The sequence below is a fragment of the Talpa europaea genome (assembly GCF_964194135.1).
Source record: "Talpa europaea genome assembly, chromosome: 14".
NCBI classification, from domain to species: Eukaryota; Metazoa; Chordata; class Mammalia; order Eulipotyphla; family Talpidae; genus Talpa; species Talpa europaea.
This window is the reverse complement of record NC_140082.1, coordinates 38,388,118-38,964,833: the sequence shown is the minus strand read 5'-3', so window position 1 is coordinate 38,964,833 and position 576,716 is coordinate 38,388,118. Positions and strand designations below refer to the sequence as shown.

General features: G+C 42.0%; 3 protein-coding genes across 4 annotated transcripts; 1 reads left to right on the top strand and 2 right to left on the bottom strand.

Moving 5' to 3' along the window:
* Nucleotides 1–5,661: 5,661 nt before the first annotated feature.
* IDI1 (isopentenyl-diphosphate delta isomerase 1) lies at nt 5,662–8,593 on the bottom strand (the record flags this gene model as incomplete). Its single annotated transcript, XM_084254473.1, has 4 exons — nt 8,431–8,593; nt 7,740–7,832; nt 7,136–7,266; nt 5,662–5,979 (listed from the first exon to the last, which is right to left on the bottom strand). Exons 1-4 carry the CDS (start codon nt 8,570–8,572, stop codon nt 5,662–5,664), a joined length of 684 nt encoding a protein of 227 aa, XP_084110599.1. The 5' UTR covers nt 8,573–8,593.
* An 8,961-nt stretch (nt 8,594–17,554) lies between these two features.
* Nucleotides 17,555–65,354, top strand: WDR37 (WD repeat domain 37; the record flags this gene model as incomplete). The annotated part of the gene is made up of 14 exons (XM_084253979.1): nt 17,555–17,660; nt 27,058–27,235; nt 32,187–32,283; nt 34,575–34,670; nt 35,015–35,079; nt 38,407–38,542; nt 40,131–40,202; nt 40,764–40,808; nt 41,754–41,830; nt 44,877–45,117; nt 46,416–46,557; nt 60,618–60,752; nt 61,460–61,574; nt 65,223–65,354. The coding sequence occupies exons 2-14, from the start codon at nt 27,098–27,100 to the stop codon at nt 65,352–65,354; spliced, it is 1,491 nt and encodes a 496-aa protein (XP_084110105.1). The 5' UTR covers nt 17,555–17,660; nt 27,058–27,097.
* Nucleotides 65,355–105,348: 39,994 nt separating this feature from the next.
* Nucleotides 105,349–553,495, bottom strand: ADARB2 (adenosine deaminase RNA specific B2 (inactive); the record flags this gene model as incomplete). Of its 2 annotated transcripts, none has more annotated exons than XM_084254372.1 (10): nt 105,349–105,525; nt 106,724–106,902; nt 118,594–118,775; nt 132,530–132,698; nt 139,531–139,682; nt 142,898–143,066; nt 165,906–166,020; nt 256,773–257,677; nt 265,174–265,260; nt 553,396–553,495. In XM_084254372.1, the coding sequence occupies 10 exons, from the start codon at nt 553,493–553,495 to the stop codon at nt 105,349–105,351; spliced, it is 2,235 nt and encodes a 744-aa protein (XP_084110498.1). The 2 variants fall into 2 exon arrangements, with proteins under 2 accessions (XP_084110498.1, XP_084110499.1); XM_084254373.1 differs by having other exon boundaries at nt 105,476–105,520.
* Nucleotides 553,496–576,716: the final 23,221 nt, after the last annotated feature.

The window sequence follows — 576,716 nt, the reverse complement described above, 5'->3', positions numbered from 1 at the left end:
CAGGCTGGCGGGGATCGAACCGGCACTGCAGAGGCTGCAGACAGCTTCACAGCACTGCGCTCAACCGCCTGTGTCACCTACAACAACACCTTTTAAGGGATTTTGTCATACAAGGATGAAGGTTCACTATTCAATAATAGTTTCTAATACTTTATTCAGGAATTTTCTTTTACTCAATGTTATGAGAATGAGTATGTCTTGGGAATTCTGATTTACTGCAAGAATTAAAAAATAAAGGCTACAATCGTATCTATCTTGTGCCTGTTTGCTGTGTGCTATTATTATTTACATGTTCCCGATTCCAGCAGCACCTACCATTGATCATTCAGGTTTTACATTTCAATGTTCTATTGCAAACCCTCCTATTCCTTTTACTTACAAAATATTTAGAACTATTATTTCAAATTAGTATGTTTGTGTTTATTTGTTTGCTTGTGTGTGTGAAAAATTAAATTTTATTTATATCTTGTTCATTGTTTATTTCATAATCATAAACTTAACTCTGCAATCCAGCTAGACTTAGAAGGGGATAAGGGAAATATGCAATCCTAAGATCTGTATGGAGAGCATAACAGTTATAGGATATTTTGAGCAGATGGGGAATGAAAGAGTGCTCTCCTGAGCTACAGAAGGAATGGTCTGCTGTTTAAGATAAAACAGAAATCAAATTTCTTAGATTTGTCCACTGTCAGCAATGGTGATCTTCTTGCTGGTGCTGGACCTGAAACCCTCCATGGCTTTCACAGTATTCAAGTCCCCTTTCACCTTAACAGAGACCACTTGCTTGCCATCCAATCAGTCTGGCTGTGCAAATGAAAAACTGGGAGCTGTTTGTGTTGGATCTAGCATTTGCCATAGACAAGATTCTGGGACTTGTATGCTTCAGGGTAAAATTCTCTTCACCATTAATCTCCCCATAGATGGACTTGCCACCACTGCCATTATCTGAGGAGCTATGAATCTATTTCCCTAAAGCATATAAAGTATCGTGAACCAATGTTACCTCAATAAAGGAAAAATATTACATAGAAAATATTTGAGTTTTGGTTTGTGGAAAGTGATTGAAACCAAAGTGTTCTGTCTCCGCTTATTGCCCTAAACCCACATTCACAGCCTCCTCTCAGGGGACAGAAAGAGAAGGGCTGAAGGTTGGGACTGACCCCAGGTTTCAGTATGGTGTCCTCTTTGCTTCTGCTATGATTCATAACAAAATTCTAGGTTAGATTTTTCTGTAAGCCTTAAAAGCACAAAAACTCTTTGCACTAAATTATCTCCCTGATGCATAACATTTCCCTCCCAGAGTCTTCTCTCAGTGACTCAGTTTACTACTTTTTGAGATCTCGAAAGTTCATCTCCCTAGAAATCAAGAAGAGGACTTCCTAGAGAAGGTGAAAGGGTGCTGAGGTGGGCATAGGGGACGAAAGGCTCCATTGGTGAAGCTGAAGTATAGCACATCAAGTGCAAAGGGGATTGAACGGGTACCAGAATAAGTGCTTTGGTAAGATTAACAGAAGGGGAAGGAATGTGGACATGTGGAAATAGATGAAGTATGCTCAGCAAAGGATTAACCAGGATCAAATGAAGACTTTAAGACATGAGATACTTGCTGAGTAACAGAGATGTTGAAAGACAGGTGCTGACTGGGACAAGGTACATATCATGTCTCTCTGGAGTTGGCTTCTCCTGGCATCAATATGTCCCAATGTCACTGCCAAAAGCCAGCTCCGGCAAAATGTTGTGTCAGGAGTCCCTGAAAGGATGAGGTGGCGTCAGCAAAACTGAGGGATGAGGGGAGGGGTGAGATGAGGTAGATGAGGTAGTGAGGAGACATTGACACTTGATGAGGTGCAAGTATCTCCTGCTGAGGGTCTCAGCGGGTCGGGTCGTGAGATTACATCATCATAAGCATTGAACCAAAACAAAGACAATCATTACATATTTTCTCATGAACATATAGAGACCCTCTTGTTCTCATACCAAAAGGGCACTTCTTTGATCACCTTAAGAAAAACATCAGGGACAATTAGTTTTCTTGGTGCAACTCATTTCCCATCATGATCAATTATCTAAGACAGCACAATATTCAGTAACAATTAATCATCCTATTAAACTTTCCTAATTTCGGAGTGGGCGTGAAAGTCCTATCCTATATTCTATTACTAAAATCAACCTATCTCCCTAGCACTCAATTAACTTAGCTAATTTATCAATTACTTCAAAGTGGCCTAAAGTAACTCATCAAATCTATTTTAATTCCACCGAAGCCTAACTCTTAACTAGAAATACCTAATCTCCACACAACCGCGAACTATTGACCTTTTGCAGACACCAGGAAATGTACTGCTTCTGCAAACACATACCCCCTGGGTGGGCTATGGTTGCCAAGCACAGCTGGTTCCGGACATCTTGTTCTCCATAGTTCTCAGGGCCAAAACATTTCTTTCCTAACTATACCTTAGCAATTTTACTTTCTTTTGTAATAGTTCAAGCGTAACAACAACAGGCCAATTAATGCCTTGGTCCGAATTAGGTTTTCACAAGCCAATTTATAACTAACATACTTTTGCATTAACCAAGAACAAACAGAAGAGTATTAGTAGGTATTGCTGTGGAAATTCCCTTATTCAGATCTTCTGGGAAGTGCAGAACTCCCCTCTTCTCGGGAGTCTCCCCCAATGCCTGGACCTTGTCAAGACAGCATGGGTAGCGCCACCTACAGCATGTCATCATCATGAGGCTTGATGGGTTGTTGAGTATGGAAACTCAGAGAATTTGACTGGTGTCCAGCTCCAGGGTCAGAGCCTCTCATAGCAGCAAATGGTATCATTCCCATCAGCTCCAAATGGGTAGAACATTTTCCCAGCAGGCAGTGTAATGCTGAGGCCATTTCAGCAAGTGAAATGCTGACAATTTCACCAAAGGGAACAAAAATAATTTTCTGCTGAGGCTGAGTGTTGGGTCAGTCTTTTTCAGGTTTTTCATAATCCTAAAGGATAGCTCTCACCCGTGGGCATGACATACCTAAGGTATGTCTGAGTTCCCTGCCTTTGACTGGTTGGATGTGATAAATTTCAGATTAGTGGGGGTGAAGACCTCAAACATGTCTATTCACTTTCAAACTCCAGGAACTGCTCTTTCTAAGCTAGTTGCTTGCAGATTTTAGCTCTCGTCTGGGACTCATTCCTACCCAGTACTCTATGTAAATCCCTACAACCTTAACAACTATCAGCTCTAACCTGTCAAGTGCTTGTACTCTTACCAGGCATTGGTTTCAGCCACTGTCAAGAGTGTGGATAGCATTCAGCTCAACCTTAGTGTGGGATAACTATTTTTTTAGTAAGATTTATTTATTTATACAAGCACTGAGTACAGTCAGAAGTGCGGGAGGGTGAGAGAAATCACCAGAGCCAGAGCGGGGAACATAACAGGCAGGGTAACGAAATACATTGCTGAGGGGAGCAGCGGGCCCAGGGATCGAACCGGTGCTACAGAGGCTGCGGGCAGCTTCGCAGCCCAGCGCTCAACTGCTGCGCCACCAGGGGAGGCCCGGGTAACTATTTCATATACAAGGAGAGTTGTCATATGGGCAGCCGGCTATAGCAATATGGAATAGAATTCCATGGAGATTTAAATTTTGGAGTCTGTAGCGTTTGGATGATACGTAAATAGAATGTATAAAGTTATACAGTAGAAAGCTATTTGTTAGCACATTTAAATATGCACAAATTTATACCAAGCTCACTCTGTAAAATTGGTTGAGTTAGAAATACAGTTTTAGGGTTGAAAAGACAGGAATTAGGAAGGCATTTTGAAATATTAAGGAAACACCCCATTTGTCAAAAGAAGGGACTCAGGGAATTAAAACAGAGGTTTCCCAACCCTGAGACCAACTCACTGCGGGAATGAAACATCAAGCAAGCATCTCCAGGGAGCTGACAGGACAGCTTCCACCTGAGAATTATCTGGGGCACAACCCAGTCATCTACTAACTTGCTTCTGAGCTTCAGCATTACTGGACTTGTCCTTTCATGTGTACCTGGCCCTGCCTGCTTGGGCCACTAAGAAAAATGTGTTCCTTCTTCCTACAATACCTTCTTTTTCGCCCTTGTTTTCTGGGATATATACAGGTGTGGGTACAGATGAAGCAATTTTATAGAAGATAACCTCTGCTCTGTATCTAGTCCTCAAGAGCTGTCAGTGGCCTGTACTGCATCAAAGAGTTATATATTTTGCAAAATGAATTTTAAGCAATTTAGAAAAAAAAATTTAGCCTTAATTGGCTTTAAAAAGATGGAATGCTAAGGAGTTGATCAGGTCAAAGAATAGTCATACCTACCTGTTTTAGCCATATCTAACATTTGCTGAGTATTGTAAGCTGCTATTACCACTACTACTACTAGCTACTACTGTCAAGTTAATCTATTATTTTTGTATAAAATTTTAACAAACTAGACAACGGCATTAAAGTGGGTAATTTTCTTTATTGTTTTTCTTTAAAATAAATACTTGTTATACAAATTTGCCTGAAATAAACTATTCAGCAATAACAAGAAATGGATTTTTCTATTGAATTTATAAAACATTTAACTTTGTATGAAACAAATTTTTATCTTTAGTATTTATTATAATGTAGCATTCAGGGATAATAAAGCTATTTTATGGTTTCAAGAATTTTAAAAAGTGCATTTCCAAGGTACAATTCAAAAGTCAATAAATACATTTCATTACACAAATCTATTTAACACGAACACTAGCTTTTCTCCTAATTTTCTCCCATTACAATATGGCATTGCTTCATAGAACAGTAGATCCCAAATGGGGATGACTACCCTCAGCAGACATTTGGCCTCTGGTCTGTGATGGGGAAGGGGTGATACTGACATTTAGTGGGTAGAACCCCAGGGATACTGCTAAACGTCCTACAATGCACAGGATGAACCTCAACAACAAAAAATACCAGTCCCAAATGTCAACAGTGCCCAGGTTGAGAAAACTTGTCGATTATGACCCAATTTCCATATACCAACAGGCTGTCAGTTGTAATTCTGAAAATACAGACTTTGCTCATTGTTAAGACTATCTAAAAGATTTAAATGCCTGACTTTAATCATCAAAATGATTCTTCCAGAATGATTAAGTCATACAATCAGATCAGAATGATAGAAACTAGCATATATACCATTTAATTCCCCTTGAACTTGCTCTACTAAGTCAAATCTGTTAATAGGAAAGTTAATGTTGACTTTTTTAGAGTAGCTAGGCAAACAGTTCCCATTGCATTTTTCTTGACTATGATAAAAATGTCATAGTGATATATATATGTCAAATAGCCACGTGCTCTGAAAATGCTTATTTCAACACATCACAAATGAAGAATTTCATTTATTCAAATTTATCATGACCATGTATTCACACAAGTTTATTTGTTCCCCTCTTTTTTACAATAACCTCTCATAAATGTTTCTTAGAAAGAGCAGTGTATGTATGCGGGGAGTGTAATACAAAATTAGGAAACTGGTTGTCTTTTCCACACAATTTCTGGTTGTAATGTTTCAAATGAGAGTTCTCCTAAAGTGGAGCCAAATTTTTACAAAATCATTTTAAGTTTACTAAGTAGAGTTAACTTTTCAGTACTTGTCTACACATTCGCTCTTGGTGTATTCACATTCTATGTATTTTCTTATGATCCACAAACTGATTCAAATGATTTAAGTTATCCCACCATTTAAAGAGAAAAGATTCTGCAATAATCTGAAACCATGGAGTTATCTTAATTTCACCATTGGCTGCCTTTTTCAGAAGTTCTTTAAGTTCTTCCTTGGATACATAACAATAGCTTTTAATCTCATTTGGATCTGGATTCAAAGTTACATTTTTCTTCACAAACAAAATGTAATCAATCTCATGCTCTCCCCAGATACCATCAGATTGTGCCTTGTAGTGAATTCGAGTGAGATAATTAATTTCCTCTGGAGGAACCTAGAATTAAAATAAAACAATAAAACCATTAATAACAAAATAGTCATCTAAATTGATTTACTATACTTCATTACTACCTTGAACAACAGAATTACAGTGTTAGAATTGGAATTCTAAAATATTAATCTCCTAGGTGATCATATTTGGAAATAATATTACATAGTTCCAGGTGTCTAATTTTTTTCCCAGAAGACCAAACATGTAAGCTGATTTTATTGAATTATTTTTAAAAAGTCCCTAAAAACTGGAATTGTGAGCTATTGCTTTCATATCTTAATATTCCTTAATGAATATCTTTCATTCCTTAATATTCCTTTTTGGGAGGAAAAAAATTTATCATTTTAACTAATAACTCAAGAGGCTACAAATCAGCAACTTACCTACATCTGAACTTAAAATTATGTTGAAAATGTACACTTAAGATTTAAGCTTGTTGATTATAATACTTGGCTCTCTGGAACCATGGAAGTGAGTTATTTTGGATAGCTGAGTTTTATAGATGACTTAAAGTCTACCTTGTAGGTTAGTAAAGTTTTTACTGTTTTGGATAAAATATAAAAGTATGTTTTACTCATTTTTGTTTTTATGAAAACCGAATATACTAAACATTATTTAGCTTTTTCTTGATGAAGCCTGATTAGAATGGATAATAGCTTTTTCTAATGTTCTCAGAACTTCAATATTGAAGTGTATGTCCTATCTGATACTGTAGTAAATTATTGTTTCTGTGTTAATTGTAATAGTTTTTTCCGAGAAGTTTCCTTCTTGTTACCTGTAATTTCTTACTTTGTCATTGGTACTTAAAAAATCTTTTAAAATGCTTAATGAAAAGATTTCAGCTTGGGGTCTCCCTGGTGGCGTAAGGGGTTAAGATGCAACCTATAAAGCTGTCCGCAGCCTCTGCAGCACAAGTTCGATCCCCCGGCCAGCCAGCGAGCAATCCACATGGTGCAGCAGACCTCTCCTGACTTGCCCACTGCTCCCCTCAGTAATGTATTTCAGTCAGTCTGCCTATTCTGTTCCCCACTCTGTCTCTGGTGAATCCTCCACCCCCACACCTCTGGCCTGTACCCCAGTTCTTTTATGCATAAATAAGTAAATCTTTAAAAAAAAAAAAGATTTCAGTTTGTATGGTTAGTTGTACAAAACTGGCTACCTCTTCCATAGGAATTCCTAATTCAGCCTTCAAGCGCCTCTGAGCTGCTCTTCGTACTCCAATTGCATCGTTTTCTTCAAGTTCTCCTGGATTACTCAATGGATGACTACAACAAGTATTGGTAAAACAACCTGAAATGTTTGAACATATGTAAATTCACTTTTCTTCAAGATAGGTTTGAAAGACAATAAAAATTAATGAAACAAAAAATAAGAAAAAAGAAAAACAAATTTTTTTATAACAGCAAAAAAAAAGAATGATTGCCTAGGATTTTTAAAATCAATTATAATGGACTATCAGTAATCATTTCTGTGAAACAGACATGTGTAGTATGTTCTTTATTAATGCCTTTATAACCAAAGAGATCAAAATGTATAGATTTTTTAAATGTCTAAATCTATATATACATAACACGTATCTAAGAGTTCTTATTTTTTATTGCTATTTATTTGGTTGCACTCATCGTATAAGCTTCTTTTATGTTGAAAATGAAATTAAGTCAGTCACAGGATTTCCCTTTGGACCTTGGCTACCAGGAAGTTCAAATGACAAATTTAAACTAAACATAGTTTCCAACAAGATATCATACATTAAGTGTACTAACCAGGAAAGGTAATTTTAGCATCTGATCTCTGTTGTAGCAAGAGTTTATTTTCCGTGTTGAATAAGAAGACACTAAAAGCTCGATGTAATAATCCTAAAAGCAAAAGAGATAACATTTAGTTTAAAAATACCAGTAATTTGGTTGATTCTCCATTTGGGGTTCAGAGTATTAGTAACTTGACGCCATTTTAGCTTTTTTTCAGGCTTCTATTTGGAGAGTCTCCGCATAGCTATGATGGTGATCTCAGGCAGATGCAAAAAGATGGTCACCAAGTGAAAGATATGGTAAACTGCTAGCTATGCTACCAGCCAAATTCCTTTCCAGACACCTTTAGGTTGGCCTCAGTCTACTTATGAGAAAGTTAGGAAGGTGTGTGCTTCCCTTGATGACACCTCTCTCCATTTATGAGAAAAGCCTGAGAAATGATATTCTGTCAAGATTACACTATTCCCCTTAACAACAACAACAAAACCCCAAAAAACCCTGAATAAACTGTGTAAAAGACATGAACTGGAAAGAAACAGCTGTTATACAGGGAAAGTAGCAAGGTTGGTTCTACTATTACACATCTTAACTAATCAGAACTAAATCATATGTTTAAAAAATCACATCTCCTTTACTGAGTACTTTTCTCAGTTGACCTGTAATGCTCAGGCAAAACACTTTTAAATAGAATATTTTAAAACAGTACCTTTATCAATGTTTTCATTCAGGTGACAGTTCTTTTTGGTTTCAGCCCCAATTTTATTGTCATTTTCATCAATAAGAATACACATCTCCGCCAGGAGTTGAACCTGTTGTTTATCGAGTTTGTCGGTATTTATTTCAGGCATTGTCACAGTATGTCTAATCTGTCCTAGAATCCTAATATTAAAAAAGAAGAGAAGGAGAGGCTATTATACCATGTTTCTCTGCATGTTGTATAAAGACTTTGAAGAAACAATTCTAAATCTATGAGCCCAGAAAGCAATCTAGTCATTGCCAAAGGTAGGAATGATTCTTGTTCTTATTTGCAAGAATCTTCATCCCTATCAGGTCCCCAGGAATACTTCTGGTGCAGGGCCTCCCCGGTGGCACAGCGGGTTGAGCACCATGCTGTGAAGCTGTCTGCAGCCTCTGCAGCGCAGGTTCGATTTCTGGCCTGCCAGGGAGAAACCCACATGGCTTGGCAGTCTTCTCCTTCCTCGCCCTCTGCTCCCCTCAGCAGCGTCTTTGGTCTGTCTGCCTGTTTTGCTCCCGGCTCTGTCTCTGGTGAATTCTCTCACCCTCCCTCTCGTGCCTCTGACCTGTACCCAGTTCGTGGATAAATAAATAAATCTTAAAAAAAAAAAAAATACTTCTGGTCCATCATTCACTTCATCTCAGTCATCATGTCTCCTACAGGCCACCAAAGTGGGCCATTTATGTTGTCAATCTCTTAACTGCTAAACTCAATGTTCACTTAAATTCTTATCATGAAACCTCTGCAGCACGTGGCAGTGAATGTTTTCCCCTTTATATACTTTTCTTCCTTAGGTGTATGTCCATTAAGATCTAGTCTCAACCTAACTTTTCATCCTATCTTTCAACAAGTTTCTACATTCTCTCTTATCTATTTTCATAACCATCCCAAATACTTCCCTGCCTCTGTCGTTGCTCAAGAAAACCACACACCTGAAATTCATTCTCCAACGTTCAATATCCCAATATTTACCCCTTTTACCAATATCCCAGTAAGAGTTAATCTAGTTTTCTCCAAGGTTTCTTAATCAAATTGTGTGGCAATTCTCCCAACAGCAGTACAGAACTAAAACCATCCAGATGCACAAAAGAGAATTTAATTCATCATAGTCAATGGATATTTAGGGTCGTGTTCACAAATTTTTCCTATAAAGGGCCAGAAAGTGTATCCTACTTCCTTTGCAGCCTAAGCAACGCTTCAATTGACATGTCTGTGTTTCAATAAAACCTCATTTATGGATACTGAAATTTGAATTTCACATACAATGAAATATTTTGATTTCTCCCCTCAGCACCCCCTCCCCCCCAAAAGAAAAAAACCAAAAACAACAATAACAACAACTAAAAATGAAAAAAATATTCTTAGGTCACAGGAAATAACAAAATAGGGCAATAGAGCCAGATTTGGTCCACAGGATCTAGCTGATGGAGTACATCCCATTGAAGCTTAAAGTTCTGAACCTTGATTTCTCTCTTCCCAGTGATTTAAAGCACTCACGTAAGCATTTCTATAGCCCAACTCAATCTTTTTTACACATCCATATCCAGGATTTCTAAGCTCTCGGTACTTGTCATTTTTCAAAGCATCTAATGCATAGTTTATCCTCAGTTTCCTGAGTTGATGTGTATATAAAATACATACTATATATTTTGAAGTTTCTATGTGTTCTACTTAGCGACTTTCTTTCAACTATGTGTAAGTACAAAAGCAGCCACTTGATACAAGGCTCTCACCCTAAATACAGCCTGGGGTGAACTGTGTGTTTGCCAGAGAGGAGGTGTCAGGAATCAGTGAAGATATGACAAAATGAGCGCAAAAAATGGAAAACCACCTTAATAACTAAAAGCAGAGAGCAAGATGAATATTGTGCAAGATATATTTTAAGTCAACTTTAAAGTTAGCCTCATTTAAAAAATACATATTTACAACTTTTATAGGCTAGTTTAATACAGATTGAGTGCATCACCAAGGTAAATTCTATTACTACAGAATATAACAATGTTCCAAGTCATGTTCTCTTTCCCCCAGTTTCAGATTTTAAGACTGAACTTTATAATCACAAGATAGTTCATTTTAAGATAATATACAGAAGATCCTGGAACACTTCACCCAACCGAAAAAAAACAAGAGTAGTTACAGAATGTGATGCTGTCCATCCCTTCTGCCTCACTTCCAAAAGTTAGTGACTTTTGTCTCTATTATTTCCTTGTAGATAATGTATATCTATATCATGCATACATGTGCATAGATATACATATACGGAAATAGGATTTTACAATGGGCTAGAAAGTGTAGCCTACTTTTATAGGCTAGTGTAATATAAATTAAGTCATCATAGCCTATAGTTTGTTTTTGAACACTTTGTAAATAGGGGAATTATACTTTTGAGACTTCTGGGACTTAATTTCATATTCAACATTCCACTAAAGTTCTGCTATGCTTTCATGTGTAGATGAAGGTCTTTCCTTTTTACTGCTCACTAGTAGCTGACAAAAAGATTCATTTCAGAATCTAAAATGCCTTAAACTTAAAAAGATTTGATTTCACAAGTCTATGGACTCATGCATATACAAACACCTTTTAAAAGGCATGTGAACATTTACCCACCACGAAACTTAAAAGTCACCTCTTAAACCAGCAGACAGGTTGATAAGGGGACCTGTTCACTGTCAGAGCTACCTCAACTGCCTCCCACACTGACCTGGAAACCAGACTTCCCAGTCATTTCCCTCCCTAAAAGTCACACTCCCCAAAGACTGAGGTATCTTCACTTAGCGACTCTAGGGACAAGTGAAGTAACAATGCATCCCCTGCACCAGGTGCCACGGTGTGCACACCTGCCTTCCAGCTCGGCCTGCACCACCAACCCGCTTCTCCCACTCTGCTGGGCTACCAGCCTCCAGCCGGCTCCTCTCTGGCCTTGCACGCACGTATCTACCCCTGTACCTGTCAAGCATCACCTAAATGCCCCATTGTACCAGTCGGTCCCCGCCGCTCCATCCGCCGCTGCGCACTTGCAGCACTGCAGCTCCACCACTGTGCACATCCACCACCACGACCCCCAAGCACGCTACGACGTGTTACTATGCACCCCGCGCCCCGGGGATGCTCCCGCTGGGGGCCAGGAGGGAGCACCTGCAGGCGCGAGTCACCTGGACATCGATTCAACACGGAGGCGGTCAGATGCTACGAAAAGATGGGTGGGGTCTGTGCAATCCCGCTGGAGTCCCGAGGCGCCCCTAACACGGGGTAGGGCTCCGCACAGCACCGCCGGAGCCGGGCGCCTCCCAGGTCTCTCCCTCGCGGGCTCCTGCGGGGCCCACCTCCCCGCTGCGTTCTCCCGCAGGGACCCCCAACTGCCGTCCAAGCCCTGCAGAACCCACACCTGCACCCCATCTCTTACCCCTCCTCACCGGGAAAGCCCACCCTGCCATCTGTGCCCGCGGAACGCCACTGCACCCCGTTTCTCTGGCCGCCCCGCGATGCCCTGACATCAGACACCCGGTACCTCAGTCGCCGGCGTCCCGAGGCCTCAGGGTCCGCGGCGCCCGCAGCTCGCAGGATACGCTCTTGAGCCCGCCCCCAGCCCCAGGCCACGCCCCCCGGCGCCGGGCGCCCAACCGCGCGCGCCCAGGCCAGAGCGCGCCACATGCCCGCGGGCCAATCGCGCGCCGACCCGCGTCTGATGTCACGGCCGCGCGGTGGCACCACACTCGGCGCGTGGGATCGCTTGCCGACCTGACCTGGAGTCCTCCTCGCCCAGGTCCTCCAGGCGGCTCCCGGCCGCCGACCTGAAAGCCCCGCCGCGGGTGGGCTGCCTGTGGCACCGCGGGGAGCTGAGGGCGGGCGAGCCGAGGTCCGGCCGAAGTCCTCCGGGCGCGCGTGCGCACTAGGGGCTCTCGGCCGCCCAGCGTTGGGAGCGGCGCCCCACCCCTTCACCCCTTTAAGTGTGGCGGAAATGTGGCGCCCTCTCCCGAGGCCCGAGTGCGGGCGAAGCCGACTTCCGGGAGTGAAGGCCGGAGGATTTGTCTGGGAGTTGTGCAAGAGGCCCCATGAGTGTGCACGACGCCGAGGCAGGCGGTCAGGAACCTTGTAAGGGTTGATTTGTAGTAGAGAAACTTTGTATCAGAGAAGCCCCCAGCGGCCATATTTTATTCTAGTAGATTGAATAAAGGAAGAATGTTAGACTTGTAAAATTCAGATTACATATAACATTATTTTTCATATTAAAAATATTTGTTATCAGTGTACTGGTGAGAAAATATATTATTGAGCAAATGAATATAATAAAGATTGCAGCATAACTTCCAGCCCAGTTGCAATGAACATTCCATTGCAGGCATAATCAACAAGTTTACTTACTTAGAGCTCCTGCCCTTTTAAGATTCATGGCCAGGGCCTTATCTATAAGGTAGGGCAGCCGGCCATGTTGGTCTCTCTCTCTCTCTCTCTCTCTCTCCCTCCAAGGTCATCTTCTCCTGCATCTTCTCCCCTTGTCTGGGAACTTTGCTGCAAATGGCTGTGCCTGCTGAAAAACGATGCTATCAATGTAACAGATATGGACACAGTTGTGTATAAAAGGAACCCTTGGTCTTTAAATGGGTGCTCAGACCTTACCAGGCTACCCAGGTCTGGGACCTCATGCATGAGTAATAAAGCTTCTCCTGACCTCACCATTCCTGAAGTACTGCTTGTTCTTCCTCTGCCTGGGTGAAAGGCTAGAATTTATTTCTACAATAGTGTATGAATTGAAGTTAAGCTGTTTCTTTCATTATGCCAGTGACACTTTAAATATAGTCTGGGACATGATGGTTCCATTAATGACTTTTCAGCTTTACAGGAGATACGTATTTTGTAGAAGCAATACTTCAAATGTTGAAATTCGATTTTTTCCCCCACCCTTCGTAGGTTTAGCTGATACAGTTAACAAGTTTGTCTTTCCCCCATTTTTTGCAATTCCCCTTATCTAGCATTAACAGGATTGATGACTTGTCTTTCCCATTTGTTGCAGCTTCCCCTCCCCTTGGGAAGAAAAAAAAAGCTGGCGCCACCAGTTTCCCTGTAGACCCTTCCCCCTCGCCCTAAGGAAAACAAGTTGGCCATCACCCCTCTCTGTGCCTTGACACCTTCCCCTTCCCTTAAGATGAATGAGCTGACACCCATCCATCTCCCTGTTGAGCTGGCGCCCACTTGTCTCTGTGCGGACCCCTTCTCCCTCCCCTTCGCGGATGCCTACCCATCTCCCCCTGTATAAATACCCCTGCCCACTGCCAAAGGGGAGGACGGTGGTTTTTCGGACATGAGTCTGCCTCCCTCCTCATTTGTCGACAAATAAAACCGCTTTCCTTTTCCTCAAACTTAGTTTCCTTTTATTGGCTGAGGGAAACTGAGGCCGGCGTTCGGTAACATAGCTATAGGATCCCCTAGCAATATGGCAGTCACTATTGTCTGTTGTGCTCTTGCAGCAAATTTGCCCATCTGTGTGTGAGATCGTCAACACTGTTAGAAAAATAACTTTGTGTTGGATGCTATTGCTAAATGTAGGCTACTGTGACCACATTTAAGGTAGGCTAAGTAGGCTACAATGTTCTGGTAGGCAAACAATTCAGTAGGTGTGTGTAGGGACAAGAAGGACACAGTGCAGGTTTTCTGATGCAGCAGACCGGGTAAAGAAGGAGTCCTAGAGTGTCCTCGGTCGGTTTTGCAGGCTTTTTATTTGGATCTACCAGGCATATGGCAGGCAGGGGTGCTGGAGGGCCCAGAGGCTGGCAGCCCTCAGCAAATCCTCACTCTATCTGGGCTCTCTGGCATTCTCTCTGCTTCTCTTCTTCTTCTCTTGGCTTCTCTGCTCCTGCTGGCTTCCCCGTGATGCCATCCTTAAAAGCCCAGTCTTAGGACAGGTGAATCCCATCTACATACACCCACACCCTATTCCAGGTGCCCACCATCAGGCATGCATTCAGGACCGCAAGGTTCCGTCATCTATCCTAATGGCAGGAGGGCAGAAAAGCCTGATAATTTTGACCTTACCCTACAGCGTGTTAAATATATTTTGACTTATGATGTTTTCATTTTATTATGTTTTTATTGGAACATAAACCTACTATAATTTGAGGAAACTCTGTACTGAGTGAGCTTAGGGAAGTAGTGCAGTGGATTTTAAACTTTTTAGTCTCAGGTCATCTTTACACCGAAAATTTATTAAGGACATTAGTGAGCTTTTTCTTACAATTTGTATCCATCCCTATTTAGCTTATTAGAAATAATAAAATTGATATATTAAAATATTTTATCAATTTAAAGATGATCAATACATTGCATGTTAACATTTCAATGAAAAATGATTATTTTTTTCCAAACAAAAATTAGTAGAGGCTTGTGGGTATTTTGGTTACATTTTTGGCAAATCTCCTTAATGGCTAACTACAGAATACAGGTGTTATATGTTATGTTGGGCTGAAGTATATGAAGAAAATCTGGCCTTTCACCAGATGTGTAGGTAGAAAAATTGGGAAGTATTTTATTTGTTTTTTCTAATCAAAACTGCTAAAACAGGGTCAAAGGGCAGTGCCAAGGTGGGACAGGTCACTGTCTGAGTTCTCACCTGTGTGCTAACAATTGCAAGACAAGTCAGCTTACAGAGCTATAACAATGGGGTTTATTTAACAAATGAGAGTGGGGAAATATTGTTTCTAAGGCCACAAGCAGCTGTCTCAATTCAGATAGTGTCTGTAGCATCCTGTAGCGTCAAAGGCTTCTTATGCAAGATGGCATATGTAATCTGAATTTTAAAATTCTAACATAGTCTTCCTTTATTCATTCCACTTGAATAAATAAGTGATTGCCACCTGGATGCCACCAGATGGCCTAGAGCTGACATTGGCAAGTGGTGAGTCAGTATCTAACTCACGGTGACAGCTGGAGGTGCTAACAGGTGGGGCCCTTGAAGTGATACTGTAGCAGCTCATATCAACAGCCTGAAGGCTGGGGTAGACAGCACCCGGCACTGGACCAGACAGCAATGGAGGTTAGTAGCACCAGGAGGCAGTGACAGAGAAGTAGAAGCAGTGGACAGCTCTCAAAGGTGACTGGGCACAGAGTACCAATCACCTGTCAACAGTGCTGGATAACACTGCCCCGTAGTGCCAGTCACCAGTTACCATGAGGCAGTGTCAAATACACCAGTGTTAATAGATCTTTGTGAGCTATTGGTATGAACCAATAGCCAACAGCTCTTTGAGGCTCTAGGTCAACTAGGCCTTCTTGCTGGCAAGGAGGAAGGAAGGACTTGGCAAGTACAGCAGCCAGGTCTCTGCAAAGGGCTACAGTTCTGGCAGACCTCTCCTGTCACTCTCGCTGCTCCCCTCAGCAGTGCGTTTTGTCAGTCTGCCTGTTCTGTTCCCCGCTCCGTCTCTGGTGGATCCTCTCACCCTTCCGCGAATCTGGCCTGTACCCCGGTCTTGTATAAATAAATAAATCTTAAAAAAAAAAACAACAAAAAAAAAAACAAAGTACCCCACCCTACAAGCCATTTTCAATCTTTAGCATCTGAATGGAATATTTATTTTTATTTTTTTTAAAAAGACTTATTTATGCATACAAGAATTGGGGTACAGGCCAGAGGTGTGGGGGGTAAGAGGATTCACCAGAGACAGAGTAGGAAACAGAACAGGCAGATTGACTGAAATACACTGCTGAGGAGAGCAGGAGGCACGCCATGTGGGTGGCTCCCAGGCCGGGGGTCAAACTTGTGCTGTAGTGGCCGCAAATTTCTTCACAGGCTGTGTCTTAACCCTTTATGCCACCAGGGAGGCCCTCATATAGCAGCTTTTTGACTCATGAAAAATATTTTAACATTTTCATGCTTAATGAGAATTCAATTTAGAATTCCTACTTTACTGTTAAAGAAATTGCCAAATATGCTAAATGCCTGGCACACAAGTTCTCAAAATGTTTATTCCTTTCCCTTTTTAGTTTTGTGACACCTCATTTTTAATGAACTCATTTTAGTGACTTTTGTGGAATCCTAAATACACCAAGGGAATAACTTAAACTAAAAATGTCGTAACTTCATCTAAACTGAATGCTTTGTTGCAAATAAAACCACATATTAGTGTGTGAACTAGTTGAAAAATGACATTGTGGTTCATACAGCTTTTTATCAACTATCACGACAAGCAGACTATATTATGTGCGAAATAAAACTGTTGCTTTGACACAACTTCCAAAAGTCTGAAATCCTTAAAAGTTGATCTTATTGAACTGTTCTTACTGATAAACTGTTATAACACAATGCAGACATATTTTCAGTCTTTCAACTACATACTTTTTTTGTTAGTTGGATCCTCAAGTATGTTACATTTGTTTCTTGTGCAAGAATCATAGAAGAGCTTCTCGAATCCGAAGCTTTATTTTTTAAGGGAAGGAGCAAAAACGTTGACCCAAACAGAAGTAAAATGTTCTTGACTGACTCAAAATGAGAAACTTCAAAAGCTCAGTGTGAGCTAAGCCGCGGATTCCTGTTATGCAGCCTTCCAATCTTGGAACAGGGCCTGGACGCTGTTCAAGTTTCACCTTTTTCAATGAGTGATTCTGTTGCCTTTTTAGCCACGGGGAGCAAATGACGAAGAGCGGAACCTGGACGAGTCATCAGCAGGCATCTGCAAACCACTGGTCCTGCCTCTGTGAGCTCCACCAGGACAGTATCTCTCGCACAGTCAGGTCGCAGTGGGGACTCCGGTTTGGTGTCCAGTTTCAATTCGCCAAGTCGCGGCTCCGGGCCCAGAGACGGGCCTGCACATGACCACCGCCGCGGGATGGGCGCCAGGGCGGCTGGACGAGCGACACCGCACCATGACCTCCGGCTCTCCTCTCGGCTAGACGTGACTTCCCGGGTGGAGACTGACCGCGGAGGGACTTCCGGTGTCGGCAGGAGTGGAACGAAGGTGGGCGGGACTTCCGGCGGCGAGGGGCGTGGAGTGGTGGATGGGGATTGGACTTCCGGCCGCCGGGCCGTGTGGCCTGCTCGGGACTTCCGGCAGAGGCGGAAGTGCGGGGAGCAGGGCTGCCGGTGGTGGGGCAGCTTTAGGTGGAGACACGGTGTCCTGCACCCCCGCTGCGCGTCCCGGGCGCCACGTTGCTGGCAACCGACAGGCGGCAGCTCACGGCCTGGCGGGCACTGGGCGGAGGAGGCGTGACAGGTGAGTGCCGGGCCGCCATCTTCCACCCGGACGCTCAGCTCGGGGATAGGCGACTGCGGCCTCGCCGAGGTGGAGGAGTGCGGGAGGGACAGGTTGCCCCACACCCTCGCGTACTACGCGCCCCCGGCCTCTGACGTCGGTCCGCAGACCCCGCCCCTCCCGATCCAGCTTCTGAATCCGCACCCTTCTACCTGGTAACCTACCTGGCCATTGACCCCGCTTCTGACCCCGCGATCCTGTGCCATTTTCCGCTGCACCTGAGACCCAGGCCCTGGACCTCGCGCCCTGCGGCAGCCCCTCCCCACCTCCACCGTGGCTCGATCGAGGCACCACTTTGACCGCTGGCCTGTGTGGGCATCACGGTGCTCTGTCCACCTGCTCGCTCGTCGGTCCCAGTGCCACGGTGCCTGCCGTCCAGCGTGTGCCTTTAGAGTGCTGACCTGAGCCCGCTGACCCGGGAACTCCTGGCCGAGGTCTTCCTTTGCCCCACCTCCCTTCCGTGCTCGCCTCGTCCGTCCTGGCGTGCCTGCAGTGCTGGTTTTCCCATCTCCCTGTGAGACCTCACAGGAGACCGCACTTCTTATGCGCGATGCCTGTAGGGACCTGAGGGTAGGGGACTCCGGTCCCGCGACCTTGGGCAGGAGCCTAATATCTCCACTGCCCTGCCTTCTCCTGTTGAGGTTGTCACACAGGGGCCGCGCATTCTTGCAGTGGGGGTCTTTAGGTATGCTTTCTTACTCTTCCTCTAGACCTCTTGCAGCACTGTTTTTGGCTAGGTATTTTAGATTTTTCACTTATTTTGCTTGCCCTGAACTAACACTGTTAAGTTCATTTCCCTGACGTTACACTAAGAGCTCTCTAAATTGTCTTGTCTTGGTTTTTCTAAAGACAAAATTTTCCATTTATTGAATTTCATTCTTTATTGGTGGAGCTCGCTCTGTTAATTATTGAGATCTTTAAAAGATCTTGTTTTACTGGTGTCCCCCAGCTCAATGTTACGCACAGAGTTGATAAACATGCATTCTGTGATTATATCTAGAACAGTGACATCATTTTAAGCAGGTTAAGGCTGGTGACAGAATTCTGAGGTAGTCTCTTCATTGATGTTGCTCAGCAATTGAGTCTGACGTTTCAGCTCACTAGGAATTTACTTAACAGGGCTTTCACAGTAAAATGTTTATGAAAAAAAAAATTTTGAAGTTCTTTGGAAATTCCGTCACACCTTATGTTTTTAAATACTACATGCAAGTATATCCTTTAGCCATTCTTTTGCATTTTAGTAACATTCATGAAATTAAGTTCATAAGCAACTGTCCTCCTAAAAATTGTTTTAAAATTGCTCTGGATATATGAAATTATAATGTTTTGTATGTAGGGGTAATAAGCATGTGGCAGCATATGAGGGCAAATGAGTTGAATAGTTGAACAAATAATTCTTATTTATTTGAATGATAGGATAGGGAGGTGGGATTTTTGGAGGGTGCTAATTATACTTTCCTGACAATAGTATTTAAAAAAATAGGACAATTGGTGCATGGGTGCCTTGGGGAAGGAAATTCTATGGGGACTCAATCTGAGGGGGAGGGGGGAAGCAAATATTGTCTAAAAAAATTTAAAAAATGATAAATGTTAAAATAAAAAAAGTAGGACATTTTATTCACATAAATCTTCTGTTTAAACTACTGATCTGTCCTTTGATACTAAATTGGTGTGACTATCTGAAGGAAAAAAAATAGTTTTTGGAATTTCAGACATCTGTAGTAGTTTATGTTTAGGTGAAACAGCTTGCTGTGGTTAAAGTAGTTTATTTTCAGAGTGAATTTTTTTTTTAATAATTTTATAACCAGTTTGCTAAAGTGTTTTGTCTGCCAATGTTTGGGGCCTGTTGTATCTCAAATGGATGTTGTGAGAATTAGTGACTATTTTTACTGATCATTTGAGGTCACAGCAAATGACCATTTGGGGCAGTTCTTTATCTCAGACCTGTTCATCCATTAGTGTCCCTCCATTAATTTTGTCTACCCTTCCTCTTGTTCAGTTTAGATTCCATGCTACGTCATGTCAATCTTTCTTTTACAAACACCTGCAACTCTCTTGCCTCTCTTTCCATGATACCAACCTGAAAAAACCCTAAACTTGTTTTTTAACAAGTTTGACCCATGGCCTGAGGTGAAGACAGATGGTAGTTTAGCCCCTGAGCCCAGGGCTTGCTCCCCACCAAGGAAGGAAGGAAGTGTGGTGGTAAGTCTGAAGAATGTTGGGGAAAGCTGGAGCATGTGAATGAAAAGACAAGAGTAAAATTTGAAAGAGTTTCAAGAAAAAAAATTGTGATTTATTTTGGGAAAGATTTTGTGAAAGATTAACAACAGAAAAAGACATTTAAAAGAAGATCTAGAGGAACTTACAGATCTAATTTTGGAACAGTTGTGAATGATTGGAGAAATGATTGGAAAGGGCAGAACTTGAACTAGCCAGATAATCTTAGTGTTGATAACTCGGCATATGACACATGCATTATGAGCCTGTGTTGAGCTACGACTTCTTAGAGTTTAGTTAGAATTTATAATTGTTCAGAATGTTTATATTTGGTTGGAATTTGATCAAAAGGAAAGATAAGAATGTATCCACTATTACATGAAAGTGAAAAACAAAAGCAGTCAAAGCCAGAGACGACTCTGTGGTTTGGTGGGGGGGGTGGGGTGGGGGGTTGTGAAGGCTCAGTGAAAGGCAGAACTTGAGTATGTAAAGAATTATGTAGTTGTAAAGAAGAATGCTTATTTTCTTGTGAAGATACTGTGGCTGGAAAAGCCAGTGGTGTGATACTTAAGTCATGATTCAAAGCCTACAATTTTGAGGTGAAAGGGAGGTTGTTATTACAGTTTTTTGCATTTTGTATAATCAGCTAGTAGAATCTTGTTTATACTTACCTTATGTACATCTTCTGATAACATTCTTCAGTTAGGAAATAGAAGTACTTGCTTGTTTTGTTTTATTTACATGATTTCAATATCTAAAGTTAAAATCTCCCTCTGAGGCCATATCAGGACAGCTTTTATATTTGGATATTTTCTTTCCTTTATAAAACGTTCCTGATAAGCTGCAACATAACTAAGTATGGTAAATTATTTTATGAATGGTTTTTATAATGATATGCTTTATGAATTTATTAAGATGTGTCATCACTGGAAAAGAATCATTCATCTACCTATATTTGTATGAAAAATATAATTTCTGGATGAGTCCATTAAATCAGATTTCTTGGCCAGTTTTTGTATATAGCACAGTAAAATAGTTTCTAAATGTTCCCATTTAAAAAATTACTAAAATGCTCTTCAGCTAGATCATATCAATTGTTTCCCAATTCATAGATATGTTAAACTTAAATTTGTCAGTGTTAATAATATTACCTTTTTTCACTATATGAAATTCTACCATTATAGATTTTATCATTACGCATTTTTCTTTATGCCCTAATTTCAACCATATCCTAATTCTGTAGCTTATAATTTTTAGTTCTAAATATCACTAAGATTTGTTTTGTCATTTTTCAATCAATTTTTTTCCATATATCATTTGAGGTACTGTATATTTATTTTGTCTTCCCAGTTTCAACCAGTAAAATTTTTACTCTCTTTCTTACAAAGTAGAGTGATGAGGTAAGAAATCGAATCTAGAGGCATGACTGGGTCAAAATGCCCATCTTTAAATGTGGACCACCCCTAGATTAATGAAAATAGCCTAGTTCTCTACTCTGTTCATCTCCAGACCTTTATACCTCTTACCTCTTTGGATTTTATTCAAATGCATTGCAAACCGAATGTGTTCAATATTAGCCCTGATATCTCAAAATCTTCTGTCTCATCTCAATAATGACTACTATATCACTTACTTCTCCGGAAATGAGGACCATCCTGATACTGCTCTCTCCACCCCCATCACCTTCCCTCTAATCTTAACTGCCATCATTTATTACCTAGACTATTTCTGTATCTTTCTAACTGATTTCCCCCTTCCTACTCAATTAGTCTCTGTATTTTCACACATCAGTCAGGGTGGCTTTTTTTTTTTTTTAAAGATTTATTTATTTGTGCATACAAGAACCGGGGTACAGGCCAGATGCGGGAGGGTGAGAGGATTCACCAGAGACAAAGCGGGGAGCAGAACAGGCAGACTGACTGAAATACACTGCTGAGGGGAACAGTGGGCGAGATAGGAAGGTCTGCTGAGCCATGTGGGAATCTCCCTGGCCGGCCGTGAATCCAACCAGGGCTACAGACAGCTTCACAGCACTGCACTCAACCGCCTGCGCCAGCAGGGGAAGTCCCCAGGGTGACTTTTAATAAAATCTAGTGTCATGTATTTGCTTAAAAATCTGTAAGTGGTTTCCTTTTTTTTTTTGAGGATAAAATCTAAACAAAAGAACAATGCAATCCGTTCTCTCCTATCTTATCATGCACCATTTTGTTCCATTGTTCACTCTGGACCACAACATACATTTTTTTTTAACATTGCTAGCAAACCATTCCCAGCTCAGGATATTTGCATGTATGGTTCCTTTAAGTTAAAATACTTAATCCTCTCCATGGTGACCTCTGTTTCTTCAGTTAGTTATATCAGTTTTTCAAAATGACCTTCTTCACTCTTTAACTGATCATCTGATCATCTCATAAGATTTGCATTTCTTTTTTATAGCATTCATCACACTTTGTAATTTCTGTAATAAGCTATGAGATTTTGTGTACAGTGCCTTACAACTCAACTATAAGAGTCTTGATGTAGGGACCAAGTCTGTTTTGTCCACTTCTAGTCCTAGTACCTAGCATATTTATGAACCTGAAAAACATTTATGGAAAGATGGGGACTAGATGAACTTTCCCTCTTCCTTTCCTTGAGTACAGCTACAAACAGTGGACATTATATCTGTAAGACAAATAGAAGACTGAAAGGTGGAGAAAAAGAATGACGGAGATACTTTGGGACCTGAGAGATGACTCAGAGATAATTTGATGGATTTTTTTTCTGTCTCATATCCTAGATTTGGTACTGGATAAGCCAGTAACCCAAGAGCACCAAAGGGCTAGACAGAAAGCTCCAAGAAAGATCTGCTCTTTAATCAAAAGACCAGGAAAAGGACAGCTTACCAGATAAAGCACTATTTAATTAATTAATTTTTAAAGATGTATTTATGCATACAAGAGCTGGGGTGTAGGCCATAGGTGTGGGGGGTAAGAGGTTTCACCAGAGACAGAGTGGGGACCAGAACAGAACAGGCAGATCAGCTGAAATACACTGCTGAGGGGAACAGCGGGCAAGGAGGAGAGGTCTGCTGCACCATGTGGGTTAGGTCCCTGGCTGGGGATCGAACTCATGCTGCAGATAGCTTCATAGTGCTGTGTCTTAACCTCTTGCACCACCAGGGAGCACTATTTAAACAATAAGCCTTTACCCTCCCTCCCACTGTTGAAGCCTGGATGGGGAATTTAGACTTTAATTCTTAAGAAGTATAATGAAGTGACCTTTTGCAAGGGTAGTATCAGAGAAGGCTGGGTGAAGAGCTATGATTTTCATCTCTGCAGGTGATAACATATCCATTCCTCTTCCTGCTGGGGTGGTGTTTGAAGAAAACAAGTAGAGATTCAGTTATTTTTCTACCACCAGTGGTAATGAGGCCATGTAGGGACCAGTATAGAGGCTCATCCATGGTTTAGCCAGGGTGGAATGAGTGGAGGCCAAGGTAGAGACTGGACTCTTACTCCACCTGCAGTAACTAGGAATACCTCTTGCCAGGATCAACAGAGTAGAAACCTTAACCTCTGTCTCCGCCTTGACCTTCTGTACCTACTGAGAGGAGCAAGATAGCACCTTTTTGTCTGTTGTAACAAGATAAATCAGCTCCCAAGAATGACAATACACAAAATGTTGAGGCTTCATGTGAAAGTCACATGTCACATGAAAATCAGGAAATCTCAACAATAAGAGAACTGATAGCACTACAGAGATGACACAGATGTCAGAATTTTTTGACAAGGACTTTAAAGCAGTTATCATAAAAGTGTTGCAATGAGCAGTTAGGCTTGAAACAAGTGAAAAAATGGAAAAATCTCAGGAAGAAAAACACAGTTTAAAGAAGAAACATGTAAGTTTTATTTAATTTTTTTTTATTGAAGTCACATTTGTAGCAATATATAAGTTTCAAATGGAAAGTTTAGAACTGAAAAATATAACAAATGAAATAAGAAGCCTAGTAGAAAGCTTAGCAGCATGGAAGGGACAGAGGAAAGACTCAATGAACATGAAGATGGAACAATAGAAATTACCCAGTCTGAACAACAGAGACTGGTAAAAAAAACAAAAACACCTCAGAGACCTGTGGGACTTTAACAAAAGAATCCTAGAAAGAAGAAGAAGACAGTAGAACTGAAAATGTGTGTTTCAGAAATACTAAGTATTTCCTAAATTTGGCAAGTAAAATTTGTAATTTTAGGAAGCATAGTGAAGCCCATGATAAATGGTAAATTCAAAGAAATCCACGCTAAGACACCTTATAGTGAAACTTCTAAAATTAAAGACAAAAAAGCAGTGAGAGAAATGGCACTTAACTACCTACAGTGGAGAAACAATTTGAATGGCAGTAGATTTCTCATAAGAATCTAGAGAACAGAAAGAAATGGCACCTTTTTAAGTGCTGAAGGAAAAGAACTATCAACTCAGAATTTTGTATCAAGTAGAAACATCCTTCACATAATTGCCACAAGCAAATCTACCCTGAAATAAAAGAGGAAGTTCTTTAAGCAGAAAGGAAATGACTAAAGGAAACTGAGAACATCAGGAAGGAAGAACAAACAATAGGAGAGCAAAAATATTGGTAAATTTGGTAGACGTTCTTTTTTCTTTAAATGACATTTGAAGGTTGAAGCATAACTCTGATGTGGTTCTCTGGATATATTTCAGATAATTAGGTAATGGGGGAAGGTAAAGAGATACAATGGAAGATTGGTCTCTATACTCTGCCATGAGCTGGTAAAATGTTGGTGACAGTAAACTGATAAATTATAAAAATGCAGTGTAATATCTACAGCAGTTACTAAAAGAAGTTATATAAAAGAGATGAGCTTAGAAACTAAATCAAAATGAAATTCTAAAAAATGTTCAGGTAGGGCCTCCCTGGTGGCGCATGGGGTTAAGCACTACACTATGAAGCGATCCAGAACCTCTGCAGCATGAGTTTGATTCCCCGGCCAGCCAGGGAGCTACCCACATGGTGCAGCAGACCTCTCCTGACTCACCACTGCTCCCCTCAGCAGTGTACTTCAGTCAGTCTGCCTGTTCTGCTCCCCACTCTGTCTCTGGTGAATCCTCTCACCCCCTGCATCTTTGGCCTGTACCCCAGCTCTTGTATGCATAAATAAATCGCTAAAAAAAGAAGTCTTATTAAAAAAAAAAAATGTTCAGGTAACCTGTGAAGAACTGAAAAAGAAAACAAACAAAATGAGAGAACAGAGAGAGGATGAATTATCCACTAAGGCCAAGTGGAATTTATTTTATGGAGAACAGTTGGGCTGTCATTTGGAAACCATCCCTGTAGCAGGCTATAAGAGAAAATCCAGAGGGAACTTTAACTTGATAAACAAAACCTACAAATAACTTGTGGCTAGCATCTTATTTAAAAGTGAAAGATAGGGCCTCCCCGGTGGCGCAGGGGTTGAGCGCTGGGTTGCGAAGCTGCCCGCAGCCTCTGTGGCACCGGTTCGATCCCCGGCTGCTCCCCGGCCACCAGAGGAGGGTCCCACATGGCGCGCAGACCTCTTCTGCCACCTGCTGCTCCCCTCAGCAGTGTACTTCGGTCCTTCTGCCTGCTCTGCTCCCTGCTCTGGCTCTGGTGAATTCTCTCACCCTCCTGCGCTTCTGACTGTACCCAGTGCTTGTATAAATAAATAAATAAATCTTTAAAAAAAAAAAAAAGTGAAAGATGGAATATTTTTTTTTTTTTGTGGTATGGGAGGTTTATTTCACCGTGTGTATATTTGGATAGAGGATGGCAGGTGGGGCAGAAAGGGTTGGTGTGCAAGGGCTGCCCCACATCTGCTGGGAAGGAGAAAATGAGCCTGGTCGTTGTAGAGGCCTGCCCTGGAGGTGGGTGTGGGAATTTGATCTGGAGGAGTGAGGTTCCCCTTCCCTCAGGATTAGGGTCCTGAGCCCTGCTTATTCTATAGGGCCTCAGTTCTTCCTGTTTGCTAGGCTATATCACCCCCAAACCTTACTGCCCCTACCACAGAGGGGTCTAGATCAGAGGGCAGATGATAGGGAGGCTGGGATCACTAGGGTGTGCTGGGTGGTTCTGAATGGAAGCCCAGCAATATTTTTACCTTGAGATCAGAACAAAGCAATCACCAATCTAATTCAATATAGTCCGGGAATTTCTAGTGAAATCACTAAGAGGCATTACAGATCAGAAAGGAATAAAACTGTCCTTTTTAAAGAAAATGCCAGTGAATCTGGAAAAATCAAGAATTAATGAATTCAGTAAGAATTTGGACACAAGCGCATAACACAAATTCAGTTTCAGTTTTATTTTTTTATTTTTTTTAAAGATTTATTTTTATTTATTTACTTATTTATACAAGCACTGGGTACAGTCAGAAGCGCGGGAGGGCGAGAGAATTCACCAGAGCCAGAGCAGAGAGCAGAGCAGGCAGAAGGACCGAAGTACACTGCTGAGGGGAGCAGCGGGCGGCAGGAGAGGTCTGCGCGCCATGTGGGACCCTCCTCCCGTGGCCGGGGAGCAGCCGGGGATCGAACTGGCGCTGCAGAGGCCGCGGGCAGCTTCGCAACCCAGCGCTCAACCGCTGCGCCACCGGGGAGGCCCCAGTTTTAGTTTTATATACCAGCTACTAACATTTAAAAAGGAATTGGGGCCCTCCCCAATGGTGTAGCGGGTTCAGCACAGCATTGTGAAGCTGTCCGCAGCCACTGCAACACGAATTCGATTCCAGGCCGGTCAGGGAGATACCCACATGGCACGGCAGACCTCTCCTGCCTTACCTGCTGCTCCCCTCAGCAGTGTTTTCGGTCCATCTGCCTGTTCTGCTTCCCACTCTGTCTCTGGTGAATTCTCTCACCCTCCCATGCCTCTGGCCTATACCCCAGTTCTTGTATAAATAAATAAATCTTTAAAAACAAAATAAAATGTGTTAATGAGATTTTATAAAAAAATCTCTAACAAATGTGGTGGTCTCTACCTTAAAACATCTTAATTTTTCTTATTCTAAATTGCATAGTAAATGTTAACCAGAGTAAAGAGGTTTGGAATTAAAAGTAATAATTGTCTTGTTCACTGTTTTTCTTGACTTTTTGCCATGTCAGAAATAAAGTAGTTGTTTTTCCTGCTTTTGTTTAGCTTATTGCAGGAGTGACCAGGACATCACCTTCTAGAAGTAATGCCCACAGAAAGCGGGAGTTGTTCAACTGCTCGCCAAGCAAAACAGAAACGCAAATCTCATAGCCTTTCCATACGAAGAACAAACAGCTCAGAGCAGGAGAGGGCGGGTCTGCCGAGAGAAATGTTAGAAGGACAAGTAAGTCTTACTGTGAACATGCAGCTGGTGTTCTTAAAAAAAAAAAAAAAAAAGCTAAATGTATACAGAATTCCAAAGGACAAATGTGGGTTACCAAGAAGCAAAGCACCCTCCTCACTCCAATAAACCAACTAAAACTGCAGCCAGGTATAACAGCTTAACAGAGACAGATTAATGTTTTTAAAATACCTAGTAATAAAAAAGTGGTGTAAGTTTGGATCAGCTTTTATTCTTTGTACAGTTTAATTGACAGTACAATTTTAGGTTTCTTGTTTCTGATAGTCCCAAGAAAAGAACAGAATTAGGTATAATTTTAACGATCTCTTTCTGTTTTCTGAAGTTTTGGAATGCATCCTTTCAGTAACTTGCTTTGTCCTATGTCTGCTGTAGTGAGTGTGTTGTCAGCTGTTTATTACATTGCATATCTTTCCCATAATTTGATGTTCCCTTTGATTAAATGAACTAATAATTTATTGACAGATTTCACTTATACTTTTTCTAGTTCCTCTATGATGATGAAAGTTATTAGGATTTTTAAAGAATACCATGGAGACAAAATAAAAGTATATGTTTTGATGAAATAAATAATAATATATGTTTGTGTAAGTTTATACATATTTATAGGCAGAACTATAAATACATAAAATTTGTAATCATTCTTTTACAATTGGAACTAATTCATGGATTATAACGTTACAAGAAAATAAGGCTTAAAGCTGAGAAATTAGTTCATTGGAATGATGGATCCCAGAACTTTGATCTCTTTGGTCCTCTGGGATGTAGTTTCTAGGAGGGCAGCAGTGTACACTCAGAGCGCAGCACAGTTGCTGGCACATCATGGCTATTCAATTAGAATCCTGTTGTTCTGTGTTGAATGGATGCATATGTGAACAAACATCTGAATCTGTGAGAAATGATTACATTTCAATTTAATAAAACTATAGACTTTAAGAGTCTTCAAAATGGTGTTGAGGGCCTCCCCGGTGGCGCAGCGGTTGAGCGCTGGGTTGCGAAGCTGCCCGCGGCCTCTGTGGCGCCGGTTCGATCCCCGGCTGCTCCCCGGCCACCGGAGGAGGGTCCCACATGGCGCGCAGACCTCTCTTGCCGCCCGCTGCTCCCCTCAGCAGTGTACTTCGGTCCTTCTGCCTGCTCTGCTCCCTGCTCTGGCTCTGGTGAATTCTCTCACCCTCCCGTGCTTCTGACTGTACCCAGTGCTTGTATAAAAACAAAAAACAAACAAACAAATAAATAAATAAAATTAAAAAAAAAACATGCCTCTATAAAAATAAATAAATAAATAAAATAGATTTTCAAAATGGTGTTGATATTCTTTGTGTGTCAGTAAACTTAGGTGGCTGTGAAAAAGCAGCTCAGAATGAGGGTTTATACAGCATTCATTCATTGGCATCCTGGAGCATGGAAGTCTGAGAACCAGGTGTTGGAGTGACTGGTTTCTTCTGCGCTCCTTCTCAGTGGCATTAGATGGCCGTGTTCTCCCTGTGTCTTCACTTGGTCTTCCCTTTGTGTGTGTCTCTGTCCTACTCTCTTAACATAAGGACTCTGGTCATTTGGGATTAGGGCCTAATTGCCTCATTTTAACTTAATCACCTTTAAAGTTGCTATCTCCAAATCTAGTCACATTCTAAAGTTTTGGGGGTTAGAACTTTAACATATGAGTTTGGGAGGAAAAGGGGCACAGTTCAGTCCATAACTCTCAGTAAAGTGAATGTTTGAATCTGAACTATGCAGTGAAACTTGTATAATGATGGAATGTTCTCGACCTAAATCACATGTGAATTTATAAAATTTTGCTTAATTTACTTTTAAATTTAAATAGTAAATGTGGTTATTAGCTACCATTTTGGATGTTACAGGGGAGTAGTCTAAGATGTTTTTCGAATTGTTAGATTTACTTGTATTTCTAGCTCTGACAATTCTGTCACCTGTGCTAGCAATTTTTAGAGTTAGCTCCCATATGAAATAAATGTGTTCTTCTCTTGGTGTCCTGTCCTCCATTGTGATGTAGAAAAGTAGGTAATTGAATCTCAGGTGACCTTTTATGAATGTACTTCAGAATTCTCCAACCTGAGCAGCTTAGTCACTATCCCAGAACCCTCATCTTGGTGTCCAGCATTTTCTGGAAGATAGTGTTGGTGTTTGGTGTGAGCATTTGGCATGTTAAGTGTAAGTGCCAGTGTCTAAGAGCACAGATGGCTCATTGCCAGTGGACTTGAACAATAGACTGTTACTTCTAGACCAGGTTATAGTAATGTTTCTTCAGGTGTTGGGGAACAGCATTAAAAAGAGATAAAGGTTAGTGTGAATGAGCTAATGGTAATTTTATGTGCCTTAGTTTCATGAATTTGAAATATTTTAGGAAGCAATGATGAGCATGGGCAGGGCTGGTCTTTTTTTACAGAGAAGTGCTAAATTGGTATATCACCAAACCCCCTGCATATGGGCATTGCAGTCTGCCTGGTCTATGTGTGTGCTAATGTGATAAAAGTCTGACTCATTTGAAAGTGACTGGATCACAGTAGCTCCTTTGTCTTGCATTTTCTCAAGTGCTAGCAGCAGAAGTTCAGCATCTCTCAATTCAGGGTCTCTGAAATTGAACATCATTAGAAAGGAGAACTATTGCAAAAGATAACAGGATCTTTGTAAGGAGCTCTTTGACTTGGCTCTCTTGCCCTCTAGTGGAAAAGTTCTCACCACACATTCCATTGTGTGATTGTTTTATGAAATGAAATTAATACTGACATCTCAGTTTTGTCTCCTGTTACAATTATATTTTATATTAAGGTGCGTGCAGTATTTTAGTTGGTGAGTAATAAGATGACTAGGAATTGAGACACATAGAGGAGGGACCTGTACAAGAATCAGAAAGGATTCTCAAGCTAGTGACACTTGAGGGCTGTTGGAAGAATGTGGCTCACAGAGCAGGGACTATGCAGAGACCATGGGGGAGGGGGGAGAGGCAGTGTGTTAAATCATAATTTTGATGGTTTAATTTTTATTGTTATTTTAAGTTTTTGGGCTTTTTCATTTTTTTTCTTTGTTATTTTTTTTCTTTTATTTTTATTTATTTTTAAAAAGATTTATTTATTTATACAAGCACTGGGTACAGTCAGAAGCACGGGGGGGGGGGGGTGAGAGAATCCACCAGAGCCAGAGCGGGGAGCAGAACAGGCAGAAGGACCGAAGCGCACTGCTGAGGGGAGCAGCGGGCTGCAGGAGAGGTCTGTGCGCCATGTGGGACCCTCCTCCCGTGGCCGGGGAGCAGCCGGGGATGGAACCAGCGCTGCAGAGGCTGCGGGCAGCTTCGCAACCCAGCGTTCAACCGCTGCGCCACCAGGAGGCCCTTCTTTGTTATTTTAGACAGCTGCTGAGAGAGACTATTACTAATTCTACCAGAGTACTTTTAAATAAATAGCTCCATATATATTTTTAAGTAGCTTATAAAGTTTACTTGAGCATTCTGTGGTGATTTCAAAACAGATTACTAACATGCCTATATCATTAGAAATCATTTCCCTAAAATTTGTTTTCCTAAGACATTAATCTGAAAACATTTAATAAACATTGTATTTTTTATTTGCAACTCATTAAACATCAAAAAGTTTGTGTTACGTATAAATTTGAAAAGTCACTTAGAAAATTACACTGACAGCAGTTAGGATTTGAAGCATTTTAGAAATATTTGTTAAGAATTTTGTTGAAAACACTCTACTTGCTGGGAGGAGGTTGTTCCCACACAAAATAGTAATTATAGACAATGCTCTTAGGAGATAAGTGTGGAGTATAGACAGTATTAGTTTCCTATCATTGCCAGTGTCCAGGAGAGTATTTTTTTTTTATTGAACTGTCTTGTTTTATATTTATACATGACTGTTTTGAGTTTATTATTTTTAAAGATTTATTTATTTGTGCATAGAAGAACTGGGGTGTAGGCCAGAGATGCGGGGGGTGAGACTATTCACCAGAGACAGAGTGGGAAGCAGAACAGGCAAGTTTACTGAAATACACCGCTAAGGGGAGCAGTGGGCGAAACAGGAGAGGTCTGGTATGCCATATGTGGGTTAACTCCCTAGCTAGGGATTGAACTCAGGCCACTTGGTTGATAACTCAAGCCACAGCAGTAATAGCACTGAGACTTAATCCGTACGCCATGAGGGAGGCCCAGGAAAGTAAATCTTGTGAACACAGTTGGTGCCTAGGATACCGTTTACTTTGAGTATACTTTAAAAAGCCAGGCTGTTGCTTTTGCCTGTTGTCCCCTGGAAGTTTATACAGGTGTACAGAGCAGGTGCTTAGACATTCAAGCCTGCAGAGCATGCAGATGAGAACCTGATGTTTTCATTGAATTCATACATATGGTGCTCTTACAGGTGAGATTTTTCATTTTTCTCTTTTTACAACATTCTCGTAGGTATTGAATAGTTTTACAGGAAATACTCAGTTTATTTTGGTGGAAGCACACTGACCATGAGAACTCTATAAGACATGTCTGTTAATATATAGCATATTAAAAGTAATTTATAGTACCAAATAATAGCACTTAAGACTATTTGTAACAGTTGCATTTATGGAGGTTGTTTTTCTTCTTCACAAGTTGGGAAGTTTTTGAATCAGGTAGGCTTATTTTCTCTCTTTAAAAGAAAAAAATAGGTATTTTAAAAAGTGCTTATATTTGTATTTTATGTTATCTTGGCCAACCATTTGTACAATTTGGTTTTAGTTTCATCTATAGAAATTTGAAACTAAGTTCTTTTACCATTTTCTTACATCTTACCATGTAAGAAATAAAATATCTAAAGATATAATAAGAGTTTTAAGAAATGATAATTATAATTCCCTTTGGAAAGTATCTTGGTACTTGGTATCAGTTTCTCACATTCATTCACTCTAGTATTCATATATTTATTCGAAATAAAATCTTTCTTTTCTGCAGGATTCTAAGCTGCCTTCCTCAGTTCGCAGTACACTTTTGGAACTGTTTGGTCAAATAGAAAGAGAATTTGAAAACCTTTATATTGAAAACTTAGAATGTGAGTATTTCCTGTGTTAATATGCTTTTATTACTTTTCATTTATCCATAGAAATCTTTGACAGACAAATTTACGAGCGAACATTCACCACTGTGTCTATTTTCTTTTTCTTACTGTATTTTAAAATTTTCTCTCTGTCCATTTGTAATTTTGTTGTAGTGAATTTAGTGCTTTAGAATAACACAAACTGATTACAACTCTGAAATCAGAAGTCTGGCATGACTGTTGTGCATGACTGGCATCCATATTACAATCATGGTGTAGGAGAGCCCTGTTCTTTCTGGAGGTATGAAGGTAGATATGTTCTGCTTGTTTGGATTGTGACAGGTATCACTCCCTTGCACTGTTAGGACAGTGGTTCTCATCTTATTGGCATGTTCCTTGGCTGTAAGCTCCTGCTTCTTCAAAGCTGTCAGCAGTGGCAGAGTCCTTCTTGTGCCTCAGTGACCCCTCCTGAGACACTGGAAGGATGGGCTATCTAAGCCAATCAGGATGGTCTCCCCACTGGGAGTTTCTTTACCTTAGTTACAACTGCAGTGTTTCTTTGCCACGAAGGTCACATGTTCATAAGTTCCAGGAATTATGTCATAGGCATCTCTGGGGGGTTTCAAGGGGGAGGCAGTAATTAGCTCACCATACCTGTTGATCTAAGTTATGATTCTGTAGTATACTTTGTGTACTGTAAATTGGGAAAACTTTGATTCCTGTTTTTCTTGAAAATATGCCGTATTATAAAAATTTCCTAAAATGTGTATATTATCTATTTGACTTATTAAAGGTAAATAAAAAGAATTTTTATTTAGTTTGGCTATAGTTTTAAATTTTATTTTAGAAGCATGTCTTCCTATGCTTAAAAAATCAAATAGAATAAAGAGAAAAGATACTTACCTACCATTACCCCTGCCTGCTTATTACTTCCTGCAGAGGAGAGCATTTTTTTCATTTTTTGCTTTTAGCTCTTTTTTGATTATTTTTGCAAATGAAAATAATCACTTCCATTTTTAGTTCTGTCACTAGACTTTATGATCCACTGCTTCACAGTGGAGCAAGACAACCTTGTCCTTCATCTTGCTCTGCTCTGTTCATTTCCAATTTCTGTTGTTTATATAGGGTTTGTGTTTATGAAATCTGTATTATGCAAATGTAAACATAATTAGGTCTTTCATGCTTTATAACTCAGTTCCCAAAATTGAATCCTTAATAAACATTGCATTATTAAAATATTATTCACTCAAGAAATAAGTGTTGTAGTTGAATCTTAATGAAGAGTATGTATTACTATTTCATTTAAATTTTGCTATTGGAAAATTTAGTGTTTTAATGTTGGATTCTCCTTATAGGTCTGCCTTGAAAATTTTTGGAGGGAGAGGTTTTCCAAATTTTTATAAAGTAAAAATTAAGTATCAAAGTATTATGTACTGCATATAGTTTTAAGTTTTTTTTTTTAAGACTACTGGGATTTTAACAACAGAAATATTGATTTTTCATTGTCATAAATTCTTATTTTTATGAATTCATGAGGTTTGTTCAAGAAAAATTACAGGATTTTAAATTATTAATTGTAAAGGTACTTGAGTTAACTTTGTCACATGCTTAATGATTTTGTTGGCTTGCTGCTGCTAGTAAAACATAATAGCATTTACTTAGACTGGATCTGTTCAGAGCTGTTTCCCTCAGCCTTCTTATATCCTGATCTTATCCCACACTCTAGCCCAGGCTCTGCTCCCTGACCCATCACTTTGTAGCTTGCATAGATCTTGTACAGTGACTTTGCTCATTCTCTTCTTTAAAACTGATGTCCATCCTTGTTTTCTCTTTGTCCCTATAATTCTGTTTTATTCATTTGTCATAATTTTCCTTGAATTTCTTGCTCTCTTGGTACTCTATCGTGCCATGCAATAATTGCTTTTTATTATGTGTCCCCCCATTTTATTGTTCTCAGCTAGACTGTATTTCATTGTATTGCAGGCAGTACTAGAATATTTGTTAATGTACAGAATAAAGTACCAAGGAAACCATATTAAAATCCAAAAGCCCTGCTTCAGAACCCTGATAGCATAATGTCTTCCCTAGTATAGGAAGAGCATTTGTGCTTTATTTTTGGAACACTGTCTTGAACGATGGTCTCGACTTTTTTGGATAACACTATAAAACTGTGATCTTGTATATTAAGATATTCTTTATGGTTTTGTTTTGGTAATATAAGTATGTGACATTTTTCTGTGCTCAGATTTTGAAAGTGTTGAGTTTAAACATACATATTTTTCCTTAAAATGTTTTTTAACTCTCAGTGCGTAGAGAAATCGACACTCTTAATGACCGTTTAGCTGCTGAAGGACAAGCGATCGATGGGGCAGAACTGAGTAAGGGCCAGCTCAAAACAAAAGGTAAGGCTGGATACTCCTGAAAGGATTGCCCTACAAATTATATGTGGAGGACACTTGAAATTTAATGAAGGACACGGATTTATTTGCTTTTTACAGTCCGGAATATTTGAAATACATGATTCAAGTATGGGTATTGAAGGAAAAAATACAGAGCTTGGAGACTTGGATTCTTGTAGTTCTGCCATCGTCTTCATGACACCGTAGATAAACAAGTCCTCTGGGGTCCATTGTCTTCCTGTGTGACATGATCGTGGATTGGATATCCCCAGTCTATTTTAGTTCTGAGATTCTGTGATTTTTTTGGTTGTGTAAATGTATTGATTTTTGGTTGTCTGTCTCTGCAGCCAGTCATAGTACCAGCCAGCTTTCTCAGAAACTGAAGACCACATACAAAGCCTCCACCAGCAAGGTACGCGAGACGCTGGCTCTTGGGCCAATCATGTGGTATTTAAGGTGTGCAGATGTGTATTTTAAGCTGCATATTTTCCAGATAGAAATGTGTAACAGAAAAAGGTAAACCTCTGGTGTTTAGGAAAATGTAATTTTTAAAAGGACTATCATAAATATATTAAATGACCACAGTATGTAGACATGTAAACCCTAATGTATCTTATTACTTACTGAACTTAATATGTTATGCGTTAATAAAGGATTGTTCTTTTCAAGGAGAAATACATTTTTTCTTTATTTGGCTAAATATAGAGACTGAGTTTGGAGAAAGCTAGTAAGTGGGCATAAAGCTAGTAAGTGGGCATAAAGCTAGTAAGTGGGCATAGTTCTGAGCTCGAATGAACACTTTAGTTCACCATCTTCTCTTCTCTAATTTTCTAGTATGATTAAGAAGTGAGGTTCTGTCTACCACGGCAAACAGGGACATTTGTGGCATTTTGCTTTTTTTCAAAGCTGTCTTTTTCTGGTTTTCTGAGAGTGGTAAAGAATTAATTGGGAATTAGTTTATGAGGGATATTATTATGAAGTAATATTTTGGGATAATTTTGAGTCCATCTCTATTTTGAATATATAAAAGATGAATCAATTACCTAATCTCAATGAATGTACACTTCTTTTGAGGGAAAGGTTGAAATTTATGGTGATTCTGCTATAACAGCGTCGTTTTTAGCATTCTTTTTTTTTTAACTTGTTCCCTTGGGCTTAAAGTTATTTACCATGACATCCACAGAGAGATTAGCTGCAGTGAAGATAGATCTCATTCAGACTTCCTGCTATTTATGCTATTTGAAAGTTTTTGGTAGTTCTTTATTACTAAAAGCACCTGAATATTGCTGACCATTTTCTTGTGTTTGAGAGTATAAGTTACTGATTTAAAATTTTTTGTTATAATTCTTACATGTTTGAGTTTTAAAGTTTTTAATAAATTAATATTAAACTTTTTTTCCCAAAATGTAGCGTGAGATTATGTTCTTCCTTATTTATCTTCTTGTTATCTTAAATTGTGTTATGCATTCCAGTGGTTACAGTTCATGTTTGCAGTGTGTGGTTTTGGAATTCTAAAATTTTCTGATCATTTCTGTAGTAGAGGAAGACAACATTATATAAGATTGTCTCTTATGACAGTAAAAAAATATTTGGGCAGAGGTAAAGATATGCACAATAATACTTTTAAAAAATGTATTAGAGATATTTAAAGCCCCAGTTGTTTTAGAAACTAGTAATACATTTGAATTTATAAGAAACATACTGCTAATGATCTTTGTAGCATTGTGTACACTGTGTGTACCTACATTAAAGAGTAATAATGAAAATATGAGGCATCTGAAAATTAGAGACATTTGATAACAGAATATGTTCTGATCTGTGCTACATTGTATATTCTTAATATAAAAAGTAAGTATGAATGCAAAAAGTAAAGTACTACATTCTAGGTTCTTTATTCTCGCTCTGATGTGGGAGCTGTGAAAAGCAAGTATTGTGTTTGGTGAGATACTGGGACAACCAAAGGTTATTAAAAATAAAACCTAGAAGAGGTCTTTCTCCTTTTTGGATGACTGATGATGTATTTCTAATGTTTCATTGGAAGGGAGGAGTTGACAGTCTAAGCTCTGGTCTAAGTTTAAAGAAACTGGTGAAAATTTTCACCAAATATTTTTATAAAGATAAATATCTTTCATTGTGGAAAAAACCATTTATGATTTTGTTAAACTATTTTAGTTTATATCACTTAAAATGGTCAGTGTAAAGGGCATTTGGAAGCAACACATGAAACAATTTGTTATAACATTCATAAACTGCCTGTTATCTTTGATGATTCCACCAGAAATGTTATTGGTATGAGTCTCTGGGCAGTGTATTCTTATCATTTGAATGGGGTTTTTGAGTAATGTGACTCTAGGGGTTCATTTCTTACCATAATGTTGTCTTAGAAGTGGTGGAAGACTTGGAAAATGAAATTTACTACAACATATGTGGGGGAGTTTGCATGTTCTTTAACATCATTCTTTCTTAATGTTCTGTTCCTTCACATTTAAATGGTACCTTCTGCCAGCAAAAGCACTTTTCATGTGGTGGAGGGACAGCTTTGCTAGGATGAGTAGGATATTAACTTTCAAGAAGAAAAAAATGATGCTGATGATGCTGATGATGCTGATGATGGGTTTGAGATTGAGCAAGTCCTTTCACAATTCCTTTAAAATTTAAAACAAGTTAAACCTGTTACATTACTGGTAAAAGTCTGTCTCCTCATCAAGCATTTTGTTTTAGTCTTTCACTGTATCAGGGGAATAATTTGAATGCTTATACCAAATTAATGTAATAGTGGATTATGTTTTACTGTGTTTATAAGGGATGAATTTAGATACATTTCAGAGCTTTGCTAAATCAATGTTTAAAACAGCTATAAGAACATCAGCTTTTCTTTTTCACTTGATTTTATGGTTTCAATATTCTGGTTCATCTACATTATTCTGATTTATTTAAAAACTGAAAAGCCATTCTTGTATCTGAGAACAACTTAAAAACCGAACTGAAGTATTTTTTGTGTTTACTGTCTTTACGCACTTTATATTTTTACTTATGAGAGACAGTGAGAACTATTTGTTGCATGTATCATATGAGATAATACCTTCCCATCGTGTGTGCCTCTGTGTGGTTGTTGGCTCTGTCCCCATTAGACTGTGCGCTTCTGAGGCCAGGGTCCACTGTCTCTGTGTTTTGCATTCACACCTCAAGGCGCAGTGCTGGCACTGAACATGAGCTCAATAAAAACTGTTGGACAAAACTGCTTGTCTGTTAGAAGTGTCGTGTTTTGATTCCTCCCTTCCATGGAGGGTTTTCCTACTGATAGTGTCTGGTTGGTGTAAATTACCAAAAACAGAAAAAAATCAAAGTCCTCCAATAATAAAAGTAATTAGTGTTAAAAGGGTTTGGGGTACCTTCCTCATTTTTTCATGTCCAGTTAACTTTTTTTTTCTTTAATTTTTGAAATTTTGTCTGGTGGTTTGGATTTGGGGGAGAGTGACTTGTCATGCATAATAAGCTCCCTTCTTTGGATGTGTGTGCTATGTGGGGTGGGAGAACTGTGAGACCCTATGAGGTCTTAGCAAGACCTTCATTCCTGCTTGTGATATCCAATTGGATGAGTGTTGCTGTTTTAATGTTTCAAATATTCTGAACAATGATTTATGCGTTTTACAAAACATCTTTTTCTGTTTTACCTTTATAAACTTAGAAACAGTTGCTCAATAAATTGTCTACATGCTCCTTCCCATCATAATTGTAGATTGTCTCCAGCTTCAAGACCACCACATCGAGGGCTGTGTGCCAGCTTGTGAAGGAGTACATTGGCCACAGGGATGGCATCTGGGATGTCAGTGTGGCCAGGACACAGCCTGTGGTGTTGGGCACGGCATCTGCAGGTGAGTGCACAGCCAGCCCTGCTTGTGTGCATGACTGTGTGGCAGCTGGTGCAAACCACTGACCTATAGGTGTAGGTAGCAGAGTGATCCCTGAAAGCAGATGTGACTGAGCAGTCATAAAATCAAAAGTTCTCAACCTTCATGGGCCTGGTTCTCCTGTCTTGCTGCAGGCTGTGAGGGGTGAATACTGCTCTGTGGGATGTAGCTGTGGTAAGGAATTGCTGTTTGAATAGCGGAGTCAACATAAAGTGGGGATGCATTTTAAATATATTAACTTTATTTTTTAAGATTTATTTTATTTAGGCATACAAGAGCTGGGGTGTAGGCCAGAGGTGCGGGGGTGGTGGTGTGTGTGAGAGGATTCACCAGAGACAGAGTAGGGAGCAGAACAAGCAGATTGACTGAAATACACTACTGAGGGGAGCAGTAGGCAAGACAGGAGAGGTCTGCTGTGCCATGTGGATTAGCTCCCTGGCCGGGGATTGAACTCTTGGTGCAATGTCTGGCAATAGCTTCATAGTGCTGAGACTTAACCCTTTCTGTCACCAGGAGGCCCATAGTAAGTATTTTTTGATTAGTTTTCTTCTTTTTATTCATAACCAAGTATACATCTGCTTTGAAAGTGCTCTTGAAGTATAGTGGAGGGAAATGGTCTTTGATCCCTGAAGGTTCACTCTATCTCAGGATTGGGTGGAAGTGGAGCTGCTGATAGTGGGAATTTTGCCTGCAGGGTCACTGACTGCAGGGCCTAAAGCGGGGAGGGTGGGTTAATCAGAGACCCCTGCTTATTAAAGAAAAGATGTTTTATGAGAGTTATCTAAGGTGCATCACTTAATACCCCTTCAGATAAGAATTGCTAAAATTATACAAGGTGCTCACTTGTTGAAAATGACTTTTCCCAGCTTGTGAGAAGTTAATTGCTCACTAGATTCTGTCTTTTAAAGTGGAAATAGAAAATGTTCACCTAGTTAGAATAATGAAGAAAGCTCTTCTTCTTGTTGAAATGATGCTTACACATGAGCTCCTCAGGAGATTATAATGGGAAAAAAAAAGAATAAAGGGTCCTTTTATAGTTCTGAAATCTCTTTGGACTAAGTGGCATATATTTTTCAGATTTTCTGTTGTCTGCTTTTTTATTGTTATGCCAATTTTCTTTTTACTATTTTCCCATAAGAGGAAAGGTCCAAAAGTGTATTTATTATCTCAAATAACATATAACTGGATTTGCACCATTTGCATCTGAATGTTTTACTGATAAACATAAAATAGAAAGTTTTAATATTTCCACAAAATAAACCCATGATATAAACATCCTTTGTATTTAAGTTTTAAGCATGGTACAATCAGTGCAGCAGTGAACTTGGAACTCAGGTTTCCATATTTCCATAACCTCAGTCAAGTCATCAACTTCTCTCACTTTGGAAATCCTTTCTTTGATCAATTAAACTACAGAGTAGTATAATTAGAGTTGTGCAAGGTATTACTGGTAATGTAACTTCTCATTTTTAAACATACATCTTACTCTTTTATTTAAAAAACTATAACATTGGTGATGATGCAGTCACTTTTCTTGGTTTTTGTCTTCCAGATCACACTGCTTTGCTGTGGAGCATTGAGACAGGGCGGTGCCTAGTCAAGTACACAGGCCATGTGGGCTCAGGTGAGCATATGCTGAATGGTGCTGTTTCCAGCTTGGGCTTGGTAAAATCTTGTGTTATAAACTTGACTGTAGTTCCTGCTGGGAAGGTGTGCTTATGTGGCTGTCAGGAAGGACATTTGTGTATTCCCACAGCCGAAGAAGCAAATGTGTGCTTCTAGCTATATGAGCTTCTTAATGGGAAAAGCTCAGTTTTCCAATCGCATGCAAATAGGAGTTGTCTACATGTTATTTGACACTGTCTAGAAGACTACACGTGACACTGTTGGACATGAAATATGAATGTGCATTACTTATCAAAAGTTATGTGCCATTTTGGAGATATAGCAGTACTTTGGCTGTATTCATGGCTAGTGAAGGTGCCGTATGTTTCTGGGGTGCACACCTGAAGGGAATGTAGCAGCTCTCTCCACCCTTTCAGTTATACCCCTGTGTGGGCAGTGTTGTGACCAAAAAATCACTGACTTACAGTTTTAAAATTTACAGTACATGCTGTATCTATAATAATGTTGATATAATTTCTTGTTTTTATAAACCTGTTTTTGTAATATTTTTATTTTGCAGTAAATTCTATAAAATTTCATCCATCAGAGCAGTTGGCTCTCACTGGTATGTTGACTTTTCCATTATTGAGCAAAATTATTGATAATCTTAAAACAACTAATGTTTCCTTATCAGTAGCATCAGTAGCCTTTTACAAAAGTTGGACAGTCATGGTAAACATTTTATGGCTTAAGTGAGAAATGAATAAAGAAAAATATATTACTAATCAACAGTGAATTGCCACTTAGATGAACTTGACTTTATTGTGAGATTAAAATGGATTCTTGTTCTTCTTGAAGTCTTTTTGTGAAACTCTTCATTATTGCCTCTTTCCCTGCTTGCACTGTGACAGTTCTCCATATACTGTAACTTGGTTCTCTGAAGCCCTTTTGATTCTGCCAAGTTCCCAACCCTGTTTGTGCCCAAAATATAGACATGAGAAGGATAGCAGTCCTGGATCGTGGCCATCTGCAGAGCCAGCATGTTTGCTCCTGTCTAGACTGTTTGCCTAACCTGTATTTACTTGACTTATCTTAATTTTATACAGTGGCTTTGAGAACATCTTTGTTAAACTGTACTGAATATTTTCCTATTAAATTGCCTAACACCTGGTCATTGAGGTTTGTGTGGATGAAAACGTACATTTTTGTGTTACTCAAGTGATATACCTCAGAACCTACTGTAGTCATAAGTTATTATATAATTGGGTTTCACTCAGATTATGGAGGGAAATTTTATTTGTAAATTTTTTTTGAATTATCACTACTTAATATTCTAAAATGAAAGGGGCTGTTTTTATAAGTGGTCATTCTCTTACTTTTGTACATCTACTCTATTCTCAGTAGTGTTATATAGTTTCAGAAATAGTTCTTTAAGGAAAATAGATTCATCTCACTAAATGAACACTAAATTACAAAAGTCTGATTGACGTTGCTTAGCCAGAGCCTAGCAAGAAGCATTTTTACACATGGTGTGCTCTTTGGATAATTTCCCCCCTATTTCTCTATTCAGCTTCGGGAGACCAGACTGCTCACATTTGGAGATATGTGGTTCAACTGCCGACACCTCAGCCCATTGCTGACACTAGTGTAAGCAGCACATTTACTTACCCTGAAAACGCGACATGGGGTATGTTGGTAGGGTTCTGGATGTTTGCAAATTTTAGGATAAATTTATAATATCTGTTATGGACTGAATGTTTGTGTCCACCCCAAATTCATATATTGAAGCCCTCACCCCCTAGTGTGACTCTACTTGGAGATGGGGCCTCTAAAGGGTCCAGGTCAAGAAGAGACACCAGAGAGCTCTCTTGTGTGTGTCTCCCCGCAGGCACTAGGAAAGGCCATGTAAGGACATAAGGAGAAGGTAGCTGTGTGCAAGCCAGGAAGAGAGTCCTCACCAGAATCCAAATCTGCCTGCACCTTGACCATGGCCACCCAGTCTTAGTGTTTTCTTCTGGTAGCCCAAAGAGACTGTGACAGTGTCTAAGAAGTACCTTTATTTATATATGCATATATTTGCTTTTTCCTTTGTTTCCACGAGTATTGAAAATTTACCATTTTTTTCCTCTTTTATGATTAGATTATACTTCTTAATATTTTATGTATTTGATGTTAGACACCTTGTTTATCTTTCATGTAAGATATGCCATGTAATTCAGCGGCATGCATGGCATTTTTATGTGGGAAAAGCTTTAACATAGGTAACAAAAGAGGTTTTATGTTAAGAACACTGAATCAATGTATTTAGACCAAAAACCCTTCAATTACTGTTGTCTTGTCTTATTGAATACAGTTGCATCATTTTGGCCCAACACCCTGTGTTCAGAACCAGGAATATTATCCATTTGAGAGAAAGGATCTTCCTAGTTTTTGTCCAGGGCAGCTCTCTGCTGTATAGTAGTCACAAATGATTAACCCTTTCCTGCGCTGCTCAAGCAGGGAGAAATGACAACCCAGAGAGCGTTCCTTGCTTTTATGTAGCTAAGCAAAAGTTAGGTTTATGTTTGTGATTTTTCTGTAATAGTTGGAGGGATAAAGGTAATCTTCTAGTTTTGATATTTCTGACTTTGAATATTCTTTTACTTTTCTCTCTTAAAAACATTTTAAACATTGTGCTATTTGGAGATGGGTTAAACATTTAATAAATTCCAGTGATGGGTAAGAATGAATTTTCTTTAGCTAAGAGGGCTTTAGTTCCTTTTTAATTGATATACTGCTGTATATGAATTTGTGCCATATTTAGCATACATTTATTGAAGAAGCAGTGAATGCTGGTGGGGGACAGGGCAGAGAGATGAGGGTGAGGATTATGTTCAGAAAGTTCAGAAAATGAGATAACCTCGATATTTTTTTCAAATAAAATAACAGTTTGTCACAGGGAAAAATCATGCATAGTTCTTACATGAAAAATACTTAATAATTTACTTAGAGTTTTAAATTGATTTTATTTTCTTTTTGTAATTTTGCTTGCATTGGACACAAGGACTTTTCATACTTGGTAGTAACTGCCTCATAACCTAGGCTCAAAGGGGAACGCCTCTGGGCTCAAGGTGCACTGAATCACATGATTACTGGGCCCTGCAGGAACACTGCCATGGGGTGGGGGGGTGAGTGTTTCTGTTTCGTTCCTAGTAGAGCATGAACACATCCTTTGTGATTGCATTCCCAGTGTAAATGATACTCTCCAAGTGAAAACAACTTAATTTCTTCAGCCCTGCTGCCAGTCTTAACTCAGCTTTTCTTAGCAGTTCTAATCCTAAGTTTTAACTCACACTTTTACATACTGTTTCTGAATATTCAGCATACAAATTTTGGGGGGATATTCGTCCGCTCATTTACATACACTTCGGTTTTTTCCCTTTTTGTTATGTTCATACAGCACTGTGATCCTTAGGTAATTTACATATTCGCTTCCATGCTCAAAACTGTTCTCCATTACACAGAGAATGAAATTCAATGTCCATGGTTTGTCATGTTTTACATGAACTACTCACATGAAATTACCTCTACCACTTCTACTCCTGCAGCCTTGCTCTTTGTGTAGATCTTGGGGCCTTTGCACATGCTGTTCCTTCTGCTGGGAATGCTGTTCCCTAAATAGTTGTATACCTGTTCTCTTGTTTGCTTCATGTAGCAGCTCAAATTTACTTTAGCACAGACTGTTCACCTGATAATTTTGTAAAAAAGAGTGGCCCACATAACTATCCAACCCCTCATCCTGCTTACTACGGCCTAACATGTCTCCCTTTAATATATGTGTACATGTGACACACACCCCTATATTATGTGTATACATATAATACATATCCTTCTCTTATGTCATCTATAGTTTTATACTATGTATACATGACACATATTCCTATACCGTGTTTTATATACAAATGCCAAATTCCCTATTTTGCCATTTGTGTCTGTGTCTCCATGTAGCATAGTATGTGTGTGACCTGTCTTGCTAGTCTGTAAGATCTGTGAGGCAGGACTTTGCTGGTCTCTGATTCCAGTGCTCTCATCACATGGCCTCTACACAGTTTAATTGTGTATGTTAGAGATAGGTCATCTTCTCCCTTCTCTGCTGTATGTCTAGGGCCTGGCTCTGGGTAAGGCCCTGATAAGTATTTGTTGAATGATAAAACATTTTCTTAAAGAGCTAAAGCCTAGGTTGACTATTATGTTCTTGTTTTATCCTTGGTGTTTGATAAAAATTGAAGCAATATTATAGCAAAATAAAGCAAACTTATAGCTATAGAATTCTAAGTATATTTTAAAAGGCTCCTGAGAATTCTGTTTTTTAGTGTGATAAATTACTGACTTTCCACTATATTGGTTTAATTTAATTACATTTCTACTGATAAATGGCAAAAACTCAAAAAAAAAAACTCATTTGCCATTTTGGCTGGTAGAAATAGACTACTATACCTTGGTTGATATCAGTGGCCTTCATCTTTTACTTCTTATATTTGGTCCTGGATTTTAGTGGATACTCATGAAAATGATAAACATGTATCCAGCATCAGATACAATGCTGGTATTGGTTATAACGATGACTAAGTCCTAGAATAACAAAGGTCTGATCATGTAGCTGTGTTAGAAAAGACATAAGATTCCCAGAGAATTTCTCTGCTTTTACCTTCAGCAGCAGATCTGTGGCGAGGATGAAGTAGAGTGTTCTGATAAAGATGAGCCTGACGTAGATGGCGATGTGTCCAGTGACTGTCCTACCATTCGGGTGCCGCTGACATCTCTTAAGAGCCACCAGGGAGTGGTCATAGCAGCTGACTGGCTGGTTGGGGGGAAGCAGGCCGTGACAGCCTCATGGGACAGAACAGCGAATCTGTATGATGTGGAGACATCAGAGCTTGTTCACTCTCTGACAGGTACTGTCAAGTTTGTTTCCAGTTGGGTACTTTGCATTTATAATCATGTATTTGTATCTTATCTTGCAAATTATTTCTTGTCCAGATTTGTTTTTAGTTATCTTGGCTTTCAGGTTATAATTTTCAGAAATCCTTTCTAATTGTTGGTAATTAAATTATCTTATTTAATTGTAGCACGTAGTATCTAGATATTTGAAATATGGTTGGTGTATTTCTGTTACTTTGTAACAAAATTTCACAAACTTAATATCTTAAAATAATATGAATTTATAACTTCCTGGTTTCCCTGGATTAGGAATTCCTTGGGAATGCTTGGTGGCTCTCTGCTCTGGGTCATCAGGTCAAGTGAAAGTGTTGTCTGGACCTGTGAGCTCATCTGAAGTTTTGGAGCCTTTTACTTACTGTTGTTGGAAGGAGTCATTTCCTCATGGCTTTCTTGTTAGCTATTAGCAGGGATATCTGTTAGCATCCAGAGGCTGTCCTAGTGGCTCCCTGTAAAGGCCTTCACCACCTGGCTGTTTGCTTTCTTCCAGGCCAGCAGAAGTGTGTCTGCTGGATTCTTTTAAAGGGTCCGCCTAATTATCAGGTGCACCCAGAACAGTCTTCCTTTTATTAACCCAGTGTTACCTGATTTACGAACCTTAAATACATTGCAAAATCCATTTTACCTTAAAATGTATCATGATTTACCACAGTGATAGGTTATCACATTGGCAGGTTCTGCCCAAACTCAAAGGAAAGCATCATAGAGGTTGTATACAAGAGATAGGGGTCTCTGAGCCATCTTAGCAATTTACCCACCATAGGTGTTTTTGCAAATTTGTCAGTAAATACATTTCCTCATTGAGTATTAAAGATTGTATTTTACATGTTATGTAATCAGAAGCTATTCTGAAAGTGAAGAGATGAAAATTAATTTGTTAAAGGGATTTGTGTGACTTCCAAACTGTTAGGTCTTAAAGTGGTTGCGCTCACATTTTCCTGTTCCCTTTAAATGCATGAAGGAAAGGACTTCTTTCTTCTGAGTAAAAATGAGCCCCACTGTGACCCCCATATGCTATTATTAAGTGATTCTGTAGGTTTATTTTTACAGTGGATATTAGCAGTGGAGCCCATAAAGACTGTTTTTTGACTCTTCTGTTTATTGAGAAGTTTTACTGTTGAAGTGGTACCTCTGTGTCTGTATAGTGTTGTATACCATTGTTACCTCGATAAAAAGACAATACAGTTTAAAAAATTGTATGTGACCGTATATCTGCAGCTGGGTGATCTTGCATTTTTGTTCTCTTGCATTGTAGGCCATGACCAGGAGCTGACACACTGTTGCACACACCCCACTCAGAGGCTGGTGGTGACCTCCTCCCGAGACACAACTTTCCGTCTTTGGGATTTCAGGGACCCCTCCATCCACTCCGTGAATGTTTTCCAGGGCCACACAGAGTGAGTTGCAGTTGTTTAGAGATTTTTTTTTTCACTGTTCATGAAAAAAAGTTCTGTGGGTTGGTATTAAAAATTCTTATCTTAATTTTCAGTATTAATTTCTAATTCCACTATCTTTCATCATGGCCATTCTTTTTCTGAACATTTACCTCTATCTTGGAGAATTCAAAGAATTTAGGAAATTAAGAGGAAGTCCTTGATGATTTCTCAAGAAATTGGATTGGGTTAGTGTAGGGCAGTGGGATAGAGAGGGTCAGAGAACAATTAAGAAATAGTCCAGGGTTGGTGGCATGAGCCTCATCTTTACAGAGGATTAGAATGGAGCTATTCACAGCCACTCACAAATAATCTCACTGGGATTGTTTTCGTCTAGTTTTGATGTTGTTTGCAGAGTCTGTTCCAGGAGAAGAGACAGACACACCCCGATCCTCTAAATGTAATGTCCCCTTCTGCCTGCCTGGCTGTTGGAGAGCTCAGGCGTAACTTTGTCTAACAAAAATCTGTTTCTTGGGCCTCCCCTGGTGGCTCAGCGGTTGAGCGCTGGGCTGCGAGGTTGCCGGCAGCCTCTGCAGCACCGGTTCGTTCCCCGGCCGCCAGCGAGGGTCCCACAAAAAAAAAAAAAAAAAAAAAAAAAAAAAAAATCTGTTTCTTTCCATGAACGTGTTCTCCCAGCCTGATCCTTCTTAATAAGTGCTATGACTCTCGTACCACCTGCTCATGCCACAGACCTCCCCCTCTCCCACTGTGCCCCTCTAGCCTGTGAGCAGGGCTTCTGTCCAGTTGTACTTTCTTCATGTTCTGACCTCTGCTACTGTGACATACAGTCCCCACACACTGCTTTCTCTTGAATGCCCAGAAAGGCACTTGCATGTGGTAGTGCTCACACACACTTTAATGAGTGAATACTTTTGCCTCCTAGCATGCAGTAGAACTGGTTCAGGTGAGTTTTAGATGATGGAGAAGTCTTCCATCAATACTCCACAGAGGAAGAGGCACCACGCAGTTTTATGTGTTTGACATTTATCCTACATTTTAGATTTAATGTTCAAAATTAGTAAAACGTTCTGTTCTTTATTTTTTTGAAAACTAGGACAATTTTTTTAAAAATAGAAAACCTAGATTTATTAAGCTATTACAAAGACAAAACAATTATCATCTGAAGTACTTGAAGGGAGGACTTCATCCCAATTTCATTGTCCTATTAAAGAAACTGACCTAAGAGGTTGGAAATTAAAGGATATAACTTAAGATGTTAGAATAGACTGAGGACGCATGGTGAAAGCAGCAAAAGCTAGTAAGAAGCACTTGTATTAATGCTAGTATATGTGGCTGGGATGTTTCTGAAGAGGCTGCCTGGAGATACCTGAATGGATTAATCTGGATCCTAAGCTAGTAAAAAGATCCTTGCCCCTGTGGAAAATGAAGAGAGGCTAAGATTTCTCTTGAGGTCTCTAAAGGTATCATTAGGCCCTAAATAGGTATAACTTAGATTCAGCCTCTCTCCAATTTCCCTATACCCCTGAACTATTATGCATTTTCACCATCTAGGCCTGCTGGTTACAGAAGATGCAGGTAATGAAGGCACGAGTTATAAGCTCATTTAGAGAATACCTAGACAGAAAATTTTAGGATAAACAAGTGTGCTCTTGGTTAATTCACCTTTGTTAATAAAGGTCATAATTTCTTCTGCTGGTGACAACTTGTCTCAATATAGTCTGTCTCAAGAAAGAACTGGTTCAGGTGAGTTTTGGATGATGGAGCAGTCTTCCATCAATACTCACTCCAAGAGGAAGAGGCACCAAGTTCTTTCCTATAGTTAAGAGCAGAGCCTGAAAGCAGCGTAAGTCATTTTCTCTAGTCAACATCTGCATCCTCAAACTGGCCAGTAACTTTGGTGCAGTATCTAAAACTAGGGCACAGTTTTCTAAGACATTGAGTTGGGGAAAAAAGTTGGTGTCGTTTGAGGCTTGCTGAGCTGTTTGCAGTGAGCAGTAAATAGCAGCACACAGTGGGATCTTAGTGTATGACTGGCTCTGAGAGCTTCAGTATGTGGAATGATTTTATCTTGACTCAAGGGAGGCATTTTCTTTCCATAACAAGGCCCCATTACAGAAAATCCTGAAGTCAGTAATTTGTGCAGTGCAGTGTTATTTAAGCACAGGGCAGCGGGAACTGAGTGGAGCCCAAACAAACACTGCAAACCCGGGAGCCCCACACCTTTCTTCCTGTTTGTTTCCCTACCCTCTGCTAACTCCGGTACCATTATCGCCTAAGCACTTGAATGAAGGATTCTGTAATGTCTAATACCCAACCTATATTCATTGTTATCCCTGTTGTCCCTCAAAGTGTCTTTGGGTCTTTTGTTTAGGATTTAATCAGAATTCATTCACTGCATTTAGATTCTGTGTTCTTCCTGTCTTTTAATCTAGGATAGTCCTCCACCCATTTTTTTGTTATTTTTCGCGATGTTCAGTTTTTTTGTGAAGAATCCAAGACAGTTTTTTTCCGAATACCCCATACTCTGCGTTTTTTCTTGTAGTTTCCTTTTTGCCAGAAGTCCTTCACAGCCCCTGTGGTATACATTGCATCCCACCATTGGGGGTGCTGAACTGGCCCCCAGTTGTTGTCTCCAGGCTTCCCTGTTGCAAGATATAAGCTGCACTTTGAAACAAGTGAAGGAACACTTTGAGACAGGTGAAAATCTTGTTCCCTAGATACCTTTCATTCAGTAGGTCTGACGTGGTCAGCGACTTGCTAGAATCAGTTCATTGGTTGGGATTTTCTTCATTAATATAGTTCAGAATTAGTACAGACTTAAGGACTTTTTCACTTTGTTGTCATTAACTTTCACGGATGCTGTTGTTTATAGATTTGACTGCTGAGTGCTTCCTGTGGGCTTCCCCTATTTGACTTTACCCTCCAGTACTAAAGGACTCACTGCCTCTGGCACAATAGTCTTCCCAACTTACACTGGACTGGAGCAGCCTAGTCTGCTCACTAAACTGGCTCTGCTCCATAATTACTGGATGAGCAAAATCTCATCAGAGATGTGAGGATTAGGTTCAGAAGGGAGTTTTGTGCCTAGAGAGCAGGGCATCTGTACTTGTGATGTGCCTCTAGGAGAAAGAATGTAACTGGGACTTAAACTTTGTATGCAGCTTGGATGGAAGGTAAAAGGCCTGCGGACATCCAGGGAGGACTGGCTCTTGGCCAGTGTCTGGAAGGGGCAGACTTGAATTGTAGCAGCTGCTTGTATTAAGTCTGTGGTGTGAGACAAGCACAGTGAGGAGTGAAGATATACTCAACTAGTTCCATCCTCACAGTCCATCCAGGTTCTGAAAGGTAAACTGAGGTACAAGAGATGAGTTTGTTTCCTGAAGTTTACCTGGTTTGAGGTGAATTTAAGTGTTCTTCTGGAGTAGTGTCTAAATTTTATTTAAGGAACGTTTAGTCACATACTATATTTTGCCTTATTTGATTTATCTGAAATATTATATTTTTGTTTTGTGCAAAAATAGCCAGGAATATATTTACATTACTGGGAATTGATGGAAGTTCATGTTTAGCTTTGAAAGGTGTTTTAACAACAATTTGTGGTCATCTATCTCCCTATGATTGTGAAATATAGGGAATATTGATGTCGTTTAAAATATTTATGGTATCTTTTTAAAACTGGTGAATGCATGAAATGTTTGTTTATTGGAGACATACTTTTGAGAACTATAGTTATAAAGGGATTCTTATTTGGTAATGTGGGTCTGTGATACAGTTTCTTAGGTTTTTTTCTGGTGGGATCAGAAGTGGCTTAAAGTGGACTTGGAGTCGTGTCTCCTTTTTGGATCTCCTAAGATAGGTTATATGCTTGCTTTTGAAATAGACAGGGCCTCAGAACAGAGACAAGATAGGAATCAAGGACAACATTTTGCAAGAATTTTACTATTCCCACAGGCTGGTAAATAAGAAGTTAAAAAAAAAGAAAAAAAAACCTGATGACTTTGGACGAGACACCTGCTGCCATAAATTTTCTTGACTCATTGCTTTTTTTGGGGGAACAGACTGAGGACCCCCAGGTTGCCTTGTCCAGTGACACTTTCTCTGTAACTGTGAGAAAAAGTGAACTTTTGAAAGAAAGCAGAATATAAATCAAATTATTTTCATTTTCTCTTTTCTCAATTGTATAAGTATGAGCCAGCATATTTTGTTGATTTGTATATAGAGAAATATGTTTCAGAAAGTTATCTTTTTGGCACTAATTTCCTTAGGTATGCATTAGATAAAGGGTTAACTTTTCTTAATCCTTTGGGAATTGGTGGGTCTGACTCCAGATTCCTTCACTGTGTCTGTTGCTCCCCTGCTTGGTGAGACCCACACTCCATGGTCAGCAGGTGGGGCTGCAGGCTGCTTCATCCCATATAACACATTCTTTTTTGTGTTACCTCAGGTATTTCTTTAAAAATACCTCGTTAGGAAAATCGGGAAGTGAGAGGCTTCAGAGGGTGGCACTAGATTGACTTTTCTTAATCAGAGCTGTTGCTTTTTGTCTCTGGTATGAGCTTTGTAAGTTCAAGTCCAAATGACAAAACCAACAGAATATATCACCTTTGCAAATGGGTATAAATGTGGACCCACTCAAAGGCAAGGATGCTTTTATTAAAACCAAACCTGAGCACCTGCTTTGCTATTAAGAGCAAAGGAGTAGCTGATCGTATGATATGTTCTAATTCCTCACAGAGGATTACTTTTCTTCTCCCCTCAAACCCGTTTCTGTGAACCTGGTGCAGAGGTTCTCCTTCAAGTGTTCATGCCCTGCAGCTGTGCTCCTGTCTGTTTCTACTCCTGACCCAGGGCTGCTCAGTGACCTGAGACTGGTGGGCCAGCTCCATTCCCAGCTAGCTGGCATGGTGCCTGCACTTATGGGGGGGAGTTGAAATGTTCTCTTAGGAACTGGCTTCTGTGCCTGCAGCACTGCTTCCTAAGCTGGCAGGTACCCCCTGGAGTTCCAGGGTGATTCCCTGGAGTCCTTGTACCCATTTCTTTTCTGACCATTAAAAGCAGAGCAAATTCAGACATGTAGTTCTGAAGAACTTCGCTGTGCTTTACATCTTGGTGTTGTTGCCCTGAAGAATTGTATGTAAACTTATTTTAGTGGATCATTGCTTAAACAGAGGCAATATTTCTTAAATGTATGTAATCATATACTTCATATTTATGTGATATGGAATATCCTAGAAAACTTTTATCTTAGGGCAAGGTTTCATTAATCAAACCCAGCACAAATTCTTTAGTAAAGCATGCTAGAATTCAGTGTCTTTTATAATGTGAGTAGTTTATTTCACTGTCCAATTAATTTGGATCCTGTAATTGGGTTTTCTTGAGGCAAGATGTAGCTGTACAGGCTTCAATATTATTGCCTACTTTTATAATTCAGTTTCTCTAGGAAGTGGGAGATGTGGTATTCCCTCCCCTCACCCCCCTTTTTTTTCCTCACTGTCATCATTATACTTTCACATGGATTCTATACCTTTTTGAAAAAGTAGAGTTTGCATTGTAATGCTTTCGTGTAAGGTAAAAATCTGTAGCCCTATGGGTCCCTTTGCAACCTGGGCTGCATTGCTATTGTTAGATAGCCAGAGAACTGCTCGACATAAGCTCTGTGTAAGGCTTTCATTGCAAATTTTTAGAAAGGACAAATAAGCCTTTTTTAATTTGATGTGTTATGTTTATTTTCACTCTGTATAATGAGATCTCCAATTAAATAGGAATTTTGCCGTAGTGGGCTTTGCCTGGTATAATTCTGTGATTGTTATTATTTGACTGGTTGTTAGTGATTTCAAGGTGTATCAACGTATATGAAAAGTAATTTTAGATTATATAATAAATTGTTTTTGTAATAACTAAAATACAAATTGTACTGTGTACTCTTAAAAACAATAGATGCGTTTAATTGGAAAATTTTGGAATGTCACAGGCATTTCGAACATTGGCACTTTATTTCTCATGTATTTCTATTAATATATATATATTTCCTCATCAAGAGTTGGAACTGAAATCTAGTGCTTTTCATCTGAAATGACCTATACTTTTATATATACATGTGTTTTTCACCTGATGGTTTAATTTGGTAGACTGAGCTGACTATTTCAGAAGTCTGGTCAGATCAGACATTCTGCTGCCTCTCACTGTGGTCCCTGTACTCATTGTGCATAGCTTGCAGCTCATTTTAGCTAGACCCACAACAATGAGCTGTGGACCCAGGCACATTTCTGCACGTTAAATTCACTAACTGCCTTTGAAAGGAAGTGAGAGATTCCCTTTTAGATTGTTCACTAGCAGAAGGACCTAGATTTTGCTTCCCATCTGTCTTCCCTGTGGAACTTGGTAGAGCCCCCCTCACCCCATTTTCCTTTTGTTTCAGTTGCTATAAAAAGGGACTAACAGTCTAGGCAGTCACTGGTCATTAAGCTTCCCTGTGGGTGGCCAATGACTCGGGTCTACACCCGGCTGACTGTATTTATAAGTGTGAATAAACTCTGGCACTGAAAAAAAAGTGAAATGAGCTCAGCACAGATAAAATATCAGAGAATGCAAAGTTTTTTCTTTCTGTTTTCACTTTATTCTTTCCATATGAATGTAAATTCACCCCCATATTTGAACTTTAGCACTTTCTTCTAAAGAAAATAGGTCAGCACATCCAACAAAACAAAATTTAAGAAAATCAGTTTAAAAATTATGATTGCTGTATAGTTGTGACACTTTTATATGCTTTTATTACCAAATACCCAGGAAGGATATACTAAAGATATACTAAATATTACATTCTGCATCATAAACTTACAAGGGCGAATATAGCTTTGCATTTCATTATGGATTTAAGGGTTCTCTTTATGCTTTTAGAAGGAAAAAATGTTTTTACAGAATGATATTTCTAACTGGGTGGTGGTTGAGTTTGACTGTCTTGTATTATGTGCCTGGTCAGTGGCTTGGCTTATGTGTAGGTCATGTGGGATGGGCAGCAGTCTGTCAGCAAACTGCCTTGGAGGCTGAGATTTTGGTAGACTGCACTTGGTTTGTAAGTATGTTATTCTCGGTGATCTGAGGAGGAGAGACAGATACTCTATTGTGTGGTGTCTTTTAGGGACTGGCATGACAATTCCAGAAGTGCCTCAGCCTGGAAATTACGGCTGGAACTATAAAGGATTTGTAAGATTACAGTGGCTTTGAGACTGTATGCTTATGCTTTTGAGCCTAAAACTCCCTCTCAAGTTTATATTCCAGATGCTTGGAAATCTGATTCTACCTCTTTTTAGTTAGATGGATAGTAATTAGAAGAGACCTATTTCTTGGCAATTGTTGGTTGATATCAATGGTTATAATAAAGCCAAGACTAAGGGTCACTAAGGCCTCCTGGATTAACAGTGAAAACTCCCAATGTAGTACCCCATTTCACAACTTCATTGTGAAATGAATCTGTGGCAGATTAATTTTGTGTTAATTAGTGGATGTTTGTCTTACCATGGAAATGAGCAATTGCATTTGATAAACAGTGTGCAGTTTAAGCTGCTAGAAGTATGCATTTGCACGCTTGCATTCTTAAACTAGTTGTGTTTTTCTGTAAATGAGGTCATCTTGCAAGAATCATTGTCTTTGGTTGAGAGGTCTAGATCTTAATGCGTCAGCACCTACTGAGCCATCTCTCTCTGCTTCTAACCTGTAGATTGGGTGCACATAATTCACTTAACCAATCTCCTGTTGATATATTTTAGATTGGTTTCCAATTCAGAGTATAGTTTTTTTTTTAAGAAGAGATTTAACATTTCCCCACTCTGGGCTTTAAAATTTTTCATTTGAGATGGCTGTTCAACAACTAATTAAGAAAAAGACTTGCAGAAAATGAGTGCCTTTAAGTCATACTAGTCAGCTTTGTTGCTATCTATCAGAGTACTTGACATTGAGATGATCTACCCAAGAATTGTGAGAGTATTAACCAAGACTAAGAATTTCCTAATTCAAGATGTTAAATGCACAGTTACTCATTTGTTAAGACAGATAAGTGATGTGTCTGGACCAGGTTCCAGTTGTTGGCAGAGACCATGGAGTGATGCTATCCAAGGAGCAGAGTGGGTACGAGAGCGGCTGCCAGAAGTTGGGCTGTTTGGAAAGATGGTGTTGATCATGTTGGTGTGTCTGGTCCCTGCACATACTGAGCGCAGGTGGGCCTGGCTCACCTGATTGGCACCTGCACCTGCTCCCACTCAGCTGTGGCCCCACTCATCTTGGTGCTGGAGTTGCAGGGTTCAGAGCTGCTGACAATGCAGAAGAACAGCTCATTTCCTGCCAGCCTCGGGGGCAAGATGTTCCACACAGTGTTTTCTCCAGAATTCTCCAAGAGCAAAACTTTGTAAATTAAGACGTTAGCTACCAAGAGAGGGAGGGAGGGGGAGAGAGAGATGGAGAGAGAAATGAGAGGGAACGGTGATGCTTGCAGCAACATTCAGCATGTTGTTGCTCACACACTCAGCCCTTCACACTGTGTGCACTGATTTCTGTGTCTCTGTGCCAGGTACCATTTGCTTGGTTTTGTGCTGATGTCTCTCTTTCTATCATCATATCCTCTTCTCATGTACTCCTAACATTTCTAACTGCAGTAATATAACATTAACCCTAAATGAAAACCCTAAGAGCAATTCCTATAAAGAAAAGATATGCGTGCATGGATTGCAGGAATTTTCTTCTGTTGACATATTCTGAGAAGACATGTTCCACAGTTAGTCAAGAACATACATTTGAGGAGTATATGTGACTAGGACACTTGAAAGCAGACGATTGTAAGAGGGTCTGTGTGCTTAAGTAGAATTGATCTTCTTGGAAAGATAAGTAAGACATCCCAGAACTAAGTCTTAGTACTTCATTCAGGAAATACAGCACTGGGCACTAGTACTTCATCCGGAGAACATAGCAATGAGAGCTAGTACTTCATCTAGAGAACACAGAGCTAAGAGCTGGTATTCGACCAGGCAGCATCATAGGTGTATCTGTTGCTGTTCTGCTTCCTTTATGTATTAGATGATACTCTTGTTCTGCTAAGTAAATCACTTGACAGAGTCTCACTGTCCTTTTGTGCTGCATTATTATTATTATTATTATTATTATTATTTAAATTTTGAGAAATGATGTCTTTTTTTTTTTAAGATTGATTTATTTATACAAGCACTGGGTACAGTCAGAAGCGTGGGAGGGCGAGAGAATTCACCAGAGTCAGAGAGGCGCAGAGCAGGCAGACTGATGAAATACACTGCTGAGGGGAGCAGCGGGCGGCAGGAGAGGTCTGCGTGCCATGTGGGATCCTCGCCCGGTGGCCGGGGATTGAACCGGCCCTGCAGAGGCTGTGGGCAGCTTTGCAACCCAGCGCTCAACTGCTGCCCTACTGGGGAGGCCCTGTGCCCCATTATTATTGAACTTAACTTAGAACCTTATTTTTAGGCATTAAATAATAAGCATAAATTATTTAATAAAGTGAGCTTAATTTGGATTAACAATGTATACAAATTTATATTTATATAAAAGAGTGCCTTTTACAAGAAGGAGTTATTTCAACATCTATAATACCTACTACACGGTTGGAAAGTTTCCTGAGGGAGAGGCATTACTTCTTGATGACCTGAGTTGCCATTTAAGAACAACATGAGTCAGATAGTTGCTTTTTCCCAGGGATGATGGGACAGAACAGCTGTTGAGTAGGAAGAGCAAGTGTGGACTGCGAGGCTGAGTGAAGAAGTGGATGCAGAAGGAGGGGAGGTGGGCTCCCCGCTGTGCAGGTGTCCTGTGGGTGGCCATGAGCCATGACTCTCAAGGCAGCCTGGACGCAGCGTTTCTGTGGAATGGTGAGACCTGCAGGGTGGCTGCTGCCCAGGGAGTGGAGAGGTGGGTCAGGAGGATTTGTTGTTTAGGATGGGGATGTGTGGGTCAGCTACAGTAGGGAGTGGGGGTTTGTAGTGGTGGGAAGGGGAGCAAGCAATGCAGGGTGTATCCCTCAGAGGGGTGGGGTTTAGTGTAGGGAACTGCTATGGCTCATTCAGGTGACAGGATGCTGTGTGCTTGCAGACCTTGGCCCCTAGGACCACGTGGGAATCTTGTGCTAGAGAAGCAGGAGGTGCTCACCTGCCTGGCTCTTCTTAACGAATAAGGAAGTACAGGATGTTGAAGGACTGAGATAATAATGAATTCTGAACTTTTAAAAGTGAAATTTGGGGCCTCCCTGGTGGTGCAGCGGTTGAGTGCTGGGTTGCAAAGCTGCCTGCAGCCTCTGCAGCGCCGGTTCGATCCCTGGCCTCCAAGCGAGGGTCCCACATGGCGCGCAGACCTCTCCTGCCGCCCGCTGCTCCCCTCAGCAGTGTACTTTGGTCCTTCCGCCTGTTCTGCTCCCCGCTCTGACTCTGGTGAATTCTCTCACCCTCCTGTGCTTCTGACTATACCCAGTGCTTGTATAAATAAATAAATAAATAAATAAATCTTTTTAAAAAAAAGTGAAATTTGACTTTCAGTCACCTTCCCTGCTTAAGTGTGGAACGTCTGTATGCTTCCTGGTGCCAACTGATCTCTCTCTTTCAGTGTCCTTCTGTGAATAAATCAAATTTTTCATTTTAAAATAGTTGTTCTTCAGCATAGTTACTTAAGCAGCAACCACTTCTGCATCAGTTGGAGGTCACTTGTTGCTTATTTTATATATACACATCAGTACATGTTTTGTGTGACGTGGGTCACTTCCACTGGACATATACATTGAAGCAATACTGGGGGCCTCTTCTCTGCTGCATGTTGTCATACAAGCAGGACCTGGTGCACAGTAGGTGTTCAGGAAATAGTTGTCAGTGAACAGTTCTGTGGCTCAGTCCTCTCAGCAGTTTAGGCTGGAAATCTCTCAGTTATTCCTGGAGAGGGAAGGTCCTGTTTGGCTGCATGTAAGGTGAAGTAATGTCTTTTTTTCCCCAGGGACTAGTTGAAATTAAATCCTGAAAAAAAAATCACGTGTGATCCAAGTTTGACTTTTACTTGTTTTTTATGTCTATCTACTATTTTGGGGAGTTAGCCCTCCAGGAATATTCAGAATATGTTTTATTTGGAGATTGGTTCTCTTTCTCTTTAATGTGTCTGAGATCTTAAAATATGACTGATGTGAGTTCTTTAAATTCTGAAAAGCAAATGTGATTGTAAAAGACAAAAGAAGCACCTGCTTTTCAAGATTGGCAAATGTCAGTTATTTAAGCTGTTGAGAGTGAAGACTTGTTTCATGTGCCAAAAGTTCAGCTTTTAAAAAACTGTGTGGAAAATGATAGTTGGGAAAGAATGTGGCATTGGACCACTTTGTACATGGGGTGTAGTCACAGTCGCCTGTTTACATGAGGGAGTTCTGTTTTGGTGGTCCCTCTGCCATGTCCATACAGGTGTTATTTGCACTTTTATGTGAACACATAGTATGCCTGGGTGATAGCTGGCGCAAGGAAGAAGTCACACTGACACCCACGCAGATGCTTCAAGTATGGGCTTCTGTGAGCAGAGCTGACAGCCACTACGCTGAGGAAGAGCCCTCCTGTCCTGCATCCTCTTCTGGAGTGCTGATTGTTCTGCTCTAGTCTTCAGAGGTAAATGCAGTGCTTTTTTTTGTAGGAAGCTACTTCTTCAAAATAAGAAATGGGAGTTTTGCAGCATTTTCTGAGGTGGAGCCAAAAAGAGCACCCTGCTGCAGCATTTTCCACATCGTATATTTTTTTCTTAGCCGTGAAATTCCAGCATATTGTTATGCAAAACAGTTTTGTGTCTCTGTGTGATGGGGAGACAGCTGTTAGTCCTAATGAGGAGTGCTAGCGCTACAGTCTTTCATTGATTGAGACCCACGGAGGGATCGGAATGTTCCAGATCAGGCAGTGGTGTGCGGCGAGGAGGTACCACACTGTCAGCTGGAAGCACATGCTCGACTGCTCTTTGCGACAAGATAAATGAGTTGGCTGGAGTTTGCAGTGTCTGAGCTTTTCCAGTGAGTGGTTGTGGCACTTGGCTTCCCGCGGGACCTAGGTCTGAGGGTGCCTTTAAAACAACCGCCTCCTTGCCAGTCTCCCTTTGATGCCCCACAATACCTGTCAGGATTGTGATTTATTAAAAACCAAATGTCTTTCAGCATTTCATTAACATAGGGTTAGCGGTCTTTTGTGGAGGCCTTTTTTTCATTAATTTAGCAGAATGTTAACTGAAAATTTAACTTGGCAAAAACCTTCTGAAGAATGCAGTGCAGAGACAAATCACAAGCTCTGTGCACTTGCTCTAAATCTCTGCCAGTAGTGACGCTTTTCCAGAGCCACGTGACCTGTGCCTTTCAGCAGCACCCCATTTCTAGTGTAACATTTGCCTTGTTCTCAGTTTTCCATAGGGAATTCAGGTGGGCCATTGGGTCATTGTCTGGATTGCTTTGTCTTTGCCTGCTCCCTGTGTCCTTCACAGCCTCCTGCAGGAGGTTTTTTCTCTGTGCCCCTTTGGGTATAGCATGGTGCCTGCCATTGGACCATTTCTGAGGGGGGTGGATGGGCAGAGACTGGGAGTATGCTCACCCCCACGTGCACAGAGTGGTCCTTCATTGCCAGTAGTGATGAAGTTGACAGCATTACTCTGGTTTGTACTCTGCAGTTTTGACTTTTGTGTATTTTCTGGTAGAGCAGTTGTACATCTGAGGTTTGGTTGGATTTGGGTTTTCTGAACCTGTGGAGTTTATTTCCTGTGTTAGACTCTAAGTGAAATAAAAATAGTTTGAAATTATTGTGAGAAATAATGAGGTCGTATATGTTAAATATGTGCTGTTAGTTTTCAGGGCTCTAAAAAATATGGCTCTTAACTATCCTGGGAGGTTGTTATTTAGGGCCAAAATTGTCTAAGGAATATATGAGACCATTTTCTTTTTTCTTTCTTGTTATTCAACAAATTATTTTTCCTGCTTTATTGAGGTGTAATTGACATGAAAAATGAATATATTTTAGATGTATAATGTGATGACTTGATGTATATGTTATGAAACGATCACTGCAATCAAACTAATTTTAACATATCTGCCACCTTACATAATTAGAGTGTGTGTGTGTGTGTGTGTGTGTGTGTGTGTGTGGTGAGAAAACTTAATATCTCTACTCTCAGCAGATTTCCAGTATGAAGTGAAGTATTGTTAATTATAGTTACTGTGTTGTACTTTAGATCCCAGAGCTTTCTAATCTTTTAACTGGAAGTTTGTACCTTTGATTAGTATCTCTTCATTACCCTCACACCCCCAAGACTCTGGTGCCCCCACTCTACTGTATTTCTGTGAGTAGTTTTATTTTGTAGATTTACATCAGTGAGATCATATAGCATCATCATTTTCTGACTTACGTCACTTAGCATGATGGTAAGTGAAGGTTCATCCATGTTGTCACAAGTGGCAGGATTTCCTTCGTTTTCATGGCTGAGTAATATCCGGTGTGTGTATATACCACATTTTATATATCCATTTATCCATCCACAGACACTTTACTTGTTCCCATAACTTGGCTGTTGTGATAGTGCAGGAATTGTTTAAGCAAAGAGGAACAATTATAGGATAGAAGAAATTTCATCTCTGATCCCCTACCCACTCCCTGCCAGAATCTCTGTCACTGCAACCATGCCTTTACTATGCAATATATGGACAGAACTCATGTCTATCCTGAGCTTTTTTTTTTTTTTTTTTTTAAGATTTATTTATTTTATTTATATAAGAACCAGGGTACAGACCAGATGTGCGGGAGGATGAGAGGATTCACCAGAGACAGAGCGGGGAACAGAACAGGCAGACTATGAAATACACTGCTGAGGGGAGCAGCGGGCGAGACAGGAGAGGTCTGGTGTGCCATGTGTGACCCTTGCCTGCCGGCCGGGATCAAACCAACACTGCAGAGGCTACGGACAGCTTCACAGTGCGGCGCTCAACCACCTGTGCCACCAGGGGAGACCCCTGTGTCCTGAGCTTATTGATGAGATTCTTATCCTATGTCCTTTATTTGTAGTACTGTGACCTCTGCTGTCTTCACCGTTGGAGATAATGTTGTTTCAGGCAGTGATGACCGCACTGTGAAGGTCTGGGATTTAAAAAATATGAGGTCCCCCATTGCAACTATTCGTACAGACTCTGCCATCAACAGGTAAGGAAACTCAACTGCCCATCACATGATTGTTTAGCTTGACCTGAAAGGGCTGATTGTAATATAATGTCTTGTTCTTATAAACTTAGGGTTAAACCTATCATACCTTGGGAAAAGTGGCTTAGACTTTTAGGAAAATACTTTCTTTTTTTTTTTAAAGATTTATTTTTATTTATATGAGAGCTGGGGTACAGTCCAGAGTCGTGGGAGAGTGAGAGGATTCACCAGAGACAGTGCGGGGAGCAGAACAGGCAGACTGACGAAGTACATTACTGAGGGGAGCAGTGGGCGTGGCAGGAGAGGTCTGCATGCCATGTGGGATTCTCCCTGGCCGGCTGGGAATCGAACTGGTACTGCGGAGGCTGTAGACACCTTCACAGCACTGTGCTCAACCTGTGCGCCACCGGGGAGGCCCAGGAAAATACTTTTTATTGATCCTTTAATGCAAGTTCAGGATTCCCCAAATACTAAAACGTGAGTATAAAATCAGGTTGGTGTCACAAGTCTTGTAAGATTAAGAGTGAGCCACTCATGGTCAAACTTGATAGGGCTTTTATCTCTATTCTGTGGATAGATGCTACCTGTAGTTTGCTGTAGTTTTGCCTTAAAATGTGAATAGTAAGAAATATCCTACTGCATCATAATCTTTAAGCTCAAAAACTTAGGCTGTCATTGTTTTATAACCCATTTTTATCTCCGCTTTGCAGGATCAATGTATGCGTAGGCCAGAAAATCATTGCCCTTCCACATGACAACCGACAAGTGAGATTGTTTGATATGTCAGGTGTGAGGCTAGCGCGGCTTCCCCGCAGCAGTCGACAGGTAACCATGCTGTTGATGTATGTACTCACTAAGAACCTTGGGAAGAACTTGGATTGTACATCCTAGATCATCACTGTCTAATAGAAATACAGCTTGAACCCTCTATATATTTTATGTTTTCTAATATCCACGTTAAAAAATTAATTTTTACAATGTATTTTATTTAACCAAATATATCTGTAATAATGTAATTTCAACATGTAATCAATATAAAATGTTAGAGAATATACATTCTTATTTTCTTAATAGATCTTTGAATGCTAGATTTTTATTGGACATACTTGATCTGTGTTTGGAGTTCATAAAGTCTAAAGTCAAAAATGTTTCCCAGTAGCTGAACTGAGCATGAGTTTTAAGTTTAAACTTAAGTAAAATTAAATGTTTAGCTCCTCAGTTTCACACGTTTTTAGAGCTCCTTTGTGAATGTGTTAGTGGCTACCCTCTTGGAAAGCAGTCTTTGATATTTGCAATTGGATTTATACAATCTGGAAACATATTAAATGATAAGAATTTAATGTAGTCAAGCAGAAGCAGTGGTGGTGCTTTAGAAAGAACCCCAATCTGTATCCTCAGTCAGAAAACCACTTTCCATGGCTGATCACCAGAACAAGAAGACACTCATTTTAAATGCAGCTTTTTTTGTGAGCTGGTCACTGCTCCTTGTTCAGCCCAGATGATGTGCTGGGTCAGGGACTAGGAGTTGGGTCAGGGCTTAGTTGAGTGTGGTGTTTGGACTGCCCATCAGTTATCTTGGAATTTGTGATAAGAATTGAGCTCAGACTTACTAGATCAGAATCTCTGGGGGCACCAGGAACCCCTTGTTAGATCTGTCCCTTGGGTGACTTGAAGCCTGAGGGCTTGAGTGTCTGAGCAGGTGACTACTCAGCCCCCCTCCACAGGGTATGGAGGTAGCTGCGATCTCTGCAGTGCCACCCCTTGTCAAGGCAGCCCTTTCTGCGCACTTGTACTCACTTGAGCCCCACCACATGGTTGCCATAGTCTTTGCTTGCTTTGCTTCTTCTGCATGTGCCCTGACTGCTGTGTGGTGGATAAGCCAAGGTTCCCTGTGCTGCCGCCAGTGTGTCTGCATGCGCCAGTGTTCTCCACCCCTGCTGCCCGAGTGCCTTTTGGTGTAGACCCTTCAGGGTGCAAGGCCTCGTTGTGCAGCTCCTGACTGAGCTGCAGCTGGCTCTTTGGTAGGTGTGGCTTCAGAAGCTATAGACCTGAAGCCGGATAGTTTTGGAAATGAATTGTACCAGAGGATCTGCTGCCAACATAGTTGTACCTTTTCCTTAAAGTGACCACTTTTCCAAGAATTCTCTGTCCCGGAGGTGGGGCTGCATCTGCCACTCTGGCCCTTCATGGCTAGCTGTTCTTGTGTTGTTTCACTTTATGTACTGAGCTTTTAATTCTTTTAGCACACGTAGTGGAAAAACTACTCTTCAAATTAGAGTAACTGAAAAGAGCATCACCTAATAAATTGCTTGTCCAGGGGAAATTTATAGCTTGGCAACTGCTGAATATCATTGATAAAACACTTAAGCTGCATCTTTAACATAGTTCCTTTGAATGTGTTTATGTGAGTTAAATAAAATTGCTATACAACATGAAATTCTGCATTTTGAAACACAAATGTTGTATGTGTGTGTAAGATTTCTTTACTTTGAGAATATTTTCCCTTAAAATAGTTCTAAGCCATTCTAGGTACTAATTCCCTGGAAGCCATTGCACTTCTTAATTATCTGTAAACTTTCCCCTTGTTGAAATTCTAGAACTCTACTATGCTTGAATTTATTCCCTCCTAAAGTGAGTGGTATTAATGAGTAACATTTGACTTCAATCCTTCAATCTGAACGTTTAGCAGATAAATAAATAAGGTTTTCAGGCACTGAAGCTCAGATAGAAATCCCTGGGCTATATTATCCCAGCTTCTTTCAACTCACATTTTAAAAAGAGAAAACAGTATCATCATTTACTTGAACTTACTAGCTAGAATGAAATGAGCTAATGATGTAAAAGTTTAAAAGTGTTTTACTTTGGGAAAGTATAAGTGACGTGTTAACAGGAATTACAGGAAGGAAGGTTCTGTGGTACAGTGCCTTTGTAAGATGTAGACTTATAGAAAGCAAGCAGGGCTTTTATTTTAAGAGGGCTTTTAATCTTCTTGACTCATGAGAGGGTGTGGAGCCTTCAAGTAGGTGATCCCTTGTCCCTGGGTGAGGTGAGGGCCTTGAGCTTATCATCTTTGATTAATTCTTGTCCAGAGACTTGATTTTATTGCAGTTAATAGATGTGGTGTTCATTTTTAAAGTTATTAAAGAGAAAAACAATAGGAGAACTTTTGTGACCCTTCCTTGTGTGGCTTCCTTTCTTATGACCTGTTTGTTTTTCTCTCAAATATGTAGATAGCGCTGTTGATGGGAATGTTTTGCAGAGGGGAATTTTGTGTCATTCTTTGAGTGTTTCTTTTACTTAGTTTGTCAGCTTTCCTTAAATGTGTTTATTGTGTGTAAACACAGTGATGACAGTGTATTAGAGCTTTCATATTAATTTAGAACATATGAATATATCTTAAGACATTGCTTGCTCTCTACATATTCATCAAGTGTGTCTTATTAAAAACTTCACAAATATTTTATAGTAAGTTTTCCTCACATTCTGATATTTAACTGGAATTCCTGAAGATGACAGGAATTTACTTGATAGGTCATTTATTTTATCCTCGTTTTATTTGTCACCAAATGTATTTTTCTAGTTCCTTTGTTACCTGAACCAATTATTTGTTAAAATGGCATTTGACATCTCTGAGTGAATTTCATTTAATTTATTCTCAAATATCATCTAGCTTCATTTATTCATTTAAAAATTTCTATTGATCATTATTTTTTCTGTCTGTATGATCTTCCTCATTTTTGAAAAAAATTGTATTTCAAAGAGGCATTAAGGATAGATTTCCCAAGCTTATTTACAACCATAAGTAAACTCAGAATGCGGAGTTCAAGAGTGGTATTTCAAAGAAATTGTACTTCTTAAAATGCTGCTCTTTAAGCATCTCTTGGATAAACTAAATCATCCTTATTTCTTGAGCTGTTGTTATCTTATTATGAAGAAAAGGTCCAACAAATCCAGAACCAAAGCACACAGTTATCATAATTAATAACCTTCATTTGTTTTCCACTGAAAATGACAAATCCTTCTCTGGGCCCTCCTGTAAGGCTTCTGCAGGCCACAGAGGTGGTGCCCCTCAATATGCTCTGTCCCCAGATAGTGCAGATGGAAGCTCTGCAAAAGATGCAGAGACTGAAGGTGGAAGAAATGGCAGCTCTTCAGCAAGTCCTCCTCTTTTCCTGACTTGGCACCTTTTGTGCTTGCTCATTTTGTTAAAAGAATTATAAAGTGCATTGGTGTGTCTTACTAAATTCATCACGTGTTCTCTCTCACTCATTTTATTGAGGCTTTTCTGCCAGCACATCATCAAAGCCTGATTCCATGCTTAGTATTTATGACTCACTTTGACTCATTTCTTGTGTTAATTTTTTTCTTTCAATTCAGTGGCTTTGAGTGGTATAGTTGTTAATTTGGCTGAAGTTTTGTAGCACTCATGCTTCAGGGATAACACACTAATTCTGTTTGTGTGATTGGTACTAGGGCCACAGAAGAATGGTGTGCTGCTCAGCCTGGAGTGAAGACCACCCCATGTGCAATCTGTTCACCTGCGGCTTTGACAGGCAAGCCATTGGCTGGAACATCAACATCCCTGCATTGTTACAAGAAAAATGAGGTCGCCAGCGTTCCTTAGTTTTGTAGTTTGCCATGGACCTTGTGACTGGTGCCGGCTTTTCTCATACTGATCAGCCATTTTTGTGAGCTTTTGACCCTGAAAAGGGTGATTTGTGTATGTTCTTTTCACATTGTACCAAGCTTGCATGAATGTACAGGGAAATGTGTGGTCATGTTTTTTATTTTTGTCTTATATGTGTTGGCATCCTCTGGCCAGTAGAAATGAAGCCCCTCTCCCCATAGCACCTTGTGTATTTTAAGTTACTGGCATTTGACAGATGACAGGAGGGCATTACATTTGTGTGAGTTAAATGTGAACCTGTGTACTTAGTCTGTTGCATTTCTGGAATAATACATACCTACCTTGTACCAGGCAGGTTGCAGAGCTGTATAGGCTTGATGAATGGCAGGACTGAGCAAAAACTCCATGTTTATTTCTGTGTGAGGTTTCAGCATGTGCTATCATGTAATCCAGCTTCAGCTCTATATTCTATTACAGTTCTGTAAAATTAGCTGGGTTTTAGAAGTTTAAAAAAATAGCATAGAATATTGAACTATAACATTCAGAGAATTTCTTGTGAAAAGAAAAGATTCTGTTCTTTTTTATGGAAAATCATTTCAATTTCCTGAAATTTCATGAGCAAATTCTAAAATTTAATGATTCTAATCACTGATTTCAGATAATGAGCAAAATTTAAAGCACTTTAGTCTATAGTCATGGTATAAACAGTTTTTAGAAGTTTCAAATGACTTATCCATTGAATGTGACTTGACCTTTTTAAGAAGGCCCTGCTACCTGAAAACAAAACCTTATTTATTTTCTACACCCTTTGGTTTGCATATTTTCTAAATGGGTTCACTTCCTTGGTGGTATTTGAGAGCCAACAATGCAAATAAATGAGTACTACCTCAAAAATAAATGCATTTGGAAAACTTGGGAGTCTCACTGTTGCCTAGCTAAAGCACTTTTGACTGATAGCTGGAATATTGAAATCAATTCAGGAGGCAAGAAGGACAATCATAGCAAATGTATCCTGAAAATAAAAGGTTCTTTGATTAGGTTGACCAGGGGATAGTGAAAGCAGTGGTTTGCAGGTAACAAGATGCTTTTGTCTCAGCAGCTGGGACACCTCTCAGTGCCAATCCTCCCACTGCCAGAGTGAGCCTGTCACTCTTGCCTTCTTAGGAGTTACTGTCATCTGGTGTTTGTAAGTTCATGTTTCTTCGTAAGTTACAGTTTTGATAAAGAGACATCTCAGTATACTTCCCCCCAGATTTTTAATCTTTTGAATATGTTCACTCGGAGATTGGCCATGTGGAAAAAATGGTCCTGGGTGGCCCCTATTCCCTGTTTCCTGGGAAGGAAGGACTGGGCTGGCACCTGCTGGAGTGCCTTTGGTGTGGTGGTGTGTGAGCAATGTGTGCAGGTTGTCCTTGGCTGCAGCTACCCAAGAGTGGACACATCTCACAGTGGCCCTGTGTGCAGGTTCCGCAGTAGCTGATCTTAGGAACTTAAGCTCTATGTCATTGGAATGATTTTGAAATGATTCACACAGGTCTTTTTGGGAGGTGGGACTAGGAAAAGCCATTGATGTAATAAGAATTGCGGTTGCTGCTAAAGGACAAATAGCAAGTGTCTTAGAGCAACTTTAATTTTAACTTTAAATCTCAAGAGTTTGTTGTGTTTAAAAGCCTGATATTTCTCCTGGTCACACTGACAGCGAAGTCAGACACAGTGTCTGATTGCCATATCTCTTTGCATGGCACCATACCCCAAAGATATAGGCACCATGGCTTCTGAAGGATAAGTTGCACAGCCACACTTTGGCTTCTTTTTTTTTGTTTCAATTTGAATGTCTGGGTGTCTTAGAATCATTGTTAGGAGCATTGAAAATTGTATGCACACAACTAAGTCAAACTTACACACCAGATAAAAATTTGAAGTTTTTAAAAATGTGTATTTGTGATGGCCATTTAGTTCTGTACAGATGAGCACGCTTCATGGCCAGCAGCTACCCACCTTCCCTCACTGATGGGGGCGGGGAGGAAGCGACATTCTCACTGTCTCTATTAGGCGGTAGACCTCATGGTGCTCGAACGAGTTCTCAGGAGCAGGATAAGATACTGCCGACACCACATGATCCTCTGACGTGATTCCATCCAGCTGCTCTGTGCCTTGTGCTGGTGTTCTCAGGAGTCATGAAGGAGATTGGGGCTAGTGAGTGCATGTGTGCGTGAGTCTGTGCGTGTATGTTTTAATGTGTAGCTGAAATTGAGTCATGTGATCAGTCACATGTGATTTCATCTGAAATAGTGTTTGAAAATGGGAAGTTTTGTCCTAAATGCTGATGTGTCCAGAATTTCATTTATAATGGAAGGAAAATACGTGGTCACTAAAAAGTGTGTTGATAGAGAATGCATAAGAGATGTGTTGCTGGACAAAGCAGCACTCTCTCAACCACTGCACATTCATTTCTGTAGAGTCCAAAATTCTTGTACATAGTTTGGAATTTTGAAGAATCCTGTGTAAATCATTTGTTACTTAAATCTGTGAAAAAATGTTTTTCTTTGGGGGGGGAAAGTATGCATTTGTAAGTGTTATGTGGAAGCAAGTGTTTTTATTGTATTGATGTAATTGTTTTTAAGTGTTCAGTGTCTTTATTGCAATATGAAATTCATTAAAAACCATGTTCTGTAATTACTATTGTAATTATGTTTTATGTTATTAGGAGTCTTTATTATTTAGCTTTTTTCATGTTTTGCTTTTATGAAACATTGTTATTGGCTATTAAACATAAAAAAGATGTAGAAGTTGAACAAATTTATTACAGTATTGTCACTTGAAAAATTTTAATGTTAGACTTAAAAGATCAGATGTATCTCCTATCTGTCTACTAGGCTAAAGTTAAACGATACATGATTTTGCTTCTTCATTCCTCTATCACCACCCCAAAAATTTCTGAAGGATGTTAATAATTTGACATAAAACAGGCATTTGTCAAAGTTTCTCCATTTCATGTGATGCTATTTCTATTATTATAGTTAAGCTTTTTTGAAAGTTAAAAAAATTCTTGTAACAGAAAGTAGGCCCCATTTTCTGTGGGAGAATGCAAATCAGGATTGGCAGTTGGCTGTTTACTCACTGATCTTTTCTCTCCCAAGTAAATGAAACTCTGTGATTGTTGCAGGACTTGCATCCGGAGGTGTTCACACACTACCTGGGCTTTGCTGCCTGTCAATGGTACCTTTTTAAACTAGTCATGCTTACTGCTTACTTTGTACAGGTACAGGGTACAGTCAGTCCCCAAGAGGCAGAAATTTTCCACTGATTTAACTTTTACTTTACTCTTCAAAAACATGATTGTTGTCTAAATTTCATAATTAAATCTATAGTCACATTCAAAACTTCGCAGTATAAAAAATTTAAGGATTCAAGAGTTTCATATGATTTCCTCAAAATGCTACTAAGATATCGCTCCCTATTCTTAGATTTTTCTGTTTTCTTTTAATTTAGAAGTTAAAAACATTCCAAAATTGGGAACACTTGTATTGTTATATGCAGTCATAATATGTTAATATTATGGTGGGAAGAAAGTACAGATGAAACCAAAGTATTGTGTAATCCAAAATTAATTTTATTAAAATATCTAAGCAACTTTTGGTAGAAATGAATATAGATGAAACCGATTCTTGGGAACTCTAAGAGCTCTGTGTAGTGGACAAATGCTGCCCGTTTTTGACTTGTGAGATATAATAGAGAATGGCAAGGAAACTACTTTAGACAAGTTGGTCAAGGAGGTTTCTCTAAAGAGATGAGATTTACTCACGTCTGAGGATTGATAAATGTATCAGGGCATAAAGAACAAAGATTAGGTGACAAATGCCCAGAAGAGAAGAGGAGGAAAAGAGAAAGAGATTTTGCTTTGAGTCTAGTAAGCCTGTAGTAAATGAAAAAGTGTGTTATTGACAAAGGGATGGAAAAATTGATGTATCAAAATACATTCATGCATATGTGAAATATTTCAGTTCATATACTCTCACAACAGATTATATGTGGAAAGGAAGTAGCCTATTAATGATTTTAGTGCTACTGGTTATTCATATTAAAAAAATAAATGAATTTGGGTCCCTTCCCCATACCAAGCAAAATCAATCCCAGTATTGCATATTAAAGGAAAAACATTGACATTAAACATTTTTGTGACTGTTTATTAAACTACCCAAAAATACATTAACTGTACTAGAAAAGATTGACATATTCAACCATGTTAAATTATCTGTGCATTATAGGACACCTTAGAAGGGTGAAATAATAAACCACAAATTGTAGTTGCAACATGTGTAATCCACAAAGGACCATTATCCAGGGCAATAAAAAAATTCGACATGTCTATAGAATAATTGAAAAATGGTCAGCAGACATGAATAGGTGTATCACAAACGAGGAACCTTGAATAGTCAATAAATAAACCAGGAAATGAAAATTAAGGCCAAAATGGAATATCATTTCACAAACATTGGACTGGGAAAAACTGCCAAGTCTATAGACTGTTGGAACTTTTCTTTAGGACTGTTGGTTTAGATACAAAATAATATAACAAATTGGAAAGCACAATCTTCCAAGTCTGGTTGAATGCTTGTCTCCCTGCTCCAGCACTTTCAGGTGTGTATTTGAACATAGTTTATTTAAAATGTGATGTCTGGAGACTCGCGTGTCTTAAAATTACAGATTCCTGGGTCCAAGAACCGCTGACTTAGAATTTCTATCTTGGGATAGGATCCAAGAATCTGCATGTGATTCTGTTGTTCGGTTTGAGATCCATGGTCCTGAAGAACTGTTGTGTGTGCTTACATGGAAGGATATAATACCAAACTAGAAACAACCCAACCACACATCGACAAGGATGGGTCAGCAAACTGTTATGTCTACACAATGAAATATGCACAGCAGTAAACTAGTGAATCACACACAGCTACATGCAGTTATTAGGAACATAGTGCTGAATGAAAAAAGCCACTAAAACTACACACAGTATGAAACTTTTTTTGTGCAGCACAAGCGAGCCCAATCAGATAGATAGAATTACGATCAATTATTTGGGGAAACAGGAATGAAGAAGCCAGAATTCAGCATGGCATTCCTGGGGAGGGACTGAAGGGTGTAATGGGAGCAGAGAGAGTGGGTCAGTGAAAGCCCAGAATTGGCAATGTCCAGTTCTTTCTTTGAATGGTGGGTATACTAACCGGTTCCAGTTTTCATACATTATAACATAAATATCATTATAAATGTTCCTCTGATGTATCTAATATTACATAGTTGAGTAATAAAAAAATTCTAAAGTTATCCCAAAGAGAGAGAAAGTGAATGCTAATGAAATGGGGGAGTTTATATTATTTTTGACAGCATCAATTTCAAGCTTATTGCATAAGAACATTTTACTTCAGTTATTACTTCTTTTTTCCCTTATAAACATGTACTTTTATGATTCTGAAATGTCTTATTTTCAGTCAGTGTGTACATCCATTGGAGGCAATGAAAAGTCAATTTTGTTCCAAGATAATGTTCTTGAAAAAATAGTCACCGAGGAAATTGTGAAAAGGCAGTGTTTTACCCTGTGTCAAAATTGGGTTGTTTTCAAATACATTTTGGAAATCCAAGCTTTAAAGTGGGAAATGTAATAAGGATTTCATTTACCAGGTGTGATCATAAAACAATAAATGTAGTTTCCTTATGTTGTTCATAAACTGGGACTGAAAATAATTTCAAATCCAGGAGATGGTCCAAAAATTGTGTTGCACAGTTGTAACATATCAGAATATGAATTTTTATCCTTATTCTGTGTTTGGGGGAAAACAGCATTTATTTGACTAGATAGGTAAGTTCTTGTATATTTGCTAAAAATATAATTTTCTATAATCCTATAATGCTTTACATATGTCTTCTGGGTCTGAATTAATTCTCAATAAATAGTATAAAGATGGTCTACTGGTAAACTTTATTTTTTCTTTTTCAGTGATAAAATTGTGTTTATTCTGTAACCAATCCCTATCTAGTGTTAGATGAAGCTAAGACAACTTTTTTTTTCTTTTTAAAAAAGCTTTATTGTTGTATAATTGATATAAAATAAACCAAATATGTAAAGTATACAGTTTGGCAAAGTTTTCACATAATCACCCATGAAATCACCAGCACAATGAAAGTAAAGTAGTTATCAATCAAACGTGCCTCATTGATTTCCTACCTGCTGCCTCTTTCTTCCACCCCATCTTCAGGAAAGCCACTGATCTCTTTATGTCACTAGGAATAGTTTGCATTTCTTATAATCTTTACATAAAAGCAGTCATACAATATGTGCTTAATTTTGTCTTCCAGTTAAAAAAAATTGTTCCAAGACTAATTCCTGTTGTTATATGTATCAAATCATTCCTTTTAATGCTATGTGGTATTTCATGGTACGGATATGTCACATATGTTTATCCATTTACACGCACTAGAGATTAAGGTTGCTCCAGTTTTTCCTATTACAAATGAACCTGCTATGGACATCTGTATGTAAGTCTTTGTATTCACATGTACTTTCACTTCTTTTGGGTAAATAACTAGGAGTGAAATGGCTGGATTATATGGTTGATATGCTTTTAACATTTTAAGTAACTTTTCCAAGTGATTGGAGACTTCTGGTTCTGCTTGGACATGTAAAGAGCTTAGAAGTTGTCTCCCCTTCATGACAAGAAAAAAGGTGAACAAATTGAAATCAGTGACTTTTCTTAGGTCTTTTAGAGAATTGAGGTCACAAGGCAAGCTATTGTTAGAACTTGGAGAGACAGGTGGGTGGAATCAGAGAATCACAACTTAGGAGAATATTAACTAGTAGGATATTAGATAGTAGCTCTGAATACTTCCTGCAGGTTACTTGTATGTTGGATTGAGTTAAAAGTTAGAGGCCCAGACTAAGAGGCCAGTGCACTTACATGGCTTTCCTTCCAGATGAACCACCATGTTCCCATTATGAAGATCAGAGTGAAGTTCCCTCATATTTGGTTGCAGCTGGGAAGAACCACCACCTTGAATTAAGGCTAGAGCTTTCTCTACCACAAATGCCTCCTGACCAAAAGAAAAGCTTTACCAGAGTGTCATGTCTGACTTGGGAAAGGGGCTTACTGAGATCCAGCACCCTGTAGCTTTCTTATTTTACCTAAGGGGCAAGTATATGCTGAGAATTACTCACATCCCAGGGGCACAGCTCACTGAAAGATTGAAGATCTTTTCAGGACTATGAACACTTCCTGTCCCTGCACCTGACCACCATATTGACTGGGCTTCTGTAAAATAACAGCTGAAAGAATTGCAAGATTCACATCTGTTTAAGGAGTTTTTGGGGAAAACCAAGAGAACAGAGGACAGAACCCATGACACTAAAGGGAGCAGAAGCTTTTGCACTATAGCTAGAGTAGCACTGGGTACAGCCTCATCCTAGCCAGAGAAAAATAAAACCAGTCTGAGGCCAATCAGACTTAGTCTTCTAACCTCATACATCATGCCCTGCAGTCAAATTTTGAAAGAACTTAGAATATTATTTTAAGAGTTGTAAAGGGAAATGTAGACAACATGCAAGAACTGAATGGTAAACAGAGAGATGGAGACTTGTTTTGAAAAGCTTCCAATGTAGAATATTTTGTCTAAGAAAATTATCCTGTAGAAGTGAAGAAGATTTGGGCCTCCCCTGGTGGTGCAGCAGTTGAGCACTGGGCTTCAAAGCTGCCCGCAGGCTCTGCAGTGCTGATTTGATCCCCGGCCACCGGCAAGGGTCCCACGTGGCATGCAGACCTCTCCTGCTGCGCCCGCTGCTCTGCTTAGCAGTGTATTTCATCAGTCTGCCTGTTCTGTTTCCCGCTCTGGCTCTGGTGAATTTTCTCACCCTCCTGCGCTTCTGACTGTACCCAGTGCTTATATAAATAAATTAAAAAAAAAAAAAGTGAAGAAGACTTTCTCAGACAAAAATTGGAGGATTTTGTAGATTTGTCTCATATTTTGAAGGTTTTCTAAGTTCACTTATTGTCTACAGCTTTAAAATAGATTCTGTCAGATTCTCTACATAACTGATAATGCCACTTGTTTCTTATTTCCTTATTGCACTGGCTAGAATCTAGTAAAACATTGAATGGAATTGGTGACATGAACTCCATGTTTCTGGTGAGAAGGAGAATGCTGTTAGTGTTTCACTATTACGATATTAGCTGTTTTTTCTATAATGCTTTTTTTTTTTATCAAGTTGAGGAAGTTCCCTTCTAGTCATAGATTGTGGAAGAATTTTTATCAAGAAGGTGTGTTGGATTTTTTAAAGAGCTTTTTTGATGTGTTTACTGAAACAATCATATGGTTTCTCATTTGTGGTTCTTAATACAATGGTTAACATAAAACCCATTTTCTCATCATGTACTATTCCTTTAATGTTGTTAGATTTGACTTGCTATCAATTTGTTAAAGATTTTTGCATGTTTATGAGAGATGCTGGATTGTAGTTCCTTGTACTTTCTTTGGTTTTAGTATTAGTGTAATAGAGGCCTTACTCAAATTTCTAAAAAAATTTGCGTAGAATTGCTATTATTTTCCCCTTAAATGTCTGCTAGGATTCACTAGTGAGATCATGTGGTCCTGGAGGGTCTTGTTTGTTTGTTTTGTGTTTTGTGGGAAGGGTTTTAATTATAAATTAAAATTATTTAATAGATATTAGGTTATTCAGTTTATTTGTTACCACTTGAATTCAAATAAGTTAAATTTAACATATATACATATTCAGGTTATATGTTTTTACTTGAGTAATGAAGTTTATGTTTTCAAGATTATGTTCATTTCATTTGAGCAGTTGAATCATTGGCATAAAGTTATTCATATTATTCACTTGTAATTCTATAATATCTGTGGAATCTATAGTAATGTCCTCTCTTTCACTCTTGATACTGATCATTATGTCTTTTAAAGTATTTTCCCCGTCATTTGTGAATTTGCCTATTTCTTGTTGCAATTCTACCAGTTTTTTGCTTTTTCATATTTTCAAACTTTTTTTTATTAGGTACCTAAAAATATTGCTATTGCTTTCTCTTTTGCAATAAGAAGTCAACTGTGTTTCCCTCTGTGTGTAATGTGTCTTTTTTTCTCTGTTTTTAAGATATTTTCTTTAAACATGATTTGAACATTTTGTGGCAGGTGTTGGTCTAGTTTTCTTTCTCTTTCTTGTGGATTAGCATTTATTGAGCTTCTTGATCTGTGTATTTTTATGGTCACAAAATTTGAAACATCTTTAGTCATTATTTCTTCAAATATTATTTCCTTCTCTTCATTTTTTTTTTCTCCTTTGGGGATTCCAATTGTTTGTTTATTTAGCTGCTTGAAGTTTTCCCACAGTGAGTTGTTTATACTTCTAAAGTTGTTTTTCTCATTGTGTTCAATTTTCATTTATCTTCAAGTTCACTAGTATTTTCTTCTGTAATGTTAATATGTAATTAATGCCTTCTAATTTGCTTTTCTTTTTTTTTTTATAATTTCCATCTCTACAAATTCAAGCTGAGTCTTTTTTAAATTTTCCATCTCTGTATATTACATTCAATCTTTCTAAGCTTTTTGCACACATGGAGAACAGTTAGTGTAGCTCTATATTCTTTTTAGCTGCTAGTTTTAACAACCATATCAATTTTGGGTCACTTGTGATTGATTTTTCTCATTATTTTTGGTAATGTGTTTCTTCTTCTTGCACACTATGTAACGTTTGATTAGATGCCAGATGTGAATTTTATTCTTATTTGTGCTAGGTATATGATCCTATAAATATTCTTGCTTTTTGTTCTAAAGTGTGCTTAAGTTACTTTGAAATCATTTGATCCTTATCAGTCTTGCTTTTAAGATCTGTTGTGTGAACAATAGTTAGTTTACAGTTAATTATCTCTTAGTATTATGGAAAGATCCATCTAAGTGCTTTACTTAGTGCTATAATCAAATACAAAGACAGTATTTATTTATTAAACTAGGGTAAAGATCTGGGTAGAGTCTGGCTGGTGGGAGCAGTCTTTACTCTGTGGATATAGGTCCGCTTATCCCTTCTGGTCATTGTTTCTTGAACCTAGACAGTTTTTCTCACATGCATTGATCAATATTTGTTGCATACTTAGGGCTATGCTCCTTAGATGTTGCTGCATAATTAATCCTACACAGCAAAACAAAAACAAAAAAAATAGAAAAAGTTTTTATGTGTAAAAGTATCTTCTCTGATGCCAAATCATTCTTTTTGCAATATAACTGGAAATTATAATATTTTCATATTTTTAACAAATGAATTTTAATTCACCAAAACTCGTCACTTGGAAGATTTTTTGAAAATTATGTTCCTATGATATCCAATTATGTGGATTATAAGAACTTCTAAAATAGGTGACACACTGCAGTTTTTTTGTTGTTCTTCAAGTAAAAACATTTTATTAAGTTACACAAAGATCTTTACCAAACCAATATCACATTTAATTAGCCCTTTATCTCATGAAACATTGCACAGTCACTTTATATTGTTATTTTAAACTTTCCTCGGTATGAAATATATATTTTTCAAATGTAAAATTGAATTTAAAACAAATTACTGGATTCTGGAGCATTGAGATCTGCACCTTTGTGACTCTTGTCAATGGATTATTAATTGTCTCTGATCAATTCATCCTATATCATAGTTATCTTTACTGGCCTGTTTGAAGAAAGAGAACAGGGCAGTGTGGTACAAGACCCTTATACCTTCCAGTAGGGTCAGGGTTTCTGATTGTCATCTCTAATCCAGCTCCTGCCTGCTATGGTGAGATTTCTCCCCAGAACTTTTGCTCCTGTGCTGAAATCTATTACATGACATGCACTGTTTTCAACAATGGGATTATTTAATGGTACTCCCAACATCTGGTCTACTCTTCTCTATTTATAAAAGCTGTTATTTTCTTACCCATTGTTAGACTGTCGTACAGGGACTGAGCATGAAAATGGCACAAATGTGAAGAAATGGAGATGTGTCCGAGCTACCATTGCCCCTCCGGTCTTATGCTTGTGTTGTTAGCTTCCATCCATTATTCTCTGTAGAATCCATGTACTGTTAGCTTCCATCCATTGTCCTCTGCAGAATCTCTTAGAGGCAATTTTCCAGACCTATGTGGATTTCACTATAATTTAAATGAGTGAGGGCAGCACTGTCACCCCTCTGGATTGTGGACCTCCCAGCATTCACTTAATATTTCTAATTCTTTCGTGGCTATTCAGGAAAGGGATGCACTGCTGTGGCTGAGGGCAACACACCAGACTTCACAATAGAGATTGCCTAGGAATTCATAGTATCTGCTTGTCTTGAACTTATTTAACTTATATAATATTTGATGTATCTGTGAAGCAGTATGTAAATTCTGTTAATTTTCTGGTTAGTGGATATGTTCTGTATTGCAAAGATTTCCAAATGTGCTAGGAAAGAGGAATGCAGTAATATTCCCTCCAATGAATTACCTACCATGGGTGGAAGGGAGACCGTGTATGACTATATGGCTCTCATAGCAACTAGATAAATGAGTTGGATCACTTGTCAGTAAATGGTACATGACCCATCTGGAATCATTCCAGATTTTATAAGGAAAGAGGTTTCCAGAATCCCGAAGACCACTTTCATTGAGGCCTTCAGACATGTTGTATTATCTTCAAAATTAACATTTAGATGTTACCAGTATTTAGCACATTTAAAATTCAGGTTTTTGCCTTTTCTTGAAAATGTTAGGTTACCAGGCAATTCAGGACAGTATTTACATATTGCAGTCAGCAGGAGCTGCCCTGTCTGCATAGCTCAGCTGTGATTCCAGGCAGCCCATCTCTTCCAGTTCACTTTGCTTAGTTACATTAATCTGGCACCTGTAGGAATTGGAATTTGCACCCTCAAAACAATGTTGATCACTGTCTAAATTTATTTCCAGTCAATCTGAGCTCCAGACACTGCCATGTGGGTGTCCTAGATGTCTTGAATGACAAAAGCACAGTGCATCAACATTTATTTTCTATAGCATTTTATTATGAAAATCCTCAAGACCGCAGAAAAACAGAATCTACAATGAAAACATTTTCACCATTTAACTTTTATAATTAAAATTTTATATTGTTTTATCACATTTGGTTCCTCCCTCTCCTTTACTATCTCTCTTATTTTTAGAGCAGTTTCAGGTTCATAGCAAAATTGAGTGGAAAACACAGAAATTTCCCATACACTCCCTGCCCCTATACATATGTGTATGTGTGTATATATATTAAATATACATATTAAATTTAACTTATTTGTATTCAATTAGAAATAAAATACCTGAATGACCTAATATATACATGTATTGCTTCCCCCACATCGACATCCCATATCACATGTACTCCTGCATTGTGATGGGGCTGAGAGGCTAGAGTACTGGACTGGGCAAATGGAGGTGATAGGCTGGTGGGGGAGTTGGGGTGCTGGGCTGGGCAGATGTTAGGGGTGCCATGCTGGGGGGCCGGAGGTGCTGTGATGGGGCTGGAGAAGCCAGGCTGGGTGGGGGTTAAGAGTGCTGGAGTGTCCTTAGGCTTCCTGACTGGCTATATTCTCTTGACCTGATTGGCTCCCCTCTTAGCTGTATTATTTCTGAGGTGTTGAGTTGCCCTTAGTGTAGGGGTGGGAGTTGGGGGAAGTGCAGGGAGAGGAGGGTTTGTGTCATCATCAGTCTGGAAGGTGTTGCAGCTTAACAATATCTTTTGAAGAAAAGTTTTAAAGGTTGATAAAACCCAAACGGTCAATTTTCTTTAAAGCCTTCTGTAGCTCTCTTTGATCTAGGCAGGAATTGGTGAACCTTTTCTGAAAGGGTCAGAGTGTAAATTCTTTGACTTTGCAGGCCAGTCTGTGGCAACTGCTCAACTGAGCCTATGTGGCAGGAAATAAGAACATGGTTTGGCTGTGTGCCCAGAAAGCACTATGAGACCAATGGGCACGGGGTACATTGGGCCATGGACACAGCTTGCTGACCCCTGGTCTGCGGCATGAAGTTGAACACGGCACTCGGTGCCTTCACGATCTGATGCCCTCCGATTTTATGGCTCTGCCCTTTGAACTGCTCATCCTCTGAGATCCTTTGTTGTCTTGCTATATTGCACCTGTGCCTTTGCCCCTGGAGGGCTTAGACACATTTGAACAACCTTTCCTTTAACTTCTGGAAATACTACAACTTTCGCTTGAAGATTGAGCCTAAAGAACATCCCTCTCTTGAGCTTGCGTGAGTGTCTTTTCCACCTCCATGATATTGATACTCCTTTCCAACTTGTAATATCTGTAACTTCTCACTGTCATTATTTACATTTTTTATACTCACATAGACTGTAAGATCCTCCAGGAAATATAGCATTAGATTTAACCCATGGCAGCCCTCAGAAAGGCTTGCTAGTGAATGATAATGAGCTCTTAAGAAAGTGAAACTGGATTTGACACTCTTCTTACCTGCTGTGTTTCCTGACCTCATGTATCCAACAAGCTCATTTAAAGATTCTGTACATCCCTCCCACGCTCACCCCCATCCCAGGGGACCCCACTGCTCATGCATGATCTTAACTAAAAGAGAAGACAATTTTCCAGAATTAGGTGCTGCTTTCTGCTGGTCCTGTTCAGGGCCATTCTATCGCCTCAGCAAATTTCTCCAAATCTCGAAAAACAAATTTCAATATACAAAAATAGTAACTAACATTTTTCATCTTCTAAATAGTCCAGAGCATCCCTTAAGCCACTTAACTGTAAATATGGAGGCACTGGCTTCCCGTGAGGTGTGTGAATCACATTCTGTCTAGCTCCAGAGGGCAGGTGCATCTTCATCTCTTGGCCACAATAAACAGCCGTGAGACATTGCCCGGCAAGCAGCAATGCAGCGGTGTTACTATGGCAGCTATCGCATTTTCAAATGTCCTAGGTGGAGATTGCTTCCCTCAGCAGTGTCCACTTTTAATCTGCGCATTAGTCCCTTCTGCAAATCAGTGCCTGGTGGGAAAGCTGATCTATTGTTAGATTGAGTGGCTCGGCAGTCTCTTTGTGGAAGGGGGAGAGATAAGGAGAGAGGGCCATCTCTCACAATCTCTGCATTTTGAAACCATTGCTCTTGCCTGACAGGAGAGACAATTAACTGGTCTCGGTGCCTGTGTGCTGCCCATGCTCTGGTAAAGAGCTGAGCCAGAGCCTGCAGCTGACCTGGGACACTCGTGGTTGTTGTTGTCTTCCTTGTCCTCAAACCCCTTCATGTGGCTTTTTCCGTCCTAATCCATCTGTAAGTGCCCAGTGCCCTCCTGAGCTCCCTGCTATCACGTATGCCTGTGCCTAGGTGTGCACACATGCACACGATAGAGGACCCCGTGGCTCCTCTGCTGCAGTTATGAGGGCTGCTCTGCCCTCAGTCCCTGTCTTTTTTTCCCTCCAATTTTCCCCAGATATACTTGACAAAAGCTGTATGTTTTTAAGGTGTACAGCTTGATGATTTGGTATATAGATCACTGAATGGGCCACAATGAGGGTGGCTGACACCTTGCTGTAAGAGGACACTTAGAGCCAAGCTCCCGGATATTAGGTCTATAAATTAGCAACCTTAATTTAACCTTAACATCATCTTCAGCATCAATTCTTAAGTGATGCAGCATATTCACAGGATATGGGGTAAGATGTAGACATTTGGGGGCCATTATTCTATCTTTCTTAGCTGTTATAAATTTTAGGTTGCTCTTTAAATAATTTTCTTTCCATGACTGCAATATGATCTTAATTTATCACATAATGTTTTAAAACTATGTGTAATTCTATTTTTTAATTTATTTTTTAAATTTATATAGATATATTTTACATCATTGTTCATTTTTTTAAAAGATTGATTTTATTTTTATGCATAAAAGAGCTGGGGTGCAGACCAGAGGTGGTGGGGTGGGGGTTGAGAGGATTCACCAGAGACAGAGTGGGGAACAGAACAGGGCAGACCAGCTGAAATACACTGCCAAGGGGAGCAGCGGGTGAGTCAGGAGAGGTCTGCTGAGCCATGTGAGTTGCTCCTAGGCCAGAGACTGAACTCGTGCTGCAGTGGCTGCGGTTAGTTTCATAGGTTGCGTCTTAACCCCTTGCGCCACCAGGGAGGTCCATCATTGTTCATTTTGTACAGTGTTTGATTTCTCCTCTCAGGTGTAATCCCCATAAAATTCCCACCACCAAGTTACCTGTGAACTGTTACCATAGTCTTTTGTGCTCTTCCCTCCCCGTTTTGATTCCTCTCCCTCTGCCTTTCCTGCTGAATATCTCCGATAGTTTGTCTGATACTTTTTTTCCCCCCTGATCCCTTGTTTGGTTCCCCTACAAGTGGAATATTTTTATTTTTCCTTCTGATTTATTTCACTGGGCATAATCCCTTCCAGCTCCATCCATGTTGCTGCAAATGGCAGGAATTTATCTTTTTAATGGCTGAATAGTATTCCATTGTACATATATATCACAACTTTTTTATCCAGTCATCTAAAACTATGTATAATTCTAAATTCTTCTTGTGTTGTAGCATTGATAGACTTTGTAATATGATTCTTGTTATACTCTTCAGTCTCTAACCATTCTCTGAAAGTGTATTTACCTGTCTCTACTATCACTCCTTTTCTGTCCAAATCAGACAAAAGTTGTTCAACGAGAGCAAGTCCTCTTTGCGCCTCATTTTCCATACCTGCAAATGAGATTTTTGGACTATCTATCAATTTTTTATGATCATTAGAGTCATTAAAAATATGCAGATATCGCTGCAAATGTTGAAAAATTTTGCTATATTGCTTGTAGTGTTTATTTTCTCCTTACTGAAATAGCAGTTTTCAAGGCAGTACAGTTCAAGGATAGTCTGAGTCAGGGACCCAAGCTTTCTCAAAAATGCCTGAATAATATGGGAGTGAATGAGTTGCAAGAGGGGTGAAATGGATGGAAGTTAAATACAAGCCTCAAAGATAAATTAATGTTTTTTTTCTTTTTCTTTTGTACTTTTGGGTCTGAGAGCAATTTAACCATTTAACTTTAGTTTCATTGACTGATGCAAACACCTGGGAGCCATACCCCATGAAAGGACATTTCCTAGAAGTTGCCTCACCTGCACTGAGCTCACTGATGGCACCTTGGAACCTGGTGGTCTCTGGCAATGAGGGAGCAACTGGGTTTCACCCGCAATCCTATCCATTTGGCTCTTTTCCTTCTCTTCATCCAAAGCCTGGTCATTTTCTTTGGGACACAGGTCCTTAACAAATCATTTGCTTTTAGGTCCTTGGGTCAGATCTGCTTCCAGGAGGGCCAGCACTATACCCACGTTAATGTGTGCTGGGGAGAAGGGCTGCTCTCCAGCAATGGCCTTGATGGACTTGGGGACCAGCGGGAGGCTCCCCATGCACTTTGTTTTTCAATATCTGAGGTCACCTTTCCAGAAAGCTTTGTCTGTTTGGGTCACTTACTTTCAGAACATTTAAATCCTGTTAGATAGCTGATGAGTGATAGGCCTCCCAACCTGAAACCTTCAAAGATGTAATCTGTTGTTCCAAAAACAGGGGATTATTACAGTCTAGCCAGCATGCTAGGGGAGCTGTCGAATGAAATCAATTTTAGTTGGTTGGCTTGTCATAAATAAAAAGTGAGAAATAAGAAACAGTCAGTGGCTTGAAACAGAACAGAAAATTCAGAGAGCGTCCTCCATGTTTGCAGCATAGGAAACTGTGAAAATTTTCATCTATAAAATGTTTCCTCAACTTTGGATGCACTGTGACCATCTGATTTCTTAAATCAGGAACTGCCAGGGTCTTTACTTGATGGTGACTATTTCAGAGACAATCACACCAACAATCACGGGTGGGTGTGAGACCTGATGGTGTGTCACAGTGTGAGGTCCAGGGGTGGAGGGAAGGAGCTGGGAACCTCATTTTGTTTTGTTCTCCCCCTCTCCATGTCTGCCCTCTCACCCTCCCAGGAGTTTCTGGTCACGGGGGTGTGAGTACCTGGCTGTACAGCAGGGGAGTCCCTCAGGTGGTCAGAGCACACAGGAGTATGTGAAGAAAATACCCGGTAGGCAGGTATGCCCTGCTCTCTGCACTCAGGATTTAGACACGCTGCTGGCGATGGTGGACGAGCATCAGAAATACAGTGCCAGCCAGCAAACCTCACTCTAAAACACCCGCAGCCACTGCAGCTTGATCTCCGTCATAGTTAACCACTTGGAAAGAGGATTTTTTTCTCGTCATTTTTTTTTTTAAAGATTCACTTATGCATACAGGAACTGGGGTGAAGACCAGAGATGCGATGGGGTGAGAGGATTCACCAGAGACAGAGTGGGGAGCAGAGCAGGTGGATCTACTGATATTCACTGCTGAGGGGAGCGGTGGGTGAGACAGGAGCGGTCTGCTGCGCCATGTGGGTTAGCTCCCTGGCTGGGTATGAACTCAGGCCACGGTGGTTGGTGATAGCTTGATAGTGGTGAGACTTTAACTCCTGCCCCACCAGGGAGGCCCCTATTCTAGTCATTTTGAAAGTATAGAGATGAAAAATTGTTACCGAATGCCGGCCTCAGTTTCCCTCAGCCAATAAAAGGAAACAGAGTTCGAGGAAAAGGAAAGTGGTTTAATTTGTCCACAAGTGAGGAGGGCAGCAGACTCATGTCTGAAAGACAACCGTCCTGCTCTTTGGCAGAGTGCAGGTGTATTTATACAAGGGGGAGATGGGCAGGGGTCTGTGAAGGGGAGGCGGAAGGGGCTGCACAGAGCCAGGTGGGTGTCAGCTCCTTTTTCTTCTTCTTCTTTTTTTAAAGATTTATTTATTTATTTATTTTTTTCTTAGTTGTACAACATGTGTCATTATTGACTGCAGAAAAGTCAAAGTATTTATTCAAATATTTATTTATTTATACAAGCACTGGGTACAGTCAGAAGCACGGGAGGGTGAGAGAATTCACCAGAGCCAGAGCGGGGAGCAGAGCAGGCAGAAGGACCGAAGTACACTGCTGAGGGGAGCAGCTGGCGGCAGGAGAGGTCTGTGCGCCATGTGGGACCCTCCTCTGGTGGCCGGGGAGCAGCCAGGGATCGAACCGGAGCAGCCGGGGATCGAACCGGTGTTGCAGAGGCTGTGGGCAGCATCGCAACCCAGCGCTCAACCGCTGTGCCACCGGGGAGGCCATCCTTTTCTTCTTAAGAGAAGGGGAAGCTGCAACAAATGGGGACAGGCAAACTATTTATCTTGTTAATACTAAATAAGGGGAAATTGCAAGAACTGGGGAGAAGACAAACTTGTTAACTGTAGTAAGAGGGAATGTAGCATCAAGGAAGCCTGGACTTGCTTCCACTGGTGAGCAATCTCTCGGTGTAGTAAGGTACTGGTGACGTCTTGTTCCAGAGTGCTTTTCCCTCCTGATTTAGCTAAAAGGAAAACACCTTTTAATTTTGCTGACTGCTGTTCTTCTTTTTTTAAAGATCTTGGTTTCTATACCTGGGTCAATGGCTGTGCTAATCTCTTCTACCCCCACCTCCTTGTGTGAGCCAGGTTTCTGGTCTTGTAGTGCACCTCCTTTTCAGTTTTTTTTCTATTCATGTCCTCCATGATTGGTCAGTAGCTTCCCAGGCCTACACCTACCTCTGCAATGGGGGGAGGTTGGCCACTTTGGAAGTGGATAAGAACCTGATCAGGTTTTGCAGGTCACTTTCCTCTGACTTTCCTTCTGTAACTCTCCCCTTACCCTTGTTCATCCATCTGTATGCATGTGAGCCTTGTGATTGGGGTTCTGGTAATGACTTGGAGACCAGCTTATGGTGCCTTGGTACTTGTGGGTTCCAGGTCTACAAACACTGCCCTGAGCACATGCTTGCCAGCACCCATCTCACTGAAGAGGGTGTTGAAGGAGCCATCTCTTCCCCTGAAGGTCTTGTCACTGGGCATCTGGCCATTGAGCTGGATGCCAGTTTGCAGGCAGTGGAGCTATTAGGTTGAAAGGATGTCCTGAGCTAATTCCATACAGCCTTTGCGTACTCCACCCCCACTCCAGACCAAAGCCATCAAGACATTGGGAAAGACAAATCCTATCATCACCAAAGGGAGGGTTGCTGGGACCTGAGGGTGGACTTAAGCAGCCAGGTTTGAAATAAAACCAGATATGTGGGTCTTGAGGCTCTCTCTTGGCTCACTGCCAGCTCTCAGAGTGCCATTGGGATTCCAGGTCGGCAGAACGGGTAGGACGCATTTAAGACTTTATCTCCCTCTTTTCTCCCTGAGTTGTACATTTCCCTTGTAAACAAACCTTTTATTAACCTTTTGTGTGTGCCTGCAGTTGAGTATTAATAAGTCCCTTCTAAGCGCCCGGGTGAGGACCCACAGTCAGGCAACACGTTTTATATTGGGGTGCCCTGTAACAGAGCTGCCACCAGGTGTTGCTGATCTGGATGCCAGCCTGGCCGCTGTGGATGGAGACACACTCACTCATGACTGGACTTGCAGGGTTCCTGGGGCTGGGAGAGGCCAGGAGGCAGTGACAGACTACCAAGGAGTCTGGGGGAGATGTAGTTGAGATTTGGCTTCTAAATCCTGCCTTCTCACTATCCCCACACACTACTCTCCTTGTACCTTTTCACATCTTTGCCAGGACCCCAGGGTGCGAGGTCTAGGCTGAGGCATTGTGATTATTCAAACTTCAAGAAGGAACCTTACCTGCACCTTGGCAGGGGGCTGCCTGACCACAGGATCCCTCCTTCAGCCGTGGATGGACACTTGGCCTTTGAGGTGCTGAGCAGGCTGTGCTCTGCAATGCTGTGGAATCTACTGGAAGTGTGGGTCATGCAGGAATAATGCTGGCGCTTAAGTTGGGAAAAAATGCAATCTGGACCGGCCTGTCAGGTGGACCCATGGGATGAGAAGGAGGCAGCAACAGCTCTGCTGTGACAGACTTGAAGAGGCAGGTTGTTTCCAGGGACGTCTTTAGGTATTTCCTCCTCTTTAATTAACTTTTCAAATGAAAGGGGCTTAAAGAGATCCCTGCATAGGAAAGAAAAAAAATTCAAAGAAAATTACCTTCATTGTAGAAAGTGAAGAGTTCTTTATCATTGCATCATGTTAAAATATTAAGCACAATCACCCTTTGGCTTCATTACATGGGCACTGATGTTTTGAAAATGACTTTTCCTAGTTATGAATGTAAAATGTGTTAATTGTAGAAATGTTTCAAAGCCCCACCCCTGAGAGAAACATTAATGACACTTGTCTTTTAATTAAATATCTTCAGATAAAGTTGCAAGTCTGATTACACATGTCTTGAACTGCTTCTTCACTTAACAGTAAAGCATGAACGTGTTCTTCAATCTTGAAACATTCTGATAAAACATGAAATGGTACCCTGTCCTAGTCATGCATGCTGACTTATCTATACAATTTATTTAGTTTTGTATGTATTTGAGCACTCTCTATATATTCTGTAATCTCTGGGAGAGATTTTTTTCTCCAGATTGGCTGGTTTTCCTAGAATAGAAATTTCTCCAGTAGTCAGTAGAATTTTGAAAATACAAATAGGTCTTACTTTGTGCCCTCAATGATTTCATAAACAAGACTTTTAGTTCCACTGTGGAAGTGGTGTCTTAAATGTAGTCCTATATCCTAAGAACAAATGGTGTGAAAACTTTCTTGAAGTTTTTCTGGGTAATGAAAACATCCCATCATAAATGAATGACAAGCTGGGATCAGAATGGAGTTTAGTTCTAAAAGTGTGCTTTTACAGTTAGTCAGTTGGCATTTTCTTTGTTGCATCATCTTGGGGATAGACTATTTGTGTGGTTCCCTTGATCTTGGGGTTCAGGTTTCCTGAAAGAGGTGGCATCTGTGTCTTTATTATTTGTGAGCGCAGTGGCTATGCTGGAGCACTAACCTAACAGCCAAAAATGCGAATCTTTTCATGATGGACTAGGCAATCCAGTGCTTCTTCTTTATCTTTGTTTATTTCCCAAAGAGAAATAAAAGATAATTAAACAAACCAACCCCCTTTAACACACGAAGCCCTTGATAAAATCTGATCACTTAGACAAAGGGGACATCCCCTGACTGGAAAGTTAGGTATTAAGTCCCTGTGATAAATGTCTCTGTACCTGCAGGGAAATCACCGTCAGTTGGTGAGACAAGTGTGTATAAAGTTATAGCTAATCGTGTTTGGGTGTGTTTTGATATTCCTGGAATGAGAGCTTCTCTTTAATCTGCATCACTATTGATAAAGTGTTATTGAGCCCTTATAATGAAAACAATAACTATAATAACTATCAATAACTGTAATAGCTGCCAATTACAGATAATAATATTCATTTATTGGCTGTTACATAACAGATATTTTACACATTCTTTCTAGTGCTCTAAAGACCCTACAAGTTAGCTGCTATTGTTACAGGGCAGGGAGAGGGGCAGCCCAGACCCTGCAAACCTGCCTGCTCTAAATAGGTTCTGCCATCCGCCACATCAATACAAAACATATGAGACTTTACACTTTAATGGGAAGGAATTTTAATACAACTAGGAAACAATACAGGAAAGGCAAAGAATCTAGTTTCTAAATCAAGCACCCTGAGTTACCCGTCCCCTTGTGGGTTAAACTGCATCCAAATGGGATTGGTCCAGAGCAAGGCCCCAAAGCCTGCTACAAGTCTAAGGCATCTTCCAGTGGGGACCCACAGAAAAGGGTCAGAAACAACCAGACAAGTCTGGAGGGAAAAGAGCAAAACCAAAATCAAGATAAAAACCGCCATTGTCACCTCCCCACGGGTCTCACCCACATCTGTGTCACCCTGTCCATGACCAAAAGGCAAGCGCAGTTTCTTCACGTGTCTCTAGGCTCCATGTGCCTCCTCCAGGTCTCCTTTGGGCTCTGCATCCTGCTCCTTCCTTCCTCAGTCTCCTCTGCAGCTTCTTCTCTCCCTGCTCATCTCCACCCTCCCTTGGGTGGGGCAGGAAACCTGGAACCTTCTCCTTTCCTGGGGACCACCTTGTTACACTATTATCCTATTTGATAAATGAAGAAATCACACCGGAAACTTTAGGCAGCTCCAGGGGAGACAGAACCGGCTGTGAATCTGGGCCCGTTTTTCTCTCATGTCCACATATGCATTTTACCCATGCTGGGTAAAACCTGATGTGTGCTCTTTCCTCAAGACCAAGTCGAATATTCAGTTTTAAGTAAACACAGAAGCGTTGTCATTGGGTGTGGCCAGAAAATGTGTAGAGTGTTTGAGCACAAACAGGGCTTCACAGGCTTCCATTTGCAGCACAGCGCATGTGTCCTTTGGCCCTGAGCTGTCGGTGAAGGTCTGTTTTCAGAGGCTGCGCCCCTGCCCTGTGTGGGCACCTCTCAGCACCCACTGCAGGGCAAGGGCTGGGCAGGCCCCTTGTGCTGGGGATAGTGCGAGTCCTTTGTTCCTTTGTGCCTGGAGCTGCCCCCTGGGCAGGTGCTTCTGAAGCCGGTGGGGGGAACTGACCTTTCCTTCTTTCTCTTTGCTGTGGGACTCTGCACGGATGCCTGCACTTTCCTATTCAAAAATGGAGTTTGGCTTATTCCTGATGCTATCATTAGTGGGATTGTTTTCTCGATTTCCTTTCGAATACATGGTTGTTGAGGTAAAGAAATGTGACTGATTTCTGTATGTTGATTTTGTATTCTGAAACCTTACTGAACTTGTTTATTAGTTCTAACAGGGGTGCGTGTGTGTGTGTGTGTGTGTGTGTGTAGTCTTCAGGGTCTTCTATACACAGGATGAAGTCATTGGCAAACAGGTACTTTCACTCTTTCCTTTCCACTTTGGGTGTTTATATCTTTTTCTTGCTCTGGTCAGTACTTCCAGCACTATGTTGAGTAGAAGTGGTAATGTTAGGGGAAAAGGGTGTCCTAAAGCTAATTCCATACAGGCTTTGTGGACTCCACCCCACCCCAGGCCAAAGCCAAAGACACTGGGAACTCCAAATCCCATCACCACCAAAGGGAAGGTGGCTGGGACCTGAGGGTGGGGTTAAGCAGCCAGGTGGGTATAAAGCCAGACACGTGGGCTTTGGAGGGGCCCCCCATTTTGGCTCTCTGCCAGCTCGCAGCTTCAGGCCAGCTCTGAGAGTGACTTTGGGTTTCCAGGTCGGCGGATCGGGTAGGACGCATTAAAGACTTTAGTTCCCTATTTTCTCCCTGAGTTGTACATTTTCCTTATTTCCTTTTCCCTTGTAAATCAACCTTTTTTTTTTAATAGAGGCATGTTATTTATTTATTTATTTATTTATTTGTTTGTTTATTTGTTTTGTTTATACAAGCACTGGGTACAGACAGAAGTGTGGGAGGGTGAGAGAATTCACCAGAGCCAGAGCAGGGAGCAGAGCAGGCAGAAGGACCGAAGTACACTGCTGAGGGGAGCAGTGGGCGGCAGGAGAGGTCAGCGCGCCATGTGGGACCCTCCTCTGGTGGCCGGGGAGCAGCCGGGGATCGAACCGGCGCCGCAGAGGCCGCGGGCAGCTTCGCAACCCAGCGCTCAACCTCTGCACCACCGGGGAGGCCCAAAATCAACCTTTTATTAACCTTTTGTGTGTGCCTGTAGTGGAGTATTAATAAGACCCTTTTAAGCGCGCGGGCGAGGACTCACAGCCAGGAACCCTTTCAATATCGGGGCTGCTCTATAACAGTAAGAGTGGGCTTCCTTGTCTTGTTTCTGATTCTAGAGGAAAAGATTTAGATTTCCCCCACTGATTATATGCTAAGTGAAATTAACCACAGAAGACAACAGTGCATGGTCTCCCTTACATGTGGGATCTCAAAGGTCCACTTCACAGAAGCAGAGAGCAGAATGCTGGTCACCTGGGGTGAGAGGTGGGGAAGCGGGGAGGTGCTCTGCAAGGGATCAGAGTAGATCTGCCTAGAGAGAAGGAGTCTAGAGCCTGGACGCATGGCCTGAGGGCCACAGATAAAACTGCATTGAATGCTGGAAATTCCCTAAATGGGTAGATTCCAGCACCTTGCCCTAAAAATATGAGGGAAAAACAAATAAATGGTTACTGTATGAGGAGATATGTTAATTAGCTTGATTGTGGTGATTATTTTACTGTCTGTGTGTAAATCAGGTCACCATGCTATACACATAAATACAATTTTTATCAAATGATATGGAATTGGATGGGTAAAGTACAGAAAATGCCCCTCTGGTATTGTAACAGGGTGGTCCCCGGAAAGGGGAGGTTCCAGGTTCCCTGCCCCACCCAAAAGGAGGGTGGAGCTGAGCAGAGAGAGAAGAAGCTGCAGAAGAGACTGAGGAAGGAAGGAAGCAGGATGGAGCCAGAAGGAGACCTGGAGGAGGCACATGGAGCTGAGAGACACGTGAAGAAACTGCGTTTGCCTTTTGGTCGTGGACTGGGTGACACAGATGTGGGTGAGAGACCCGTGGGGAGGTGACATTGGCGGTTTTTGCCTTGATTTTGATTTTGCTCTTTTCCTCTGAGACTTGTCTGTTTTTTTCTGACCTTTTCTGTGGGTCCCCACTGGAAGATGCTTTAGGCTTGTGGCAGGGTTTGGGGCCTTGTTCTGGGCCAATCCTGCTTGGGTGGACTTTCACCCACGAGGGGATGGGTAACTTTGGGTGCTTCCAAGTCACTTCAAAAGCCTTTTTGTGGTTGTGTTTGTATCATGACATTGCAAGAGAAATCTTAAAAGAAGATGATACTTGTGAAAAATTCACTTGTGTTGGTTGAATGAGGAGAATGACCTCCAGGGCAAGCCATCTGCGGATTAATTTCAACCTTCAGAGAGTTCTGGCTCTGCTTGTCCACACCTCTGTCCTCGGCCCCCTTTAGCACCTGTGGAAGTCCCCTCCCCACAATTCACCATCATTTTTGGCCAGATTCTATTGGGGCATTTCTGACACTTGGCTTTATTTTGAAAAATGATTCCCTGTGGCATTAGCTGTGGGGCAGTGGGTATTTTGTGTGTGGTGCCCTGAATTTCCAAGGTCGGGCTGGGATTCCCAGCATCCCCAGCTCCCAAGGGCTCTAGGCCAGTTCTGGGGATGAAGTTATAACCTGCTCCATACATACCCTTTCTTGATATTAACATCTAGGCAGGTGCTGTGCTGAGCCCTCTTGCTCAGGATGCAGAAGTCTGAACCCAAGGGCAAAATCACCTTGCTGACAGGACTCGCTGGTGTTGGAGTAGAGCAGAGGAATCCATGCCACCTGCCCCCAGGGATGGTTAATACTGTGGAGTGCTGACCTTGTGGTTGGCACAGAGTGCAGCCTGTCCCGTACACTGTGAGTAGGTACCTTGTCGCATCCATTGAATTAAGAAGGAACTAAGGCACAGGCTGGTGAAGTGACCACCAGTGGGTAGCTCCCGGATGAGCAGGTAGAGGGCACGTAGTCTGTAGCCACCATTGTTTTTTGAGATATTAATAAAACAGTATTAGGGATATCATTCTTTCTCTAAAAAATACATTTAAACCACTTTAAAATTGAAATGCGCCATACCTGCAAAACAGTACCTTAGTATTTATACATGATTTAAGAACAAATTACAAAGCACCATTTCCATCTTCATAAAAGAAAAAGATACTTACACTGAGTTGGGAAAGAGATTGTTGCCAATAAGGGTCCTACATTTCCATGTTGCACTGGGGAATTTAGGGAACTGGTCCTGCTAATTATGCCAAACTATGTTCAAAGTGGTTGACCAATTTACAGTGAAAAGGAGCCAAATGTTCCTGGACTCTAATAATTACTATTATCACCATTTATTGAGTGCTTACTTTTTCTTTAATATCATCTCATTGAATCCTCAGAATAATCTTAGAAATTAGGTTTTATTATTAAACGATGAAGAATTGGGGTTCAAGGCAGCCAGGTAACTTGCTCAGAGTGAATGTAGGTCTGTCTGATGCTATGGTCTATGTGAAAATATTTTCCATCGACTAAAAGGAAATCAGCTCAGCTGCGACGCTGGGGTGGCCAGGACTGGTGGAAAGGAGTCAGGATGGTGTGACTCCGCTGGGAACCCAGTGCAGCATGAAGTAGACAAAGCTTGGTCTCAATGTAAGGCATATTCTTCCTTTCTTGAAGGGGGTAGGTAGCTAAGACTTTCTAGTAGGCATGACATCCATAAAATAGCCCTTGTTTTCATAGTGAGCTTTCAGTGTGTTTGGTACTATTTTCTTTGAAATGCAAAATAGTCCTTTACAAGGGAGAGAAAATTTCAAGGCTTCAGTCCATGGTGATTATGTGAAGAAACTTAATGACCGGCAGGGCAAGGGCTGTATAAATTCGTGCAGCAAGGAGGTAGACTGCTTACTTTCAAAGAGACTCATCCAGAAGAATGTGCAGTTTGTATTTTTGTGAGGAAAAGGAGATTAAAAAAATCAGCTGTCACAGTGAAGGTGGATGGAGGTCGCATCATCCTGCAGTTGAAATGGTATCTCATTAACAGCTATAAGCTTTATTCTTTGGCTCTCACTCCTACACACTAATTTGGGATATGCAGCTACTTCAAAGTCTTCGTGTATGACACGGCGAGGGTCTCCTTGGTGTGTAGGTAAAAGTTCACACACATCTCTTAGTTTTTTCCTCCTGTAAATGGTGAGAAGGTTCACCAGATCACCTACCCCAAAGGACACTCTGCCCACCAGAAGTGACCTACAGTGTTCTCCTGCCCAGTTCCAGGAGGCTCCACACCCCACTGGCTCTGTGGGAAAGTGAGGTTGTTTCTTTTTTCTTCTGTTCTCCATCAAATCAGGATCAAAGCTTCTTTGCCTCTTAGCCTGATGAGTTTTGTGAAAAACAGCAATTACAGGTCATTTACTCATCTGTCACCTACATGAGTATATGGGGCAAGGACAAAGGGGAAATGCGAGGACAGCTATCATGTTGGATGGTTAATTGACATACCATTCCAGGGACTGAAGCTCAGTGTGGGGGCAAATGCTGACTGAGTAGACTCTGTGGTCTCTCCCTGCCTGAGTGCCTATCTAGACTTGACTAGAGATGTCTGCCTCCTCCTTCTAGAAAATATCTCTAATTCGCCGAGTCAAATTCTGCTAACTTCTAGAATTTCTTTTTTTTTTTTTTTAAAGATTTATTTATTTGTGCCTGGGGTACAGGCCAGAAGTGTGGGGGGAGAGAGGATTCACCAGAGACAGAGTGGAGAACAGAACAGGCAGATTGATTGAAATATACTGCTAAGGGGAGCAGCGGGCGAACCAGGAGAGGTCTACTGCGCCATGTGGATAGCTCCCTGGCTGGGGATCGAACTCGCGCTGCAGTGGCTGCAGTCAGCTTCATAGGTTACATCTTAACCCCTTGTGCCACCAGGAAGGCCCAACTTCTAGAATTTCTAAGACTGTTGATTATACATTTGGGATTAGGCAATGGTGGTTATACATTTGGGAACCAAGGAAAAGCCACCACTCATAGTATCTGTGGCTCTAGTGGGCCTACCGTGTGAGCTGGACCTGAGACAAGACACCCATTGTTCCTTACTAATGTGAGGGCCATTGTGGTGCTTTTATTCCTGGAGTATTGAAGTCAACATGGGCACTGTACACAACAGGCGTGAGAAGACTAGAAGTTTTCCTTCTCCCAGGTATTTAGTTATCCCATCTTAAGACCATAGGTTACTTGGGAGGGGCTGGATGGCTTATTATACTATCACTTGTAACATGTCACAAGGTCTTTACTTCAGTTAATGGGTTATGGTTCCAAGAACTAACTCAGTTCTAGAAAGTAAGGGAGAAATTATGGCTCTCCTTACGGTGGCTGACCTCAGTCTTCTACTCACCCAGTACTCCTTTTTTTATTTGGATTTACTGTATATTGAGCAGTATCCTAATTGATTGATTATCTCTTGATTGTCTTTCCCTATGAGCAGCTAGTCATCCCCACAGATTGCTGCACACAGTAGTGCCTCTAGGGAAGTAGTCCGAGGTTTGTTGCACAAGGGAATAACCTCAATGGCTGAAAAAAAATCCAGCTGGTTAAGCTGTACCCTATCTGCATGGTCCTGCACCAGGGATAATTCTGCTTCCAGTGATATTTGACAATATATGGGGCCATCTTTGGTTTTCTGGGGGTGGGGGGAGAAGGGATGCAACAGGCATCTAGGGAATCAAGGTCAAAGTTGTTGCCAAATATCCACTGTGCAGGGAAGCCCCGCAGTCAAGGATAAGGTACTCCAAAGTGTCAGAAACCCTGCCCTATGCCAGAACATTTAGAATGTTGAGGGTGGGAGCCAGGTGATTCCAATGTGCAACAAAGTTTGGGAAAACTGTTCTAGGAGCCAGATGTGACAATAACCCTCAGGCCATCTCTGTCCTCCAAGGTGCAGGCACTATAGGGGCACCTTATTGACTTGGTGAGAAGAGTGTCCTTTTTTAAATGTGGCCAGTGTAGTGTGGAATAGGGAACTCATTCTAGCATGATGTTTTGATTACTTCCACATAGTGGTCTCTGTCAGGTTGGCACTGGTGTCTTTATCTCATTTAGTGGAAGCTGGTGATTTCCTAAACCTCCAAGTCAATCCCACAGCTTATTAGAGTCTTCTCTCAGAGGGCCCTGTCAGGGTGTGTGATAGTTAATTTTGTGTGTCAACTTGACTGGGCTTGATGCCCAGATGTTTGGTCAAAACCCAATCTAGACGTTGCTGAGAAGTTATTTTTTAGATGTGATTAATATTTACAATCAGTAGACTTTGAGTAAAGCAGATTACTTTCCATAATGGATAGACTTTACCCAATTAATCAAAGGCCTTATGAGAAGGAAGACAGAGCTCCCTTGAGGGAGATTTCTGTCTCCAGATAACCTTTGAACTTGAGCTGTGCCTGGAGGGTGGGAATGGGTGGCACATAAAGGTCTAAGTGAGGCAGCTCCTGCACAGCTGAGGGAAATCTTCTAGAGGAAAAGTAGACATGATCCACTAGCCAAGACCCAACATTTACAACAGTGGGAGAATTGGTGTCCCATTCATCAAATTGACCTAGGCTTGGCTTAATGGTGCCTACAATGTACTCTATAAATCATAGTTAAGGAACAAGTTCCTTTCCCAGTAGAAGATGAAAATGCCATGCACTTATTTTTCCCTGCAGCTAAAGCACAGTGTTCAGTGTGGACTTAACCAGTAGATCGCATCTACATTGAGCTTGGGAGACAGAGGCACCTTACTTGCTACCTCCATCAAGATCACACACGTCAGTTATAACTCACCTATCATCCAATGCAGATGTATATCAGTCAGCATTCTCCAAGAAACAGAACCAATATATAGTTATAAGAGATTTATTATAGGAATTGGCTCATGTGATTATGGAGGCCAAGAAGTCCAATTATCTGCCATTTGCAAGTTGGAGACTGGGAAGAGTCAGTGGTCTAATTCAGTCAGTCTGAGTGCTTGAGAACTGGGAGCTAAGGGTGTCTCTCCCAGTTAGGGTCCAAAGGTTTGAGAGCCAGGAGCTCTGATATCCCCAACAGGTGGGGCTGAATGTGTCCTTCAGGAGGAGAGAGTGAATTCTTCTTTCTTCTGCTTTTTTTTGTTCTAGTCAGGCCTTCCCAGCCCATAACTCATCCACTGATTCAAATGCTAATCTCTTTGGAAATACCTCCCAGACACTGTTTTTTCAGTCATCTGGGTGTCCCTCACCCCAGTCAGGTTGACACATCTCATTGGGTGTCCATGCTCCCCATTTCCTTAGGAGAGCTGAGAATGATTTCAGATGTTTTTCTCAGCTCCAGAGCCTTCTGTTTGTTCTACTCGTCAGTCCTCCCAGTAATGTTTTGGTCAACTTGCCTAATCTAATGACTTTTATTTAACTATGCTTCTGCTTCACTGAGCAATGTTAACCTCTGTAGCTGGCCAAAAAGACTTTTGAGAGATATAGAAAGAGGTGAGAATGTGTTAGCATGCCACACAAAATAGCCCATGCAGGGAAGACCCAGTGGGCTAAACTGGTGATGTTTTTGTTCCAGATGTGACATTAAGGGGAGAAGACAAATGTGACTTTAGCATTGGAGTAGAACTACTGCTGAAGGAGAGGTTGGAGACTAAATATTTATTGCATTGAGTTGAATATTTGGGTAAAAGCTTGACTCTGGAATATCTGGGTAAAAGCTTCTCTCCTGGACACAAAATGGTCTCATACAGAGGGAGTGTTCTTAGGCTTTTGGGACTCAAAAGTAGTTTACTTCAAGAAATACTTATATTTGGGAGACAGAGGCTTCCAATACTTCAGACTTCAGTATGTGCAATGCACTGAACTAGCTGCCGTTCCAGAATGGATGAGGAACAATTCTGTTGCTTGTGGCATGTCTGGGGTGCACATGGCCATGAGGGGGTCTGTATGCACAGGGCTCCAGGTTCAGAGAGGTGACACTCACCACCTGGCAGGAGAGAGTCAGCAAAGTCTCCTGGAGGACATAGCTGAGACTGGGAGGGGAGGGAGCGTGTCATGTGTGGAGGTTAATTTATGCATCAACTTGGCTTGGCTGTGGTGACCCAACATGTGGCCAAACATGTGGATATGTTTGTGGGTGGGACTAACACTTAGGCTGTGAAGACAGCAGATTGCCCTCTCTAATGTGGGCAGAACTCAATCAATCAGCCATAGGCCATAATAGAACAGAGACTAACCTCCCCTGAGGAAGAGGGCATTCTCCACCAGGTGCCTGCTGCACTGCGACTACTGCTCTCCCCTGGGTTCCCAGTCTGCTGGCCCATCCTACAGATTTGAACCTGCCAGCCCCCATATTCTGATGAACCAATTACTTAAAGCAAATCCCTCTATATACACATTCCATTGATTTTTCTTTTTGGAGCACCCCAGGGCACATGGTGAGGGCCAAGAGCATGAGCTCACTTCATGGTGTGTCACATGCATAAAGCAGTTGGGTGCGATCAGAGCATAAAACATGAACTGTGTGAAATTACTGGGGGCCTGGTCTCACCTTGGTGGTTGCAAGCTAAAAGATGCGATGTATCCCTAAGTGTTTAGCACATCTGGGAAGTGGGAAGGGCCCAAGCTGTGAACAGATTGTCATCCACACCCTCACAAGTGCTAAAGTGACAATCCAGGGCTGCCCCTCCTGGCCTGATACCTGTCTGCATCCAAATCTTCTGGTCTCCACCGTCTGACCCACTATGCTTGCCACCAGTTGGTGCTGAGAGTACATTATCATTTGTTTTTAAATGAGCCATTTAAGGGGACCAGAATTGAAAGTAATGAAGCCTGATTGTCAAAGACAATGTGTGGAGCAAGGAGTGGTAACATGTCCAGTCTCAAACAAAGCTGCTCAGAAAGGCGTTGGTTGCCCCACACTGACTGTCACCCCCACCCTGCCCCACTCCCACCCCATCCTATGGGTCCTGCAGTGCCTCTAGTCTGCCCCATGGCTGGTGTCTCAGGCCTGTGGTGACATCTGAGACTCATGGTCTGGCCTCTGGCTGAGCCTGAGCAGCCCTCCTGGACCAGCCATTAGCCCCGTGTCTGGAGTGAGACGTTGCAGGCCCTTTACACAAACCAGAGCTGATGGTGATGATCTGAGAGGCCTAAGACCTGGTGACCCCGAGGACGGGTCACTTGAGTGCCTGGGCAACCAGGGTAGCCACCTTGTGAGGGCTCTGGCCAGCGGGGTACATTTATACACTTGGTAGAAGTGGTGTCAGCTGAGCAGCTTTGCTGGTTTGTGGAGTGGAACCAGCAGCACTTTTCTAAGGAGGAGGTTTCTAGAGCAGTGGCTTTGATGTGTGACTGGGAGCTGCATGAGGCTGGATGTGTCAGAGGAAGAGAGAAAACGCGGCTCACTGGTGTGAGGAACTTCTGCAGGCAGGGACTCTGATGCCCCTCTCTCGTGCGGCTGGAATTAAAGACAACTGGTGCTTTTGCCTTCTCTTGAGAAATTCTTCTCTTTTTTCTTCCCTCCTTACTGGTCCACATGCCAGTGCGTTTGATATTAAGAAATATTTGTGAATGCCGAATCTATGTCAGGCACTGGGGCTGCACTAATTTGAAAAAAGCAATAGTCTCAAGTTGCTGCTTTGGTGGCGATCACTTTCTGGGAGCCTCTCCACAAGGTTTGGGACTATCATGGCCTCTACCACCATTGCCGTGCCTTAGACAAGAGTCCTAACAGGAGCACCCCAAGTCAGAGGCCAGCTGCAGGAGGTTCCTCTCGACTGGTGGATCCCCGTGAATTGTCCTGGTCATCTCAATGCTGAGACACTTGATCCCCTAATCAATGAACTGCTTGTTAAGGCTGTTTCCCAAGTAAGTGCGAGAGAACATTCAAAATGCCTGGTAGCCAACCTGTGTTCTGAGCAGTCAGGGAAACCTACTGTAAGTACTTACATTCTTAGTGAGCTCAAATCCAAGTTTAATGCAGTAATTTATAATTCTGAAAGGCTAGGGGACTGAATGTGATGCTATGGGGGAGGCCATCCTTATGTCCATCCTTGTACTCGTGGGTCCCATTCACTCTTCAGTCTTGCTGGTAAAGACTTTTCCAGAGCCTGGATCTGTAAGGGCACTGACTTTCTGAAACTCACTTGGAAGAGGGCATTTCTGTCATCAAGTCAAACTAAAGGCACCCAATTTAACAGCTCCAAAGAGGACAAATGTGCAATGAATCCCTGCTTGCAAATGGCTGGCTGGCAAGCTGCCTTGTCTCTGACCTTCACTCCCAGTGAAGGCCAAATGTAAGAATCAGAGTGGACACCACTTGCTCTTCTTGGGAAACATGCATTTAACCGAAATCTTTTACTGAGACATTAGATCATAAATGTCTTGTTTGTGGGAAACCCCCCCACCCCCAGGCCCCCACCCACAATATCAACCAGGAAGAAAAGTGTCACATGAAATGAGTCTAGCTCCAGGCAGGGCAGGCAGGGATGTGGCAAGCTTGAGAAACAATTGAGTAGACATCAGGACCATTACGTTTAAAGAGGTGAGCGTCAATCATTTCCAACAATGATAGCTTTCCTATCATCGAGGGGATTCTCTGGATGAGGCTTAGCATAGGGTACTCAAAGGTCACTTCTGGGAGACCTTAAAGACATCAATCAGGGCATTTTCTCTCCTTTGGTTGGGAAATAATCCTCCAGCAAATACTCAGATTCTCATTTTGGCGAATCCAACCAATGATTTCTGAGGCACGTCAAAACTGATGCATTTGAGATTTGATTTGAACCTTCTTTATGCTTTCAGGTCTCCTTTATTCCCTACTAGTTACTGCGGTCATGGTATCCTCTATATGAGGGGAAACTAATTGTAAGACTTGAATATAAGAATCGGTCCAGTCCTCCCTAGCCCCGATCTGAGGAGCCACAGAACATGTCAGAACCCTGGGAAATTTTCAGGCCCTCAGCCTGCGATCCCACACTATCCCTTGAGTTAAGTGTCACTGTGCTTATGTGAAATAGGTGCAAACTGGAAAAATACGTAAGAAATCTCTACCCTGGATGAGAAGGACTGTGTGCTGTGTTTCCAGACAGCATGATAGATGAGAGGAATACCTTAGCAAGAAGTTTCAGCCATGGGCACTCACACCATATTATTCAAACCTTGCGTTCAGGGTATTTGTAATTTTGCTCTGTTGCTAGGGTAGCACATGGAACATCAAAGTCCCATCAGCTAGCCCAAGGAAGGGGACAGGATATATTCTTGGAAAAATGCTGAATTGAACTCTGGAATGTTCAGCCCAGGCAGAGTGAGAGCTGAGTAATGTTTTAGTTTTTTTTTTTTTTTTTTTTTTTTTGCCCAGAAGCCCATGCGGCTTGGTATTCCATAGGAAAATTATTAGCCATGCCGGTGTTTTGTCAAATTTAAGAAAGTCAGACCCTCTTCAATAGTTGCAGTGCTCTAACTTCTAAAAGCACCATGACGTCTGAGTCCATAGATTCCCTGTAGCACTTGATGAAGCAGAGGGAAAAGTGTGGCCTTTCACACCTGGCTCTGAGAAAACTGAGGACAAAGTCCTGCACTGGTTGGCTTCACCTGACACAGTTATTAAGAAGGTGAGTCTTCCCTTCCCTGTTATCCCTTACATATTTTTAACGAGTTCATTTACCTTAACTCTCTATAAGGATAAGATCTGGGCTCGTGACTGTCAATAGGCAGAAACCACTAATGGTCGTTATCACATAGAAAGAGGTTTTAGAGGCACATGTGCATCTCTTTGGAGAGGGGAAGAGATCCCTGCACTCCAATATGCACGTCCTGTGCTCTGGATCCCGGATCCCTGCGTGAGGGAGAAGGCCCCACACCCAGGCAAGCACACGTTCACTTCATATTTTTATTCACTTTACAGAAACATTCACTTATCAGATATCACTGAAGTGCAATTTACAGAACTTAGAGGCAAATTAACATATGTAAATTCATATTTTAAGGTCTTGGCTTTTTTTTTTTTTTTACAAATATTACAAATGTACATCCATTGGTACAATATTGCCATTCAATCATGCTTTTTATGTACATACCTTCACTTAACAATTACTATTATTAAGTTCATTTTGCTTAAAAAATGCTGAAAATTAACTGGGCACTGTTGGGAAAGTTGTTTTTCTTTTTTTACTGATGCATATACTGTAGGCGCTAGACAGCTAGAAATCTAGCACCTACATGAAGAGGCCCTAGAATCCAGATCATCTTATCTTTAGCTTTAGAGGATATTCCATCCTTCCAACTTTGATTCTGAGATGAGGGAGGGAAAGTAAGATACTTCTTTCACCAGGTTTCATACTGTCTGCCTTTCCCTGCACAGTGATATTGTTTGGCCTACGTTTCTGGAGATGTGGTCACCAGTGTTGCTTTTGGTGGGAGCTCAGACTGAATGGACATGTCCCCAGAGTTCAAAAAAGGCCTCTAGTAAAGCCCTCTGCACTGGAGTCGCAAGAACACAGCAGAGGTCCTGTGCACCCTGCGTTCTGACCTGGTTCCAGGGTTGTGGGGCTCAGGGGAGACACATGCCTGAAACTCTGTTCTCATAGTTTCAGGGAATCAGAGAACAAGATCCGGAAGTTTAGGACAGGGCAGGATAGACAATAAAACAGAGAAAAGGAGGGGAGCGAGAGAAAACTATGAGGAAGAAATGCAAAGGAGCCGCACTGGTGGGAGACTAAGCAGACTAATGGCAACAGGTCACAGATCTGGTTTTCCAGAACTGACTGGCGGAGGACAGTGGGAAGAGAGATACACTTGTTCTCTATAGTCTCCTTCCCAGTATCCTTCATCCTTTGCCTCTTTTGTTTCTGCTTCCTCATTTCCCCGACAATCCTTTCTTTGATTTAGAATTCCTGGGAGAAGTTTGACAGGAACCAACAAAATCCCAGAGTTACAGGAACAGCTGAGTCCTGCCTATGATCAGTGAAAACCACAGACGGCAGTGATCCCCGTTCTGCCGAGGCAGTCCTATCTCTCCCCTCCATGGCACCCCCCCATGCTCATGTCACTGTGCCTGTGAGGAGTAGGAAATACCAGTGAGACCTCAGAGGGGCAGGTTGTCCCATTAAATGCTACCTAATGGTGTCACAGCCTTTCCTGAAACACAAAACTTTTAATTTTTCACTCAGACCATGAACTCCACAAGAACTCAAAGCTGGTACAGCCTTTCACAATGGGCAGGACAATGGATATTTCTGATCCTTGGCTGGATGAGGGGCTCTGCAAACTCTATAAGGGAAGAGGAGTGGAGAAATCGGTAGAGGGACATCAGCTTTGGTTGAGCACTAAATGAGAATTCTGTCAAATTCTGTCAAAAGAGCTGGTCATAAAAACCAACGGTAGTACACAAAAATACTTTCCCTAACTTCCCTTTGATTTCCATGGGACAGTTATATTGATTGTATTTTGGGACAATTTAGCCAGATGATTTCATTAGAATTCTACCAAAAATGGACATGTAAGTTTCACTAAATTAAAAATGTCTAGGTTTTATTTTATTCAAATGTCTTTTTAATTTTTTAAATAAGGGATACTATAGACATGTCTTGAAATTTATAATCTAAAAGCAGGATTTCATCAAAATACTCTATTCTATTCTGGGCAATGATTTTTATTGTTTATGGCTCTCCAGATGTGGTAAGTACTATGCTAAAAAAGTAAATAAAAAGAAGGCATTAAACTTTATTGATAAGAACAGCCAGCTTCTTGTGAAAAGGAAATGATGTGGGAAAAATAGGAGCTGTGTTTGCTTGAAAAATAACTCAACTTGACATTGCTGAGGAATGACAAGACTCATCACAAATTAGTAGTGGCAGGATAGATATGTATAGACTTAAAGAGAACCACTGGAATACAAGGAAACAGTAGTCACAGACTCATAGATCCTTTCCTTGGCAAAACCAAAAATCAAACAAACAAATCCTAAATCGAATAATTTGATATCATAGGTCGTTGTGAAATCTGCGCCGGAGATGGACAAGCTGGAGCAGCCTTGATATCTTCATTCACCCTCAGACTTACTTCTGTAAAAAGGCTGGCAAAGGTCAGACACAGACTTTCTGTCTAAGAACCAGGTGGGAAATCTTAAATCACTCATCTCCCCAACAAGAAAGCAATGCATGCTTCAGAGGCACATAAAAGTGAGGGTGGCTTTATTTAGGTGTTAGTAGTAGGGCTAAAGAGTGTAGATATAGGACACAGAAAGTTTGAAAACAAAGGCTGGACCATTAGCTGGTGTGAAGCACAGAGAGATACAGGACCATAATTGTGGAGTGAATTGAGATGGGCATTGGGGCAGTGAGGTCCTGGAGATCCCTGGCTCTATTCTACTGCCTGCTTTCTGTTTCACTCAGTCATCTTTTCAGGTTACTAAAGTGACACGTGGGCCTCCCCAGTGGCGCAGCGGTTGAGCGCTGGGTTGCGAAGCTGCCCGCAGCCTCTGCGGCGCCGGTTCGATCCCTGGCTGCTCCCCGGCCACCGGAGGAGGGTCCCACATGGCGCGCAGACCTCTCCTGCCGCCCGCTGCTCCCCTCAGCAGTGTACTTCGGTCCTTCTGCCTGCTCTGCTCCCCGCTTTAGCTCTGGTGAATTCTCTCACCCTCCCGTGCTTCTGACTGTACCCAGTGCATGTATAAACAAAACAAACAAACAAATAAATAAATATAAATAAACATGCCTCTATAAAATTAAAAAAAATAATAAAAAAAAAGTGACACGTGATTTACTCAGGTTTTGCTCCCCTTAAGGAAACCTTGGATGGAGAGGCGTATGTGTATTCCTCTCAGGATTATTTGCTCAGTCAACAATGTGGGCAGGGCAACCTAAAGCAGTGTTGGGACACTCTTTTGGACTTGAAGCAGAGAGTGAAATCCTTGGGTGTCCCCCAGCCCTTTGTCTCTGGTTGAAATGACCTGTCCCCCCAGCCACATGGGTACCACATCAAAACCTCAAGACCTAGTCTCTTGGCCTTTTGGTGGTCTGGTCATCCCAGATGTCCTCTCTTTACTGCTTCTTTGACCAGAGCCTGGGACTGTCTTCTCCTCCCCCACCATCTCTCCAAGTCCTGCCTACTTGGCCAGGCATGTCCACAGCAGAGTTGCAGGCTCTTAGATGGAATTTCTGCTGTATCTGAAAATTCTCTCATGATACATCTCTGCAAAGCTTTCTCCTTCCAAGAAGTCCCCTGCTGACCTTGTAGACTAACCTTTATACTGAGGCTAATGGGTAGAGTGGTGTCAGTGCATGACTTTCTCCAGAAATAGACATTTATCTTTTAGTAAGATTTAGGTTGTTTCTGGAGAAGCAGTGCCTTAGATGAAATGAATAGTGAATAGGTACCTGCAATTCAGGTATTATGGAAGTATTCATTATGATAGGTGAATTGTTCCAAGTCCCTTCAATTGCATCGTATGGGTGATATCCACTCTGCCCATTTGTAGATGGATCCAGCCTGCATCTTTCCTGTGATGATTAAGACTGCTGCTGTCCTCGTTGTAGAAGGAATGTTATTTGGAGCACATAGCTTGAAGCATATATAACTTATCCAAGAAACAGCTCAGGATGTTAGTAAACTAAGGGTCAACTAATGAACTTCAACCAGGAATTGACTGTGCCTCCAGGCCTTCAGAGAATGGGCTTCAAATATCTGGCAGTTGAGAAAAGTGTTAAGTTGTAAATTAGCTCTCAAGGTGTTTAGTTCTCTAAGCCTATTCCTATTGACATGTCAAATTATCAGAATCTAGTATAAACCGGCCATTTGGCCATAACTTTTGCACTGAATTAAGATTTCATTTTACTTTCTAAATTTTATGAGATTGATATGAGTCATCTTTTTGCAAAAAATATTTCATTTGAAATTTTTATCATAAAGTTGCCTACTACAGTACCCATTTTCTTTCTAAAAGAACTTGAGTGATAAATTTGACCTTATATTAAATCCCACAAAAAGCTTCCATTTCCATGCTAATATCTCTACTTATTGTCTTGTAACAAATACCTACACCTCACTTTGTTTTATTTCATTTTTGCCTCCTTGTTATATCTGTAACTTAAGCTTTAATATATACAGCATGATGGTATGCTTGTTTTTCTTGGGCTAAGTGGCAAGACTGTGTTCTCATCAGGAGGTGCACCCAGGGGTGGTCAGTGGGCTTCTAACCAGGAAGGCTTTACCCTAGAGGTGGCAACTACTAAGCTTTGCAATTTAGTGTATGAATTACAGATATGGATCTTTTTATTAGAGAAATTAGAGGCCTGTCAACTAGCATGATGGATGTTAGAAGGGAACTCTAGAGGTAAAAATAAAACTCTTTAAGATATATGGATTGACTAAAGCTACATTAGAGATGTGTTGCAATCTTGCCTGACCAGGAAGCATGAATCCTGCATGCACACTCTTAGGAATGATGCTGTTGGCGAAATACTAAAATAGCCCTACATCCAGCTACCTACTGGGAGATTCTAGCCATCTGATGCCTGCTCTAAAGTTGCCAGACTATACCGTTTGCACTTTTGCAGCTGCTTTAAGTGGACTTATTTTTGTTGTTGTGCAAGATGGTGACTGCACAACAGAAAACCAGCAGTGCCTCAGGCCCAAAGTAAAGATTATTTTAGGTATTTCTTTGTGCTTACTTTATAATAAAATTTTAGTTAAAAACTCAGAATAAGGCCCAGGACTTGGTTTCTTTACTGTCTAGTGGGGAAGTCCTAAACTTCTTCAATCGCTCATGATTTGCCAAAGACACTGAGTTGCGGCAAAAATCATGGTGCCACCTTGCACCGCTCAGTCACAGTCTTCCAGACAATTTCTTCACAGCCTAAATCTGAGCTCATTGGCGCTTGGGGAACTGTGCCTTTGCTCTGCAAGAATGCTGTCCACTTCTCTATTCATATTTTCTTTAATATCTTGCATCTCAAATCCTTTTTGAAAGATGGTGAAGTACAAAACTTAAATGGATAATGAAAATGATTGAGCATTCTGATTGGCTTCTTTGGGGAGGAGCCCATGGCTTTTCTCTTTATTGTGGCTTATCTTAGAGTATTGTATGAGCTGTGCTCCTGAGAACCAAATGCATCGCTTGAGAAGTGACGGCAGGGAGGGCAACATAGGGGATGGTGCCTGAGGTTTGGTTCTAACTGGCAAGGCTCAGGTGCCACTTTTCTATGCTGCAACTAAGACTTTCTAGCCTGAATAGAAACTTTCCCTTTGACACCACTGGGAAGTGGAGAAAACCAGTTGCACTTGTGCCTTTAGGCATGGTGGGCGACCTTGCTACTAGCAACCTGGGAGCAGCCATCTGAGAAGCAGCACGTTCCTGATTCAACTCTAGTTGCTCATCTGAACATTGAACACTTGTGCATTTCTGGAACACCAAAGGAAAATGAATGGAAGAACCAATCAGCACCCTCATGTCACTCCATACACACGCACACACACGCACGGCTTCACTTCTGGTGCGCTGCTCTGGTAGACAGCACGGGAGGCTGGGGCTCATAGAGTTAGTAGAAATTGGTCCTGCTCAGGTGGCTTCCTCACCCAGGTGCCCAGACCAGCCTTCTGAAATGCTCTGAAGAGCTGCTGTTTCACAGACTGGTAGGTGCAGGCCCCCAGCTTGGCCTCACAGTACATGGATGGTGTGTCTCCAGGGTTTGGTATCCGTGTGCTCAGCTGTGGGCAGAATGAGAAAGAAGTGAGCCACCGAGGCAGTGGAGCCTCCCTGACAGATAGAACTGCCAGAGGAGTGGTAAGTAGACAGACACTTGCCCCAGACCCCGCATTTGCTTGTGTTTGTTGCTTACTTTCAAACAGCAAAGCAACATGATAAAGAGTATTGATACACTAGAAATTTGCTGAGAGGGTAGATCCTAAATTAAGTCATCAACCCCACACACATATACACAAAGAAAGAGTGACTGTGTGCAGTGATAGGGATGTTAGTTGGCTGGATTGTGTCGATCATTTCATGATGTATATGTATCCGAATGTCCAGTTAAGTACCTTAAATAATACAATGCTTGTACATCAATTATGCCAGATAAAGCTGATAAAAGAAAAATATCTATTTGCCATAAATAGACTATTGATAAAATCAAATCTCATATAGCATCCCCCCCTCCCCAAACCCCTAGAAAAAGAGTGACATGCTGAACAGACATACTATTTGATAAGTCAGCCCAACACCCTCATTCCTATTTGGGTCTGTCAGGATAAAAAAACATATGGGAAGATCAACCCAGCAGCCTTCATTTATTTCTTTGTTTTTCTGTTGTTGTTTTTGCTTTTTTTGTTGTTGTTGTTCCTATTGGCTATGCTTTGCAAATGTGGAAATATATATTTCAATTTAAAGCTTGAAGAGATAGATGTCAGCTCAGTCTATAGAGGAGAACATGCTCAGAATCACTGATGTTGTGGAAATGCTGTGGGGTTGAGGAGAAATGAGTTCAAATTCTCTCTTTGACATTCACTGCTGTGTAATTTCAGGGGAACTCATGCAACTATTCTGATGTGTTGTTTCCTGATGTCTGAACTGGAAAAAGTACTAGCTTCAAGATGTCTCTATGGACTTTCCTTAAGGTGCCCGGGGAGAGCAGTGCCTCCTCAGATATTCACAGGTGAAGTAAATACCTTCTCCCCTTGACTCTTGGAGCAGCCTCTCAGCTCACCAAGCTGCTGGACAGCCCTGCTTGGAGCAGCCAGACTGCAGGCCAGGGGAAGTTGGGAAAATGGGAACCAGTTACTGTGTCATGTGTTACCCTCCCTCCGCCCAAAGCATGAGTTTAGGCAGGTCCCTTGCGTGTGTCCAGGATCAGGCACCAGCGTGGTTGCCCAGCCTCCGGGAAAGGAGCTAGCCGCAGGCACCACAGACCTTCCCGTAGAGCCGTGCCCAGCGCGCAGAGAAGACGTGCTTGCAGAGTCTGGACGAGCTCCCGCAGCGCCTCTTGCCCGTGGTGGCGTCCAGAATCTCCACATCGGCGGTGCCCACCACCCAGTTCACGCTGAAGTGGGGAGATTTTCCTGGCTGGCGTGCCTCAGCATTGCTCACTCCTGTCAAAAGAGAAATCGGAAGCAGCCAGGCATCAATATTCTTGGTCCAAACAGGGCTCCCGCGAGGCTGGCTAATGGGAAACGGTCTGTGTTTGCGCTGGCAGGAGACGGTCACAGCTCATCGTTTTCACATTTAAACCTTGACTGGGTCACTGCTTCACTTTAGGGATGGATGTGGGAAATAAAGCCTGACCTTAACGCAAGTCTTGCACTGAGTCATTGCAGGAACTTGTTTTTCACTTTTTAGTTTAAAGGATTTTAATTTAAGGTAAAATCATAATAATAAAAACTCTGCCCAAATTCTCCTTCTCTGCATGCTTGCTGAGTGGGCTAATGAACAAATGGAGCCACGTAACCGCCGTCTGAGGAGTGTGCTCACTGGGTACCTGCTGCACGCCTAGCATTGCTTGAGGCAAAAATTTCGGGGGGCTGACGGGAGGGCAAAATGTTACCAGACAGACTCTTAGTACTACCAGATAGACTCTTGTTTGGTTGATGAGCTAAAAAAGCTAGTGAAACAAGATATCTAAGAGTGTAGGATGATGAACAAGTGATGTGATTCAGCTACAGCTCCAGTTACAGAATTTGCAGGACCAGTGCAAGATGCATGGACTCGACCATTATTAAGCATTTCAGGATGATAAAAAAGTATTAGACTAAGTGCCTGTTCCTCTACGTGTGGTCCTTATGTGACAGCGTAGGTCATGTGACGATGAGGCGGGTCCTGTCCAGAAAGCCTCCAGAATTTCCAGGGAAGTCCTTTCAAAGTTTCTCTCCATGTCAGATTGTAGGTTGGTTTTTCATTGGGATGCCATGTTCCTTACAGTCATATTTCATATAGCAGATCAGAAAAGGAAGCAGTCAGCACACTCCAACCGGGGGAGCACGTTTATAGCCAGGGCATTGGTCATGCTTTCTAGCTTTTACTGTGAATCCTGCTTCCAGTCCTGTCCCCCCTCCTACCATGGTCCTCATTCCCACGAAAGATGCTGGACATGCTGGTGCTGAGATGTTGGGCAGGACTGAGCCCATGGTGAGACCTCATCAGCCTTCCCCTGTGACCGTGCTGAGGATTCTGAGGCCCTCCACCTTCCCAGCTCAGCCTCTGTCTTCTGGAGCTGACCTTTTGTGAGTTTATCTCCATGTGGGGGAGGAATTGAAGTAGTGCACACTGTGATAGTTGCGAGGAGGGCGGATCATGGCCAGATGCGTTTCATAAACCAACCTTCCTCCAAAACTCCGCACAAGAGAGACGTGGCCTGGTCTGCTCAGAGTTATGTTGGGGGTGCAACACCACACAAAAGTGAGCAATGGGAGCCTACCTTGTGTGTTCATTTTGATGGTATTGTGGGATGCTTAGTTTATAGCCCAGAAATTCTTGTCTCTGGATCGCTCCCACTCCAGGTGGGATCCTCCTCCTCCAGGTCACAGTCCCCAAATTCAGCCCAACAGAAGCATCATTTTCTCTGGTTACTCACTTCTCTTGCTCCTTCCTGCTCTCCTGCAAGTACGTGGTGGGGGGTGGGATGGGGTGCCAAGGTCTTCCCCAATGATGGGTCAGTGGTCACATGGGGGAGTCTGTGTGACAAAACTTGCGGCTTTAGCGCATTGCCCAGGTCACAGCAGGGTCACGGCAGGTGCTGGAGACACCCCTGTGTGGGGAAGTTGTGCCTAAAAGGTGGGGTGTTCGGGGAAGAGCAGATCTGATGCTAGCTTTCCCTTTGGTAATTCCTTCAATGGTGGTTTTCAAGCAGTCTTGGAGAGGTCTCAGATGGCAGCGGACCCATGCTAGTGACAACCCTGAGTCTGAGGCACAGAGAGGACCTGCACTGCTCACCAACTCAGGAGCCCATGCCTCAGCCTAGCTATTCACCTCATGGAAGTGTGTTTCATTTCAGAGTGTGAGAACAATAAGGTCCTCACTGGTCTTTGACACAATTACCCTGGCAGGCTAAACAGAGAGAGCAGCTCATGGGGATGCCTGACGGTTCATAAGTGCAGCCGGTATGTGGGAAGGGCAGGCTCAGAAATAGGTCAGTAATACTTCTGTGACCTACTAACAAGTCACAGAAAAAGCTTAATGAACCTGCTAACTACTGTTACTACCACCACTGCAATTCCTACTGCTGTCACCAACTAGTACTACTACTAGTACTAGCAACTAGTACTACTAGTTACAACTCCTCATCCTACTATTCCTCCTCCTCCTACTAGTACGATGACCTCTGCCTCTACTACACTGTTAGTACTACTGCCATCACCACTTCTGTCACTACTACTGCTGCTGCAAATATTAGTATTAGTACTAGCACCACTACTTGAATTACTACTACCAGTTATGATATCAGTACTATGCTACTGCCACCACTACTCCAGTCATTACTACTAATACTGTGAATACTTCTACTACCATCACCACCACCCAGCCAGTTACCCCTCTGACTACTGCTGCTACTAATCCCAGTAGTTCAGAGCAATGAGAGTAAATGCACAGCTCACCCATGAAGATGAGTTTTATTATGGCTCATATAGCTATTAAAAGATATTTTACTACAAGGAAATCCTTATACACTTAAAAAAAGCAGTTTATAAGAGAAACATTATAGCATTTCTTTAGTTAGTGGGCCTACTATATTTAAAAGGTAATTCATTTTCCCCAAATTAAATTTGCACAAGACATTCAGGGATGTAATTTTTACGTGAAGCAAGGCAAGTCTGCACCACAGAGTTGCTTTATGTTGGATTTTGGGCAATGAGTGAAGCACATGTCTCCAGGCACAGAATCATAAACTTGCAGGACTAGAAGGGATTGCTGGAGTTGTGTGTGGGATTTCTCACACACACATGCACACTCACACCCACACTCGTTGCACATGGCCCTACATCACACACGCACACACAGATACAGATCATACATGCACCCTAGATACACACACTCACCCACCCTCCCCACCCCCACTCCACACACACACACACACACACACACACACGAAGTGGAATTAGTAATATTTTAATATAGACTTACGGAATTGGAATAACTAAGGATTAAGGCCGTATTAGTGTCATTTTACTCATTTTCATTAGCCTGAACATCATTATAATTGAGTTATTTTATAATTGCTGTCTTGTCTTAACAGAGCATATTCCAGGGAAAGTGTGTGGAATGTATTAGAGACTGGAGATAAATGGGTCAGGATAGTAGGCTAACAATTTGTCTTTAGTACTATGAGCTACATGGAACAAGTTCTATGGTTTTCTGAAGCCTCAGGTGAACACAACTCTAAGCAAGAACCTGGAATTACTGTGTTCGCCTCACTTTCCCCCATCTGACTGGGCTGATGAGTTGCTGGCTAAGACATGAGAGGCAGTGCGTGAGGTGGGTATACCTGCAGGGTGGTGGTCATGCTGCTGGTGGTGCTCTGTGAGAGGGTGGTGGGAGGCTGGCTGGCAGGGACTGGGGTCTCTTCTCTAATGAGAGCTTCCCACTTCTCAGGGACATCCTTCCTGAAGTCCTGCCTCGTCTGTGCTCTTAAGTGGCTTGGCTTGTACACCTCATAGTTAAAATCACTGCTTACAGGTCACTGGGAAAGATGTGTGATTTCCTCATGGCAGGAGGAAAAATTTGAATATGTTATTTTATAATCTGATAATGACATGACTCTTGGTTCCTGTGAGGACTGTCATTTCAAAAGATTAGGGACAAAAGGACTTTGACTTTGGCAGAATATGATCATTTTTGCTTCAAATTATATGTTTTTCATTGCTATAGTATCCAAAATGTAGCAATAAGTCAAGTTTCATACTGAATAAACATGGGGATGTTTTTCTTTCTTCTTCATCCCATGTTATCTTTTGGGGATCATTTTTCTCATGTCCAAATAATACATTTGGTGTTTCCATCAGCGGAGATTTCCAGAGTTGAATTAACTCAATTTTTGTCTGAAACGTTCTCTCTTCCTCATTTTTGAAGCATAATTTTACGGGGTCTAGGATTTTAAGTTGAGATTAATTTTCTATCAGCATTTTAAAGATAAATTTCTTTGTTCTTTGTCCTCCAAGAACCAACTATTAGTCTGATGTAGCTCTATTAAAGTTCATCTTTTATTTTCTGACTACTTTTAAGATTTTCTTTTTGTTCTTATGTTTTAGCGATTTAACTGTTGCGGGAGGTTTTTAAAAAATCCTTCTTAAGGTGTAGCATGCTTCTTAGCTCTAGAGCTTTTCATCAGTCCTGCAATGTTTTTAATTATTATCCCTTTAAATATCACCCCTGCTCCATTTCTTTCTCTTTTTTGGAACTTGTATTTGCAGGTAAGTTAGACTTTCCTATCTTTTGTGTATCTCTGCTGCATTAATTTTATGTGTCAACGTTGGCTAGGCCACGGTGCCCAACTGTGTGGTCAACCAGACAAATACTACTATGAGGGTATTTTTTAGATGTGATGAACATTAAAAGCTGTAGACTTTGAGCAAAGCTGATAGGCCTCATCCAATCAGTTGTTGGTCCTAAGAGAAAAGACTGAGGCCCCTCAAAGAGGAAGGGATTCTGCCTCTAGACTCAACTGAAACATCAACCCCTGCCGAAAATTTCCCTGCACTGAGGAGGTAGGTTATCATGTGAACCATTTTCTAAAAATAAAGTCTTTGTAATAGGAAAGTGAATACATTCTATTCATTTTGTTTTTGGGGGAGAACCCTGACTAATAACCCCTTTCAGTCTTTGTACTGCATTCTGGACCTTTTCATCAGGGTGATGGTCCAATTTACTAATTCTCTCCTCAGCTGTGTTTCATTTGCTACGAAGTCCATCTCTGTTACATAATTGGTTTTGTTTTCGTCATTTATAAAATTCCCACTTGGTTCCTTTATTTTTGTTTTGGCTTCCATCTCTCTCCCCTTGCATTTTCCACCTTCTTTTTAAAGTCTCTCTTATGCTGTGGCTCATTAAGGTCTGTGTCTGAGGAAGCCAATCTCTGGGGCCTGGGTCATTGTCTGTAAGTTTTGTTTCCATTGTCTGCAAGTTTTGTTAAAGCGGACTTGTCTCTTCCTATATCTGCTTATATTTTGTTGTGTGCCAGTATTGTATTTGCAAATTTCCTGTAGGATTATTTTATCTAACTCTCAGTAGGACCATCTTAATTTAAATTTAGGAATGGAAATAATTTAATGATGCTTGGTGACACCCACAAGGACCCATTCATGAGGGCTCAAACATATACCAGTTTTAGCAAATAGTCCTTTGGTGTTTCTACCACTAGGATCTGAAGGGAGACCCTGGAACTTAGTCCTGTTCTATTATGTCCCAGTGACTGCAGAAGTCCCCCTCTAACCCTCTATGAGGCGGGGAGGGGGGTCTACTGTGGGGACCTCATATCCTGGTCCTTTTGTACTTCCTCAAACCCATTTCTAGTGATTCTTCACTGTCTTGTTAGCTCTCTGATGCCTCCTGTCACACTTTGGTGTGATTGATTGCAAGATCTTACTGCTGTCCTGGAATTGGGACTCCCCAGCAGCAGAGGATCTTCAAAGAAACATCATTTAGAATCTGTCAACATTGTATGACTTTTTTTAAGGTTAGGGTTTCTTATTAAATTTTATGATTTCTCTCAGAATAGTTGTAAGGGTTGCTAATGACTATGTATGTAAACATTTCTAGACAGAGAGGATATATGAGAGGATTTCTGGGGAGGAATGATTACCTTGGGAAATGGTCAGTTTTCCATTACCAGGAGCCAGCAAATAATTGGGTAGAGAGTCAGGTATTTCAAGAAAGCAAGGTGGAGAGGCCTCCCTGGCATCGGAAGGGTTAAAGTCTCAGCACTATCAAGCTATGGCCAGCCACTGCGGCATGAGTTCGATCCCCAGCCATGGAGCTAACCTACATGGTGCAGCAGACCTTTCCTGTCTTGCCCGCTGATCCCATCAGCAGTGTATTTCAGTAGATCTATCTGTTCTCCCCACTGCTGTCTCTGGTGAAACCTCTCATCCCCACCCCTGGACCTCTGGCCTGCACTCCAGCTCTTTTTTTTTTTTTTTAATATTTATTTATTTATTTATTTATTTATTTATTTTTTTGTGGGACCCTCGCTGGCAGCCGGGGAACGAATCGGTGCTGCAGAGGCTGCGGGCAGCTTCGCAGCCCAGTGCTCAACTGCTGCGCCACCAGGGGAGGCCCCCCAGCTCTTGTATATATAAATAAAATAAAAATAAATTTTACAAAAAGAAAGCAAGGTGGAGCTGGATAATTTTAAGGTACTTTTTAATTTGCCTTTTACCTAGTCTAAGCTGCCTTTGTAAACCCATTAAAGCTGTAGACCACATGACCTCATCGTAGATCTGAAACTGAAGGGCAATTAAAAATAAATTACAATTCTTTACTTGGTGTACCCTAAACACTTGGAAAATGGTGCACATTCATGGCAATATTTCTCAAAGAGCCCATTCTTTTCTACTTAGTTCCCACATTGCAGCTGAACCCTAAATTCCCTGAATATTACCTGAGTTCTGTCTCCAACCTTTGTCTACCCTCCCACATGCTCATTCTCTTCCTTCAGGGCTCTGCATGAGTGTTGAGGGTCACATTTTAATCCCACCTTTGCTTTATTTTTATACTAAGCTCTTATATTTTGTTTGTCTGACTTCCCCACTGGAATGTAATCATTTTTGAGGTGAATTTTTGACCATTTTGGAGGTGAATTTTTGACCATTTTGCTCATTACTCAATTTCAGAATTCCACAGAATTATCCCTGATCACTGTATAAGTAAATCAATACATATCTCTTGGATCATGAAACTAGTACCTGGATTATGTTGACCAATTTCTTGATGTTTGAAAAATGTTAAGTATTGACAATGGAAGTATCTTCCTTAAATGATAAAATTCTCAAGAGCAAGTTTGGTGTTCAAATTCTTTGTGAAACAATTTCTTAAAACTATGGTGGGAATGAAATGAAATGTAATTAATGTACAAATATTTTGAGGAAGTCTACAGAAAACTAAAATTAGACATTTTATAATTTTAAATTTATGCTAAGTTATGTGATGTCTAACTTGCTTCTTAGTAATCTTATTAAATGGCTCTTTGTTGAATTTGGCTTTTTTTCCTATTCATACAAAGATATTAGGATTTTTAAAAAGATTATTTTAGCAAGATTTATTGACATTTTCTTTCTACCAAAAACTTCCCCCAAGGCCCAGGAGGCCAAATTGCTTCTCTAATGACTTTAGGACAAAGGAGACTGCTCAGATATTTTTTTGCAAGCTCATGTGCCATAACTTAGACAGTTATGAAAACTTTGTGGGTTACTCCATAATACACATGTGTTTGTTGTAAGATTAAATAATATTTCAAATTACTATCCATGTAAAAGAAAATGTTTGCTACTACCCTACTGAGTAATTTTACAAGATATTTTTAATGGTCATTAATTTCAGAAATTTCTCCTGAATTAAAGAGGTTTGATACTCGATATAAGATTCTCCAGCTTAGTGTGCCAATATTTACACAAAAAAGTGAATGTAAGTAGCAATAGATCTCCTTGCCTCATCCTACTCATTCTCTTCCCTAAAAGAGGTAGGTGGTGTGGGGCACAATTTTAGGCCGCTGTGGGTGCATATTTCAGTAAGTATCAAGCTTCTTTCTGATAATTCAGTTGCTTATGAAACAGGGAAGTCTGAAAAGGTGTCTGATACACCAGTTAGTGATTCTTACTATTTCATGAAAATATACCCCACCAAGAAAGACAAATAATGCTCTTTTCTATTTATCACTGATACTGTAACATCGTTCTAATATTCAATTCTCTTGACCATTTCTCAAATTTCATTTTCATTGCCAAGACCTTGCCATGGGCTATCAAACTAATCATAATTTTTATATTCAGTGTGGACTAAGAATGTTCAATATTAAAAAAAAATCTGTTAAACACACCATTAACAACAACAAAGAATTTCTCTTTCCTATCCAGATTTTCCTCCTTTGTTGTGATTCTTTTCTTGATGAAGAAAAATAGAAATGTAGCCTTGAGGTTGAAAGCTCAGGCAAACTGTTTCTTACCTGGCTAGAACAAGCTTTCAATTTGCTTCACTTTACATTTACAAAATGTTGAGAATTCAATGTTCATATTTTTGTTAATCATTATTTTCACTACTTTACATCTTCTTGAATACACTGAGAAAGACCAAAAGCCAGTTCTTTTAGGGTGGTTGTTCTTAAATCACTGTGCAAGCTTTGCTCAAGGAATTGAGAGGTGTGACAGCTGTGACGTGGACTTTGTTCAAGCCGTAGTTTTAGACTGGTCTGTTGCGATCTGTTACAAATAGTTCATATATCTTTTGTTGTCATTAATATGCATGTATACTGGTGTCCATAGGGTATGTCTTTTTTTTTTTTAAGATTTTTTTTTAAAGATTTATTCATTTATTTATACAAGCACTGGGTACAGTCAGAAGCGCGGGAGGGTGAGAGAATTCACCAGAGCCAGAGCGGGGAGCAGAGCAGGCAGAAGGACCGAAGTACACTGCTGAGGGGAGCAGCGGGCGGCAGGAGAGGTCTGCGCGCCATGTGGGACCCTCCTCCGGGATCGAACCGGCCCTGCAGAGGCTGGGGGCAGCTTCGCAACCCAGCGCTCAACTGCTGTGCCACCAGGGAGGCCCCAGGGTATCTCTTTTTTTCAATTGTTTGTCTTTTTAAATTTTTATTTTATTTTTTAATGTATTTTTTTACATCATTGTTCATTTTTAAATCTCTTCATGCTTAACTGCTTGTAACCAGAACTGACTAAGCCCTCTCTGAAATGCAGGACTCTTGCTAACACATGTGCTTCATCTTCCAAGGCAATTCTGTTGACTTTGGGGAACTCTGCAAGCATGTTTGTGTGCTTGTTTGATTGTGCTTTCTGTTATCATCTTTATTACCATTGCTTTTATTACCTTTTTTTGTCACACAAAGTCCTGCTTATTTCCTTATAGAATTTGAATGACGTTTTTAAATGTCTGACAATAACAATGAAGTTACCCCAGCAGGTGAGGCACTAAGGTTTAGACTTAATGAAGCTCTACAATAACAGGAATCATATTTTAAATAAGCATGTAGGAATGTTTGGTCAGATTTTTCTACCTGTGGTGGGGGTGGGTGTCACCTCGGCTGGGGAGCTCACCAAGGAATCTCAGACGCTTTGCCATTGTTATGACACCTGATGATTTTAGGTGGTTCTGAAGTTATGTTTTTTTTTTTTTTAATTCACAGCTTTTACACTTATTTAAAATTCTTGTTTTTATTTGAGGAGGAAATGGACGCAATGAGCTAAAGTCTAAAGCACAGGGAAACATCAGTCCCTTTGTATTTTTTGCTTCCTTGTGCTTATGAAATTTAAATAAATTCCTCACCAGTAGATGAACATGGAATAAAGAAGACAGTCCACGGAGCTAGAGGCTTGGAAAAAGATATCACTTGCCACTCATCAAATAGATGGAATTCTCTTAAATTTAACTTAGAAACCTAGGAATTTCACTGAAGTTTTTTGGGTAATGAGTGTAGGAACATTTGCTTTTAGCTCCAAATCAGTAATTTGAGGTCTCTTGGGGGTTCATCTAGAGCTAATTTTGCTGTTCAACCATAGGAAGTAAAAAATTTTTGCCACTTTAAAAAAAACATGAGAAAAGAAATAAAAGGAAAAAAGAAAGAGGTTGAAACTGGGCCCAAAATATAATTTATCGTAATTGCTGAAATTATTGACCATTGAGAAAATAAATGCAATTTTACAGGCTTTGAATTTGAGGCAAATATTTCATTTCCTCACTTGACAACAGTTGAGTTAGCAGTTCAAATCCTTGCTCCATATCGATAAATAGGGCATTTTACCAAGTTATTGACTTTCTGAGCCTATGTTCACATCTGTAGAATGGCGATCACAGCCATTGTTTGGGTTGGTGTGATGGATGATTCGTGACATGCACTGGCCACAGAGAGGGATTGGGGGGCCAGTGTCTCAGAAGGACATTCACGTATTTTCTCTAGATGCTCCACATTGACCATCCTTCAGGGCAGCCCCCACCCAGGAAAACCACCCATAGCTGATCACTGCCAATTATCTGTATGGTTTTGGCCTGGAACCTTGCATCCCTGAGCACAACCCAGGTCAGATCTGAAAACAGCTTCTCGTGGTAGGAAGTGTGGTGAAGGGGTCCTGTCTATGAGCTCATTAACCTAACCCAGGACAGTGGTGAAGGGATCATCCTCTACAACACTTGGCTCTGAGTAACAGTAAAAAAACTGAAGTATAAACAAAATAACAGATATTAGTGTCTCTGGATGGACTGTGCCCCTCTTCAAATAGCCTCACTGTCCCCCTCACTGGACAGAAGGAGCTTCTGGAATCTAACATGTTCCCATGGATTAGAGAAGAGTCTGAAACGCAAGTTGGTTTGGAATCCACTATTCAAATACCACAAACCTCTTCCTCCCTCCCCAACAAAACAGGAATTCTTGGCATAGGGCCTCAGGAACTTAGCAATAGGGTCTCCTGTATAACAGGCAGCCTGGCATTTGGTGATGGCCTGTCCCAGTGCTGGGTAGACGCCTCTTCAACCTCTGAGATGAAATCTAAACTTTTATCTCTGTGACCTTATTTTTCATAACAATTCATAGAAACTATCTTTATTTCATTGGCGAATATTGTAGAACAAATGAATAGATGGCTCACTTTTGTTAAAGAACTTTTTTTCCTTGAATACTTGCTGAGCATAATTAAGCACTTTTCATGAATTATTCCTTTTCAGTTCTCACTACAACCCGCATGGAGTATATTATTACCTCTGATTTTATAATTTAGAACACTTCTAGAATTCTGGTGATAAAGCTTAGGCCCAACTCCTTAGCCACAACACTAAAAATAGTTATTTTATCTTCCTATTTTCTCTTTCAGATGACGTGGTCCAAGACTTGACCAGCCCGTCAGTGTCACCCCACACAGGCTCCATCCCTCCAGAGAGCCTCCTGCTCAAGCTTGGAAGCTTAGGGGATGGACTCAAAACCCACAGTCTCCTTTCCTTCGATCCTGGTGTTTCCCAAGAACTTGGAAATGTTCTGATGAGAAAGACTAGTAGCTGCCGGGGACTTAGGATCTGTCTAGGTGTCCAGTGGCCTCAAGGGGCCATCCTGTTTCCTGGTGAGGATGGGGTGCCAAGGCTCCCAAGAGCACGGGTAAGAGGCTAGGAGTGGACTCTGGGACTGTGCTCCCGCTCAGCCTTGCTGGATCATGTTTGCCCTCTAGGCCCTGAGCAGAGAGCACAGGAACCCCTCCGGGACCTGGGAACTCAGTATCATCCCTTCCTATTGCTTGTCCCCCACTTTCAGCTCTGTCAGAAATACATCTTGTGAAGCAGCAACCTAAGTTGTCCTTTCAGACCCACTCATGATTCCTTGTCTTTATTTCTACAGGGCCCTTTGGACTTTGCAGTTAAAATTGTACATGATATATAGCTGTCCTAGTCTAAATTATCACCTGTAACAGAGATGCAATGTAACTTTTGTTTTAATTTTTTAAGTCTTTTGTTGTTATAATCTTTCTCCCTACATCTTAAGTAACCATTGGTCAAAAAGGGTAAAATCTGCCCCTAACTGTTCAGTTGGGGCCCGCTGCCAGCCTGCTGATGAAAGGGAATGTTCTCTGGGGTGGGAGGTGTCTTACCACTGAGGAGAGGCCGGTTGTGCCGGTACGAGGTTGGCAGCTGGCCGATGTCCTCTGTCCTGTGGCTCATGACCCGGGAGAGGTGGCCGGTATGGTGCAGACTCCCCACAATGATGCTGTGCAGGTACACAGGCTCAATGAAGTGGCAGAGGAGAGCGCCTTGCAGCCCCAGTACGTTCCACCTGGGGGTACAGAGGGAGGGAATGGGATTAGCTCACCTGCACTGGGGCAGGCTGACCCTGGCTGGTTGTGCAATTATCTGCATCTTCCCTCATACAGCTCCAGATGCTCTGCTCCCCACTGTGTATTCTGATGGGAAGGGCCCGCTTGGGAGCCCCGGACACAGTGGATACGGCAGTGTGATCACTGCCTTGGCCTCGTGGCCCTGGTGACTCTGAGCTAAGTGCTGTCGGAGGGGCTCTGACGGTGGCACTGCATGTCAATGTACTTAGCTTCCCTTTCCGGAAAATGAGTTGTTAGATGGAGTGGAAGCTGCATATTCTCTCAGGGACTTAAAATTAGATTAAAAAAAAAAAAAAAGACTGTCCCTGTAATGAATCTGAATTTTGCTTTATATTAGCTGGGAAATATCAGAAATTGAATTTGTTTATTTCAAAGTAGGGAAAAATACCTCTTCTACCCCTTTGTCCTTGGCAGTCAGAATGACCTATTGTGTTGAAATTAGATGACACTAATAAATGACCTTGCTTTGCTCTGGGGATGATTTTGATTTTAGAAGCCTAGATCAGAGATGAAGGACAAGGCCATTTTCTTTGGAATAAATATAGCTCTGGGTAAGTGTTCACTTCTATATATATGCAAAGATGACAGGAACATTTTAAGATTTTTTGCTCCTAAATTTAGGTGGTAAAAGGTTGTATGTATCTGTTTCTTAAAGCAACATTTTATGGTTCTACTCTAAATAACATTTTTAAAATCCAACCTCCATCAGTAGCAAGCAAGCATTATGCTGCTAATTTCTTACATCATTGTTCTTTTCATTAATTAACATTTCTCCACTGCTAGAGCAATTATTGTGGTGCCTCCATGCTGTACATTTCTTTTCATGATTAATAAGGAATCATTATATTTCTCTTTCCTGAAGCAGTCAATTAACATAGAATTCTTTCCATTAATTACTGAATGTTTAAACCAGTATACCCTACCTGCAGAGCAATCTGCTCCCAGAACCTATGACACCTATTGCTTTAAAAAGTTCTCTTTAAATTTTATTCCGAAAACACAAGCAATTTAGCTGGAGATATTAATTTGCCTCGGAAGCATCGCGGCGAATGAGAAACATCTTTTAATCTCATGCAAGAAGAGGCAGCCATCTGGCTGGTGAGGACTGAGAGTCACTCTCCCAGTCTCCCTCTGTAAACGTAGGTCATTAAAGTAATGTGTTCATCTACATAAAACTCAAATGGAATATAAAAGGTAATATTTATATACAAACAATTTAGTCCTACAATTTAAACAGTCATTGGTTTTATGAAACATTTACTTTAGTCTATCAGATTTGCATAACTTCACTTAAAAAATAATTGTGGTCATTTCTGCAAGGGACACCACTCCTCTCAGAAAGGAGTGAAAGGGCTTTCCTTTGGATATATATTAGTTTTCCAGAGAGTAAATGTCAAAGTTTTGAAGGAGAGAACATTTCTGCAAGCAACAAAAGCATTTATTCCTGATTTTCTGGGGCCCTCCACTTGGCAACAACACTTGTGCCCGACTTTTTCTCCTCAAAAGAGAAACTGGTAAGTTAGCTCAGGGGGGCCCCCAAGAGGCTGTCTTACCTCGCTGTTCACTGAGGCATTCACATAATTGCCACAGAATCCAGGAGAGGGACACTTTGGTTCTGAGCTGTTCCTGGAAGGAACGCTGCTGGTGTTTTTGAATGCACCTCTTTTCCTTAAATCTGAGCTCAAAATTACCGTCATCCTTATTTAGCATTTTGGAGACCGTCTTTACAGATTGGTAGGACTTGGGAAGGTGTGCCAGGAATTTAAAAAAAAAGGCAAGTTTAACTATAAAACTATTACACTATAAAAGTTCAATATTCCTTTTTAAGTGTCTAGTTTTGACCCACTTGTTGGTTTTCTTATATTGATGCTCTGGAGAACGCAGATTTTCTTGCAATGTAGGCTTGCCATTACATTGATGAGTTGCCACTGATGACAAAGGATTCTGGATGTAGACAACCTTTGTGGTGTCTTATGATTTCTCAGACAGTTAATGAGTTTTATTTTTTTTATCAATTAAAAGCAGGGAAATGGACATTTCCCTCGTTGGTAACAAAGCAGTTTCTTGGAATAAGCCACAGTTTGAACAAAAAAATAATTAGTATTCCTAGAAGAGACATCACTGTACTTTGTGCCTTCCAAATACCGGCTTTGAACAAAACTTCTAGAACATAGTTGAATGGTTTTGACTCACAAGGATTGTCTAAAGACAAATAATTTCTATATCTGGTTTCCTCCTAATAACCTTTACAATAAAGAGAAAATCAACCTTCTCCTTGCCTGGCTATAGGAGTTTAAACTTATTCAGCTAACACGATCAATAAAATCAAATGTCTTCCTGAATATAAACTGGAGAATTTTCAGCATTCAGGATTGAATGGAAAAATACCTCTTCTTTTGTTCAAACAGCTGATATTACTGCAATGTTGACAGAGAAAAAGATCCCTTGTCTAGTTTTCAATATAGATAATCCCTAAATAAATATATTTTTGTCTGTTTGTCAATCACTGAAATACCAAAGATAAGTGAGGAAAGATCTTGGGAAAAGACTTTAACCAAGAGATTCGATTTCCTTGCTTAGTTCCAAGCTTGGTCTCCACATATCAACGGGAACCATTACAGATATGGGCCCTACCTGATGATTCTGGTGATTACTGCTGCTGTGCACCTGGGACAAAAGAGTACAAAATTCTCTAGCAGCAATTACTGATGCATGTTGTGGACAGGTGACATTCTTGCCTGTTTTTAACACCCTGAGGTGGCCCCATAGCACCATCAAAATACGTATTTGGCATAAAAAATGGACAGATAGATCAAAAACCAGAACAGAGATTCTGGAAATAAACCACAATTAATTTATGACAAAAAGCCAAGAGCATACAATGGGTAAAGGACCATTTCTACAATAAGTAGTGCTGGACAGTCACATGCAAAAGAATGAAACCAGACCACTGTCTCATACCATATGCAAAAATCAACTTGAAATGGACTAAGACTTGAATGTAGATCTGAAAACTTAAAATTTATACAAGAAAATGGTTAACTCCTAGATACTGGTTCTGGTGATGATTGCTTTTGGATTTGTCAACAAAAGCAAAAGCAAAAAGAGCAAAAATAAACAAGTGGACTGCATCATATTAAAAAGTTTCTGCACAACAGAGGAACAATCAAAACAATGAAAAGGTAACCTACTGAATGGGAGAAAATATTTTCAAATCAAGTATCTGGTAAGGGGTTAATATTTAAAATATAGGAACTCTTATATAACTTGGTAGCAAAAAAGCAATCTGATGAAAGAATGAACAGCGGAACAGAACAGAAAGTTCTGAAGTGATCTGCTAACAACTGCTCAGGAAGTAAGCTCATATTTTGCCATGGCAATAAAGGTAATCTGAACAAAATAACCTTTGGGGGGGATGTTGACACTGATTGCAAAAGCTAGGGGTATGAGGTACCCAGAAAATGTGGGCTATTCTGTTGGGGTCAGGTAAGGATCAGGGCAATGTTGTATCTCTGGGTTATTTTTAGCTGAAAGAAATCACTTCCACATCACACATATTCTCATTTCTCTTCTCTGAAATCTATCTGAAGAATTGTCGTCTCTCTTGACATGATCTTAGGCTAGTTGAACCCCAATAAATGGCTGAAGTGTCAACATTTTTTGGAAGGCCACCAGCAGCTCCAGTGGTTGGATTCTTCCCAACCTGGCCCTCCCTTCAGAGATCCTGACAGTTCCACCTTGCGCACCAAAGGCTGGCCCAGGTGACTTCTCCTACTCTGGAGTGACCCAGTTTCTGGGATCTACAGAACCTTTCCTCCGCTGAATGCATATGTCTGTGGGAGATCCCCGTGTTCCCCTCATCACCCCAGCTGCTTCTCAGAGCTCCCCTCAGAGATGTGACATGAGGTTTTTGGTTCCTGGGGAAAAAATGGCAAATATTACTTACTCTAAGGAAAAATTTTCCCTCTTTTTGTGAAGATACTAGCTGTAGAATGAAATTTTGACCCCTATGTGTGCAATGCAAACTTATGTTGAGGAGTGTGTCTTCATGAGTCCTCAGAACTGTCTCCTTCCCACAACCTCAGCCATGCTCAGCCACCATCCACCCTGCTCCTGAAATATCTGTCTTCCTTTGTCAGGCAGCCCATTCTTGCTATCCTTTGTCCTTCATGTTACCTCTCCGCCTCAAATCTGTGTCTGCCTGTCCTTGCAGGAGTAGATGGCTGTAAAGGGAGAAGTGCATTTTTATAACTGTTATTACTTTCATATTGGATAAATACTGAATTTACCACTCACTACTTTCATCACCAGAGAAGATGTAAATTTTCACATGAAAGTGCAGTCTCTTAAAGGATGAGTGAAAACTAGGGCTGGATCTTTAGAAGAGCAGTCGTTTAAAAGGCCCTTGATTTTGAGCTTGGAAAAGGGAACCACACTCTCCCTTGAGAGCTGGCACCAGGAGAGCCGGTAGTGTAGCTGCTGGTCATTGGAGGCCAGAAAGTGGGGTGCTGGGGAGGTGTGGGAGGAGCAAGAAGAGACTTGCTTTGGGAGGGTGTGGAGTAGCTGCTGGAGGAGACACTCACTCTCACAGCTCAAGCTCCAAGATTAGAAGCCAGACAGTGCCTTATTCCCCAGAGAGCAACTGTAATCTTTTACAGTTCATTTTTATGGAGAAAAGTTTTAATCTGTTCACTTAAAGATACATTGCGATCAATAATCAAGCTCAGGTACTTAAAATTAGAAACCATATCTAAAGGGACATTAGTTCCAGAAGATTTAGATTTTTATATGCCATTCAACTCTCGGTTCTTCGAGACAAAAGCAAAACCCCTCTTTCTGGCTCCCATTTCTTCAGGAGACTAGTGTTTGCTTGTTAATGAGAGACAGCCTTGCGGGCAGTGAGATGGGGCTACGCCCATGGGAGGGTGGCTGGTTCTGGGGTGTTTGCTGCCATCCATCTCCTCATTGCACGGAAGGCAGGTCACGACTTGTGTTATCCTTTTGTGCTGAAGAAAAATCATGGCACCCTTTGGAGTGCCAACCAACTGAGTTTGCAGTTTTGAGGTCTCTTTTCATTGGCACAATGGAACACCCCACTTTCTGCAGTTTCGTTGTCTCTTCACTAGGGTGAGAGTGACGAGGGCCTGTGAGGAGCAGACTTTGTTATGACTTTACCTTGTTCAAAAATTTCCCAGAGCAAATGAGTTGGGATAAGTGAGAAATATCTCTTACCCGTTGTATTAGTTTCCTGGGACTGTGTGAGCAAAAACACCACAAATGGGGCGGGGGGGGGGGTCTTTAAACAACAGAAATGATTTCTCTCAGGGTTCTGAAGGTTGAAGTCTCACACCAAAGTGTCAACAAGGGAGTGCTTCCTCCAGGGGCTTTGGAGGCAGGGAGTATCTCATGTTTTGGAGCTGGGGCAGCCTCTTCCATAATGTTCCTGGCTTGTAGATGTCTCACTCCCGTCTCTGCCTCTGTCCTCTGTGTGTCTGTCCCCTGGCCCTCCCTGCTGCCTTCTTATAAGGACATATGAGTTTGCATTTGGAGCCCTGAATAATGTAGGACAATCCTGTCCTGTCAAGCTTCTCATCCTGCTGTGTAAGGTCACATTCGCTCTTTGCCAGGCAAGGGTGTATTTGCAGGTTTTGGGCTACTGTTCAGCTACTACAGAGGCTGTGGAGGCCCCATCGGGTTTCTGGTTTATGGGAACCCACTGTTTCCCCTCTGCCTTGGGCGGTCTCCATAACTCTGCTTTGGGGAGTACCTCCTAAGTATGTATTTGGAGATTTGGATAAAAGCTTTTGTGCAAAGATATTATGGGAAACATTATTCACAGTAGCAATCAGCAGGAAACATCCCAGATATCCAGCCACGGGGACTGTGCTGCTGGCATAACTAGGAGACATAGTGTGATGAGTACATTAAAGTGCTCGTGATTTTAAAAAGGAGCCATGATTATCGTGTTCAGTAATGGCTTGTAAGCAAACCTCCACACAGCAAATCCCTACCATAGGGACAGACGTGAGTTTAGGAAAAAAGATAAATGGAAATGGAGCAAAAGGTGGCCGCCGTTTTCTATGACTTTGGGATATTAGCCAGTTATTTCTTTTCCATTTTGCATCTTTTTCTAATTTTTCCTTATTGTGTTTTATTTAATGGCAGTGGGGTGGGGGGAGCTTGACTGTGAGATACGACTCGCTGTGAGCTGCTAGTCAGCGGCGGGGGTTGCCTGTACTCATCTTGAACATCTTCTCAGCCACCAGCATCGGGGGCAGCAGGACTGACCGTGGCCACGAGACTTCTGCCGTTCTGTTTAGTTTTCTTGGCAAAGCTGGCTCACCCATGCGGGATCCATTCTCCCCACCTGTAGCTTTTGAACTAGCTTTTATCTTCATGATGGTATTTTGTTCCAACGTTTTACCTAAAATGTCTTTTTTTTTTTTTTAAAGCTTTTTTTTTTTTTTTTTAGAGGCATGTTTATTTATTTATTTATTATATTTGTTTGTTTGTTTTGTTTATACATGCACTGGGTACAGTCAGAAGCGCGGGAGGGTGAGAGAATTCACCAGAGCCAGAGTGGGGAGCAGAGCAGGCAGAAGGACCGAAGTACACTGCTGAGGGGAGCAGCGGGTGGCAGGAGAGGTCTGCGCACCATGTGGGATCCTCCTCCGGTGGCCGGGGAGCAGCCGGGGATCGAACCGGCGCAGCAGAGGCCGCGGGCAGCTTCGCAACCCAGCGCTCAACCGCTGCGCCACCGGGGAGGCCCCTAAAATGTCTTTTTGACTAAACATCCAGGACAGAGATGTTACTTCACTTTCAAAAGACTTTCTTGGCCCAAGAATATTCCTGGTGTAATCCCAATAATTCTGTTTCAAACAAAAGAAATGAAATTTTGTTTCCTGCTATGTTCAGCATCAACGTTATTTTTAAGGAAAAAAATGTAGCTGGCTTGTCCTTCAAGTCTTTGGGGTTGTATTTTCATGTCAAAGGGGAACAAAATGTGATCCTGCGACCCATGAAGTTCTGGGGCAGCTGATGTGCTCCAGGTTGGGCCTCTGGCTTTGGATGCTCTCCGCTTGCCACTGCAAAGTGAAATCCCAGGCTTTGCTTCCCAGAGCCGCTGAGCGTGAGAGCAGGCAGGCAGCCTGGGGGCTGCCCGAGCGTGTCTTGGAAATGGGACCGAGCTCTTAATGAAGACGCCAGCAAGCAGACTTGTTGGCTGTGCAGACGAGGGGGGCATACCTGAGCATCGGACCCCAGGTCTTCACAATGAATTTAACATTGATGACATCCACATGACTGCGGCTGCCTCATTAACTGTAGAGTCACTTAGAGGGTGGATTGTTTTAGAGAAGGCGAGAGCACTGTATAGCAGTGCCTCTGTCGATGAGCATGGTTTCCTGCATTGGGTGTAATTTCTGTTCCTTCTCTCTCTCTCTCTCTCTTTTTTTTTTTTAAAAATTCATTCATTTATTTATACAAGCACTGGGTACAGTCAGAAGTGCGGCAGGGTGAGAGGATTCACCAGAGCCAGCGTGGGTAACAGAACAGGCAGACAGATGAAGTACACTGCTGAGGGGAGAAGCTGGCATAGCAGGAGAGGTCTGCGCTACATGTGGGACCCTCGCCAATGGCCAGGGATTGAACTGGTGCTGCAGAGGCTGCGGGCAGCTTCGCAGCCCAGCACTCAACCGCTGTGCCACTGAGGAGGCCCTATTCCTTCTCTTTAGTGACAGGTGTCACCCCTCCCTGTCCCAAGTCTCCCAGGCTTGCGGGCACTCACTGTGCAGGAATACAGGTATTTTCAGAAGTGGAAACTTCAAAGTTCCTTCTGTCTGTGGCTACAGGGTGTGACCACATTGGGTATAGCTGCCTCTCCCAGCTTGGGCTCCAGCCATCCACCACGGTATTTCCTCTGCAGGACCCCTCCCTTTGCTGACTGGCCCTTTCTTATGGGTACCTGGTGATCCACAAGTGCAACTTCTCTTCTAGAGAAAGAGACTAACTGCACACAGATCATGAAGCCTTTCTTCAGTTTTCTGAACCACCAGTTGAGTCACTTCTGCTTCCAGGTTGACTTCAGCCTGTACTGTGCTCACTGTTAAGTGTCCCTTTATTTCAGAAAGGCCCCGGAAGAAAGAGCCTGCCAGGCCCCGCAATATGCGGTGCTGTTCCCGAAGTTGGGGGTGCAGACAGTATACAGAAGCTGGGGGGTGCAGGAAGTGCACACTCTCCAAGGGAGTTCCTGCTCTCCAGATATCATCTTATCTGTTAGGGGGCAAGATGTGAAATAGGAGAACAACCAAAGAAGATGAGATTCTTATCAGGGGAAAATGGCCCTTTGGGGCCACTGAGCACTGATGAGTAAGATGAGTAGTCAGGGCTGTTCTGGCTGTCCAGAGGCAGGTAGGGTCTGCCAGGCTGTGCAGGATGGGTCCTGGCCTGACTAGCAGGCTGGTGTTAGCAAGATGACATTTCCAGTAAAGCAAGGGGAACAGGTTTCATGACAGTCCAGAATTTTCCTGAACGGGGAGGAAAGTAGTGTGTAGGTAGAGGGCTGAGCTTCTTACCTGTTGGAGAGAACTTATTTCATTAAATGATTCCCAGAGAAAAGTTGAGTGTGAAGTTTGACAGTAATCGTCAGTGGTTCTGGCCCTTGATAAGGAGCCGGGGCAGTCCTAGAGGGGCTCATAGCCCCTCCCTACCACCCCCCAACCTGAGGACTAAACACTGTGATCACAGGATTGTGGGAAGTCTGAAGTGGATGAGACGGAATCTAGAGAAGAATCATCAGAAACATTAGATCCTATGTAAAGAAATATGAAAACATTTCCAATTGATGGAATGTGAGAAGTTTCTTCATAATGCTTTGGCTCTTTTTAAGCCACTGTAAAAATTTCAAGCTTTCTGTATTTTGCTGTAAACCTGTCTTAACACTGATATTGTAAAATGATATCACTTATTATTCATGGGATTTTGTTCTCAGAAGAATGCTGGTTTGTGGTCTAATTGATATTATTACTTCGCTATTATTGATCCCAAAGTGATCCCATGCTTTGCTTTTGATCTGTAGGTGGGAAAAAATGTTGCTGTGGTGGTTGTTTGGATATAACCAATTCCAGCTCATTTTTTTTTTCATTGATTTCAAAGGGAATTTGCAAAGAGAAGAACAAATATGTCTAGTGGATGTACTTTCTCTACCTTAATGAAAGATACAATTTTATTCATTAATTTTCATTTCATGAATAAAAGTCACATGAAATAGGTGATGAAAGAAATCTAACATTCCTGTTCCATGGCTGCTCAGACAAAACCACATCTACTAATAAAGAACCTTCTGTCTTACTAAATATACATGGCTGTGGGCTTCAAACAACATTTCAGATAAGAACTTTGGGCAATCCCTTGGAAATAAAATTAGTAGATATAGTTGCTTAGAGACACATCTCTAAAATTTATGGGCAGTACAGTTAGTATTTTAGCTTTGGCAACTAGAAAGGTAAAAATTGGAGGGGGTGGGCTAAGGCTATTGTTTTCATCTTTCCAAAGTCGTGTGCATAGGGTGTTGGGAAGAGAGCAGGCCTTTGAAATAACCCTTAACAGCTAACTACAGAACTGAGGCATCAAGGGGAAAGGGCTTAAGGGAGGGGTAAAAACAAAGAGGGAAGGAAGCACAATGGTCTATGCTGGTGGATTATGGGTGAGTGGGTGGTGGGTGCACTATGGTGTTAAAACCTGATGGCGGTATCCCAATATTACCTCAATTAAAAATAAATAAATAAAATAAAAATATTCCAAAGCAGAAAAACAAAAACAAAAAACAAAACAAGAAATGCCATTTCCAGGTGGGGGTCTGTGGTGTCTGTCCTGATGGACACCATGCCTCATGCCCATTCTCACAAAAGAGTAGGCTTGGTTCCTTTTTTGGCAGCTGACCATGTGTGTCTCGTGAGGGCGTGGAGAAGTGCAGCCTGGGACACCGCATCCAGACAGCACAATTGCAAAGTCAGAAACAGCCTGTCTTCCTGTGTTTCCCTGCAGAGACTAGCATGAACTTCTGGGTGTGGTCTCGGTGAGTTTGGAGTATTTGTTGCTTTTATTTTAATAAAACTTATTGAGTTGCAAGTGTATGCAATTTCATTTTTAATTATGACTGTGTTTAACAATAAGCTTTCAAAATTGCCTGAACATAGAAGAATCAGCTCCAGAAGGGCGTGTGGCTCCAGCATGGCCTGTAGGGACTGTGTGTCCCGTGTTAGTGGGTGATAGCCACTGCTTTACAGACACCTACATCTTTGTGTCCCCAGACCCCCTCTGTCCACACCAGCCTCGAGACTGTCAGGGTCATCAATCAATCACTGAGTTAGAACATTTCACTGGCGTCTATGTACGAAGAGTCCCTTACTCTAGACACTACATAAGCGCTAGCTTTAATTTTGTCTCGGTGCAGCACAGAAAGCAGATGAACACATACATTATGAGACAGTCTCTTTGGAGGCCTTTGCACAAACAATGCACGTTACAGATGCTTAAGGTCAGAGTCATTTGCATAACATATGCTCCGTTGCAGAACAGAGAGGCTCCTTATAAAATAGCGGGTGCTGTTAACGTCCCCTCAGTGTTTGGGCTTGAGTGTGGGGGTTCAAAAACATGTCCACACTAGAGGACGCTGCAGGACGCCAGCTTCTCCTGACCCAGACTGGTGGCACAGCCGGTTTCATTGCTCCCTTCCATCCTTGTCATCACTACCACAGATGTCACCTCCTAAGAGCTCCATGTGTCCCATGTGTCTGGGGAGGGATACCTGCACCCAGTGACAGGGGGATGCGCTGAAGGTCAGACTTAGCAGAAGCAAACAGAGCTGGGCAAGTGGAGTTCCTGAGATTTCAGTCAGGGAAGGAGCTGGGGGTCAGGGGGTGACCTGGGGAATTTCCTGGCGAGTGGAGGACATTCAGAAGCCCGTAGGCACCAGCTTGGAGAGTGAGAGGAGGCAGAGTGAGTGGGAGGCATGTGTGGGGGAAAGATGGCATGGGAGCACAGAGACAGAGAAAGAGAGATCAAGGGAGACAGGGAGACAGAGACAGAGATACAGAGAGGGGGGAGACAGAATCAGAGAGACACAGAGATAGAGACAAAGAGAGGTAAAGACAGGTAAAGGGAGAGACAGAGAAACAGAGGCAGAGAGACAGAGAGAGGAAGTGTGGGGAAGAGGAAACAATGGGGAAGAGCAAACAACAGCAAAGAAAGACATGGCAAAGGCCTCCCCAGTGGCACAAGGGGTTAAGCACCACACTATGAAGCAATCTGTAGCCTCTGCAGCACGAGTTTGATCCCTGACCAGGGAGCAACCCACATGGCGCAGCAGACCTCCCCTGTCTCGCCTGCTGCTCCCCTCAGCAGTGTTTCAGTCTGTCTGCCTGTTCTTCTCCCCACTCTGTCTGTGGTGAGTCCTTTTACCTCACACACTCTGGCCTGTACCCCAGCTCTTGTATGCATAAATAAATAAATATTAAAAAAAAAGAAAGACGTGGCAAGGTGGAATGGCCCAGGGGGATGGGGTTAGTTGGCTGAGGAAGCTCAGGGCCCCTCCACACCCTGCTGTGCCCTGGTCTCATCCCAACTTGGGGAGCAGAACTAAGTGAAGGGAGGGACCTCCATTTCCAGCTTGAGCCCCCTGCTCATGGCCCTGGAGTGGGTGCAATGTAGACTTTTGTTTTTCAAGTAAATTTTATTAAAAAACACAAGACTGACTTTTTTGAGCAGCTGCACTGCCCTCGACAGACCTGATAGCAGCAAACGTAATAAGGGTTTTGTAGTCTGTGTTCCATTTTCTGTCTATCGACATTTAAGATCCCAAAGACAATGGACTTTCCATGCTGTAGCATTAATTCACTTCATTTTTCTAGCAAGCCAGAGAGTTAATTTAGAAACCCAATACTATCTTAAGGCACCAAGAGAATTTCAGCTAAAGTGAAAATTGCTGCTTTTCCCCCTCCCTGCTTCATGAATAGATGAAAATATTACAAAGGAGGAATACATTTTCTCCTGAAAGAGGAGCTATTTGACGACTCCAGGCTGTTCCCTTTGATGCAGAAATCAGCGCTTTGATTTATCGTCATTAGCCCTTCCCTGCCTCTGCTGGGCCTGAGCAATCATGACCGGGGAGAAGAGGGCCCTGTCTCTCCCGTGGCCATGCAGTAATTTCCCAGGAGGATTCAGAATCTTCCTCTCAGGAGCTGAGGTTTGATGTGGCCTCTAAACTGGGAAGCCTGGAGCCCTGAGAACAGGGAGGGAGGGTCCCTCAGGGTCTGCCATGCTGCTGACTGGTTTCCAGTCCCTCCCTAGAGCCTGCCATGCAGCCTGGGGCTCCCAGCAGCCCTGCCTTCCTCTGCCCCTCTGCCTCCCGCCCCGCCCCTACCCTCCCCATTCCAGAGGCATCCCCCTCCTCAGCTTGCTCATCCTTTCCCGCCCCTCCAAGCATCCTGCTTGGGTGCTGTTTGAGTGACAGATGGGGCTGGGGTTCCTGCTGGGGGTCCTCCTGCTGGGAGCCACACTGGTATAGTGCACTTGGGGCACTGTGGGGGCATTATAGGGACACTGTGGAGACCACTCTGGTCACCCCTTCTCCAAAGCTCCCCCCAAGTGGGTGACACACTTCACACTGCTCTGGCTTCTCTCTCTCCCCTACCCCTCGTTGTTTCAGCCACCTTCTGCCATGTGGAGGGTCTCAGGGTGGCAGTAAGATCACACCCAGGGGGGTGGGGACCCTGAGAGCACATTTGTATAGGACCCACTGTTCTCACTTTGTTCAGAGATTACAGATGAACACATTCACCCAGGCGTCCAGAAGTCATTCTGATTGGCTCTTAGCACTGACTTTCCACAACCACTTGAGCATCAGGGTGACATTAGGACTGTGGTGGGCTGTGCAGATGCAGGTGACACTCCTCAGGCAAAGACACACCCCCCTATATTCAGAAGTGTGCCCCTGCCCTTGCCAAAATCAAGTCACAAAGTATCCCTGTATGTGAGGATGCACATTTTGGGGGCACAGGCACGTGTTCTGGGGAGTGTTACAGCTGTCACACTCAGCAGTTTCTACCCGTCGAGAGCAAAGGGCCCCTCTCCGAAGTATGTCCCTCCCTGATAGAAGTCAACTTTGCAGGCCACCTGGCTGCCCCTCCAGCAGCTCCCCTTTCACCCTGCCCCTGGGCTGAGGGCCCCATGTAGAGAATTTTCAGATGGGGGCCTTTGAAAACTCCTTTTAAAAGAAGAATGTCTTATGGTGTCTGGGGAAGACCTCCACCTAGAGACATCAAAGGTGGATTCATTTCCTCCAAAGTGATAGAAGCCTGATAGGGGCATGGGTGCATGGTGAGGGCAAAGAGGCCTGAGATATATAGGGACCCTGGAGAGAGATGACAGTGGTATCTGCCAGGGGAAGCTGGTGGGGGCCTCAGAGTGGGGTGCTTGGGGACAGGGTAGCGTATCCTGTGAGCTGGTCTGACATACCTTGGGCTCAACTGGAGCCCACACCCAAGAGCCTGGGTGTTTGCAGTGGCTGCTTGAAACTTTGGCTGACTCAGGGTACTCAAGCACGTCAGGTTAAACATGTACTGGCCCACCTGCCTGGATGACGCATACCCGGTCCCTCTATAACTGACCGAGTGAGGAAAAGCAGGGAGGTTACCTGGCTATCTTGTCCGTGCAGGACATGGTGACGAGCTGCTCGCCCAGCAGGACACCATCCCAGGTCTGGACCGCGCTGGGGCCCCGCACGGGCACTGTCCCCTCCCCAGACTCAATCTTCGTGCGCAGGTGCCCACGGAACTTCCTGACGATATGTTTGCTGCTGTTCACTAGGAAAGAAAAGGTGGTGTGAGAGGTGGCTGGATCCTCTACCTAGAGATGGAGATTCCCAGCCTCTAGTCGGGGGATTAGTGCACCCAAAAAACATCTCACAGAGTGTCTCGGTGTCATGATTAGTGGATCAAGGAAAGCAGGTTCCAGAAACAGTGCTGGGTGGGGAGGAATGTGTTCAACGATGATTGGGGAGCTGGTGTAATCCACCCAGGACGCCACTTCCAGACCTGGGCTTAGCCACTTTGCTGCGCGGGGCCAGATAGGACAAGTCTGAGGCTCTGGCAGTTTTTGGTTTTTGTCACAACCTCTGGATTCTGCTGCCAAAGCACAAAGTAGCGTAGACAAAAGGTCTGAGGATGAGCATGACTGTGCCCCAGAATCCTTTATTTATGGACAGTTCGTCTTACAGAACAAAAAGTAATTTCCAGTGTATTTTCTCCTGGTTACTAAGAACTGAATTTCTAGTATCTAGATGTCATCTCTTGGGAAAAAAGACTGCTATCCTCCTTGAAAAAAGTAAACTTGTGAGATGTGTCAGATGATGGTGATGATACTCATGGTGGTGATAGTGATGATGATGGTAGTGATGATGGTGAAGTTGGTGATAGAGATGATGGTGATGATGGTGATTGTGATGAGGATGATAGTGGATGATGGTGACGAGGAAGACACTGATGATGATAGCGGTGGTAGTGATGACGGTAGTGGTGGTGATAATGATCAAGGTGACAAGAAGATATTGATAATGAAGACTGTATTAGAGGTGATGGTGATGACAATGAAGAGGTGATAATGTTAATGATAAAGATGATGAAGATGATGCAGTGATGATGGTGATGATGATAGTGGATAACAAAATAGTTCATATAGCTCAAAGTTACTTGAGCGAACTTTTGGTTGACCTGCCTTTTGACACTGTCTAGGTGGGGATTTCATCACATCAGCATCAGTGGCAGGCAAGAAGAGAAGAGGGGCCCACATACTTATGGGTTTATGGCTTACCACAAGGTTAGGAACCTGACTCTTCTATTTGGGGGAAACTTTCTCAGGGGATATGGTATTTGCTATCCCTTTCTTTCTGGTAATTGTAGTAGCCTTATCATTCTCTGAACTATCCCACTGTTATGTTACATTATAGACTGAAAGTGGCCTATTATGTGGCAAGGCTTGTTCAATTCTTACCATTGCTTGTGGACAACTAATTTTCCATGAAGTAGTCTTTAAAGCTTGTTAATGCCATGACAACAGGGAGTCCTGTCTTGAATTAAGAACAGTTTATTTTTTTTAGGAGTTAACCCAAAGTTTTCAAGCTATATTAATTTTTCCTGAAGAGCCAGGTGCATGAGCTGCTCTTGAGAAGTGTTTATCTTTGGAAGTGTTAAGTGTCAGACTGCCTTCTCTAGCACACCCCCTGAGGAGCTTTATCAGTCCTGGGGGTCTGAGTGTCCATGATCTTGTAGAACCTGTTCCCTCCAGTTCTTTTTTTGCCTAATTGTAGGAGGCAGGAGGGAGTTGAAGATGCCACTTCAAGCAGAACAAAATGTCAATCCAACCAGAAACTGCAGGGGAGTAAACATAAATAGTCTGTAGTGGATTTACTGTGTGCCCGAGACAGTGGGGGTGTGAGATGTTAGAGTCCTGCCTGCCATGTGTACATACATACTCCTAATTCATAAGAATACCTAATCTAATTCTGATATTCTAAGTCATCAGACCCTTCATTATAATGTTTATTTGTCTAAAACCTTTACCTTTGGAGATTGATGTTAGAATAAAGTGAGAGTGGTGATATGCTTTAGAAAATTGTTGAAGTGAATATTTTACTTTTAGAAGAAACTCCAAAGGAGATGAAGTAAAGTGGCAATTGAAGACATCCACCCAAGGAACAAAGATCTAAGAAGGGACACTAAGTTGCTGCAATGGTATAGGGGACAGAAAGAAAGCCAGAAATAGAAAAAAAGTATAGGAAAGGAAGACAATTTTCAACACTAAATAAACTTGTAATTCTCACACCAGAAGAAGGTGTGCCAATGAAGTGATCTAATATTGATTGTGATAATAACTTAGACAACATTTGCCATGTGATCTTGGGGTGTCCTTTGTCTATTGATGGAGACAGTGATAGTGATGGTGACAAATTGTGAAGCCATTGTATTCACTGATCCTACAATGCACAAATGTCATCATCTATTGCCTGCTTCTGAAACTAACCAGGGGAATCTGAAAACAGGGATTTCTGGAAGTGAAGTATATTTTAGATTCTCTAACTTCTTACAGTATTTTAGCCCAATCTCTTGAATTGCCCTAATATACAATGCATGGAATTGGCTTAGAACATATGAGGGATTTAGCATGCCCTTGTAAAATATGATAGATTGGGGTATTTAAGTTGTTGAATTCTCAGAAAATGGTAGTAAGAACCAAATTTACCAGGTTATTTAAATAACATGCCGAGGAGAAAACTGCTTTATGGTTGTTGGTGTGTTAGAAAGAGGACAGAGGCTGCTCAGTAGCTGAAAGTGCCTGGGTCTGATTATTTTCTCCTCCCTTTCAGTTCTTATCAGAACAGCCTTGGGTCTCCCAGAGCACCAGGAAATGGAGTCAAACCTTGGGTCTGGCCTCCTCCAACAGAGTAGACCTGAGTCCATAAGAGCAAAGACTTGCACCTGCAGAGCTTGTGGTTGGAGTGACCTTTCTCTCAAAGTGAAAACTCAGTCCCATGTTAGGTAAGAACCTTGCCTGTCTGCCTGCCTACCGTGTCTGCCTGACCCACTTCCTGAGAGCCTACCAAAACCTCCTTGGCCTGTAGACCTTTCCCCTGGGTGGGAAAGGAGATAACTGTCCAATCTGGGTGGGAGACAACTTAGGAGACTTTGATTCAGTGGCTCAAATGCAGCTCCTCAGAATCACAGGGAAGTTTACAAAGTGGACATCCTTGCTCCCGCCCTACAAATGCACTGAAATCTTACAGAAACTCTCTGGTGGTCCTGATAGACTAGCCTGGTTTGTAAGTAACCAAATCAAACACAAACCTACTCACAGGCGATGACTCTTCCAAATGCATCACAACAATTGGTATCGATTCCATTTTCAGACTATTTGGGGAAGAATTACGATCTATCCAGGTGAATGATTTTAAGGGAATAACAAACCTGGGGAATTTGGAGTTTCTCGAGCCACATTCATCTGGGGAGGTGGTGCTGGTTTCCAACACAGATGTTGTGTTGTTGCTTAGGTTCAGAGTCCTGGAGCCTGGCCTGGGGAACTTGGGCTCAGGGATCTAACTCATGGGTGGTTAGAGCAGTGATAACAGCGGAGGCAGAGTCCCTGTGAGGTAAGCCAAGAGCTTCCACTCAGAAATCCCAAGCCAGTGCTCTGGGCTTGACCTTATGAGTGACACTTTGACGGTGGTTTAAAACTGTCAACAGAGCTTTCTTACTGTGCTCTGCCTCCAAGCCTTCATTATTTAAAGGAAGGGGGCATAGTTGGCACATCTGTGTTCAGATTTTCTTAGACTCAGTCATGTCATAGGTGTGTGATGCGTGTGCACACATCATTCCGCACACACGTGTATTTGTGCATGCATGTACCTATGCTCTTACGCATTTATATGTGTGTCTGTGGTGATGTATGGGAGAGAGGGAGAGAAAGGGGAAGGGGAGAGAGGAGGCTCTAGGCTCAGCTGCAGGAGACTGGAGAAGCACCCAAGGGCTCCTTGCAGACCAATTGAGGATGATAATGAAGGTGATGGTACCAATTGAAGATGATAATGAAGGTGATGATAATGAAGGTGATGACAATGAAGGTGATGGCAGAGGTGGTTTGGGGTGGGGGATAGCAGGAGATGAACCCCATAAGCTGCGTGTCCCTGGCTGGACCTTCCTTGGGTCTCCACCAGCTCCTCAGAACTTGCCATGTCTATGCTCTGCAGTCTGCACTGTGGCTATACGGAGGATGTTCCCCTGCCCCTTAGGCTGGCATGCCCTTGGGGGTGGGTGTTATGTCCCCCAGGGATTGTGTGCTAGGCTCCATATAGAAGCACCACCATCAGCAGTAAGGCAGTGAGGCAGTGAGGCAGTGAGGCAGTGAGACAGTGAGACAGTGAGGCTGGGTTTTCACAGGACTAGCTTGTCACCGTTGACCATGCTGACCTTTGGAATAGCCCCCCACTTCCTGCAGGGCTTGTCACCATCAACTTTCTTCGGTCCTAGCCCTCTTTCAAGATGAAGAGGGAGGTGAGAAATGACTGGGCCATGCGGGGCTGCCCTTCCTCTTTTAAAGAGGGTGCTTGGCCAATTCTCTCTAAGATGAACTGACTCCTGGGCTTCCTTGGAGAACAGGGGGTTCTTAGAAGTCTCTCTGAGAGGTCCTTCTGAGCAGAAGAGGGTGGGGTTTGGGTTGTCCTGCCCTTTCTAAGTGAGTAAGGGTGAGGGATATTGGCCACAGGGCAAAAGACCAAGAAGCCCCCTCTTTGGTCCTGGGAGTGAAGCGCAGTGAGAGGCGCCTCAAACAACTCTGGACCAGTGGCTCATTTTTGCCTGGTGCATCTCCAACAAAAATGTGAGGGAAATGCTTTATTTTTTTCTCCTTCCAGCACCTGCTCCATCTTAAAAACACCAGGAAATAAAACACATCTGTGTCTGAAAGTGAACCCCAGAGTGCGGCTTAGAAGTATTGGTTTGTATTTCTAACCACTGGCTTTGCCAAGTTGGAATCAAGGACAGGGAGGCTGCAGTAGGTGCCGGGGTATAGAGGCGGGAGCCCAAGGAGCTAGAATGGCCTCGTAGAGGGATCTTGGATCTCCAGTGAGATGGGTTTTGCAGTCCCTGCTCAGCCGTCCCTACTCCCTTGGGAGCAAGTTGGTTATATTAGGGCAGTTCCCAAATATTCTGCAAACTTTCCATTTTCCTTCCAGAGTCTGAGGTTCCTGAGCTGGGTCTTCATAAAAAGGTCAAACCTTTTATTTTTATTTTTATTTATTTATTTATTTTTTAAATTTTATGCATTTTTTTACATCATTTTTCATTTTTCCTTTTGAGAGAGAGTGAAACAGAGACTCCAAATAGTGGTCTAGTGGGCTGAACTTCACTGTTGTGTAGGGATCTGCTATCGTGGAGGTCATCTTGATGAATAGCTCCAAGAAAAATGAATCCACTTCATCTTGTTTTTTTTCCTTGCTTGCTTTTTCTGAGCTGACATGACTATAAAGGAATGCTTGCAGTGCCCATAGTTGGTGTCCTAGGGGGTGGGGTCATGTCTAGGATTCACTCAATCACCCCACCTCCTGAGTAGCTCCTTTCATACTCAGTGGGCCCCTTTTCTTAGTTCTCAATTCAACCTGATGTTCTCATCTACTTTCCATGTGGTGTCGTCATGGACTGAATGTCTGTGTCCCCCAAATATGTATGTTGAAATCTGACCGTCAAGGTGATGGTTCTAGGAGGTGGGGCCTTTGGATGGGCGAGGTCCTGAGGGTGGAGCCCCTGTCATGGGATTCAGGCCCTTAGAAAGGACACCCAGAGGGCTGCCTTGCTCCTTGTCGGGGTGGGAGGACACAGCGAGATGACCCATCTATGAACCGGGAAGCAGGTCTCCACTAGACACCCGCCGGTGCCTTGATCTTGCACACGAGCTTCTAGAACTATGAGAGGAACATGTCTCTTGTTTAAGTGCCAATTTGTGTTGTTCTGTTATTGAAGTCTGGGCTGACTGAGACAGTAATGAAAACGTTGCTTAAACTCTCATTATGGAGGATTCCAGCTAACCATTCTCCAAAGGGGAAAGGAATGGCAACAAGAAAGTTGGCAGAAAGGAGAATTTATTTTTCGGAACCAGCCTCCAATCTAATTATTAGAAAAATAGGTTAAATACATGGAAGATTAAAGCAAAGCTATTTTCCCTGAACCTTCGTTATCTTGGGTGGAGGGACTCACCACAGCCTGGAACCCTGCAGGCATTCAGAAAATGCTTATTGCTCCTTCCTTTGGCAATTAGAACACAAATGTAGCCTTCCGTAGCTGGGAACATCAGGAGGCCAAAAATAAATCTTTAATAACTTGTCTCATCTGTTATGTTTCTACTGTAGCTTTCTTCTGAGCACAAGAATCAGTCCTGGATGCTTCAACATCTCTGCCAGGACCAGATGCCTCATCAAATCCACATATTTAATTTCTTTCCTATGTCAGAACACATGCCTCCTGCTGCTTCTATTAAGGGTGCTTGTGGTGTAGACACAAGTGTATGTATGGACTGGCTTTATGGCTATGGAGTAGCCTCAATACTATCCTTCTAGCAGGGAGAACACCTCAGATCTGCACAGAGGAGAGACCACCATGCCTCCAGAGTGTACCCTGACTCCTGGAATCGGCAGGGCCGTCTCTCTCGGGACAGGAGAACACAGAGGTAAAGGGCCCACAAGCTTTCTGCTAGTGCCTACCAAGGGGTACATCATGGCACTTTGCAAGTTGACAGGGGGAGCCGGATAACACCTGCCGCTATTTTATTTGCCCCACAGTTGGCAAGCAAAGGCCAGCAAGTCCAGCCTGGACTTTTCCCATGCCACTAATTCTCGTCTCCTGTCCTTCACGCTAACCTTTTTTGGGCTGAAGGGGTTGTGACTTATGAAATGAAGTAGAGAGTGTGGCTCTTAATAGCTAATTTTAGGCTCAAGCCATTGTGCTTCCAAGGATCTGGGCATTGCAGACTAAGCTATTAGAGGTAGGATCATGCACGTAATTGCAGACACAACCCACATGCAGCGTCTGAGCCCCGGGGTAGAGGCGCACAGAGAGCGTGCTGTTTACAAAAGGCAGAAATGCGGTCTCTTACGGTCTGTTGTGATCTCGTAGGGTGAGTTGAGCCTGGCGTCTCCGCAGGGGGACGTGCTCACGTAGAGGTGGAACAGGACGTTCTCTCTCAGCCTGTAGCCTCCCTCTTTTAGCCGCACAAATATGGAGCGCTCTGAGTCTTCTCTTCGCTTGCTAGGGTCAGAAAGAGGGCCCAGGTTATTTATTACTAACCAAACCAGAAACATTCCAATTTGTATTGTTTTGTGTCATTGAGCCTCAATTTTTTCCCTCTTCATCCACTCCATTATATTTTCTTCTTGCAAGAAAACTTCCAGAACCAGCACATCAAAGCAAAGATGAGCAGCAGGAACTCTACCCTCTCATTCCTTCCTAACTTGACATTTTAGGGAGTCATTTTACCAAACTAGTTGTGCAGTTGCTACTCACCTGTGCTCAGGTATTTATAAACTGTAGCCCTGTGGTTCACAGCACACTTCAGGGTTTTACATGGCCCCAGCGGGCGACCCATTTCTGTATTAAAAGGAGAAATGGGCCTTGAAACGGGGCAGTGCTTGGCTGCCAGCCAGCAAGGAATCTATGTGCATGGGCCTGCTGTTCTGCACCCAGCCATGACCAAAGGGAGTGCCTGGACTAAACATGTCCCTCCACCCCCACCACCAGATGTTTTAAAGGGTACAGGTCCCTGACCTTGGAAACCTCCCCAGTCTTTAAACTCCAATTGGGAGACCCATCTGTGTCCCCCTGGCATAGAACCGACATGGCTGCCAGGCACCCAGGCCCATTCTTACTACTCCTGGCTGCCTACTTCCTGCCTCTGCTGTTTCCACACGTTCTGCCCCAGTGCTGATGGATTCTGTTTTGCTGGGTCCCAAGAGCACACAGGCAGCTGAACAGACATTTTCTCTCCAGGAAGCCCTGAGGCGTCCTGCCAGCCTTTCTGCTTCTGCACCATTGCTCCTTCTGCTGCCAGTCCTCCTCTCTGCTCCCCCCTCCTCCCCTCACCCACTGGGGGCACATCCTCGGGGCCCCCTCTCCACAAAACACCCCCAGTTCTGGATGTCCCATAGAGTCTGGTGCTCCTGGCCGCTTTCTGCAGGCCAGTGTCCTTGTCTTTGGCACCTCGAGTGAGCAGCATGGTGTCCAGACACAGCCAACTCAGCGCCTTTGGGTCACAAACAAGAGTCCAGGGCATTTGGAATGCTTGGGATTGAGCAGTTGGATATTTAGGAAAGACCCTCCCCCATATTTTGAGAGCTCTTGTTCCCGGTATTCAGCTCTGGTTGCATTCTTGGCAGCCCTGGAGCTGGTGGGGGTGGGGGGCAGCTGCTGTGAGCAGCTCAGGGGCTCAGATGAAAATTAACTGAGTATATTAAGGCATCATTTTTATGAGAGTTTTCTAGGTGTCCTCTGGTCTCCCTCCTTCTGTGTGGCCATTGTACCTGCCAATGGCACAAACCAGTCACCCAACGAAGCCCCCAAGATCCCATTACAGTGGATTTGGGGAGCACTGCTTCCGGGAACAAAAGGACAATGGGAAGATGAACCCAAGAGTGAGCAGCTGGGTGCAGGTGTGTCTGGGCGTGTGGCGCTCACACTTCCACCTGTCAGTCTGCTGCCGCTGAGTGTGCTACAGGAAGAGCTTTCTGGTGACAGCCAGCCGCCAGAACAGGCTGTCAAGAACATGGATGTTCCAACACCCCACACATTTCTCAGGGCCTCAAAAGCCTTCAGAAAACCCTTGTTGAAGGAAGTAAAAAAGATGACATCTCAAAGCCACTAACCCTGCTGTCACCTTCCTGGGGATAAGGTGGCCTGGGAAATGGAACCCATACAGAAGAGGACTGGGGGCTGAGCCTGATCTGGCTTCTGATATGCTCAGAGGTGCCTGCTGGGGACCGGTTGTGGGGTCTGGGATTTATCCTGGGGGATTGAGACCCCAGGATGGGGCAGGATGGGAGGGAACAAAGTCTAGGGAGAGAACCAAACTTCAGGCTTCCCCGCCGCCTGGTATTTGGAGAAAACCCCATCATCTTGCAGAAATCTGCATCTGTAGGAAGTTTCTTGGCTGAGAAACTCCAGAACAGGACACTCACAAGGGCACATGGAGGTACTTGGTTCTCCAGGTCTTTCTGTGGTCAGAGGCAGCCAGCGGTTGGACATTCTGAATGATGGGAACCATTTGATTGAGAGAATGTGTGGCTATCATCAGCACTCTCCAGGGCTGAAGTGCAAGTTCCCAGGGAGAAGGTGGCTGTGGTCCAGGTGATAACACTGTGACCAAGCCCCTCTCATCTGCCTTGTGTATGTCAGATAACCCTCACTCCTTCAGATAACACCCCTGGAGAGAGCAAGATTTTCTACCATCTTCCTTTCCTCTCTCCCTTTTTAAAATATGAATTGTTCTGGAATTAGACTCACAGGGAATGCACAGTTGAAGCCAGACTGGGGGACTGCCCTGCGCAGGGGTGACTTTGAGCTCGGCTGGCTGATTCCCCCTTACTGGTCTTTGGTGTTCAGAATGAGTTGAGAACCTGCCTGCCTGGGAGCTGACTACATGTGGACATGGGTGTTGTAGTAGCTACTTCCCTTTCTGTATGGTCTCCCCAATTCCAGGGAGCTGACACTCTGGCTGTGAGGAGAGCTTGCGCTAGCTACTTCTTGTGGAGTGTTGAGGTTGTAGGAAAATGATGTCTTTTAGTGACTCCTGAGCTATGGGTATGTGCTCATGCCTGCCACCCCACCCCACATTCACGTGTTGAAACTTAACCCCCAGTGTGGGGGTCTTAACAAGTGGGGCCTCTGGGAGGTGATCAGGTCGTCAGGGTGCAGCCTCATGAATTGGATTAGTGCTGTCTGAAGGACTTCCAAGAGTTCCCTGGACTCTTCTGCCTTGTGAGGCCTGGAGCGGGATTCTGTCTGTGAACTGGCACAAGGATCCCTTACCAGAGCCTGGTGTGGATCCCTGAGTTTACCTTCAGCCTCTGGAACTCCGAGCCCTCAACTAGTGATTCTGCTAAAGGCCCCCAGCTTCTGGGGTTTTGTTATACTCCATCCTTAGGTGGTTAAGACACCCCTGAACATTTTAATAGAAAATGTCATTCAATGGAATTGACGTGTGACATGGCATAGGACATGTGTGCACCTTGCAATTTGCCTGCTGCTGTCATTAGTGGGCAAGTGGAAGTTTTCTGGAGGGATGCCCGAGAACATGAGGGAGTAGCCTTGGATTTTGGTATTTGACCAGTCTGCATGAAGGGTGCAGGCCACAGACCTCTGAATGACCTAGTATCTTTCAGGAGCAGAGTGTCCTCTGGCTGCAGGGATATTGTCCTGGATCTGGCTGTGGGTCACCAACCCCACCTGTGGTTCAGGTTGCGGTCACTCACCTCAGGTGCAGCTCCAGCTGTGCGTACAGGAAGTGGACCAGCGCTCTCCTGGCCACGACCTCTGCGTGGCCATCGTTGACCACCAGTCCCTGGTCATTGATGTACTCTCCACTGATGCACTTGGTCCCTGAGGACAGGACGACCACTTGGGCTTGCCTGACGTCCAAGCCTGGGGACAGAGAAGCATTAGATCACCACACCATCTCCTGGCGGTGGGGGTCTCTGCCTCCGGCCCCCACCCCTGCTATGTCCAACTTGGAGATCCAAGCCCATGGTTCTGGATTCAACCTCAAGTTAACAACCAGCAGCTCAGACAATGAGCACACCCAGAAGGTGGGCTTTCTCAGGGACAGGAGCTTTGGTTTTGTGCCACATTGTTTGGTGACTGCCCTGTTTAAATGGGCACTCAGGGGAAACTCATTCCGATCCAAGATCAGAGACCACCTTGAGTGTGGCCATGGTTTCAGCTGAGGTTTGCCTTTCTGCCTCTGGGGCCTCAGGAGTTTGCAGATGGCCAGGTGTTTATGTAGTGTCCTGAGAAAGATACGCATGTCCTCACACCAAACAAGCCACATGGACCAAGACACGAGCCCAGGCCAAGGGGACAGGAAGCCCACAACTGCTGCATGTCCCTGCAATTCCAAAGGGAAGTATGCGGAGGCCTTACCCTGGAGGTGCTCTGAAATTATCCGGGCTGACCCCCCAAAACCAGCTGCCCACCCACCTTCCTCTGGGTTGAGAAATTACATCTTAACTGAAAGACTGACTGATGGAGATGTTCTGTGCACAGGACAGAAGTGGTGGAGGTGTAAGGCAGGTAAGAACCCCAGAGGAGCAGGTCCTGGCTGGACCCCCATTGATCCTGCCGCAGGGCTCGGGGGTGATGCCTGTGACAGCTGGAGAGTCACAGATTCTGTGCTACCAGCATGGAGTTAGCTGTCCCTCAGAGTTACCAGACCCCTCTGCCTATGCCTTCTAAACCACTGCCGCTAAATCACTCAGAAGGCACATATTCCTGGATTCAGACTTGCTTTTTTGACTGTCTTATCAGGGCCTTACCCCGAAATATGAGCAAATCTCTGTGGAAGTCAAGGCCCAATGACCTGGAAGAGACAGAGCTTCACGTCCCATGCTGTGCCCAAGATCTCCATCAGAGAGACAGCAGGGCTGAGTAGCAGAGGTCACTGGCTCCACGCCCTGTTACAGGTCTGCCTTGCATGGGTGGTGCCAGGAGCACAGGGGTTTGGGAGGACAAAGCCCCCTCCCCAGTTATTCCTATCCTAGGCCAGCAGGCCCCGGAGCTCTGTGCTCACACACCACTGGACCACGTGTCGTGGCCGGCTTCTGGAGCCTCATTCCAGGAGCAGAGCCTAACCTATGGGTTTTCTGTCCCCTGAAACTTGCGACCACAAACTCTGTACAGTAGCAGTGAACATGTGTGGAGTTTCTGATTCAGCGCCAAAGTCTTTCCATTTTCCCTAGAGTCACAGGACAGAGAGAAGACGCAGGTAGTAATGCCTCCCATCTCATCAGGCACTTAACATTTCTAAGAGGCCCCGACATCTCACATTCAGGAGGAGCGTAGGGCAACCACCTGGGCCCTCCTCCCAGATCTTTAGGGGTGTAAGTACTGCAGCTGCATGCGAGGGCCCAGAAAGCCTCCGCACATGATACTTCATGCATCTGTTGTAAGACTTAAAAGACGAGGTTTCTGTTTGCTCCCTGTAGCATAACTGAGAGTCCATCAGTCAAACAAGGCCCAGAGTGGAAAGGTCACAGGGGACCCCAGAGATGGTGACGATGGTGCTCTTTACAATGGTGAAAGCAGAGTTTCCAGTTTTCACTGAAAGGGCTGTTTTTGGAATCTCTCCTGCCGAGTGCCTACCAAAGGATTGGGATGCTGGCTCCTGTTATCACCTTTATCAGCCTCAGCATTTCCCTTTTCCCACCAGAAAATCATCGCTGAGGACAGAGCTGATGAATTGTCCCTAAGTGATTAGTTTTCACAGAACAGAGCTCATTTTGACCAAGTCCAAGGGGTCTTGCCAGCAAAAGCGATATTACTCTCTGCAAGCAAAACAGAAGAAACCCAAGAATAAACCCCTGACTTACTCTTTTTAAATGCAATGGCCATTACCTCTATTTGAGGAGGTTCTAGAAAAGCCCAAGTCAGGTTTGCCTTTCTCCTGCTCTAACAGGTATTTGAGATCTAGGAGAGGAGATGTGTTCTTCACTTAAAAGTCAAATTTCTTGAGGGTGGGAACCAGAATTTCCACAAAATCTCCTAAGAAGCATCATGTAACCGGATAGGCTGGCTGGGACAGGCAGCGGTGTTCCCATTGAACAACTGGGCTTCCCAGGACTGCACTAGGATACCCTGTTGCACCTTTGAACACACACTCACTGGTTCCAGATATGCTGGTGTGGTCAGCATCTACGGGACAGGTCAGCAGTGATCATGCCCATCTGTCTAGTCCACAGGGCCACTCTCTAGAGAATTGAGGTAGGCATCCAGGACTTGCTAGGCAAAATCTCCATATTTAATAAAATTTTTTTCCCAAATGCCCAGCAGTGCTGGGCATGTAATCAACCATGTTTGCTGCTCAGACAAGAAGTTTCCTATATCGAAAAGGTGTTTGTTTTCTTTTTTTTAAAGATTTATTTATTTATTTATACAAGCACTGGGTACAGTCAGAAGCACGGGAGGGTGAGAGAATTCACCAGAGCCAGAGCGGGGAGCAGAACAGGCAGACTGACGAAATACACTGCTGAGGGGAGCAGCAGGTGCGGCAGGAGAGGTCTGCGCGCCATGTGGGACCCTCGCCCGGAGGCTGGGGATTGAACCGGTGCTGCAGAGGCTGTGGGCATCTTCGTAGCCCAGCGCTCAACTGCTGCGCCACCGGGGGGAGGCCCTCAAAAAGGTGTTTTTAAAGGATGAGTGACATCTGGCTGCTCATGCCCCCTAGCCACCCCCCAACAGTGTGGAACTTCCTTTTTTTTTTCCCTAAAGATTTATTTATTTATGCATACAAGAACGGGAATACGGGCCAGAGATGTGGGGGGTGAGGGGTGGGGGTGGTGGTGGTGAGAGGATTCACCAGAGACAGAGTGGGGAACAGAACAGGTAGATTGACTGAAATTCACTGCTGAGGGGAGCAGCAGGCACTTGTGCTACAGAGGCTGCAGATAGCTTCACAGTGCTGTGCTTAACCCCTTGCACCACCAGGGAGGCCCCAGTGTGCAGCTTCTTAAGAGAAAAAGGGAGAGTAAGGAGTAGGAAAAGGGGAGAATGAAACTGCATATGAGGAATGGGGAGATGCTGTAGTCAGAGGCCAGCTGCAGCCACATAGTGGAACAGACTGCACAGTGGCCACGAGAGGAGTTGTTGCCTGTCTCCTCCCTAGCTCCTTCCTGGGCTCCATTTCTGCAACCCTGAAAAATACCTGGGGTTCTGGCTATGTGGCCATATGGCCCCTCTCCACTGACATCCAGCTCGGGGGCAAGCTCAGGAAACCAGGGGCCACTTACTTTTCTGCATTCTGGTATGAAGTCAGCCATCTTGCTTTAAGAAAAGTGAAAATAGGGCCTCCCTGGTGGTGCAAGGGTTAAGATGCAGCCTATGAAGCTATCCGCTGCCTCTGCAGCATGAGTTCCATCCCCAGCCAGCCAGGGATTAACCCACATGGCGCAGCAGACCTCTCCAGTCTCACCACTGCTCCCGTCAGCAGTGTATTTCAGTCAGTTTCTACCTGTTCTGTTCCCCGCTTTGCCTCTGCTGGATCCTCTCATCACCCCGCCGCACCTCTGGCCTGTACCCCAGCTCTTGTATATATAAATAAATAAATCTTAAAAAAAAAAAAGAAAAGTGAAAATAGGATAGAGTGAAATCTCTAGGATTTTTTTTTAACCCATGACTGACTAAAATGTTTAAAAGCAGCTCAAAACATGGCTGTTTCCCTTTCCGCAGGGTCCAGGGTCCGGTCCTAGTCATCACTCCCCAGCAGGGCTGTCCCACAGGTGTTGGAGCCTGACCTCCCCATTGGGAGGGTTCTCCATGTGGTTTTGAGAACATTTGTCCTTGCAGAACCTTGTTCCATGGGCTGAGGGTGAGCCCGCGCCAGGAGCCACATTCTAACTAAACCAGTTATCAGGTGACCTATTCACTGCTGACAAATAGCTAATGAGGAAGCCATTTTGGTGGAGAAATCATTTTTTCAGCATCCAGCTTAATTAAGGCAGGTATTTAGAGCAATAGGAAATAACATTTATAATTATTCTTAAAGTTTTCACTATTCAGGTGTCTGGTGCTCATGTGGTGTGACTTAGACAGCGACTTGAGATTGGTACGGCTTCTCTTGAGGCTCTGAGCCTCCTCTTTTGATTCCATGGAAATTACTGCTGTAGAAAAAAAAAGCTTTCCTTTCACCCCTCATTAATCCTCAACTCTGCTTGACTCCGGGCTCTGTCATATTCAGCACAATTAAGTGGCTTAAGAAAGGCATTATTTGCTTATTCACTTTTCATTAACCCCACCTCCTATGTGCCAGCACCATGCTAAGTAACATAGGAGACACTAAGCTATTGCAGACAGCCTTAACCTGCAAGAATTTATCATGAATTTAGGGGGTGACACAGTGACAGAAGTGTCTACAAAAGAAGATATTGTGTGATAAATACCAGGTAAGTGCTACACACACCATATCACTGAAATGGGAGAGAGAGAGAGGAGGGAGGGAGGATCCAGGGGGAGGGAGGTGGCTTCCTGCACTGCCTCCTGGAAGCAGAGGCTGAGTCCTGGATTCTTGGGCAGTGATTTATTGACTGAGTTCTCTCTGCAGGAACATGGAAAAAAGTCTTGGAAACAGGTTAGATTGGGGGATGGGAAAGGGGAGGTTTCCTGAGTCTGGTTTCAAGCTGATACAATAGAATACTTTGGAATATGCAGGGTGCATATTGGTCTGGTCTGAGTGATGGTGCTTAGCTGTTCCCACCAGCTAAGATGGGTCTGGTCCCAGTAGAGGTACCAGGAGTAGCCCCAACAGTGGTGATTCTGCAATAATCACTGAGATACAAACAGGTGTAGGAGCAGGACTCAGTACATGGAGGTCCTTGGTCACTTTTTCCCCCACAAAATTGTTATTGAGAGGAAAACTGAGATCCTGTAGGGCAAGAAAAACAGCCATGGAGAGTGTAAACTTACTGATTTCTATGAAATAAATAGAAAACTGATCAAAGATCTCCCTTTCCACCAAATCACAAAACCCAGTTCATTTTTCAGAAGAATTTGGCAGACCTTTAAGTGGCAGATGATGTAAAGACTATTGAAAGTGTTCCAGAGCACATGAATAAGGAAAACCTTCACATTGTTCACATCACGACATGCCTATATATTTGATCTATGCACCTGGCAGGACTACACAGAAAGAAAACTACACATGGCCTTGGTTATAAATATTGAGAAATTTAAAATAAAATATTAACCACCAAGCGTTAGAGAAGAATAACAAAAATCACTGTAAGGAGGGTTTATCTCAGGGATACAAAAATGGATTATATCCAAAAAATTAAAATGCAATACGAAAACATGCTTATAACCCCAGACAGCATCTGAGAAACCATCTGACAAAATCCAAAAGCCAATTTTGATAAAAATTCAGCAAAACAGCTTAGGTGGATTTTTCCAGTGTAATTTTTGTACATACACACACGCATAGAGACAACAACATTCTTGATGAGCAAACATTAGCAGAATTTCAACTGCACTCAGGAAGAGGACAGTGATGCCCACTCTAACTCCATTACTTATCATCTACTGACGTTATTAACCTACAAGAAGATAAAGAAATTAGTGGTACATAACTGGAAAGAGCAGAAACAACATCACTGTTTGAACCTCTGTGGTTGTAGATGTGCAAACCTCAGGAGAACTGAGTTGAAATGCTGCTAGAAACAATCAGTGAACTCAATAAGGTGATAGGGCACAAAGTTAATATACAGAAATCAATAGCTTTCATATATACACATAACTAGAAGAAACTATAAAGAAAAAACGGCTCCATTTAGAGTAGGAGCGATCAAGGTAATAGGAATAAATTTAACAGGAAATGAACAAGAGCAATAATGAATAAAATGTTAAAACCTCAACCAAATTGGAATGGAGAGAAAGATGTGCGTCATTCTTAAATAGGAAGGTTCGATATCATGAATTCTCTCTGAAGTTATTGATAAGGTGAACATGATTCCAGTGGAAACAGCAGTAGTGCTTTGTTTTAGACTGAAAACAACCTCGTTTAAAAGTATAGTTTTTTTATTTATTTTTGAACCATGCATACTTACTTTAATGGGTAACTTAGACAATTTTGAAAAAGAAGGCTGATATTAGGAGACTAACCCTAACAGATCTCGAGTAGGTTGTAGAGGCTCAATAACAGATAACTGTGAGGGTTGGAGCATGAAATCAGACAAGTGGAACAAAGTGGAGCATCTAGAAATCGACCCAAACTCATACAGGAATTTAGTGCAGGTTGAAGGTAATAACCTTTGAAATCTGTGGGGCAAAGAGAAACTTTTCCATTAGTGGTATCTAATAACTGAAGAGCCATCTGAAAAATAACATTGCATCTTTACCTATTCTGTGTGCTAGGATAAACGCCAAATGGATCAAAGGTTTAGATGCAAAAGAATAAAGAGCTGCCCATGAATGTTTATAGCAGTTTTATCCATAATTGTCAAAATTAAGAAGCATAAGAAACCAAGATGTCCTTCAGTAGGTGAGTGGATAAACTGTTATATCAAGGCAATGGGTTATTATTCTGCACTAAAAAGAAATGAACTATCAAACCATGAAAGGCACAGAGGAACCTTAAATGCATGTTATTAAGTGAAGGAAACCAGTCTGAAAACTCCTCAAACTGTATGATTTGTACTATATTTCATTCTGCAAAAGGCAAAAGTATGGAAACAATAAAAAAGATCAGTGGTTGCTAGGGGCTTGAGGGGGCAGGGGTGAATAGCCAGAGCACAGGATTTTTAGGGCAGCGAAAATACTCTGTATGCTACTGTAATGGTGGATAAGTGTCATCAGACATTTTCCTAAAGCCATAGGAAATACAATACTGACAGTGAACACTAGTGTAAACTACAGAATTTGGTTACAATTTAATAAAAAAGTAAATTTGGCAGGTAAAAGGCCTTTCTAATTATAATTCAAAGCCCCAAAGACAGAAAATTGTTAAGTTCAAATGCAATAGTTTCATGTCTAATTCCAAATGCAACAGCATGAAAATAAAAAAAAATGAATTCTGCATGGTAAGACATATTAAATATGGTAAAAAGACAACAGATAACAGAAAAAAATCCGATTATATCACAAGCACAGCACTAGCTTTTTAATACAAAAACTCTAGAAATGAAAATATATTATGTATATAAAACCAAATAGAATATTGAGTAAAAGCTAACTAAAACAGTTCACAAAAACCCATAATGCTTCTTAAATATACGGAAAAACATTCAACTTTACTAATAAAAATCAGTCAAAACTATAATGATATAATTCTTCATCTATCAGATTGATAGAGAAATGATTTTTTAAGTACAGTTGAAAAGACTTGTCAATAGTAGAGGAAATATATGAGGATAGAGCACATTTGAAGGGTAATTTAACACTATCAATCACTATCAATCAGATTATAAACACATGTATCCTTGACCCAGCAATTCTATTTCTGGCAATTTCTTATCCATATGTCTGTATATGTATGAAAATGATGTGTGTACAAAGCTATGACTTCAGCAATGTTTGTAACAGCAGGCTAATAGAAATGACCCAAGTGCTCATGCATAGACTGGTTAAATACAGTTCAGGTGTATCCTGGGGGCCTGTGTATCACTTAGAAAGAGCAGAGAAGTTCTCCATTGATACAGAAAGAATTCTAAGATATATTGTTGCCTGAAAAAGCAAAGGGATGTGTGAATAGCCTAGCTTTTGCATTGGATGGGGAAGATAAAAACATATCTATCAATATTTTTCCTTGCTTACATGTAAAGAAACTCTAGAAGGGTATCTGTAAGGGGACAAGCCCATTATTGCTATTGTTACTGTCTCCCAGATGCTGGCAGCAGACACGAGATTCCTGGGTTAGAGATAGGGCATTCCAGTCTAGCAGATGGGTGAGGGGTTTCATGCTTGCATTGGTGCTGTTGCCCCATGTGCAGGGGTCCTGGTAGGGGCCACCCATGAAGTGGGTTTTTGGAGCAGCTGAGGGACACAGAGCCTGGGGAATTCACAACTTCATTATAGGTGGTGAGCAAAACATTTGTGTTTTGCCCCAGAGGGAACATCACTTACTCTCAAGGTTGTCCCTTGCAAACACAGCTTAAGAAATGTCCCAGATAAAGAGGGTTCAGGCCTTGCATTCAGTCATACCTAGCCAGAAGGTGCAGGCGTGCACAGGCTGGTGGCTGATGGCCTCTCCAAGAAAACCAGGGATAACAGAGATTGCAGGTGTGGGGTGAGAGGGAGGTTTTCATGGTAAACCTTTCTATATTTTTTGATAAAATGGATTATCTATCCTCAATATCAAATATTAAATTATAACAAAATCACAATGCAAAATCTTAATAATTCTTATTCAAAAGACTGGATGTCACAATTATGGCAAATTAGATGACAGTTAATCACTCAGATAAAAGAACAACTTGAAATCTAAATCAAATTGTCCCACTGTGAGTATATGGTGACTCTGGGCAGAAGAGGATTTGTCAGAGGACAGTCTTAGCTGTGAGCTTTCCTCAAATGCTGCCAAGTTTGCTTTGTCTTCACTGACTGCAGAGGTCTACTTTGAAGTCCCTGTGAGGCCTTTTGGCTGTATTGAAACCAAGTGGGATCTTAAATCCACTGAGGCTGGGTTTCTGTGCAGGTCAGTGAAAATGAATCATTTTTCAAAACTCCAAACACTGGTGCTTATAAACATCGCTGGGATGTACAGAAATAAATTAGGCAGCATCCAAGAATGTCACTTTTGACACTGCCTCAATTGAAGATACTAAGAAAACGTTTCAAAGCTTTTATTTATTTATTTTTTAGTTACTTTGGTGTTTCTATTTGCACAAGTGATTTCTGAGGTCAGGAGTATAAAACCACCACACACTTGCTACATTCAGGCTGCTCTGAGTGCATCCAGGGTGGAGAGGGTGAGGATCCCCACTTTTCAGGTAAACTAAGGGGTGGGGTAGCTTATTAATGACAGTAGTGGGAGGATAGACCATGTACCAATGCTATACATTCCATCAGGTGCTTTCTGCGGGCTGGATTTGGGGTGCTTTATGTGCAGTTGTGTGCTGAACAAACAGTGTTCAGTGGGTACAAATAGAAAACCACTAAAACAGACTTGACTTTCTCTTGCTGTTCACTCAGATGCATTGTGGGCAGCCCTTCCTTCCTGGCCAGTGATGGTGTGGGCCTGTGTTCTTAGAGATTGACCATCTCCTCAACTTGGACTGCATTCGTGGATTGAAACGATGATTTTGGGAGGCAGTAGTCACAAACTTTGAACTTCCCTTCAAATTAGAGCTCCTACAACTTCCATCGGCCCCCTCTCCCAGCCCCCCAATCTCCCAACTTTGCCTACATTCCTCAGGGGTGACGTCAGGAGGAAGGGAGCTCAATTATTGTCTCATTCAGATGACTCAGTGGCTGTAATGCTACAAGGTTTCTGGGACTGACAGATTCTCCTGGTGGGTGCCTTCCCTTGTGGGGCACTTTCCTCCGGACCCCAGAAATTTTCTCTCTGTTTTATCTTTGCTTGTTTTTAGATTCAAAAATTTTAATTGCAGTACAACCGCCATACACCATACTAGTTTCAGGTGTATAGCATGGTGATTCGATATTTGTGTATTTTGTGACAATATCACAATAAGTCTGGTTAACATCCTTCATCGTCTATAGTTAAAACTTTTCCCCTTGTGATAAGAACTTCTAAGATCAATTCTTTTAGCAACTTTCATGTACACATCACAGTAATCCTAACTACTCATCATGCTGGACTTGACACCCCAGGACTACTCATTACAGAACTGAAATCTGTACCTTTGTTTCCCTTCACCAATTTCCCCCTTGCCTGCCCCCCATCCCCCAGCTAGTACTGTTTTATTTCTATTTTTAAAAATGGTATTTTGTGTGTGTGTGGGGCCTCCCTGGTGGCGCAAGGGTTAAGACGCAAGCTATGAAGCTATCCGCAGCTATTGCAGCATGAGTTCAAGCCCCAGCCAGGGAGCTACCCACATGGCGCAGCAGACCTCTCCTGACTCGCCCACTGCTCCCTTCAGCTGTGCATTTTGGTCGATTTGCCTGTTCTGTTCCCCACTCTATCTCTGGTAGATCTCTTACTCCCCATACCTCTGGCCTGTACTCCAGTTCTTGTATGCATAAATAAATAAATCTTAAAAAAAGGTATTTTTTTTAAATTGAGATAACATTGGTTTACAACGCTGTATAGGATGTGAAGATATAGGTTCACACCTCTGCTGGAGGATTTTGGGCGCTTTGGTGGTGAGCGTGGTCTGATAACACCCTGGGATTTGCCTTCTTTGGTTCCTTGGAGGCAGGCAAATGCCAGAGAGTTGACCGGCCTCAGGCATGACCCTCTTCAGCTCTTTCCTGTAAAGGTGTCCTTCAGTACACCCACATGCTCCTCTGGGAGACTATCTCTGAGGGTGAGAGTGACCGCCAGCATACTCAAGCTGGTCTACATATGACGCAAGGTACTTCCAAGCTGGTGGGCTTGTCCCCAGTGTAGCATCTTCCCCCTAACTCCAGACACTCATCCCTGGGATGTACTTTCATTAATTTAACTGGTAGTAAGCAATTCTTAGCCTGTTCCAACTCGAGAAAAGAAAGTTGACAATATCACATCTGATTTTGGAGGCCAAATTTCTAAGAATTTAAAATAAATTGAAAATTCACCAGCCAGCAACACAGAAACAAATATCAAGATTACAGAAACTATCTACAGGAAGGAATGGAGGGAATGGGGCTTATTCTGCATACAGACTGCCCGAGGGCGTGGCGTCAATGAATCCGATGCCCTGTTTTCTAGTGCTGTGTCCATCGAGTTTAATGACTCAAGTAATAGGGTTTCCATAACCTCCCTTGAGGAAGGAAAGCTCCCCCAGAAGATATTAACTCAGCTTAAGGAAGCGTCCTCCAGAGTCGGCCTAAATGATCTCCTGCGCAATTTCACTCCCTCACTCAGCTTCCATCTGCAAAGTTCCAGCCTCCCTGTGGTTTGCAACCTCTGAATATTTGCAGAGAATTTCCTGCAAATCAATTCCTTCCTCTTCTGAATTCTCTAAGTTTCCTCTAATTGCAAGCCTGTGGATTTAAAAACGTTGGTGCAGGTGTGTCTGGTCTGTGAGGGGCACGACTGGCTGGAGACAGAAAGAAGCACTTCTGCGTTGGGTGGGAGATTTCTCTCCTCTAGGGTCTTGGTATACGGCCATCTCCACCAATATATGGTTCCCCCCCCGGCTTTCAGGCTTTCAATGTTGCAAATGCATTGGTTTTGCAGCAGAGTAATTTCTGTGTAAACATTCTGTGTGTGGTCCTCCCCAAATGAAGCTTTTGTGAAAGACACAGGGCCACAGGTGCTGGGGCAGAGTCTGACCTGCTTGGGGCCCATGTTCTGGATTCAGATCACCCTATTTCTGCTGCTAGCTTGAGACTTTGGTCAAGTGAGCTCATCCATTGTTTCCTACAGAAAAAGGACTCTTCCAGAAAAAGTGGCCAGGATAAAACAGGGTCATCAAGTTTTAAGGGTTAAGGAAACTCATAGAATGCTTCTGATATACCATAGTGTCATGATTTCTAGTTATTAGCATTGTATGCATTTTGATTTTCTGTAATCATATTTGCTTCTCTTATCTGCAACAAGACTTTTTCGATGACTCTTATTGCTAAACTATTAAAAACCACGTGTTCTTTTTTTTACTTAGATCAACTATAAACCTTGTTTTCTTCATGTGAAAAAAAGAAGACTTGTTTGAAGCTCCAATAAATAGGGCATGTTGGAGCTCATCTTAAAAATAAATCTGTGTTAGCAGGTTATAGGCTAAGCCAAATTTCATCCATGAGCACTCACAGATAATCCTGCCTTATAATTTCAGGGGCATATCTTTTGATCTATTTCATTCATTCATTCATTTGCCATGTATTGAACACTTAACTTGGTGGGAGTGGGGATACAGAACCTTGAAGTCCCCAAATCCCTTCATCCTCTTGTCCTGACAGCCAGGAAAGGAGGCAGGATTGCTACTAGAGATACCTGTTTGTGACAGTGGGTTTGTGCCACTTATTGGGTGGTGGGGGATGGTGATGGTAGTTGATGTGGAAGTCAGGTGAGTCTTAGAAGTAAGTGGAGACCAAAGATGGTGTTGAGAGATTGCTGAGAGGCCAGGCTTGTTCCAGGGAAGTGAAAAGGCAATAGACTTTGCACCGTGGAAGGAAGGAAGGAGTCTCAATTCCTGAACAGGTGCACCTTCGGGTGAGGAGGAAGGGCTGACCTGGGGCTGCACGTAAGGGGCTGAGAAGACAACCTCAGTTAGAGTCTTATCTGAAGTGGAAGCTTTGGCTAAGGAACTTGAGAGAAGGTATCAGCAACTTTCAGACATAGGTTCCTGTCGGGTGTTTGTATGTTGCAACCTCCCAGTTGGGAGGCCACTGAGGGTCTGATGTCCCCTGCTGTGGACATGGGTCCTTTGAAGCCCTCACCACCAGCTCATTTGGTCCTGCTCTAGGGACCGAAAAGGGACCTCTGAACCACAGGTGGCGGTCGGGCTTGTCCCCCATCCTGCTTCAGCAGCTGGCAGTGGCCTGCAGTAGCTTGGTAACAAGAGGACAAGCTGAAGAAATGTAGACACTGGCACCACCCAGGGCCCAATCCAGAAGCTCCCTCAGCCACCCACCGATTCTGTGAGGCTAACAAAATGGACATTTGTTTAAGGCTGCTAACCAGCTGTCCTCTTTCCTGCGGTCAGCACACTCTTCTTAACTGATGCTATGTGGGAATGACAAAATTCAAGGTGGACAGGTTATCTATTAAAGGATACAGGGTGACCAGGGTAGCTTGCAAGAAGGTTATGGGTTTTGTGAATGCTGGATGTGAATGTGGAGAAGTTACATTGAGTAAATCTATTCAAAGTCCTCCCTCCTCCTACCCCTGAGAAAGGAGAGTGACGAGGAACACTTTGCAATTAATAGATTGAATAATCTATTTATCTTCCACTTGGATTGGGCTGAGTGTGTACTTCGCCCCATTAGTAACTCATTCTTTTATATCAAAGGGACAAATATGAAACCCCCTGATTTGAGAGACAAGCGGCCTTTTTTTCTGTCACTGAAGATGACTGACAAGATGGCCTCACTGGAGCTAAAACCAGAAATAATGAGAGTGTGAAGCCAGGGCTCATGAATAACTCATGAACTCAATATCTTAAGTGGAAGAGCTTCCTTGTCTGTAAGCAATCTCTCCATGTTCTCAGCTGTGTTCTCATTTTTAGGAAGGAACATGTAGGGTTGGATTTGAAATGGTTCAAGAACCTTTCCTCCCAGCACTGAAGGTTTGGCTCTGATTGCACCCTCTGACCTTCTGGAAGAATGCCTTCTGGTCTTTTCTTGACTGAGCTGTGCAAGGAACTAGGATGGTCAGTTAAAACATTCAGAAGTGTGAGAGGAGGGGTTCTCTGGACACAAGTGAGCGGGGCCTGGAGGCACAGGCCTGGAGCAGACATCTGGGACTCGGCTTGCCTCGGAGACAGCTTGGATTTTTGTGGGGTGATCAACCCCAAACTTGGAGGTGTTAGAGATGGCACCAAGTGACCCTCCAATATTTACCAGTGAGGGACATGGGTGGCACTGATTTTGGCAGTGAGGCCTCCCCAGCATTGGCCTCTACTCCATTTCTGAATCTCTCGTGTCCTGACTTGTCCAATAAGGCTTGTAGGGGTGCCTGTCAGGAACAACCCCAGGTGGAGAATCCTTGTTCCCAGTAGGAGATACACAGGGCTCAGGACCATGTCCTTCCTCTCCTCTTTAGCCCTGAGGGACATCTGACCTGGGGCAGAAGAAGCGAGAAGTCCAACCACACAGAGATACACTCAGAAGTGTGAGGGGAGAGGGTCTCAGGACACAAGTGAGCAGGGCCTGGAGGCACAGGCCTGGAGCAGACACCTGGGACTTGGCTTGCCTCGGAGACAGCTTGGATTTTTGTGGGGTGATCACCCCCAAACTTGGAGGTGTTAGAGATGGCACCAATATTGGAGATGACCCTCCAATATTTACCAATGAACAATGCCATCTAAGAGACGGGTCCATCTAGAAAACTTGAATGTTAAGTCCACTGGGTCAGAAGGAAAGGGAACCTGATAAACACCATCTGAAAACTCGAAGGTACTTCAGAGGGCTACAGCTTTACCCGGTTTCATTGCTCCTTAATTAGTTCAAACCCTTCAGAATATTTTTCTATTGCCTCCAGTCACACAGTGGGAGGCAAAGATAATTAAATCCTCCTGCTAACAGATAGGGTGCAACAATCTTCTGGGAAAATTCTCTTTCTTTCCAATGCTCCCTCTTCCTCCCTCTCTTCTTTCCACCCTTCATTTCTTCCTTCTCCCATCCCCCTGCATGCCTGACCCCTCTCTCTGCAGCATGCTTCATACAGGCTAATGTTCCTGATTGGGGGCAACATAAAGGACAGTGCAACCTTGTTCAGTGAGAACACATGGCTTAGACACCCCCAACATTCCTGGAAAATAGATAAACTCTTGTTAGTGTCTTGTCTTTTTATTCTTAGACCAACTAACTTTGTGTTCTGTTTCCAATAAACTTAGCGTCTGTTTCCATGACAAAAAGATGTAGTTGAAGAGACTAGAATAAAGATGAGGTAATTGCCTTGAGATAAAATGCAGTGTTGACTTACTCCCACCCCCACCCCCAGAGAAAGCTTTTGGGCAATTAGTTGCTGGATTATGACTTAATGATCAAGAAGAAACCAGAAACATTTAAACAGCTTTGACTGGGAAATCTGATATTAAAAGAATTCAGCCAAAATATAGTCTTCTTTTCCTTTTTTATGTATTTCCTTATAAGCATCACCTTACTGAGAAGGAAGAATTAAGGCATTTCACGAGGACTTGATGAGTTTAATTTTGTGGTGCCTGTGAGTTCTTCTAGACTGAACACCTACTTGTCTCTAAGTGAGAGAGGGACAGTGTCCATTGGTCATGGATTTTCCTTTCCTCTCCATTTAAGGAGGGATGTTTGGTACAAACCAGTCAGTGTTGATGCCACACACAAGGGTCAGTGGTGAAATCTACCCTGCAGTTTGTGTTCTACACATAACAGTTTAAGCCAAGGATTTGAAATCAATTGTCCATCGTGCTCCTTAGTGGGCACGGTATCAGCTGCCATGCATCTTCATGTGTCTGAACACATCCCTGGAGACATTTCCTCAACTATATATTTCTCTTTTTCTCTGTAGCAATTACTCAGATCAATTCCTTGAAATCAGATGATAATTCACCATCTTTCTTCACAGCACGAGGTTTCTTCTCAGGGCTGACCAGCTCATTTGTTCCCACTCATCTCCCCCATGCCCTGCTGGGTATAAATAAAAAGACCCTGCTTTTAATTTTACAATCAGTATAATTGCCATTCAGAGGAGAAAGTAGAAAGAAAACTGTTTGGAATTCGGGGGAATAAACTCTGTATTATGCTTCTATGCAGCCTCCGTGACTTTGAACTTCCCTATTGTTCCTTCTATGCTGAATAGAGAAGATTCAACTATGTTAAATTGTCCGGATTTATCAAGTGTAATTGGGGAAATAGTGCTTAACTTCCAACTTTATCTGACTTGACTCAATGACGTGCTTCTTTATTTAAACTGGAGCTTGACACAGCTGGGTCAGAGGAAGCTATCCTTACCTCCTGAGGTCACTTTACGTTCAGAGCAAAATGCATGCAGCAAAATAACATTGCATGGTCCACAGCTCAGAACAATTCATTAATGGTCCACAACTTAGAATGATCCACTGCTGAATTAATCAACACCCTCATATTTTCCCTGATAAGATAGACCAGGCCACATTGTCCACTAGGGTTTGACCCTGAGAACAGAGCTGTTCTGGGTTGTTTTCACAAAGTTTGGCATTATCAGACTGCCAGTTCTCACCCATTTTCAATAAATAGGCATTTTTTTGCAGGATGGTTATAGATCCAAGACATTTGTGGAATGATTAAAAGCTGCATCTTAGCTTAAATGGGAAACAAAATTTGCAAAAGCCATAGCTTCTGAACATGTTTTACAAAACAGGCTAGCAAAAGAAAAGTTGAAACATAAACACTAGGGAACACTTGTTTCCTGGGTATCTATTCAATGAATTAGAAAATAAAACAATTTTACATGAAAAGATCATGCCCCTTCACAACCTTGCCTGGACACAGAGCTCTCCCCACACCCCATGACTTTTGGAAAACACTTGGCCTCCTGGCCTTAGAGTCTGTGCTTCTTAAAAGTGATAACAAACATCCCTCCCTTCCCCACTTCTTAGGGTTGTAGCCATCAACTTGATCAGGGATGTGGACATGCTATCAAACTTGTACATGTTCCTACTGAATGAGAAGTATCATTATTAGCAGTCCCTTCAAGAATCACTTTCTCACAAAGCATCAGACTTTTTAAATAAAGTAGCAGAAATGTTGCTGGACCACTTGGCCAAACAAGGTTGTCCAGGCTTTTTGTTCCAGAGGGTGGGGTGAGTAAAATACTGCGTCTCTTTCTTTCCCAAAACCCAGGGAAATGAAGGGATTTCAGAGGGAGTGAAGCTGTAACCATGTCGTGAACAGCTTCTAGCAAGAAGTAAAGAGGAAGGGGAGGGTGTGTAGGAATGAAACAGAAAGGGCGAAAGCAAAACCCCAAATAACAGCACACAGAGCTGTCACGAGGGATCTCTGTCTGCAAGGATGAGCCAGAGATAGCTCGGCGCTCAGACCTCAGTTCCCAGGGCAGGGACCTGCTCCTGAGCAGGGAGCCTCATCAGTTATTTTTTTCATTAAGTGGCTGCTCCACTAGGCCACCCTCTCTCCCCTTGAAGAGGAAACTGAAAAGAAACAGTGTCATCCCTGAGTGGAAACGGAGAATGTGACATGGAAGGAATTGGAGGTATAGCCTGACAAAGGTCTGGAGCCTGAGGGGATGTTTCCTTTCTTTGTTTTGGCATCATTGTCACTCACTGATGATCAGGCCTTGCCCATCTCAGGGGCTGCCTGAAACACACAGGGGCCAGCAGCCTTTCCCTCTGGACACTGACTGGCCTGATGGGAAATGTGAAAAGCTGCCCATCTCGGGGCAGAATCCATGCCAGTGCTGGTAATATCTCATCTTTTATTCGCAAAGTGATTATCCAGACAAAAATCATAAGCAGGATAGAAGAGAAAGATTGAAAATAAACGAAGAGGGCCATTGATCAGAGGACTCACCCAATCGGAGAAGAGAGAACTTAGCGATTTGCTGATGATTGGAGAAAAATGTGAGGAGACATCATGTCTATAAAACATGAAGCATGTCCCTTGAAAAAGGAACCTGAGTACAAGACAGATGTTTTGAATAGTAAAATAGATTGCAAAAATCCAAGATGTTAGAACAAAAGGGAGCTGAAGAGCTGGCAGATAAACTTCAGAAATTTCCAAGAACACAGAGTAAAAGGACAGAGAAGAAATGAAAAAGGAAAATTAAAAGAGAATTAATTAAAATATTGAAAATTCTACAAAAATGTGAATAGACCACATGGAATTTAATGAAAAAAAAAAAAAGACACAATGAAAAAATACACAAGCAAAGAGCTTAAACACGTGAGGAAAGGTAAATGGCTTAGACCTAAAGATTTTCTCATGAAATCTTAAATATCCAAGTTGAAAAGAAAAAGGCCCTTTTCCCTTTTGGGGCGAGAGTGGGGTGACCCATGGAAAGAGAATGTCAGTCAGACATCATGTTTGTAATTAGAACTATTAGATAAGAGGTAATAGAAAGCCCCCGGCAAAACGTTATCTGAAAATAATAGCTTAGAATTCTCACCTTGTCAAGAGATTTCAGTAGTCTGAATACAAAACCAAGACACTTGGACACACAGGACTCTGCACATAGGTTGATGATGGCAGCTCTTATTTTGATGTGGGGTTTCCTTTTTCAGAACCCCTTTCCTATGGTTCCCTGCCAGAAGGTGCCTTAAACTTGTGGCAAGTTTTTGGGTCTCGGTGGCCCTGCGTCCTGCCAACACTGTTTGGCTGGACATTTGCTAACAAGGGGATGTTTAATTTTGGGTGTTATTGGGCCACTAATATCTCTTTTCTCCATGCACACTAATTCTATTAGAGAGACATTCTGGAGAGACATTCCACTGACAGAAACAAGGGATGGAACTTTCCACATATCCTGACCACGTAGATGCTGTTCAGTGGTTTTCGACTCTTAGACTCCCTGGACAGACAAAATATAAAGGAGAATTATGGGGAAGAAATACTATCAGTTATGATAGTATAATATATAAATTATTTGACAGTATAATAGATGATAATATAAAAACGAACTTATAGTAGAGGGAAGTTGTCTAGGAAGGAAAGGCCCACCCTCTTTAATTTGCAGAACAGGAAGTAAAGACACACCATCTAAATTTGATAGTATGAGAAGCGAAAGTTTCAATATATTATCTCAAATTAGAAACACTGCAGCTACAATAATGAAAAACAAAAAGTATCAAATTTTAATAGCTCAAGTAAATAGATATTTAGAATTGAAAATCTAGAAATACAGACCCAATATATATTTAGAGTCACAAGAACAAAAATTAAAAATGAGTAGAGTTGATTGCCTCTGAGGAGTAAAGAGAGGTAAGGATAGGAGGGAGAATGTTGCTTTCATTTGTAAGCCCTCTCTTATTGAGTTTTATTATTTTTTATTTTTTATATTTAAAGAGTAAGCTGTTGCCTTTATTTGTTTATATTTTTTTGTATAGAGGAACTAGGGTGTAAGCCAGAGGTGGGGATGGGGGTGAGAGGATTCACCAGAGATAAAATGGGGAGCAGAACATGCAGATTTACTGAAATACACTGCTGAGGGGAGCAGCTGGTGAGACAGGAGAGGTCTGCTGCTCCATGTGTGTCACCTCCCTGGCTGGGGATTGAATTTAGGCCTCAGGCTATAGGGGTAACAGCAATGGGGGGCCCTCTTACTGAGTTTTAAACAATGACTGTTATTTTGATCATGGTAAAAACTGTTTTGTTCCTAATTGTATATTTTTGTTATCATATTTCTCATAATGGCTCCAAAATTGTCTTAGCCTCATAAATGAAAAGAATTTTACATGAGCAAATTAATGTGGAGGAACTGACATCTTACCTAAAAATAAAGGTGGTAACTGAGTTATGTTCTATTTAAAAATAAATGTAATTTTACAACATTCTAATATATACATATATGTATATAGATCTCAACTGGAGTAGGATGCATTACTCCCTCTTAGAGCTTCGTAGGCCTTTGCTTAAATTACTGAACCAGAATTAAGATTAAATAGTACATCAACTTTAAGTAAATGAACATTTAAAAAATTTTCTATTAGTGATTTTGCATATTTCTCCCTAATTTCTTTTTAACTAATATATTTATTAAATTTTCTCTTTATAACAGGAAAGTAAATTTCAGTAGTTTTTCTTCAGTGTTCATGAATTACCAATTAGTCAAGCCTTACCTTGTTAAGTTCTACTTTTGTGTAATAAATTTAGTTCATTTAGGTAAATTTCCTGCATATAAAACAGTATCTTTTCTGGCAACTTTTAAGTACCATTTCCCATAAGTCTTTGTAAAATATTACAGTTTTCCAAGGAAAGTCTGGGAGAAGATTTTTCAAATGAGACTAGTATTTATTTTTAGATTTTTATTTTATTTTTTATTGTGGCAAAATTGGTTTACCACACTGTGTATGATTTAGAGGCATAGAATCACACCCTTCAGGGCCTCCCTCGTGGCGCAGCGGTTGAGCTCTGGGTTGCGAAGCTGCCCGAAGCCTCTGCAGCGCCGGTTCGATCCCCTGCAGCCGGCGAGGGTCCCACATGGCGCGCAGACCTCTCCTGCCGCACCCTCTGTTCCCCTCAGCAGTGTATTTCATCAGTCTGCCTGTTCTGCTCCCTGCTCTGGTTCTGGTGAATTCTCTCACCCCCCCACGCTTCTGACAGTACCCAGTGCTTGTATAAATAAATAAATAAATCTTAAAAAAAAAAAAAAAAAAAGAATCACACTTTCAGAGTATGTGACCACACCACACAGTCAGGGAGGAGTTTGTCAGGCCTTCCAGAATTGAGTTTCCCAAAAAGTGGAAAGAATATGAACTACTACAGTTCCAGAGCTGGAGAATATTGAAAAACTGCTTGATAAATCCTACTGTAAGGAGCTTTGAGCTTGGAAATATGTTGCACATGACTCAAGAGACTTTGGTTCATGCCTTTTCTCCGTTCCCCCTCATACTTTCCCTCTTTTCTTTCTTCTCTCCTCTCCTCTCTTCTTCCCTTCCCTCCCCTTACCCCCTTCTTTTTCTTCTTCCTCCTTCATAGTCACGGATCAAAACAAGATGCTAATTTGAATTATATTTTCCTGGAATCCACTGGAAAAAAATCTATGTGACAGTCCAAATTTTACAAAATGCCTAAGTTGTTTCATATGGTCCTACAGCTCTGCTCACACCACTCTTTCACACTTCTCTTTTACATTGGATCTACATTAAGTCCTATCCCTACTAGGGTGTGAGACTCAGGAAGGCAGGCACTTGGTCTCTCTTTTCTTGTTCTCTCCTGTTTTCCAGGCTCTAGGCTGAGCTGGAGCACATGGCAGACTCTTGGTAAGTAACTTGGAATAGAAGAGTACCATTACTAACAGCATCTGCTATGTGCTTAGCAGGGCCACGCATCTTTCGGTGAGTGTGGGAACATATTTACTGTCAACAGGCATCTGAGGAAGGAGTTCTGTTGCCCTATTAAAAGTGGGAATTGAGCCCCAGAGGGGGCTGTGACAGTACAAAAATCACATGGCCAGTTCAGGTGGAGCTGTGATTCAAACTTGAGCATTGCTGTTCACCTGAGCTGCCTCTCCCTGTCCTCTAGATCATTCCATCCTAAGCAGGGCTCTGTCTTTTCTGGCCATCCTCTCCCACTCACATCCCCTTTCCCCCCCCCCAGCCTTGCAGAACAGTACCCAGTATTTAGGTGCTTTGGAGCAGTGGATGCTGCCACTTGGCTGATCACAAGCATGGGCATGGCCAGCAGTGATGAGCCTGATGGGGTGAACTCTTAGCTCTCAATTTAGAATATTTCATGTTCCACAGAGAGGAAGTATATAAAAGACAGCAACTGTTGGAGGCTTAAGTAGAATGCAAACTACCAACAATGAGGGTTCATTGAATTACCTTTGACCTAGAAGAATATTTGTATAAGGTAAGTTTTACAATGGAAACATTTCATGTACTTTCTCTTACTTAGCAAATCAAACCGTGAGGAGACATTGTAATTTCCATTTTATTGAAGTGCCCCAAATAAAAAGGTTAAGTGTCAAGTTCTGCACTGAAACTCAGCCTGAGTGCTGATCAGTTTTGTTCCCGCTCCAGTTTTCTTGTACTTGGCAATACAGGAGGAGCCCTGGGGTCTAGAATGATAGGGAAAATATGCAACTGTATGTTTTTCAATTGATTTTTAACATAAATATATTTGGATAACAGATAGATGGTCTTTTTCAACTGCTGGATTTTTGTCTACTCATGCAGAGGCGCACGCACGCTTGTGTGTGTGTGTGTGTGTGTGTGTGTGTGTGTGTGTAACTTAACCCAAAAGTAAACTTTGTTTTTAATCATGCAAACTTTGAAACTAAAAACAGTTGAATTCAACCAACCAGTTGATTAGTTGTTACTATTTTAATGTTAGTCATGAGATGTTTTCACCAAAACTGATTGTTTAAATCCAACCTGGCCTGTAAAAGCAATCACAGACTTGACCATGAGTGTCCCTGTCTCCTCCAGGTGTTGTCATTCTTGTGTCTGGGAATGGAATTCCACCTCTGGGCAGTTAGGAAGAACGCCTTGACAGGAAGGGTTAGTGAGTCACCTGGAATAGGGTTCATGGGTGCTGTGCTTCCCAGCAAGGGGACTCAGAATTCTCCAGGTTGGTAGCTTCTCTGGCAGGGCTACTTCCTTTCCCAGAAGAAAGATAGAAGGGGATAACACATCAGAGAAGGAAGCCTCACCATGCACTGGAAGGAACTTTGTGGGTGTGGGTCTAGCCTTGGACTCTAGCTCTTACAAACACCTACATTGTATGTTCTTTTCCAGGATGAGGGTATGGAAGATGCCTGGTGGGAAAGCACCTGACCAGTCCACATCCCATTGCTCTTTTTTTTTTTTAAGATTTATTTATTTATGCATGCAAGAGCTGGGGTGTAGACCAGAGGTGCTAGAGGGTGAGAGGATTCACCAGAGACAAGTGGGGAGCAGAACAAGCAGATCTACTGAAATATACTGCTGAGGGGAGCAGCAGGCGAGACAGGAGAGGTCTGCTGCACCATGTGGGTTAACTCCCTGGGTGGGGATTGAATTCTTGCTGCAGTAGCTGCTAATAGCTTCATAGTGATGAGACTAAACCCCTGAGTCACCAGGGAGGCTCCCTCATACCCCCACCCCATCACTCTTAACAGGAATCAAGGGACACTTTTGAGGACTAATCATTAGGAAGTTATAAGGCAACTTCAATATGGCTGGCTGGTCCTATGCTTTTGTCATTGCTCCATCTCTGTCTTATTTTTGTTTTTCTTTTTCCAGTCCTCTCAAGGAAAAAGGAACTCTTTGGCTCCCAAGATCAGGCAAACACCACATTTCCTCTCCTTGCAGTTGAGACTCCCACAGGAAAAGCCTAGGTGGTTACCTCTGGTCATGACGATCCCTGCCAGGGCCTTGTGGCGGCGGTGTACCGACGTCAGGCCCACTGTCAGCTCGCGGAACTTCTGCGTGACCAGCTGGGACACAGAGTCGGCGAATTCCTGAAAGACACAAGCACCAGCTTCTTTGATGGCTGAGCAGACGATACTCCTGGCCTCCCCTCCAAAGCTGTGTCCCAGTACAGTGTCTGAGGTCACCCTGTCACTGAGAGCCCACCGTCCTGCATTCACTGTCCCGAGAGCCTGAGGCTGCCGGGAGACTTACATCACTGCATCATCATGGCCTGAATTCTGAGGAATGGACCCCAGCATGGCCCCAACCAGAGGCCTATCTATGGAACAAAATCTTCTAGGGAAACACTCTACTTCCTCTCTCTCCTGCAGCTCAGAGTTGCAGGTACAGAAGTTCCATCACGGAGAACTTGTCCTGCAACATCTCAGAGGAGCCAGAGAGCTTGGCTCACATTGGACAATCCATTCCCAACTTCTACTCAGCATTGCAGAACTACTTCCACACACCCCACACATCTAGGCCCTTCCTGGCAGAACCCCCCTATTGCTCACTATATGATCTCCTTTCTTCCCTTCCTTATAGCACGCACACATGCACACACCGAGATACACCACACATGTGCTATATACACATTACACATCCACCTTCACATTCACCTGTGCACAGACCTGTAGTACTACAGCCCACAAAGCAACACACACATGCCTACCCACACATATACAGGCACACACAGACACATGCACACGTGCACATGTAAACACACACAACACACATACCCACACATACCCACTCACACACACAGATACATGCACACCTGTATCCATGCATGCACATGTGCACACTCACCCACACTCACCTACCCACAGAGAGATGCTCATACCATACACAGTGATGCATGCCTATACATGCACTGACTGCATGTACATACCCACATCTCCATACATGCACAATGCAGGCAATAATTCACACAAGGTACACACATGTGCAAAGCAACACACCTCACACACACATATGCATGTGGACAAACATAAACAAGGACACACACGCATCACACATACTCATATGCCAAGATAATATAATCCTGGCTGGTGAGTTTTCCTAAAGTGACTGATATCTGTTAAAAGAGCACATGTAAAACAACTAAGTGCGTTTGGCTCAGAGAATGATAGCTTCCTCATCCTCCTCCTGCCACCCCTAGTCCCTGCTGATAGACAGGGCCTATCTGTAGCAGGCAGTCTGGGAGGCAGAGCCTTTCACAGGCCTTGGAGTCAGAGAAACCTGTGTGAGTCTGGTGGGTGAGTATTTAAAACCTATGAGCCCTGTTTTTCTAATTTATAAGGTAATCCTCTTAATTTCCATCTGACTGTGCTTTTGTGAGGATTAAATGTGTTAATGCATTTTAAATGCTTAACACTGTGCCTTGCACTTCTCAAGTGCTCAAAAAACTGTGCCTATTTTTCTTCCCCTTTCATTATTATTATTATTACCCTCATAACCACCATTATTATTCCCCCAGCTGCTGTGGGCATTGACTTCCTCTTTTTGTAGCCATATCAGAATATCCACTTCTCCATAAGGTGGCAAACAGCGACTTTTTTTTTTTTTTTTGATGGAATGAAATTTCATTTTCTTGCCAGATATGTTTGGATATTATGCTACTCACAAGAACAGGTCTCAGATAAAAATAAGAAAGATTATAAATGAAGTGACTGCTTTTGCTCTATTTGTAGGCAGTAACGTATCGAAGGGAGGGAAACAAACCTCCCTCCCAGAAGCCGGAAGCCTGCTCCTTCTTGGATGTAGGAGGAGTGTTCCTCTTCCCAGAGCCACCTCTGGCTTCAGGCCTTTCCCTGCGCTGTTGTGGCCATTCTCCCTCACCCCATGCCCCCCACCCCGCCTTCCAGCTTATGGATGCCCTAGGTGATATCTGCTCCTGTCTTTACATGGCTTCTCTTCTCTCTGAGTCTCTCTTTTTCTGTCTCTCATAAGGACCCCTGTCTTTGGGATTAGGTTCCAATGGATAATCCAGTGTGATCGCTTCCTCATTTCAAGATCTTTGACTGCTTCTCTTCCTCCTATTTTAGATTTAAAGACTTTATTCATGAATAAATTGGGCAAGTATAGTTTATTATTTTCCTAGTTCTTTCTATATAGTGTCAGGGTGTGAAGGAAATAGTCCACACCCTTCTGGATTATTCTAGGCTGGCAAATAATCAATCAAGAAAAAAGCCAAAAAATGCCTCCCTGGTGGCGCAGCGGTTGAGTGCTGGGTTGCGAAGCTGCCCACAGTCTCTACAGCGCCGGTTCGATCCCCGGCCACCTGCGAGGGTCCCACATGGCGCGCAGACCTCTCCTGCCGCCCGCTGCTCCCCTCAGCAGCGAACTTCGTCCGTCTGCCTGCTCTGCTCTCCCCTCTGGCTCTGGTGAATTCTCTCACCCTCCCATGCTCTGACTGTACCCAGTGCTTGTATAAATAAAAAAAAAGAAAAAAAAGAAAAAAAAAGAAGAGGAAAGCCAAAAAGAAGTTTAATAATAATCTATATGCCCCCTGGAGGCAAGGATCCTTGACTTCTTTGTATCTGCAAAGACCCAGCCACAGTTTCTGGGATCAGGATATGGATAGCATTTGGAAGCATGCTCAATCCATTAACCTTATCCGTTGCTCTTCAAACCTCATGTAACTGGGAGGGTCTGTTTATCACAGAACATGAATTAGTTGATTTCTACAAGTTGTAGGAGAGCCTGACCTCTTTACTTGACTGAGAAGATTTACTGGTTAACCAGTCTTTGGGTGGGTGGGTGTGGGGGGGGGTGGCTGCAGATCTGGGTCAAGTATACTGGCTGGGAGCCTCCCTGGTGCCTTTGGTCAGGCTTTATTCTCCCCTTGTGAAGCTGGGGTCCCTGACAAGATATCATCGCCCCTTCAGATTTGGAGGTCAGTGGATGGGGCTACTCTGAAAAGGAGGTGGAGGGGAGATCCAGTTGTCAGACTTCTAGGGACACAACAGGAGAGAGGCTGGAGCATCATGGGAGTCCCAAGAGACCTCCTCAGCATCACTGTGTTTTGAACAAGACACTCTGAGGAAAATTTTCAAAGGACCAGCGAAGCATCATGGTCCCCAGTAGTGGTACCACCTCTCATCCCAGAGCTGGGAAGAGGAGCTCTGTGCTTGAGGAATGGGAAGGGATTTCTACCCAGTCTGAAGGAGGTGCCCTGGCTGATGGGGTAGGTGGTGGGGGTGTGGTGTATAGGAAGTAAGGGTTCCCAACTAGTTCAAAAGGGGATGCTCTGTGGAAGTTGATTTTGAGGTGATTTTGAAGGGAGAGTGGGATATGCCTTTCCTTTTGCACAGGACCATGTCTTAGGCCCAAGGATGAAGGTCAATCCTTGCCCCCAACTCCCCTCCTCCATAAAACATCTACACATGAATGAGAATCAAGTCCTGACCTTTGGCACAAACCTGGGAATTTGAATGACAGGGCTTCCCTCCCCTCTGGGGTTACCCTGGCATCCTGTGGGGTCTGCTGAACAGGTTTACCTCCTGTGGGTTGCTGTGCAGAGTCAGTTCCTGGTGGCTTTGTGTGCACTAGGGCTTGTCCCAGGTGTTTCCTGCTCCAAGGGCAGGCAGAATGCCTATCTTTCCTTGTCCAGGAATTTTTAAAGATGCTGGGCATTTGCTTCCTGGCATCACATGAACCAAGAGCTATTCTTGTATCTTCAATTGCTGCTGTCCTTTTCTTTCAGTTGTGGAATTGTTATAGGACAGCGACTTATTTCTCATATTTGTTTTTTTATGGTATACAAACAAATGCTCAAAATAAAATATGGATGGACTTGTGTTTATCTGATATTTTTAGGATCTCAGTATTTTGGAGAAATCTAAAACTTTAAAGTATATATTCCGTTTCATTTGACAGAAATGCCTGCAAAAGAACAGCAAAATTTCCTAGAGTAAAGTTAAAAAAAATTGAGGTATATTTGACATATCACATTCTATTAGTTTCAGGTGTACAACATAATGATTTAATATTTGCACAGATTATAAAATGATCACCACAATTAAGTCTAGTTAGCATCTGTCCCCATCCATAGATTTTCTTGGTGATAAGAACTTTTAGGATCTACTCTCTGCAAATTTCAAATGTGCAATACAGTACTGCAACTGTGGTCACCATGCTGTACATTCTATCCTCAGGACTTATTTATTTTGTAATTGGAAGTTGTAACCTTTGATCACCTTCACCTATTTTGCTCACTCCCACCCTTTGCCTCTGGCAACCATCGATCTGTTCCATTTTTATGATCAGGGTTTTTTTTTTTTTTTTTTTAATTCCACCTATACAGGAGATCATCTGCTATTTGTCTTTCTCTGTCTGACTTATTTCACTTAGCATAATGTATTCAAGGTCCATCCACATTGCTGAAAATGGCAAAATTTTATTCTTTTTTTATGGCAGAATAGTATCATTTGTACATACATTTTCTTTATCCATTCATCCACTGGTGGACACTTAAACTGTTTCTATGTCTTGGCTCTAAGTAAGTAATGCTGCAATGAACATGGGGTGCAGATATCTATCTTTTTTTTGTGAGACCCTCGCCAGCAGCCAGGGAATGAACCCGCGCTGCAGAGGCTGCGGGCAGCCTTGCAGCCCAGCGCTCAACCGCTGTGCCACCAGGGGAGGCCCCAGATAACTATCTTTTTGATGTGATTTATTTGTTTCCTTTGGATTAATACCCAGAAGTGGGATTTCTGGTTAACATGGTAGTTCCATTTTAAATCTTTTGAAAACCCTCCAAACTTTTTTCCATAGGGCTGCACCATTGACATTCCCACCAATATTCTATCAGGGTTCTCACGTCGCCATTCTCCTGACAGTTGTTTTTCTTGTCTTTTTGATAATAGCCATCTTAACAAGTGTGAGGTGATATCTTTCATTGCTGTTTTGATTTGTATTTCTCTAATAATAGGAGATAATAAATATATTTTCTGTGCCTGCTGGCCATAGAGATGTGCTTGAGGAATGGGAAGGGATTTCTACGCAGTCTGAGGGAGGTGCCCTGGCTGATGGGGTGGGTGGTGGGGGTGTGGTGTATAAGAAGTCTTATTTGGAGGTGAGTCTATTAAAATTCTTTGTCTTTTTTTTTTTTTTGGTTATTGAGTTGTATGAGTTCTTTCTATATTTTGGATATTAATTCCTTATGAGTTGAAAATATTTTCACTCATTCCATAAGTTGTCTTTTCATTTTGAAAATGGTTTCTTTTGCTGTGCAGAGACTTTTTAGTCTGATATAGTCCCACTTGTTTATTTTTGCTGTTGGATCAAAATCCAAAAAATCATTGCCAAGACAGATGTCTAGCAACTTACCTCTTAAGTTTTCTTCTTAGAGTTTTATGGTTTTAGGTTCAAGTCTTTAATCCATTTTGAGTTGATTTTGTGTATGGCATGAGATAGTGGTCCTGTTTTGTTTCTGTTTGGTTTCCCCATATTATATTCTCAGCTCCTTTGTTAAAAATTAAATTACCACATATGTTCTGAGCTCTCTGCTTTGTTCCATTGGTTTGTGTGTCTGTTTTTATGCCAATACCAAACTGTTTTATTACTATAGCTTTGATACGTAGTTTGAAGTCAGGGAATGTGATGCCTCTATCTTTGTTCTTTCTTAGAATTGCTGTAACTAATCAGGTTCCTTTGTGCTGTCATACAGATTTTAGGACAGTTTATTTTATTTCTATGAAAAATGCCTTTGGAATTTTGATGGGGATTGCACTGAATCTTCTTTTTAAAATGAAGTTTTCAAATGTCCAAGAAGTGATGAGCCAGCCAATATCGGAGACATCTTGTTGTCTCATGTCTGTCTGACAGCGCTATTAATGTCCTCAGAACAGGATGTCTCAAACAACTGAGTAATTACGTAAAATACACAAAAAATCAATTTCACTTTGGAAGCCTAGAAACTGTTCTACTTCATTTAGAGGTGCAAAATAGACGTATTATCTACCAGGCACTGTTTTCACATTATTATCCCATTTGATCCTCACCAGGAAAGAATGGACTATTGATGCCACATAACCAAAGTCAGAGGGCCAGGAGGTGGCAGTGACAGGATGTGAACCAAGCAGCCCCTCCTTACTGAACTAGCCACCAGATGGCTTTGAGGAAAAGCAACATTCTTTCCTCAAGAAACATTGCAGGTTTAGCTCCCTATGTGGGTTCAGTCGGGACCAACCCCATCCATAATAAAATGTGGTTGAGTGCACGCTGTCATATTGAGAAGGCAGATTGCCCAGGAAGGCTCCCCTGGCGCCCCAGGCCTGCATCCCGGGATGCTTTGCACCCATTATGAACTAATTAGCCCTGAGCCTCAGCCTGTCCCTAATGGAGCCATTTGAGGAAATGCTGAGGCAGAACAAATCACACTGTGGTTGGATTTCAGTATTTCCACAGATGAAGAGTTTCTCTGCTCACTTTGCCCAGCCAGGCATACACAGCCAGTGGACTCCAGGTGGGTTGTGCTGTTCAATCCCCTCCAGGGGTGACAAGGACCTGCGCTCAGCAGAGGCAGCCTCAGATATAACAAAGGCCTGTGAAATTGCCAGTGGAAGCTCCCCTTGCTGTCTCACCTTCCCTCCCTCCCCACACCAAGAAGCTGGGACCAGCTCAGCTGTGAGCACTGAGCCAAGAGCACTAGGAGGAGGGAGACACAGAGGCAGCTGCATCAAGGTGGATGGTGACTGCTCTGGTGTAGAGGAGTCACTTGGCTCACCCCAACATGCCAGGCATACCTCTGACCCTGGGCTAAGCCTCACAACCTGTTTCTCAATTGTTGTGCCATACCCACCTTCTGGTCTCTTAAATAATGTCCTGGCTAAAATAATTTCTGTCTTTCACCACTTGGAGGTTCTCTCTCACTTCTGCAGGCCTCTGTGTTAACTGGTTCTAGAATGTCTGTGAAACATCTATTTGGGGATTTATTTATATTTTGTCTTGCAGACTTGCCTCACAGAGTCACATTTTGAATACAAGCACCCCAGCCAGCCATGATGTGTGGGAGGCAGGGAGGGCCGGCCTTGCTTCTGGTCGTCTGGTTCTGCTATAGTGCAGGGTGGCCCTCCACGTCATCAGAGACCACGCACAACTTGCATGGACGACTGGGTGTATGAATCAGTGATGGCCTAAGAGCACAGAAATGACTGGTGAACCCACAAACATTTCCAGAAAAACTTGCTTCTTTTTCTTCACCAGGTGTTCTCAACACTTTGTCTCCAACACATGCTGTTGGTCTGTGAAAGCGGCCATAACAAAACATCACAGATGGGGGCGTGAACAAGAGACATTTATTCTCATGGTCCTGGAGGCTGGAAGTGCAAGGTCAAGGACCAGTAGAGCAGGAATTCCTCTGCGCCTCCTCCCTTGGCCTGTAGGTGGTGCTATCTCTCTCACCCATCTCTTGTGGGTGGAGGCAGAGGGAATTCTCTGGAGTCTCTTGCTATGGGGTTGCCAGTTCTGTCACATCAGCCTCCACCCCATGACTTCATTGAACCCTCATTACCTCCCTGAAGGCTCCATGTTTCAAAGATAGTTCCACTGGTTGTTAGGGCTTCAGCAACAGAGTTTTAGGCACAAAACACATGAAACATGATGAACAAACATCCTTTCTGATAAAGATGTTGTGCATTAGTTTGGATGCTACATTTTATTTATTTTTAAAGGTTTTATTTATTTATTTTTGCATATACCTGGGGTGTAGGCAAGAGGTGGGGGGGGCCAGTGGGGGGCAGATCAGGCAGATCTACTGAAATATACTGCTGATCTACTGAAATACACTCATGGAGAAACTGGTGAGACAGGAGAGGTCTGCTGTGCCACGTGGGTTAGCTCCCTGGCCAGGGATCGAACTCAGGCTGCCTCAGAGGGCAATTGCAGTGGTAGTGCTGAGACATAGCCCCTAGGCCACCAGGGAGGCCCTTGGGTGTACTTTTTATAAAGCACCTCTCTCTCTCCCTTTCCCTGTCTCCCCTCTTCACACAGTCCTGCTGTCACACCCTCCCTTCCTCTCTCTTTCTCTTTTTCAACCTCCTAGCTTCCCCTCTTCCTGATGCCTCTCTTCTTTCTTCCCTCCTTCCTGGCTGGGTGCAGAGATTCCAAGGAGAGCTCAGGGTGGCGCTGTAATACGAAGAGGCCAGGGCCACTGAGTAACCCTCCACTGACAACTGTGTGACTCTGTTCATAGTATTAAACCACTGAGTTTTGAGGTTGTAGGTTACAGCAACAGCATTATTTATTCTGAGTAATAGAGGAGAGGAATCTATTATAAAAAGGCAAATAAAACCTGACAATCAAATTAAAGAAAAGCAAATAGTGCACAAACCCTTGTACTTTATTATGAATAGCAAAAGACTTTGCACCATACCCCACCACTGATCTCACACTTGCGATGGGGCTGGATACTCAGCCAATCTAAAGCTGACCTGTGTGCCGGTTTAGGGACTCTACTGGCCTGGGGGTAGTTCTCTCTGTGGGGACATGCGGTGGGGATTCCAGACATCAGGGATCAGTCCCTCTGAACAGACCTACTTGCAACTGAAAAAACAACATCTCTGGGGCCTCCCTCGTGGCACAAGGGGTTAAGCACAGCACTGAGAAGCTATCTGCAGCCACTGCAGCATGAGTTCGATCCCCTGCCATCCAGGGAGCTACCCACATGGCGCAGCAGACCTCTCTTGACTCGCCCACTGATCCCCTCAGCAATGTATTTCAGATCTTCCTGTTCTGTTCCGCATTCTGTCTTTGGTGAATCCTCTCACCCTCCGATCTCTGGCCTGTACCCCAGTTCTTGTATGCATAAATAATAAATATATCTTTAAAAATGCAATCTCTATATTTAAGTGGCCATTTTTGGGACATTACTTAGGGACTCTTTCATTTTTATCAGTGGTTTGTGATTCTCCATGTGATAGTACGGAGGAAGTACCATACTATCTATGCTTTTGTGCACTTGTTATTTCTTCCTGGAGAGGTGAGGCTCTCAGGACCCCAGGACTCTTTCTGAGAATCTGTCTAAACCCCTACAAGTCTGTGCACACCTATGCTAAGAACAGCAGCTAAGGCAGGACCAAGAGGCAGCACTGAGCTGTGGGATGTCACCCCCAAGTCCTCAGCTTTCCTGGTGCCCACTGAGGTTGTCTGGAGTGTGGGGATGGCTGGATGCTGAGGTCTGGCATTTGCCTCCCCAGCCCTTGGAGCCAGTGAATCCATGAGGACCATTTTTTCCCCTTCTAAACAATCTCTTTTCCTATAATCTTCTGTTCTCTCTTTTTATTTTTTTAGGGTTCCTTGACATTTATATGAAGTGTATTTCTCAATTAGCATTTTATAAAGGCGACTGTAAAAAGAAAAAAATACAGATTTCTTTAACTTTTCTTACTTTGGGTGGTGGACTATAATTAAAAGGTAGAGATATTTAGTTAGCTGGCTAAAATTTATCTCCTTGATATTAAGCCAGTATTACTTGCTAGGGCTGCTTTGAAAAATCTTGCTTGTGGTTTTGTGAAGGAAATTTATGAAGTTTATGGACTGTTGATGTGTTGAACTATGATCCTTGGGTTTTCTGGTTTTAGAAATTGAAGAAGAGAAACGAATAACCACCTCCATGAGAAAAAAGAGCATTTATCACAGAGTCTCAAGTGGTCTTCTTGCAGACTGGCAGGGGTTTTTGAGAGATTAAAAGTTTAGATTTTAGAACAGGGTTGGAAGCCCGACCTGGGAACTTTTCTGCCCTGCATCCTGCCATCCTTAGCTGAGCCTCCTATCCGCCCTCTCGACGCTCACTGCATCTACAGCAGCACAGCTATTTTAAGTGATTGGTTTTTAATTAGATCACGAACATGATTACAGCTGTGCATAGTTTTTCATAGCTGAATTTGTGTATGTGAATGACATTGTGGTTGATTATGTGGGGTGTTGGAAGCTAGACTGAAACTTAGAATTCACGTAGGGAGACATATACTTACTGTCTAATTCAACACTAGGGATTTTTCATGCTTTAATCACTTGGGATTTCATATATACAGTCAACTTTGGATGCTGTAAACCCAACTAATCAGACCCTGAAATAATCTGATTTTCTTCCCTACCTGGTACTTGGTTTTTTGTAGAGGCAGCTAAAGTGATTGCAGATAGCTTACAATGCCGATTGTTTTTATAAATTCAAATTCCAGAGTATGTCTGTGGTGCTGCAAGTTCATTCAGTTTTCCAGAGTGGATAAGTGCTTCCAAACTGAACAGCAAACTATGTAACTTGGAGTATATATATATTTGAACACATAGACTAAGCTCCATTGTATTCACTTTTTCAATTAACATGTGACATTTCCCGCTGATCCTGAGCACACTGGCATCTCACAGTTTATTCAGAGCAATCTCCATCTTCCCTTGTAGCCTTCACTCAGGGTCTATGTGTGGGGCTCTGCTTATAAACACAAGTCTCCTGTAGGTAGAGAAGCAAACCTCCTCCTAAGTCCTGTTTTCTACAAAGTTTCAATCCCAAGACCTATAGAGGCTCCCCAAATGTCTCAGCCCAGAGTGACCATGTTTCCCCCAGTCCCCACCAGCATTTAGATGCAGTGTTCTCCCATGGTAACGACCTATAAAGCTCTTTTTCTTTTTCCTATATATGTCATATATGTGCAATATATTTATAGCCCCCCCCCATGGACAAAGGATCAATTTTTTTTATTAACTATTGATAATAGTAATATAGCTAATATTATTGCAAGGTCACTACTTGTCACACATTTTCTAATTGTGTTCAGTGTGTTCGTTCACAAATAATAAGTTATTTCACTGTTTCACGGTTAAGGCGTTGCTCAATATCAAGTGAATCACCTGCAGTGGAGACAGTCCAAGATGCATGTCCTCTGTGCTGCACATTGGTGGAATTGTGTAGATATTCACAGAGGAGAGAACTCACATCTGGGCAGAGGCTGGGGTGGTTCAGTGAGGGAAAGACCCCTGGAGGAGACAGGATTGATTTGGACCTGAAGGATTCCCATCATCTGAGTTGTCAGAGATTAGAAGAGCAGCAAAATCTTGCAAAGTCTGCCTGAAGAAATTCAGAGGTGAAATAATCTACTTCTCGGGTAGGGCCATGAGTCGTTCCGTCTGCGTGCGTAAGGCTTATGCAGAGTAGTGAGGTTTAAATTGAAAAGGCCAGCAGGGCAGAGCAGGGACCCTGATCTAGCCAAGAGGTTCATCGTTAACTCTACATATATTGACTGGTGTCTCCAGAGATGGGGCTCTATGAAGCACCAGGAGTGTGGCAGCAGGACCCTGGCGGGGAGTCAGCTGCCCCTCTGGATGCACATTGGGATGGCCTGAGAGGGCTCTGGTCAAGTACAGTCATTGTGGGTCAGCAGTTTCTTGTTTGTTCTCAACCACCTGAAACAGGTGAACGGTGAGGACAAAGCCTAGGGAGGCTGGCGGGTTGTGTACACCACAGCCGCAGCCATGGCTCCCCTGGCATCCTCACCACATTGCCCTCCTATTGCCAAACTGTGGGGTCACATGGCAACTCTCAATTCAGTCACTCAGGGGTTATAATTCCAATTTATTGTTGCAAAGACTGGGGTCCTCGAGATTTAGGAACTTGCTCACAGTTGGGGTACAGGGGAGTTTCTGTCTAAGTCCACTGCTGCTCTTCTGAGGGTCTTGTCCTTATGGCACAAAACAGTTCAAACCTGACCATACATTGTAAATCCTCCAGGATGCCCAAAGCACATGGTGGTTCACTTAGCAGCACTCATTTCTGACTACAGGAGACGGGAGCAGGGACAGAGCGCTTGTGTCACCCTCTGTGCTGTCACACTTTCCCTTAGCTTGGGAAGGGCACTGCACATGGGAAAGGGGTCCTTCAAGGACTCCCCAAGGTCTGGTCCAGTCCAGTCTCCAGTGCAAGCTCAGTGGGAGTTGGGAGTGAGGTCCTCTACAGACAACATCAGAGTGGGGTGGTCTACCCACCTGGACACCCCCACATCCTGCTGTGGGTAGGTAAGGGTCTGAGTGGGATCTGGGCGGGGCCAATAGACACTGGTCCAGGGATGGAAAAGGTCAGCTTTAAAATATGGAATGCCTGCAAAGAGAGGCTCTAATGACCCACTCCAAAATCCTGAATAATGAACTGGAGAGTCATTTGCAACATAAATTCTTTGTTAAATATGAAAAAGAGAGACATCCAGCTGTACTCATTATTGTTGGTGATTTAGCAATTTAGAAAAACCCTGCTAAGGGGTCCCTTGGTGGCAGGAGAGGGTTAATGTGTCTTTCACCAGTCATTTCCAATCTCCTGGGGGGCACTTAGACTGTGGGGGCTCCTCCTCCTGGAAACCTCACAACGCCTCTGCAGAGCAGGAACAGATGTGGCGGCTGAGGTTGGGGTGGGCCTTGCAGAGTCTGAGGTGATGCCTCAAGCTCCTACATGGAGCCCCGATGAAACCCCTCCAAGAGCTGCAGTGTTGATGCTGTTCATGCACAAATTGGCATGGGCTGGACATTTGGAACAGAAATAGTCAGAGGAGAGAGGATTCAGCGTCTGGTTAAATGATAGCGATAATCAGGTGCTCTGGTTCCAAAGGTTAAGTGGGGAAGTTGGCCCCACATTTAATGAGCTGTGTGTTACTGTACTTAACGGAAAAACAAAACAAAATGCTACTTTAGCTTCTGCTTTCGGGGGCTCACATGTTGCCTATTGGCTTCAATTACTATGGCAAATTATCAGAATTATTCAAATAGGAAAAATAAACTTTAAATAGGAACACTGAAAGACTCAAACTTTATTCATTTCCAACACTAATATTTTGAATGGCATAAATAAATAAAATGTGTTCAAATTTGCAATAGCAGTCCTCAGGGTAAAATTGACATTCAGCCAAAGTGGTAAGGATATTAAAATCAATAGATTATGAAGGAGAAAGCCTTTAGTAAATATTTTCCTGTTGAAATTCTGTCTTTGGGTTTATAATGGTGAAATATCAAAAAGGTTAGATTTGCATATGGGTGGGGCAAGAGAATCTTGGACCAATACTGACACATTCTCTGCTATTCCCTTCTCTGAACTTTGTTTACAGCACACAGTATGTAATGGGGTGGGGGGAGTGAGATACGGTGGAGAGGGTTCTGGGGAGGGCAGAGGCCCAGGAAGCTGGCGTGGGGGGGAAGGGAGGTTAGGTGTTCACATGGTTGAAGCACAGCTCTCTAAAGCACAGCTGACTCGTGCCCCCATCCTTGTGCCCACCCCTCCCCGCCCCCTCCCCTGCTTCCTCCCCTGCTTCCAGACCTGGGAAGGAAGAGAATGCTGTCAGAAATATCTCCAGGCAGACCAGAGAGAAAGTCTGGGGCTCAGCAATAGAGTAAATGAGAGATAATCTCCCTGACTTCCATCTCAACATTCCTTTGTGTTACTATGGAAAAGGCCTGTCTAGATCTTGGTAATGATTTGTCTGCTGACAATTGCAATAAAGCCTCATTAACTTCAAAATCAGGGACTGGTGAAGACCAGTGTCCAACTAAATAAATTATTCAACTATTCAATTGCTCTATATCTCAAATTACCCACAGACCAACAACAAATTTGAAGAAAGGTATGAGAGATGAAAACCCCTTATTGTCATGGAATGGTGGGGAACCAGTGAATTTGGAATCAGAAATGCATTGGCAACTATTATCCCTGAGCCAAAGGGTCCTTGTCTGTAAAGGAGTCTTTCTAATCATTGCCCCTAAAGTCCATGGCTAATTCTCAGCATGGAGACCGAAGCCTACAGCTTTGCCACAGAACATTTCTGCTAATGCATTTCATTTACTGTGGGGAAAGCCATCCTCAACAAGGATCATGAGTAATGGGAGGTAGAGGCACAGCCTGAAAGAGGCTTTGCTTCAGGTTAGCATTTGAGACTGTAGGTGAGTAGTAAGCCTGGATGCAGGAGCAGTGAGTCTTGACGTGTGTTTTGGGAAGCACTAAGGGCGCTGGGATTGATAGGTACCAGGCTATAGTAGGCTTCTCAAAGTCTCTCTCTGGCTGTGTTCCCAGCTGGGGATTTCATCTGGATATGTCACGGATCTCAGGGCTAGGAGATATCACGTTTTGGCAGATTGCATCCAGAAAGATGCCCATCCTGTTGCTCCTGTCACCAGTAACTTCCATGTGCTCCCAGTTAGAAGTCACTCTAGCCTCTCCTTAGAGAAGCCATGACCTCTAGAGTGAGGAGGGTCAATTATATGGTGGAGATGGGAAACTTGACTTTGGTGGTGAACATACTGTAGTATATGCAAATGCTGAATTATTGTCTAAGGCTGTATTCTGAAAACCTCTAGGATACTATAAACCAGTTACTTCAATAAACACTTGAAAAAAATGGTGGTGGGTGTGGCAACATATCTGAACATATCTGAAGAGTTTTGAACCCATACCTCTGTATAATACACAGTGTTATAAACCAATGCTATCTCAATAAAAAAACAACAACAAAATTTGTAAAAAATTAAGAAAAAATATTTGTCCTTTTGTCAACTTTAAATTTGCTTTTACTATTTTTTTGATTTTAAAGAGAAGACTTTTGGCAACAATGTATTCAGACATGAAATCGATGTTGTTTGGGGCTATGGTGGCCTGCATTTTTGGCTGCTCAGTTTGTCTATATCTAGTTCTCTGATTTCATTCTTGGGCCACAGTCTTTAATAACTGTTGACATGAATGTCACCCTCATTAGTCTGCCTGTGGGATGAGCTCGATCTTATTTCTCTTGCCATTTGCAATGTTAACGCACACATTGTGAGCCCAAATAAAAGGTGTGTTCACATTTGTGGGTTTGGTGGAGCACACGTTGCCTTGAGAGTCCCCTGAGGTGAGCTGGAGGGGAAACGGAAAGGTGTTTGTCAGCGCTTTTATGGACAAGCTCCCTGTATCCTCATCAGCCCCAGGAGAACCAGAGTGGAGACATTTCTCTAGCATTTCTGCTTTTATTTCATTTCTATACCTGTCCCCCTGGGGAAAAGAATCAATCAAAATTTATTGAGCAAGACACTAATGAAATACAGAGATGAAATAGACAAGGTTCTCTCTATAAAATGCCCGTAATACACAACAGGAAATACAGAACATGGTGTGATGGATGGGGACTGACACCTCTCCTGGGCCTGCTGCCTATCGGGGGCTGTCCGAATGCTGATGCAAGATGCAGCTCACTCCCCTAAGCTACATTATCATCCATTGCTGTCATCATCCTATTTTACAGATGAACAAGGTGAGGCTGTTCACACAGAGAGGAAGTTTCGGGTCCTGCATTCACACAACATGCTAAGTCCTAGGCCACGTGCTGACTTCCATGCTGCTTCAAAAGATGCTGCAGGGGTAGAGTGGTGAAACTTACTGGTGACATTAAGTTCTTAGACCAAAATGAGCAAGTTAGTCTGATGAACATAAAGGCAATCAGAGATGAGAGGCAGGAAATATGCAGTTCTGCCTCTTACACAAATTTGGGCCGTTATGGCTGCTTTTGCTGTTAGAGGGAGCACATGACCTCTGGTAATTGGTGAAGAAGGACATCCTGGGGGAAGTGGATTATCACCTCCTGACAGGAGAAGTATCTGGGGGCCATCTATAGCTCCCCTGAGTCAGAATTTTAGGCTGTGTGTCCAGGAAGTGGCTTTTCCTACAAATTGCTGACAGGTGATTCTAATACACTGAAGTTTGGCAACTATTTGGGCAAAGATTTGCTACTTACTAACTACTCAATTTCCTTGGAGCTGTTTTTCAACTAAACTTCTCTTTTGGGCTTCTCTGTTTCGTCCAATTTTAGCAGGAATCCATAAACCCCCTCCTGGCCAATATCTCATTGGTTTTTCATCCCCATGACTCTCATACAACGTCTGACCACTCTGTCCTCCTTTAGTAAGAGACCTGCTAGGTAAGTTTAGCTGGGAGCTCCCCTCATCCCTTCTGTGTGTTCTCAGTAATTTTCTGTCTTCTTGATCTTACCCAGCTCCTTGGAAGCAGAAAGTGGAATTTCCAATCCCAGGCTGTATTTGGAGTTGAGTTCAGTCAACAACATAACTCATTGCCATGGTCCCCTTCTCTACTGCAGTAGTTCGCCCCTTAAATAAAGTTTTCTTTACCATGCTTTATCAAGCGTCATCGCATATATTTTTCTTTGACACTATTTAAAAACTAGAGAGGACCTGAACAATTGAACAATGGGAAGGTGGTAGGTGAGAGGTTTTTATTTGCAAGAGCACTCATGAAGGAAAACCATGGTCACTGTCAGGGAGGGAGAGCTGGACAGACCAGGGTGAACTGACAGGTGGGCAAACCACTCTACGGCACCTCCTGGGGTGAGAAAGCTGAATGACTGACTTCCTATGAGAGCAATAAGCTGAACACTTTGTAATGAAATAATAGCCCATCTTGTCATCTTCTTGCAGTCTGCTTGCTTTGCCAGGCTTCCTGCCAGGCTCGTCTTCTCTGTGTATCTTTCTCTCTGCTCCCCACCCCACACAGCGTCACTGTACCACCTCCACCAGACCTAGCCGCTCTGAAAAAGACCCTGTTCTCATTCCTGCCTCTGAATGTGCTGAAACCACCCAAGCAAATCCAGGAGGGATCAGAACTGTGAATGGTTCCCTCCACCCTTGCCTCTCCAGGGGGTGGACCGGAAGCTGTGGGTCCTGTGCTGACCAAAAGAATTTCTTTGGCTATGGACAAGAAGGTTAATCAATATTTATGAGGGGGTTGGATTAGAATGGACAAGGGCTGGGCTGGTCACATTCTTAAATTCCAATTTTACTTACATGGAAAAAATTGCAATCTTGTATTGTTAGCATATTAAAATTTACATGCTCAGTTACATTAAAGAATTAATCTATGGGCCTCCCCGGTGGCGCAGTGGTTGAGCGCTGGGTTGCGAAGCTGCCCGCGGCCTCTGTGGCGCCGGTTCGATCCCCGGCTGCTCCCCGGCCACCGGAGGAGGGTCCCACATGGCGCGCAGATCTCTGCTGCCGCCCGCTGCTCCCCTCAGCAGTGTACTTCGGTCCTTCTGCCTGCTCTGCTCCCCGCTCTGGCTCTGGTGAATTCTCTCACCCTCCCGCGCTTCTGACTGTACCCAGTGCTTGTATAAACAAAACAAACAAACAAACAAATAAATAAATAAAACATGCCTCTATTAAAAAAAAAGAAATAATATAGGGAAAATGCAGGAAATTTTTTAAAAGGATAAACATAAAGTATAATTGAGGGGCACAGTGATAGGAATGTTCCATGATCTCTTTGGGACAAGGTGTGCATGTCAGGAGTTGACCTTCCACCTGCCCCCTGCCCCACCCATGTCTGACAAATATGTCTGTTTGTCGCTATGTTTCATGAACTAGCCCTGTCCCTGTCCAGCTGACTGCACCTCCAGCAGAGAGTGACTGGAAAGCCACAGGGGTTCACGGTAGAGTGAGTTCCTTGTGAGAAGAACAGGTGGATACAGGTGAGAAGAAGGACACCCACAAAGATTGTTGACCCTGGCAGCTCCCTAGGAACAAGCACTAGAGAGATAAGCATTTTAGGATGAGGCAATCATTGTGAGAAAGGTTAGCTGACTTGTCAGAGTTGACTCAGCTAGTTGGTATCAGGTTAGAATCCCAATCCAAAAGTTTGCATTTTGACTCCAAGATCTGGCTTCTTGACCACATCAAGCGCCTTTTAAGGACTTTTTCCCGATTAAAGACTTCCAAAAAGCCCAAGGTAAGAGATACCATGTTCACTTCTTGAATGATTGAGAGTTGTGTGCACAGATAATTATGTATCAACCTATTGATTAAGTAAATTTGTAGTTATTCATAATTGACTAAATTGTTAGATATCTACAAAACTGCTCACACATGTTAACAGTAGTTACTGCTTGGACAATCAACCTTAAATTGGAAAACAATAAAAATGTAGAAAGCAAACTAGAATCCCATTGGAAAATATAACATTTCTGTTTTTGTTAAGCTGGTGATTTTTGATGTACTCAGGAAGATATTTTGCATTTGGATTTAATTAGAATCTTTAAATTCTCATTAGTGAGGAAGCTAACAGATGAGGTCCTCTGTTTGGGGTTGATTCATGGTTGCTTGAGTTCATATGGATTTAAAAAGATGTAAACAAGATGAATGATTTCAATGTACCCAAAGAAAAAGATTCCCAATGGAAAAAGAGTTGTGTCATAAACAAAGTAGCACTAGTTACTGCTTTAATCATTGTTGTCATTATTTTCTCAGTCTAGATTATGACTTACTGGCTTTATCTTTTCAAAACACCACCTCTTAATTTAAAAAAAATCTATTATTTTTCTATTTATTTATTTCTGCTTGAATCTATGTTACTATTACCTTCTTCCTGCTAACTTTGAACATAGATTTTTCTTTTTTTTCTAATTCTTTGGGATGTATAATTAGGTTATTGTGATCTTTTTTCTTTTACAACACTGGTATTTACCACAAGAAACTGCCCTTTAAGACCGCTTTTATTACTGGTTTTGGCATATTGTATCAATATATTTTTAAAATTCTCTTTTGGTTACCTCTTTCACTCAGTAGAAATTCAAGAGGGTGCTGTTTAGTTTCTGTATTTTAATGGACTTCTTTTTAAAAAGGAAAAAAATATATTTTTACCTTATTGTTTCTTAGTTTCAAATTTCTGTAGTTACAACAGATGTTTAGAATGGCTTCAATACCTTTAAATTTATTAATATTTATCTTGTGAACTGACAGGTACTTTATTTATTTACTTTAAAAAGATTTATTTATTTATTTTTACAAGCACTGGGTACAGTCAGAAGCGCGGGAGGGTGAGAGAATTCACCAGAGCCAGAGCGGGTAACAGAACAGGCAGAATAACGAAGAAATACACTGCTGAGGGGAGCAGCGGGCGAGGCAGGAGAGGTCTGTCGCTCCATGTGGGACCCTTGCCCAGTGGCCGGGGATCGAACCTGCTCTGCAGAGGCTGCGGGCACCTTTGCAGCCCAGTGCTCAACTGCTGCGCCACTAGGGGAGGCCCCAACAGGTACTTTATTCTGGAGAACGTTCCATGTGTGCTTGAGAAGAATGTATATTCTGCTGCTGTGGGTGAAATATTCTGTATATCTTCTTTTGATCCATTTGGGCTATACTGTTTTTATTTATTTGTTTATTTATTTATTTATAAAATATATATTTTATAGATTTATTTATTTATTTATACAAGCATTGGGTACAGTCAGAAGCGCAGGAGGGTGAGAGAATTCACCAGAGCTAGAGCAGGGAGCAGAACAGGCAGGACCAAAGTACACTGCTGAGGGGAGCAGCGGGCGGCAGGAGAGGTCTGCGCGCCATGTGGGACCCTTGCCCGGCAGCCGGGGATCCAACCAGCGCTACGAGGCTGCAGGCAGCTTCGCGACCCAGCTCTCAACCACTGCGTCACTGGGGAGGCCCTGGGCCATATTGTTTTTCAAGTTACCTGTTTCTTTATCAATTTTCTTGGTAAATTGTATGTTCTTTCCATGATTGAAGATGGGGTAATGGATTCTTATATCATTATTTTATTGCTTACCAATTTCTCCCTTCTGATTTGTCAACATCCGTTTTATATATTTACGTCTCTGATTTTAGGGACATATATAATAATATCTATTAAATTGACTACCATATGATGACATTATTTTTCTTCTATTACTTTTTTGACTGAAAGTCAATATTGTCTGATATAAGAATAGTCATCCCTGTCTTTTATTTTTTATTTTTATTTTTTTAAAGATTTATTCATTTATTTATACAAGAACCAGGGTACAGGCCAGAGGTGTGGGGGGGAGAGAGGATTCAGCAGAGACAGAGTGGGGAACTGAACAGGCAGATTGACCTAAGTACACTGCTGAGGGAAGATCCCGGAGAGACAGAAAGGTCTGCAGTGCCATGTGGAACCCTCCCAGGCCAGCCGGGACTGAACCAGTGCTACAGGGGCTGCGGACAGCTTCACAGGGTGGTGCTCAACTGCCTGCGCCATTAGGGGAGGACCCCTGTCTTTTATTTTCTTGGTGAATATTTGCATTTGTGTTTTTCTACTCCTTCATTTTCTGCCTATGTATGTCCTTAATCTGTACTTAGCATCTTGCAGATAGCATAGTGCTGAAACTTTTTTTTTTCCTAATTCATTCAGCTATTCTATGCCTTTTGATTTAGTACTTTTTGCCATTCACATTTAAAGTAATTGTTGATAATGAGGGGTTTAAATTGCCATTTCCCAATTGTTTTATTGTGGTTTTGTTCCTATATTCCTCTCTTACTATCTTCCTTTGTTATTTGATACTTTCATTGTTTTCTCTTTTTTAAAAAAAGTACCTATTATAGATTTTCTTTGCAACTACTCAGGGCTTGCACAAAATATCCCATAGTTATAGCTCTCTATTTTTAGTTGATAACAATTTACCTTCTATCTCATAGAAAAACTCTTACACTTTTGCTCCTCCCCTCATACTTTGTGTTCAATAAGGAGAATGAATCAGCAATCAACGATCTTTCATAAAACATAAGTCCAAGGTCAGGCAGCACCATGGGTGAATTCTACCAAACATTCAAAGAAGAATACCAATCTTTTAAAAACTCTTCCAAAAATGTAGAACATATAATGCTTCTATTTTATGAGACCAGCATCACCTTGATGACAGACAAATACACCACCACAGGCCAATGTTCTTGATGAACAGATGTAAAAATCACCAATAAAATACCAATCTACCGAATTCAACAGTACATTAAAAGTTACAGTTATTAAGTGGGGGCTTATCACTGGGATGCAATAAGGGTTTCAACATGTGCAGATCAATCAATGTGATATAACACATTAGCAGAATCAAAGACTAACACCACATGGCATCTCAATAGTTACAGAAAAAGCATCTAATAAAACTCAAAGCTCATTCTTAATAAAAAAATCTCAATATAATAGGTACAGAAGGAATTTTCCTTAACACAAAAATTTTATATACGGAAAGTCCACAGAAAATATTGTAATCAATGGGGCAAAAATGGAAAGTTTTTCCTACAAAGTGAGGATTACCCATTTGGTCCTGGAAGTTCTAGTTATAGCAGTTAAACACAAAAGATAAAGAAAGAATTCAAGTTGGGAGGGAAGAAATAAAATAATCTTCATTTACAGATGCTAGATTAGATATGTAAAAAACTTTGAAGATGTAACAAGAACAAAGTAATAAAATTAGTATAGATGCAGAAAACAAAATCAACATAAAAAGACATTTTTTCTTCCATATGTAAATAATGAATTACCTGAAAAGGAAATTAAGAAAATAATTTCATTTACAATAGCAACAAAAATAATAAAATATTTAGGAATAAATTTAAGAGGTAAAAGACTTATATATTGAAAATTATAAAAAAATTGATGAAAGAAAATAGACATAGAAAAATGGAAAGAAATCCCATATTCATGCATCAGAATAATTTAAATTGTTAAAATATTGAAGCTAACCCAAAGTGAGTTATAGATTCAATGTAATCCCTATAAAAATTCCAATGGCGTTCATTAAGAAATAGAAAAATAATCCTAAAATTCATATGGAACAACAAAAAACCCTGACTGTGCCAAAACAATCTTGAGCAAGGAGAACAAAGCTGGAAGTATCACACTTCCTGACTTCAAAATAGATTATAAAGCTACAATAATCAAAACTGTATGATACTGGCATAAAAAGCAGACCTATAAGGCCAAGGGAACAGAATAGAGAATGCAGCAATAAATCTAAACATCTCTGATCAACTGATATTTGACACACAATAGGGAAATGATACCTTTTCAATAAATGATGTTGGGAGAACTGTATTGAAATGAAGACTAAAATTTGAAACTTGTTTGTTACCATATATAAAAATCAACTTAAAATGAATTAAAGACTTAAACATAAGCTTAAAACTACTAGAAGAAAACGGAAAAAATTTATTGGCTTTGGCATAGGCAATAATATATTTTTTTGGCTATGACACTAAACAAAGGCAACAAAAGCAAAAATAGACAACTGGATTACATCAAACTAAACAGTTTTTGCATAGCAAAGGAAGCAATTAACAGAGTGAAAAGACAATCCATGGGATGGGAGAAAGTATAAATTACTTGATTGATGGGGGTTTAATATCAAAAATAAAAAGAATTCATGGAATTCAATAGTAAAAAACCACAAATAACCCAAATAAAAATGGGCAAAAGGGCTGAATAGACTTTTCTCAAATAAAAGGTGGAGATAGATGGTCAACGGACAATGAAAGGGTGCTCAATGTGACTAATTGTCAGGGAAATGCAAATCAAAACCACCAAGGGATATTGCCTCATACATGTGAGAATAACTGTTCTCAGACAGGTAAAAGATAAGTGTTGGTGAGGATGTGGAAAGAAGGGGACACTTGGGTGTTATTGGTGGGAATGTAAGCTGAGACTGCCAATATGGCAAATAATATGGAGAAGCCTTGAAAAAGTAAAAGTAGAACTACAGGGCCTCCCCTGGTGGCGCAGCGGTTGAGCACTGGGTGGCGAAGCTGCCCGCACTCTGCAGCGCCGGTTCGATCCCCGGCTGCCGGGCAAGGGTCCCACATGGCGCGCAGATCTCTCCTGCCGCCCGCTGCTCTCCTCAGCAGTGTACTTTGGTCCTTCTGCCTGTTCTGCTCCCCGCTCTGGCTCTGAATTCTCTCACCCTCCCATGCTTCTGACTGTACCCAGTGCTTGTAAAAATAAATAAATAAATCTTTAAAAAAAAAAAAAAGTAGAACTACAATATAATCCAGCAATCCTATTTCAACTATTGAGTATATGTATCCAAAGGATATGTAGTTAGGGTCCTGTGGATTTATCTATACCCCCATGTTCATTTCAACTTTATTCATAATAATCATGGCATGAAATTAACCTAAGTGTCTGCTTTTGGATGAAAAAATAAAGAACATACACACATATATACGCACATACACAAATACATATATATGTATATAAATATAATATCACAGTACATTATATACATTATATTTATTCAGCCTTTATAAAGAAGGAAATCCTGTGTTTTGGACAATGAATGAAACTGTGAACCTGGAGTCTTTAATAAGAATAAGCCAGACAGAAAGATAAATACTGCATGATTTCACTTATATGTGGGATCTCAAATAGTCAAATTCCTAAAAGCAAAGAGTAGAGAGGTGGTTGCCAGGGCTGTGGGGAGAGGAAACTGGGGGAGGGAATAGTCAAAGGATTTCAAGTTTTAGTTATATATGACAAATTTGTCACATGTTGGGAATCTACTGTATGACAATAACAATGTGGCTTTAGTTAATAATATCACACTGTATACTTGAAATTTACAAAGAGGATAGAACTTAAGATCCATAGCAAAAGAAAGAAAAGAAAATCATCACTATATGAAGTAATGCATATTTAATTAACTTAATTATATATGTATTATCAAATCATTAAGTTGTCTACCTTAAATAGATACAAGTTTTTTTGATAATAATATCTCAATAAAGCTGAATGAAAGAATGAAGAAGGCCATTGTATGATTGATTTGCAAATGTCTGGAGAGAGCAGGGATGTCTGGAGAGTCTGCTGGGACTTATGATGCCAAGTCAGCATGTGTTGCTTGCTTCTGCACATCTCTGACCTTTTTGGAGTCGCCCTCTGGCCCTCTGCACAGATGGTTTGAGTGAGGACAACAGCACAGGCCTTGGGGAGCAGCCTCTCTCCCAGCTGAACTACTTCCACCTGCCCAGGGTGCCTCTCTGTCCCACACCTCTCACCCCAGCTGCACTAGCTTGGGTCTCCCTGTATCTGAGCTGACTCACCTCACCATTGACCCCAGGGGAAAATTCCTCCATGGAAACATTCAGATTTGGTTTCTGTTCTCTCCTCAGGCCAAAGTAACAATCACCCTTGTGATTTTCTGTTTCTTGCCCAAATCTGAAATGTCTTTATTTCTTTTTTTTTTTTTTTAAGATTTTTTTTTTTTAATAGAGGCATGTTTTTCTTTATTTGTTTGCTTGTTTGTTTTTGTTTTGTTTATACATGCACTGGGTACAGTCAGAGGCGCGGGAGGGTGAGAGAATTCACCAGAGCCAGAGCGGGGAGCAGAGCAGGCAGAAGGACCGAAGGACACTGCTGAGGGGAGCAGCGGGCGGCAGGAGAGGTCTGCGCATCATGTGGGACCCTCCTCCGGTGGCCGAGGAGCAGCCGGGGATTGAACCGGCGCCGCAGAGGCCGCGGGCAGCTTTGCAACCCAGCGCTCTACCGCTGCGCCACCGGGGAGGCCCATGAAATGTCTTTATTTCTAATCATTTCTTTGCATATGGGATAGTCCCATTGACTTGCAAGCTCCAAATTTGTCTTTGGATTCCTGGAATCTACAGGACTTACTAGGTCATGGAATAAATATTTGAAAAAAAATTAAATCACAAATAAAGTGGTGGATGTAGTCTATTTGGATTAGGTAATATTTCAAATTAGTTTAGAAAAAATACAGAGTTAAGATGCTCCTTGGTATAGTCTGATGAAAGCATGGGATAAGTCCTTTGGAGCGAAATGCAAAGTAAGTTTCTATTATATTTTAGTCTAGAGGGGGCAGGGGTTAGGGGAGAGTAGTCAGGATGAGCAAGCTGTGGGTGTGTCTTTTGGGGAAGACACACAATTTTGTGGCCAAGAGAAACTTCTGGGCCAAGAGACCTGCACACAGGTCCTGTCAGGTTCCACCCACCTCTGCAGGGAGCACTTCTCAGGCCTCTAGAACCTGACAGTTTTCTGGCCTGCCTTCCCTACATGCCAAATATGAATCTTGCCAGGTGTATTTTTTCCATGTCAGCCACTGTCTTCCTCTTAGAATCAAGTCTGGTTAACACCACTCAGAAAGACAGGTCCTGCATGGTCAGTATTAAATTGACTTGAATTTGTCCTTATAAGGCCTGTGTCCAGTTGTCTTGAAAACGGACACAGTGGATGTGATCTTTCTAGTGACAATTTTTTTTCTTTCTTTCCTTTTTTTCTTTTTTTATTATTTTATATATTTTTATATCATTTTTCATTTTTTGCACAATGTAAGCATTTTCATCTTGGTTATAGTCCCCATACAATTCCCACCAACCTTGTTTTGATCCTACTCCCTTCTCTCACCCTCTGTAGTGTGTCTCTGGTTTATAGTTGCTTGTTAATTTTGATTTTTACTTTATTATACTTAGTCTTTTTCCTGGTCTCTTATTTAGGTTTTCTAGATTCCTGCTGTGAGTGAGACCATCTGGTATTTTTCTTTTTCTTTCTGGCTTATTTTGCTGAGCATGATCCCTTCCAGCTCCATCCATGTTGCTGCAAATTGCATGAATTTGTCTTTTTTAATTGCTGAGTAATATTCCACTGTGTGTATGTACCACATCTTCTTGATCCAGTCATCTATTTTGGGGCATTTGGGTTGTTTCCATAGCTTACCTATTGTAAATAGTGCTGCTATAAACATAGGGTTGCAGGTGCCCTTTTGAATTAATGTTTCTGTGTCCTTTGGATAAATAGCTAGGAGTGGAATTGCTGGATCATATGGAAGCTCCATCTTGAGCAGACTGAGGAATCTCCACACAGATTTCCATAGTGGTTGGACCAGTTTGCACTCCCACCAGCAGTGCAGAAGAGTTCCTTTTTCTCCACATCCTCGCCAACATTTGTGGTTGCTAGTTTTTTAATATGTGCCATTCTCACTGGTGTAAGATGGTATCTCATGGTAGTTTTGATTTGCATTTCCCTGATTACAAGTGATGTTGAACATTTTTTCATATGCCTGTTGGCCATTTGCATTTCCCCTTTGGAGAAGTTTCTTTTTAGCTCTTCTGCCCATTTTTTGACTGGGTTGTTTACTTTGTTTTTGTTGAGTCTTGTCAACTCTCTGTAGATTTTTGTGATCAGTCCTTTATCATTAGTGTTGTGTGCAAAAATTTTCTCCCAATTCGTGGGGTGTCTTTTTGTTTTGGTTACTGTCTCTTTTGCTATACATAAGCTCTTTAATTTGATGTAGTCCCAGCTGTTTATCTTTGCCTTCACTATCACTGCTTTGGGTGATGTGTCTTGTGACAATAATTTTAAGGTGATCAGCTTGTCTGCTTCCGGACCAGCCTTAGGGTTCAGTTGCTTCTCTACCAGAAGCTGCTTACCCAGGAATAGGGGACTGTGTATCTCCCAGGGGATGGGGTCAGGCCCAGGAGGGCTGACTACACACATCACTGAGAGAGGGTGAATAGAGCAGATGAATAGACCAGGCCCAAGAGGGAGTCTGTGCTTTCTCTTAAAAGACTGTGAGAGTGGCTGTCAGGACTTGCTAGCTCTGGCTAAATATGCTTAGACTCTGAAACAGAATTTGATTTAAAATTCCCACTAAGGGACTTTTATCTGTAATAAGAGAGGAGTTGTTTTGTTTTCTATCATACAGGGCATTTCATTCTCTGCTTCTCACAACATTAATGAATGGCCTTCAAAGTTGAGAGAAGATAAAGTTCTTCTGCACCAATTATATCACCTAGTCTTCCAGGCTATCTGGGCAGTAAAGACAGCATATTAGCTGCTCTAGAGACAATTAGCAGAGTGACATAAACCCCAGGGTTCCCAAATGCTAGGTCCCCAGAGGCCTCACAGGCCCATTCCAGGAAGGATGCTGAGCTCTCAGGCTTAGGGAATCACATTATCTTCCCTGCTGGGTGAGACTAGACAATGGTTAGTGTCTGCTACTGGCTGGCTGGCAGCCCTATGTTGCCAAAGCAGAGGCCAGGGGCACATCTTGTAGGCACATGAACACCCAGCCTATCCTACATTTCATGTTGTCATCTAGCACATGAGCATGCTTCACTGGCGTGAGCTGCACCAGCCTTGCCTAATCTTCTCTGCCCAAAGCACAGACTGTTGCCCCTCTAGGCTTGAGTTCAGGAACTATTTCACTGAGCCTAGAGCTGTTTTAGCCTCTTCCAGGTCTGTCTGACTTCCAGACAGCACCGCTCACTCATCCTGGTGGCCCCCCTCACTTGGAAGACTGGGGTGTTCTCCAAACCTGTGCCTCACTCAGGGACTGTTAGTAGGTCATTTCACTTCCTCAGGCCCTGAGCTGGACACAAGGGAGGATTGTTGCCAGCCCTGATGGGTGTGGGAGAAAACTTTACTGGAGGAGCGAGAAACCAGGACAGGGTTACCACGGCAACCAGGTGGGTGCTAGGATGTCTTCTTAGCAGAAGCTCAGCTTTACGACCTTGTCCCTGTCTAGTGTGACATCTCCTTCACCATCATTGATTCTCTCCTTCCCACAGAGGGAGACTCTTTGGAGAATCTTTCTGCTCCTGCCAGTGTCTGCAGTGGCATCCCAACATGCCAACCCCTGGCTGACAATGGAGGTCCCAGACTTGGGTGCATTCTCGCTCATTCAGACCCCTCTGTGCTGATGGGTGTTTTTCCTCTGCGGCTTGGAATGCAGCCTTCTTGTGCCTATGCACGACCTACCCCTTCCTCGGATATCATCTTCCAGGAAACATCCACCAGGATGATGAGCTTGTCCCTGCCCAAAGCACATTGCCTATGCTGTATTTTATGAAAGAGACCAAGTTCTGCTTAACTGTTAATAAGGGCAATCTGCTCTGTGCTCCCTATGCATTCAGGGGATGTGAAGGATGTTAAGAGAGACTGGAGGGCCAGGCACATTTGGTTTTGGTTCCCACAGAGTCCAGGAACAGAGAGAGATGTTTGTTGAAGTAAAATGTTAGAAAAAAAGATGGGAAACATTATATAAATTACTTCTTCAAGATCAATAACCATCACTTTACTGGGAAGCCTATTTATCTGCCATAATTAGACAAAATGTGTTGGAGCTGAAGCCCAGTGCTGGGCCTTGTCTGAGATATATCTGAAGAGACTATCTTCTGAAATCATAACAGGTGCAGGAACTCAGTAATTCTTTCCTGACACGATTAGCAGGTGTTCTGTGGACACTGTATTACACCTGGAGAGACAATGGCTGGTGCTGGCCCCGAGATCTGCAGAGATGGCGTCTCTCTGGGCCAGGATGGCTCCGCAGGATGAAGGGCCGTCTCTTCTCATGATGCTGTGCTTACAGGAGGGGGTGACTCATGTCTGCTGTCAGAGGGTCACCAGGTTGCTCCCGTTGGCTCCTTACAGAACGTCACTGCCTGAAGTCACCAGATACAGGACTGGGGAGGGCCACAGTCTCTTCTTCAAACAAGGTCCTTGTTAACGGGGTCGTCTGACACAGAACTCATTCTGGTTTTTCTTCAGTAACTTATGGGGAGAAAAATATCTAAGCCTTTGGGTAGCAAGTATGTTGCTAAGATACCAATATTCTTTGAAAAGTTGAACCTTTTCATAAAAGTGTATGTCATGCGGTGGGGGAGGGGGTGTTCAGAGCAGTTGTATTTTTCATGAGGTCTGTTTATTCCTCCCCTTTGTCTTTCTTCTTGTGTGCATTTAGAAAACTGTTAATAGGTTTTGAAAAGCAAATCTTGCCTTTGTTGTCAGCATCTTGGATTTTCCTTTTGCATTTTAAGGGCACTCCCTGGGAAGGCTTGGAAATGCTAGACAAACTATTATACCAATGGAAGTCTGTCCAGCTTCTGATAAAACCAAAACTAATTTATTTTTTGTTTATACTCCACTACCTTTGACAAAGCTCCCTCTAGAGATGTATATCTTCATCCTTAGCTCCTTCCGTTTGTCATTTTTTTTTTTTTTTTGCAACTGACAAGGGGAGAAAAATCTGACATCAACCTTGGAACATGGTAATGTGCTCAAGACTTTTTTTTCCCTCTTAGATCTGATAAAAATCTTGCCTAAAACCATGTCCAACCTTTTCAGCAGAAAGTCCAGATGGCTTTGCAGCCTGTATAACAGACTTTACTCACTGATGCTTCGCAAAGTGTCAGCAGGGCAATGCTTTCTCGCAGCATAAATGCAAAACAAAAGATGGCATCTGTGGTTGAGGCGGGGTTGGGGCATGGAGGGCGGATAGTTGTCTGGGAAGGGAAGTGCAAACAAAGAAAAAAATCTTAGCGCTTGCTCCAAAGCAAATCTCATGCGAATGAACATTCCATTAGGTGAGATCGAAGGGTGGGGGGTGATGACTGAAAAGCAACTGCAGATGGTGCAAAATGAATTATTTGAGATAGAGAATTTAACATCTCTGCTACTGAAGATGAGCAATTGCTGATATAACCAGTTAAGAGTGTTTGCTGTGTCTCTTAATCCAAGTGTTCTTGCAGTGCCTGTTGTGGGAGATTTCATTTCTGATGTTCACCAGGGGCTGGTGTGCCAAGATTTATCATGGACTGTGTGTGCAAAACAGAGGTCCAGGGAAAATAGAGGTGGCAGTAGGAGCTGGCAGGAGTGACTGTCTTTGGTTACTTGCTCTTATTCGTCATCAGAGTGAGTAATAAGTCTTTGTTATGCCATTGCTAACCACAGCCAGAAAATTCTGGATGGATGAAACAATTTTGCAAACATGACTGATGCACAAATGTTGCCCCTGCCATAGTGTCATCTCTCATCGGCTCAATCCAGTTCTGACCGACTTGTGCAGTCAATGTGGCTAATGGGTCTCAAACTGTCTGAGATCATATTCTCTGGGGGAGATTTAAAAACATTCCGGGGCCAATGCTCCATCCTGGACCAGTAATAGCAGAGTGCCTGGGGGTGCCAGGAGGTGCCTTCGCTTTTCAAAGTAGATCTTCCATGTGTGGCAAGGGTGAAAGTCACTGGCAAAGAGGTAGTGAGCTGCTCTTGCTGAAACAGCTAAAACATTTGAATGTCTTTGTTACATGTGTCCATCTCCTCTTAGCTATTTACACTCCAGTGTCCCTGGAAGGCCAGGACAAGCTGTCTCTGGGATCATGCCACACTGTTTAGTATAGAGTTCCTTGCAGTGACATCAATAAATGTTGACCGGGCTGATTGATGGGCTGGGAGCGTGCAGGTGACATGAGAGTTAGAAAAGTCAGAAGAGTGACAAACCAAGAAACGACCTTCAACTATATTACAAAATATTGGAAAGGAGGTGAAGCAGGAGGGAAACTGGTGTCCATGCCATTGGACACCAATTAGAATGCACTGAGATGGACTGATGTCAATTTTGTCCTCTTAGAGACACTTAGGTATTGCTAAGGTAGAGTCCCACAACCATGAAAAAAAATTGGGGGTCACATAGGAGAGTTTTATGCAATTAGGAGGCAGATGAGCTCAATTAACAGGGTGGTTGGGAGGATTTTGTATGCGGGCAGTTTGGAGGCTGAGCCGGGCTGTACCTTTGTTTCCCCAGCTGCAAAGTACTTGAATGTGTGTGTTCCCTCTCTAGAATCCTGGTTTGCTACAGATCAGAAGTGGCAGAGTATGTGCAGGTACTTATTAAGAATTTTTTAGTTTTGGAGTTATCTAAATCTAAAATATGGAATAATGATCAATGATTTTATTAGCTACTTCAAAATATTCTTCAGAGAAATAATCTCTACCATCATATAGTGTAGAAAAATGGTGGCTTCTATAAAACTCTTAATTCATAGGTGTTAGTAGCAAAGAGACTATATGTAGTGTATCATTAAGCTCTTTTTCTGCAACAAATCATCCCCAAACTCAATGGCTTAATCAATAATCATTTGTTACTTCCTCAAGGGCCTGTGGTTTGACTGGTGTGTGGCCATGACACCTGGGCTCTGTGGTTTTGGACCAGGTTTGCTCACAGGAACCTGGTCCTCCTTAGATGAAGGGTGCCCTGAGACACATTCTCATCATTGTGACAGCAGATGTGCAAGTCCAATTGCTCAAATGAATGTCAAGTCTCTGCTTATCAGGTGCCCTCAATCCCCTGTTCTCAGCAAGATCCATGCATGAGACTCACATCTGCGGGATGGGGAAATACATGCCTTCCATGGAGGAGGAGGACATAGCGAGTATTTATTGACTTGAAATCTAATTGATCTCAATGCTATTTGGTTGTGTCCAAGTAGTTTCACAATCACTAAATAAATAAATAAAAGATGCAAAAAGCAGTTAATCTGGGCAAATTTGTAGATAATTGTCTTAACCACCCTCACTCACCTTTTATTTCCCTTCTCTTCCCCTTTGCTACCCACCATTCAGGAACACTGAGCTGACCCACTTTACCCTAAAACATCACAAGAAGGCTCGAAACTAGATCTGTCAATCACTCCTTAGGTATCTCAATTGGGAGGTCTTTGTAAAGGCATTAAATGCACCAGACTTTATGTAAATAACAATGACAATGCTCTTTTAAATCATTTCCTCTGATAATGATGTTGCAATAAGATTGAAATTAATGAATCTCTATAATAAAGTGGAGACCGGTCACAGAAGGAAAGAATATTTAGTTCAAATTTCCAGAGACTTCAGTTACATTATCCCACACTGGACACTAGCAGGGATCCCTGGCACCATCAGCAGCTGGAGCGAGGCCAGGGACAGAGTCTCCCTTGGAGACCATAAAGGACCAGCTTTGCCAATACCTGGTTCCAGCATTGGCTTCCGGAGCATGGAAAGAGTAAATCTGTGGTTTTCAGATGCCCATTTGCAGTCATTTGTTATGGTAGTCCTGGAAGTGAGAACACACTCCAATCTGAGTTTTCGCTCCCCATGCTAATTTTCTGCTGTGTTGGAGCTTCGGGAGTGGTGCGAGGCACATCTCAGTATGTTTTAGAAATGCAAGCAGATCCCCTGTGGGTGGGCAGCCAGTTCACTCTCCTAGGGCAGTGTCTTCTGGGACTTCTCTCTCTACTCACATCTGAAATTGCAGAAAATGGGACACTCATCATTTTATTCATTCCGCACATGTGTATTGAGTGCCCACAGTGTGCCTCGTGCTGTGCTGGGCAGCCAACCAAGCAGACTTCCATCTTTCTTTGTGGGAGATGAAAATGTAATGGGGAAGATGACCATTAAGCAAATAACAGAGATTTGTAAAGCTAAAATGAGGTTTCTCATCTTGACTTTGTTACCATGGCAGGTGGAAAATAGCCAGTGATGTTTTTTGCTGAGGGAGGTACTCCGGGATGGTGTGAACTCAATGTTATAGGGTTTCCTGTGAGAGTCACTTGGGGTGCCCTGGGAGGCAGGTATAGAGCAAGACTAGTTCCTGGCTGATGTCAGGTTGACTATCCACAAGATGACTTGTGTCTCTGAGATGGTGTGACATCCACAATGGAATGTGAAGCAGGTGTGAAATCCACTCGAGGAGCCTGGGGAAGGTGGCATCCATCTGCCAAGAGCAGTTGAACTAAGATGGAGAGAAGGAAAGCCATGTGTGGGCAGATTAAAGGAATGCTGGCTTCAGATTTCATGCCCCAGGGACAAGCGCTCATCCTGCAGGCTGCACTGCCTCTCCGACAGGTACTGTGGTAGATTTAATGATGCACGATGACCTTCCCGGTGATCACGGTCGTGTCAATTAGAAGACAAGTATCTCTGGGGCCTCCCCGGAGGCACAGCGGTTGAGTGCTGGGTTGAGAAACTGCCTGCAGCCTCTGCAGCACAGGTTCGATCCCCAGCTGCTCCCTGGCCACTGGAGAAGGGTCCCATATGGCGCGCAGACCTCCCCTGCCGCCCGCTGCTCCCCTCAGCAGTGTACTTCGGTCCTTCTGCCTGCTCTGCTCCCTGCTCTGGGTCGGTGAATTCTCTCACCCTCCCGTGCTTCTGACTGTACCCAGTGCTTGTATAAATAAATAAATCTTTTTTTTTTTTTAAAAAGAAGTCATCTCTGTACACATTTCCTTTAAAAAAAAAAAAAGAAGACAAGTATCTCAGTTGTGCTTACTCAATGTTAGGAAGAACAGGCCTGAGCTACTAGAAGATCACGCAGTTGGGGCACTGTAGGGTAAATGAAGGTGATGAGGCTTTTATGCCAATGGCCTCAGTGGCTATCATCTGTGGCCTTGGTCTTGTTAATGTAGAGGGTGTGTGGGCGCAGGTCACATGTGCCTGACTCTGGACACCTGAGCGTGGGTTTGCACATGTGCAAGTGTGCACACCTGAGCCGACAGGTCAGGACATAAAGTTGGTGATATTCAGAGATGGCATGCAGTTATGAGAGCACAGGCGACAGCTATGCAAGGAAGAGACAATGAGAGAATGCCAGAGAAAGCCTAGAGAAGTGTACAGAGATTCACAGGGGGCTCAAATTGCTGTTTCCCTCTTGGCTTTTTGCCCTGCTTACCATTAAGACTTGTAAAAATGATGCCAACGGCTCCAAAATTCTCCTTTAAATTGCTAGCACGGATGGTGAACCTACCTGGCTTAGGATGGTTCCAAAACAGGGACCTAATGATTTGGACAGTCAGGAAAGGACCCCTTTACTAGAAGGCAAATAAGCAAAATCTGAAAGATAGTGGACAATTGGTCTATAAGAAGTCGGGGGAGTCATCCACTCTTGCAAAGGGTGAAGTTTGGGTTCCTCCAAGTGTGGTCACAGCTAGGCCAGCACCTTATTCTTTCTTCCTGCTGTCTCTGCACTTTGTTCCCTGGGTAGATGGTGAAAGTTCTCAAAGACCGCAGGTGTCAGAAAATTCTAAAGTTACTCTAAGTTGCAAAGGTTGACTCAGTTGTTGACTTAACAAATCAACCTGTTGTGTCAGTCAGCAATGTGGACCATGTAGCAAAGAGGAGACTGGCTCCTGGCTAAGGCCCAGATGTGACTTCTGAGCCCTGACTGGAAGCAGTCACAAGGCTTTGCCTGGCAGGTTTGGAGAAACTTCCCACCCCATACCAGACTTGGGGCACAGTGGTACATTGCTGTTTTCCAGAGAGGGCTGCAGCCAAGGACTCAGGCCCTGGTGGCCTGCACTTGGGCATGTCAGAGATTCTAGCCATGTCCTGCTGTCATCCAGGCCCCTTTGTTGGGTCCTGTCTGGGGCATGCTCCCCATCAGGCCCCTCCTGTGCCTGTCTCTTAGATGTGCTCCTCTCTTCCCACAACTGGCTGTCACCTCCCTGAAGTGACAGACGCCGTTTTCTGCACTAATCAGTCTGCCTGGTGTTTACACATAGCTTTTCAGGTTACCCGTCACACATGCTATGGGAAAGTTTGTTCTTTTGCTCCATAAATATTTACTGAATCCTTATTCAAAATGCTATTTTAGGTGCTTCCCTGAGGGAAGCAATTGTTCTTCATTTTTAAATTGCCGGTGTCTTAATAAATATTTCCTGAAAAGGCATTTGGGTTTGAAATCAAAACACACTGATTTCAGTCAGATCTGCCAGCACTCTCTCTGAGGCTTTGGTAACAGTTTTTTTGAAGGTGAGTTTTCTCATCCACAACCTTTATGTGATAACCCTGCTCTTCTACCTGGTCTGGACACCATGTCAAAAGGAGAAAAAACAGAGGCAGAGGTTTTGGTAGAAGGCAAAGCAATGTCCACGCATGACACCTCACTGTTAGGGGTGCAGTGTGACCATGGAGCAGTGCTCATGGGGACAAACCATTCCAGGTTTTTACCCACCTTATTGCTAGACCAGAGTCATCTTCCATTTAAAAACACTGACTGACATTCAAAGCCCAAACCCCAGGACATGTGAGTGTTGGGTAGAAAGCCACAGCTCTTGGAGAAATAGTGAGAACACACGGAACACTAAATACAGTGCATTAGAATCTACTACAGAAGCTACTCCATTTTTTGATTGTTTACAAATGAACAAAATGAAGTGGTCAAGCAAAAGCTACCATCTCTGGCTACCTCGAAAGAAGGTAATGGTAGTAGTCGTTATGGGGTTAATTAGAATGAATAGAGATTTCAGAACGTAAACTGATGATAAAGAAATGATATATGTTATTAAAAGCAAAATGCATAAGAATACAGGATATTGATGTCTAATAAGCAATCAAGGAAGGTAACCTTCGACAGACAGATCTTACTTTTCATGAATCTATGAATCTCTCCTCTCTCTCCCTCCCCCAGGGTTCATTACTTTGGCTGATTAAATACCAGGATGACTAATTAGAATCTAGGATGAATATCAGGCATCCTTAACAAATCACTGAGAATTCCTTGTGGTTTATTTTCTGTCGATGAATCTTGTGCTGACAGCTCCGGTGTAACCTTATCAGGTAACTAATTTTTAAAAAATAAACTTTATTTTTTACAGCAGTTTTAGGTTCACAGCAAATGGAGGGTAAGTACCCAGATTTCTTGTATACCCCCTGCTGCCACACAAGCAGAGCCTCATCCACTCTCAACCTCCTTCACCTGATGGTGCGTTTGTTACAATCCATGGATCTACACTGACATGTCGCCATCACCCAGAGTCCACAGGTCACAGGTCATTGTTGGTGTTATGCCACTATGAGCATGTGTACATGCAATGATAGGTATATGTATAATACAGGTCATGACAGCTATCTACCATAGGATCATGCAGAATATTTTCATTGTCCTAAAAACCCCTGTGGTTTGCCTATTCATCCTTCCCTCTCTTCTTAACCTCTGACTACTGACCTTTTCATTGCCTCTACACATCTGCCTTTTTCAGAAAGCCATTTAGTTGGAATCATACAGCATGTAGTGTTCTCAGTTGCCTTCCTTCACTCAGTAGTATGCATTTAAGATTTTCATGCTTTTTCATGACTTGATAGCTCATTTCTTTTTCTTTTTTTAAAGATTTATTTATTTATACAAGAACCGGGGTACAGGCCAGATGCGCGGGAGGGTGAGAGGATTCACCAGAGACAGAGCAGGGAGCAGAACAGGCAGACTGACGAAATACACTGCTGAGGGGAGCAGCAGGCGGGACAGGAGAGGTCTGCCACGCCATGTGGGATTCTCGCCGGCCGGCTGGGATCAAATCTGCGCTGCAGAGGCTGCGGACAGCTTCACAGCATGGTGCTCAACCGCCTGCGCCACCAGGCAGGCCCCAGCTCATTTCTTTTTAACATGGAATAATGCTCCATCGTCTAGATGTAACACAGTTTATCCACTCACCTACTGAAGGGCATCTTGGTTGCTTCCATGTTTTGACAATTATGAATAAAGCTGCTATAGACATCCATGTGCAGGTTTTTGTGTGGACATAGTTTTCCTGTCCTTTGGACACAGGAGTGTTACTGCTGGACCTTACTGTAAGAGTATGATTAGTCTTGTAAGAATCACCAAACCATCTTCCCAAAGTGGCTGTGCCATTTATCTTTTCCACCAGAAATGAATGAGAGTTCTTGCTGCCTCACGCCAGTATTTGGTATTGGCTGTGTCCCACATTCTGGTTATTCTAATAAGTGTATAATGTATCTAATTGTTTCTTTAATTTGCATTTCAAGATAAGTATTTTTTTTTTAAAGGTTTATTTATTTATACAAGAACTGGGGTACAGGCCAGATGTGTGGGAGGGTGAGAGGACTCACCAGAGACAGAGCAGGGAACAGAACAGGCAGACTGACTGAAACACACTGCTGAGCGGAGCAGCGGGTGAGACAGGAGAGGTCTGTCGCGCCATGTGGGTTGCTCTGCAGCCAGCGGGGAGCGAACCAGCATTGCAAAGGCTGCGGACAGCTTCACAGCACTGTGCTCAAATGCCTGCACCACGAGGGAGGCCCCAGGAAAAGTAATTTTTGATCGTATTATTTACTTTTGTGGGTGATAAAGAGGCTGGGGAATGCTAACATAGATGATCTCCTTCAGTTTTTCTCTTTCGTAAGAACAGGATCGATAGAGAATATGGAATGCATATTTTTCTCTAGCATTTTATTTTCTCAGCTGAGGAATTAAGAAAATAGTTTTTTAAGATAATTAGATGTTGTTTTGGCAAGGATCAGATTCTATCAGGCCTATGGCTGAGATTTCCTATGGGGAAAACAAAATAGGCCATAGTTCTTCTATGAGGTCATGTTCCTTTATTAACGAATATTTAGATTAAACTATGTTCCACCTCAATCAGACTTGTCTCTAGTAAATTCAGTGGGTGATCAAAAAACATTGGCTGTCACTTTGGATGTTTTGAGCAGTGAACTTGGTTAAACAAATGGTGCTATTGCCAGTGCGTCATGAGGCTGATCTCCCTAGATTTCTTTTTTTTTTTTAAAGATTTATTTATTTATTTATACAAGCACTGGGTACAGTCAGAAGTGTGGGATGATTAGAGAATTCACCAGAGCCGAGCAGGGAGCAGAACAGGCAGACTGATGAAGTGCACTGCTGAGGGGAGCAGCGGGCAGCAGGAAAGGTCTGCACGCCATGTGGGACCCTCACTGGTGGCCGGGGATCGAACCTGCGCTGCAGAGGCTGCGGGCACCTTCACAGCCCAGCGTTCAACCACTGCGCCACCAGGGGAGGTCCTCTCCCTAGATTCTTGACAGTGCCATCTTAGTTTTGCTTGCACTGTTTACCTCTTACAGGTCATGGTCTTGGTTGTCAGGAAAGCATGTTTATAGCTGGGTATGTACTAGTGTGATCCCTGCATGTACAGGGTCTTCTCCTAGTCCAGGGGGTCTGCACAGCTGCTCTGTAGGATTCTCAATAGGGTGTAATGATGGGGTTCAGTGGCACAATTAACTGCAAGAATTAGTGGTTTCCCTTTTGTTGCTGTTTTGTTTTTGACTTAGATTTAAACTTTGAGAAGTTTTGTGAAATGAGCCAAAAGCAATAACTGTCAGTGACATTACACATTGTCATTTTTCTCCCTGAACAGACACATTGCTATCTGTTCAGGCATGGAGGGGTCTAGTATGCGGGCTTAGTTGTGGGGCTGCAGTCCTCAGAGTTGCCCTGTTCTGGAAGTTATCCTAGATGCTGACTGGGCAATTAAGGAGAGTTTGTCTGAGGTTGAATCTGCCTCCTTTCAAAGCATTCAACCCTCTGTGCTTCTCATTTGCTGTTCTCAAGGCCCCCCTGTTGTGATTCCTATAGATCCTCATCTTCCTTCTCTTTCTACCTTTTGTGGATGTCAGCTATAGTTCTAATTTTAGCTGCATCCTTCCACCTGGGATTTCTAACATCAGCTTCTTCTGTCCTCTGGATCCTAGTTTAATTTTGATCTGTCTGTTTCTGCTCTTGTCTTTACTCCACGTGTTCCTGTGATCAACTTCTAGCCCTCTTTTTCCACTTTAACCTTGTTCTCAGTCTTTGATTTCAACCAACCTGCTATAATTTCCTGCTGTTTTATTTGTTCATTCATTCATTCATTCAACAAATGTTTATTGGGGGCCTATTTTGAATCAATTATTATGTCAGGTACTGGGTAGGAATGAAAATAAGATATGGTTTGGTATCATGCTGGATGAGAGATTTGAAGATGCTTACATTTGCACAGTGGAATAATTTCTGATTTCCACAGTACCTTGTGATGAGAAACTCCTAGATATTAATATTTACCAATTCTGGATGAGCAGCCTCAAATAGGGCATTGTCTACAAGAGCAGTTAAACACATTTGGTAAACTATGGAGATTATAAGACCCAATGGGGAAAAAGCGAAAAGCCTTCCACTCTTATCTGTGCATCTATGAATGACTCCTAATAGCCTTCCTCAAATGAAAGAAAAACAGAAGGGAGAAGAATAAATGTAAAATCCTTTTCCAAACCCACCAAATTAATTTATTGATCTGACTAACAGATACTGATTGAAGGTCCACTATTTGGCAGGTACAGTGCCAGACCACTTCTGATGAAATAGATGGCCACATTTCTTCCTTAGTTCAGAACTGGGTCTCCTGGGAGCTCTGTGTGTGACCCTGTGGTGAGGACAAAAGTACTGGGAAGGAAGAGGCCACAGGTGAAAAGGAACGGCTCTCAAACAGTTCTTCATTCTATGGGGTGCTCCCCTAGTTCTTTACCTCTTCATCCCCTTCACCTGGATTCTCACTTTCTCTGGAGGAAGTGGCAGGGAAAGAGGAGACAGGATTATAAAGACAATAAATAACTTTTAGTTATTTGGGCTAAAATTTAGTTATTTGGGCTATTTGGGTTGAATTATTTAGTATTAAATTGAACCATGTGAAACTGGCCATATTTTGACTTATAAGAATGGCAATTTCATATTTTTCAAACTAATAGCTAAAAGTGCATGCTTTAGAGTCATTGGGGATTAGATTACTCAGATGAAGCTGACATGGGTCTATCAATGATCTAGGTTTGGCTATCAGCAAGTGAAAATCGAGGGAACCATGGTGGTTGCAGAAGGAACAGGAGTGGAGGTTCACAGAGAAAGGCAATTGTGGGGTTAGTCAGAGATCTGAGCCTAAATCCAAGCTCTGCCTTCATAGTAGTACGACCTTGAACAAAGGTGAATGCCTTTCACAGTACCACTTCTGTAAAGAGAGTGTTGGCTGGTTGAGTGCTGAGAGCACAGACTGGCGGGCACCGTTCCTGCTCTGTCCACACAGTTGCATAGCTGAGTGCCCACACTGGTGCTGTGCAGCTGCTGAGGCATCACCTTGATCAGATTTGGGGGTAGACGCAGCCCGTGGGACCATCTGGACCTGAGGCTCTCCAGCAGGATTGGAGTGGGCTCCCTGCGTGTCTCTGGACTTGATGGCAGGTGTGAGTGGAGATGGATTTGCCTTCAGCTGCTCTCTGGAAGCATGTCAATAAACTGTTGGGAGACTTTGGAAAATGAGAAAAAATAATGCCTGGAGTTTTGTTTTGCAGGAGGGTTTCCTTGTCTCTGAGTGTGCCCTGCCACTGAGACTCACCAGGATATAAGTGCAGATGTGAGGGCCGGCCACTTAGGGCTCCAAGTGGAAGATTTTAGCTGCCTACGCTTGCTGCTCGGTCCCTCAGACTAGACTGATGACAAGGTCAAGTGCTTTGCTCTGGAAACTGCCCGTGACCCATTCTGAGCCAGAACTGGAGCGCAGCCTATGTGGTACTGAAGGATGGGGAGTCAGACTGAACACAGAGGCTTTCTGCCAAGGGGAGCAGAGCATGGGCTTGGCGGGAAGTTTTCTCTAAGTGCGTTTCTGGTGCTGGCAGCACACTAGCAAGTATTCCATGGGCACATGGGTGTCACCAATGTCCTTGTAGCCTGGGATGGTTCCCCATCAGTCAGGGATCAGTGGAAGTTTCTTCCTGAGTCTGGAGCAAGAGGACAAGGTGCTTCACCATGCCTGTCCCCCCATGTAGCAGACTGGCCACCATGATCAGATCGGGAAGGAGTGAGAACAGCAATGGTTTCTTCCTCCCCCACCAGCCCTTCTTTCTTCCTCCGCTGCAGGTTGGCCTCCCCTGCACCCTGATTGCCTGAGTCCTTGAGTCCTTGAAATCTCCCTTCTTGTCCTCTCTCCACCACCAGGACCTTCCTGAATCCCAGATCTTGCTGAAGACGGGCTCTCACAGGCACCCAAGGCACTGTCTCCGCCCTGGAATGATGGAAGCGTGGTAAAATGAAGTTCTTTCTGGAACCAATGGGCCGGATCTTAAGCCTTCCTGAGAACTGAAGTGTAATTTAAGAAACTGGAAGAAATTATTGAGTCAGTGTCCTAATCCCCTGAGAGTCTCTGTGCTCACTCCAGTGAGCAGCTTAATCCCTACCGGTCCCTGCGACCCCTGGGCAGAATCCTTAATTACCAGAATCTCATTTCTTCTTCATAGGCACTACCTGAGTAGCATCTGTCGCTCAAATAAACTCATGTGAAAATAAAGTATTAAAATCAATAATTCAGCTTGGAGGTGAAATGGAACAGAAAAATAACTTTCCAGTTTGCCTGTTCCCAATTCCCAGGCAGCTGGTTTTTGCTGATGCACTAATCCCCGCTTTCTGCATGTGCTCTCTGTGGAGCTGGTGAGATTCGGGGTGGTGTGCAGGAAGCCGTGAACCCCAGAATGCACAGTGGACGCTGCTTGTTGGGATGTTGGGTTTGCATTTTGGCCTTTGCACTTTCTGGAAATGAGAGCAAAGGCAATAATTTCTTCCACAAGTGACCCCGGGGATGCAGGGCCCCTCACACCTCCAGTCAGGAGGGCATCTCAGGGCTAGGCTGCGCCATTGCAGCTGGGTGTCGCTTTCTCTGAACTTCTTTACATTTCTGTTTCAATCCTGATCGAATGTCAAAACTCACCTGGAACCCCCCATCACTGGGATATCTCCAGCACTGCTCATTTCTGTAGTGATCAGGAAGAGCACTAAGGTTTATCATTGTTCATTATTTTGTACCAGACACTGTGATAAGCATTGCACACATATTCTTTTAATTGTCACAACAGCCCCTCAAGTTCGGCATGCCGCTTCCTGAACACATAGCGGGAGAAAGCAGAGAAAAGGGGAGTAACTGCCCAGGGTCGCACGTCCATAGTACTTGGAACCTGGACACCAAACCCAGCCCCACACTCAGGCCCATTCTCTTTCCTTTCTTTCCTCCATTGGGTAGAATTGAGCCACAGTAGACCTGTCCCAGCTGAAGCTACGCTCTGACATGTGTGCCCATGAAGCCCTCAGCACAGCGAGGCCTGCACATAGCTGTCCCCCCACTCAGCAACTCCCCTCTGGCATACCCTATGGCACCACCTATTCATCGTGTAGTGCATTCTAGGTTTGGCTATCAGCAAATGTGCTCCACGATCATTTTATAGACTGTGGAGAAAGGGAGTGAAGAGAGGAGGTTGGGAGAGAGGGCTCCTAGGAAGAGGTCAACTTGAGGCTTTCTCGCCATCTGACTTAAACAGAGGCAGGAATTTCATATGGAATGTTCCCGTTTTACATTCGATCAGGTCAGGGATATTTCGTCCATTTCTTCAACAATCATCTGATGAGTACTTAGTAAGTGCCAGGCATTGGGCAGTGCAGGTGGAAGTGGTAGAATAAAGGAGAAGATTTGGGGTTTGCAGGGTCCTACTTGGGATAGGAGCACCTGCCATGTGCTGAGACGGCCGGCGGGAAATGGTCCATTTTGGGAAGAAGTACAAGGAAGGATGGGCCCTTTTATGCTTCCATGTTGACTCAGAGCAGGGATTGGATTTTTTGAAAGATGTCTATTCTTAATCCCTTTTTCCCAACAATTTTCTAAAGCCCTCCAGAAGTTTGGTGAGGGGAGATATGCTGTTAAGGTGGGAACATTACTGTGGAGGGAACATGGGTGGATGGGTGGGTGCAAGGATGGGTGAGTGGGTGCATAATGGGTAGATGGATGGAGGGATGATTGGATGGATGGATGGATGGATACACTAGTAAGTGCTTTGTATGGCTCAGCAGTTAGAGGTCCACAGCTTGGCCATCTCAGATGGTCTGTTATGTTTTCTAATAAGAAGGCCTTCCATTGAAACTCCTACCCATTCATTCATTTGTTTGCTCATTCATTCATTATACATATAAATAGCACCATGATTACTGCTTGTAACACTTATAATCTATGTGTCATGTTCAATAAAATAAACTTCCCTTATAATCACCCGAATGGTAAACTCTATCACAGTGTATCTCTGGAAACCATTTAGTTTTCATTACCTACCACATTTTTTCAAATCCATGCATCTGCCAATACAATTTCAACAGTTTCCACACCCACACTACTACGGACGATGCTGCAGTGGACATGGAGTGAAGCTATCTTAGCCTTATTTCTATCCTTAGAATAATCTGCCTATTTATTTGACCCTGGAATGTAACATACATCTCTTCAAGTTTTTGGATGAAAAGTAGCATTTCCTTATGTGTAAATCCAGAAGAATGCAAGTTGGACCTGAGTGAAATTAAACAACAGGTTCATTGAGAAGACATGACTGTTACGGCTGTTTATTCCTGTGGTTTTTGTTGTTAGAGAGCAGAGTCAATTTTTGCCTAGCTTCTATATCTGTGTGTGTGTGTGTGTGGGGGGGTGCATCTACCAGGGTCTGCTAAGATCCCAGCATGAGGCTCTGAGTAGAATTGTAACTTCCCTTCATAAGAATTTGCTGTAACCCCTGAAGAAGTTCCTTTCAAGTGTTGGGGGTGTCCTCACAATAAGAGCTCAGCCAGACAAAAACAGTACAGTTATTTCCAGAAGTGGCACTGCCATGGCTTTAGTCATCACTTTCTGGAAAAATAGGAGAAAGAAAACCAAACAGAAGACAAGTGGTTACTCTTCTCTGACACAGGGCCTCCTCGGCCTGGAGCCGGTGGGTGCCAGCAGCCTCCAGGAGAGTGAAACTGCCACAGGCGCATCAAGGGCCCTCAGCTGTGCAGGCCGAACTTCTGCTGTGCAAGCTTTCACAAAAATGTGCTGTCACTTAGCTTTCTTTTGAAGTTTGTAGATGTTCCAAAATGCTCCTGGCTATCGACTCTGCCTCCCAACACATTTCTCCAGCCAACTGGCAATGCTAAAGATCCATAGCACGTCTTGCTAACTGGTAATATTTCTGAAATCCACTATGTCTGAAAACCAGTCATTTGGAACTTTCTGCAGGGCAATTTCTAGCATCAGCTCTTGATGAAGAAAGGAAAGAGTTTGCGAAGCCCAGCTTGTGTGATGAGGAGGGGGTGCAGCAGAGCCTCAGAGGGCGGTGGTGGTAACTGGGTTCCTGATGTCCCATTTAGTCCTTTGTAAACAAGGCACTCCAGATGTTTCTGCTGGGTCTCCCTCCTTGTTGCAGATACCGGTATAGTCATTTTAAAAAGCACACTGAGATGCCTCCCTGCACATGTGTGTTCACATAGCCAGTTATCCAAACCCTCTCCTCAGCAAAACTGAGAAGCAGCCTGAGCCTTTGCTCCATTTCAGCAATAACATCTCCTCTGAGAGGTCAGTCACACACTCCTGCATGTAAACTGCTGGTTCCTGGGGGCCACAGCTGGCTCTGCCATGGGCATGTCCCCTCAGCAGAATTAAAAGTCCTTATGAAAGAAGAGAGAACCTAGGTGTCCTGGCCTGCTCCCAGCATCATCCCCTGCATTGTCCCTCCTCCTCGCCTTGTACCTAGAGGTGATGGGGTCTTTATTTTATTTTATTTTATTTTTTGTGGGACCCTCGCCAGCAGCCGGGGAATGAACCGGCACTGCAGAAGCTGTGGGCAGCCTCGCAGCCCAGCGCTCAACCGCTGCGCCACCAGGGGAGGCCCGATGGGGTCTTTCTTAACCCAACCTTATCCCTGGCATTACCCTCCCTCCACAGTCTGCTGTCCCAATCTCCACAATGCTCCAGGGTGCCCATAACCCCCATTTTTCAGCCTGCCAGTTCTTGCCGGGACCTCCCAGTGGGGCTGCAGTACCAACTGGTGTGGAGTCGAGGTTGCCCTCTGGCTTGTCTGCTTCCCTTTGGGCAGGAGCGGGGCCTCTTTTGAAGGCATTTCATCAAAAAATGAGCCCCCAAAATGAGAGAATGTAAATTCTTTCCAGATATTAAAAGATTCAGAGGTTCTCAAGGAAAACAAGTAAGCAAGCAAGCAAGCAAGTAAACGAACAAACAAAGTCTGCCCTGTGCCTGGATCAATTACAAGTTCTGAGTTCTTTAGGTATCTTGCTCCCATCCCCACCCTACCTTAGTTATCCTCCCCACATGGAATATTCTGGAACCCCACTCCGACATCCCTGTTCCTCCAGGATCCTTCCCACCTTACTGCATACACTGCATACCCTCTCTCCTCTGGGGAGAGTGTAGAGATCCTGGTTGCTGAACTGGGGTTGAGGGCGGAAGAGGAGAATGCAGGACCTTGTGAGCTTCAAGCCCTGCCTGAGCCTGGCTCCCTTGAGTTTCCACTGTTCATTGACTGGAGCTGCTCGGCTGAGTGCGTGCAAAGCACCCTGAATGTCATTTTTGGCATGGCTGATGTTTCTGAGGCCTCCCAGCAAGCCATACATCATGAAATATTGATATGGTTCCACTAGACTTCCACACCTGACATTTGATTTATAGCTTTAGGTGTTCTTTTTTAATTCTAAGCAGTCAATGAAGGATCAAAGAAAAAGTCATATTTGCAGCAGTCAAGGCCAGAATGAAACCTCCGAAGCCAGAAAGGGGGTTGCCTAAGGTGGCTGAAACGTACCAGACTCCTCCCCACCCACTACAGGTGGGGTTCAGAGCTGCTAGTGGTCAGGCCTGATGCCCCTCCTTGATGCCACCAACATTTCAAATATTTATCACATTAAATATCAACCTCAGAATATTGCGTTCGTTTAAGCTTTTCACGTCCCAATGATTTTTTATTATTTCCATCGACCAAAATAAATGAAGAAAATGTTTTAGACTACACTTGAAAGCATGTAAAAATCAATAACTGGATTTTAAAAGATTTAAAATGTCTTGAATACATTCATTTTCAAACTTTTCCCTTTGATCTTTAAATAGCTTTTCTTGGAGCATAACATTTTTTTGAGAAGTCAAATATGAAGCATTAAGGGTATAATTACCATTTTAATTATAACTCAATCATCCTATCTGCTTTGCATAGAAATTAAAGCTTTTATGTCGGATTTTGGGCACTCACAAGTGTTCAGGAGCAATTAATGTTAAAAGTTTAATTTTTCTTTAAGCTGGGCATGAACTTTACATTTCTTAATTTCATTCTTGCTCAGATTGAAAACCGAGGATGCTACCACTGTCACTCTTTCTGAAGTGATCCATGGCTACCTGACAGTGAGTTTCCAAGTTCCTTCTTGAGGCTGGAGGGGGGATGGTTAGGGCTGCTGGGCTGCTGGGGCTTGAAACTAAAACTCAACTAGGTTTTCATTGCATTTAGCCCTGAAAATGAAATACTAAAATGATTGATTTCCCATCATTTTGTGAATGAGTGATGTGCTGAGCTGCACACATAGGCTGTTCTCGCACATGTGTGCTCGTGTGCAAGAGGCAGCCTCGCCATTTCTCTCCCACTTAGAGCCCCATCTAGGATCTGCTCCATTTCCTGTTGTGTGCCACTGCTCAGGCTGGAAGAAAAAATCATTTCTATGGGCATTACTAGGGCAAAATAAAGTAATTCCCCTCCTCCAGGCCTTTTTTTTTTCTCCTGAGTGCTCATCTGGCTTTTCATTTCAGCCCATTTTTGTGTTTTCTTCCTGTGTTTACATTTTACTGTGCTGCTTTATTAGGAAAAATGACAACAGAGATAGGCAGACATAATTTAGAAGCAATGATTACCTGCCACTTCTACTGTGAGAGAGAACACACTCCCTGGTCGAGTTACAGAGGAGATACTGGAGTCACTTACACACTCACAGAAGAACTCATGCGTGATTATGGAACATCACACGACCACTACACCAGCAGGCAGCCTAGATTTTTCCAGGACAGTGGGGATTTCATAGCACTTTATTATACCCAGGGTAGGATAATTTTTACAAATTTAAATAAATATGACCTAGATTGAATGCCTCCACAAGACGTTTTGTGTAAATAAGTTTACCTTTTAGAAAGTGTTCCTTTCTGATGCAGACTTTGGATTTATGATTGGTACAGACAGGAGTTCCAACTGCCCTTTGGGTAAACTGAGTCCCAGAGAAACATTGTTTCCATTTTGTCCTTCCTCCCCTCTCCCCGCATCTCCTGGGGGCCATGGCAGCATGGCCTCAACTGGTCAGTGGGGGCTGGGGCCTGAGGAGGGAAATCATGTGGTATCACTTGCTCTGCCTCTGTGGGATGATAGCACCCTCCAGGATTGCTGCAGCCCTGTCCTTGTCCCAAGCTGGGGTGCAGGGGTGTACTTGCCTGGCTGTATCCCTAGGCCTTGACCACACCCTGCTGAGTGGACCTGCCACTCAACAGTCCTTCACTGCTCAGCGTGAGTGTGTGGAGTTTCTGTTGACCCTGATGCATGAAACATTCATATTCGGAGAAGACTCTGCCATCCCAGTGGACTTGAAATGCTTGCTACTTATTTATCTACATTCTGTGGATAATTTTAGATGGTGAAGAACATATTATAGTTTGTTAAAGTAAAATGCATGTTACTTTCCAGTGTTTATTGTCTGTATTTCATAGGAACACAAAGAACAAGTAGAGGCATCCACAGAGAAGGTGTACAGTCTGCGTGTGACGACCGGCTAGCGGAAAACCAGGTGAAGGCCAGGTGGGAGGAGCAAACTACAGGTGTATCTTTGCAACTTCTTTCAGATCATTACTTATGATAAAATAGAAAAGAAAAACCTGGACCCATCCAAAATCTGGGTAAGGGCTAAGCAGAGCCTGGTGGCTGCTAAGGGTCAGGTTCCTGGCATGTCCTGATGCAGGCCCAGGCATGCCTAAATATGTTCACCACTGAGAAGAAAATGAAACCATCCTGGCAAGCGACAACCAGGATTGAAATTTGACCAATCACCCCAATCAACACTTGACAAGCTTTCTACCAATCAGAACTTCACTGACTGAAAACCTCATCAGCATAAAACCCCCTGCCGCTTCTGCCTAGACAAGCAAGCTCCCCTGGTGAGCTATGGGGATACACAGTTCAGGTGTTTATTGAATCTGTATCCCCCAGATGGTGGTCCTGAACCTGGGAACAGTGGTGGTAGCTGGAACTGTAACATTGCTACCCTGACACGTGAGCTGCAGCCCTGGTTGCTGCCACTCCATCAGCCTTCAGTATATTGATCAACATAACCTCCTGGGAGTTTCTTTTAATTCCTAAGACTGCTCCCTCAGAATCTGGGAATACTCACAGGGAAAGAAATGAAAGTGAAGTGGGGAAGTCAAATCCTTCTAGAAAGGAAGTGTTCCTGCTCCCAGTTGTGAACTTACAGAGGAGTGACTTGAATTGGTTTCCTCATTACCCATCCATTCAACTATCATCAGTTGAGTACATGGTCATCAAGAGCCTAATGTGCTGATGTGGCAGCAAACTAGGAGAGGCGTTCACCCCCAGCTGGTGGAGCTCAAACTCCAGTTGTCTCTTTGAGCACTAGCCCTCATTTATAGGATGGGACAAGGTACTTGCTCAGTAACTCAGAGTGATAAGGAGACCTCGAGGGAGAGCCTTTCATGAATTCTAACAAGTTGTCAAAGGTAATTTGTCCCAGTCAGGAGGAATAATGAGTGAGAGATTCTTTCCACACTGTATCAACTACGACAGATGACAGCAACCTAGTTCCAATACTAACCACAGAAAAGAGACTCCAGATCATACCCCACAAATTCCTGTGGAGTCACACATGGCTCTTTCCAAAACTGTGGCTGAAGAGTGAAAAAATATCCTAGAAACTAAGGAATTAAGAGGGATTTCTAACCACATAAAGTTATAGCCATTAAAACAACATGATATAGGGGACTCCCTGGTGGTGCAAGGGGTTAAGGCACAACCTATGAAGCTATCCATAGCCACTGCAGCATGAGTTCAATCCGCAGCCAGGGAGCTACCCACACGGTACAGCAGACCTCTCCTGTCTCGCCCGCTGCTCCCCTCAGCAGTGTATTTCAGTCACTCTGTCTGTTCTGTTCCCCACTCTGTCTCTGGTGAATCCTCTCACCCCCACCTCTGGCCTTTACCCCAGTTCTGTGTGCATAAATAAATAAATCTTAAAACACACACACACACACCCCAACATGATATAGTACTTGCTAAGCCCAGGTCCATAGGACAGGACTTCTCTACCAGAACAGACTTTCCTACATATAACAGTATTCTAAATATATTATATATTCTATATATAAGAGTATTCTAAATATATTACAGGTGGGGTAGAATAAAATATAAAAAATAGCAGAAGAAAACAAAAATGAATGCTTACTAGATTTCTCTATATTTCAAAATATAGAAGCAGAAGGAAAAAACATCATAAATTGAGCAAATTGGCTATGGAGAAATTAAAAATTTCTCTGTTCCCAAGACCCTTTATCATAATCAAGATAAAAAGTGAAACAAAAGATGCATGTAGCCAGTGACAGATTAGCAAGATCTCCAACAAAATGATTATAATCACAACTCCACTGATCAGAATACACCTCATCAAGTCCTCTCATATCTGACCTTGAAAAGGGTGTCTAACTCTGTCGCATGGATAACTGGCACGCTCTTTATTGAGCAACGGAGACTAAGAAGCTCATTTCTCTACTGTCTCAAAGGTTGAGATGTCTGGGGCCAGAGGAACCTACCTATAGTTTGCTGTTACTTCCTGGGATGTTTTGGCCCTCTTGGAGTTAGCATATAAAGTCAATCATCTGAATTTCTGAGTAGTTATATGCAACCATCTTTCCCTTACTTTGGCCAATAAGAATCATATCCTTTGGATGGACTGGCAGAGCAGAATAGCTGATTAGTGTGTGAACCACTGGCATGTGCTGACCCCAGAGCACCTTACTGGAGCTGGATGCTGGGCTCCTGCAGCTTTGCCTCAGGACCTGCTACCCTTCTCTCCTTCTGGCTTTGCACCTCTACTCTCCTGTCTCAGATGTGCAGTGGCTGCCCAGTCACTCCTGTCAGAATGGAAACTGTATTGAAGCTGAGTGGTCCATGCCAGGCACCAGGACTACAGATGTGCCTGAAACACCCGCATCCCCCAATGTGCTGCAGAGAACACAGCAGGCTTTAGTAAATGTTAATGCAGCAAAGCAGGCTTCCTGAAAGCATCTGAATTTTAAGAGAGGGCAGTGATTTGTCCAAACAAATCAGCCAGAATTAGAAATGACAGCATCTTACAAATGACATCATCAGGTGTTGCTTTGGTTTGGGGCTAGTTGGCTTGATGACAGTGCTGGCATTGGAGCCTAGCATCAGAGCCCGGCAGCAGAGCTCAGCATTGGAGGCCAGGCCTTCACATCCTCTGGTGTCTCCTCAGCAAAGGCAAAGTACACTCTCAGGATAAGAAAAATGACCAGATTGGGTATAACAGACAACTCTCTATTGTAACATGCGCAGTTTAACCACTATTTGGAAAGAGGGAGTTATCACATGAGTTATTTAGTCACTTTGGTGTTGACTTTATAACTGTCATTCTTCCAGATGAGATAAGATTTACTGACAGGCTGCTGGGCCCCATAAATTCATTCATTTTTCCATAATGGGAGAAGATGATATGAGGAAATACAAAAAAGAGACAGATGATAAAGCAATTCCCATGGGGAAAAAATTAGAACACAGAAGGGCTGGCAGGCAAATGATAAAATGTCTGTTTCCTGGTTTTTAGGTGCACTGGTAAAACATTTTGAAGAGTGGGTGGTGTGGATGTGCAGCTTGGTATTGCAACTCTAAACAGAATTGCAGTGGCCTGCACTGGAACCTGTGATTGCACAGGGTTAGATGTTCAGTAGGAACATATTTTACTGCTAAATGTCTAATTACACCAAAAAATGTAAAATTTTCATCTCCTAGACAACAGGTTTCATTTCAACTTCCATCTGTCAGACTGATGTATATCATATGGCCGTGTAGTTAAAAACCCACATAAGTTCTTTGGAAGTAAAACCCATTCTGTTGGCACTTCATAGTTCTCCCCATAAGATTGTGTCCACAGGTCTTTCAACACACTGCAGAGTCGGCGTTCAAAACTTCCTTCCTAGTAGTTGGAGTCAGACAATGGTGAGCAACCCCAGAGGGGTTGTCCTTATTTCAAGTCCCGCCCTGCCAACCTGCACTGCTTGAAAAAGGGGCTGTTGTGTGTAAACTACTTCACTACTGCCATTCTCAAATAAAGTATAATGTTGCACGTTAATATCCTCCTGTCTTCAATAAAAACGTCATGCTCTGCTCTTGAGTAGATTTTCCAGCTGACCTGAACTTTAAGTAGGGTTGAAGACAGCACAGGGCTTGAGACCCTTGAATTATAATATGAGAAAAAGCATTTTAGGGATGCTTTATGAGCCCCAACTCCTGTGTGTCTGAGTCCAAATTCTAATTGTGGGAGTCTACTTGGGGCAGGAAAAGCGAGAGCAGGGAATGGAGTGTGTGGGAATGAGAGAGGCTCTGTCTGCTTTGCAGTGGGATGAGGGCCTGAAACAGAAATAGGTTCACTCCTGTGCTGTTTTCCTTGCTGTCCCCTCTTCTCCTCAGAGCAACCCAAGCATTGGGCCCAGGAGACACAAATTGGTCCCTGGTGATACTTCTAAATAACTCAGTATCAGAGAAAAGTGCAGGTCTCAACATTCCTTTCTATCTCTTTAATGAAAGTCTTTGAAGCTTGGTGAGAGGCGATGGGAGGCATAGAAATCATTAAGGATGGGCCATAAACTTGATTTCCTGAGTTTGGTTCTAAACCTCACTTTCTGCTGGTAGAAAGAATTCAGATCAATTTGATAAAAAACTTTGGTAGACACTATCTGTTTTGGAAACTATTTTGTCTTTATTAAAAAAAAAAACCCTCATAACATCTAAAACAACTTGAAAAAGAGTTACAAACAAGACTTAAAGCTAGTAGAAGGAAGGAAATAATAAAAGTAAAGTGGTAATAAATGAAGTGGGAAAAAAACAGTTATACCAAAGAGCAATGAAACTAAGTTGATTTTTCAAGAAGAAATGTAAAAATGATAGACTTCTGGCAAGGTAACAAAGAAAAGAACACTAATAAACAACTAGAAATGAGGGATGTGAAATACCACAGATGACATAAAAATATAAGAGATCATATGAGATTACCATGAACAAGTATATACCAATAAATTAAAAAACTTTTAAGAAATGAACAAATTTCTAGAACAGTATTATTTACCGTGACTAAACTAGGATATAACAGAAGAGCAGAATAAACTGATCACAATTAGGAAAACTGAAACAATAATAAAAAAATACCTCCCTTGTACCCCGCAACCCCATAACAAAAGTCTGGGATCAGAATGCTTTATAAACTAATTATATCAAGACTTTAAAGAAGAATTTACGCTCATCTTGCTCAAGTTATTCTAATAATTTAAGAAGAGGGCATGCTGCCAGATACATTTTATGATATCAACATTAACCAAATACTAAAGCCAGATAAAGATGGTACAAGAAAGAAATACTATCAATTATTATCCTTATAAATATTGATGTGAAAATTGTCAACAAAATACTAGCAAATTTAATCTGGCAACACATTATAAGATTATATATCATGATCAAGTGTAATGCAATTAAGTGATTGATGCAAATCAATCAATGCTATAGACTTACATAAACAAAAGAAAAGATAAAAATAATTTGATAATATCCGTAGACTCAGAGAAAGCATTTGATAAGATACAGCACCCACTTATGATAAAAACTCTAAACAAATGGGGATAGAAAAAGCCTACCTAAACAAAATAAAGGCAACATATCACAAAACCACAGCCAATATAGTATTTAATGGTGAGAAGTTGGAAGTTTCCCCTTTAAGGTCAGAGACAAGACAAGGAAGCCCACTGCTACCATTTCTAGTTAATCTAATATTAGAGCTGTTAGCTAGCTAGAACAATCAGAAACCAAACAAAAAAAATAAAATAAAAGGCATTCAGGTTGGAAAAGAAGAAATGAAGCTATCATTATTTGTAGATGAAATGAACTCTATATAGAAAATCCTAGAGTCCACCAAAAACTATTAGAAACAATAAATGAATACAGCAAATGGCAGGTTCAAAATCAGCATACAAAAATCTGTTGAATTTTTATATATAATGACTGAAGAGAAGAAGAAATTAAAAAATAATTCCATTCACAATCATTTCAAATGTCTCAAATACCCAGGATTACCTAACCAAAGAGGTCAAGGACTTACATAGTGAAAACCACAGGACATTATTACAGGATATAGATCATTATTAAAGGATATAGTAGATAGAAATATATTCTGTGCTCATGGATGGGAGAATCAATGTAGTCAAAATAATGACTTTACCAAAGTTAATATATGCATTCAATGCAATCCCTTATAAAATACCAACAATATTCTTCAAAAAAAAAAGAATAAAAAAATCTTAAAATTTATATGTGACCATTAAGGACTTAATGCCATCCTGAGAAAAAAAAAGGGCACAATGACGGGATTACATGACCTAACTTTAAACTATACTCTAAAGCAACAGTGATTAAAACTAGAGGGAAAGCAGGAAATAGAGAGGGGGGTGAGGATGAAGAGCACAATACAGTATGGTGGAAGACACACCCAAGGGGGAAAATCCTATATTGTGGAAAAATAAACAAGGATGTAAAAAAAAAAAAAAAAGACACATGGCTCCATGTAACAGAATCTAAAATCTGGAAATAAATCCATATATCTCAATACTTAATTCATGAAAAGGGAGTTATTACCATGCAGTGGGAAGGGAGAGTTTCTTTAACAAATGGTGGTGGAAAACTGGAAAGTCATGTATGAAATAATGAATTTGGCTCACTCACTGACTCCATGCACAAATAAATTCAAAATGGATTAAAGACTTAGATATAAGCCTAAGATATAATGAAATATATCATGATATTATCTTGATATTACCTTATGATAAAAACTCTAAACAAATGGGGATAGAAAAAGCCTACCTAAACAAAATAAAGGCAACATATCACAAAACCACAGCCAATATAGTATTTAATGGTGAGAAGTTGGAAGTTTCCCCTTTAAGGTCAGAGACAAGACAAGGAAGCCCACTGCTACCATTTCTAGTTAATCTAATATTAGAGCTGTTAGCTAGCTAGAACAATCAGAAACCAAACAAAAAAAATAAAATAAAAGGCATTCATATATCATGATATTACCTAATCATGATATTGTGCCCTTTTTTTTTCTCAGGATGGCATTAAGTCCTTAATGGTCACATATAAATTTTAAGATTTTTTTATTCTTTTTTTTTTGAAGAATATTGTTGGTATTTTATAAGGGATTGCATTGAATGCATATATTAACTTTGGTAAAGTCATTATCAATATATCATGATATTACCTAAGATATAATGAATAAATCATGATATTATCTTTCAAGAAGTCAATGATAAAGATGTTTTTGGAGATTCAACCCCTTTGGCAAGGAAAATAAAGACAAAAAACAAAAATAAAACAATGATTGGGATTATCTCAAATTTAAAAAAAAAAACTTCACAGCAAAAGAAAATATACGTAGATAAAAAGACATCCTACTGAATGGAAGGAAACATTCACACATTTCACAATTGACACTGGGTTAGTATCCAAAATATACAAGAAAATTATTTGATATAATGATAAAAAGCAAATATCCCAGCTAAATGAGGAGCAGATTTAAACAGGCAATTTTCTAACCAGGATATCCTGTAGACCAATAGATAATATAAAAATGTTCATCATTGCTTTAAATAAGGGAGATGCAGATCAAAACCACAATGAGGTATCATGTCATATTTGTGAGAATGACACATATTAAAAAAACCCTAACAAGTACTGGAGAAGATGTGGAAAAGAGGAACTCTATAAACACTATTGCTGGGAATGCAAACTGGTGCAGCCATTTTAGATAGCAATCAGGATTTACTTACAAACTTGAAAATGGAAATGTCACATGACTCAGCAATCCCTCTTTTGGGCACCCATCTGAGGAAAATGAAATCATCAATTCAAAAAAGTTACATGCTCTACAATGTTTATTGCAGCACTATTTGCAATAGGTAGGACATGGAAGTGTTCTAATTGACCACTGGTAGAGGATTAGATACAGATGATGTTGTATATCCACACAATGGAATTTTATTTAGCTATGAAGAAAGATGCTGTCATTTGCAAAAAAATGGAAGGAGTTTAAGGGAATTATAAGTATTAATGCAAGGTAGAAGCAAAGACAAATGTTGGAATTTATACAGTGGATGATTTAGCAAAGCAAAATATTTATAAAAACTAGTGGACACTAATAAGTGAAGTGAGTCTTGTAAGGTTAATAGGGAGGGTGAGGGAGGAAGGGATATAATAGGTGGAGGTAGGAAAAATTAAATAAAGATCCCCAAAATAAAGCTAACCAAAAACAACTTCAGCTACGCAAGATGAGTAACTCCTAGACATCTATTACATAGTGCCAGCAGTTAATCATAGTCGTACTGTATTTTATGCTTAAAAATGTGCTGGGGATCTCGTGTTGAGTGTCCTTATCACAGAAGGCAAAATAAAAACAGTTGAATATCTTTGTTTATATTTTAGTATAAATTGAAGTGTTAAATTTTTATTACAAGTGAAATGTGATAAAATCTCTTGCTAAAACATTAGCTTAAGTGTGGTGATTTTGAATTAATTTAGCTTATAATTTTTGAGAAATAGTTCTGAGCATATTGTAAGGGCCCAGAAAATAGCCATTATTTAATAAATTCACTACTAATAATAGTTAACTAATTTCTAAAATAGATCTGAAACTGAAACTGAACCACTATGTACTTGATTGTGAGTCATAATCCAAAAAAGAAAAAAAGAAAGTAAAGTACTCATTCTAGAACTGAAAAAAAAAAAAATGTCTGGGCTTCAGAGCCAGGTAAACTTTATTTTGGATCCAAGTTATACTCTGAATTTCCCTCCCTATTTCTTCAAACTATTGAGTATTTGATTTGGGTTTCTTCATTGCTTACTACGTGAGTCATTGGTTTAGGCAATGCAATGTTTAGTTTGTTTAGGTAGCGTCACTGAATTAAGGAATGATGAGAAAAGAAAAAAGTGACATACACAAGGATAATATTAAGGAAGGAGAAGGACACATTAAACAAAACAGGCAAGGAAACGGAAAACATCTACTCATTTGGGACCATTTAATGTAAGAAAATAGAAAAGAGTCTAGGGCCTCCCTGGTGGCACAGGGGGTTAAGATACAACCTATGAAGCTGTCCATAGCCGCTGCAGCATGAGTTCGATCCCTGACCAGGGAGCTACACACATGGTGTAGCAGACTTCTCTTGACTCACCTGCTTCTCCCCTCAGCAGTGTATTTCAGTCACTCTGCCAGTTCTGTTTCCCATTCTGTCTCTGGTGAGTCCTCTCAACCCCCACACCTCGCCTGTACCCTAGCATTTGTATGCATGAATGAATAAATCTTTAAAAAAAAAAAGAGTCGAAAAACACTAATAATAACTACTGAGAATTTCACCCACTACAATAATGAATTTTTAAATCTAAAATAATGGAATCTGTAGGAAAATTGTTATACTTGGTACACTCTTTAATAAGAAAAAGGGTTGCGTTTATGATTCTTATCCAAATTGCTTAAAGAAAAAAGATTGGTATTTAAAAATACAATTCCAGTTATTTCAAATTTTAGTTTTGTGAAACTTCACTTTTTCATACTGTAGATAAATAAGATGGCATCAGTAGCACTGAGAAAGACTTGATAAACTTTACCACTTTTGGCAAAAGGAGAAACAGTGAAAACTCTGCGGGACTAATTACAACGGTGCTAGAATCAGGGAAAATAATGTTTATTTAGTCTGTTAGTGGACAGTTTTAAAAAAGCAAATCAGGGATTCAAAAAGCTTTGGAAGTCAATAAGGAGGGTAGCCCTTCTTCAGAAACCATTTTGTTTTGTTAAATGAACTTATACAATAATACCTTTAGAATAGTGTTTTGCACCTTCATAGTGTGATATAAACTTTAATTAACATAGTTGTCATCTTCATCAAACCCCCAGATTCTTTAGGATATTCTGAATTTGTGAAGATATGCTACTAGAATCTGTATGTTAAAAATCAACAAAATGCTAAAGAAAGAAAGAAAAGACCTAGGGTCCTCCCTGGCATCAGAAAGGGTTAAGTCTTAGCACCATGAAGCTATTGCCATCAGTCACTGCAACATGAGTTTGATCCCTGGCCAGGGAGCTAATCCACATGCTGCAGCAGACCTCTCCTGTCTCACCCACTGCTCCCCTTAGAGTGTATTTCAGTCATTCTGCTTCTTCTGCTCCCGACTCTGTCTCTGGTGAATCCTCCATCCCCTCACATCACTGGCCTGTACCCGAGATCTTGTATTCATAAATAAATAAAAATGTATCTTTAATAAAAAGGATCTAAATTAATGGAGACAAATACTGTAAAAGGTGTCAATTCTTCTGAAATCAACCTATAACAATGCAGTTCTTATCAAAATATTTGGAAACACTTTGGTAGATGCACACAGACTTTAAAAAATTTACATGTAAAGGCATCATAAGCCTTACCCATTTCAAGAAAAGACTCACATTTTAAGAAGACTTCACACTAATGTTGAGGTTTACTAGAAAACTCCAGAAATCAAGGTTGTGTGTATATAAAAGATAAATACATAGATCAATGCAATAGAAAAGAGATCCCAGAAATAGAACCCAAACAAACATGCCCAATGGACTTTTGATAAAGTTGTAAAAAAAATTCAATAGAGGAAGAATAATCTTTTAAACAAATGTTGCTGAAGGATTTGAATTTTCATAGTTGAACCTCCATCTTCCTCTTCCCTCCCATCAAACAAACTTACCAATATATCTTTCACATTTTATTACAAAGTGAACTAAAATTAAATAATAGAATTAAATTATAAAACTTTCAAGAAAAAATGGAAGAACATTTTCTGGATATAGAGTAAGGTAGACAATTCTTAAGACAGGACACCAAAAAAATATGATTCATAGAAGGAAAAATTGAAGAATTCGATTTCATCAGGATTGTGAGCCTTTGCTTTGTGAAAGACTCTTAAGAGGATAAAAGATAAACTACAAACTGAGAGGAAATATTTGCAAATCCCCTATCTGACAAAGAGCTAGTAACTAGACTATACAAAAGGACTCTCAAAGTCTTTAGCAAAAATAAACAATTGAATAGAAAATGGGCAAAAGACACAAAGAGACACTTTAGTGAAGAGGAGGTGCAGATGGCAAATGAGCACATGATAGGATGTTTCGCTTCATCAGTCACTTGGGAAATGCAAAATAGAACCATGTGAGCTATTACTACACACCTACTGGAATGACGAAGACAACAACAAAAACCCCAAAGATACCACCCAGCGCTGGCAAAGCAGTGAGGAAACTGCTGGAGTTTCACTTGCACTGGTGGGGATGTGAAATGATGCAGCCACTGTGAGAAACGGCTTGGCAGATTCTTATTAAACTAAACATGTGATTACAATATGACCCAGCAATTGTATTCTTGGGCTTTTATTTATGCCAAGAAATTGAAATTTATGTTCACAGAAAAGTGTAGGCCCCTGTTTATTCCTGTTTGTACCAAACAGGAATCAACCCAGATAGTCCTCACTGTATTAAATAAGTTGTGGTCCATCCTCACCACAGATTCTTCTCAGCAGTAAAAATGAATGAACTCTGGGTAGACACAACGACCTGAGTCAATCTCCAAAGAACTATGCCAAATAAATACCAAAATGGTTTCATGTAGATAATATTAGTGAAATGGCAAAATGATAGAAATGGAGGCTGGATTAGTGGTTGCCAGAATGAAGGAAGAGGTGCATGTGGCAGGAGGGAGGGGTGGCTGTTAAAGAGTAGCAGAAGGGACCCTGGTGGTGATGGATGTTCTGTCTCTTGACTGTGGGCTTGGATACATAGACCTCCCTGGGTGATAAAATTAGAGAGAAAAGAGAATGTGCATGTGCGTGCTTGTACACACACACACGCACATACACACACACAGTCAGAATCCTGGGACTCACCCAAACCTACCAATCTGAATATTGGGAGAGTGAATCCTGGGGTGTCTGCCTCACTAGCACCCTGAGGATTCTACAAGAGGAACCGGTCCTCAATGCATCTGGTTCTCAATGCACTCCGGCAGAGTCGTCCCTGTGTTGGGTCCTTCTTCAGAGTTCCCAGTGTGCCAAGGCAGTGACAGTGCAACATTGATGCCACCTGAGGTGACATGAGTAGTGGATGCCATGCCTGCCTCACACCTTGATAAGCACTTCTGACCTTTTACACTATGGCCTGCACTGCCTGCAGGCATATTCAATGTTCTCAGCTGCATTCTTAGCAGTTTGAGCGCTAATATTGCTACATCCCAGCAGCAATTAACTGGGGTAAGATTTGAGGTGACAACTGGAAGTTGACTTTACTTCCTACTTAAATACAGCTCTACTGAGAAGGACAAATAAGGAAATTGTTCAGATGGGAGGAGGAGACAGCATGGTTCCTATCTCAGGGTGTCTACTTGTGTCATTGCTGTGGTTGTGGTGATTACCTGGGCAGATGTGTTCTTGATCCAGGGAATGTCTGTGAGGACCCTACTTGGCTCTATGTTAAGGACACCCTTAGCACCTTGAGAAAGCACACCCATGACTTAGGGAAGCTAGGGAAATCCACACTGCTAAAATATGTACATGAGAATGGCCTATTGAGTTAAATATATTTGCAACCATGGAGGCCTCTCTCACACTTCTCCAAGCATCAGGCCCTGGAGAAGCCACGTAAAGTCTTCTGATGTCTCAACTAAATGTGATTTCTCTAAGATGAATCTACATGGTTTGCTTTGAAGTTGTAGTTTACTCCATCAACTCTTTCCCAGGAAATCATTAGAAAAGGGAATACAATAAAAAGTTAAAACAATAGATAGCCAACTACTAGGAAGCTCTAATCTGGGAAAATTGAAAGCAAGTGAGTTTGACTTTTTTGGAAAACATCGTTTTGGTGTGTTGACTATAAACTTTAAAGCACAGAGAAGAACAAATCACTTTCTTTAGCTAAGAAATGCTTTTAGGAACTTTTCAACATAAAAGGTTAAATGGCTATCAATTCATTATTCATTCATTGTTATGATTGAAGGAATGTTCTTGGTACTTGATTCAGTGTCCTCACTCAGAAAATGCCAAAGCCATCCAATAACCTCAAGTGAGTCCCTAGGGAGGGCTAAAAATAGAATCGTGCAACTATTTGAAATCTTACTTGACAAAGGAGTAGGAATAGGCAAAGGAAGAGAGATAAAGCGGAAGAATGTGACCCCATGATCTGGATGGAATGTCTGGATGGAATCCCAGTGTTGACTTTTCTGTGATAGTCTCTATTTTTCTACAACTTTGGGGGTAACTTTTCTCTATTCTAGGTTTTACATATTTTACATATATGGTTTAGCCAAATATATATTGTTTATAATGATACAATGTATTGTTATAACTTGAGCAGAAGAGGAGGAGCAAGACAATAGGGAAAAGAAAAGAGAAAGTAGAGAACATAATAACATTAATCCTGCCCCTCAAAGAACCTTTGGTTGAGTCCATATTTATGCTCTGAGTTGGTACAAAAGAGGAGAGATGAAGGTGCTGGTGCATGACCCCTGCTTCTCAGAGGACACAGACAAGGGGTATCATAGAATAAGAGTACACACCTAAGGGACATAACAGGTGTGGGTGCTGCAGCAATGAAGGCAGGGTCGCTGGAAATGGGACCAGAACAGAATGCTGATGCAATCTTGGGGAGATGAAAATATGGGAAGCATATGAAAGTGGGCAGGTACTGGAATTCGGAAGGCTATTCCAGGCAGGGAATGTTATTTGCAGTGGTAAAGTACTGTGTCTGCATTCGTAGAACATGCCAGGGTGGAGTTGATTACTGAGCAAATTTATGATCCGTGAACTTATAGTATCTTGCTCCGATACAAGGGAACTTGCATTCTTGGGAAGACTTCAGGTCTGTGGTGAAAGCAAGGGGAAGCCACGGAAGGAGTTATCAGCAGGTAAGAAACATAAGCAAATGTGAGATTCATATAAATTAGACTGCCGGCATTTTGGAGAAAGCACAGAAGTCTTGGCACAATCCAGGCAGAGGAGCTGGTGGGAACCTATGTTATGGTCGTATCAGCAGGTCCAGAAATGTGTCATACACTCTTGAGACACTGAAAATGTAGAATTGCTGGATCACACATACAAATTTGGAAGGATCACACAAATATTGAGGTAAGTCATTAAGGCTGTGATATTGCTGCCTCATAGGGGGCAAGAGGAAGTCTGGGCACCCCAGGAATAAGTTAATGAGGGAGGGTAACCAGGGAATGGGTGATTGGCAGTCACCTGGGATGAGAATGGATGGAACTGCAAAATGACGTTAGCTTCAAAGACAGATTCTGAACAAAGGTAGAGACGTGGAGTTCAGAAGCAGAGTTGGGGAATCAGTAGGTGTTCCATGCCTTTGTATCCTTTAAAAAGAACAGCCTATGCTGCAAATACTTCCTTGAAATAAATCAAGTAAAGCTCAGTTCTTCAATTCAAGCCCATTTACTTTTTTGTTGTTGGTGAAGAGCTTAAACAATATTACATATATCACGATTACTACGCTCACATTTCACATCTATTCCTAGAGCAGGGTGTTGCTCCCCTGGAATGTCTGTAAAGTGGAGGGGAATGTCTTGTGCCTTCCCTGGATTATGCCTGTGTCGAGATCACCTTGTAGAGCTCTGGCACATAAAACTCTTATTTCACTTTGCTTGTCAAGAAATGGCACATGAGAACAGGGCTCCTGAAGTTTGTCACTGTGTTAATTTATGATACATCGAGTTCAGACACGTTGCTCTGAGTCAATACAAAGTTCACACTCTAGCGCGCGCAGCTGTGGCAGCTATGTAGATAAAGGCTTTAACAAAATGCTGCAATATCACATTTCAGCATGACAGAGGGCTTCTCAGCAGCTGTCTCATATTTTGTGCCTGCTGCCAGTTGAGATGTAAAAATTGTCAGACTATTTATTTCTAAATGGAAATCCAGGCCTTAACAATAATGAAAGTGTGAATAAAACAGTAAGAAAAACTTTTGCTATTAAATTTGTCCCCCGGGTCTTTAAGAGTTTAACTAATTAAATCTATTAAAATGCATCGTTTGTTCAAAATCTTTCAGACTGGAAACAGAACATCCTGACGTGGTTAACTGTTAAGACAGTCATCTACCTGGTGAGGGAGCTGGTCTGGATTAGTGGGCTGTTTTACCAGTACCTTTGGCAACTATACCTGAGATACCAGGGTTTCATGTGAAGATTCCTAATGTGGATCATTTCCAGGGTCTCCCTACTTTCAATTTCACACCTTTTACTCTCCCTCTGGACATGATTTCTACCCTGTTAGCTTCCACCTGAGCTTGACTGCTCTGTGTAGTCACTGCGGACAGTTCTGTGGACAGCCTGCCCATGCATTTCACCAATTGCTTTCCTGAACACTGCCTCTCTGCCCTTTTTTGATTCCACGTAGGGCAGCTTGGAGGCAAACAGCATCCTAGCCAGGTGCTGACCCCAGATTCTGGGTGTCACGGATCAGCCTGGATGATAGTTTGTCTCCTGGAAATAGGGCTTGTCAGCAAAGTTCCTAAGTGCAGTGAAGTTGGGTGCCATCAAAGGTTTGCCATTTTGATTTGCTGCTAATTGAGAGAACTAGTAAAACTATGCAGAAGAAATAAGTTTTTCCTGAACTTATATAAATATAACTGAAGTGTTTTGCAAGACTGAAGTGACATGTTCAGTGTTCAATGACCTTTCTCCTTGAATGATGCTTTAGTATTTGGACATTTCCACATAAGTAAGGAATAGCTAGATTTTACCCACGTTCTTCAGTATCTAAAGATGGACTTAGAGACTTCTTCATCAAGAAGGGGTACTTGGGATTGATTCAGGCACAAGTTCACTTGGCTTTCTTACTGATTTGAGCAGTGTTTGTAGCATGATGTGATAGCCTTCTGGCCTGGACCAGTCACCACCAAGATGCTATGCTTGGACCTGGTGTTCTTCATTAGGTTATTTAATATTATGGCTAAAGTAATTCCGAGCATTCATTCTCTAAATGCATACTAACAATTTGTAGATGATGTAAGTCACTATGCATGCAATTTGTAAAACATACACAAAGTTATAAATTAAAAAATGAGACACATTCAACAAATGAGGGATAGAAGGGAACTTCCTCAACCTGATAAAAAGCTTCTACAAAAATCCTCCCAGAACTAACAAAATACTCAATGGTGAAATATTGAATGTTTTACCTTAAGTCAGGAATAAGACTAGGATATCTGCTTAAAGTTGAATTTATAAAGCCCTTAGAAGAAAATATCAGAGTAAATCTTGATGACCTTGAGTGAGACAATGATTTCTTTTTTTTTTTTTTAAAGATTTATTTATTCATACATATAAGAACCAGGGTACAGGGGCCTCCCTGGTGGCGCAGGCGGTTGAGCGCAGCTCTGTGAAGCTGTCCTCAGCCTCTGCAGTGCTCGTTCGATCCCCGCAGACCTCGGAGCAACCCACATGGTGAGCAGATCTCCCTTATCTCGCACACTGCTCCCCTCAGCAGTGTATTTCGTCAGTTCTGTTCCCCACTCTGTCTCTGGTAAATGCTCTCACCCTCCCGCACATCTGGCCTGTACCCCGGTTCTTGTATAAATAAAATAAATCTTTAAAAAAAAAGAACCGGGGTACAGGCCAGATGCACAGGAGGGTGAGAGGATTCACCAGAGACAGAGCGGGGAACAGAACAGGCAGACTGACAAAATACACTGCTGAGGGGAGCAGTGGGCAAGATAGGAGAGGTCAGCTGTGCCATGTGGGTATCTCCAGCCGGCTGGGATGGAACCCATGCTGCTGTGGCTGTGGACAGCTTTACAGCACTGTGCTCAACCCGCTGCACTACCAGGGGAAGCCCGAGACAATGATTTCTTAGCTATAACACTAAAATGGGGCTGCAACAAAATTAAAATTAAAACTTCTGAATTTCAGAAGTTTTAATTTCAACAAAATTAAAAACTTCTGAATTTCAAAGGACATTGTCAAAAAAATGAAAAGACAACCACAAAATGGGAGAAAATGCTTGCAAATTGTATGTCTTATAAGGGACTAGTAACCACAATATATAAAGAAATCTCATAACTTAATAAGAAAAAGACCCAAATAAAAGCAGTACAAGAATTTGAAAAGATATTTTTCCAAAGAAGATACAAAACAGCAGACGCCACATTAGAAGAAGCTCAATATTGAGACAGGGGGCTTCTTGGAAGTGTTTGCTTCTTTCTGCTTGCATGTATCATTGGAAACAAAATCACTAGCAGTGGTTTTGTTAATAGTGTGAATTATAGCAAGCCATTACTTGCTCTCTGTCCCTAATAACTTTGTTTCAGTTAATTGTCTTAGCAGTCCAATGACAACCAAACAGAACCATTGCTAACCTGTGGACAGAATTGTTTGGACCCAGTTGGTGGTTCGTGGGTCTTGAGAAGAGTCCTGAGCTTACCCTGACCTTTTTCTTTTTTTAAAGATTTATTTATTTATGCATATACGCACTGAGATACAGGCCAGAAGTGCAGGAGGGTGAGAGGATTCACCAGAGACAGAGTGGGGAACAGAACAGGCAGACTGACTGACTTACACTGCTGAGGGGAGCAGCGGGTGAGTCAGGAGAGGTCTGCTGCGCCATGTGGGTAGCTCTCTTGCTGGCTGGGGATTGAACTTGTGCTGCAGAGGCTGCACATAGCTTCACAGTGCTGTGTTTAACCCCTTGTACCACGAGGGAGGCCCCTTACTCTGACCTTATCCTCATTATAATACTAAGATTCCCCACCTCTAGGTGAGATTTGTCTCCATTTTCTGAACACGTGACACATAAAGAAGCACATTATCCTATGAAGCTGCACACTGCTGTTCCAAGCCCTCCTTTCTGCCCCTCCACACGTATAATAACATCATCCCTTTTGTTAAGCTCCTTGTGGCCTATATGTTGTTGTTCCTTGGGGAACACTCACCCTTGAGGTCTCTCTGGAGCTTTCTGTTGCTCTATTGCTTCAATAAATCTCAGCTTCAAAATCAACTGCCATGGTTAGAGACCTTATTTAATTCTTTTTTTAAAAAAATTATTTTACCTTATTCCATTCTTGTGTGAGGAACTCAAGAACCTGCTGCCACTGGCCATTAACATTATCAGTAGACATTAAAGAAATGCAAATAAAAACATTTCACACTAAGATGGCTGAAATAAAGAAGACAAATAATAACTTGTGCTGACAGGATAACTCGGTGGAATTTCTGGTGGGATTGTGAAATGATGCAGCTAGTTTAGAAAACAGTTTAGAAATTTCTCAAAATGCTCAAAAATTTAAATACACTTTGACTTACCAATACTACTAATAGGTATTTACCCAAAGGGATATAAAAACATATAGGTGGGCAAAAATCTGTAGTCAAATTTTCACAGTAGCATTATTCATAATAGCCAAAAAGTGGATGGGGGAAGTCTATTTCCAAAAAATGGAATATTCTTTGGTCATAAAAAGCAATGAACTACTGATACATTTTACAATAGGAAGAACCTTGAAAAAATAATGCTAAGTGAAAGAAGCCAGACATGAAAGGTCACATATTGTATTTTTCTCTTTACACCAAATATTCAGAATAGGCAAATCCTTAGAAAAAGAAAGTCAATTAGTGGTTCCGGGGTCTAGGGGAGGGGGAATAACAATAGGGTTTTTTTGGGTGGTGATGAAAATGTTCTAAATTTAGATAGTGGTGGTAGTTGCACAGCTCAGAATATACTAAAAACTATTAACATGCATACACTTTAATAGAAAGAAGTTTTTGGTATTTGATTTATATCTCAATAGAGTTGTTATGAAATAATGAGATTAAATATATAAAAAAATTCAGGGTTTTCTTCTTTCATCCCAGGATCATCTATACATGGCACACTTTGGAGGCTTTAACACACTATGCTAACCAATTTTGGACCTATTGATTAGGAATTATTTAGCAAGTTTAAGTTTTTTATTTTTTAAACAATCTCTTTAATCTGTGATATGGTTGTTGTTGTTTGGCAGTTAGGAAAGCTTTCAGAAAATCTGCTCTTGCAGCTGTCAGAAAGGCTCCAGGCCTTGAGTAAGATCTAGTCTGATTTGACTCAAATGTTACTACTGTTTTCTCTATAAACATCTAACCATGAGGATTAGCAAACCTGAGAGTTAAAATCCTAACTCTGTAAACAGGCAAGATTGAAAATATTCGTGAGCCAGCAGTTTTTGGGGTCTCTGACAGGTGTTAAATACCTGTTGTTGATTAATAAAAAAGCATTCCAACAAAGAAAGGCATATTTTTGATATTTTGACATAAGAATCCAAAGGGTTTCAAGACAACACAAATATCTACCCTCTGAGAGCGGCGACAAGAAATATCAGTGATAATTTACTAAGGACCAAAACTGTCCATCCTCCTCACCTCTTTGATAAGTTTTTACAGTTTCATTCTGTGATAGTATCTGCTTAATAAAGAAACAATGAAATAATTAGTTAAATGAACTCTGTCAAGATGTGTCAATTTATTAGTAAAAAAATTCCCCACACTTCCGCATGGTTTGACTAAATGGACTAGTTTTGGGGTATTTAATTACATCGGAAAGCAGTTACTATTATCCCTCTCTCTAGGTATCTACTTTCTCCTCTGTCTCCTTCCTGTCCTTAGAGAAAGATATGAAAAATGCTCACATAACCCATCAGACCCTTTGTTGACATGGAGTAACCAGAGCGCAGGGCTTCTCCCAGGTAATCCCTTTCTTGATTGCTGCCCTTCCTCCTTCTATTACTGGGTCCCAACTCCAGTTGCAAGTGACCATCTCAGAACACAGGTCCCTAAGCTCATTAAAGGAAAGTGTTTGATCCGCTTCTCATTCAGTTGCCAAGCTCATTAGGAGTGCCTCAGACTTAGCTGAGTTACTCAGTTTTTGCCATCTTTTCCCTTGGTTTTGATTAACTTTGGTGCTATAATTGCTTAGTTTGGAGGCATCCTGTGTTTCACAACACTTAGACAACAAGTGTTGCTTTGCTGAGGACGTGGGTGGCCCAGTTAGCACCAGGAACTGTGGTTTATCCTCACCGCAGCCTCTGAGGGAAGTTTCCCCAGTGTTACAGGACAGAGTGCTTGGGCAGTGTGTCCACAGTCACTCAGCGAGGGTTACCTGGTGGAGCCAAGATGCAGACTGCCAAGATCCCAGTCCATGGTTATACCCACATTACAAACTGTCTCAGAGTAACTGTGAGGGTAGTTTTGGTCTCAGAAGGTCATTATTCTTCCACCTAAGCACACTTTCTCTCATCTTCCTAACACGTAATAGCCGCAGGTAGGAAAACATGTGCAGCAGGAAGAAGGCTGTTATAGGGGTAAGAGGGTGGTGACTGGGGAAAGAGATGAGCAGCTTACAACCTGCAAACACCACCTGAGAGTCGAAGGGAAATGTGGCTGGGCTGCCACAGGGGGCGCTGCTGCCCTTCGAGGACATACACACCCACACACACACACACACACACACACACACACCCACACCCACAGAGAGAGAGAGAGAGAGAGAGAGAGAGAGAGAGAGAGAGAGAGAGAGAGAGAGAGAAAGAGAGAGAGATAGAGAGAGCCTGTGAAGGTCAGCCCCTCAGTCTGCACAGCTCCGGTTCCCCTGGAGTTCCCACAAGGCTGACGGGTGTTGATCCACGGCACAAAGGCAGCCAAAATCCAGAGTACAATACCCAATGCCCCTGCTACCCAAATTGGAGAAATCAGTCTTTCAAAGAAAACAGACTTTATGCCCTCTTATAATCTTTTTAGAAAGCAGATAAACTTCCTCATAGACATGTCCACACATCAGGTTATTGGAATTAAGTGGGACCAATTAGACCGAAAGCAAACAAAACTTCTTTCTCCCAACAGTGCCCTTCTTTCACGCCTGGTGCAAGAGAGTTTGAGGAAAGGCTACTTGCTGCAGACTCACCTCTCTGTCAGCAGGGTGGAGGTGGGCTTTGTGGGGGAGAAGCAGCATGTGGGGTGAAGGAGATATCCAGTAAATGGAGCAGTTTTTATCTTCTTATTAATTACTTGATCAATGTTGTGTAGTATGGAAGGGATCAGACCCTCTTTTGAGTCAAATATATTGAAAATATTCATCACCTCCCTTGGGGTTAGGGCCCTGTGCAGAATGTTTGAAGCTATCACATGTGAGTCTCACTGAGCCATTCATGCTTCTTGTTTTTTAATGAAACAAAAATTTAAATTGATTGATTATCCAAATTATTTGAATATGGCATTTACTAAAATTTACCACCAATTCATAAAGAAATTTTCCATCTGATAGAGTTTTTATTATGTAATTACAGCAAATATCATTCTTCAAAGTGAAATACTAGAAACATCCATTTTAAAGTCAGGAACAAGACAAAAGTGTCCACGTCAACCTATTCAGTGTTGGACTTGATGTTATATCCAGTGCAATAAGGAAAGAAATAAAATGTAGAAGTTTGAGAAAGGATGAAACACGACTGACATCATCATAGATAAAAGAATTGTTTTACTTAGAAAACACAAAATATTTTGTAGATAAATTGCTGGAATTAATTTTTAAAGCTTAGCAAGATTGGTGGATAATTTAAATTGCATTTCAATACTCCTCCAATAAACAGAAAGCCCACTATGGGGAGAGGGGATGAGGAATTAGAGTCAAAATAAGGCGGGTGGGAATTGTATGGGGAATATAACCAAGATGAAAATGCATACATTGTGCAAAAATGAAAAATGATGTAAAAATATATAAAATAAAAGAAAATAAAAGCTTAAAAAATTTAAATTGAATAAAACACTCTTTGGTTAAAAGAAACAACTGCATTAAAACAATTCTTAAATAGCCATTTCCATGCCTCAAATGAAGCCCAGTTTCTGTTTCTTATCAGTCAAGTTTATTCATTATTTGTTGAGGTTTTTGTCTAAAATGAAACTTAAAAGAATTTTGTTAAGTCTATTTCCTTTCTCCTGTTTTTTTTTTTTTCACCCCATGGAAATGAATGTGTTGGGTCTACTAAACGTGAAACCTGGAAATTTCACCAAGGCTCAATACCTGGCAATCTGTGCTTCTTAAAGAGAAATGTGCTTCAAGAGAGTGAGAATATTTTCTTGCACCTGTACATGTATACATATAAAGATAGTTTATACATGTCTGCATACGTATACACACGTTTAGATATATAATTAGTGTTATAATTTACATATGCAAATTCAGCTACTTTTATAGATTCCTTTATTAAACCTCTACTCCTTTATTAAACCTTCTATAGATTCCTTTTTTACAACCTCAATAGATAAATATTTTAATATTCCAAAGAGGATATTTTCTGTGTATTTGAAATTTTCTTTTTATAAGAAGAGTTCGTTCACAAAATCAAACATGTTTGTAGAGCGTTAAAATTAACTTTCCTATTTTACTCTTTGTTTTATTACAGTATGTGTGGAATGTCTTTGTGAAGCTCATGTGTGTAGGATGAAAGGTGTGCTGTCACTAACAAATAGTAATAAAGGGTCCTTATTTCCTAGATTCTGAGTTAGTCTCTTTGCTCAGTGCTTTTACAAAACTCCTTACACAGCTCTATGACAGCACAATAAAATGTATTGTAATTATTTGTTCTCATTTATAACCTTTTCCAAAGTTTAATTCCAAAATTTTAACATGATTGAGAATCATTTGGGGTGCTTGTTAAAATTGCAGCCCAAGATATTCTGATTTGGTAAACCTACAGTATGTTTCCAGTATCTGCTTTTATTTATTTATTTTTTTATACAAGAACCAGGGTATAGGCCAGATGCATGGGATGGTGAGAAGATTCACCAGAGACAGAGTGGGGAACAGAACAGGCAGACTGACAAAATACACTGCTAAGGGGAGCAGCAGGCGAGACAGGAGAGGTCTGCCGCGCCATGTGGGATTCTCACCGGCCAGCATTGAACCAGCGCTGCAGAGCCCGCGGACAGCTGGACAGCTTCATAGTGTGGCGCTCAACCACCTGTGCCACCAGGGAGGCCCAGTATCTGCTTTTAGACATAATGCCTGGGCAAATCTGTGTATGCAAAGAGTTGTTGGGTCATACTTTTTGGAAACTCATTGGCCACCTGTGAGCAATCTCAAGGGCAAGACCCTTATCTTCACATCTGTGTATTTCTAACACCTGGTACATTGCTGGGACAGAGTCCTGCTCATTAAAAATGGGTGGATGGATAGGTGAATGGATGGATGGATGGATAGATGGATGATGGGCAGATTGGTGGGTGGATAGATGGATGGGTAGAAACCAGTTTCTTGGCAAGTAGACTTTACTGCTTGCAAGCCACTAGTGGGATTATGAAGAAAACTTGGCAGTCATTTATGTCTTTTCTAAAACTTAGGGAATATTTTGATATATCTTTAAAAAAGAATAAGTAAGTCCCTGCCTAAATAGGAATTACCCTGTCAGTTTTCTCTGATTTCAAAAGTCATAAAAGCAAAATTTGCACATCTTGATTATTTCTTTTTTTGGAAATAGCTCACTGCTTGGTTTACCCTATTTTGTGCATACAAGTCAAAGTATGTTTGCATCACAAATAATCTGTCTTCAGAATGCCTAACACTGAATTTGGATTTGAATAGTCCTGAATGGGTCTTCACATTTAGCTATTGTGGCTAATGTGACAATTCATAGTATGTTTCCATATATCTTTATTACAAATGTAAACATAATTAGTTCTTATTCAAAAATAATTTGGTTGTAAAATCCAGTGATTTCTAAACATATCTCCCATTATAAGAAACTCTAACATGCCAACATTCAGATTTATGGAATGCATAAATTCAGCACCAATTTCTTTCAAAATTATTCTTTGCTTTGCCATAGCAGGCCCTGCAGGAGACTTTCAAACAATGGGATTCTGTAATGCATTTAAAATGTTACTCTCTGCAATAATCAGACACAACCCTTCAAGAAGGCGAGTCACCCCCATTAAAGAAGTGTCCTCACAATCATGTTACTATTTTCATGTCTGTCAGACTCATTGCGAGTTTCTTTTTTTTTAATTTAAATTTTATTTTTATATTCCCCATACAATTACAACCCCCTTATTTTGACCCCAATCCTTCCTTTCCTCGCCCCTCACCCCCCATAGAGTGTCTCTGGTTCATAGTTGTTTGTTGATTTTGATATTTTCTTCTTATAGTTATTCTTTTTCCTGGTCCCTTATTGAAGTTTTCTAGATTCCTGCTATGAGTGAGACCATCCAGTATTTTTCTTTTTCTTTCTATCATTGCGAGTTTCTTAATGAGCATTATCGTCATGTTGATTTTTGCTTCCTCTGTGTCTTAAATGCTTGGTGCCGAATTAATGCTGTAAGCATTTAAGGGACTGTGTCAGATTCTTGCACACTGCAGAATCCTTTGAGATTCCTAACATATCATGGAAAGCCCCTTCAAATATGTGTTAAATGAATATTCTTGCTGTAGAAAGTCAGATAATTCCACATTATGATGTATGAGTACCTTATGGCTTTGCAAGGAAAATGAAAGGCTTGCAGGTTCCTCGGATATTTCTTTTAATAAAATAAGAATGACCTTTAACTCCATTTAGGTTCAGCTGCTTATGAATTACAAGGTATTACTCATGGAAAAGACATTTCCAGTAGTCTGCTCACCCCCAGAAGACCACAAAAGTTCTCTTTAGAAAAAAATTACACTTTCCTAGTCCACTGAGGGTTACCCATGTCAGAGGAGTTTTATTATTGTCCTCAGTTCTTGAAAGAATTACTTTTAAGACTCTCTGGCTGGTTACTTCCAGTCTTTCTCAGTTATCCTCAGTGGTGGCCTTCCTTGTGTGTGTGATCTCTTTCTGCAATGTTTCCTTTTACTCTTTTATTCTTACAGAGACAGAGTATATGGCCTGAGGGCAGATAAAGACTCAAGATATCCAGAAATCAGCAGACAGAATATTTCTGCTGATGAAACTGGTGATTTTATAATGAAGTTAAAGAAAATTTCCTCTTTTTTATTTAAAGATTTGTTTTTAAGTTACATATATAACCAAGAATTGACTTTTAAAAAGTCAGCTAATTACTAGGAAAGATCTATAAAGTAGATCCATATAGCACATGTTTATGAGTATGTGGTATAGAGGTGTGTATGTGTGTGTGTGTGTGTGTGAGAGAGAGAGAGAGAGAGAGAGAGAGAGAGAGAGAGGAGAGAGAGAGAGAGACAAAGAGAGAGGAAGAGAGAGAGAGAGAGAGAGAGAGAGAGAGAGAGAGAATCTGTGTACCTCTCTCCAGATTCATTCCCAATACTTGACCAAACAATAAAGTATTGGGAAAGACAAGATACCCAGATAAATCACTTTTATTTTTTTTTACTGTATTATTTTTTATTGAGGTAATGTTGGCTTATGACACAGTATATGATTTAGAGATACAAGTTCACTCAGCATTTAGACTCTAGCTACAACCTTTAAAGGCACAGCTGTGTTGACTGAAGTTGGAGAACTCATGGACTTGACTGAAGTTGGAGAACTCATGGACTTGACTGATGTGATAGAAGTGGGTGAGTGCGTGGACTTGGCTTACGTGACAGGTGAACCAGATGACCTGTCTGAATGGACAGGTGTGTACCTGTATGATTTGGTTTCTTTGGACTGGTCAGTTAGAGGGATGCCTTGGAGCCTGGTGCATGAGTTTTACTGCCTATCCCCTTCTACATCCCCGTCTCTCTCTTTCTCATCTCAGCATGACCACTGGGCATGGAAGAGATTAGAATAAAATCCATGACACTCATATTTTGGTTAGGTCACTCCAATTCTCCATACTATTTTAGCACATTAATTTCATTCCCATTTTCAGTACAGATCCATATAGCTAAGGAAGTTAAGGAAGTGAGTTAGATAATGGGTCAGACTATAAAAGAGGAGAGCCTGTAGTCACAAAGTAGGGTAATCAGAGTTTGCCTCCAAGCTACAGCCCAACCCAGCGTTCAGATGATGTCAATTACACATATGTGAAGCTACATGTATAGCGTTATTAGTTGGGACTGACATTCACTCTGCTTGTCACTGTCCTTTGGTTTTGCTGTGCTACTCTGGAAAATGAATTAAAATCATTGGCATACATTATCTAGCACTGAAACAGAGGCGTCTATTTTAAATGAGAAATACTCACTGAAGTGAGTCCATAGGTAGACACACTGAGGAAGAACCACCGTTTCCAAACTGGAATGGGCATTTCTTTAGACACAGGGAAGTGTATTAAAAATGTGACAAGTTCTTTCTCCTTCCACTAATGTCAGCTGATAAGTACTTAATCGAACACCACCTCAGAAGTTCAGCCCCACATATTTAAATTCATTCAACCAGAAGTTTCGCTATCTTGGGCTGCACAGTTTCAATTGACTATTCCCAGTTCACTGCTTCTGCCCCCTAATAAGTACATTGCAGATAAACTTCATTTTTTTTTTATCATTCCGTCCCCATTTCCAATTTTTTTCTTCAGATCCCTGTCAAATAAAATGCTCTTTTAGCCATTCCCTCCTGCTAACTCTTCCAATGCCCCCCAAATAAGGAAAATACTGAAACAGGAAATTCAGGTCCCACCATTCACGTGAGGTATTGACTAAAATGATGCACAATTTTAAAATGTATGACTTTCTCATTTAGGATGACCTCGGACATGCACCAGCTAATTTCCCATTTGGCAAATCTGTCTAGTTTGTAAATAAATCTAAAGCATGAATAATGAAAATGGTCCTTGCAATGACTTCTAGGTAACAGTCCAAGCCTGTAGGATGCTTCCTGAAATTTCAGGAGGGGAGGTTGGGGAGATGTGTGTGTTTGTGTGTGTGAGTGTGTGATTTCTTGGCTGAAAGGCAAAGATAAATTTGCCTTCCATTCTTGCTCTCTAGCCAGTCAGTTCTGGATTCTGAAAAAGGCATGATGGATGACTCTCCTCCCTTCATAGGACTCTGAGGTCGTGCTCCCTCCTCCCTCGGAGAACTCACCCGAGCATCCTGAAGTCCACTTCGAGCCTATCTCACCTCCATGTTCCAACCACCAAGCCACCTCTGGAGATCCCTTCCCCATCCTTGGCTGGATGCTCACAGCTTTCCTCTGTTTTTCCTGCCTGTCAGTGCCTCTTTCTGCAACCCCATTGCCAGCCTGGCTGCCTCATGGCTAACCTGCTCCCCTGCTGAAAGTGTGGACCCAACGTGAGTCTGCAGCGTAGTGATGACGTGTAGTGATGATAATTTCACAATCACAGCAGCCCAGGGCCTCCTACTGATGCAACTCTCAGGAGTAGGTCGAGGTAGTCCTTACTGGTCACATTCCTGCTAACTACCACTTTTCCATGGAGTCAATTGGAACCTTCTAGTCACTCATTTGATACTTGGTAAAGATGTTAGACACTTTAGCTGTGTTTTTGCTGTTCTCATTTTTTTCCTTGCCTCTGCTTTCCTCCCATTTGCTTTCATTATCAAAGGGATTAAAAAACAGACAAATAAAACCAAACAAAACAGGTGCAGAGGGTTTGTGCCAAATTTTGAAAATTCTCCAAGTCAATATTTCCATCAAGGGGAACTTCGCTCATTGAGAGGCTGAGCGACTGTCACTGGCAGGGCTAGCCCTATCCCTGCTCCCTGCCCCTGTCTCCTGTCCCCTGCCCTTCACCACTGGCCCCTGCTCTTGTTCTCTGACTCTTAGCCCCTACCCTTTACCCCCTGCAGCCTATTCCCTGCTCCCTGCTTAGACTCCTGGAGCTAAGAAGGGCAGAGACATCCATGCCTGACAGGCACTCAACTATCCAAGATCATGTGCAGATACAAAAAATCATTCCTATAAAACATAAAAGTTTAGATTGATGTACTTTTGATTTACATCTTGATAGTTTGAAGCTGTTCTTACTGCATCCCCTTCTTTTGCATTCTGAGATAGTTTCTTCAGAGAACAAGGATGTTCATGCTCTGGCACATGCAACGGTCCTGTGGCCCCAAACAGGTTGACAACCACATGGTACTTGAATTCAATTAGCATCAACCAGGAAACCATGTGTCCTCCAGCACCATTTCCCGTGGGCTAAATGCCACTCTTTCCATCAATTTTTTCCCTGTGACAATTTTACCTTCTAGCTGCTCCTCCTGGCATCCACACTCCAGGCTGTATTGATTATGGTGGTTTGGCAGATTTCTTTCATGTAGATTTTGGATTGAATTTAGCTGGGATGGCATGCGGTGCCATCTGGAGACTGTGATTTGTTAGTGCCCCTGCAGGTCAGTGCTCCTCCACCAGGACCACACCCACTGCCTTTCAGTTCACCTGCTCACTCTCAAACACGTCATCAAAGTGGAAATCACTACAGTGAATCTCGCCCTTCACCAGATACTTTTCTGAATTCCTCAAATAGCCCGTGATGCTGCCCTTGTTTAACATTCCCACTTCACAGAGAAAGGTTAGTTAAGCTCAAAGTCACAAATGGTCCCTCTTGGGACCAGGACTGAAGCTCAAAGTTTTCACCTCAGAGCTCCTACTTGCTGCCATAGCGCCTGTTGCTTTGCATGTGTCCCTCACATGGAAAGTCATGGTGTCCAAAGATGCTCAAGCCTCAGCTGTCCCCCACTTCTGGGGTTCCTGCTCACGAAGGAGTAGCCACAGGAGAGTGACACTTTGAGCCTCTGTCCACCCCTGCTGCTGCCTGGGGCAGGAGGAGCGATTCAGCTGATGGGGGGATCTCGGAGATGGTGTCCCCCTTCCTTGCTGGGACCCCAGACCTGTGGAGGCTAGTACTCATAGGTGCTCTGGAAGTAGCACTCAGTGAGGGGATGCTCCAGCTCTACTGCTACCTTTGGACACTGAGGTGTCAGCCTCATTGTGGACTCCACATCAGAACACACCCAACCCCCAGTCGCTGCGCCACCCTCTCCAACATCACCACCACTAATTTACTGCTGCTCTGATCTCTGCTGACTCCTCCAGTTCAATAGGATGGAAGTTGATTGGTTTTGCCACTACTAATCCTCCTCTTCTGCCATTTCTCATTCTGATTTTTCTGAAGTTGAAATCTATTCTTTTCTGTATAAACACTCCATGTCAATAACAAGAATTCTGGTTATGTTTATGAAAGTGACCTTCAAATCAGGAAACGCACAGAACTATCACTGGAATGTGGGAGGAAAAAATTAGAACCTTCTTTAAAAGTCTTGTGTGATTTAAAAATTCCTTTTTGCGGTTTTCGAGAAAATAAGATTCTCAGGTTGGGTTAGATCTTTGGTGTCCTTTCTCCTTTTTTTGTGGCTTTCATTTTGGACAGAGAAGGGGACCCTATGCATGGTCTCTATGGCATACCTAAACTGGGTTGGTTATGATCTATTTGGTACCTGACAGTACAAAGAGCAAAAACTGAGGATAAAACACACTTCTAGGATTAATAGAAATGGCACCTACACTAAGACATGAAAATATCTCAGGGCTTTTCTTATCCTCAAAAGCTTCCTCATGAAAAATGAGTTTTGCAGAAAGAATTCTCATGTCACAAGACCAGTACTCTGTCCCACCACAGCCCCCCAGCTGGCCCTGAGCCTTGAGCAACCTCTCACTCCATGGGATTTGTGGGAACTTCTACAAAACAAGAAATTGGATTGGTGCTTTTAAAATTCCACCACATTGGATTTACTAGTCAACTCAACAGACCAAGCCTGGGACAAAGGAGAGGTTCAACAGTGAGAGGATTCACCCCAGCTCATGAAATGACTCTTGGTCCCAAAGGATACAGAGGGGGCTGGATTAGCATGACTCCATCAGGTTAGATCAGCCAGCATCGGAACCAGATAGCAGCACTTTTGTAGTGTTGTCACCTACACCCCCAGTAGTAGGAGACAAGCCAAATGGACTGCTCTTCATGGACACGCTAGATCTTCCCGGAGACAGCACACAGCAATGGTGCTTCCAAGCAGAGGTCAGGAGGAATGTCACTCCTGCCTTGGAGTAGAGTGTGTGGGCATTGACAGATACTCTTAGGAATGTTGTCTACCTATCCTCCAAATGACTGTGAGGTCAATGTCACCACTATCCTTCGAACACTTGCCTCTGGTCTTGCTGGTGGGCCACAGGCCAGGACCCAGCTGAGCCCTGCCTTCCTTCACCCTTGTCCTCTCCAGCAACTCCGCTGTGAGTTTTCCAGTTCCATTCCCAACTCTCCCCATCATTCCATTCCAGGATGAGATGAAACAGAGATTGGGGTTCAGAGGTGTAAAAACGGTACACACTTATTTCTTATACTCTTTGCTGCTCCCGAGGATGGCACTCTGTGGAAACTGACCATGCCTGGGAGGTGGAGAGTCCTGTTCTGCACCTCAGGCCCAATGCCATGACTGTCCTTGTTTACACACCTGCCGTCATTTGCAAGGTCATGTCAAGACACACCTGGCTTCCATAGTCATTGGTTCACTTGAGTCTCACAATTTCTTCACCCTTAACCTCAGGGGAGCCAAGAAAACTCCTTCCATTGGGAAAGTTGCCCATTTTACAGATAAGATTCTCAGTAAGTTGCCCAAAGTCACCTACTTTTAAGGGTCAGTGTTAGACTGCATTTTAAGCTTTCCACACTAGTATGGCTTTGAGTAACAGCAGGGAACCCTACAGGTAGGCCCAGGTGTACCTCCTACTCAATAGCCTAAAACCAAAATCATTAGTTGCTCTGCACAGTAATTCCTCAGGGGCTCTCACAGCCTACAAACACCTCAGGTCCTCCAGGACCCCCATCCTTCCCTGCCCACGGTGGCCTCCCTCCCAGCTGCATGCTCATGCAGCCTCCTTGCCTGGCACATCTTCCTTCTGCCTTTCACACTGCTCCAGCTCCCTAGGGGAGGTTGCAGACAGGAACGTAGAACCCTGTCTCCTCTTGAAGGCTTTCCTTTATAGATTCTGTCAGAATTGAGCCCCTCCTTCACTTTTTTGATGCTCTGTTTGCACTCAGTATGTGTGGTTCTCATGGCCCAGTTAACTCTATTTCTACCCAGTCTTCCTGCAGGGGGAGAGAGGGTACAGAGTACTTCCTTCTTGGTCCTTGGCTGGTCCCAGACTTGGGGACCCTAATCTGATGGCCTGAGCAGCCAGGCCACATTATAGTCTGACCAGAGACTGGCTGTGAAGAAAGCGATGCCTCATTGTCCCATTTTCTGCTGGAGGCGCGGTGACAGATCTGCATAACTGCCCCCAACGCTGTTCTTTAGTTCTTCAGATTCCTTTTACTTGACCTTGAAATCCAAAACATTCCCTGGGTGCAAAAGGACAACATGTATGCTTTATGGAAGCATATTTGCTCTGATTTCTCAATTTAGATAACTGAATAAAACTTTCCCCCTAAACCATGCCACCTGAGAGTCATTTTACTAAATACTTTTCCTTTTACTGAAACGGTCACAAACGAAACCTGGTTAAGAGAGAGACCGCATTTCCCTGATTACAAGTGATGTTGAACATTTTTTCATATGTTTGTTGGCCATTTACATTTCCTCTTCAGAGAAGTTTCTTTTCAGCTCTTCTGCCCATCTTTTGACTGATACCATCTTACACCAGTGAGAATGGCACATATTAAAAAAACTAGCAACAACAAATGTTGGCGAGGGTGTGGAAAAAAAGGAACTCTCCTGCACTGCTGGTGGGAGTGCAAACTGGTCCAACCACTATGGAGAGCTGTGTGGAGATTTCTGGACCTACTAAACATAGAGCTTCCATATGATCCAGCAATTCCACTCCTAGGTATTTACCCAAAGGACACAGAAACATCAATTCCAAAGAACACCTGCACCCCTATGTTTATAGCAGCACTGTTTACAATAGCTAAGCTTTGGAAACAACCCAAATGCCCAAAAATAGATGACTGGATCAAGAAGATGTGGTACATATACACCATGGAATATTACTCAGCATTCAAAAAAGATAAACACATGCCATTTGCAGCAACATGGATGGCGCTGGAAGGGATCATGCTCAGCGAAATAAGCCAGAAAGAAAAAGAAAAATACCGGATGGTCTCACTCATAGCAGGAATCTAGAAAGCTTAAATAAGGGACCAGGAAAATGAATAACTATAAGAAAGTGAAAATCAAAATCAACAAACAACTATGAACCAGAGACACTCTATGGGGGGTGGGGGCGGGGAGGGGAGGGATTGGGGTCAAAATAAGGGGGTTGCAATTGTATGGGGAATATAAAAATAATATATATATATATATATATATAAAAGAGATAGACTGGAGGCAGAGGAGGGCTTTCATCACTGCATTGATTACAGCTTCTATCGGGGGAAAATGCCCTGGATTCAAAGAAGAAAATCTCTCATGCTTGGTGTTTGTATGGTAATTTTGTTCTGTATGCTTGTAATTTTGAGTACTTGAATGAACTCATAATTCTACTGGGTGTATTAATTTAGAAAAATGCATTGAAAAATGTTTAATTGTGCTGCTATTGTTACAAACCATTGTTCCACTTTCCATGCACCATTAGCTCTACTATGTAGGGCTGAGGGTGACAAAGCATGAGGGAGAAGGAGGCCATGGATCCGGGGACAGGACCTTTCCCAGCTGAGAGGTCTCTCTACCCCCATGTAACACATAAGAAGCGACATCACTAACCCTGGGGGAACTGGGTAGTCTCATTGCATTTCCTTAAAAATAAAGCCAGATGAGGAAGGATTTCCTCTTAAGGGGATAAGCTAGATCTGAACACAGCTGACTCCTTGTTTTCTAGAACCTTTCAGGTAAGTTTGAGGGGTGACTGGAGAGAGGACTTGCCTCAAGATGCAAAATATTTAAACAGGCTTTGACATTCAGTCCATTTCCAGCCTTCCTAAAGAAACTCTGGTGATAAGGAGCACATGAGGGGAAGAGTCAGGGTGGAAAATTGGGGTTCTCACCCATCCCCATCAAATTCCTGGGGTTCTCGATCCATCCCCTACTCTGATGCCACCCAGACGGGAACATCAAAGCAGACAGCTCACCACATTGCCAGACTCTTGCCGTTCTCTCCGCTGTCCTCAGTTCTTCCTTTGCTTGGAAAAACCAGAATGTAATGGGGAACATGACCGGCGAGAGGAAATACAGTTCTGGTTTTGCACCAGGTGCTACAGACTGCTTGTTGACGTGGCAGCGCATTTGCATTTGTTACTCCTAAGTGCTGTCAGATAAATGGCTGCTGGCATATTGTGCTATACTCTATGTGTCGTGTTGACGCATGAGCATCCCATGCTAGGTTTGTGTGCTTAGAGGGTGCGAGATACAAGCAGACATCTAGACACGGGCCCTTCTGAAGATGATGAAATCGAGGTTGGGGGAACCTGAGGGGCTCCACTGCCAAGAGTCCCGCCTTCCCTTCCCTTATCAGTCTGCATCCCCTTCTCCCCACCTGCCATGCCTCTGGAAGTTGCCTGCCCCCTGGAAAATGAATCAGAGGAGGGAATCTAAAATTTCCTTGTTGCTCCCCCTGCCTTCCTGATGATCACGATGAGACCTGTCTCACCTTCAACACCTATGCTGACCAGCATGCCCGGTAAGAACAGCACTTACACAGCTGCTGTCAGTGTGGAATATGATTCTAATGTGCCTCGCAGAGGGGTGGGTGCACATTGCATTGCTGTGGGGGCTCATGTGGTGCCTGGCCACTATGATTCCAAGAATGCTCCCGCATGCCATGTTTCATTTCCACTTGTTTTCTGGGAATGGGAGGTAACACAGGAAGAATCAGGGTCCATGACTGTGAAGCCCAGGAGTGGCAGAGAAGAGAGGGCCCAGGTTCTGAATGCCAAATTTCAGATCCAGTTTGAGGTCTCCACACCTCATCAGTGTGGTGAGAAGGGCTGTGTGGCTGGTCTGCAGCCAGCACCCCACCAAACTTGAAGTGCACGCAGAGCTCCACTCCATTCTGAGATTCTGGGGGTCCTCTCTGAAGAGCTTACTTCCTGGTAACCCTTATGTGGATCATAAGGGAGCAGAGAGAGATGTGGAGGTGAAAATAGCCCAATATGTCCCCAGGCTGAAGACAGGACAGAGGCATGGTGGAGACTAGGAAGGAGGCCAGAGGCCTGCAAGGAGAGAGTGCCCTTGGGCCCGCAGGGCAGATGGCAGCCTGATTCTTCCCCTTGATCTTCATTCTCTCCCTGGCGCCTTGCAACCAGGAGACACATCTCCTCTGGGATATTCCTCTTTGCTTTCTCCAGCTCATTTACATGTTGGCACTGTCCCATGTGTCATCTCTTTTCTGCTGTCTCTCCTTTTCAAAGTAACAATGTGTCCCCAAGGAGCAGGGTACCTTGGCAGCCCCACAAAGCCCACCATATACATCCATGAAACTACCATACACTGCTGACAAAGGTAATTTCCCCCATTGGGAGCTGCCTGCGGAGGGGTCAGTCAACCCGGGATCATCTGACAAAGGCCTGGACTCAATGTCCACGCCCTGGGGCTGGGAGGTCCTGGGGCTGGGAACTCCCTTCCCCTCACAAGCCAAGTCTTCCATCCTTCAAAGTCAGCTTGTGCTCCTGCTACCTGCTCACAATGCTTTGGAAGAACAGCACCCACTTCTGTGTTACTTTTTCCTGGCCAAGTTATGCCGTCATGTGCAGTAGCATGTTCACTTCCTCAGCCAGCCTGCAAGCACGCTGGATTGCAGAGGAGAACACAGTGGCATCCGAGGGCTTCTTGGCCACTCGAGGGAGGGTCTCTGCCCTTTTTGTGATTTTCCTCTTGGTTCCCCCTCTTTCCAGCTAGGGACTTAACTTCCCTGCATCTCAGCATCCTGTCTGCCCAAAAGGAACATGAATAGTGCCACCTCCAAGGTTTTCATGAGCATCATCATACCACTATGAACAGTGGCAATGCAGTGCTGGGACACGTGGGGAGCTGGGTTTATAGACTCTGTTTAATTAATCAATAGTCATATTAATTATAGTCATATTAATTAATAATAGTCATATCACAGTTGAAAATGCCGAAGTATTGGGAACACAATATTGGGGACATCTATGCCTAAATACATGTTTGTTAATTTTTCTTGCTAAAATTGCACCAAGCTTGTCTTAGCAAGAAGTAAGATGGCAGAGATTATTGTGTGGCTGTATACTGCACATTGTATGGGTGTGTAATTAAAAGTGCACATTTGCATACATTGCACAATGTGTGCATATGTATTGTACAGGTGTAAATTGCATATATAATGCTTGTTGCATTTACCAGTGTATGCATATTTATAATGTAGATATGTATTGTACATGGCTTAGATAATGCATCAGTGTGTATGTATGACCTATATCACATATCCACTATACATTCATTGTACATCCATTGTATAAATATGTAAGTGAGTTGTTAAGCTTTGTAGACACTCTCTTTAAGGAGGGGTTGTTAAAGATCCTTCCATGGTTAATGATAATAAAGTCAGCTGTCACTGTGGTTCTGCCATCAATGACTTTTGTGAGGAAGTGAGGTGAGCTGCCTGGGTCAGCTGGACATGCAGGAGTGTCTTCCTTTGGTAGAAGGTCACCTTTCTTTCCTCATGAACCACAAGAGGGTGTGTGGCTCAAAACGCAGACTGACTGGAAGTATTATAAGGAATGGCACCCTGAGAGTGACTTTGGCTTTCAGTGGGGTGTGGTGTTCTGGAACAATGGGAGGACAGTCAGGGAGGTGGACAGATTTCAGGGGCTCCAGAGCCCCTGGGGACCCTGACCCTGGAAGAGTTGGCCTGGATCTGGACTTTGAAACCCTGCTCCAGAGACCAGGATAACCTGGGCCAGTGGGCAGAAAGTCACAATTTCACATGGATCCAGGATCCAATCAACTTCAGACAAGCTGATTTTAATGATGGAGACCTGCCTCTCCCTCTCTGCACTAGTCAGTTACAGAATTTCTTTGGACAGGAAGGACTGAGTCCTTAGGTGACTGGTTTCTGGTGGATTCCTTTTACCTACATCACACACTGAGATGGTGGTAACGAGTCCTGCACTGTATTGTCAAAATATTCCTTCTAGGCCTGCCCTGTCAAACCTTTCCACTTCATGTGTGAAACCATATGAAAAAGGAGTTCAAGGCAGTCAACACACAGAGGTTCTAAATGGGATCAGGTCGTCAACATTAACCTCTCAGGCACTACCCCATCTTGTCTCAGTACTGGCTCCTGAGCGAGCATCCTTCAGAAGGACCAGTTGTAGTAAGTGAGGTTGAACATCTGGTTTCTAGCCAGAGGGTGCTGTTATTCCGAGTCTGAAGACAGGAAACACCCACCCAGTCCTTTCATTCCATAATAGGTGCATACAGGATAGGTCCCCTGTGCTCTGAGGACAGGGACAATACTGACCTGGCTCAGATAGTCCCACAGGCCTCTCCCAAGAGAACCCTCCTCTTCTCACCCCAGTCTACACTCTTCTTGCTTTAGGGCTGCCTGATTTTTTAGTGAATAAAAGTATAGGACATCCACTTAAATTTGAATTTCAAATGGACAGCACATACTTTGCTCATGGAAACATGTCTCCGCATTTTACCAGCGACCCTCTTGCAAGGATCCTGACAGTTGCACACAAATCCCTTTTCCCTATACCAGGGTGGCTTTGAGGTGAGGCTCCACCTCTGTGTGCATTTGCTGTATTTGATTATGGGAGACGGCGCCTCTAAGAACCGAACCGCCAATTGTATCACAAAGAGCGTGATCATAATGCCAACGATAACCGGTGATCAGTGAACACCCACTCTATTGTTGTGAGCACTTAGTCTTCAGAACAACCATTTGCAGACAAGAAAACTGGGCCTTAGAGAGGTTAATAACTTGGTGAGTCCCTGAAATGTGACACTAAGAACTGGTGTGTTTCTTGCACAAACCCCTGGAGAGTGCCTGCCTCTCTGGATGCGGAGTTATATACATAGAGCTGTGTGTGTGCATGATGTAGGCACAGTGTGTGTGTGCGCGTGTATGTGCACATGAGTTGTATGTGAGTGTGTGTGTGTGTGTACGTGTGAGAGACAGAGAGAGAGAGAAAAAAAAAGAGAGATAGAGATAGATGCAGAGATCATTGAATTTTGCTCTGTGCTTCAAAGAAGAAGCAGGTCCATCTTGACACATTGGCTTCACTGGTTAAATTAAGAAAAATTGGACACAACAATGTGTTTGCATGGATTCACAATTACAGTTTGTTAGTGTTGGCATAGAACAGACAGTGTGTGGACTAATGGCCATCACGGTGTCCAACGGGAAGGGAATAACTCTGCTGCCCCCGCGACTCTGGGAATGCCCCATGATGGGCAATGCCCACGTGATGTGCAGTGGTAAAAAGACTGACATTTGACTTTAGCATTTGCATTTCCAGATCCAAATGAAAAATATTCCCAATTTAAAAATCATACTCCATGGGCCCTGCATTTGGAGACAGGCGACCAAGGTCTTGCTGGGGTCCCACACATGTCTCCATGAGACTGTAGGAGACCCTTCCCCTCACACGTCTGACTGGAAGGCATCCTGTCTGCCCATCCTATTTCCCTGTTGGGGAAATTGGCGGAGGAGGGTGTGAGGACAGCAGGCTGGAGCCTGAGGCACTGAGTCTGTGATGAAGGTGTCCTGCGTTTGAGGGAGCCTTGCTGTCCTGGGCTCACCCTGAGGTCAGCAGGGCGGTGTCCCCCCAGCTTTTCTGAAGAAGATGGTGCAGGGTGGTGATGTGGTGATGTCCTCATCCTGCCCCCTCACCCCCTAAGATTCCTCAGAGGCAAAATGATGGCCCTGCAACAGCTGTGTTGTGGGTTGTGAGCCTCGGTGCCCCTTCCCCACGTCAGAGCCAGGAGGTGGGTCCTCACCATACATGGGAGCTGATGGCACCTGGATCTTGGCCTTCCAGCCTCTGAAACTGAGTCTCTACTCACAAGTCACCTGTTCTGAGGTGTTTTATTGTAACAGCCCTGACTGATTAGGACAGAGATAGACTTTTCTAAGAATCCTGAATTTTAATGAAATGTACATTAAAAATGAAACATGGATGTCCTTTCTGTATTTTCCCACAAATTCCCATAGAAATCTTCTGAGGCAAGGGGCTGCCCCGTGCCAGCTCTCACTGTCCACCCAGCTACAGGCCACTTCCCTGTTCCTTATAATCCAAGTTTATCCATATTAGCAACAGCAGTGAGGTCACGGGGAAAGTGGCGGTAAGGGTGCACAGGTAGACAGCCAGGGGAGGGTAAGGGAAGAGAGGAGGATGCTCCACTTCCTGCACCTGTGACAATGTGAGGCTAAGAGAAAGTGCCAGAAATCCCAGGCTTGTTGATCTGTCTAGAGACTCATCCATCAGGAGGTGAGCGAGCGCTTGGTTTGGTGTCTTTGTGGCCAGAGATGCTCTTCTAAGGTGGGTGAGGCCTGGGCAGTTACATCAGGCACTTACCTGTGCCAACAGATCCCAGGAGGTCATGCGGTCCACTCCAATCTCACCTCCTCCTGGAGGAGATGATGATAAGAAGACGGAGCTGAGAAACTGCAATCACGAGGAAATGAGAAAAAAGAACTTGCTGAGGTGTAAAGAAATTAGTCTTTTCCAAGAGAATAACTTGGAATCCAGAACCCTTCCTTTTTTTTTGCTTGCAGGATTCACAAAGCCCTAAGTGTTCCTTCAGATGTCATTCTGGAATGACCCTGGCTGGACACACGGTTGATTGCTGAATATCCCTTCCTGAATCTGGGAGGCGTGAAAGGGCGTCTTCCCAGAGCTGAGTGGGTGTCCCATCTCTCAGAGAGTGTCTGTAGAGGCTTGGGGATCTTGAGGTAAACCAGTGACAACAATGCTGAGCTATTTCATAGTCAAGAGGACAATTCACTTTAAATTCCTCTATTTAAAATGTGAGGACCCCTCTAATGCTAATTCGTTATGGAAATATTAATTAACAGCTTTGCTTTACAGCAGTTAGGAGGCTGCTTCTATTGAGTAAGATAGATGAGCAGGAGTGTGAGATTAGAAAAACAATCTGTAAAGTGGCCAGAGGCAGCCGGGGGTCACCTTGGTGTTTGGAAGGACAGAGGCATTTGTGCAAACATCCCATTAGTGTCCTGCCGTGTGGCTATTGAAAGAGCAGTAACAGTGCCAGGCCCCCGTCTAATTCTGCAGCTAATTCTAAGGGTAGATTCCAGGAAATGGGGTCATGTATAGTGCTCTGATACAAATTTACTATAAAATGCTGAATCCAAAAAAAAATTGTTCACATCCATTATGTTATATATCCACATGGTTTCTCCCCTCTTCCTATAGTACTAACTGCTGAGAACAGAGGCTGGGGTGGGAGAAGGGTTGTTAAGGTGCTGGGCATGTGAAAATGGTCAGAATGAGACTCAGACCCCGCTTCCCTAAAAGGGCCTCCGAAGGGCTTGGTGAAAGCACCCAACCTTTATTGCTAGAATTTTTTAAAAAGATTTATTTATGTATGCATACATGAACTGGGGTACAGGCCAGAGGTGTAGGGGTTAGACGAGTCACCAGAGACAGAGTGGGGAACAGAATAGGCAGATTATGAAATACACTGCTGAGGGGAACAGCAGGCGAGTCAGGAGAGGTCTGCTGCGTCATGTGGGTAGCTCCCTGTCAGGCCGGGGATTGAACTCATGCTGCAGAGGCTGTGGACAGCTTTACAGTGCTGTGCTAAACCCCTTGCACCACCAGTGAGGCCCTTTATTGGTAGGTTTTATATGTGTTCCCCTCACTCTGAAAAAGGGATTTTGACTTCTTTGAGACAGTGCTAACACCACTGCAGGCTAACATGGAAATAATAGTTAAAAAAGAAATAAAGCAATTCACTGTGGATGAAAGAACAACTTCCAAACAAATCAATCAACTGGATTGTTTCCCCACGAGGGGTGATGCTTTGTGACATTACCCCCTTTCCAGAGCTGTGGTTCTGTGACTCCTTTTCTTCCTATGCCCATCACAGTTGCTTTATTCTCTTCTCTGACCAGTTTCCTTGGAAATGCTGAAAGATAGGTCTTGAATTTAATGCTTTTGGGAATTCAATTCTTTTAATGCTGGGGTAGGCAGGAGAGATGCAGATTGTGCAATCACATCATTGCTTATGATGAGAATTCCTGTTCTGACACAGTCTCATCATTGCTTCCACGTGTCCCCTTGATGTGGAGGAGATCTGACTAAGGAAATAGACCAGATGTAGAGATTTGAGGGGTTCAGCACGATATTGCAGAGTGCCCAGTCTACACACCCTGGTGTGAACATTACAGACGCCGCTCCTTTAGGTCTGCGCTGCGTTTTAAAGAATTTAATAAAGTCTTGATCTCATCACTCTGGCTAAGAGACCTAGAGTCAGACCTCATGAAATTGAAGGAACACAAATAGTCTGATTCTAGAAATACCCCCAGGTACAGAAAGCAGAGAAAATTAGATCTTGGAGAAATCGAAATCTGTGGTTTTAATCTTTATTAAGAATACTATTCTTCAGAACTTTTTCAAGATTGAGGCTGGAAACAAGTTTATACTTCTTTACCTTTATCGTGGGAAAATGAGGCTCAGCACAACGAGGTAGGTGCTTCATTCTTGAAAAAGAACACAAAGGCAGTGTCCACCGGAGACGAATATCTCCAGGGGCGTTTGGGGGATGCATATTCAGCATTGTCTAATACAGAGCAAGCTCAGCCTGCCCTGTGAGCTGATCCCGCTCTTTCAGGAGCATGCTGGGATGAAAATCAAATGGCAGTTTACCATGCGGGTGACTCTGACCCCCAGCATGGGAATCAAGGTGGGACATTTGACAAAAATGCACCTGCTGATTTTTTTTTTTTTTTTTGCAGTAGGGTCCAAAGTGGCATTTAAACAAGCTCCCCGCACAGTTCTAGGCTTTGCCACATTTGAAATATTTCCATCCAGTGTTACTTAACGAGGTGACTCTCACTGGGCATCCCCGTGAATCTTCCTCCATGAGACACTGAGTCTTTGGTGAGAAGTAATGCACAGATATGCATCTGTTTGCTTCATAAGGAGTGTGAATCTACAGGTGTCTTAGAACCAGACCTGTGGGTGGTCATCCTGCACACCCAAGACATGTGTCAGGCAAAACCTGGAGCTTAGGCAGAGAATATTGAATATTTATGTGGGAGGCACGATCCAGACACTGAGCCCCTCTAGCTCAATGTCCTCCTCCTCGGTGGATGTGAGCAGGGTCCTTATAGTTCAGGGGCCTGGGGTATGGCCTTTTCTGAGGGTGTGGGCAGCAGTTCAGGAGTCCTGTCCAGGGTCAGGGTGCACTTGCTCTCCAGTGTAGGTGCTAACAGACAGTTAGATAGGATGTTGAGGGCTCTGCCCCTGGGTATTTAGTGCTCCAGAGCCACGGTGCCAACAGCACCAGGTATCTGCGTGCTGGGAAATCATGCTGTGTAGACGGTGTGTTGGAGCCAAGCAAGAGAGCAAAATAGCATTACAGAAATTCCTGCAATGCATTTTAAGAACAGTCCTTGAATCCAGACCACATCCGAAACAGAATTTGAATTTAATAAAGCTGCTGAGGGCTCCTGGTCCTGAGTCCCCTGGCTGCTCCACTCACCCAGTAGGTGCTGGGGCGAGGGAAGGGGTAATGAGCCAGCAGGGTAGCAGGGCCTCCAGTGATGGATGGCCCGCGGCCCTCGCATTGCTCTGCGCCCTCCATCATCCAGTCGGGGTGGTTAGCAGACTGTCAGAGAAAAATAATTTCGCGGCCGTGGCTCTTACTGATGTGCTGCATTCTGGGGTCAAATGACTGTTACAAAGCAGGGTGTTGCTGGCCCCTCCATCGTGAGGGCTCAGGGCTGACAATGTGAGAGAAAAAGCACAGTGGCCAGAATTCACTGACATCCTTCAAAAGCTACTAGGGGTGGGGCAAGCTGGACAGAGAGGGAGAGAAATGACAATGTTTGCTAACCAGGAAAATACCAGGCCTGGAGAAGGCCCTCTGAGGGAGGACACCTCGAGATGCCCTCACCTCATACTCACCCCCTTGCTCCCGCCACTGCAGACAAGAGCACCTTTGCAGAGGTGAAGAGAACAAGGTGATACCCAAGGTCACGGGCAGCCCAGCTCATCACCCCTGCCAGGCTGCAGGGGTAAAGTGACTTCTTGGATGTCCTTGACAAGTAGAAGCTACAGATAGTGGATGGAGAGATGGAAGGAAAGAAAAGAGGAAGGGAAATGAAATGGAGGCATGAGAAGGGAGGTAAGCTAGGCTGCAGCGTTTTTTGCCACGAGGTTCTCAAGAACTTACACCCAAACGTTTTTTTGCAAACACCAGCTTTTACTTGTATGTTTAGTGGCAGTGCGCTGAAAGGCAAGATGGCAGGACATCATGTCTAACCCCCTCCAACTCACTCCTTACATGGTTCAAAAAATATTTGGAAGTAAGTGAAGGAATTGGGGCAGAGGTAGCAGGAGAAACAGCTCTCTTAATTGGGACTCCTGGCTCAATCTTCCCCTAACACGACAGAGCAGGCTTTCTGCTTTGCGCCACTGAGTGCTCTGGAAACAGTTACAGAATGCTGATGGAATGAATGCTTGCACCCTGTCATGGTTCCAAACAAGGAATCTGTCCTTGTGTATCTCTTTTGGATCTCAGTAGCCTACCCCTTCCACTATCTGCGATCTGGGGCAGCCTGCCTTCTCTCCCAAAGCAAAAAATTCCATTCCAGGTATGGTGACATAATGATAGCCATCACAGCTACTGAACACTTGCTCGTGGCCTAAATGCTTTTTTTAAAAAAGATTTTTTATGCATACAAGAACTGGGGGACAGGCCAGAGGTCTTTTTTTCTAAAAGATGTTTCCAATTACCTACTATATTTGTTAGACCTTTTTTTTTTTTTTTTAAAGATTTATTTATACAAGCACTGGGGTATAGGCCAGAGGCGCGGGAGGGTAAGAGACTCCACTGGAGACAGAGCAGGGAGCAGAACAGGCAGAAAGACCGAAATACACTGTTGAGGTGAGCAGCGGGTGAGACAGGTGAGGTCTGCTGCGCCATGTGGGACCCTCACCGGCTGGCCAGGATTGAACTGGCACTACAGAGACTGTGAACAGCTTCACAGCGCGGCGCTCAACAGCCTGCACCACCAGGGAGGCCCCCAGAGGTTTTTTTATACTGTGTGGGGGCTAAGAGGATTCACCAGAGACAGAGTGGGGAACAGAACAGTCTGATCTACTGAAATACACTGCTGAGGGGAGCAGTGGGTGAGACAGGAGAGGTCTGCTGCGCCATGTGGGTCACCTCCTTGGCCGGGTATCGAACTCGTGCTATGGTGCTACTGATAGCTTCATAGTGCTGTGACTTAATCCCTTGCCACACCAGGGAAGCCTGCCTAAATGCTTTTTAACTAGGTAAAGTGTTTCTTTCCTTGACTGCTGCCAAAAATGAGTAAAGATAATTTCCTGTAGCTAATATGTTAGTGATGTCCGCACAAAATTTTCAAAATGATAAAAGATAATTTGTATAAGTAAGCAGTTAGAAGACTTGGAAGGTTGAGGTTGTTTTAAAATGGCATAAGAATCATTACAGATACATGGGCAGTGCTGAAAATGATTCCTCCAATGAGGCAAGGTGCAATAGTGCATGAAAGTAGACCAGTAACAGAGTATAAAAAGGCCTCAAGGTGACAGCTATGCAACATTTCTGCCCCTAACTCCCCATTCTGAGCCTCTGCCTCCTCCTGTGAGTTTCTCCCTGACCTCTCCCTCCATGTTATCCCACCAACTACCTCAGCCACATGCAATCGGGAGCACCCACATGAAACATCTGGTCTCCTTCCTCCAGGATGCCTGGCTGGACACTTACCCCAAGCCATCACCACAAACCACTTCCCCTCTCTCCTTTCTCCTGCTGCAGAGGGCTTAACCACCCTGACCTGCATGAAGGGCCTGGCAGCCCAGACTGCTGGTCCTTTCTCTGAGAACCCGAGCCCGGGACCCTAGCCCTCCTTTCTCCCTTATTAATTGGTGCTGGCATCACAGGTGCTATGGATTCATCAGCTCCCCATCTCTGCTGAGCTGGATTGTCTGCAATCTCTTTCCTTCCTCCACATTCACATGATCTCTCCCCAATGCCTGAAAATCACTCACTGATGAGACCAGGAATAAGGGCCCCTGGGGGCGGGGCGAGCCGGGTTTTCGGGGAGGGGGCGCGTGGGGGCCGCTCGCTACTTACAGTGACTGGAGCAGAGGGGTCTGCCTGCTGCCCCGTCACCTCTCACGGGCATCCTAGCATCCTGAAGCGTGCTACCTGGCGGCAGCAACCCGAGAATTCTCACCTGGGGCAAGAGGTGACTTTTACTCCTGCTGGGGACGTGGCCGGGCAGCCGGATGTTGAAGAGGGCCTGCAGGGCGGCCTGTGCCGCCTGGCCTTTGGCCAGCTTCTTGCTGCGTCCTGAACCTTCAAACATCCTCCCGTCCACACACACGGCCATGACAAAACTCTTGGCCCGCTGTCTCTCGGCTGTCTCCGAGAGGCACACGTAGCGCAGGCCTGAGCGCAGCTCATTCAACACCACCACGGGATTCCTCTCGCCTGGGGTCACGGGTGCGGGCCTGGGTCTGCTCGGCCGAGCCTGGCCCACCAGGTCCAGCGTGTGGCAGAGCAGCCGGCCTCTCCGGTAGGCTGTGGACAGCAGCTCCGGATCGACCGGGCAGCGCCCGGGGAAGTCCTCGCTGGGCGCCGATGGCTCGAACTCCTTGAAGAGCGTGTCGGGGAAGTCAGCCTGGTCGGAGGTGAAGTCTGTGGATGGGCTGGCTCCGCTGCCCAAGGCCAGGTGGGCCTGGCAGGCATTGGGAAACTGCACGAAAGACTTGAGGGCCAGCTCGGCCGCCCGCATCTTGGCTTTCTTTTTGGTGGGCCCGGTGCCCTCGAATGTGAGCCCATTTACTTCCACAGCCACAGCGAAGACGGGGGCATGCACTGGGCCTGTCTGGGACACCATGCGGTACTGCAGGCCTGGCTTCAGCTCATGCAGCTGGACCAGTGCGTTCTTTGGCGTCATGGACCATGAGAGCTTCTTCCAGATTAACTGGAGTTTGCAGAAATGGCTGCCATTTCCCTCCTCTAAAGGCCTTTTCCTTTTCATCCCAGGCACTCCACGGGCCCTGTCGCTGGGGGGCAGTGGTCTTGCCTCCAGGTTGCTGACATTACGGTTCTCCTTCACCTCTGTGCTGCTGGTACCTGGATGTGAGAACAGAAGATCAGAACTAGGGCACAGGCAGCTGCCCCAAGGACAGGAGTTACTGCTCATGACTGAGTCACAGAGCTCGGCTTTCTTCACAAAGGCCATCTGGCTTCGGAGCCTGAAGTTACTACCCTGCCCTCTAGAGAATTTGCCTCCCCACTGCTGGGTCTGAAATGGTCTGGGCAGCTGGCCCAGCCTCAGAGTTGGGAATGGTTTTGTGTTCCATCTGAAATGTGGTTCTGGGTCCTGGGCTACATGGGTCACTCAGAGCTTATGAACAACTCATATGTCCAAACATTGGGTTTCTAGTGTTCTGAGGAGACCCAGACATTGACAAGTTACAGTTGGGGTAGAACCCACTGGAGCCCCTTAAGGCCAGTTGTAGGACTGAGGGCTCAGCCACAGGGGGGCGCACTCTCTCCCCCAAGTGACAGGGCAGCCCCAACCACACCCTTGATTTCTGCCTAGGATTGCTTTCCATTTCAATCCAATAGGCAACTATTTTAAAAAGACTAATAATATGTGTTTTTAAGGCCCTGGCACCCATATTGATGGTAATGAAGATTAGCACAATTTCTTTGAAAAGTGTTTTGCAATTATTTAGTAGTAAGAATAAGGAAACACACACTCTACTCAGCCATCCCACCTCTGTGCGTAGGTCCCAGGGGAGCCTTATGTGTACAGAAGCAGAGAACCAATGAGTACATCAGAGCATATTTTTTTGTGCGTGTGAAAATGGAAGCTTAGAAAGTTCCTATGTTCTCATGAACAGAGGAGTGAATACATTGTGGTATGATTCAACAGTGGAATACAACAAAGCAGTTACATTTAATAAGCAAGATCTCTATATTTTAAGATAGATAAATCTCAGAAATATCCTAAGAGCAACTAGAAAGATAATACAAAAAGTAGGAAACCATTAAAATAAATTGTAAAAACAGATATTACATAGGGCTTGTATCACCATAAAGTGTGGCAAAACTGAAGATATAGTCCAACATCCCTGGAGAGATAAGCAGGAAATGAATGGGGCTCAGAGGGAGGTTTCCTTTCTATCTGTGATACTTTGTTCCTTTTGTAAGAAAATGCTATGAAGTAAACTTAGCAAAATGATTTGCTAACTGTGGGTGATGGGTGCACATACTGATGATTTAAGCTTCTGTATTGGCCCCCTAAGACCACGCTTTGCCAACAAAACTGCTCCATTTCTAGTGTTCTGAGCAGTGATGGCCACAGACCACAGCACAAGTATCCTGCTGCCTCTCTGGCAAATGTGCTTCTGCACCTCCCACCTCAGTTTCCCTGTGAAACATGTGAGAACACTTCTAGTGTTCTGAGCAGTGATGGCCACAGACCACAGCACAAGTGTCCTGCTGCCTCTCTAGCAAATGTGCTTCTGCACCTCCCACATAGTGAGTAATGAGGTGCCTTTTCCTGAGTCCTACATGAACCCTCACTTTGCTACATTTCCTCTTCCTCAAATCACCTCTGGGCGATTCTTATGGTGCTATTTCACAGAGCACCGTATTTCTCAGGAAACTGAGGTCAAAGGTGTAGTAGTTGACCTGAGGTCACATTGTCAGTTGGTCAACAGGTTCAGGTATTTGTATTCCAGGAATGTCAGATCCCCCTCATCTGCTGTCACTCTAAAGGTGATTTTATGGAAATGAAAAAATTCCCATAAAGTTCCATGGAGTGTCTTCTGCCATCCGATTCAGATGGATGCATGAGGATAGGTGGGGTCTCTGGGCTGGGCAAGGTCACATACAGACATCCCTTTTTGACCTTAGATTTCTCCATGGGAAGTGGGAGTCTTGGAGTCTCCTGGAATCTCTACAGTAGGTCATCAACAAATATTTTTCTCACTAGCGAGTGGAAACCTGAGCTGGGTTTTGGGTGCATCTCCCTCTCTCCTGAGCCCAAAGTCAAGCAGCAGAAGACACGGCCAGCTCAGCAGTCTGTGATTATGGCATTGCTGTTGAGGAATGATAAAGAGAAAGTGAAATTCCATAGGCACAAGTGATGCTCTGAAAATCAGCTGTTTCCAAGAGGTGTCCTCACATTTCAGTGCCTTTCAGTTCAGGACGAGTGACAGTTCCTGCGGCTTCCTACCTGTGCAGTCCATCAGGAGGGTGTTCGCAGCAGCAGCACAAGGCCCTGCTTTGAAACCTCAACTGCTCACTAGTTTAATTTTATAACTTGTGAGGTGGTTGTATTAGTGTTTTTTCTAGCAATTTGCTTGTCTACACTATTAGGTTTGCTGAGGAACTTTTATTTAACAATGAAACCTGAGAGTTCTTTATATGTTCGAGATGGATGACTTTCACATACAACCTATTGTAGAAGAAATAATCACCTTCCAGATGCCCAGTGCTGCATCTTAGCGTCACTTACTAGCTGCTGTGCATGGGGATGTCCACACAGCGCGGGCTCTTCTGTGGCTATTTCAGGCCATGCGAGAGTAGGTGGAACTAACAGTATGGTTTCCCACATTGAACATGAAGATGGAAAAAACAAAAACAACCCAGCCCCAAACCCCACCCCAGGTTGCCTAGAACTTGCAGGGAGTTGTCTACTTTTCTATTGATTCCTCACAGGAGAGGGCAGAGTGAGACTCCTGGTGTGATTAAAGCGGAGGCATATCAGATGACCTCTGCTGCCTTTGGAGGTAGAACCTTTATCTTAGAGTAACAGCCTCACCAGTGCTGAGATGGCCCCTGTGCTCCCCTCCATGACTCTCAGTGTCCCATGACCTTCACTACTGAAGGCCTCATGGAGAAGCCTGGTTGTCAGATGGCGGCTGAGGCAACTTTCCATAATACCTGATAAGGCAGACTTCTGGGTTCATCCTGGAAATGCTGCTGGAATCTCTGGGGTGATATTATCCAGTGGTTTTTGAGCTGGAGTCAAAAACCCTGAGGGGTGGGCAGATGTAGGCTGTCCCCATTCAAGGAGAGAGGCCCTGGCCTCCAGGGTAGGCATGGGTCCCTCCTGGTTGTCTGCATGCCAACATTTTACGCTACACCACGGACACTGGTGCAGCTCAGCAAATGCAAAAGTGAAGTCTAGGTGGGCTTGCAGGCAGGTTCATCGACAGGGTTGCCCTGTCTCATGAGGATGTAGGCATGGGGTTCATAACTGATTCTGAGTCCATAGCTGGTTCTGAGTCTGTAGCTGATCCATGCTTCTCTCTGCCCCGGTTGGGCTGTGTTTTGTCTTGTTGCTTTCTGAGGTTTGGCCTTGTCTACAGAATAGGTGTGAGCCCCATTCATCAATATCTGGAAAGAAGTTCAGGCACCTGGGTGCTGTTGGCCAAGGGGCATAAACAAGTTTTTGTGAGGCCGCAACTGAGATGACGCACGGACACGTTAATGTAACACGAGGCATCCTAGGTGTTGGGACCATGGGCTTGGTCACGACAGTGATCTATCATGACCACGGGAAGTTACGGAATAGTTGCTGCAGCTGCTTAAGGACACCAGGAGGGCAGCTGTTGCCTCTCCTCCAGTCCCCCCCATCTAGGATTCCCTGGGGTCCTATACGCCAGATTTGATTACAAAATGTTGATTATGTGATAAGTTATTTGATTTGAAAACATTTGTTGTACACTTGAAACAGTTCAAACAGACAGGTCCAGCTCTTGGGTTAATAATGGCATCCTCAAGTCTCTAACCCAAGACAGCTGAGACCAGCCGGCTTTCATGAGGTGTTTGTGGGCAGTTTCAGATATTAGGACGTGTGTATGTGGCCTTCATTGTGGAAATTAGAAAAAAGGCAGGCAAATCACTTCAAACCACATTTGATAAATACCACCAGTGGCAGTAAGAGAACAATCAGCAGCAATCCGAAGACTGTAGCACTAAAGAACATGTCAAAGTCAGACACATATAAGGGCAAGGGTAAAATGGAATGATTTCCATTCTGCTTCTCTCACACGCAGATCTATCTCTGGATCTAAGTGCTGTCTCTTGGTTGGCAAAAAATGTCAGCAAATGCAGTGACACATTTAAAGGTCCAAAGAATAAAAGAATTGTGCTTGGAAAGAAAGAACAGAATTTTATATTGACATGATTGTGGCTAACTTTTATTTTCCAGATGAAAGTACATTCTTCCAGGGTGAAGGTCAGTTACATGCCCGCACTGGACAGGCCATTGGAGGGGGAGGTCCTCCGTGGTCTCTTGGCAACTGTTTCCCTGGTGGGAAGGCAGAGGGTCCTGTGTGTCCTGCCTGTGCAGCCCCTGCTGCCTCCCCTTCCTGCTCTCACTGCTGGTTACTATGCAGCTGGTTTTCTGGCAGTAGTTGCACCACTGGAGCTTTCTGGGGCATGGATTGGCATCTCCATTCACAGGTAGGAGGGCCTGACACTGAGGGTGTGTGAGGTGCAGCACAGGGGACAGCTGAGGAAGCCCATGTGCTGGGAACCACAGCTACCACAGGGCCTTTGGCTTGGGCTTGTGAATGCAATGGCTTTCTCATGGCCAGTTGTGTCTGGTGTGGCAGTGATGGCCTTGGTTCTGCTTGGAGCAGATAGAGGATGACCTCCTTTCAAAGACTTGCCACATGTTGTCCCTGACTCTAATCTGAGTGAGGAGTAAGCAGGTTTGGCAAGCTGGCAAGACTCTCCCCCACTATGCAAAAAGCGTGGACTTGTCCAGCATGGGCATCTCAGCTGGGCCGCAGAGACCTGGACAATCATCCCCTCGGTCAGATGGCACTGAGGTGATGGAGCTAAGACAGCAATTCACTTCTTCTCAGAGTTCAAAGGGAGCTCCCAGAATTACCACTTAGGCCAGCACATCGATGTCCTGAATGGTCATTTCCCACCCAGTGTGGTAGTGCGGACAGAAAAGCACCTTATGTGAAGTCAACGCAGCCATGTGATTCATGTTGCTTAACAAAACAAAAACAGGAGACTTTGAAACAAGTTCACATTTGCTTTGACCATAGCACCCCTTCACCCTGTACATATATGTGTATACACACACCAGACATCCACACACATTACACACATAACACACTCACTCAGACACAGCACACACACACAGAGTTTAGACACAGAGTACAGACACACACACCCCTCTGGGGGAAGTGATATTCACTCTTTTTTCTCCCTTCCAGTGGTATTTGGATAGCAAATTGACAAGACTGTGTTGGCAATCCTGGTGAGAAGTATTAAGGCAAGTGCATTAATTTGGAGGTTAATCTTCGAACAAGGTGTGAAAGCAGGATTTTCTAAGTAAATGAACATATATTACAAAATGGAATGGCTACTACATTGATAGAAAATAAGATTTCCTAAGTATTTCAAAGATATTTTACTGTGAAATAATTATGAATTATTCTTATCTGTAAATTTCTATCTTTAGCCAGTATGACAGATTAGGGAAAATAACTTTAATTATTGATATTAGCCATCCTTGATTGAACATTTGTGTATTTCAGGATCTTGTCTAATATCTTGATGCATTATCTACACTCTGTGATTTAGGTTATATTTCCCAGATTGGGCACTGAGTAGTGAATTTCATGACCTAAGGTGTGGGCTGGGATTGCAGATTTAGAGGCGCTCTGAAGTCCTGCCACCACGCCAGCTGTCTTTCCAATTGCTGCAGCCTCAGGGGCCCGCCATGCTTTGGAAGGGGGAGAGGAGACGCTCCCCTATGGGGATGTGACCCTTTTAAAAACTTCAAAAGCAGAACCCAGGAATTTTCCAAATGAGCCAGTCTGTTGTTCAAGGTCTCAGTGGTGGCTAGGGGAAGGTGGTGACTGATTTTGTAAGTTATGAACCCTGCTCCACTCACAAAGCATCCTCTGGCCCCAGCTCACTCTTTTCTTTCTTTTACTCCTGAGGGAGACCAAATTCAGCCAGGAAACAGAGTCAGATTTCTGCCTTAAGGTGTCTATTCCATGTGAGTCATCAAATAGCTTAGTCAAAATGCCCAATTCAGTGTGAGAGTGAGTGTGTATGTGTGTGTGTACACTCACGTCATATGTCCAATATATAGGTATATACAGATGTTCCATTTCTGAAGTAGCTATCAATAAATTGACTAATTTCCTGGAAAATTTCCAATTTAGATGATGAGGGAACAGAAGACATCATTTGTCAAGTTTCACCTGGACCCATGCACTTTGCTGAAGAGGGAGATTTGAACTGAAGGTGAGGAGACTATACTTTTATTTTCAAGGGCACTTTTTCCTCAGCCTCTATGTCCTTGCTTCCTCATCTAGAAAATGAATGAATCAAACTACAGTATCACTAAGGTTTGCTCCAGTTCTGACATCTGATGATTCTTTACTTTGCTTTTGTAAAGAATTCATCCAGAGTAATAGCCTCAGTTGCTGAGGCTGATTATCAGACTATGATGATAGCTATGTTTCCTGAGAAGGGGTTGTTCATGGGGATGTGTTGTGTTTCTTAAAAACTGATGACAGAATGGACAGTGACCCTGTGCAATCCTTCCCAGGGCTGCTTCTGGGGCAAATCGACAATCCTAGCAACCATCCATGAATGTTACCTCTTCTCCATCTCTCTGCAATAAGCATGTGCATAACTCTTTTTGGCTGAAAGGTAACCCATCTGTCAGGTAATATTGAAATGCAAAGAGGTGTTCATATGACTTGGCATGATTCATCCCCCTCGTTAAATGCTTGACAATATGTTACAGACGAGAGGAGAGTATAATGCTGGCCAGACACACCCAGGATCCTTTCTGTCACACACCCCAGGCCTGTCTTCTCTGGGGCCTTGTCAGGTTCAAGCAGCAAGTTTATTCAGATCCCCTCCCCCATACGAGCCATGGGGTCCCCCCACCACACTGCCTTGGTGACGCTCCAGTTTCATCTGCCAGAAATGCTTTGACAGGCAGGCACCTATCCAGCTCTTTTCCCTGTTAAATAATTGTACAAACTGTGTTCAAAGAGAACTATGCTCATTTGTTTTTCTTTTTCTTGGTTTGGAGGATTTTTAGGGGAAAAACAAGGGGGAAAATAGGCAGGGTGGTCCAAGAGAACAGGTCTTTCTCCCTATAATCCTGGCATTCTTTGTCATAGTCACTACCAATGCTTTCCTACTACCCAGGTAAGGATGGCTTCCAGGTGGGGATGAGATTCCAGGTGAAGATGACATTCCAGGTGAGGATGGGATTACAGGTGGGGATGGGAGGTCTGGGTAGGGATAGGATGGCAAGTAGGGAAAGAATTCCACTTGAAGATGGAATTTCATGTGAGGATAGGATGTCAGGTAGGGATGGGGCTCTAAGTGAGGACAGGGTTCCAGGTCAGAATGGGATTGCAGGTGGGGAAGGGATGTCACATAAGGATAAACTTGCAGGTGAGGATAAAATTCCAGGTGGAGATGGGATTCCAGGGAATGGAATGGGGGTAGAACTTCCTGCGCTGAATAACCAGATGGCATCTCCCCACCCCTCCATCACCCAAGGGGAAATCCAGGACACGCCCTCCATGCTTTGCGGAAGGGGAGCTGCTTACTGAGATTGTCTTCATCTTCCACGGTTGTGGCCCCGGGGCTTAAGTGCTTGAAGGGCGCGATGAAGGCTGACAACATGCTTACTTTGTCTGGAAAGAAAAGAAGAACAGGAAATGCACTTTCGACATTGAGTTTCAGAAAAACTCAGTGCTTTCATGTGTTCTTATTACTGAGGGTTTGGACAAGGGAGGTTAAAAGGTCAGTTTGGTTGCAGTCACTTCATTCTGGTCCAGACTTTTATTGAATTTCTGACAGCATTTTATCAAATTCCTCTCTCCATTCAATTTAAAACTTTATGATTTCCATCTTTCTTCTTTTCTTATTTTTGGCATCTCCTTTCCTCTTATTCCAAGTCCCTTAAAACTTGAAGTAATCGTCTCCAGGGCAACAGCCTTGCCTGAGCTTACAGGATGCCTGATGGGGCAGAGCCTGCCAGGCTGACTCCTTTCACAGAGGAACTAAAGCAAGTAACAAATTCTAGTTACAGCAGAATTGTGCAGCTAAAGTCAAGACTATTTTTCCCCATTAGAGGAAACTTGCTCTGTGGGCCTGAATTGCATATGAAAAAAGAACTTGTCAAAAACTATCAAATATACTTAGTAGGTATTTGAGCAGATCAAAGAGAGGGTGCAGCAGCAGGAGGAGGAGGGGGGACAAGGGAAGTAGGAAGAAGGATTTTATGGTCTGGGGGCCCTGGGAATGGGGATGTAGCATTGGAGTAGTGAGGGGAATGCTAGGGGAGCAACGTTCCACCTGCGGCCTCTGCAGTGGGTAAGCAGGCAGTGTCCCAGGTACCGACACTTCTGAATACAGTATTGGGGAGGCAATAAAGAGAACAGGACCAACTCTTGACCTGTTACCTGAAACCGGCAATTGGAGGCTACCCCCCTCCCTGGAGCTTCCAGTACAGCCTGGCTGGCCCCTGGGAATGTGGCCTCCAAGAAGGTGGTCATGGCTGCAGCCTTGGAAAATGTGTTGAGGTACGTAATGTGTTAGGGAGACGACTTGGTCTGCAGACATGACTTGACACAGTTAAAACCTCTACAAAACTTTTGAGATTTGGGCCTCCCCTGGTGGCGCAGAGGTTCAGCGCTGGGCTGCGAAGCTGCCCCCCAGCCTCTGCAGCGCTGATTTGATCCCAGGTAGCCGCCGAGGGTCCCACATGGAGCGCAGACCTCTCCTGCTGCCCACTGCTCCCCTCGGCAGTGTATTTCATCAGTCTGCCTGTTCTGTTCCCCACTCTGGTTTTGGTGAATCCTCTCACCCTCCTGCGCATCTGACTGTACCCAGTGCTTGTATAAATAAATAAATAAATCTTTAAAAAAAAAACAAAAAAACTTTTGCGATCTGATGGAGGAGAGAGAAGGGAAGATGTGGAAAACTACTCATTTTAAGACCTTCAAAGATAAGCCTCTTAAGTAAGTTCCCTTGTTTATTAAATGTACCACCCTCCACCCTTCCATCTTTCTATGCCTCTCTGTATGGGGACTGGTTACCACACATCCTTGGGATGTCCTGGGGCTCTGGCCCAGCAATAGCCAAATGGGAGAAGAGGGCCCAAGGAGGAATGTCACTGGTGAACAGTCAAACATAGTTTGCCCATGGTCTCAACAATCGCTCTCTTAGGCAGAAATATTAAGGAATTCTAGTTAGAAACACAATTGAAATTAAAAAATGACTAAAAAGGGGGCAAAAAAAGAAAACGCCTTATTTTAGAGATTCCCACGGACTCAGAAGCTAGGCGCTATTGTCTGCAAGAATTAACTTCAGTGCAGAAGAGAACCCGCACCCCACATCTGAGCCCCCCTTTTCTCCAGTTTCTGCCTCTCAGCTGCACATCATCATTCTCTCAAGTCTGCATGATTCATAATGTTCCACATGAATGTCAGCGCACAGTTAAAAACTATTGTTGGCTAGGTACCGTTGCTTCTCCAAGGAGGCACAAGGCTGCGAAGGTCACAGCCATCAGTCCTGCTGGTTAGTGTGCCTGGGGCCCTGGGCATCCGGGTTGGTTACTTTGTTATGTGATGTGTTTTTTTCACCTTCTGGAGCCCTGCACGCCTGAGGGCAGGGATTTTATGTGCTGTGCTCTATTTGCACCGTGCGCTTTTTGTCCCTTGTGTCATCAGAAAGGAGAGTCGTTAATATGTATCAAGTGTGACTTCTCATGAGAAACGCTAACCAGTGGTTTTATATGCAGTTAGCCTTCAAGTATTAGACCCAGACCTAAAACTTGCTCTTTTTATTTCAACACCCAGCCTGTTTCTTTTTAGCCAAGCTTCCCAGAGGCCAGGGAGTTCACAGAAATTCATTCAAGAGCCTGTTAACAGCTGTTGTTTCCAATACGGATGGGCAGCAATGCAATGTTCACTCAAAGAGAACAATAAATAACTCAAGTACAAAATGCAGTCTTTTTTCTGCATTCTGCAGAACAAGAAGAATAAGTTCAGGAAAGGCTTGGCTCCCCCAAACCCTTCCAGCCCAAACTAATTTACTACAAGAGAATGAAATCTCTTGCTTGAGTTATAATTTCATTAAGGGAGCCCAATAATGTTACACAAAGAGTGTGAAACTCAAATGATTTAGTCTGGAGCATCTCAAAATGAAATTACAATTTTCTAATAAAACAGGCCTACCAGTCAAACACTCACAAAAATACACTAAACCATTTCAGAGCTCACCTTAGCAAAACTGTGAGATATTTAAAGATTGTTTTAGAGGGATCAAAGCGCTTGCTTTCTGTGATTGTCAGATTTGTTCAATAAAAACCCAGAAAACTAGTAAATATGGAGTTTCAGATCAACAAAAGACATTTCTTTGGTATATGTACATCTCCAAAATGGTGTGGGATATATGTATACTAAAATAAATTATTCATTGTTTATCTGAATTTCAAATTTAAGGCAAAGGGCTTGAATAAACATTTCTCCAAAGAAGATATACAAGTGGTCAATAAGCACAGAAAAAATGCTTTACATCATTAGTTATGAGGGAAATGCCAATCAAAATTATGAGAAACCACTTTACACCCACTAGGATAGCTATTATATAAAAAAGAACAGAAAATGCAAGTTTGATGAGGATGTGAAGAATAGTTAGAATCATAGAGGCAGACAGTAGATGGTGGGCAAATAGCCATCAACAGGAGAATGGTTAAATGAATTATGTTACATTTATATATGGATGCTACTCAACAATAAAAGTGATTCAAATATAAAGATACATTATGATATGGATGGATCTTAAAACAGGTTATGCAAAAAAAAAATCAAGGTACAAAGGAGAACATGCTGCATAATTCTATTTATATGAAATTCAAAATCAGGCAAATCTATTCTGGTAAAAGCAATCAGACAGTGGACTGGCTCCAGGGTCAGCTGGAGACTGGCTGGGAGGGTGTGAGGGACTCTTCCTGCATGCGGTGAGCTTCTATGTTCAGGGATGCATGTCACCCATATGTGTGCATGTCATTGCACTAATACAATTTGTACAGTTTTCTGTATCTAAATTATGCTTCAATTATTTAAAAATATTAAAAGATAAAAACATAACTGAAAAAGAAAATAAATGATGTGAAGCAAAGATCAAAACTTTATTTAACCCAGAATGGAACAATTTGTTATTTAATCTATAATGAATGATACGAGATATTAAAGAGAGGTGTCTGCCAGCAAAGAATAAATGGAGTGTATACCCTCACTCCCCACTTACCAGGGCATGGTTCTCTGTCTCTGTCTCTCTCTCTCTTTTTTTGCTTACTTTATACATTTGAAAGCTTAAATATAGAAAGACTCATGCTACCACAAGAAAAAAAATCATCCCCTATGAGAAAGAGTCTTTTGGATCCATACTCAGATTCATATCAAGATAAGTGTGTGTGAAAACAAGGGAGAAATAGCAAGTCAGAGTGGGAGTCACAAAAATGGGAGGTGAAGTCAGAGTTATGGACATTGCCTTGGGAGCCCATGAGACTCAGTTTACCCATAATAATGACATGAGCAATTGTGAAGCTGTCAAAAATAGGGGGCACACTCACTTTTCAAAAGCCAGCGCTTTGGCTTACAGATAATTTACAAAACGGATTTTAGCAAAAATGAGTATTAAAAAAAACCTCTTGGCGTATGAGCCAAATAAATCCACTCATGTGAAATGACATATTTACAGGACATTTTAATAAAAACTATAACTGCTAAGATATCTAAGGATTTGATCATCTCCTCTGCCTCCTAAAAAGCACTAATGTTGCCTGGTATAGGTTATTTTAAAAATTACATAAATTGAGCACTTCAATTCTTTCCTTATTTCAACAAAGTGAGTTTTGCACGGTGTGTCCTGCTCTGTAGGCCAGACGCCTCCACATTTTGCTGGGCTCCGAGCTCTTGGACACTTATGTAACCACACAAGAGGGCGACAGCTGGAAGCCACAGAGCTCTGTGGGTGCCCTGATCTACAAACCTCAGCTCTTTTGTAAGTCCCTTCTTATGTTTTCTTTTTGCAAAAACATAGGTCTGACAGATGGCCTCCCCCAACCTGACCCACTTTCCTTGGGAACTGGATATTTGAATAGGTATAGGTATATCTTTAAATGGATATTGCTGACATCGAAACAAATGCAAATCGGTTCGAACAGGTGAGCTGCCCAGGAAGCAGGAAAATAATTAACCTCCACGCAGGTAGGAAAAAGGAGGAATGCTTTACAGTAAGGCCGTGAATTTTTTTCACAGACTTTTAGGAACACATATTTTCAAACACGGTTTTCAAACTGCCAACCATGAACAACACAAGGAAGTACGGGCCATAGTGATTTTTGAAAGATTCCGTTCTGACTGAGTTTTGGAAAATATAAGAAAGTTGAATGATTTTCTCACAAGGAGGTGAGATCCGGTAATTTCCACTGGAGCAAACGCGAGAGTTTGGTCTTAAAAGGGTCCGGTGAACAGGGCAGCCTGAATGATGCCACTTGCTTACTGTTAGGGACTGCACTGCATTCCCCACAAATTTATGTCGAAGTCCTATCTCTAAGACCTCAGAATGAGACCACATGTGGAGACAGGGTCTTTCAAAAGGTGACTCAGTTAATGAAGTCATATGGGTGGGCCCTAATCCCACATGACTAGTGTCTTTATAAGATGAGGAAGCTAGAACACAATGCACACAGAGGGACAACCATGTGAAGACACAGGAAGAAGACAGCCATCTGCACACCAAGCCTGAGCTTCGGGGATACCAGCCCTGTGACAGCTGGCACTTAGGCTTCCAGTCTCCAGGATGTGAAGAAATGAGTTTCTACTGACGCCCCCAGCCTGTGGTACTTCATTATATCAGCTGGAGCTGACATAACATTCACTCAACACATCCTTATTAAATGCAGATGGTTGCACACCTAATCAATAATTTCAAGCTCTGACGCTAAGAAGGAACATTGCACAGAGACATAGCCTGGCCAGCGGGACCTCAGATGTGAGGGAGATGTCTTTCAGGAGCTGACTGACTGAGACCTAATTGCAAATAATGGTGTCCACTGCCTTTGTGTCTGGTAGCCTGATTCCAGAGCCAAGTGTGCTTCTCTGATTGGCTTAGCGCAGGGTTACAGCTCTGGGTGGGAGCCTGAGGCAGTGAGGAGAGGGAAACAGGGAAAAAGTGGGGGTGTCTGATCTTACTTAACCAGACAGTGTCCTCAGAATCACCCTATACTTGCCAACATTTGGACACCTATAACTGAGGTGGCCAGATGGACTCCACATTTCAATCTTGGCCAAGTAAGCAAAGATTCTTTCCTTTCCCCACTGCCCTGTAAGAGTTGAGAATTGGTTAATAGATGATAAATTTCAATCTGGACTGGGCCTGGATTGAGCCTCATAAATTGAAAGTGACTAGGAAGTTACAGGCCATGCCCGAGAGTCACCAAAAAGTGGGGGTGAAGAGGGAACAGAATGGTTAAAAGGAGGAAAATGGAAAAAAAAATGAGTTTTCCATGTTAATATCCCAAGAAACTGATACTTCAGAGTGAGCCAGTGACTTTAGCTTTAAAAGAACCCCAAGCACTGCCTTGCTGCCAGGTCCCCAGTGCCACGGTGTGCTGCACTATAGCTGAGGGATTGGGATGGTGGACTAGAAGAGTCAGGCATTTTCATCTTTAAAGAATTAAGAAGTAAGGGAATATGCAACTTTTAACTTCCCTTCCAAAGTCCTCAAATTCTGAAGGAACTAATCCCTAAGTAAAAGCTGCAGTAAGTGACAAGCTGCCATGTAACTATTAATACCCATGCACGTAAAATTACAACTTTTAATTTACAGGAATTAGAAGCATGACCCTAAATAAGCTGTATGGGAAAAATTAGAGGTTGACTCAAGAATCTGTCATATCGTCATGGTTTGATATTTTTAATTGTGAAAAAATATATATTTATAATTAACCAGCTGGACTCAGTTTTAGTGATCCCAATTTCAGTGGCCACATCTGAAGCCTCACAGTCAGGAGCCAGAGGAGCACATGGCCTCTTCTCTCCATTAGGTCTGGCTAGCATGCTGGCCTTGGCCAGGCCAGTGTTGCAGAGCTTCTTCCCAGCCTCTTTGTCCAGGCACTTATTGGCCTGGACATCCACATGAATGCAGATGTGTTATCTTCTAGAGTCTTCAGACTGATTTTGTAGTCAGGGGGCACTTGATGATGACCTAGTAGTCAGGTGTGTTTCTCCTGAGGTGCTCTGAGGATATTTGGGCAGCCTTTGGAGTCACAGTGTCTTGGTCTTCTGGAAGGGGGATGACATGCAGATTTTTTTTTAATGCCTGTGGATGCCTTTCAACACTGCTTTCTTGACCTTCAAGGCTTTTGCTTTGGGTTTGGCTTTGGGATTTCCTTCTTTACTTTCAGCACCACCTTTGTATAAAGGATTTTTCACCATGACTTGATTTTTAAGGTGTGCTTTTCTTCTATATGACTTCCTCACAAAATCACAGCAAAGAGATTCCCACACCAACATGGGGAACCATCCCCAGGCAGGTCATGTCCAAGCAGTGGTCACAGCACCATGGATGGTCTTGTGGACTCCACAGACATTTTGGGCTTGTATCGGTACCCCATTCCAGCTACAGTTAGCTTATTTTTGGAAGTGGAGGAAAAATCTCAAACAAACAGGCTCCCACCAGATTGCTGTGTGCACACGGGCAAAGACACAGATGGTCTGACAAATGATTGACAGAGGAAGGTGACTCTTTGCAAGAAAGTGTATTTAAATGAAAAGAAAAATCTATCTAAAGGTGTGTGTTCACACTTCACTTAGACTCAGAGCTTTCCAAATGATCTGCCAAGGCTCTCGGTGGCTTTGTGAAGTCTAAGTGCTTTCTTCATTTTATGCTCTATTTGGGAGTGGGTGAGCTAGAAGGTGGACGATATCCCTTTCCAAGTGAGTTTAGCTTCCTCTGTGAGCCGTGAGGTGAGTGCTACTTTCAGCTCCATTGCTTCATGGGGTCATGCTGGACAGCTCCCAGTTTCAACCTGATGGCCAGACCTTCTGGATGGGGCCTCGGGCTGTCTTCTTTATGGGGCAGTAGAAAAGCCACTTCTTTAACCCATAACACAGTGAGGAGAGAAGGTCAGAGCTCAGTTGTGACACCACTGAAGCCATTTCAGAATCTGAGACCAGACAAGAAGCCTCAGTTTCTTTAAAAAAAAAAAAAAAATCCTTCTGTGTGTCCTCTACCGTATTCCATTATTCCCATTCCTGAGGGAAGAAATCCTATACTGTCAAAATGTTAACAAGGATGTGACACAGTAGTATCTTATTAAATACAAAATTGAAAAAAAATAAAATGGCCTAGAAAAGCAAAAAAAAAAAAAAAAAAAAAATCCCAAAAAATCCCTTCTGCTGCAGTCAGCAGAGGCTGGCCACACTCACGCCTCAGCAGGCACATTCTATGTCTGACAGTTTGAAGATTGCTGGACCAGGAAGCTCTACTTTGGGAAAGCAATTGCATTCTAGAATCTTCTGAACAGTTATAGTATTTACACAGGTTAAAGTGCATTTCTCTAAGTGGGAAAAGGGCCAGTGTTCTTGCTTTATTTAAGTGCGTGTCCTCTCACTAGCCTTCGCTCTAGGCAAGCACACACATGTTTACTGGCCTAGATTTTGCCCCTTTCTTGACATGGGGAGCAAGAGGAGTATACCATGCCAGTTGTAGGAAATCCCCAACAGCTCTCCTGGAATGCATTTCTTGGGACGAGGTGGAAGTCATCTCCAAATATCCGAGGCCGAGAACAACTTTGCCCTTGTAGTTTTATTGTGCTCATTCTGACACTGTGTGTTTGCACCATGGGACCGCATGTGGGGTTGAGAGTTCTTGTTCTGAGAGAGCAGTGACACATTAAGTGTGAGTACTTTGGGGCCAAAATCCAGTTCCTCTGTTGTATGCTTGGCTCTGTGGACTGACGAGTGTAGGGGGAAATCTACAGAGATGACTGGGCTGTGATTCTGGTCAGAGTTGTATTAGGGAACTGAAGTGAAGCTAGAAATTCTTAGAGTAGAAATTTAACCCCACAGACCCACACACGCACCAAGGACTGTCAGTAGTGATCTACATACAATGATAAGCGAAAGAATTCACTTAATTTGTGCTAATCCAACACTGGCTTTGAATTTTTGTCCCTATGGCCATTGTCCCTCAAAGTCCTTCCTCAATACAGTCAGTTCTTTATAGTCCTGTTGGTTCTTTACAGTCCTACAGCTTCCTTCTTAGCATCCTCTGGCCTCCCTGCCCCCCTTTTCTCTGCAACCTGTTTCCTTCTTACATCCTCTGGCCTCACCTGTTAAGCAAAACTCTTTATTTATGGTTTTACATTCTATCTCTACTGTGTGGAAAGATTGCCCATAACAAATGGGCAGGTTAGGTTCTCCGCCCATAACTTCTCAGGTACCTCCTTCCCCTTCTCTGATGGAAGGTTCAACCTTTAAATTGCTCCTGGTGAATAAACAGCTTCCTGAGGTTCAGTCATGGATACAGAAGCTCACCAAGCTTCTTGTGAACTGATTCTTGCAAATCCTGATGGCTCATTTTTTGGTGTCAACTCAACTGGTCCACATGATGCCCAGATAGCTAGTTAAACATTATTTTTGGGTGATTCTGTGCAGGAATTCCTGGAGGACATTAGTATCTGAATTGAACTGGATAAAGCAGGTGGCTCCTCCCCATCACCCAAACACTGAGGGCCTGAACAGAACAAAAGGTGGAGGAAGGGAAGACGTTGTCTGCCTGGCTGCTGAGTTGGGACATTGATTTTTCCTGCCCTCCTGGTTCTCAGGCCTCCAAATTCAGCTGGAGCTTTGGAATCAATACCATCTGCGCCCCTGATTCTCAGGCCTCTGCCACTAGGGCCTCCAGCTTACAGGTGGCAGATGTAGGACTTCTCAAACTCCATAATGGGACAAGTGAGGACCTCTCCTCTGCTTCCTCCCCTAGCTCTCTTTCTGCTTCTCTAGAGAATCCTGATTAATGCAGCATCCATATCCAAGAAACATAGTTATTATTTTTTTAATTCACACGCCATCACGGGAGAACCTCATCGGCCACATCTATCTCCTGCCTCTTGGTAACCCTTTCGCCCCTTCTTCTGTCTCCTGATGGTGTAGAATTGCCCAAGTCCTGGAATTTATAGGAATCAAGCTGGCACTTTGATGGCTGTTGGATAGTGTCAGTGTAGGGCATCTCTAAATTGTCCTCAACATGTACAATGTCCTTTTCCTCTACATGGGGTGCACTCTCCTCACTGCCTGCCATTTGGGGCTGTGATTGCACAGTGGGCTGAGTTGTGGCCGCAGTGTCTCTATAGTACTTCTGCTACTTTGCCCTACACTTCCAGCAAATGTTCTGACCTGCCTGCCCTGGGCCCTGGCTGGTCCCCGTGTGCCCTGTGGTTCTGGCAGGAGAATTAGTAGCATTTGATCTCATTCAGAGGGGTGTCCAGTTTGGACCCTAAAGCATGTGCACATCCTCATACACAAAGCTTCCATTTGGAGGGGGGTGACCTGAAGCCACTGGGTCTCTTATCCACATTCCCTTCTGATTAGAAAGGCTAATTCCTCACTTCCTACGAGACCTTGTGCCTGCTTATTTAGAGGCATTCATCTGATCAAAACTCAGAAAAGCATCTCCTATCAAAACCTGGCTCTGCCAGTATTTCTCTGACCTATTTAAAACTGTCCACACCCTCTACGTCTACATAACCGCTTTCCTCACTCCACATGTTAAATGGGTCACCCTTTTCTCCAGAGGGGTCTTTCTGTCACCTCTTACTTTTCCACTCTTGCTACTGTTACCAAAGCTCTCAACCACATTTTTGCAATAGTTTCCCATCTGTTTGCCAGTCTTTAAATTGTTGCTAAAAGACCCTTTTCTGGAGAGGATGCTGTGCAAAGGAGATAAGGGACAGTGGGAAAACCCCTAGACTCTCACAGGGGTCTGTATGGTTGAGCACAGACCTGGGAGGAGGGTGATAGAGTGAGGTGGGAGGCCAAAACAAGGAGAGGGACTCCTGCCTCCTCTTTCCACCCTTTACCTCCTGCCTTCCAGAGATCCCTTTAGTCTGACATGGCTGGGAACTTACTGGATGACCACAGGGATCCTGGGAGCGTGAGGCCAGGCTGAGTGATGCTCACATCTACAGAAACCTCAACTTGGAATGTGGAAGCAACCAAGCAAATGAAGCTCCCTCCTGTTTTCAAGACAGAGATCTTTCTGAGCCAAGCTCTTTGGGGTCCCATCAACAGCTCACAGAACTGTCTTGAAAATGAAATGTGACTCAGAAGATAGTTTTAAAGCCCCACCATGAATGAGTGTGTGACCTTGGCCATCTCCCCACATAAGTTCCCTTCCTGCTACTCCTTGATGGTCCTGGATGCACCTGTGGAAGGTGTCCAGTTTATAGACATCTGGTGGCGTGAGAGCTTCTAAGGTCACATGCTCCCAGTCACCCCTTGCCTCTGAGGTCTCACCTGTGCCCCCTCCCCAATCCTCTGGATCTCTTGGTACTGACTTTCCATACCCCACAAGTGACTGCCTGTGCCTCTCAAGGAAAGCTCGTTATTTCTCTGTGTCTGCTTATCTCGCCCACTGGGTCGCCTGCTCCTGGGGATCAGGGGGCTGCCTGCTAGGGAGGTATGGGATCCCACCCACCTAAAAGCCAACACCTTGGCCCATCTGCCCAGACCCTTAGATCACAGCATCTGAATCTCTGAAATGCAGATTGTCCCTGTCATCACCACCACAACAAGAACTGTTGTGGGACTGAAGTGAGGTGGGGAGTAGGATCCCAGCTTGGTGCTCACAGGCACACTCTGTCCATAGTGGCAGGACAGTCTAAGGTGACACAGAATGCCATCACTTTCTTCAGCTCACTACTTGCAGTAGCTCTCTGTTAGCTCTAGTAATCCTGAAGGCACTTGGATCTAGCACTGATTATTTTTTCTATATTATTAATCAAGGTATTGAATTGAGATCATTTGAAAACTAGAAAAAGACATTATAAACCCTTTACCCTGAACTTCAGTGACTTTGTTTAGTCCCTTTGTCAACACTAATATCTTCAGCACTGAAATTTGGCTAATTTCTCCTCTCTTATATGAATTACATATACTAATAACTAAAAATAGAATATTGATCACATAAGTAATTGTCTAGAGAGCAGGTCAACATGTTAGGATCTAATTTTGCAAGTCTAAATTGTATTATTTTCCCTTAGAATGAAACTTCAGGCTAATATACAAAAATGATATTTATTATTTTTAACCTTCCTAAGAGATACATGTTAGATCCTAACATGTTTCATTCACACAGCCCCTCTCAGGGTAAATTATCTTTTCAGAGGATGACCTGAGTGCAGTCACAGATCAAAGCAACCCTTAATGCTCCAATATGAGCTATCACATATGATGTCCCTATGTAATGACATCACACGTATTGATGAACATATGGTCCTGTGGAACTGAGAAGACCTCTTCTTCCCTTCCCTCTGTCCACAGCTGTCTTTCCTGATCAGTACATTCCCTGGAGGGACTGGGCTTCTTGGACCCAGGTGGACACAGCTTATCATTCATTCATTCATTCATTCATTCCGTCATTTGTTATTGCAGAAAGACTTATTGAGAACTCACTATGCCCCAGATCTAGAGCTCCCTATTTTGGCTTTATTTTCTGCATAGTTGTTATCACAGTCTTCGATAGTAAGTGGAGTACTTGCTTAGCTGTCCATCTGTCTGAAGAGAATGCAGACGTCACATGCAGGAGTTCCATCTGCATCCACAATTGTGGCTCTATCCCCAGGGTCAGCAACTGCACCTGGCACAGAGTGAGGGCTCAAACATATTTTTGGGATGACTGAGTCAATGTTGCTCAAGACATCTGATCTTGACTTCATCAAACTGGTGTCTTGGGATCTACTGCCTCCTGTTTTGTGCTAACTCCTCTCCTGGGATGACATGCTCTTCTCCCTCTCCCCTGCCAATCTTTACTAGTGCTCCCCTTCTCAAGGCCCCAAAGCCAACTTCCACAGGAACTTCCTGTGCCTTCAGAACCCTGTTATGGGATATTGGTAAAACAACCACAAGACATATTAACCTGCTATTTCTTTCACTGAGATATTTGAAATAGCATACAAAGAATGGCTTGATATAAATAAATAAATGAAGAAAGGTGTAATGGTAGGATTTCATCTATTGGAGTAGATGAGAGGAGACTTTTGTATGTATCGGTGATAGTCAGGTCACTGACTTGGTCTCTGCCTACTGTGTATAGTTTACAGGGAAGGCCATGTTAACATGTGGGGGAGGAAGGGATTTTCCCTTCTGCCTCAGCGGCAAGCCTACGTGAGAGTTGCTCATGGGAATTCAGGTGGTTTGATATACTGGGACTCAATAGATCACACTAGCTGCTGGAGAGCCAGAGAAGAGACTTTTCGCTAACGTTTCTCAGATAATTGCGCCGGCCTTAAACAGGGCCACATGAAAGTTCACTGAATGAATAAATGAGCAAATGAAAAATGTGAGACAGGGACAAATGAATTTAAATGGATTAAGAAGGTTCTCAGTCCTTGATCTGGGTGATTTTGTTTTGCTGGCAATGGATGCTCATCTGTCAACACTAACATGAATCCTGATTTCCTACTGCAGTGTGAATTGTATTTAAAGAGCCTCAATCCCAAGGTACCGACTGGATGGTGTTACAGTTCAGGAATGGACAAGGATGCTGCCTGAGAGCTCTTTCTTCTGGAAAACCTATTGACTTTGGATGAAGGAAGAGGGAAGACACATGGGATCTGCATTAAGATAACACCACCAGGGAGAAGACCCTGTGGTTTGCAGACAAGACCATTTTCTGGGACAGGTGGGCACTGGTCAAGTGAGATTGAAACAGAATTTTGGAATTCTAGAAGATCAGTTTTCTTCCTGGTTGTCATTAAAATTCAACCTTTCCTCCTTTCTGATTGAACTCTAGTCCAGGAAAGGGTCACCCAGCCCCTTTGTTGGGTCTCCCAGCCTTCCTGTGAAGCTCGGATGTCCTGACAGGAGTGTAGACAATCCTCAGTGCACCATCGTGCTGGGCAGATGATGATGCCTTGAGAATGAAATTTAAAAGTGAACTTTCATGAGTTGAGGGCTTCTGTGAGATTACTCTGGAGGCACACCAGCCTGAACAACCCATCACGAGGAATGCAAGGGAACTGGCCAACCAGAAAGGTGTATCCATGTCATGAAATAGACTGCATGATAACAAAAAAGTGAGAAACCAGGGCACTGCCTGCCCTCAGGGAGGGTACTGAAGAAACAGCAGTCACCTAGGAGGAGGGCAGAAGTGAGGGGAAGTGTGGAAGACACAGGACAGAGGGCACAGCCCCAGACTGTCTGTGCTTTATGCCAAGCTAGAGCTGAGGGCTTCTCATTTGCTCTGCTGGCCTTGGTTGGCTTGGAAGGATGAGGAAGAGAAGAGAATGAGTGTTCAGCTCCTTTGGATGAGAAAGACAAAGGGTCCATTTCTAGAAAAGCGAGTGTGGTGAGTGCTGAACAGAGATGAAGTGAGGGAGATGAGGGGCCCCTCATGACTCCCCGAGATGTCCCTATGTTGGCCTGACTCTGGCTGAGGCCTTCCCCTTTCAGCGTGCGGCCCACAGCAGCTCTGACAGCAGTTTTACAACCGACAGAGCAGCTCTCCCTAACAGGCTCTTCCCTGCACCTTTCCAATGAAAGGCTGTTTACAGAACGCAACGAGTCGCATTGTGAAATATTAGTTTCTTATTACTTCTAGTGCACAGCAGAGTGAGTAAAAGCCGTGTGGTAGATGGATTTTCTATAAGATCGGCAACGTGTGTGTTGTTCTCTATTAGATTCCATGAAAATCAATCTGCAACCTAGTTCAGCCTGGTAAAATTAGATCTAAAACTCTTTAATTTTGTTTCAAGAGTGTTTTTCCCATCTGACGCCCAGCCTGAGGACACACCGTGATAAAACACCCTGAATTATTACCAGCCCCTGCACACCTGTGTTGGGTGAGCATCAACAGGATTATGTATTTTCTCAGAGGTCTGGTGTCCAGATACAGTGATGTGATTCTGCAAGCCTCCTCATCATCCAGAGCTCATTTGTTATGCTCCCATTTTGCATTTCATGTGATTTGGTTATAACGTGGCAAATAAATGTTCTAATTTGCCTGAGTATGCATGTTTGTGCTTTGGAATCAGACTCTCTGAATAACTAAATGTTCTGGAAAGTGACTATTTTGGGGCAACATTGGTTGAGGTGGCTGTGTTGGGCTGAATCTGGTCTGACCAGAAAATGACACTTAAAAACAGGTGTGAGGTTGTTTTGAATGGTCCTTCTACTGGAAGCTTCTGCAGTTGAAAAATCGGAAAGAGCAAGAGCATAAGAGAATTCCAGCCACACCTGTCGAGGCCCTAACCGTAAGAATGAGCTAATGGTTAGATTAGAAATCAACACGCACTTTGCTGGGGCCTTTCACTCTGGAGGCCCCTGTCTCACCAATGGAGTCCAAAGATCTGACCATGGTCAGATGGCACCTTCCTCCCCATCGCACAGGTGAGGGAGAGACTTCAGGTGGGGCACAGGGGCAAGACTGATATTTGTTTCCCATTTCAACTTCTTGATGAATTGCAATCAGAGGAAAAGAGGTGTGAGCTGTAAGGACAAACAGCGCTGAGCAGTGGGTGCCAGGAGGATTGGGCTCAGCTCTCAGGGTGGTGCTCTGGGAGGGGAGCCCTCACCATGGTGCAGAGAGGCATGTGTTGGTTTCTAAGTCCATGTGTGCCCAGTGCCCTGCTCAGTGCTGTGTTGCCTCCTCACTGATTTTAAAGCCATGCTGTCAAGTGTGCTCTGTGTTTCCATCTCTGCAGAAGCATCATGTGCGGGGAGGGGATACCCCAGTTCCACACTCACACACTTGACAGCTCGAGGACCTCCTTGGTGGCTGTGTGCCGTCTGGACCCCCTCCATCATCCCCCATTCTCTTTCCATAAACTTTAGAATCTTTCTCAATACAAGCACAGCCAATACCGGACAGCTGGCGTGTGGTTAGGCCACACTGCATTTTCAAGCACTCCAGGAAGTAGTCTGTATATTTTTTAGCTTTGTGTCTCCAACTTATCCCTTGGAGTGGAAGCATAACAATGATTTTCTGGACTGTCAGGGATGCACCTGGTTCTGCTACACATCCCACCTTCTCCCAGAGTTGCAAACCAGACAGTGAAGTAGGGTTCTCTGGTTTGTCTTCAGAAAATCACAGTAAGATCTGGTTATCAGTTCTGCCCAACAAGGGTGGCTATTATTGCCTCAAAATATCTCTGAACAAATAGACCTGTGGAACATTCAGTTTAATAAAACTAAGCAGATTTCTTTCCTGAAGGGCTTCTGAGGGCCTATACTGTTCGATAGGGTAAAATAATTTGTAAGTCTCCCTGATGAAGTAAGTCAGAATTTCTCATGACCTTGACCATGTTTGTTTTGAGTGTCTCGTGAAACTTCTGTTCCACCAGACATAGCTGTGCCGACAGATGGGGCTCTGGGAAGCCTCGCTGAGCATCTTCACACCCTAGAGACATTTCCCGGTGACTCGGCTTTGGATCTCTGAGGTTTATGTGAGGGGCAGGGAAAGGAGTCTACTTAATTTTGTATTAGGTAAAAAAGTCAGTGTATATGGACAGATATAAAGTCTAGTCAGGAGACAGGTGTATCTAAAATCTTGTTTATGAGAGGTTCCTTCATCAGCAGCCATTTTGTATGATTTGTTGAGAGCCTACTGTGTGCTGGGAACTGTTCTACACAGTTGGGCCACCTGACAGCAGAATAGAGGATGTTCCTTCTTTCTTGGGATATACATCATCGTCTGTCTGGATCAGCTCAGAACTTATTTCCCTTAGTGACCATGGAATACAGTTTTGGGTCCAAAGGTTATTATTCACACATACCTGAAAAGTTATTCTGTTGTAACATTTACACCTAAACATTTGGTATAAAATATATTACTCTTTCATAGACATATGCTGAAGTGGACTAACACACAAGAAAGGGTTCACATCTAAGTGTTAGAGAAAAGCCCCCTCTAATCTGGCGATTATCATGTCACTCAGCACAGTTTTCCCTCCAGGAAATAGAACTCCACCTCCCAGGGGCACACCCATTCCTGATTCTTTTTTTTTTTTAAGATTATTTATTTATTTATACAAGCACTGGGTACAGTCAGAAGCATGGGAGGGTGAGAGAATTCACCAGAGCCAGAGGGAAGAGCAGAGCAGGCAGAGTGATGAAATACACTACTAAGGGGAGCAGCGGGCGGCAGGAGAGGTCTGCGCACCATGTGGGACTCTCGCCCAGTGGCCGGGGATTGAACCGGGGCTGCAGAGCCTGCGGGCAGCTTCGCAACCCAGAGCTCAAGCGCTGCGACACCGGGGAGGCCCCCCCATTCCTGATTCTTGACAGGTTGGGTGATTCCTTCTCAGCTCCAAGGGGTGTTTTGATTAGACTAGTCAGAAAAACTCCACCCTCGTGGCTGGAGTGGACCAAACGGTTTGCAGGGCTCAGTGCATAATGAAAACGTGAGGCTCCTTGTTCAAAAGCACTAGGGATATCAAGGTGGTGACAACAGAGCATGAAGCCTGGGATGGCCTTCCTCAGTGGGGTTTGTGTGAGTCAGGGGCCCAAGCTTCTGGGCTGAACTCCCCCCCGGACGGTTGTTCTACAAGTGGACATGTGAGACCCTCTGGGCTGGTGGGAGGCTGACCCAGATCTCTTGCTTCTCTGAAGAGCAAGTGTAGCCTGCTTCCTGCTGAATTTGGAAGTGAGTTGATGGTCTGGAGAAGATCTCCTGCAAATGCAGGAGAGCCTCTGACCTGCAGGCTACTGTTCCTGGTTCACAGTAGTTCCTGGAAGGAAGGGAGCCTGGACAGAGAGGGTCACCATTCTGTCCATGGCCTCTGACTCCAGCTGCACTGGATCCAGTCTTGCCACACAACATTAGTCCCATGAACCGTGATTAGGTTTTCTGACACTTGCAAGCAAATGTATCCTACCTTTCAAGGCCAATCATTACTAAGATATTTATACTTTTGTATGATCTTTAACTTCTCCAGTTGTAAAATGAGAGTGATAATATCTCCTTGGGTCATTGTCATGTCCAATGACATTGATGTGCAAGAGTCTGTCTGGTGTCGATTGGTAAACAGCTGTCTGTGTCACGATTATTGTCACACCAGGTAAGGTTGGATTTTCTGTTCTGTCTGTCTGGGTCATCACCCCTAACCTGGTCTGGAATCCCAAACTGAGATGTAGCACTAACGCAAAACTTGGATATTCTCAAAATTGAGATGCATTTTTTTTTTCAATTGTTGTTAATGAACTTTTTTTTTTTTTTTAAAGATTTATTTATTTATTTATACAAGCACTGGGTACAGTCAGAAGCTCAGGAGGGTGAGAGAATCACCAGAGCCAGAGCAGGGGCAGAGCAGGCAGACTGACAAAGAAATACACTGCTGAGGGGAGCAGTGGGCGGCAAAAGAGGTCTGTCTCGCCATGTGGGACCCTCGCCAGGGGCTGGGGGTCCAACCGGCGCTGCAGAGGCTGCGGGCAGCTTGGCAGCCCAGCACTCAATAGTTGCGCCACCAGGGGAGGCCCTGAGATGCATTTTTTTGAAGAGCTTTTTGCTACTAAGGTTGGAGGGACCACCTCATTTTCCCCCACTTCACTTGCAGATTATTCATGCTAGAATGAATAGACCTAGAAAGCTACTTGGGCTGAGCTGAAAGGGGAAGCTAGTTGAGAAACATAGAGTCCACAAAAATGCATCTCAGCAGCCTGCTGCACTAGGGTCGGACGGCTGCCCAGAAGTTAGTCTGTTTTGAGATGACCCAGTGCTCACATGGCCTCTGCCTGCATCCACTCAGGCAGCATGTTTGGAGAGCTGCTGTCCCAGTGATGTTCATCATAGATAGCTCATGGGGCAGTGTTTTAAGCCCAGTCGCTGAAGGGCCCAGGGTCATGCTTGGTCTCACAGCAAACCCGCAGCAAAATCCTTTTCTCTAAAACTTTGAAGATGAGAAGTCCGGTGCCAGTGCCTCAGGCTTCATTGCAGTCTTCTTGGTGACAAGCTCTGATGTGTCCAACCACTATTTAATTAAAACATAAGGATTTTGGGGCCTCCCTGGTGGCATAAAGGGTTAAGACATAACCTATGAGGCTGTCCACAGCCTCTGCAGAACCAGTTCGATCCCCCAGCTGGCCAGGGAGCTACCCACAGGCGCAGCAGACCTCACCGGACTCGCCCACTGCTCCCCTCAGCAGTGTACGTCAGTCAATCTGCCTGTTCTGTTCCCCACTCTGTCTCTGGTGAATCCTCTCGCCCCCCGCTCTTCTGGCCTGTACCCCAGCTATTGTATGCATAAATAAATAAAATCTTAAAAAAAAATAAGGATTTTGTCCAAAGGAGGAGGAGGTAAATCCTTTATGTGAATGGAAGAAAGTGTTTCCAGGAAGTGGCTTTGAATCTGACAGCAGGAGAGTTGTGTTTGCAAGGATCCCAAGCAGGGAGCTCTCTGCAAAGCTCCTTGGGGCCTGTCAGACTTCTGGGGACACATTTCCGTGCATGTGTCCCAGGTCCTGCCTCACTGTGATGCCCATCAGGAGTGATAATGGGGCCGTGAGCCTGGGCCCACTAGAGCACAGCTGCCAGTCAGTTGTCTAGTGTTAGAGCAGCCAAGGCCTCCGCAAAGACAGAGCAGCTCATCCGTTGGCTGCCGCGGCCCTGTTGTGTGTATCCTCAGCTCTGGTGAGCAGGCAGGTCAAGGAGAGTGCCGTGCATGGGAATATGAGGTGTGTGTGCATTAAAGGGCATCTATTCCCCAGTCACCTGTGGTTTTAGTGGAAATATGTCACATAACTCAGCAACCTGTTTTTCAAGTGCCCATGGGATAGGCCCATGAACAAGCAGCCAGTGACCTGTTGGCACCTCTGGTGCCATCACCCAGTGTCCCTGCTCCAGCTGCAGAGAGATCCTGGCACAATTTCTAGGAAATTTGTGGATCAAAAGGGAATCTGACCAGTCCCCAAAGGCACACTGCTGAACAGCTGCTTTGATGATGTCTCAAGAAAAATGTGTGATGCCTTAAATTTCATGTATTACCTCAACTAATGGCACCACTAGCTCACTGATTAGCTACTACGCTGACCCTCCTCTCATCAGCGAGAAAGCTGAGGTGAGCAGGGCTCAGACTGTGACTCTGGGGCCTCCACACAACTAGAGATCTGCAGAGCCCTCCAAACTCAGAACTCTGAGTCTGTGTGTTTCTGGGGAAATGTCCCAACGTGCCCATGTGTTCAGCATGGCCCTGGAGCCTCAGAGAAGCCGTGCACCAAAATGAACTTGCTGATAGGTCTGATTACAAATGGTGCTTTTCAAAGCAACATATCTGGGTAGAGACACAGATTTTTTATCCCGATGAGCAGAGGGTGTGTGGTCACCTTAGTTCATCCCTGTCGCTCTCCCTGCAGGTTGACTGGTCAAGGTGTGTCACTACCTTCTCTGAGTCAGTCCTCCCTTAGCCCTTGGACAGGGAGTGACAGACACCTTTGCTCTCAGGACCCCATGGGCAGACCTGCATTTAATTCTGTCCTAGGCTCCTGGGGTGGAAGGGGTGGGTGTGGGGCCACTTGGCTAGTGTGGTTCGTGTGACAGAGGCTGACCAACCATCGTTCATGCAGGATTCCCTTTTCTTTCTTCATCTCTGCTGCTTCCCTACATTGACCCTGAGGGTTCCTGGAAATAAAACATGGTTTTGATTTTCTCTAATAGATTAACAGGTCTTTCTGACATTGGAGAAACTCTCAGCTTCTCTGAATTTTATGATATAGGTAAAGCAGATGAAAGCGTTACAGACATGAACTGTGGGATGGTGTTGGGACTGACAACACATTGTCTGTTCATGAGGCTAAAAATCTATGAGGGATAAGGGATATATATTTTGTTCAGTTTTCTAGATTTCTAGAAGGAAAAAGGCTTCAGGTCAGACAGAGAGCTAAAGTCCTTTGTGACTAGTGTGGAGAGAGCAAAACCAAAGTCAATCCAGGGGCCACAGAGAAGTTGCCATAGACCATGTGCGGTTTGCATTTCTTGCAGATCTAGAAGCCTCACTCACCCCGTAACCCGGGGGCTGGCTCCTGCCCTGTTCAGAGTGGAACAATGTTTTATTTTTTTTCCCCTCATCTGAACAGAAGATGAAGGAGGAAAGAGTCTTGGGAACCATGCACAGGAGCAGAGGAGCCCTCGCCACTCTTCACAGGGTGACCCATGCCTGTGGGGAAGCTCCTTCTTTGTCTGTGCAACAACTTCCACCAAACCTTTTTATGCTTATAAACTTGCTTTGGAGTAAATATGTTGTTTTATACAAGCACTGACAAACCTACTAAATATCTGCTAACCACTGGCCCCTAAATGGTGAAGGAACTAGCAAATATTGACTTTCTGCTTCCCTAACAGCACAGATTAGCCTTGTGGGGAGTACTGCTTCTGTGCTTTCCTCCCTAGACTGACCCTGAGGGGTTAGGCAATAGCTTGAGGTATTCTGGATCCCCACTATCCCCTGCAGATCCCCCTCAAGGACAGTTTACATGGCTGAACAGCAGCAATTCCTGAGTTACCTCAGGAGAGTCTGGAGGCTGCAGGTGAGACAGAGTGCTGCCTTCTCTCCTCTAGTCTGGTGGACCAGGACCCCAAAACACCAGCTCCCACTTCCTGGCTCTCCTGGGAGGAAGATGGGAGGAGGATCAGGAAAAAAATCAATTCTTCTTGATTTTTCTATTTTACTAAATTCATCCTGACTTATGCCTGGACCCAAGATTTTTTTAAAAAGCAAAGCCAAGACAATCAACCCTTTTCCTCCATTGGTAATTGTTTGTCAGGTGTCCCTAAAGCCAGGATAGCTCTCCAAGGTTATGGCTCCCATGGGCCCCCTACTGGACTGGGGGACAGGGCAGGGGGACAGAGCTGGGGACAATCTGGATGGATGGTCTATGCCGCCAGCCACACTGGGCTGCTTCTTGGACAATGAGGCAGCTCCTGAGGGGGAATAACTTTGCACCTGCCCAAGTATCATGGCACCCTGAGTTTTGTCCTGAGTCGGGGAGACTCAGCTATAGGCTTAACTTCAAAGCTGTTTAGTGTGGAAGAGCTTAGAAAGCGTTAAGAAAGGACTGGCATTCAAAAGTGCCACTCAAGTGCTTGATAAACGTAATTCCACGGCAAAAGCTATTGTTTCTCTGCATTTCATTGAAATTTGGCAGATTTTGCCTATCACTGCCAATAGATTTCTGTCCATAAAGACTCCCACATTTATTTACAATAGTTTTTACCTGGTATTGATGTAAAAATGTAGAGAAATGATACCTAGGCTTAACAGAAACAGTAGGTTTGATAACTTAAGTTTGTTTTTCGCTCTGGTCAAGTTACCCAGAATTTTGAGAAGGGTGCTTGATTTCTGGGAAATTGTCAGGACTGCAGGGCAGACATTTCTCAGTGAAGGAGACAATTGAGAGTTCTGTACCTAGTCAAGGGCACTTCTCTCAGCGTGAGCCCAAAGGAGGTTTTGCCCTCACAGGGTCACCTGCTAGCTTGGGGAACTCAGGGGCTTCTTGGAAGGGGTTCTGTTTTGGTGCAGCTCTTGGTTCTTTAAAAGAAAATCACAAAGCATTCTGAAGCATGAAATACCTCTTGTCTCTCAACTTATCTCTTGTGTCACCTTGAAGTATTTACTATAAAGGGAATTCAGGAAGGTTTGTTAAAAGGAGTGGTTTCTAAAAGTCTATGTGCCTAGTTAAATTTGAGCTTTAGCTCTTTTCGTTCATGACTTTGTTTTTGTTTTAAAAGAGCTCTCCATCCTGCTTTAAAGGTATTATATCCATAAATTCAAAAAATCCTAAATAGCAGAAAATATTTCTTTTGAATCTATGCATAAAGTCCCCCAGTAATCCCCTATCTGAAGTGCTTTAGGCAGTATTTCAGGTATTCAACTCAGGAGCAGTAAGATTTCAAGAGTAATAGCCATGGATGAGGCTAATAAAGTTTCTCTCATAGGTCTGGAGGTCTTTATAGACCTTTGTGTGTGGCCCAAGAAGCATAACTCAGAACCCTACCTTCTTCCACCACAAGATTCTGGGTAAACTGAGGCTCCTCTTTGAATCTCAGCCAATTCCTTGTCCCATAAGATTGGCAGCTACCTCGCAAGTTGTCATGGGCATTCCAGAAGCTTCTGTGAATGGAAGAGGCTGAACCTGCCTTCTGGAAGCTTGCAACTGAACATGCTCACAAATACAGTGACAAATACATTCTTTAATACTTTTGGTCAAAACCCTATTAGTCTTGCACAAAAGCTAATTTGCAAATTATGCCATCAATGCTGTCTACTTCGGCAGAAGTATTCAGGAACAAACGAAAACTTTTAAAAGTGCATTTGGTATAGACTGAAAGAACAGGAAGTGTGTGGACAGACTGCACAGTGTAGAATAGCAGGAAGGTATTTGCAGTTGCTGAGATATTTCCAAGGTGGCAGGTAAGTGCTTTGTAGAAGTTATTTATCCATGACAATAGTGTTATCACTCCTATTTCGAGGTGAGTACATGGAGACACAGAGGTGTCAGTAGCTTTTCTAAAATCACACTAAGAGACAGAAACAGAAATGCACCCTTGGGTGCCTGGCCCTTGGGTGACATGTCCTCCTCCCTGTGGCCTCTTCCTGTGCTCCCCAGGGATTCTGCTCCATGGGGGTTTTTCCTGCTTCAGGAGTGTGTACTGTGGCCGGAGCAGCTCCGTGCAGCCCTCCGGCCTTCAGTCACCCCCTGACTTCGACTGCTCATCTACTTTTAACTCGCCACTCAACAAAGTCTGCTCCATAGGTGCTCAGGAAGTGCTGGGTCCCAGCAAGTGGGCATGGAATTGTGCAGGACAGCGTTTCCTTGGGAAGACGCTGAGGAGCCAGGCTAACAGGGTGTGCGTTTCTTTTCAAATTGATTTGGACATTTTAGGCAGGAACAGCAGGGTACATTCAGAAATCATGTTGAATCATGTTGAATACCCTTTCAAGAGGGAGCCTGTGGTATTCGCAGGACAGATGCGGAGGCGAGTTTCCAGTGCGGGTCCTTTACTAGCTGAGCAGCTTTGCTTTGAGCAAGGACGTTCTCTGAACATGGTGCTTATCTCAAAGTTGGGTTTCCTAATTGTCCCTCAGCTATTCTACCCATTCAGGAAGGTTTTGCTGATTGTAAACGGGTGAGTGCTTACAGCATTTTAGACCATCGTCAGGGCAGTGCCATGTCTTGTTAGACTGTCTAAAAAACTCAAGTGGCCCCCATCCTGTGGTGGGGCAGCATCTCCTCAGAAGTTCAAGTTGCCTCCATGGGCATCAGTGAAGCTCTAGGGAAACCTCTAGATGCAGATTCAGGCTCATGTATTATGTCTCAGATGGGACTCCAGGAAGTAATCCCTGTGTCCTATGAGAGCAGCTGTGGGTAAGACAAATGCAAGCTGCTTCCACTTGGTGCTATGTTGAAACACTGATAAAATTGTTTAAAAGAACACATTGCATGTTGCAAATTTTTGTAAATATATTAAATATTGCAAATTTTCTAACACCCTGAAAAACCCAACAATGTGTGGCATTGTCAAAGAATCCATTATTTTTCAGTTATTTTATTATCTAATATAATGTAGACTCTCTGGGAAAAAATCCACACCTCGATTTTTGTGAATTTTTTAAAAAAACGTCCTTTTGTGCTGAATGTGCTTTATGCCACCAGCCCAGTTATGAGGATCCTATGTTTGCCTGTGTAACTGCGGAGTTCAAACTTCACTTTGAACGCTGGATCTTGGGCATACCCAGTTAAGAAAATGGACATGTAGACCAAACTGGTTTTAGTCAGACAAAAGCAAGGGTTTCTATAAACACAAAAGTGGAAGTGACATATCATTTGGCCTTCTCGATGTCTAGGAATCTATCTGAAAACAAAATATAAGTTTAATTTAGAATTTAGTGGGTTCAGAGAGTGGAACCCTGCTGAAATACACTTAAAAACAATCAAATGGGAATAAGTGTAAGAGAGATTTGCCTTGGCTCTCACCCAAGCAGGTTGCATTCTAAGAAAAGCAACAGCCTTTCTGACTTATTTCGCTGAGCACGATCCCTTCTAGCAGTCAGAAAGAAAAAGAAAAATACTGGATGGTCTCACGCATAGCAGGGATTTAGAAAACCTAAATAAGGGACCAGGAAAAAGACGAATTAATACAAAGTAAAAATCAAAATCAACAAGCAACTATAAACCAGAGACACACTGTTGGGGGGGGAGGTCAGGGAGAGGAAGGACTAGGGTCAAAATAAGGGGGGGCTGCAATTGTATGGGGAATATAACCAAAATGAAAATGCATACATTGTGCAAAAATGAAAAATGATGTAAGAATTATATAAAATAAAACATTAATTAAAAAAAAAAAAGAAAAGCAACAGCCTCTTTTGGAAGAAACAGCTTCAACAGACTGAGTCCTGAGGTCGGTGATGGCCCTGTAGCAGCAAATCCAGGGTGACACAGGGCTGCTGTCGGCACAGGAGTTTGATTAACTCCTCATTAGGGCTCTAAGCAGCTCTCGTTCTACAACCTAACAAATTATATTGTCCAAGGTTATTGCTGAGATAACCCACTGAAAGTATAGTTTTCCTCTCCTATCACATGAATCTAAATGTTAACTAAGTGCTTGTTAGCTGCTCATGATCGTGCATCGGAGGAATTGGCTCCATCTCTGGGTATGTGCTGGATGAGTCTTTAGATTAAAGATGAATCAAAGTGATTCAGTTCTGTAAGTTTTGAACTAGAAATCAGCGTCTCTCTGGATATCACCCAAGTGTAAAATGTAGCACCGATTGCCGTTAAAAATTAATAATTCACAAAAATCTATGGGCTAAACCCAGTCTGGCTTGAGAAGATAAGTAAAATAAATATTGTAAAGTCGATTTTTAATAATCTGTGGCATGGAATTTAAGCACAAGAGAAAACATCTAGCAATTAGCAGGAGCTGTGGGTGCATGATTAAATGTGAATAATAATATTTGAGAGCTGCATACCTTACTTGCTAGCAGGAAACATCATTTAAAGTTCTAATCTAGTACAGAGCACAGCTCATACCATTTCTTTGTTTAATGAGCTCCTGCCTTGAGATGCTTACGTTTGAGCAGCTACTTTTATAAGTATTTTTACATCGACAGCTATGCGTAAGGCTGAGAAAAAGTGGCAGAGACAGATGTTTGATGAGGGATTGTCAGACCAGCACAGTCCTGGAAAATAATATAATTAGATCCGTCACTAGGCTGGTAACCAGCAGTCGGGTGTATTTATCTAATTATTGAGATGGCGCATTTACATCTGAGGGGATTTTATTATAAGAGGTTTATAAGATTTGGAGTTAAGCCTGATCTCCTGACTCTATCTTCCAAATAGAAGTTGGCCTCTCGACTGTGGTTTTTCATGATGAAGAATAAAATCCCTGATGAATGGTGGCAGGTCCTCATCTTCCAGAAAGAGGTATCAACATAAAAGGCAGAGGATATGAAATAGCCTGCTTGAAAAATAGACAGCACAGTGTTACCAGGTGTGAGCCTGCTGCAGAGAACAAGTACTCTGTGCTTGAAGGGGGATTCTTGTAAGAGCAAAAAAAGGAGGTAATTCATTCTGGAGGACTGTATTAGTCAATAGCCGCTGAGGGCCCAAGCAAATTAGAATATAATCTTAAACCAGTTACTGAAGGCTGGCCTCTAGCTGACCTCAGTGAAGTATGTTTGCCCAGAGTTTGCAGTGGGCACAGCCTTGATTCAATCTAGATAAAAGGAAACCTCCACCTTGAGGTGGTAACCAGAGCTTCATTAAAGGTTGAATGTTTGTGTCCCACAAATTCCTATGTTGAATCCTCACCCCCAAGTTGATGTTAGGGGATGGGGCTTTGAGAGATGTTTAGAACATGAGGGTAGCACCCCTAAGTTGGGGTTCATGCCCTGATAAAGAAGACCCCCAGAATTCTCCCTCATTCCTTCTGCCAAGTAAGGATACAGTGAGAAGGCTCAGGTGATGGTTCCGCTGGTAGACCTCTCTCGTATGTGTTCCCTGTACTCAGTCAAGGCAACTCTAACCTCTAGAGTGGAGGGAGGGACTGTTCTTGACTGATCTTTGTCCTCTCTTGCCCAACGGCTTCTAAGTCTCCAGGGAGTCCTCAGATCCACACTGATTGATCTCAGCTGAGGAATGTAGGAGAATATTAAAATTTGTTTTCATGTGACTTTGGGAGTAAGAGGATTCCAGAGCTATTCACCTAACTACCTCCTAGTCTAGTGGACACTGTTTTTCTCTCTTGGGGCAGGAAGACAATGCTGTGATCCCAAATGGTAGTCTATGTTGGAATTGTGTTTCCAAATCCCACATGAGGCAGAGGACCCTGCATCACTTCCTCGTCTATATTGACTCCTGATAAAGCTTAATTCTAATGGGCTATTTACAAAGGAGAGCTCTATTGACAGTTGGTCTAATTTTCATGGATCATGACCTAGGAAAGTTCCAGACATGGCAAAGAGGCAACTTCTCAATGTGTTCATTTAGTGCCCATGTATACTCAAGATTTTGTATTTCATAATAGTGCATCGGGAGATTGAAAAAAAAAAGAGAGATAAATAGAGAATAAAAGGCACAGATGGGCCATGGACAGTTTCTCATTGCTTGTTCCATATGATAGAACTCAACACATCTGGTCTGCTACAAAAAGCATCTTTGCACTAATTTGTTTGTCAGTATCCATTGAGAGGATGATCTGTCATCCTGTCGTATTTTGGTGCCCCAAGATGTTTGAAGACAAGGCTAGCCACAAATTGGAACTGTGGCCACTGGGGAGTAAGTGGTAGAAACCACCAGCTGTTCTAAGTATCATCAACGGTGATATTTTTTAAGCTGAAATTTCAACTAACCTCTCTGAAGGCATTGAACTGCTTTAAAAGCTTATCATTATAATAGGACTATGAACATATCCCTCCCTGTGACCTGGTGTGTGTGTGTGTGTGTGTGTGCACATGCACGTGCTTACTTAACCCTTATTATGGGCTGGAAAAAATAGAATAAGGTGGTCAGAACAGAAAGAGAGGGCCCTCTGACTTTTCTTTGGAATTTTAAGATTTTCTGGTCAAAGAAAATAGCATTATTCCATCATTTGTCTTGGGTTGCAGAAACAAGAATTGAGATTTCATTGTGTTGCTTCATTTGACTTCGTGATAGTGTTGTCTGGCCATGGTATCCCCTCCTCCAGCTCCACTGCACCTCATCCACCACCTGTTTTCCATGACATAGTATGATGAATGGCATTCATCTATTTAAATTTCTGTCTCCCTGAATAGATGTTAATCTTCTCAAAGCACAGAGGCTATATGTTTTGTCCTGGAACACACTAGATGCTCAGCAAAGGTTATTTGGGTTGAGCTTATTTAAGTCTCTAGCTTTTGAGTAACATGTGATGTTATACCTAATATGTTGATGTCTGATATTCCAATGATCCCTTTGCAAATTCCTGTCATTGAACTGATTCAATAGGTCTCAGTGGAGCCATCATGGCCACCTTTGTATCTCTTAGAGAACAATCGGGATCTCTAAGAAGGAGCTTTCCTTTGCCAGAGTCTGCTAATGTCTAGCATCTAAAGTTATCTTTGCCCTGCACTTGATAGGTAACCCTTCAACTTTTGCCTTTCTCTTAATCTTCTACTTATCACCTGATTAGTTTGCAACCTGAATTATGTGATTGAGCTGAACATATCTTAATCTCCATGAAGTCATCCTGGGCATGTATCATGCATGCTGGAGCAGTTAACCAACTATTGACTCCTGCCCAAACTGTAGCCTCCCGACTGTGACTCAGTTGTCTGGGAAAGAGGGAAGAGGAGGGACCTATGGGGTGGTGGGGCAGTGGGTGTGTGCTCCTTTCCTGGGGCAGCATTCCTCAGAAATGCTCAGTTAAGTCCTTAGAGCCCTTGCATCTGGTCCTTCTGCTCTTTAAAAACCTGTGGTTTTAAAAATGGCACTTTCCCAGGCTCTCAGGTCAGTGGTATGAGGCCAAGCAAAACTGCATAAAGATTACCAATGCAGGACAGCGAAGCTGCAGCAAGCTGGCACCGACACATGAGGTCTACATCAGCTTCAAGACGTACAATTCTATCATCTTTAAATGAATCAGGTATTTCACAGAAGATTAAGGAAAAATCTACCATGCATCTGAGCACCAACCTTTTCAAATTCCTTCCTTTCCCTTTTTTTGTTACTTCGCATTGTTGTTGCGAAAACAAAGGCCTCTTCTACAGGCCCTTTGGAGAACTACTACAATCAGTATGACACATTCATTTTTAGAATTGGGGTGAAGATGGAAGGAAAGTCTTTTCCTGCTCTGAACCCTGTGAGATCTCAGCTTTTTCTGTTACTTTCCCATCCCACTCCCCAATGTCAGATAGAAGGAAAGCTTTGAATCTGCTCCTGAGTAAAGGGACAGAGTATACTAAATTTAACACAGAAGGATGTGATATTTAAGGAGGTAAGGTTTGGAGTTCGGGAGCTGGTGTCATAAGAAGCAAGAAGGAAGGATATGCAGATAGACTGACCTCGTTGACTCTGGTCTAGCCAAATATACCATTTATCCCTTTTCTTATCTGCTTTTTCCCATCAGCTCCTATCAGATTAGGGGCAGGATTATCAATAGGAGCTTTTGTGTTGGGCAAAACACAGAGGTGACCAGCAACCTAAGGCAGCAAAGAAAGAGCCAGAACTAGTTAGTTCTAGTAAGTCTTTGGAATCTGCCTGTTCCCAAGAGGCTTTCCATGGCACACCACCCCTGCCCCCAATTCCTGCTGCCCTAATAACCTGGCAGCCATTTACTCCTGCACTGGCAGCCTCAGCATGCCTTCTCCAGCTGCTTGTTTTTATTGGGGTGTCTGCACAGATAATAAGAGTAACCAACAATTGGATAAATTCTCCTGACAATGGTGGAAGGAAGATATTATTGCTCCCATTTCATATGAAAAAACTTAGACTCCAGGCACTGCTGAGTGCCACCCAGCTAAAAAGTGATTATACTGGGAGGAAACCTAGGTCACTTGAATCCAAAGCCTGCTCATTTTCCTTCCTGCTTTCCTTACTCTAACACAAAGGATATTTTATATCATTATTTGAATTTTCATTCAAGAGCAAAATTCTCTAGTATGAGCAGAGTTCATGATTTCTGCTCGTTCTTCAGCAGGCAGTCAGACACGCCACATTGGCCGGGGAAGCCAGCACTTGAGCCCACAGCATCAACTGTGTCTTTGTGTGTAGGCAGAAGAGCTTCCTTTTGCTGTTGTTGTGGATGAACACTTGTTATGACCTCATTTTATCTCATGAAACAATAGCTATTTATTTATCTTGCTATGTCTTTCTCTAAAGATGTACAACCCAGGTCAATGATGATGGAATTATAATAAAATGTCAGATTTAAGACCCAGCATATTAATAATTGATTTAAGTGTACATGGTCTAAAATATCATTTAGAAGACAGAGAGGATATAAAAAACAAAAAGAAATAAAATCACGATCCAATAATATGCTGGCTGTGTGAAACTCACTTCAGTTCAATAACAGAAAGAGGTTGAAAATAAAAGCACAGGAAAAGATATACTACGTGACTATTAAGAAGAATATGGAATGGCTCCATTAAGATTAGATAAGGTAGACTCCACAGCAAAGAAAATTACTGGAGAAAAATTACATAATAGGATCAATTTACAACAATCCTAAATGTGCATGCACTAACCAGTAAGCATTGAAATATATGAAGCAAAACTGATGAACTTAAAGTTTGAAATAGAGAAATATATAATTGGGGACTTCAACAACCTGCTCTCAGTAATTGATAGAATCATGAGACTGGAAGTCAGCAAGGATATAGAACTGAATCACACCATCAACAAGCAGGATCTAATGTACATTTACAGGCATTTCACCTAACAACACAGAGTAAACATTTTTCAAGTGTCTATGAAATAATCACCAAAGTAGACCATGTTCTGAGTCATAAAACACATCTCAAAATAATTAAAAACATTGAAATTATACAGAATGTGTTCTCTGACCATAATGGAATTGAACTGGAAATAACTGAAAGAGAGCTAGAAAGTCTCCAAACACTTGGAAATTAAACAGCACACTTCTAAATAACCCATACATCAAAGAGGAAGTCTCAAAGGAAATAAAAATACATTGAACTAAATAAAAATGAAAATACAACGTTGTAAAATATGAAAGATGCAGCAAAGTCCATGTAAAATTGTTTAGCTTATACTGCTTATATTAGAAATGAAAATGGTCTCAAATTGATAGTTTCCTATATTGAGAAAGTAAAAAAATAATAATACAAAATAAACATGAAGAAGGAATAAAATAATAAAGATCTCTATGAAATTAATAAGGGTAAAACTAAGACAATCAATTAAAAAAAGTACTTAAAACATCTGTAAAATTGATAAACATCTTGTAAGATTGAGAAAAATAAAAGAGAGAAAACACAAATTACCACTCAAGAATGAAACCAGGGATATTATTACAGAACCTGCTGTCATTAAAAGCACAATAACAGAATACTATGAACAACTTTTTGTTCATATATTCAACAACCCAAAGGAAATGATTTTTAGATAACAATGAACTACAAAAATTCAACTAAGATGAAAGCGCTAAATCTATAGTTCTGTAACTATTAAAGTCCTACAGCCATTAAAAGAATGAATTTATAATTAAAAATCCCACCAAAAGAAATATTCAGCCCCAACCCCCACAGTACCTTAGAGTCTATAGTTAGCTCTATTTTATAACCTCATCACTCCAGCTCTTTCTTTTATAGCATTGATCACAGTTTCTAATACTATATTAATATGATTATTTTACAGAAGTTTCTTTCTAGTATTCTATAAATATCATGACTATGTTACTTTGCTCTTTGAATGTCCCCAACATAATGCCTGGCACCTCGTGGGCAATGTACACTATTTGATGAATGAAGGAATGGATGATAGCTTTGAATGATGAAATCTAACTATCAAGTTAGTTTATTAAATTATGAAATTGCTCTAGATAGTTGGTCTTGCATAGCTTAGCAGTCTCTTGTCATGGCAAAATGTTAGTTAACTAGAAGAATTAGCAGCTATAGTCACTGAGATTGTCTTCCTTTTTCATGACGGCTTGACTAATCGTTGTGATCTCTACATTTATACTTTTGCTAAAAGCTATTTTTATTTGTGAATTTTGATCTTGCTTATTTTTCCAAATAAGAAGTCCCAAAGAATGGGGTTCTAAATCTCTCTAATGATGGTTGAAATGACTCCTTCTCTCCTGTGTGTGCAAGCAGGGCCTCGCTGTTTGGTGGTGGCATCAGTTTACTAAATATTTACTCAAAGAAAGAATGAAAAGGTCACAGGAGTTCCATCTTCTCCTGTGTCTTCCCTTGTTATTAATTATTTTGTTATTAATTATTGTCCTTCCTGAATCAGTCATCTTGGGGAGGACTGGTCTGGTGTGGGGGTGACCATGCAGACCTCCAAGGGCACAGAAGGTTTCTATTCTCACTTCACATTCTGTTGTAAAGCAGCATCTAGCACAGAAATAGGGGCTCCAGGGGCCTCCCCGGTGGCGCAGCGGTTGAGCACTGGGTTGCGAAGCTGCCCGCAGCCTCTGCAGCGCCGGTTCAATCTCCAGCTGCTCCCCGGCCACCGGAGGAGGGTCCCACATGGTGCGCAGACCTCTCCTGCCGCCCGCTGCTCCCCTCAGCAGTGTACTTCGGTCCTTCTGCCTGCTCTGCTCCCCGCTCTGGCTCTGGTGAATTCTCTCACCCTCCCAGGCTTCTGACTGTACCCAGTGCTTGTATAAATAAATAAATAAATAAATAAATAAATAAATACATCTTTAAAAAAAAAAAAAAAGAAATAGGGGCTCCATAAAAATTTCTTGAACAAATGAGTCAATGGTTGAGTAAATAATGTTATAGGCAGTCCTCCGTTGACCTGACCAATATACATACTTAATAAGAAAAACAAAGAAACAGGTAAACAAAGAAAAAGACCTGTGCTTTCTAACTCAGCCCAAGTTTAAAATGTATACTTTATTTTGCACCCAGTCCATAAAGAATTCACATTGACATTTCAGCACTGATGTAAGCTTTGAGAAGCTCATTATCGTAATGAAAGAGGAAATAAAATGAAGCCTGAACAATAAGAGAAGCTGTACATGAGAAAGGTGAGTCTCAGGAAAGAAGACAAATAAGAGAAATGTGATTAAAACTTTCTCTGAATTGTTGTAGTTTGAGTTAAATTAATATTGACATATCTCATGTGTCCCTGAGTATGTTTTGTATAAAGGGTATTGCAGGACTTTAAAATGTCCTATTCTTGCTGCTTAATGAGCCTAATTGGAGACCATCTGGTTTGTGATTGATTTTAAAGTGATTTGAGGGCAGAGCAACAAGTATTGCTATCAGGGAAATGAATGAAAATGCATGGTAACCTACAGCATCTAGGACCCATCAATTTTTGTGACTACCCTGTGACGAAAATGATAGTTCTTGTTTTATAGATGTGGAAAATGAGGCAGAGAGTTAAATCTTCTGACCAAGCTCAGGTAGCCATGTGGAAGGCAGGGTCCTAGTGCACATCTAGATCTCAGTGCTTTCCTGGAGCTGGGACTAGTGTATCTGCCTCACCACAATGATGGGGGAAATTTCTAGAAGGAAAAGAATACAGAAAGTTTGAAATGCAACAAGAAGATAATTTAAAAAGACAGGTAGGTGCAGGAAGTGTGTAGACTGCAAAATTTAAATGATTCCTCAAGGAACTTTAATAATTTCACAAATACAAGTCTAAAACAATAAAAAATTGCATAAAATTCCCTACTAAGATGAGTTTCCTTGTCTTTCTCACATTACAATATGACTATTATGCTGTTAACTATCAACTTAATTGAATATACAATTATTTAATCACTAGACAAGTTGGTGCAAATTGGACAGATAAAGAAAATTATGGCTATTTAAATATTTAGCTAGTGATAAGATTTCTGTAATCAGAAAGAAAACCAAAAATGTTGTTAAGAAGGTGTTAGGGAAGGAGTGTGAGTTTTGGAGTAAGCTATTAGAATGAGAGTAAACTGATAATGAGAGATTTTAAGATGAACTGAGGAGGTGATGTGAACAGACTTGTGGAGTTTGCAGAGCTGGTCTGCAGCCTTGTCTGCTGCACAGGGACTTGCTACCCCTGGCCCTCCCCACCACCCAAACCTCCATCTGCCTCACCCCCTACCCCCCAGGCCACATGCCCAGTCACAAATGTGAGATGGGGAGATGTTCCTTGAGGATGGTTTGAGAAAAGATTCTAACCTATGCATTATCTGTAATAGGGGATTTAGTACAAGGTGTAATAATGTTTGACAAAGAAAGTCATCACATAAGTCTTTATAACAAAGCCATTTTAGTTAGGGCAAGTTTTTAGTGACAATTTCACCCTCTTCCTTAACAGCGTTTGCTTTACTAAGCAAACGAATGATCGTTGAGTTGAATGAAATGATCTACAAATGGAAGAAGTTAAGAGGATATTTAAGTTCAAATATCCATCATCAGTTTTGTGATAGAATTTCGTTTAATAATAGGAATAACATTCAAGCTTCTCATAGTGTGCGTGCACGTGTGTGTACATGGTACAGAATGAATAATGTTCCATGTGTGGTAACTCCTCGGAAGCCACTTACATTTACTATCTCTTCATTTTCTAGAATTTTACAGTTTGGTGAATCATCATGAGGAAACCTATAGTTTCCTAAAATCTTTTATTTTTTCATTCCTTTTGTATGTAGCAAAATCACTTGTTTTAAAGAAAGTTTTTACTGATTTTTAGAGATCACATTTATTTCTTGTGCTCAAAAGCTGGTAGTGTTGGCTCTTTATGATGCAATTATGCTTGGCTTTTCATTCCAAAGCTACTTTGGTATTAAAAAATGTACTATGTGACAATGTTAGGATTGAGATTGGGTGATTCTTCATGTAATACATGGTAGTATTGTAAACACACTTATGATAATAAAACACAGCATTTACATTGTAAACACTTAATTTCTGATTTCTAAAAGTTGCTATTTCCAAAGCTTTTAGGGAATAGAACATTAAAAGATGCTAATGCACACAGATGCATCTAAATTTCCCTTGGGGAGAAGCTACCTTAACTGCCATTGCAAGTTTTACAATTTTGCTGTAAATGAGTGATTTCATTTAAATAAAAAGATATTATTTTCTGTGATGAAAATTCAGCTGCTTCATGTAACTCTGAAAGCATCTTGATTTATTATTGACTGTCTTCTTTCAAGGAGAATATTCTTCTAAAGATATTATGCAAGAATCCTTCTATTTCTTACTCTTTGTCATTTTCTATTAATATAACCATATCTGTGTTCAGGCTATTTGGCTAAAAAAAATTAGAAATATATAGTAGTTACATATTTGGATAAATACAATTGTGAGAAATAATATATTCTGTTCACCTGAATGAGCATGTCTATTGCATGCCATTAGCTGTGTTAAGGGACTCTTAAAGACTCTAGAAGCATTTTCAGTTGAGAGAGAAGCAATCTTGGCAAAGCTCTTTTTCAGTTCCCTAGGAAAAAAACGTATGAGGTTTGTTAAAATAAATTTCAGAAATTGTTTTTATCACAGATGTAAATAAGGAAACATAGGAATTTATGAAGATATACACATATATATGTATATATATATGTAATTGGCTGTAATTTATAGATGTATACATATTTTAGCTGATATATACAGTTCATATATAGTATATATACATGTTTCTAGTTCATATTTATATTTATAGCACATATACTATCTACTAGAAGTCACATTCCAACAAGAACATTTTCAGACAGACACATAGCCAGTGATATATAAACAGTATAAGCCAAAAGTCTTCTTTGAATGGCATCTTGTGCCCAGGCTGATGCTGATCTAAGAGATACAAGTGAAATATCATCTACCTCTGAAAAATTTGAAGGAAAGATAATCTTTCAGATTAATCTTTCAGAATAAGGAGGTTGCTTCTTTAAGGAAAGTTGTTGCAGAAAATTTATTGTTTAAAAAAGTTTTTATTTTTTTGAGAACAGATTTAAAGAGAATGATAAAAATAGCTAACATTATTTTTGTAAACCCTTCACACATATTATCTCAATGAACACATTTAATGAGATAGGTTGGTATTACTCTTATTAGGTTGGTATTACTCTTCATATATACAAAATCATTTAGGAAGTCAAGTCAATAACTTTTCAGTTCCATAGAGTGTTAAGTTTTAGTTCTTTTCTGTGACAATCTGTTAATGTTGTAAAACTCAAAAGAGATCTCAACATTTGTTGGAGTGTTAATGCTACTATTGCTAAGTTTTATACAGATGGACTCCTTTAATTTTAAAAATTGATTGATAATAACATTTTTGTTCTCTCTGTTTTACACAGATGAAGGAGTTAAGTTCAGAGAAATTAAGTAACTTGTGTTAATTTTGTTATTGTGACATCTCTTAATATTATGAAAATAACTATATTCACTCAATTTTATATTGCAAGTTAATTCATCGGTAAATAGTGTGGATATTACACATACTGGCCTCAATTATTGTGAAAACAAAACAAAATTCAAATAAATGGCACACTTAATTTTTAAACAATGCATACTAAAAAATTCTTGAAATGGGATCTTTCTATAACTTTCATACCTATGAAGTTAAACACCCTGTAGGGATAGATTAAGATAGTGACATTTAAATAATAATTGTATAATAGCTGAGTTAGGGTTGTGGCAAACATAAAGCACCTACGACAGTATCTGGCATTTGCAACCTGTGGGTTTCATGTGCTGAGATCATATTTTACTCAATTTCACCTCTTCTCTTTGTTCGTGTGTGTTCTGTTTTCTGTTTTAGATGCTAAGCCTCTGTCTACAGGCCTCATAGACAAAGCCAAGCAATGCTTGAGGCTGATCTGAAAAACAAGACCAGAAAACAGAAAACCAAACATTTTCATCTAATAGCTACTCTGTCCTTTCAAATAATGACAGTATTATTCTAGGCTCACTACCCCTTTGCTAGCCTACTGACAATAAACATTTTCATAAAATGAAGGATCAGAAGCTATCCTCCAGAGAGTAAGGCACTCACCACTTATGAAATTAAATGAAAAGATCAATAGGAACTCAGTCAAACATTATATTGTAAATGATAAAAGCAGAAAGTAGAAAAATTCACTTTAATGCGTGCCTCTTTTATTTTCCTTACACAAATTGGAAGCGTAACAAAGAAAATTCTGACCTAGTATGAAATAGAACATGACTAAGAGAAGGTGGGGACAGTAGCCAGAGGAGCTGAATGGACAAGAAGAGAAACAAAAGCAAGGAAAATGGGCAAATGCAATTAGCCAGTCTGGGAAGTAAGCTGAACATGCTTAAATTGAGCTACTAGACAGCAGTGTCTGACTTGGAGAGAGACAAATGTAGCAAAGAGAGATGGAACATTGTCAGCATGGGAGGCAGAATGAAATCATACTTATGACAGAGAGTGCTTAGGAGAAGTATATGGGAGAGAAAAAGAAACTAACCTTTTCAAGGTAAGACCACATGCAAACAAAATAATTTCTTCGAAGTAGGGCTAAACCCAAGGGGGAAACACCCCAAGCCAAAGTTGACACATCTGTGCTCTTCTTGGAACTCATTTTTCCTGTCAAGAGCCCTTCCTCCATCTCTGGTGGGAGACATGTTGGAAATCCAGAACCCGCAACGCATTTGTGCTAGAGAGCTTTCTTTATTATTTCTTCCTCTTAAAACTTATCTGTCTTTGGTTTCCTTACTTATTATACAAACTAATTAATGCATGTATGTAAACAGTATATTCCATTTGTTAAGTGCCATAGCATTGTTGGTCCATTGTAAATACCAACCTAATAAACTAAACCGATGCTTGCATTTATCAATGGCCTTCAATTTAAGTTTTTCAGCTCCATGTCAGAAGAATGGAATGTATAGGAATGAGAAGAAAAAGAGCAAAGAGGGAATACGAAATTTAAGAATGAGAAGTAAGGGTGACTGGATAGGACAGTTCAGAAATGGAACTGATGAAACTCTACTGTCATCCGTTATATATGAAGGGAAAAATTAAACAGGTAAAAACACCATTCACCTTTTTGGGGGATATTATAGTTCAAAGTCAGACTGTGTGAAGTGTCTCTCATCACGTACAGCCCCTGCTCCCTACAGTAAAATCCAGTCCTTCAATGGACTCTCTCCTCTCTGCTTGTCAAGACTGATCTATGCAGATCAATGTTGAGGTTTAGTCCCGCTGGAAGGGAACAGAAAGGCAGGGATGAAGGACAAATGTGAATTTATTAGATTAATGCCTCTGGTGTCATGGAACAGGATATGAAATCAAAAATAATAAAGTATGTGCCTACTCTTCTACTTTCCAGACAAAATTGGACAAGTTATTTAATCTCTTTCAACCTTTGTTTCATCATTTCTGGAATGGAAATAATACTATTATCACTTTACTTTAATTTTCATTATTGCCTCAGATCATTGTTGTGACATTAGGAAGGGACCTTGCAAACTGCTCAAATAGTGTACAAATTGTAAAAATATCAGCCAATCTTTGTTGGGCAGTTACAATGCATAAGTTACTGTTCTAAGGACTTTACATGTATTAATTTAATCCATACAGCAGTCTTATGAGGTAGATATTATTATTATTATTACTACTACTTTACAAATGAGAAAACTGAGGCTGAGATATTAGGCAGTGGGAGGAAGTGCCGAGGTCCAAACAAGGTGGACTGGATGAGTGTGTGTCCAGCAGCTGTGATGCAGGGGACAGTCCTGGGGGTTCAGTCAGAGGACAAGGGTTCATGTTTGCTCTGCCAGGTGACAGCTGTGCTTTTAGGGGCAGTCCCTTGAACTTGCTGAGCTAGAGTTCCTACATTGGGTAATAAAACAAAATTAATAATTTTGATCTAATGAGTGTTTCCTTTCTTATGGATTTTCATCATATTTTTCTTTCTTTCTTTCTTTCTTTCTTTTTTAAATTCCCTAATACTCCTTTCTAAGTGCTTGACTTAACCAGGGAGGGTTAATTATCTTAGGGCTAAACCTATGCAATCGTCAAATATTCTATTTCATTCTTCTTTTTAATTTGCTTATAGCACTTGGTTTCTTGAAACCCATGACTTCATTAGGGAAATATTTTGAAAATTGATTGTTTCATCACTTAATTATAGAACATGAATGGATGTTCTTAGCTAATTAAAGCTGTGGGTAAGAGTTTCATTATAATTTTATATGCCAGATTTACTTTCAGCATCTTCATGGTGGGAGTGAATTAGGTGTCTGGAGGAAAAGGTCAGTAGACACTGTGTAGAACCCTGTTCTGAATTTTGTATACCAGGAAGGGGAAATCTCTACCTTTGATGTTAGGGAGTGGGACAGTTGTTCTGCCTTTACAAATATTTGGGACTATCTTGGAAAAAAAAATCTCATAACTTCTTTGGGTTTTAGTTTTCTTTTTCATAACATCTTTCCAGAAAATGTTTTGAGGATGAAATGAGTATTGGGGTTTTCTGCTTGGAGCTGCCATGAAAGGGGTCCCACTGGACAGAGCAATACACAGCAGGGGTCTATGTCTCCTCTGGATGTTTTCCCACCTGGACACAATGCCTGGGATCACTGGGGCTGTCTTTAGCTCAAGAGGGACTCTGTCCTGAGAATAAAGTCCATGTAATGAGGGAAATGTATGTCGCCTGGTCCTTGGCACACTGAGCTGTCCAGGTAGCCATTCATATTCTCACTATTTCTACACACAGGAGGCAATACATTAAGTGTTTCAGCAATGGAATAGGGTTTTTATTGCAGGGAACTTAAAGGAGCCTGCCCAGGACAGTACCCTATTCAAAGTCCCATTGATCACATAGTCAAGCAAGTGGGGAAAGAAAGATGTAAGTTAATACTCATTTTTGGACACAGAGGGCCTAATGTTCTGGGAAGACACATGCGTTCCTGGCCCATTCCCTCTAACCATGACTGGAATGCACTTTCTTCTCACTGCAAGGTCAAGTTCCTGAGGCTTGCCCTCACATCTCATAGATTCTTGGATCTTGTGGCCCCACAAATCCTGCCCAAAACACATGGGTACTGTGGCTGGGTATAGGTTTCTTTCCAGCTGGTGCCTTGTCTTGGCCTTTCCCTGACAACCTGATCCTTCCAGAGCTCCAGCTCCTGAGGCCTTGCAGACCCTGCTTCTGGAGGCCTATTTCTTCCCACCCCCCTACCTGTTAAGTCTCTGAACTCTGGTGCCATCTTAGGACAGTGCTTTTCCACCAGGGTGCACCCAGGGCCACTGGGGCGCCTCACCATATGCTGTATCTAGACCCCATCCTAGGTCCCTGAATTTCATTTTAATTGATCTGAACTGATTTGGAGTCCAGTTTTTTTTTTTAATTTTTAAAATCATCTTTCCCAAGTAATTCTAAGATGCAGTCAGGGCTGAGAATGAGGGCTAAGGTCTCAGCACCCATCCCTGTAGCAATCAGATTTCCTGGACCAATTTGGCCAGAAGAATCCACACTGCAGGTGCTGCTTTGTGCTCTGTTGCTGGGCTGTAGTTCCTCCAAACTGTATTGAGTCTTATTCCTCTCCTTGAGAGATAAACTGAGATCTCTGAGACTCTGTTCCCCTTTATGAGATGGGGGTGGTAAGCATGAGACCCTGTAGGGTTGTGGCAAACATAAAGCACCTACGACAGTATCTGGCATTTGCAACCTGTATGGAAATGTCAGTTACTCGAATGACCATAATATTAATAGTGCTAACAATAGCTTTGCTGTAGAAGACACATCTTCAGGGAACAACCCCAAAAAGAAGAGGGAGTAGCATCAATTTAAAATGCCTGAACTCATTGGTGGAAATGTTAACTGATGCAACCGTTATGGAAAGCAATTTGGATTTACTTTATAAAACCAAAAATGGAAATACTGTGTGACTCAGCAATCCCACTATTGGGTATATATCTAAAGAATATGAGACCATCAATACAAAAGTCCCACATGTTCCACAGTATTCATAGCAACATTATTCACAATAGCCAGGACATGGAAGCAGCCTAAATGTCCATTGACAGACAAATGGATCAAGAAATTGTGGTTTATACACACTATGGAGCATTACATAGCCCTAAGAAAGGATGAAGTGCAGTTACTTTCAATAACATGGAATGAATCTGAGAGAATTATGTGCAGCAAAGTAAGTTAGAACAATAAAAACAAATAATGGACATTTACAGACAATTGTATAACATAAAACATTTTGAAAAACCAGTGGACATCTGCCAACATCCCGAGGTTCTGAGGTTAAGAGGGAGGTGGCAAGAGGGAAAGGGACGAGGGATCAAGGGATGCCGATGGGCACAAACCTAAACCTCCCCCAAGATACAATACCTGATCTTAAGGGCAGAAAGATTCTGTAGCTTGTCCTGGTGCACACAGAAAAGCCTAGGGGAGCTGGAAAAGCACCATCATGGGAAAAAGGGTAATAATGAAAGTGTGGCCAAGGATGGATGCAGAGCAGGGACAACTGGGGCTGTGGCAGCAAGTGTGTGTGCAAATGAGCTGGAGCTGGTCAAAAAAAGAGTAAAATATGGGATAACAAGGAAAAGATTAAAGTGATACAAGGAGATTAATTCAGAGCACTGGATACATGGGAGCATGAGGGACAAATGTCACAAAATGTGGCTTTGGATGAAATGTACAAGTTTGAATATGGGTGCCCTGTAATCGCCTTTTTCATGACAAGACTATGAGAACGAAAATGAGAAAACATGTCCGTGAAGATGATCTCGCAAGACTGAAAGGGGCTGACTGGAAACTGAGCACCCTCTGCAGGATGTTGGACAGGTGCTGCCTTGACCTAGCACCCATTGCAGGTGAAGCTTCTCTCTCTTGGAGGGCACATTCCACCTACATATTTGGTAATTGTATTCTAAGTAGTTAATTTATATAATTTAAGGCCTTCCCTGAATAGTGAATTGATATGGATGTAACTGGGGTGAAATGGACTTGGGGAGGCAGCAGAGAAAGCTCAAGGGAATATGACATTTGCAGACTGGTTTGGGCCGTGCCCCAGAAAAGGGAAGTTCTGAGTGTCCAGAGTCTCTTAGTGAAGGATCCCAGGAGACCATGTACTCCCGCCACTCCTGCCCCCAGATGCACAAAGGCCATCAGGTCCAGGGGTCTTAGCTCTCCAGGGCCCCTGTTGGATAGAGTGATAGGGAGAAAATCTTCTAACTTCCACCCTGCAGTATTCACATGGAGGGTGTGGCCAGCAGACCCTGGAAACACTTTCCTGAGATGTGCATCAAATTGACCCAACCTCAAAGATGCCTGAAAACTGGGAGATTTATACCTTCAACTCAGATTTCATATCAGAAAGATACTCTAATGATTATGCCATTAGGACTACTAGAAGCCCCACTTTACTTCCAGTTGATTGCAAAAATTATTTTCTTAGTGAGGAAGACAGCTTAATTGTAGAAAGTAAGAATCAAGCTGTTCAGTTTACCAGTTGGCTTTTCACTTTGTTCTCCTATTTTAAGAAATCTAGAGTCTATCCTTTGAGCTCTGAAAAGTAAGATGAACACAATAGGAATGTAATTTGTCAAAGAACATGAAATATCAGAGACACAATGCCAGCTCTGTTTATTCTAGCTAGTTAGACTTCTTTTCCAGGTGAATTTTATGTGCCACTGGACCCAGCATGAGCAATTATTAGCCTCATAGGGAAACTACATGCTTCACTTAAAAACAAAAGTACAACGGAAAGAAATCCAATAAAACACCAAACAGGAAATGAATGGTGGTATCCCCACTATACAAATAAATTGCATCCCAGAAAAGCAGGCAGCTTGCTTTAGTTCACATAGTGGGGACCAAGGGAGGTGTGGGTAAGCTGCACATAAAAGGAATATCTTCAGGCTTTTATTAAGAGGCAGAATGGCAATAAGTAATGGAAATATTCTAGGAGCTCCATAGGCTCCCGATTTCTAACCACCCAGAAGCTCCTGCTCAGCTCACCAACCACTCCAGACCCAGCTCTGGACCTCCTGGTACCCCAGGCCTTCCTAAGACATGTCCATAATGATAACACGCCTTGTGCCCCCACCACAGTGCAGTCATACAGCCTGCTCTGGCCCACAACACTCTGGGAAGGCTGGTTTTGGTGAGAAGAAGACTTTCAATTTATGTGTGTCCCTTGCACCAGGTTCAAGGATAGTGGTTTTGACTTTTGACAGCTGGCTTTGTCTTTGACCTCTTTGTCAGTCTGGGAAAAACAATGGCTATCTCTTCTGAGGACCCTCTTTATTTCTGGGGACAAGCTGCTCCTATACTGTTATCATGGCTGGGCACTTGCACATGCTTATGGGATGTTTTGTCCCCACTCACAGCCCCCTTTTGGCCAGTATTGCTTCATTTCCTATTTTTCCTGTGGGGATCCTGTACTTCTTTGCACTTGATAGCCACCCTTTATCAATCTATCGTATTCAGTTACTTTCCTCCTCTGTGTTAAAACACTTTCAGTTTATCCTTAAAGAAAAAAAAAATTGAAAAGTCACATATCAATTGATCTGATCACTTTTTTTCTCCTCCCAATTCCAAATTTCTCCTGTGACTTCTGTCTCTTCTCATTTAACTCCTGCCTTGATTCTCTACATTAACAGATCAAACAGCTTTATGAAGGATTCTTAGTGCAAAAAGCAGAGAATCAATCAAAGAGAATTCCCAAGGGAGATGTCTAATAGCACACACATAAAATTTTATGTAAGCCCCAGAGCATCAGGCCCTTGTAGCAGAAATTAAAGGTATTATGGAGAATGAGGAGACTTCTTAGTGACCTAGCCCTGGGTGCTTTGTGCAAAGTAGTTCCTGCAAGATTGAAATATAGTCAGTATCTCCAGGTCCAATTTATTTCTATTAGGCACTCAGTGGCCAATTTAAGAACTTTATGGATACCTAATTTGGGTAAACCCTTAACTATTAAACTCCAATAATGTCATCATTTCACTGAGTAGAAAAGAAAACACGTGGATGAGTTCAGTTAGCCAAGGGTGTGGATGTGGTGGTCTCTGCATTCTAATTGTGCCTCAATGAACTTGATGGATGACTTCAGCCAGGGTGGAGTCCCAGGGTTGAAATGACTGCCCTGCGTGTGGACAGGGCTTTCAGGAGAGAGCTATCATGGAACCTGACCTGTAGGACACCCAGGCAAGGACAGCAGAGGAGGGAGCCTGTGTTACCGTCGTGAGCAAGCACAGCCTGCAAGCATAGCCTTCAGCCTGATAAAAGCCCATAGCTTTTCTGTCATTAACTCTTGGTGATAAATTGTCTTCTTTTATCCAATTACTGTCCCGTATGTAAAAGACTTTCACAATCTTTGAAAAATTATTAAGGTTTTTGCCTAACTTGTTTTCCACTACCTCAGGGCTGGGATGCTATTTTCTTTATGATTGTGCTTGCATTTTGGTGCACTTAGAAGAAGCATGGGCACAAAGAAGCTAATCTCTGCCTCCAGCCTAACCCCTATGCAATTATCTAGATCATGGAGCTTGCTTTGGTCTCAGAATATGCCTCTAATCCCAGTCAGAGACCACTCCATCTTCTTTGACCTATTCCCCCCTCCAGCTTATTATATTTATTGTGGTAAAAATGTATACTCTCACACCCACCTTTCATCAGTGCCCCAAAGATCCTCACCATGTTTCACTGGGATCCTTGCCTCCCCTACTCCCACTCCACCACCCTCCCCCTCTGGTTGCCTCAGTTTTATAGTCAGGTATTAAGAGTTTATCACTGGTTTAGTTTTGATGGACCCTTTATTATGTTTCTCTATATTCCACATATAAGCGAGACCATTGGGTATTTGTCTTTCCCCTTCTGACTTTTATTTTTTTAAGATTTATTTATTTATACAAGAGCTGGGGTACAGGCCAGAGGCACTGGAGGGTGAGAGGATTCACCAGAGACAGGGTGGGGAGCAGAATAGGCAGATGGACTGAAAGCACTGCTGAGGGGAACAATGGGCGAGACAGGAGAGGTCTGCTGTGCCATGTGGGAATCCCCCTGGCTGACTGGGGATTGAACCTGCGCTGCAGAAGCTGCAGACAGCCCCGCAGCACTGAGCTCAACCCACTGAGCCACTGGGGAGGCCCTCCTTCTGACTTCTTTTGATTTACATTTTTCTTCCCTGTTCCACCTGTGTGGTTGTAAATGTCAAGAATTCATCATTTTTTATAGGTGAGTGGTATTCACTGTATACAACATCTTTCTGATCCTTGGGCACTTGGCTACTGACACTACTTTTATTGGATATGTCTAGTTCTTCCCTGGCTGAGTTTGGTCACAAAGGGGACTAAACAAGTATGGGCTGTCATTCAGCACTATTTACATTAGTTAAGAGTTTGAAATAACTTAAATATCCATTGATAGATGAATGGATTAAAAAATATGGTATATGTACACAATGGAATTCTACTCAGCTATTAAAAAAAGGTAAAATATTACCATTTGCAACAACATGGTTGATACTGGTGTCATTATATTAAATAAAATAAATGAGACAGAGAAAGACAAATGCTGTGATTTCACCTCTATGTGGAATGGAAGATAAGGAAACAAACAAAAGAAAAGAAAAATGTGCTTAGACATAGAGAACAGATTGATGGTTATTAGAGGGGGGAAGGATGGGTGAAACAGGTAAAGTGTGTGAATTGGATGGTAATAGATGGAAACTAGACTTTTGGCAGTGATCATGATATAGTGTATATACATACCAAACTAGACTTCTAGTTCTTGAAGCCCATATAATCCTATAAATCAATATTACTTTCATAATATATAAAAAAGATTTATTTATGCATACAAGAACTGGGGTACAGGCCAGAGGTGTGGGGGTGAGAGGATTCACCAGAGACAGAGTAGGGAACAGAACAGGTAGACTGACCGAAGTACACTGCTGAGGGGAGCAGCGGCCAAGTCAGGAGAGGTCTGCTGCACCATGTGGGTTGCTCCCTGGCTGGCCAGGGATCGAACTGGTGCTGCAGTGGCTATTGATAGTGCTGAGACTTAACCCCTTGCACCACCAAGGAGGCCCTTTAATAATTGTTAAAAGTGGGCTATCTTAAATTTTTATCCCCAAAGTAAATTTTGAGGAGAGGATCTGAGTTCAGGAAAATTTATTCTGGAAATAATACCTGGAGGTCTTGAAACGTTGGTGGGGAAGGGACATGGAGAAGGAGGGATGGAGCTGATATGTGGTCACGGTCCCCGGGTCTTCAGCATGCCCCTCCTCCCAGGGGGTACCTGAGAGATGGCACAGAACTTGCTCAGTTGTTCAAAAGTGGGGAGTTATCTGTCACTCCACACTCTGTTGGTTAAGTGGTGCTGGACTGAGGCATCCCTGAGCCTATAGCTTGTCTGTCTGAGAGAGTCAGATAGAGTTCAGACAGAGTGAAATGTTCTTATAAAGGAGGTACTGAGTGTCTGCCAATGTTCTCATGTGTGCTTAGTAAAAGCAAAAATAAGGAAATTTGTCTTCAAATAAGATTAGGAAAATGACAATATGGTCACTATGGTCACCTTATGGAGAGTCACATTTTCTTATTGAAGAATGAGAAGCCCTATCAGAAGGAAAAAGAAACCTCATCTGTTTACCTTTATTTAACTAATATTTTTCTGAAAAATGTCCATGATAAAACACTTTTTACTCAGGTGACAATTACTAATATTGCATGCAACATTTATAAATGATAAACTAGGACAGAAGGTATATGTGCAAGTATTTATCACTCTCTTAACAGCATGATAAAGGTATAAGTGACCTCCACCCTTTCTGTATGAACCCTGGCAGAGGACATATCAATCGGGACTCATCAGGAAGGCTCATCCTTTAGGAATGAAAACACCAAATGTGAACATTGAATGAATAAGGTCAGTTACACCAATGCCCCAACTTCATTGCTCACAAGGCCGACAAGGTTTATAGTCTGAGTGGAATCACAGTGGATTCCTGGGTCCATGTGCAGACTGGAAGCCATGAGTGTGCTAGAAGGAGGCACATGCACATAAGAGGAAATTCCTAACGAGAAGGGGACACTTGTGCCTGACAAGGGAGCTGCAAATATGAGTGAACAGCCCAGTGGACACACGATCATTGCAGGAGTACCTACTGCAGAATCAGGGCCCTTGCCTCTGTCCTAGGTGAGCAAGATGGGAAATGTTGGCATTTTGTTTATAGACGTAAGGAGAGGAATGACCCTGGGTATTGTTTTTAGAAAGAGGTCATAGACAATCTAAGCTGTTTGTTATTGGACAGAAACAAATGGCTACTAAGCACAAAGAATATGTGCACCGTCACTAATCATTAGGAAATTCAAATCAAAACTATATGAGATGTCACTATGCATTTATTAAGACAGTTACTGTCAGCAAAAGAAAATAATAAGTATTGTGAGACTGTAGAGAAATTGGAATCCTGTGCTATGCTGTTGGGAATGTAAAATAATGCAGCTGCTATGGAAAATGGTATGGTATTCCTCAAAAAAGGAAATATAGAATGACCATATTACTCACAAACTCGCTTGTGTGTAAGTACTCAACAGAACTGGAAACAAGGATTTTAAGAGGCATTTGTTCACTGAAGTTAATAGCAGTATTAGTCACAATAGTCAAAGGCAGTATTATTCACAACAGATAACCTCACCATCCATCAATGATGAATGGGTAAAGAAAAATGTGGTATATTTTGGAGGAATATTATTCTGCCTTAAAAACAAGGAGCTCTGACTTATTCTACACTTGGGATAAAATGTGCAGACATTATTCTAAATGAAGTAAGCCAGTCACAAAAGGAAAAATACTGTATTATTCTCCTTATATGAGCTACTTACAATAGCCATGAGGTACTTAGAACAAAAGTAGAAAGAATAGTAGTTGCCAGGTTTGGAAGGAAGGGAACGGGAGTTATTATTTAATGGCTATAGGGTTTCAGCTTGTGAGGATAAGAGTCGTGGGCATGGCTGGTTTGTGATTGCTGCACGGCCATGAATGTACTTAATGCTTTGTTTAACTGGACACTAAGAAATAGTTAAGTCAAATTTCATGTTATGGGTATTTCACTATAATTTAAAGGAGATAGAGAGAAAGAGAGAGAGAGAGAGAGAGAGAGAGAGAGAGAGAGAGAGAGAGAGAGAGAGAGAGAGAGAGAGAGAGGGAGAGAGAAGTCTTGTCAGGTTAACCTATAAGAACAAATTTCTTATCTTCTGATATTCAGCAGGAATTCAGACAGTTGCTAAATTTGTGACTATTTGACTGACAAGTGTACTGTTTGTCGACCAGAAGGGGGAAATTTTTAAATGAGTTTCATCACACAGGAGATACTTGATTACTAAAACCAGCATGGGAATCAAGTTGATTGGGGCTTTTTTTTTTTCCTTCATGGAAAGAGTGACTATATTGTCACCGAACTATGTGATTTTTCACAGGTAAAATTTATTTACAAGTAAATTCCCAGTCTTGCCTACATATACAAGTAGTCAACAGATGTTTGTTAGGTAGGACGGCAGGTGAAGGGAAGGCTATTCGTTAAGGAGCAGCTGCTCCCTGTTCTTTTGCCAGATGCAAATCAAACACCACCTGGAAGAAGTTTAATCATTTGATATGTATTTAAAATAGTCATTCTCTGAATTTAAAATGTTAATTTATAATGTTTATGATGAGCAAAATAATTAGGAAATATAGATTTACTCACTTAGGGTGCCAGGTAATTCTGACTATGATAATATTGAATTACTTGTGTATCTGTGGATTAAGCAGCTAGACCTGAGTCAACACAAGTGAAAAAAATTAACTAAAACAGAAGCAGCAATTGAATGATAATGCATAGATAAAAGCAATTTGAGATTTCTTCATGGAAAGCTATGCTCTGGTCAGAGCTAACATTATGTTTGGTGTATTGCCTCCTTATCGTCTAAAAAAGGTTTAATGTGGTGAATCCAATTCTTTCATAATATCAGAAAAGCTTTTTTGTCGGGAGTGTTGATGTTTTAAAAAATTAACATTCTCACTACTACTATTTTTAAGGAGTCAAGCCATTTTGATTGCAATTTCTGAAATCCTTAATGGATACAAAATCATTTCTCAATCATTAACTACAGATTTATTCTTTATGTAAAGAGATTGCAAAAAGAAAACAATTTTTGCATATGAGAACTATGCCTCTTCTCAGTCATTATTACACAAACATATTACATATTAATGCAAAAGAAATGACATCTGAAAGAATTCTTTTTTCTTAAGCATGTGTCACATAATGGGTTGTGGCCCTTTATAAGTCATTCATAGTGAGTGGTTGCAAAGTTTCATTCATACCAGGATATTCAGAATAAATAATTTGATTATAATTATTTGTATGCCTTTTCTAGATGACCTAAATATAGTGTTCTACATACAACAAATATTTCAAACAAATGAAATGTATCCGTTATCGTTTTCTCTTACAGCTATAGCTATAAATTATAGACAGTCTAGAGACTATTTTTAGACCTTATCTACTAGTGAGAACAGAAACCGTTATAATTCCAGGTCTCTGTATTAAGCAATATTAGACCAAACAAAACTAACCTTGCAGCTTTCTCCAGGAAATTCCTGATCCTGAAAGATAAGTTTGGCAACCAAGTAGCTTGCTTATAAACACCAACAACTTGCAAGAGAGGCTGAGGCCAGACCCTTGCAGGAAGGACACAGGGCAGGTTTTCTAATACAGCAGACTGGGTAAAGGAGGAGAGAGTCCTGGAGCCCTCAGTGGCTTTTGCAGGCTTTTTATTTAGATTTACCAGGCACATGGCAAGCAGGGGTGCTGGGGGGCCGGAAGGCTGGCAGCCCTCTCAGCCCCCAGCAAGTCTTCACTCTATCTGCTCTCCTGCCTTCTCTCTGCTTCTCTGCTCCTCCGTTCATTCTGCTTCTTCTCTGCTTCTGCTGGTGTCCCCGTGACGCCGCCCATAAAAGCCCAGTCTCGCCCAGGTGAATCCCATCTACCTATGCCCACACCCTACTCCAGGTGCCCGCCATCAGGCATGCATTCAGGACCACAGGTTTCTGTCATCTATCCTAATGGGGGGAGGGCAGAAAAGCCTGATACTTTTTACCTTACCCTACACTAGTAAACTTAGCTTTGTCTAATCAATAGAACACTGGTGTAGGCTTGTGGTAATATTGATACAACAACTTTAACAGCAAGACTCAAGACATAAGAGGGTGGCAAAAAAAGATCACTTCCTTGCTTTTTTCCTCCCCTGAACATATACCCATGCAGTCTTTCACTTTTTGGGTAAAATGAAAGATCCAGACATCTTTAAGAAAAACACACCTTTGGACTGCCTTCTTAGTTCCTTTTCTTGAAAAGAGATTACATCTCATGATCTTCTAGAATAGGCTTTCACCCAAAACAATACAGTTTACTTGAATATAATAAAACCAGCCAAAACTACAAAATTAAGAATTTTCTGAGCAGAAGAAATTAAAAAAAACAAATTGTAAAGATGTAAGACTTAACTTTCCAACCGAAAATAGCCATGGGAAGGGTTAGATTTGTGAAAATAAGCAATTATTAAGAGTGTTGCATTCATGGGCCTCCCTGCTGGTACAAGGGGTTAAGCCTCAGCACTATGAAGCTATCCGCAGCCACTGCAGCACGAGTTCGATCCCCAGCCAGGGAGCTACCCACATGGTGCAGCAGACCTCTCCTGTCTCACCTGCTGCTCCCCTCAGCAGTGTATTTTAGTCAATCTGCCGTTCTGTTCCCCACTCTGTCTTTGGTGAATCCTCTACCCCTCCGCACCTCTGGCCTGTACCCCAGCTTTTGTATGCATAAATAAAATAAATCTTAAAAAAAGAGTGTTGTTGTCATAAGCCAATTCTAAATTTCTTAGCAAAAAATTGGTAGTAATTTTTAGCAATTGTAACTTTGAGCTGACTTCTCATGCCAAGTTCCTTTTTTTTTTTTTTTATGTTGCTGCTAAGCAGCTTCTTCCAGCTGGGCATGGAAGACACACTTCATTAACCCCCACACATAAAAGCATCTAATTGCCTCTTGGGGGTCTCTTACATTTCTCTCTCTCTCTCTCTCTCTCTCTCTCTCTCTCTCTCTCTCACACACACACACACACACACACACACGCACACACACTTATACACGCATTTACGAATCTCTGCAAGTCTCCATAGGAAGAATGGCAAATGTCTACATTTAAATTTCTTGTGAGGGCCTCCCCGGTGGCGCAGCGGTTGAGCGCTGGGTTGCGAAGCTGCCCGCGGCCTCTGCAGCGCCGGTTCAATCCCCGGCTGCTCCCCGGCCACCGGAGGAGGGTCCCGCATGGTGTGCAGACCTCTCCTGCCGCCCGCTGCTCCCCTCAGCAGTGTACCTCGGTCCTTCTGCCTGCTCTGCTCCCTGCTCTGGCTCTGGTGAATTCTCTCACCCTCCCGTGCTCTGACTGTACCCAGTGCATGTATAAACAAAAAATAAATAAATAAATAAAGGTCTTATATGTTTAAAAAAAAAATAAATTTCTTGTGAATATTTTCACTCTGCAACTCGCACCTCTGCTCCAAGTTGCCATTGCTATAAATCTGACTGCAGTGAATTACTAAGTTAATGGGTAAAAGTGCCATTGAAGAGTAAGCCTTTAGAATCTCACAGAGACCCATCTGATTTAACCCTGAGTCTATGAAACTAAGCTTTGTTTCTTTCTGTTATTAATTAAACACACATTTTCATTCATTTCTGGAAGTAATGAAGGACAGAGAAGCAAGAAGCCAGACCCCAACTCAAGAACTGATATTGATGTCCCAGGGGCAGCTCTCCCACTCGAACCTTGTTCTTTCTCAGCATTTCCGGTTTATGGCATTGTTCCCTGTGCTCTGTTCTATGGATTTCTCCTCTGTGGACTTGGTTCCTCTGTTCCTCCTGCCTCCTTTATGGTCTACTTTTACTACATACTGTGGGATAAATTATGTTAACCTAATATGTTTAAGTCCTAACCCCTGGGGCCTCAGAATGAATTTGAAGTTTAGGTTTTTAAAGCGATGGTGAAGTGAAAATAAGGCTGTTAGGAGGACACTGCCCCCCCCCCCCATTTAACTTGATTTTTGTCCTTATAAGGATGAGATGTGGACGCACAGGGAGATAGCAGATGTGTACACATGGGCAGAGAGGGAGAACAGGTGAAGACCAGTGAGAGGAGGCCATCTACATGACCATGAGAGAGACCTGAGGAGGAAGTGGCCTTGTCCGCACCTGGATCTCAGACTTTCAGTCCCCAGAAGGTGAGAATGAATATCTTTTGTTTAAATGGCCTAGTCTGTGGTATTTGTTACAGCAGCCCAAGCTGACTAATACACTCCTGGAACATTTTCTGAATATATCACACTGAACACTGACCTCTCTCCTTTGCAAACAGTCAACAGTGTTTTTTTTTTTTTTAATGTAACAATTTATTTATTTATTTTATACAAGAACTGGGGTACAGGCCAGATGCATGGGAGGGTGAGAGGATTCACCAGAGACAGAGCGGGGAACAGAACATGCAGATTGACGAAATACATTGCTGAGGGGAGCAGCAGGAGCGACAGGAGAGGTCTGCTGCACCATGTGGGACCCTTGCCGGCTGGCCAGGATCGAACTGGCACTGAGGATAGCTTCACAGCGTGGCGCTCAACTGCTTGTGCCACCAGGGGAGGCCCTTTCATCAGTGTTTTTTGGATGGTTTCTTCCCTCTTCACTAACCACTGAAGAGTTTCTCCGTCTCAGTGGCTCTCAGAGTGACAGATGCAGCAGCTTACCTTATCCCTTCCTAAAAATCCAGCTGCCCTCTCACCAACTCCCATTCCAGGCTCCGGGACACAAATATCCAGCTCACAAGGATCCCAATGCAAAGCTGTCCTCACCTTCACATTTTCTTCTGTCCCTTTATTCTGGCAGCAAATGATCTGTATACACTTAAATGTCTGAGGCGTTACCACCTAATAGAACCTCCTGGTGAAAGCTTTTGTAAAATGAACAACTATCTAGCAATCACACAATAACTACTTAATGTATAGTTTTTCAAATGTGATATTAGATTTGCTTAAAGGGAGGTAGACTCAATGCTCAGTGGACCAAGCAAGAAAAGGCAATTTTGTATACGAAACATGCTGACAGGTTTTATATCCAAATTTAAGTGCTAATTTGAACATTACATATTCTGTTGTTTTTTTAACTCTATTTTCTAGACAGAAGAAAGTGGTTATTTTTGATTCCACCGAATTAACTCCTTTAAAATCAGAATCTGCTACATGTCATCACTGGGGATATGAGCAAGTCATTTCAACAACAATTTTATACTTCAAACCTCAACAAAGAAATTTTATATCAATGACACGAAAAACGCCTCAAATCCGAATTATTTCTGTGCCAGAGTCACCCATTATAGCTCTAGCTTCCATGGGCCATTTTCCATTTCGAATATCTTGCCCTATTGTCTTTGTAAGTACACGTGTACTTGTCAGGCCAGCCGTCCTGATGTTTGGTTCAGAAAATATGGTCACTGTAATTATAGCTCTTCACAGGCTGGGGGAATGAGACTCCAACTCATAATCCTTGGAGCTGGATGATTTATTTCTCACCAAATGAGAATGGAAAAATTTCAAGGGCAATTTATCTATTTCTTTCCCTGGGTATAATTTTAAAAAACAAATTTGCCCTGATGAGGAAATGTATGTTTTTAAGAGGGATTCTTTAAAGATATTGATCTCTGGTGCATTCCCTGGCCTCTGATAGACTTTTTAAATAATTGCCCCAATTAAACTACAAGGTGATTTTCTAAATCTTTTTTCCTTGAAGCAGCACAGATGATTTTTAAGTTCTTTTACTATTTATTTGGCTGTCAGTTTTCTATGTTCCAGAGCAAAACTATTAAGGTTTCCTTTTAGCCTCTTTTCCCCACTTTTCATGGCATACCCCAACTTCCTCCTCCCATCACTACCTGCCTGCCCTCTGCGCCCATGTCCAGAATTGTGTCCTTCTCTTGGCTCTTCTAGCTTGACTAGCAGAGGACTTAATTAAGTCAAGGATTTAATTCTGTGTTAATATTTTGCTTTGGCTAAATGTCCCCAGAAAACATGTTAAAGTGGGAGCTTTAAGGGAAAAGGTAAACAGTGAGTAGTATGGGCTAAATGTTTGTGGTCCCTCAAAATTTTTATGTTGAAATCCTTACCCCAAGATGATGAGAAGCCATGAGCTTCCTTGATGGGATGAGTGTTCTAACTAGAGCCCAGAGAGCTCCCTCACCCCTCCCTGATCTGTGAAGTCACAGTGGAAAGACCTGTCTATGAACCAGAAAGCCAGTTCTCACCAGACACCAAATCTGCTGACCCCTTGATCTTGGATTTCCAGACTTCAGAACTGTAAGTAACAGATGGGTTGTTTATAAGCTGCCCAGTCTGTGGTATTCTGTTATAATAGCCCAGAGGGACTAAGATAGTGGTAATAGACATGATTATCTAATAAAAGTGAGCATGAATGTGTGGACTCAGAGCTTCTGCTGACTGCTGCATCTATGTCCTGAGCAGAGACTCAGAGGGATAATATTGATTTAAAGACTGGGATGTAGGCTTGTTGTCTAGAAAATCACCCTTTGTATGTGTGTGTTTTTGTATGTATTTATATATAATAATGACTATAATAACTTATAAATATGAAGAGTATTTTGAGTCCAAATACAATTGCAATGTGCTACTGAAGATTCCTGAGCTTTTCATAATATGCAGTTTATAAAGATGTTTTTTACAGACATGATTGAAGCCTGGCTTTCCCTCTCAGGGTATCCCACAGTCTGTTTTGAATTTGTTTTAGAAAAATCAGCTTGGATTTGGTATATGTGGGAACTGACTGTGGGACTGGGGGGGCGGTGATGGTATTGGGTTGCTGGAGATGATATCCCTGCTCAACTTAGATGGAAGGAGAGTGGAAGTGCTTTCTGGCTTTAGGCAGAGTCATCAGAGCAGAGGAGCTTGCTATGTTCGTTGGATGCCATCACTTGAGGCCCAGTCTCACGGTCACCAAGAGGGTGCTCCTCGCAGGAGGGGAATACTAGCTCAGACCCTGCTTAGAGATGTCTAACTGTGAATTAGCAAATGAGGAACATTGATGACACTTGTCCTGGTTAGGGACAGATGAAAATTAAAGTAGGTTCATGTGACTAGTTCTCTCACCAAAGGTGTTTAATCCAGGCTTAATTAATGTGCATGTTCATATCACTAATGAGTCATTTTATATCTGATTAATGAAATGCTTTCATTCTTTTGTAGTGTAGACAACAGTTGTTCTATTCTACTTTTCATAATAGACCAAAATAATTCTGTCTAAACCTGGTTGGCTAAAAGAATTTTCAGCACAGACCCACTTCAAGATGCAATTTAAATATGTTGGGTTTTCTCAAAATTATGAATATGTGCCCTTTCAAAAGATCATTTAAGAGAATGAAAAGACAAGTTACAGATAGGAGGGGATGTTTGTAAATTCATATCCAACATGGGATCAGTATCTAGAATATATAAAATACTCTCAAAACTCACAAATAGAAATTATAACCCTATAGAAAATGAAAAAAAGATTTGAACAGTTGATTTTCTAAAAAGGGGTTGGAGGGCCAATCAACAAAGGTGAAAGCCATCAGGCAACATCATTAGTAATCAGAAAAATGCAATTAAATCTACTATAAGATAGTGGTACCCATCTACTAGAACAGCTAAGATACAGATAGAAATTCTGAAAATAACAAGTGCTGATGGGGCTGTAGAACAACAGTTGATACCATGCTGTGTGAATCCAGAATAGTGCAGCACTTCTGCAAAAAGTTTAATAGTTTTTTTTTTTTAATGAAGTTCAACATAACACTTTCCATTTGACCCAGCAATGCCAAGTTTCAAATTATCCAAAGGATGTGAAAACTGACGCTCACACAAAAACTTGTGCTTGACTATTTATAGCATCTTTACTCATAATCACCCCAAACTGGACATAATTGAAATGGTTCTGACTGGTAAGATGGACAAATACATGCTAGCTAGCACCCTATGCAAGGGGGTTCAGATCAGCAACAAAGAGAAGAGCTGACACTGAATCTCAAATGCTTTATGCTCAGTGAGAGAAGGCAGACTCAAAGGGGGTCCATGGGATATTCTCAAAAGGACAAAATTACAGGAACAGGAGACAAAAGATTGGAGGTTGGGGTTGGGACAGGAATGGGCTGCGAAGGGACAGGAGGGAATGCTTCTGGGTGATGGAATTCTTTTATATTTTGATGGTGCTTTTAAGACTGTGTGCATTTGCCAAAACTAAAGAGTGGATTTTATTGTGTGTTAGTTGCAACCTCAATCCATCTGATTTTTTAAAAATTCAACCAGCATAAAATCATAGCTTTTGTCAGTTAGAAAAGGTCAAAAAAAAAAAAAAGTGCTTGAAGCACTCACCTCCCCCACACATGCTTGAGTTCTCATGATGAGAGGCAGCTCGAAGCCATCCACAAGAGGTTTCCTGTGTCATATTCAACATTTCATTTCACATTTTCTTGATGTCCACCTGCCCATCTCTATTCTTATAGCACTCTCACCAGAGCAGTGTCCCCTGGCTTCAAAGGAACACCCACAGAGCACATCCACATAGATAACAGTTTTATAAACACAGATGGAGTAGCCAGAGCAAAAAACACATTCTTAATTTTTTTCTTAATTTTAATGAAAAGAAAGGAATAATCTTGACCCTCGAGGATACCATTTTAAGTGAAATAAGCCCTTCACAAAAAGACAAATCCTACATGATGCCTCTCACGGGAGGGATGAGAGTTCACAAATCCACAGACAGGCAGTAGCTGGTGGTCTGAGGGAGAGGGAGGAGGTGTGAGTAGTGGGGACAGAATTTTAATTGATAGATGAGATATTCAGTAGCTGGATGGCCATTGTGAAGTCTGCACAACTATGTGAATGCACTTAATGGCACTGAATTGAACACCTGACAATGGTTAAAACAGAAAAATGTGTATTATCTCTCTATTTTCAAGTAAATTGTAAAAGGAAGTGATAACTGATCACCTCTGATGGGTAGAGGGGACTCATTCCTGCATGTTTGTACTTTCTAGAAAGGCCTTTCCAAGGCTGACCATGGACCTGAATAAAAGCATTGATGATAAGCAAGTGTTCCCTGCATTCCTCAGAACTGTGAGCTTTTCTGCAGTGTCTGCTCTCTGTAGGCCCATTACAACTTGGTGTGCCCAGCAGGGCGACTCTAGGTCTCTGCTTTCCAATGGCTGAGTCAGGACGGCTCATGTGTGGGTCCAGCCCTGGTCTCTTGGCCCCCAGGATCTAATCGCTTAGTTATATGATATGCTACAACTTTTTCTTCAATATCAATTTTGGGCCTCTTTTTCATATTTTTTTTTTGTGCCTGTATTTTCTCTGTCAAATCTCCTGGAGAAGATAGTGAAGGAAATGAGGTTCAAATCTTCTCTAATTTGAAGTCATCTCTCTGCCAGGTGGCAAGCCCATGACTGTCTGTTCCTGGCACAGAACCTGCAATAAAGAGCTTCAAGAAGAGACCACCTCCCCCCATCAGATTTCTCCTCTCTCCTGCAGAGCTTCTGCCTTCCAACAGCATTCAAGGAACTGACTGGAGTAGGTTCAAATGTTGCAGCACAGGAGTTATGGACTACAGTTGTTTTTGAAGCTCTGCAACCAGCAAAAGACTTTTCCAAGGGAAGCAGCCCAGATGGCATTTGGGAGCCAGGCCCCAGGGCTACCCTGGCCTCGCTGAACCTCATGTCCTCATCTGTAAAGTGTGAGTCAGCATCTTTAAGGACATGGCTGGAGGACTAGAAATCAGCTGTGTGAAGCACTTGTACAGCTTCTGTTCATGGTCAGTGAAGGCAAATGTGTCAGTGCCTCTGAGCCCGGGTATGCAGGGACAAGAGTGATCCAGAAAAATGAAGTGTGTCTCCTTGTCTCTAAATAAGTCAATAGCCAGACCTTCAGCCTGGGAGGGGGCACCCACTCCCCTGCGTGCTCTAGGCTTAGTGTGAAGGCAGGCATGGGACCCAGGCAGGGGGCATTCCATCGAGGCAGGGTGCCTGCTCTCCCAGCAGAGCTGCTGCCTGATCTTCCCCTGACCACCTGCCTGCCAGCTGGAGTCCAATTCACAGTTCCCAAGGTGGTGACTATAGTTCTGATTGAAGCTTGGCTAATTTTCTCTTTTATAGATTTCAGCTATCTTTTTGTGCTGATGAAAAGTTATATTCACAGGCCTGGGAGCTCAGGTTTTTTTCTTAGGGTTCGTATCAGACGGAAAACCTAGAAAGCGTTGGATTAAATTAGACAGCAAACCCCCTAGGTCTGTGGGCCGAGGGGGCTGTGAATGCACAGACAGCTTTGGGCAGGACATGGCTGACAGAGCCCGACTCCTTCACTCAGGGAAGCACAGGAGAACCCTGTAGGCTTCTGGCCCAGCCCTTTGTGTCTCGGGGATGGCTGCTCACAGGGTTTGCTCATGAACTGCTGACCTCTCTGTCCAGACGGCTCTGAAATTTCCTTGCCTCTATCACCCTGGGCATCCTGTGCACTTCTGAGAGAGCTGAATTTCATATTCCTTATAGACAACTTACTGCCAGTGCCTTTAGAAAAAAAATTTAGATGGTTCTTTTCCCTGAGGCCTATGTACATCAGGGAAATTCTGGGTGGTCCAAAGAGACAGTTGTCTAAAGAAATTTCACATTGTTTTTATCTAAGTGCTTACCAGTATATAAGCTGTCTCTAAATAGGTCAAGATCCTTTTAAAATTCCACATATACAGGTGAGTGAGACAACATCCATTTGCTTCTCTCGGGATCCCTAGAGGTGGCAGCTACGTCTTAGTGGTTAAGTTGATTTATCCAAGGTCACGCGTGGTGGATAGATTCAGGCCAGCTCTGCTCTCCACAGAGCGTGCGAGGATGGGGGTAGATCAATCTGCACAAAATATTATCCTCAAGGCTGTGCCAGAGAGAAGACAATTCCCATCCTTTGAATTCATTAGACTTTTCCAGTGTTGTATCCCTGAAAGGCCTACCATGAAATTCAAATCTATCTCTGGAGGCCTAGTCCCTCCAGCCTGATGAGGTTGATCGACTGGATATCTGAGGCCCCCCTCATCTTTGGTACTGATTCAATTTTCATGTAAATTAGAAGCCAGGTATGGAAATCTTGGGCACAGAGCTTGAGTGTTGCACACAGAGAAGAGGGGAGAGTGTAAAGAGAAGAAGAAAAATGAGGTGTGCTGAAGACAGTGTTCAGTTTACAATTTTTGAAGACTTGGCCTTGACTCTCCATTGTGGTTTCAAATCTACTTACTGCATTTCTCTCTCTGTGTCTCTTTCTTTCCCCATCCCTGCCACACTGTGATCTAGTCTCATAAACCAGAAGAACTACTTCTTGGTTTATATCTACCATATAAAAGTTATAATACTTTCAGTCTGCACATACCTGTTGTGGGTCTGCTAAACTTAAGCAGCCTGATTGTCTGCTATTATGGTTACCTGCAGTTTTGCATTCCTATACAAGGTCAAAACTGCCCTTCAGAACCTGTCCATCAGCCATTGGAGCCAACCCTTACAAGGTGCCTTTCATATCAATCAAGAGCAGAAAGCTTGGTCACTCTGGGAAGGGTATGCATCAAGAGGTCTGACCGGGAATGCCTGGGGTGCTGAGGACAGATGCATGAACTTAATGCAGAACTGCAGGTCACCATAATGGCAGCCAAAAAGGCCACTTAAGCTTAGCAGACCCACAACAAGTCACTTGGTCTATATCTGTCTTTAACACTTTAAGTGCTTACCAGTTCAGCTCCGGGCTACCAATGGAGAGAGACACGATTCAGGAAGAACATTTGTATAGAAAGGCATTATTAGTTTTCATGTTTCTGCCAGTTCTTCACAGCCACAGCTTTCTGATGGAACACCTGTCCCTTCCCACCTCCCAAAGAAAAAATACCCAGTTGGGTTTTCTGGAGCCAATTAAGAACTGTACACCTTCATGAGAAATCATTTTCTCCTTTCCTGTCTCATTCCCAGGGTCTTGAAAATTAGACTGAGTTTGGAAAGCAGACCGGAAGCTGTTCCAACTGTGCTTTGTTTGGGCTGTGTTGACATATTGAAGCCACATTGCTTCCACGCTGGCACTGAAGCAAGATGGAGGTTTAAAAGGAGGGTGAAGTGACAAAAACAAAGGAGCAGTGCCACCTTCATGTGCGAATTAAACCCACCCTGAATCAGTGCCCAGCAAAACCAACCAACACTGGCTATTAACTGGTCAGCTTTGTTTCCCTGGGGGCATGGAAGCAAAACTCGGAATGAATAATATAAACATTCCTGATAGAGTTCTGGCACTCTATGCTTTGGGAAAATAAAAATAAATGTTTATGCTGGCAAATTGTAAAATCTCCTCTACTTCCTTTATTCCATCTTGTGCTTTTAAATAGAACACATTAAGCTCACCAGGGGGAGCTGGCTCTGACACAGCACTGTGTCCCTCTTCATGAAATGAAAGCAATCTGTCTGGCTAGGACATTGAGGACCAGTAATTTAGTACCTCAGCTGTAATTTTAAATGCTCCCCCACTGCAGGGATTGAAGCTTTCTTCCTATAATTATAGTGGAATCAAAAGACTAGCACTCTAATGTATTGCGCTACCATGCCAGCTATTTATAATAGTTGCTTCTCAGCCAATATGTTTTTAATATGTCATCCATGTAAGGTTGTCGGGATCAATCTTGCCTTTTTTTTTCCCTTTAAATAATATTATCACTTGACAATTCAAATATTTGTGTAGTCTAAATTTAAAAGAACTATACCACCAAGCAAAATTTAAAAGAAAAGCAAATCCCATTCTCTATTCACTCTGATATAGAATAACTCAGACAGAGACCTATGATGGAATGCCAGTGACTATCTGGCACGGAAGGGCTGCCATCTTGGAAAAGTCAGCAGAATATTCTGGGCTGTTTGTGCCAGGTTGATGAGGAGAACTGCCTTCTTTCTCTGGGTAAAACTCTTGCTCCCTGATTGTAGGGTCAACCAGGGTCACTACCTGCTGTTTTCACATGATGTACCTTTTCCAGCTCACCTGCAGACATCAAGCTAGACAGTCATATTTCTGTTGTGATCTCATAGCACACAACAGTCTAGTGTCAGAATACTCTAAATATATAAATGGTTTAAAATGGAAAAGATAGCAAACAACTCATGTAGAAAATACCAGAGACATCTGAAGCCCAAAGAGTTGTTTGGATGATCAAGACCAGGAGACTTTTTGCTCCCACTGAGTAGCTGTACCGCCCAATCTGCTCCTGTCAAAGGACAAAAGGGATTGCCAGACCTAGAACTTCAGTTTGTGAACTTTCCTTTTCCAGAATGAAGTAACTGCCATGTGCCTGGTAAAACTGACTGTAAAAATGAGTCAAGATGATCATAGGAGATAAACATCCATCCCCAAGTGAAACACCTCTTACACTTTCTTGAATTATTGAATATGAAATCTGGAAGAAACCAACAGGATCTCTTTGAGAAATTTTATTACTTCACAGATAAGAGGATGGTAGCTCAGAGAATGGAAGTGGTTTGCTCAAGCTGCACAGTTGGGCTGCTATGAAGCTTGGCTTGTACTAACGTCTCCAATCACCAGCCCTGGGTTCCTTTCCTTATTACTCCATCTGACAAGATTGTCCTCTAGGAACTGGTATTGGCCTCCAGCTGCATCTATCGCCTCTCTTCCCTGCATGGCATGCTGATTGCAGACCCCAAAAGAATCATTTCTATTGCACTGAGAACTGCGGGGCTGGGCTTAATTTGAATGCTTCTATAGCACAACAAACATAGAAAAGTGTCTCTTTACTGCTATACTTGTATGAAACATTAACTTCTTAAGATTACTGAAGATTATAAATTTCATTTTGTTGGCAAAATGCAAAGTTTTCAGATAACATTTAGTAGCCACATCATGAATTTTAACTTATTCCCTTGTCTTATTTTGAGTTGTTTTCTGATTTTACTTTTTTATGTTCTGATTTTAGAACTTAGTTAGAAGTTATCTTTAAGAAGCACAAAAAGTTTACCAAACCATTAGATACTCCAAATTTCAATTAAGCTCTCTGTATATGATTACCAGTTAATTACACAACACTTTTACCCTCTTCTACAAGTTAAATTTGAGAAGTTCCAAATACTAAAAACCTCTAGACTAGATTGGAGAACAAGGGAGGGATGATCAAGTGGAATAATAACTAGCTCAAGAATCCTGGTGTCAACATATTGAAATGATTGGTTTCATGGTAGTTTTCTTTTTTCTTTTTCTTTTTTTTTTTATAAATGAGTACAGCAAACACCTGAGCACCTTGTAGTTCATGGTGTCTTTTTTTTTTTTTTAAATAGAGGCATTTATTTATTTATTTATTTATTTATTTATTTTGTTTTGTTTGTTTGTTTATACAAGCACTGGGTACAGTCAGAAGCACGGGAGGGTGAGAGGATTCACCAGAGCCAGAGCGGGGAGCAGAGCAGGCAGAAGGACCGAAGTACACTGCTGAGGGGAGCAGCGGGCGGCAGGTGAGGTCTGCGCGCCATGTGGGACCCTCCTCCGGTGGCCGGGGAGCAGCCAGGGATCAAACCAGTGCCCTAGAGGCCGCAGGCAGCTTCGCAACCCAGCGCTCAACCGCTGCGCCACAGGGGAGGCCCTCATGGTAGTTTTCTTAATTTATTCATCTGTACCTATATCATTTAAAACAGTGTTATTGAATTATAATCTGTACACAGAAAACTGGTCATATTTAATGTATAGAATTTGATAAGTTGATGATATGAAATCATCACCATGATCAAGATAATAAGCTTACCCATCATCTCCAAAAGTTCCTTCCTAGCCTTCATTTTTTTTTTTTTTTGGTGATAAGAACACTTAACATAAGATCTAGCCTATTGAACTTTAAAGTGTATAACATAGTATGGTTAACAAAAGGATATTTAGATAACTAGATATATAGAACTTATTAATGTATAACTAAAACCTTATTCTCCCTGAACTGCTCTATTTCATCCTCCCTTTGATCTCTGAAAACTATCATTTTACTCTCTGTTTTTCTGACTTTGACTTGTTTTAGGAATCCCATACAGGTAGAGTCATTCTGTGACTGGCTTATTTCACTTAGCAGAATGACTTCAAGGTTCATCAATGAATCTTATCATGTAACATGATTTTCTTTTTCTAAAGACTGAGAATTGTATGTATATGCACAGTTTTTTTTATGTCTTTATCCATCATTGGGCATTTAGGTTGTTTCCAGTCTTTGCTACTCTGAATAATGCTGCAATAAATGTCTTAAACTTTTCCCAAAAGTGGATGAAGAAGGCGGTTTCAAACTAATTTTATGAGGCCAACTTTATCCTGATACCAAAGTTAGACAAAGATACTATGGGAAAAAAAACTATAATCTAATATATCTGATGAATATAGATGTAAAAGATCCTCAATAAATGCTACCAAGCTGAAAATAAAGGAACATTATCAAGAATCAGATACCATGACCAAAGGGGATTTATTTCTGGATATAAAGATGGCTCAGCATACACAAATCAATACCTGTGATATACCACATTAACAGAATAATGGATACACATCAGATGATCATCTCAATAGATGTAGAAATAAGCATGTAAAAAATTCAATACCCTTTCATGACAAAAACTCAGTGAACAATGTTGAAGGTATTTACTTCAACACCATAAAGATCATGTGTGACAAGACCACAGCTAACATATTTAATGTAAAAAACCTGAAAACTTTTTCTCTAGGATCAGGGACAAAATAAGGGTGCCACCCACCACTTCTATTCAACACATTAGTGAAAGTCCTACCCAGAGCAAATAGATAGGAAAAAGAAATAAAAGCATCCAAATTGTAAGAGAAGTAAAGTTATCTCTGCTTGCAGATGCTCTGATCTTATACATAGAAAATCTTAAAGTCTCCATGAAAATAACTGTTAGAAGTTATGAATTCAGTGAAGTTGCAGAATACAAAATTCTGTACACTAACAACTAACTAACCAGAAAGGGAAAATAAGAAACAAATTCCATTTATATAAAAAAGAATAGCATTGGAATAAAACCAACCAAGGATGTAAAAGAATTGTACACTGAAAGTTACAAATCAGTGATGAAAGAAATTAAATAAGATGCAAGTATATGAAAATAGATCTCATGTTAATGAATTGGAAGAGTTAATATTATTAAAATGTTCATGCTACCCAAAGTAGTTTGCAGAGTCAAGGCAATTCCCATCAAAAATCTCAATGACATTTTTATAGAAATCAAAAGAAAATCCTAAAATTCTTATGGAGACAAAAGATCCAAAATAGTCAAAGCAGTTTTGATAAGGGAGAACAAAACTGGAGATGTCATACTTCCTGACTTCAAAATATATTACAAAGCTACAGTAACAAAAACACCATAATACTGACAGAAAACACATACAGAACGTAGAGCTCATATAGAAGGGAGAGCTCAGAAATAAACCCATCTACACATTTATGGTCAACTGATCTTTGCTAAAAGTAAACAAATACACCACAGGCAAAGGATAGGCTTTTCAATAAATGATTTTGTGAAAACTGAATATCCACATATAGGAAAAAAATATTAGACACTTATCTCAGAAAATATACAAAATCAACTCAAAGTTGACCAAATATTAATGCATAAGACCTGACACAATAGCACCCTAAAAGAAATAAATAGGGGGGAAAGATTCATAGCATTGGGGTTGGCAATGACTTTTTGGATATGATAGCACAAACACAGGCAACAAAAGCAAAATTAGACAAGTGGAACTACATCAAACTAAAAATCTTCTGTACAACAATGACAATAAAATACTGTTGACAGAGTAAAATAGTAATCTACAGGATGGAAGGAAATATTTGTAAATGACATATCTGAGAAGGGATTAATATTTAAAACCTGTAAGAAGCTTCTATAACTCAATGGAAAAATTCAAATAACCCAGTTAAAAATTAGTGGGCAGAAGACTTGGATAGATTTCTCCAAAGAAGTCAGATAGATGGCTAACAAATACATGAAAAGACATTCAACATCATGTACTCATTAGGGATATGAAGTCAAAATCCTGAGATACATCTCTCTCACCTTTTAGAAAGACTCTTATTTTAAAAAATAGGATAATTATTGGTGTGGCTGTGATAAATTGGAACCCAGATACATTGTTGGGAATGTAAAATATTGCCACTTCTATGGAAAATGGTATGGTGGTTCCTCAAAAAATTAAAAACAGTAAGAACTATTAAATGATGCAGTAATCCCACTTTGGGTATAAATCCAAAATAATTGGAATCAAGATCTTGAAAAAGATATGCACTTTCATGTTCATTGCAGCATTATTTACAAATATTGAAAGTAACCTACTATCTATGAGCACTATCTTCTGGGGTGGGGGAGGGAGAAAGATAAAATGCTGCTGCTATCCTCAGGGCACCAGTAGTCCAGTAGAAAACATTCACTCTTCTAGCTATGACAATAAAAAGAATTAGGTGGTATAAGAGAAGAACAGGTAAAGTGCTAAGGAAATTGAATGAAAGATTGCATCTACTAAAGATTTTTAAAAAGAGCTCAATAATGAGGTAGATAAGCTTGGATGAAGGAGCATTTTGAACTTTTGAAATAACTCCAACCAAATGAAAGAAAACAATCAAGTCTTAGATGTAAGAATGGATGGTGTCCACATGGGAAATGATGTCTTCAGTCTCGATGAAGCAAATGTATTTCAGATGAACATCACGTGGGAATTTGAACATGAGTCTGAGCAGTGTGGGCTTTGTCACAGTCGCAACAGACAACTGGAGACATTTCCCACTGGAAAGCTCCTTCAAGTTATCTCATCTGACCTTTCCCCAGATACATAAATCTAGTCTCAAAAGTTACTCAGCCAGTTCATTTAGTAGTGGGACAAAAGAGGTCCTATGTCACCTCACAAACCCATTATTTAAGCAAAATAACTCAGATAAAACAACTGCCTCCAATACAAGCACATTCCAAGGGCATGATGTTTATCCACTTTATCAAAAGATGTATCGATTATTCATATTTGAACTGCAAGACACACATCTCTCCAGATCCAGTGACTGGAAATGAGAAGCCAAAATATTGTTAATGCAGACATGCTTCACTATACACGTAGGCACTGTAGGGCAAGCAAGTGTCAAATAACAAGATCACTGAAAATGTTAGAGATAAATTAACAGAACTTTACACTTCAAATGAAAAGTGGCAACTTAAAAACATGACTAGCTCAAAATAACCCTAAAGATATATTCCAAATGAGGGTTCCTCACACAGACAGCGGGAATGTCACTTATCTGTGTGTGCATATGTATATTGGGATTTTGTAATAGCCAGAATTGATCATAAAAATGCAATTTCAGTCTTTATTAACTCCAGAGCACCGATTTTTCATAAATTTTATATCATGCAGTGGATTATGTGTAAATGATCTTTAGGTGTAAATACAGATAAAAATACATGGAATCAATTGCTTGTAAGAACCAAAGAAAAGGGAGCCCATAAAGACACCCTCACATTTCTTTACAGCACAGCACTTTACTGCAGAATGATCCCAGAGGAGTGGTTTCTCAGCCTTGGAAGAATGTGAACTCACTATTCCACGAAATATTTCATTCCATAGTCTGAGCTCTCCAGAAAGATTTTTTTATATTATTAAATTGTACCTCCTTACAAAATCTATCCATTGTCTTTCTGAAACCCCACAAAGCTAGTAGAACTCTATTTCTATGTGTCAGGGAAGCTAACTGTCAGAGAAAACTAATTTTCTAATTCAGGTTTTCTTTTTTGAGGGGTCATGGGGGAAGGGTGAGACAAAGTTTTTGGTTGTGTTGTTAAACTTTATGCTGCTTAATTGTTTATATTATTGCAGCCTGGTGGAATGTTTTTGTATTCCAATCCTAGCATCCACCACGTTACCCTGCCTTTGCAAGTTGGTGTACCTTTCTAAATTTATAATATATTGCCACATAAAAATATCACATCAGAGAGAAGCAAAGACATTACCCTGTACCTCACCATTAAAAACCATTCTTCCTGGGCCTCCCTGGTGGTGCAAGGGGTTAAGATGCAACCTATGAAGCTGTCTGCAGTCTCTGCAGTAGGAGTTCTCTCCCTGGCTGGCCAGGGAGCTACCCACATGGTGCAGCAGACCTCTCCTGCCACACCCGCTGCTCCCCTCAGCAGTGTATTTTGGTCAATCTGCCTGTTCTGTTCCCCACTCTGTCTCTGGTGAATCCTCTCACCTCCCACACCTCTGGCCTGTACCCCAGCTCTTGTATGCATACATAAATAAATCTTTAAAAAAATTCTTCCTGTGAAAAGAGGTGTCTGGGTGTGCTATATGAAAAAAAGCAGTGGTCTTTGTTATGTCATTTACATGATTACAAATCAAATCTATTTATGCTAAAATTCAATACACAGTTCATCACTGTGCCCTCAAAGAAAATAATTCAATCTAAGAGTTCAATAGACATATTCTGAATCTATTGTTTGGTAGATAATAAGACTCCTGAGATGAGTGAGATATAGTAATATCTGTACTTGAAATACTTCTTTTGAGAAAATGGATCAAGTAGATCATTGCAAAACATTCTAGTAAGTGCAATGGTGGAAGAATGCATGGCGTAACAGGCTGATATGGTAGTTCCATCTTTCATGGAAAGAGTCTTTCATTTTAAAGGATTAGCAGGGGGATTGCTATCACCACCAAGGCCTGAGTTCGATCCCCAGACAGGGAGCTAACCCACATATGGCTCAACAGACCTCTCCTGTCTCCCCCATTGTTCCCCTCAGCAGTGTATTTCAATCTGCTTGTTCTGCTCCCCACTCTGTCTCTGGTGAATCCTTTCACCACCCCCCACCTCCAGTAACTCTGGCCTACACCCCAGTTCTTCTATGCATAAATAAATAAATAAGTCTTTAAAAAATAAAGGATTAGTGGCAGTTACCCAAAGTTAAAAAAAGGGGAAGAGCAATCCATATAAAGGGAGCTGGATGCTAACGGGACAGAAGTCTAGGATGGAAGTGTGGAGGGTCCACTACTGAGCAGGGAGGAGGGCCTGTAAGTTCTACCCTAGAGGTCAGGGAATCTATAGAGACTGAAAGGCAAGCAGGCCTCTTTTTTGAGGGAGCACAGGCAGAGTGGAGGGGATGGCAGAGATGTGACTCTGTGCGGCCTGTTTAGAAAGAACAGGGCTACAACAGAAGGTGCAGCTGGAGAAATGTGACAAAGCTTGGTGGACTGTGAGCATCGCAACAAGCAAACTACTATAACAGAGTTCGTTTGCAATCCCCAGCACCTAAGGGAGTGTCCAGTGCTTGGTTGGCCGATGGTGATTATAGCTGGATAAAGCTATCTGTCCAGGGGAAACAGAGGTCTGGGGTGCAGATGTCTCATTCATGCCCTGGATGTAGGCTGGAAAGAGGTGTGGGAACAGCAAGGCTTCTCCAGGTAGGTGGTGGGAGGAAAATTCTCAAAATTTAATTTGCTCTTTAAGAGTGTGAGTTGGGGAGCAAGGGAGGGGGTAGTGCCAGAAAGACAGGAATGACAGTAGTGCCACAGGGTTCAATGTCAACTTTGTTGGCTTGGGCAGCAAGGGGGAGTTGGTGGTCCTGGTGGTTGTCCACATGTGCTAGTGTCTGGACTGCTCCCTGACAGCAGCTTCTCCACGCAGCCAGCATGTTCTGCTTGGGCAGTCTTGGTGGGACAAATGGATGGATATGAAAGAAGGAACAGTCCTCCCTAAGAGAGAGGCTGGATGCCACCCAGAGCCAGGGACCCTCTCTGAGCAAGAGGGACATGCACTTTCCCAGGCAGCCAAGAAGAGCAGTGCACCTTTTTCTCTCAGGGAAAGGATCATCTTACCCATAGGCAGGTTTTCAAAGTTCATCTGAGCAATTTTCTTCCTTGAGGTTTATTGATTTATTATCTTACATTTATATTTAAGGTAATGTGATGGAAACAGGAAAGAAGACTTTGATCTTAGTCTCCTGTCTTTGTCCCCAAACAACAAATTACTTATCACTAGGTCCCATTTGCCTTATATTTACAATGTCCCAAGCTACACACCACAGTTTGGAATGACTGAAATATCCCTTCAGATTGCCCCACGGTCCAAAACATTGGAAGGGAGAAAGAGGCACACACTAAAAATAGATATGAAAGAATGAGAAGCCTTTTCCTTATCTGCCATGTTCTTGTATATTTAAGTTCCAGATGTGTGAGACCTTAGTATGGGAATTCTGTGAATGTTTTATGCTTGATGGATGTTCTGCATAAATTTGAAGTTTGAAGAGATAGGACTGACCAATGAGAGGAAAAGTGTACGTGTAAATCAATTAACCTTTTGTGTTTGTGCTTATCTCAAGATAGAAAGGCCTCTGGGAATGAGGTGCAGAAATGCTTCCACAGGCACCAGCCAAGGAGATAATTGCATGGATTTTCTAAGCAAAAGAGGATGGTATCTAGTCACTCTGAAACACATTTTTTTTCCTTCACAAATGTAGGTGAAAAAATCATTTGTCTTAGAGGCAGTTAAACATGACTGTGAGAAAATTCTCAACTGCTTTGAAAACAGTAGAAGCACTTTGCATTTCCAACAAAAGAAATGTGTTTTTGGAGGTGAGACATTGTCACTACACCTTTAAAGAGAAACTTCTGCAAAAGTAAAACATCCTTTGGAGGGGTGAGAGGGATAGGAAGAAGATGAAAAAGAAAAGGAGGGAAGTAGGGGGAGACCGAGACTCAGCCTGGCCCAGAAGCTCTATGTAAGCAAAGGGGCGAGGGTGCGATGGTTAGCAAAAAAAAAACCATGATCCATGTGGGTAGCGAGGAAGAGAACAGCCTAGGTCACGGAGGCAGGGTGGGGCTGCAGGTCAGGGAGGTGGAGAGCACAGGGGCGTGTAGGGAGAGAAGGAGGTCTGAAGGCAGGTTTTCTTGTCCTGCAGGCTGTGCTCATCCCAAAGCAGGCCCTTCCCAGGACGAGTCTCAAGCAATGTCCTGCCACCACAGAGAAGGGAACGCCATGCTTGGTGGTTTTCAAGGTCTTGCATTGTGGAGACCTCATCCAACTTCCAGTTCTTACTTTGGGGATGAATCCAAGCCTTTGCAAAGGAGGCCTAACGCTGTCTGATTGACAGCCCAGGAGACCCAGGTCCCCTGAACGCATTTGGTGAGTGGTTATTGCTCCTGCTGCCATGGTAACGCACAAGACAAGGTAAGGGCTTTAAAGACAGCCTTCTTTTTATAACTTTCCTTACCTTATCCTCTTCCATCTGACCGCCGTTCCCATGGCAACCAGATCAGAAAGGCCATCAGCCACAGAACTCTTATTTGTACATTGGATTTCGCCAAGTGGGAGGTAGAACCTGGTTCATCCTGGGAAAGCAAGGGTGTCCTTTCATTCATATCACACACCCTGAGTCATCAGATGGAAACCAGTGGAAGGTCCTACAAGCCAGAGCCCTCTGTTGTGTAAATGAAACTTCAGATGCTGCATCCAACTGGGGACCCGAAAGTGTGTCGGCCACGTTAGATTCACAGAATGCAGACAACTTACAGCCCACAGTTATTTTCTTTAATAATCAGAGATTCAAGTATGGGGCTGCCCAGGGGTTCAAGAGTAGCAATCTTGGGACAAATCACAGTAATTCTCCCCAGAATGCCTATTCAGCATATGGGTCAATAACTACAGCATCTTTTGTTACCACTTGAGAGTAAAACACACTGCAACTAAGACAGTTCTGCCTGTTTTGTTCACTGATTGCATGAACTTGGAGCAATCACAAGTATGTAAACCTTGCTTTTCTCTGACATTGGATATAATAAAACTTGTTTCTTTAATAACTAGGGCTATTACACTAATCATGTGGTAACATACCTGAAAACAATGAAAAATAACATTGTGTGGCTGTCATTTTTCAAATAAACACATGTAGACAAAATAAAGCATCTGTCTGAGCCTCAATTTTCAGGAGGACGAATGAAGTTTAATTTTCAAATAACTCCTTTGCTATGATTATCCTTATACTTAAATAGAGACTAGAGCCATGTACTCCTTATATTAGACTAAAATCTAATTTGGGAATCATGTTGGCCACACATATCTTGAAAATATGAGAACAAGTCAAACTCAGCTCTTCTCTATGGAAGGTTCAGGTCGGTGTCAGTGCACTGCATTTTCCATGTATTGAAGGGGGCTGTCTGATGCTTGGGGTCCCCCCCCGAAGGAAGAACCTCTCCTGTGAAGTGTTTTCAGTGACCCACATCAGACCTGGCTAACTGTTATTATGTGTTGTGTTCAGTTTGTTTGTCAGTTAAATGAAAAATTTCAATTTAACAAAGTTTCAGAAAATCTTTCCTGAGCCTCTGAGTAAAAGTCAGGGACACAAAGATAAATAAGACATTGATGCCATGCCAGTGGGTCTTCAACTCCAGGAGTGTATGAACCCCACAGACCCTTCCTAATCTTTAAAATACTGGGAAATGTCATATCAAATGTGTAACATTTAATTTTATCACTTTCTCAATATAAGGCTGAGCCAGGAAGAAACATCATCAACTTGAGATTGAAATGCTACTCCATGTCTCATCTTGACTTTTGATACGGGCAGGGAAGGTTTCAGTGGCTGAATGTAGGTAAAGTTATGAGTATCTTTCTGGTGGCTGTTTCATGCTTGTCTAATATCCCTGTTTAAGTAGCTTAGTGCCCTGGGTCTAATTGTTAAATTGGCAGGTGAACATGTCTTATCTACTGACATTATTGTTAGAAAGATTTCAGCTTCACAAGATGATGATGAATGTCATCAGCAGCTGGAAGTCCTGCCCCACTGTGTTGGCTGTCAGGCCGAGAGCATTTGATGGAGACCCTCAGAGGGGCAGGACAACTGCAAATTGATGGGTTCTGAGTTGAGGGATCCAGTGTCCATTATGAGTGTCTTCATGGGACTGATGGAAACCTAAGAAGTAGTGCATGAGGTGGGAGGTTAGGAAATGTAGCCGAGGAGGAGCCACATTTGCTGTGTAGGTGTGATCACTTCTGAACATCTCAGCTGCAAGGTGATCAGCAGCAAGCACAGAGCCACAGGAGCTAGGTAAGAGACTAGGATCACATTCAGAGGGACTAGACCTGGACAAGAATCTGAGATATACCTTAACCCAGATAAACTACCTGCCATGTAGACCCAGGGGGATTGGGAAGAAATCATAATGTTCGATAGGTGTGCTGGATTTTTTTTCTTTTTTTTAAAGATTTATTTATTTTTATACAAGAACTGGGATACAGGCCAGATGCATGGGAAGATAAGAGGATTCGCCAGAGACAGAGCAGGGAAGAGAACAGGCAGACTGACGAAATACACTGCTGAGGAGAGCAGCAGGCGTGACAGGAGAGGTCTGCCGCGCCATGTGGGATTCTCACCGGCTGGCCAGGATCGAACCCGCACTGCAGAGGCTGTAGACAGCTTCACAGTACAGCGCTCAACCACCTGCGCCACCAGGGAAGCCCGGTGCTGGATTTTTTTCAGTGGCAGATTACCCATGAAACGCAGAGTAAAAAATTAGAACAACAGTTTATTTTAGACCCTCCTTTTGGGGAACCAAAGCTGCTCATATACAGCAAGGCCTGGTTTGTGTTAACTCACGCCTGGATGGTGCAAAAATTGAGAGATGAAGAGCTGGGAGTGGACACAGTGGGTGGGGCCTCACAGCCAAGATTGCAAAAGGAACCCTGCATCTGAGAGGGAACACGGCACAGCATGTTGGAGGGAGCCCTGAATCCAGCCTCTAGTTCCACCTCCAGTACTAATCATGTAGCTGGTACAAAGGGTCACCATCTTTAGTCTGATTTATAATTGAGAAGGACAACCTCCTTCCTGATACGATGAGGGAGGGCCAGAAAAAGAAGAGTGATGTACAAGTGTTTTGTAGCTAGTGCATATGAAATTTTTGGGGAGTATAGTTAACTCTAGAAAAATTTATTTTAGTTGACAATGTGTATGTTCACTATTCCCGCACTGGTTTCCTAGGCCAGTGTTTTTACTCAGATTTTTTCTGGTATCACATAAACTGGAATTATCTGCATATCTGTTATGCTTGCCCTTTGAGGACACTGAGCTAGACTGCAAAACTCTGAGCTTATGGTCATACCTAGCTGCATGAATCTATCCCTGACTTTCTCAAATAATCATAAATAACTGCATGATTTGGGCAAGTCAATTCTGTTTCCTGGGTCCCAGTTCCATGCAGTTGTAAAATGAAAGTTAAAAAAAGTATCCTTCTAATAATAGTATCCTAGCTGTGCCCTTACAACAGATACTTCTTCTAGGGCTGTGCACCCTTTGAAAGAGAATATCCGGAAAAGGTGATGTTTTATTTCAAAAGAACAAACATCTAAGAAAGAAAGAGAATTGCTTGAAGGTTAATAAAGTCTGTTTCTTAACTGCCTATTTCAAATCCCGACCTTAACCCTAATAACTTTGTGACTTGCTTAACTCTGGGAGTCTTAGTTTAGTCTTCCCAAATAAGTAAAGAAGATGACCCCTCCAATAGTCCTGCCTTATCTGCAGGGGTCCCAGTGGATGCGTGTAACTTCAGATAGTAGCAAACCCCATATCTATGTTTTTTCCTACGTTTAGATATCTATGATAGAGTTTAATTTATAAATTAAGCACAAGAGATTAAGAGAAATAACTAATCACAAAATAGAACAATTATAACAATACACTGTGATAAAAGTTATGTTAATAAGGGCCTCCCTGGTGGCACAGTGGTTGAGCGCTGGGCTGCGAAGCTGTCCACAGCCTCCGCAGCACCGGTTCGATCCCTGGACGCCACGAGGGTCCCACATGGCCCGCAGACCTCTCCTGCCGCCCGCTGCTGCCCTCAGCAGTGTACTTCGGTCCTTCTGCCTGTTCTGCTCCCTGCTCTGGCTCTGGTGAATTCTCTCACCCTCCCACGCTTCTGACTGTACCCAGTGCTTGTATAGATAAATAAATAAATCTTAAAAAAAAAGTTACGTTAATAAAATACCTTATTACATGTAATATTCTTAGGCTTTGGTTCACTGTGAATAACTGAAGCTATAAAAGTTAAAGTGTAGATAAGTGGGGACTACTGAACTTAATTAATGCCACTGAGTTATGTACTTTAAAATGTTAAAATGGCAAAAATATATAAAATGTAATTCTATTACAGTAACAAAGATAAAAAAGATAATTACACCTAACTCATAAAATTGGTTTGAGGACAAGGGAAGGAATGAGAAGTAGACTCCAACATGCAATTGGCTTACTTGAGGGATACAATTTACAACTGATTTACATTTTTTAAAGTTGAAAACAAACATTTAGAAGGAAGGATATTTGAAGGGCTTGCAGTTCACTCATTTATCTGGAGATGGCTTAGATTTTCTCTCAATATTAAAATAATCCATTGGCTTGCTTGAACCATTTATGTTGATCTTCTATAGAAATGCTATCCCTGGTGGTGCAGGCGGTTGAGAGCCACACTGTGAAGCTCTCCGCAGCCTCTGCAGCGCAGGTTCCATCCCAGCTGGCCGGCCACGGAGAAACCCACATGGCTCAGCAGACCTCTCCTGTCTTGCCTGCTGCTCCCCTCAGCAGTGTATTTCGTCAGTTTGCCTGTTCTGTTCCCTGCTCTGTCTCTGGTGAATCCTCTCACCCTCCCACACATCTGGCCTGTATTCCGGTTCTTGTATAAATAAATAAATCTTTAAAAAAAAAAAGAAATGCTATCACTCCATTGCTTTGGATTGTTCTCCAAGTTTACATGCAGAAGATGTGTAAGAAACTATGTCTTAGAATACCCAACAAACTATCAATAGAAAGATAGTCCCTCCCTCAACATGATAAAGGCAAGATAGGAAATATCTAGAGCAAACATTATCCTCAGTGGTGAAAGGCTGAGAGAGCCTTCACTTCAACATCAGGAGCAAGCCGAGGATGCCTGCTTTCACCACTTCTATTCAGCAAAGTATTGGAAATTCTGACTGGAGAAGTTAGCAATGAAGAGGAAATAAAAGGCGTTTAAAATGGGGGGCATTCAAATTGGGGTGGCACAAGGGGTTAAACATCAGCACTAGGAAGCATCTGCAACTACTGCAGCATGAGTTGGATCCCTGGCTGGGGAGGTGACCCACATGGTGCAGCAGACCTCTCCTATCTCACCTGCTGCTCCCCTCAGCAATGTATTTCAATAGATCTGCCTATTCTGCTCCCCACTCTGTTTCTGATGATTCCTCTCCCCCTTGCACCTCTAGCCTGTACCCCAGTTCTTGTATGCATAAATAAAAATAAATCCTTTAAAAAAAAGACATTCAAATTGGAAGGTAAAAAGTAAACTCATTTTTGTTTGTGAATGTACCTAATACCACCAAACTGGACACTTGAAAGTTGTTAAAATGGCAAGTTTTATGTTTTGTTTATTTTACTACAACAAAACCAAAAACACTGAAAATCAAACACATGCATATGAAGCTCTCAGGTAGTAAACATATTACCTACATTAATGAGATAGTACGAAGATTTCATTCCCTGTCATTATTGTCTATGTGAAAACTCACCTAGAACCTCTTGTCAGCCTGTGTTCTAGTCTTCTTTTGACACACTGGTGTGTTTTTGCCCCCTATGAATAGCAAGCCCATAAAATTTTAATATGTTCAAATTTTTCTTTATACATTGATAATCAATAAGCCCAATGCTAAATTTGTAGCTCAATTTCTAAATTGCAGTCTAAGTTTTCTAATAAAATTATCTTCCTTGTTTATCTTGTTTCTGGATTTGATTTTAATGTGTTTCTTTTTCTAATTTGTTTCCTTTAAGCATTCTAGCAACTGACATCAATATCACTGCTAAGTAATTACTGTAATGATATAGACATTTGTACTTATAGAAGACCTTTTCTGTTCTCTTTTTCTACAAAATCTTGCATGATTTAAATTATAGATGTAAATGATGTTAAAAGTTAAAGCTGAGAAAAACAATGCATTTCAGAACGGCATAGTTCACCACTTTTCTGGGTCAACCTACATAGTCATTTTGTTATTTATTTTTCTGGACTGTTAACTCTATGGGGTTACTCTTGGTAACCCCAGTACTGAAACCCCAGAATTCTAAAGGTGTAGTAAGTGCAGTATCCTGCATGAAAACCTTACCCTTTGGCAGTAGTTCCAAGAAAGTTTTACAATCATTTTGTCCTAGTTATTCTAATATTTCCAGAAATCAATACTGAGCTCTCTGCTGAGCATGTAATTTTCAACAACATTTTGCTTGAGAAGAAACAGGTCCATCTGGAAAACTCAGACATGTCTTCCCATCCTAAGTTACTGTTTTTCTGATTCTCAGTGGCATTCTGTACACGGTTAACTCCCAGGGAGTGAGTTTGACTATTATGTGAAGCAACAGAACATTGACAAAAATGACCTGACTACTTCCATTCCCACAGCAGAGCAAGTAATGAATAAACAAAACAAACAAGAACATGAAGACAGCTCAGGACTGGCTGTGTGCTCTGTGGACTCTGACTTCTTGGTGACTCAGGACACACATTTGTTGTCTGTGATGCTCAGGAGTTGGGTGGAGCCTCCATTATTGTCTTTTTATCTTTGGGAGAATTTATTTTTTGAAAGAAAGGACAATTTTTTTAAGCATTATTGCAAATAGAGTATTTGCAAATTTAGTTCAAAAAAAGAGAGTTTGGCGATGTGGAGCAAAAGAATTTTCCAGCAGAGGAAGCAGCAAGATTGACTAGATGAACATCACATTATTCTGTCTTCACATGTTGCCTTCATCTTTTCTTTTTTTTTGAATTTTAAAATTTAGTGCCTTTATACTTACATTGTTGTTAATTTTTTTGAACAATATGTGATTTCTCCCCTTAGGTATGATCCCTGGAGTTCTCTTTGGGAGAATTTAGCACTTATGCATTTGAGAAGGGGGTAAATGCATTAATACCTGCAATAGAATGTCATTTAACCAAGTCAGAGTTGAGCTTGTTATAACTGTTTCAACCTCTACTGCATTTCCAAATCCACAGGGTTGGAAACTTACCCGTTCAGTTTCAAATATGACACAGAAGTCACTTAAATGAAACCATCCCTTCTTATTCCACTGAGTGTCAGGGGATTTTTCTTTTATTGAATGAAAGAGTCAGCCTCTCATTTATTAACGACGCAGATACACATCAAAGTCACGATTGGATCTGTCTTTCCCCATTTATTTTGCCTTCCTATTTCTACACCCTATATTTCTTGTTTAACAAATTGTTCTTGATGTGACGTATTCACAATAAGCCCATAAGCACAGTTGAAACACAATTTCCTGCTCGCTTCAGTCAAAATACATTAATCCTCTGGATATTTCCCCAGGACAATACTATCTCTTATGTGCAGACTTGATTTCTCTCATTCAGCTGCAAAGGAAACAAATCCTTAAAAATTGGTTTGAAAAGTGACACACAAAAATGTCAGGGTTAGGATTCCTGGGGTGCATGGTTTTCATTAAACACTCCTGTTTTCAGGAGGCTCCATTTGTTAAACACTCAGGTGTGAGAGAAATAAAGAATAAGAAGTCTCTCATAGCCGGGTCTCTGCCTAGATTCCCACAGAATCGCTCTTGATCCCCAAACCCAGGCCCAGGACAGAAGTGTCCTGGTGGGGCCACCCCATCCCACACTGCATTGAGTTCTACCTACCCTGCTCATCCACAGGGACTTCCATGCTGCTCATGGAACAGGAGCACACCACTGTTCTTAAATAGACCTCCAAACAGTCTGTTCTCCCGCTGACTCATCGGGAAGCAACTTCAGTGATCATGGTCTGCATAGCTCAAAACATGAAAATCCGCCTTTGATGGAAGTGGTAGGTATGTAGGAAGAGATGAGGAATGAAGGTGGGGTGCATAAACATATTTTATGCATATATGCCTGTGAAATACCTGTTAGTATGTAGACATGTATGTTTGGAAGGAGGTATGTAGGTACATGTGCATGCACACACACAGACATCTGCGTATATATGCAAGCATGATGGTAAACATGTAGGCAAGTTTGTCGGTACATGTGCTGATAGACATGTAAGTGTGTGTATCTATGTATATAGGTATTCACTCATGTAGGTAAGTATATGAGTAGATGTATATGTTGCTATGTATCTATATAGTAAATAAGTACATAGGCAATATGCAGATAGGTAGAAGGAATGTACACACACACATGTCAGTAAACATGAAGATATGTAGAGGACATGTGTGTACACATGTCGGTAGATCCATGTGTAGGTAAGTACATAGGTAGATATGTATGCATGGGCACACAAATGTAGGTATGTGTGCACACATTAGGTACATATATAGGTACCATTTAGGTATTTAGTAGGCCTCGTGCACCCAAGCAGGTAACTGTGTGTAAGTGTGTGGGTAGATGTATATGCAGGTAGGCATAGATATAGCAAATGTTAGCTATATGTGTCCATGTGAGATATGCAGTAGGCATGTGTAGTCATATGTAGGTATAGATGTAGGTAGGTATATGGGTAGACATGTACACATGTAGGTGTGGATAGAGTAAGTACAAGGGTTTATAGTTACTTTTCTGCATGCAAGGAAGCACACAAGTAGGTGACTAGGGAGATAGATTATGTAAGTATGTAAGCATGCACATGTTAAGTATGTAAGCATGTGCATACACATGCAGGTAAATATGTAGGCAGGCATGTAGATGTTTGGTGGGCATGTCTGCACACATAGATGTACACCTGTAGGTAAGATTGTGGGTATATATGTAAGTGTGTAAGTACCAGCATAGTAAGTGGCAGGTATAAGCACACACTCATAGGTACATAAATAGGTACCTTTCAATGACACAGACTCCCCAGTGTCTTGCACTTCTTGCCTCCTGCCTTGCAGTGAAATCATGAGGTCAACCTGTCCTCGAGGTACAGCACTGATTTGCTTCCTGCAGTCCTGTCACCTTATCATGACACTTGTCTGATGGAGCGTTTGTACTCCCTCTTACAGTGAGGGTGAGGTTTTTCTACAACTGTCTGATTTGGGAATAAAGGTGGTGATGAATCTCCTTTGTTTATCCAGCTACCTCACCCTCCTGGCAGATATGTGGACATTCCATGAATTGGGGTTGAACCTTTCAAATTCAGACTTCTCATGAGAAATGAATGGAAGAAATGTTGGCCTTGGCTTGGAGCCTCTGAGTTTCAGTTGAGGAGATATAAAATATATGACTTTCCCTCCTTCTTCTGGCTGCATCCACAGCTTTCAGCTATTGAGTATTTGAGAAGATCTGGCAGGGAATTAAAACTTATTTCATCTGCTGAAGCTTTGTGATGCTGTATTTCTGGCACAACTAAGATCTTACTGAAGGGAAAAGAAACTTGCTTACTAGAGGTGCCTCATGGGCTGCTCTTTCACTACAAACTTTGTCATTGGGCCAATTATTTCAAACTATACTTGTGAACCTTGTTAGGGAAAAAGTGTGTGTGTGTGTGTGTGTGTGCTCATTAAGTCTCAAAGCACATCTAAGCTTTCTAGATGGCAGCCATGACTGAGATCTTATCTGTTGTTTGGGAGATGGTAAGTAGAATTCTTGAATATTACACCATTCTCTCTAAATTCCAAATTATTAATATTCCACATGGTTAATTCTCAATGGATAATTGAGTAAATGACCTGGTAAATGGAGCTATATACACAGAAATTATGGAAATTTTAGGCCAAGAGATTGAAAGCAAGGTGCCCATAGGAGCTGGTCATCAATTGCATGTAGTTAAGGAAGCTGGATCTGTAACCCAGATTTACTTTAATTACATACAAACAGGACTGCTTTCCTATAGAGTATTTCACTGTGTTTTTCTTGATCTGTTCCGTTTTCTCTCGTTTTGGGAGACACGGGTATACAGAAGGTATCATCTATCTCAAGAACAATTAGCAGTGCAAAGGTAACAGTGAGTAGAAATTAGCATTCAGCCTCAGACTTGGGGATAATAGGGATGAGGGTGGACAGTCTGGAGAAGTCACAAGACATTATTACTACCTGGGGACACGGGTCCAGAACTATGGATATTTTAAGAGAAACCGGAGTCTAGATTTTTGTGTATGGCACTAAAATTTAAAATGCCAAGAAAATGGCTAACATTCCTGGGATTTTGGTATATAAAAAATATATGTATTGGTTTTGGCATGGGAACTTTTGTTCTGAGTTTTCAGTGTAGACCTTCTATTGAAATTTCTGTGACTCTCAGTCCTCAGTAGCGGAGTCCCCAGGAAGAGTTTGAAAGACACACAGTCCCCTGGCTGGCCGAGCCATCAGTTGCGGTCACTGGATTCACTTGTCACTCCCTTTGGTCAGTCTTGGAAGGAAAACCTCCCAAATCAAATTGGATAACTAAATGGGACTCAAACAAAGTTTAAAATGCCCTAGGTTGATTTAGATGCAAAGAGACTTGATGAAGACCGTAACTTTGAAATTGTGTGAGCTCTTAGGTTGCAAATGATTAAAAACAAGTCAAAAACCAAGCCAAAACAAAACAAAAAACAAACCCACTAAGTAAATATTCTCTGCACGTTCACACATACCCATTTAGAATCTACATTGTTTGGCCAGCTACAACCTCACTGGCGTAAATTTATGTAACAAAAAGAAAGTCTATGTCAGGAACTGGGTTTTTGTGTCTGTTACAGGGAAGGGACAAAGCACCTCTTTCAGGAGGCGAGAGCATGGGGTTGGCTGTCATCTGCTCTAAAGTTAATTCTCCAGTGTTTGGTAAGACTATACCTTCACAAGGTGAAGATTGCAGATTCCATATGGGACTTATTGTTAAGATACAGTTAGACTAAGCAAAAATAAAAAAAAAAAAAAAGGATGTGTATATGTAGTAATGGGCAAGGCTTAGAAAAATCATTTTAAGAATCCTAAAATATACAAAGATGTTTGCTGTTCCATTCATGTTTCAGGCTTGCATTAACTAAATACAGAATCACATCTCTGCCAAATCAAATATCATCAGAAAAATAAAAGCGGAGTTTATGATTCTCCACCTGTGATCAGTTCAAAGGAATTGCCCTTGGTATGAGCATACACTTTGTCTAGATTCCAGAGAGGAAGAAGAAAAAACTGAGCAAAGGGAATCAATCGAATTTAGAGTAGATGAGAGTCTTTCCGTTGTACTAATTTAAATATTAATAGATCAGCTCCTCACTTTTCAAAAATTGCAGAAGTGATAAGAGGTCATATTTCTATTTCTTGATTTGCTTCATAAAAGCATTTAATATAAAGTATTCAATTTTTTATTGTATTTTAAAATCTCTTATAAACATATGGCTATTCCATAATTTATAAGATATTATAGACTTTTGAGGCAAGTGCTTCTTTATCTCAGATTTGGTGAGAAACATATGTATAAAAATCCTACAGTTGGCACTGTCTTTTAAATCATATTCAAAAATGATCCACAGCAAAATGAAAATGGTAATATTTGTTCACACCACATGAGTAGGTCTGAGTAGCCAATGATGTGTGTCTGGGTTGCTACCGTGTGATGTATTATAGCTCCTACAATTTGCTGCAGGCAGAAATCTTAATTAAGGCCTTTCTTAGAGTTCCCTGCAGGAACACATTCCCAATTTGGTGGAAAAATAGTGCCCAAATGCCACCAGTGAAGTAAAGGGATCACATCAAATATACATTGTTCTCCAAAGAGGGCGTTGTCATTGATACTGGTTAGTACTTGCCTTATTCTCCAGGAAAGATCTTCATAAGGAGAAGTTCAAAATATCACATGTCTCAGAAAACAAGTTCTGAGTGTGGATCCATCCTGGTAATACCCATACCTTCTTCTTCTTCTGCAAACCAGGCTTATCTTTATTTACTTTCCATCAGTTAGGGAATGCTGTAATTTTGGGGCATTCTTGAGGCTACAGCCTGAAAGCCTGCATTTCAGATAACTTCTTCTTGGTGGGCAAACTGGATGAGCTGGGAGCACATTCAATCTGGTGACACCATAAATGTTGTACTCCCCTTTGAGAAAAGTGGGGAGGGATCATCTGTGAGGTTAAAGATGGATGACTCTGCTCAGCAACACACAGACTCCTGGGAGAAGTTCTGTCCATACCGCTCTGCAGCTCAGATCAGTTTAGCATGATTTCTTCCAGATTTCTCGGGGCTGTATGAAGTATTATGGCCAAATGTTTCCCAATCTGCTCATTCCGTGGTCAGAATAAGTCCCTGATACTTAAACTTTAAGACATTTGACCAGCTTCTCCCTTACTCACAGAAAACCACAGATCCATCTGACCTTGTGTCATTTGACAGGACATGACGCTGTATTTCTGGCAGTTTCTGTACATGAGGGCACTAGCTCTATCTACATCATCTGGTAGCATTTGTACATTACATTATTTCTCCTTTCACATTTCTCAGCATCCTCTGAAAAAGCATTTTTTTTCTGATTCCAGAGGAACAAATATCTTCACAGCCCCAACTTAATGTGTTTTCCCAGTAGTAGTAAATCTATCAATTTAGATTTTTCTATTTGCATTAGCAGAAGGAAGACAACAGTGTTATTCTCTGTTTTTTTTTTAAACTTAAGTGTTTCTGAATAATTCTTGGATAAAAACTACCTCAATTATTTCAGCCTGACCAGTTTTTAAATGAGATCAACTCTAAATTTCCCATACAAATATTTGGAAACCCAAAATAAGAATATATAGGGCAGACGAGACTATAGTACAAAGCTAGCATGGAGAAATATGGGATGATTTTAGCATATTAAGATAGAAGGCACCAAGCAAGGGACAAATATTCTTTCACTCTGTCTCTAATTTTTTTTTTAAAGATTTATTTATTTAAGCATACATGAGCTGGGGTGCAGGCCAGAAATGCGGTGGGTAAGAGGATTCACCAGAGACAGAGTGGGGAGCAGAACAGGCAGATGTACTGAAATCCACTGCTCAAGGGAGCAGTGGGAGAGACAGGAGAGGTCTGCTGTACCATGCGGGTTACCTCCCTGGCCGGGGATAGAACTTGTGTTGCAGTGGCTGTGGATAGCTTCATTGTGCTGTGCTTAACCCCTTGTGTCACCAGGGAGGCCCCTCTCAGCCTCTGTTTTTGAGTGAGATTCCTCATAGGACTAAAGGAGAAGAAGAGAAAATACTGTAGGATATTTAAAGTAAAATAAATATAAAAGATCTCATAATGCAGGCCTATCTGTGCCTTATGCTGTTGCTGCTATGAATGCAAAGGTAGTAAGACATCATCCTTCTCAGCTAAGCAATAATCTAAAAGCTGTAAATAGAAGCCTGTAGGCATACTAAAATTGTAAGTAAGCCTGTGAAAAGCACTATCGTCAAAGAACAAGCGAAGAGCTAGTGAACACTGAAAAATTCTTCAGTGGGCCAAAAGCTGCAATGGAAACCAGCCCTCAGAGAGGATGGGAACTTGACAAGAACAGCAACAATGGGACAATAATGGTAGGTAGCAGGATATAGCAGACAAACATAAGCGACAGGGAGTTCAATGCTAAAATAATCTCACGTCTCTGGGCACTTCATTGTTTATAAGACATGTTCAAATCCATTAATTCAAATGATCTACACAAACACCTTGTGAGGTAGCTATGATTCGTCTTTTTATTAGATGGTTAGATGACTTGCCAGAGCTTTAATACAAATTAAAATTAGATATGAGCTGAGCTTAGTTCTTCTGTTTCCAATGTAATAAGCTCCTCTCACATGAAGTGGGTCCAAGTACATCAGGGTATGGAATGCCAGCTGTGAAGCCTACTCATTTGCAAGGGCTAAGGAAGGGGAGCTGGAAGTGCAAGTCAGGACAGAATGCTGCTTCTGTTGGGAACAGTAAAAAAGCGGAACAGTAAAATTCATGCAGCTGTATTAACTACCCTCTGTATTTCTTACTATTTTGCAATTTCTTTTTACAAACTGTTTTGCATCCTTTTAAAAAAGGGAGATATAATTGATATGTAATCTTGTGTAAATTTACGTGTATACCACGCTGATTCGATGTTATATATTGCAATATGTTTGCCGTTGCAGCATTAACAAACACCTCAGTTGTATTAAAATTTGGCACAGGTGTTAAATAGACTTTTTTTTTTTTTCCTCAGAGAAGACATACAGATGGCCAACAGGAACCAAAAAAGGTGCTCACTGTCATTTATCATCTGGGACATGCAAATCAAAATGAGATATATCACCTCACACCTGTGAGAATAAACATCAAAAAGATAAGAAATAACAAATAGTGAGGATGTGGAGACAGGGAACCCTTGTGCACTGTTGGTAGGAATGGAAATTGCTGCAGCCGCTATGGAACACAGTATGGAGGAGCCTCAAAAAATTAAAAATAGAGCTACCATATGGTCCAGCAATCCCACTTCTGGGTATTTATCTAAGGGAATTGCATTCTTCTGATTTCATCAGTTTTGGATGTGGTTGGCACTCATTCTTGCACTGTCCCTTGAATTGGGAAGAAATTCCTGATAACAATTCACCAAGAGGAAAGCTTCAGGGTGGGCTCTCATGAGAAACCTGCCCTTTGGTTCAGCATCTTGTCACCCCAAGTTGTCATTCTGCCTGATAACTGAATAAGCCAATTAGCAAAAAGTTCCAAACTGAGAGGCACTGTTTTTATAGAAAATGAGAACAGAATGAAGAGGATCAGATGCAGTGAGCAGTTCCCCTGAGAACACATACCCTAGCCTCACTGACATTGAGGCAGTGGGCCTCACCCTCTGATCTCATACACGCTCGTGACTAGCTTGTTTGTAATCACATTCCAGGTGTAAAGAAAAGCAGAGCCCTGGTTCATTTTCATGCTGGGTCTCTGCTGTTCATGGCTGAACTCTGTCTCTCTGGATCCCAGCTCTCCCCATTAGAAAGTCAGAACATCTGTCAGACTGACCTGTTATAAAAATAAATGTAGGTAAGACACGAAAAAGCTATTTGTAATATGTACAGTGCCAGAAAATGAGTGTTACTGTTACATCTCTGCATGGCCAGCCTTCATCCTGCTGGCCCTCGATGTAGATATGTTTATTTTGTGATATGCAGGACCTCCATCTTCTCTGTAACTATGTCTTGAGTCTCTGCTTCTTGATTTCCAGAACTGAGCAGAGAAGGGAGAGACCAGGCTCTCCCTGTCACTGAGCTTACAGTCCAGTGGCAGGAGACAGTAGTAAAGGGAAGACAATGTAGCTGGAAGTTCTGCCAGGTGTGGCAAGTGTTGCCTGGGAACTAGGACAATGCCATGCAATGAGTGTGGACTTGGGTCGGGGCAGGGGTTATATGTTATAGAAGGTGGGTATCCTGAGTTGAACTGTGTCCCCAGAAAAAAGAAGTCCTAGCCCTTATGCATCAGAATGTTACTTTATTTGGAAGTAAGGTGTAATTAAAGTCAATGAGATTATAAGGGAGCTGGGTGGACCCTGAACCAGTGCAACTGTTGCCCGACAAAAACTCCCTGTATGAGGGGAGATGGAGAATCTGGATGTGGCGATGAAAGTGATGGAAGACAGGAATAGAAAAACTGAAAAGGAGGTGCGCACAAGACCAGAAACCTGGCTCATGAAATGCCAAGAACTGGAGGTGGGGGTAGAAGGGATTAGCATAGCCATTGACCCAGCTATAGAAACCAAGATCCTTAGGTGCCAATGCCTAGATTACAAAGCATAAGATCCAAGCTGGTATCAGACGGCTGTGGGGAATGTCTAGAGCACAGGCCCAAGGGGAAAGATACGAGATTGAGCCCAACAGACCCCAAAAGTAAAGATATGGAGATTGAGCCCATTGTGGAATCTCCAGGTCCCTTTCAGATTCTGCATAGTTATCCCAAATCAGCAACTAGGTCCCTTTCAGATTCTGCATAGTTATTCCAAATCAGCAACTAACCTGAAGGCTCACAAGGAGTGGCCCCTCCCTAACAGAAGAAGACTATCAGTGCATTCTCTGCACTGGCTCAGGGCAGCGCTCCCACTGCCCACCTGTGACTATGCAGGTGCTTCACCAAGTCTCTCCTCTGCAGGGCAGCAGCCTCCTGCCTGCCCGTGACCTGCACCATGCTGGGGCTTCTCTGCACTTACCTCCCTCAGCAGCGGAGGCTGCTTTCCTCAAGGCTACCCGCCTGCAACCATGCAGGCCTCTCTCAGCAAACCTGTCCCTTCCTGAGGCAGCTCTTTCTGCCCGCTGGTGTCTATACAAGTGTCTTTTACTCTTTTGTCCCTTTCCCAATAAACCTGTCCTTTAAGTGTAACTACCATCTCTGTCTCATGGAGAAACTTGCCTGGGAAACTCGCTGCATGTCGCTGAAACGGGAGCTCTGGTGAAATTGTAACAGGGTGGTCCCCAGGAAAGGGGGAGGTTCCAGGTTTCCTGCCCCACCCAAGGGAGGGCGGAGCTGAGCAGGAGAGAAGAAGCTGGAGAGGAGACTGAGGAAGGAAGGAAGCAGGATGGAGCCAGAAGGAGACCTGGAGGAGGCACATGGGGCCGAGAGACACATGAAGAAACTGCGCTTGCATTTTGGTCGTGGACTGGGTGACACAGATGTGGGTGAGAGACCTGTGGGGAGGTGAGAATGGCAGTTTTTGCCTTGATTTTGATTTTGCTCTTTTCCTTCCAGGCTTGTCTGGTTGTTTCTGATCCTTTTCTGTGGGTCCCCACTGGAAGATGCTTTAGACTTATGGCAGGGCCTTTGGGGCCTTGCTCTGGGTCAATCCTGCTTGGGTGGGTTTTACCCATTAGGGGACGGGTAACTTTGGGTGCTTGATTTAGAAACTATATCCTTTGCCTTTCCTGTATTGTTTCCTAATTGTATTAACGTTCCTTCCCATTAAAGTCTCATATGTTTTGTGCTGATGCGGCGGATGACAGAACCCATTTAGATTAGGCAGGTTTGCAGGGTCTGGGCTGCCCCTCTTCTTGCCCTGTAACAAAACCTTTCCCAGAGTGACCCCAAGGACCCTGCACTCTAAACCCACTGACTCCAAAAATGACAACAAAGGCAGAAACTGGGATGAGGCTCCAGAAGCTTGGAAGGCAGGAAAGACCTCCTGTAAGGCCTGTGGAGGGAGAGTGGACATGCTGACATCTTGGTTTTGAGCTTCTGCCCCAGAACTGTAAGTGGATATGTCTGTTGCTGTGTCCAGTCTGTGATGCTTTGTTTGGGCACCCCTTGGAGACTAATAGCAGCGGGAAAGACCTCCCTATAGAGAATAGACCGCGAAGGGGACAAGCTTGTGAATCAGGAAAGACTGTCCCCACTGCTGGGGACACCACTGGGACATGTGTCACAGGTGCAGGGAGCACCAGAGCACCAATTGCTGGGGGTCTGGCCAGGATGGTGTTCAGGACGGAACAAAGACTTTGAAGGGTGACAGGCAGTGTTTGGGCTGCAGGCACTGTGAGAGGCAGGGAAGAGCTGACCCTGGACTCAGATCCCAGGGAGGTGTCACACCACATGGACTTGTCAAGCACCGCCACCAAAGTACTCCTAAAACACGGTGTGACTTTAACACAGACACTAACAGCCCACAGCATGTTTTCATTGTTATGTCACCTGGAATTTTCTGTTTCTATTCAATAGATTTAAAAATGCTGCTTCGGACTTTTAAACCATGCAACAGTGATTGCCTAGTGCGTATTTTGGCTAAGTGTAACAAAATTTGCTCCAGTCTCAAAATTTAAGATTTTAAATTTGGCAACACAGTGTCTTTCATAAAATTTTATTTTTGCTATTTGTGAAGAATTAGGCAATGTAGTCTAGAGAAAAAAATTGTTATTTTTTGTTAATTCATGGGAAGTAGGTTTATTTTGTCCTTTGCTTTCTTTCAGTATATTTGTTCATTGTCTACATATTCTTTTTTAGATAATTTTATTTATTTATCTATTTATTTATTTATTTATACAAGAATTGGGGTACAGGCCAGATGTGTGGGAAGGTAAGAGGATTCACCACAGAGAGAGCAGGGAACAGAAAGGCAGACTGACAAAATATAATGCTGAGGGGAGCAGCGGGCAAGACAGGAGAGGTCTGCTTCGCCATGTGGGATTCTCGCCCGCCATCCGGAACCGAACCGTACTGCAGAGGCTGCGGACAGCTTCACAGTGTGGCGCTCAACCACCTGTGCCACCAGGGAGGCCCTTACATCACTTAATTAATTAATTAATTGATTTTTAAAGGTTTATTTATGCATGCAAGAACTGGGATACAGGCCAGAGGTGTGGGGAGGTGGTGGGTGAGAGGATTCACCATAGACAGAGTGGGGAACAGAACAGGCAGACTGAAATAGACTGCTGAGGAGAGCAGCAAGTGAGAAAGGAGAAGTCTGCTGCACCATGTGGGTAGCTCCCTGGCTGGCCTGGGATTGAACTCGTGCTGCAGAGTCTGTGGATAACTTCACAGGGAGGCCCCTTTTCTAGATTACTTTAGATTCAGGTCAGAATGATGCATACACAAAGGCATAGAAGATAGAACAATGCCAAATATCCTGTATCTTTTTGAACCATCCAGAAAGAAATAAATGAAGACTCAAAGGGTCCGACTTCACACTTGTTAACCCTTTCTCCTCATGGTCCCCTCAGTGGCCATCAGGATCTATTTCCACATTCATTAATGAATTTAGTCATTCATTTATCAAACATTGACGGTTAAGTGCAGGGGTACAACACTGTAGCACAGCTGTGGCCTGCCTTAGTTGTATTTCATACCGTTAGTTTAAAACTTGAAGGAATAAGCTTGTGTTTTTTGATAGTATCCACAGCTGTGGATCTGAGTTTAATCGACAATCTTTACTTGAAATAGTGTCCTGTCTGGATTTTTGCTTCTTGTTTACTGTTAAACAAGGATGTATTTGCTTATGTGGTATACTGAAACAATGTACTTGTTAGTGAGCCTCTATTTGATTACTAAAGTCACAACAATAACACCACCAGCTCTGAATGCCAAGTGAAAATAACCCTTTGCTCTAATTTTTTGAATCTGTGGATTACAACTGCACTCCTGGGGACAATAACACACGCAATAGATTAAAAGCCTGTTAAATGTTATTTTCAGGTTGGCAGAACACCAACTGTGAGGGTAGCCTTTAGCACCACTTCTCTTGAAATATGGCAACCTTACTGTAGCCAGGTGATGCCACTAAAGTGTCGTTTTAGAATGATTGAATAACTATACAAACAAATGGAATTAGTTTTGCTCTCTGACTCCTAAATATAAAATGCAGGCTGAGCCTAGGGATGAGTTAGGGGCTTCGACTTCTCAAATGCCCTAACTAAAATGATAAATCTATTAAAAATACTGAGTTAGTACTGGGTTAGCAGTTTCAAGACCAATCAATTTGCCACAAAACTACAAACTTCTCCCATATTGAAATTGTTGAGTTACATCCAGTTGAAAACCTAAAATCTTTTATTGATTTAGTGACTTTCTTGACTTTTCCTTTTTTCTCATTTTAAATTTTCAATCAAACAATGGGTATAATTTGTAGTGTTTGTGTGTGTGTGTGTGTGTGTGTGAAGTCTTGGATCATCCACTAATTTTAATAGGTTCGTTCTGATTAGAAGTCTTTAGGCCACAATTCATGTGATATGACTGACTTGAAAATTGCTTTTCAGTGTTAGGTAGTAGAAATAGATAATATGAATTCCTTTAAGTCTTGCTACAAAATCCATCTTGAAAGAATATTTCCTCAGTTACAGCACATGATTTTAAGAGAATTTCTAGTAAAAAGCAACCAGTTGGGTGATCCATTTTGGGTGAAATATCTAATTGTATGTCAAATATGTAAAATTTATATGAAGTAGTTCACCTCTACATTTATTTATATAATCCCTCAGAGAATTTCTGACTTGCTAAGGACAAAAGGAGAGCTCATAATTTCTGAACACATTGAAAAGTGTCTCAGAGGTTCTATTGCCAAGTAAAAATAAATCCAATCCAGTGCTACTATGCAAAGAATTTAAACACATATAATCTGGATTTATAAATAGAATTCCAGGCCCACTGCTACTTTGGGGCAGAACACAGTCTTACAAAAGATTTGGTACAGGTTTCAGTTGTTAAGATACATGAACTTTAGAAAAGTTCCATGCCATTGAGTTAAAACAGACTAGAAACCTATCATTTTGTTAGGTCTGAAAAAAAGCATAAAGAACAACAGGAATTCTCACTAAATGTTTGTGGTGATATAAATCAGTAGATACTTTGGAAAACTGTTTGACAATGTCTAGTAAGCCTAAAAGTATGCCAGTGATTTCAATGGTAAGTGTATCAACAAGAGGTGCTCCAAAATGCATAAATATTACTGTTGATAAATTTCAAAGTGAAAATAATCCAAATGTTCACCTATATTAAAATGTATATATTTCAAATATGTTCATATTCATACATAACTTGTGTGTGTTCATAACATATTCAAAATTCCAATTTTAATGGAACATGACACAGCCATGAAAATAAGCAAGAGCTATGAGCAACAACATGGGTGCATTTCACAAATGTAATGCTGAATTAAAGAAGTTAAGCACAAGAAAAATATTTTTAAAATAAGCAAAACCAAAAATCAAGCTATATCCTTTAAAGATATGGAGGAGGTAAAACTATAGAAAGGATAGTGATAGTCAGAAAAATGAAGACACTCCCTGTCTCCTCCAGACCTGGAGGTTGGCCACAGAAGTTTGCTGTGCCCTTGATGTATAGGCTATGAACATGTACATCTATATATATTTCTTTATTAAAATTAGTCACAACTTTAAAAAAGAGCAAATTCCTCAGCATGTACTGGATGATGAGAAAATAGGTGGCAAATTTAGTGGCTGTGACTCACGTGGCAGTTTCCTAGAGTGCATGAAGGTGTAAGTTCAGAAAGTTACAATGGGGCCATGTAGAACTAGAAAGCGCTTCTGCAAGAAAAAGTAAGAGCTCAATTTCTGGACCCATTAAGGTAAGGAAGATATTAAATATTGATTTTACTTTCTACTAACATATGTCAATTAGTGTATGTTAGTAAATCCAGTTGAATATGTATATATAATCATAAATATGATACATTATGTGATATAAAGGAATATTGCTTTAAAATATTGTTAGATTCTGGGCATGTATTTTCCTCTTTCCCTTATTTTTATCGCCTCCTAAATACATCCCTCCCCTGCTCCATGTAGACACATGCACTTGCACATCAGAAATGTCTTTACGTAGGTATTTACAAATCTAGATTTATGTTGGTGCAAAGGACTTACATCTTTAATTAGATTTCCTGTTAAGCATACCGTCTTCCTTGAATCTGGTGTGAGCACTCTTCTCGGGTACTCCTGCTTATTCAGTACCTGCTGGGGGGAGTGGAGATGGTATATCTGGCCAACGTGTTCCCACACTGGAGCCTCAGATTTAGATCTAATCTCCCAGGTTATCAAATCCTCTAAGAGAATTCCTTAGCAAGCATGTGTTTTTAGATATGCTACTAGAATTCAATAATGTTTCTCTGGGAAAGAGATCTTAAATACAGCATCTCACTGCCTCATAACATGGTGAGTCAACTACATCTTGAGCTCTCTTAGGTCTTTCAGTAGAATGGTGAGTTGGAAATCTCTACTAACTGATAAAACACAACTTCTAAGCAGGTGCAATATCTCCCAGTATTGGTTTTTAAAAAACCCAAAAACTTTTTGCTACCAATATATATTTAAAAAAAGAAAAATATCAGATGGTCTCGATTATAGGAGGAACGTAGAGGATCCAAATAAGGGATTAGGGGAAAAAAGTAATTATAATAAAGCAAAAATCAAAATCAACAGGCAACTATAAACCACAGACATTCTGCAGTGGGGGGAGAAGGGAGTAGGATCAAAACAGGGGTGGGAGGAACACAAGGGACTATAGTGATGGTACACGGGTGAATGGGTGATGGGAATTTCACAGGGACTATAACCGACATGAAAATGCATACATTGTACAAAAATAAAAAGTGATGTAAAAATACATAAAATAAAAATAATTAATTCATTAAAATAAAATAAAAGGGACGTTTTATAGAATGGAATCAGAGAAAAAAAATGACTTGAACTTTTCAACAACTATCTAAATGTTGTTAGAATAATTCATTAAGGAAAAAATATGGAAATTCCTGGACTGGATTTCAAAAGCAAAATGAAAAGAAAAAATCCCAAATATTATTTTGTAAGAATTATTACTGAGAAAATCAAGTTCTTCCTAGTAGTTTTCAAACTATCCCTTAACAAAACTCTCCATTCAACACATAAACATCACAACCCTACTAATGAGTTCTGCCCATGTGATTTTTCTGGAATTTACATAATGAATAAGTGTGATGATTTCGATTTGGACTTTACATAAAATCACGGGGCCAGTACCTCATCCATACCAAAATTAATCCTTTATGGAACATTAATTCAGGAAATCACAAAGTAACTGTAGTTATAAAATCCAAAAGAATAAACCACTATACTTTACTGTGGATAATGAGTCCACTAACTCATCACTCAACATTCATTATTCATTATTCCACATCAACTTTCATTTTTCATGTCTCATAGCCCATGTATCATCTTTCATCACTCATTCTTCATTCACTCACTCACTCACTCACTCACTCACTCACTCACTCACTCACTCACCAATGCCTCTATCTTTATAAAGGGGATACTTCTATATTCTTTTAACACTTATTCAACAGTTATCTAAAATGACAACCCACAGGTCATATGTTGCCTGCATGGCACATTTTCTCTGGTATCATATGTTCTAGTTGGATAATGCTACCTAAAAATTCTAGATGTATGACTTGAAAAACCTATGTTCCTACTTTTTAGTAGTGACTCCCCCTGTGTTTAGCTCTGAGAATCCTATAGTCCCTCCCCCCTCTATATTCACACACTTACCAGCTCCCCTCACATCTTGTTGTCTGTCTGGTTCCTCTTGTTACTGGCTTTCTGCTTGTGCTTAAGAATTTTTGACCTAAATAAGTGCTACATAAATCAACATCTTCCATGTTTATCTCTATTTACAAAGTTATAGAGAATAAAGTTGGCATTATTGTGATTCAAAATCCAATTCTAATTCTATTTTCATCACCATCAGGAAGGGCTACATGTTACACAAATTGACCATCCTTCACCATGCAAAAACTTTTTAGTTTTGATGTGGCCCCATTTGTTTATTTTTGCTTTTGTTTCCCTTGCCATTGGAGTCAAATCCTCAAAAATATTGTGAAGACAGATGTCAAGGAGTTTACCAGCTAATTTTCCTTCTAGGTATTTTGTGGTCCACTAATTATGTAGAATTATGTGAATTATGTGGAATTATGGTCCACTAATTTGCTAGTCATGAAAGAAATGCAAATTAAACCTCAATGAAATATCACCTTATGATGTTATGATTACTATCAAAACAATAAGACAACATCAAGTGTTGATGAAGATATGGAGAAAAGGGAACTCAAATGTTTTGTTGGTGGGAATTTTGTTGAAAACTGGTGTAGCCACTATAGAAAACAGCATGGAGATTATTCAAAAAAATTAAAGCTAGACCTACAATGATCCAGCTACTACACTTTTAGATATTCGTCTAAACAATATGAAAACACTAATTTTAAAAATATGCAGCTCATGTTCATTGTAACATTATTCACTAGAGTCAAGACATGGAAACTAAGTGTCCATCAATACATGATTAGATAAAGAAGATGCAGTATAAATACACAATGGAAAAAAACTCAGCCATAAAGTGAATACAAATCATGCCATTTTCACCATCATGTGTAGACCAAGAGGACGTTATACTAAGAGAAACAAATCAGACAAGTACTGTATTGCCTCACTCATACTTGGAATCTAAGAAAGCCAAACTCATAGGTACAGCGAATAGAGTAGTGTTTATCAGAGGGAAGGAGTTTGGGGGGGTGGCAAAACGGGGGAAGTGTGCCACTTATACGGAGATGGATGGGAACTAGATTTTTGGTGATGATCATGTTTTTAGAGCACACAGATGTTGAATTATAATACTGTGTATCTGAAATTTATGTAACATTATACACCAATGTTACCTTAATAAAAAGATTTAATGCTATTAGGTGATACCAATTTTCTATAGTAAACAAACAAAAAACAGTGGCAATTCCCACATAGTCTTGATGCTTATACATTGGGTTTAAATACTAACTGATTTGCTAATTCAAAATAAAAATTTAATTAATTGTAGCTCCTTATTCACAAATTCTTATAACACAAAAAGATACAAAATATTCTTGGGTGATTTGTAGCAAAGACAATTTTGATTAAGCCTGTAAAATAAATAGTGAAATAGGTATGTGCAATTATACCATCAGTTCTTTGGATGCTCTGTACTTTTGTATAGGAACTTTCTTATCACCAAGATTTCTGACATGATTCACAATAATCCAAATAAAAGCAAACCACTTACTCTGAAAAAGCACTGTTCTCACTGACTCCGAAACTTGGGGCAGATTCTCTGGCATATCTTAAAGAGATGATGGGCATGTGGTTGCACATTTTGTTTGCAGCAAAGGGCTTTCAATGTCATATATGTGCAAATGTTTTGGAATGTCTTGGAACTGTGCACAGATGTACATAAGTTTTTCTAGCCTAAGTATTCAGAACTTGAAATTTCCAGGTTCTCAAAGGCAATCTGCTTCAAAATGTAATTCCACAGACAACTTGCTTCGAAATCACTGAGGTAGCTTAATAAAATTTGGGGTCTTGGTCTCCAAGCAAAACTGAATTGCTGAAACTTCTCAATATGAAGCCTAGGAATCTGCGTTTTTCTCACTGACCTATGTGAATCCTCTTTCCAAAATGACTTTCTCTAAAAGCATGCGCGCGCGCGTGTGCACACACACACACACACACACATCTCTACCTAACTCATATATCTCTTACTTGCAAATATATGTAATTCAATTAAAAACACAAAACAGTGAATAACAATTTACAAAGAAGCATTTGCACAGGGGGACCCAATCAAGACAGCTCAAATGTATGGTTTTCTTGCAGTCAGTTTTGATCCAAGGGTAAAATGTAAAGTAGCCAGGGGAATTTATGGACTTCATGTCCTTCAGACAATCCTCCATAAATATCACTTTTCCCCACTGGGCATTTCAGGAGGATTAGAAAGCAGAATTCAAGGTTTTCTTCACTGACAAGAACCTGTAGGCCAAAAATTCAGTGTCTCAACTAAGAATAAAGCCATTTGATTTTTAATCAGCTGCACAGAGGGCAGATTAAGATTTTATTTTCTTCTTTCTAAGAACTCTAGCAGACTGAACAGTCTCCACCCTCCCTGATACCAAGGCAGGTGAGACATGAGATTAGATCCAATTGGGAATTTGGGCTAATTGTAGTGAGCCAATTGGGGAAGCCAAAGGCCACTGGCTGGTAACAGGTCAAGTGTTTGGAAAAGATGCCAATAGCATATACTTGTGCTTCACCAAGAACTGGTTAGTAGGCAGGATCTTTAGAAAGAAAGAACATCACTCATTCACCAACCCCAACTGGGTGTGGGGAGGGCTGCGGGTTCTTGCTGCTACTCCCACCTCCTGGTGCTGCCTGCAAATGCCTGTCCAGGTATGCTCCAGATGACCACCCCTGTCCCCCAACCCTCCCAGAACAGCACACATTGAGTTTTCTATTTTGTATTTTATGCATTACACTAGGAAAGAAGATTTAATTCTGTGCCACGGAGAAAAACGCACACACACATGCACACACATGTGCACATACATCTTAGTCTGTGTATTTCTCTCTAGAGATTTTATGAACCACACCTCTCCTTCAAAATGCTGACGTTTATTCTGAGGTTTCTTCTTGACCCCTCCCAACTCTGAGAAACAGATACAGCAATGTATGGAAGAAGTAAATCTGGATTTATCTGTTTTGGAAAGAAGTTCACCAACCTGAATTGTGAACCCTGTGCCTGCTTGCTGGGACTTTACCAACTTCCCCTGCTTTCAGAAGGACATGCCCTCACCCACATGGAAATTTGAGGTTTCGCTTCAGCGACTCTACTTAGAGGAACAGGGACAGGGTTGGTGGTTTAAACCATACACTTTCCAACCTGCATTAATATAGCATTCAGTGTTTTTCTTCTCATGACCTTTGTTATATGCAAAAAACAAAAACAAAAACAAAAACATGGGGTCATGGTGTTTATTGCATAAGGATAGTTAATCTTTAAGCATGAGAAAGGAATTATTTTTCAATAGAATCAGCTAAGATGTCTGTGTTTTGGGTGGATCTTGGTATTGGCAACTAATGGCAGTTCCTTATTTTGCTGGTACTATTCAGCAAATAGTACATTATTTGTACATTATTTTAATTATGTTACATAACTTTTGCATCAGGAAGAGACAATGCGGTTAAGCTTACATTCATATATAGCATGCTACAGTAACACTAGCAGTAATCTCTATGACTAATACCATGAGGATTTATACTTATTTTTATGCTGTTATAAATTATATTTGAACTCAGAATTACCAGGCAACCCAATAGCCCTCCAAGTCAAAAATTAAGTATTTTATTTATTTATTTTAAGTAAGTGTTTTATTTGCCATAGGGAGGCAAGCAAACATGGCATCATCAGGTTCCTTACACAGGAAGACAACTCAGGGGGCTGATTCGGAATGAGAAGGTGATCAGCCCTACAGTGCAAACATTTAGGGCTTGATTCTTGGTGGACTCAGACAACTTGAATTGAGCCCAACCATGCTATCTGAAGATTCCTCAAATTTGGGAAAATTTCCTAAACTTGGCCTGGCCACCACCTTCTTCACGTCCTCCATCTCTTTGGTCCCCATGTCTGCTGGAGAAACCAAGTTACTCCTCAGTTTTCCACCTCCCTCCATCCACCTTGTTGGCCAAGTTCCTTCCCAATGCTCATGGCACTGCTGCTTCAGAGAGGCTCATCTCTTCTCCACCCCTCCATCTCTATTTCTGCTCTCCATTTGGCAGAGTTTTGGGTGATATAACTACTTCTGGAAAAGGAGAGACTTCCATTGACCTCTGTGTGCTCAAAAACCAGGAGGAGCCTCACCAAAAGCAGGGAGTGGTGTACTTCTTCCTCACGTCCTTCCAACAACCGGTAGTATTTTATGGAAATTAGTATATTTCATTTATATAGTACATTTAAGCTCTGTTAGCAAACATGTTTTGTGAAGCACCGGAGAGTAATAGGCTTTTTGGCTCTGTGATCTCTGTGGTCTCAGTGGCAACGACTCAGCGAGGGGTGTGCTGTCAGTCTGATTTAAATTTAATTTCTTGGATCTGTTCTTTCTCTCCACATTTGAAGTCCTAGATTTGCCCTAAGTTGTACACCTCCAATTTCTTCTAAATTTCTCAAAAGCAGGCTAGTTCATCACTTTGTCCTGGCATCTTTCAGGATTTTGCAAGAACCCTTTTGCTCTTCTCTCCCTGCTATCCCTTTCAGAAGGAGCTAGTGATTGGTATTGGCTTTCAGAATCAAAATTATACTGAATCCTGGTGTCTTACAGCAGACCTATTACTGAGCTGAATAATTCTCTCCATTGTAGACACACCACTCACCCCTTTCTGCCACCCCACAAACCGATGCCACTGCGTCTCCTGTCAGTTCAAGCCTTTCATTTCTCCAAAACTTAGCTTAGGCCTGACTTCTCCCTCTTGCTTGGCCGAAACTAGTCCATTGACCCTATACTTCCGACAACAGCTTGTGCCTGCCTCTGCAAACACGTGTGCATTACACTGTGAGCATTACACAGTGAGACCAGTTTGAGAATCTCACCACATACCAGGGACAGAGATGATGGTGTCCTGGTATATGTGCCCTCCTTGTTCGCTATGCACAGTCTAACTCAGCTCTAACCCTGAAGCCCCACTCCAGCATTGCATGGGGGGGCCACCTCAAAAATCCCAGGTGCAGAGGGTCTGTCCATGAGACAGCTTCCATCCATCCATGACAGAAGCAGAAAAATCACATTGAATGAAGTTTTTATAAAAGCTATATTTTTTAAATCAAAAAAGTTCTTAAAATGTACTTTCACTATCTATTTTTGTTACTCAGACAGAAGATATGGCCATTTCTTAATTTCAGTTGCGCCCAACAGTTTTACAAATTGTGGTCCACTGGGCTGTCTCTAGTTCTGGGAGCCATGTTCTACAAAGGCACACATGGTACACCACAAATAAAGTCACCCTGTACAGTGCTGGGCCTCTCCCCATTTTGCATAATCAGAACATCTGTAAAGCATGATGCAGGGAAGGCACAGCCATGAAGGAGAGGAATGTGCAAGTCCTATTAAAGTCACTTTTGTTTTTCTTTCTTCTTTTTTTTTTTTTTTTTGGTAGTAACAAATAACTCAGCAGCCACTTTCCCTTTTCAGGAAGTTTTACGCTTGGGTAGCTGAGTCCCAGGGAGGTTAAGTGATCTCCCTGGGGCATCTTCTGACACACACCTTCTCGCTGAAAAGCTCGTTCTGCTTGGATTAGAACCCAAGCACCTTCCAGTCCTGAGTCATTTGCTCTAACTACTAACCGGGACCCCGCCGGTGGGCAGCTTGTGGCTCAGCTCCCGCCGCTCTGCTGCCCGCCTTTGCTGCCATCTGTTCCTTAACAGACATCTTCTTTATTAAGCAGGAGCCTCTCTCATCTTTTATCTCTTTCTGTGGGTACAGCATGTTAAAAAAAGGTCGTAAATAATTTTTCAATTTTATCCTTTTTCATGACTTCTCATCCTAGGTAGGAAAATCAGAACACAGTCTGCTAATTATCTAATTGTTGCCAGTCATTTCTTTTACTATCTGATGAACGCATTAACCTTTGATCTGATATTTTCCGTTATGCATCTTTGGGTGAAATAATGTGCATCTAAACTATTCCGTATGCTCATTGTTTGCTGTGAGGATTCTTTTGAATATTTTCACGTGAAAGTGATAATGTAGTGCTATTGGTAAGGAAGAAATTTAATGACACGTGAATTTGTTTATGAAAGTTCGAATTTGGTCAGGCAGTTCATTTGAAGTTCACCTCCTATAACCCTCTGAAAGAGGCTTTAAAGAAATTATGATAGAGAAATTCTGCCAACAATATTTATGATTTATGGGGGCAAATGATAGAACACCCCATGGAAGATGCCAGTAGGATCAAGTCTCAGGCCCAGAGGAGCTGCCAGGTCATTGAGTCCAGTCCCCTGCCGCTGTGTTAACTGCAGCATCTATGTCTCAGGAGGTCACCCACATACAGAACACCCCAAGCATCCTCCTTCTGTCCATTTTAACGGACAGTGCAAAGTCTACATATGCATACCCTTCTGCAGAAAAACAGAATAATGTTTCCATGACAGTGATATCCCAGGACAGTACTAAGGGCCCCTGGGTCACCTGTAGGCCCCACAGCCCTGAGCTGGAGCTCATTTCTGACCAGTTCACAAAAGAAGAAAATCAAACTTGGGAGTAAAGAAACTATCCAGTGTCTGAGATTGAACTACTGCTGACCCTTTGGTGCTGAAGCACTATTCACTCTTTCTTCATGTAGTTATTGCATGATTACCTGATATCTGGGGCAGAAGACAGATTGCAGAAGGAAACAATGATAATAAATGGGGTTGTCAGATGGTGGGGGGTTCGCCTGCTAATGAGCATGGTCGGCTCAGGAAGATGGGCTCAGGGAGACCCCATCTTCAGTAAGGAAACTGTGCTAGCCCCTGCAGTAAGCAATGAGAAAGACCAGTCCAGCCAGGAGAGTGAGGCAAAAACAAATCAACACAATGCAGGAATGCAGCATGACAATCTTTCACTAGGCAAACACCTGTCACCCTAACTTCAGTTCTATCCTTCCTCGATGCCTTTCCTGAGCGTGGTCTTTATCTCTTATTAGTGTCATCATTCATAATGTTAATCGGGCACCTGCCTCACATGGAGTTTGGGTTTCTCCCAGCCTCGTTACCGTGTGGTCAGGTGATGATTTTCAGAAACAGCGATTAAAATCCATGACTGCAGTTTACATTGCAGGTGTCAGCTCTGCAGCTAAGGGAGGAGAAGGTGTTTGAACATCCTACCCACCACACTGCGAGTCACCCTGAGCACTCTGAGGAACCAGGGTCTTGAAGGAGCTTCTCTGACCTGATGTGAGTTATTGGTGCCAGGTGTGGGGCATGCGGTGGTGTGGTCACTGGTGCATCAGCTGCTTGGCTGGCGTGAGTCTGCAGAGGACATGAGAGGAGATGCTGGACACATGAGACTTCTGGGCCCTGTGGCTGACCATAGCCTGTTGCTACCATCATCAGTCTGATTGTTCAGTCTAGGAGCTTTCCTAATTTCAGGTGTATTTGATCCACACTCCACAGCCTACAAATTATGTGATCTTGGGCTCATTGACTCCCTAACTTCATTGTTCTAAACTGCACAGTAGAGATAAATACAAATATCCAAGCTGCACGTCCGGCAAGTTCACACGAGATCATGCACACACATGTAAATTAGTGATCACAGCAGCAGGCCAGTCAGCCCTTGAGAGTGTCACTGACTTTGGATTAATGAGATACTTTTGGGGGGAACTTAAATGGATGGTGAGATCCTCATGATTTGAATTGTCCCATTCCCCAGGACAAGCAGGCTGTAGGGCTGCAAGCAATGTGCCCTTGGATGCAGGGCTGGGGCAGGGCAGCAGCTGCAGCCAGAGGTTGCCTGAGCTGGCTTGAAGAACTCACTGGTGAGCATTAACCCTCAGTTTCCTCACCTGCTAGATGAGAGAATCCAGCAAACCTCTTCATACTCATGTTTGCAGACTCAAGTGAAACCTTGCCTGCTCATATGCACACGATACAGTGTCATTTCATGCTGTTCTCTGAAGAGGCCACGCTCATTCTTTCAGTTACTAAGAAATCAGTCTTGATTTTCATGGACATCAGACATTTGCTGGGTTCCCGCAAGTCCAGCTGTGACCCCACACTCATGAGGGTACTTATGTTCCTCTGGTTTCTGGGGGAGAAAGCTTGAGATCATCAGTTACTGCACAGACCAGAGGGGTGCAGGCTTTTCTAGAAGAGCAGTCCATAAACAGACTGTATTTCAGAGCCCTGTGAGAAGCTCAGTCTATAAAGACCCCCATAATTTTGCTTGTTTCCTGCTTTTATTGCAAGCCATGCATTAGATGATTAGTGTGTTTTTCAGGTTAACAGCAACAGCATGTTGAACTAGAATGCCATTCCTGGATGAAATGATCAATCTCTTTGACTTCACCAGTAAACACATCCCATTGGGGGGTCGCTAATATGCTTTTATGACCTCCCTGTCAGAGAGGGCACCATCACCGTGCTTGATAAACTATTCTTTAGAGGCTTCCTTTTAATTTTATTTTTTATGCAATCATGGGAGGCCATAACCAATAAATTTAGCCGGATGCTTTCTCACTATTAACTAATCCTGAAGAAGTCCTCTGGGGTCTGCCAGGCACAACCCTTCAAAGAATTTGTTCAGGATATTGGAAATGATATTCACCCTGGGACAGAGGTTTAAGGACTGAGCTGCTACTGTTTTCTTTGCCATTAGAGTTACAACTCAGCTAAATGTCATTTAGTCAAACCGTTGCATTTTGCAGGATTTGCAGACAGGACTGACTATTTGTCTTTAATAAGTTCATTGACTCACAGAAGAGGTATTAGATTATTTGTTTGAGAAAAGGATGTGTAAGTGGTAGCAGACTGCCGATGCAGTTTCTCATTAGGTCCGTGCAGGCTTAAAAGTGCTCAAATCCAAATTAAGCTCCAGAGCCTTTTTGGAAAACATTGTAACAGCTGTGAAGTGGGAAAGGGAATCTAAATGAAAGTCCTGACAAAGGATCTTAAAGGAGCACAGGCTCAAGCGCTTTCTGTGATATGGAACCTTAGACACAGCTGTTTTTTTTCTTTCCTTAAGTCAAGGCTGGGTTTAGAAAACTGTTTTAATGTTTAAATCATTTCTGAAGGTCTGGCTTCTTACAACCCAATTATCAAATACATTTCTGCTATTATGTTCAACAACTGAGGACACGTGGGGGCAAATGATTTTTTTCAAACTAAAACTCAAATTTAAGTGGTGTCTTAAGCTAACTGTGGGAATAATTTCTCTTTTGAATTTTATATTTCTTTTTTTAAAAGATGTATTTATTTATGCATATAAGAACTGGGGTAAAGGTCAGAGTTGTGGGGGGGGTGAGAGGACTCACCAGAGACAGAGTGGGGAACAGAACAGGCAGATATACTGAAACACACTGCTGAGAGGAGTAGCGGGTGAGACAGGAGAGGTCTGCTGTACCATGTGGGTCACCTCCCTGGCTGGGGATCGAACTCATGCTGCAGTGGCTGTGGATAGCTTCACAGGCTGTGCTTTAATGCCTTGCACCACCAAGAAGGTCCTGAATTTTATATTTCTATTCACAAATCCATTTGGCGATCTTGGGAGATGCAGGAAGAGATTTAATGACACCTTAAGGCTCCCATGATTCTAGAATAATTACCACTAATCTTGGATCAATAATTCTTCTCTTTTGCTGTCACTTCTTCACTAGAATCTAACCTAAAACTAACTGGAACAAAAAACCTTTTGCCATAAAATCAGTAATAATCAAATATTATAGAAGGAACTCCATTCCAAGGTTTTCATTTTCCTTTTGCTTGTTTTGGTCAGTTACCTTGTGAGTGTTGTCTGGGGTGGGGTAGGGCTATTGGCTGTGTGCATTTAAAATATTGGTGAGGGGCCTCCCCTGGTGGCACAGCAGTCGAGCGCTGGGCTGCGAAGCTGTCGGCAGCCTTTGCAGCCCTGGTTTGATCCCGGCAGCCGGCGAGGGTCTCACATGGCATGCAGACCTCTCCTGCCGCGCCCGCTACTCCCCTCTGCAGTGTATTTCGTCAGTCTGTCTGTTCTGTTCCATGCTCTGGCTCTTGTGAATTCTCTCACCCTCCCGCCCTTCTGACTGTACCCAGTGCTTGTATAAATAAATAAATAAATCTTTAAAAGAAATAAAATATTGGTGAGAACTTGGCTGAGAGATTATTTATAAGAATGACTTTTAATAATTCAACAAACATGTATTGAGCAATGACCATGTTGTTGGCTTTGTTCTCAGGCATGTAATAAAAAGTGAACAAGGCAGTGGGTACATTTTCTCATGATGCTTACAGTTAGATGAAGTTGGTGCATGTGTGATTGTGCATGTGTGTTCAATAAATCCTTTGAGCAACAAAAGAGCAAGGTCACCAAGACAGAGAGTGTTGGGTTGGCTGTGGCATGGTTTTGGGTGAAGGCTAAAAAGTGAGAGTCAAAGTTGAAGATGAACTGACTAGTTTTACATAAGAGAAGTTAAACCCCCTACATGCCAGATACCAGAGCATCTTACATCATCTGTCTAATCCTCAAATCAGCTGAATGAATTTGGTGCCATCATGTCCATTACATACACAGCCATGTGAAGTCCAAAGACTGGATGTTATTTCCTCAACATTACGTAGAGGAATCATAGGTGCCAGGCTTCTGTTCTCATTGGCTGACAATACTTTCTTACGGACCAAACCACAGATGTGCCAAGGTCGGGATAGCAGGCTGTCCACGAGATGAAGGACAATTCTCCTGTATTTTCAATGAAGTGAAGTAGAAACGGCACTGATCTCATTATGCCAGGAAAACATTGCTCATTTGTGTTGTTTTCACCTTTGTGTCCATCATAGAGCCTTTTACATACTGGGCATTCAACATTGAATGGTAGGGAATTTGCCAAAATGAGTAATTGAAATTTTACCCAAATGTTTACCACGTCAAAGAAACCTGTTTGGGCTTGAGCTGTGAGAAACCCAATACCCATCCATTAATGGCCCATATAAGTGAAAACACTTGGTAAATGGATTCAGATGATAATCAAGCCTGTTTCCTGAACCAGCTTCACCTTGTGGTTCACTTTGATATGCCAATAATGTGGCCCTTGGTCTCCATCTCAGTTCAAGACTCTCTCTTTTTTCTTTTATTTTTTTGTATGGGTGAGTTTGGAGCTGGAGCTGGTTCTGGGTGCTCCAGGTGTGGTTTCTGAGTAATGTGTGTGTAGTGAAGGGATTATAGGGAGGGAGACGTGTTCTTTTACCACCAAATATTTACCTGGGGTGGTGCTAAGGATTAGTTACTTCCATGTGGCCTGCTACGTGTCTAGGGCAGTCTGTTGTGAGTTTGGGGCAGCCCCTGGCAAGAGGATCGGCATGATTTTATAACATAAGCTTTAGTGTGCATGCTCAAAAGCTCAAAGCTCAGGGACTATTTGGAAAGACTCAGTGACAAGAGCAATGGATGGATTTTCTTGATAAGGGAGAGCTATGCAAATGTATAGCTCTGTCCTGTTAACACTAAGATATCAGGGCTAATCAAACACTCTTCTCAGTGTTGGCTGCGGAAAAGCTTTCAATTTGTAGTTAAAACCCTTTAGTACTTGAGTGCATTTTTGTGTTTTACCAACTCTTTCTGGCTTCTCCTTTCTTTTGGATCCTCAATTACCTCTCTCTTTCTAGCTTATTATGTCTATTTGGGTAAGCTAGTCAACATTTTTTTTGAGTGAGACATTGCATGAACAAACTAGCAAAAATACATAACTGTATAGAGATATACCTGATATTCCATGTACACAGACTACTTTGAATATTCAGAAGATTTTTGGACAATAGTAAGGGAATTAGTCTCAGGTATATTGGCATAATTCTATTTCAGGGTAACAACCATTAACTCTTAATTGCTTTTCAATAATTTGAATAAGAAATGATTTTGGAATTTTAATGTCTTTCTATGAAAAGACATTAAAATACTGGAAAATACTCTCCACCTAACATCCGTCCTTCAGTTGAATGCCTTTCTGGTGTGAACCAGTGATATCTAACAGAACTCTGTGCACTGATGGAATGTTCTCACCTGTGTTGTGAGGGTGGTAGCCCCCAGCCTGATGTGGCTCTTGAGAGCTTGAATTTTGGCCAGAGAGCTCAAGAAAGTGACTTTAAGATTTTATTGTTTAATTTTGATTAAATTTGAGGGGGCACATGTGACTTGTAGCCACCACATTAACATAGATCTTCAGAGTAACGTATTAGACTACCAACAAAGATGTTTAAAATTCTAGGGCTCTCCCATATCTGATGGGTTTTATGCTGTGAGAATAAGAAATTCCTTTATCAAGAACTACTTATACCTTGCCAAGTATACAGAGAATTGTGAAATTTGGCCAGGTTTCAAGAAACAATGGAACCTGCTGTTCATACAGCCTAGGTCAGAGTAGAGGATTGGGTTTAGTATTCTTTTCTGGAAAACAGGAAACTCTGACATCTCAAAGCAGGAAATGCCTGTCATTGTTATGGTAGAAGAAGAAAACATAAAAGTAAGTGAAGGATAGAATAAAATGGAACGATCAGAATGTGAACAAGCACTGATTGCTGACAAGAGCTGAAAGCCTTTGCTTTAACAGCTGAAAAACAAATCTATCAGCTACGTCCAAATTAAATTTCAACTGGAGGCTTCTCCAGCTAAAATGGTAACAACAGCCACTATACCAAGCCCGGAAGTGGACGGAAGGGAGGGAGGAGACTCTACATTGTGAGAGGCTCCTGAATTGTCATTTCAATAGGTGGGGAGGGGGTGTGGCTGCCCCCACACCTTTTGTAGAGAGCAGGGAGTGGCATGTGAGCCTCTGTTTGACCCCCTGTCTGTGGCCAGCCCATCTGGCTGGGTCCTGGACTCCAGCCCACTGAGCCCACAGCCCCGTGGGCAAACACAAGGCAAACACAATGCCCCGTGTTTTCAGGGAGAGACTCATAGCTGTCTGGCTGCTGCTGGTACTGGTCCTCTCTTAGTTCACACTTACTCCAGTTTTCTGACAGATGGGAAAACTCATGTCATGGAAGGGTGAAGATACCCTTCCTTGGTGACCATGTAGCCAAGATACAAATAAGTGCTGATGTTGCTCTCTGAGTCAACTTTCCTGTGATGATTCCCACACTTGCCAGCCCTGCCTTTCTCTCCACTTGCTGCTCTCTGGTTCCACAGTGGAAGAACAGATCTTCCTCATGGCTATGCTGGACCCACTGGCTTCAGGAGTGGGTCACTGACCCACAGCAGCTGGGGTCACTCAGTATCCCAAGGAAAAAGCGACTTGACATCCAAAATCCTCTAGCCAAGCCCTGGAAAAATCAGGTACTGCCAGGTGCTAACTGGGAGTTGGTGCTTGTAGAAGCAATGCAGTTCTGATGTGTGACTTGTGAACAGATTTCTCCTACGTGAGATTTAAGGAAAGTTTATGCTATGTTGCCACTTGCATTTCATTATTATGTTTGCTCAATACTGAATCTACACCTCTGTGACATTTTTTATGCTGATGTAGTATTTCCACATTTGTGGGTAGAGAAACTTCATTCTTCAGGATGCCCTTGGTGCCATCTTCTGGTCTCCTTCCCCAGGAAAACCTGGGTCATGGGCACCTAGCTCAGGGAACAGAGAATAGTGAAAAGAGCACATCTGAGAATTACAAGATTGGTTCCAAATCTGTACCAGCTGTCCAGGAAACTTTAATTTCCCTGAGTCTCTTACTCCTCATCTGATTAAACAGAACATAAGCTCCATGACGACCAAACTTTATCCACAACTGTAGACCCAGTGTGGAGGGCAGAGGTTGTTACATAGTAGGTGCTCAGCAAATATTTCTTAAGTGAATGAAGAAGTGTGGTATAATTCACATCCATTTTAGTTTGTCTCTAAGAAAAAGACCTTCTTAGTGAGAAGTAAAAACATTCAAGAATAAAGCAATAGGTGAAGCATAACAGGCTCTATTTAGTTTGTGTGTACAGGCCAGCCCATTAAAAAATATACTAGGGCCTTCTCTGGTCGTGCAGTGGTTGAGCGCTGGGCTGTGAAGCTGCAGGCAGCCTCTGCAGTGCCAGTTTGATCCCCGGCCACCGGCGAGGGTCCCACATGGCGCGCAGACCTCTCCTGCCGCACCTGCTGCTCTCCTCAGCAGTGTATCACGTCAGTCTGCCTGTTCTGTTCCCAGCTCTGGCTCTGGTGAATTATCTCATCCTCCCATGCTTCTGACTGTACCTAGTGCTTGTATAAATAAATAAATAAATCTTTAAAAAAAATCCTAGCAATAAAAACTACAGATATAGGAATCTTCCTGTCAAATCAGATGATTATTCAGTAAGTAACTTTGAAACTTCAGTTTCTCTTAAGTAGAAGTAATGGTATAGATGCAGTATATATAATGTTGTATACTTGAAACCTATAAAATGTTGTAAACCAATATTCAATAAGAATTTCAAAAAGATGCAAATGCACAAAACTGGCCATTCTCTACTTAATTTTGCCATCCTTCTTAGTTGAAAAAAAGTCCCCAAATGATCTGTTTGCTCAATTCCATGGTAAGTGATGACTTTCATAATTATTTAATGATTGTTCTAAATCTTACTCTAAAATTTGCATTCATTGATATGTCTTATGAAAAGAATACTTACAACACCTCTGAAAACATTGTATTGTTTAGTGCTTCAGCTTAAACTGTGCCAACTATGTTCTGCTTATCAGGTATTCTGGAGAGAAATTCAGGTTCCCAAATCTGTCCTAAGATATACTGAATGGAGTATTCAAGTATAAGATCGACATGTCATGTATCTGAAAAGCCCATGGAGAAGCTGTCCTGAAGCTGTGCCAGAGGGGACCACCATTTCTCCAATGGCATCTGTGGACCTCCCTGCCTCCCTGTTCTCTCTCTGGGATCTGCTGACTTCTCTGCTCACATATGTTCATTATATTATTAGACCACTAAAATATCTTATCATTAAGTCCTGAAACCATAAAATACATAGAAGGAAATATAGGCGAAACACTACATGATATGCACATCAAAGACATCTTTACAGACACATCACCCAAAGCAGTGATAGTGAAGGCAAAGATAAACAGCTGGGACTACATCAAATTAAAGAGCTTCTGCACAGCAAAAGAGACAATAACAAAAACAAAGAGAAACCCCACCAACTGCAAGAACATTTTTGCACCCAACACTAATGATAAAGGACTGATCACAAAAATCTGCAAAGAGCTGATGAGACTCAACAACAACAAAGAAAATAATCCAGTCAAAAAATGGGCAGAAGAGCTTAAAAGAAACTTCTCTGAAGAGGAAATGCAAATGGCCAACAGGCATATGAAAAAATGTTCAACATCACTTGTCATCAGGGAAATGCAAATCAAAACTACCATGAGATACCATCTTACACCAGTGAGAATGGCACATATTAAAAAAACTAGCAACAACAAATGTTGGCGAGGTTGTGGAGAAAAAGGAACTCTTCTGCACTGTTGGTGGGAGTGCAAACTGGTCCAACCACTATGGAGAGCTGTGTGGAGATTTCTGGACCTACTAAACATAGAGCTTCCATATGATCCAGCAATTCCACTCCTAGGTATTTACCCAAAGGACACAGAAACATCAATTCCAAAGAACACCTGCACCCCTATGTTTACAGCAGCACTGTTTACAATAGCTAAGCTTTGGAAACAACCCAAATGCCCAAAAATAGATGACTGGATCAGGAAGATGTGGTACATATACACCATGGAATAATACTCAGCATTCAAAAAAGATAAACACATGCCATTTGCAGCAACATGGATGGCGCTGGAAGGGATCATGCTCAGCAAAATAAGCCAGAAAGAAAAAGAAAAATACTGGATGGTCTCACTCATAGCAGGAATCTAGAAAACTTAAATAAGGGACCAGGAAAATGAATAACTATAAGAAAGTGAAAATCAAAATCAACAAAAAACTATGAACCAGAGACACTCTATGGGGGGGGTGGGGGGCGGGGAGGGGAGGGATTGGGGGTTGCAATTGTATGGGGAATATAAAAACAAAATTTATTTAAAAAAATAAAATATCTTATCATTCAGGATTTGGACTTTCCAGAGAATGTCACTAATACCATACTACGTTTCCATCTTACACATACTTTGTGTTTCTTCCCTCTTGGAAAATTAACTAAGGAATATTCAAATAATTGCATGTAGGCTACATTATACCACCTGAAAATGTCTTTACTGAGGTTTAAATGCCCTGGGCAGATTATGTTTTTTAATGTCAGCACCAATACAGTTTTAACCCAGGAGTTTTGCTTTGGAATTCATGAAATAATTGGCAAAGTTTACATTGGCATATGACCTGGAGTTTTCACACCAGTGTTCCTCGGTTAGATTGAAGAATATAAGCAGTATAAATATCCAAAAAAACTAGACCAGTTTGCATCTATACAAAGGAGTAATGCAACCTTTTCACTTGACAACATTTTTATTTAGGAATTTGTATGGTCCTGTCTTTATAAATAATAAATTTGTTTATCTGCATATGTATCTGTTCCAGACGTACATAAACCAAAATTATAAAATCATATCTGGGTGATGACAATGTAAGTGATTTTTCCCTTTCATTTTTTTAAAGATGTATTTATTTATACAAGAACTGGGGCATAGGTCGGAGGCACAGGAGGGTGACAGAATTCACCGGAGACAGAGTGGGGAGCAGAACAGGCAGATTGATCAATGACACTGCTGAGGGGAGCAGCAGGCGAGACAGGAGAGGTCTGCTGCGCCATGTGGGTTTCTCCCAGGCCGGCCGGGAATCAAACCCGCGCAGCAGAGTTCACGGACAGCTTCACAGCATGGTTCTCAACCCACTGCCCTTTCATTTTTAATGTCTGCCTGAACTGTCTGGATTTTTACCATGAATGCACATTATATTCTTTAAAACAAACAAGTGTTAAGCTAAATTTTGAGAAGAAAGATGTATGATAACTAAATTGTCTGGGCTGAAACATGGGTGTAGAAAGCACTTGACCAAGCTGGTGTCACTTTTTGACGTTCCAATACAAAGTACTAAGGACCGCCTTATTTAATGTGGTTGTCTTTGGTCAAGTCTCTAGACCAAAAAAAGCAACCAGCCAACCAAATTAAATAAAAACAAACAAAAAATGGCTGTACATTTATTCTTGCTCAATATAGGCTGCTTCCTATAGGAAGAAAATGAAGGGAGAATTCCTGGCCACTTTTCTTGCATTTTGGCTCTCAGGGATTTCTCAGAGGACATGATCTTCTACATATGATGATATCAAGTGATATCAAGGACCTACTAAATATATGACATTAAGATGCAAACTTTCAGATGGTTATTTGACCTTTTTCATTTCTGAAAATGAGGTAAGAACACGATTTAAAGCAAAATGTTTAATTTGACAGAACATACTTCAGAATTGTTGATGAGTTCGACTATGTCTAGCTCCACTGTCTACTTCATTTTGATCCTGTTCAAAATCAGCCACAATAGATATGGCCATTCTCCCAGAGCGTGTGTGCAATTCCTCCTCAAATGTGCTCAACAAATAGGCCTGCAGGCTGGCATATTATTCATAGCGATTCTCTGTGTTTAAAGCTATGACAAGTTCTGTTTATTATATGGGCACTGTTATTCCTCCCTTATCATCGATGAACTGGGTTCATCTATGCCCCAGGGTGGCAGTAGACTGCAGTGGTTACACACAAGTCTTTGGAAAGCAACAGACCCAGATAGGACTCTTGACTTAGCTACTAATAAACTATACAATCTTGGGTATCATTTACGAATCTCTTAATCCTGCTATCTTTCATACATAATCCTTAGTTAAAAAATGTCTATTCCACATAAGTGTTGAGGAAAATCAAAGAAATTTCTGATAACCACACAGTGCCTGGGGCAGTTACAAATTGTAACGATCATCATTATTACCTGTGTTGAGATTGCTATTCTGTGACGTTGGAGTTGTGTACTTCTCATTCCTCAGTCTCACCCTAGCAATGGTTGATGGCAGGAAAGCTCACCTTCACACAGCCAGCCTAGCAGTCTATATCCTCACTTATGGCAGGAAGCTCACAAGATTGAACTATTGGAGGAGACATTTCAGAGGGCAGAGAAGTAAGATGTGGACTATCTGACACCCCAGGAGCAGACTTGCTGGGAAAACAGGGGTTTCCGAAGGCCTTTTATGCAGACCCATGTCCATAAAAGCAATGGGCAGAGGAGGAAACATCTGGCTCGCCATGGACCATTACTTCAGCTCTCATAAATTTTTAGGCTCCAAGCTGCTTCTCTATGACTAGTGTGACTTCCCATTTTGTCTTGTGACTTGTTCCTTTCTCTTTCTGTCACTGAGCACCTGTGTGTCTCCTTGTATAATGGGCTTCTTCCATATAAGTGATGACCCTACAACAATTTCCCCCATTTCAACAATCATGTTTTTCTTCTTTCCTCAAACTTTATACATTAGCTATTAAAGTAGTGCAATTAAACTGTGGCTTTCTGTTGCCCCTATAGAGCATTGCAGTGCTACTTTCAGGACATTTGCATCTTGCATTTATTTGGTGGGGGATGTGTGCCCCAAACACATTCTGTGGTTTCTTTGCTGCAGCTCTAAATTTCATCATCTACGCTTAACTATATGCTTCATTTGTGCGCTTCCCCGCTCCCCCACAGTATTAACAACTTCTTGCTCTTACTAGTGTGCGGATTACAATGTTATTGGTTATAAAGCCTTTAAGCTCTCTTTTCAGGTGTGTTTCAAATCTTGATCTCCCTCCACTAACCAGGGCCCTGCAAGCACCAGGCTGAGATGGATGAGAACAGAAAGAGGCAACTGCTTGGCAAAACCCCACCCTCCTCTTTGCCACATTCAACCTCCTGAACTATACTAACCCCCAATTTACAGTTCTGTTAGCAAATCATTAGGGTTAAAGGACAAAATCTGAAGTCAGGCATGGCTATCATCACAATTTTAGATTTGTGTTTCCTTTATAGGAAAAGTGTGATAGTTACATATGAATCTCTGTTTAATCAGTAAAAAAAATTAGTTAACAAGGAAAACAAATGCTCATCCCATTAGATAGCTAATTTAGAAGTTTAAAAAAATGTTACCATAAGAAATTTTTATCAGAATCATAATTTCTAAGTGTGTAAGCAGAAAATTGACACAATCTTAACATCCTGAGCTACAGATCCAAAAGTTAAATGTTAGCATGGTTAAGTGCCTTCAGAAGGTCATTGCTCTTTGTGCAGATGAAAGAAAGGTCTCTGACCTCCTTGAACAATTTCATCTCTTCACATCAGATTCATTTCAAGGTTGTGCTCTAGACTCTGTCTCGCACATCACATCAACCATAACATTCTCTATTATTTATATATGTTTCAGTATTTTGACCATAATCCTGTTCAAACACACCCAATTCTCTATTCTGTATTAACATAGCAACCTTATTCCACTCTTCTATCCCCCAAATTGCTAGTGGTTCTTTCCTTCTTGAAAACAATCAGTAGTGTTAATTATCGTAAGAATAAATTCCACATTCTTTACCCTGTGATTCAATTATCTCTAAAACTTAGCTAGACCCTCTTTATCCTAGTCACATCACTATATTAGCCTAAATCCTAAATAGTCTGTAAGCTTTTATCTATAAACACCTGTGCTGTATATTATAAGCATTTATTTAGTGACCTGTGTTGTTCCAATCAATCTGGTTTATCTTTTCACTCATTATTCACCCATTCATCGACTCATCCATCCATCCATCCAAATTTACCTATATATATTTACATATCATTCATTTATTCGGCATTTGTTATATTTCAGACAATGTCTGAGGAATAGGTAGACTGATAGATGATAAATGATAGACAACAATGTTGTATTATGTTCATCAAACTTGCTGAGACTAGATCTTAATTATTCCCAGCACAAAGAAGAAATGATAATTATGCGATGTGCTAGAGGTGTTAGCTAATGCTACAATGACAATCATACTACAAGATATAAAATATCAAATTAACATGTTGAACACCTAATATCTACAGTGTTAAATGTCAAATATATTTCAATAATTAAAAAAGAAAGTGTTAAAAATACTTGTAATAAAGGTGTTTCTAAGATCGTGCAACAGAAGACAGATGATAACAAAATAGATGACAGATAAAAGATATTTAGGCAGATAAATGGGCACAAGAGATAGAGTGATAGGGCCTCCCCTGGTGGCACAAGTGGTTGAGCGCTGCACTGTGAAGCTGTCCGCAGCCTCTGCAGGAGCGCCAGTTTGATCCCAGTCTGCCGGCGAGTGTCCCACATGGGGCGGCAGACCTCTCCTGTCTCACCCGCTGCTCTCCTCAGCAGTGTATTTCGTCAGTCTGCCTGTTCTGTTCCCCGCTCTGTCTCTGATAAATCCTGTCACCCTCCCGTGCATCTGGCCTGTACCCTGGTGCTCATATAAATAAATAAGTAAATAAATAAATCTTTAAAAAAAAAGAGATGGAGTGATAGATGGATAGATAAATGGATAGAGGATGGATAGATGGATGGATGGATGGACAAATCTAGTGGACAGATAACTCAAAATCATTATCTTCATGGCTTAGAGTTTTTTGAGAGTCTAAGATATAACAAACTCTTGAATACAATAGATATATTTGGTGCAACAGAGTAAAATGAGATTTGGACTTTTCAGTGACCATGTACTTAAAGTTGGTGATATTTTCATGTTTATGGGATAATTATGTGCTGAGGTAATAGCCATTCATTCTTAAAACTCAGGAGCAAAGATATAAATAAAATCCAAATTATTAGAGTTTCTTAATAATCTCTTATTCCATTACGAATGTGTCCATTTTCCTGGTCTTTCAGACAATTTTTCAAAACTATTGGAATTACAATTTGAGCTTTTGCCAAATTCCTCAAAGTAGGCTGGATTAGAGGTCAGAAGATAGCACTGTTCCTGCGTCCAAAGCCTAAAAGCTTTGAAGCAATGGATCTAATGAAAAATTTAATATCTCCCACTTCCCTTTTCTATTGCCTTTTTGTTTGGTTTTCATGGGAATCTATTTCTGTGAGTGTTTGCTTTAGGCAGATGCTTTCGTCCTCTTAGCCTTTGATTAAGAGAACAGTGCAGCCAGCTGGCTGCCTAGAGGGAGGTGGTGGGAATGGTCAGAGTAGGGCACGTATGTGTGTGCACGTGGACACACATATCTGTGTGTGATACACATCTGTGCTAGGGAGCACCAAGAAGTTCTAAGAACCATTGGCTATTGATGTGAGAGCCAACATGAAGGTCTGTAATTCTTTGCCTGAGGAATATTTCCAGTCTCAGAACTTGCAATCTAGCTGAAATGAAATGCCAAAAATATTAGAGCAATCAAATCTCTGTTTGAGTCTCAAGATTTTTAAGATTTAAAGATAATTTATATCCACAGATACATAATGTTTTCTCTTTTTACCCTTCTGTTTTCACAAATAACTGCTAAGTTTAAGTAAGCGTTCCTGCAGCTTTAGTAGTCAGCTTCAGTAATAAGATAATAGTAACTTCACAATAAAGATGAGATTTTATAAATTTTGGTTTTTGCATTAGGAAATCACCCCAGGAAACACTTTATGTGCTAATAGCTATGAAACACTCAGCAACCTGACTTAAATAATTTCTTTCTCTTGTTTATTTTTGGTCTGATGAGTTTCAAATTTACTTGTAATGTATATATGTCAAGTTGCATACATTTTTACATAATCATTTATCCTGAAAATTTGAAATAACCAAATAACTAAAGCTGCAATACACAATGATCAAATATTTCAAATTATCAAACATCAAATTTTCTTTAGAAATTTCATAATTGCATTTGGGGGGAGAAGACCTGAAATCTGAAAAATTTATTTCACTAATTGTAATTCTTTTAACTCCATAGCTTTCTTTAAATTTTCTTTCACTGTTGTAAAATATTTTTAGCTCTGCTTTGCACAGTTTACTTAAGTGGCACGTTTTCAATATTTTATTTTAATATATTTCAGCAGTCTGATGTTCACACCCTTCTCTGCTGGGATTTCCAGAGAACTTGAAGGAGTGGTATTAGTGAGCATTGGTGAGACGAGAAGGTAGTCTCAGTGGTTGGTGAATTGTCATTTGCACATAATGACACTTGGCCTTTTGTGGAATGTCAGGTACTGAGAGACAGAAACTCAGGGCAGGGTGTAGGTGGGGAAACATTTAGTTGCAAGGGAGCAGAACAGTCTTGCTCCTGGGGATGGTGATTTTAAGATTTGTAAAGGAAATAGAAAAGTTATATACATGGTTATATACATGACCTCTATCCCTTTGCCATATTTATAGGTAAGGGGTGTGAGTTACTTACTCTTTGCCTTAATTAGCACACAGCAAGGATGAGGCCTTGGTTTCCTGCCTGTCCTTCAGTCCCATTATGTCTTTCCCACCACATGTGCTTGCAACACAAACAAGCACTAAGAACCACTTTCTATTTGTACCATCTTAGTTCATGTCCTCAACCCCACGAGTCTTGAAACAGAAGCATCTAGAACATTCTAATCTGTTTTCATAATAATTGTGTGAAATATAAAACATGGCTCCTTTGCACAGAGTTATCAATTCCAAAGCAAACTCTTCTCAGGATTTTGGAATTTTCAGCACTTTGGGATAATATCAACCCAGTGACCACAGAAGGGGGGCACCCTCTGACTATTTAATTCAGGGAAATGGTCAGATGAATTCAGTTTTTGTTGATTATTTTGTTTGATCTACTTAAAATGGAAATCAATAATGAAGCTTCCAAATATCCCCAAACTGTTATTTGGAGATATTATTATAAACAAACTTCTTTTTATAAACAAACTTCTTGAAATCATCATCATCATTATTATTATTAACAAACTTCTTGAAATCATCAAAATACATAAAATAGGTGCCAACTTGTTTCACTCCTGAAAGAAAGGTATCACAGAAACACTGATCTATATTATAGGACAAAAGTGCTTTTACAAGGAAACATAGACTTCATTCAAATACCAATAGAATCATATAATAAATGAGGGCGCAGAAAGTGCGGGAAGTCACCACTTAACAGTTTGGGTTTATTTGTAAACATCTTTATCATTGATTTTTCACTTAAACAAACACAGTGATCAACAAAAACTAAGTCCAGACCAACGACTTGCACCTGTTGACAAGAAGGATGCCATCTCTGTTGTGAGGATTACTGACAATAAATTCATCTGTAGGCTACACAGGATGATTACAAAGTCAAAACTACAATGTTTCATTTGGTTAGCGGGAATAAGATATTATATTAGAATAATTTTCCTTCTGTTTGATCACACATTTTATTAAAAGAGCAGCAAAGTCTCCCAGCTTGAGATATTTAGAGTTGTATTGGCGAGAGCGTCAGATGGATGATAGAGCAGAGAGAGCGATTCCACAGCAGCAGGGAGAAGAAGTAGATGAGTGATGGGTCTTTGCCGTCGCTAACACTCAAAAATCTATCATTCTGGGTGCACAAATTAAAATTATCCACTAAGCAAGAATGCCATTGAACTGTACCTTATAAAATCCTGGAGTAAGTAGAAAAGTGCCAGGCTGATATATCTGTGCAGTGAGAGACATATAATCATGCCACCATCAATAACAGCACGCTTTATGGACTCCACTATTCTTGAGGCGGCCATGAATAACCAGAATGCACACACAGCCTCTTGCCAAATCCATAGCAATGGATGGTGTACTCCGTGCATCTCCTCTGATTCTGTCTAAAGCAGAGATCTCTTGCACAGCTTCAACTTTTGCTTTGCTAAAATCACTGCAAGATATACAATCACACATCTCGAGTGAGCTTGATGCTCATTCCTTTAAACACTGGGCTACCTAGACTTTTCAACTGATATGAAATAACATCCCTCTGTTTCTGGTCCTTATGTACATATGGGGTCTATTTTATAACACCAAGTTTACATTTCATAATTTAGAACTGATCAAACTTTTGATGTTGGTGAAATTTATGATACATCTCTGTGCAAGTTATTCAATGAGGGTGCCATATTACACCCTTGCATGGGGTTGGAAAGATGTTGGTGAACTTCTGGGGGTTCCTGGGACCCATGGCCACCAGTACTGGTGTTATGAACCTGCCACTAGGCACATAAGTCACATATATGCCAAATTATTTCATCAGTTGCCTGTGCTAGTTCTGCGAGGTACACAATTTTATCTTGATTTATAGATTAGCAAACTATAGCACAAAGTCAGTAAGCTGTCTAAGGCTGCTGGGAATACCACAGAGAAGGATTTTCATCTTCCTAACTTTCTCATTGTTTTTCCATTTACAATATGGAGGTGGAATTCTCTTGCCCTTTGGGTGTGTAAAGTCCTTCCTTGGACAGGTGATACTCTTCATAGTGAAAAGAATTATGTGGTTGGTGAAAAGCCAAACAATAGATTGTACAGTGAGAAAATTTCCCTTAATGCTTGAAAAATGTCTGGAATCAGGATTTTGAAATCACATTTACCTGATGCTGCATTGCTCCCATACGGACTCTTCCGTTTCTATGCCATGTGTGGGCTGCAAATTGCACTATCCTGCCCATGTGGTCTCTACATGGCCCCACTGCTCACAGAAGTGCTCTTGCCCAAACCAAAACTTTGCTTCAGGGGGGTTTTGGTACAAGCATCAATTCTAGGTGGGGATTGCAGGAGGCAGAGTAGCCACCACACCTCTCTGTGCCATCTCAGGATGCTTTCCTTATAGGCATTGGTGCTATTCTCTCCCATTAAATTTTTTGATTCATTGAACCTTGCTGTGGCCAATTTTTTCCTCCCATATTACACCCTTGGATGGGGGTGGAAAGAGGTAAGATTTGGGGGATCCTGGGACCCAGGGGGCCACCAATACCAGCATATCAAACCTACCCATGTCTACCTCACCTTTGCTGCTTTGCCCTAGTTAAGTGGACCTGTTCTGTTAGTGCCTGGGCTGAAGTTTTCTCTGGATCTGTGATTCTGTTCTCCACCTTCTCAGATGAAGCACTGTCTCTTTTATTTCTTCTCCATTCTTCTCCTCAACAATATCATTAGCATCAGATTTTAAACATATTCAATTCTTTCCATTAAAAATATGCAACTCTTATATGACATCTGTAACTCAGCACTTTCAATTTGAGTGGTGAGGATACCCTCATGGAATATCTGACCATGTCTGGAGAAGTATGGTTATCACAACTTTAGTGGAATAGAGTTGGCATCTGCAGAAGAGCTCAGGATGCTTCTAAAGATTCATTCTACACGGGATGGTGCCTGAGGCCATCCACAAATGTTGTAATTACCCATCCATAAATGTTGATGGGACCAAGATTGGGAAGACATTCTCCAACTACCTGTGTCTACTCTCTCTGTCTTCTCTCCTTTCTCATCCCCTGTTAGGCTGTCAGCATACTGCATTGGGGCTATCGGCCCCATCACTCTACTGGCTATTCATCTCAAACACCACTAATGACCTTCTTGAAATGAGATCTTAAGAACACTAGAAAACATGGATTGTTTTACAGATAGGCCCTTATAGGACAAAAAATAACCAGGAGGTTGCTACATAGGCCACATGTTCTTCTCAGGGACTGTTAAGTAAAAGGTATAGCCATTATTCTAGAATATACATGATAGTAACCCACCTCTGGCTATTTAAAGTTCTTAGAGTAAAAATCCATGCTCAGTACCAAAATGGACTACTCTGCAATTCGCACTGCAACTCAATTAAGCATTTTATTCATTGAGGTTATAACTTTATGGGATGCTTATTTTTATAGTCATGTAGTAATAGCACTATTCAAATCCAAATTTTCTTCCTGAAAGAAAATACAGTCTATATTCCCTGTCTGATTTCTAACATCACTTCAAATTCCTTCCGGCACTCTGTGCATTTTCTCTGTGCTGTTTTCCAAAGCATCATATAGTGTCTTAGGCTGAAAACTTACATCAAATGTTTCATTGCTGCAATTTGAATGAGAGCAAAATATCCCTGGGCACTGTCCCCAAAGAGTTAATTATTAATGTTCACACCATACACTTTCTGCAGGCATTTACTAATATCACAGTGTATCTTACCCGGAAGACAGATCATCTTTAGAATGCACTGTTGAACCTCTGTTTTCTCCCTCCAAAACACTATGTCTGTCTCTAATTCCCTGTACTATTTTTTTTTTTTCTTTAAGAAACCAACAAAACCAATATCAAGTACAACTCATTACCCTTACCTCCCTAAAGCACAGGCTTTTCCCACAGCATTTTATGTTCTGATCTCAGTGATCAATAGCTCTATGTGTCTGATCAATGAGGGAGTGGCTACTCTCTGCACCCCATTCCTGTCCTGATCCTGGTCACTTCCTTGTAGACCTTCAATGTCCTGCTCTCTACAACATCCACTTCCTGTTACTCTCAGAGACTCACAAACAAAGAGACTCCCTGGGCTCTTGCATCCCTTTTCAATCTTAAAACATTTCAAATCCAAAATATTAGGATTCATTTTTAAGGGAAGAAAAGTCTACATTTGCTACAAATAATCATCTCACTTGATTATGGAAGCTGGGAGGTCTAAGGTCTGCCTTTGGTACACTGATCCAGGAGAGATGATGGTTAAGTTCTTCTGAATCTGAGTTTGAAGGTAAAAGATTGATGCCCCTATTTAAAGACCACAGACTGAGAGAATTCTGTCTTGCTCAACCTTGATGCCATCTAGTCCCTCAACTGGCACCCTCTCTCACTGGGGAGAACAATCTCAGTCTACCAACTGATATATTCATCTTACTTAGAAACACCACAAACACATACAGACTAGCCAAATATCTGGACTCTCTATGGCCCTGTAAAGTTGGCACATAAAGTTAACTATCACCATCATAGCTATCTTGTGTTTTATGTACAACCCTTCAGAGACAGAGACCATGTGAAGGAAGGGAGAGTGAGCATCCTGCATGTGGTGATGGAGAAATGGGCATGGAAATGAATGAATGAAGGTTCATGCTATCAGGGGGTAAGGGAAGAGCTAGATCAGCTTCTGAGGGCTGACCATCCAGCTGAAGATAAAGACTTACTAGGCCAGCAACAGGGCTCTTGTTTTCGTTTGCTTTGTGTTTTGATTTACAGAGTGAGTGGGCACCAAAACCTCGGTAATAGGCCTGTGACTAGTGGTAACATGGTTTTGCAGGTAGCTCTGGTTCCCCACTGCCAATCGGGACAAATGTCCATGACAGCTTGCTGGGTGGCTAGAGACAGTGAGCCTCCTCAAAGTGCTGGCTTTATGCATGATTCAGTGAAAACCCTTTAATGCAAAGCAATAAAATATGGTGATTAATTTACTTCCTGGGATATATAAATCACAGTTGTTGGTGTGTGCATGAGGGTAGAGTTGTTGAGCCTAAAGGGTGGGATTATGAATCTGGCAGGACTGTCCCATGTGAGGTAAGCCTAGGGGGTCTGAATTCTGCTTCATATGTTCCTCTAGGCCAAGGAAACAATGAGGGATCCTGTCTGAAAATGAGCTTTGGATTGTTCAGAAAACACCAGTTCATAGGAGTTCATCAACGGCCCCTGGTCAAGCCGGCTGAGTATCCCTGATATAGACTGACTGGATAGGTCAAGATTGCCTGGTCTTCTAAGGGGGGTAGGATTAGGGGAGACAGAGGAGAAGAACAAGACACCTTTAACATAAGGCAAGTCCAATGGTTCCCCTCCTGTGACTCTGTTAATGAAAGGGCTTAACCCAGTGAGCATTTAAGCAGCAGGTTTCTAACAGCACAGGTACATGGAGAAGGGTCTCCCCAAGCACATGGAGGAAGGTTGCTGAAGACCTCAGTTTTCTCCCTGGCCCATGTGAAGGTCTTGTCACACTGTGACCTGAATTTGCAATGCAGCTTCTCAAGGAAAAGTTTTTTCAAACAGCAGCCATTTTGAGAAAAAAACTCAATAGCCTTAGCTAACCAAATGATGGGTCTTTTGTGATGGGGGTTTCCTGTCCTCATGGAGAAATCTCCAAGAAAGATGCCCACCACCTGGCCCCTGGGAAAGCTGGTTTTACTTTTTTTTTAGCCACTGGTGTTGGTTCTATACCACCGTCTAGATAAACGAGGATGGGGCAGTTCTCAGTGGATTTAAGTTCTCAGTGGGTGGAAGTGCAGTGTTTCATCTTGCCCTACTGGTTGTGATGAACACATGCAAGAATTCACACTTAACTGTGTGTCCCTCTGCAGAGGTATCTGAGGGAACCCCTGGTGACAGAAAGTCCTAGGGAAGATCTAGCCTGGGCTCTTGTGTTTGGTGCTACTGACAACCAACTCATGGCAATATTGACTTGCATCCAATTATCCCTTAAGGGTAGGGTCCTTTTTCCTCTTGAGACAGTAGAAATTCTTTGCCTGGTAAATTCTAGGTATTTAGCACCAAATAAACATTTATCATAAACCACTATCATGTGCCCCATAAAAAAGCAGTTTTGTGCCCCATAAAAAGCAGTTGTCTTGAAAACACAGATATTGAAGCCAGTTGATCAACTGGATTATGGAAAGAAAATATTAGAACATGTATTTGTTCATATCTAGCTCATTATCTTTATTTCACGATGTGTGCATGTTATGTACATCATATATGTAAATTTTAAGTAGTACATGTTGGTGACATAAATAAACAGACCAAAATATAAAATGCTTATTAAAAAGTATTAAGAAATAACAAGGGCTGGTAACAATGTGGAAAAATGGGAATCCTGGTGCATTATTGGTAAGAATACAAATTGATACAGCCACTATAGAAAACAATGTGGAGGTTCCCTAGGAAATCAAAAATAGAACTACTGTATGATCCAGTCATCCCACTTCTGTGCATTTTGTGTATTAATCCAAAGAAAATGAAGACAATGAAGAATATCTTCAGCTCATGTTCAATGCAGCATTATGTATAATAGCCAAGATACTGAAGCAGCCTGAGAGTCAATCAATGGATGAATGGATAAATAAAACTTTTTTATATATTATATTTTTATATATGTTTATTTATATATTTATATATTACATATAATGTTACATATTATATATTTATATAGTATATAGTATATATGTGTGCTATATATATTTATATTTATACATATTTGTATATATGGCAATGAAACATCATTCAGCCATAAGAAAAAGAAGTATTGTCATTTACAACAATATGGTTGGATCTTGAGGGCATTTGCTAAGTGAAGTAAATCAGACAGAGAAAGACAAATACCATATGATCTCACTTATATATGAAATCAACAAACAAACAAATATATACAAACCCCAGCTCATAGATACAGAGAGAAGATTGATGAATGGGGAAGGCAGGGGGGAAATGAGTGAAGGGGGATTAAAAGGTACCCACTTCAAGTTACAAGGTAAATAAGTTCTGGGGATGTAAGGTACAGCAGGTAACGGAGTTAATAATACTAAATTGTATGTTTGCAAGTTGCTCAAAAAGTAGATCTTACCAAAAAAATTATAACAATGTGAGCTGATGGATTTTAATTATACTTACTGTGGTGATCATTTCACACTATATGCAAATATAAAATCATTTTCTAGTATACCCAAAACTAATATAATGTTATGTCAATTATACCGCAACTAAAAAAAAATGTGAGGTTTGCCTCTCTTCCCTCTTAAATAAGTATTTTCTAATATGGGAGTGTGATCACATGATTGAAGAGAAAAACAGTAAAGACTCAACTATGTGGACGGCAGGCAGAGTAGTGGTCATTCTTGGGGACTCAGACCTGGAAGGAAACACAAAGGCTTTTGGGGTATAGGTGGTGGTGTTTCTTGATTGGGTGCATGATACTTTTGTGTGTTCAGTTTGTGGGGGATTCCTGAAGTTGCATTTATTATATGTCCTTTCCATAAATTTTATACCTCACTAAAAATGTAAACAACACTTGATAATGACTACTTTAGAGGTAGTCAGTCTCTTAACTTATTATCAATTGATCAAAAGTAACCCTGGATTTACTTTTGAACTGAGAACCCCAGGGTTTTGGAGATGCCAAGGGTAAGGTAAGTTTTCACTAAACCCCTCTGTGAATTGTTTGAAGCTTAGATGCCCACTGGTGCTTTGGGAGCCCAAGTGGGCTTTAGAGCCACTGAGTAGACGTGGAAATCTCCTGGAAGATCTCAGATGTTTTAGTAGGATTTTGAAAGCTATTCTGTAGTGACAGTCTGCACATACCCCATTGAACCACAGAACCCTCCATTCCCATGACCTCGTAGGACACAAGGGCACTGTGGATTCCACCACAGTCATGGTGGCACTGCCCAGGCTTCAACTCCCTAGAAATTCGGATGCTCTGCAAAGTATTCCAGATACAAAGGCTGGGTTCCCTCTCTTTTATTGCAGCTGCTTTGACTTTGCATTATGAACTCATAGTGGCTTGGGGAAAGAGTGGCATGCAATTAAGCTCTCTGTTCTTACTGTCACCTACTTTTTGAGAGAAAGCAAGAACAGATTCTTGTAAGTCTATTCTGTGTAGTGTGGTCAGAGAGGAAGAGGGGCAGGCTGGAGTTTGGTGACCAGGACCAGCCAGAAGTTCTAAGCCTCAGGAACCAAGATGAATCACAGATATTGACCAGCTAAAGCACCACATTTATAGATTTTCTTGGAGGAGACATCCATGGAGGTACCATTATTCCTTCATTGCTTGATGAGCTGAAACTCTCTTCTAGAATAGAGGACCAGGCAGAAGTTTACAGAATGTGGTGCTGCAGTTCCCTACTTTAACGTGTGGTCTTATATTTGTCCCCCAGATGATTGCAGTGCACACTGGGTCCAGTAACTGATGAGAAAGACATTAGACTTTGGTTGTGGGAGCTCAGCACTGCAAGAGGGCATGAACTGATGGTCACACAGAATGAGAAGAACTTCTTTATAAACATCAATGACAGATGAAGTGGGATTCTGGCACCACCTTCTCCCGGGCTCCCCGGTCTGTCCTGCTGCCCTGCTGCCTGTACTCAGGAATGCACGCCCTGACTCAGAGACCAGACGGTCCTTTCCGGAGTCAGAGCAAAAGGACAGAGCGTCTGGCTGTTAGAAGAACCTTTCCATGAAGCTTCTCTGATTCCAGGTGAAACAAATGAACATTCAGCAGTTCCTGATATCGGGGATCTAAGTTCTCAGTAAACACAATAGACAGAGCTGATACAGCGCTGTTTCCTCATATTAAATATATCTCATCCTCAGATTTATACTGGCACTTTATGGCTTCTGCAAATGACTGCCTCAGCGCTGCAAAGTAATTCCACCCTGTCATATTTGTCTTTGGAAATTGTAACAAATTATGGTGATTTATAACATCAAACTCAACTCTTCCATTTCTCCCCAGACGGTGATGTCGCTGATGGCAAGATTCCGGGCCATCCATTTGTTCTGTGTGGAAGGTGACAGTGAGGCATGTCTCATCTCCCTGCCACGACACTTGCCTTCCCTTTGAGGGGAGCCTGTCAACATAACTCAAGCTGTCACCGCGCCTCGGTGGAAGGGTCCTGAGCGCTTCCCAGGCCTGCTTACCTGCGCCTTCTAATGAGCTGTGACTTCCCCTGTGGCTGGATGAATGGCTGCCTTCTCCAATCTCCTTGTCTCTGACCCATCCCTGCCAGTCAATAGAAGCCCAAACCTGATCTGTCGCAGTGGCAGGAGAGCAAGGGCACAGAACCCCAGGACACCTGTGTTGCTGTGGGGCAGCCTGTCCCTGCAGCCCCCTTGACTCCTAATGCAAATGGAAGCGAGTGGCAACCTTCTCAAGGTTTCCTAGAGAACTTTCTTTCTGCAAGAAAGAAAATGGAGAGATGTGGCATGCCTGACCAGGATGCTTGCAGGGAGGGCCGAATTGTTCACCCTAAAATTCAGGGGGTGGGAACCCAAGCCCTGATGGAATGATGTTAGGAGGCAGATCCTTTGGGAGGTGATTAGGATGAAATGAAGGTGGAGGTTCCATGATTGAATCACAGTCCTTATAAAAAGAGGAAGAGACCAGAATCTACCCTCCCTCTCCTCCCTCCTCGCTTGCTCTCCCTACCATGTGAAGATACAACAAAAAAAATCTGCCCTCCCCTCTGTGTGTGAGGAAGAAAGCCTTTACCACACCCCGACTGTGACCAGATCAACAACCTGATCTTGAACTTCCAGCCTCTAGAACAGCAAGAAATAAATATCTGTTGTTTATAAGCCCCAGGCTGTGCTATCTATTATGACAGCCCCAGCTGCCTCCCTGCATGGCATCGTTCTGCAAACATAGGGTCATGTTTCTCTCTTCCAACTCAGGTCAGAAAATAGTCAGCAGCAGAAACTACTAGAAATGCAAGTCTTCTACTGACACCTCCCCATTCCCACCACATAAGGGAATCCGCCAGAGGAGCATTGCATCTGCATGGCTTTGGGATAACATACAACTGCAATATCTATCTTATATATTTATTTCATAAACATTTAGGTAATAAAATTTTCATATGGAAACTTTCCTTGCAAAAGGAGATTGAAATTATTCTGTTTTCAAAGTTGGAAGCAGCTGGGAGAAGTTGCCAACAGCAACCTCAGAGTCCAGACAGCAAGACCCCAATGTGAACACTTCCACCCACAGTGACACACAAAATTGCTGAACATGTCATGGGGCAATAGGAGTGCCCGCTCTGCTCCCCAGGAAATGAAGAACTAATATTGCTGACTACGCCAAGAACATTTGCTATTTTCATTCTCCTGTATGTTGCAGGACTGATCTTTGTGTCCTTGGGAATTTCTAAGCTACTTGGGGATCTTTTTCTATCTCTGTTTCCCGGCTATCAGCCAAGATGTAACAGGTGTCTGAGGAGAGGCTACCCAGATAGATCTGGAACAGACCCAGACACCCAAGTCTTTTCAGAGCACAGACCAGACAAGACTTCCTTGTTTGCTCGCCCACACATGCCTTAGTTTGTTCCAGACATGGGACATCCAGAAACAATAGATGGGCCTGGTGTAGGAAAAAGATGGCCAAGTGGAGGCAGTGACATCAGGTGGGAGCTTTATCCCAGAAGTACACACGACTGCCTGAGGGGCACGGGGCCATGTCCTGAGTCCTGACCCAGACCAGGGTAGTCTCAAGGAAAGAGGGAGGACACCATGCAGGCAAGACACCCATAAGGAAGCTGCCACTTCTGACTGCTGCTTGTATACAGTGGGGCCACTCTGCTGTCTTGAGGGCCCGCTGAGCCCCCCACATCATTCAGCCACTAGGGACATGGGTCTGTATTTGAGGTCAGAGTGTATTTTGGGAAGTTTCAGAGAAGGACAGCAAGGCTAGAGAGAATTTGAGTGGCAGTGACCTGGGGCTCACTCTGGTTCATGGCACAGATACTCTGTGACCTTAGTAAGTGACTTACAATTTCTAGAACCTGGTCTTCTACATTTTTTCCCCTCAGCATTGCAGTAGGTATGTTACTCCATATATGCATTTGAAGGAAAAATTTGATGTCGAGAGTAAGTCCTGGAGCTTGTTGTCTATATAGTAGGAGCTCACTAACGTGTTGGTCTAGCTTGCTGTCCACATAGTAGGAGCTCACTAATGTGTTGGTCTAGCTTGTTGTCCACATAGTAGGAGCTCACTAACGTGTTGGTCTAGCATGGTTAGACTAGTCAACCACTCCCCGTGCCTCTTCTTCATGGACTGGAGAAACACAAGACATAAGATCCTGCATTGGTAAGGCCCTGAGTGAGAGACCCACATCTCCAGAGGCCATTCCTGAAGGAAAGGAGGGAACGTAAGCAGGAGAGGAAAGAGAGGAAAGGTTTTATGGATCCCTGAGAGGCTCCACCTTGGAAAGTTGCCTGTAGCTTTTACCTTCAGAGAGATTTAAAGCAACATACTCCTGTTTGACAATTTTGCTTTTATTTACAGGGGCTGGATCAAATGTATATTTTACGTGATAAGTGGGAAGTGTCAGAATGAGCCACATATAAAGTGGTGACAAAAGAAATCATTTCAATAAAATTACATAATGTAAAACAAATCATTGAAACAGCCACATTAAATACGATTTGCATGCAACATGGCATTATACAATTTTTGACACTCTGCAGAGAGGTATTAGGTCTGAAGTAAGTACGTTGAGAAAGCAATTTGCAGAATTTCTGTTCTTTTAGCGGGTTTGAAAGCAGTGATAATTTTTTTTTTTGGTAGCTGACAAGTGAACAAAAAACAATAATTGAATAGTACCATTTTACCCAGAAGGCAGACTGGTAATTAGAGGTGTAGCAGACAGTTTGGATTTTATCTGAACAGTGGCAGCTCTGACTTCTGTTTTTTTTCTCTTTTTTAAGCTGAGAACCAAATCAAAGCTCCTATTCTCAACAACAAAAAAGAAGAAAACAGGATTGTGTTTTCAATTCCCCACTTCTGTGTAGCATGTGTTTTCTTGCCCTTATAGGAAGGTCTGGGGGACCCTGATTTGAGAAGGTTGCCTCCCCTAACAACCTGGGGTACAGAGTTCTCCATAACTAACAATCGGAAGTTAATATGAATGAAATCAGTGTGGCCCTAGGCGTGCTGGGCAATTAGCACCCACAACTCAGACGGCTGCCTCTTGAAATGTTCTGCCCAGACAGGATTATCCTGAGCGAGAAAGGTCCTGACGGAGAGAGAGGGATCGACTCTGGCAGATCTGTGACCGCCGATTGTCATCCTGGTCTTATTTGTAAACCTGGTATTGGACACTGTTGCAGCCATGATCAGCTCTGAGGTCCAGAGCTCTGCCGCTCCCTTGTCCTACCTGGAGCCCACTGGGAGCAGAGAAGCCACACAGGAAAATATATGGCAAGTGCTTCCCACTTCTCTGTGTGCCTGTCTTGTAGGGGATGACCTTCTTAACCAGAAAAATGGGAGTCAGACATAGAACCCTGAAAAGTAGACGCTTCCTGTCCTCTCTTCTTTTAGGCATCATTTGGGGTCTCAGCTCAGGTTCTTCAAATGCTACAGAACAACACCCATGAAGGATGCCCTCCAGGCAGGTCTGAGGAACAATCAAGGGCCTTTTGCAATCAATATGCTTGAAACACATTTTAAAATAGCTCCCCACTCCTTTTAATAGCATACTTACACAAAAAAGCTTGTTATTCAGTATTCCATTTTTGATAGCTCGGTTGTATCTAAAAAGAGATCAATTAAAGCTCTCACAAACCTCTCAAACTTAATTGAAGGACAATTTAGACATCACACAGCACACAGATGATGTGGGCTTACTGCGTTTACCCTGCCCTGGAACCACTCATGGCTCCTGCAAACCCTCTGCAGATGAAGGGATTTCACACTGCAAAAGAAATGCTAGCATCAGAAGAAAGATAAATTGTCACCAACTTTATTCCTCAACGGATGAAGGGAGATTTTTAAAATAAAAAGTACCCCTGAAAAATGATGTGATGGAAATGTTTGTGCCTATATTCTTCTGAATAACAAGGAACTTGTATTCATTATCTGTCCTTTGTGAAGAGGAGGAACTGGGTGACTTATTAGTGCAAACAACCGAGAAATATTAAATTTATAGCTTCTCTGTTGATGCAGGAGACGTCTGGTCAGAAAGCTCAAGTTCACCCCAGTTCAGTAGATTTTTGTCTTTAAGGGCTTGCCCAGTGGGGGTTTGCAGTGATTTTGTGGAGCCACCGAGCACGCCACACTCATACTCAGCATTTGAGCTTTGGGAGCTGCAATACCTGTTTGTCTTCCCATGTGAGAAATAGAACTTTCTGGCCTGGCATTAACAGGGGAAAAAATCCCTCTGTTCCAGCTCAGCATTTCAGGAATATCCATGTGGGTTCCCTTGGCCTAAGTGAGGGTCAGAGTCCGACCAGAGGGTCTGAGGGGCTGAGCCCAGCCAGAGACACCAGGGCTGCTGAGTGCAGGGTCTCGGCCTATCCCTAAGCACAGTGGCAGATGACCACTGCCCTCCCTGGAAGTCAGGGCCTGGTGGGCAGAAGCACAAAGCCTCCGCATGTTATGTGGGGTGTTTGAGGGAGGGTTCTGATGGTGCATCCTCACTGTACACCCAGGGCTGGTTCAGGTCTCTCAGGAACAGCATCTGGGAAATTGCTCCACAGATATGCAGCTTTTCAACACCACTGGTAATCCCTGAAGATCCAGGAAGTATAGACAGCCACTTGGCTACAGAAACTGCTGCTTTCTGGCTTCAGGGGACCTCTCCCAAGATATTCTGAGGGCAGGAAAGGGTAGAGGGACACAGGGTGAGGGTGCTGGGTTGGTGCCAGGCACATCACAGTGACGATGGTGATGCCAGTGCCTAGGGAAGTTTGTGTACACATATATGCCCACTCTCAATAAAGCATGGTACATAAAGTCTAACACGTGAGGATGTACAATATATAGCATCTACATGACATGTAGGGTCCTACAACATGTACAGCATATGTGACATCTATAACATGTAGGGTCTGTATATCCTGTGTAAGTTCTATAGAACTTGTGGATTATATATAATGTAGAGTGCATGTAACATGTAGGAAATATATACCAAGTAGGGTCTATACATTGTGTGTGTGTGTGTGTGTGTGTGTGTGTGTGTAGAGCACAAATCTGAGTAGTCCCTGGGATGTTCAGGAGACTTTGTGAGTAGATTTATAATGAACCTCCAATAACTGGATTTGAAAAATCAAATGAACCCCCAAGGCTGCGAGTTGAAATATCATCCTTATCTGTCCAATTATTTCTTAGGTATTTAACCTCCAAATACTGTGTATATGTCTGTATGTGAGGTGCCCAGCCCATTATGAAGAGTATAAGTTGATGTTAGACCACTGCATGCTGATGGGGGTGTCCATTTTACTACAGGGACACTTTATGAACCAAAGGTGGCTGCTGAGGAGCAGCCGTGCACCTATTCTGAACATCCACACAGGTATGTGGCTCATCTTTTTCTATCTTTCACACATTTAAAGATTTTTCAAAATGACTAAAATAACTTTGAACTTTTGGGGGATAGTCTCATATAAGCAGTGGGTGCTTTGGGTTGTAATATAAAGGAAAGCAAATTAAGATCAAATAGAATAGGGAGGGAACGCCGATTTCCTTGTAAGGGAAGATATGTCAACAAGTTATAGTGGGAAGGAACTTGATGGTCTGTATAAAAAAATTAGCTGACTGCTTTTCTCTCTCCACCTTACCCCTCTTTCCCCTTTAAGAGGATGGCTGCTCTCAGGGAAAGTTTTACTTCCGTCTTTAGAAATCCTCTTGCTGGAGCAGCTGAAAGTAGCTGGAGGCATTGCTGGGAGGGGCTAATGCCCACAGAGCTACACTTTGTTAAAACAACCAGGAAAACTCTGCCTCACTTGGAGCACTGCACCCCCAGGCTCCCAAAAGTGTCCCTGAGTCTGAAGACCCAAGTGTTCCAATCACAGGGCTGTATGTGGTTTCTTTCTTTCTTTCTATTTTTTTTTTTAAGAGGCATGTTTTATTTATTTATTTATTTGTTTGTTTGTTTGTTTGTTTATACAAGCACTGGGTACAGTCAGAAGCGCGGGAGGGTGAGAGAATTCACCAGAGGCAGAGCGGGGAGCAGAGCAGGCAGAAGGACCGAAGCACACTGCTGAGGGGAGCAGCGGGCGGCAGGAGAGGTCTGCGCGCCATGTGGGACCCTCCTCCGGTGGCAGGGGAGCAGCCGGGGATCAAACCAGCGCCCTAGAGGCCGTGGGCAGCTTCGCAACCCAGCGCTCAACCGCTGCGCCACTGGGGAGGCCCGGCTGTATGTGTTTTCTGGGCTGGGCAGGACATGGGTTCCCACAATTACAACCCCAGCCCCGAAGGGGAGCAGAGCTGACCCTAGTCCTGTTACTTCTAGAGCCTCACACCTGAAACTGACTCTAAGATTCTAACCTGGGTTCTTCGTTCACTCACCTCCATGTCTAATCCCAGGCGGAGGATGGCAGGGGTTAGGGATTCCCAAACCGGAGATGAGGGATCAAGTCCCTATCCAGTTCTAAAAATGGCCACCTGCAGACCCAAATGCAAAGGCCCACCTCTGTGTCTCTGGCAGAGTAGAGATGAGGACTGAGTCCCTGGCAGAAAGTACCCTCCGTCACAGCTCCAGGCCAAGCACCCAGTTCTCACATCACCTCTAAGACAAGAGCATAATCCCTTCAAGGCATTTTTCTGCCCATTAAGGTAAACGCTAAAATCTCTGTCAAAAGGCACCTTACAGCCAGAAAACAGTAATGATTTTTAGGAGATCACAGCCGGGTTCAGAGTGGAAACAATGTCCGCGAGGTCAAAAGGGTCCAGAACCCATTACCGATCTGCTGATAACCGCCCCATGGAGGGGGCCAGCAGATTGTGCCTGAGAAGCCGGATAAGCCTCGATATCCATCTCCATGACGCTGTGTGCCCGGCGGGCCCCAGGCCGCTGTTGCCAGGAGGGAGCTCTTTGTTCAAGGCTAAGATTGCCCTGATTTTGGGGAAACAGTGAGCCTTCCAATACGCACCACATGTTAGGGAAGGACAGAGCTTACTGTAGGGTGTACCTCCTGGGTTTGGGGTTGGGTGGTGAAAGAAGGGACTCTGCCAGAAGGGCAGGAGGAGGCATTAGAGTCCCTGAAGGGTAGGACATGAGCTCCACACAAGCAAGACACGGCCACGCCAGCCAGGTTTACTGTGTGTGCAGAAGGGCAGAGGACCCTCAGGAAACTGAAAGTGAGTCTACTTGGCAGCCCAGGCCCATGAGGCTGGACTGAGAACTTAGGGGTGCTGTCTTGGTCATGCTGGTGGCCCTGGCTTTTGATTGGCCCAGTCCTCTGTGCACTGCTCCTTTGCCACCTGTAGTTGGCTTACCCTACATTGGCAGTGAGGCAGCACAGAATTCTGTGGGGCATCAGCACAGAATCTGGAGCCATGGTGGTGGTGGGGCAGGGGTCGTGCTAAACACATCTCTTTCCTCCCAGATAATTCCTCCTGCGTGTAATAAGGAACTATTAGGATTCTTCTAGATTAAAAATGTGAAGCATTCAGGAGAGTTCTTGGGGCATAGAGGTGCAAACATCTACTACTGCGTCTGCCTAGCTCCGGGCATGGAGGGAAACCAGGGCATCCGCCTTTTGGAGTGATTGTCGTGGGTCAGGGGGGCAGCATTCATGATCTCACTCTGGCAGAGGAAGCAAAGAGTCCATGGCTTTTGAGAGTAACTTTATTCTAAAACCTGAAGAACGAGATTTTTCCAAGAAAGAAAGCGTCCCTGTTGGGAGAGATGGTGACATCTCCTTGCACATTGTCAAAATGCCTGTGTTGGGACAGTCACTTCAGACATCCAGCCAGTTCTCAGTGCTGCCTCAGCAGCAAAGGTGTGGACCTCAGGGACGGGGGGTTCATGAGATGAAGCTGGAGGCTGGTAGCCTCTGGTGATGTCTGTAAGAGAAGAGTGAATTCACCTTTCATCCCGAGGGCCATGGAAGGCATTTGAAGGTATTAGTCCAAGGGAGACTGGATCAGTTTTGTGTCAAGAGGGATCATTTTAAAAAAAAAAAAAAAGATTTATTTATTTATTTATACAAGCTCTGGGTACAGTCAGAAGCGCGGGAGGGTGAGAGAATTCACCAGAGCCAGAGCAGGGAGCAGAGCAGGCAGAAGGACCGAAGTACACTGCTGAGGGGAGCAGCGGGCGGCAGGAGAGGTCTGCACACCATGTGGGTCCCTCGCCAGCGGTCTAGAATTTAACCAGTGCTGCAGAGGCTGTGGGCAGCTTTGCAACCCAGCACTCAACCACTGCGCCACCGGGGAGGCCCAAGAGGGATCATTTTAGAGAACAGAATAGAGAGGGTCCAGCCAGGAGTAAGGAGACTTGGTGAGGGGGCTCCAGGGGAATACAATGGGGGGATAGGAGAGACAGGGAAGAGAGGGCTATTCTAGGGATACTTGGGAGGGAGAGTCCCTTGGGAGAGACTTAGCCATTAGATACAGAGCGAGGGACAGAGGAGAAGAATAAAGGCTGATTCAAGCAGGTGAGTTGGCCACTGAGCAGGAAGGGTTTAATCAGCAGAGTTGTGCCAAGCACTGCATATTCCCCAGGAAGATTTGTCTGCAGGATGGTCTCTGGCTGGCTCTGGGGAGTGAGCTCTTGTTTCCCAGCACACTCTGCCTGAGAAGAGTGTTCCTCTGTGTGTGAGGCCTGGGTTTGTGCATTACTTATGAGATCACAGTGTTTAAGCTGACAATGTGAATTTTTTAATGCCATTTTTTTCCCCCTCTGGAGATTGGAGTATGAGCAGCTGAGGTCAGTTACATAGGGGCTAACTACATAGGTGACTGACCCCCAACTGAAACCGTGAATATCAGAATGTGAGGGACCCTGCCTGGTGGCAACTGTTTGCACATATTGTCATCCATTGTTGCTGGGAGAATTATGTGCATTCATGCATCTCCACTGGGGGAGGACAGTGGATGCTCTACCTGGTCTCTTCTGGACATCACCAGCCTCTCTTCCTGTGCTGATTCCAGCTATGTCCTTCCTCTGTAACAAACCACAATTGCAAGGAGAACGTCATCCATGAGTTCTCCCAGTTATTGAGCCTGAGGTTAGTCTTGGGGACACCAGCAAAGCCAGTGATTCCTCTACTGAGATGGTGAATATGTCATAGGGTTAAAAACAGTGACAGTAACAGTTTTGGACCTCCCTGGTGGCTCAAGGAATTAAGACACAACCTATGAAGCTATCTGCAGCCTCTGCAGCACAAGTTCGATACCGACCAGGGAGCTACCCACATGGCGCAGCAGACCTCTCCTGCCTTGCCCGCTGCTCCCCTCAGCAGTGTATTTCAGTCAACCCCCCTGTTCTGTTCCCCACTCTGTCTCTGGTGAATCCTTTCACATACCCCCCACACCTATGGCCTGTACCCCAGTTCTTGTATGCATAAATAAATAAATCTTAAAAAAAATGGACAAGTGTCATTCTGCAATCTCTGGAATGAAGGAATTATTATGTGTCCTTATCTATTCTCACACTTATGCACATATTAAGCACATAATGGAATTTGATTATGGTAGAATGTCTGTAAAGGAACCAAGGTAAGTGAGGAGGAGAAGAAAGGACAGAGGGGCGAAGGAAGAGAGCAGGCAGCTTGGCCGGCCAGCTTATCCCACAGGGCGTCATGGTTCTTTTTGATGGTGCCAAGGACACACGACTTTTCATCCTTCTTCTCAGACCCATTTTGGTCACACAGTTTGAAAGATAGGGGAGGGGGAAACACAGAACTCCTTCCTCTTCTGAGCCTCTTCACAGAGAGAGGCTGACCTCCCCTCATCTACTGGAGGCTCAAACTTTCAGGGTGCAGGCTCCATAAGAAAGGGAGAATGGGAAGTGAAGGAAGGCCTTTAGAAACCTCCATTCTTGCTCAAAACTACGAATAACCTCAGACTCCTAAGCCAAGCGTGGACCAGCTGGTATTCAAGGAGGAGGAGTCAGATGTGATTCTATTTGGGAAACGAAAAAATATTTAAAATGAAGTGGAGTTTGTTCTGATATTTCTTACTCTTCCAGTGATTTCAAAATAAAAATGATAGACAACCTCACTCTTTTGTCTCTTTTGTTGTTTCTAATATTCTAACCCTCTGTATAGGAATAAGGTTCTACATAAGGCTGCTTGAGGTGAGAAGAAGCTTACAGTAAGCTTGGGACTTCTTTATTCCCAGTTGAAAGGCACAGTAGGAGTGATGAAGACACAACTGGAGCTGAGTCGCCTCCGCCCTCCATCTGTCCTGTGGGAAACGCTGGTGGGAAGTCACACACGTTAGCATGGATGGCCCCTGTTCTCTATATATTCACTTTACTCAGATTTTCATTAATAGCATGAGCTTGCAATAGGGGGACTCCCATCCAAAAAAGAAAATTATAAGAGGCTAGAAGGGACTGGAAGTAAACACAGAGATATAACGACACTGATAAAGAATCTTCCACACCTAGCAGGACCATAGAAATCTCTTTCTGTCTCTCTCTCTCCAAGTGGCTCTGAGAAAACTGGTGCCCTCTTGCTGTGAGCTCAGCTGACCGGTGGCCCTTTCTTCTGTACTTGGCAAACATACAACTTCGTTTGATTTGTTTTCCTCTTCTTACCTCTCATCCAAGTTTTAAGTACCTCTCTTTGTTGCTTTGTTCTCCCTGAATTTCACGGAAGTGCTAACCTCAAAGTACAATGGAAAATGCCTTCTTCACTATACCTTTGGCCTGACAGTGGTGATCAGCAGCTATTTTCTAAGAAAGCTCATTTTTTTGAGCGTTTCAATGCAATTGTACTGACTTTGCTGGCTCTGGAAACCTTCACAGCACCATGGGTCTTTGAAAACCAAGAAATATGCAGCAAAACGTTTTTGTAGCTAATGACTTTATGAAAGGGTGCATCTGCTATTTAGTTGATGAAAGCCAAATAGCTCAAATGGGCAAATATGCCACCATTTACTGGAGATCTGAAAGGCCCGAGGCCTAGTCCCCCTCTGGCTTCTCACTGTCACACAGGTTTTCGTGGGAGCATTTTTAATGGGGTTCACTCTTGTTAATCTTGTGGCTTCGGAATGAAATGATTTGGTTGTGGATTTTGCTTATCAGGTCCTTGCATTAGTGGAGACTTTGGAGAACATCTAGATACCTAATATTATAGGTAAGAAAACTGATACCCTCAGAGGGTTAACCGTTTGGTTACAATACAGGCTAACAGATGCAAATCTAGGACCCCAATCATATTCTCCCAACTCAAAGTCATATGTCCTTCCCTAGTTTGTGTGGGAGGGATGTCCAGGTCAGGACAAGATGAACTGACACAGAATTCAGACCTCATTGCACTGTGCTTCCAAAAGGTAAAGAATAGTAGAAAGGGGGCTGTATTGTTCTTCCTACTCATAAGTTGGGTCTTAATGTCTGGGCTACAGAATGTTATAGTCAGCAGAGCTCGCTAATCCAGGGGTCCACAAAATATGTTCCATTGCCTTTGAGAAAGGAACCCATGTTAACCAGGTTCAGTTCCAGGGTGGGGTCCTTCCCACCTGACATTCCCAGGGGTCCAAGAGATATGACGGTGGGGGCTTCAGTAGTAGAAAAACACACCTGTAGACTTAGTGCTCCTCCCTCCTCCATGCACCTTGCTCTGTCCCCAACCCATGGACTTTCTTCTACCAGCTGATTTTGGAAAGACTAAAAGGAATGCTTAGGTGTAAGAGGGTATAATCTTCCTTTCACTGATAGTCAGTGGAATGAATGTTTCTGCTTCCAAAAGGGACCGTTTGCTTGGGGCCTAAGAACGCATCTGTTGGAAGGTGCCACCTTGTTTGCTAAAGGCGAGACATTAGGGCAGGTTACACTTCAGCTGTGTTAAAGTAAGGTCTCTCTTCAACACCAGAGTCATAGGATCCAGAGCTGAAAGGAATCTTATAGGGGCCCAAACCCAACCCTCTTGTTTAGAGGATTAAATGGAATCCCAGAGTTCCACCTCCTCTGTCAGTGAGAATGCAGCCTATTTGCTAGTTAAAGAATGTTCAGAACCTCCTGGATGCAAAGTGAAAAATTAGCATCCAGCTGAGACAGCATCCACCTGGGAAACCTGGCGGTTATAGACCTGACATGTGGCCCGGAGTTTAAATCCGATGCTTGCTGATTATGAAAAAAACAGAGCGGAACCGATTTCACTTTTCCATGTATTTCTAAAGGAAGGACAATTTGCTTAAGTGAAATGCCTTCCTTCCTAATTTGGGTTGTTAGTGTATATCTTTGGTCATTCTTTTTAAATGAAATTTAAATAGTCATGTGTGCATCTGATAGATTTCCTCATTGGTAATGGGCTTCAATAAGACTGAGTATCCTATTAAAAATAAAATAATTCCTCACAACTTGACACGAGAGGAAAGAGTACGTCGATGTCAGCGTGAAAGGGGGAAGGCAAAGTAGTGGTGGGGGGCAAGGATGGTCTGGGTACATCCCTCCCCAACCTCCCAGCTGCTCACAAATCACATCAGGACTACAATGCCCACGTGGCCCAGGCTCTGGAACTTGCTAAGCTTTTATTATTTTTAAAGCAATGTCTTTCTTCCAATGAACAGGAAGATAAGATCAAGGATTGGTTCTTGGGATAAATTCCTGGATTTGGAATCTGCTCTCTGGAATCTTCTCTCAGCCCCTCAGTCAGTGGATGGACCAGGCTGGAGGCCGCAGAGTCCAGGGATGGGCTGAGTCAAACAAGTCGCCCTCAGACAGGTCAAGGAAGCTAGTGATCAGTTGGGATGTTGGACGAGGTGTGAAAGCAACATCACAAGATGATAGGAGTCCCTGAATGCACAAAGGAGAGGACGCAACTGACCTGCCCTTATGCCTGCCGGCCTGAGTAGTCAGGACCTCTACACCCTGAGGGAGGCTGAGCGTGGTGGTGGTGGTGGGAGCAAATGTGGTCTGCAGCCTGGTGAGCTTCCCCAGGGGCACTGGTGGGGGTCCTTCATTGTCACGGCCCTGTGAAGCTCTCTCTCCATGGAGAGGTGATGGGACTCTCACCAAACAAACCCTTCCTGCTGAGAAGTCAGGTGCCCAGCCAGACCCTCCCTCACTGCCTTCCCCTTTCACCTTATAGGTGGGCCTGTCATGAGAGGGGTCAGGGATGGGGAGACATCAGTAGACCCACTGGATGCCTGCTGAGAGTGAGCAAGGAGGTGAAGCACAGACACAAGGGGTCACCTTGCACCCCCTTATCGCACCACAAATGGACCTCCCTGGGCACAGGTGGTCCTCTAAGGCACCCAGCTCTCTGCTCAGTGATGGGTTAGAGACCCCAAGGTAAGGATCAGAGGAAAACTTTCTTGTACAAGTCACAAATATGTGAAGAAGAAGAGAGAAAGGAGAGAGACAGATGTTAAGAGCGCTGGGGTCCAGTGTGACCCGTATCTCCCTGGAACTGGTAGGAATCCCTGTGATCTTTGCAGATAGTTTTATGGGTCTACATTTTTTTTTTTGTTTGCTTTGGATCTTACTTCCCAGGGAAACAGACCACTAATTAATTCATCATTCAGAAAATATTTGTAAGGATTTTTGAGGCAGAAACTGTACATAATCCTCCAGTCTGTGCCAGTCGATTCTGAGAACATTCCGGGCATAGATGGGACAGGAAGTCAGAGCACAGTGGGCCTTGTTTGAGCGCCCCTCCATCCCCTCACCCCATTGATGGGAAGCACAGGCCCTCCGCCCTGGCAAGCTCCTTCTCCAGCCGACACCAGACACCAGGTGGCTGGTGACATTGGAAAATTACTGTTTTAATCATTAATTACCAAATAAATGTCAGTTTGCTGGTACAATATATGCAGTGATTTCTGTCATAAATTGACATCTGTAAGTCATAAATTGCTTAGTTTTAGCTGCTTTTAATTGCTGCATTTTCCCAAGCTACACGGCGCGTGCATTTTGGACGCAGTTCAAACTTCTCTGGCACATGGGCAGCTTCTGAGAACTGGCAATCAATTATGCAAACATTGGATTCTGAGGGTTTCAACCGTGCGGAGGAACCAGCTCCCTCACAAAAGCCTTTGGCCTAATCACAGGAAAGAGGATTCGCAAGGCAAGAGAACACCCTTTAATCAGAGAGGTGATTCCAGCCAGTCTTAAAGAAAGCGGCTGTTCCCTCCGCGGACAACCTAAATCAAAAGGGTAAGATCGCTAATAGGCGGGACGGTCGTGAAGCAGCTTTGGCTCTGCATTGTTCAGAAACATTCTGGTCTCTTCACTAATTTCAAACAGGCTATTCCTAGAGAAAGCACAGTGCTTTCTACCCAGAGGCCTAAAAATACACACTTCGAGAGAGCTGCCATGGTGGGTGAAGAATAAAGAAGGTGTTTGGAGCCAGGAGGGAAAAGCTCACACTTCTCTTCTAAGTAGAGAGATGAGCACAGGCAGGTCCCCTGCCACCAGTGCCCCCACGAGCCTGTGTCGCTTCCCCACACACCAGCCCTGTTCCGTTCTGTTCATTTGTAAGTGGGAATGTCATTTAGGATCAAAACTTTGTGTTTTTTTTTTTTGTTAAGATTTATTCATTTATGCATACAAGAACTGGGGCACAGGCCATAGGTGTGTGGGGTGAGAGGATTCACCTGAGACAGAGTGGGGAACAGAACAGGCAGACTGACCGAAATACACTGCTGAGGGGAGCGGCAGGCGAGACAGGAGAGGTCTGCTGAGCCATGTGGATAGCTCTTTGGCCTTGGATCGAACTTGTGCTGCAGTGGCTGTGGACAGATTCACAGGTTCTGTCTTAACACCTTGTGCCACCAGGGAGGCCAAGGATCAAAACTGTACAAATGACAGGCCAAGAGGGTTAATCCTCGTCCACCTGCTCTAGAGGTCAGAGAGAGGATTGTGTTGCATTCTCAGGAGTCCCATCTGCCCTGGTCCTGTCACAGAATTTGAAAGTGAGGGAAGGGGCACTGGGCAATGGAGCATGTTCTGGGTTCCCAGGGAGCCACATCGCTTCCCCTTCCTCCCTGGTCTTGCAGAATTGGACCTGCTCCTCTCTGCAGGGGTGGCTCAGGTTCTGGACTCTGCAGACATACCCTTCCATCCATCTATCCCCCTGGACCTTGATAAGAACCACCCAGGATTTGTTTCCTCTATACTGGAGATGAAAACTCCATTTCAAAACACAGCTCAGAACCTCTGCCCTGCTCGGGCCACCTCTCACAATTCGCACTGACAGCATTATTCCAATTCAGATTATGATGTGCAGTCCCTGACAATCCCACCCCCAAATTACCCAGATCCCCCCAAATCCTGAGACCACAGGGAGCTCCAGCCGAGGCCCTGCCCCTGCTCCAGCACCTCAGGGCTCTCTCCTGCCCTAGGGGGCATCACCAAGCATCATCCTAGAGGCCCAAATGCGGACTGCCTTCCTCGACAACAGAGATCCCCTTCAGATCGGGATCACCTGGTCTTATTCCATCGTATTCGCCATGGCACCTGACACACCTGAACTCATTTTGTCCATTTACTAAATTCATTCAAGTCGCATCAACTTTATGTTTCAGTATCTGCTTTGCCTCTCATTTCCAAGGTAAGTTGGGTTACACCACTGAAAACAGAGATCTTTCATACAAATGAGCTCATGGCTCACTTGTCCTTTTTTATTTTTTAGATTTATTTATTTATTTACACAAGCACTGGGTACAGTCAGAAGCGTGGGAGGGTGAGAGAATTCACCAGAGCCAGAGCAGGGAACAGAAAAGGCAGAAGGACTGAAGTACACTGCTGAGGGGAGCAGCGGGCGCGGCAGGTCTGCGTGCCATGTGGGACCCTCGCCGGCTGCAGGGGATCCAACAGGCGCTGCAGAGGCTGCGAGCAGCTTCGCAGCCCAGCGCTCAATCACTGCGCCACCAGGGGAGGCCCTCACTTGTCCCTTTTAAGGAAAATGGGAGCAGGGATGTTTTAGAGAGTGCATCATCTGAGGCTTCCTGAACAAATGTGATGTTTGACTAAAGGTGTGCTTTCGGAAAAAATCCAGGGTGGAAAATGGGCCTGATTCAGCAAACATGTGTTCCTATGTAGATAGGTTAGTAGGACTTTAAGGCAGAACTTAAGGTTTTATGAATCTTTAATGTCATGCATGCTAATGAAAGAATAATGAAATATTTAAAGATAAGAACACGAAACTTTTCTTGTCTGTATTTCACACATTCCAAATTATCAGCTCTTGAAAATTAGGGTCGAGAATCCCTCTATTCTCTTCACAGCATCGAATAAGTAAAAATCACAGATAAGAGACAGAACGGTCCCAAAGCTAACATTACATATGAGCACAAATAGTATAATTTGGGGGGGACAAAGGACTATTCCTTATTCTTCATCCCCCCAGAAGATTTTATTAAGAATGACTTCCATGCCACCTATAGGTATTTCAAAAATTCTTTAATGGAAAACAAGCCTCTTTGGGAGAGAGTTTTGTGACACACAAAACTTAGGAGATCCTGCAGTTGTGCTTCCTCCTCATTAGGGAGGGCCCTCAGGCCCCAGTAGACCCTAAAGTCCTGTTTCTGTGCTCTTGGTAGCCCATATCAGCAGCAAAACTCTTTTGTCCACATTTCCTCTAAGTCTTCTCTTGGGACCTCCCTGGTGACTCAAGGGGTTACGACACAACCTATGAAGCTATCCGCAGCCACTGCAGCACGAGTTTGATCCCCGACCAGGGAGCTACCCACATGGCACAGCAGACCTCTCCTGTCTCACCCACTGCTGCCCACAACAGTGTATTTCAGTAGATCTGCCTGTTCTGTTCCCCACTCTGTCTCTGGTGAATCCTCTCACGCCCACACCTCTGGCCTCTACCCCAGTTCTTATATGGCCTGTACCCCAGTTCTGGGGTGGGGCCCAGGAACCTGCATTTCTATTAGGTTCCTGGGTGATGAGGACCCAATAAGATACTTTCAATTCAAAGAGGCTGCCAGCGCAGAGACTCTGCTCCCTTGAAATACACAACTCAGATCCCTGCCGCAGCAGATTTTCTGCATATCACCCTCACAGTGATGGAAGATTTTTAGCACCCAAACATTGCCTTTTTTTATTAAACCTCTATTTCCCTAATTATTTATGGTAATCTCAAAATCCGAGAAGATGAAAATCTGGTCTTTAATTCCATGAAATTTCTACCTTCATAAAACTTGTCCTTCATCTTTTCTAATCAAACCCTGCTAAACTTCACCCCCTTTGAGACTTCCATTTCCAGCACTCTTCTCTGCAGTCCAACACCTCCTTCCCGGTCCTGGCATGGGTGAGCCCTCGGCCGCTCCACCTCACCCTTACTATCCGCACCACCTGCTCCACCTCTACTTTGCTCCTGATCTCCAGATTAGAATGGGGTCCATGTTCCACTCCTGGCCTCTGTTGCTTTCTTTTCCATCACACTCCACTGGAAACACCCAGACTTGGGTTACCCAACTCTTTGTTAATTCTAACACACATCACTTTGGGTCTGCATGTGAGAACTGCAAGTTTGTCTGGAGGAAAACAGTGACCCCTGCCAACTGGTGTCCCCTAAATGTGGCAGCCCAGCCTCCAGCAGATCCCATGCCGGCCACCAACTAGTACCATTTTTTAGTTAATTTGCAAACCCATATTTTGACAAACAACCTCACAATCCCCCTCTCAGTTCAAGTCTCCCACTTTTCCTCACACTCTCATGCTTCTTTCTGAATCAAGAGACCACCAGACCCCACCCACTCTCCCCACCCCCTACTTTCCCTTCCACTTTGCATGGCAGATCCTCCACTCCCTGCTCTGCTTCCCTCCGCTTCCCCACATCTAGGGTTTCCTCCTCCAATGGTCATGTCACCTTTCTTCAGTGTTTATATTTTACTGGAGAAACTCATTAGCATAAAATTGCCCCCAAGTTCTCAGCTTCTCCTGCCACACTCTACTTCTCTCCCCCTATTGACTGACTGCAGAATTCCTCAAGTTCCTTCCTTTATATTCTATTGAACCAAGCTGACCTGAGTGACACCAACACAGCACTACAAAGCAGATTAGTGACTTTAAGCTCACCAGCGGTCAGCATGCCACAGAGAGCTCATCTTTCTGCAAGTTTCAGCAACTTTTGACCCTTCCCTTCCTGAAACATCTGCTCTGTCTGCTTCTTCTGTCTTGGCTTTCCACCCCCTCACTGACCATTACTTCCTGGCCTCCTTTGTGGGACATGTTTCCTGACCATGCATGCACTTTCTGGCCTCATGGTGTGAGCTTCCAGCTCTTCTTATCAGTGCTGTGCCAGTGACATAGCCTGGTTCCATGGCCTTACGTGCCACATACCAGCACACATGGACAATGGCACTTGTCATCCCCAGCTTCCATGGAGCTCCTGACTCTACACTGATATAACCCGTTGCCCACTTGACAGCTCCATCAGGATATGGAGGAAGCATATGGAACTTCAAGTTCTCCTCACCTGTCCCTTGACAACGTCGTCCTGGTGGTGAGTAGCAACAGCATTTGCCTTTTCACCAGGAAAATAGCAGCCTCATTTCCTCTCAGATCTAGTCCTTCAGAAGATCCAGTCAGGTGTCTAGAGACATAGGAAGGGACAGCCTTTCCTTACCTCTGCTCCTGTTGTCCTCAGAGCTCAGTCTCCAAGGTGGAAACTGGCTTCCTGAGACCAGAGGACTTTCACTCTGCACTGGTCTGACCTAGAACACAAGTTCCCCTTGGGGATATTGCAAGTGTGTTTAATTGAACTGACTGTAAAGGAAACACAAATGCTGACTGAAGCATTCTAGCCCAGATTTTGACAGAAGAAGGGCACAAGAGCCTGGGGCACCATGAGGAGTCAGCAATTTGGAGAAGGATGGAATCAAGGCGGGGATTGCTAGGCACCTCAGCCTCTCAGAAATGCTTCCAGTTGGCTGTCGATTATTTCAGAAAAAAATCTAAGCAATTTCATGAGATTTTTTTATAAATTGGAAAGATCTTTCATCTCAAGCCAGGAAATAAAAATCATAGGCCTAAGAAATGGAGAAACCATTGATAAGAAGCACTGCTGGTCTGTCAATTATACTTTCGATTGGAGGAGGTGAGTTAACTCCTCTGCCTCAGTTTCTTCCTTAGGTCAGTGAAGAGATGGCCTCTTGTAGGGGCATTAGATCTTATTCTTCAGATTAGAGAGAATGTGGGATTGCCAGCCCTTTTCTCTTTAAGGAGGTGTACAGCAGTGACAGCACTTTTCTCCAATTATCACTCTAAGTCCTTCCTGCACTTAGTGCTCCAGGATATCCCAACCAGAAAGAGCCACCTCCTGTACTGACTCCCAACACCCTCTGGTGGTAATGGGTAGGTGGTCTTATGACCCACTTGATGCACTTTCTGTTGGCAGTAGCCCAACCTCCTCATTTTTCTAACTCTTTTGGCCAGTTAAATGGTAAGAGGTAGTTAGAAGGTGGTTGAATGAATCAATGAATAAACTAAATGAATGAATGAATGATCACTAATATAACAGGTCGACTTTATGGAGCAAATAGAGTATGTGCACATCGGGAGAGAGAAAGCAGGAGCTAGAGCAAGATCAAGTAGGAGAGAGGACTTTGTTAAATTTATTTCAGACAAATTTTTAGAACAGTCTTATGTTCACAACAAAACTGAGCCGAAGATAAAGAGATTTCCCTCACACCCTTGACCCTACACATGTACAGCCTCCCCTGCTATCAAGATCCCCACCAGATGGGGCCTTTGTTACAATCCATGAACATACATATACACATAACCACCTAAAGTTCATAGTTTACATGAGGGTTCACTTCTTGGTGTGTAACATTCTATGGGTTTGGACAGATGTATAGTGACATGTATCCAACATAATAGAACCTTATAGAATAGTTTCACTGCCCTAAAAATCCTCCGTACTTCTCCTATTCACCCCCCTTTACCCTATCACTGGTATTTATGGTCTCCATAGTTTTGCCTTTTCCAGAATGCTATATAATTCGAATCACACAGGGTAAAGTCTTTTCAGATCAGCTTTTTTCACTTAGCAATATGCATACAAACTTAACCCAGGTAGGAAGTTGAATTTTAATGCCATTATCTTTGGTCTTCTATTTCTGTCTGTTATCCAATATCAGAGCTTATTATATCAGCATTCATTGATTTAACTGATCTGGTATTTGATGGGCTGCTGTGTGACTTCAAGATCCCTGTGTTCCTAATCACTTCATTTTAAGAGAATGTGGATAGTAATTCTTGCATCCTTGCAGACAGGCTCTTGGCTCCAAACTTCTTTCCACTCCCCATGTACCCTTGCAAACAGCTTTTGTAATTCACCTCCTGGTCTGCAAGGCTTTTTTCTCTCTTGTCTGAGATGGTCTCTAGCCCTTCCAATCCACTGAAACCCAATCTGTCATTGAATGTTTTCTTAGGAACACATTACATTGCACCTTGGCCTACCATTGGTCCTACAACCATTTGCATGTTTTTGGATCGATCTATGTGAGTTATGACTTAATTATACTGAAATCTCTGTTTCATCTTTCTTGTAAATCTCCTTACAGAAATAGTCATGCATAACTTTCAAACTTACTGCTTCCTTATTAATCATCAAAAACACATGTGCATCTATCAGGATACACTCCATCTCCTCTCATTACACACCTCTCTCCTCCTCAGTCTTCTATCTGTATACATTTACTGAAGTACTTGGAATTTCTTCAATGAATTTAATGTGTCTACATGGGCAGAAGAGACAGAGGAAGTAAGAATGAAGACCAGCAACCTCTCATGGAACTCACAAATAATTACAGGGCATTTTTGAAAGACATTTGATTTCTGCCATCCAGGATAATAGAGGATTTGAACACTATAATTTGGTTATCAAAAACAATTTGACTTCCGTTATATAGTCTGTCTGCTGAGGGTGAACTTCTTGTTTTTACTCTTTGTTTTCTATGATTTGGCCAGGTTAACAAATGTTTATCGTATTTGCATTATACCAAAGGTGATATTTAATCAAAGTGTTGAGAATTACTATTTTATCTGAAGGAGTTTCCAGGAGAGAAAAGGGAACTTTTAGCATATTATCTTGGCGAGTTCTACATTTTATACCTGCTTCCACTTGTTTGGGAGGGGGTGTTAATTCTTGTAGGGATCCTGAGACCCTGCAATCTTAATTCCTCCATCTCCATCTTGGATAAAGCTGTGATTTCAGACCTCTTGGGTAGGTCAGTCCAAGGATGACCAAGTTAAGCATTTCAATAATTTTGTGATTGGTAATTCTCATTTTGTTTGATATTAATCTGATGAAAATAAGAACAGAGATAAAAACTTTATGTACATGTGTTTGCATAGATCCCTGGCAATATATAATATTTATTTGTAAGATTGGTCTACTGAATATACAGATTGTGTCCTAACTTCATACATGGAGGGGCCCATTGTTTGGTTGGCAGCGACAACCTTAGTCACTGTGCCCATATAGTTTTACCTAGTGGACCCTTGCACAGTTAACAGAGTCCTTGTTTGGACAATACATTTTATTCTGACTTTAGACACATGCTCACTTAAAAGACAGTACCAGGAAATTGTTATTTTTTTCTTTTTGACAATCTTAATTTCTTGTCCCAAGTTGCTACTATAAAGACCAGGTACCATGAAGTCCTAATTGCTTACCTCAATAGCTGTGCACATGAGAAAGTAAGACATTGGGGAATAACAGGACAGTTTCAACAGTCAGTAGAGTGGTACTGTAGGGAGAAGAGCACATTTGTCTTTGGTAAACCATTGTCATGTGGCTCAGTGATATTTATTTTCAATAGCAGATGGCTGATTCAACTGGATGAAATACAACCTCATCGTTAGTTAAAAACTAGTGTCACTTTGTTAGATATGGTAATTTGCATTCTAAACTGATAGTTGAAGGTCCTATGCTCTTTGCTTCTACATATTCTGAATATAAGCATTCTATATATTAATTATATAATCCTTTTCACTGATGACTTATTTTTTTAAATTATGTTTATTGAGGTAATGTTGATTTACAACACTGTAGATGTGTTAGGGGTAGAGGTTCTCACCTCTCAAATGTATGTTATCACCCCCACACCCACCACCAAAGTCCTAAAATCCTCCACCAAAGTCCACTGGACTCCTTCCTTCCTTTGTTCCCTCTTCCACCGCCCCCCCCACCTTTGACTGTCAAATTCTTTCCATTGCAAATTTCTGTTTGCTCTTTTCTTTAAAATTTTGCTTACATAAAGATTGTACAGACTTCTGAATTCTAAAACCTAATTAAAATAATTTTTATGAACATATAGTGATGTGACAGCGATTAACTCAAAGAAATAAGAAATTTTGAAATTTGAAGTGCTCCTGCCAGAAAAGAAAATGGAGGAAAGGAATACAATTTAAGTAAGATTGTATTTATTTTAGACTTTAAGCAGAGACAGAATTGCAGATTTTTATAAGATGAAGGACTATGTATTATTGTTTTTAAATCCAGTCATTGTAAATATTGGTAAATAAAGACCCTTTTGATAATTGTATATGATGTCCTGAATGCCCACACATGACTTCTCAATTTTTTTGTAAGCAGACCTACCTGATGTAGCCCACTGAATTCTAGATTTTTTTTTCTCTCAACAGAGAAAGAATATTAACCTCCTAATGTGCACAATGGAATTGAAAAATACCCCTTTCCCCTCTCACTCCACCAGACAGTCTCCGCAGCACCTTAGAGTGTTCCTTTGCAGAACACACAGGTCACTTTCAGGAGATAATGAATACCAGTCTTTCAAAGGTGTCACTTGTGTTGATTACACACTGTGGCTTGGGATAGAGAGAGTTCCATTCTTGTTGCCCCACAACTGCGTTCCTTCAAGGATAAGCAAATTGTCCTACATGTGGAGGGGCTCAGGAAGCCTTTGCTGAAGAAACAAGGACATTGGGCCTCCCCGGTGGCGCAGGCAGTTGAGCGCCACACTGTGAAGCTGTCCGCAACCTCTGCAGCACGGGTTCGATCCTGGCGGGCTGGCGAGAATCCCACATGGTGAAGCAGACCTCTCCTGCCTCGCCCGCCACTCCCCTCAGCAGTGCATTTCCTCGGCCTGCCTGTTCTGTTCCCCACTTTGTCTCTGGTTAATCCTCTCACCCTCCCGCACATCTGGTCTGTACCCTGGTTCTTGTATAAAGAAATAAATCTTTAAAAAAAAAACCCAAAAACTGCGGACATTGACAAGCCTGAGTGCCATGTTCAATTTCAAGGTTGCTGGTTAGAAGTTGAGCAGATCTATGACTGAGGGTTGGGGTCCCCACAAACTCTGAAGAATGGGTCTTTCCATCTTACTTGCAGATGCCACTGAAAGACAACACAGCCTAACTCCAACCTCTTAGAGGGGCACTGGGTCACAGAGCAGGGATTGGGTACCATTCTCACTTAAGGGGAACCTTAGCAGGGAAGAGAAATTGAAAAGGGAAGGACTGGTAGAACTATTCATTGTGTCCAAAGACTAGCATCCCTTGACATTTCACCAAATCAGGAAGCATCCAGTGGAGAGCTGGAACCCAGGAAGCAGGGTTCAAGGCTTGGTTTAACTTTGTGTGGCATTATTCTAGAAGTAATGCCAAAGGAAATGCTTGGGCAGGTGGTAAGGGAGCAAGGGTTCTGCCCCTGCACAGCAAAAGCAGCTTTAATTATTCAGGACCCGCAAGAGGTATTTGCACCAGGCATCCCTAACAGGGTACCACGAAAATTCATTTCAAACCCAGGACTCTCAGGTTTTAGTACAAAGCCTTTTGCTAAGTTACTAGTATAAAAAAAAAAAAAATAAAAGAATGAAAAAGAAAGAGGAAGTGGTCTTCAAGGAGACATTTACAGTATTACTCTTTTCTAATGAGCTTGAAAACAAAATGAAGAAAAAGTGATTTTGTTAGATTTAAATACTAGGTTTAGGGCCTCCCTGATGGTGCAAGGGGTTAAGGTGTAACCTATGAAGCTATCCGCAGCCACTGCAGCACGAGTTCGATCCCCGGCCAAGAAACTACCCACATGGTACAGCAGACCTCTCCTGTCTGGCCTGCTGCTCCCCTCAGCAGTGTATTTCAGTCAATCTGCCCGTTCTGTCCCCCACTCTGTCTCTGGTGAGTCCCCTCACCCTCCACACCTCTGGCCTGTACCCCAGTTCTTGCTTGCCTAAATAAATAAATCTTTAAAAATAATAAAATAAATACTAGGTTTACATCATGGAATATTCAGTTTTGAATCTAAAATGTTTTCTTTTAAAAATTTTTAACCCTTAATTAATTTATACATTTAATAAAACATTGAGTCAATTAGCACCAGACCTCAGTTTGGTTCTTTCCTCAAAAAATAGTTTTGTGAATAGAATATCATCCCCATTTCATACTTGAGAAAAGTGAGACCTGGCATTTTAATAACAGAGCTGACTTTCTGTGCTCACCATGTGACACCAAGTGGACAAATGTGCATCTGACCTTGGGTCACTATGGAAATTATAGTTCTCCCAATGGAGTGCTATGATTTATGTGATAACCTGAGTGACTTGGGCCAGAGGAGGGGCCAGTACAGGGAAGAAGGGAGAACAGGGGAGAGAGAAAGCCAGAGAGGGAGAGACTGAGAGAAAGAGAGAGAGAGGATAGACCTAAGACCTGGAATAATTTGCTGGTTGGTTTGAGGGGTGACAGTGATTCTTTCTTAATTGTCTCAACTACTGCATGTGGGTCTCATCCAAGTAGACTAGTGAGGGCCTTGCCTGGCAGGACGTGGAACTGGGTGATGTGTGGCTGTTCTGGGAACAATAGTCTTTTTAATTCCCCTAGAGCAGGGCTGGTGTACCCACATCTGTAATGCATAATGAGGCCAACAAAGGTTGCCTCTGGGTTCTCATGCAGTCTATTTTTCAGTTTCTAATTTTATTCTTAAATTCCATTCTGAAGAGCTGCAGAGGAGGAAGCCTTGGGAAATAAGTATTTTTACCTTGGCACCTGTCTCCTTTTTAGAAATTAGATGTATCCATTTGCTGTATCTTCAAATCAGTTAAGAATTTAATTACCTATAAATTTGATCATCTTTACCTTAGTACTTCAGACACATAGAAATTATTTTCTAAGAATATCATTTTTTCTCTTTAAATGCTATACTGATACAGGTTTTATACGATATTACACTCAAGACATTCTTGTAAATGACTTTCTGAAGGGATGACAGAAGTGGGGGTTGTTTGCTTTTATCCTTATATTTCCATACTGCCTTGGGATATTGGCAATTATGATTTAAATCAAAAGGGAAACTCAGAATAGTTTACATCATTTGTCACTGTTTTCTTCCTTGAATAAATTATTAAATCACCACAATGAACTCCATTTTGGAAGCAACAGTTCATTTTCTGAATGAAAACTACATATATTTATTTTTAGCAATAACAAGTTTTCTGTCTTGTGTATAATTTATATATCTTAAAATTACCATCAAACTCTACTATAAGTTTTCAGATGCAGCCTGTTATTATATATTCATGGGTTGAGTTTTGTTTTTTAACAGTATTTTTTTTTTGGACAACGAATGTTCCACTCTTTGGAGATCTAAGATGTAATAGACTTAGATTGAGACTTAATTCAAAAACAGTTTTTCCGGTAAGAGAAGTTGGAATGTTTATCCACTTAGCAATCCCTCCACTGGCACTGTTATATTCTGTTATGTCTGTGACATAACAGTGACAAAAATGGAGAGTATATTGCTTTGAACATATACTTAATGGAACCATTTGAACATGATTCTGGGCCCATAACTCCAAACAAATCTCTCTGAGCTTTGGTGGGAAATCTGCCTTTCAATTGAAACAGGTTTTGGATCTTTTCTCAGTTTAATGGAATTAAACTAAATCTAATTACTTGTTCCAATAGGTAAATGTGGCCCAAATTAAACATTACAAAGAGCCTGGCAAGATGGTGGCAGAGTGTAGATGCTGGGCTCACCTCCTCCATCTACTCACAACTAGATTGCAGAAATGCAAAATCAATGCCCCAGAAGGAGAATCAGGTCACAGCAGCACACAGGAGGAGCAGCATACAGGAGGACAGGGATGCCAAGGTGAAAATCTGAAAATCTATGCCTACTATGACCCATACAAGACTAAAAATGAAGAGATAGAAGAACATACCACAAATATTGGAGCAAAAAAACCCCTAGAGGAATCTCAGTCCAGCAGAACTGCAGAACATGACTGAAGATGAGTTCAAGGTAGTAATTATGACATTTAGGGGACTCAAAATAAGCAAAAAAAAAAAAAAAACCAAAAAAAAAAAAAAAACCACAGAGGATCTAGAACAGCAGCAGAATAAAGATAAGGAAAATATGAGGCAACCATAATTAGAAGTAATGGAGCTAAAAAACTATAACCAAATTAAAAAATTTAATTAAGGGCCTCAACAGAAGACCAACAGAAGTAATGGAGAGAATTAATGAGCTCGAAAGCACAATGTTGGAGAACACACAAATAGAACACAGAGGGAAGAAACAATTTTTTTTAAAAAAGAAAATACCATAAGAGCTCTTTGGGATAACTTGAAGAAACAATGTCTGTATCATGGAGTTCCCAGGAGAAGCGAAAGAGAAAGGCATAGAAAATGTATTTCAAGAAATAATTACTGAAAAACATCCCAATCTTGGAAGCAAACCAGACATCATGAACCAAGAGGCCCACAGAGTTCCAAACAAACTTACACCAGACAGACAGACATCAGACTCATGTTAATGAAGTTGTTGAAAGTCAATGACAAGGGCAGAAACTAGAACATCAAAAGAAAAAAGGGTAACATGTAAGAGAAAAACAATCAGACTATCCACAGACTTTTTAGTAGAAAAATTACAGGGACAATGGAGTTGAAAGGGGATATTTAAAGTACTTAAAGCTAAATGTGCCCCCCACGTTAGGGTACATTTAAAAGAAAGAGCTTGTCCTGAAATTTTCTCTTCAAGGATCTTTAGATACCAATTACTCTTCTGAGGAAAATTCATACCTGCCCTTGCTTCTCATGGTGAATATAATGAGCTGTCACTTAGAAAAAGTGGTGTAATCAACTTTTAGCCTATTTTTATTTTATGTCATTAAATGTTATATTTTCAATTGCATGGAAATATTTACCAAGCGCTTGTTTGAAAATTATAACTGATTTCATAGGTGTTTGCTTTCTCAGGTATCTTCTGTTTGTAACTTTAGGAAGTGAAACACAGAAATAACATGTTAATGTCCAGAGCAGGACAACCACTGGATTTGAAATGTGTCCAAGCCATGGGTTGGCAGGGATGTAACTGCTGCGGGGGTGGTGGTGGGGAACTTATTGGAGCAATAAGTGGTGGTGGGGAACTTATGACGCTACAAAGCTACAAAGCAGAGGTGTCAGGATTCACTTTCAGTCCCACCCACCCTCTCATTGCTGCTGGGTGTGACTGACCCAACCCAAAGCCTCTGATCTGGTGTGCTTGGATGAAGATTAGTTGTGATGATGACTTTCGCAAGTTCTCAGTGTTAACAAAGGAGGTAAAGTTCAGCACAGATGTGTGACTTTCCAAGTCTCTGTCTCCTTAACACAGAGGCTGTGGTCCTGGGAATGTGAGGCTGGGGTCTCATAGCGGCCAGTCCTACATACACAGCACATCCATCCAGCTCCCTTGAATAGTGCTCCTGAACCCCCACCCCTAAAGATAAAAGCAAAAGCACATCCTGACAAGAGCCATGGGTGATGATGATTAGGGAAATGTTCCCAGGGGATGGAATGAGGCCTGGGGTAGACTCCAGCCCTCGTGAAGACATTCCCTCTGTGGTCAGTCTGGGAAGCCTCACAAATGGACCCTAGGACTTCCGTAGGAGACTAGCCCCAGCTGCCTGCCCACAGGCAAACTCTGGCTGAGGCTGGTCCTGGAGAGTGACTCTTCCAGACCCCTGCAGGGCTCGGCTGGGGTGGTGCTAGTGTTAATGGGCTCAGCCTCCTTTTGCAGGAGGAAAACATTGGGGTTCTCTTTTATAAGCCAAATCTGCACTGAGAGCCCACCAGGTGATCAAGCCCTCTGGCTTGATCCAGAGGGATCCAGGTTTGATCTTGTGTGTCCTTTCCAATGGTACCCCAGTGTTCCTGCCACCCACAGAGTCCCACTTAATCATCACTTCAGACAGGTGACAAAAATTCTGAAGTAATGGAAGTTCTGTGGGGCAAGGAGCCCCATGTGTAGGAACCAGCTCTCCTAGCACAACTAAATTGCTTAACTTTGGGGTCTTTGTTCCCTCCTTTCAAAAATGCTAATAATACTTCTGGGATGCACTCGCTGACTTTTTTTTTTTTTTTTTAGAATCAAACGTCTTTGTTTGAGAGAGCTCTAGCAAAGAAACAAGATGTGCACGTGCAATGTAGAAGTGGAAACATGATCTGCGCCTCCTCAGATTTTAAGAGGAAGCAAAGCCCTTTATTCAAAGGGGGCGCTTCTCGGCTACCACCAGGACTATAGGTAGCAACCAGGCAGAAGAGGAAAGGGCATTGTTCTCTTGCAGGTAAATCTTTCCTGGAGATGTGGCTGAGGCAGGCCATAGCTAGAGGGGAGAGGAGCATTGAGAAACGGTGCCCTTGAGAACCTGTGGGCTTTCTGACCTGGGCGGCAAGTCCCCTCCATGCAAGCAAACCAGAAACCCAGCAAAATCATAGCATTTTAGAAATTAGCATGAAGATCCTGTCATGTGGATGAGAAATCCCTGTCATGTGGGTGAGAAATCCGAAGCATGTTCCGGAGAGATGAGTTTGAAGTGGAGGATTTGGGATGGACAGTGCTGGGGCCTGTGCAGAAGGGCTTGGCTTCTGGCTAGGAAGCTTAGGCGGCCATGCAGCAAAGGGCCTGGTGTAGAGGGTGGGCAGGTGTCAGAGAACTAGTTTAGAGGCTTTCCCACCACCAGTGTGTTCTGGGCTCCACAAAGAGTTCCTGGGAAAACAGAGGGGTTACTTGCCAAACAGACAAAGCAGAAGCCTGGATTTGATTCCAACTCTGGGCCTGTGGATCCTTTGTGAGGCTCCCAGACACCCCCCACACCACCATTGCCAAATTCCCATACAGAGATCTTTCCACTCTGTGGCTGAGGAGTCCGGTATAGTCCAGACAGATCTCTGTTGATGGAGGAAAGCGTAAGATGCCTGTGTTTGTACATAATGAAGACATCAGTTTCGGCAGGACACAAGTAGAGTCTGGACAGATGATGAAGCTTCAGGGGTGGCTTAAACAGTATGCATTCATAGTTTCTCAACTCTGGAGGCTGGAAGTCTGGGATCAAGTTGTCAGCAGGATGTGTAGATGGTAGCCTTCTTCCTGGGTCCTCACATAGTTGCCCCGCTGCACTTATCTGTGTCCTAATCACTTTTATGAGGACACTAGTCATATAGGATTAGAGACTAAAAATGTCATTTTACCTTAATTACCCCTTTAAAAACCCCATCTCTAAATACCATCCCATTCTGAGATCTTGAGGGTGAGGGCTCCAATGAAAGAATCTGAGGGACAGAGTTCAGCAACTAATAGGTTATTTCATTATGTGGCAGTAGGAGGAGGGGCCCATGCAGGCAGCCTGAAGAGGTAGATGATTTGGGGTACATTTTTGGGGTGACTAACATTGCTAGGTGGGAAATGGACTGCACAGAGAGAAAAACAGAACACAAGTGGGAAAACTGTGGGAAGTCATATTTTAGCAGGTAACCCAGTTTCCTAAGTTTCTTCTTCAAGTTATTAAACTGAATTTGTTTTGTGGATGCATTAAGATTATTGGTAGAGTAGAATGAATCAATAACAGTAAAGCCTTAATAAGCAGTGCTTATTAATTCACCCCTCATTGCTTGGGATTGGCTTTTATGAGCAGAACAATTCTGCTGTTTTTGTTTCTTAAAAAAAAATTAAAATGAATATATTCCCCTGGCTGCTTTAAGAAGCTGCCATAAATTAATGGCCACGCTGCTCAGCTCATTAAAAACGTGGTGGTTTGATTCTGTACTCTCATTGCTGGTTACTTCTCTGGGAGAAAGAAATGCATGACTAGTTGGTGCCAACTCGAGGTGATAACCATGGGAATGATGGGTCCTAAAGAAGCCGGAAGAGGGCCTTGTGCAGTGGAGAAATAAGCAGAGCGAGAAATAAACACGCGGCGAGAAGTGTTTCCTCTGAGTATCTGCTGGATCAGAGAGGCCATAAAACATCCTGTTTTTAAGAACTTCTTGTCTGCTCACCACCTCACAGGGACTCAGTCACACCTCAGATTTGAGTGCAGGGTGGCAATCATTTCGGGCTCTGTGCCAACACTGGCCTTTCTGTCCTCATGCCCACCCTCCTCCTGATGGCTGGCTGCTGCTGATGCCCCTCCATGCACCATTCACCTGTGGTGCCATCGCCCAGGCGAGGGTGGCCTGGGAAGGCTGCCATGCTGTCTTTGGGGATAGGAGGAGCTGGGGGTCCCTGCTCCAGGGTTCCTGATCTGGAGAGTATGAAGGATGGGACAATAGCATTAGGGACAGGGTTGGATATGGCCTGTGTCTCCTGACTGCTGCCTTCCATCCTCCAAGGTTTTTCTGGTTGAGGCATCCAGCACAGTCAGAAGGGACCAAGGTAGCTGTGGATGGAGCACATTCGTGGAAGCAGAGGAGTGCTAGGACCCCACAAAGTCACAGTCCAGAGGCGCAGAGGGGAGTTGGCTACAGGACAGGCAGAACAGGCTGGCATGAGTTAAAAGCAAGACCACGGCTGCCTGCTCAGCCTCAGTTTACCTTACTTTCCTGTTCTCATTGATAGTGTTCCTATGGCACTCCCTTTCTCTCCAGGCACTTAGAGGGAGTGGGTAGCTCACACTCACATTCATTCACTACATTGGAATGTGAGATAGTGTTTCCTTACAGACTCAGGGGCCTATCAGAACCAGACCATAAGTAGAAGGTGCGATTAACTCACCATAGATTTGAGGCTTACAGCAGGGGAAGGGAAGGGATAGGGTCAAAATAGGGGAGCGAAGCGTACAAAGGACTATGGTGATGGTTCATGGGTGATGTGGTAGTGGGAGAAATATGGAGACTACACCTGAAGGGAGAAATCAAATATTGTACAAAAATGAACACAATGATGTCAGAAAATAAATAAATGAATTTAGAATTTAAAAAAAAGTAGAAGGTGTGATTAACCTCCTTAGACTATCATCTACCTTAGATTGGCCACACACTTAATGTTGCTACTGATTCATGTAATGTCTGCATTTTATTAAATGAAGATGAAAATAGGGAAAATCATAGGACTTACCGAAGTCAAAGTTAAGCATTACTTTGTTAGAATCAAGAAAATAATTGACTCTGATGTGACATAATCAGAAGCCAAGCATGCAAAATGTAAAGTGAAACAGATTCCTTTTGATTGACATTTGACACAGTCATTGGCCTGACAGGACCCTATGACACCCTCCAACCAGGGGTCATGATGACACTGTGTTAAGAATGTCAAGTACCCACTTTACCACATAGAGCAGAAATGCTTCACAAAGAGTAAGATAAAGACTTCAGATCAGAGCTGGTAAAGTTAAATAGATCTAGAGTTATTTATTTACTATCTTGAGGAGGAAGAGTGACAATTATTCTCTCAGCTGAAAACAGGCTTGGCCCTAGCGGACATCTCTAACATTACCCACCTTCCCAAACCCTCTGACCTGACCTCTGAGTTCCCCAGATGGCTTTGCATGTGTGGCCTTTCTGTGTCTTATGTGGTAGTCCTTCCTGAAACTTTCACCTGTCCAGGCTTCTGTGCCAGCCACCTTCCTTTGAAGCCCTCTTTGCTTACTCAAGGTACAGTCCTTATTCCCGATTTATAAAAAGATGGTCTCCACTTTCAAAGGATTTACAATTTGGTGGACAAGATTGATCATCTATTATAGAATGAAGCCCTTTAATTGTCTAAATAGTATGCATATTTCCAAAACAGCAGCTACATCTGTAGCGACCTAGATATAGAGACCTATTTATACACACATACATATAGGTAAAAGAAAGAGACATATAGATAGACACTTTTGCATAGTTATGTGTCTATATGTGTACAGATAGATAATTCATGGTGTCTATACACACACGCGTGCACACACAGACACACACAGATTTTTATATATATTAGAGAGACACTCACACATCTAGAAAACACATGCATGCACAGCCCAGATGGTAAGAGTGCTGTCGGTGACCAGCCTCACTACAAGGCCCCGATGAAAGTTCCCCATACATAGCTGCCTGTATGACCCCCACCAGCTGCCTCCTCTCCTCCATGGCCCCTCCCTCCTATCTTGGCCCCTGGGGTGTAGTTGGCACTCCAGCTGTACCCAAGGCACTTGAATTGAGGTGGGAGAAGACCTTAGTCATCCAGTAATGGGGTCCTTGCTACAGAGGCTGCAGCCACTCGCAGAAGCTTGATGCTGACCCAGATCATTGGCATGACAGTTGTGATGCACCAGGATTCATGGGGGTGGGCACCTGGGCAGCACTCAGGCTGGGTGGTCCCAGTGATGCCAGCTCAGTTGGAAATGGCTTGACAGAAATCATCAAGCCCCTACTGGAGGAGGAGCCACTTGGCTTCCTGACTCCAGGTCATTTCCCGCACAGCCAGGCCTGTCCATCAACGACCTGCAGAGCCCACTCCACGCCTGCTCTGCTTCCTGCCCTAGGAAACAAACGTCTCCCTGCTGCCCTGGTTGCTCCAGGTATTGGTTCTTTGGGGAGGCTGGCAACGTCAGAACTTGTAGTTACAAATGGCTGCTGGGACCACAAAGGATCATTTCAAAAAGTAAACCCACGCATGTCTTCTCCACCTTCGTCTGAGGTGCTGTATTACATCCATCCTGAGTGACATGGCTCAATACTTGGCACCAGCCCCTGTGACCTGCACCCTCAGCTGCCTGTGCTGTGAGTCTTATAAAAATCTGCCCAAATCCCAGTGTCCAGGGAAGCCCAGCAGCATGGAGCCAGGTCTGACTGGACTATTTCCTCATCCCTGCAGCAGCTCTTCATGGCTGCTTCCCAATCCTGATCTGGCAGATGTTGACCTTCAGCTTCCTGAACTTACTTTGTGAAATGTCAGTTAGGCGCCCACCATTGACATTGCCCCCAACTTCTGGACTGAGCCTGTTGCTTCTCTGACTTCCCACAGATACTGCTACACCTCCTGTCATCAGCATTGCCCTTCTTCCTGGTGGGTGCTGGGTCCATCTGTCATCACAAAGTAATCCTCGCATTGTGTTTCGATAAAAGGATGACCCATTCACCAAAATTACAGCTGTGGCTTCTTGCCATCAATCATGACTGATCAAGCTCACCTCCACAGAGGCCATGTTTCAACAGGAAATGCTAAAAAAGTATGCAGCGAGTGGATGGTGGTGATCTGTGCCATATAACAACATAGGGCCCCTGTCTGGCACAGGGGGGCAGGACTTTACATCCTGATGGGACCTCAGGAATACACATGTGCTCTCAAGTGTCTTTGGAGCTTTACATTTTACAAAGGGCTTTCAAAGTTGATCTATTGCTTGGTCTCCATAGTAGCCCAGCACAGTAGCTACAGCAGCGTGTTTCAGAGGCAGCTGTGTAGGCATGAACAAAACCAATGACTTAACAAGATCAGCACTGAGACAAAAAAGAACCTGGATGTCCTATTCTGGACAGTGACTTTCCAGTCCTACATCAACTAGAACATGTCCCTGGTGGCAGCACGAGCAGACTGAATGGGCCCTGGTGCCACCCTGACCGGAGTGAGCTTGGCCACTGGGCTGAGAGCAAACGGACCTCAGACATAAGAAATTCAGACAGATTGGTAGTGATGGCTCTCCAGACACCAGGAACGACCACTTGATATATCTATTCTCACTTTTCTTCCAGACGAGTGAGGCCCTTCATGTGCCAAGATGAACACAGGCTGGTATTTAAAAATTCACTTAAAATGGGCTCGTGGTCCTGATTTCATTTCCCCAAGTCATCACATGAACATCTGCTCTGAGGAAATGAACCACTCTCCTTCCTCTCAGGGGTGACTGGAAACTTTCTAGGGGTCTTTGTCTTTCAGGTGAAAACTGGAATTGATTTTGCCTGGAAAGCCAGGAAAACAGACTCCCCCTAAAACACAGAATGGCTTCCTGGATTCTCCTGGATTATTTACTATAAGTTAAACAACATCATCATTACAGTGGGTGAAAAAAATGTGCTGCACGAGTATGATTTTTAGTCAAAAGGTAGTTTTGGGTTTGTGCTCTATATAAAGGAATCCATAAACTGGCTTCATTATTAACTTGTTAAAATGTGAAACAATAAACAGAAATGAAATATAATGTAATGAAATCAATGTATAAGCTGGGCTTGTTTTAATTATAACTTAAATTAACCAGAGTATCTCTATTGTGGGAAAATTAATTTCTAAAACAAAAATGAAGTCTATAAAAGTATACTCAATTACCCTGGGGAAATGCAAATTTTCTGTCTTCTGGCACTCAAAAGATTTTGCTTTAAATTCTGGGTAGCATTATTATAACTACTTATATACTCATTTTGTTTACCAAGTGTTCTCATCTCTTTTCTTGTTTACATACAATTTGGTTGTAAAATTGGTTTTCCCCTAAGTAATGGTTTTGAACTCAAAAAACACAATGACTTGTGGTGCGAAGACTCCAGAATATTAATTGTTTGGACCTTTGGGGGGCCCTTTGGCAAGAGAGAGAGGTGCTGAAGTTTCACTTGTCTCCATTAACTTTTTGTTTTAAATAGTCTTCTTGCTTCTCTTGAAAAAAAAAATACTGATGGTAATGAGGATAAAGATTTTATGTAGGTTTGGTTTTAGCTGATGAAAAGTTGAGGTGTGTGGACATGTTTACACGTTTTGTACATTTGCTGGTTGGTTTGTAAATGGACAGATTTTCACTTACAAAACAATGTAGGCAAATCTGGGAGCCAGCATGTTCATGTGTACTGTATCCATGTCTTTCTTGTCCCTCTGTTGGACAGTTTAGAAACAAACATTTTTTTTTCCTCTGCTGAACAATATTAGTACAGGGAATAGTTATTTCCAGGAGATCCTTGCTTCTGAATGATGACTGTCTTTAATAGCTACTTGTCTTTAATAGCTACTTACCAAGAGCATCCTGGCTACTCATGGCTCACTTCACTGTCCTGCCCTTTCTAAGCTCTCAGGTCATAAACACCAGGCAGTCCTGACCAGTTGACTGCCTCGCAAAGCCTGCTGTACAGTGAGCCAGCCCAGCCTTAAAATACTAAAATTCTCTGAAAATTCGCATGGTCAATATACAAATTATTAATATAATAATTTGTTCCCTAAAGTCTACAGGGTATTATTTGATCTATGCTGCTGTTCCTTCCTGTCAAATCTGAATTCTCTGAAATTCTGAATTCTGAAATATTTTCTGAGCAGGAATAGGGTCTGTGCTTGGGATTTAAATGACTGATCACCACACCAGATCCTACAGATTACCAGGAGCAGAACAGGACCGATGGCCATGTCATTAGAAGGTCAAACAATACCAGCAGACAGAAGGTTTGATTCAAACTTGGTGGTCTCTAGCTCTTACAGCCACACTAATTAACCAACTGTCCCTGAATTTAAAGCTTCCCATGGCCATCCATTATGCTCATCTCCCCTTCCACTCTTGTTTGAGATGTTTCCTGAACTTCCTGCCTAGAGGAAGAGAAGCTTGGTCTCTGAGACATGTGGGTTCAGATTGAGTCTTAATAGGGTGGAGTGACATGTGAGTGTGGTGGAATAACAAGGCCATCCCAAGTACCAGAGACAATCTATGTGAAGACCGGGCCTCAGACTTTCACCCTGATCTTCATGGGTCCGGGGCTACTTGTAAACAGAAAGGAAACCTGCTACAGTGGTAATTGGCAATTTCCTTCCCTTACTTCTGTCTTCCCTTTTCAAAAATCCCCTTCACCTCCAATGGATGATCTATTCCTGCTGAGCATTTCTTAACTGATAAGAGTCCATCATATACATTTATTGATGAATATGTGATTATTCAAGGCTCCCAGAAATACAGGGGTGTTATTCTTTGGGACTGGGGTCATTCCTGGAGCTTTTTGGGGTCATCCCAACCCCTTTCAGTCTTCTACCTTATTTTCAACTGGTCAGCCACCCACAGAGCATGTCATTTTCTCTTCCATGTTAAGTGAATCACTAATCTTTGTTTCTGTGTGTCTCTGTCTCTGTCTTTCTCTGTCTTTCTCTCTCTCTCTCTCTCTCTCTCTCTCTCTCACACACACACATACACACACACACACACACATGCCACTAGGAATCCCACCCTATCCTGTTTGATAAGGCAGCCAGTTTGTGCTATGCTTGTCCTACATGATTTCACATATGCCTCTACATGGAAAACTCCTTAGGGCAGAAACTTGGTTCAGCACAATTTCATCTATTATTCAGCAATCTCTATGTAACTCTGATATCTTGTAAGTGATAAATTATTATAATGAAAGAAAATCTGCTCGCCAGTTAGTCTCGGGAAAGGCAAGATCAAATTCTTCAGCAAACATTTTTCACCTTATTCATGAGCCCCGGCAAGAGGGGTGGGCTGTCTTGGGAGGGGTTTTCCACCTTGTGACACCCGTAAGAGCATAGGGTCCATCCTCCCGTCTTCCCAGATGCTCCCATCATTGTGGGATCATTTCTCAGTAAATTTGAGATGTTGTTTAAAAAGACTGAGGAGAAGAGGCTGAGAGTCCCCACCCACAGCAGAGAAGAAAATCCTCATGACAGAACTGTGCTCACCCTCCTTTGTTTTGAATACGAGGAGCTGCCCCTAATAGTCAGTCTCCAGAACGGTCCCATCTTGTCATAGAGCTGCTCCCTCTCCAAACTGTGGCCTTTCATTTCTTCTTCTGCTTTAATCCAGCGTCCGGCACACTGAGGGTGCCCCATAATCTTGAATTTACTTAATCTACATTAAACAACTTGTTTAAGCAACTATAATAATAAAAATAGTCATGATAATAAAACATTAAAGCAAATCCCAGAGTGTGTTCCACTGGATACTATTTTGCTGAAATACAGGTTGGAGCTTTAAATAAAGGAAGAGGATTTTGTTTTTTTAGGAGTCAGCACAATTCCTCTTTATATGGATTGATTATTTGATGTCTTGTTACTATGGGGATCCTTAGAAATGTCAACATGTAAACATGAATGACTTTAGAAGAAAGCTTATTGTGTGCATTCTTTTTTTTCCAAATTTGTTTGCTTCCTACTTCTTGTTTTTTTTTTTTTATAATTCTTGACAGAAGATTTTGGGAGGAAATTCATAATAATAACCTCTTGCTTGAGAATATCATTTCACAATATACAAAGTGCTCTACATGCACATACAAAGTACAACCCTGTATTGTTGAGGTTCAGAAAGCTCTGGGACATAGAGTTATATGAATACTGATGTGTTAACTGCACAGTTATTATTACTTATCTGCTGACTTACAAGCACATTTTTCTTGTGAAAGAAAATGCACTTAGGTATTATTCTTCTCTCTATAAAGTCACAACTTGTTTCTCCTTACTTATCTGCTAACACTCAATGATGACATCCTTTGCATCTCACCCTTCAAGAGCTGAAGCTTTCCACCAAATTTTATTGGAAAGTATTTTGGCATGGATGCTGCTAGGAGCTTAGATTACTAATTAGTTGTCCAATGGCCCAAACTCTGAGTGAGCTAGACCAGAATTTGTCAACACTCCAGTGTGCCAGCACAGGAGCTCTGACAAACAATAATAATGCCTTTAAAGCTACTGGGGACATTTGTTCATTTCTTGGGTTGACCAGAGGCTCCTGTTCAAAATGAACACAAAGCAGCTTAAGCCACAGGAGCAAGATGCACTGAAAGTGTTAAAAATGTTTAGCATTTCAGCTATTTTGCTGCCAGTTGTATGAGTTTAGGGTCTGAAGCCTCTATAAAAGAAGACTCACAGAATGTTAAAATTGAGTATCACATTGTTTACCTCCTCTTTGGTAAACCAAGGTCCAAAATGTGTGATTTGTCTATAGCATGGATAGTCCGCTCATTCAACTGTCCACTCTCACTAAGCATTCACCCAGTATCTACCACCTGCTCACTATCTGCTGGGAATCAGAGATGTGGGAAGAATCCCAAGGAGTTGTGGTGATTGTTCATAGTTGTACCCACTCAGCATGAACAAATATGCTGCTGGTGGCTCTAAATACCAGATAAAACCTAGGATTTGGGAATTAATGATACATTTGTAAAGTAGGGTTGTTTTTAGATATCTTTGAGCTAGCTGTTGGAAAATGAGCAAAGGTTTGCAAGGTGGAGAAGAGAAAACTTTGCATTCAGGAAGAGATGATATTGAAAATCAAGAAATGCATTCAAGAATAATCTGTCTATCTATGGATAACCCTTGTGGTGAAAGAAGGGACTTGGAAATCAGGAATGTCATGGGAGATAAAAAAGGTGAGAGTCACCCTGTGATGCCAGGCATTGGATAAAATAACATGAAATCTGGGCTTTCACCAAACATAAAATGTTTTAAGAATGTTCAGAAGAAATCAACACCATCATGCTGTATTAGACAAAATCATGTGGACTTGGCAGGAGAAACTGTGGGTAAGACAGTGGGTATGGAAGCCAGTGCTACCATCAGGATTACAGGGGTAGGGTCTAGAGTCAGTTTTTGTGTGGGAATGAATCTTCCCTTTGCTCCTAGTCTGATGTTCTTGTTCCTACAACTCTAGTCAAGTGTTTGGTAGTTCTAAGACACTGGAAGGAATAAAGGAGAAGTATTGAGGTCAGCACCTGTCCTCACAGCTTAATAGTGCAGCTAAGAAGTCAACTTTATTGTTGTCTTCTTTATTGTTGAAAACACTTTGACACTTGGTAATTGACTTCAAAGTTGATTATTGAAGAGAGATTGGGGCAACTCTATATTTTGCAGCGTTCAAGGACTACTTCTGGGGCCTTACCACAAAGAACAAGCAATGTTTTGCTGTATTCTATGACCTGTAGCCCTTGTTAATATTCTTTGAGGTTTCCAGCAGTTAGTGGTATTGTATAAGTTTTTCTGTGTGTAGTTTTGTAGTCTGTAAATGCAATTGTATCTCCCTTGGTATCCCTTTAAGATTTGTTCAGAGAAACAGAATAGAATGCTGAATCGGTGCAATGTTTCTGCCAGGCGTAAGACAGTTCAGATGATTGTGGTTTGTGGATTGCTGAATTGTACATACTTTTAAGATTTTTGTCTTCTAAGAAATAACATTCAAAAATGACAACAGCAGTTTGAGATGCTACTCAAAGACAAGGATATTCTCAAATAACAAATAAAAGCATTTGTTAAGGATTCGGTATATATTGGTTTTCTTGTGTATCATGTTCTGAAAAAAGATTTAAAAGCCCAACAAATCTACCTTGTTTGGGGACAAAATGGTTCATGTATAAAAAGATGTTAGCCATGTATAGATGGCCTCTTTGCAAGGATTAATGCTCTATAAATGATTTAAGAACACTAACTGTAACATCAGCAGGTAGGGGATTAAGAGCAGACACTAGGAAAGAAGTGTTGCTTAACAAATACAGATGTACTAAGCACTGTGTAGGAAGAGGAGCCTCATAATGTAGGGCGCAGGTTGCACATTTACAAACCCACCCAGGAAAAGTCCTCTGAGTTGTGCTATGGCCCAGGAGGTGACCAGTAATGACACAGGGGCCAATGATGGGAAATAGTCAGAACCGAGGGGACAGAAAAGGGTCAGCAGTGTCCAGGACACACAACTGATCACTTTGGGGTCACTCCCTCTAAAGGATTGAAATTAGTAAAGACTTGTGAGGAAGGGGTCACGGCATCCACAGGGTAGGTCTGGAGGGGGCAGCACTGGGGTTTAGAAAGGTGTGCACTTTGGAAAGGGGAGCAGAAGAGAGCCTGGCACACTTGGGTGAGCCAGGGACTCCATGCCAGGCCACGGATATTGTCATGCAAGGCTGGCGCCTCTTACAGGAGCCACCATGCATGCTGGCTGTGTTGAACAAAGGGAGGGTGTGCAGGCACCCTCAGGGCAGAGTTTGACCCAGCATTCAAAGGCTGGGCTCTGAGAGAGCAGAGGATGAATGATGTCCCACCAGTGGGGAAATGAATTCTGAGCGTTGAACATACATTTCCTTCCTTTGCTACACAGTCAAGAGTATAACAAATGGGGGTGATAGAAACAGAGGAACAAGAAATTTTATTGATAAATTTAGAAAATGTGTTTGCAAGCTACTAGTATATACAATTTTAACTTCTCAGTTTTTGATTTGTCGCTGGTTATCACTGACCAACTTTGATATTTTACTTGATGAAGAGTCTCAGGACCTGGGGGGTCTCTGTTAGAGGTATCTGTAAGGACCACATGCAGTGATAAATATGAAGCTCTTGGCTGTGGTCATTAAATTAGCTGACAGTGGGAGTGATGGTCACAAAGTAGTAGCAGTGACAGGTAGTGGCAGCAGCAGGTCTATTCAGTCATGGAGGTTGATACTAAATACAATTTACTGAAGGAAATCATCTCTGGTGAGAGAGCCTAAAGTACTTGGAAGCAAAATCTGACAGGTCTTTGCTGGCCCACCTACTGGCTGCTGAGAGCAGGAAGCCAATCTGTCTATTTCCTTTCTCTTAAAGTACCTGCCCCATACCAACACGGTTCTGAACTTGAGTCAGTGCCCGTAGGGAATTTTCACTATACATGTGAATGGATGCCTGAGCCCAAGGCATCAATGACCAAATGCGGACCCTTGCTATGGGGATCATCAGTTGGGTACCTGGTAGGTATTGGCTGGGTATTAAGTGGGTAGCATCAGGTGGTATCCTTGTGTGACCATTATCATGTGGATATCAGCATATGGGTGCCATGTAGGTTACAGGTAGATAACAGTGAGTGTCATGTGAGTATTAAGTAGACATCAGGTGGGTAACAGTATCAGGTGAGTAATAGGTAGCTATCATCAGGTGGGTGTCAGATGAGTATCAGGTGGGCATTATCCAGTGAGTCACAGGGGGAAATGCCAGGTGGTTGCTAGTTAGGTGTAAAGTGAGTATCAGTTGGTTATTAGGTAAATAACAGGTGAGAATCGGGTGAGTGTCAGGTGGCTCAATGTATGACCATCTGAACTAAGTCCAACATTAGCAGCCTGACTGGCCCTCTTCAGTCTGGTTCCCAGCCTCCTTTCTGCCTCTGCTCCCGCTGGCATGCCAGTCTTCTCCAGTATTGTCTCCTTCACACTGTTCCCTATGCCCTGTATGTATTTCCCTATTTCAACCTTGCAGATGCGATCAATTTCCCTGGAACAACATGACTTAACGTCCACTCTCTTCATAAGCACCTTTCTTAATCTGCCTTTTCCCCAGTCTGGAAGTAATAACCCCTGCTTCTTAAAACCTCACAGTAATTTATCTTTAACTTCTCCTTTATCGGTATCCATATTTACTGTACATATTTTAGATATTAAATTTATATATTTATATATTGTATTTATATACTTACACTATTTATTTTATATGTTTGATATTTTGATATGTAATTATGCATACCTTTATGTTCATACTATATTGACATTATAAACATTTGTATTCATTCTATATATTTATATTTTGTTTTATACATAATATGTTTAATCTGCATCACAGTTTAAAACTATGGACTGGGAAAATAAACTCTGGACACATACCCTGGCTCCCCTCCCACCTCCTGTTTGCTGAGTGTCTTGGGGTTTCTCTGCTATTTTAGACCTAGGTTTCTAGTAACCCAGGGATCCCTGCATCTTCCATCATGTGGGATTTTCAAGAGGACTCTCATGCTTTTCATGAAGCACACTTCAGCCTCGGGGAGGTGATGCTGCCCTGTTAGGGCCAGCATTGTGTAGGGTAAAGAAAATATCAGGCTTTTCTGCCCTTCCGCCATCAGGATAGATGATGGATCCTTGTCCTGAATGCATGCCTGATGGCGGGCACCTGGAATAGGGTGTGGGCATAGGTAGATGGGATTCAGCTGAGCTAAGACTGTGCTTTTAAGGGTGGCGCCTCGGGGGGCGCCAGCAGCAGCAGCAGCAGCAGAAGTCGAAGCAGAAGCCGAGAAGCAGCTGAGAAGCAGCAGAACGAACGCCAGAGAGTCCAGATAGAGTGAAGACTTGCTGGGGGCTGGGAGGCTGGCCAGCACCCCTGCCTGCCATATGCCTGGTGAACCCCAAATAAAAAACTTGCAAAACTACTGAGGACTCAGACTCCTCCTTTACCCGGTCTGCATGGGATCAGAAAACCTGCACTGTGGCCAGTCCTGCCCTTTACACATTGTCTCTCCAAGACTGTCAGCCTCTGAGGACAGGCAGGGTCAAAGGACAGTGCTGCCTGCTGGGTGCACAAACCACAACAGGTGCAGAGTCAGTGATAACTCACATGACCCAGGAGGTCCAGGAGGAAGGTGGCCCACAGGGCCTTTACCCCGAAGCCCGCATCAGCAGTTGTTGGGGCCCTTTAGGATGTCTTTCAAAGACCTCTTTGGGAACATTCACTAATGCAACCCTCTCAGATAACCGTTTGGAAGTTTATTTTCAAAAGAAAACTGAGCCAAATATAAGAAAAAGGCCATTGCTGGGGAGGCTTCATTCCTCAGAAACCCAGGACGTTGAAGTAAACACGAACGTCCTTAATGGAGTCACAGTCATTAAACAAACGGTCTCCTGAGCGGACTCTCACGGAGCTTGCGCAGGAGAGCAGGGGAGGGGCTCCTGGCCTCGGGTACAAACAGGGGGCAAGGAAAACCCCAAAGGAAGCTGCAGCAGGGAGGCTTGCGGGGTGTAGACTCCACCACCTTCCTCCTGTTCGGGACAGGAGGGTATAACCTGCTCCCCACGCCTGCTGGGTTCACCCCCAAGAGTCATTCAAAATCACACCACCTGGGGCCTCCCTGGGGGGGCAAGGGGTTAAGACGCAACCTATGAAGCTATCCTCAGCCATGCAGCATGAGTTCGATCCCGACCAGGGAGCTACCCACATGGCGCAGCAGACCTCTCCTGTCTCACTCGCTGCTCCCCTCAGCAGTGTATTTCAGTCAATCTGCCTGTTCTATTCCCCACTCTGTCTCTGGTGAATCTTCTCACCCCCCCCCCCCAACACACACACCCCTGGCCTATACCCTGTTCTAGTATGCATAAATAAATAAATCTTTAAAAAAAATCACACCACCTTACCTGCAACCTTACTTCTGTCCCATTTTTTATTCCCTAGAGCTTCTTCCCAAAATTAGCCATTCTTCAGGGGACCTTCAGAGGCAGATCACTCCAAAGAGAGACCTTTGCAAGAATGGAGGAGGAGAAGTGGTGATTTTTCTTCTCTTCTTCGCCTCATCTCCTGACATGTCGATTCGATGTCTGGTGATGAATGAGTTGGTGCTCGGCCTCTTCTGTCACTGAGCCTTCAGATGTGTCAACTGTGTCTGGGGCCGGCTGGAGGACCGACTCTACTGCCCTGCAGGGGGCTGTGTCACCTGCTACTGTTCCCCAATGCAGTGTGTGCAGCTGCCTTGGGGAGGACGGTCAATTCTGAGATGTCAGGGATATCCAACTTGGGGTGATGAACAGGGCTGTGTCAGGGATAACCAGTTTGGCACAATCACACTCTGTCACAGCTGAGGCAAGTGCTGACTTAGAAGCTGCCTTATTCTGCAGTTCTGCCAATTCAAGGCTGTCATTATGGAGCCTCACAGAAGGGGTGTATGAACAACAGACACATGTTTCTCACAGTTTTGGAGGCTGCCTGTCCCAGATCGGGCTCTGGTCAGGTTCCCTTTCCTGTGGCCATCTTGCCATGTCCTCATATGGTGAAAGGGGTGAAGGAAAATCTGGGTCTCTTTTTAAAGGGTTCTAATCCCACCATGGGGGTTCCACTCTCATGACCTCATCACCTGCAAAAGGACCCATCTCCTAACACCCTCATATTTGGGGTTAGGGCTTCACCATATGTATGGGGTGGGGGATACAAACTCTCAGTCTATAGCACTATTGCTTATCTCTAACTTCTTCAGAATCTACTTTCCTGAGCAAAACCAACCTGTAGGTCTCCCATGAAGTGAAGATTGCAGGGCTGAAAACGTGTGTTTGTGAAAAGACAGCCCCACAGCCCCTTGATATCTTATCCACAACATCTGAAATTACTCTGATTAGAATGAGTTCCTGGTTCCTAAAGGAAATCTTATATTCACTGAGTATCAGACCACTAGCCAGCAAGTGTCATGTAGGTGTGACGTTTATACTGCAACTTATGAAATAACCAACCATCAGTCAACATGCATCCTGAACATTCAGATAAGTGGCATCCTGAACATTCAGGTAAGTGTCATTGTGTGGCCTCTTCTGGAAGCCAAATAAATTATGTCCCATTTCCCAGTGAATTTGTCTTATAAAATGGTAGTAATTTCAGTAGTTTCTCCAGAGTTAGTAAGTGCCCTCAGCCTTTTAAATATTATCTCAATTTAATCCTTACATGAATTCTCCAGAGTTGACCTTACTTTTACTGTTTATGTAAGAAACTGATGTTAAAGTTTCCAGTTTCTTTCCTGCGGGCTCCGGGCTGGTGATTGGCTGGTGGAGCGGAGGGGAGTGTGCGTGGTTCCAGCACTGCACTGACAAGGGAATCAGCTGGGGAATTATGTGAGCGAAATGCTGGTTTGTTAACTTTGCCACTATTTCTATTTGAAATATTTTAGCACAACTTAGGGAAACATCAAACTATATATTTGCAGGTTTTTGAATCCTTGATTTGCCTCTTATTAATGTTGTCATTCACATAATTCACAATCTTGTACTAGACTCACTTCCTTCTTGGTCAAACAGGAGTGACTGCCTTAGATCCCAACCTACTCTGCCTCATAGTCTGATTAGAATCAAACCTAAGATCATATTTTAGTAAGTTCATGACAATAAGTGCTCTTCAGTGATCACTGCTGTTTATTTTTTGAGGGTATCACAGTAATTTAAAGGTGGAAATCTCATTTAAAAGTTGTTCCTTTAACTGATACTTGCAAGTCTCACCAGTGGGTCTTGTGGGTGAATCAAGATGTCACAATATTTGAAAACTGTGCCAAGTGTAAATCTGGATTTGACCCTCTTGGGCCCTAAAAGCCCTTCCTATAAGTCAGATAGCAAAGGAAACTGCATACTATTTGCAAATCTGGGGGAGAATTGGGTATCAAAAGGGTGGGTGAAGCAGCCAGATCTGGGGGGTGGAAATGGAATATTCCCCCAAATCTGTACTCACCCCACCTTTCCCTCTCAGTTTTGGTGAGGATGGTATGGAAGCCTTTTTGCAGTACTCTTCCCTCAGTTTTCTTCTCCAGGTACATTTAAGATATGTATGTTAATAAATGTTTTTCTTTTGTTTCTCTGATTTTTACTATAGATTTTTACCTCAACTGAGAAACTAGAAGATTAGAAGAAAACCTTTTTTTTCCCTCCTGCCTCCCTCCCCTTACTCTGTCACACACACACACACACACACACACACACACGCACATGCACACACAGGTTGACTTATACTTATACTTCCTTCGCACTAAAGGTCAAACCAGTTTACAATGGTGACTGAAATTATACTTAGCAATTACTCAAGGTGAAGCATGTGCAAAGGGGAAAGCAAGCATCTGCCATGTGAGCCAAAGTTAGGGGGGCATCCGAATCTCGTTCGCACTTTATTGCACATGTCCTTTCTGGAATAACTTTGGGGTGAAAACCAGGCATAGGAAATATTAAATTTGAAGCAGTTGGTGGGTACAACTGTCTTTGTCACATGGAAAGACATAGTATAGCCTCTCTAATGTTAATGTTCACCAGAAATAGTCCAAACGAAACTATTATCTCTGCATTTATCCTTACCCCTGGTTTTTCTGTCATTCTTTGGGAACATTCCTCCTTAATGAATGAAAATGTCATCATAAATGAATGCACCAGTTATAGTCATAGTGTATTTTACTTGATTCTCAATTCAAAGGTTATGCAACTACTTCTAATAATAAATTTGGTGAGAATGGTTGTGGCTATCAAACTCTTACGCTACAATTTCTTGCAAATTTTATCATTCTGTGATAGGAAGAAACATGGTAATTTTTAATCTATTCATTCTGCCAGGCTTCCATCTCTCAGTTAAGACCCAGAAGACTGAAACAAGAAAAAGAGCAAAACAATATAGTCAAAAGGCATATTTTCCATGCAATTATTTTTGTAATAGCAGAATAAACTCATTTATATAATGGAGTTATGCTAATAAATAGTGTATTCAATTTTCCTACTGGGAAAATAACTTAGAGCTGATGCAAATCTCATCTATATAGAACTGGGCTAAAAATACTGTTTTCAAACAGATTTCTAGGGAAGAATCAGCTCTTCAGATTCATTTTCTGTCTTTTATTTTTGCTGGCTTTGCCTCTGTTGCCCTGTGGCCCTGATGCCTCATTCTTCTCATTCATTTATTTAGAGACAACTACAGGCATTTATTCATCACTTATTTTTGGATGACATGCATTAATTATGTCATTGTCCCTTCCTTGTATTAGAGAGGTTGGAGGGGGCAGGACAAGATGTTACCCACATTCCTTGGTCCTTTCTTCCTTGCAAATCTCTGCCTGGTTAGAAAGGAGTGAACAATCTCCCTCGGAAGTGTTGTTAAGTAAAGCGTTCTAAGCCATCATTTTCCACAGTGGCCCAGCCCCAGGAGCAACAGCACCTCTTGTTGGTCAAGAAATTATTCTTTCAGGACCTCCCTGGTGGCACAGGGCGTTGGGCGCAGCACTATGAATCTGTCCACAGCCTCTGCAGCAAGAGTTCGATCCCCGGCTGGCCAGGGAGGTGCCCATATGGCGAGGCAGACCTCTCCTGTCGTGCCCACTGCTCCCCTCAGCAGTGTATTTCAGTCGATCTGTCTGTTCTGTTCCCCACTCTGTCTCTGGTGAATCCTCTCACTCCCTGCACCTCTGGCCTGTACCCCAGGTCTTGTATGCATAAATAAATAAATCTTAACAAAAGAAAGTATTTTTTCAGTTGGAACTAGTAAGTTCTGCATGTTTTTGCAATTTGTTTTTAATATGTTGGTTCTATTGGAATAAAGAAAATAGGCTTTGTCTACTAAAGTCATAGTAGCTTTTGTTTTCATATGTATTTTCTTAAGTAATGATCAACCCAACCTACAGCTATGACCACATGGGAATCCAAGACATTTCTGATGCTTAGGAGGTCCTCACCTCTGGAAAGACTGGAGTTTCTGTTTTAGGAGAGGCCCTGTAATAGCAGTGGTGGTGCTTCAGGGCTTTATGTACAAGGATCTAAAGTATGATTTATGGCCAATTAGAAGGAGGACGGGCAGCATGTATGCTTTAGGCAAATGGATGCCTAAAGTCAGTGACTAAAATGAAATAAAATATTGATTTTCATGACAAAATGTCCACTGAACAAGCAGGTTGGGTTAATAGCAGCATAGTTTTATAACTTCACATACTCAAGTTGTAATAATCAAGGTTTTCGCAAATCGCTTCATTAGAAAGTTTATACTTGGGTGGAGTTATATAGTTATTTAGACATCTAGTTAGAAAAAATGACATTTACTATACATGTACATACAGACATGTATATAAATATATAGTAAATATATGTGCACATGTATGTATGTAAATATATATATTTTTATAATGGAAATTACACCAAATTCTGGATTAATTTCTGCTGGATATTTCCCCCTCCCCATCCAGCCGGCCAGATTTGGGTTATTGCCCTGTATATTAGCACTTTTTTGACTGTAGAGGGCTTCACCCTGAGACAGTGTTTCTCAAGGGTCTCCTAAGAGCTCACTGGACACGCACAGCTTGGGTTCTAACCCCTGACCTGAGGCAGCCCACACCTGTGCTTGACAAGGCCTCCAGGTGAGGGGAGGCACAGGGCAAGAGCGTCCTGCTAGGGATACCTCCCACCACAGGCTGCAGGGCTGAGCTCACAGACCCTGGAAAAGAGGGGAGGAGATTTGGGGGCCGTGAGAGAGACTGTGGATGACATGGACTCTCCAAGCCCCTACCTGGGCAGATGCCAATTTGGGGACCCAGATGGTGAGTAAGCTGAGCTGGAGGCCAGCACACTGTCTGCTGGATGAAAGTGGTAGAAGTTTCTTCCTAGCTGGAAATTCCTTCTCTGAAATCCTCCTCTGAGGCACCAAGGGGAACTCTCGGAGGACGGGTCAGGACCTGGAGCTGCCTTCAGGTCCTGTGCAGCTGGGAGAGAGAGACACAGACAGAAACAACCTCCCACAAAACAAAAGCTTCTCTTGGGCTAGAAAATGACAGATGTAGCCCCAGGCAAACACTTGCTGGATAAATTAAACCTAAGGTTTCAATGGTCTCAGCGAAAGGACATGTGCTTTTATACCATTTGGTACCATTTTTTGCATCTGAGACAAAATGAAGGGCAAATACGCTAGTTTGTGACCTAAAAGGAAGCGTCTATTGCATGTCCTATGAAACTAAACCACCATCTAAGGGACATGAGCCTTGTTATTCACTGAACACAACAAAGCAACAATCAAAACCCTCTTCTCCTATACATGTAGCTGAACACTATGTTTAGTTAATATGATGTAAAGAGATCATTCATTGCAGCTTTGTATGGCATCCCTTGAGCAGTTCTCAGAAGCATTCAGCCTCCCGACCTCCCCAGCCCACGTCTGGGCAGGGCTGATGACACCCACCTCCAGGGGTGCTGAGATTTGTGTGGAAAGGGGCTTATATCAGGAAGGATGGTGGTTTTTAGCCTAACACCTGTGAACAATGCGATATAACCCAATCAGCTCCAGTCTGAGGGGGCTCAAGTCCACACATATTTATTGAAGGCTCCTCTCGGTGCTGGTGTTGTGGGGACTCTAAAAGAATGGTAAAGTGGAGTCTCTGCCATCAATTCACCTGCCATCATATACAAGAGGTTAGCCAATGTAGAAAAGTAATTCCATGTAGAATCAAATCAACGTCTGCAGCACAGCTAGAAAGTCCCCTGGACATTATGAGGACAACGAGAGAACCTTTTCTATTTGTCCCACAGTTTATTTCATAGTTTATTCTAACAGGTCCCTCTTAGTATGATGAAGGGCTGATAAAGAGTCAGCTTGCCTGTGCTCATGTCTACTATCTGTCTAAGAGAATTTGAATTGTAATTATCAGCAGGAAATATTGAGTGTGCAGAACATAAAAGTGCCCTCTACAGTCTCTTATTATCTTTGCAGAGAGAAAGGAGGGAGAGCGTGAGGGAGGACAGCAGAAAGCCCGTGGCTCTGCCACATTTCCTGCTTTGTCTTAGGCCTGTGTAGCAGTGTGGGCCGCCCCTGGCCATTCTGTCATGCTTCATCTACAACTTCCAAGCCATATCTGAGTAATGGCATGTTCTTTCTGCTGCCCCTATAAATTGTTTGGGTGTACATGGCTAGTACCAGAGGGGAGACAGAAAGACAAACACACTCCCCCAAATTATAAATTAACATGAGGAGCCCTGGAAACCCAGGACAGATGCGCTGGGGAGGCCTCGCTAGGAGCCCGACCCGCACTCCCAGGAAAGCTCAGCTCAGATTTGTTCAGGTCACAAGTCGGATGGAAATGAGCTTCCATGCGGCTGCTTCACACATCCGGATTTAATAGACTTTTTTCCACTGATAAAAGACCACTAATGAGTTCATTTTCAAGCTATTAAATTGGCTATAATAGCTAGTTCTACTGATGATTGCGGGAGACCTGCTGGTCACAGGGACTGTGTGTCCTGGTTAACTGTTTGCTGCCCTGGGCTGTTATCCAAACATGTGGAGGGGGCACCTCAGGGAGGGGCAGTGCCCAGCCAGGCCTCTCTTCTCTCCATTTCACCCCCGAGTCTGGGACACCTACCTGCAGCGCGCCCACTGTTTGGCTTCTTTTGCACTAGCAAGACTGCTAAATCATTGCACTCCGTATTAGAAATCTTTTGCCTGATGTCAGAGTCCTAGCATCAGGGACACACACAAAGGATAGTTCAATATTCACATTTAGTAGACCAGGATCACGTGCTGTCTGAACAGTAAGCTGAAAGAGACAAGTCTCTGGGATTTTGCCTGTAATTGTGAAAATAGGGCCTGAAACAGAAACTTCATTGGGATGTGTCCGTTTTTACTGGCCTGCTGTAGCACCTGGGTGTGGCAGGAATCTATACTTGGGTTTGTGTGCACTGGGCTGTTGTGTAGCTCAAAGGAGCCTGTTCCCCACACGCCTACAGCCTTTGTAAGGCATGCAATTAACGGATAGCCTCTCCAGGTGTCTGGCTTAAACACACTTCTCCACTATTAAAGGCAAGTAATTAATAGCAGGCCTGCTTGCAGCCTCAGTCTGCCCTTTTCATTATGAGTTTAGTGGGGCGCCTTCAGATCGGTGGTAATGCATCCGTTTATTATAATTTTGTTTTTACCTATTTAGGCAAAGGTGCCCAGAGACCTTCAAGCTTGGGCAGCCACCAGCTGAATTGAATGGCTGATTTTTTTTTATTATTATTTGCCTGTTTTCCCTTTTAAGATTGTTTTATTAGGAGGAGCTGGGTAGGTCAGAGATGTTAAATTGCACAGTGATAAACTGTAATGTGCAGTGATTAACAACTGCAGACTCATTTCAAATTGGCTATGGATGTGGGTGCCTCAGTCTGTGTGGGGTGGAAGCAGGTGGAAGCTGTGCCATTTCATCAATGTCCTCCTGAGCCTGAGCTGAAAAGTGTCCGGGTAGAGCCAGGCACCGTTCAATTCAATGTAGAATTTATAGATGCAACCCTAAAATAAGATCCACCTGTGACTTAGCATAGCCTTTCCACACCCACGCTGGAAAGGCCACTTGAATCAATAAATTTACCATTATTTCCTCCTCTCTCATACCTCTTCCTTTGTTTCCCTTAAAGAGTTGTGGGTTGGCAGGTAAGAAAAGAAAGTGGTCTCTGGACTTCTCCATCACACTTTAGCATCTGGGGCATGTGGTGATTTTGAATGGACAGAAGAGGGGAGCAAGATGTCCCATCCCTGTTTCCCTCCCTCACCTTGAGGGCCCTTCAGGTCCTTCTCTGATTTCATTCACTGCTCCCCTGCAACCTCCAAGACCCTGCGTTGTTTTTGTTTTTAAAGATTTACTTATTTATGCATACAAGAGCTGGGGTACAGGCCAGAGATGTGGGGGTGGTAGTGAGAGGATTCATCGAAGATAGAGCGGGGAACAGAACAGGCAGACTGACTGAAATACACTGCTGAGGGGAGCAGTGGGCAAGACAGGAGAGGTCTGCTGCACCATGTGGGTAGCTTCCTGGCTGGGGATCAAACTCCTGCTGCAGAGGCTGCAGATTGCTTCATAGTGCTGTGCTTAACCCCTTGCGCCCCCTGTGCTGTTTTTGATGTCTGTCTACACAAAATGCTCCCAAGGTGCCAGGTGTATGTCTTTCTCAATAAAGATTCAAATACTTTCCTGTCTCCATGCTCCCAGTGGCCCTAAAACAGGGCCAGACACACTCCCTTTGTCTCCTTCCTCCAACTAGCACGGGCCGTTCTCTTCCGGAACTAAACCTGAGTCTTTGCCCAGAAGGGAAGAGGGTACTTTTTAGCAATTGGTGTTCTTCTCTGGGTGACACAAGCTGACATAAAGGAAAGCACTAGAACACTAGGGACCTGTGAAACTCAAATAGTTTGCTCGGGGTCCAGACACAGATTTGCTCTTGGTTCTCATCGTTGTGCTTCAACTGCAAGTCAGGTGCACCCACAGGAGAGTGGGAGTCTCACCAGCATGCACTCACCGCCTCCAGCCTCTGTCTGATTCCATGTTCCCTCTGCCAGCGCCTCAAGGTCAGGAGCCCAATTTATTTGCTTCCCAGTATTAACGAGGCCCCTGGACACATTGCAGGCTCATCCATTTGTGGAACTGTCTTCCAGTCTTATAAAATTTCAAAGATAGAAACAACAGAACACCAGCTATAATAAAGACATGAAGAATCCTTCCAATTCCATCACCTCTGGAAGTTTCCACCCACTCCTTCACTATTATTTACTCCTTTACTATTATTAAATTCTAATCTCCTAGCAATAAGTACATGATGCAGTCCTGTTACCTACAGACCTCATGCTGGCCATTAGATTCCCTGGACTTATTCATGTGATAACTGGAAGTTTGTACCTTTGACCAACATCCCCACGTCTTTCCAACCTGAACTGCAGAAACCACCATTCTGTACTCTTATACTCTAAGTTTAACTTCTTAGATGCCAGCTATAAATGAGATTATGTCTTTCTCTGACATTTCACTTAGCATCACACTTTCACGTTCACCCAAGCTGTCACAAATGTCACGCGCTCTTTTCTCATAGCTGAGTAATATTCCACTACATATATAGTGAGCTCATGTCTGTGGACATTTAGATTATTTCCATATTTTGCCTATTATGAATAATGCTGCAGTGAACATGTATCTCTGAGATCCTGATTTCAGTTCCTCTAGCTAAATGTTCACAGGTGCGATTTCTGGACCCTATGCTTTCTTGGGTGTATACTTTATCCCCAAACACATCAAGCTGTGTGCATTAAGTATGTGCAGCTTTTCACACATAAAGAAAACTAAGTTGTCTCCTCTGTTTATTTGAAAAACTGAAAATATTTTTGTTCAAACAGAACAGTTTTTAAATGAAAAAAAAAAAAGAATCTTTTAAGCATGTGGGGACTATCCACAGAGATGTAAAGACACACAGACACTGCTTCTGTTGAAGGACCAGGCAATCTCTTGTGAATGTAACCAGATATGGCAAGAGAATGGGTGGGTAAAGCCAGAAAAACGGGCTGGTAAAAGCTGAGGTGATGCCCAGGACTGGATTTGGGTTCCAGGCCATGCCTGGGCTGTCATGTTCTCTGTCCACTAATCACCACCTCATGCAAAACAGAAAAACTACAGAACAACAGATTTCTCCTCGGTTCCCTGTTGGTGTTCCAGATGATGAAATTGGAGACAAGTAGATTATCCATGAACTGTCCCTCGTTCTGTTAGTTAAGATGCCAAATTAGTCCTCAAACCTAAAGGCTTTCCGGATGGTCTGTGGGGGTTGTCTGCGGGTGAATGTCAGAATTGGGGTCTTGTAGTGGAGGGAGAGTCTGCCCAGTGGGTGCCAAAGTTTCTGTCCCATTTCCAGTCCATGTTTCACTTCAGTCCATGTGTGTGGGGTCATCCTCCACACACAGGAAGGGAGCTCACCTTTGGCATGTTTGGCATGTTTCACCACTGACCTGTCTCTGTTCTCATGCTCAGGCTGAACCACAGCATTCTCTGTTTACTTCTCACAGGACTGCGCCTGTAGCATCTGCTCTGATTTCTATGCCGGAAATACCCTTCTAATCTCAGCTTTAAGCCTTAAATGCCTGCAAGGGGGCTTTCCTGATCTCCAGCTTAGAAAAAGCTTCCAACATGTATCACCACAGCCTTTCAATTACACCTCTTTGTAGAAATAGCTATTTTACTTACTCTAGAGTGTATTGGTGCACCGTAGAGTTCTAGTTTTCTAGAAGTGCCATAATAAAACACTCCAGACTGGGACCTTAGACAATTAACAGAACCCTCCCAGTCCTGGATGCTGGGGGTCTGGGATCCAGGTGTGGGTAGGGCTGGTTTCTCTGAGCCTTCCTCCTTGACGGGTAGGGACTACCTCCTCCCTGAGTGCTCACGTGGTCTTCCCTCTGTGTGCGTCTGGTCTGATTTCCTCTTCTTAAATGGACACCTGTTACATGGGATTTGGGTCCACCCTCAGGACCTCATCTCCAGATATAGCCACAAGGGTTTCAACATGTGAATTTGTGGGGAATACAGTTTATTGCATAACAATAAGAGTGAAAACAAGGGCTATGGCTTTAACAAGTGATGGGAAATATACACAGTCCCTATTACATTCTTATTGTTCAAAGGGTTTTGACTTTCTGATCACTGTGCTGTGTATATCTCTGTGTGTGTGTGTGTGTGTGTGTGCGCGCGCGCTTCTGAAACTTACAAGAAAATCACAAAAGGTGGGATGGCGGGGGAAAGAAGACCTTTTACCATGGGTTAGCTTTTCTCCTACAAGGCTGAGAAAAGTCACCTGTGGTTTTCACTACGCCCATTTTGGAGGCCCAGATCAAACTGCATGGTAAAAGTAGCTGATCTTTCTTCCTTGGACCTTCACAGCTTCGAGGCCCACAAATCAGCTTGCACTCCAAGTTGCTGTGAAATCTGTACTACTAGGTTCTCCTTTCAACTTTCTCTCAGAACAAATAATTTAAGACACTAGATAGTACCGGTATATTTGATCCAAGGGGTAAATTCACTCCTGTTTCTTTGGAAATCACATGTCTATATGGTATTCGCTCGCCATGAATTGATTTTTCTCCCCCTTGCAGCTTCACTCATCAAGACCACATCACTGACTTTTCATTCCCAGAATGTCAATTAAATGGAGGGTCTTATAGGCTCGTACGGCTGCTTCCTCCGTGTCTTTACCATTTCTGTCCTAAATGCACTCCATCCACTTCCTCTGTCCTTGGAAATAAGACTGTGTTCTCCTATGACATTCTTAAGACAGGAATATGACACGTACATTAGGCTGAAGGAAGAAAAAAATAATTTTGCCTTCGGTGTAATTTCAGCCCAGAAGTATAGGATTCATTCCGGGCGACCTTAGCTCAAGGTGACTTGATATATTTTCCCAGCAGTGAGATTTTTTGTCTCTTTCATCCACCCTTTTCCTTCTGGGAGAAATCTTTGTAGTAGTGAATGAATGAATGAATGAATGAATGAATTGGGAAAGACTCAGAGTAATGCCAGAGTCTTTCATCACCCCCCTAACGCCAGGCAAAGGCAAAGTAATGCCAGTGCCTTTCATAGGGCACTCTTTCTAGGAGAATCTCTTCGCTGTCTTGGGTCCTTCCTCTGTTTTCAGGATGAGAGCTGAGAATGACAGTCTCCAAAATCATCAGGAATAAAGAAGGGTCACATGTTAAAGGTACACAGTGGTATGAAGATTCCTTAAACTCAACTTATTGGCTCCGGAATGGGTCTTCTCAGTACTTAACTAAGTCACTTTGTCCCTCCCTAGGGGCTAGGGGCCTTTCTCTGATGGAGTTTCTATTTGCTGGCTTGATGTGGTATTATTTGTGACACCTGTTGCAGGATGGTTTCCAGGAAGCAGGCTCTGAGCTTCTTTGAATGCTGGTGGGCCTTAGGGAGGTTCTGAGGTCCAACTCCTGGAAAGTAAAGGAGGCAGGCATGGGGAGTTGGTGATAGTGCTGCCACGGGAGCAAGGGTGTCCTTCAGTGCTGTCCCAAGAGGAGGTAAGGGGAAACTGGGGGCATGCATGTTATCAACCAAAATAACCATCGGCCAACACTCAAAAAAATGTGGAAGGGGGTCATTTAATTTTGTTGAAATAAAGACTCCTGAAGAGTGTTCATAATTGTCTAATTGCTCTCACCTATTATTTATATTCATTTCACAACTCTCAGGTAGCCACTTCTATTGTCCTTATTTATATGAGGAAACCAGAATTGCGAGAGTTAAGCAACTTTTATAAATCTAGAACAGAGAGAGTTAAACAACTTTTATAAATCAGCACTGGTGGCCTGAAACATTAAACCCAGATGGTCCTGCCTGGGCTCTGCGCTTGGACCAGACATCCTCAAATGACCCTGGGACTAAATTAGGCAGTAGGGCTGTTTGCTGCTTTGATTTGGGTGGATATTTATTTATGTATTTTTTAAATAAAATATTCCACTTTTAGTGGTCTTGTTTTCAAAATCTTGTATTTATTTTTTTATTTTTTTTAGATTTATTTATTCATTTATTTATACAAGCACTGGGTACAGTCAGAAGCGTGGGAGGGTGAGAGAATTCACCAGAGCCAGAGCAGGGAGCAGAGCAGGCAGAAGGACTGAAGTGCACTGCTGAGGGGAGCAGTGAGCGGCAGGAGAGGTCTGCGCGCCATGTGGGACCCTCCTCCAGTGGCCGGGGAGCAGCTGAGAATCGAACCAGCACTGCAGAGGCTGTGGGCAGCCTCACAACCCAGCGCTCAACCACTGTGCCACCGGGGAGGCCCCCCATTGTATTTATTTTATAATTACATTTCATCATAATTCAGATGTCAGTTTTCAAAGATTAAAGTGACATCTAGTATTAAAAATATGTATTTTTTTGACCATACATAAGCTAACAATCGTTTTGACCCTTTTAAATGGCTGCATTTTAAATGGTGGTAGAAGTATCTACATATATCTTCACTTTGCCTCTTGACCTACAAAGTCTAAACAACTTACTACCTGACCTTGAGAAAAGGTTTGCAAAATCTTCTAAATGATTGGGTTATCTGGTTGGTAACAGAGAAATTTTGTTCTAAATTAAGAGAATGTTTTGTTCTAAATTAAGAGTAGTTTTGATGAAAACCATTGATAATGAGGAGTAAGTAAGCAGGTTAACACTCATATAACTTTAAGTTATTGGAAGAAGTCTATCACAGACCATACTTATTAAATGACATTTTGCAAAATCTATAGATTTCCAGAATCATAATGGGTCTAATGTCAGTTCATCAGGATGTGTATGCCAAAGATAAAAATAATCTTGGTATTATATTAATATTACAAGGATAAGGATGTGTTGAAGGAGAAAAATGCAAGAAAGGACAATTACAATTAACCTAGAAGGTAGCAATACAGTTCTTGGAAGTCTTTGAGATAAAATTAGCTTTAATCTTAACTGAAATGTGTGTCCTGGGTATTGGTCAGCTGAATTGCCTAAAACCCATATATACAAAGGTTTTTAAGCAAAAAAATGAATTTTAGGCAAAAATATGGGCCTCCAAAAATGTCTTCACATATTTCTTATTTTTATCATTGCTACTTGGATGCTGAGATTCATAAAGACATTCTTTAAACCCAAGAATTACCTGTAATTTCAAAGTAAAATTTGAAAGTCTGCCATAGTAGCACTCTGGGGTAATTTGTTGAGTTTCAAGGAGCACAGTGCAGCCACCAAAACAAAAGTGACTTTTAAAGCAGGTGTTCATTTTAATTAATGTTGATTTGAGTCATCCATTAACTCTGTAAGTGTATCCATCCAGGTTTACATGTGGTAATCTTGTTGGTCCATGAGCTGAATTTGACGTGTAGTTATCATTTCGTACAGTCTTCAAAGGACGAGTTGAGTAGACATGTTTCTTATTAGCTGGTTTCTGTCACTTTATGATTAGAACAGGATGCCTCATGTAAAAGCTAATAGCCAAGATAAGCTACCGCGTGTGCTGCTTTGTGCTTCAGAACAGCAAGGCAGTGGTTAACCATGCTCAGGAGCTGATAGATTCAAGTAGTTTATTTCTCCAGGCTTACAAATTTGATTACTATAGAGTACAAAGCTATTAAAAATATGACCTTTCTATTTTTTCATACCTTGGCAAAAAGCCAGATAACTTTGTTTGACTTGGTTAGTATGATAGAGTGCTTATTCAGATGGAAATAAAATGACTTTTCTTTACTGGAAATTATACCTTGAAGTCTAAATGTCCATCATCGATATAACACAGAGACAGACACGTTAATGCAGAACTGAAAGCAGCTGAAGCTGTTAAAAAGAGAAGCACAGCCTTTCCATCTTCTTGAGGGGAAAATGTATGTTTTTGTACAGATGTCATCAGCTTGAAATGGTAAAAAGTAGAGCTATTGTTTTAGGATAAATGAAGTACAAAAAAAGGTGATTATTCTATGTTATCAGCTTATCATAATTATTGTTTCAGTCTTACATGCAAAATAAATAATATTTTCACCTTAAACAATTGTTTCCTCCTTGGAACTTTTCAGTCTATGGTATAGCAAACACAGCTGGAGATAGCAAGCCAGGTTTTAATTATATACAAAAAAGCAATGCTTTTATTTTTCTAAACGATGGATACAGTTTTGAAAGTCAGTCCCACCCTGAAGTGTCGCTATCAGGGCTTGCAATGAGAAAGAACAAGTGTGGAGATTTTGCCTAGATCTAATCAGGAGGGTAGAAAAATGGTTTCCTCAATGTGTGTAAACAGGGAGAAGGTGTCTGTTTCAGTACTTCCTGGAAGAATATTATAAATACACCATTTTCTTTCAGGTACAAGCAAACAGCCAGGTTTCTGGAGTCGTGAGTTTTTTTTCCCCTGGCAACTTTGTAATAGAGCAGCAAGATGGCCCTTTTTATGACTCAGACTGTGGAGATGGGTTTGTGGTAGATTGGTTAAAAACACAAGAAAGAACCTCTTTCTGAGTCCTAACATTTTATTTTTATTATTTGCTATTAGGAAATGATGTGAGATAAAAATGCTAAAAATGATGTGAAGGATGTTCTGGAAGAATCTAAATGGTTACTTGTCCCTCCAGGTTTGCTCTTCATGCCCTCTGTCCCCTGGTGCTGACACCTATGGACCTTCTTTCCACAATGTTCTGCTGGCAACAGCACCCATGAGCTCCAAGAGCTCTGTCCATCTCCAGCGTAGCCCGTGTATCACCTCCCATCTTGGAAATCAATTTCCTAGGAAGAGAGTGTAGGTTCAGACTACTCACCCATCACTCCCAGCACTGGACTTGGAAGTACAGGGAGTGAATGCTTTCAGGATAGAATTTTGTTTCATTTCCCTCAGTGTCATCATGCACAGGTCTAAAAACTGAGTCAGGTAAAGAGGCAAGCATGACTACTATGCCACATAGAGGGTTTTATCCCACCCTCACAATGTTCAGCAAAATGGTTGGAGTTGTTAGTGAGCAAAGGAAGTGTACTTCCACCAGAGAACATGACCAAGGTTTCTTCAAATAGGCTAAGACAGTTCAGGATATTCAACTTCTCAGAATCTAAAGAATTTGTCAGAGATGAGGTCATGGGTCCATACACAGAGCAAACTGGAATACCTCAACCCAATGGGACAAGGACACTAAAGTTTGGTGCACAGAGAATTCACTAGCTTTCTGATGTCCATTGCACTTGTCAGTGGGAAACTATGACCACCCAATAAGGGAAGAGCAGTAAGAATAGTTTTATATAGGAGCAAAGCTTTGGGTCACCCCCGAAATGAAAATAAAAGTTTAACCAAATGGGGGATTGACAGGTATAAGGGAAATTTTACAAAGATGTTTGCAGAAAGAAGTGAGAATTATAGTTAGGTTTTATATTCTCCTTTAGAAATTAAGAATGTGGTAGTTATATTTTATGCTGATGAATTAAAAGTTTCCCCCATTTTTTTTAAACCACCAGATATGAAAGATATTGATGGTAGCTAACATCACAATAGAAGGTCCCAGTGAAATGTGAAATCATTATTTGAAGATATCTCTCTGCTGTTAAGACTTTAGGTTTCTCATGTGTTGGGAACTTGAACATCTCATACAGGAAAATAAAAGAGAAAAGAAAACAAATGAGAGTTGGGAGGTGTGGGTGAAGCATGCTGGGCATTCACCACCTGCTGGTCCACATTGTTCTCACCCATTTACATTCTGCTCTGAAGCATGCTTCTCCTGGATGACTCTTCCTTCAGGATAATTCCTCCTGATTTCAGAGGACACTATCCTTCCTTTCCCTGAAGCAATAGCTCCCATCTAGTAAATGTTCAGGTGATTCCTCTCCCTTTTCCTTCCCCAAACATCATCAACATCTTTATGACAAGACATTTATTACATTATTTTATTTATCCCTTGAAGTTTACTGCCCATTACCTCCCCAAACTGGCATACTTATGTTCTAGTCTTTGTTCTAATACTTTCAAATATGTAGGCCAGTCATTTAAGTGTTCATAAAATTGTAAAAACAAAAATTATCTCTTGATCTTGAAAAAAGATCTTTATGATCTTTATTCGTTGAAGACTTACAAACTGATGGTTTTAGCATCACTTAAAAAAAATTCCCAACCCTTCCTATCACTCCTTTATTGCCATTGAACAACTAAAATTTATAGTTGTTTGGTGGATATTATAACATTTATTATTCACCAACTATTAAAAAGTCCTTTAATAATAACAAACTTAAGAGGAATGATAAGATCCTATCAATCCTGAAAATGCATCTATCTATGATAATTTTGATATACACAATTACATTAAATTTTGTCATCTTTTCCCAAAGTGATTTTTACCTCTATCAAGTGATTTTTTCCAGGTATTAATGTTAATACAATCCCAATAAAGTTCCAGTGGCATCCTTCAAAGAAGTAAAACAAAGATCTCTCTCTCCCTCTCTTTCTCTTTCTTTCTCTCTCTCATACCCCCCCCCTAAACTCACACATTCTGTACTTCAAACTATACTATAAAGCCATAATAATTAAAACAGCATGGTTGGGTCTCCCCGGTGGCACTGTGGTTGAGCACTGGGTTGCGAAGCTGCCCGCAGCCTCTGTAGCACCAGTTCAATCCCCGGCTGCTCCCCAGCCACTGGAGGAGGGACCCACATGGTGCGCAGACCTCTCCTGCCGCCTGCTGCTCCCCTCAGCAGTGTGCTTCGGTCCTTCTGCCTGCTCTGCTTCCGGCTCTGGCTCTGGTGAATTCTCTCACCCTCCCGTGCTTCTGACTGCACCCAGTGCTTGTATAAATAAATTAAATAAATAAATAAAAATAAATAAATCTTTAAAAAAAAAACAGCATGGTACTGGAAAAAAATCAGACACATGGACCAATGGTGTGCTGTGGAAATTGGACTGCTACTTGAAAATAATGAAATTAGACCACTATCTCACACTAAACACACAAATCAACTCAAAAATGGATAAAAAATCATGGAAGCAAGACCTCAAATTGTAAAATACCTAGAAGAAAATATAATCAAAACATTCCATAACATAAACTTCAGAAGCATATCTGTGGAATCATCTCCAGCAGCAAGGAATACAAAGGATAAAATAAATAACCTAAATTCCTAGAACAGGTGAATGAATAAAAATGATGTGATATATCGATAATGATATGTCTATGAATATTACCTATATTTATATATCTTTATCTATACACAAAATGGAATACTTTGTTGTGATCCAAAAAGATGCACTCATGGATGGAATAGGAAGGGATTATTCTAAGTAAAGTGAGCCAGAATGAGAAAAATACCAGATGGTTCATTTATAAGCGGAATGTCGAGAACCAAACAAAGAACAGGACAAAGATAAACTGGCCATTGAAAATTGACATTCATGTGGAAAGTCTCTCTCTCTCTCTCTCTCTCTCTCTCTCTCTCTCACACACACACACACACACACACACACACACACACACATCATACATTCCCAACTTCAAAGTATACTATAAAGCCTATAGATCTGAGGCATCCAAGAAGGCAGGGGGAGGTGTAGGGAGAAGGGCAAGGAAGAAAACAGGGGAGGAATAGAGCACAATAGATTGTGGTGGAGAACTATGTTTGCTTGGTAGTGGGAAAATATGGTAACCACACCTGAAGGGAGAAACACTATTTTGTGAAAAAAATAACAAGGATGTAAAATTTAAAAAAATTAAGCAGATATCCCTGATAGGAAGCCATAAAAAAAAAAAGAAAAAGAAACAAAGGTAAACAATATACTAGCTGATAAGATATTTCAATAAATTTATAGATTTGAAATCATACAAAATAAGTTCTCTATCCACAATACCATTAAATTGGAAATTAATAAGAGAAAGAAGTGTGTGAAATTCCCAGATATTTAGACATTAAACAACAGACTTATGAAAAACCTATAAATCAGTGAGTGCATCACAAGGGAATTTAGAAAATATTTTAAACTGAAGAAAGCGAAAGTATTGCATATCAACATCTGCAGGTATAGCTAAGACAGTAAGTAGAGGGCAATTCACAACTTTAAATACTTCTATTAGGAAAGAAACGAGGTCTTACATCTATAATTGGAAAGAAAAATATAATAAAGATTGGAACCTCAATCAGTGAAATATAAAATAAACAAAACCCAGATAGACTGACTGAAAAAACCACAAAAGCCATAAATTTCTAAAATTGGAAAGGAAAGAGGAAACATAACTACCAACCTAAAAGTTTTATTAAGGGAATGTGATGGGCATCTTCATGTTCCAAAATAAGGCAGCTTAAATGAAATGGGAAAATTCCTGAAATGCATATATTTCCAAAAGTGACTAGATAAGGAACATAAATCTGAATACACCGTAATAAGTGACAAAACTAACAAACCTACACCAAACACAAATATTTAACACAAAATGGATCTAAAGGTAATACCTAAAAATTTAAAACTTCTAGAAGACCTAATAAAAATTTCACATATTTGAATTTGCCAACAGACGCTTAGATATAGCACATAAAGCACTATTCATAAGAAAGATAAAAGGAAAACTGACTTCATGAAATTAAAAAATTTTAAGCTTCAAAAACACCATTAAGGAAATAAAAAAGTAAACCTCAAATTGGGAGAAAATATTTTCAAATTATATATATATGATAAATATATCCAAAATACATAAATAATCTAACAACTTAGTGCTAAGGAGAGAAAAATTCAATAAAAAATCAGTAAAATTTTGAATGGTCAGGCCGCAAAGAATACATACAGAAAGAATAGAATAACATGGACATGGTTATCATTAGTCACTATTAAAATGCAAATAAATCACAATAAAATTTAACTATACTCCCATTAGATAGTTCTACATAAAAAGACAGAAAATGCCAAGTGTTGGATAGAATATGGAGACTGGCACTCTCATATAGCACTGTGCTGTTGGCATCAAAAATTATAAACCAGAGACATACTGAGCAGAGGAGGAGGGAGAGGGATCAGAGGGAGGGAGGGAGGAGCACAGGGGACTGAGGTGATGGTGCACTGGTGCATTGGTGAAAGAAACTCTATGGGGACTACACCTGAGGGAGTGGGGGGAAGCAAATATTGTTTAAAAATGAACAATGATGAAAAATAAATAATAAAAAAACATAAGGGACTCAATAACAAAAAAAAAAATCATACAGGTACTTTGGAAAATAGTTTAGTAGTTTCTGAAAGAGTGAAACACGTACTTATCATGTAACACAGTAATGCAACACCGAGGAGTCTCCCCAAGGTGAATGAAAACATTTGTGTATGTTCAGGTTCATAACTGCATTATTCCTAACAGGAGCAGGAACAACGCTAATGTCCATCTACAGTGAGGGACGAACAAAGTGGTGTGTCCACAAAAGGAGTGAATTCTGATCTATGCTCCGACACAGATGGGTCTCAAAAACGTGCAGAGTGAAAAAGGTTAGAAGTATAATGCCCACATGTCTGATTCTATTTACATGAAATGAGCAGAAGAGGCAAATATAGAGCTAGAAGTCCTTTTCATCATTCCTAGGACTGAGGGTAGCATAGGGATTCTCTGCAAGTGGGAAGGAAGGAAGTTCTTGGGGTGGTGGAAATGTTCTAAAATTGAACAGACCTGGTTACTCAACTCTATTCATTTCCTGCATTTATGGAATTGTACACTTAATCTGGGTGAATTTCAATGATATGTAAATTATATCTCAGTAACCCTGTAAGAAAGAAATTACAATCTACTATAGTTCCTATTGTACCCCTAAATGCCACTTAGTCTGTTTCTCTTGAACAAAATATAAACACTGTTTTTCAGGGAATATTTTTGTTGCAAAAGCCCACTAAAGCTTATATTTTGTCACTAATCACAGAATTCCATTGTTGGCACCAAACCTCCTGCCTCCCCCAGGCTTGTCTAGGTGCAGAGCTGAGCTGATTCACAAACGCGAAGTGGTTCAGTGGGGCCTGCAGTCCTATGTCAGCTCTCTTGCTTTCTCAGTCATTTAATAATGAGCCATTTTATATCAATGATTCTGTTTTGTGTATGGATTTCATATCTCCTTAAACAGGCTGTCTCACCCTTCCCCGTAGAACCAGAGGCTAAGTTTCCTTTTACCTTAAGAATACCCTGCATGTGCGCATGCCTTACCTTAATGCTAGCTAATCTGTACCAGGGCATGAGTCCACGCCCTTATTCTCATTTTATGCTTGCTGCAGATGAGGGAAATTTATTTTTCCAAGGTAACTGAGCTAGTTGAAAGGGACTCAGGATAATTAACACAGACAACCTCCATTTTTAACCATTAAGGGCTATTTCAGACTCACCCATAATATCTGATGAACTATGGGTACCACTACCTTTTTTTGCAGCAAGACTTTCAACAGGTGATTTGAATCACGCCGATCATATAAATTATCATGCTGTGCTGTCCTCCTGTCTACAGATGCAGCCGGGACTGTTGGAGCTGGAGTTTTCCAGACACCACTGACAGTTCCCAGGGCAGCAAAGCACACATACAGTGAGTCTGTAATCACAGGCTGAGTGAATCTTCAGGAGGTTATGACAATTCTGCACCTCAGAAAATAACATTGATTGATATGTTTTTAAGAGACTGACATATGTAACTCTTTATTAAAAAATTATTAAATAATTCCTTGAAATAAAAAGGCAGTCATGTAATTAATAGTTATGCACTGCATGACAGCATAATTATTCATTACCAATATGCAGGAACAAAATGTGACTTCTAATTTCATCTTCAGAGACTCTAAAGGTATAAAAAGTACTTTAAAAGGAAGTAAACTAGGAAGAGTAGATGGCTTTCATATGTACTTGAGATTTTTCTTGACTTGGAATAAAAAAAATCTAGATTAAATGGCAGGTGATGTCATGCTATATTTATTTAAGGAGCAGCAAGTGACTAAAAACACATGCTTACCTCAATAAAAATAAATTTTAAAAATACACATGGAGAGAAGTTTCTAGAGCTCTTTCCCCACTGCTGTTTTAGCTAAAAATTATTTTTTGTACTCTCTGGAAAAAAGTGACTTACCTATATCTGTTCAGATTTGGCAAAATGTTTGCGTAAATTATTCAGAATTAATGATGAGTTCTGAGATCCAAACCCCAAGAGAGATTTTCTAGATTGTTCTCTGTGACATGGTGGCAGGTATAACACAGCAAGTTGAGCTGAGCTCAACTGTCCAGGTCAGGTGTTGGCTTGAGTAGTTACATTGAGACCAAGTCACCTCTTCATCCTCATTTAAGGGAAAATACTCTTCTGTGAGTAATTAAAGATAGGCAGTAAGTTTAAAACCCAGACCAACTGACCCTTTCTGAGTACGATCATTGTGCACTGAGGTAGGCAGGGGCCAGTTATAAGACCCAGGTTTTGGCCATAGACAGGACTGACAGGAACTGCCTCCGGGTTTCTGGGAATGCCCTCTGAGTTTAGATGATAGGAGTCACTGAATGGACACTGGGAAAGAAGTCTTCCCCTGCTTCTTTAAGAATTGGGGAGTGATGGGAATTTGAGCATAATCAAAATGGTATCTTGCAGGGTGATAAGGACTGAAGATGTCTATGGACAACTAGATATCAGAAATGGTACAGGATGACAGCTTTGGTGATTTGGGGCCAGGGGACCAAGTTCTCATTTCTCAAATGTCTTAAAGGTCCCTTGTGTTCAACTTCCTTTCTTCTCATCCTGCGGATTCTTCTCTGGCCACCCCAGCTTTACTCCTGCTAAAGCTGGACCTTCTGTTTCTGCCCTCTCGTATGCCTTTCTTGTTACTACCCTCTCTGCCTTCAAGGCTCCCCACACTCTCTGGGGTTGCTCTTACGTGGACATTGGACTGTCAACATGAATTCACATCCAGTTGCTGTCTTCTGCTTGGCTTCCCCCTCATACTTGACTTCCCCCTCGCATCCCTGGTCTTCTGCTTGACCTCTTCACCCTGTGAGTTCCTCTCTGGGTCCTGGAGCTGGTTCCAGAACAGGACTTTGCACCATCATCAATGCAGACTAACGCCAACTCAAACTTACAGTGACTGCCTTTGTTTCATTTCGTTGTCACACCTGAGCTTAATAGGCAAATACGGCCTAAATGATTTGCCAGGACCATGGGGAGGTGGGGGAGTGTGACCATAGACATTCCAGATGTCTTTCATTCCTATGACCTATTAAAAGTTACTCACAAAGTAACCTACATATTCTGAACTTGCGTGATTTTATATTTTGTATAACAGGATTCAAACATGTGCCCTGGATATCGATCTTCATTTTCATTCATCAAAATCCACTGTGTTCCTCCTCCTAATGATTTCCTTTTTCTGCAATGCCCTGCTTCTCTCTCCTTACCTCACTCCTCATGAGGTCCTTCATTCATCCCTGGTTCATCTGTCTCCTGATCCAAAAACCTCCCCCAGAGCAGCTCCCTGTGCTTCTTCTGTGTGCATGGGAAACTGGGCTCACCACCGGCCTCAGAGTCGACCCTTCAAGTAGATTTTTCACTACTCAAGGACTCAGACTGAGCTTATACATTTTAATAATGCAATGTGCACAAGAAGGGGTTGACGAGTCTTGGATTGATTTATTGATCTAGAGGTTGCTTTTCTAGCCAAAGTTACTAAAGATTAGAATTCTGGAAGATTGTGTCATACAATTTGAGACTTGAAAGGACTTTGGTGATCACGAGGCACTTGATTCCATTTTGAGAGAAGGACCAATCTCTACATTCAAGAGTGCCTCATGTAGAGAGAGATGCCTCCCTGTTTCTTCTCCTGATTGCCTTCCAGCTCAATTAGTTTTTTCATTCACTCTACCTTTGCACATTTGCTGGAGGTTAAAGGGCACAGCCCACTGTCTAACAAACTAACTTTGATTTAAGCTTACATCTCCATCTTTGCACAAAACTTTTAATCAAAGTATGAAAACTATGTAGAATTTTATCTGCATATATGGGCCTCCTACCATTCTTCGATTTCTAATAGAACTAACTTGTTTGGTTCGACAGAGGAAATGAAGATGCAAAGATACCAGTTATTTTGCACACTAGGCCTGGGTGTAGGAACAGCAATTTTCTTTGGGTTTCTCACTCTGTATCTACTACCTCCCTCTCTGCTCTCTGGTCTCCTGCTCTTGACATCTGCTCTTTCCATGAAGCCCCTGTACTCTAACACACTAAATGAAATACACTATCTTAAGTATAGCTTTAGAAATCAGCTGTCTTTGGGGCCTCCCTGGTGGCGCAGGGGTTTAAGCACAGTGCTGTGAGGCTGTCCGTGGCCTTTGTGGCGCAAGTTGGATCCCCTGCCAGCTGGGGAGCAACCCACATGGCACAGCAGACCTCTCCTGTCTCACCCGCTGCTCCCCCCACAGTATGTTTTGGTACATCTGCCTGTTCTGCTCCCCACTCTGTCTCTGGTGAAACTTCTCACCCCCTGAGACTCTGGCCTGTACCCCACTTCTTGAAACAAACAAACAAACAAAAAGAGAAATCAGTTGTCTTTGTAATCACATTTCTCCTCAGCTTGATACACTATAGTACTTGGAATACTCAGAGGCACGTTCTGGTCCAGCCCAAACCTCTGTGTATTTACTTCTACTTGGCTCTTATTATATTATATTATATTATATTATATTATATTATATTATATTATATTTGAGACACACACATGTAATTATACTATATTATATTATAATTATATTATATATGAGACACACATGTAATGTGTACCATAATTATAAGTTTATCTTATAAAACCAAACTAGCCCCCTAGAAGATGGAACTTCAATCACTGCTTTCTGCCCCTAGCCCTCTAACTCCCACATGTTACTTCCTGCACAGGTGCCTGGATGATGGAAGATTAGTTAGTGTTGGGTTTCACCCCTTCATCTCCATGAGGAAGAGACCATGCCTGGAACTGACAAGTGTGGACCACATCTAATATGACACTAATTGGCAGTCATATTGATTATGAATATGGACAGTAGAGAGTATGAAGAAAAAAGTGAATTGTACAGTTCACACATCTGGAGGCACAAGCTGCTGCAAGGAGGAATTCTGACCAATTGAGTGGTAAGTGCACTTGGTATCTTTGATCATACTCTGTGGAGACATTTGCAGCTACCATTTCACATTAGCAGTTAATTTGGGGGCTCACCCTGACCACTTTGTAAGGTGCCATGGGCCATATAGCAGCTGGATCAGGTGGGACTTTACCATAAGCAGGAGCAAATCCTCCATCTTGCTGCCCCCTTGACATCCCCCACCAACACTGCAAGCAGATCAATCCCTTTCTAAATCAACATGAACCTTCCTTCCTGCTGGTCTTCCAGCCGGGAAAGGCCAGCGGAGAGGACAATGGTCAAGTGGGGGTGTCTGTCCTGTGATAGGCTGGACCCCACTGTAGCCTGCTGTGGGAGATCGGAGGCATTGCTCATTCTTCATGACAACGCCATCCCAGGAGAAAAGGCAGAGGAGGGCCCAATGGGATGAGAGTAAACTTATTAAGAAATCTGGTTCTCAGAGCCTGCCTTCTGCTTCCCTTGATATGCTTAGGGGGGAAAGATACGCTTAACACATACATCGTGAAGGGCCAGCGGGGCCTCATCAGTGCTTTATGATAACCACGCGTAAATCCTCAGCGCGATGGGTCGTTCCATGATTAATTGCGTTCTGTCGACATTAGGCTGCGTTATTATCAGCTGCTTGCTGTTCAGCACTCGCTAGGCTGTTAATTATTGTTGTGTGGCTCTAAGGAATGTTTTCAAAACATTTTAGAATTCTGCTATAGTGATGGCACAGGGAGGGATTTAATAAGCCACTATTCTACATAAGAAAGACAAACAGATATTTTAAAACATGAAAATAATTTTAATTATGGCTTTTTCTTCACAAGCAATTGCTGACAAAAATGTATTCTAACAGTCCACTGAATGTCAGTAGTGAGTCTCTGCCACCCCAAATTCCCATTTTATTTAGCTCCCAAGTGGAATGGAATCCCTTGGGGGCTATGAAAGTGAATCAGATGGAAAGGAATGAATTCAAATCCTGAAGCTTCAGCACGGATCTTTGCATTTTTAATCAAACACTTATTAGTAGGACTTCTGTGAATTGGGATGATACAGAAAGCCTTTACTTACTGGTGTGTCTACTTCTCATCTGTAAATAAAGGAGAGAAGGAAATGGTGTTTGTGCCTTTTTCTGGGTTCCCTGTCCCTTCTGACATTGATGCTCCATCCCAAGTCATCACTGCACATATTGTTAACATTTTTCAAGCCCCCCTCATATTTGTACCAGTGCTGGACAAGTAGCTGGAATGTCACTGTTTCATGGGGACTTGGAGACTGGGATTAGCACAAAGTACAAGAGGAATGTGCAGAATCCTCATGTTCCCAGGGCTTCAAGATGAATCAAATGGGAGTTGTCACCATTGAAATAGGGAATTTCTTCAATGAGGAAACAGTCAGAAGTGGCCCCGGCTATTCACAAGTGTTTTTATCTCCAATGTCCCCAAATAATGTTATGAGTCCAAGACTAAAGTATCTATTATATTTAGCAAGTTTTAATTTTTTAGATCTTTGTGATTTCTTATTCCCCTCTCCCCTTTTACCTATAAAAGAAAACTAAGCTCTGAGACCTCAACTCCAAAACCTCAGTCTGGTCCGTGCCTGGGCTGAGAACAGAGACCCCACCCCCCAATTTGGAGTTCTTTCCATGGAGTTGTGCTTTCTCTTAAAAAAATTTGTAAAGCAATCGAGGGTTTATTCCTTATAATTCTGTTTGTTTTGAATTTGGTAGTGAGTGATTTCTTCATCATGATATTCAAGATGCCCACATTTGGATTCTAATTTATTTTCTCCAACTTTATCTCTTCTTTCCACTCAACTCAGCTCCATTAAATCCCTTTGTCTCCTCAAGTAGCCTCAAGTATAGATATTTCCATTCCTGTTTCTCTCCCTGCCTTTCCATACACTTCCAAATCCTTCACAAGGTCCAACTCAGCTCCACCTCCCCAAAGCTGTTCTGTCCCAAATGACTGCATCTATTTTCTAAAATCTTCTAGGCTTATACTCTGTGACACAATTTAGCACAAAACAACAAATTATTTTCTTCTTTTCAAATACTTCATGAGAGGAGAGATGGGGAAACACTGCCAGGCTGTGTCCCTTTACCCGCTGGAAGCCCAAGAAGAGGACAGAGGCATTGTTCTCACAGAACTGTCCAGATTGTTGCCCAATGTCTGTTTCCTGAATTCCCCAGAGGTTAGCATGGTCCCTTTGCTCCTGGCACTGAAAGACTATCTACTGACTAGAAATGCACTGAAACAGAATAAATAAACTGAAAGGGTGGGCAGTAGTGAGATGCTGAGGTGATATACAAAAAGCAGAGAAGGAGAGAGGAGCTTATGCATTCATTCAGCATCATCCCTTGAGTGTGAGTCAGTGTCAGAACTCAGTGGGCCCTCCATGCCCATCTATTAGCACTTTCCAGCTAGGGTCACCTGGCCATGAGCCTGAGTTTTCCTGGCTGGAGTGACAGTCATTTATAAGAGATAAATGACCACTAGTCAGTTTTGCTTTATATGTTTCATCACAGAACATGTGGAGGAGAGACTTGTAGAAACACTTCCAAGAGACACATGGATGAGACATCTGTGGGGATACTATACTGCTCCTGGTCCTTGCCTTGATGTGGCATATTTTGAATTTTAAGTCTTTCTTTTGTCCCAATTCTTTGGGACCAGCAATTCCCTTTCTTACGGCTCTACTTTTGACTTGTGTCTAGCTTTTATTTTTATTTTTTTATTTTTTAAAAATTTATTTATTTATTTACACAAGCACTGGGTACAGTCAGAAGTGTGGGAGGGTGAGAGAATTCACCAGAGTCAGAGCAGAGAGCAGAGCAGGCAGACTGACGAAGTACACTGCTGAGGGGAGCAGCAGGCAGCAGGAGAGGTCTGCGCGTCATGTGGGACCCTCACCTGGTGGCCGGGAATCAAACCCGTGCTGAAGAGGCTGCAGGCAGCTTCGCAACCCAGCGTTCAACCGCTGCACCACCGGGGAGGTCCTTGTGTCTAGCTTTTAGACCTCAGTGGCCCTGCTCCTGGCCAGGCCCATTTAGGGAGGCATTTGCCAATAAATGAATGGATAATTTTTGGAGTTTTATTGGGAAACTATTATTTGAAATCCTTCTCTTTCTCTCTCTCTCTCCCTGCCCCCCCCATACCCTCCCACCCAGTACACAGCAATTCTATTAAAAATTCATCACTTTAGGGCTTCCCTGGTGGTGCAAGGGGTTAGGTCTCAGCACTATGAAGGTATCCATAGCCACTGCAGCCTGAGTTCGATCCCTGGCCAGGGAGTTAGCTCATATGATGCAGCAGACCGCTCCTGTCTTGCCTGTTGCTCCCCTCAGCAGTGTATTTCAGTAGATCTGCCTGTTCTGCTCCCTACTCTGTCTCTGATGAAGCCTTTCATCACCCTGCACCCCTGGCCTATACCCCAGCTCTTGCATGCAAAAATAAATAAATCTTTAAAAAAATCCATCACTTTAAGAGTATGTTTCCTTTGCCTTTGCACACACAGATATCTGATCCCTTTTAGAATATTCGCCCCTTAACAGTTTGGGGCCTCTAAGTACCCCTTGGTCAGGTGCTAAAAAGTTCATCATCTAAGAGTCATTGACTCCAAAGAATAAGACAAAGTTAAGATTCATGACGTATTTGTAAGCACTAAAAGCATTACTACAGGGATCTTGCGTATGCTGTGATGTGTCCACATTTCTTCCCTTACTCCCTTCTTTGCCATCTCTCTTTCTATAATTTTCACCAAGCATCCAATACCACCAGGCATGGGGAACACAGTGGAGAGTACATCACTCAAGGTTCCAATCTTGAAAGCCCCTGACATGAAGCTGCTCTTATTACTGCTATGAGGTGCCATTTTCAGTGATTAAACAAGCCTGGACTTGGGCAGCTGGTTCATTCCAAGGCTATATAATCTTTCCACTGTAGTATTTGAAATACAGCAAAATATGCTCACCACAGAGATTTAATGAACAATAGTTCAAAACTGGGCTGGAAAGATGGGTAGATGGATGGATGGGTGCATGCATATATGGATGTATGTATGGACAGACAGGTGCACGTGTGGTAGGGTGGATGAATAGGTTAATAGATATTTAGATCTGGTTATGTGGCAATTTTGAGTAAATTATAATACTACATGAGGATGCAGAGAAATAAATATTTTCCATTATTCTTGGGCTACTATATCTAGGAAAATGTGACTCTACTTCTACTCCATTATAAAGGGCAATAGGTATTTTTAAGTGGTGATTTGTAGAAACAATTGCGAGAATTTAATCAGATTATTATAGTTATTTTGGAAGTGTATTGTGTCACCGAAATTCTAAATAACAATTATTCTCTCTCTTAAAATTATCACCTTCCTCTTCTGAAACTGCTACCAAAGGTGTCGATGAGTGTGATCTTAAAGGGGAGTTTGCTGCCTGTGTTATCTCATGAAAACATTTCTATTTTTTTGCAGAGAAAAGTGAAATGGCAGTGTTAAGGCTGCAAGAGATTTTAATGAAATGCTATTGACTTTCAAAGCTATAAATCTTGGAAAGATAATTATTATTAGTGAACATCTAAGCTGTTCCTAGGTCTATCAGGGGATCTAAATTGGATGGTAAGCTCATGATTATATTAGGCATGAAGAAATAGCACACAGATTTCCAACCACTTAAATACACAGAAACATGTACATACTCTTACATATACATTGCTCATGCAAATGTGTGCACACACACATATATACACAGGCAATACATTCACGGATGTGCACACACACACAGGCATGATTCAGAGCACTGGAGTGTAACTATGTATTTGTCCACATACTTTCTCTGTGAACACATGTAGTAGTTTCTCTGCATCTGGTGGAAAATAACCACTCTGGAACCCTGGGCAGTCAGAGACTGAGAGAAAATTCTCTGTGAGCCTAACCTCATAGACAGACCCCTCCTATTCACTGGTAGTGCTGTTCAGGTGGCATTTTAAGGGTAGACGCCTCCCAGAGTGGTGGTTACCAGGAACTCTTTCACCTGGATGCTCATTCCGGGTCAGCCCGACATCTCATTTTGCACTGTGCAGTGTGGAGTGGTTTCCAGAATATTTTCCATGTAGTTTGGTGACTTGATCCTCCTACCTGGCACATGACATCCTCTGTGAAGCCTCCCAGTGACTCTCCTGGGTTGCTGGGTGGCTGCCCTGGGACTGTGGCCAAGGAAACTCCAGCCACATGCCTCTGAGTGTACCTGGCTCCTCTACCACAAGGTGACCCTGAGCCCAGAGTGTCCTTTGTCAGGTGATACCAGGGTCAAGAACCTCTCACCTGGGGGCAGCTCTGATGGGTTTCTTGTCAGCACAAAGTAACTGCTCCACCCTCTCCTCATGCCTCCTTGTCTGCCCCTCTCTCCCCCCCCCCCCAGTGATGACCCACCCAGCTCTGATTGTGTTCCTGTGTAGATGCCACAGCTTCTGGTGCCTGTGAGGGTGGCTGGCTTTCCTCTTGTTGCCCCCTCCCTCCCTGTGCTGCTCTCACCATTCCTGCAGGTTCTCCTAAAGCTGTGTCTCCTCCTTCCTCAACAACGTTCTTCATGAGCACCCCTGGGGCTAAACCTGCTCCAGAACCAGACTCCATATTGCCAAGTTACTTTAGCAGAACCTATCTTCAACATGCTAGTTTAAATTTTAACCCAAATGTGACACGAATCTACTTTGTTACATTTTCTTTGGAAATCAGCCCAGAGACAGAGCACATTGAAATTCTGTTTGGTAAAAGAAAATATAAAGCAACAACAGGGTACTCTTCTGAAATTACTTACACACCTAATCCAGGTTAGGAAGGTGACAAAGGTGTGCAAGTGGTTCTTAGCCTGGTCCTTTAAGAACACGGAGTCTCCTGTTATCAACATCAGAGAACGAATAAATCCCTGGCCCAAAACCAGCCTGAGTAGTGGTGGAACCCCCACCAGGAAAGAATCTCTTCTCAGATTTGCAGGTTATAACTACTCCAGGTATCAAGGTGTTTGGAAGAACACTTTGCCAAATACCTGCCAAATACCATCACCATCCCCCCCCAAATATTCTGCACTTGGTTTATTGTAATATTTCAAATCACTACAAGATCTTTAGAAGCAACAATATATCTGTACAAGTTTTCCAGTTGATACTTTAAAAAGGTATAGGTATGAATAATAAAAATGTTTTAATTGAATTCATTTCATTAACAAAACAACCAATGCTTGTTACCTGAATGCAATATCAATGTGCAAATAAATAGTCACTAGTAACCCAGCTTTAACCAATTCTAATAAGATTTTTGTAAAACCAGTTGTTACTTTTCAAAACAAACACTTCTTAATTTGTCTGGTCTATTTTCATTCTAGTCTACTCTCTGTCACAGCTGGATGTGGTTAAGCAAACCTATCTGTATTTATAGAAGCCAATTTTCATTTAAACCCTTGAAGGCGGGTATAAACTTAAACATTTCTCCAGGATCCCATACAGTTAGCTAAAATAAGCACATTTGTGAAATTCAAAAGATCATATGTGCACCAAGAGTTTATGGCATTTGTACAGTTTTATATTTCTGTTATATACACAGATGCCTTCTGTTCATAACACCCTTCGTTGTTAAGGTTGAAAAATGTGCATAATTTCAACCTGTTAGCTTAAAATTGACCACTGCCGTTTGTCATTTAAACCTCTTTTCAGGGCAAAGTCTCATTTGTGACATCATCCAGTAAAGGTGTATGGAGCTCATGCACATGTGCTGTGCCGGCCTGAGAATTCCAACTGTTTAGTGCTTGACAAGTGTGTATCAGTTTAATGCAAGTGATAACTGGAGACAGCTGGGGAACTCTGCACCCCTCACCCTGCACCTACTAAAAAGCTTAGATCACATTCCTCGGTGGGGAGAGTCAAGCCCAAGTGGTCAACTCAGCCCAGACTGCCCCTCCTTTTATAACAATCTCCAAATCAAGGCCCATCCATACCTTGTGGACAATACTCCATGTCCAAAGCAGGAATCCTCTTAGGAATCCTCCCAGGAAGCCCCAAATCCCTACTGTGATTGAAGAGTGGCCTGTGGCTCTCATAGAGTCTAAAATCATTAAGTAAGTCTCCACCTGTCTTCTTCAGATGGGGTAACTTTATCTTCCATAAATTTCCCTTCAAAACCAGCTTTGACTTTTCCCTGAACCTTTCCCCCTCCTGTCCATTTCTGGGTCTTTTTGGTGTTGATGTCCAAATACTTCACTTCCCTACTGTAACACACAGCTAAAAGAACATTGTGGAGAAACGTCAAGTTAGTGCAAAAAGTAATGAAGACCACGGAGATGTGTAGAAAGAGCTTTTGCAAGGGTCATACACAGGAACCACGCATTTTCCCAGGGAGATGCTGGCATTTTTAGGAGCAGGGGTGCAGCCTTCTGAAGTGTAGTTTGACATGGCAGTGGGGAAGACAGGTTGTCCCTGGGATAGAAGTGACAGCCAGGTCAAAGGAAAAACTGGAACAGGAATCTGTGACCATTGATTGACCTGATTGCTTGGAAGCACAAAAGGTGGGGATGTTCTGCCTCATCCCCTCACTGTCACTGGAGTCCCTGTGATTAGTGCTAGAGATCATGTAAATGATAGTGGCAACCAGAGAATTTTGAAGCCACACTATTTGAATGTATTCATAACTACATATATCATATATATATACATATATCTTAAATAATATCTCACAAGAATTTTCAGCTAATAATTTTTGGTACTTAGTGGAATAATCTTTATTTTTGGAAGAATTTGTCGTTATGATCTAATGCTCTTTTACTATTAAAAGGCTATTGTTTGAAATCTTGTAGGAAAGTGTTCCCAACAGGACTGAGCTAACAGGGGCCCTGCTGAATAAGCTGTTTTATTTAAAAATATGGAAATTTCTTTTACAAATGGCTCTATTACGGTAATATCAGACACTCACTGTCTGGTGTAAATCCTATTTCTATGGGATCCTTTCAATTCTGCATCATGACAATTTCAGCATGGGAAAGTATTAGAAATTGAATGAATTGTACTTTCCCTTGCATGCTTGCCACAAGTTTCATTCACTAATGATGGCATAATTTCTTGGTTAAAGCTATAATCCCATAGGTCCCCTAAGTCTTGATTACTGGTGAAAAATGCCCAATATACTCTTGAAAAGCAAGTGCAAACAGTAGATGGTGAGGGGTTTTTCCTAAATAATGATACTCAGCTCAGTGTTTTTAAAATTTTCAAATACTTTTACATAAACTAACATTTGTTCCTTAATACACAAAAGAATGTAGAGAAAATATTACCATAAGTTTGCATACTCTTCTGATAAGAACGTGTGTATGATCTAAGTGTGGTGTCATCCTGCCTTACTTTTCATATGATGATGTGTCAATTACTCTCAGTAACCTTAGCCTCTCACTAAATTGACTTGTGGGGAGCTCTGATTATACAAGCAAAGCAAACCTCCTACTGTTCCAGGCTGCTTCCTAATATGTACTTATGTCATTTCTCTGAGGATATTCGTATCAGGGGTGCCAGATGGAAAAATGGAAATGAAAATGGCAAATTTACTAGTCTGGTTTTGAAAAAAATCCAGCAGATATTTTTACATGAGCAGGGCAGTTAGATTTCCTTCTATTAGTCGATAAAGTCTTTGAGGTTTGGGGAGAGAACGGGAGTTAGATGATGCTGGGGGTTGTTTCAACCTGGAGGAGACTTTACAATAGTGGAAATTCTCCTATCCAGCTCCCATCAGTTGCCATTATATTTCTTGAATTACCCTGTCAAATTCAATGCCCAGTATAAATGAAGCAAGTTTTAATCATTCCAGGAGAGACGGGGGACAGATGTAGATATTACACTTCAGTATATGGAAATAGCCTTGAAATGTCATTAACTTTTGAATTAACAATGAGCCTTGATTGTTTGAGCAAAGGTGACATATTTCCCCATTTAGAGTTTGGGACAAGAAGTTAATTTAAATGCCAAAAGTACATATATTTGAGTAACTTGATGTCAAATAAATCTTTTTACATTAATATAAAAATGGCATTTATAAAAGCTATAATGAATGTAGCTAAAGGCAAGCTTTCTTAAACAGTTTTACTCAATTGAGACCTTATAAAGCTTCATTCTATTGTTCTTCTTTCATTAGTATTTTTTCAGGCCAATTATAGTAAAGATATATATATATATATACATATCAAGTTATATATATATCAAGTTAACATTTAAAGAGCATTGACTATGGAACAATGTTGTTCTTTATGCCTTAGGTATGTTATATAATTTCTTACAATAACCCATCAGCAGGTAGTTTTGTTATCGCCATTTTCCAGGTAGGGAACTGAGACTGAATTAAGTAATTTTCTCTGCGGTCACATCTTTAATAAAAAAAAGGTTGCTGGTCCAGCCAGTTCAGCCAACAGTGCTGAAGTCAGGGAGCCCCATTTCTTTTTTGACACTATCCACATCACTATCCACATCAATAAGTGACATCCACACTAAGCCAGGAGAAGGGAGAGCTTGCCATCCTTTGGCATTTTCTATCCACTTAACAGAGGTGCTAGGTAAGCGTGTGTTTCTATTTCCTGTATCCACCTAGCAGGTGATATAACATCTTCTTGTTTTAATGGAGGCAGAGAGAGAGAATGCTTACGTGACTCCCCATGGTCACAGTTTGCCACCTGGGAGAGAGCAATCCTTCCTCTCCTTCCAGAAAAATAGGAGCTGCCACATCCCCTTGGACAGTGTGCTCTGTTCCCAGGACTGGCCACTGGGAACAGTTCCTGTGGTAACTGGACTTAGAGTTTGTGGTGTGGACACTTGTTGGCTGGAGAAGAGCTGTCCCCACAGCTGCAGGGAAGTCCCAGGAATCATCATAGGCATTGGATTATGATCATCTTTTCCTCAGCTTTTTTCTTCCCTGCCTGCCCCTGTCCTGGGCTATCTGAGAGCCACCTGATGAGGAAATATTTGCTCCATACTAATAAAAGGAAGCTGGGGTACTCCATCTGACACCTGCCATGCTCCATCATCACTAGGAGACTCAAGAACAGCCTCTAAAGTTTGGACTGTCCCTTGGAACAGAGTGGGCATTGATGTGGCTCTACTTCTGAATGGCATTTTAGACCCCATGGGTTCCAGGCGGGTGGGGTCAAAGGAATGTTTGTGAACCCACTGTTCACGATGCTCAGATGCTGCTGGCCAGGGAGCAAGTTAGCTGTGCTGACGCATCTCCAGTGGTGAACACTCGTTCCTTAATAAATGTGTCACATTTTTCTCCCAAGGAAAACTGTTCCGTCTATAGGCAGTTTGTTAGAGATGGTTCCTTTGTAAAAATTCAGCTTATTGTCTCTCTGTTTGCTCACCACAGTCTTACTCCTTAGATGGAAGGGATAAAACTTAAGCACTCTCCTCTCATAAATGCTCAGTTTTTTTTAAAGATTTATTTATTTATGCACGCAAGAGCTGGGGTACAGGCCAGAGGTGTAGGAGGTGAGAGGATTCACCAGAGACAGAGTGGGGAACAGAACAGGCAGACTGACTGAAATACACTGCTGAGGGGAGCAGCAGGCAAGCCAGGAGAGGTCTGCAGTACCATGTGGGTTGCTCCCTGACCAGCCAGGGATTGAACTTGTGCTGCAGAGGCTGCGGACTGCTTCATAATGTGGTGCTTAACCCCTTGCACCACTAGGGAGGCCCCATAAATGCTCAGTTTTCAATGGAGATAAGAGGGAAAGGGGATGGTGGTATAGTATTCTTCCTCTTCAGAATATGATCACCAGCGATGTCGAAAAGAAAATAGGTGAAAAGTGACAAATGAATAAAAGCCAAGCCTACCTTTTAGTAAAGGTTGAAAAGATGTGTCAAAACTTGCAGTTTGTCACTGCTGAAGGGCTTGAGTAGCCAACTAACATTTTGAGTTGAAATGTGAGGAAAACACAATTGCAAGAGAAGCAAAAATGTTAGGTGCGCCAACAAAATTAATCTCATTACCTGGGAGATTTGTAGGCCTGTGTAAGATATCTAATATATTCTATACACCCATGTATATGCTATCACTACATATTTTATGTGTGGCCCTCTAAACATTATTAAACTATGAAAAGAAATATTTTCTGCCTTTATGTCAGCTGAAAACTTTATCAGTGAGAAAACTACATTTTAAGAGAAGACTGATAGCAGATAATGCATTTTAGTAATAGAAAGTAAGGAGTATAAGAACATTTCAAATAAGATAGCAGATAAATAGCACTCTTATTTGACAGGGACTAAGCTGCCTTTTTTTTTCTTATTTATTTATTTATTTATTTATTTATTTATTTATTTATTTATTTATTTATTTATTTATCAGTTGTGTCTGTGTCCATATGACTTTGGAGCTCCATTTCTTACCCCCGACATGTGCACATGCTTCCTCACCATCCACCAGACTTCCTGTGCCAGTGCCCTGCCCACTCCCTCCTCTCCCGCTTCCTACCCACTATTCCTTCTGGTAACAAGTAAATTTTTTATTAGGTTTAAAAATTGTTTTACAGAGCTTGGCCAGTATGTTTTTTGGTTGTTTATATTCCACAGATAAGCAGAATCATCTGATATGGGTCTTTCACTTACTGAATTAGTTCACTTAGCATAATCAGCACAAGATTCATCCATTTTGTTGTAACAGGCACTATTTTACCCTTTTTAATTATCTAACTAGTATTTTCTTATCATAAGGAAAATGCAAGTCAAAACCACAATGAAATAATAACTCACCTCTTATTTTCTGGCAAAAAAATAGCAAAATACCCAAATTCATTCCTAGCTAAAGTTAGTATGTACTGTGAACCCAGAAAAATTTACCTTTCGGGGAAAAATGATTAATTGTTTCTGTCTTCAGACGAAAGACAATCAATTAAATTCAAGAAGAAAAATTCAATAAATCACAAATACATACTCAAAGAAAAAAATACTTGTAGTTAATATGGAAATCACGAGTTACCAATGTTAGCACTCGTGATATTGTTTGTAGTTGGTATGAGGTTATTCAATTAAAAAAATCTTAGGGCACTTAATCGACATCTGGTATGGCAAGGAATGAAATGCTCCCAAAAGAGTGATGGGAGACACTAATTTTCAAGCACAGCAACATTATGACATGGGTTCATTCACACTTTGCCCCACTATTTGCTTCACTTAGTGAGAAAGAGCTTAGTTGGTTAATGCAATTTCATAAAAAAGATTTGCAGGAACAACCCAGTATTAGTTATTAAAACCACATAGGGTTTTGTTTAAACAACAATGCAATTTTAAATGAAAGAAATAGTCTGCACTTCTTTCTAGGACAGAGGAGTTACTAGTGTTTTAAACTGAAAATCACCTACAGTTAAAAGAGCAACAAGAACTGCATTTTATTAACCCTTGGGAAGCACATGTCTTAGAATGGGCAGTTTTTAAATATCCCTCTCGTCTTTGTTTTTAAAGTACAGTGCATCTGAGCATCCTGCTGATTAATCAGCCAAGGAAGCTGCCTTTCTGTTCTCCCAATCAGCCCTCTAAAATGACTTCTCCATAAATCTTTCTAAAAATCTGCTCCAATAGTTATAAATTTTTATAGACTTCACCTCCAGACAGATAAATTTGACATTTATTATGTTAGTCTTGATTTTTTTTAGATCACAAAGACTTATTCTTCATTTTTTGTATCATTATTGACATCTTTCTGAGGATTTGGCCCTAAAGCTTAGCAATCAAAATCAGATCTTGCATGAAATCATAAACGCCCAAAAGAAACAGATTTTTGTCTGCATTATTTCAAAAGCACTCAAGGCAAATCTTTGCACTATGACTAATTATTTGTTGAATGGACGTCAACCCATATCTCTTAACTTTGAATATTCATGAGAGCAGTGAATTTGACCCCAAGAAAGAGATGCAGACATCCTTTTACTCTCTGTGCCTGTCTGGTAGGTGTGGTAAGTTTTGATAAAAGTAGTTGACAGCTAATGGGGGCCATATGCATATTTCATCAAATCTACTTATATATTTACTATAATTAAGCATTTCCTAGTTCTTATAGGTCAAATTCTATATTAATGTCAGTCAGATCACTTGATCAGTAGTAAAGTATAATATACCACATGGGTATATTTTATATAAAATAAACAAAAATAAGACAAAACATATCTATTAGAATTATTTGTTGCAAAATAAATGCAATTTACATCTGGGCTGTCAAGATATAAACACTGGCACACTTGCACACTCACATATATGCACACTCATATATACACACTCACACATATTTGCACTCACACACATTTACATGCCTACACATTAGTGTGCAGTCACCCACACAACTCACACCCACACTAATACACTCACAGTTACACCCACAAACCTACACATACACACACACACACACATACTCTGATCTATTTACACACATATGCACATGTTCAATCTCTCAGCTGTGAACCATAGGTTTTCTCTGAGGAATATATAAGAGGTAGATTGACTCCAGTACCAACTCCTCTAAACAGGAACTGCCATCCTGCTTGGCATCCTTATTTAATTATCAATGACATCAGCAGTGTCTGATTAGCATCATGTGTAATCCCAGGGCTAAGAGACTCATAAACATTATCTCATGGGATCTTCCCACAGCACAATGGCATAGGAAGCCTTCTTTATTTCACAGATGGAAAACCAAGGTGTCCAATGCTAAGGTGGCACAGCTAGAACGGTTAGTTCAGCTCAAAAAAATTCTAGTATGTCTTCTTTATCTAATGTACTACATTTTCAGTAAAACATGCCTAAAATATAGCAAAAATTAGAGTACAGTAGTCTCCTCTTATCTGTGGGGGGGATACATTTCAAGACCCCACAGGAGATGCCTGAAAATTTGGTAGTATTAAACCTTTTATATACTATATTTTTTTCCTATACATAATTACTTATGATAAAGTTTAATCATAAATCTGGCACAATAAGAGATTAACAATAACAGACAATAAAATTGAACACTTTTAAAATATAATCTAATCAAAGTTATGTGACTATAGTCTCTCTCTGTCTCTCAAAATATCTTATGTACATAATATTTTCAGACCATAGTTGACTGTGGATAACTGAGACCATTGATAAGGGTGGACTATTATAAAGAAAAAAATCTTGCATGCAGGATGTTAATAATTCTTTAAATGGAAGTACTAGAATCTCCCTTTTGCAAAGTTTAATATAAAATGTTTGCTCCTATAAACCTAGCCATCTGGAGATTGAAGGTTAGTGAATTCATTACTCCTCCAAACTCACTTTTGTGTCAAGCACTACAATTGTCCTTTGTACTTGATACATATAATTCTTCCAGAAGAGAAAAAAGAAGGTCATTCCCAGGTCTGGTCACTGAAAAGGTGGCTCATAGCAGGACTTTAATTACCTCAGGATTTTTTAAAAACACACAAAACAAAGAATTATGACTTTCAATTCACAAAAGGTGGAAAGAAAGTGAATGAGGTAGAAGAGGGAGGCCCCATGACCTCTTAAGGAACAGAAAAGACAAGCCAAGTCCAAGAGCTGCCCTACTTGGATTAGAACCACGGACAGCTCACCAGGCCTTCTCTCAATCCTTCTTGTCTGACAATTTTTGCTTTTTGAAAAGAGATGTTCTGGCTACCTTGCTGTGCCTGCAAAAACCCAACTTCAGATCTCTAATGTCCAATTCTGAGAATACCGAGGACCTTACGGTGTGACAGTAATAGGGTGCCCGATGGGCTCAATGGGTCGCCTGAAATCTTCCCTTTCAAGTACTGGATACTGCATGAGATCAGCCATGTGAAAGCAGAGGCGGCAGTGGTCTGTGGTTCCTTACAAAAGCTTCATTAAGGAGCCGCAAGCAGCCCACAGGACAGCTCCCAGCTCCCAGCTCCCTGTTCCCCTTGGCTCAGGAGACATAAACACTCCAGGTTATCTCAAAGGCAGGGCTGGAAACAGCTAATGCTGGAAGATGTGACATTCATTATGCCATTTACACGGGCTGAGAATAAATGATCAAATTCCCTGTGTCAACCACAAAGAGCTCGAGTATAATTTTTAAATGCAGGAAGTATTTCTCCAGGGCTTTGATATTTTCTTCCTCCAGGCCACAGCAGCATTTGCGAGTGTGCCAAGTTACGCCACTACTGATTTACTGAGCTGGGAGCAGCACTCCATCAACGTCCCTTAGCTGCCACTGCCACCAAGCTCTCCCTGTCCCCGGGCATCTTGCTTACAGAAGAAAATTATTCACTTGCTTGTATGTTACATGCAAAACAAACTATTTTTAGCTGCCTACATCTATCACCTCACTTGGCTATCAAGGCTTGGTTGGGGGAGCAGAGAGAAGGATAAGGACAAAGGAGGGGGGAATGCTCAAGCTTTTCCTTGAAAAGCAAAATGAGCGCATGCCGGCGGTGACACAGGTTATCATAGGTAGTGACAGAGAAATGTGCAGGCTGTTCCAATTGCTGTCACAAGAGCTTTGTCTTGTCCTGCCTGGCACTAGCCTGGAGTGGACAGTCAATGATAACGCTGGTGTGCTTGCAATTTTTCTTGTCTGCACAAGAGAAGCTCCATAGAGTTCTCTGCCACTGATGGGTTTCACATTTTTAAAAAGGGCAGGAAGGCTTTGAAATGACTTTTTGAATATAGTGATAGATTGTATTGGCATCAAACTGTTTTTTTAGGCTTGGAATTTTTGCTTTCTTTGTTAATGTTTATGTTTATGACTTGAGATTCTTCAAAGGTGACTTTGTCATGCTGATTGTAATGCCTCACAGGCAAAAATGCATGTAATGTCTATGCAAACAGCCATAAAAAGACTCAGGCAGAATATAGGATGCCAGTTTCTGGTCAAGCAGGATGTCCACCTGGTTAGCAGCTGTAAAAGAAACATATTTGGCAAAAATATGAACACATGGAAAATTGGCTTCAGAAAAAGAGAGTCTGAAAGATGCTTGTACAAGGGTAAAGAAAGTGATCAATAGCAGGATTGACTCAATGCTAAGTTGATGCAATGCTTACCTGAGTCTTCATTTGGAACAGCTGAAGTCTCAGGTGGGGCTCTGCTAACTGTGCTTTAGTAATTGAGGGATCAGATGGACTCTGGGCAGGAAATGCATGCAGACCTTTAGAACCTGGAGAAATGCATGGCTGATGGAACAATTAATGCCCCCATTAATACCATGCAGATGGTCGAATATATTAACATAATTACACTGCAGATACAAACCTCTAGATTGAGTTCTTTAGTTAGCAAAAAAGATAACATATACCTAAAGACAAAATATACCTAATCTGGGTCAAGAATGATCTTGGTCAAAAAAAAAAAAAAAAACAATCTTCAAACTCAAAACTCAAACCAGTGATTTATGTGAATGTCCATCAAACCAGTTCAAACATGGATGAAGATGTCACTTCTAATTCATCTGCTTCTGGGTCCCTAACTTGATATTGTCAGGCTGTCGGTTTCATTTTTGCCTACTCATCTTCTCTATCTGAAAACTCAGTAACATTGCACTGCTAACTGCCTCTCCTCTCTAATGCTCACCTGCCAATCCTCAAGATCAATTCTTTTGTTTGAAAGACCTTATCCCATCCTTCATTGTCCTTCATCCATCAAGGTTTATTCATTCACAAATGAATAACACACACACACAAATGAATAGTCACTCACACCCACATGTTGTGCACTGTAAAATGAACTCTACCCCACCTCTGGGGAACTCACTTTAGACAGACATTAGGTAAAGGACTCCATCTATGGGAAACATTGAGAAGAAAGTCATGGACCCTACAGCCGAGGCACCTGCCTTCTGCAGGAAAGCCTGGGAAAGGCCCTAGAGGGAGTGTGATTTAAGCTGACTTTAAAAAGATAAGTAAGGGCGTCTAGGGTTTGCTGAAAGCTCCTAGAACTTATGCATATTTACAAGCATGGCCTTAACTCTGTGCAAATAATGGGGCCTGTGCTGTCTGGAATCAGTTTCCCATTATTGCTGCCACTTTAGCCATATTGGGTTACTTGAACATTACTGTGTGGACCCAGCCTCCTTCCCACCCAGCGCATCCAGACTGCACATATCTCATGACTGTTCCCTATACACATTTGCATCTCATCTGTGTCCACAATGAACTGTAATCTTATGAAATATGGAGAGTGAGCAAAGACATTGCAGACAGCCCTAACGTCTCTGGATATCTGTATTGAGAAAGGGACTTTCTTTTGAGGGCAGTGGTACAGCCCTAACGTCTCTGGATATCTGTATTGAGAAAGGGACTTTCTTTTGAGGGCAGTGGTGGGGTAACATGATTTGACAGTGTGTGAACTCTCACAATGCAGACAGTGGAGACCACAAACCTTTATTTTGAACACATTGACAGAGAACTGCAAAGCTTCCAGTCTCCATGGAAGCAGCATTCTTGAATCAAAGGTATTGGAGATGTCATTCCATTCCTGGAGTCGAGTAAATTCTTCTAAATCCCAACTTGCAACAATTGCTTCATTTCTAAATTCTCTGCCCCAAACCAGCCTGCTGTGTCCCAGGCAACCCCACCTTCCTTTCCATTTGTTTGAGTGTTTGGTAGGGGGACATGCTGCATGACTTGAAGAACTCTAAGCTCATGTAGACTGGAGCTGGGTGAGGGGTGAAGGCTCTGTGCAGGGCACTGAAATGTGGTCCTGTCCCTGGTGTCCCTCTGCTCCTCGCCTGTCCTAGGCTGTGTGCCTAACCAGCCAGCAACTGCAGCCCTTTGATTCTAGAATACAGCAGTTTTGCAGCAGTCAGTGATGGAGGCTGGCAAGAAAGTGAGATGGGGACTTTAAAGTCCAGAGGAGGAAACTGCACCCAGATTACATTAGGGCTTATAAGATTTCTGCCGTCACCACTAATTTTATTTATTGTGGCTCCATGTTTCTTTTGAGGCATAATTTAAAAAGGCAAATAACTGTACAGATACTTATCAAAATAAATGAATAGTTTGAGGCTTTTTAATTTTAATGCCTTTTTCAGGAACAGGTAAGAGAGTGGTCTAGAGTTCATTGTAGAAAGCTCACAGGGAAAAATCACAAAATTGCATGAGCTGCTAACTTCCTTAATCTGTGGATTTCTTAGACCACTGGACCCATGTGAAAAAAAATCATTTTATTTATTTAAAGTGTATCAGAACCAGAAGCTTTAATTTATGAGCCTGAAATGCCATGAAGACATTGCAGGAAATGCTCAATGTTCAAAGTGTGCTTGTCTTCTCTGAGAGGAATAATTTAGGGAAATCCAGCAAGAATGGGATTTAAAGTCATATGGGCATGTAAGCATAAAGCTGAGGAAACTGAAAACATTTTTACAGCAAAAAAAATATTCTGCTTTTTTTAACATAGCATTTTTTCTGGCTTTCTAAGCGTCTGACCATGCATAGATATCTTATGTAGATATTGTGTACTATGTGCGTTTATGCCATACATTGGCTGGACTCTCATTTACTTCCTAAAAAAATTCCTCTTCCTCATGGATCATTTTTCCCACATGACAGCGGCAACCTGGACATACTTTTGTTCAGCTGCTCTGCTAGCACCCCAGGACTCTGAATGCACTGAATTAACTCTGATGAAATGAGAGACAACTAGGGGCCAGGGGATAATTTATTTTCAGTATATTTTTGTAAGGAATATTTGTTCAGTTTTTCTCATGCTACTTTCTGAGTTTTACCAAGTAAACACTTTATGCTTTGAATCATTGCTCTCTTCCCTGAGATCTGTTCATTTTGGAAATAAACGCGTTTCCAAGGATGGATCCACATGGATCGTCCACACAGAGCTCTGGGCCCTCATGAGCTCATCTGTTCACACACAATCAACCTCTGCTGCTATTCGAGTCGCCTTTTCGCTTTCCACACACATGCAGATGAGAAATCTATAGTGACAATGACAAAAAACTCTGATAATAGTGATACCAGGATGTCAGTAGCAAAAGTGATCCATCCAGTGTTTCATATGCCATCTGTGTTAAAGCATCTTCTCTGCACTGGCCATAAGTTAGTGTCACTGCCCTGTGGAGGACACCATGATGGCCTGTTTACAGCGGGAATGGACACTCAGAACACTTGGGTGACCTGTGCAGTGTCAGACAGCCAGTAAGTGGAGGTATGTGACTCATTCACCAAAGGCTGAATTACCTTCATGAGTTCAAATCTCCACAGAACTTTATAAGAATATTGTCATATTTGGGACTTAGAGAAATCCTGAGAAAGTGGATGCCCACATAAAGCACAGAGAGTCTAAAGAAGGTACCTGGATACAGAACTACTGAAATAAGGACCCAAATCTCAGATTGAGCCACTTGGAGTTGAACCTTTCTGTTCATATTTGGTGGGATCAAACTAATTTGCTCATATAAAACAAGATTCAGAGAAAGGAGAATTTTTCTTATGGCCTTTAAAATGTTCCTTGTAGTGAATAGGTTTGTGTTCATACCCTAGCTAGAAACACAGGTTTCTCCAAATCCCATATTCTATCTTCACCATGGGCAATAATAAGTATATCTTACATACTACCTTTACAAGATTTCACAGGGAATGGGCTTTTCTGTCCTCACCTACATATTTTCCCCTATCATTTACCACATTTAAATCTTTCCTGACCATTCTCACCTACAGTAATTTCTCCCTTCTATTGTCTCTGTTCAGCAGCTCATATGTGCCAACTTACACCATTGATAATTATTTTCAGAGCTGGTGGATTCTTTACACATGATACCTGTCTCAAATGTTTGGGCCCATAGAGGGGATTCTAATGTATTGTTTACTCTATAAGAAATAATCCTGTAACCTGGGTCAGACCCCCACATGGAGTGGAGAGTTTGTGTGCTCCTAGGCTCACTGAAGTGTCAGGAAATGGACATCTCTAGAGAAGGTGGCAGAAGTCTGGTTGTAGCTTCGCTTGTACTTAGTTACTCACTGATATGCTGGATTTCTCTTGCACTGTTTTTTGGGTTTTTTTTAAAGGCATACATCAAGACAAGCAAAATAATCTCTTAAATTCTAAAGTCCTCAGACTTGTAATCTGCATGTAATTACTCTCCAAGTGACCTCAGACAATTTCTGGTGGATACTAATTCCTGGGGCAATAGTTTCAGATATTAATGGTGTGATGTAGAGGGTGCTCTTGCCCTTCCTTACAGTCTGGAAAGCTGATCTGCAAAGCCCTGCTGGGCTCGGCTGGTGCTGGGGCTGAACTGCTTTGAACGATTGCATTGTGTCATAGTTATGAACATCTTTACAGACACTCTGAGGGTCTTTCCAATGTCCAATATTGATGGACAATTTAAAGCGTATTTATTTACTGTGCTGTTTCACACAAAGGGAGCACCACAGATATTGTGGTGGTTACTCTGGGGCCTTCCTGCCAACTTTTCTTGCATCGTTTTGGGGGAAGAGACTAAATGGTAATTCCCCCCCAAGGAAATTCCAGGCTGGCTTATATATTGACTGGTTTGGGGGTGTGTGGAGAGGGGGCTCACAGTCACCAGAAGCTACTTACCCTTGGTTTATATCATTCATTCAAAGCAGAAGGAAACACAAGGTGTTCCCAGGAGCCTGCTTGTGCTAAGTCAGGTCCACAGTAGAGAAGGTAAAGTACTCTGACCAGGTGTTTGATAAGCCAAGTACTTCTGGGGTTGTCATACAGGGAAAGGAAGCAAAAGGAAGAAGGATAAGAGAAAGATATGGCTTCATAAAGAAAGTTCAGGAAGGGCCTCCCCTGGGGGCGCAGCGGTTGAGCGCTGGGCTACGAAGCTGGCCGCAGCCTCTGCAGCACTGGTTCGATCCCCAGCAGCCGGCGAGGGTCCCACATGGCGCGCAGACCTCTTCTGCCACCTGCTGCTCCCCTCAGCAGTGTGTTTCTTCAGTCTGCCTGTTCTGTTCTCCACTCTGGCTCTGGTGAATTTTCTCACCCTCCCGTGTTTCTGACTGTACCCAGTGCTTGTATAAATAAATAAATAAAAAATCTTTAAAAAAAAAAAAAAGAAAGTTCAGGAAGCAGACTGAAGTACAGTTTTGAAAAATACAACATAAAAAGGCAAGTTTCCACCAAATCTCTTCTTTACGGGCTTCCTAAGATCTTCCAACCTGAAAGTGTCAGATACCCATCCAACTGCATCCGAAGTCCTTTCTATTGGCCCATGAAGGATCAAATCTGTTCTGTTTCTTACTACCTTAAATTAAATGGGATCCTTTATCATCCTGATATCAGCAAAACTCCTTCAGGATGTGAAATATTAATTTTCTGCTTATCACTGATGGTTTTACACAGGAGGCATGCGAAAGCCAGACATGGGCTGTATGGGGCCATGGGGAGGAGGGCAGTTGAGGACAGTTAGTTGTGGGAGAGGCAGTAGATGAACTTGAAAAAAGCACATTTGCTTCAAAGTGTAATCTCCACCATGGATGTGTTTCACTGAGTGGGAAGATTAGCAGCAAATTCGTATCTGCCACAGACACTGCTGGTTTGTGTGCGGTGGGGGCATTTATTACTGTACTAGGATAATATCGCCCTGACCTTCACAAATTCCCTCTCCCCCTCACGGAGGTCATCTCAAGGACGTGGGAGAGCTGTGCATTTCTCCTTCATGCCAAGGGGAAACACACACCTGTCCAGATGCCCAGCTAGCCCCATGCGAGCAAGCTGCTGGGCCTCGCTGGGCACTGGGGGTGCCAGTGCTTGGTCACTGGCCGCAGGATGACAAATTACCTCTCTTCCAGTATCAGAGCTGCGACAGTCCTTCCACAGCCCCTCCAGATGGGCCTAATTAAACTATTAGCCAATGAGTGAGTCTGATGGCTCCATTAGGAACCCTCCTGTGCTCAAACAAACAGCTCGGGATGAATATCTTCCCAGGAACAGCGCCAGGCTCGCCATGGGTGTGCCATCACATCACCATAGGTCTGTTGTTGGTGAGGCTTGCAGAGTCGCTGAGCTGAGCTCTGCAGGGCACCCTCCCACTGTTTCCGACACTCCCAGGCAACCCTGGGCTGCTGCAAAGAGGGAGGCTGAGTTCCTCTATGGTTAAGTTCAATTGCAGCCCCACTGCCGGGTCATTTTCTCTATTAGCCCTGCCCCCTGCTTTGCTGTCCATCAACAAGCGGCTTCTCCTAGCCTGCTGGTGCTTCCTTCTAGAAGCACCCCATGTGTAGTGGCAGGAAGGGCACAGAGCAGGATATCTATGATCCAAGCAGACCCAGTAAAGGAGAGTCCTGGAGCCCTTGGTGGCTTTCTCAGGCTTTTATTGCGCTTTTACATGTAATGCAGCAAACAGGTACACGGCAGATGGGGGGTGCAGGGGGAGGGGGGGTCAACCAGGAGGCCTCCAAGCCCCCCGCAAGTCTTCACGCTGGGCTTCTTTCTCCCCTTCTCTCTCCTGCTTCTGCTTCTCTTGGCGAATACCTCAATACTGAACCATGGCCCACAGAAGTAAACAACACACCTTACAACACTGTAACAACTGCAGGTGCCCCATCAGGCAGGGCAATCTTAATGGTTGCCAGGCAGAAAAGCCTAAAAACCATTTACCCTTCATCATGTTTCTGGGTTGCCAGCCCCTTGTTAACTCTGTGTTTCCCAACATGCAGAAACTGTAGGATTAGAGACACATTTTCCAAATAATGAATGAAAATGCAAGCATAGTAGGGCAGCTCTTCTGGAGCCAACTGGGCCCACGTGCACCTTAATCTAAAGAAATGGGTGTATGATCTCACTTCTTTGTGGAATCTAAAACAGTCTCATAGAAGCAGGGAGTTGAATGGTGGTTGTCAGGGGGCTCTGGGAGAGGAAAGGAGGAAATCTGGGCAAGAGTGCAGACTTTCGGTTATAAAATGAATACTTTCTAGCACTCTCATGCCCAGAATGGTGACTATAGGTAACTGTGTATTGTGTCTTTGGGAGATGATGGATGTGTTTATGCCTTCACGGTGGTGATGGTTTCATGTGGATACTTATCCCCAAATCACTGAGCTGCATACATTCAATATGTGTCCTTTTTAATAGGTCATACCTCAATAAAACTATAAAGAGTAAATGTAAATAAGCAGAGGAAACGGGATTGACAAGATTGGTTGCTGATTTTTCTCTGCATCTAGGAGATGACTATTCACACAGAGGGGCTTGCTTCCCTGCTGACTCTAGGGGTTCCACCCAAACACTGCCCCAGGGGTGCCCAGCGGGAAGGGAGGAGGCTGCATGAACTGGAGAGACTGAGCAAAGCACTCTATTGTTTCAATGCTGGCTCAGGAAAAGATGAGTTGAAAATGTCAGTTCTAGGGAAACAATTAAGAAAATTAAAAGACAAAAAACACAAGCTAAAGGACAATGGAAATTTAACATTGACATGCACTGACAATAAAATTGCTTTAAACACAGAGAGCAGCTTGTCTTGCTCTTGAAAGCATCACAGTGCTTCCACCATTGGATAGACCCTGTGTCTCTCTTGTGACTATGGCCTTTGCACTGGTAATTTTGGTGAATTCTGGCTGGTGTCTAGCCTCTCTGATATTCTGGAGGATCACATGCCATGAAATGAAAATGGTTTTGTCCTCTCTTTGCTCCCCTAAAGGGACAGAATGCCCCTCACCCCAGCTCTGCCCCTAAAGCAGACAGCACAATCTCTATGTGACAGTATCACATTACTCAGGCCTCCATTTTATTCAGTTCTTGAGCATCTACCATATACTGGATTTCTAGTGGTACAGTGGTGAACAGAAAGAACAGAAACGCCCCTTTCAGTCCACAGTGATTCTCGGGTGTCTGGGGGACCTTGTCACTTGTCCACGTCTGCCCTTTCCAGCACCTGCCTGGATTCCAGCACTGGGCCCTACAAGTTTTTCTTCTTTTTCCCCACTGATGTCTGCTCTCAGGGGAGGATTGGTGAATTATAGAGTTAATTGTATACTTAACTAAGGTGTTATTCTCTCTTCGTAAAGGAGTATCCTTTATCTAAAAACAATCACTGACAATGGATTAAAGTCACTCAATAAACTGTTATTCATTATTTCTTTACTGCTCATTCTTTTCCTTTTGCTCCCAAGCAAAGCATGTCCAATCTTTCATTCAGTTCTCATTAAGTTATCTGGTTATTTGAGCTGGTTATCTGAGCATGGACTAGCCAAAAACAAGAGGTGTTTATTTCCTATTTTTGATAACTTTTCATGTTGTTAACTTGACCATATGGATTGTTTCTGCACGATCCCTCCTATCTTCCCAACCACTTTCTCTCTCAACCCTGGGTTAGACAAAAACATACAATAATAACAAGAGATGGGTTTGTCTGCAGTACTTAATGCCCACCCTTTTCTTGGCCTGCCTTGTTGCAACCAATCCTCTGTGACCACTGTCCTCTAGGAAAGGACCCAACTCTTCAGATGAGGAAGACCCCCCTCCCACAAGGGGGATCCTAATGCCCCACCCCCACCACACATGCTGTGAATGCCCCCTGGATTTCCAGGAATGCTGGCCCTATAGGCAGGTGGAAGATGATCTTTGCATGCTGCAGTCTGGACATGGCAACAGACAGGGAGGGGGTGAGGAGGGAGCGTGACCTTGATCATCTGCTGAGCAGAGGGTGTCAGCAGGGAAAAGGGACATGTGGTATGAGACAGCTGTGGTCTCCACAACGGACCTAGAAGGTGGTCACACTTGGACTGGGTTCAATAATCATCATCTGACACCCTGTGTGTCTCCAGGGCAACCTTTGTGTGGGTGTGTGGCCTCTATGTGCTTGGTCTTATCTTCTCCAGAATATTGTTGAATTGCTCCTAAGTCAGGACTGGGTCCAAGGACCTGTATGTAACAGCCTCGGAAAATTCTTGAGAGAGAATTGATTATAAGGATTTTCTTTTCCTCTACCCACCCCCATCCCTGACCAAGTAGGACATTTATTGACGTCATTTGCATGAAGGCCCCTTACATTTAGCGCCTACTCTTGTGCAAGGGTGATGCAGAAGAACTAGCCACGCACCCCACCATCGAAGGCTCCTACCCACTCGGCGGAGGGAAGCAAAACTTGAGCTATATCCTGCAAGCACAGCGGGTGTTTGCAGAAGGGCAGCTCTGTGGATGGCATAGCTCAGCTGCTATTGGACAGCATCGTCTCCACACAGGCCTGGCCTCTGCTGCCAACACTGATGGCTTGGCTCAGGCGCTGTGAGCCACACCCAACCCAACTGAAAGGAGGCAGATGAGTTGGTCAACAAAAGGACTAAGGAGCATCATCAATGACATTGCCTGCCAGTGATTTCGACTCAGTTCAGTTTCAGTAAGTTTACATTCAAGCCGCTGTGGGCCTGTGGTGCTCTGGGAACCCCATCACACACCTCTATCTGACTCATGGTGAGAGGGACTGAGACCTGGAAAGGCTGAGACATGGGACAGTGATTTTAAACAATATAGGAACAGAAGGAACAGAACTGCTGCCAAGAAAATAGCAGTGTTTTGCTGAAATGTTGCTGAGCTAGTCACCACCAAGAGCAAGATCCGGTTACGGGATAATTAGGGAACAGAAAAACAACCATCATGAAACTTCTCGACCACCAAGTGCCTAATCAATAGTCCGGCACACTGGACAACAGGAAGGCTGGCAGTCTGTAGACATAAACAGGCTGGAATAAATGGGCATCCTCCCTGGTCCCCCTCCTGGTGTCAGGAGTTCTTTCCTCTTGCTTCAACAATTCCACACTTGCTTGCTCTCACATTTGGTATGGCGGCTGTTATTCTTCAACTGGCTTACACACCCGGACCCACGATCATCTACTCTTCTAATAATGGGGCTTCCCCCCTAGAGGTCCACAACCCAATATGTAGGCTTAATTCCCCCCTCAGAATGTTCCTAGCACCAGAGAGCACAGCAGGGAAACTGAGGCAGTTCTGTTCCCAGAGACCCTGATGCTGTCTGTCCTGGGTGACTCAGATCCCTCTGCAGACTTGTCAATTTACATGGTGCTCCAGCAACTTCATCTCCTTCTGTCCCTCCTTCTGGGGTGCTACCCTGGATAGCATCTCAGCACCACCAGCCTGTCCCAGGGACCTCGCTGTTCTCTCTCAAATGTGTCCATGCATGGCATCCTCACACGGATAGTCCACATAGGATTTGCTTCTCAGGACCCACTGACTTAACCCCTGCAGCCTCCAATCTGTGCCACTGAACAAACTTCCTGTCACAAAGATGCAGCCTCCACCTCAGTCCCTCCCATTGCTTCACCCAAAACTGTTTTTCTCTGTTCCCTTCCTCTCATGTCTCCTCGTTCCATTAGAAAGCCCAGTGGCCCAGGGTCAGACTCTGACCAAGCCTTCTCCCTACATCACCACACCTTGTCCAAGACCCAGCCCTCCCTAAAACCACCCTACCCCTGCTCTTCTACTTGCAGAACTCCAACTTGGGCCTCTAGAAATCTAAGTCAAGCTGTGTGACTATGTGAATTCTGCAAAGAATCCGCCTTTTGCTTTAACCAGACCATAGACCTCCCAGGGCCTGATGCTTCTATGTGGCCTCCCTGCTCCCTGAGCCTTTACCTGCCTACCCCATTATGTGAGGCATGCTGACCTGAGCTGCGCTGTCTCTATCCCCCCAGCTGCTTCCCCAGTGGCTCCTCTGCCAGAAGATTCTTTCCCACTGCTGCTTGGCCACCAAGTACTCTAAGTATCCTTGCTGGGAACTGGGTTCCTCCAGCCACCCAGTTCCACCTCACAGTGTCATGCCCTCCACTGTGGTCCTCTCTGTCACTCTGAGAGATAACCCACTAAACACCAAGGAGTTGTCTTTCGAACAAAGCAAAAGTAGAGTGCTATGGAAGATGGGCACCAATTAGAAACTCAGGGTCTAATAGTGCCTGGACATGCTTCTTTCACCAATTGGATGAAAAGAGGGGAAAAGTGGCAAACGGTGATCCAGGTGTTCTCTGGATCTGTCCTTTCAGGTTGAGTTTTCCAGAAGGCCCTTGGGCCCATTCAAAATGAACATTTAATCAGAAACTATGTCTACCTCTGCAGCACACACTTATACTAATTTACTATTGATTAACCATTTGTCCTAACCAACCACTGTAAAAATGTCCTGTGTGTTTAACCATCAAAATCAAGGAGCACTGAAATGTCATCTATTTTCCAACATTCTATTGTCTCCGTCAAAGTGCAGTATTTTGATTGATTCTAGACAGGATGTGGAAAACCACATTAGAAACAGTGAATGAAAAAGGAAACTGAAAACAGGGGAGTGCCTTTTTTACTAGAAATCTCGCTCAGGACACTGCTGATGGAAAATCACAAGTAATTTATACTCTGTCCTATCCCCCAGGTCAGTGCGGGAACATGCAGGTGTTTAAATATCTTAGAAGGATCTCGGCTCTTAAATAGTCATGTGATGTCAAATTACTTTTTGGAGGGAAGGAAGAATCTATTTTTCATGTTTACATTACATATAAGCTTATAAATTTGTGTGTTTCAATAACATTTGTTTTGAAGTAAGCTGTGAGCCTGTGTGGTTGGAGGTGTGAATCACACACACGCGTATGTCTCATTGATCTGCTTCATCTCCATAAATAATGCATGGAGTTCATGCTTCAGATAACAGAAAGGAATCACTTAAAGAGGAAAGTCTATATAAAAATTTAAGCATTTTTATCAACCTATTTCTGGGACATTTTACTTATTTCCCTCTTTTTAAAGGAGAATATACATAATGATATAACATTTTAAAGAAATGTGATCATCTTTGGAGATGTCAATTAATATCCTAGAAAGTAATTTTAAAATAACAAAATAATTTCTTTCAGGTTAACAGAGTGTTGAGAATAATTGACGATATGATGAGTGTCCCAGATCTTGGGATTTTGCAGATGTCACTCTCTCCTCATCACCTGTCACCCTTCCATGCATTCAGAGAGAGAGACAGAGAAATAAAGAGACAGGTGACCTCAATGGTATAAAACTCTTTGCTTCCCTACATCGCAAAGTTGATGGTTTTGTGAATGATATATTTCTCATATCACAAAGGACCTTAACACTTAATATTGGAACCTTATAATTTGGAGATCTGTGGTAAGAATCACATGAAGGGTAAGTAGAAAATTCAAGTTAATGTACTGGGACTAAACTTCCTGAGACAAATGTGTCATTACTATCTCATATTCTTTGCAATGATTATTTAAAAAAAGTTAAAGGACAGTTTTTCCTTAGCTTAGGAACACTGGAATCTTTCCTATGAGAATTTCTTCATGAGAAGCTGGAAATAATGCAAAAATTTTAAAAAGCAAGACATTTTAAGATTAAAAAAAAATGGAAACTGTATTCCTAAAGCACAGCTCTCCATTTTATTTATTTATTTATCTATTTATTTGTTTATTTATTTATTTATTTATTTATTTATTTATAACAAATGTGCACATGAAGCTAAGGATTTCTGACAATTTCCATGATGCCAAATTCCACAAATGTTATATTCTGTGTGTCACAGAAGGAGTGTCAACTGGTGGCAGTTACAAACAGGTCTTCAGATTCAGCATCTCCAGGTGGAAAATTTTTCAGGACTAGCTTTTCAAAAAAAATGTGAAAGCAGTGAAATGTTATTAATCAAAGCTCAACGGTATATCTCAGCTTCAATAAGTTTGTTCTGGTAGCACTGCAGATTTTAATTAATGGCTTGTTCATAGCAAATAGGTGGTATGCTTTAGCCCTGGGAAAAGAAAGCAAGGAATAACTTGTGGAATTTGAAAAATCGATATTCTTTTATGCTTAAAAATTCCCCTTTAAAAAAAACATACAAGAAATAACACTTCATCTTATTGAAAATTTTCAAATAAATTCTTCTCTCTTCCTCTCTTGATCTCTGACAGATCATGGAGCCCTTACACCACCTCATCTCACCTTCATATGTATGACTTGTGGGACACCTGCTTTTTCTAAAGTCTCCTGTGGCATCTGACCTTTGCTGGAAGCAGCTACTGAGTAACAGATCTCAGAAGCCATCCACAGATTTGAGTGCAATTTTCCTGAGTGGAATATTGAGAATTCAAGAATCAGAGCGCCATCATGAGAGCTTCCTTTGATTGGAAGAAACTGATGGAGAGACAGGAAAGCTGAGTTGGTGGAAACCCTGAGATTTAGTCTTTCTCAGAGCTGATGTGTTCCAGGCAGCACTGTGGCTTTCAGCCACAAGACTGCAAAGTTCTCCACCTTCATGCATTTCATGCAAACTGCTTTTGAGCTTTATCTCAAGGGGGCATCTATTGTTTCAGGTTCAACTAGTTAGTATCGTTAGTATTATCTTGTGAAATCACATGAATTCCCATGTCTCTGTCTGAAGTGCCACGATGTTAGCCAAGTGGGGAGAAAGGGTTCTTTTGAGATTGATTTTTTTTCCAGACACCATGGTTCTGTTCAATTGAATTCACTCAACTTGTGGTTAACATAAACACTGCAGAGAGTAGGACATGTCAAATTAGCAGCTTTGCAAATCTCCTGTTAATTGTCAGCCTAATTAAAAAATTGCTAATTATAATGTTTATAACTTCAAATAACTGCTCAGCTATAAAGTACGGCCTGTCAGGTGTAAACAGGGGACTGGAGGGAAAAAAATCAATCGACATCTGTTAATTTATCAGTAGCAGTACACCAAATTGAAAAATGGATTGCCTATTGCACTGTAAATCTGCATTGCGATAAAAAGACCAATTCATTCAACACCTGCTTAATAAATGATAATGGCCATCGTTACTGGCTTGCCCCAGGGTGTCTCTGCTTATCAAATTCCATCCTTTCTGGGAGTAGCAGACAGGCAAGTGCCAACGCACAGGACAGATCTCCAGGAGAGAAGAGCCTTGGACAAAGCAAACGTTGGTCGTCTTTATCAGAGAGCACAGACCCCCAGCAACTGGGCTTCAGGAAAACACTTAACATTTGGTGCTATGCAAAATCAGAACTAAAAAAAAAAAATCCAAACACACAGATGTTAATTACATTTAAGCAGTAAAAATGTGTGGAAGGGATCACTCTTTCACGAAAGAATTCTGGAGGCTGTGGCCATCACCTGCCCACTTTGCTTGGATTCCATCCCTACCTGCTGGACATCATGGCAATGGTGGGTCCAAATGTGGCAGCAACAGTTTCTAAAGTCTGTATAATTTTAGTCCAATTCTCCTATTCTTTGTAAATCTGCTACTTACATGAGATTACAATTGCTCATGGATTTGCAAGCCTCTGTCCTGCACTGGGCTATTATCTCACTGCTTTCTAATGTACCATGTGCTTCCAGGGTATCTACCAGAGTCCCCAGAAGCTCCAGAATAGGGACTTCCTGCTCCTATAAGCTTCTTCCCCCATAGCCTTTTCATGACCCGTAGAGGAAGGCACAAAACAGAACCTGGTCACCAATACCAAGTCTGTCCTTCCCATTACACACACAGAGCATCGCAGAGTTTCCTGGGAAAATTATTACAGATGCCCTAGCAGGTATTTGGAAATCACCTGCCTTAATTCAACATTTATTGAGAATTTTATTCTGTGTCAGTAGTTGTATAGAGGTAGAGGAAACAATGATGATTATAAATATCCCATCCTCAGGAATTTTGTAAACTAATGGCACTACCCACACGGGGCTGAGTTTGAAAGGAATGTCAACCAGTGTGTCAATCACATATAATGGGACAGACTTAATCAAAAGTGGCCCAAAGAGCTCAGTAGCTCTGGTCTCACTTTATCAGAGGACCTACCCTAAGGTCCCCAAAACAATGTCTATTCCTTTCACAATCTCCTTTCTTGGTACTTTCTGGATCCATCATTTGGATCTGATTAATCAGAGGAGTGGTGGGATGGAATGTTGGTTGAGGTGACAACCCTCATCCCTGTCCCCATGAGCCTCTCTTCTTGCTGATTTCAGCACTTCTGGTTGAACTTGGGACATGTTTGGCTCCTCTTATATTTAAGGTCACACAAGCAAAGAATATATTATGGTGGCTTATCCTTGCAGGTGTGGGTGGGAAGAATAATCCTCCCAACTGTCCACTTCCTTGTCCCTGGAACTCAAAGGTGTCATCTAATGGGGCAAAGGGGTTTTGCAGATGTAATTTAACTTACTGACCCTAAATCAGGGAGGCATCTGCACTCTGGGATGCCGGGTATATTCACCCTTCAAAGCAGAGCAGAGTACTTTCTCTCAGTTCCATCAGAAACACAGCAGAAAGATCAGGAGAGATCATCCAGGCAAGGATGGGTCCACTCTCTGCTGCTTTAGGAGGTCATGAGAGGGAAGTTTCTATAAGCCAAGGATGGTTCCAATAACAGTCAGCAAAGGATGGGGGTCTTATTCCTACAGCTCCAAGGAAACTTATTCAGCCAATGACTGGAATGAATAGGAAAGGTGATAGAGTCTGGGAATCCAGCCTGGACTTCATACCCTGGGGGCTGTGTAAAGCTGCTAAGTTGGTGTCAATCTTACCACAGTTAAGGAAAGTTAAAAACAAGTTTATTTCTTGCTCATAGAACTGTCAAAGCCGAGTGGCAGTCTCTCAAAGTGGTTTGGACTCTGGGGGGTTCAACTATAGTCCCTTGAAATCCATTGCTTCAGTTCCTCAAAGACAAACGAAAAAACTCTGAAAAGTCCTGGCCTGAAAGGATTCTTATGATACTGCTCATTTTCAGCCTGTGAGTAGAAACATGACCACTCTGGGGTTCTGGGGGCTGGAACACAGTCCTGGCCAATCACCTCTCAGTAGAGACTCTGCTTTATCTTCTTTGGAGGAGAATGTTCCTTTCTGCCATTGACAACTGTCTGTCCTTCACCTGGGATAGCAGCATCCCAGCTGGACCTTCTGCCATTCAAAGACTGTGAACATTAGGAAATACAGGAATGACCCATAGAATTATTAATCCAATGGTATAGAGTAGACCACAATGGAGCCAGAGGCCAGTTACATCTCTGTAACAGGAAGTATTTTTGGGCAAAGTTGAGTTTAAGTTTGCATAGCATATTAGGATTACTTGTATTGTTCAACTGAATGATTGGATAAGTTTAGGAAATAAATTTTTATAATGGGCAAAGTATTTTTAAATTAGTAGGTTTATTTTTAGAGCAGTTTTAGGCTTACAGGAAAATTGAGCAAAAAAGTTCAGACAATTCATATGATATTTATTCCTAGCCCCTCCCATAGGGTCTCCCCTATTATTTATATCCTTTTAGTGTGACAATTGATGAAGCAATATTGAGGCATTATTATTAACTAAATTTACATTTGGGTTTACTCTTTATGTTGTGCAGTTCTAATAAGTCTAAATAAATGTCTTATCTACCATTGTAGTAGTATCACATGGTATTTTCACTGCCCTAAAAATCCTTTTTCAACTAATTCATCCCTTTCCCCTCTTCTCTCCCAAATCCAAAAACATTGATCATGTTACTGTCTCCATAGTGCTACTTTTTCCAGAATGCCAAAGATGCAATCATTCAGTATCTAACCTGTCAGATTGGCCTCTTTCACTTAGTAATATGCACTTAATGTTCCTCTATACTGTTTCATGGCTTAATGGCTCATTTCTTTTTAGTGCTGAATAATATTCCATTGCTTGGATGTTCACAATTTATTTATCCATTCACCTACTGAAGAACATGTTGGTTGCTGGCAGGTTTTTGTGTGGGCATACGATCTCATCTCCTTTGTGTAAATACTAAGGAGTGTAATTCTGGATCCTGGGGTGTGAGTATGTTTAGTTTAGTCCACCAAACTGTCTTCCAGACTGACTGCCACTTTGCATTCCCATCAGCAACTTGTGAGAATTCTTGTTGCTCCACATTCTTCAAAGACCTGGCTGATGGCCCTTCAGCAGACCTGGATGATGGACAATCAGCAGAGCAAAATTGGAAGTTGAAATTCAGGTTGCCGACTCTGAAGCTCATGCTCTTCCCTCCCAGACACTCTCTGGCTTCATCAGCATTATTCATGTCTGAAAAGCTGGCTCCTACACTGTGTCCAGCTGAGCTGTGTGAGCTTAATTGCTTAGGATGAGATGGGAGAAGAAATAGAGAGAAGGATAATAAAGAAAATAGACAATATTTGGGATGCCCTAGGGCCAAAGGGCAAAAACAATGGTGGAAATCAAGGTTTATTGTTTGTACCTGACTGGGTGCAAGGTGGATTGAACCCCTGTATCCTGTCAGTGAAAGAATTATAGATGCCAGAACTTCTTGTAGCCAGAGCAACTCATTTCCCACAAAAAGCAATGGAATCATAATTAAAAATAAAAAGCTTAGGTCATTGCTAAATTCTGACTTGAGCATCTTTAATTTTGGTTATTTCCCCTGGTTCCTTCATCATTGCCCTAGATATTTCCTTAATATTTAAGACTTTGGGTAACCGTTCATATAAAACCTTCATAACCATTTTCAGCTTGTTTGGTAGGATGGAGGGGTATCATGTGCAGATGCTTATTTTGTCACTGGGCAGAGGCCAGTGACACAGATGAACCTAAGATGTGGGGAGTTCCTGAGCATATAGGAATAAACACACATGCTTGGCCCCTTGACATCAGAGCCGGAGCAAGACTTGCAGAGGACCTCATCTAGCATGCTCCGCTTCCATAAGCACCTGAAGTTCACAGGCCATGGAGTTTGGCGCAGCCTCATGCCTGGAGTGCCCTTGAGCTAACATTCATACCTGGCCGCTTGGACACCGCAAGTCAAGGAGTGTCCATCAGTGATGAAGGGAAGTGCCAACATGGAAGAATCAAGCACCTCAATGCTGAAATCCAGAGCAAGAAACACAGAATTGATTGTCCAGGGAAGGAGTAGAATGAGGACACTTCCACAGGTTCTATGAGGTTTTGCTTTCCAAAAAGTTATCCTCAGACTGGCAGCATTGATGTCCTGTGGCTTCATAGATATGCAGAGTCTCAAGGCTTGCCCTAGACTCCAGGCTCACAAAGAGGGAGACTGAAGAGGAAGAACATGCTGGGACTGAGTGACAATGCATGTGAAGCATTGCACCGGGACGCTCAGAGCACCGGGAAAGGAGATACCCTGAGATAAATGAGATTGGAGGTTAAGGAGTCTCCCAAGAAAGGGGTGACCTCAAGGAGAACAGACCTTGCACCCAGGAAGCAAGGGCTAATGTGTCTCGGGATAAGAACCAGAGCCTCACTGCATGTGGGGAACCAGTCAGAACCTCCAAACTGAACTGCAATTACGTAGGTACTAAGAAACTGAGGGGAAGCCACATACTGTTAAAATATCAGGAAAGAATGACAGGGAGACTTCCAACTGCACAGAATTGAAAGGGAGAGGGGAAAGGAGAGTAGGAGGAAGGTGGGCTGATGGAGTCCAATGGGCCACCCCGCCTGTGCCCTGTGTTGGTCTGTTCAGGTGTGTCAGGATGTGGAGGCCAACCCAAGCCAGAATCTTCAAGAGTAGGGGCTGTATGTGTGCTTGCAACGTGGGTGGTACATGGGTCTCAGGAAGCAGGTCTTTGCTGTATGACAGGGATGAAAGACTAGTCCTGACACATTATTTCCCATCTGAAGACACTGACACCTACCTGTTGTGTCTTTGGAGGTCTCCAACCTGCCCTCCACCCGGTATCTGTTCTCCTATCATCAAATGCACACCATTTGCTCTAAGGATGATTTCATATGTGCTTGCTAGAAACAGTCTCATCCACACAGTTTCCAATTCTGATCATTAACTTACTGCTATGTTTTATTTTGCAAAGGCACCTGAGCACTGGAAGTATATGAAACCACAAATAGGTGTGGTATATCAATAAACGTCAATCATTTTGAACTAATATTTTAAATAATCTTACATTTCAAGACAGCCAGTATTTAATAATACCAGGTTGACCAAACACTGATGCGATTTCTTGATGTTATCTCTTGAATTGAAATTGATCAAGGATTTGGCAGCCTTCTATGTTGAAGGGTTGCACAGATACTTTTGGCAAAGGTGAGTGAGCCATAAACTTTCAGAATTTGTGTAGACACTGAGATGACCCCTACTATAATATACAAAAAACAGGGTTTTGGGTTTTTTCCAATTGCTATTATGGAATTAACATAGGTATTAGTAATTGAAGGCAGAGAATGCTTTTGCATTTAAAATAGGTACATTTGTATGAGAAATTATTTGCATAGATTGTCAGAAATAGAATTTAATTTGAAACCACAGATTTCATAATCTTGTCTCATTGGAAAGTCCAGAACAATGAATCAAATATTAAATTAAATGCCACATGGTAATTAGTTAGGTACCATGGGCACAGACCTAAGATTTGTCTGATTTTCTATCTCTCTTTTCTTTAGGTAATCAGGACTGAAGCACATGTTTTATGAAGGCTATAAAACATGTGAACATTTCATTTAGCTATTTTTTTAAGGACTATATGACATTCGAATTGTATGTGTTTAAACTGAATTCATATATCATGCAGTGTAAGTAAAATTGCACACCAAGTTACAAATGGGGTTCTTTGTAAACATCTTTGCTAATAAAAACATTTCCATTTTGTAGATAATACCACAGATAGGCCCAAGAAAATAAATCATGAATTTATAAAGAGCAGTTGCTTTAAAAAAGCAAGCTAAGCAATTTTCAATCTCCACTGGAACCCAGCGATCCTTGTTTTCACAGCTGAATATTCAAAGAGTTGTTTACCATAATTGGAAGATACTTGACAGCTTAAGTAGCCCACACTTAGCAGGCTTCAAAATAGGTCCTAAATTATTTGTTGCAAGCCTTTTAGATAAACAAGCGAGAGTGCCACTCAATTGTCCTAAAAAGCCAAAATTACAGGCATTTCTGGGTTATCCCTAGTGATTTCTGAATGTGATAAAATTCTGATTTTCATTAGTATTAATTCTTTTCCTGAGCCTCACATGCACTACCCCTCCAGCTTCATAACCTTTCATGAGAACAATTCTAACTGTAGGAAGAAAACTTAAACCCCCCAAAGATTTGGGGATCCCACTGGTGACTCTGTTGGCCACAGTCTGGGCTCACAGGTAAGGTTGCCCTCCTAGTTGACCCAGTTCTGTCCTTAACCACATTGGGTCAATTCTGCAGGGCCCTTCTGGACTACCCTTGCCTTAGGCCTGATGAGCCCAGTTTCACCAGTTTTGTCAAGCCAGTTTCTTGGGGAGACTCTCACTACCCAATGAAAGTCTGTCTGACTCCTCTTCTCTGACTCTTGACACCTAACCAAGCTCCTCATGCAAATTTTCCATCTGCCCCTCATCACCCCCTCTCCCACTCCCATTGATATAAATCCTGTCCTTATTGGGAGTTCAGGTCAAGCTTAACTGAATTGCAATAATCTGAGAAAAGTCTTCCTTGCCCTCCTTAACAGAGCCAATCAGGCAGTTAGGATCCAAGACTGGTCCAATCAGGTTTACAGGCTAGGGGACCCTGAAGAGGATATAAGCAAAGGAGGAGCAAGTGTGGGATTCACACAGCATCTGGACTCTAAAGAGACAAAGAGGATTCAATAGACCTCTGAATGGGATTCAGAGACCTCGGCAAACTCCAAGACCTCTACAGATCTGGAGACCTCTGTAGGCATCCAGACTCTGTAGACCTTTGCAGAGACCCAACTACTGCATATGCTTCTGGCCCTGCCTCTGACATCAAGGGGCACCGTTGCCCTCAGCCCAGTGTTTCAAAGAGGTCTTGGCTATTGTTCATATCAATAGCTCACTAAGAGCTATGACACTGGCATTTCTGACATTGCCTCCTGGTGACTGGTGCTGACCAGCATTACTGCCCAGTGGTGACCAGCTCTACTGCCCAGTGACTGAAACTTAGAGCCTGGCCACTTTTGAGAGCTATCCACCACTTCTGATTGTTTGGCACCACCTCCTGGTACTGTTGTCTCCAGTGCTATCTGGTCCAGTGTCTGGTGCTGTCCAGTCTGGACTTCAAATAGTTGCCATGGGCTACTGTGGCATCTCCTCAGCAGCCCCACCAGTGAGCAACTTCAGCTGCTACTGTGAGTTGGATCCCAGCCTAATGCTGACAGGTGTGCCACGAACTCGATAAGACAGGCTGTCCTTGTTGACAGGACAGCACCATGTTGCATGAGTGGTCTTATTTGGGACAACAACTACTATTGTTGTTCCCTGAGCCTGAGTTGTCTTACAGTTAGCATGCGGGTGAGATCCCATAGACGTGACCTGTCCCCCACCATTGGCACTGTCCTTCACACTGTTTTAAGAACAACTTTAATTGTGCCCACTCAACTGATTTACTGCAGGATAGTTAGGAATGGGGATGTTTTTTGCTTCCAGGCTTTGTGTGAGAAGGAGAATGTGAAAATACGACATGTGATAAAGCAAGGCTGTCTTGGATGGTGAAGGATGGGTGTGGTCTTGGGCACAGACTCTCCCAGAACCAGAAAGATAAATGACCCCACACTTGGGGTTCTCATTTTCTCCTTCGCCTGTTCTTAGTCAGGTGGACCTAGCCACTATGGCACTGTCAGTGCCCCACCCAGAAGAGTTGGGGCACCTGCCAGCTGTGCCCACCCTTCCCTTGTGTGCTTTGTCATACATGTTGTTCAGCTTGTTTGCAGTCTTCATGGAAACCTGAAGTGAGTAAATTCCAAATCAGGACTGGGCTGGGGACTACAGTGATGACTGGGGCAGTTCCCTGGTCCCCAGCCCAGGCTATGGTTGCACCTTCAGGGCTGAGGGAGCTGCAGATATGCCCAGTACTACTGGTAGCTCTTGTCTCCTGGACCTAGACTAGACCAGGCAGGCTCAGAGAGGGGGCTTCAGGAGTGTCTATTCTCTGGGGTCACTGGGTTGTCTGAGGTCTGTGGGTATGGCTGGCCATCTCTCTGGCATCCTATGGGCTGACTTACTTTTGGGGTTTTAGAATGATTCTGCAACTCCAGAAGGAGCTTCATGAACTGAAGCCACATGGGGATGGGCCCCCTGTCTCCTCCTGGAGGAAGGGATCTCAAGTCCAAAAGGGACAGAGAGGCCCTACCTTGAAATCAAGGTCTTAGTATAGTCATCTGGGCTATATCCACCACCTGTCCCCAGAAACTCAGATAAGAGGGGGGTTTCGAGATTCCTGTCCACATGGCTAGCCACAGAATTCTCGCAGCCCTAAAGATTTACAATAGTTGGAAAATGCTTTTGTAGTTCAGTCCATATCAAACTTGCATTTTTCTTCTGTTAACATCTAATACATTTGGGCATGATTGTTATATTAGTTTCATCACAATAAGTAAGAAGGTGACAAGTGAGAGGTTTTACACAGCTGCTTAATGATCAAAGTTCCCTTTAAGGGCTTGAGGGGTTTTAAAGTAAGGAAGCATTTCTTAGTGTTCCCAAAGACGGGACACAGATCTTCAGAGGACTGGGTCCAGCAGGAGGGAAATTTTGCCACTGCCACATTATTTTTAAATTATTCATCATTTTGAAAAACAGAATTTTTGCATCAAGATTGGGGTTATTGATATTCCTGAAAGACCAGATGATCTCAGGCCCTGGGTGTGTCTGTTGCTCCGTTTTGCCACTTCTGTCCCTGTTGGCCACATCTGCAATGCTGATGCACCTCCATAACCAGACTGTGGCTGGAAGCACTTGAGTTTGCAACCCCTGATGAAGACTCTCCATGCAGCTTAAGGCCCTGAAGCGCAGAATGACTGTGAATTAGTAAACATCCACAGATCCTGAATAACAGCAGGGGTCAGATCAGGTTTCCTGAATTATCCAATATATCTTGCTTCTTGACATTGTCCTACCTGACTCTACAAGAGAATAATCACAAGCAGGTGATTAGGATGTCTGTTGAGGAACCAAGGCAAAAATTTCTGATTTTCAGACAATGAAAAGGGGGAAGGAGGATGTGCATAGATAAATGTGAATTGCATTTATTACACACCCATTGAGTGAGTTAACCAAACACCTCAGCCACACACCTTATTTTGTTTTTAAATGGAATTTAAATTATTTCTATGGGGTGGAAGAGAAAGGTCAAAGACAGGTAATTTCATTTTCTTGCCATGCATCCACTTTTCAAATATAATTTTCCGTGTCTGTCTGCTCTTGTCTCCCTCTCCATTCTCCTTTTTTGGGTACCAGGACAGCTCCCGGGCAGGGAGGAGCCGGGAAAGGTGGTGCTGCTGATGGGGGACAGGCTTCCTCGAAAGGGACAGCTGTTAAGAGAGGCCTGCATGGTTGCGGGGGTGGGGGGGTGGGGGGTGGGAGATTGGGGGATTGGGGGATGGGGGGTGGGGGGATGGGGAGGTAGGGGGATGGGGAGGTAGGGGGGATGGGAAGGTGGAGGGTGGGGGGGTGGGGGGTGGGGGTATAGAGAGGATAGGGGGGGCCTTGAGGAGAGCCGCTGCCGCTGAGGGAGGTCAGTGAAGAGAAGCCTCAGCATGGTACAGGTCACAGGCAGGCAGGAGGCTGCTGCCCTGCAGAGGAGAGGGTTGGTAAAAAGAAGCACCTGCATAGTCACAGGTGGGCAGTGGGAGTGCTGCCCTGAGCCAGTGCAGAGACTGCACTGATATAGTCTTCTTCTGTTTGGGAGGGGCCACTCCTTGTGAGTCTTCCTGTTAGTAGCTGATTTGGGTTAACTATGTAGAATCTGAAAGGCCTGGCAATTCCACAATGGGCTCAGTCTCCAAATCTTTACCTTTGGATGTGCCCTCAGATACCTGCTTGGATGTTATGCTTTGTAATCTAGGAGTCAGTGCCTAAGGATCTTAATTTCCATAACTGTGTCAATAGCTATGCTAATCTTTTCTACCACCCCCCCCCCCTTCCTTGTGTGAGCCACGTTTCTGGTCTTGTGGTTCTCCTTTTCATTTTTTTTCTATTCCTGTCCTCCATCACTGCTGTCCTATTGTAACAGGGTGGTCCCCAGGAAAGGGGGAGGTTCCAGGTTCCCTGCCCCACCCAAGGGAGGGTAGAGCTGAGCAGGGAGAGAAGAAGCTGGAGAGGAGACTGAGGAAGGAAGGAAGCAGGATGGAGCCAGAAGGAGACCTGGAGGAGGCACATGGAGCCGAGAGACACGTGAAGAAACTGCGCTTGTCTTTTGGTCGTGGACTGGGTGACACAGATGTGGGTGAGACCCGTGGGGAGGTGACAGTGGCAGCTTTCATCTTGATGTTGATTTTGCTCTTTTCCTTCTGGGCTTGTCTGGTTGTTTCTGACCCTTTTCTGTGGGTCCCCACTGGAAGATGCCTTAGACTTGTGACAGGCTTTGGGGCCTTGCTCTAGGCCAATCCCATTTGGATGGACTTTTACCCACGAGGGGACGGGTAACTTTGGGTGCTTGATTTAGAAACTAGATTCTTTGCCTTTCCTGTATTGTTTACTAGTTGTATTAAAGTTCCTTCCCATTAAAGTCTAAAGTCTTATATGTTTTGTGTTGATGTGGCGGATGGCAGAACCTATTTAGAACAGGCAGGTTTGTGGGGTCTGGGCTGCCCCTCTCCCTGCCCTGTAACACTATGGGAGCTGATCTCTTCCCACTTGTAGGCAACTAGAATTCTGTGATCTGTTTCTCTCCCTTCTGACAACTTTCTTTCTCTAAAACTCCACATAGAGGCTGCTGTCCCCCGCCTCCCTGGTGGCACAGGTTAAATACAGCACCATCAAGCTGTTGCCAGCCACTGTAGCATGAGTTTTATCCCTGGCAGGCCAGGGAGCAACCCACATGGTGCAGCAGACCTCTCCTTCCTCGCCTGCTGCTGGGGAGTGTATTTCAGTGTATTTCAGTCAGTCTGCCTGTTCTGCTTCCCATTCTCTCTGGTGAGTCCTCTCACCACCCACCCCACCCCCCCACCTCTGGCTTACACCCCAGTTCTTATATGCATAAATAAATAAATCATTTTTTTTAAAAAAAGAGGCCACTGTCCTGCCTGCCCTGCTAGAGACACATAGAGTTTGGGACTGCTTTTCAGGTTTATGAAGCTGATCATCTGTTAGGGGGAAAAGGCTGTCCTAAAGCTAATTCCATACAGGCTTTGTGGACTCCACCCCCACCCCAGGCCAAAGCCAAAGACACTCGGAACTCCAAATCCCATCCCCACCAAAGGAAGGTGGCTGGGGGCTTTGGAGGGGTTCCCCCATTTTGGCTCCCTGCCAGCTCGCAGCGTCCGGCCAGCTCTGAGAGTGCCTTTGGGTTTGCAGGTCGGCGGATCGGGTAGGACGCATTAAAGACTTTATTTCCCTATTTTCTCCCTGAGTTGTACAGTTTCCTTATTTCCTTTTCCCTTGTAAATCAACCTTTTATTAACCTTTTGTGTATGCCTGCAGTGGAGTATTAATAAGTCCCTTGTAAGCGCGCGGGTGAGGACCCACAGCCAGGAACCCGTTCAATATCGGGGCTGCCTTCTAACAATACTGGTTAAATCCTGTATGGGGCAGAGGCTGTTTGCTGTCAGATTGGGAATTTTTAGAAAGAGCCACCACTGTGTGGGGCTGGCCCAGCTGATAACATGCATTTATGAAGGTACCCAGGAGGCTTAGGGGTTTCACACAGTCATCGGCTTACACACTCAGATAAGTGTTATGATGTCCCTTTGCTAAAGCAACAGGTTTAAAATGGCCACATTTGCCCCGAAGTCTGTTGACCCTAATCAAGGGATGCTCAGTAAATCAGCATTAAAGTGGAGTGAATGCAGCTAATCTGCTCAAATACTAACGTTATTTTGCAACCAGAGGCCAAATCTCATGCAGAACTAAGCATGTCAGGAAGATGTTCATGTTTTCATTTCCCCTTTTTCTTTCTTTTAGTGAGGAGCGGTGGCAGCTCCATGCCAGAAGGGGTGTGCCTCTGCTCCTTCTCCAAGGTGGGGCGGGGGTCTGCATAGTCCACCCTCCACACTCCACCACCATTTCTGCTCCTCGGCGCCCACCCCGTAACTGCTGAGTGTCACACCCTCCTGGCCTCCCCTGCAGCGGTGACTCGTGGCTTCTATCCTGTCAGAAGGAAACCAGTGGTTCCCAACAAGGAGCAGAGAGGACTGCAGCACCAAGAAGGGCCCTCTCGGACCCCATTGTGTGCTGGGTCTTAGGCCTGGGACTCTGAATTGAGGGCTGAAGCTCCAGGCTTGAGTATGGAAGTCTGGTTTGGGAGATGACAAGCAGAGGTGATCTCAGTCTGAGAGACATCACAGAGGCCCCCTCCACGCACAACACCCCTCTACACCTGCCACGTGAGCAGAAAGGTCACTTCTCTCCTGCTTAATCTACTTCTGTTTTATTTATTATACTCTGAGGGAGACACAGGGTCTTAATGATGCTTCTTGAAAGAATGTTGCTGATGACTTCAGAATTACCTGTAGTGTGCCATGAAACTGATGACATTTCTCTGAGTAGATAAACTGAAAAGGGAAATAAAATCAGATTCATGTGCTAGGAGGGCTTGTCTGCTGTATGCCCATCTCCAGGGAGCTGCTCTCTGTTTTCCCTCTCAGCCCCTCTCTGCTCTGTGTGTCTGTGTGCTCCTGAATCCTGATAATGCCACTTCCTAGGCTTGTTCAGGGTGGAATAAGTAAGTTACTGAGGACAATTCATTTTACAAACGAGACCAGTAAGGGTTGGGAATTTAGAGTAATTAAATGGATCACTCATCAGTGAGGGGGCTCAGACTGATAACCTGGGGCCTCATGCACAGTTCATCAACACTGGGGCCTGCCTTTCTGGGGATGCTTTGGGCTATAGGAGGGCCCAGAGGGACCAGTGACTTAGAGCTGTCACTGCCCCAAACTTTCTGTCATTGACCAAATGCATTTAATCTCAGCTTCCTGGTGACACTGCTTCTTTCCAGGGCATATGACACAGTTGAGAGCCCAAAACTAACCTTCAGAGAATCTACAGTTTTGGCATTGGGAAACCTCCCAACTCAAATATTAAAAACAGAAATTTTATTATAATGGTAAAGTAAATATTTTAAGTTAATATGTGTCAGCTACAAATCAAGTAATTTTTAAAAGAAAATGTACACATTTTATAAGAAACAATATATGTGTAGTTATATTATGTAATTACAGCTAAAGGTTTTAGGGTATAAAAATTTGAAAGCGTTTTATATATATATACATGTATAATTGAAAACATTGTATATAACTACAGGGTAAGTAAGCAATTCACTATGAAAATCTGGCTCTCAGGCTAACCTAAGGGACCATGCCTAACTTTTATTCTTCAGGGAAATATTTGTGAAACTAACAAACACATTGAAACAAGAAAAATCATGAAATGACAAATATTACAAAATATTGTCATTGCCTTTTTGTAGTGGTCAAAGAAATGAAGACACTAGAGTAATAGATTGTGTAGGCTGGAGCCGAGTGTGTTATTGTACTCAGGATACTAATCCAAGGATAAAGAGACTGGGAGGAAAGCTCTGACCCTCAGAGATGAACAGAAAAGCCACCGCCCTGGACGAGACGGGGTGTGCGGCACTGACCATCACTTTCACTCACTGACCCCCAGTTGTATGCAGGGCTGGGAAGGCGCCAATTCTTCATCTGTGGGGAAAGGATCTCAGGCATAGGGTGACAACTTCCTGGACCTCTTACCATGTTTGTAAAATAAAAACAAGTGAGTTTACTCTGTGTGGTTATTGCAAGGTTTACATGAGCTAGTGTTGCACAACTTAGAATAGCAAGCGTAAACATTTGTTATGATGGAGGGCATCCAGAAAAACTGGATAGGAGGCCTCAAGACAGTACATGTGAACTAGGATACAAAGGGTTAGTCTGAAAAAAGCTCCAGAGGGGAATTCTCAGCTGTAGCAGCTGAATGTTAGGTGTGAGGGATGAGAGAAGGCATTTGGGAGCGACCCCACTGGCGGGTTGCCCAGAAATCAGGTCTTATGTTACAAGTACTTTTTGCGTTTTTCTCTTTCTTTATTTCAGAACAAACGATTCTTTGAAAGAGTCTCTTTTTTTTTTTAAACCTCTACTTTAGAAAATTGTCGAATGTGGTGGCCCCAGCAGCTTCAAATATGTTAAGTCCTAAGTTTCTAGCTGGAGAGTGACCTTTATATGGAATTTCAGTGAATTGGTGACATGCTTTGGTGCGGTTGCATTTGGCTTTGTGGCTCCTTGGTTGGCCTTGTGAACAGGTTTTTAGCAGCTTTTCCCTTTTCAGTGGTGGCACTTGTCATAATATGGGTTTGACCAATATTGAGCCAGCTTGTCGTGAAAAGTCAGAGCCAAAAGTTTATACAACCTCATATGAAATTGTGACATTTATGATTTGATAAACTGCACAAAAATTGTTAGACCAAAACCTTAAGTTATTTGTGCCAAGCCCTTTGCCACATTGCAGCTGAAAAGGTTAAAGAGTGTCTGCGGGTTTTGATTTCTAGTCTTTGGTTTGTGCAGCGACATGTGCTGCTGATGTGCCTGATCCCCGAGGTCAGTCCCACTCACTAATCAACTGCAATTGTACAATAGAGGCAAAATGCCTCCTTAGGAAGTCCCAGACTTTAAAAAAAATAATAAACTGGGGAAAGCAAAAATCCCTCAAACTAAGAAGTTTCTCTGAAACTATTTCTGCTTGCAAATAAAGACTTCAGAAGCAAAGGGTCTGGACACTTTGGAATCAAAGATGGATGGATTCTTGCTTACAACCTCCAAATCTTACACTGTCACTAAGGCTCTCTGACTCAGTTTCCTCATCTGTAATAACAACTGTAGTGCCATTTCCAAAGGACTGTGTAACCAGCATCCAACAGGACAGTGTACACTCAACGGGTGCTCATCAATAGGAAGGGACCTTTGTTATTGCAAGCTGGGGAACCTGAGTGAGCACCCTGCTCCCCCTCCCTCCTGGAGGAGATAGATGTCAACTCTGCAGACAGCCTGACTCTGCTTGAATGGCAGCTGGGGAGCCAAGGGTTTCCTGTTTTGAGACAGACCGGACAGTTCTGAGTCTCTTAGGTTTATATTGAATGCACATTCTTGGGAGCCCAGTGATTCACCCCTAGATGAAGCTGTGCATCCTGTGCATAGCTGCTCACTTGGGCAAATGCTGGCATTTCTAACTCCCACATCCCAGCTGGATGCACAGATGCTTCTGGTGGCAGGATCATCACGTGCCTCCCAGGCACACATGCCAGTCCCAGGTTTCAGAAAGGTGTGATGTGAAGTGAACCTAGCACAATGTCATAGGGAATTATTAGAGTCATTGAAAGTCCTCTACTGCCACAGGAGACAAGAGGGAACTCAGAAGTTCTGCAAGGGCCCCAATACCTACTTCCTCAGATCTGCCCCATCCTCTGGTCCGCTCATCCCATAGGCCCTCAGCCGCTAGTCCCCCAAGATTGACTGTGCATTCAAGAATAAGGTTTCCTTCCATCACATGACCCATTGACTTTTCTTTTTTAAGGATCTTCTATAAAAGTTCATAAAGATTCTATTTTGAGTTTGAGGCACACTCTGATACTACTTTTAAAAGACAACAGCTCATTTATTTTTATAATGTATCTCAGAATTACACTTGACCTTATTGTCTATTAAATGAACTGTGCTTTCCTCTCCTATTTACTTCATTTATTTAGGAGTTTAATGGGAACAAAAGAGAAGGCCTTAGAAAGATTTAGGTGATTATTTAAACAAACAAACTCCCAAGACCCTGCTTTCTCTCTACTTTCATATTCTTTATTTTAACTTAACATCATTATTACATCTGGGTGAGAAGAGTGTTTGTTAAATGAAGTAATGCTTATGGAAGAGCTCCATGAATGGTAAGAAGGCCAGGTGGGGCCAGGTGAGCAATCAGAAACATGGGGCGCAGGTTATCTCACAAGCAAACCTGCTCTCCTCACATCCTTCTTTGCCATTAAGACCCCACTACCCTCTTCTGGAAAGCCAGGACCCTCAGCACAGGCATCCCCTTCACCCAGAAGTTCCAGGAGCACCACTGTGGGAAGCCATTATAGGGCTTTGGTCTGCATCCCTGGGTACCCCCACTCTGTTTCTCCTTGGAGGGGTGTGTGAGGGAGATCTTCCATCTTTCCATGGCTAGCCCGCATATCTCCGGGCCCAGTAAAAGGGAGATTCTTCTTATACATTGAAATTTCACTAAGAATGTCTGTAAGGATAACATCCTATTTTCTTTGAGCTTCTTCGAGAGGATGTCCATAACCATCTCAACTTCATCGGCTATGTATCCAGAAAAGGGAAGCATTTTCTCAGTGTGTTAATTGATAATTTCTATTCAAAAGTAAAAGCAGAAAAGCTGGGCATTGGAACTTGCTCATCAAGTTCAGCGTAGGTCCATCTTTCCCTTCCTAAGGCTTTGGGCTTTAATCTAGAATTTGTAACTGTAAAGGAATTTTTCCTTGGGGTATTGAACTAATGTGACAGATGAACCTTTCTACATATCCGTAGCATGCTACTTTTAATCTTAAAATATGGAAATGGGTACAGTGAACTTGTTCCAATGAAGCCAGATCATTTTCCTCAAGAGAAGTGATTAGAATATGTGAAGGAGACTATTATCTCTCCAGTTGCCAAAATGTTAAGAGGTGTGGGGCTTGTTGGCCACACCTGGAGGAAGGACAGGGTGGGCAGAGCCTGCGGGTGCAGGTAATGGGGGTGCTCCATGGGTAACCACGTGAGACATCACAGAGCCACAACCTTATGAGGTCCCAGCTCCTCCCACTTATTAAACACATCATTGATTGAAAGCATTAGGAAGGTTGCTCTCCACAACTGTTAGATTCATTTTTCAATTTCTAAAACTCTCAGCTAAGTTCATGCACTTATGAAATTCTGTTGCCATTGAAGCAAAGTGGCCCATGGCCTCCAACAGCAGCTCCATGACCCACACTTATTTCCCCCACATTTAGCCCCCTCCCACTGGTCTCGAGGCTGGCTGGGTGGCAGTCCCCCCACATCCCAGCTCAGAGGCAGTGGCTATTGATGTTTTGCTTCTAGTAAGCAGCAGATAACTACCATATGGTTAGACAGACAGCTGCTGCTGCTGCTGCTGCTTCCAGCTCCCCTGCCCCCCCCAGCTCCAGGAAAGACATGTGAGCTGGACAACAGGTCACATCACAGACCCAGCTCCTGTGACTGCAAACTTAGCAGCTCACTGGTGCCCAGGGAAGTGGCATCTCAAGAGTCTAGTGGAAGGAGCCACCCTGCACACATCTCAGCCACAGTCCACCCCAGCCCCACATTGGTCCACTTGCGGGGTCTGTGTCCGAGCACATGGGTGCTCCTCCCTCATGAGGGGCATTCACCTGAGTGCAGATGGGTGACTGATTTGAGTCCCCTCTCCTACTCTATTTCCCCTCAGCCAGGATCCCTTTTCTTTGTTTTCAGCCTTTTGCAAACGCAGAGCTTATGAATCCCACTACCAGCTGACAGTTGGAAGGTTCACATATTTCATAGCAAAGAGTTCATTTCTAACAGGACACCCTGTTAGAGTTTTTCCTCAGTCCCGGCAGTGATGGTGGGCTTCTAACCCCACCACGCTCGAAAGTTTTGGCTTCTTCACTGAACCTTTTTACTGCGCAGCTTGCTGCCTGCCACCCTGTTATCTTTCAGCCTTTTGCATCTCAGAGCCCTCATTCACCTCCTTTTATTTTCAGCCAGTGCCCCCAGCTCTGGCCCCATCGAGTTAGGTGACTCTCAGTGACACCAAAGAAATAAAATGAGTGGGTGGGCTTCAGAGTCTGTAGCTTGTACACACCCACTGAACTCTGACACAGTTTAATTCTCCAGTCATTTCCTATGAGCTTCTATCAGTCACGATTTGGGGCAGTTTTAACAATAAGAAACACTTGCCCTGTGCTACATTTCTAAGAGGTCGCTTTCAACGACAAATGTGGGACACTTGCTATTTTATCTTTCCAAAGAAAACACTGGTGATTGAAAAAGATAGTTGGAGAGGAAAATATCCTCCTCCTTTATCCTTAGAGGCAGGGTGACCAGGGCCCCAGCTAGCCAGGACAGGCCCAGTTTATGTGGATTGTCGTGCATCTTTATTAATAGCGCCCTCTTTCACTTCTGAGTGTCCCGGTTTGGAGGAAAAGTTATATGAGTGTCCTGTTTTCGGGGAGACCTGTGCTGGGAGCCATGCAGGGAAGGAACAGGAGAACTGTGCTGGGAGCCACGCAGGGAAGGACTCTTTCCCTGGCCCTGTCCTACCACCAGACACATATCTTTCCAACCAGACCTAATTAGAATTTTGCCCAAATGGAATTACTGATGAGAGATTTACCCTTGCGCCATTAATTTGGTTTGAAATCTGTCCTGACTGAAAGGCTGATTACCACCAAGGTGATGGGGTTTCACTCGGTGCTGCCCCTGAACCCTTAAAATCTCATTTTGTGTGACCTGGTTAATTGAGGTGTTTTTATGTTAATGTCTCATTATGGTCAGAAAGGGGAGTTTCAGTTACAATATTTCCATCACTCTCCTCCTCTAATGCTCTGAGTCTCGATTTCAGATGCTCTGGTCCATGCAGCATTTGAGGCTATTATTCAATGAGAACACCTTTTAAACTCTCGCCGTGCAATCAAACTCGAGAGATAGCTGTTCCACAGACGATCGGACATTCCATTTCTCTTTGGACACATTTTCACTCTTATTTCCTACTTGACATTTCTTTCTTGAGCTTCACCTTTCTTTTCCTGGCAAACGTGGAGAGGTAGGACACTCCGCTTCCCACCTACACCAACCAAGCACACACAGGTGCTCTCTAAGGGCCGCTGGACATCAAGTGTGCATGCCCAGTGAGTCCAAATGCATAACTTCCACTCCAGGAGCCCCACAATCTTGCCTCTTGCTGTTTTCCCAAGACTCATTCGTCTGTGCTTTCTTTTCTATGCAAATCTATAATTCAGACAAACTGGCTGGTGTTCTGGTCATTTTGGGAGCATCCTCTTCCTGCTCTGCTTTCTTTTTTGTGTCTGAGTAAGTTTTATCAGCCTCTTCCTCCCATTTCCATCTTTGCCTATCAAGCACTTGCACACAGGCACAGCTCACTTCCTCATAATAGCTTCCCGATATTAACCAGAGCTGACCCTTCTAACCTGGCAGGACTCATTAAACCATTCATATACCATTTATTCCTCACACTGCCGTGCTGTTTGGATATATGTGCACTTTCAAAAGCAAGGGCAGAGCCTATTGTATTTTCCCAACAGTATTATATACCAAAGATTCCTCATAAAGATGCACCAAACGAGAGGATGAAAGACGAGTGAAGCGATTTACTGCAGTATTAGAGAAAAGCGCATCTTCTATCCATCACCGCCTCCCCAAGCTCCAGGACGGTTTTGCTTTAACAATTCACTGTTAGTTCTGCCAGGATGGAATGACTAATACAGGTTCTTTGCTAGAGGTAACTCAATACAACCAGCAAGCCTGCATTATGCAGGCATGGAGTTGAGATCTCAGGTTGCACAGATATATTTAAACATGAAAACTCTTCCATTCAATGAAGTCCACAGCCAGGAGTCCACACATACATCAATTCTGTAATAATCTTTTTTTCTTTTCCCAGAAGAACATTGTATTCCCATGCAACTAATGTTGGGTGAGTGTCTGTTTACAGGGGGTTAGGTATCCCTCTGGATTCATGACTTAAAAGTGCAATGAGAGGTGCAAAATGTTAGTTCTCACAGCATCATCTCACCAAGAATAACGTGAAGCTGCAGCAGCCCCACATTATGAATAAAGTACAGTCTTCTAATCATCCTGACTTGTATAAATTAATCCACTGAGTTGTTTTGCTTAGGGAGGAAAATTTACCTTCTAGTAGCAATGAAAGAATTTTTATGCTTGAGTCAGGCAGACCAGAATGAGTTTCTCTGATTCATTTCCTCAAAGCAGCCCATTTTAAGTCATAACATAAGCCACATGACTCTTCATGCTCCTTTCACCAATAACTTGCTTAAGAAAATTCCAAAGGAAATATTACCAGGATTATGACAATATCATTTCTCCCCACTATAGGAAAGACCAGAACTTGAAGTAGACCAATATAGTTTAAAAAAAAAAAAAAGCTCTAAAACAGGAATTAGAGCACGTAGATTCTAGCCCTGGGTCTGCAATAAATTTTCTGTGTGACTTTGGGCAAATTGTTTGGCCTCAGGGTCATCGTCTCTCTACCTGTAGAATGAGACGATCGAATAAGACAATCCCAAGGTTTCCAAGAGCTCTACCACACTGTGATTCTCAAGCAAGATGATGTTTCCCAAGGACCCCATGGCTGCACATGGAGCATTTGTTACCTCAACAACCATCTGCCACATTCATAATGGTATCTGGTCTTATCTATTTTATGTGCAATGCAAATAATTCCCCTCAGCTGGTTTTGGGTGCATAGCCTGCAACAAACCTGCAAACAATCCTCCATTCACTCAGATCATGTGAAAGGAACTCAAGGGAAAGTCATGAATCAGCATGTGGGTCAGGAGCAAAGCAGCATCAGTGTTTTATGAGAGATGGGACAGCCCCAGGACCAGGGTGGAAGGCACCAGGGACAGGACGTGATGGCAAAGTGAGAATTCCTAAGCATTGGTGTCCCAGCTGGAAACTTCATGTTTCCTTTTTTTTTTTTAAGATTTATTTTATTTATTAATACATAGAAGAATTGGTATTCAGGCCAGAGGTGCAGGGGTAAGAGGATTCACCAAAGAAAGAGTAGGGAACAGAACAGGAGGATCTACTGAAGTACACTGCTGAGGGGAGCTGTAGACAAGACAGGAGAGGTCCGTTGCACCATGTGGGTTAGCTCCCTGGCCAGCATTCGAACTCCTGCCACAGTGGCTGGTGATAGCTTGATAGCTTTGATTTTAACCCCTGCGCCACCAGGGAGGCCCTGCATGTTTCCTTGTTTTTTTTTTTGTTTTTTTTTTAAGATTTATTTATTTATTTATACAAGCACTGGGTACAGTCAGAAACACGGGAGGGTGAGAGAATTACCAGAGCCAGAGTGGGGAACAGAATAGGCAGACCGACGAAATACACTGTTGAGGGGAGCAGCGGGTGGCAGGAGAGGTCTGCGCACCATGTGGGACCCTGGCTGGCGGCCGGGGATAGAACCAGTGCTGCTGAGGCTGCAGGCAGCTTCACAGCCCAGCACTCAACCTCTGCGCCCCCAGGGGAGGCCCTGCATGTTTCCTTTCATTAGACAAATTGTTGCATGCTATGCAACATCCTGGCAACATATGATGATTTTTAAAATGGATTTCAAAGCACTTTTTCTCACACCATTGTTTAACTGTTTTATGAAGGAACAGTTGGAGGTAGGTGTGAAAAATATGTATGGAGACTACTTGCCGATGGAGACCAAATAGGGAATGAAAGCCCAGGGCCTTTCTAATCAACAGACACACAGTTTGAGTGGATGGAGATGAATGTGCGTCAGAGAACTGCTCTAAGACACTATGCCCACAGTCAACCATACTGCACTATGCATTAGAATTGTTTAGAAGGATGAATCACATCCATCTTAAGTGTTCTTATCACAATAAAATAATATAAAATTTCAGAAAAAGAGCATGGACCATCAAAGATCGACAGACTTTAGTAGGAAGCTCATAGCACCCACCGTGGATGTGGCAGAGGCTAAGACATGAAATGAGGGCCAGTTGAGTTGTGCCTTCTGTGCTTTTTGGAGAGCCACTAAGTAACAATCAGGTAACTTGCAAAACGGACAATAAATTAAGGAAGAAGCCTGGCAGGCAATTAGTGTTTTAAGGAGAAAAGTGTACACAGAAGGTATCACCTGAAGGTTTGTCCTAAAAACCAGGCAATCACATAAACAAATATGACCTAGAACAAAATAACCAAAAGGAACTGTTCAGAGTTGGGTGGCTGTTAGTCATCCCTTCCTTTCACCACCAGTTAAATGGGTCAGGCATAGTATCACATGCCCACCTACCCCCAATCCAGTTTGTGTCAGTCATTGCTACTTAGAGTTCAAAGTATGCTGTGTAATGCTCATAGTTTCTAGGGAGAAGCAAGGAGTAGGGCCCTATTGGAATCTCCTGACAAGTCCACCAGGCATCTCCTGGGGGATTGATTGCCTTAGTCATGGTTATATTAGATTTAAATTGCATATATCTACTATTGATAACATAGAGACCCTTGAGGTTGATTGGTTCTCTTTGCATTCAGAATTATTGTGGCAAGAACTGTGACAAGAAGAGTCTGGTTGAAAAGTTGTACTGGCCAGTTAATGCAAGTGTTTTACAGCATAGATCCAAAAATTTAGGGCTATGGGATTAGCTTTGAGAAGCATACAATTTTCCAGTGTTGAAGTTACTTACAGGTTTATTTAAGTGGAAACAGAGATGATTAGCACTATATATATATATATATATATATATATATATATATAATTTTGTATGTTTCCCATTGTTATCTTACTGGACAGACATCACTCCTACTTCACAGATGAAGACAGTGGGATAGTATTCAAAGTTACATAATTAGAAGCAGGTAATTCTAGAATTCCTACTGAGACATGCCTGACCCCAAATCCAGTTCCCTTTTCCATTTTTACTCCTGTATCTCTTGATTCTAAGTTAAACTTATTTCTGAGAACATTAAAGTTGTTTCTTATATGGAATCCAAATTGACCAGGCCTCAATGTATATTAAAAACTAGTTTGTTTCAAAAGGAAGAAGAGTGAACATTCATCTAGCTTCAGAATGTGCCTCTCCTTTGATGTGGTTACAATAATTTTCAGTGAGGGGATGCAAAGAAGCTCCCAGCTCCTGGGTTGCATCCTAGGTGTTGGTTGCACATACAGAGATAATAGGGTCAGAAACAAGATGTGGGATCAGTTCATTCTCAGATCAAACTGTATTTTTGGGTCTGAAACTGTGGATCCCTGGGGGAATATCATGGTTCATGGGTCCTCACCCAGACAGTTATAACTGCAAGACACAACTCAAACTCAGAGTGTAACAACAGCAGGGTTTATTTACGAGAGGGATATCAGGAGAAATAAAAGAAAAACGAAAGAGTTTTAAAGGCCACAAATGGCTCTCCTTCCTACCCCAGATATTGTCTGCAGTGTCTAGTATTCCAAACCAAAAGCTGCTCGTGAAAGATGGCACTGTCCCTTCGATGAGAGCCTAAAGGTAGACCAGGACCCACCTCACACTGGCAGCTGGAAGTGATCACAGATGGCACTGCTAAGGCAGCACTGCAGTAGCCAGCAGCAGTGATCTGGAGGCCAGACCAGGCAGTGCTGAAGGCAAAAGCGACGTGAGACAGCTCTGGAACTTGTGCAGGCACAGGGCAGTGTTGGATCAGGAGGTGGTGCTGGTCATACTGGATGCAGGAGCAGTAATTGATCACCAGAAGTGACAAGTCAGAGAACAAAGGTCTTCCCAGGTGAGAGTCCCAGGTGAGAGTGTGCCTCAATGTCTCTGCTATCCTACTTTTAAAAAAGATTTATTTTATTTATTTATGCATATAAGAACTGTAGGACAGAGGGGTGGGATTGGGGGGATTCACCGGAAACAGTGGGGAGCAGAACAGGCAGATCTACTGAAATACACTGCTGAGAGGAGCAGCAGGCAAGACAGGAGGGGTCTGCTGTGCCATGTGGGTCATCTCCCTGGCTGGGTATTGAATTTGTGCTGCAGTAGCTGCCGATAGCTTCATAGTGCTGACACTTAACCACTTGCACCACCAGGGAGGCCCTATCCTACTTTTAATGGCATTCAGGTTTGCTCCTGCCAACAACAGCAAGGGTTTCAAGCCTGATTGGCACATTTTTAAAACAGGTGTGGGCTTGAAAACCCGAGTTCTACCGCCATGTAAAACCCAGACTGCACTGGGGTCTGCAATCTTGTGCCAGGCGTGGCAGTGGACACAGTGGCAGAGGAGAGCCAGGCATGTTCCACTGTACCCAGTTGCTAAAGGGGGACCCAGTGGAGCCATGGAGCCAGGCACACTCAGGTATACCTGAAGCAGGAGCTGTGGTGCTCCCCTTACACAGACAGACCCTCTGAGCTGCTGCAGAGCAATCTCCTGTGTCTCCAGGTGCACAGTCCAGGTGGGAAGCAGTTAGTGTCCAGCCAGGGCCTCATAGGCAGTGGATGGGGCCATGAGCTTCGTGCACTGTGGGACACAGCTTGGGTCTGTATGGGGGTGCAATGGTTTAGTTGGGCATATTATGACCTCTGGACCCCTCTTACAAGTCCAGGAGAGATATTGGGGTAAGAGCACTTGGAGTTGTAATACCAGCTTCACCAATTTACTAGCCTGGAGTCCAGACAGTCTATAGCCATACATGTTTGCAGAGTCATCTTTAACACACTATCATGTTTTGAAATAGAGGAGGATTAAAGAGGAGCAAGAAGGACATCCACAAAGAAATCACAGTGTGGAAATGATAGCTTGGCTTGGAAGACCAGAGAAATGCAGGAAAGACAACTGTGCAAGGGGTTAAGGTGCAGAACTATGAAGCTATCTGCAGCCACTGCAGCACAAGTTCAATCCCCAGCCAGGGAGCTAGCCATATAGTGCAGCAGACCTCTCCTGACTCGCCTGCTGCTCCCCTCAGCAGTGTATTTCAGTCAGTCCGCCTGTTCTGTTCCCCATTCTGTCTCTGGTGTATCCTCTTATGCCACACACCTCTGGCCTGTACTCCAGTTTTTGTATGCATAAATAAATAAATCTTTTTTTTTTTTTAAAAAAAGATGATTAATTATATCAGAAAACATGGGAAATGTCACAGGGAGCAGGTGATTCATGGATTCAGCAGACAATGACTCTGAGAGAAAAGACTGCTCGTGATTGGACTATGTTAAAAGTTTATATCAAGACTGATGGAAGACAGTGTGAAAGGCCTCTGTCCATGGGTCACAGTCCCAGAACTGAGTGTGCAAGTTTGTGTTCTGTGATTACAAACAGAAGTTAATATTCAAGTCCTGCTCGAAAGGCTTCAAGTACATGTGAGACTCTAAAGAGCAAAATTTAATGAATTTAAATATGAGATGTAAACTTCTCACAAAAGTCAACCCCACCTATGATATTAAGATTTTCAGTTCATTGGGGCCTCCCTGGTGGCACAAGGTGTTAAGATGCAATCTATGAAGCTTGCCACAGCCACTGCAGCATGAGTTCAATCCCTGGCCAGGGAGCTACCCACATGGCTCAGCAGACCTCTCCTGACTCGCCTGCTGCTCCCCTCAGCAGTGTACTTCAGTCAATCTGCCTGTTCTGCTCCCCACTCTGTCTCTGGTGAATCCTCTTACCCCCCACAACCCTGGCCTGTACCCCAGTTCTTGTATGTATAAATAAATAAAATCTTTAAAAAAAAGATTTTCAGTTCGAAATAATGTCCCCATGAAATCTATGGTAGTATAACATTCTTTTCTTTGAGGAAATTTGAGGAGACAGTGAAAAACTGAAGACATCTTTCTCAGCTATCAAAAGCACTTAAATTTTTCATTTAAATTTCCAGAACATCTAAGAAACCCTAAACATACTTTATGGAATCCAGAGAAGCAGTAAATGTGAAGTGTTTCTATAGGCACCAAAGAAGAATTTTGTGCTGAAAAAATATGTGTATGCATGTACATGTATGTAATCACTGTATGTCTCTATCAGTATGTCTATATATATAAATAGAAAGAGTGAGTGAGTGAGTGAAATATTATTATAATGACTAGGAAACACTTTCTTCAAGATCTGTTTCTTTTAGGCACATGAGAAATAAGCACTAGAATAAGAGAACTGGCTTGCAGAAAGAAAGTCCTAGATTTCTTTCCCTCTTGTCCCTTAACTGAAGGTTTATACAAATGGGAGTAGCTTTTTGGCACTCCTGTGCCAAACAGCCTTGATTAACTTATTATCTCTAAACTGCTGTCTTATTTTATTTTGTTTTTAGCTATTCAGTGCTTCTGGGAACAGGTCAGGTTTTTGCAAACAGTGAAAACTGATTTCCTTAAAAGGCTTTCCAATGTGAGAAGTAGGTTGGGGATTCTTTATGAGGGAGTTACAAGGTTGACCCAGAAGCCAAGGAAAGCTGTTTGTTTCAAGAAGGAGCAGGAAATGAAGGCATTGGGATTTTGAGGATGAAAGGGAGAGTGAAATGCCAGGCAGCACATGCTATCAAGCCTGGTTGACAAGACATGACAGTGACGCTTCAGGAACTCAACTAGATGACTTCTAAAGAACAGGAGGGAACTAAAGAGATCACAGAATGAAATAACATATTTACTTTAAAGAGCCTAACCCTGGAGAAAAGTTACTATTTTCTCTGGAACAAATTTCAATAAATTCTCATTTCCTTATGAAACTGAATGCAATAAATAACTCAAAGCACTCGTTATGTATTTGCTTTCTATTTTAAAATGTGGGCTAACCTTTTAACCCTCTGTGTGCAGCACAAATTCTACAGAGGAAAGGAAGGTGACTCAGAAGGAAGATTTTACAATTTTAAACTATAAATACCAGCACCTTTTTAGAAAAGTACACACCAAAGAGCCCTGCGTGGCCCTCTGAGGCTGGAAATGGGCTCCAATGGAGTCATTACGTGAAATACGGAGCCTGCTGCACTGAGGACATGGGCTGGGGCAGACGGTGCATGGGCGGGGCAGTGAGGGGGTGACAGGAGCCAGACTTACCCCACTGGGAACCTGGGCTGTGATATGACACAAATTATCTCTTAAGCTATTTCTTTCCTATTCCTGTTTAATCAAATCGGGCCCAAAGGGATGAACATTTCTAACTGGAATAAACCCCAGTGCTTGGTTTTTCACCTACCTCTTAAAATAATCTCTACAAAAACAAAAACAGAAACCAACAAGCCAGTTAGTTGGGAAGCACATTAATTGGGGGACTCCGTCAATGGGTCGTCCATCTGCAGGTGGAGGGACCCTACAGGATGCTCCTGCAGGCTGTGTACATAGTTAAGTGAAATGAATGGCTGGGTTATAAACTGGTTGGAATGAATCAATTGAGTCAAACAAAGGGAGGACCATGTGCTGGGAAGTTAGAACCAAATAGGTTTGAAGTAATCATACTTTGAAGGCTACAGCTGCTGCAAGCTTTTGCAATCATGGAATTGATGAGCAGTTAATTTGCGTGAAACTAGAAAAAGGTCTAATGGTATTTAGGTGATAAGAAACAAAAGCTGCAGGGTGCTGATGGGCTCCATCAATCTTCCGGGAATAGCTGAGTGGTTATCACGTGGGTAGGAGAAGGACAGGACAGGAATGAATGGGTAGTTTCCTGAACAATGTGCGGTTGCGCTGGGCACAGAAGTCTGTCTTTTACATGTGTAGTGTTTTGTTAATTAAGTCCTGGCCACGTTAAGTGCAGAAGTTTTCTTACACCATCCTATGTAGTGGGCAGAGTAAGAATATTATAATATTAATTATGATCACTAAGGATACTATGAATATAATCTTAGTATTAGGTATTTATTGCTGATCATTTTCACAAATAAGAATTCAAAACCATATATTGAACTTTGATATTTGAAAGTTTCATCTGATTAATCATGATCAAAGTGTGAAATGAAGACTTTTTTTAAAAAAATATATTTATCTCCTGCCTACTTCTCATTTGCATTTAACCCAAAGCCCCAGATGGGCATCCCACCTCCTCCCTGGAGGGTGCTAGAATTCTAGAATTGATGCCGTGCTGGCCCCGGAAGGAGGCATCTCCTCCCACAGTGTTGAAAGGCAGCGTTTCCTGGAAGGCTGAATTATCTATGACACTATGCTCATAACTCGAATTTTGGCATCTCGGCTCTCTGTGAGAATCAATGTCCTCTCCATCCTGGGGGACTAGAACAAAGGAGCAACACCCATTGGACCCCAACTCAACTGGCAGCAAAGCTGTTGGAAAATAATAATATAAATAAAATACATAATAAGCTATCATAATAAAATAAAGTTACAAAAATTCTCAGATATAAAATGCAATGCTATAAATGCATCCTCATTGTTCTTCTTCGTTGCCTTTATCAGGCAGCAAAGTTATAAATTTGATTCATAAAATAAATGTATTCTAATAAACATAGCATGTACTAGATTATTTATATAATGTTGCTTAGGCAAAGAGCATTTCAGTGACAAGGATGTTCAGGCCTCAGGTTCAAAGTCTCCAGGGCCTGTACTAGGCTCAGCCATGGTGGTGAGGGACCCATATTCATGTTTGTTGATGGGGCTGTGGGGCCAGGGGGTGTAGGAACCAGAGTAGTTAGACATTCCACCCATCTGCCTCCAGTATTTTCCAGACTAATGACATTCGAATAAGAAAATATTAAAGTTACTATCACATATAAAGCGATAGTTCTAAAAAGAAGGGTTTAAATGTTTGCATGTCACATATGTCATTTAAATTCACAGTCTACTTTTAAAAAGCCTCTGAGCAGATGGCACTTGCTTATAATATCATGATTTTCCTCCAATATATGGTAGAAGAAAGTCTCAAAACCCCAATTATTTAAAAACTAAACACTGGAACTTATTGTAACTACCACAAAACACAGGTTATAGGCTGTGGGGCAGGAGAGTGTGCACAGCACCTGCCCTGACTAGACTCAGGGGCACAGAATTGCTAGAGAAACTGTGGGGATGCATTGAAATGAAGGCATGTGGCCACAGAAGGCTGTCCCCCCTCAGCCTGTCAGGAGCCCCCCACTGGGTTGGTTTGGCCTTGCCTTTGCCAGCTCAGGAGAGGTGGCAGTGTTCTTTGGCACACAGGGATGCCTTGTCTTCAACTGTCCACAGCTTCCTCCCGGTGCTTGTCCTGCTGGTTCTGAGCCCCCACACAACCATAGACTCACAAGCTGGCCTAATGTCTGGGCCTTCCTGGAGATAATACTCAGATGCTAAGTCGTAGGGCAGGGCCGAGTGTTCAGTAAGGGCACCTGCCCCTAGGAGCGAGAACTGGGGGCTGCAGAAATACCCTGATGGAGTGAAAGCCTCAGCTTCCCTGCACCCTCTTTTCTTTTCTGCCTCTGCCCATCTCTCCCTCTACTGCTTCTGCAGAAAGAAAGAAAATAACCGAGGGTGATTACTCCTTAAACTCATGGTCTTAGAAATAAAACTGTTTTTATTCTAGAGAGAAATTTTGTTTTAAAGTTTTAAGTTAGCCTTGACTAACTTTGTTGAATTCTCTCCAGGGCCTAACATTAAAAAATATATTTTTTAAAGATTCATTTATTTTAATGTATATAAGAGCTGGGGTACAGGCCAGAGATGTGGGGGGTGAGAGGATTCACCAGAGACAGAGTGGGGAACAGAACAGGCAGATTGACCGAAACACACTGCTGAGGGGAGCAGCAGGTGAGTCAGGAGAGGTCTGCTGCGCTATGTGGGTTGCTCCCTGGCTGGCCGGGGATTGAACTCGTGCTGCAGAGGCTGTGGATTGCTTCATAGTGTGGTGCTTAATCCCCTGTGCCAACATTAAAAAATATTTTAATAAGTCTTTGCATTATTTCCATTTCCATTGCCACAGTTGAGAGATGGATTGCACCTTAAAATATTTTAAATTAAAAAAGGTAATAATTGCAAATTTGAAACATATTTACAAAGAATCCAACTGTGTGTGTGGGCCAGATACCTTATATCTGTAATAGCCATGTCTATAGTGTTCTGTGTCCCCTTCCTGTAGTTCTCTGCACACAGAGTCACCCCTGGTCACAGGACACATGATATGAAGAGCGATTCCAGCACTACACTCAATTTATCCGGAGAATTTTTCCAAGTCAGCACTCGGACATGCCCTGTGTGTTCATGGACACGTGTGCTGTCTGCTGTGGGTACAACCCTCACACATTGACCAGATTCTCTTGACAAGCATGGGACAGTGGTCAGCAAGACTGTTTTTACAAGAATTGCTGCATACATATCTTTATTTAGAACCTCCTTTGTTATAAACATGATGCACCTGCAAATATATGCTCATATAGGTTAAGTTGGACTAGCTGAGTTACAAGTTATGTGGATTTCAAATTTTGATGGAGATAAATTGATCACTGAGAATAGTTACAACAATTTGGCAGGTGTCTCTTTTCTGACGTCTCTGAAGCTTTTGTTTGTTTAATGCAATTGGAAGCTCCACAATTTAAAAAAAAAAACAGGATTTTAGAAAGAAATAGATTCACTTTGCAAAATCTGCCTACCTAAGACTGTATCAAAGAGTTGGTGGATGTGAGAGGTAAACAAAACATTGCATGCTAATATGCTAGTTATTCTTGGACAAAAGCACTATAAAAAAAAAAAACAAATGAAATGAGAGATTAATTTCCATTGAGAATTCACAGCTAATGCCACAGGGCTATGTTGCAGCTTATGCTTCCCAGCTTGCAGGAACATGTGCAATGCTGAAGTTTAACTAATGATAGTTTCCTGCAAAAGAAACAGTCACAGGAAGCCTTGTTTTGATACCTAATTAAATGCGAACAAGCTGCTTTGCATGTTAGCAAGTTACAACATATCTGCTTCGGGATATTAAACACAAATGGTCCTGTGATGGTGGGTTACTTTGGTATTGAGTGATATAAACCCTGGCTGAGGTTGCAGACAGGGAGCTAAGTATGGGGTTTGAGGTAAAAGTACAGAACTCCAAAATTCATGCTCAATTTCATGCTTACTCATGTGCTGGTCCTTCCTAAATGCAAAGGTTTCTTAAGGGGCTAGTAAAAAAAAACAAAAACCTGGGGAGAGAAAAGTAGACGGGAAAGAAAGAGAGAGAGGGATGGAGCTGGACATCTGCTCTTTCTCATTTCAAGTTTTCATGTACAAGTAGGCCCTTCCACATACCCCCTACATGGGCACTGCCCAGTCCTGTCCACAGTGTCTCCTTAAATCTTTCTTAATTCATCCAGAACTTCCACTGCCCCCCATGAACATATGAAGACCTTTGTTCTCTCCCTGCTGTGCCCTCTCACAGCCTCTTCTCCACTCTGTATCTTCAGGATCCTCCCTCCACACAGCAGATCTGCTCTTGGAAGCAAAGCTCTTGGGTGATGCCACCTTCTCCCTCTGGATTTCCAATGTGTGCCCCAACATTTTGACTGCTTTGGGTTCAATTATGCTTCCCCCATTCATATGTTGAAATTTTAACCCCCCAAACCTCAGACTATGATCTTATTTGGAGATAAAGTATTCATGGGACTGATGAAGCTAAAATTGGTTCATTTGGCCATAATCCCATATGACTGGTGTCTTCCCATTATTCCCACAGTCCCCCGCCCTTCAGCCTGTACTGCAGCCTCTCTTTCAGACACTAGGTGATCTGCTTCTACTTTTCCAGCACACACCTTCTTCGTTTCAAAATCTGAGTTCCTGCTGCTCTACATTCATGTTCTGTTCTTCCTTAGGACTCAAGGTAATTTCTAACTGTATATTTAATTCATGTCCCATTTTAAATAAGTTTAAATTTCAAAGAAAGCATGTCTTTGCCCCTCACTACCATATCTTGGATGTGCAGACAGTGTCTGGGGTCTAGTGCGAGCTGGGTAAATAGAATATTCCTGATGCATGAGTCCAAGTCACTTTGAGCTCTTCATAACTAAGCCTACAATCTCAGCAATGAAGGACTCTGTAAGTGGAGGGTAGTGTGGGCCATAGGTTAGAGTCACTTACTCTGCTAAGTAAGAATTCACTCTGAGAGTGAATTCGGGAGCATCATGTATAGAGCACATCAACTTTTAGGATCAGCAGTAGAGAGCTGGTTCTTCCTCATGAAGCTTTATTAGATCTGTGACATCCTTTCTTGGTACAAGATTTCCCCTCACATTTGTTTCCATGACCTTCCAAGAAGCTCAGAACAGGTGGCAAGCAGGCTACAGAGTTTGTGGAGTCTCCTGGCTGTGGATTACATGCCCAGACAACCTCTGTGAGTACCATTCATGTCCTCATGACTGTTCCCATGTCCCCAAATTCAGTAGTGATCATTTTGGCCTCAGGTGACATTGAGAGTAATTGAAGGGATGGGCACTGAGCAAAATCTATATCTCAGATGCTTATATGTCTATGATTAAGAATCTAATGAGAGCTCCTCAAAGTAAATGCTTCCTCAGCTTGGATGCTGGAAGTCTACAGACATATTTTTCTTAAAATTTTATTTTATTTTTTTAAAGGTTTTATTTATTTATTTATTTATTTATTTATTTATTTATTTATTTATTTACACAAGCACTGGGTACAGTTGGAAGCACGGGAGGGTGAGAGAATTCACCAGAGCCAGAGCAGGGAGCAGAGCAGGCAGAAGGACCGAAGTACACTGCTGAGGGGAGCAGCAGGCGGCAGGCAAGGTCTGCGCGCCATGTGGGACCCTCCTCCGGTGGCTGGGGAGCAGCCAGGGATCGAACCGGCACTGCAGAGGCTGTGGGCAGCTTCGCAACCCAGCGCTCAACCGCTGCGCCACTGGGGAGGCCCTTTTAAAGGTTTATTTATTCATGCATACAAGAACAGAGCGGGGGACAGAACAGACAAATTGACTGAAATACACTGCTAAGGGGAGCAGCAGGGGAGCAAGGAGAGGTCTGCCATTCCATGTGGATATCTCCCTGGCTGGCGGGATCAAACCTGCACTGCAGAGGCTGCGGACAGCTTCACAGAGCTGTGCTCAACCACCTGTACCACCAGGGAAGCCCTTCTTAAAATTTTAAACAAACAAAAAAAAACAAAGTGGATAACAATAAAGTACTTCATAAGGCATAGCAACAACAGGATTGAACATTTTGATCTCCAGTCTACCCAAATGGTTAAAGAGGTTTTTCAGCTATCTTAATTAAGACTCATGGACTCATCCATCCAGTCTTCTTTAGCTCTTAATATTGGGTTTCAACATGCTCTCTTCCACTTTCAACTTATTTCCATTTCTGATTTATCCTCACCTTCCCACAGTCCCCAATCCCCAGGTCTTTGGAAGACTTTCCCCAGCAGAGAAGCAGGACTGGATGTCACCACTGCTCTCTGAGGTGATTGCTAAGCCTGTTATCTCTACATAGGGAATAAAGGGCTTTGTTGCCTGTTGAAAGCTGTGGGGAGCAGAAACGCCTTGGATTTCTAAACAGCCAGGAGCTTAGACACAATCCACACCCAACTTTTCATTTTCCAGATGAAGAACTTGAGTTCAGAGGAGATTAGCGGCTCCTCTGTACATCCTCCAGGGAAAGCAGCTTGTTTTTGTCATGGTGCAAAGCAGGTCAGAAGACCTGGAAGGAGCCAAAAACACTCCCATCAATTCTTTTTTTCTTGTCATCTTTTCCATATAGTACAAAAGGATAAAAAACATCACTCAAATGGTAAGGTAACATAACCAAATAAATTAAGACGTTTCTCTTATTGTATACCACACAGAATTATTGTGCAGTGTCTCGAATTCCAATATCATTTTGCACAAATTAATGTTCATTTGTGACTGTCCTACAAACTGGTAACACAGTAACACAGCCTACTCTAGAGGACTTCCCAAAGTGTGGGCCAGGGGATACTGGTCCAGAACTGCAGCTGTCCAGAATTGCACAAAGAAATGATTCTGTAGCTATAGTGCCTTGGGAAGAATTGGTCCTTTCCTTACTTAATGAATTCTCAGAGACTTGACTCTTAATCTAACGCATATCTTATTCAGGTGTATAACACACAATTTCCCCATATTTATTTGATTATTCTTAAGAGTTTTGTTTAGATAAAATTCTAGAGTAAGTATTTTTCTAAAATATTCTACACATGGCCTCCCCAGTGGCGCAGCGGTTGAGCGCTGGGTTGCAAAGCTGCCTGCAGCCTCTGCAGCACCGGTTCGATCCCTGGCCTGCCAGGTGAGGGTCTCACATGGCGCACAGACCTCTCCTGCCGCCCGCTGCTCCCCTCAGCAGTGTATTTCGTCACTCTGCCTGTTCTGCTCCCCGCTCTGGCTCTGGTGAATTCTCTCACCCTCCTGCACTTCTGATTGTACCCAGTGCTTGTATAAATAAATAAATAAATCTTTAAAAAATAAAATAAAATAAAATATTCGACACAGTTTTATTACATATGATATCTTCATGGAAATATTAAGGTTCACTTCTTGGTGTGAAATTAAAAGTTGTGAATAGCAAACCATTTCATATCTTAATTAGAGTAGCATGAAATTTAGCTAATTCTTGCACATTGTCAGGTGGGATACACAATTAATCGCTTATGAGAGTCAATGAGTATAAATAATGTATATATTTATTTGGTTTCCTAGATACTCAGTTTTAGCTTTTATTTGGTCCTTAATTGAACATAAATTGGGCCATAAGATTCTATGAATGGACAACACACAACTGTTCGGCTCACTTTCTTGCCCCTGAAACTTTGTCGGAAAATCGCAATGAGACAACTGCAGTGGCAATATTTAGTGGGGGCTCATGGTCTGTGCTCCTCTGTACTTTGGTAAACCAGACTCATCTTGTATTCAATCAGTGTGGAGAATTTAAATAAGTGCTCAATAGATCTATACTATTGAAAATATTTTAAAATCAGGCTTGAAGGTAAGTTACATGTTGGTCAAACTAAGAAACAGACTCAGCATATTGACATTCATAGCCCAACCTTTGGAAATAGGCCTGTGGGTGGGTTGGAAGTGGATGGAGGTGGGTGCAGAGTAAAGGTGGGGGGTTAGTGTGATTCAGAGCAGAGGACATCGTGGGGTGAAGTCCTCATGTTGGATCAAGTGTAGTAGATCAGTGTCCTTGTGGCTGGAAGGCAAAGTTAGCATCTAGGGCTCCCTCCAGGGGAAGCTTCTGGTTGGAGAGTTCTAAAAGCCTTGCTCTTGCATCTGAAGGACCTCCTTCTCACTCCACTTTTAGGGACAGCATGGGGGAATCTGCATGTCAGCTAATGTGGCAGGAAGAATAGTAGAGTGAAAACCAGATCTGATGAGTATACCAGTGAGGTCCTGACCAGGAACTGGGAGAGTTGACACATCCTCAGTACCTCATTCTGCATCTATACACAGAGGCCCCTACTGTTCACAGGGAGTGAGGATATCTCCACTCTTCTGGAACACCAGAGTCTAGAAATCTGACCTGTGGCAGATTGACCCTCCCTTGAAGGCCAACACTATCTCATTAGAGAGCAGGATCTCCCTAGAGAGGGCCTAGCGCAGGGGGCCCAATCCTGAAGAGAAGCCAATCTCTCAGCATCACTGGTCTGCTCCTTCATCTAGCCACAGGGGTTTGTAGAGAATTATCTAAATACATATGTTAGATGGTGATGGTGCCATGGAGCTAAAAGTGGCAGAATAGGGTGGGTATGAGTGTGTGTGTGTGTTTGCACATATGTATACTTGCATATGTGATATGTGTGTACATGGCATTTGTGTGTTGGGGTAGTGGGTGTGGGGTGCAGTGGGTTCATCTGCAGGGTGAGGTTGAAACAAATATCTATAGAAGTATGTGCATGTTCTCCTTTAAAAGTGGTGAGAGGATTACATAGTCTATCTTTGTTTCAGTAGTGACAGCATTTATGCATCAAGCAGTCTTTTATTTGAATCCCAATTCCCTACACTGTGATTTAAAACCAATTTTCTATTTCTGTGGCCTCCAAATACTTAAGTATAAAGCCACAGACAGGCTCTGTGATGGCTGGTACATCTGGTCGACCCTTGACAGATGAGGCAAATCACTGAAAACCTCACCCAGTAGCAGGGTTATACAACTGGGTCCAGTCTAACCCAGTCTGCAGCATCTGGAACAGGTCATTTTCTCTTTTACAAAATCTTTTCTTTCTTTTAATTTTTTTAAGAAGATGTAAGCATGATTGATGGTTTAATATCCTATGCATTTTGAAATAATTACAAAATCAAGCTAATTAAAAACATCCATTACCTGATATATTTCATAGAGGTCACAAGTTGGTGAGAACATCCCTGGACAGGATGCTTTCCCTGTCCCTTAGCCATCTACAAATGCCCATCTGCTCAGCATCTATGTCTACTGACCACATCCTCCTGTTCAAAGCTGGTAGTAACTGCAACATCTTGAATGAGATGTGTCTACAACACAAACTGAACTAATAGGGTTTTATATTTATCTCTTTCCCTTTATGTCAAAAAACTGTAAACAACCTGAAGGCAGCAAATTACATTTTGGGGTGGGGGTAACATATACAGATAAAGTTTGGGGTGGGGCTAAATAACTGTTAATTTAAACATGTAGGTTTGAATTAATCAGATGTTTAAGTTTAAAATATTTTGAAGGAAAAAATTTATCTCTTGCTATCTCTCTCTCTCTCAAAAATAACCGAGATCACTTATTTTCCTCCATGCCAAAGGCACAGTGTTGTAAGCAAGTTGGGAATGTGGGGTCCCTGCCAGCTACCCTGGCCTAGGGAAGGAGCTTGTCCTGCTCAGAGCTGCCTACATTCATTTTTACCAGCTCCATCCACAAAGCAAATTCTCAAGAGATTCCACACCCTCAGATATAGCTGTGAACTTGGAAAACAGACAAAACAGCTTCATCTTCCTGCCTCCAAGGGAAGCAAAGACCCAGAGTCTTGTCAGAATAACAACAGGTTGTTGTTCACTGAAGGTGGCAGGATTCAAAGATTTGCTTCTGAAAGCTCTAGAACAGCCCTCAGCTGACAGTACAAGTGAGAATGGGGACTTTGGACAAATAAAAACTTTACTTAGAAAACAATTTCTAATGTTGTAAAAATCACAACTCTCTCTCTCTCTCACTCTCTCCTACTTCATTTGCTCAAAGACATATTAGAGTAACATTAAACAAGAAATGTCAACAAATCAAAAATTTATACACTACTACTTACAACAAGCTATAATTCCATTCCATTGAAAGACCAGTTACTTTCTAACATATTTCATTGTATACGTGGTGTGTAATTGGGCTTGGGGGAAAAGACTATGGACAAAAGAGAAAAACCAAGAATAAGAAGTAGACGAACAACAGCAATGCTCAGATGTCACCTGTTGATGAGTAACCCTCACTTAACTGTTACCTGAAGTGAAAATTGGTTCATTCTCTATGAAATCAAAATTGATCATTCAACATCTAGTAGTATAAAAATACCTGCTGTTGAGAATTGGAAAAGTAGATTTACACAAAGGTAATTAATTTTGTAGCACACTGTAAAAGAGATTTAGAAATAAGCTAAAGTATCAGTAGGAGTGGGAAAAATTATTTCTCATCAGGTGGACTTATTACTTGGCCACTACATTTTTTTAAAGATTTTATTTATTTATTTATTTATACAAGAATCAGGGTATAGGCCAGATGCGTGGGAGGGTGAGAGGATCCACCAGAGACAGAGCGGGGAACAGAACAGGCAGACTATTAGACTGATGAAATACACTGCTGAGGGGAACAGCAGGTGAAACAGGAGAGGACTGCCGCACCATGTGGGACCCTCACCGGCCGGCTGGGATCGAACCTGCACTGCAGAGGTTGTGGACAGCTTCACAGTGTGGCATTCAACCACCTGTGCCACCAGTGAGGCCCAAAATGTTCAAATTCTTAAAAATGATTAACAAATGATTTTGCCTGAATATTCAGAATTATTTTATCCTGTATGGTTACTTCATCAGCTTTGTTAGTTTTGAATATATACAGTATCTGGTGATCATCATTATGTAGGTGCACTTCATTTAAAGCAGCATTTGGCCAGATTAAGTTGATGAAAATCATTTGATCACTATATATTATATACTAATTTGCAGGTGGACCCAAGGTTGTTTAGTATGGCTAAAAGTGTGTATTTAGTGAACACGAAAATCACATGTGGTACTCAAACATAAGCAGCAATGTCCAGCCTGGGGTAAGACTTAGCAAGCCATCATTGATTTGTGTTTGTTACCGAACATGACTCTGTGACAAATTAGCTCAAAACTTAGCATCAAAACATGAACACCTTTATGAAGATACAGTCATCAGAACAGTGTGGTATTGCCACAAAGACACACACACAGATCAATGAAATAAGAACAGAAAGTATAAAAATAAATCCATGAATATGTGATTAAATGATTTTTGACAAGGGAAGCAAGACCATTTAATGAAAAAGGACAGTATCTTCAGCAAATGGTGCTGGGAAAATTGGGTATCTAAATACCTGTGTGTAAAAGAACATAAATCATTCAACATTTATCTGTTATCAGAAAAGCAGAAAAATCTGACAATGATGTGGAGAAATTAGAATCCTATGTACTTTTGGTGGGAATGCAATATGGTATGTCACCACTGTGGAGAACAGTATGGTGGTTCCTCAATAAAAGTAAAAATAGAATTACCATATGATCCAACAATTCCACCTTGGGTATTTACCCAGAAGATGTAAAAGCAGGGTTTCTCTCTCTCTCTCTCTCTTTTTTTTTTTCCTCAACATTCTCCATAAGATGATTTCACAAATGTCACAACCTGGAGTCATCTTTACAAAGAAAAATTTTATGCCTCCTTGGGATCCAGTTGATGTAAGGTTGCAGGTGCTCACCTGGCCTGAGAACTGTATTTGTAGATACTGATTTAAAGGGGCAGCTGGATGTATTCACAAGGGTTTATTTGGAAATCATTTCAATTGTTATATCTAATTATGGTTTAATTTTATTTTTCTTAAACATTTCTTCCTTAGATATTATAGGATTGAAAATCACAAAACACTTTTAAGGGAGCATTTCAATGGTTTAATGTCTTACTTTCGAATGTGTATTTACCACTAATCTACCTTTTGATTCTTTATCTGAGGTTCTGGCCCACACAGATACTTAACCAGCCATTAGCTTTTATTAGTAGAGCTGAAATGGATGACGCCAATATAAGCAAGATAAAACATTGACCTACTTTTATTGGATAAAGGAAGAGAACTTATAGGATCGGCCCAGTTTTCTACTCTGTCTTTTTTAGCTAGGCTATTTACTTTGTCTGCTAAAACTGATCTAGAAAAGCAGGCACTCTTTTAATCTTGTAAACACAGTTTCTGAGCAATGCGCGACGTACCATAGTACTTGCCACTCAGAAGCAGTCAAATTCAGTGTATTATGAAGGGAAGTGAGAAATAGATTCATAGAGAACTGGGGGGTAGGGATGGAGAAAAAGGAGCTACAGAGGTAAATATCCATTTAGTATCTAACCAGTATCATGTCTTCCTTGTTTGTATTTCCTGAGACTTTTCATCTTCAAAGCACAGAAGGCAATCTGCAGATAGTTATATATTTAGATAATAAATGTTGTTGCAGTCCTTTCTCCCTCTCAAAATGATGAATCCACATGATGTTCTAGTAGCAGTATTTTCAGTTCCTTTTGGTTATCCAAATAGTTTGCTTTCAAAGAAAACTGGTCCTATTTTCCCACTAAGAGATACTGGACCATGTACCTAGACTTTGAATTGTGGCTGCAGAGTTTCTGCAGTTGTGGGCAGAACTGGCACTTCAGATATTATCTTCTTCCTGCATTGAAGGTCGCACATTGAAGCATAAGCCAGAGAGACGACATTCCCAGAGTACCTCCATTTTAATAGGAAACAGAGCAAAATATCCTCTCACTGTGATGGCACATGTTAAAGGGCACATGGCTAGGTTGCCTCCTAACAACCTCCTCTCTGCTCTCCTCTCCACACATCCAGCCCAAATGGACGATAGCACACAGCTAAAAGTTTTGTAGAATTTTTCTTATTTCATTAAGGGGATATAAAAATTACTTCCATCATACCAAAAATTGTTTTGAAAGATATTATCTCCATAAAATGATTCCTCCTTCACAGCATGCTTCTCAAGGTGTCCTGGATTTCTGCACAATTTCACAGTTCAATGCTCATGACCCCAATCGGCTGTGGGTGTCCCCACACTACACTCCCCCTATTACTTTGCTTTATATCATCCTCATAGGAGGCATCTGAGGGGCACTCTGGGGGAAAGGAAGAAACACATGTGTATTACAATCTTTCAAATTCTTATAATCCTACTTTCTAGAATTATCTTTCTGTATACATTTGCATGCCTATGATGCCTCATTTGAATCTGATTTGCAGTTTTGTTTAGCCCTGTTGTTCTCTCCTTATGTTCATGCTTTTTTTCTCATATCATTGCTTTGATTCAATTTTGTAATACTGTTTTCTTCAAACACAAAATATTCTTATTTGGACATGAACTTTATTATTTTTAAAAATTATTTTATCAGAACAATGATCACTGTTTCAGTATTGGTCTGGTAAGTGGAGACTAGCAAAAACACAGGTTGTGTCACCATCAAGTGCAGGAAAGAGATGCTGAGTACACAGAAGCATCAGGGAGACAGGTTGGCTTACTTTGGTTTTCCAGAAAGAACATAATACCCTCCCCTCTCCTTTGGTTATAAATAAATAGACATTTGACTCAGAAGTCTATGACATTAGCATTTAGGACTAAAGCTCTAGTTTCTACAGTTGTGCTGAATTCAGACTGTTTCCTGGATTTATTTATTTTTTTTACTGAATTCTCAATAGTTGTTTTCATTTTATTTACTTTATTATTATTGAAGTATCATTGATTTACAATACTGTATATAATTTAAGGGAATAGGTCCATACCTCCTCCACCATATATCACCACACCACACCATACCACATCCACTGCCAAAGCACCCTCATTCCTTTACAATAGTCCACTGATCCTCTCCCCCACCCCAACTCTCTCACTCCTTCCTCTCCTCTACTAATTGAGTAGCCTTAATTCTACAGTCATATTTCTAAGGTTTGTTTTGGTTAAATAGATATGTTTACCCAGAGTAGATACCCCATCCGAGCTTTGGTATTAAAAACACAAACTGTCCCTCAAAAATGATAATAAATGTCTTCATTTAAGTAATAAGTAATGATACAAATTAGCCTTGACTCTATGAATATTAATTTTATGTGAAAAGTAAAGCATGAATGTGTTTATATTTTCCATGCTTGCACCCTGCAGTGAGACACTGTGCTGATAAACACTGAAGATAAAGATGCCTATATTTTAAGGCAGCAAATAAGAATGTGTGAGTTCTGCACACTTCTACCCTCTCTGAGCTTCTAAAGTCTCAATAGAAATTTTTACAGAACTAGGAAAAAAATTTTAAAATTCACGTGAAACCATAAAAGATCCCTAAAAAATCAAATCAACATTTGAGAAAAAAGAACAAAGTAGAAGGCATCACACTTTGAGATTTCAAAATAAATTGAAAAGCTACAGTAGTTAAAACAGCATGGTACTGCCAGAAAGACAGACATATAGACCAATAAGACAGACAAAAAAGCCCACAATTAAACCCATGTACATATAGTCAACTGATTTTCAGCAAAGGTTTCAATAATACACGAGAAGAAATGGTCAGTGTCTTCAACAAATGGTGCTGGAGAAACTGGATACCCTCATTAAAAAGAATGAAACTGGACCTTTATCTACACCAAAAACACAAGAGTAAAGATAATTAAACTAACTAAAGCTAACTAAAAATAGTGAAAAGAAAACCTACATAATGGGAGAAAATATTTGTGAACCATAGATCTAACAAGTGTTTAATTTCCAAAATATGTAAGGAAATTCTATGAGTCAATAACAACAAGCAAATAATATGACTAAGAAATTGGCAATGGTCATGAGCAGATATTTTTCTAAAGCAGACATACAAATGACCAGCATGTATATGAAAAATGCTCAACATCACTATCAGGGAAATGGAAATCAAAACTAGAATGATGTCACCTCACAACTGTTAGAGTGGTGATCATCCAAAAAGTCTGAAAGTAACAGTGTTGGGGAGGACTGGAGAGAAGGGAAACCCTGTAATGTTGGTAGGAATGTAAAATGGTGCAGTCTCTATGAAAATACGATGGGGGTTCTTCAAAACAGAGTGGGTAAAATGTTAAAATGGCTTGAGCTTCAAAATGTAGCTTGTTTTCACAAAAACAAGTTTATGTTCAAGTCCTATTTTTTGCCATTTCTTATATTATTTTAGAGCCTTTTTTCATTTTTTGTCAAATGGTAATAATACCTTCCTCTTTAAATTTCTGTGAAAATTCAATTGACAATATGTATGGTAAATGGAGTACACAATAAGGAATCATCAAATACTAACGTCTTTCTTCTTTTTTCTTTTTTAAAGATTTATTTATTTATTTTACACAAGAACCAGGGTACAGGCCAGGTGCATGGGAGGGTGAGAGGATTCACCAGAGACAGAGCAGGGAACAGAACAGGCAGACTGACGAAATACGCTGCCGAGGGGAGCAGCAGGCATGACAGGAGAGGTCTGCCGCACCATGTGGGACCTTCACCCGCTGGCCAAGATCCAACCGGCACTGAAGAGGCTGAGGACAGCTTCACAGCGCTGCGCTCAACAGCCTGCGCCACCAGGGGAGGCCCTAACTTCTTTCTTCTTTCAAGAGTCGTTGTGCAAACTGTGAATGCCTGGCATAGCAGCTAATCTCAGCATGGGACAGGGAGTGTCACGTGAAAATAGGTGTGACAGTGGTTGAAGGAAAGAGTCAAGCTTAGGGAAGGAGGAGAACATGAAATAGAAAATTGTAAACGTGGAGGAATGAGGATAAGTAGTCTCAGGACCTGATGGACATTTTCACCCTCAACCTCTAACTGAGTGATGTCCCATGAGGCTTTCATGCTCCAGTATTGCCTTATTGTCCATTGTCACAGCTACAAAATCTTGTTTATGTTCCTATTTGAACCTACTGTCCAGTGGCTTATTGATCAATCTCATGAGGTGGTAGTTTAGACTTTCTTCAAATTGCTACAATATAGAAATCAAGTGCAGTTAATTAAGGTGACTTTGAAAAGTTGCAAAGCATTCCTTGCCCAGGCTAAAGACATACTCTGTTTAGTCATGTACAACTGTAAATATGTATTCTCTATGTCCTGCAAAAATATCTTCTTAAAAAATAGAATTCATCTGTTCCTTTGCCATAAGCTCTAAATTAAAGGGCTATTCTTTCTTTGTTGCTTACAAATTGTACTTGATTTGAATTCCAATAAGTAAATAGGAAAGTGTTTCCAAATCTGTGCTAAGAACTATGACACTGAGGCTGTTGTTGCTTTTTCCTTTCTTCCTATTTTATTTTTTTTTTCTTTTTCATACTACCTTTATTTTGAACAGACTTTTGATCTCAGGGAAGCTATATTATGTTTCATTAGATACAATGACCCTCAATACCTAGCTGGTGACTTAGCTCCCCAGGGAGGAAAAATTCTGAGCGTGTCTTCAAAGACACATAGAGAGAACTAGAGAACATTCTATGGATGCTACATACGCTTTGGTGTTTTCTGTCAAATGTGTATAATGGCCTGCCTGGTTCTTACCGGACAGAACCTGAAGTGTCCCCCTGCTCATCCCCTTCCCTTTACCTCAACCAGACGATTACCTCAGCAGCTCAGCTGTGTTATTGAGACATTTTAGCGTGAAATTTGTTTTTCCTCACTGAACTTTAAGCAGAATTTCAAGTGCCAAGTCTCCAAAGCCAAGTGGGGCTATTAAGAGATAATTACTAATTATGCTAATTTGAGAAGTTGCTGCCATTTCCTTCCCTGGTCATTTTACGTGCAGCTCTCCTGAGAGAACTGTCCCCTCCAAGTGTTAATCACCTCCCTTTTGCGGTGTTTGGTGGAGGACAGCCTGTCCTCACCCTCTGCACCCCGAGTCTGGGAAGGCTTACTGTCTATTAGAAAGTGAAGCAAGGTTGGAAAACTTCTTGGACAATGTCATCTTCATCACCAATCGGTACTAGTTATTAATTTGTCCTGTGCTGGCAATATTTATTGTCCTTTATGCTCCTACCAGGGGAGTACATTTAATTTCTAATAAATCTGCATTTTTCCTCAACATCTTTGAATCTTAATAAGGCTTCCTAGGTATCTGAGTCCTAGAAGGTCCCCTTTTGCACTGAATTAGACTCCAGGGGTTCTACAGGTCTTGGGTAATTATCACTCTTTCCCCTAAAAAGTTACTATCCGGAAGAAAAATAAATTAAGAATCCCTGGTTCTGACATTGATTATATAAACTTTGCATCTGTAATTGGCACACATACATGGAGGAGAGGCCAGATCGATGAGAATGAGATGATATTTGAAACATGTATTCTTTGTGTGGGAGCTGGAAAGCCCCCTCACCCCTTCGTTTTCATCACAGGGAAATGGGGGAGATTTGTCTAATTGGTGCATTCAGGTCATTTGGGCTCAGTAGGCCACACTTCCCTGGACAGGAGCCTAAGGAGGACTCAAGTCACCTGTTCTTGGCACCACCTTTTGCCTATTACATGGTCCCTTGACCAGTCATTCTGACTTTCCACTTTGTGGCTACCTTTAGCTTGCATTTATTGGCTATTAAGGAAATACAGTGTCTTTAGCTCTGCCTCTTATATGATTTCTCAATCTGTTCAGACCAGCATGAAGAGGAGCAGAGCCTTCAACATGCTCTGGAAATACTTCCAAGGGGCACCTAGCAAGCTTGCTGCATCAAATACAACCAAGCCCATGGGCCCAAGTTTGGAAGGTCATTGTGTTTCAAGCTTCATCTGTCTTTGTTTGGGTCCAGTTCTTGTGAACTCTCAGGAAGTACTCAGCCTGTAGCATAGCCACGGGCCAGTGCGGACAGTGAGACCTGCCTGCCCGGGATTCTCTAGGCCGGAAACAGAGCAGGGACCCTAAACCAGACCTGAGTGGCTTCTGGACACCAGTGGCTCCTGTGTTGGAGCTGCTGGCTGCATCTGACATCCCTCCTTCCTGATCTCTCTGAGAGAAATCAGCTTTGTCACTTTCAGCCTGAGAAAACAATAACCAACTCATTTGTGTCAGAAAGAGCTCAAGCCCAACATCCGGTGGGATCCACCTCTGGAGGCCCAGCCCTAAAGGAAGTACCTGAGAGGCCTTCGCCCTTAGCATTGCCAGTATTGATAGATCAATCAGGAGCATCACAGAGCAACGATGAACACTGATTATTGGTGTAGATGTCTTTCTCTACTATTTGAAATAGAACAAGTTCTCATAGGGGAGTATTTTTGCACACTTAACAAAGAAAAAATGGTGACCACACCAAGAAATTTAGAGATGTTCAGAGCTCATTTGCCAGCTGTGTGATCTCAGCAAGTTCTTACTTTCTCAGTAACTCAGTTTTGTTTGGTGTTATAAACCCAGGAAATGGGGCGATGATCATTACCAGAACTCTTGAAATTGCTAAATGATATTCCTTTTTCATGAAAATAAGTGGGTTTTCTTTCTGTCTGTTTTCTTGTATATGTGCATATGTAGCTTCCTTGTTTTTAAAGAATATTGACAGTGATGGATCTGATAATTCCAGGTTTCTCTTGATGGTGGTAGATTTCTTATAGCTACCTGGACTTTAAGACAACTTGAACTATGCTTTCATACCACCAGAAACATCCCAATAAATTAAAACTTAGAAAATGTGCTAAGAGATTTATCCTTTAATGTTACGCTGATGTTTACTTTTGGATTCCCAGGATTCTCAAACTGCCTACTATTTTATTTTATTTTTATGTAGCCCAGAATATACCTATTTAAGAAATAAATTTCCAAATTATGAAGACCTATGACATATTAAGAAATTTATAAAAGAGATGTCTTCATTTCATGCTCCTAAGTTCATCAAGGACAAAAATTTATAACTGACTCTGCAATGCTCCTGACACGGTAGGTGCTTGAAAACTTTGCTTTATACAAACTGGCTGTTTTCCACACAGATATACAACCATTTTTCATCCCATACAAATTAATGTGTTTGGAAAGAACTCAAATAATTTTTGTATAGGCAAAAATTATTTATGTTTAATGGACTCTCTTATGCAATGGTAAGATATTGGTAGGTATATATTGGTAGGTATATTACTTTTACTTTACATGCACTTTGCAGAGGAAGGGAAAGCACTGGGTGAAACTGACCATGTGACTTGGCACGCAGAGCCAGTGGTGCTAGGAAGACTCTCCACCCGTTCTCTAGAAAGTTCTCTTAATCTTGCTCTGATAACTAACACCATATGATTCGAACTCCATCAGGCAAAAACTGCTTTCCTAGGGGCACACAAGCCCCTTACTTGTGACAACCCATTTTTCATCATTCATTTACATGTTCCTGTGATGGAATTTATCACCGAGCTGCCAGCATCAACCAGGTGATAACAGATTTTTTTTAAAGATATATTTATACAAGAACTGGGGTACAGGCCAGATGCGCGGGAGGGTGAGAGAATTCACCAGAGCCAGAGCAGGGAACAGAACATGCAGACTGACAAAATACACTGCTGAGGGGAGCAGCAGGCGAGGCAGGAGAGGTCTGCTGCACCATGTGGGACCTTTGTCGGCTGGCCGTGATCGAACTGGCGCTGTAGAGACTGCGGACAGCTTCACAGCACGGCGCTCAACCACCTGCACCACCCACCATGGGAGGCCCTGATATCAGATTTTTTTGTAAAGGTTAGGTAGCAGAAAAAAATCTAGCTGGAAGGAGAGGGTAAAGTGAGGGCGAGGGACAGAAGAACTTATGTTGAAGACCTAAGTACCTTGGAGCAGGACACACTTGGAGAGGTTGCAGGTGACCTGGGGCCAGCATGGAGGCTGCAAAGTCAAGGTGGTTGATCTGCTTCAGACACATTTTCAGATGACTATCACAGAGTCCCAAACAACCCCGAGTAACATCCACCTTTCCTAGAGAGTTGACCTAGTTTTGTGGAGAATTTGGAAAGAAAGTTAACTCACAAATTTTACAATTTGATGAGTGGAGTCAAAGGACATGGAGTCTGGTGAAGGAACAGGACTCTTACACATGATATATACAAGTACAGAAATGCAAGCCCTGCATTGCGCAAATATTCACAGCTGAATTGTGCTACAAGGTTTCCAATGGGTTTCAAAGAGTATTTTTTAAGGTTAAAATGCTCTTTTGTTTGCCCATAAAGAAAAAGGAATCAAACATTTCAGGTGAGGCACTATGTGAAGAGATTGTAGGTCAAGCTAAGTGTTTTATGTGCAGAAAGCTGTTTGACAAAGGTGTAGACCAGAATTCCAGCTGCATGCATGCAGTGAACACCTGTGGCAGGTAAAGCTCTGTACTCAAGGTCTCCTGGGAACAAAAGGAGATAAAAGTCATGCTCCTTGTTACTGTCAAGTTAGTTACCAATGTATTAGATTGACTTGCTTCCATAAGGAAATATAGAAAGTTAAGTTGACACAGGAAAGACATGTAGCATAGAAACATAACTACAATATAAATTTGGATCAGGGTCAAATATTCGGCTAACCAGTGTTTTACAAAATGTGTTTCCTGAGTTTGAAAACTTAAGCTTTTTCTTTTGTCCAAGGAGACTCCATGTGATTGTAACTGAAAAAAAATTTTACATTGGTTAAAAAAAAATTACTTGACCTAAATTGGAGGGGAAACCTAGATGTAGGAAATTTATGAGAAGAAAGGTTCCTGGGTCAGCTTTGCTCTGTGAGAAGTGGCCATTAATCACTGTAGACTGAGTTTATGGTTGACTTTGCCAAGCACCTCAGTAAACTGAGGTGTAAGCATCTCAACACACAAATAAGCATAAAGAAGAAAACTAATTTAGGCACATGTTTTTCTTTAGAACTCTAATTGCCAGGGCCCTGGTGGAGCAAGGGGTTAAGTCTCAGTGCTATGAAGCTATCCACACCCACTGCAGCATGAGTTCGATCCCCAGCCAGGGAGCTAACCCACATGGCGCAGCAGACCTCTCCTGTCTCACCCGCTACTCCTCTCAGCAGTGTATTTCAGTACATCTGCCTAATTCTGTTCCCCACTCTGTCTCTGGTGAATCCTCTCACCCCCCACAACTCTGGCCTGCACCCCAGTTCTTGTATGCATAAATACATAAAATAAATCTTTTTTAAAAAAAAAGACTAATTGCCAATCTTTATCTCATGGATTAAAAAATAAAAGCAGAAAAATTCATCTGATAAGCATTTCTAATCTGTATGGAACCTTTAATTCATTGGTCAATGATGACTTACTGGGCATACAATTTTAATATCCTTCAACACTCAGTTAATGCCTTTTAGAAACTGTACCTACATACAGAATGTAAAGACGATAGCCCCAAAATGCACTCTTACATGGTAAAACTAGGTCTCTTAGTACCAACCCATTTCTTACCTTTTTTTATTTCAGTCACTTGAGCCTGCTTTTATTCTGTGGGCTACGTCCCCTCCAGCCATGGGAAGACCAATATCTGCCTCTGGGGGCTAACACAGCCACACCAGCCCAAGCTGTATGAAGTGCCTCCATGGAGCTCATGAACTCTGTCAAACTCGTTGGACAGTTCATCAGAATCAGTTACTTCAAAACTGAATCTATCAGTGAAATCTTAATAACATGCTTTTATAATAATAATATCCAATTAGCTATATCTGCTCTCATATTTTCCCATCAAAAAAACTATTTTTTTTTCCTTCCTGTAGTTTGACATCCTGGTTTGATTGTTTTTATTAGAAACCAAGAAGTCTTTAATGAATTTTTTTCTTTTTGCCTTGGATACCTGGAAGCCCAGTACTTTTTCCAATGTTCCATTGCAGCAGTCGTCTTATCTCCCAAGATTTTTCCATTCAATGGGAAAATTTATTTATTTTTTAATTTTTTTTAAAGATTTATTTATGTATTTTTACAAGCACTGAGTACAGTCAGAGCATGGGAGGGTGAGAGAATTCACCAGAGCCAGAGTGGGGAACAGAGCAGGCAGACCAATGAAATACACTGCTGAGGGGAGCAGCAGGCGGCAGGAGAAGTCTATGCGCCATGTGGGACCCTCACCCGGCGGCCGGGGATCGAACCAGTGCTGCAGAGGCTGCGGGCAGCTTTGCAGCCCAGCGCTCAAGAGCTGCGCCACCGGGGAGGCCCGGGAAAATATATTTTTATTTATGACGGTTTCCTGTATCTGTATCTTTCATGGCAATCATATAACCTTCTTTTTGAAAATAAGTAAGTTTCAAGAATAAAATAAAAGCTACTATGGGGTTTGGGGATGCCTGAAATTTATTTATTATTTATTTTCCTTTCCTTATAGTAAAGGAAGTTTGACATCACCACCTAGGTTTTACAAAGTAGCATTTCCTGTGACTCTACTTTCTTTTGTTTGGTGTTTTTATGGTGGTTTTGCTTTTGGAAAATCTCTGAAGCACTTCTCATTCGCTGACAAGATTGGCTTTGTTTTTCAGTGAATTGCAGGTAGAACCACACTTGCATTTAAGTGTGCAATGAGGGGAGGGCAGGTGTCTAGCCACTGAAGCCCAGCTGCCCACTGCGATGACTAGGGTAGCTCTAGATGCACAGGACAGCTGAGCATCTCCAGGGGAAGCCCCCTGACCATAGACATTACAGGCCTGTAACCCCAACTGTGCACACCACTTCTCTAGGATCCTCTGTTCACTGGCCTGGCCTCTTCTTTCTCCCCAACTCTGAGATCTTGCTTTCGAAAAGTTCTCATCTCTCTCCCAATATTCGTGCAGACTAAGGGTGGCTTCAAGTTGATTTTGAGTGGTATATGGAAAACATTAAAATGTCAAATAGCATATTTTATTTTAATGAGAAGTAGAAAAATATAAAACATGATCATCAAACTCACAAATGTATGGGCAATAAAACTTAGGAAAAAAGCTAACAGAGTGGGCCTCCCTGGTGGCGCAGCGGGTTGAGCACAGCACTGTGAAGCTGTCAGCAGCCTCTGCGGTGCAGGTTCGATTCCTGGCCAGCCAGGGAGCAAATGACGTGGCGCGGCAGACCTCTCCTGTCTTGCCCGCTGCTCCCCTCAGCAGTGTTTTCTGTTGTCTGCCTGTTCTGCTCCCTGCTCTGTCTCTGGTGAATTCTCTCACCCTCCTGCACCTCTGGTCTGTACCCCAGTTCTTGTATAAATAAATAAATCTTAAAAAAAAAAAGCTAACCGAGGAAGGGAAGACAATAAGAAAATCTTGGGAGGGTCTTTGAGTGGAATAAAACTAATATTTTAATATTATTTCATAAGTTACCTATAGTTTACTGCTTAAATGGGGATGCTTATCACGATGAAAAGGGACATTATCTGAAACTAATCCATACTGCAGGTGTACACTGGCACAACCTGGACACTTGATTATAATTCTAAAGTAACAATTGGCGAAGACTTGATGGTCCACTTAAAGCACACTTTGGGATAGCAACTAATATAACAATGGAAAACAAGAGGAAATAGTCTAAGAGACAAGTAAATGAATAATGCATTGATCTTTTTTTAACTTGTATGTGGCTGCCTTCTTGGCAGCATTATATCAGCAAAGAGGTTTTCTTTTGGAAGGTTATCAGAAAGTTTAAGGCATTTCATCATTTTTCCTTAAATGAGTCTACATGAACATAAGATCTTCCAATTGCTTTGACAAAAATAATTCCAACAGATAACCATTGTGAACGTTTATGAGGAATAAAATTAGCATAACTGAAATAAAGACCATATTTGTTTGAAAGAAATGTATGAAGACATTAATGAACAACCTAAACATCAAGCCCAATTTTTGCTTTCTTCAGCTTGGAGGGACCTCAGCAGATAGGTTGACCAGTACAGTAATTGATTCGTTATCATTCAACTTGGTAAAGAGTATTAAAGACCTTTAAAGCAAACAGGGAACAGCCAAGAGAAAGAAATGAACCAACTTCTCATAAGGTGAATGTTTACTGTGTTTTAAGACCAAACAAATGTTGATATTGATTTTAAAAAATAATACTCCAAGAAGAGTAAGTATTTTAAAAAGGACTTTAAAAACAGAAGTTTATCATCAGATTATTTTCTACATTTATCCATGGATTTTTTTTTCCCAATCTGGAAAGATTGTATGTTTGCTAAGTGACCTGACTTCTTTGCTGATTCTTGCAATCTAGAGTACAAAGACACACAACTACACACACACACACACACACACACACACTTTAATTCATTACTATTAAAACAACTCTCCTAAGTTAATTAAGAGTTGAAAGATATTTTTACAAATAAAGAAATGTATTACCGTTGCACCAGCAGGGAGATTCACAAAAACCCATTTATGCCTAATACACAGTATACAGAGTATATGGAGTCCACGTATACTGTTATTGAAATGATGCTTTCCTGTTAGACCAGGCTCTGGATTCCAGGCTCAGACATCCTTCCATACAGGTGAAATCTTTATCTGTGCTTTATCTGTCTTCTGCCCTTGTGGATTCTCCTCAGCCCACCGATCTCATATGGATAGTCTAAAGAAATCTGCCCAGCCTATTCTCACCCCTCCATTCAGTGTCTGAGGGAAACTCCCATCTTCATTTCTGGAGATAAAAAATGTAGGATCACTGACCTATGAGAGATAAAATGTTATCAGAAATTGGTGGTTTGTTTGCAGAAAAAATGTAAAAACCCAGAAATTCTACCTGTGAGTATTTATGTAAAATGATTTTGTAAATAAGATTTTGAACAGATGGGAAGAGCAATTTTAGTCAATTTGTGTGCGATAGAATTGCTTATATTCTCCTTATGTTAAGAACCCTTTGCTATGTTATGGGAGCGGGGTGCAGTTTATTATGAGAGTCTTAGTTATTTAACTGTTTGGTTTCAGGGTTGACACTTTCAGTTATTGATGGGTTCAAATATCCCATTTGACTGTTCATACCCAAATTTGTTTCTGTAGCCCACTTTGATCCATTTACTCAGTGAATTTAAACAGAAATTATATGTTTATTTAATGGCTTTCATTTCATTTTGACTTTGTGTCACCAGCATAGGATCTGAGTTCGTTTAATCTAGGAAATTGGAACAATATACTTAATGTTTATGCATGAAAGTGGATTAAAAAATATCCAGTGCACAAACACACAGAGACACACACAAGGTGATTCACAATGTTTTCATTTTAATCCAGATGTACAATAAGCAAAAATCTATACTTGAAGTGAAGAATACTTTTCATAATATTCAAATTTAGTTCCAGGTTTTTACTGAATACATGTTATGCCTACTTTCATTGTAAGATATTATCTAGTTTGAGCATCACACACCCGTCTGTGTATGGTGTTGTATATATAGGTATTGTGCATAAATAAACAAACCAGTTTCCTTTTACTCATTTTCTTGTGAGAAAGTGAATTTAAAATTTCCTTATCTTTAATCTCAATTCATTGTAGTCCTTAGTTTTACCTTATGCAACAATAATATTTATTTTAGATGTCAATGTGCATAATATACTGATATTTAGAAAATAAATAATTTCTACGGTTTTCTTTAACCTTTGATAAGAATATTATTTTAGTGATGCTCCTTAAGCAAATGAGCACAGGGGGAGCTTCATTAAAAATGTATGCCTATATGTTTATTTACATATATACAAACACATCCACAACATATATTCACTGCAGCATTATAAGCTGGCTTTATGCTATTCATCATCTTTCCAGAAATAGAAGTTACAGAACCTTCTTTTATGCTCTTCAGTATTATGGCTCCAAGGCAATGCTTTTGCAGGCACTGGGAATGTTGGTTCTGAGATGTTCCCATAGGAGCCCCCAAAGGGGCAATTGTCTCCACATTGCATAGAGAGCCTGATCTTGTGTTTTGCTCAACTTAACCTGAAAATCTCATATACTTGAGGCTGCCTTTCTTTACCTACATGTTCAATTATACACCAGAGCAAAAGTCCTACTTGCAAATAGCATGGATCTGAAGACCAAAGTTTCTAGATGATAATTCATGCTCTTTTACTCTCTAGGTTTCTCAAGAAGCCTTATCCCTTTGGATCTCACTTCCCTCATCCACAAAAGAAAGACGATGTTGAGTTAAAATCTCTTAGGATCCTTTTTGCCTCCCAATAAGAAAGGCATACTATTGAGTCTACTGAAGTTAGGAAAAGAGTTTTGGTGGGAGATTGAAAAGGATCTGCTTACCGTTTACATTGTGGAAGGCCACCCTTCCTAGAATCATGATAATTCATACTATTTTTACTTAGAAATGGGGATCTTCAGGAAAGGAGGATGCAAAAGGCAGAGTAAAATAAAATTAATTTAAGTTTACATTATCACATCAGATGGCAACACTCATAACAAAATAGACAAGAAAAAATTTTTGGACATTATTTAATCAAATCTGATGCTATTCCAATTTTAAAAGTATGTCTCATCCTTTAGAGATATTATGTTTTATATACTAGAGATACTGTATTGATGAAAATGGAACTTATGTGTTTTCTGGCTGAGACAGAGATGATGTTTCAGGAAAAGGACATTGATAACCTAATAGTATACTTTAGCTTTTCAGGAAATGCCTTTAAAGGTAAGTAGAGCTATGTTTTCTGTTCGTTATGAGACCCCCTCAAATCTATATATTGAAGCCCCAAATGTCAGCTCTGGAGAATATGATTGCATTTGGAAACAGGGTCTTTAATTATAATTGAATTAAAATGAGGTCACTGGGGTAGGTCCTAATCCAATATAACTGCTGTCCGTACAAGAGGGAATTAGGTCACAGACACATATAGAGGGTTCACTGCGTGAGAACACAGGGAGAAGACAGACATTAACAAGTCAAAGAGAGAAACCAATCTTGCTAACTACTTAACCTTATACTTCCATCCCCAGGAAGGATCTGTTGCTTAGGATCTCAGTCTGTGTTCCTTTGTTATTTCAGTCCTAGTGAATTAATACACTGTCTATCTAGACATTTTGTGTTGCTAACTTAAACTAATATGTACAGATGCCCTCCCCATTTTAAATTTTATCTTGAACATTCATTCATAGGTCACTTAAATATGACAGACATCTTGTTATTCCTTGTAAGAAGTGTGTGTGTGTGTATATATATTTACTTATAAACATAATCATATATATATTCATGCAGGCATGTGAAATCTTATACTTCAAACAGATACACAATCTTATAATTCAATCCATTTCTGTTTTATAGATAAGGAGGTGGTGTAGTAGAGAGGAACTTCTGGAGTAGGTCAGTGTAAGTACTTGATAAATATTAGTTATTAATGTTTAGTTCTTGTTGCCTGAGGGCCAAGTGGGCAGTCTGTTGAACAGCCTCATCACTGCTGATTCACACTGGACTATTCTAGAGAATCTTGTTGAAAATATAAAGGCAGAGTCACAACGCAATGGATATTTCAGGATGTGTGCTCCCTTGTATTTTGTTATCCTTTGAGCTAGACAAACATTGTTTAAAATAAATATGTGCAATACCCTGAATTTTTAGCTAATATGTTTCACCTTTGATGTGAGTAAACTCAAAGTTCCTAGGTCAGCTGTCTGGTTTGTCACCTGGGCAGTATCGTATCATGTTTCCATTTATTTTTTTCTCCATTGAGACTAGAGAGCTTGTTTTTTATGTGAAACCAAACTAGAAGGTCATTCCTTCTTGCAAAACTATAGCAGGATAAATCACATAGCATTGCTTCCAAGTCATACAGAACACACCCACAGACCAGTAAAACTGCAGAAGGAGTAATTACATCCCAGGGTGACCCTAAGACTGAACACCGGAAGAGGAACTGGGGTACAGTACAATAAATATGTCTACATTCATATCCAAAATATGACTATTTCTAGACACAGAGTAGACTTTGATACTATTGATAAGAACCCTGACAAAGCCAATGACCTATTGTGGCAGAAAGACACTGGCCAAGGCCATCTTAGGAAGCACTAAAATGATCAACTCAGCTTGAACACAGAAGAAAAATCCAAATTAGTCAAGAGGTAAGATAGCTCCCTTAACCACACTGGATTAAGGATAAAACAATTTCTTAGTGAAGAGGCATGGATGCTAATGTCAGATTCCTGTTGTGTAGAATTTATAATTTATTACACATAAATATGTACCAATGGAACATAGCATTCAACCCATTGTGTGGTTTCCATTTATCAACATTTTTATTTGTTCCCTCATATTCAAGTTTGGAAACATTTCTAAGTATCATTATAAATAAATACCTAGACCTAAGTATTTCAACCAAAAGTTTTGCTGCCAAAGTGGACAGACTGAATATGTAGTGTGCACTAAAAAATTTTATCTTCTACTGCTCACATTGGGAGAGGGTTCCACACATGCCTACCATTTAATCAATGCATATGAGAAGAGATGGACACAGACAGAGACACACAGAGAGATATATCTGATATCTTTCTAAAGTTATACAATACATTAGAAATAAGATAGACCAGGAAACTTGCTATTTACATAGAAATAAGGGACACATCAGTGGCTCCTGTCCTTTTCAGGACATACCATGTGTTAAACTATGGAGGGACATACAGTGAGAACTCCTACCATGAAACCTCAAATGAGTAGTACACTGTAGTTTTCCATGATGCTGGACAGATCTACTGATCTCAGTCACAGAATGCCGAGCTCTATTATAAGTCGGGAGCCAGAGTTTCCTGACTGTTTTAGGTTTGGTGTTAGACTTCTGACAGACACACACACACACACACACACACACACGCCTTCAGCAATGAAGAGAGCTGAATTACTGTGACTCTAGAAGTGAGATGGTGGCCAAGGTCTTGGGCAGAGCCTGAATTTTTCTAGAAAGAGGAGTCTGACACCAGTTACATGTGCAGGAATTGAAGGACGGATGTCCACTCAGGAGACAACTTGGAGGCATGGAAGAGAAACTGAGAATCTGCCTGGGTCTGGTTGAGGGTGGCCAGTCTCAAAAAGACTGCTCTCCAGGAAGCATTTCAGGTTCTTTGGGATTTGTTGGGGTATGAGGGTTTCATCTTCTTCATTCTACCCAAACATCCCTGAGGGTGCCAATGATTGGTATGTCTAGTTGGTAAAAAGTAGAAGTGTAACTCCAGAACTCTCTGGAAGGTGGGTTTGGGAATAGCTCTTCAGTATGGTCTGCAGAAAAGCAGAGACACATTGAGACTTGATTTCTGGCTCTTTTAGAACATATTTCAGGACATTTGTCACTGCTTAACCCCCTGCGTTTAGCATGGTGACTGACACATAAGGTGTTCAATAAATGTTTATTGAGTGAAGAAATTCAAAGTTACACAGTAAAGACAAAAAAAAAATTAACGTCTTCTATAAATCTGCGATTGAAATTTGATAGTTAATTGATCAAACAACATTTATTGATGCTGTTCTATGAGACTACCACTGTGCTAATTTCTAGGAACACACAAGTACTCATCATGACCCCAGCCTTAAGAAGTCACCACACAGGCAGAAATAATGCCCACTTTTAAACCTGCAAGACTGAAGAAACCACATCCAACCCTCATAATCTTCCCAAAGATGGCTAAAGAATTAAGCACAATCTTATACTGTTCCCCTTTGTAAACTGCTACAGCTCCTATGATCTATACATATCTCTTTGGAAAACATACCCTTTGACTATATTGATTAGTTCTTTGAGCAATTTTTATTTCAAAAACAAAATCAACTTTCTCCACAGGTTTTAACTGAGTAGCTATTATGTTTTGACATGCGGGGGGAGGGGGAAAATTGCTCAAATCAAAATGAGTTTCTATTTTAATGATTTATTTTCATACAGGAGTTTGACTTGAAATAATATAGGAAACGCAATTTTCTAAAAACAAGAAATATTTTATATTTAATAAAAAAAAACTCCAGAGACCCAAATATTGCTTGAGGTCCTTCTGTGTTTTAATTTTACACTTGTATGTCTACAGCTCTTTCCTTATTATAAACTTAGAAAGGAGGGCTACCACATCAACTTCTTTTGGCGGGTGTGTTTTTTTTTTAATAAGCACTGGAAAAAAAGGATTCGTAAATGAGTAAGTGATTATACACATCTAATAATGCAGTCTTTGTCGGAATACACATACAGTGGTTAAGGCAAAATTGCAAATAGAGCAGAACTGGATAGTTTGTCTTACACTTTAAATAAAATGTCCTCTCTGTTTTGGGACATGAAGAAAATAAAGTGCAGGATGATACTCACAAATCAGCACACAAAAGGAGACCTGAACATCTCTCTGTCCCTCCCTTCCTCCCTCTTGTCTCCCATTTCCCTTGCTTTAAAATCCCTTCCTACCACTGTGATTTGTGTTTCTCTCTTGTCTATGATATAAAAGAATAGATTATTTTTTATTACTGGCAAAATGAGAAAGATTTATTTCACTTCTCTGTGTGAAATATGCATGCAGGAAACTTAAATACGATGTTTTGGAACTTTTGCAATTAAGCACTTATCCTTTTCCTCCATGTTGGAAAGCAGACCTGTGGACCAAGCCCTCTTCCTACTCTCTTTCAAGGGGCTTGTACTGTCAGAAGTTTAGTCAAGATTTTTCCCTACACATAATTTTTTAAATGTTCATTTAAAAATGTGTATATATTATACCTACTTTCCCAGACCTAGAGAATCTTCTAGTATTTCAATATTCATGCTTTCAATAAATGCTTATACCTATTTTAAATTTGGTCACCTGTTATTTCGAACTATTGTTTGCATCTAGGAGAGTTTACATAAGACACACATGTGCAGTAATAACATGAGTGTTACCATTCTCTATATGCAAAAGCCAAATCATAATTTAATATCCCTAAAAAATGGATTAAGTAATGCCACTGATGACCTAAGATTATATGAACTCTCAAATTTAGTAGCTCTAAAATAAAAACATGTTATCATTCTAAATGCTTAGTAGGTACACATTTGCCTGAATTTCTATCAGGACTGAGCAGAGACCCATCTGCTGGTGCTGAGGGTGGACATTCGCAACACAGGCGCGGTTCACAGGTTTGAAGCAGAGGCTTTTCTGCCTCCTTGCATTAACGTTAGCTTCTTGTACAGGATCTTTCTGGTGGTGGTGGAGTTAGCGTTTTCCCATTCTCCTGTCTCCGTGCTCTTTAAAAGCTACTCCTTATCGTAGTGTTTTCCCTAGTCTTGTCACAAGGATTATTTTTTTCAAATTTACTTCTCTTTAAAAATTGAGCACAAGGATTAATTTGTATCATAAAAATTTCTCCTTGAACCATTTTGAATTAAAAGGTCACTTGCTGTTAGAATCTAGAGAATCCTTTAAAAAGTTTCATGTAAGTATTAATATTTAGAGTTGATGCGCAAATAAAATATTTTTATGTTTGTGCTTAAAGCAGACCCTCTGTGTTTTTATGCATCTAAGAAATAGCAAAAGGTATTTGTAAGTGTTCTTTTGTTCATCTCCTAAATTTATAAAAGTCTTTTTTTTTTTCATGCATGTTGGATAGTGTCTGAGCTTGTGCACGTATTATGTTTCAGTACTCAGGCCTGAATACCAGCTAATAAAACTGAGCGCATGTTTCCTTTAAGGACACGTCTATTTTCACAGCCACAAGCCAAGTGCAAGGGGAGCATCTGTTAGAGACAGGGCTGAGTGAACCCAGCCAGATTCGGGGTGCTGAGGAGGTCAAAATCTATTTTGCTGATGTTTCTGTCATATTTGTGTTAAATTGCACTTTTCTAAAAGCAATTAAACTTTTAGGAAATGTTCCTTCCTAAAGAAAAGAAATGTATGCATTACCAATGGGTTTAGACTAATAAAATCTGTTTTTTAAGCAGTTATTGATGTCCTAGGTGTATGTTTTGAGCAGGCTTATTATGATTCTTGTCCTGCTTTTTAGAAACAGCCGCTCCCCCATCTTTTGTTGGTTTTAGCCATGGGAAGGATTTGACCTGGGCTTGCATTTTCAACTAGTGACGGCTGCAGTTCCAGAGATCTGAGCCCTCCTTGCTGTTTTAATCCCATGTTGAGAAGACATATTTGAGAAATCATGTAAGACATTACAAAATGATGAGGCAGGGCTGAGTGTCTATCAGATGTAGGAAAGAAGAATCAGAGATTTCATCTCAAATAAATGGAGCAGCAAAGATTAATTAAATCTATAAAATTCTCCAAAGCACATCCTGGTTAAACTATTTAAAGGAACACCTTCATTTATGTGCAAATCACCTGAAAGAGTTGAGCTATTGTCTGGGTGTAAGATTCACTCCTGTATAGTAGAGGCTCTAGAAAAGAGGGCTTACTAACATTTTCTGAGCGATATTAGTTTTATTTATTATCTGAATGGTGAACCCACAGCAACAGGAAAATCCTTGATCCTTTTGTGAGTAAGTTCTCTGTTGACACTGCTATAAAAGCGCTTAGTGGAAGGGATGTAACCAGATTTTAGCTAAAGGGAACAGGTACTTACGCTAGAAATAGTAACTCTCTTCTTCCCTTTTGTCTACACTGCTGTGGACTATTCTCCTAATCCACTGGACATTTTGATCACATAAGAGGGAGACAGGGCTGCAAATTTTCAGCTTGAGACTTCAGTTACTGTGAATATTCACTTTGGAAATGAATTAGCAGTTCCTGGAACTTGACTACCTTAATTGTCCTCCCTTCATCGAAGCAGCTCAATAAAACCACCCTCAATACTGTCATTTTAAGTGTACTCAGCTCAAAAAAAAAAAAGCTGGAAAAATTTATGCCTTAGGGGTTCAAAAGAAATTGTCTTAAAATCTAAGTTTATATTATGTGAACATTTATATTATGTCTCTTCCACCTTAAATATAAATGCTATTTGTCTTTGTTTATATAAATCCTCCATTTGGACACTGTTTCCTAATTAACATAATATCCCCTCTTTCATATCAATAAAAAAATTATATTTCCAGTTTGTTATTTTTTGAGATTTAAAAACTTCTCGCATTTACTATTGGTAATTTTTATAATTTAAAACAGATGAGAGTTACTGTGTGTATATTTTACAGCACAAAAAGGACATTTACTAGTCATTCTTGTTTTTTTTTAAACCAGAAACCAGATACTAATTGTATTCATTCCCCATCAATAATATAATAAAAGGAAATTATTTTGCTGCTCTTCATACTCAGTAATTGTAACCAGAATAAAAGATGACTAAATATCCACAGTGTGTGGAGAGAATCCAGGTTAACTCTTTATTTTCAAAGATTTATTGATCATTAGAAAAAAAAAATCTCCTGCTTTTTTGCAAGCTTCTTTAGAAAAATTATAAATCTTTTAAATAGCAAATATATCTAGGTTGCTAATTCTTTGATGTGGTTCCTGGGAAACTGGATTCACTCATAAATTTGCAGCTGGAGAGTTAAGGCTCTAAAAGCCCCATTTGCAGCGATGTGGCTTACACAAAGTCATTCGAGGAATCAGACGCAATGTTCCCAGACCTTATTCCTTTTAAATGGAACAAGCAAAAAAATATTAAGAGCTTGAATTTAATCACCAAAGAGGACTGTCTTGGAATCAAGGTAGTCTCACATGCAAGTGTGAGAATCCAAGGTTTTAGATTACTAACTGTATTCTTTCCTTTCCGTTCTTTTAAAGTCTCACAAGAGCATTTAAGACTTACATGGGGCTTAGGAATTAAAGAGATCTCCTTTTCTTTTTGAATGTAATGTCTTTCATTTGATAGTGGTATAGTATTAAGTGAATTATAATATCTTAATATCTAAGAATAAGCAATTCTCTTTGCATAATCAAGTATTTAACAGCATGCATTTCTGTCTGTATTTCACTTGAGGAAAAACATTTAATTGAAAAGAGAGGGGTTAATTTTGATTCATTCTATTTACAGACACTTAGCACCATGAACCGGGGGGCTCTGCTGCACTTCAGGCCCCGCACGGCTGTGCTGCTTTTTCTTGTAATATATATCCACACGGAGAGTGAGGACACGCGATATTTAGTGAATATTGCATATTTAGTGAAGGATATTGGTGTTTTGCATATTTCATTTAGCATTCACTTTTCTTCCCCAAGTTTTGAATGATAAGAGCTTTCCTTGTGAAAATTTATGCTTTCAGAAATTTTGCTCGCTGGTAGTTAAAACCCCATTTACCAAGCAACTTCTTTTCAGAAATACTGTTTTTCAAATGATGAAGTCCAAAGTAATATAATTAATTTTGGTTTTCTGAATTGTTCAGAACTATCCTTATTACTAAAACACATTCCTCCATAACATTTTAGAAAAATAAGCTAGAAGGTAGATAAATGTTTCAAATGTCTTGAATATGTATATATAGGCATATATACACAGACAACAACATAAAAATAACACACATATGTACACAATAGCAAACATACATTTATGTATATGTGGTTTTTAAATTAAACATTGAAAGCTTTCTGGAAATAAGTTATCTCCTACCTAAAAAAGAAAAACATAATTTTCTTATTCTGCTTTTCCTTACATAATGCTCTCTGGGACAGCACTTCTGCAATAACTGAATCACCACTATTTAGACATGGATACATGAATCTCATATTTTTATTCTAAATTCAAGTTCACTCATCATATCTAATGTCCTCGAAGCAATCTGAAATTACTGCTATTACACGGGTCGCTAGAAACCAGAGGTACTAATACAAATTTTAAAAAGAGAAAGGAAAAAAGAAGCCCTACACAATTACATGATGGCAAATGGTTTAATCAATTTAATTTTATCACTAAATCCAGTGCTTTCTCGTGAGCTGTCAGAGAGAGTAAGCAGAGCCAGGGGGACAGGGTAATGCCGCAGGGTTTGGTCCCCACCCAGTCCAAGGATCTCGGTCCTGTGACTTTGGCACTGAGTGGGGAATGAAGAGCACCAACCTCTCTACTTTTATCCTTAGCACAACCTTTCTATTTCATTAATTTTTCATGGAATTTCATTTCACAACAAGCCTGTGTCTATTCCATCTGCTCTACTAACTTGGTTCCTTTTGCCAACTTTTATTTGCATTTGACGACGTTCAGCAAGCAGCCCGTTCTCCTACCTCCCGTGATTCATCAGTCTACTTTTACAGAGTCACACCTTAAATTACCGTTTCCAAAATCATCCTCGATTTTCTAAAACTCTATAACTGGTCACCCTGAAACAATATCTAAATTTTAATTACTAACTTATTTTGCTGTCCAATGCCTAAAAAAAGAAAGTGGGGGTTAGATGACTATTTATACGACATTTCAAATATTTCTCCAGAAGTTCCCTCCCTCTCTGTTTGATGATTGACACATCTTACTTAAAACCTTTTCCCTCTGTTCAATTCATGGAACCAGCTGAATTTGTATCTGATCCTAACCTATCTCTAGTGCTTGCATTGAAAGAGCAATTTTTCCCCCAGAAATTTCAGTCATTTTATACATTGTTACTAATGCGTCAAATATTCAAAATATTTTATTTACAAAATGTACTTCATGCTAATTTATGCTTCTTTTAGGAAAATTACATACAAGAAAGAAAGAACAAAAGATGTATGAAAGAGAACCCATGTACTATCTTAATAATTTAAAATATAACTGAATTTCCTCAAATTATCCTGAAATTATTCGGTGGTTCAGAGATTACCTGATAAAATGCTAACAGAGTTATCTTTATACTCTCTACCATTTAGATCATACTGATTGTAATTCTATCTGGTTGATCTGATACTAATTAAAAGCCCTGATGCATTTATATTTATTATTTTGGAATAAAATATATATCTTTTATCATAGTCACACCATCAGTTTTTTTTTTCCTAAAACAGGCAGACATTACTTTAATATTACCAATAGTATAGGTTTGATTGTGCATAATCATCTCTAGTAATTCTTTCCAGAACTACAAAATAAAGTACAGTCTCAGAATTTCTAGGAGAAATGAGCTGTGTGGGTATGCATTGGGGTAGGCGGCAGTCTGGTTTCCGTAAACCACAAGTGTTTCCATTATTTTCTGAAAGTGTCTGAATGAAATCAAACAGAATAAACTAGCTTGTCTCTCACAAGTTTTATGGAGGGGGGTGGATGTTCTCTAATCACATGTACAAGAATTAGATGGTTTCCCTGTCTTTTTCACATTTTTTTGGCTGCCTGTTTTTCTCCTGTTAAAAGTTAAATTTTGACATTTTGCATATGTACAGAAAATACAAATCACTGGTAAATAATTTCTAGGAGAAATTCACAACTAAAAAATAGAACAAAAGATATGCAAAAATAAATGGCCTTAGTTCCTGATCACATAAGGGAAGGGGTTTACTCAGATGGCTTCCTTAAAGCTGATCTGACAGAGAAATGCAAGTTAATACCTGAAAGGCAACTTCTGTGACTATTTTTTTTCCTTGTATTTTTAAAGATAGGTAATACTTCCCAAGTGGCATGGTGACTAAGACTCCCCAGTAGAGTAGAGGAAAATATTTCATTTCAGAAGCTATGGATTGTATTTAATAATAATGAAAGTATCATATCAATTCTTAAGCTGTAGCTGCAGAGTTTTTATTTCAGAGCCCATAGATTATTTTGACAATAAAATTGTAATAAAAAAGCCATACCAAAGCCAGTGCTTGGTATGCATATTGCAAACTGATAGCACTTTACATCACCAGGAAACTAAAAGTTACAGTGCATTTTCAAAAATGACTCATGTTCATTAGAATAGGTAGAAATATACATATAATTGGCAAAATAAAGTTAGCATTTATCTTCATTTCCTTATTTGCATATAGTAAGAGCCCTTCTTTGTGCTCCTAATCAGAGACTTCAGTTAGTACTCAATGACCTTACTAAAATTCCTTAACAACTATCAAAGCACACGTGGATTTTAAATTGTGACAAAACACAGAGCTTCAATATTAAGTCAAAAACTGACGCTATTCTATTCAGTTACTGCTAACATTCATGAATGTAGAAAATAATTTAAATTCACCATTGTTCTTAGCAGAACAGAAAAACAAGGGTTTGTAAAAACTCAGAATTTTAGAGAAACTGATCTAGTTAATGTTTTAACATTTCCCATAGTTGTTAACTGTTTTTTTCTTGTAATTTGATAATTTATATCTACACTGTAACTTTTTCCTAAGAAGTGTTTAGCAGTTTGATTTGACTTTCCTATAGAGACAGCTGTACTCAGACACCACAGAAAATTTCACCTCATCACACGCATCTGTGTGTTTCAGGAGAAGGTGCATAGAGCCTGGTTACTTTCCCCATTCAATTTTTGGCTATGAAAAGAAGAAACTTGGTAAATTCAAAATAACCAAGACCTACGAATATTCCTATAACATTTTGTTTTGAATTGTTATGCCTAAATCTATAGGAAAATGAAGTCCTGCCTTAGTTTTCTTGTTTTTCTGTCTAGAATTGAAAGCTTTCTAAGCTAACATACCTGTCACATAAAGGTAAGAAAAATAAATTTGAAGAAGGCACACTGATGCCCATCAATTTACATTTTATTCCTACAGGTCACTTTATTGTAAAATACTATTCCAAGGTCTTGAATTTTCACTATCCAAAAAGAGCAAACAAAAACACTAAGAAACAGGAACACTTGAAGCATGCACTATAATGTTCCCTCTTTTGTCTTTTAGAGATTATATTTATTATTAAATTCTGTGATTTTTATCAATATCAAGGTTACTTTATGATAGTATTGTTTTTGAAACACATTAATAAATCTATTCCAAAATGAAATTTTCAGATAACAGAATGAAGAGCTGGCATATATTTCAGCAGCTCAAGAATAAATCTAGAGTTATAAAATCACCCCCATTCTGAAAAACCTCATAGAAGTTGTTGGTCCGACTGTGCTCCCTGTGGTCCTGACATGCAATCATAATTAATGACTCTTGAATATTGGCATTTATGTCCTCCAACTGTCTAACTAATTCCTATTATTTGAAAAAGTCATGAAGGACTTGGGGACTGTTGAGAGCAGTTAAGAACAGATGTGAGGGAAACTTATCTTTGGCTGGCTACTAACTACAAAGATAAAAATTCCTGAGGATCTGCCACATTAACCTACCTAACAATGCACCCTGCACTAGAAAAAAGTAGAAAATCAGAAAATGTGAGACTTGTCTGTCTTTCCAGCTGTCTGTCACAGCTCTATATTCATTTATTTTTAAACCAACACATTTCAAATAACAGAAAGAACTGAACTTTTTCCTGCAGACTTGGTCAGGAACTGTTCATAATAAGTTCCTCTCCGGAAAAAAAAAAAAAAAAAGGCAGCATTAGGAGAATCTCCTCTTCCTTTTGTGGAATGCATGAAGGCTCTGATGGAATTTTAAGACACAGCCTCTCGCAGTGGTGGGGCAGTTGCTGATTTCTATGGACCCCTCTGTGGAAGCCCAGAGCTGGCGCTGGGACTAACTTCATTGGGGCAATCTCCAAGGATATTGGCAACAAGGCACAGACATGACAGTGTTAGCAGCAACCTGTCATTCGGCTGCTTTTTCTCATTTTCTGATTTGCAGGGTTGTTTTTTTTTTTTTTTTTGTCACTAACAAGATGTAATCCTTATTTCTCTTTCCTGCATTAATTTCTGCTTTTTTTTTTTTTTTTTTTTTTTTAACCAGGACAAGCCATGTATTCTCTGTGGTCCCAGTGTTTACAAAACAACAAGTATCACTTATCACTTTAAGTAGAAACTGTCAGTCAATTTGGGGAGGCGAATGTCAGGGTTTTGTCTACTCCTTCCTTTAGAGACAATTTGGATGGAGAAGCTGGCATAGGGACTGGTTCCCTCGCTTTTATGAATGTTGGCTTAAGTGAGTGTTTCCTTTGGCACTGTGTGCTAATAATGTTCCCTCTGTGAGGGGCAAAAGCAGCCATGGAGTGAGACCAGGCAGGGAGTCCGCCTCCAGTCTGAGGAATAGGCACCCCAGCTCTGCGCTCTCCTAATTCTACTCCCTGCAAAGGAAAGGCTTTGCTGAGCTGGCTGCTCTGTTTACTGTTCCCTCTGGGCTCCCAAAAGCCCCTGGCCATTGACAAAGGGATCTATCTGAACTCCCGATGAACATGCTGCTTTGTACTCCCATCCCGCCAGCATCCTAAAGTGAAGCTGCTGGAAACAGGCAGACCCACAGACAAGAGCACCACGGAACAGAGCAGAGAGTTAGAGCCGGAGGGAGCTCAGAAATCCAGATCCTTACCTTTTCTCTTTGACCTCCTCCTCCTTCTCCTCTTGGACTTGCATCTGAGTTGACTGCTTAGCCCGCCGGACCCTCTGCTGGTCCCCAAAACCGATGCCATGGTGGGGAGTCAGTAGAATAGGAGAGCAATCCTTTCTTAAACAATTTCACCTTTCCTGCTCTTGCCGCTGCTGCCGCCTCTAAAATGCTTCTGTTTGTGCAAATCAGGGAGTGGATTTACTTTTTAGGACTGAGTGGTCACAGCCTCCCGCCCTCCCTCGCTCTAATTGTTCTCAGTCACTTGTTCCCAGCTGTGCTGAGAGCCACTGAGCTGAGCCGACGCTCCATGGGCAGGAGGGCAGGACAGGCTGGGCAGGCAGGTGCACCCGTTGGTCTGGGCTCCGGGAGCCCTCCTCCTCCAGGCGGCCTCTCTTGATCTGGGCTCCAAAGGCAGGCTTCTACTTTGCGCCTCTGCTAGTTGTTTGGCACCAGCCACTTTGAAGCCAATCACGCAGGGAGCTTGTCTATTTGCTGCTGCAAAGTCTAATTAGATCCAATCGCAGCTGTCTCCTGGCTCTGACATCAGCGCCACCAGCCCTTTCCATCCCCGTCAGCTTGCAAACTCAGCTCCCATTTGGACGGTTAGAGCTGCCCAGGACCCGTGGCAAGGGAAGGCGGCTGCACGGGAGGGGGAACACACCGCGGCAGAGACAGCTTCTCAGGGAGAAGCCTGAGGGGCAGCTGGCAGGAGGGACCCACGATCCCCATTTCAGGCCTTTCAGGCAGCCCATGATACTTCTGCATGCTCTGAAAGATGCAGTGACTCTTTCTCCAAACAGTTTTTAACTAGTCAATTCATTATAATGCCTGTCTGTCAAGGGAAAATCTCTCTCTAAGAAATACTGAGACTGTACTTCCTCGGAAAGAGACTGAGATTTGCAATTCCCTGGGAGACAGCGTCTTTGGGGGTATTCATTTTTCAGAGACTGCTGTTTGTCTGTTTACTTATTTGTTTTGTTTTGTTTTTTTTCCCTTCCTAACCCTTGACTGTTCCTTTGGAAAAGAAAAACATTGTATAAAGATGGAAGTGTTGGGATCTGAGTCTGAATTTTAAAGAGAGAGATATGAATGTGTTGCTTTATTTAAGGAACGATGAAATGAAAGGTAGAGAGGGCTTTCATAGTTTTATTGCCAAATGTAACATTTGGATGAAAGAAAGTAACATTTACCAGGAGGTGGATGGCAAATTGAAATAGTTTTGAACAATTTTTTTAGGGTTATCCTGTTTTTCAAGACCATACTCAGAGAACCCTAAGGATCTAATGTCACACAGAAGAAGGGAAATAATGCAGCCATCATCCTTGCATCTCACATTTAAATCACATAAGCTATTAATTATAACAGTAATGGTTTGGAAAAAAATCCACTCGAAAGTTCATTAGCAAGCATTAACGTGTTGATATGAAAACTGCACCAATATTTCTATTTACGAATTCACTCGCACCCTTTAAGCTCCTTATGAGCCGGGACATTTCCAGAAAATTTTCTTCATCTAAGAAAAAAAAATAATCCCTCTGGGGAACATTGGAAGCGATGAGAATGTTTGCCTGTGTTGTGGGGTGAGAAGATACAGCATAGCTTATTTTTTACTGATGAGCAAGAGAGAAAGGACATCTGATTTCTCAAATCCGAACTCCACTGCTCTGACTTTGGGAGAGTTATTTAAACTGGGCCTCAGTTTCTTCATCTGTGTCGTGGGGTCATAGAAGCAGCTGCCTCATGCACTAAGGTCATTACTCCATAGAATTAGTATAAACAGTGACTGAACTGGTGCACATTGATCACTCTATTCTGATTGTTTATTAAATTGATCCAGTAAATCATTTTGAAAGAATGAGCACGTTATCACAGGTTAGTGTCAGAGAGAAGGGAGGTTTAACTGTCTGATTCATTTCTGACTGAAAAGTTCAATGAAACCAAGGTCCCTGTTCTAGACAGCATTCAACAATTTCATTTCACCAACTGCACAGCTTAACACAGCTGATAATTTCCAGTGAGTGTTGGAAAAATGCATGACTCCCCATTTACTCTCTATCATATGAGAAGTATTTGAGAGCATAAATTATATTGGGAAATGCAACTCTATGTCTCCAACTGGGAAACTTCTGAGCTTCCTACAATATACCTGCTCTAATCCAAAAGTGCCCTACTTAGGTCTTTGCAGACGCCTGGTCACTGAGCTGAAAAACCAAGGCAAATGTTTTAGGCAGGCACCACCAACAAATTCGGTCACCTTCGGGGTGACTGGCATTTATTAACAACCACTCGCCTCCCATCGTCACGGCAGCAGAGATGCTGCCTCTGAGACCCTCCTTTATTGGAGAATGCATGTGGAAATCATGGAAGACAGCGTCTAGCCTCCATGCAGCTTCCAATTTTGGTGGAGTAGGGCAACAAAATTAAACCTGGATTTTAACACTTAGCTTAGATCCTAATTTTGAAATTTGATTAAGATAAAAACCGTAGCCAATCTTTACCTTTATTGAAGTTGCTGTAATTCATTAATTTGGGGGGGTAATTTATGCATAGATATGTGCTATTTTCTTTATTTTATTTACTTTGCATAAGATAATGTATAATTGATGAAGCAAAATGTGATGGTGTAGCAGTACTAAGTTTATACCTCAGAGGAGGAAAGGATTTTGAAGAGGTGCCCAATTACAAATGTTTTAACTCAAGGATGGCTTAAAGTGAGCACTGCTGACAGTCTGCTATTCCTAACGTGAAGCTTTTTGCCTTTTGTGTGTTTCCTTGATCACTTCCGCATAGCTGGGCAGCCTAAAAAGATGAACAGGAGTTGGAAAAGGATCAGGAGCTGTTTCCACCCTGTGGCCCATCAAGAGAGGCCACCAATGTACGTCACCAGCCAGTTTGAGCTTAGCCCTGTTCTTCGCACTGAACAAAAGACCTGGGAGTGGACTCCTAAGAGGAACTGGCCTGTCAGGTCGGCCAAGAGCCCACAGACCCCTGTCAGCTGGGGAGCTAGGCCAGGGAAAGACACAGGGTCCCAGTGTCTGGAGGAAGCCATCCATCCTAACATCCAAATTGTTCATCTGTGCCATGGAACGTGTAGTCAGTCAAGGCTGTATGGGATTGCCTCTGAGACCACAGGGGCACCACACCCGATGCTTATGATGATCAGTGCTGTAGTCACAGTTAGTTTGGCTGGTGTTCTATTTGTTTCATAGATGTCTGTTTCTCTTTAGAGCATAGAAGCAGGAGAAGCCTGCTGCAGCTGCGGTTGGCGGCAGTACGCTGAGCCTGCCAGCTGTGTGGTCACAGCACACGGCAACACTTGCCATTTGTTCTGTTCCCGCATGCTTGAGAGTAGAGCGCAGATGAAATTCCTTTCACAGGTGAGGAAGCTGAGGCTCAAAGAATTTAGGGAACTTGCCCAAGGCCACAATGTTCGGGTGAGGTTCACACTCATCAGTCCTCCTAGCCAGCTGTGACATTTACCATCTTGCTCAGTCACTGGCTTTTATTCTCAAGTCTGGGACTGGTTAATTCTGTGACTCAAAGCCTTCTTTGAGATAGGTGAGAATATGTGAAACGGTGACTCTGAGTTTCAGTGAGTTAAATGTTTGTATAATTTATAAACATACGAAATATATGAATAACTTATAACTCTTTATCCATACCTGCCTATCTCAATACATATAGACATGGATGGGTATCAAGATAGGAACAGACATATGTGAGGAAGGAGCCATTTCTCAACATTAGCATGTACTTCTCACTCTCAAGCACTCCGTATGTTTGTCTCCCCTCAGAATAATCCTACAACGTGAACGGGAAAGTCCTCATCATCTTTTTTTCCCCACTAGCTTTATGAAGACTCTGGGTGTTTAAGCATCTAGACCAAATTACATTACTAGATTACTAGATAGAGACAGAGCCAAGGCTGACTAGAATAGTCCAGTATATTCCACACGAACACATTCAGAATTTTCACAACTTCTCTAGGTGACTTGACCTATGTCTGCACAAGAGGAACCTGAGGTCTGCACCAGAATGTGTGGGCACACACCTGCACTTCTAAACCCAAGTCTTTCCACCCCAGCCGGTTTCCCCCTTGGACTTGTAAAATCAATGATTATTACCAACTTACAATGACATCACTTCTTAATTCACCACAATGTCTGTATTCCCCATCAGTTAACTTGATAGTATAGTTAACTTAGCTTCCTACAGGTAAAAAAAGAGCACCCACAGAAACTAACATGCTTTATTTAGAGTCTGATTTTTAGTTAATATTCCCTCCCCTATAAGATAATTTCCACTAGGGGAAAATAGCAGAACAAAAGATTCCCTGAAGATATTTATGTTTGCTGACTCACTACATCATCACATATAACACTAAATTATTACATTTTACAAACAGAGAAATAGCACCAGAGGGCTTTCTTACTCTTTCATCTTCAGCCATTGTTCTTAAATTTAAATAACTCACATCAAAGAACTTGGACATGAGACCTGAAAGTATTGAAATATCATATATCAAGATAACACCTGATATGCCAAATGCATTCTTACTTGAATTTTCATACAAGGGTATGGAGGTAGCTTGGTGAGAGGGGAGGGACAGTGGAGTAGCAGAGTTTTGAATGTGAAAAATGCTCATTATCGATGCTATTACTAGAATTTTTTTTTCCCTTTGTTCCTTTTCTTTCTCCTAGGCATGCCAAAGGTTTGTGAGAATACCAAATTCATTCTTAACATTTTCCTGAATAGATAAGGTGTACAGCACATTTATACAGAGTTCCATGTGATACTGGACATATAGTCCAGTATCACATGGAACTCTGTATGTCAAAATTATTTGACCTAGGAACTCTTACATATATACATATATATACTGTTTTATATATAATATATTTAAATATTTATATATTCATTGTGTATCTAAATATTTATATTTTGTATTTACATACACTTTTTTATATATAAACATTTTATAGCATATATAATATATGACTTACCTATAATATATAATGATAAATATTTATATATGCTATGTATCATAGATATGTATTATTTGTAAGCATTCTCTATCAATATCTACATCTACATCTACTTATATAGGTATAGCTAGATATAGATAGATGCATAGATGGATAGATAGATAGATAGATAAAATACAAATGTATAGAAGGCTCCCTAGTCAAATAATTTTGGAATACTGAATTTTCTTTATTTCTCAGTATCACAGATTGTGATTTGCCAAGGGAATACTACCTGGAAAATGCAGGTAGAGAGAAAAGTGCACTAAATTTGTTACCAAAGACTCTCCAATTCAATTTACATATGTACTATATCTAGTTTTTGAAGTGGCATTTGACCCCCTAGAGCCTCTTCTGTAAAAGAAGGGAAATAATATCACAGAATTGCTATGAACATCAAATAAAAGCTAGCATGTAAACTACTTTGTGAAGGGACCCTAAGTGCTAAAGTCACTCAAGATATTTATTGTTGTCTTTCAACACACACAGTGCATTGATTCAAATCAATGATTTCCCTTGACCAGGAAAAAGCATTGAAATCGAGATGGTCTTTGAGATAAGGAGAACCCAAGAGAAGGAAATCTTCGTTGTATGAATCCTGCAGGCATCAGAGGCCCATCCATTATGCAATGCAGGTGACCTTGATCATCAATCTTTTCTCCAGGCTAATTGTTAACAACTGATCGCCTTTTTTCCTAGGGATGCAGGTTGTTCTGCAAATAGGCCTGCCAGCTACAGGACAAAGTCCAGCATTGGTGGTTGATGATCTCTGTGGCATTTTGATAAAGTGTGACATTTTACTACTAAATATTTGTGTACGATATGGGAAATAAGGACCAGAAATAATCCTTTTTAACATGCTAAAGAGATTTAATTACTTATATTTACATTTAAAATGCCCTTGGTCGCTGTTTTCTGAAATGTGAAGCCTTAATATTTTATTGAATCCTAAAGAATTACCACTACCTACAGCTTCATTAATGCACATCCTACCCCAGACCTCCCCTGATGTCTTAAACCAATACAGTTCAAAGAGTTAATTTTTTTTTAACATTCCAAATCTTCTCATGGAACCAGTGATTTTCAAAATGAACAATGTCATCTCCCCAGAGTGCTCTGTGACAGCATGAGGAAAGCAAGGAAAGGAAACACAGATGGAATTAATGGTTTCGGGTGTTAATCAATGTAATAAATTGAAACGAAGGGATGGGAAGCTTGTCAGAAATATATTTATGTTATTAGAACTGGGTAGGCTGATGTCATGGATTTATTTTAATTCTCTACCCGGATGTTTAAAGTCTAAACATTTCATTTTCTCCTTTGGTTTCTTGGATGGTCCCGTATTGGAGGCATGGTGCATAGATGATGAAATGTCATATGATATCTCCCCAGCCCTCTCCTTACAGCTGCTGCCAAAACTTGTGTGCAGAGAATTGAAAGGACAGAGACTGTCACATAGTTCAAATGACTTGAACCAGGATCTTTGGACAATTTATGAAAGTGACTTACAAAAATTTGCACAATTCCCTTCTTTTGATTGGGCAGGAAGAGGTAGAACTAGGAAAATCCTAGAAGGAATATAGAAGTGGGCTCTCTGTCGGGTTCTGAACTGGGAAGGAAATTGGGGTTGATAGACAGCTTCCAGCCTCTGTTTCTGAATTCCTGAGGACCACTGTCCAATGACCTTTGGGGTGGGGTAGGAAGACATTCAATTCAGGCCCTTCCTTCCATCTGTCCCTCTGAGCCTACCTGAGAATAACCTCAGAGTAACAGCACCCAGTTCTCCAGGGTAGGGAGAGGGGGAATCACTGTGAGCAAATCCACTCCATATGAGGCTACAGCTAAGCAGATAGTACCCCTGTGACAGAGAGTTAGACATATCAGCAAAAATAGACATTGGTTAGACTCCATGCAAAAGTATGTGGCACAGCTGCAGTCCTCAACAATGTCGCTGTCCTCGGTCAATGCAACTCGCAGGTCACACATTTGAATTCCATGAAATGAAGTAATCTCTTCTTAACCACAACCTTAGACCTTTACAGAGCAGTCTTTGATCTTAGGATTATAATATATTGGAAAATAACTCACACCCTACACAAATTTCCATAGAAAAAGCAGTATTACTCACACTAGTCCCTCCCTTAGTAGACAGCCAGTAGAGGGATGTTGAGTGAGGAACGGTCCTGGAGCTGGAGAGAACCTGGCATGGACTTGTTAGCCAGGTGCGTGTGGGGAGGGCTGGCACCTTTGCAGCTTCACCCTCTTGTTCCAAAGTAGAAGAGAGGTAACGAGTTTCCAATGGAAGCCTTCTCCTCAGATGGATTCTGGAAAAGCTTGGGTCATCACTGTGGCTGCTCAGCTGGATAATTGTCCTAGCCATCTGGGGAGTTCTCCCAACATTTTCTGAGCATGAGTCTGCCATATAGTGCTCACAAGTTCTCTGATTTATTTTCATGCCTTCTTCATATCTTTCAGGAGCATTTGAATTATTTATGACTTCCGAATCCTGCCCAGAGAAGCGTCCAGAAGGGTCATTCTGCTACTAAAAAGAAAGACCCTCAGAAGCCCTTCCCTGCTTCAAGCATGTGTTTCCTTCAAAGCATTGGAGTCAAGATTAAACAAGATTTATAAGGGCTTCCCTGGTGGCACAAGGGATTATGATGCAACCTATGAAGCTGTCCACAGCCTCTGCAGCATGAGTTCGATCCCTGGCTAGGGAGCTACCCACATGGTGCAGCAGACCTCTCCTGGCTGGCCCACTGCTCCCAACAGTATATTTCAATATATCTGCCTGTTCTGTTCCCCACTCTGTCTCTGGTGAATCCTCTCAGCCCCCATACCTCTAGCCTGTATCCCAGTTCTTGTATGCATAATTAATAAATCTTTTTAAAAAACAAGATTTGTAAAAGGTATTGGAACAATGGAAAACTGTGCAAATGCAAGAAAATATTATTGACTGGAATCTGTCCTATGAAGCCAAAAGGTTGGCTTCATAGGTGAGGCAAGACCTGATGATTCAGGTCAGGAGAGTGCCCTGCATAGTGTCCAGCATAATCAGCAGAGTTGCCTAGCCTCTGGCTTCCCTTTCCTTACCTGAGACGGTAGAAGCATCTGTACCCACCTTGTAAGGCTGCTGTGGCGTTGAAAATGTTATGCTTATAAATCTCTCACACCAGTGGCTGGCACATGTTGAAGGATGCTGAAGCATTTGTTACACAACAGTCTAAGTGAGCTTGTGGTTGTGTTTTGACAGCCATGTGGAGGGCTCAGTACCTGTATCAGTTTGTGACCTTGGGGATATTAGCAGGCTCTTCAATGGCAGGTTATTTTCTCTCACTGTTTAAGACAGAAGCTAAGTGAGTGAGTTTTCTTCCTTGGAATAATGTGGGTATAAGAGAAAACAATTACTTTATTAATTCATGTCTCTCTTTCCTTTATCAAAGTGTCACTAAGAGATATTTTAGAAAAAGAATGGGAGAAACAATAATTCAGTAATATCCCAAGATAAATGAATGCGAACAAGAGAGACTTAGAGCTGGGTAAACAAAAAATGAACAATGTGTGTTTCTGAGATCCTCAGAGTGGGTTTTTAAGCTTGAATTCAGTGAGAACGTAGTTTAGATGTGTGAAACATAGGTAGTGTTGGGCCTCAGTTTCCTCATCTTTACAACAGAGGCGTGCATGGAGAAAAATCTTTCAGCAGCATTGTGACGGTTGGATAAGGATTCGCATAGTGTCTGCACCCATATTCACACACTGAAGATGCTGCCTGTCTTGTGTATGTCCTCTGCTGCTACCCAAACACAGGGTCTTGATATCCATGGCCTTTGGTCTTGTGACATGTTCCCCATGAGAAAGTTTGGCATGACATTATAAAGGCGAACAGGAAGTTCAACACTATGTACTACAGTTATCCTAGATGGCATTCCAACCTAAAAGCGCTTTGGCTTTTGTGAAGCCTAATTTGGCTATCCATCCCCTCGAAGTGACCACAGTCTGTCTAAAGTCACCATGATTTTCATGGGACATTCTACCTCTGCTTCTCAAGAAGGAGGAAGATGGGTTTTCTCAGGACCATGGAAAGCAATCCATGTAAATTGCAGTTTGAGTGCAATCAATACATGTGACAAACAGCAATACTGGCTCTGGGGACATAATGAAGGTGTGACTGTGTAAACCTTAGATGACAATGGAGGGGAAATCACAGGGCAGGGCATATTGAATAAGTGAGGTCAGAATGAGCTGCCTGGCTGGGGTCAGGCTTCCCGCTGCTCCAATGTCTGTGCTCTTGTCCCTGGTAATTGTTAGTGGCAGTGGAGCCCCAAGGAGGGAGGGGGAGTATTCAGCCAGTTTGTTCTGCATCTCAATGCAGCTGCTGCTGATTCCTCTGCCAGTGACCACTGTACTGCAAGCAGGACTCCACAGAAAACACAAAGCCTCTTCCTTAGGAGTCAAGAAGCCAGGCATTAAAGCAATAATGGATTCTGGGGACTCTCCTGGAGAAAGACTGGAATGGGAAATCATTTTGGGCTATTATTAAAATGTTTTCAGTTTCTTTGGTATCTAGGAAACAGTGATAAATGAAGGGAAATATGCTAATATGATATTCTTTTAAGAAAGGAAAATTTGAGCACTAATTTTATCTTACATCTATCACCTATTGATATATGCATGATGTTGTGTAAATAATTTCAATATTGAATTTTAACATTTTTGTTATTGGGTTTTTGTAACTTCTATTCTTTATGAACATATTTCTATTTTCCTAAAACAATGTTTTTTAAATTACGTGTAGTAGAATATTACTAGCACCGCCATAATAGAACTTTTACAAGAGAATTGAAATTTTATAACTGAATTGAATTTCTTTGAAACATCACTGTATAAATAATCAACTTCATTGCTTTTTGGTTTCTTTAAATTCTTAATTTAAATGTAATAGACAAGTAAAATCATTTGATAATTGTGCACCCACATGGTGCAGCAGACCTCTTTCCTGTCTCACCCACTGCTTCCCTTAGCAGTGTATTTCAGTAGATTTGCCTGTTCTGCTCCCCAACTCTGTTTCTGGTGAATTCTCTCACCTCCCCTGATCCTCTGGCCTGCACCTGAGCTCTTGTATGCATGAATAAAGAAATCTTTTTTTTTTTCTTTAAAGGAAGTAGGTTACCTTATCTTTAGAAGAAAGAAAAGTCAGATTGCACTAAGTCCTAGCATGTGGCGGTTGGGGGAGGGACATTTAGGAAGTTCTCTGATTCCACACTCATTGCATTTCCAACTATATCACATTTAATCCACATATTCTGCCATTTGTCTTTGCTTTTCAAATAACAATTGTTGCTAATTGTCTTGAATACAGTGTATTTCTCCAAACATTGATTTGCCCACATAATTATGAAAAATATTTCAATGTTGCACACTGAGTAATGTTCATTAATGAGCATTATTTTTTTCAGGGTTTATAGGTACGAAAAATATTTATTGGAGCAAAGCAAATCCTTTATAAAAAATATTTCCTTTGGTATAAATATGTTTTTTTATTTATAATTAATAGTTTGATAGAGATTTATGAATAATTGCCCATATTTATTATGAGTATTACAATGTTATATTACAATGTTTCATGACTATTACAGTGTTTATATAGCATATATTACAATGTTATGTAGTATTCATCTTTGATCCCTAAATTTCTGCTGGTGTCCGAACTGTCAAAGGCCCTGAGAAGATGAAGGTAGAAATGCTGCCACTGTGATATCTTTTTTGGACCATTCCCTGATTCTGTCCCAATCTTATCAAGGGAATAGGACTCAGAAGTTTTCTTGTTTATCCAAGTGCATATAAATCCAGGTAAAATAACCAAGGAAATAAAGGGTGTTACTGGGAAATGGGTTGCACAAACTTACAAGTCCAGCAATAAAAACATTTTATCTTGGGTACAATTTTAAAGGGAGATCAGTTTTAAAATTTTAAGCAAATTTGCCTACTAAAAATGGAGCTACCATATGACCCAGCAATTCCACTCCTAGGGATCTACCCAAAGGACACAAAAACATTGATTCAATAATTAGGAGGAACATTTTTGTCATTTTTGTATTTGAACCATGTGACCATACTATGGATTTTTATAAATAAATGAATATTGGGAGAAGGAAATAAAAAAAATAAATAAAAACATTGATTCAAAAGAACACCTATACCTCTATGTTTATTGCAGCACTATTTATAATAGGTAAAACCTAAAAATGTCCAAAAAATAGATGACTGGATCAAGAAGATGTAGTATATATAATGGAATATTACTCAGCAATCAAAAAAGATAAGCTCATGATATTCACAGCAACGTGGATGGACTAGAAGGAATTATGCTCAGTGAAATAAGTCAGAAGGGAAAAGAAAAATATCGGGTGGTTTCACATATAAGAGGAATGTAGGGGAATCAAGTAAGATATCAGTGTAAAAAGAAAACAATAACAATACAAAACACAACAAAACAAAAGCAGACAATTATAAACCAGAGATATCTTGCAGGTGAGGAGGAAGGAGAGGGATCAGCGGGAGGGAGGGGACTGTGGTGATGGTGCATGGATGCATTGGTGAAGGAAATTCTATGGGGACTACACTGGGGGTGGGGGGAGCAAATATTTTTTAAAAATGAACAATGATGTAAAAATTTTTTTTAAAAATTAAGCAAATTTTTGCTTTTTCACCTATTCTCTAAATAATTTGATCTTCCTCACTATAGGATTCTATTTTACAGAAATTTAGAGTGAAAAAAAAAAACCCTAAATGATCAACTAGAGAAATGGTTTTTCAAACTTTTTCTAGTCAAGTGCACTTGTGATCACAGAAAGGAATACTCAGGGATTAGGAATTAGTAAATGAATTCACTCTAAAAGGAGCTGCTATGCCAGAAGCAGAGTTGCTTCTGCCAAGAGACACCCTCCTTGCTCTCCGAAGAGCCTCTGAGGCATAGCCATGTTCCACAGCTTCAGAGAGCCAGGTTAAAATCACTAATCTTTTCAAACATTCCCTTCCTTTTACAGATGGGGAAACTGAGGCCCAAAACTCCAGGAAATGCACTGAGGGATTTTCTTCATCATCTAATCCTGAGTGAGAGATCATCCAGGAAGCTATAACTAATAATCTTGTTGTAAATTGTTTATCATTTTTCTATCAAAATTGAAACTTCTTTCATGAAGCGTCATTTCTACACTTTCAAACTGGGTGGTCTCTGCCCATTTGGAGCATACGAGCACATTTGTCAATCACAGGGGATTTCGGTGCCCTCTGACCAGGTGGAAGAGGAAATCAAGTGTTCATTATACTTAACCCTCTTTATTTTCAGGAGTAAGACTTAGGCATGGATTTCTGATAATCAAATCAAAAGAATTTTGACTCTATATTTGAATTATAAGACTTCTGCTCTCTAGTTGGCTATGTAGAGAAAATCTTCATTCTTATTTGTTACAAGAAGAAAAGATGCACAAAACCAATACCTCCTCTTAGATAGGTTTGAGAAGTGAGGTCACAGGGAAAATGCTGTCCCAGGCTTGGAGAGACAGACTGGAATGCAGAGAATCACAGCACTAAGCAGGAGGCAAGAACTGACATCCCAGGAACCAGTGCCTGTGGGAACCTGAATGTATCAGATGAATTGCTAGGAGCTTGGGGGACAAGTTTTGGAGGCCTGGTCTTAGGGAGGTGTGGGCACACTTCTGACAGTTTTATCTTTTGGAGTCCTGCCAGAGTGTCAGATGGACTATTGGAGAAAAATCTTTTGTGCTTCCATCAGAGATGGGAGGGAATCATCTTCAGGTATCACATAGCCCCATGTTCTGAGCAGGTTACCTGCAGGGAAACTGCTCCATCAAGCTAAGCTTTGGGGGGTTCATCAGAGCTGGGGAAACTGATCTGGGGAAAGAAAACACCTTCCTGGGGAGGACGTGACTGGGAAGTAGAGGTGAAGGTGATGGTGTAGGACACAGGCCAAGCAAAGATTAATCCCTAATTCTAGGACACCAACAGGCTACTGTGTAAGAACAGACAACGCCTTCCCCAGAAGAACTAGTATCCAAGGAAACCCAAAGACAGCAATGGAAAAAATTAAGAACAGGGCACCAGAGGAGATTTTAGTCTCTGACAAGTGAAGCTACAGCAAGTAGCAGACCTGGCCTAACTCACACTGAGTCTTTTTACCTCTGCTCTTTTTATTTAGTACATCATGTCCATCTTTAGTAAACAACAAGATAGTACAGGGGCACACTAAAGGACAAAAACGCAGTTTGAAGTGACAAAAAATAGTTTGAAGAGACAGAGTCAGTCTCAGAGTCAGATACAGATTCTGAGGGGCAGGCATGATGGAATTATCAGACAAGGGATTTAAAACACTCATGAACAATATGTAAAGAGATTTGATGGAAGATGTAAACAACATGCATGCAAGTGAACAATATGGCTAATGTAAGCAGAAAAAATGGAAACTCAAAGAAAGAATCACCAAGAAAGCCAAGAAATCAAAAATAGACAAAATATCAGAACTGACACCTCTCCAAAGGAGATGCACAGATTCCAAATAATCACATGAGAAGATGTTACACATCGCATGCCACTAGAAAGTGCAGATTAAAACAATGAGATAGCACTACAGTCCTATCAGAATGACTAAAATTCAAAACACTGACACCATCAAATACTGGTGAGGATGTGGAACAACAAGCACTCTTATTCATTGCTGGTGGGAATGCAAAATGGTATAGCCATGCTGGAGGACAATTTGACCATTTCTTAAATACTAAACAATAATATTATTTTATAATCCAGTTACCATGTTTATTGGTGTTTACACAAATGAGTTGAAAACTTATATTCACACAAAAACATGCACACAAATACTTACTTTAGCACTCATGGCTGCTGAAACATGGAAGCAAAAGGTACTGTGTGATTACAAGTATATGACATTCAGGAAAAGACAAAAAAATATTGCTAGTTGCCAGGGGTTGGAGGGAAGGCAGGATAAATATGGAGAAAAGAGGGTTTTTAGAGTATTGAAACTATTCCGTATGATACGGCAGTGGTTGATGCATGCTGTCTACATTTGTCCAAGTCCATAGAAAGAATCTTAAAACAAACTATTGAGTTCAGTTAAGATTACTTATTAATTAATTAATAATATTGGCTTGACATTGAACAAGTGTATCACATTAATACAAGATGGCTAATAGGGGATACTGGAGTAGGAGAGGGATTATATGGGAACTGTCAGTATGATTCTTCTATAAACATAAAACTGTTAACACATAATTATAAGCATAAAAATGAAAAATAGGTTAAAAAACCTCTCACTCTCGATCCATAAAGTTTATATCTAAGTTCAGTGACTATTCCTGTTTCAGAGATACTAGAAAGAAGAGAAAATGTTTGTAAATATCACAGGATTAAGAACAAGGGCACCTTTATAGAAAGGCCCATTTTTTTCAGTAAATGCAAATGTTGGATAATAAAGTGCATAATCCTCTAAGCTCTCTTTATAAAGAGCTTAAGATGAGACTGATTATTTTGGGATACTGGACAGTGAGTTTTCTTGGAAATAAAAATATTGCAAATTAGATGCCTATTTAGAAGTATCATGTAGCACTAATTATCTTGACTACGGGTAGTTGACAGTGGCCATTCAGTTTTAGCATTTTCCATGGATTTCTGAACTTGTAAAGTTTAGTACAGTTTATCGATTTATCACAGCTTAATTTCATCTAAAAGCAATACCAGCCATAAGAATCTTTGTTTAGCTAGAATAAATTTTATGACATAAACTTGGAAATCAGAGAAAATGACAAGAAAACAAATTGGTGTCAGAGATTTGTTAAAATTCAAAACATCTTTTAGGAAAGATCCCTAGGTCATTACATAGTCACATCCATGTTTCTGCCAGTGATTCTCATCTTGGTTACTTACTAAGGAGTTAAAAATATCTTCTAAGTCTCCGTGTAGAATAGGAATCAGAATCTCAAGATACCTTTTACGTTTCCACAGGTGAATGAAGATTTAGCCAAGTTTGAGGACTACTGGTCTACACTGTCTACACAGGGTAGTAAGTATGTCTCCTTCACACCATCTATACAGGGAAGAGGGACGTCTGTTCTATACTACAGACATAGCAAAGTGATTTCCACACCATCTATGTAGGGTTATGTACTTTCAAACAACCACTGCAATACACACATTTTCAAATTGAAAGTTTCCTTAGCTACAAATGTTGATTAGCAATTTTAGAATCTTTTACAATTTCAAACATCTGGAAAAATAGAATAATGTTATTTTCTTATCTCAATTTTGAATTAATCAGGACAAGAAATAAGAGAGCACTCTGGTCAGGTAAGCCTTTTGAGATTCGACACACTTCCTCATCCCTGTCCTATTCAAGATTCATGGTCTGGGCACAAGACCTAGTAGAATATATCCACTTAAATACTCCTAGATACAAGGGTGGTATCACAATAGCACTGACTCTTCCCATGGGGCCCATTCATTCATTCAACAGATAAGAACTTAACAAAGCTTTTGTGCTGGATATTCTCTTCATCATTGGATATAAGGTGTCAGTAATGAAGACAAATAATGACTTTAGTAAAAATTGCTACGTGAAAGAGGTATTTTGTGAAAGCATCACCTACAAAGAAGACAGGTTTTCTGTGTTGGAAAATCCATAGTTCACACTGCTCTTCCCACTGGCCTAATGTATTTGTTTGGGGAGCAGAAGAATACTTAAATTATTGATATAAGATAGGAGAACACTGTGTATTTTAATTGTCTATTAAGACAATCCTGAGGACAACTGATGTCATCAATTTAATTCTGGGACAGAAATGAGTAAGGCTAAAAGCCTTGCCTGATGGGCATGTCATTTGAATCTGTCTTCTTGGCTATACTTTCAAAAGTATCTGTGCCTTCTCCTTGGGAAGGTTCAGGATGTGACAGCCACCATACTCCTGATATGATGTCCCAAAGGACTAGGAGAGGAGGCAGCTTTCTAAAACAGGTACTGAGGAAAACAATAAATCCACATCTCTATACAAATCAAATGTTTCCTGCCAATACTCTTACAGATTACAATGTCTGCAGCTTGTGAGTAAAGTTCTCTAAGAAATTATTCCAATATCTCAGGGTGTGGCTATTAAATTCATTATTCTAAAAAGTTTTCTGAAAACTCAAAATAGACATTTTCATGACTGGCATATCTAATAGAATGTGGCTTATTTTTAAAGCTCATTTAATACCCATGTGTTCAATTCCCAAATGATTTGCTCACATTTATGTTATGCTTTTACCTACTCTGTATTTAAAAGTTTTTTGGGAAAAATTATGAGAGCTTTCAAATCTTTACATATTTAGTATTAATTCATATCTTTAAACTTAAAGAGATGATTTCTGTTAATTTTGCTCTGGACTTCATAAATATTTTAGTTGGATATGTTATTTTCTTCTTTTTAGTTTTTGATGTCATTTTTCCTTAAAAATATCAATCCAAATGTTCTCTAAGAAACAAAGATTAACAATGAAGTGATTAATGAAGATATTTTCTTTATTGCTTATCATCAGGAAAATTCAAATCAAAACCACAATGTGGTATCACCTCACACTTGTTAGAACGCCATTTATCAAAAAAAGAAGGAAAAGAAGCATTGGCAAGGATGTGGAGAAAGGGGAATCCTCATACACTGTTGGTGGGGATATGAACTGATGCAGGCACTGTGGAAAACAACATGGAGGTTTTTCAAGAAATTGAAAATAGAACTACCACTGGTCCATGCACTTCTGTGTATTTATCTGAAGAGTCATAAAACATTAACTCAAAAAGATGTTTGTATTCCTGTGCTCATTGCAGCACTATTCATAATAACAAGGAAGGGAAGTAACCTAAGTCCTAATGGGTAGATGAATGGATGAATGGTTGAATGGATGAATAAATAGATGAGTGGATGGATGATTGTAGGGTAAGTAAAGTATCAGGCTTTTCTGCCCTCCCACCATTAGGATAGATGATGGATCCCTGCGGTCCTGAATGCATGCCTGATGGCGGCCACCTAGAGTGGGGTATGGGTATACAAAGGTGGGATTCACCTGGGCTGAGAAGGGGCTTATAAGGGCAGCATCACAGAGACACCAGCAGGTAGAAGGGGAACAAGTGAGAGAGCAGAAGAGAAAGCTGGAGAACCCAGAAAGAGTGAAGATTCACTGGGGAACCCAGAAAGAGTAAAGATTCACTGGGGGCCGGGAGGCCTGCCAGCCTCCTGGCCCCCTGGCACCCCTGCCTGCTGTGTACCTGGTAAACACAATAAAAGCCTGAAAAAACCACCGAGGGCTCCAGGACTCTCCTTCTTTACCCGTCTGCTCAGGTCATAGAGATCCTGTACTGTCCCTTTCTGCCACTACAATGATAAATAGATAACTTTTATAATTGGTAAAGAAGATATGATCTATGCACACATATACACACAATGAAATATTACTTACTTAAAAAATGATTAAATCTTGCTATTTGTGACAACATGAAAGAGTCAAGCAAATGTCAGAAAGAGGAAGACAAACACTGTATGATTTCAGTTAGAAAAGGAAGATAAGGATTCAAAACATAGAAACAAGCAAAACTAAATAAAAATTAGCCTTTAGGTTCTGACAACAGATTGGTGTCACCAGAGGGGAAGCAGATAGGTGAGGGTGAGAGGTGGAGGGTACACTGGATGGTGATGCAAGGAAATTAGATTTTTGGTGGCAGGTGTCCTCTGGAATATGCAGATTTTGAGGTGTGAAGTTGTACAACTGAGGCTAATTCAGTGATATAAAATAATGTTATCTCAATAAAATAAAAATAAATAAAACCACAATCCACAGACTAAAAAGAGAGAAAACACAAAGATTAAAAATGAGATTCTGGTTAGACATATCTCATTGCACAAGAACTTTGCCTATAACAATCATCAGAGCTGCAATAAACAATTATCAAATCAAAACCAAACTTTACTGTATTTTTATACATGTGTTAATGTGAACACATTTCAAAAGACTTTCCATTTTCCCCCTCATGTATAGTTAGATTAAAATGATGGACTACCTTTTTTTTTTTTTTGGATTCTTTCATCATCTGTGTCTCTTGAAATGAATCATGAAATAAGTTGGTGGGAATCATGCTTTTTTACCAAAGATAAATATTTTTGGTATTTTAAAAATATCTCTTGGTTACCAGAGGGTGTGTAATGCTATTCATCTCAGTTCTGTTGTACCACTAAAAACGAAGTCACAGTGTAAAGATGATTTCTTCTCCATGTCACAAGCGCATGGCCAACATTGATGCTATTTAACATTTCATCAACTGAGCAAGGGAAGTGATATTCTCTATTCAAGTACAAGGCAAAGGCCATGCAGCTAATGCTGACCTCTGCCAAGTGTGATGCATGGAATAGGAAGCATGGACAATTACGTTTCTCCTGTAGTTTGCGGAACACAGGGGTCATAACAATGGAATCGTTCTGTTGCAGGAGAGCAATAATTCAAGCCCTGTTTGCTTGTGCTGAGCTGGAGTGAGCTGCTGAGGTCAAATTTGGTAATCCCGTCAGAGGACAGCCTGAAATGTGCAGAGCGGGTTTAAATGAGCACACAGAGCTGGCTTTTGGGTCTGGTTGGGGGCTGCACAGAGGTTGTAATGCTCCTCGGAGTTCCTATTATCTCCTTTTTCTTGGAAGAGGGAGAGATGAATCCGTCTTTCATCTTTGAAACACAGATTTTATTGAAACCCTGAGTAGGCAACAGAGAGGCAGAGATTCTTCTGATCTGGCCTCCCTTCCTCCTCTTCGCCTGGCACAGCACTCTCTTAAACGCCACGCCAGTGTGCAGAGAGTTAATTACCTCCTCTTCTTCCCAGAAGTGCCATCATCTACAGAGAAGGTTTTGGATTTAAGGATACTGCAGCTTTCTGTTTGAGCTTAGATGCCAGTGTTTTAAGGAAGAGGGACACGACACAAGGAAACAAATACACAGCGGAAAACAACAGCACACAAGAAGAAACTGTTTTAACATATCAGAAAAAATCTCCCGAGTTGCGGCCCTTATAACTAATTGTAATACGCATGTCACATATGAATTGTTTCACCTGTGCTTAGTAATTAAGGCATTCTCATTGCTGACGACACAATTTTCTTGTCTTTGTTCTTAGAATAACAAGAAGGAGTTGTTGTTTTTTCTTCTCTTGGTTGGTCACAAATGCACCTCCAGTGTTTGCCTGACATACCCCACCCCTCAAATTACCCTCACACGGAGCAGTTTGGCAACACTTTCAACCCTAACTTCATTATCTTCTGATCCTAAGTCCCAAAAGGTGCCTTTTTTCTGTTACTGAGTTCTGGGATGGAAAATCACTATCCATTTCTAAAGAACCCTACTTTGCAGGCTAATGTAAATATCATAAAAGCTATTTTCTACCTATGCCCTCCGAATACGCTCACACACACACGCATGCACGCACACACTTAACAAGCACAATGACCAATACAGACACAGCAACAAGAGCCCAGGTTGCTCAGATTGAGCTAAATCTACCCGAGCAGCCACAGGGGGTCGCTGACGAGCAGCCCAGATCTCTGCTGAGGGAGGCTCTGCTCCTCCTGCCTTCTGTGACCACAAAGAATCTTCTAAGTCATCAGAAATGCTCTTGCTTTGCCTTACAATGAACTTGTAAAGAGAAGCTCTAGAAGAAGAAGAAGAGGAGGAACAGGAAGAGGAAGAAAGGAAATTTGAGAGGGAATCTATTCCCAAGGATTTAATAAAGGGGAACAAGATTCAGAGATAAATCACCTGTGGAGATGACTTCCCTACGGATGACGCTGTGAAAAAGCAGTTCTGGTGCCTGGGTGCCCAGATGTTGAGATTCCAGAAAAGAACTGAGAAAAAATGCTAAAGAATTTGGCCCTGCAATTAAAAAGCACAGTTTTATTAAACACTAAGGGAATTATTAAAAATAAAAGAAAAAAAATCCACACAGATGAGTAGAAGTAGTACCACAGTGTTTAGAAAATACATTTAAAAAGAATAATAATAACTATTGTGCTTGCTCTCATAAAAGGACATTGAAAATTGGATGCTGGAAGTAAAAGCTAAAGTGTAAGAGAAGATTTTTTAATTTTATTTAATCTACTTTAATATAGTGAATCAAAATAAATGGGTAGAGTTCACCCATTTGATAGGTGTAGCTCATCTTTTTTTTTAAAGATTTATTTATTTATGCATACAAGAACTGGGGTACAGGCCAGAGGTGTGGGAGGTGAGAGGATTCACCAGAGACAGAGTAGGGAACAGAACAGGCAGATTGACTGAAATACACTGCTGAGGAGAGCAGAGGGTGCACCAAGTGGGTAGCTTCCTGGCCATGGATCGAACTGGTGTTGCAGTGGCTGCAGATAGCTTCATAGGTTGCATCTTAACCCCTTGCACCACCATGCCCTGTATCCCATCTTAGGTAAATAAATTTCGAAAGAATTAAACACATATAATCATGGTAATAAAAGAAAGTTTACAGTAAGAGTGAAGAGGAAATTTACTTTTGGCTGGAAAGATGGAATAGGTTTCTGAGACTTTTCCATTACCAAGAAGGAGTCATAGATCATATCAGTCTGGATTAATGAAGAAAGAAGAGTCATCAAGGCCAAATGCTTGCCACAGACACCCACACACAAGATGCCTAGTGGGGCCTAAGTACATTGTGGTGGCTCAACAAGAAGCTATTTAGCCTAGTGTGGGAAATGAAAAGAAGACTAGATATGAAAAGTTAATGAAATAATAATCCACAATAACCTTATAGTAAGTTCTGATAGCTTTGATATAAACAAGAAGAGAGTATAAATTAGGAGCAGATGTGATGAGCATACTGAGAATTCTTCATTTAGTGACTGACTCTTCATTAATCCAGTAAACATTTATTGAGCATATAATAACCTTGCTATAGAAAAATGACTTCATTTGATGTTGCAGATTTATGTGTTTGGAGACTGGAGAGAGAGATTTCAGGCAGAGGACAGTGGAACAGAAATGGGAGAAAAAGAAATTTGGCTTTTAGCTTACTTTCTCAGGAAACCTACCAATGGTTTTATTCATTTCTGTTCACAAAAATATTAAGTTGGACAAAGTCATTTCATTAACATACACAGAAATACAGATTGCCTATCCCCTCAATTCCAGAGTTGCAGTGTCAGTATCAGTGGATGGGGTTGTTGGAACATAGTCACCTCCTACATATTTATACTGACGGATACTCTCAGGGCATCAAGTTTGACCTTCCATATTAGCAGGATACTGAGAAAAGGAAGGATTATAAGTCTCATCTATTTGATCTCTGAGTTTAGCAGTAGTGAGTACATCTGGGGTAGTTCATATCTTCCAGACTAGACAGTGTGCTTGACATTCTTTTTATACCAGGGGTTCCCTTTCTAGATGATCAATAATTATGTCAGTCTCTGAACCAAACCAGTTTGTGTGTTCCATCATTGCAGGTCTGAAGTGAGCTGTTTCTTGACAACATCCTCTGGTCTGCAGTGGCTAAGACCTTAGAATGGTCACTTTATGTAGGCACAATTTACTGGTTATCAGTCTGGTAAGGTAGTGAGATTCTTGGGAGAGTTGATTCTATGCTCAGGAGTTGGACCATGTAGACAGCCATCTCGATGACACATGTGCTACGGGTTTCTTAATGGGGTTAAACTTTATAATGTTTCTTTTAGTCTTACACATCATTCTTCCATGCAGTGTTCCAGTTGAGGGTAGAACATGATGGAGCCCATCAGTCAGTGTTCCTTTTCTAATTGGATCATGATATTTAGGAAACTTGGACCTTCAGGATGGGGTCATGTGCCCTCCAATTTTCCATAGCTAGGATTACCCTGTATTAACTAGACTCTGACTTGTATCCATCTCTGTCTTCTTCATTCAAGGGTACTAGGAACATGATGTATGAAGGAAATCTGAGTGACAGTACCTCTAGTCCAAAGCCTAAAAACTCAGAAGAAAATAAGTGAAAGTCGTAATTATACTAAAGTTGGAATTCATGTGGCCAATGGAATGGTAAATACAGTGTGAAATCTAAGATATGAAGACAAAGTTATGGCATGTCTTCAGCTATAATGAAGACATGATAGAAAATATTACCTATCAAAGTAATTTTGTCTGCTATTTTTACAAAAGTCTCATGGCTGCATTAGTGACCAGTCATATCAATAAAACACAAAATATTTGTGCCAAAATGGTTTTGAATTTTGCTAATATGCAAATAATTGGTTCTTCTACAAAAGCCATACATTTTAATTAATACTAAATTGACTCAATATGAACAGCCCAATAATATAGAAAGGAAATTTTTATCTGTTTAGACACTGTAAAGATTGCTTATTGATACACATATTTAATGAAATATTGGTGCATTTTGTTATTAAGCATTGACCAACAAATTAGTATTATGAGATGTTAGTGCATTTTGTTATGCATTGACCAACAAATTAGTGTTGTGAAAAATGTACCAGCTGCATAGTGATTCCTGGGTATTGGACCATATAGGTCCTTGTCAGCTAATCTATAAGCACATTTTGTATCTTCTACACATTTTTAAATGTTGTGAAAGACTAAAATAAATATTTCAGGGAAAAATGGTGTATTTTTCTGATTTAGGTAAGTAACGTAGCATGATTATTAGATAATAATCTAGAATTAGAAATCACTAATAAGTGGATTATTTCTAAAAATAGATACAGAAGTATATTTTTCAATAATTTGAAATTTTCCCCATAATCTTTTCTTACAAGATATAAGAATTAGATTTATCAAGGTATTATATTTTAGTGGACATACAAAATCTTGGGAAAGATGATATAATGTTTATTCCTTTAAAATAACTTTAATTTTTTTATAGATTACCTAAGTAAAATGAATTTTAAAAACACATTCATGTCTATATTATCTAAGGTTTAAGTGAAGAAAAAAGAAATTATAACACATTAAACTTAAGAGAGGCTGTTTTCTATGATGAAGGTAGGCATTTTAAAGAGCTATATGGACTTTTAGGTCAATAATTTACAAATACTAATGTGAACATGGAAAGAATTCAAGTGATTTTCTAGTGTGCCAATTGCTCATGAATTTTACAGCTGTCAGAGTTTAGCCATAAACATATATATGAAAAGACCTCATGAGATTAGACCCATTCTTCCATTTTAAATTTATTTACTATAAGAGGTATTA